At 42.5% G+C, this 492,316-nt stretch overlaps 2 protein-coding genes and 5 long non-coding RNA genes across 32 annotated transcripts; 3 read left to right on the forward strand and 4 right to left on the reverse strand.

Annotated features, from left to right (window-relative positions):
• Positions 1-81,469: 81,469 nt before the first annotated feature.
• Positions 81,470-91,057, reverse strand: LOC310702452. Of its 2 annotated transcripts, none has more exons than XR_014523504.1 (4): positions 91,006-91,057; positions 88,122-88,261; positions 82,623-82,710; positions 81,470-81,746 (listed from the first exon to the last, which is right to left on the reverse strand). It is a non-coding gene; the product is annotated as an uncharacterized lncRNA (long non-coding RNA). The 2 variants fall into 2 exon arrangements; XR_014523505.1 differs by having other exon boundaries at positions 81,470-81,813.
• Positions 91,058-163,288: 72,231 nt separating this feature from the next.
• On the reverse strand, positions 163,289-204,377 carry LOC310703886. 3 transcript variants are annotated; one of them, XR_014524422.1, is made up of 5 exons: positions 204,068-204,377; positions 186,771-187,101; positions 184,756-184,831; positions 171,125-171,321; positions 163,289-163,361 (listed from the first exon to the last, which is right to left on the reverse strand). It is a non-coding gene; the product is annotated as an uncharacterized lncRNA (long non-coding RNA). The 3 variants fall into 3 exon arrangements; XR_014524424.1 differs by lacking the exon at positions 204,068-204,377 and adding an exon at positions 187,559-187,608; XR_014524423.1 differs by lacking the exons at positions 186,771-187,101; positions 204,068-204,377 and adding an exon at positions 187,559-187,635.
• Positions 204,378-247,428: 43,051 nt separating this feature from the next.
• LOC310703824 (uncharacterized protein C6orf118) lies at positions 247,429-290,276 on the reverse strand. 10 transcript variants are annotated; one of them, XR_014524388.1, is made up of 13 exons: positions 290,164-290,276; positions 287,278-287,982; positions 284,446-284,568; positions 283,551-283,610; positions 282,451-282,575; positions 280,599-280,657; positions 280,124-280,311; positions 278,964-279,017; positions 277,995-278,056; positions 263,388-263,483; positions 251,844-251,937; positions 250,339-250,374; positions 247,429-247,796 (listed from the first exon to the last, which is right to left on the reverse strand). XR_014524388.1 is itself a non-coding variant. In XM_083496539.1 (11 exons), the coding sequence occupies exons 2-10, from the start codon at positions 287,965-287,967 to the stop codon at positions 251,892-251,894; spliced, it is 1,407 nt and encodes a 468-aa protein (XP_083352665.1). In that variant the 5' UTR covers positions 287,968-287,982; positions 290,164-290,276; the 3' UTR covers positions 247,429-247,796; positions 251,844-251,891. The 10 variants fall into 10 exon arrangements, 5 of the variants coding, with proteins under 5 accessions (XP_083352665.1, XP_083352664.1, XP_083352666.1 ...); XR_014524386.1 differs by lacking the exon at positions 263,388-263,483 and having other exon boundaries at positions 247,429-247,793; XR_014524387.1 differs by lacking the exon at positions 263,388-263,483.
• On the forward strand, positions 289,300-292,641 carry LOC310703881. Its single transcript, XR_014524412.1, has 3 exons — positions 289,300-289,314; positions 290,230-290,386; positions 292,410-292,641. It is a non-coding gene; the product is annotated as an uncharacterized lncRNA (long non-coding RNA).
• Positions 292,642-295,429: 2,788 nt separating this feature from the next.
• PDE10A (phosphodiesterase 10A) lies at positions 295,430-483,782 on the reverse strand. 14 transcript variants are annotated; one of them, XM_083496420.1, is made up of 27 exons: positions 483,073-483,646; positions 444,850-444,918; positions 406,729-406,885; positions 391,335-391,425; positions 390,023-390,856; positions 387,807-388,024; positions 353,007-353,135; positions 347,365-347,393; positions 342,193-342,313; positions 340,160-340,209; positions 336,892-337,032; positions 336,250-336,405; positions 335,850-335,900; positions 329,356-329,414; positions 323,293-323,344; positions 318,045-318,187; positions 316,682-316,774; positions 315,749-315,935; positions 315,186-315,328; positions 312,939-313,022; positions 309,147-309,297; positions 305,102-305,257; positions 303,137-303,309; positions 302,264-302,375; positions 300,451-300,531; positions 298,028-298,116; positions 295,430-296,019 (listed from the first exon to the last, which is right to left on the reverse strand). In XM_083496420.1, the coding sequence occupies exons 9-27, from the start codon at positions 342,251-342,253 to the stop codon at positions 295,905-295,907; spliced, it is 2,097 nt and encodes a 698-aa protein (XP_083352546.1). In that variant the 5' UTR covers positions 342,254-342,313; positions 347,365-347,393; positions 353,007-353,135; positions 387,807-388,024; positions 390,023-390,856; positions 391,335-391,425; positions 406,729-406,885; positions 444,850-444,918; positions 483,073-483,646; the 3' UTR covers positions 295,430-295,904. The 14 variants fall into 14 exon arrangements, with proteins under 14 accessions (XP_083352546.1, XP_083352545.1, XP_083352542.1 ...); XM_083496419.1 differs by lacking the exon at positions 406,729-406,885; XM_083496416.1 differs by lacking the exons at positions 387,807-388,024; positions 390,023-390,856; positions 391,335-391,425; positions 406,729-406,885 and adding exons at positions 310,662-310,766; positions 481,559-482,736 and having other exon boundaries at positions 482,894-483,646.
• LOC310703897 lies at positions 318,207-323,984 on the forward strand. The gene is made up of 2 exons (XR_014524442.1): positions 318,207-321,820; positions 322,640-323,984. It is a non-coding gene; the product is annotated as an uncharacterized lncRNA (long non-coding RNA).
• On the forward strand, positions 401,387-412,798 carry LOC310703905. Its single transcript, XR_014524455.1, has 3 exons — positions 401,387-401,629; positions 401,696-409,545; positions 409,696-412,798. It is a non-coding gene; the product is annotated as an uncharacterized lncRNA (long non-coding RNA).
• Positions 483,783-492,316: the final 8,534 nt, after the last annotated feature.

The raw sequence follows: 492,316 nt of genomic DNA on the forward strand, positions 1-492,316 counted from the left end.
GTATGAAAAGGGCCTACATTGATAGCATAGGTGCACCCTCAGTGAAGGACTCTTGCCCCTGAAAAAAGATCTCAAGAGCTGATATGTCTATTTGCTACACACAGTGAAAAGCAGAGGAAGAGAACAAAAAAAGCATTCAGTAGATTTTGTATTATTTCATAAGGAATGCTAGTGTTGGTTGGTGACTGATAGTCACACCGACTTATTTGGTGGGAGAAGGAGAGGCTATTTTGCAGCTGCTGATTGAATTATGCACTGCAAAATGTAATCTGCTGAATATATGTATCAACTAAATAATAAGCAGATCTAGGGGTGGGTATTTTTGTTTTGCTTTGTTTTGCTCAAAAGCTATTCTATTTTGCAAGATATTTAAATGCATTCTGGGTGGTACTCTGGAGATTGAAACTACTACCTCATAAAATTGCCAATTTTGTACTTTCTTGCAAACTCAGGGCCAATCAATGTGAGCTCCCATAATCAGCTTAAGTTGCCAGGTCTTTGAGTGAGCGCAGAGAAATTGGTTTATTGCACTGAATAAATGTGTTGAGCGGTGAATTTGTATTCATCTCCCCCCCCCCCCAGCACAAACTGCAACTATCCTGCTGTGTTCAAACCAATCTGTATGGAACAGGTGGTTTTCATAAACTCTGGGCACAACCGACAGAGATAATTTCCTGCAAGAGCCCCATTGAAACAAAAAGGAATTGTGCAGGAATATAACTTCGATGTCCATGCAACTCTCACTAGTTTGTCTGAATGTCAGTGCCCATGTTAGGGGGGTGCGAGACACAAAATTCAGATATAAGGAACTGCAGAGACATGTTTTCTGCTCTGTGAAATTGAGTGGAGCTGCGCTGCTATTTTGCATAGCCATATCACATTGCGACCATAGGAGAGAAAGCCTGGTGAATTTGGATTTCTTTTTATATATATATAAGATATTTATTAAGATTTTCAAAATATTACAAAATAAAAATAAAAAGTAAGAAAATACAAAATAAAAATAGTTAAAAAACAGCTCATTCTTTCCATTACCTATTTTTCATTAGCTTATTTCCCGGACCTCCTCATGCCTCCCTTTTTTGTATTCCAGTTCAGTTTGTTGGTTCAGCAAATCCTTACCATCTTTGTTTATCCTAGTCTTTAATCTTAAGCTATTGTAACATTAAATTTTTACCTATTACTAATCCATTTTTCATATTCCTTTATAGTATTACAGCTGAAAACCCCTTAATTTCTATCCAACATCATTCTAACATTCATTAATTTTACAATATTTCTGTAGATAGTCTTTAAATTTCTTCCAATCTTCTTCCACCGACTCTTCTCCCTGGTCTCGGATTCTGCCAGTCATTTCCACCAGTTCCATGTAGTCCATCACCTTCATCTGCCATTCTTCCAAAGTGGGTAGATCTTGTGTCTTCCAATACTTTGCAATGAGTATTCTTGCTGCTGTTGTGGCATACATAAAAAAAGTTCTGTCCTTCTTAGGCACCAATTGGCCGACTATGCCCAGGAGAAAGGCCTCTGGTTTCTTCAAGAAGGTATATTTAAATACCTTTTTCAATTCATTATATATCGTCTCCCAGAAAGCCTTAATCCTTGGGCACGTCCACCAAAGGTGAAAGAATGTACCTTCAGTTTCTTTACATTTCCAACATTTATTATCGGGCAGATGATAGATTTTTGCAAGCTTGACTGGGGTCATGTACCATCTGTATACCATTTTCATAATATTCTCTCTTAAGGCATTACATGCCGTAAACTTCATACCTGTGGTCCATAACTGTTCCCAGTCAGCCATCATTATGCTATGTCCAACATCCTGTGCCCATTTAATCATAGCAGATTTCACTGTTTCATCCTGAGTATTCCATTTCAACAGCAAGTTATGCATCTTTGACAAAATCTTAGTTTTGGGTTCTAACAGTTCTGATTCTAATTTTGATTTTTCCACCTGGAAACCAACTTTCTTTTCCGAATTATATGCCTCCATTATCTGATAATAATGAAGCCAATCTCGCACTTTGTTTTTTAGTTTCTCAAAACTCTGCAATTTCAGTCCATCTCCCTCTTGTTCCAAAATTTCCCAATATTTCGGCCACTTGGCCTCCATATTGAGCTTTTTCTGTGCTTTTGCTTCCATCGGTGACAACCACCTTGCGGTTTTGTTTTCCAATAAATCCTTATATCTTATCCAGACATTAAACAATGCTTTCCTGACAATATGATTCTTGAATGCTTTATGTGCTTTGACCTTATCATACCACAGATATGCATGCCATCCAAATACGTTGTTAAAACCTTCTAAATCCAAAATGTCTGTATTTTCAAGAAACAGCCATTCTTTCAACCAGCAAAAAGTTGCTGATTCATAATAAAGTTTAAAGTCTGGCAGGGCAAATCCACCACTTTCCTTTGCGTCAGTTAATATCTTAAATTTTATTCTGGGCTTCTTGCCCTGCCAGACAAATCTATAAATATCTCTCTGCCACTTCTTGAAGCAATCCATTTTGTCCACAATTTGCAATGTTTGAAACAAAAACAGCATTCTAGGCAATACATTCATTTTTATCGCAGCAATACGACCCAGCATTGAAAGCTTCAAGTTTGACCAAATTTCTAAATATTTTTTCACTTTGGCCCAGCATTTTTCATAGTTGTCTTTAAATAAGTTCCCATTTTTTGCTGTCATATTAATCCCCAGGTATTTCACTTTCTTAACCACTGTCAAACCTGTCTCATTCTGAAACCTCTCTCTCTCGATCGGTGTTAAATTTTTCTCTAAAACCTTAGTTTTTAACTTATTCAGTTAAATGGATATGGATATGGTGAATTTGGATTTCTAGGGACTTCGTGTTGGGTTGTATCGGATGCATTTACCACCATGTGCTGAACTTAGCTGAGATTCTCAAGCCCTTCCAAGAGCTTTGTTAGTTCTGTTAGGACACACTAGTTTCTTCGCAATATATTGCTGCTGCTGTTGTTATCTAAATGCGTATACCACCCTTCATCTGAAGATCACAGGGTGACTCACAACATAAAAATACAAAATGAGAACACAAAATACATACTAAAACCAATGACTTCCCAATGATCCCCATCCCACAAACACATTTAAAAGCCATAGAATAAAGTGACCCAAAGTAGCTTGATAATTTTGACTTTCAGCCCGATACAGCAGGTCACCTCTTATTGTTAGGTTGTTTGTAACGCTCTTCTAGAGTGCATCCATACGGGGCATTTGATATATATCAAACCCATGTAACAGTCTGCACAGGAGGATCACCTATTTATTTATTTATTTAGGGGTGTACTACACTCTCAGTATGACACTTGAATCTATAGCCTTCAAAATTGCCGCTGTGTTTCTTGGCCTGTTAGATGCTGAGATAGCATTTTTGTTCTATGCATCTAGTTACTGTTGGGGGCACAAGTATCCCAAAAGGCCACCTGGAGCAACAGTGTTTGTATGGATGCCAGTGGTGCATCCATATTGTATGTACGCACTCCAGAACCCATTTCAGTATTCTGGTAGATACCAAGGCATTTAGACGCAAGCAGTGTCTACTAGCATGCTCTATACCGTTTCAGCAAAAGATCCAGGGTTGGACTTTTCGGATCACACTGCACAGCCACTTGGAGCAGCATGATATTATATTTTGCTCCAGCCTGAGGCTGCAGGATTATCCAGCCTTATTTTTTAAGTGCCTCAGCTGACTGGACCTGACTATGGTTATCCAAATGAATTTGTGGGATGGTCTTTTTTTACAAAGACTGCAGGGGTTGTTTGGGAACTCCGTGCTGTAAGGACTTGCTTTGGATCTCATTCTTGGGGTGAGCTCTAGTGTGGCTAGGGTTGGGTTCTGTCGCCACATTCCTGGCATTGAGCAAGACGAGGGTCAGTATTTACCTTACAGGATGTTGGCAAAACTTGTCTACTGCCTTGAAAATCAGGTTGCTATTCCCTAAGGGATTTGGCAAAGCTTCTGTGATCCCCCTGCCTTCTGAGCTGAGGGATTTAGACAATTTCTTCTCAAAGGTTTGTGGAAGAACCCTTTATTTCATAATTGCTGTGGCATTTCACAGAATGCTGTTTGCCGTAGGGAATAATCCATTTAGTCAATGGGGAGCCTTAAATAGACTTCAGTGGAGTTGGACAGAGAGTAATTTAATTAACACTTGTAATGTGGGACTAAAACTGTGAGGGGGAAGGAACCCAATTCTATTAGAAGTGTTATATTAACATAAAAAAATATTTTAAGACAAATGGAGTTCCATATGTGATTTGCAACTTAAACCTCTCCTTTCTACTGCCTTGGTCCATAGGTCATGCTAAAATAGCATCAATCAAATATTCCATTGATTATTTGCAAAGCAGAATGTCCATTACTCTAAGCTGTCAGCCTACTACCTGGTTCTTCAACCAATAATTCCCCCAATGGCTAGAGTGTTAGGGGAAAATAAATGGGAGGGGGGATAATGTGTAGCGTGGGTACATCTGTTTTGTGACCTAAAATAAAATATATGGGCTAAAAGTGAAGAGATTTACAAATGTTTATAGTGTTGCTATAGTAACTGGAAATTCACAATAAACTTCTGACAATGGTGTCATTTAGAGAAGACGCCTGAACAGTTTGAAGCACATAGATGCAGGTAGGAGGTAGATTCCTAATACAACAGCCTGTGTGCACAGTGTTTTTCAAAGTGATGACAGGTGATAGAATTTCAGCAGGGGTGGACAGAAATAGACTATAGTCCCACCGGAAGACCACTGGTTAACTTCCAGTGAACCACCTACCACGTAATGGTTATTGGGAATCTTTCAAATAATAATAGGTCAGGTGAAACTTGATTGGATTTTGCAAGGCATTCCTTACATTCTTAAGCCAGTGTTCCCCAACCTTGGGCCTCCAGCTGTTTTTGGACTACAATTCCCATCATCCTTGACCACTGGTCTTGCTAGCGAGGGATGATGGGAGTTGTAGTCCAAAAACAGCTGGAGGCCCAAGGTTGGGGAACACTGTCTTAAGCAACAGTACTAAGTGATACTCAAGATCACTTAGGCTTGTATTAACTGTTAAGAGACCTTGAATATTAACTCCTGCTTTGTAAATCTTAAATGCACCAGTGGATTACTGGGTGTGAAAAGAAAAATGCAACTCATGGAAGACTGAAATTAGTCCACTCCTGTACGAAGGTGTGGATCTCCAGGTGATCCTTGTTTGTCTGTGGGAGGGAAGGTGAGGGCAAGCCAGTGGTGCTGAACCCAGTGGCGTCACAACAGGGATGCGAGGGGTGCGCTGCGCCCCAGGTGCCATGTCTGGGGGGGTGACAAGAAGGCACCCCACAGGGACTCGCCCCGCCCCGCCGCGGCAGCGCAAGCAGCCATTGCGCAGCCGCATGTGGAGGATCCTTCGTTCATGGCTGCAGCCACGAAGAGAGGATCCCGGTGCGGTGGCAAACTGCTATGTACAGCGCATGTGCGGCACCACACGCATGCGCTGTACGTAATGATGCTGCACATGCACTGTACATAGCGGTTTGCTGCCGGCACCGCTTGAGCACCATATGGATGGCAGTGGGATCCCTCCGTCGCTGCTACAGCCACATGTAGAGGATCCCGATCCTCCATTCACAGCTGCAGCCATGAGCAGAGGATCCCGGCACTGTCCATATGGCGCTGGAGCAGCAGCACCGGCAAACTGTTATGTACAGTGCATGTGTGGCGTTGCTACATACGGCGCCAGCGCCCTACATAGCGCCCTACATAGCGATGCCCCGCCCCGGGTGCCACGATGCCTTTGTTTGCCCCTGGCTGAACCTATCATCTGACAGCTCAGATACAGTGATAGGCAGGTCAGAAGAGGAATGTCATGGCAGCACCTACTCTAAGCGAATGCTGTTGGAAGCACTGTGCTAGTATAAAAGAAAAGCAGCAGGTATCACTGGAGGGGAGGATCAGCTCAGCTCACTACATGTGTTGTGTATGCTGGAACACAGAGGAAACCAAAGTGAGAGAATACTAATAATAATGCGATAAAACATAAAACATTACAAACTTCCCTAAACAGGGCTGCCTTCAGATGTCTTTTAAAGATAGGATAGCTGCTTATTTCCTTCACATCTGAAGGGAGGGCATTCCACAGGGCAGGCGCCACTACCGAGAAGGCCCTCAGCCTGGTTCCCTGTAGCTTCACTTCTCACAGTGAGGGAACCACCAGGAGGCCCTGGGAGCTGGACCTCAGTGTCCGGGCTGAACAGAGACGCTCCTTCAGGTATAAAACAGGTATAAAAACAGAAAATACAAGAAAATGGGGGGGGGGACTTCTTTTCTAGATGTCCATATTTGAGAAATTCCCTCTTGTGTTCAAATTCTCCCAGCAGCTATATTTTCCAAGTAAAGTCAATGGACTTCGCTGTTGTTGACTAATGAACCTAAAAGAATAATGTGTTCCTTATACATCTTACTGTCTCATTTGAGAATCTCGATCTCACTTGTCACTGGATAGCTGCCCCACCCCACATATAGATGGATTTTTTAAAGTCTACTTTTGAAAATTCTCTTACTCTCTATTACATAAGGATATATTGACACAACCACTTTGCTGAAGTGTTTGGAGCGCTCAGCACATGGAAAGCAAAAGCACTTTAGGAACATAGAAAGATTTTACCATTTTTTCACAAGGCGAAGTTACTTTCTTTCACCTTCTGAATAAAGCAAAATCAGTATCTAGATGGCAGAATGAAAGAAAGAAAGAAAGAAAGAAAGAAAGAAACTTCACAACACAAATAAAAAATTGAAGAATAAGACCATGTGGTTGAAGATAGAGAGATCTTTGTAAAACTCCAGAGAAACACAGAAATACTGATCATTCTTCTCATCAGCCATGTAGACTGTAGGCTGGTATGTCCCCAAACTAGCAATGATGAATGGCATTGCTTAAGCCTATGGCTGCAGCAGAGGGAGAGAGTGGAAGCAAGGCCACTCCATTGGCTCCACTGACACCTCAGCTCCATCAAGAGCCACCCTTTGTCAACCTGGCAACAGCCATTCTGCAACAGTGGGGAAAATTGGAAGCAGAGCTGTTCTAGCAGCTCTGCTGATAATATCATCTCCATTTCACTAGCTTCTCCTGTTTCTCAACTGTTCCAGCTGGTCATTATAAAAACTGCTACAGAACTTTTAGAACTTGTGCCTAACTTGCTCTAGTAACCTCTAGGTTGGATTACTGCAATGCGTTATACGTGGGACTGCCTCCAAAGACAGTTCAGAAACTTCAGCTGGTGTAAAATTCAGTAGGCAAATTGCTCACCAGAACAAGACAATTTGAGCATAAAACACCAATCCTGGCCCACCGTAAGCTGTTAAAGCGGGGTGGGGGAGGAGCTGTTATTATTATGATTATTTTATTATTACATTGTCTGTTATTAGGCTTTTTATTGTGTTTTTATTATTGCTGGTCCATAATGCTTTCTTAGTGTTGTACACCACCCTGGGATCTTTTGATAAAGGGTGGTATATAAATTGAATAAATAAATAATAATAATAATAATATTTTGGCAGGTAATTCTCATTCCACTTAAATGTTAAATCGCCCACTAAGATGAATGGTACTTAAAAGATACATTAAAAGGTACATAAGATAAATGTACACCCACATACACACACACACACACACACACACACACACACATCCACTTCTATTTATGTTGACTCCATTATTTCTCACTTTGATGACTGAATTATATTATCCATGTAACCCTGCTGCCAGGAAAAAAATGCAACAGCTTACAGATAATGCAAATAGAAATGGATCTTACTTCCAGCTGCAATGTTTCCATTTCCCCCCAGTTGAGAAAACCAGATATATCTGCAAAAATAATGCCTGCAAAACATTCCCATGCACATATTCAGAGCACTTCTCTTCCTCTTTCAGAATGTTGTTCTTCTTCTTATTAATTAAATGGAAAATGCCCCAAGCCAGTGATTGAATTCTCCTCAAGCAAGTGCTTAAAGTGATCAAGATTGATCAAAGTAAAAGGAACAAGTTGTGCTGCCCCTTCTCAGACAAATAATTTGGCTCCAGAAAGGGTTTGATCAAATTAAATGGAATATCTAAATAACCCTTGATCTAATTAAGTGGAAGGCAATGCAAGCTGGTGTCCGTTGCATATACAATCAAACGAACACACTGCCGCATATACATTTATAGAGAAGACAGAGTGGATAATAGAACCTGCAAGAGAGAAAAGGGTTACAAAAAAATCTTGGAGGCTGCAGTACTGCTTAACCTTACAGAGAATCAGCAGCAAAAAAAGCTGCTTGGAAAGGGATATTCAAGATATCCTCCAAGGACTCTGTCATCTTGCTCACTGTGTATGCAATGAGAACATGTTCATGCTGCCAACTCACCTCTTTCTCTCTCACACACATCCCATGGTTCTAGATCCAGGTAAGTAGCCATGTTGGTCTGACGCAATAGAAATATATAAAAAGATAAAAATTAAAAAATTGTCCAGTAGCACCTTAGAGACCAACTAAGTTTTTTCTTGGAATGAGCTTTCTTGGTATGAAACAGTGTATCTGAAGAAGTGTGCATGCACATGAAAGCTCATAACAAGAACAAACTTAGTTGGTCTCTAAGGTGCTACTGGACAATTTTTTAATTTTTATCTTTTTATATATTTACACACACACGCCCCCCCATGTTTCCACAGCAATGTGCATTCAAAACAAATGCATGAAACTCACTGGGTGACCTTGGGCCAGTCTCTCAGCCCAACCTAACAGGGTTGTTGTGGGAAGGGGGGAATGAGGGCTGTGTGACTCCTTGAATGATTTGGAGGAAATAGACAGAAGACTGCTTATGAGAGAATGGGGCCCTCAGACTGAGGACTCAGCTATACAGCTGCAAATACAGTGGTGCCTCGCAAGACGAAATTAATTCGTTCCGCAAGTTTTTTCTTCTTGCGGGTTTTTCGTCTTGCGAAGCACGGTTTCCCATAGGAATGCATTGAAAATCAATTAATGCGTTCCTAGGGAAACCGCTTGCCAGGCTGGCGGTGCGGAGAAGGGCTTTTCTCCGCACCGCAAGCCTTCAGGACAGGTACGGGAACAGAGGGGAAGGGGCGCAGCGCTTTCCCTCTGTTCCCGGGGCTTGCGTGGGAGGAGGGTTTTTCCTCCCCACCGCCAACATTCAGAACAGCATTCTGAATGTTGGCGGTGGGAAGGAAAACCCTCCTCCCACCCCAAGTCTTCAGGAAAGCCATCCGATGCCGGGCGGCGGGAGAAGGCTTTCCCCCTCCCCCTCCCGGCATCGGAGCTTCGTCCCAATGCCGCGCGGCGGGGGGAGACGTTCCCCCTCCGCCGCCGGGCATCGGGGCTTCGTCCCGATGCCGCGCGGCGGGAGGAGACGTTCCCCCTCCGCCGCCCGGCATCGGGGCTTCGTCCCGATGCCGCGCGGCGGCGGGAGGCTTTCCCCCTCCGCCGCCCGGCATCGGGGCTTCGTCCCGATGCCGCGCGGCGGCGGGAGGCTTTCCCCCTCCGCCGCCCGGCATCGGGGCTTCCTCCCGATGCCGCGCGGCGGCGGGAGGCTTTCCCCCTCCGCCGCCCGGCATCGGGGCTTCCTCCCGATGCCGCGCGGCGGCGGGAGGCTTTCCCCCTCCGCCGCCCGGCATCGGGGCTTCCTCCCGATGCCGCGCGGCGGCGGGAGGCTTTCCCCCTCCGCCGCCCGGCATCGGGGCTTCCTCCCTATGCCGCGCGGCGGCGGGAGGCTTTCCCCCTCCGCCGCCCGGCATCGGGGCTTCGTCCCGATGCCGCGCGGCGGCAGGAGGCTTTTCCCCTCCGCCGCCCGGCATCGGGGCTTCCTCCCGATGCCGCGCGGCGGCGGGAGGCTTTCCCCCTCCGATGCCGCGCGGCGGCGGGAGGCTTTCCCCCTCCGCCGCCCGGCATCGGAGCTTCGTTCCGAAGCCGGCGGTGGGAGGAGGTCCGAGGACAGTGGGGAAGACGCGCTGCGCTTCCCCGCTGTCCCTGAGATTTCCCTATGGGCTGTCGTCTTGCGAAGCAAGCCCATAGGGAAATTCGTTTTGCGAAGCGCCTCCAAAACGGAAAACCCTTTCGTCTAGCGGGTTTTCCGTCTTGCGAGGCGTTCGTCTTGTGGGGCACCACTGTAAAGCATTTTAAGTGTGTTTTAAGTACAATTCACAATGTGACACTAGATGGCGATGGTGAGCCTTATGGAAAATTCACTGTATTTTTTTTAAAAAAGCATTTTCAGAATGGTTTTTATATATGTGTAGATTCCACCTGAGAAACGTCTCCCACCCCTGATCTTGAAGAGCTGCCTGCCTTCTTGGAATGTTCATCAAAGGCCTGGATATGGAATTTGGTTTAATTAATTCTTTTAATATATTGGCTAGGTTTAAACCAAAAAAGAAAGGGAGAAGTAATTGGGAATAAATAATTCAAGGATATAAATTATAGACAGAGACATTTACTGTCATGATGGAATGGCTATAATTCTGCTGAAGGCAGTCAGTGATTAGCAAGAAGCCAAAGTAACTTCTTCAGAACAAACCTGACCCCCGCTTCCCAAATACTATAGCATGTGAAGTACATTGTGAAAAGATTTTCCCTTGTGGCTGCTCCTTACATTCGAGCAAGTGGTAGCCCTAAAGTTTCAGAAAGCCCATCTCCATCAAAACAGTATAGTGCTCATGCAAGGATGAGCAGTTTTGCCTGTGGACTTCATGGATTCTGCATTATATAGGGATGGCTATATGGATGGACAATTTCAAGGAGGACAAGTCTATGAACAGCTACTAGGCATGGTGGCTATGTTCTACCTCCACTGTCAGAGTCGATAATCACCTGAATACCAGTTTCTGGGAGCTGCAGGTGGGCTGTTATGCCCACCTCCAGCTTAGGTAAAAGGTAAAGGACCTCTGGACGGTTAGGTACAGTCAAAGGTGACTATGGAGTTGTAGCACTCATCTCGCTTTCAGGCTGAGGGAGCCGCCATTTGTCCACAGACAGCTTTCTGGGTCATGTGGCCAGCATGACTAAACTGCTCCTGGCACAACAGAACACCATGATGGAAACCAGAGTGCATAGAAATGCCATTTACCTTCCTGTCACAGTAGTACCTATTTATCTACTTGCACTGGCATGCTTTCAAACTGCTAGGTTGGCAGGAGCTGGAACAGAGCAACGGAAGCTCACCCTGTCGCTGGGGATATCTCCAGCTTACAGGCTCAACATAAGCACCAGGTTGGCCACTGTAAGAACAGGGTGCTGAACTAAAAGCTCAACAACTTCAGTGGTTTCTTGGTTTCTACTTTTTGAAATAGGGCTACTCTACCTGTTAATCATATGAAGTCAGCAAAAGGAGCAGATCTACCACAAAACTAATGAAGCTTAAGCTTCATGGCCCCAGAAGCAACTTTAGCCAACACTGCTTATAATTTTGGCATCCAGTAGACCCAATTTGAGTACCACGACTCAAATTGACTAATTTTTTGTTGTATATATTTGAATACTCCTGAAGTTTCAGTAGCAGTGCTTTTTTTCTTAAAAAAAATGTTTAGGGGTACTCTCATTTTCCTACTCATATTGAAATACTGCCCAAACTTAGATTCACAAAATGTTTAGGGATATGCATATGCCCAGAAAAAAAAGCACTGGTCAGTAGTACAGGTGTTGTAAAGGTATGATGATCTGTCATGGAACAACTCCATTGAAGAAGATAACCATCATTACCCAGACCTCATTGCTGGTTGTGAAAGGGCCCCCACGACAGTTCAAGCTTCAGGGGCCCCCAAATGTAGGTCTGCCACTGGTCAGCAAGAATGGTGAAAAGGGCTGGGGGGGGAGAGAGACATGCTTAGTTCTGCCCTTAAAATTGCTCAGTTCTCAATTGTGTGCAGAGCCTCCATACATAGAGAAGTTTTGCACAACATAGTGACAGTTGGGGTGGGGACATGAGGGAAACGTGTGAATTCCCAATTATACAAAGAAGTTGTCTGAGTTAAAAGTTTTGGTTTGGTTTAATGGCTACTGCCATCATAAAAGCTCTGCTTTCTTCCTTAAACAGCACAGTTCTTGTTTCTGCAGGTGGCTGCTGGAGTTGGGGAGGGTTCCCTCTAAGGCTATGGACTCTGAAATGCATTCTTTTTTCTCCCCCTTCTCAGTTTTCAAGACAGTCTCTTTGGTCAAGTTGTTCAGGAGAATTTGGATAGACTCATTGTGTATTCCATTGTCCTGGAACTTCTTAGTTCTTAACGATCACATGTATACGTTGCTTATTTGTTCATTTACAACAGCAACAAATACCGATCAGATTAGTTTAGTTTTAAACCGAGCTGCATGGTTTAATTAGGTGGTGTGCAACTACTATGTAGACAGCTGCCAAATATTACTCACTCTTTTTCTCTGCTGGGCAGGAGGTCCCCGTCTACCCCCCTCAACTGATGGATCTTCCGGTTTCTTCCCTGTAGCTGTGCATTTCACCGTAGAAATTGGCAGGTGCCTTGGTAACAAAATCAGAAGCCCTCCAAAAAGATGTCTGGTGTTCCACTTCATTTCACATAATCATGGCTTCCATGACCTTGCTGCCTTCTCCCTACATGCCCTTGAACAAGAAGGATTACAAGATAACTGACCTAGGGAAATAGCTGAAACTAAACACATTATTTATCTGGGCTCCCATGACAGCTTTGGATTAATGGACAAATCATTTCAGACAATTTCTCTTCTATTACTTTAACTTCTCCTCCTGTTTGGCTCCAATATATTCTTAACTCCTTGCTCTTCAGGCACTTTCCATGCCACAAACTTGTTTGTTTGCCAGAAGTGTTCCGGAAGCTTCCTTTTCAGTTCTGCCTGGCACACTGTCATTCCTGGCCAAGAGTTGCAGGTGAACTTTCCCCACCCCTTAGAGAAGGAAGGCTCACAAAAGTCTTTCTCCTTTAAGGAAAGGAGTGAAGAATGAGAAATTCCCCATGTGATCTCTTGTTAGGCTTGAGAGATAGGATCTAAAAATGGCATTCCCACTCCCAAGCATTTCTTTTTTATCTCTTTTCAGCATCACACCCTCCCACCCTTTGAACATTGTGGATTTTTGCCAGTCGCCATGTGGGACTGAGTAGGATATTGTAAACTGCCTTGTGATACTCAGATGAAGGGCAGAATATTAATTAATTAATTAATTAATTAATTAATTAATTAAATCCTTCTACACTGCTCTTACTTCAATTGAATTTGGTTTAATCTGGCTGTTGCCTTGTGTAAGTGCAGACTTGTATGTGGATTTTAACATGCTCAACACCCCAAGGTGGGTGAAACGTACATCACCAGCCTCCACCTATTATTGACTGGCGAGGGGAGTAGCTTGATTTTTTGCTTTTAGGACCTGGCATGTGCCATATGCTGAACAGTGGTGGTAGCTGGCACAGGTGAGGCCACACTCCCATGACGTTCCTTTAGGGTGGCGCTGTGGTCTAAACCACTGAGCCTCTTGGGCTTGCTAATCAAAAGGTCAGTCGTTCGAACCCCCACAACAGGGTGAGCTCCTGTTGCTCTGTCCCAGCTCCTGCCAGCCTCGCAGCTTGAAAGCACACCAGTGCAATTAGATAAATAGGTACCGCTGCAGTGGGAAGGTAAATGGAGTTTCCATGTACTCTGGCTTCCGTCACAGTGTCCCATTGTGCCAGAAGCGGTTTAGTCATGCTGGCCACATGACCCGGAAAACTGTCTGTGGACAAACACCAGCTCCCTTGGCCTAAAAGCGAGATGAGCGCCGCAACTCCATAGTCACCTTTGACTGGACTTAACTGTCCAGGGATCCTTTATGTTTACTTTTACCTTGTAAGTAAAGACCTTTACCTGGCCTACCACCACAACTACATGAATGATAAGAGTTTGGCTTTCAGAGGCAGGCAGGAGTATTCCTGCCTACCTATACAGACTATACCTGTATTATACCACACTTCTTTTATTTGATTAGCACAAGGTCTTTTCATCATATTAATAAATATATCATTTTATCAATTCCTTGATTCATCAAATCTTCATTCCTGGGAACCTGGGTCTGGGACTACTAGAGTGGAGTAAGCAGTGTGCAGCTGGTAGTATAAGAAAGGGATGAAAACCAGCTAAACTGTATGGTAAATCTCACAAACTCCCTATTGGAAAGACATTTCCTGGCATTTCTGATTACAAGCTTAGTGAGCAGGCTACTAATGCTATAGCAAGTATTCCATCAGGCTGCTATACTTTCACTTTTCCAGATGAAGATGTGCATGCCATACTTTTGTAACTGTCGCCAGAGAAGGGCAGATGGCACAATTGCTGTGGGACATGGCAACATACAATGAGGGAAATGCTGCAGGTACTCACACATCTTGAAGATTGAAGGGGGTTTTGGTTCACTCTCCCCGTTGCTCCTTGGTTAAGTCCTATTTCAAAACCTAGAAATTACAGTGGCTACTGAAGGATTCCAATGGGTGGAGAGAGAGAGAGAGAGAGAAAGAGATGTGCTGTTGCAAAAGAATATTGCTTAGATCTGGAAAAGGCATATAGGCTTCAGGGAATCCGATCCCTCCCACGGTGGGCAGCCAAGAAGTAGATAAATAAAAGAGTTCTTACCAAGTTCTTTATTCAATATTCACAGAGATAGGCTTTGAAAAGTGCCTCTCTGTTGCAATAATGGCATTGCTCTGAGTAAAGTCCCATCCACTTCATCTCTCCAATTCTGTCATTCCTGCGTCAGGTGATCTGTGCTTCCTGATTCTAAGCTTTCTGTTCTTCCACTCTCAATGCCCACCGGGACCTGGTAGAGGGGGCGGGGTCAGGAATGCTTTCTAAAGACAGAGTCTAGCAGCTGCCCCCCCCCCATGCTTCTTCGTCCTGCTGCTCCTCTCCCAATATTTCCCAGCTTCTCCCTTCTGCAGACTCTGAACTATGGCCATCTGCAAACCACTGTTGTAAATCTATACAGACTCCCTTTTCTCTAGGAAGTGCAGGAGGGGGGGTGGACTCCACCATTCCTCCTTGGACCAGTCCCTGACAATATGACTGTTTCCAGCAGTGATGAACTATTGTTATTTATTTTATTAATATCTATATGAACTAGATGCCCATTTTCTAGAAATATTTCCATATACCAATGGAGGGATTTCATTCTTATCCATGTTCCCCACATAGCTTCCATGTCACTTAATTCTTTGTTAAAAGGTGCATTCTAGGAATGTTCTTTTTTTAGTTGTGTTAGCCTTGCACACCAATACCAAATTGCAGAAAATGAAGTTGATGGCTATAGCAAGGGGATGTACAAGCTTTCTGTTGACCTGTTGAACATCCCATTATCAGCTGCTTCTGCAGTGTATATATTTTGGGCACCTGAAGTGAGTAATCAGCCTATTCCATTATTTAGCTTCTGCCTGTAAAAATATGCCATAACACAATGCAACTGATTGGATGTTTAGCGCAGAAGGCAAAGCAGTATTTTATTTGACACCCCACAGGCTTCTTTCTTTCAGAATTTTTCAGACTTGCCTGCAGGCATCATCAACACGGGAACCATTTCAACTTTGTTTTTAGCTCATTTGAAGAATCAACAGGATTCTCTTGCACTTTGCTTGTTGCTTTATAAATACAAAGGATGTGATCAAGGGAGAAGTCTTCAAATATATTCTGGGAAATGTAGCCTATGCTGACTGCTGCTTCTACTGTTCAGTCATGACAAGGGTCAACTATCTGCACTTTCCAGAAAGAAAATGAAGACACTTTTGTTTCAAGAAGCTTTTCCAGCTGGATTAAAAGGTCTTTGCCTTAGGTGTTCATTTTGTACTGTTTTAAAACCTATTATTAGAGGGGGGTTTTGTACTGTTTTAAAATATTTTTCAACTGTTTTTATGATATAACTGTAAGTTGCCTTGAGGCATATCTTAAATCAAATGAGCCTGCCCTATTCCTGTGATTCTTTTTAATTTTGAATGTTAAGTTGTTGTAAGCTGCCCTGGGACCTGCTGATGAAGGGCATGTCATAATTTTTTATAAAATGTATTATTATTAATAATTGTAAAAGGTGATTATTCATGAATTAATAAATGCTACTTCTATTACCACTGGGCTCAATTTGTGTTTCCTACTGATTGCCTTCACTATATCATAGTTATTTTGAGTTTGTTCTATCGTTGATTTTTAATTGGTTTATATATGAGTATTTTCTTCTGACTTTATGTGTTTTATTGGACCATTGTGCATTTGTTTAACTTAGTAGTAGTAGTCATAGTAGTATGCCACCCGTTTGACTGGGTTTCCCCAGCCATTCTGGATGGCTCCCAACAGAATATCAAAAACACAAGAAAATGTCAAACATTAAAAACTTCCCCAAACTTAATATTATTGGGTCAAATTCTTTAAAAGGTGGAATATAAATGTATTAAGTCATAATAATAAACAATAAAACAATGTATTTATTTTTAGAGGTGCATGATAAGAAGTCAATGGGAAGTGTCCAATGGGGACTCTGTGCTGATGGAAGAGGATCTGTTAGTAGAATGGGGAAGGAGGCAATTGTCATGAATTTCCCTCCACTTACAGGGACCCCCCGGAGCAGATAGCTGCATGAGGAGGTTAATTGTGAAAAATTACCTGCCTCCCCCATTCTGGTGATAAATTTCCTTCAATCAGCAGATAGTCGCCACTTGCTATGAGCCTGTGAGTTTATTTTTCTCAGATGATTCCTTCTACAACACCCAATCACACTTAAGCCTCATCACCTAAAAGTTTCTTCCCTGTATTTGTTTTTAACCAGTGTGCTTATGATTCACCCACCAATTCTCAACTTCTTGTTGTGCAGCTTAAGAATCAACCTTTCTCGAGTTCCCACTTCCCTTGGACCTCATCCATCTCCTGGTGTAGTAAGTGTTCACCACATTAAATTCTCATGCTCAGCTCATTCTGAAAGACTTTCAGCATCTTGCTTTTTATCATATCAGAGTAGGTTATAGATTTCTCTTTGCTTGGCCCAGAATGGGGCTGCTTTGTGCCAGTTTTATAGTTAGAAAATGGACTGGATGAGCAGCTTTATTTCAAGTTAAACCTGTGATGCATTTTGGAGGGTGAGTTACTGGAACAAAGTTGAAGCCATCAGTCACCGGGGGCGCAATTCAAGATGGCTGTGGCCAACAGTGATGTGCTGGAACGACACCCTCTCTAAGCTTGCTAGAAAGCACTGTTGCTACATCTAATCTATTGGATTTTTATTGTTATTTTAATTTACAGACCTTTAACAACAAAACAACTTTTTTTTCAAAACATAATGACAAAATATCCTGCAAAATTATGACTAAAAGGTCCGTTTTAAAATATTGGTCACATGACCGCTGGAGAGAAAATACTCTGAGAGAAAAATACTCTGGTCTATCTGCTTGAGATCTAATTTTAGGGGGAGGGGGAAACCATTCTGCTTGCTTTAGTGCTGATGAATAATCACAGAAAAGAACAAAAGATGGTGGCCAAAGTCCTGAAGGCAGACACTGGGGAGCACATTGTCAGCCAAGGAAAAAGAAATACCAGCATATAGATCTGTCCTTTTCCCTAGCTGAGCATAGAGGATTGTGGCTGATAGCCCCTGAAGAGTTGAATCTGGAAAGACAACTGCAGCTGTTTTCCAAGAAGCCTGTGCCCCTAAACACTCACGAAAACCTAAATAAGTTATTAGGCAGAGCTGTACACACAATAAGCAGTGTTGCCAGACACTGTTCTGGACCCTAGTTTTATCACTGTATCCTCTAAAGCAAATTTCATCTGCCAAGAGTATTTAGAGAAAAACGGAAACAAAATAGATGTTCATTCTCTCACCTTGAGGAACGGTGACTGGATCCCTGGCTGCTCTGTGAAGAAAGGAGGTCAATAAGGATTGCCCAGGCAGAAAATGACTCAGTGCTCGAGTCACAAGTTCTGTGAAAAACAATATTTTCACTACTCCTACCCATACCTAACGTTAAAAAGGCATACTGGGACCAACCCTCAGTGACACTCCTAAAGCTCAGCCCTCCAAGCACAGCACTCATTGACCCCAGTCTTTTCAGGGAATAGCATTGCTTGAGCAGAGCCATTTTTGTAAGGATTGAAACTTTGGCTCTCACTTAGAATCATAGAATTGTAGAGTTGGAAGGGACCGTGAGGGTCCTCAAGTCCAACCCCTTGCAATGCAGGAATCTTTGGCCCAATGTGGGGGTCGAACCCACAATCCTGAGATTAAGAGTCCCATGATCTACCAACCAAGCTTGCGTAACATTTGACAGATAGGAATGGGAAATGCGTACAACCCTAGCTTCCATTTCCCTTGTATGACATACCATCCACACTTCTGTGTGGGCAGAAGGTAAGCCTGTCAAGATGTATTTCAAGAGGATTTTCAGGAAGGATGGGAAAGCAGGAGGCTGTTAATTATGAAAATGAATCTATCTCCCCACTCTCCAAAGCAGCTCAGCAGAACATCAAGGATGGCCACAGCAGGACAATTTTGCGGATGATAATCTAGTCAGATGACATAATCCATGCCTTCAGAGCCACTCGTACCTAGGATGTCTGGGTGTGAGACGAACCTGCCCCAATTCTCCTTAAAATAAAGTGACTTTCCTCACAGTATCTCTAGTTTTCAGGAATGTTAACAAGGTTGGATTTTTTTTGCATTCAGTAACAAAATGATAGTGATAGCAAGTTATAGCAGAGGTTTTTTAAAAATAATAATAAAACTTGAAAAATAGTAAGAAATGTGACTTCTGTATCTCAAAAGGTTAACATCTTAGTCACTTATTAAAAACATTCTTGAGAAACTCATCAAGAAAGTGAATAATTTACAGAGCGCATGATTATTATTTTGTAAAAAGGCTCAGGAGCTTGTCCGGATAACACAGCAGCTCTCAAGGTTATTTCTTTCATATGTTTTTATGGAGGTGAATGCTGTTAACTGGAAAACTACGCTGAGATTTATTATTTTAGTAATTGCATTGCAGGCACTAATTAAAAGCAGAGTCAAAAAGAATATTTCATAGAATAATAAAAGTGACTATTTTGGAACGCATAGACGTGTAACATTCTTCCCTCTCCTTGTCACCCCAGTCCCTCTTGCATAGTTTCATCATATCAACAAGCAGCCTAGCACAATTTTGGAGAGAAGCCCAAACAGAAAGGGCAGAGCAAAGAAAGGAATGTTTCTCCTATGGAATGAGAGAATTACAAGTGATGATATTATGAAGCTGAGTATGGCCAGTTCACAGCATTTGGAATGGTTTGGAAAAGCCATTGCAAAATATGAGTAAATGGATGGGGGACTGCTGGTGAATTTTCATGAGGACTGTTTAAAAAAAATGAAAGAGATGTGGAGATTGGAAAAATGAGAAACTAAAACAAAAACTTTAATTGACAGAATCGTACAACCCTAGAGCATATTGAACACATATTTTCTGAGAGTTCTCTCTCACTTGCAAATTAGCATCACATGCATGCACCTTATTATATCCTATTCCAGGCACGCCTGGAAGAAGCGGGCCATTTGGATCCCTTCCAGTCGGGATTCAGGCCTCATCATGGGACTGAAACTGCCTTGGTCGCACTGGTTGATGATCTCCGGCGGGCTAGGGACAAAGGTGAGAGCTGTTTCCTAGTTCTGCTGGATCTCTCAGCGGCGTTTGATACCATCGACCATAGTATCCTTCTGGACCGTCTTGATTATTATTATACCCTGGGTAGGCAACCTAAGGCCCATGGGCCAGATGCGGCCCAATCGCCTTCTAAATCCAGCCCGCGGATGGTATGGGAAACAGCTTGTTTTTACATGAGTAGAATGTGTCCTTTTATTTAAAATGTATCTCTGGGTTACTTGTGGGGCCTGCCAGGTGTGTTTTTTTTTACATGAGTAGAATGTGTGCTTTTATTTAAAATGCTTCTCTGGGTTATTTGTGGGGCATAGGAATTTGTTCTTATTTATTTTTGAAAATATAGTCCAGCCCCCCACAAGGTCTGAGGGACAGTGGACCAGCCCAGTGCTGAAAAAGTTTGCTGACCCCTGGTTTATACAGATCTCTGCGCACATAAAAATATTAATGTTTATCATGGATTAAAATAAAAAATTCCTTCCAGTAGCACCTTAAAGACCAACTAAGTTAGTTCTTGGTATGAGCTTTCGTGTGCATGCACACTTCAGGTTCTTGGTATCTGAAGAAGTGTGCATGCACACGAAAGCTCATACCAAGAACTAACTTAGTTGGTCTTTAAGGTGCTACTGGAAGGAATTTTTTATTTTGACTATGGCAGACCAACACGGCTACCTATCTGTAACTGGTATCATGGATTAGTTATACTGATGCACATAAGCGTACACCTGAAGACCTCTTTATACCGTCTCCATATTTAGAAATGGCACTTTGAGAAAGGGGGAGGAAGATTGCATGTTTGTTCCTCATGTCACCTTCCCCTATGGCTTTGCCCTTTGACATAGGCTTGTTGACCATGACATCTGCAGAAATGGGAACCCCCCCCAACTACACAGGAATCCCAAACACATGGAGTACATAAGCAAGTTTATCTAGTCAGGCAGATGTTCCCCTTTGGGGATGTGTATCAAAGGCAGGGCTGCTCACTGGAAGGAAAGATTGTGAAGCTGAGGCTCCAATACTTTGGCCACCTCATGAGAAGAGAAGACTCCCTGGAAAAGACCCTGATGTTGGGAAAGATGGAAGGCACAAGGAGAAGGGGACGCCAGAGGACGAGATGGTTGGATAGTGTTCTTGAAGCTACCAGCATGAGTTTGACCAAACTGCGGGAGGCAGTGGAAGACAGGAGTGCCTGGCGTGCTCTGGTCAATGGGGTCACGAAGAGTTGGACACGACTAAACAACAACAAATCAAAGGCAGGGCTAGCTGCACATGTGACATTGGGAGCACACCAGTGTCATGGCCTCATTCTCTCCTTCCCCATGGAATAAATTCTATGCCTGAATGATGGCAACTAATTGCTTTCCTCAGAGAAGTGACCCAAAGTGACCAGGGCCGGATTTAGGTTTGATGAGGCCCTAAGCTACTGAAGGTAATGGGGTCCTTTATATGTCCAGCTGTCCTTTGTCAACAATGAATTGTCACTGTTTTTTGTGTTGAATATATGCTATATGGTAATTTATGTACCTAATAGGTATCTAACATAATATGTATTTTATCAAAGTAATTGATAGAGAAATGAGCAAACCAGTGATATTATAGGGAGCAAGCTAGCAAGTGGGCCCATTACTTACACAACACAAAACACTGTTGCTTGTGTAAGTTTTATTTTATTTGTTTTTTATCTTATATTTTGGAAATGTACATCCAGATTTTTTTCCCCTTTAAATTTTTTGGGGGCCCCCAAGAGAGTGGAGCCCTAAGCTATAGCTTGTTTAGCTTATACGTAAATCCGGCACTGAAAGTGACTTAAAAACATATTGTAAACACTGAAATTAATTACAACCAACACAACCAATAAAAACCTAAATAACACTTTCCTAGAAATGAGAGACAGTTCTTACAAACCCTGCCCGAGTAAAAGAGGCAACAGGTACTTGAAACCTTTCAAATGAAGGGTCAAATCTCTAGTAAAAATGATTTTATTTTATTGCCTGGTGCTGAAAAAAATGATAAGGTGCCAGGGGAGCCCCCCTGGCTAGCCACCACAGAAAAGGCTTGCTCTCCTATAACCATGCTGCAGACGTCCTGTGAAGGAGTCACACAGAGAAAGGCCTCAGCTGACAATAACGTGTGACTATAAACAGAATCTGAACTACATGAAGATCTATGTGGTGCATATGTAAATTCCTTTCCCGCTTGCTTCCATGCTATTTATATTTATATCTGTGCACAGGGGCATGAAACATTACAACAAGCACAGCATCACAGCAATTTTGGATATTGAAATTACCTGTGCCAGAGTATGAATTTGCCTCGCTCATAACACTTAAGGCTGCAAACGCATAAGGACTTTCCTGGGAGCAATCCTCATTGAACTCAGTGGGACTTCCTTCTGACTAAATATGCTTAGGTTTGAATGACAACTATATTATGGGTCAAATATCCATTTCCTTGCTTGGTCAAATTGTAAAATGGGATTCTGTATGTATACAGAATGTGTTTTTAGTTTAAATCTAGTTTAATTTTTTTTGGGCTAGCAGAGACTAGGAGGGATACACACACACACACACACACACACACACACACAGTGGTACCTCGGATTACATACGCTTCACGTTACATACGCTTCAGGTTACAGACTCCGCTAACTCAGAAATAGTACCTCGGGTTAGCCACTTTGCTAAATTGGTGCTTCAGTTTAAGAACAGTTTCAGGTTAAGAACGAATTAAGTACTTAACCCGAGGTACCACTGTACTGTATATATATAGTCTGGCAAACACACACAAACTAGAGGACATATAGAAGACACTTGCACAAGTTGCAGATCATTTGGGTTAGGAAAACTTAACTATGCTTGGTCATAACTATGCAGAGCTCCCTTTATCCCATGGCTTGTGAATTTCCATGGGCTTGGTGGCATTTCCCAAGTTTTATCTGAGGTATGATGACTATCTGGGGCTTGGTCAGTGCTGAAGGTCTGTTAAAATGATTCAGTAATATGATAAGGTCCAACCAACATTATATGCTGGCTCCCGCAGCCTGAAGTGAGATGAGTGTCACACCCCAAAGTCACCTTTGACTGGATTTAACTGTCCAGGGGTCCTTTACCTTTTAACCTTTTATGTCAATGTAGAAATCATTAAAAAAAGCAGTCTCTCCCCCTGTTTGCCCCATGTCTATATGATAAATAGACATATAAGCTGATGGCGGTGGGCTGGGGCACTGCCATTTGCATTTTTCTGAACCTGATTTCAGTTGCCAAGGGAATAAGCTGTAAAGTTTAAGCAAAGATGTGCTCCTCCTTTATTTTGGTCACAGATTTCATTCATGACAAACGACAACCAAGTCAGTAAAAACTATAAACCAGCATTAATAGAATCAATACCGAGACCATGGTGAACCTATCTAATGCTAAAACACACAGTCTGTGTGTACCCAAGTGGGCTGCGGTTGACAAATTTAGGTACCTCCAGCTCCACATCTGCTTACATTCTAATTTAAATTCCAATGTGCCTATTGATTCTGTTCTTAAAAGAACTCAGGTGAAATTGGGTAATTTTTTTTTTAAAAAACCCTGAATGGTTGTATTAGACCAGCTGAAGGCTCCAGGTAGATTCCCCGCTAGCATCCCTGCATATGCAGCTGCATATAGAATATGGCTCTGTGCATTGCCAATATTGTCAGTTTAATATTGATTAAATGCTTTGCAGTACTAATTTCATTGATTTATAACTCATGACAATTTTATGGCCTGCTTTGAATACTTGTCCTCTGTGGAAAAAGACATCCGTTGGTTAGAACAAGCTTTTTGAGTTTTGGAACTGAGGAAGAGCACGCTCTGCTACTGGACATGGCAGTAGAGGCTAGGCCAAGAATCGCTGAGGGGTGGACTCAGTGGCCTATTCCAAATGGCAAGCTAAGTTGCCTTCTAAGCACTCAGAATGGTACCCTCAGTGAGAACTAATCGTCAGGACAAGAGAGGCCCATGTGGTGTTTTCCAGATACTGTTGGTCTTCAACTCCCATCATCATGGCCAATGGTCAAAAAAGATGGGAGATGGGCTCCAACAACATCTGGAAAGCATCATGTCAGAGTTAGATTATCCTTTCATACAGTATCTGGGCTGTGTGTGAGGGGTGGGGAGTTAGCCTGCAGGTAACTTGGGGATGCTGACTGGGGTTCATGGGGTTTTACCTCCATGATCCCTGGCCTTTAAAAGATGCTGCCAGCTTCCCTGTGCGTTCTTCATTTTCTAAACAGAGAGGAAGGAGGGGATGCTCAGCAGACCTCTCTCATCATGAAAGGTGCTGCTGCTGCCTCCATCTCCTGGCCCATCCTAGCCCCCAAATTGTTTTTCCCTCTTGAAGTAGCTGGCAACAGAGGGTGGGGTGTGAGAGTTGGGCTTTCTTCAGTTTGGCTCAGATTCTCATGGCATCTCTAGGGATATCAGGGATCCTCTCATTAAGGAACTTCCATTGATCAACTTTCAGGGAACCACCTTCTGGATCAGGGGTCAGCAACCTTTTTCAGAAGGGGGCTCCTCATACCTTGTGGGGGGCCGGACTATATTTTTTTGGGGGGTGGGAATGAACGAATTCCTATGCCCCACAAATAACTCATTCTATACATGTAGAAACACCAGACAGGCCCCACAAATAACCCAGAGATGCATTTTGAACAAAAGGACACATTCTACTCATGTAAAAACACACTGATTCCTGGACTGTCCATGGGCCGGATTTAGAAGGCGATTGGGCCGCATCCGGCCCACGGGCCTTAAGGTTGCCTACCCCTGTTCTAGATTACAGTCTGAAAAGTGTTCACATAGGTTGTCATAGAGAGCTTGCTTGTCTTTTGAACAGACTACCCTTCATCCAGGAATTGGAGCCTATTTGCATGCAACACATGAGCTCTGCTGCTGAGTTATGGTCCCTCCAGATGAGTGAGTTCTATAGCCAAGGTCATTCTCTTGGGTGATGGTACTTACACTGAAATTCTCTCAACTCTGAAAAAGCAAGCCAGAGACCTTGTAATAAAATTTAGGGTTGTGAGAATGCATCTGGGGGAAGGGGAGAGGAAAGCTCATGAGGAAATAGAGTAGATTTCCTTAAGCATGTACGCTGGCTCCTCACATTTCTAACTTCTAAACTGGAGGAGAAAGCAAAAGCAAAGGAAGCCTAGAAGGTACTTTGAAAAGCATAAGGATGAAAGTGTGTGAATGGAAAGTTAAAAGAAGCACATCCCTTTATTCACCCCGATGCTGTAATGTACTGCAGAAGTGTATGCATAATCCCATTAATGGATGAACAGGATTAGTAAGCACCTTCCTTGCTTGGAAACTCTAGCCTGAAGTGTTTAACCGAATACAGTAATCTGGGGGTGGAGTGAGGTGCATAGCTATCACCTGGGCTGAAGATAATCATGTAAGTCAATGCCACTGACTGCCCTGACACAGTGTACACATAAGGCTGTGAAAGAGTAAGGGAAATAGGGTTCTTGGATCCATGTCCTCTCAGAGTGCTGATTAATTAAGTTAAAAACAATGACTAAATGATTCAAATATGTGGTCACATCTAGTTTCACACTAACCACCAAAGAGAGAGCCATATTCACTAAGACTCCAAGCTAGCATGCAGCAGAGATGTCAGCATCTTTTGTCAACCAAGACATGGCACATTCAAGGGGTACCTCACCTGCAACCTTATTCACAGCAATGAAAGCTTGCACTCCTTAAGTGAGGGGTGTGGAATTTCTTTCAGCCCAAATGCCACGTTCCCTTGTGATCAGCTCTCCAGGGGTGGGCAGGGCCAGAGGAAAAAGCTGGTGGAGCATTGGATGTGATACTGAACGCTGTAGGCTATATTCTGGCCAGCAAAGTTAGAGGTTTCTACACAAACACAAGCCAACATCACTCCATTCTCCATCAATGCACTATCAGATTTCAAGGGCACATTGAAGCCCAGCAAAAGCAGTGGGGGAAAGCATGTGAGAAGAAAGGGAAGGGGCCTGAGGAGAGTTTTGAGGACCAGCTAGTGAACTCCAAAAGGCCACATTTGGTCCCTGGATCTAAGGTTCCCAATTTCTGCCTGAAGCGAGCCAGTTAAGGTTCAATGAGACACTTGAATGGCTGGTCATCAGTTGTCTGCAAATTTAATGTTGATGTCTAAGCAGATATCTGAATATCTAATCCTGTCTTCATACCAGGTCAGATCCATTAGTTTTTCCTCAAGGTGAACTGGCGTCTCATCATTTACCTCATAATTTGGTTCCGAACAGAGGAGAAATGCTGAGGTGCCATGACTGCATCCGGTAAACAAACAGCTCTTTTGACAGGATTTGCTTTTAAAAATATAACATATTCAAATTAGATTTCAAACTATGGAGTGTGTCTCAGGCCACAGAAACAGAATGTTAACCTAGAGTGTGGCCGAACAGGAAATCAAAAGAAAAAGATTGGGCTGTTTTGTACAAGTTCATCCCAAGAGCTGCCAGGGCAGTGCAGCAGAGCAACCCTCTCGCCACCAGTGTCATTGACACTTACATGGTTGCTATGGCAGTAGAGCAGCTCTATGGCACTGACCCCCATCACCTTGCCCCACCCCTTAACCATCTAGGTTCAGTGCTGGTGACAATGATGACAGCAGTGCAGTTCCATGACACCATCCCACCACACCAACTGCTCCTAGTTGATTTTCAGAGAAAGAAAGAGAACAGGAGTTTGGATGGCCAGGTTAATAAGATCCACCCATTTTTTGCTGTTTTTTTTATTTCTGTCTATGAGTCATTTGCATGCAATCAACTTCTGTCTGATACAGTAGGTGGGAAATGGCCTGAATGTCCTCCTGATCTCTTTTGACCTATTAGTTGCAGATCTTTGATGAGAAAATGGGAGAAGTAATTATTGGTGCAGTGTATTTTCATCTTCTTAAATGTTTGAACTTGTTGATGGTGTATGCAATCTTAGACCAGGAATTTATGGGTTGAGTTCCAAGTTTGTTTTTCCAGACCATGTTTTACAAAATCGCCTCTGCTTTGCAGCATAAATATGACTGGGTGTGTAGGACAGTGGCCAGCTTCCAGAGCTCAGCATGACTGCTATCTTATCTTATTCAATTCCCTTCAAATTTATGTTATTCCCATTGTTGCCTATGAAATGTCAGTGGATGCATGAATGGGAGCATCTAGAACTTTCCATCCTTTTCTTAATGGCCCATTTTAAAAACTCATAAATTGATGGGGAGGGAGCCCCTCAACAACAGAAGAGCATAACAGGGTTATTTGCCTTGGTCCAATGGTTAAAATAACAACCCCAGATAGTAGTTGCTGGGCATTTTCAGCTGGGATTCCTAAATGGGTGTTGTTTTGCAGACTTAGAAAAACTAGAATAATTGAAAATCAGTGGGAGACGGGACACTTAGTCACCAAGTTCCTTTAGAAAATGCCAACTTCCTTTGTGAAAATAAAGGCCCTTCTTTCAGACATAAATGGAGGCATTCCAGGCCCCAGCTGGCTCCCGACTGACTGCTGTTTTCTCTTTGTTTTGCTCAGTTGATTCGCTTTTACATGTTATTCCTACAGCTCCCACTTTTTTCTACTTTGGGGGTGGGAGCTGTAATAGATGAAGCTGAGCAAAAAGAACAAATTCTGATTCCCTTACTTGCAAAGGCCAAATTGTGACAAAATCACTTTTGCGAGGTCAGTGGTTCATTTCTTCGAGCTCACTGGGCTGTTATTCCGGAGCAGGCCTCTGTGAAACCACCATTTTTACTTTTTTTTAGTCACAGGCCTTGAGGGGTTAGCTGCCTTGCACACACTGGCCTGCCATCACTGTCTTCTCAAAGGGATGATAATCCTGGGAAAAGAAGAAAAGCCCTGGCCGAGCTGAGTGGCTATAGGAAGCCATGCTTTTCAGCTGAGAATCTTTGGCATGCTAGATGAAAATTAAATCTCCAGTTGAAGAAATGGAGTTGTTGGTCTCTGCTGCAGCTCTGCTTTCACAACAGAGCTTCCTTTTCCTTTCCTGTCCCCTTCAGCCTCTGGCACACCCTCAAATCAGATCTGGAGTAATAATAATCATCATGATTTTATAATTTATACCCTGCCCATCTGGCTGAGACCCTCTGGGGAATTGTTTTTTGACGGGTACAGGGGTCAGAGGAGAAGAAGAAATGGAATTCCCATTGTGCCTGCGGAACTATGCACATGGAGCATTGAATACAATATGTTGTCTTTTATGTAGGTGAAGATAGCAAACATTTCTCCATTTATATTCCAGCTTTCCTCCAAGGAGCTCCAGGTCACACATGTGACTCTTCTCTTCCCCATTTTCTCCTCATAACAAACATGTGATGTAGGTTAGGCTGAAAGACCATGATTGGTCTAAGATCACCCAGTGAGTTTCATGGCTGAGTGGGTATTTAAACCCCTGTCTCCCAGGTCTTAGTCCAACACTCTAAAGCACTATACCACACACTGATGTTTAACATGCTTGGAGGCAAAGAGACCAGAGTTATTGGGAGTGTGCAGGGCCGGATTTAGGTTTAGATGAGGCCCTAAGCTACCAAAGGTAATGGGGCCCTTCATATGTCCAGCTTTCCTTTGTCAACAACAAATTGTCACTGTTTTTGTGTGTTGAATATATGCTATATGGTAATTTATGGACCTAATCGGTATCTAAAGCCATTTGCATATAACAAAATATGTATTTTACCAAAGTAATTGTTGAGTTGAAATACAATTAAGAAGGCGTATATTAATAGTGAAATACAATTAAGAAGTATATTTGGGGGGGGGCAAGAGAGTGGGGCCCTAAGCTATAGCTTGTTTAGCTTATGTGTAAATCTGGCACTGGGAGTGTGCATAGATGAGCAGCAAATAGCCCAGCAGATGGAGCAGGGACAGAATAGAGAAATCCAAAGTGGAGAGGTGAAGGAACAAATTGAAACAAAAGTGGGGCAAAGCTAGTTCTGAAAGAAAGCCAAAGGTGGCATTTGCCCATAACTGGTACCGCCGATCTTTATGGACCCATTTCCACACACATTTCTGTTGTTCATTCATCATCTATCTAGTTAACATAGGGATTGACAAAACTGACTTCTCTCAGTTTCTCATTTATAGGAATTGGGAAGGAATTCAGTACCATGCTCTTGAGATCATTCCAAGCTTTTCAGCTAGCCAGGTGGATTGATCCACTTCTCCCCACAACACAGTTCTGGGATTCTTCTGTTCCCCCACCAGAGCCAATTCTGGAGGAGTGGGGAGAGAGACAGGGTGGGTGGGGGACTTCACTGTGCAAGTGGAAGTTCTTGGGCAGGCTTCCAGTGATGAGACTCATCAGTTGAATCCTGTGATTTATTTATTTTTAAATATGCATGAAAATTCAGATATAATGTTATATACATTTCTCCTAAGTTTCTTGCATTTTCTCTTATATATGTATTTTAATAAGACATCCCCTAATATAAAATAGTTCTGTACATTATTTTCACAAATGGGAAAAAATTAAATCCTTTTCTTTAACATACACAACTTGGGGTTGGAGAACTCGATTGCAAAATTCAGAGAGGTGTAACTTTTATAAAATAGCTGTGTTTCATTAATTGGTTTAGGAAGTACAAACTGGATAGATTCAAACTTGAACAAAACAAATTTCTCCCCCAGCACACAATAAACAGCAGCAGAGGAACTTTAGTTAGGGATATAGCCTAAAGTCTTATTTGTTAGTTCCGTATGTCTTAAGTGTGGCAGGTATCCTATAGTTTCTGGTTCATGGGTGAACTGCACATTTGCTATTTGATATTCATTAAATCAGTACTTTTGAGTCTGACATAATACCAAATGAGTCAAAAGAAGTTACACTGAAATAAGTCAACTTTACTGATTAATAAATGAACTAGTGTATCAGATTCCACATTTTAAACTAATCAGACTACTGAATAACAGTCTAATGAATCTTGAACTTTGGCCTGCCTAAAAATGAAGCTAAATGAATAATGAATATGATGTTCACGAGAATACTCAAAACTGGTAAGACCTCTTTCATAGCTTTGATGAGAAAAGTGAATCATCTCTGCCCCCTGCCCCCCCCCCCCGCCACTGCCGCCTTAATAATCAGTCTAGGTCAAATTTATGCCAATCTTATTAGATTTTCTAGGGTAGATGCTTGAAGGATTCATAGTACACATTTTTTTAGCACTATGTTGCACATTGGTCTGAATGCTGCTTACATTTGCACTCCATCGTTTTGGGCAGATGTGTACAGCAATTCTGCACACTGGGTTGAAACAATGATCTATGGACATGCTATTCTTACCGATGACTTATAGGATCAATGCAGAGCGACTCGTTTATGTGCCAAGTTCATCCTGCAAAGGAACATAAAGGAGTGTTATTGGCATTGTTCTTCATTTCTGGGAAAATCCCTTACTGTGAAGATACACTAAAGAGTCACATTTTGATCGAGAGACGAGGCAAGTAGAATTCTGCTCATGGGACCCTCCTGCTGGAGAAAGAAAGGAAAAGGCATTTTTTTTAATTAAGTCCTCCTCCTTTTTTCAGTTCCCTGATACAGTGGTACCTCGGGTTAAGTACTTAATTCATTCCGGAGGTCCGTTCTTAACCTGAAACTGTTCTTAACCTGAAGCACCACTTTAGCTAATGGGGCCTCCTGCTGCTGCCGTGCCGCTGGAGCACAATTTCTGTTCTCATCCTGAAGCAAAGTTCTTAACCTGAAGCACTATTTCTGGGTTAGCAGAGTCTGTAACCTGAAGCATATGTAACCCGAGGTACCACTGTACTCTGCTCCAAAGGCGACCCTCTGGAACAGCATGGGGCATAGTGTGGGGATTTGCAGGGGGAAGGGAGAGCAGGGGAGTCTCCACTGAAGCAAAGACCTTTCCACAAACAGAAGGGCCCCTTGGGTTCATGGAAGAGCAGCTCTGGATCCAAACCTTCATCTAAGATTCTCCCAGAGACTGGTCTTTAGGACCTTTGGATTCAGGACAGCATTATACGGCTGCCAGTAAGCAAGGATTTCTTTTAGTTGTGTGTTTGACTAGTTTATGAGGACATTAAATCTTTTATGATCCCTTTTTATTGATTTTATTCCTGGAAGGTTGTTGTTACCCAATCTAATACTTCAGGGATAGCACAGGCTATAAATTTATATAAATTAATTAATAGATTAAGTGCAGGCACACACACAAAAAGCAAGCCTCTCAGCACAGGCTTCTTCTTTGCTAGCTAAAAGACTGAAGGAAATATTTGTGGCTGGAATAAAAACAGTGCATCTGCTTGGTGAAAATCAGAATGGATCAAAGATGAGCCATGAAATTGCCTTTAGGTTGGACCAGCGAGGTTTCCTATGGCTGAGTGCAAGGGGGCGTTTTTTATTTGCTTGTTTGTTTATAGAAACATTTCTATCCTGCAGTTCCACTGCCTATGGAGGAATCAGGGCAGCTTGCAGGATGGCTCACAACAATAAAAACACAAGATCATATAGAACTATAAAACATACATTAAAATACAGCAAAGGCAGAAACCGCAGTTAAAACATCAAACAGCATATCATTAACAGGCAAAACTCCGCTGGAGCAAAAATGCCTTTTTGAAACGGTGAGAGACATTCAGAGAGGCAGGCACCTGTGCTTTGTGGGGCAATGTGTTCTGCAGTAAAGGTGGAGCCACTGGGCAAAATACTAGCAACAGAACAGTAAACAGCTAGATTACCAACATCCCAATCTTGCAGATCAACTTCAGAGAAAGTGGCACAAATACAGTGGTACCTTGGTTGACAAACTTAATCCGTTCCAGAAGGCCGTTCTTAAACCAAAGCATTCTTAAACCAAGGTGTGCTTTCCCATAGCAGTGGGGGACTCAATTGACAAATGGAACACACTCAACAGGAAGCGAAACATGTTCTTCTTCCAAGGCAAAGTTCACAAACCAAAACACCTACTTGCAGGTTTGCAGCGTTCTTAATCCAAGTTGTTCATAAACTAAGCTGTTCTTAAGCCAAGGTACCACTGTAGTCATATGCTTTGACTGGACTTAACCATCCAGAGGTCCTTTACCTTTTACCTTTTTTACCACTCCCCTTTCTACACTCATTCAATATAATGTTCAAAGAGATTTTTCTCACTTGTAGGAGTCTCAGCAAAGCTTCTTATTGGACTTATCCAACGCGGATTTTGTGATGTATAACCAAGGATGGTTGAATCAATCTTTTTCTTTTGCTTGTGTTCACTCATAAGTCTGTTCCATTGCATTTCTGCATTAATTGGTGCTTTTTTTTAGTATACATGATTTTTTTTTAGTCTGCATGGAAATTTACATATAAACATATTTCATACACCAGGTAAAATTCTCACTAGGTTTTTAGGGTTCTTAGGTTAGGTAATTCATATGGTGTTGTTAATTATCATATTTATATAGCTGGAGAAGTATTTTCATGCTATTGTTTTATTATGCCTTTAGGTACCTTATTTTTTATAAAGCTACTCTGTGAACATGTTTGGTGAACAACAGTATAAAAACCTTTTATAACTTTTTATTATTCTTATTTAGAAAAATATGCATTTCCAAATCTAGTTCTGTCAAAACATGCATTATGAAATACATTTTAAAAGTGCATTCTGATAAGTTTTTTGAGCTGAGAACTTTGCTGGAGCATTTGTGGAGACTGAAAACCGCTGGCGAACAAAGTTCCAGTCCATGCATTATTCTGGTAACTGTCAATGCAATTCACAAGCATCCCCTACGCACAATGGCATCAAACCTCACGGTGCCTCAAAACCAGTTGGTTAGAAAACCCCAACAGACTGCATGTGTGCCTATTTTGAGCTGCTAGTATTCTCTTTCTCCCTCCAGTTGGAAAAGTTCTACCACTTAAGGCAATTTTCACCATCCTGGTGTCTTCCAGATACCATTGAACTACAATTCCCATCTGCTCCAGCCACCATGGATGGGAGCTGTAGTCCAATGATACCTAGAGGGCACCACATTGGCAAACACTGTCTTAGGGCAATTCCTTTCCATTTTGTTTGCTTGTTCCCCCATCAACCTCGTGCTGAACCTGGATTCCTCTTGCTACATCATTACTTGATGAATGAGATTCCATTCTGCTCTTTAAGTGGAAAACCTCTGTAAATAAATGTCCCCTTGTCCCACCATTGCCAGACTTTCCTGTGCCCACCCCTGATATGTAGCTTGTTTAGAACATTAATGGGCAAGTTCTCCTACAAGGTTGGAAGGAATCATGGCCATGGCCCATATGGTAGCTAATTCATGATCCAGCCACTACTTCAGTGAAAGTTCAGTGCTTTTAGGTCAGTCTCTTTCATTCCATTGGTTTTAACCCTCCCATTTTACTTACAGCATAGTCTGTCTAGTACACTCTATCACAGTGAATCAAAGTCTTAAAGGTTCTGTTTTCACAGCCAGCAAGAGCAGAGAAAAGGAGAGGGAGAGGAGATTCACTGAATGGTCTCTCCAGTCAGCTCTGGAGAAACCTGCAATAGCAGGTGTGAGCATGGAATCTGCCATGATTCAGTCTCTGTGGGTATTTATACTGATAAAGATTTCAAGAGGTTCTCTCTATCACTGACAGTAAGGCAATTGGCCCAAGAGATGGAGAAAATGAATTCTTCTGTGGCAGAGGAGAATCCTATTGAAAACAGGATGAGAAAGACAAAGGGTGGACTAGAGGCACCGTGCACACAGCCGTCTGATGATTGAGCATGAGGTGCCAAAGCTTTCATCAGCAGAGAAGTTGGATCAATAAAGAATGTAGTTTGTTTTAAATTGCCCCAAATGTTCACCATTCAAAATTGCAGAAAAGTCTCGACCCATGCAATTTCATTCAGTATCAAAAGCATGCATAAAACCATCATAGCTAATTTTATCGTACATGATGTAAGATAATAAAGTTGAAAGAATTGCTACAAAAGTCAACCCAAAGACTAAGAATCAATACCAAAGCTTTTTTTGTGCATGTGCATACACATATTTGGGCAGACACATATATACATGCACACACATACAGCACGCGGGTGGTCTAAACCACTGAGCCTCTTGGGCTTGCTGATTGGAAGTTCAGCTGTTCAAATCTCCGTGACGGGGTGAGTTCTCATTGCTCATTCCCAGCTCTTGCCAACCTAGCAGTTCGAAAGCACACCAGTGCAAATAGATAAATAGGTACCGCTGCAGCTGGAAGGTAAACGGTGTTTCCATGCGCCAGTAGCAGTTTAATCATGCTGGCCACATGACCAGGAAACTGTCTGTGGACAAACGCTATCTCCCTCGGCCTGAAAGTGAGATGAGCGCCTCAACCCCATAGTCACCTTTGACTGGACTTAACCGTCCAGGGGTCCACTGGCAGAGGAAGAGGAGTTCGGGGGGAGCGCACCACCCGACAGCGCGGTCCCAGTAGGGTGCCATCGCGGCTGCCCCCCCCTGCCCGCGCTGGGCGCCACACTCCTGCAGGTGGCGTGCCCCACCCCAGGACATGTGCCACACCCCTGCAGGGGTCCTTTACCTTTATCTTTCACACTTGGTTAAATTAAAGCTGAGCCAAAAGCGCAGCACATTTGTGAACTTTCAGCAGTGCTGAAAAACGTTGTCTGCTGTAACAGTTTGCCAGCAATCACATCAAAGAGGGCACTTAAAGTGTATATCCATTCAGAGTGATGGCAGTGCAATGGATTGCTATCTTTCTGAACTGACTTTACTTGCACTCAGTGATGCTGCCACACAAGCTATCAAATAAGACTACATAGTGCAGTGAGAGCCTCACACTCATTATGTCATCCCTGACTAGCTGGGACTCTTATAGCTAGAGAAGACTCAGATTTTTCTCCCACAGTAAATCTATCTATCTCCTTCCCTCTCTCTCTCCTCTTCCTAGCTGGTACTCTAGCTTTGATCCAAGTGGGCATGCAGCTCATGTCAAAACTCTGAAACTGCTATTTATTATTCTACATCGGAACATATGAATATGTCTTGTACTGAGTCAGAGTATTGACCCATTTAGTTCAATACTGTTTACATGGTCTCTCCCAATACAATCTGGAGATGTACAGGATTGAACCCGGGACCTTGTGTATACAAAGCAGATGTTCTGCCAGTTTTGAGCATTTTCATCTCACCTTTTCTTTGAGGTGGTAGAGTCCACTTTTATCCTCACAAGCTGTGTCTGAGGTAGATTAGTGCTTTGTGGTTGATGATCTAAGTCTGTAGTCTGACTGCTACACCAGTTCTGGCTTCACATTACAAGAGAGAAAGAATTTGTTAGGCACTCAGTTATGTTAACCACCCGCTATTTCTAGGTTCATGCCATAGTTACCAAGGACTCCAATATTTCTCTCTGCCACTGACATTAACCATAAGTTTATCTCAGTCATTAAAAAAAAAATATGTGTAGAAGTATGAGGTGGAGAAGTGTTTGAACAATAAGGGCAATCCTTGCCAACTCAATTTAGATGGGTACATTTCCCCCCTTCTGTTCCCTTTTTGAACACATTTAGATAGAAGGAACATAAAGATGAGCTTCTCCAAATGATATAAAACCACAGAGATGCTGAGCTATGGTTAGGGACAGTTGTGAAATGACCTAAGTGAATTTTTAGAAGGGCTAAAAAATATGAAGACAGACCATTTTAACATCACTTTTATGAGTACTCTGAACACGATTCCGTTGGGAATGGATCAATGCTTTCTGTGACGCCTAGGGCAGAATATTAGTGATATATTAAACATTTTAAATAGCTCTTGATATGGCTGTGTACTTTTGTTGTTGTTTTCTCTGATCTGCTTATTGACACCAATACCCGTTTCTTAAAACTTATAAAAATTAATCACTTAACTCACACTATCCTGCTCCACCAGCAATTGCACATTATGGGATTTATCATTGGTAGACAAACCTATTTCCACCATTCATATAGAAAAGGAATAGGGCGGTCAAAGTTTCACATCCAATCCTGCTATAGAAGCAGGTTTACTTCTGTGTCTGTTGCCACAAAACACTTGGGGAAAACTGAAATAAACAAGATTTATGAAAGAAAAAAATGACCCAGACTTGATGGAAGGTGGCTGCAGTGCAAAGTTTTGGACTTAAGGCATATGTGCAGCTGGCCCCTTGAAAGGCGAGAGATGCCCACATTGTGGGCTCTGAGTTGAGACTGTTCTAGTCTCTCACCCATCAGTATGTTTTGGTTTTCTTCCTTCTGCCAGTAGCAGAGAGCAAAGGGGGGGGGAGAGAGAGAGACTTTCTCCTCTTCATTCCCTTCGCCTCTGCAAATGGTGGTGGCAGCAGAACCTTGGGATTGGGACAATTTTTGAAGGGACGGCGAAGGGGGTGTTTGGGGCAAACTGTGGGTTAATGGAGATTGGCAATGAAATGGGTAGTCAGGGTTGGCTAAGGGTGGGATTGCATGAGGTGTAATGGACAGAGGGTTGGCAAGAGGGCAGGTGGGAGTGGTGAGCAACATGAGTCAGGCAGCAGCCCTAGTGAAAAGGGGGGGAAGAATGGTAAGGGGGGGTATTGTGTTCATTGTATAGAGAAATGAAAGGGATTTATTTCACCTTCGCTCATAATCTTAGACCTCAGGGTTCTCCACAAAGAAATTGATTGGGCAATAGATTCAAGAAGAAGAATACATAATGCATAAATAATAATGTAGGAATACTTCTTCATATATTATGTAATCATCTCACAGAATTCACTATGACAATTTGGATTAATGGCTATGACTCCCTTAAAATGAGGAAGCTCATCTCATTTCAACATAGAGATATCTATTTTAGACTTGGTTTAAAGCTGACCGGTACTGAACCTTTGAGCAATTCCCCACCTGAGATTTCAATGACGGGAAGACTTTGCATTGGGAGGTGTAAAGCATCAAGTACTTTACTAGAAGCAGGACTCGGGTGCCTTATTTCCTGTGCATCTGTGGTCATCAGCCAGAGGAGAGACCTGCTGGCCTACTCCTTACTGCATTTCAGCACCACCATTGCAGGTGGTGAGGGGGTGGTTCTGCAGCTACCAGCTCATCAAGGGGCAAGGAACCAATAAGGTTCCTCCTAGTCCTATAAATGTTCTGATTCTGGCCTAGCTCATCAGCCTGAACAACTTGTCTAGAGCAAGGGTCCCCAAGACTACCCACTTACTGCCTTGAAGGGCCTTTCTTCTGTGGAGTTTCAAACCACCACCCACACAGCAGGTTTGATGTATGAATTTGGTGGGAAGAAGGACAGGTGTGGTCACAGCCCGAAGTATTGTCAGCCAACTTTGCAGTACTGGCTTATTTGATTTGGCTGGCTTATTTGAAGGGGAACGAGTTCAAGAGAACTTGTGGAAACTATACCCACATCTTTGGCCTGGCCATTACACAAATTTCCCATTTGACAGTTGCAAAAAGTGCCACCTGATGAACGCAGCGCTTGTTTGTGTATTTGACTGGTGCATCCAAGCTGTTCTACATTAAGTTATGCATTCTCCTGATGCCTTGAGAAAAATTAAATCTTGCCTTGACATACGGAACTAGGACACTTGTTGCTATATGTAATTGCTGTCCCTGGGAAACCTTAGAACTCGGAAATGTTGGAAGATGTCCTAATGCCTCCCAAGGAAAATCTGTTTAGCAAAAATCAGATATAATTTAACGTTTTAATTGGGAAATAGATATGGGTCAGCATGGATGAAACTTAATGTGCAGAGATGCTGAAATTACAATTATTTGAATGACTGGAAACAAAGATGGTGTGAATGAGATTGCCAACGATGTGGAGCCAGTTAATTTTCAGTAACGCTTTGAATTCTCAGAGGTTATAGTAGAATGTTGTGATGAGACAATGTTCTGTAGAAGAGAGAGGGGGTGGCTTGATGTTTTTCTCTATTTATTTCAGCTCTATTGATCTAAGCATAATGTAACCAGAAAGAGGACTATAAGGCATGCACAGAATACGCTCCAAATGGAAATGTATGATTGATTGGCTACATATCATCGGTTTTCAGAACCAGCTGTACGGATGTTACCATTACATATAAAAGCTCATCAAGATTAGAAGACGGATGGAACTGTTTATGCATTGTTATTGCCTTTATTACTTGCTGGTGTTCATTTGCGGTGATTTAAATAATACAAATGCATTTTAAATCATTTAGAAGGCAGAGCAAACTTGAAACACTACACTGCCCTCTCCTCTGCAATGTGCATAGGAATCTAAGAAGCTGTCTTAAGTGAGACCACTGGATCACCTAGTTCATTATTGTCAACACTGACTGTCAGTGGATTTCCAGGGTTTCAAGCGGGGGTCTACCCTGGTCTCACCTGGAGATGTCTGGAACTGAACATCACACCTTCTGCAAGCAAAGCATGCAGCCTCCCATTGAGAAGTCCCGCATCTGAACTGAACCATATTAGTTCATCTAACTTTATCAGTTAGATATGCTCCCTGGGTGATATGTGATCAGTGTTAGTCTGAAAGGAGCAGCCATACTTGCATGTAGGTTTGCACCATGTGGAGAGGAGCCCTGATGGAGCAGGGTTTCTGTCCTTGTGCTGGAAACCCTATCATGTATCTTCCAAACTTCATCCTCTCTCTCTCTCTCTCTCTCTCTCTCTCTCTCTCTCTCTCTCTCTCTCTCTTCCTTGGCTGGATGCATCTCACCTTCCCCAAGCTCTGAAGAGTATCTCATTCAATGATTCAGTGATTCCCCTCTATCCCCAACCATTAGGTACCCCAGAGGCAATATTAAACTACCATTTTGGACAGGGGGGTACCCAATATTTTGGATCAGTGGGCACATTTCAAAATTTTAAGGGAGTGCCTTAAAATAGCTACTGTTTGGGGTGGAGGAGATGTGACACAACACAATATGGTTGCCATGGGAAGTGTGGCATAACACAAAATTAGAGAGACAGACACCCCCTACAACCTAGCCAGCTACCGTATGTCCCTCTGATCCTGTTTATGGTGATCACATGACTTGACCCGTCACTTGCCTGAAGGGATCCACAGAGCCAATTTTCTTGCCCGGGCTGATAGCCCCAGCCACGTCTTTTCGGGGAGAGATCTTCACACGCACAGTGATGCAAATATCTCCAGATTTGGACTAGCGCGTCTTGATCGCAGAATGTCAAACTGCAATAGTATCTGTGAAAATAATGCTGACAAATTACTGCCTAATTAACTTTGCATGAGGGAAAAAAAATGCTTCAAGGAACTTGAAGGTGTTGCTGAAAAAGCTATAAAAGTAGAGAAGTCAGGCAGATACTCTGGCAGCCACACATTTCACAAAGCAGAAAGGAAAAAGCGCAACTATACTATTAATAATTAAAATTAAATTAAAAAGTTGTGTAAGTGACGTCCAAGGGAGTATTTTTAGTTTATGAATTTTTTATCAGTTTTGATCCATAACATAGTCTGAATGATGTGAATACAGATATATTCATGGAAGAGAATTGACATGGAATACAGCCTATTAGCAGTGCTACAGCACATCAAGTATTACAAATGGAATGCTCCATGCAATGTCATATAAAATGATGCAAATTGGTAAGCAGATGAATATGTCAATTAAAAACACAGGTTGGCAGAGATTCTCCTCCCATATAATAAGTGAACTTTATCACTTCTTGAGGCAAAGTGCCCTTAACCATCATGTCGCTCCATTAAACACTCCTGAGGAGGAAGTTGTGTGTGCGTTGTTCTGGACTGAAAGCCTAATCCAGGACAGGTAGTTTTCATTACCATCAGCTGTGGAGGGAGGGAATAAGACTTTCATCCCAAGGAAACATGCACAGAACTCTCCTTTTATTTTGCCTCCTACTGGATCAGACTTTGGCTTCTTGTGGTCAAAGCAAGGAGATTGTGGGAGTATTTAGATGCCACAAACTGCATGCAGTTGTTTTGCATATGTTATTTGGTTAGAGACCTGCACAGTGTTTTTCATTTTCCTGTTGTTGTTTAGTCATTTAGTCGTATCCGACTCTTCGTGACCCCATGGACCAGAGCACGCCAGGCACTCCTATCTTCCACTACCTCCCGCAGTTTGGTCAGACTCATGTTTGTAGCTTCGAGAACACTGTCCGACCATCTCGTCCTCTGGCGTCCCCTTCTCCTTGTGCCCTCCATCTTTCCCAGTATCAGGGTCTTTTCCAGGGAGTCTTCTCTTCTCATGAGGTGGCCAAAGTATTGGAGCCTCAGCTTCACAATCTGTCCTTCCAGTGAGCACTCAGGTCTGATTTCCTTAAGAATGGATACGTTTGATCTTCTTGCAGTCCATGGGACTCTCAAGAGTCTCCTCCAGCACCATAATTCAAAAGCACCAATTCTTCAGCGATCAGCCTTCTTTATGCTCCAGCTCTCACTTCCATACATCACTACTGGGAAAACCATGGCTTTAACTACACGGACCTTTGTTGGTAAGGTGATGTCTCTGCTTTTAATGATCCTGTCTAGGTTTGCCATCGCCTTTCTCCCAAGGAGCAGGCGTCTTTTAATTTTGTGACTGCTGTCACCATCTGCAGTGATCATGGAGCCCAAGAAAGTAAAATCTCTCACTGCCTCCATTTCTTCCCCTTCTATTTGCCAGGAGGTGATGGGACCAGTGGCCATGATCTTCTTTTTTTTTGATGTTGAGCTTCAGACCATATTTTGCACTCTCCTCTTTCACCCTCATTAAAAGGTTCTTTAATTCCTCCTCACTTTCTGCCATCAAGGTTGTGTCATCTGCATATCTGAGGTTGTTGATATTTCTTCCGGCGATCTTAATTCCGGCTTGGGATTCATCCAGCCCAGCCTTTCGCATGATGAATTCTGCATATAAGTTAAGTAAGCAGGGGGACAATATACAGCCTTGCCGTACTCCTTTCCCAATTTTGAACCAATCAGTTGTTCCATATCCAGTTCTAACTGTAGCTTCTTGTCCCACATAGAGATTTCTCAGGAGACAGATGAGGTGATCAGGCACTCCCATTTCTTTAAGAACTTGCCATAGTTTGCTGTGGTCGACACAGTCAAAGGCTTTTGCATAGTCAATGAAGCAGAAGTAGATGCCTTTCTGGAACTCTCTAGCTTTCTCCATAATCCAGTGCATGTTTGCAATTTGGTCTCTGGTTCCTCTGCCCCTTCGAAATCCAGCTTGCACTTCTGGGAGTTCTCGGTCCACATACTGCTTAAGCCTGCCTTGTAGAATTTTAATCATAATCTTGCTAGCGTGTGAAATGAGTGCAATTGTGCGGTAGTTGGAGCATTCTTTGGTACTTCCCTTCTTTGGGATTGGGATGTAGACTGATCTTCTCCAGTCCTCTGGCCACTGCTTAGTTTTCCAAATTTGCTGGCATATTGAGTGTAGCACCTTGAGAGCATCATCTTTTAAAATTTTAAATAGTTCAGCTGGAATATCATCACTTCCACTGGCCTTGTTATTAGCAATGCTTTCTAAGGCCCATTTGACTTCACTCTCCAGGATGTCTGGCTCAAGGTCAGCAACCACACTACCTTGGGTATACGAGACATCCATTTATTTCTGGTATAGTTCCTCTGTGTATTCTTGCCACCTCTTCTTGATGTCTTCTGCTTCTGTTAGGTCCTTTCCACTTTTGTCTTTTATTATGGTAATCTTTGTACGAAATGTTCCTTTCATATCTCCAATTTTCTTGAACAGATCTCTGGTTTTTCCCATTCTATTGTTTTCCTCTATTTCTTTGCATTGCTCATTTAAGAAGGCCTTCTTGTCTCTCCTTGCTGTTTTTTGGAACTCTGCATTCAATTTCCTGTATTTTTCACTATCTCCCTCGCATTTTGCTTGCCTTCTCTCCCCCACTATTTGTAAGGCCTCGTTGGACAGCCACTTTGCTTTCTTGCATTTCCTTTTCATTGGGATGGTTTTAGTTGCTGCCTCTTGTATAATGTTACGAGCCTCCATCCATAGTTCTTCAGGCACTCTGTCCACCAAATCTAAATCTTTAAACCTGTTCCTCACTTCCACTGTGTATTCATAAGGGATTTGACTTATGAATACAATCTATCTTACCGGCCCAGTGGTTTTTCCCACTTTCTTCAGTTTAAGCTTGAATTTTGCTATAAGAAGCTGATGATCTGAGCCACAGTCAGCTCCAGGTCTTGTTTTTGCTGACTGTATAGAGCTTCTCCATCTTTGGCTGCAGAGAATATAATCAATCTGATTTCGATGCTACCCATCTGGTGATGTCCATGTGTAGAGTCGTCTCTTGTGTTGTTGGAAAAGAGTGTTTGTGATGACCAGCTTGATCTCTTGGCAGAACTCTATTAGCCTTTGCCCTGCTTCGTTTTGAACTCCAAGGCCAAACTTGCCAGTTGTTCCTTTTATCTCTTGACTCCAGACTTTAGCATTCCAATCCCCTATAATGAGAAGAACATCCTTCTTTGGTGTCATTTCTATAAGGTGTTGTAAGTTTTCATAGAATTGGTCAATTTCAGTTTCTTCAGCACCAGTGGTTGGTGCATAAACTTGGATTACTGTGATGTTAAAAGGTCTGCCTTGGATTCGTATCGAGATCATTCTATCATTTTTGAGGTTGCATCCCAGTACAGCTTTTGACACTCTTTTGTTGACTATGAGGGCCACTCCATTTCTTTTACGGGATTCTTGCCCACAGTAGTAGATGTGATGGTCATCTGAACTGAATTCGCCCATTCCTGTCCATTTTAGTTCACTGATGCCCAGGATGTCAATATTTATTCTTGCCATCTCATTTTTGACCACATCCAACTTACCAAGGTTCATGGTTCTTACATTCCAGGTTCCTATGCAATATTTTTCTTTACAGCATTGGACTTTCCTTTCACTTCCAGGCATATCCGCAACTGAGCGTCCTTTTGGCTTTGGCCCAGCCGCTTCATCAGCTCTGAATCTACTTGTACTTGTCCTCCACTCTTCCTCAGTAGCATGTTGGACGCCTTCCGACCTGAGGGGCTCATCTTCCAGCGTCATAACTTTTATATGCCTGTTGTCTTTGTCCATGGAGTTTTCTTGGCAGGGATACTGGAGTGGCTTGCCGGTTCCTGCTCCAGGTGGATCACGTTTGGTCAAAACTCTCCACTATGACCTGTCCATCTTGGGTGGCCCTGCACGGCATAGCTCATAGATTCTCTGAGTTATTCAAGCCCCTTCGCCACGGCAAGGCAGTGATCCATGAAGGGGTTCATTTTCCTACTCATATTGAAATACTGCCCCTCAATGAGGCCGAACTTAGATTCACAAAATGTTTAAGGTATGTGTACCCCTGTGTCCCCCCAGAAAAAAAGCACAGGACCTGCATCACAAAATTCAGAGCAGTGCTAATTTTGAAGGATATTTGTGTTTTGGTTCACATACTGCTTTAAGAAGTTGCAGATTAGGTAGCTTTTCATCAACATGCAAACAAAATAAAATTTGTCGTCTATTTTAAGCTGGCATGCAAGCCCGCACCCCAACCCTTTATAAAACTACTCATTTAGGTGGACCCAATCAAACACAGCCCAAGAGAAGACTGAATGCATGTCCTGAAAGCTGTATGTCCTGTTTCTGATTCTCTCTGACACTGAGCTTGCTTGGAGAGGAGCCACTGAGAAACAACAATTCTGAGAAACAGGAGGCAAGGTGGGATTTATTTAGACATGATTGACATCCTGCTCCTGGATGTGTTTGCCTGCAACTCTGAATTGGTTGTCTTGTTTAACCCTAGGCACCAGGCAGCGACTTTCTGTGAAGTAAGCACAATTCTGAAGACTCCTAAAGGAGTTTTATTCCAGGGTTGAGACAGGTTAAGGAGATAAATGTAACTTTTGCTGGACATTTCCCCCTCAATTATAGATCATCCTGATATTTTATAATGTCTCCAAAGGGCATGGAAGAATAATAATATATATGGCACTTATCCCATGGTCTGAATAAGTATGTCAACTCAGTCTAGCCTTAGAAGAGTAGGTGATGTATGAGAGTCTGAAAAAATTAAAACGAAAACAAATCCTGGACTTCAAACCTTCTCAAGAAACTAAAAAGGTTTTTATTACTGGATATTTCTTGCCTAGGACTGAGGTAAAAAAGGGCCCTAAACACAGGCTGCACAAAGATATCCTTCTTCCTCTTAGGTGATTTTTGGGGAGACAATGAAAAAAAGGGTGAAATGTTCACCTGTCTTACTGGTGGTGTTGCTCCTCATGGCAGTCTAGGTGGTGGTGGCCATGTTCCTTGCTCCTACTTATTACCATACTTTTTTTCTTCAGTTACATGTTGCATGGTGCCAGAGGAAAGTCAGGAAGCATTACCCCAAAGGGCTGGCTTGGCATCGTGGTGATGCTACAGGGATGGACTAATCTGTCACTTTCTGTTTGTTTCCATTTCTCAAGTTGAATTTGCTCAGCAGCGTAGCTAGCTGCTCAGGTGCCCAGTATGGCGCACATGCCTGACAGTCAGGGGTGGGGACAGGGCGCGGCGCACAGGGGTGGGGGCGGGGCGCACTGTGTGGATCCTCTCTGCTGCCTCCCCCTCAGCTCTAGGGCGGCTGAGGGAGAGGCGGTGGGCAGATGCAAACCCCACACTGCCATTTCAGGCAGCATGGAGCCCTCAGGTGCCCAAGCCACCACATCACTCCCAGGAGAGAAGCGTGGCTCGGGCACGCTGCAGGCCCTGCAGTAAGTGCCGGCCCCCACAGTGTGGTGCCCATTGCCAGCCGTGTTTCATTATGTTTGTTGATTGAACTAAAAAGTTTTGTGAGCCCAATTTATTATTATTATTTTTAAAAAGTCATATTTTTGTCATTTTGTCACACACACCCCCTCAGTGATGACACTCGGGGTGGCCTGCAACCTCCCCCCACCCCTTCCTCTGCCACTGAATTTGCTACATTTCTGCATCTGTGTTCAACTTTTTTAAACTCCTCATGCAACTCTGTCAGTATTTTAATGTGCATTTTTCCTAATTTTTGCCTAATAGACCCAGTTTTATGTGCATCATTTAATGCATGTTTCTATGCCATGTGCATTTTATGAACACTGCCCCTTAATTGATGCATTTTTGTATACTTTTTGGCTGAGAAGTGTGAATTTCAAAGGACAGCTACACTTTAGTTCACGTAGAGTTTCAAGAAGTGTGAATTAGGTAACGTCGCATGAAAATGCGAACCAAACCACCCCTAATTCTAATAGCCAATCAGATTTAGTTGTATGATGACATCATAAAGCCACAGCCAAGTGAGAAACCTCTAACTCTCCTGTAGGGAGCATGCAGACTAAGAAAATAAATGGGGTTGAGTGGCTTCAGGAAGAATACTAAATAACCGCAACTAGCCATTTTAAAAAGTGAACATGATGAGTCCCTTCCTGAAAACATTCAACCACTGCTCTCCACATTCTTCATGTTGAAAATGTTTGAGGACATTTGGTACAGCCCTGTTCTAAAGTGAGCATATCAGGTCTATTTGCCTATATCACTTGAAATGATGGGAGAGTGTGCTGTATTGGCAATGCTTAGCAGGTGCTCCCCAACCTCCAGCTTATTGTTACAGGACAAAACTTTTAAAAAGATCTGGAATAAAGTCCAGTGCAATCCTTCATTTCTGTTATCTCCCTGCCCTAATATGCTACCATGCAGTGGCAGACTTTGGGCTTTAAAGTTTCAATGGTGCCCTGTGCTATGCCAAAATCTGCTCCCCCAACCTCTCGCCTTCCATTGTTCATCATTGTTGGAGCACCCCCTGTGGCGCCCTCTCAGCTCAGCATCCAGTGCTGGCTAACTGGTCATGCTCCCTTAAATCCAGCTCTCTAGTGTGGCTTAGATGGTAGTTTAGTGGGTACGAAGGCTGTAATGGGAAACAGGAGAAGTGGCCTTGAAAAACCACACTCGGGCGGGGGGGGGCTGTTCTGGATGTTTCCCACGGAAAGTAAAGTATTAAAAAATGTCTCATACACACACTTTACACACATCAGTCTTCTGCATCCCCATCGAAAAGGATCTCAGACGGCAACAGCGCGGTAAGCTTCTGCCCAAAGCCTTGGAGAACTGTAGCCACTAAAAGTAAATAATACTAGGTAGGCCGATGGTCTGACTTGGAATAAGGTAGTAGCTTCATATGTTCCTATGGAAGATTAAACTGCAAGTCAATTAACTTGCAGGTGAAAGGCTACACCACAAACAGAGGCAAGGTATCTTCCTTTGGAATTACTCACCTGGAAAATCTCTGTGGGGCATCGGAGGGAGAATTATAGCCCCCAAACAGGAGCTTTATTATGCTGAATAATTAAAAGTTCTGCCCAATAGAGAGCTACTAATGACTTGACTTTCTGTTATCTGCCTGGGGAATTAATTGCCTCATTGGTATGTAGTGGGACTCCAACCATGCTCTAGTCCTGGGTTTTTTTGGGGGGGAGGGGGAGTACATAATTAAACAAATTCAGGACTTTATTTCCATAGTCATGGTCATAAGGCTTCCTCTCATTAAGTGTCCCACTGAAGCCGTTGAGACTAGGCATGGCGGCATGCGCTGTGTCCTTTGCAAATTGCATCCATATGCCCACACCTTTTTCTATTTCACAAAGGTGTTTAGGCATGAAAGACAACAAACATTCTGCTAAAAATGGGGACACGGGCTTCACACCTCCTTCCCACAGCCCAGGAAGCTTCTGCCCGGCTTAGGGAAGGAGGCACAATGCCCTGACAAGGTGCAAGAGCCCTCCTGCCTCCTTCCCAAAGGTGGGCAAGCACATTTTGTTTTATTTCCATATTATTCACCCTGCGTATTGTTTCCCCAAAATTTTCTCAATACATATAGTCTTATTTCTTGTTGTATACAGTTGTGATTGTTTACTCAAACCCTGCCAATGAGTCCATTTCTTTATGTTGCCTCTTCATATATGTCGTAAATGGTTCCCATTCTCTTTTAAAGTCTTCGTTGTCCTTTTCATGTAATTTTTCTGTTAGTTTTTGCCAGTTCTGCATATTCCATAAGCTTCCCTTGCCATTGTTCTTTCGTTGGTATTTCTTCTGTCTTCCAAGTTTGTGCTAATATAATTCTTGCCACTGTTGTTGCATACATAAATAATTTCCAGTTTTCTTTTATTACATCTGGCAAGCACTTTTTCCCAGTGCCAATGCAGGAGCTGCTTCCACAGCCCCCATTCCAGATGATGCAAAATCAGGGTGCGCAAGACAAAGTCAGAGCCTAGAGCGCCTTCAAAGAAAGTGTGGCTGTCCTGCTTAAAATGGGGCACTTGGAAGGTATGCAACCATAGATTTCTCACCAAAGCAAAGGACATGTGTCAGTTTTTTAGCAAATCAGATGACCTGGAGGATCAAGAAGATGCAGTTATTACTACTGTGGAACATAAGTATGTATATTTAAATTGGTTTGGTGCATACAAATGCAACAAATATCTATAAAGTTGATTATTGCGCAACATAACTCATGTGACTGGATAGGACCGAATGTGGATCCCTGCAAATGATCACTGATTTGGTCATTCAGTTTTGAAACAGGACTTGAATTCATGGCTTATGGTGGGATGCTTATCTGAAGCTCCACAGTCCAGAGCTAGCATTATCTGGCTCCTGCCACCCCCTAGCCCCTGCTGGTGTGCCTGCCAATGGGGTGGGAAGTGGTTGTTGGGGAGCTGCCTATTTTCTTTGAACTCAGGGAGGTGGTACTGGTACTTATCTTAAAAATCCTAAATGGCTTAGGACCCAGGTACCCGAAGGCACAATTCTTTCCATACCAGCTTACCTGTTTGTTAATATTTTCTATAGAAGCCCTTCTCCAAATAGTCCTTAGTAGGGATTTAAAGGGTAAAGGTAAAGGGACCCCTGACCATTAGGTCTAGTTGTGGCTGACTCTGGGGTTGTGGCACTCATCTTGCTTTATTGGCCGAGGGAGCCAGCGTACAGCTTCTGGGTCATGTGGCCAGCAGGACTAAGCCACTTCTGGTGAACCAGAGCAGCACATAGAAACGCTGTTTACCTTCCTGCCGGAGTGGTACCTATTTATCTACTTGCACTTTGACGTGCTTTCGAACTGCTAGGTTGGCAGGAGCTGTGACTGAGCAACAGAAGCTCACCCCGTCACAGGGATTCGAACCGCCGACCTTCTGATCAGCAAGCCCTAGGCTCTGTGGTTTAACCCATAGTGCCACCCTCTGTGGATCATTAAATTCAGTTTGCATTTATAGGCAAGTTTACTTAATCCCCTTAAATAAGATAAAAATATGCATTACAGTAGACGAGATTGTTATCTAATACATATATTATTTATAATATATATCTAAGCCAAAATGTAGATATGATGAGGAATTCACCCTAAATTTGCTACTGAATTTTTATGTGGATTTAAAAACAAATGAACATACAAACTGATGTAGAAAAGTGGAGAACCGAAGAATGCAAAGATGAGACACAGAAAAACCAAAACTGACATATCCACTATCTCTACTCTTTAGTAGAGGTAGATTGTGCTTCTGCAAAACAGAAGGTCCTTTTTGCGAAGGAACCCTGACTTTGGAATATGCTCCCCAAGGAGACATATCTGACACTTGTTGGTGCCAGGTGCATTTTAGAGTTTTTCAGTTTTGCTTTATTCTACTCTCTAGTGTGTGGTTTTTTTGGGGGGGGAGAATATGCCTTTTGTCTTGCATTTATATGTTGATTTATTGAATGGAATTTATGTGAATTAGTTTTATTTACACTTTTCTGCACCACCCTGGATATTTTTTAATGGAGGGAAGTTAAGAAATATTTTTAATATATGAATTTATAGCATTTTTTAAACAGCTGTTGGATTTTTTATTTTTTACTGATTCCCCTTCAGGGAGCAAGTCTGCAACTTTTAAGCTATTACAGTGTTTTTGATGTGGAAATACGATCAGCCCAAGGTCTAGAAATCTATATCTTTGTGCTGCCACAGAGTGAATACAGACACTTTTCTTCATCCTTCCTCCATATGCCTGCTGTAGAGCAGCTTGCTGAGAAATTGTTTAGCCGTTGCCTTTTATCTATTTTCTTTCCTGGTGGTAGCAGTCTGCTCACACTGAAAGTCCATCATCACTCAGGAGCAGGTCTCAAGCTCAGTGCAACTGACTTCAGTTAATAGGGCCTCGTTGGACCAATGCAAAGTGCGTTTGGAGATTCATAGCCACAGAAATCCCTGTGGCTCCCAAAGATCCTAACTCTAGTGTGCAACTGTGAACGTCATCAGAGTAGAGACCTGTGAAACTCTGGCACATATTTTTCATATGGAGTGGACCATTCCTATAATTCAGGAATGGGGAAACTGTGGCCCTACAGATATGGTTCCCATCAGCCTCAGCCAACATGACGAACAGTCAGGGATAATTACTACTGGAGTCCAGACCAACAACTGGAGGTCCAAAGGTTTCCGGTCCTCACTGTGATGAAGCAAGTGACCATAAGCAATGTCTGAAGCAGCTCGTAAATGTTGCTTTGAATGTTCTCAGATTGAAAACCAGTGAGGGACATTGATGAACATGCCTCCCAGCGATTCTGCACGGCAAGAAGACATAAGAATAGGGAGATCTTTAGCATGACTTGGCATTTCTTTTTAGCCATTTGGGAACAAACAGATTACAGAAAGCTGCATGGATGTCTAAATAAATTAACTAGTTATCGAAGAGTAACAGAGCGACAGCAAAAGGTCAGTGCACAATGTAAGAACATCAACTCCCTCATTCACTTCTGTGAGAGAAGGAGTAGAATAAAATAAAAAGGAGATCCCTTGTGCCTGTTATTTAAAAAAATGTGATAATAATTATTTTTGAAGAATGTGTGTTTTACATGTATATACATAAGGACAATGTCTTTTTCATGTTTGGTTCTTTAATAAAGTAGCTAACAATCAGAAAAGAAAAGAAATGAAATGTGAGCAGAGTGGATGCTGATAGCTCCAACTCAACATTATAAAGGATGGCTTTCCATGCTGGGAGCTGTAGCCTACAGAGGCAATTATTTTATCAAGGTATCTTGGGGAGAGCTGTCCTTTGTAAACAGCTCTTGTCTTTAGAGAAGACCTTTCTCTCCTCCTATAATTTTTCCCCATGCCTCAGTGACAGAACAGGCATTAACTATGGGCTGAGATAATGCCAGGTGATGAATCCTTTTACTCCTGACCTCATAAATCAGCTGGCATGAGTGTGCGCCACTTGGTGTAACAGTATGCCATTTTTAATTTGTTGCCACTGCAGTGCAAAACTAATTTTAGCACTTTGATGGTTGCTCCTTAGTGCGGCTGGCAAAGCAGCTCCCGCTGAAAGGATACAGCAAGTGGCCTATATTTACTAGCAGGAGACGAGCCACAGATAACTTGAAAATCACAGGTCAGGCAGGCAGGAGGGGGTGGCAGTGCGTTTAGATTAAAGAAGCAAAAAGTCAACCAATGACATTTTGATTTTTCTTTTCAAAAATCACATGGCAGGTCATTGTTAACAGTTAGCATATGTCTGCACATCTTGAGGCACATTCAGTGCTGTAGCTCCACTGGCACAAAAGACTTCCATTTTCTCAACAGAGCTTCTTCTTCCTCTCCTATTTCCTTTAGCCGTCTGTGCATCCTCAAAATCAGCTGTTAAGGACTGGAGAACTCTCTTGAGCAGTTTTGTAGGACTGTGGAGGCAAGAGGAATAAGAAGCCCCTTTGCACCAGCAGGACTCTATGAGCAGAGCATGGGATACAACTCCTTGCTCCAACTATGACCATTTCCTGGATTGTGATAGTCTGGGCTCAGTTGTCCATGTTCTAGTGATCTCCCACTACTGCAATGCACTCTAAATGAGGCTGTTCTTGAAGATGATTCAGAGACTGCAGCTACTGCTGAATGCAGCTGCTAGGTTGGTAAGGTGGGCATGATACCCTATCAGTTCTAAAAGCTCTGAAAGCTTCAGAGCCAAATTCAAGGTGTTGGTGTTAGCATTCAAAGCAGCAGATGGCTTGGGCCCCATCAAGCTTAAGAGGTAATTCCATTCACTCTGCATTGGTACAAGAGAAATAGTACTGTTTGGCTATGACAAATATTCAGAAGCACATTGTCTGTGTAACTATATTACAGGAAATATCACCTCTACCAAGGTTTCCTAGTTTCACGTTGGCCTAAACACCCACTTGTGGAATTCTGAACAAGGTGCAGGAATGAACACAAGGCATGTAATAAGGATATTCAGAGCTTTCCACATTATAGCCTTGACCCAATGGCTCTTGAGTAAAAGAAACTTTCCTTGGGCAACTGCAGATCAGAGCACAAATTGGGATTCCTGTGTGTTCATGCTAGAGCATTTGATCAATTCAGGAAGATCTAGGTGGTATCATTTTGTTTTAGTCTCAAAGCAACCATGTGTGGTAACTTAGACTGAGAAATGGTGAATAGGGTTGCCACATTTCCAAAAGTGAAAATCCGGACAGAGTTGTTGAGCTTTGTTTGGGGGATAGATCTGCTGCCACCTTCCCCAAGCCTGCCTGATTTTGAGAAGATGGCGTAAGAGCTCTTGGATGCACCAGCAGCCCTGGCACTGCTTTTCCAAAGCGAGATCTGACTGCGTCTCACTTCCTATCACTCCAAACTGAAGTGCTATGGAAGTGCCTGAAGTGCTATGGAAGCCCTAGGAGGGACGAGGGAGTCTGGGAAGTGGAGAAAGGGAGAGAATGAAAGAGGGATCCTGGAAGAAGGAGAGAGAGGGAAGGAAAGGAAGAGGGTCTGGAGGAGGAGGGGGAGGGGAGGAGGAGAGGATGCTGAGTGGGGGGGAGGCAATGGCAAGAGGCTGGGGTAGGGGCAAGGGAATGCAGCAGAGAGAAAGGGAGAGCGAGCGAGGGGGAAGCAATCAGAAATCGCAACAAGAGAAAAACTCGGGGGGGGGGGGAGTCAGGAAGCGCAGCAGAGATGTGGGTAAAGGAGGGAGTGGGGAGAATTAAATCAATAAGTCCCAGCTGGGGGAAAGGAGGGTTTCCCTGAGCCAAATATATCCTTGTTTTCTGGAGGGAGTTCCCCAAAAGGGGGGGAAGGATCATTGGGTGGAAAATAAGACAGGGAGATGCAGAGGAGGTGCACCAGAGGAAGGGAGGGAGCCCGAGAGGGGGGGCTGCTACTGATTTTGTCCTGGGGGGCTTTGATTGGGCGGTGATGAGAATGGGGTGCCGAGAGTTGACTGCCTGTCTCTTGGTCCCTCTCCCTCCTTCTCCTTCCCTCTCTCCCTCTCCCACCCTTGCGCATGCACACGCACACACAGAAACACACAGGCTGGCACGCACAGGGAGCCCCCTTGGCCGGATCCTGCATGACCAGGCAATCCGCTTGGCTGGGAACTGAAGGGGTGGAGAGAATTCACAAAGTTTCCAGCCAGACCAAAGCTCCCTTTCACACACCTTCCTGCCTTGCCACTTGGCTTTCAACACGGCTCAGCTTAGCACTGTTTCAGGGTTAGGAAGGAAGGGAGATAAATCAACTAATGGTTCTCTGAGATAGGGGAAAAAGGCTGCTGAGATGGAGGCCTGCTGGCTGCTTCCCCTCAAAAAAAGGAGGAGGAGGAGTAAAAAAAAGCATTGGTTGCCATACATTTGGGTTTCCCGGACATTTTTCAAGGGGAATTGAACATTCTGCCTGGACGCCATTTTCAGGTGCCAGGTACGGGCAGTGGCGTAGCGTGGGGGGTGCCAAGGGTGCCGGCCGCACCGGGCGCAACATCTGGGGGGGCGCGAGTCCAGAGGGAAGGGACAAGTTCCTTCCTCCGCCGGGCTCCCTGCAGCCACCGCCAGCCTTGCGCCCTAGCGCGCGCGCCCCCCCCGCCGCCGCTGCGGCTGCGCTCCACTCACTGCTTGCAGGAGGAGCAGCCGCTGCAGCAGCGCCGACGCCGCCACCGACGCCTGGCCAGCACGGGCAGCCTCCGCACCCCGACGCGCCGCCAGGCCTCGCCGCGCCCTGCGCTGCGTGCCCGGGTGTCAAGTCGCAGCCCGAGCTATTCTGGGGCTCCCTTGTGACTCAGCAGCAGCGCCGGTGCAAAGGGGAAGCGCCGCGCCAGAAACTGGGAGCGGGGCGAGGGGAGAAGGCAGGTGATCTCCACGGGCTTAGCCAGACGGGCTGCGCAACGCCCCCGCTCGGTCCCACCAGCCCAGCCCTGTGGGCCCTGGCACGATCATAGGCGCCGACTCCATGGGGCTTGAGGGGGCCCGAGCCCCCTCAAAAATTCGTTTGGGGGGGCTCAGCCCCCCCAATAATCTCGGGCGGCGGTGGGCGCGTCCGCGGCTTTTATAGGGCGCCTGGCGCGCACCAGCTCGATAACGGGCACCGGCGCGGCGGGGGGGCGCCGGGCCGGGGGAGGGGGGCGGCCGGCCTGTCTCCTTGGCAACCCCATTGAGCAGCGCCGGCTCCCCCGGGAGGGCCATTCCCCCGCGCCGCCGATCGCCAACACCGCCGACGCTGTGGCTGCCCGAGCCCGAGCCTGAGCCTGAGCCCGACCCGGAGCCCGAGCCCGAGCCTGAGCCCGAGCCGGAGCCCGAGCCCGAGCCCGAGCCCGAGCCTGAGCCTGAGCCCGACCCGGAGCCCGAGCCTGAGCCCGACCCGGAGCCCGAGCCCGAGCCCGAGCCCGAGCCCGAGCCCGAGCCTGAGCCCGAGCCTGAGCCCGAGCCTGAGCCCGAGCCCAAGCCCGTCAGGAAGGAAGGAAGGAAGGAGAAATGGGGAGGGAGACGAGGGAGGAAAATTGCGCGCAGGGTGAAGAAAGGAGAAGGGCGAACGAGACGAGCTTCCAACCCAAAAAAGGGCTGGAAGACTGGGAGGATGAAGGATCGGGAAAGAAAGCGACGCCTTCCCCGCCCGCGACGTCGCCCGCTTGTCATTGGCAGCGCAGCGGGCGCCCAGAGGGGCTGGGCACCGGCGCAGGGCCGCTCTGCAGCCGCGGAGGACAGCTGCGCGGCTAGCAAGGTGCGCCGCGTAGAGCGCGGCCCTTGTGTGGCCCGGTGGCCAGCCAGGCAAGCTCGGGCGGGGACCCCCATGCGAATCTAAGACGGGAGAAGAGGGCAGAGCAAAGGGGGTCCCTTCCCCAACCTCCGGCTCCGAGACTTCCCTGCGCCCCAGAAAAGCGAAAGGATTTTCTCTTTTTTTTAAATAAATATTTTATTAAAAATACAAAGTTAGAAACATACACTGAAGAAAAAAGTAAAAGAACAAGAAAAAGAAAAAAAGAAAAAGAAGAAAAGAAAACCAACCATTCAACACATTTTTTATATAACTAACTGGACTTCCTCGCATCTCCCTTACCCTGCATTCTTTATAATAAAGATATCAGCAAATTATTACCTTGTTTCGTACCTTATTTTGTACTTTTCAAATACTATACCTCTAAATTTAACATACTTTTCATCAGTTACTTATATCTTAAATTAAACATAGTATTACCTTAGATTTTGACCTTTTCTTACTTAAAATATAATTTCCTGTTTCCCAAATCTAATTGCTGAAGCTATAGTTTCCGAATCGTGTAAATTTTTAACATTCATACAACTTATATTGTTTTTGTAAATAGTCCTTAAATTTTTTCCAGTCCTCTTCCGTTGTTTCTTCTCCCAAATCTCGGATTCTGCCAGTCATTTCAGCCAGTTCCATGTAGTCCATCAATTGCGTCTGCCACTCTTCCAGTGTGGGCAAATCTTGTGTCTTCCAATATTTTGCGATAAGTATTCTTGCTGCTGTAGTTGCATACATAAAGAAAGTTCTATCCTTCTTTAACACTTTCTGGCCAACAATGCCCAAGAGGAAGGCCTCTGGTTTCTTGGGAAAGGTATACTTAAATACCTTTTTTAACTCATTATAGATCATTTCCCAGAAGGCCTTCACTTTTGGAAAAGTCCACCAGAGGTGAAAGAATGTCCCTTCAGCCTCCTTACATTTCCAACATTTATTATCAGACAGGTGATATATTTTTGCAAGCTTGACTGGGGTCATGTACCACCTATAAATCATTTTCATAATATTTTCCTTCAAGGCATTACATGCCGTGAATTTCATTCCGGTGGTCCATAACCTTTCCCAGTCCTCAAACATGATGTTATACCCAATATCCTGAGCCCATTTTATCATGGCTGATTTGACTGTCTCATCCTGAGTGATTTTCTCTTCAACCTGCCCTCCATCCTCTTGCAGAAAACTCTTTGCCTGCCCTGCCCGTATCTCGTTTTTGCTTTTTAATTCCACACACGCACCCTTCGGACTTCGTGGCAATCGGGCGCGCGGGTGCGTTTCCTAAGAGAGTGAGGACCCCCGCCTCCTCCCCACCTGCTCCCTCGCCAGCCAGCCAGCCGCGCGCCCTAGCCGGAGAGCCCCGGCTGTCCCCGTCGCGCAATCGGCTGGATCTCCCTTCAGCAGGCCGTGCTCACAACTCGGCCCAGGGACCCCCAGCAGCGGATCTCCGGCTCAGCTGAAGAATCCGGCAACAAGCCCCCTCCTCCCCAATCGCTCCGCCGAAATACGCTCCAAAACCCCCCAGATAGGCCGCCGGCCGCCAAGTCTAGTGGCGCCCTGAGCGAGGGTCTCTCCCCAACACCACCACCTCGAACTGCGTTCTCCCGGCTACCTGAGCGAACCAGCGGCAGGACCCCGGTATGGGCCCCCCCAATATTTTTTATAAGTCGGCGCCCCTGGGCACGATCAACCTGGGCCGGCGGTGGTGGCCTACCTGGCAGGGTTGTTTTGACAAGGAAGGCACGAGAAACCTGTCTGCAAAGGGGGAAGGGCCGCGGGAGCAGGTGGCAAGCCCCGGCTGGCGGGGAGGGTCAGCGGCATGGGAGGCGCGCGCCCGGGCGCGGGAGGAACAGGCCGGAGGTGGGAGCGCTCTCCGCGCCTCAACTTGGAAGCAAACCTTCCGCCCTTCTGCCAGGCAGCAGCTCCCCACGACTGAGGCCGTAAGCGGGACACGCCCCCGGGGGGCAGCAACTGGTCTCCCAGAGGCCCCCTGCCTCTGGTCCTCTGCCAACATGTCTAGCCCCTTTTTAAAGAATGCTTTAGCTGAGATTCCTGCATTGCAGGGGGTCGGACTAGATGACCCTCAGGGTCCCTTCCAACTCTCCACCTCTAGGATCTATAAAGCCGCCTAAAACGAGGGATCACCACAATCTGTAGCTGCAAAGCTGTAGCTTGAACGGCCTTTTGCTCCCAGCCTCCCACCCATTCTGCCCCTTCCCCCTTCTAAAAACGTTGTAACCTTTCTGCAAGCACAACTTCCATAATCCCCCTTTGGTTTTGCCAATTTGAAAGTAGGCAGGGAGAGACAGGGGTTGGTTTTTTTGCTTGTTTGTTTTTAAAGTGACAGTATAAAAGAGAGTGGTCAGTTCTTGTTATGTTTCCAAAATAAAGGTTTGTTTGTGAAGAATCATTTTTAACTGACAAACAACGTATTTTAAAGGGAAAAAAACTATTCCCTACATTGCATCATCATACTGAATAAACTGCCAGATGGGTGGGGTATAAATAATAATAAATAATAATAATAATAATATAATATAATCTCTATGTGTGTGGGAGTTTCAAAAGTGTCAAGGATAAACAAAGTATTTTATAAAGGGTCTCATTACCTTCCTCTCCTGGGGGGAGGGGGAGAGGTCTGGAGGCTGCAGTGTCCACCCCTCCCTTTGCCCCTGGATTGCAAACCAGCCATCTATCATGTTTCCTGGGCCACTTCCTGTGGGGCACTTGCCCCTTCTCCCTACAGCCCCATCACTCTTGCTCCTTGGGGTGCTCAGGCTGGAGAATACAACTCTTAACCTTGGTCCTGGGTTTGAGTCCCCTGTTGGGCAAAAGATGGGGTTGGACTAAATGAGCCCTGTGGTCCCTTTCCAACTCTGCAAGGATGATTAGCTCCTTCGGCCTACACTTCTCAACTGAGCGGCCTAATAGAACCATAGAAAAGAGACCCCCCAGGGCACATGGAGCCAGTGGCGTAGCGTGGGGGGTGCAGGGGGGGCCGGCCACACCGGGTGCAACATCTGGGGGTTAGGGTTAGGGGGCGCAAATCCACGGGTTAGGGGGCGCAAATTACTTGCCTTGCCCCGGGTGCTGACAACCCACGCTACGCCACTGGGTACGGGTGGTGTCCAGGATATTCTGGATGTATGGCAGTCCTACATATGAACCTTAGAGTCCTGCTGGATTAGATCAAAGGCAAATTAGTCCAACATCCTCTTTCTTACAACCCAGCCAGATTCCTTGTGAAAGCCATATAATTATTTCTCTCTTTGACATCTGATGGGAGGGCATTCCACAGGCGGGCACCACTACCGAGAAGGCCCTCTGCCTGGTCCCCTGTAGCCTCACTTCTTGCAGTGAGAAAGCCATATAATTATTTATTATATATATTATTACTAATTAAAATGTCTTACATGAAAAGATCTGAGCACATTCACAACCTATTTTAAAATACTGAATTTTCACTGTATGCCTAACAAAACCTTGATATTTGATTTCATTGTTTCTTTGATTTCAGTACCAATGCAACACATTTTATTAGCTAAATTGCTAAAGCACAGATTATAATTGTTTTTGTTTTTTTTCCATTGTGTGGTAGAATCATTAGGCTCAAAGCCAGAGGACAGCTGGCTTTTTTAAAAAAGCCCCCAAAGCATAACTAAGCATTATTTTAAAATTCAACTTACAGTAAAACTCCCTTTGAGACATCAGAATGTGGAGGTTGTTTGCGTGCTTATTTTGGGAGGTGGGGTGTAAGAAAGCATCCCAGCAGGGAGTCTAGTGAAAGCATCTTTGGGTTGGGTCAAAGCCTCTTGACTGCAGGAGAGCATCAGATGGATGCCGGACATTCATTAGCTGCTTTGTTTCCATCCTTTGGCCTAGCACACGTCTTCTGCTTTTGTGCATCTCATCCCCCGGCGGCTTTCGCCCATATGCAGCACACCACAACTAATGAAATGCGCAATGTCCTTCAGGGCTCAGGCTTATGTGCATCCACTAATTAGCTTCCTAAGGAAAGCTGGAGGTGAAACCTGGGAGTGAACAGTTCAGACACAGGATTCATGCAAGCAGAGATTGCGTTTTTTTGTTTTTCTAATACAGATCGCCTTGCTCGCTTAGCATGAAGTTCTAAAGAGATCCCTTGGATTTATGACTAACTTGTTAATTTAGGGCAGAGGATGCCAAAATAATAGGTACCAAACAACAACAACAAAAGCCCTGTGAATCCAAACCTCATCTGCTCCTCGCAAAAGAAAACAGGCAAACAACCAGAAACAGCCTTCAAGTCCTGTTCACTGCGAGGTTCAGTGGAATCCTTCCTGGCTGATGTTGAAAAGGGAGAGATATCAAAACAATATGCAAGGGAGCATCAAAGCAGCAAGCGCGGCAATATGTCAGGAGGCAGGCGGACTGAAGAGGGCTTCCTCACGGATCAGTGCTCGTCACCTGAGGAGAGGGAGGCACTCGGCCACAGATCAAAGGAAGCCGTGTTTCCCTCAACTGAGTGCCTTCATAGTTTGAAAAGGTGCAGCATCTTTGGGCCTTCCTGCTTCTTTTGCTCTCCATGTGCAGCTCTGACATTTTTTGAACACTCTAGCAGGGAGGCCCTAAGCAAAGTTTCAAATGAGCTGGAACTGCCTAGCAGCCGTGCAAAACTCAGTGGTTTCTGCTGTGCTTTTAAACTTGGAGGTTTAGTAACTGAAATGCCAGTAATCCAAACAGCAGAAAGTCAGGTTGGAGCACACGTACACCAGCAAAAATCTAGGTAACAGCACCATTCTAACCATGTCTGCTCAGAAATAAGTCCTGTTGAACTGAACGGGGCTTACTGCCAGGTAAGTGGTAAGCTATTATTGCAACCTACCCCACTGTAAATCAAAGCCTGTATGTTCGAACAAACATCATTGCTGTCATTCTGTTCCTTAATATGCATTTGCCTCAATGCATTGCTTAGTTTATCCTACAAGTTGAGGATCATTTACAGATAAGAATCAATTGAGATGTATGATTCTGCAAAAGTCAAAGTCCACTGCAACAGAAAGATAGTTTATGGTGTTCAAGATGGGGAGGGGACAAAGTTTATAAAATATCTAAAACAAAATAATGCAGCCTGAATAACTGTCGTCAGGCTTTTGATAGGCTGCATTCTGTCACATTATTATTGTTATTGTTAATAATAATACTTATTATTTCCTGGGTGCCTGAACTTTCTGAAAACTGTTATTGTTAATAATAATACTTATTATTTCCTCGGTGCCTGAACTTTCTGAAAACTGCATGATATCCTTGGCTGGCCTTTCCTGTAAATGCAAGCTGGGAAATCTCCAGACAGCATACCATCATTGAAGATTTACATGAAGTATTTTTATTATTACTACTACTACTTTTAAAGACATGAATGCGGATTTTTAAAAGAATGGTAAAAACCAAATCTGTTAGTGCACTGATCGTAGCACTCCACAGAAATCCTCCTGACTTCCCTGCCATTCAGTTAAAGCCCAATGAAATACATTATGAATTAAATTCTTCCATGGGCCTTTTTCAGATCAGAATGGGTGAGCAGCTGGGGAGGCTGCAGCACACTGGAGAAATGTTCAGCAGAAAGAAAAAGGCACACATCACCTTTGGCCATCTCAGAACAATAAAGAAAGCTGAGCTCATAACAACCAAAATTATAAAGACATTCTAAAGTGCCCTGTAAATGAGCTAGAAAAATGGAAGCCCGTTTCATAGGGGAAGAAAATCATCAAATTTTGGCACAGCAGCACTGAGCTTTAAGGTACCACCAAGTTCTAATCAATCAAGTAAACAAGTGATTCGCATGTGTGTAAGTTGGCCCAAGGATGTCACGAAGCCCATGAACGTGATATTGACTAAGATTTGTCAGCAACCGTTTTCTCCTGCAAGCCAAGTTCCTCCTTAGGCTATTTCGCAATGTACCTATTGTTATTCCTCGCTTCTCTTCCCTTCCCCTTGCTCTTTTTCATCTACTTCTGGCTTCGTATCTCCCTTTTGCGATTTATAACACTTTCTTCCCAGAAGCCTGAGGTATCCCAAAATGTGCTTTGCCTAAAGAGCTGTTCCATCTGTGAAATGCTGAAATAAAAGGGTGTTTTATTTGTACAGAAGGATAATAAAAAGATCTCACTGTATTGCTGAGCACATCCTATCTGACTTCCGTCACTGTCTTCCCATCTGTTTTGCAGGTCTTTAATGAAATAAATGGCTTGACAGATCACCACATTTTAACAATAGTTATCAACTAGGGCACGACAGAGAGTTGACAGTCAACACACAATAGTGTTATCCAGGCAATTTAATTGTCTTCACCAGAAAAGGTAAAAAGATCAAATCTGGGAAAGGTCACTTGCATGGACATAAATGACTACTGTATTTCTATTAATCCGTTTCCAAGATGCCTGACAGTATATTGGGTTCCCTGCCTCAAGCCACTTGCTTAGCTGAATAAATAAAAATAAAAATAATAAAAAAGAAGAACAAAACCCTTTTGACACTGAAATTAAACAGGTATTTTATTCAATTCGATAGAATGCAAATTTTATTGTATGGTTATGAATACAATAAAAGCAAATCAAAACATCAAAATCATACAATTTATAACAAGCACCAAATGAAAATATATGGAACATACTCAAGACTAAGCATGAAATGATATACTGCATATAAAAGTCAGAGGAAAGAGACTGGCAGATATTTAAGAAACTGAAAAATAAATTATGTCTGAGAAGGATGAACTTGTTAATTAGAGCATAATGAACAATTTTGGAGGACCCCAGTTTAAATCTCAAGTCACCAAGAGTTCACCATCTAGTATTAGGAAAGTCACTATCTCTCAGCTTCTATGCTCTTTGTGTAGTAATATCTTTTCATGCTTTTGTTATGTCCAGACTAGACTACTTTAACATGGTCTACATAGAGCTGCCCCTGAAGATAATCCATACATTTCAATAAGTTCAAAATTTGCCAATACCTATGAACAGATCAGCCTATTTCTGTATTTGTATCACATGCTTGTTCTGTTCCATTTCTGCATTAATCTGGATTTTTTTTAAAAAAGGGGGGTGCATGAATTTTTCCATTTAAATACACATTGCAATATATATTTTCTCTCAAAATACCCAGTTCTAAATCCATTTTTCACAAAATATTCATTTTTAAATCCTGTATATTTATATCTGTCTGTGTGAGTTTTGAGCTGAGAACTATGTTAAAAGATTCAGGAAGTAGGAAAGCTGGTGGGGAACCAATTTCCAATCCACACATGAGTCTGAAGGGGGGAGATCAACGATGTTTGTACTGAAAATTTCAGAGATCACATCCCTTAAGCATCTCTACCTGTCAGAGTTTTAAAAAGCTATGCCCTATGAATTGGATCGGATTGCTTGGATATTACAGCAACTTCGTTGGTTACCAATATGTATCCAGGGTGAGCTCATAGCAGGGATGGGAAAGAAATTCAGTTCAGCTCACATTTAAGGCAAACTGACTTAATTTGCTTTTTTTGAAACAATTCAAGAACAAAAACACAGCCATCTTTTGAAATTCACACATCTCGAAATTTTGCAATCCAATTTTTCCAACAAGTAATTTGTACAAAGATGCATACTGGGCTCCTTTGGGAGGAAGACAGGGTTGAAACTTAATATATAAAATATACTGGAGTAAAGTGTTTATTACAAATGTATATATGGGTGAAAATAGCATATAAAAATGCATTTTTTGACTCCGCTGATGCATTTGTACCTTGCTGATCTGCCCACTGCCTCCCCAGACCCATAAGCAATGCACCCACCAGGAAGCTCGTGTAGTCACTCCAACCCAGCTTCAGAGAGAGAGAGAGAGAGAGAGAGAGAGATTTCCTGCTTGGCAGGGGGTTGGACTCGATGGCCCTTGTGGTCTCTTCCAACTCTATGATTCTATGAGAGAGAGCTGTCTTTTAAGAGCCACCTTGAATATCCTGCACAAAAATGTGGGATTCAAAAAACTATTAAAATCAATATATGGGGATGATGATAATAATAATATATAATAATTTATTATTTTACCCCACCCATCTGGCTGGGTTCCCCCAGCTACCCTGGGCAGCTGCCAACAGAATACCAACAACAGGAATAAAAAAGTGATAAAATATCAAACATTAAAAACTTCCCTAAACAGGACTGCCTTCAGATGTCTTTGAAAAGTCAGATAGTTGTTTATTTCTTTGACATCTGATGGGAGGGTGTTCCACAGGGTGGGCGCCACCACTGAAAAGGCCCTCTGCCTGTTTCCCTGTAGCTTCACTTCTTGCAGGCCCTTGGAGCTGGATTTCAGTGTCCGGGCTGAACAGTGGGGGGTGGAGATGCTCCTTCAGGCTGTTTAGGGCTTTAGAGCCAACCCTCTGAATTGTGCTTGGAAACATACTGGGAGCCAATGTAGGTCTTTCAGGAAGGGTGTTATATTGTCTCGGAGGTCACTCCCAGTCACCAGTCACGCATTCTGGATTGATTGCAGTTTCCAAGTCACCTTAAAAGGTAGCCCCATGTATTGCAGTAATCCAAGCTGTAATCTAAGTGGGAGATAACCAGAGCATGCACCACTCTGGCAAGACAGTCCACAGACAGGTAGGGTCTCAGCCTGCATACCGGATGGAGCTGGTAGACAGCTGCCCTGGACATATAATTAACCTGCGCTTCCATGGACAGTTGTGAGTGTCTCCCAGGCTCCACACCTCATCCTTCAGGGACACAGTTACCCCATTCAGGACCAGGGAGTCCTCCACACCTGCCCACCCCCTGTCCCCCCAAAACAGTACTTCTGTCTTGTCAGGATTCAGCTTCAATCCATTAGCCGCCTTCCATCCTCCAACCGCCTCCAGACACTCACACAGGACCTTCACTGCCTTCACTGTCACTGGATAACAATGACAGCAGTGGAATTAATGACCATCTACCTTATAGGGTAGTTGAAAGAGCTACTGAGTTAACGAGAAGTGCTTTGAGCAAGGAGGAACAGCACGCTGTAGCGTAAGGAGGCCTAACAATGGAAATATTTCCATTAGTATTTCTCCAAAGCGAACAGGGACTTTCCTGCAAATTCAGGAAGCTTCCTCATTAGTGCCTCAGTTTAACCCTTGCCGCTGCTGCACTCTGTTCTCAATGGAGACCTCTGTGAAGCAGCAAATTTGGCACTTGATGAGAAGTGAGCCAGCGCCTATCAGTGGGGCTCCTCTGTGGTCCCGCCAAAGCAACTTGTCAGAAGGACAGCCAACTGCTTCCTCAGAAGGACGGCCAATTGCTTCCTTTGCCTTTGTTCGGGGATAATGCCATACATACTGAGCTCACCGGTTTCATCAAAACTGGTGGAACAGCTCACCAAGGCAATCTAGCACTTGTTGTATAGAGAAAAGATGGGAAATTGAGTCCTTCGCAATTGACAGTGCAGGGTGGCCCTTAAAAAATCTGAATTAATGTTGAGTTAAGTGGGCCTTTTGTGAAACACTGTAAAGTAGGTAGCATGTTAAATGGGATTGTGAAGGATGAAATGCAATAGTTAAAAACCTGAAGTAGCTACACTGCTGAGGTTTAATGAAACTGCATAATGGGATACTTTGCTACACACACAAATACTACAGAAGCCAATTACAGAAGGCTGTCTTCCACTGAGCCATAGGAAAGAATTTTGGGCTGGAAATGGCAGAGTCAACTATTAAACATAGCATCTGGGAGAATCTCTGCTGTTGAAATTGAGAATTGTGCACCAAGACTAGGTACTGGGTTTTGTACAGTAAGGGGATGGCTAACCTGTTCATTGCATCATTGCGATCTCTCTGTGAGCCACGTGGTATTTATTTATTGAATTTATTTAAATGACAAAAAGTGGGTGGGACATTTCTTACAGTTTAATCAAAATAGATTGATATCAACTTAAAATGGACTGAATAGAAAATCAAATGAAATTGTAATTATAACACCTCTGTACATTTATCTAGTGGTGCCTCTTTAGGTTGCTGTGAAATATTCTTTTCAAATTTTAGAAAAAAAGATGTGGTTGGCCAGCTACAACCTAGCACAGTTTCCCTTGAGATGTCAGAAAGCACTTCTAGGATTTTCATGACTCAGAGCCTCTGCTATTTTATATCTCCTCATCTGTAATTCAAACGTGAAACCTGTTTTGTCTTGAGTGCGCATACAACTTAAAAACCACTTTCTTCTGCTTTCTGCCCTATAAGAACATTTGCAAGTGCTCCAAAAATTGCACGAGAGAGGCTCGACGGCACTTTTAATACCATGTGTGAGAGCACCCTTTCCCCTTTTTATTCCTAAATCATTTCTGAAATGGGTTTAAATACTTTCTGAAAATGTGTCCCTTAGGTACTTAGGAGGATTCACTTATGAGGAGAGATTAAAAGGCTTAAATATATATAATTCATCCAAGCTCTGACTAAGGGGAGACATAAGTATCCATAAATATTTGACGGCTATAAACACCAAGGAAGGCCATGAATTATTTACACTGGTACAAGAGAAGTATCAAGGAGTAACGGGGTGGAATTTAAGGGAGGGGGGAGGAATTAAGTCTGCCTTTTGACAGGGAGATTCTTCAAAAATTTTTAGTGTGAAATAATTTACATCTTGAAAGTGAGACATTTTAGCCTGCTCTTCCATAAATGGCATGAAAATACCAATCCACTTGCAGGGCCAATAAAAGACATCGTGTCGATAGAAAGTTCTTTTTTGTGGCATCAATTAAGTGTTTTAAATTTGTTGTTAGCCACCCTAAGCCCGGTTTTCTGAACCGGAAAGGGCGGGATATAAATAAAAATTTATTATTTATTATTATTATTGTTTTTCAGGACAATCATTGTAATGCATGGGGGGGTTGAATATGTACCATCTTCTGTTATATGTAACTCCCCATAGCAATAGGCCAGCCAATACCAACTTACAAACAGTTGCCTTTGCCCACATTCCTGGGATCTCTGCTGACACATTGAAACGAGCATAGCTGTCAAATTACAGATTTGAAAATAAGGGACCAGCAGCCAAAATAAGGGACCTGCAGCCTCACCTGTTCCAGGCACTCCAGTCTTCCTGTCCTCCTGCAGTCTGGTCAAACTCATGCTGGTAGCTTTGAGAACACTGTCCAACCAACTTTGTAACCAGAGGTTCAACTGAATAGAATCTGAATCACATGCACCACAAGGCCTATGCAGCCTCAACTTAAGATGGCTCCCCGGCCTGGCTTTGCACTGCAAAGTTTGCGGCAGCACGTGCAACATAATGGCGTCCAGCATTCAAAAAACCCCTCAGCTTGCATTAACTAGCCACACACACAGCCTCCCCTCCTCGCCACAAGATTGCCAGTCACCCACCATTTTAGTCAACCTGCTCCTTTCTTTCCCCCCATAAGTCAATCGAAGGAGCCTTCAAAACAAATTCAAAAGCCCCCCCTCCCACAAGATCTCCTTTCCTTTCCCCCCACCATGTGCCCCTGCTCCAGACAGACATTTTCGCCAGCAAGGGTGAGTGGGCCGTCGATGATATATCCATCCGATTCTGATCCGAGCACTCAGCACAGGTATGTTCAACTTCTGTGCCCCTCTGAGCCAAAGGCAGAAAGCTCAGCCAGCAGCCAAACGAAGCCTCAAGGAAAACCACCGTCACCCCTCTGCTGGGAAGTGCTGAGCAAAGGCAAGTCCCCAGGCAATGCAGCCGATTTGATCAGCACAAGGCACGCAAGCTCCACCCCCCAGTCATTCTTAGACTTCTTATTGGGTGAGCAACACAGCCAAGCAACACAGTTGGAGCCTCTCTCCTCCCTGGCCGGAAGGGAAATTTAAGGGGCATCATTTAAGGGACATTTAAGGGACATCTATCAATAAGGGACAGCAGCGGGACATGGCACTGGAATAAGGGACTGCCCCTTCAAATAAGGGACACTTGACAGCTATGGAAACGAGTCACTGTTACCAACAACCAAAGAGCCCTACTGATTGTTACAGAGGAGAGATGGCACTGGATCCAACAGGCAGGCAACTTTCCCACCTGCCTGCTCCCCCCCCCATATGTTCACACATAGCCAGTGTGGCATAGCAGCTAGAATGTCGGTCTAGGACCTGGGAGACCAGGGTTCAAATCCCCAATCAGTCCTGATGCTCACTGGGTGACCATGGGCCAGTCACTGTCTCTCAGCCTAACCTACCTCAGTAGGATAAAATGAGGAATGAAGAGTGGCACATTAGTGTCGGTGGCTGTGCCACAGAAAAGGTGGGTGTTAAAACACCAGGGCAGCCTCATTGGCACCAAGAGATGTTCTCCCTGAGCAATACTCGGCCCACGCAGGTGAGTCGTCTCGCCACAGGAGCTCAGACAATGAAAAACCCCTGTTCCGTAACAGCTGGGCAGAGATTTCTTCAGAAGGGTGTAGGCATAAATTTCCTCCAGCGTAATTCATGTGAGTAAAGCAAGACGAAGGCAAAGATTCAACAAGGGCGAGTTGGACAAATCTGGCTCAAAAAAGAAGCGCTTCTCTCAGACATAATGACAACGGTTTTCCCAGAAAGTGCAAGGTACAGTAAATTTTAATAGTAACTGCCCTCAGATGTGCACTGCAGTAATGAGGCCAGTATGAAAGGAGTGCCATTAATTATGCAATCAGCATTAGGAGAGATTAACAAGAAAAGATAGGGCATTAGAGACTGAGCATGTACATCAGAGAAATGCCATTTATAGGTCCTTACCATGGGCTGGCAAGCAAAATTGTGCCGTTTTATCAGTTGGCTTATGTTTGCTCCACTATAGTTAAGGGACAGCCCATCTTGTTAGAAATTGATGAAATTATCACCTTAGAAGATGGTGCAGCATTATGGGAAATGAGCTATAAGCAAAAAGACTTCAATGAAGTGGATAAAACTGAGGGGGGGGGTGTTGGAATCTACACACATGTTAAAAACGTTGTGAAAATGCTTTTTTAAAAAATCGTTTTGAAAAATGCATTGAATTTGCTATCACTCACTTTCGCCATATAGTGTCACAATTGTATATTGCACTTTACAACACATTCAAAACGTTTTATTTGCAGCTGTATATGTGTGTACAGCCGTACCCTGGAAGTCGAATGGAATCCGTTCTGGAAGTTCGTTTGACTTCCAAAATGTTCGAAAATCAAATTGCGGCTTCTGATTGGCTGCAGGAAGCTCCTACAGCCAACCAGAAGCCACGGAAGCCCCGTCGGATGTTTGGGTTCCAAAAGAATGTTCGCAAACCGGAACAATCACTTCCGGGTTTGCGGTGTTTGGGAGCCAAAATGTCCGAGCTCCGGAGCTTTTGAGATCCAATAGAGATTTCAAATAGAAGCCATCTTCTAATACAGGGCTTACTAGCTCGTGAACCACTCCACCCAATTAATGTTTTCTAGTCATCCCGAGTCGTCCCCCCCGCCAATTTTGGAAATGGAAAAAAATAAAATAAAGTAGACACAGTGCTGGGGTAGGCAGAGAGATGTAAACCTGAGGGAGATGTGAATCACCCCCTTCCCAGCCTTCAGACCAATCATTTCATGATTGGGACAGGGAGATACCCCCTCTTCTCAGCTGAACTACTTGGATCAGCTGAGGAGGGGCTGTGTGAATTTAGTTCTTGGTGGGGGGTTAGCTGTCCCTATTCTCCTGCCACATTAACTGCAGCTATTCCACTTCATTACAGGCCTAAACATTATCCTAGCTGAGCTAGAGTTCAATGAGATTGGGATGCAGGCAGCACAGAGAGGAGCTCAGGAAAGGCAGGAGGAAATTCTCTCATTCCTATTGTCATACTTGATCACAGACTGGCTCCCCCAACCCCATTTTTTTGTTTTCTTTCTTATAGAGGCTAGATAAAGTACAATAAAAAGATAAATCCAATACAAATCCAGTTAGAAAGATATACTGCAGGCAGCAAGCAAGAAAATATACTTGAGTCAATAATTCCTAATAATGGACATTGCCAGAAGGACTGTCATTTACAGTAGAACAAGACTAGATTTCTACTCCTATATTAGTGAACCACTATTTTCACTCCTAAGCAGGGATAGCACCAACTTTTGGAATTTGGTTGGTTCAGGAACAAACTCCATATCTGTATTTTTCCCACATCAGGCAAACAATAGAAAGAGAAGGGTTTTTTTAATTAATAGGAGGAGAAGTTTCACTCATTCATGAATATACTCCACAATATATTTTAATGTAGTGAGTTGAAAAGAAGAGGGTTGATCTTGACATAGAATTATAAAGCACTTGGGTTTCATGATTTTGGACAAATCAGGTTTAGCTTTTGCTGAAATAAATGTAGAAAATGGTGCAAAGACAGCAGCAGCAATGTGACTAAGTTTTACTGGTAAAATGCAGGGGTTTTTTTGTAAAAGGTTCCACTAATGAACCTCACATACATACTAATAGCATATTCTGTAACTGTTGACAATCTAGAGTGCCCAAATATAACTCCAAATTTAGACCATTTGTATATACTAGAACAATAGTGAGCTCAAGCTATTCACTTGTTTTTGTGTTTGTATTGGCCAATCATGAAACCTGAGCCCTCTTTGCGAAATATTCATATAGGATTGTTCAAAACTGCCACAGATAACCTGGTGTCAAAATCACAGCAATACAACTGCAATGTGCTCCAGCACATAAAGCCCTGACATTTCCAGCTATGAACCTTGTTGGTGGCATAATATCACAAAGTTTTTATTACCATCCATGGAAGCGTGTCAGACAGCAGCTATATTGGCAGCTTCTTGATGCTGAGCAGAGATTTTAGTAGTATCTCCTCCTCCACCACCACCATCCTTCAAAAACCTGGTTCTGCGGTCAGGACCTTCCTCATAGACATTGTGGAAGGAACCCCACTGTGCTGGATAAACTCAGAAGTCCTTGATGGTGCTCACTTGTGGGTACAGAGGATATTCATTTGGCCCAGTCATTCTGTCCCTTATTGTACGTGATGACTTATCAGACTTTTAAAAGCTGGTAACATTAGACCAAGTTTGGTTTGTTGAATTAGTTAAACTGAATAGTTTCAACTGGATTTTAAATAGATGTGCAATTAGTTGTTACTGGTTTGAATTTAATTTATTACAGGCAGCAACCATTTTGCATGTGTTCAATTGATGCACGACCACCGACATGTGGGTCCTTCTGGAAGAGGGTGAAACTGTCACACCAGTGCCAGAGGAAGGGAAAAAACTTTAACACATAGCAGAGTTCCCCAAAAAAGTAGACCAGAGGCAATTGTACTTCATCCAGCAGAGCTTTACTTGCTACTGAAGGCAAATAAGCATAATGGTCACAAATCCAGTACATTCAGGATTGGCACAGTCCATAAAAAATCCAGTTGCAGCACTTACAAAAAAAATTATAAACTTATAACAAGACTAAACCTTAACACTAAATGTACTATGTACAGAACACCACACCAGAAGGAAGAGAGATAGAAAGTAAAACCCGGGCTCCTTCTGGCCTATATTTATAGTCAGTGTGACCTTTATTGGAAGAGATAAGAGAACCAGTTCAAGCCAGCTGTACTCAACTTCTCTGAAGGTATAACCCAAACAATCATGAAGTTTCTTTCATACAGAGAAGGTTCCAGTAGCTTCCAGAATCCTCTTGAATTAATCAGAATAGGAAAGATCTCTACACATCAGATCAATACTTTCTGCACTAAGAAATGCCAACTGACAGAAACGGGGGGGGGGGGGAGGGAACTGGCAATGTGTTTATGGAAAGGGGTTGGAAGGTGCCTTGCCTTAGTGCCCTCCGAAAGCTGGAGCAGACACTGCTCAGAAGCAAGATTCATTGCATTGTTGTTTAGTCGTTTAGTCGTGTTCGACTCTTCGTGACCCCATGGACTAGAGCGCGCAAGCATAAGGACTGCTAAATAGAAGACCTCGGCAGAATCTGGAGCAGGGCCTCTTCAGAAGGAAGGGCTCACAAGAAGAGATTCCCTGAGGTGATCAATATCTAAGGCATTTAAAAACAGGTCTTGATTTTTAGCAATAAATAAATACATAAAAAGGACTGGCCCTTTGAAAAAATATAGAAAAGAATCCTGTTGTAGGCAGCCAGTTGCACACTCTTTTATGAACGTGGTCCATACGCTCCTATTCGATACTTGGACTGAAAAAAATTATGACCTTCTGCAGTTTTTAAGAGGTCAAACAAGCAGAAAACTCTACTTGAGGGGGAAACGCATTTAGGTTCCCCAGACTCTGAAAAATATCTAAACTCAGGGCATGCTATCCCATTATATACTTGTATTTTGTGCTAACTTACCTCCAGTAGGTGACTTTGCCATATTGATGGAGTGCAAGGAGTGTGAAATCTGTGATCAATGTGCCCAGAAAGCATTCAAGCAACCAAAATATTTCTCCTTTCTTCTTCTTCTTTTTCTTCTTCTTCTTCCTTTGTACCTACTTTGGGGTAAATTGCCAGTACTTCCACACAGCACACTGGAGTTGTGAATGTCAGGGGGGGAAATGTTCCCTTAGTGTGTTCTGTTAGCCAGCCCTGGCTGTTTCGCTGCATTGAGGCAGCACAATAAAGAACCGAGAGAGACATCCCCAAAGAAGCAGCCTTTGATTGTCTCAGTCCCTGAACCTAAACGCTGGTCATTCTTTTCTCTGGATTGCATTTAAAACCCCAGTCAATCAGTGGGCACTGACTAATGCACCTTGACATCACAGAATGCATTTCCTTCCATCTTATTCACATTTCTGTTAACGGACAAGGAAGTGCTGACTTGGTAGAATCAAGGCAGCAATTTGTAAATGACAGATGAAAATGGAATGAAAATCCCAGCCCAGTACAGAGGGCAATCATTTCTGTGCTTTTCTTTGCTATTTGTATGACTATTATACACAGGCACACACAGGTGGGGAAGGGACTTGGCAAACTCCATTTCCAAATTGGATTCGCCTAATCCATATTGCCCAGACCAACGTGCAGATTAGAAGTGGGTCCATTTTGGAATCTGCACTCCTCCCAGATTCCACCACAAGGTGATTGGAGGGTGATATCAGTTGCTTGGAGAAGTGGCTAGCATGTAGGGCTGTTCAACTGTGGAAAGGTCTCCCTCAGGAGGCTGTGGACTCTCCTTCGTTGGAGGTTGGATGGTCACCCACCATGGATGGTTTAGTTGAGATTCCTGCATCGCAGATCCTTGGGATCCCTTCCAACTTGACAATTCTATGATTTTATGTAGTGCAAAGAATGCCACCATTTCCCTAGGAGTGATGGGAACTGATGACACACAGTCAGAGCCAACACAAGATATTTTGGCACCTGAGGTGAACCACAAAATGGTGCCTCTCAAGGAAGAAGGGGGGTGAGTGCATATCTATATTAGGAAAAAAGGGAAAAATAGTGAACTGCATTGGGATCTGCTGCCCCTGTGGATCTTGCTGCCTGAGACAGCCGCCTCACCCAGCCTTATGTGTGGGCTATCTGTGCATGCTGTTACATTCAGGAAGATTGTATTGGGTGGGTATGCAATGGCTGCCCAGTGGCTCTCTACAGATTGACATGTTTTCCTCTGTGCAATCTGATTGAGAATGATGGCATGTCACAATCGCTCCAAGGAGAAATTGCAGCACTAATTTCAATGTACATGGCAGCTGGAGCCCCATATGCTAGCCGCTGCTCTGTGCAGGTAGTACTGTTTCTTGGAAGTAGGAATGGGGGAGAAATTTGATTCAGATCATATTTTGATTCACGCTTTCCAAAATAATTCACAAATGGAAACACAGCCGTCCTTCCCTAATGCTCACTTCCTCCAATTTTGCAATGCATTTTTCCAGCCAACTAATGTGTACAAAAATGCATAGAACTGGGGTGCAGTGTGCATGAAACAGAATATATCAGTGAGCATAACATACAAAACTGGGTTATATTGGGGGATGTTGCTTTGCAAAAATGTGTAGATGGGGGAAAATCCCTTACCAATATATATATCTGAAGAAGTGTGCATGCACACGTATCTGAAGAAGTGTGCATGCACACGAAAGCTCATACCAAGAACTAACTTAGTTGGTCTTTAAGGTGCTACTGGAAGGAATTTTTTTTTATTTTTTCAATATATATATATATTGGGAGAAATAAGTGCAGAATGCTGATGAATCCTCATGAGGACTTTAAGAATGGGAATAGAAGAAACAAAAAAGGACAGATTTGCCCATGTCTGCTTGAAAAAAAGAAAGATGAGAGGCAGCTTTCAGACCACCTCCTAAGTATATTGAAAACATTTTTCACGCTATTTTATTTTTGTAAGGATTTTCCAGGATTTCTATTTTATAAAAAATCTGTATGAAAGTGGGATGAGACAGACCTATGCCATGTGGCACATTAAAAAATGAGACTTGGGCTGAACTGCCTATCAGCAAACACACCCCTAATAAAAAATAAACAGCATTCCAAGCATACCAGTTCCAAAACTCTTCCTGTATCACATGCCATCCCCTTGAAAGCTCATAATTGTCCTGCTGGGTTTATTCTTAGCATCTGATTTACACATTAAAAATCAAACAAACTGAAGTTTGCAGCTAGAGAGGAGCCAAACAGGCAGTCAAATATTTGAAATTAGACCAACACCTGTTGTTTTGCTGAAACTTTCCAGGCATCCAAATGCTCTGAAGCGCCACCTCTACAAATCTTCTTTAAAGAATGCATGTGGGTTCTCAGTGTCACTTAAGTTACAACACACATATCAAAATAAGCATGCAAACTGGCAAAGTTGAAATGCATTTTCTTAAAAAACCAAAACCGTGATCAGTCTTTGTTTTGAGTTATTCATGCTGCAATCCTATGCACATGAACCTGAGTGAGCTCACTGCGGAGGAGACATATGTAGGACCTCATGGCACAGTACGAATTACTTCAAGAATGCACGGCAACTTCTTGAACATGTTTTGGGGGGACGTTTTTCAACTCCAAGCTAAATTCCAACATATCTCATGGTATTAAAAATGTCTCAAAACAAAGCCATGTGTGTTCTGTTACAAGAAGGACACTAAATTCAGCTTCTCGGGATCAGTTTCTGTTTGAAAAAGTCATGAGGCATTTTTAAAATCCAAATATAGTAACATTGGCTGGGATAAGAAAACACCCCTGTGGTAAAATTCAATAAATTTCTTGAGATCTTTTTTGTCCGGTTGCTTTTATTTATTTTTAAAGAAGAAAACTCTGGTTAGCATTCAACTAAGGTTTCTCAGAGCAGGCCTAACCTAGTCATTGTCATTAATTTCAATGGGTCTACTCTGAGTAAAATTTAGTTGATGACCACTCTCTGTCTATAAAGTTGCACCACAAAACCAGCTTTATTACCCTAACATGTTACATTGGCTGGGACTCAGTTGGCTTTATTGGGATATTTTGTTGCTGTTGTTGTTGTTCCAGGCACTTTTTGAGCTTAGGAAGAACACCAGAAATGACGAGTGACTAATTTTTGAGGACACTGTTTATTACTTGTGACAGAGTTCTGCAATGGAGAGCACGCCAAGAAGTTAGTTTTACCTCCAGAGCTCTGCATTAGAATCGGACTCAGTATAAGGCAGCTTCCTATGTTCCTAAGTTCAGTATTGTCCATACTGCTGCATTCCAGAGTGTTCATAGCCCTAGCTGGAGCGGCTGGGGGTTGAATTGGGGACCTAGTGCATGCAGAGCCAGGTGCTCTTCCACTGACTCCACTGTGTCCCCTCTGAACAGCCGCAATGTGTACTCAGAATGACTTACAAGCTAGCAACAAATAAGTGCAGGGTTATCTTCAGGAATCCAAAGTCACCACTCTTTCCCTGGTGCCTGGTTTATTATCATGGGGTCCTGACTCTTTCTCCGTTGCTGGTAATGCTGGTTGTACAAGAACCCATTTATAAAACCCATGGTTTTATAAGTAAGTAAGTAAGTGACGCAGACAATCCCATTCCTGCAATGAATTATTTTCTGACTCTCGAGCCACTCTCCATTCATTCTATGCCTGCACCACTGTTGTCTCTTTCTAATTGCCTAGAGAATCACATCATCTGCCCCTTACACTTATTACAGACCACCCACAGGTTTTTAGATAGCATCTTACCCAAAAATCATTATGCAGCTTCACAAAGTGCACTTATATGGAATCATGTGGAGATGAACGAAGTCATTTTCTTAAACAGTGGTGTATAAAATTGTGTGTGTATAACAAGATAGTGGTATCGTGGGGGGGGGGGGGCTTGTACTGAGGTTCAGGTGCAGATGGCAAGCTGAATTTATAATTAAGCGAAAACAGGGCTTATTGCTGATGTCCCTTCTCCACTTCACCTGAATCATAAAGGTAACAGTTTGTTCATAAACAATCCTAAAGAAACAAGTTCCTGATATGCTGTTACATCCTAGAATGGAATTATGGATTGTATCCCATGAAATATCATCCCATTCATGCATGGTCACCTGCTTATCTAATGGAACTCCTCCTTCCTCTCATCTTACATGCAACTCCGATTTGCTCCAGAAGTTGGGGGACTCACCAGAACGTGTGGAGGGAGGGAAAGAGTACTATTGTGCTGGCACCAGGGGGCCAACTTTGTTGGTTACAACCCCTAGAATGAGACTATGCTGATGAAAGGGTAGGATGCTGAAGCAGAAGCCTGATTGGTGGCTGGGGTCATCATGGGGGAGGTCACACACATGATGTCTCCAAGAGCATAAAGCTGAAAGAGGAAGTTGAAAGAGTGATGTTCTTTCCTACTTCCTCTTTCAGTTCTGTGTGCTTTTCAAGGCTCAGATTAATTCTACTGGATCCTACTTATACTCATAACCCTTGGAAAAGTGCTTTCTCTCTGTCTTGGGGTGGGGCTGATCCAGGTGTGCAGGGGTGGGGAGTCACCACTGCACTCCAATGTGCTCATTGACTCCTGTTTCACATTGATTTGTCAGCCAAAGAACCACATGAATATCTCTTTGTTGCAGAGAAGTGTGTGATAACATTCTAGAATGCTCTTGGTTTATACAGGGTACATTGAAAGCAGGTACTGAGACAAGATCCCAACTCAAGAAAGAGGGAGAAATAGCTACTTAGAAGATGAAGGAAAAGTACAATATAATATTACATTCCACCAATTTCTTGTGACCAAGAGTTCACTTGGACACAGGTAATGGCAGGATTTTCTGGCATCATTCCCTACTGTATTTGAAGAAGAGGAGAAGGAGTAGGAGGAGGAGGAGTTTGGATTTGATATCCCGCTTTATCACTACCCTAAGGAGTCTCAAAGCGGCTAACAATCTCCTTTCCCTTCCTCCCCACAACAAACACTCTGTGAGGTGAGTGAGGCTGAGAGACTTCAAAGAAGTGTGACTGGCCCAAGGTCACCCAGCAGATGCATGTGGAGGAGCAGAGACGCGAACCCAGTTCACCAGATTACGAGTCCACCACTCTTAACCACTACACCACACAGGCTCTGACATTTGTTTTGCTATTAAGTGATGGAGATAGTAATCAAGTTAAAGACATTTCATAGGATTTAGCGACATATTCCAACATAGCATTTTTTAAAATGTGAATGTCAAAATATATAAGCCCCAGAATTTGATTCTTACAGTTAGATATCATGAAATATATTCACTAACATAGATTGAAAACTGGTCTGATGAGTAAAAACTGGGTGTGAGGAAGTAACTATTACAGGGTCTGAAGACTCAGACAATTTCAGATCTGGCTCAGCAAATATGTATTTTGGCTACTGATGCCCAGGCACTTCAAAGCCTGTTTGTGAACTGCTGATTCTGCTTGTCCCACCAGACTTCATCCTAGTTCTGCCACTGCCGCCTCCAAATTCTGGTACTACTCAAAACATGCTGATAAAATGTCCAACATACTGGCTCTCATACAAAAATTCTGCCAACTGGCTCAGAGGCAAAAACAAACAAATTCAGGCTGGGCCATTTATATTTGGTTTGGTTGGAAACCTTACCTGAAAAACAGCATATTTCTATCCCACTTGCCTTCACATGCAGATGAGGATTTCCATAGTTCCCTGAAAAAACAGGGGTGCTAGGAAAGAATTTCCTCTCCTATCTTCTCTCCTATTTGCTGCCAATATATAGTGCTGTGCATTATACACCTCTGAACTGTGCTCATCTTTCCCTGTGTCATGTGAGATATGCATAGTCAAATACTTTGTCAGCAAAAGTAGTAAACTGTTGTAGATGGTCTGCTTAAAATGTGGTGCCGTTTCATTTGACGTTTCCTGGATGACATCATTCCATTTCATTTGCAATTAATGTTCTGGTTTTAAAAAACAAAGTCTCAGTAGCAACTTCCAATATTTATTTGCTGGAAAGGAACAGTGGGAAATTTGGCAGTGCTCTGAGAAATATTGGCCATGCTCTTAAACAAATCTAATCTAATTGGCTTGATTGGAATCCCTGGACCACCCTGCCATATAGACTTAGTTTTGTAGCCTGCAAATTGGAATCCCTTGCAGAGAGGAAGAGAGGAAGGTGCAAATCCTTCAATCATTTGCTTAGATAAGCAGCAGCAGATTGCATCTCACAGATGATAGAATGCCTGCCCTGTTTTTAAAGGCTGGCTTTTGCTATTGCATGAGATGGAAGAGAAGAGGATGTGATGATCTGGCTGGAGGCATTTGACTGATGGAGGCCAACAGATGCCTCCAGGGGTTGCTTCTGGGATACTTTAAGCCGCCACACTTGCTTCATCTCCAAAACAGATGTCATCTCTGCTACCCCAAGGCAACCTTGGAGCTCATTGTCTGTGCAAACCCCACAGCACCTCCTGGCCCACACATTTGTTTCAGGAAGCACTGCTGGCATTGCTTAGCTCAGACCAAAGACATGCAAACAGCCCCACTGTGGGGGCCCATCATCATGCTGAAACAGAGGATGTTAAGGGAGATTGGATCACCCTTCCGTGACTACTGACACCACCCCCTCTCTTCCTGGTACACTCGCACAGGGAAAGAAATCATCTGCTCTCGTTTGCACCGATGCTGCTGCCTCCGCTGAATTGAATTGGATGCATAGGCATGGTACAGCGAGAGAAAGAGAAAATGTCCCTTAGATCTTAAATGCAAAGGCTTGCTGATGTCAGAGGAAAGGGTAGACTCCGACTGACTTTCAAAGGCTTGGAATCAGGCACTTTAGTGTTGCTTTTCATCCCCCAGGGATCTGATGCTTGGAATCCTTAATTCCTCCAACTTATGGAAATAATTTTTATGACAAGTCGGTATGCAATGTCAGGTACACAGTTTTTGAACCCGTGGCCCTCCATTTCCTTTAGGAATAAACTTTCCACTGACACAGCCTGGGTAATTAGAATGCTTTTTTCCCTGGTGTGGTATTAGGTTTCTCTCTGCTGCACTCTCTCCCTCTCATCTCCGCCTACTGGATTTAATGTATTTCCAGGTCAGTTCCCAAATAGCTTCGGCTCTTTCTACTCCACTTCTTTGGGAAATTCAGCAAATACGACACAGTCATCTTGCTTGTTGCTGTGTTATAACTTCCTCAGTCAGTTGCTTGTGTACGAAAGACAAATAGGAAGTGGGTGCTTCGCTTTCATGCTCAGATCACATCTCAAAAATCATTTTGGCTTTAGAAGTACCTTTTCATTCACGCACGGAGGAAGCAAGGGAGTGGAGGCAAGCAGACTCTCCGCTGCCTCACATGCTTTTCAAGGCATGGAGACATCTGTCAAGAGTCAGGTACCACAATGTTTCCAAACGTGTTCTGCAAAGCCTCCCATTGTATTCTGGAGGCTGCAGATTTACTGGTATTTTCTTGTGTGTGTTTGTAGATTCCTACTGAAATTCATGGTAAAAAAAGAACCACATCCTATTGTTTTTAACTGATCTGAGCTGCACCTATAGCATATAAACATTCACTAATTCAGTTTAGCCTCATCATTTGGACATGATCACTGGTGCATTCAGACACAGGGAATACTGTATTAGTATTCCGGATTATAATGCTAGAGCTTCTATCCCATTTTCTAATGGTCCTTTTACACTGCCGTACCTGTTGTGTTGTGGAACTGTGGATTTTTTTATTGATACACTGGTATGTTGGACTAAATGTCATTCACACCAGTGGGCATGTGTGACACAACAATGAACACCATTCAACAATGTTGCTACTCCCCCACCTTTTCCACACATGGGTGCCTCTGTTCTCCCATGATTGTCCCATGAAAACAGCAGGGAGAACTGTATTTCACAACGTTCCCCTATCTAATGTCGCCAGCTATTTACTAGCCCTGCTCCTGTGTCTTTTCACAACAGCAGGATGCTCTGAAATTACGCAGGCAAACATTTCCTACCATATTGATAAAGAGAAATGAAAAATTTCCCCTTAACTTCTGTGTAACAGGTTAAAGGCACAAGAGCAAGGCCAGTAAAAAGGAAGGAAGGAAGGAAGGAAGGAAGGAAGGAAGGAAGGAAGGAAGGAAGGGGGCTGTACCCTCACCATGTGCCCAGAAAGCCCATTTTCTTCTTTGGCAAATGGGTAGAATCAAGGATAGCTAAAAGCTGCACAAACGGCATAGGCTTGCACTTTGATGTGGGTCAGTCTGGTATATACAAGTGTATGACCTCACTTTTAGAATTATAGGTCTGGAAGGGATATGTATTATTTATTGATTTATTTGTTGCCGAATACAGAAATCTCTAGATGACTTGCATACACAATTGAAAAACAATCATCGGGTTTAGCAAAAGAGGGAAGGGGGAGAACCTTCTCTCTCTGTTTCATCTGGCACTCTCTTAGCATTGGGAACCTGAATGCATTAACCTAAATCCATGCCAAAAACATTGTCCCTTTACCACTTCATAAGACGAGCCCTACCAGGTCAGGCTATAGGCCTCTCCGCACCATGGCCAACCAGCTGGTTTTGACATGCTGCCTTTGATACTGAAGTTAAATAAATAGCTATCATGATGATTATCTTCCATGAATTTGTCTAATCCCCTTTCAAAGCCATCCAAATGGCTGGCTATCACTTAATCTTGTGGCAATGAATTTCATAGTTTAACTATCTTCCACCAACGCTGAAGACTTTCAAAATGCTAAATGGCCACAAACGTTTCCCAGCAAGCCTTTGCTGGCAGCAGAAGAAATTTTAGCAGCTGTCCAACCTTCTGTAAGGAACTTCCCTTCTGCCTTTTGATGTTCTGCTGAAGCTGTCAGTTCAACTCCTTATCTTTAATCAGCAATTAGGGGAGATTAAAGGAGCTGGTTGAAAATGACAACAGGAAACAAGCAAATAAACAAAAAAAAAAAGGTGGGTGATGGATGGGGAAAACAAAGACTCAAAAGATGAAGGTCATCACAGCAAGGCGGAGCAAGAGTAATCAATGATTTCTGGCTCTAGAGTGATGCAAGTCAAACTCCATCAGTCTGCCTGATGGCCATCACTCAGGCACCACCTTCTCATGCCAGGCAATGTCACCCTGTATCTAATTCCATCCTTGGGGCTGGGTTGGAACAAGCTGACAACAGAGACAGCAGCCATTGAAGCAGGAGAGGCAACTACAAATGGGGGCTCTTTCAAGAGTTATTTTCCCACACTAACCAGAATACCTGTGCTGGGAAAGGCATATTTGCCCTTATTTCTGACCAGCTGTGTCAACGTAGGTTTTGCTCACTATGAGACATTCAGGGGCAACATTATAGGGCTCAGTTGGGCACACACACAAAAGCCATGGATGACAAGTGTTTCACTGCATGGCTTAAAGGTCTATCCTCTGGCAGAGGTCAATGGGAGCAAAGCAGTGTGATTTCAGAGGGCATGTTGTAGTTACCATGATTATACTTTTAGTACCCAGATGTGCTGCTAAAAACAACCACAATTTGATTGAAAATACTAGAAACTGGAAGCCACCACAGACCACCCACCCTAAATGGCACCTTTGATCACAAATAAACTACAGTGGTACCTCAGGTTAAGTACTTAATTCGTTCCAGAGGTCCGTACTTAACCTGAAACTGTACTTAACCTGAAGCACCACTTTAGCCAATGGGGCCTCCCGCTGGTGCCACGCTGCCGGAGCATGATTTCTGTTCTCATCCTGAAGCAAAGTTCTTAACCTGAAGCACTATTTCTGGGTTAGCGGAGTCTGTAACCTGAAGCGTATGTAACCTGAAGCGTATGTAACCTGAGGTACCACTGTATTCAGATGCTACAGTTTATATCCTTGTGGATTTTTTCCCAGAATTGACCCATCTATCAGGTGGCCTGAGAGACACCTCTGCCTCATCTCAAGCCCCTCCAGTGTGGCTGATGGAGCGTTTGAATTGCTCTGCCCAGTTTGCATCTTACCTACTCAGAGCCAGGCATTCCTTCATCAGTCCCGGGGAAATACCCAAGAAGCTCACCAAAAAGGGTAGCTTTCATGATAATACCACCCACAGGCCCATCACTGGTTCCCAAGAGCACCTAATTTGTTCTTGTCCATGACTATTTTTCCTCAAGAACTTCCTTCCCAATGCTCACTGGTGTTCACATCCACATCAGGGTAAGTAACATGGGAAGCATCTCAGAAATGGTCTTCATGAATACAACTATTTTTGACCTTTATGCTCTCAGCGATATACAGTAAATGCCCATTGGCTATTAATTCCAATGAGAGGTTTTTTAACTGAGCCCACACCACAGGAGTTCTTTTGCAGTATCCACAGGGGCACACCAGCAAAAGTTTCCATGGCAAGAGGAAACCACATACCATCAGTAATAAGGGAAGTGGACTAGAGATGAGCAATTTCGCCGCTAATTGTCAGCACTTCTGGCTTTATTAAAGTGTTAGTAATGTATCTCTCTCTCGTTTAGCCATTAGTGCTAATATTTATGAAGAGAGAAGACATCTGTGTGGTTTACATATCCAGCATAAAACTGCTGGTGATTACAGGGGACTAAAATTAGGAGATTTGGCTGCTCGTCTCTGTCTCAGTTCGCCACTGCCTTTAAAGATGTTGAAACACCCCCTGAACAAACTAGCAATAGCTCCACTGGGTTTCAGAAAAAGGCATTTCACAGTCCTCCGTGGAGATGCTACAGAACCTGGGACTTTCTCCAAGCAAAACATCTTACCTTTCACTTATCCACCCCCACTCCACACCCCACACCCTGCAGTCACATGTACAAATTTTACTGAAAATTTATTCGTCCTTCATCACACAATACTTACTTGGGTTTGCTGGTTGTGGAAAGGCTTCCCCCTTTCATTCACCTGGTATTTTAAATACAACCACACTGCAGTACAGAGAAAACAGAGTTTTAATATGCCATATGTCACTGTTTGCTCAGGAAAAGACCTTCCATGTTTTCTTCTGCTATTTTCACTGTGAACTCAGGGGCACATATGAAAGCCTACTGTGAGTCATATTTTGAGAATCTATTTTTTTGTCAAGGTTTCTGTATCATGTTAAAAACAATGAGCAAAGAGGCAATTAAACATTTCAGTCGCTGGGAATGGAGGCAAAGCAATGATTAGAATTATTATTATTTTGGCTGGGTTTAGGAATCTGAAATGCAAATCCATTTCATTTATAATTTTTGCCTATCAAAAGTTCCTCAAAATAAATAGATAAATAAAAAAAAATACATGCTGCCTGGGTTTGCCTTGCTGTTGAATCTATTAACCCAGTTGGTGGAATAATTGCAAGGTACTTTGGTTTAATTACAGCACAGCAATGCGGTGCAGTTAAATATCCATATAATTTTATATTACTGCCCTCAAGGCCTCCTCATGGAATCAAACTTACTTTTTGTTTTTTAAAAAAGGGAAAAAAATCAATTTGAAGCTGCTCAGGAAGTGGTGGGAAATGACTTTACTCTAGTTACTTCCATATTGTCCATCAGCTTTATTCTCATTTCTGAAGATTAATGTAAATTGCCTAAGAAAAAAATCTTCCTAGTTAATTACGCTTTAGGGAACTTTGTTCTTTTCTCCAAATTCTATTTCAGGCCCTCGTCTTATCCTTTCATAAGCCACGGTTGTTCATTAAGAAATTGCAGGCGGCGTTATCTTCCAGCAAACCTTTCTCCTCCTCTTATGGCTCCCTAGGCATCAACTTTTTGCATTGCACAGCTCTGTAGGAAGCAGCCAGGTCCAATATGTTCTCTTTTTAAAAAAGAAAAAGAGGACTCGGCTATACAACTGCAAATAAAACATTTTAAATATAAATGTGACACTAGATGGTGACAATGAGCTATGCAAATTTCAATGTCTTTTTCAAAAGATTTTTTTTTTTTAAAAAAATCATTTTCACAGCGTTTTTTATATGCATGTCGATTCCACCTAACTTGCCTGAACCGTTACCACCTCCCTTGCACTTGTGGAAAATATAAATATGATTAATATGACACCCATCACCCAAGTATTTATCACCATGATTGTTTAAGCAACATTTAGGCTGTGCTACTCCAACCCTGCAATCCTAAACCCACCAACTAGAAAGAAAATCCCATTGAATTCATGGCTTCTCCACCCTTCCGCTTGTCCCATGCGTAGAAAGCACAGATCTGAGATGTTTTCCGCTTGTTCTCTGCTTTCTGGACACGGGTGTGAATGGTTTTGCAATCCGCTCTGCTGTTCTTGCCGTATCACTTTCTAAGTACTAGTGACAAGAGTAATGTTTAAAAATGAAGTTAAATCATAGCATTGAAAATGGTTGGACTGGTCCCATTTTATCTAAAGCGAAAGGCAGCCTAATTCCTTTGGACTTCTCCAAGGGGCCAATGGCTCAGGGGTAGAGGACCTTCTTTGCGTGTAGTTGTTCCCTGGCATCCCCAGTTAAAAGGACCAGGCAGAAGGTAATGCGAAAGACCTCTGAGAAGCTGGAGAACCACTACCTGGCAGAATAGGTTAGATGTGCAAAGGCACCGAGGTATAAGGCAGCTAGCTAACTTCCAGTGCAACAGCTCATAAGATGCTGCATAAGGATTCAGTGCCAATGGATTTCTTACCTCCTCAAGCTAGACTGCTCCTGGCCATGTAGAAGCTCCCTCTGCTGTCTCCATGTGGCACTGGGGAATCTTTGTAAGGCATATTTGGCTGTGATATGATTACAAAAAGCCCTGATACAATTATTTAAGCAAAGGCAATTCCATCTCAGACCCCTAAGAAAGAGGTCAATCATCAAAACCCAATCTGGTGCAAAACTGATTGGTTCTTCAAACGAGAATGAAGAATGCATATGGCATTGTAGCCCTGTGGTTGATCCAGCCCTGCAGTTTTCCTGGGTGGAGGGAAGCTACATCCTTAGTGCGCTTAGTGAACTGTCTCCTAGTGTCTGGAGCCCTGTTGGATGAATCTGCTTTTCAGCTGTAAATCACTTTGAGATCCCTCATTGGAAGTGAGGCATAAATGAAATGAATTCTTATCACCACCACCACCATCAGGATCATTGAGGCTGAATGGAGCTGGATCTCTCACATAGAAACTTGGCACATTACCTTTCCACGCACAAAACCCAATAAAAGAGATCACATATCACCAACATTATGTCGTTTAAATTATCAAGGGCTGTCCTGGATTTGTCAGCCTCTAAAACTAAAAACCAGGTGTGCCTGAGAATCTGGATGAGGCTAATGGACTTGACTTTCCAGTTTTGCACAGGGTCTGTGATGGACCTGTAAAATGGGTAATAAACAGCCTTTCCTGTAAATGCATCTTACAGTTATAAACCAGGCACCTACTTCCAGGCATAGGTAAAGCACTTGACATGTGCTGCAAAGATGTTCTATACGCAGGAAGGCACACACTGCAGCTATTCGGCAACAGAGCTTCATCCTTTTCTGTTCTGCAGCCCTTCCTGGAGCAATTTGACAAGTTCAAAGAGTGTGAAGGAGCTCTGCATCCTGGGCTGGAGCCTAACAAATGATCGGGCTTGAACTCTCAAACAGTAAGTAGCATTGAAGGATTACTTTCCCATTGATGCAGATCCCAAGTGGACATTTTGTAGTGGCTTGAAAGGGAATAAATAATGAGGGGTGACTGATCATAAAGTGCAAGGCACTTTATTTCCGGTGGCTCCTTCCTATTAATTTGCTGCCGCACACCTGTGCAAGGAAGCAACCTTGGAGCAGATGGCTGATCAGCCTAGTGAAGGGTGAGTGTCAGAGAAACAACACACGCTCAATCTCTAGGGGAACAGTGCTATGAAAAACGCCCAGTCTTCAGAGTTGGAGGATTCTCTGAGCAGAAGTGCAGCCAGGTCATTTTAGACCAGCCTTCGTGAAGTTGGTACCCTTCAACTGTTTCAAGAGAAACTACCCAACAGTATGACATGACAATATTCCACTTCAGGAATTGGAGGGCCATTTTTCACTGGAGGTATTTAAGAAGAGGGTTGATGGCCATCTATCAGGGTTGCTGTTGGAGCAAGATTCCTACGTTGAACAGGTTAGGCTAAGTGATTTCCAAAGTCCCTTCCCACTCTACAATCCCTTGGTTCTATGAATATGTGCCATAAAAAGAGCTGAAAAGCAATTTCTTTCCCGAAAATTCTCATCCATCCTGATAAATGCTGAAATTCAATTGTCACTTAGCTGGGGAGAGGTAACAGTGGATCATTTGTAGAAGGCACAATGTTTCCTGAGTTGAGTAGTGGATTGTTGGGCATGGTGGTGTGTCACAAGTTTTCCAAACCTATTATCTGAGATTCTTTACCGGAACACAAGGGACATAGGTGGCGCTGTGGTCTAAACCACTGAGCCTCTTGGGCTGCTGATCAGAAGGTTGGTGATTCGAATTCCCACAACAGAGTGAGCTCCCGTTGCTCTATCCCAGCTCCTGCCAACCTACTAGCTCGAAAGCATGCCAGTGCAAGCAGGTAAATAGGTACCGCTGTGGTGGGAAGGTAAACGACGTTTCTGTGCACTCTGGTTTCTGTCACAGTGTTCCATTGTGCCAGAAGCAGTTTCATGCTAGCCATATTACCCGGAAAGCTGTCTGTGGACAAATGCTGGCTCCCTCAGCCTGAAAGCAAGATGAACGCTGCAACCCCATAGTCGCCTTTGACTAGACTTAACTATCCGGGGGTCCTTTACCTTTACCTTTACCTGAACACACTGGATATCTAATCTGGGGTCTTGTATATGTAACAGATTTGCTCTGCCACTGACCTACAGCCACGCCAGTATGAAAATAATCTTTTGATATGACAACCCCATAGCCAACTGAGCATTGTACTGCCTTCAGAAGATAAGCTCCAGCAGAGTTGTCCAGGGGAAATTTCCAATACTGTACTTTGCAATTCAGAGGTTCTAAAATAGTGTTCCTGATTCCAGAACTGGGTGTGCCCAAAGGCTCCAGGTTGAAATGAGAGAAATGCCAGTAGCTTTTAATTTTCAGTGTACCTCCTGTGTAATGGTTTTAAAAATCTGTCAGTCCCATCATAAGATTTGACCATTAAGAACTGCTTACATTCCCAGATCTTCATTCAGATGTTAATAAACTTCTCCATAACCCAGTATATTCAATAGCTCTTAGTGATCAAACTTGACTTGTTATTTTGAATTAACATTTGGGACTACTGTATTACTGGGAGGAGAGGGATTATGTGTTGCCAGTTGTCTTCAGTGTAAGGAGTTTGGTAGCTTAGCATGTATTTCCAGAGGCCATCATTGGTTCAACAAAAAGGATTACATATGCAGTACAGAGTCACAGCACAAAGCAAAATGGTATGAAGCAAAACAATGGTTTAGGATTGCTGCCAACTTTACATCAAAGCCCATGGTTCTATCAATGCAGGAAATTGTGCAAAAACGACAGGCATCCATATACAAATTCACTTTATTTTAGCTGAATCTGTGGAAACGTTCATCAAGGAACTGCTTTAGTGCTTTTAGCACCACTGCTGCAAACATTTTGTATTCTGGATGTTTTAACTCTTCCTTGCCAAATCCATCTCCCATAAACTTTCCAAAATCCATGGTACCACTTTCATGTGCTAAGAAGTTATATATTATTTATGCAGCCTTAAGAGCGCTTTAAAAAAACAACAACACACACACACAACCCTCACACAATTCAGTACATTTGTAAATTAAATAAACCTATGTCAGAGCAACTATACATGGATGTGGCACTTTTGTTAAGCTGGCAGCATTCCTGTATCATACGATTTCCATTCTGGAGATATTCTATATGAATATTCAGAGAAGTATGTGATCCAGTCAACAGCTGCATTCCAATCCACATATAAGTTCAGAACCATCTTATTAGGTTGGTATGATTTAAAATGTGGACTGAATTTTTTCCAATCATCCCTACTTCAACCTAACATTTAATTTTGCAATGGTTGATACTGAAGTTTAGGTATGCAAAATATTTAATCCTAAAAGTATATATTTTAAATCAACTAGCCTTGTCAAAAACTTGGCTATTGCTTCACTCTCAGAAGAGTAGACATGAAAGAACAAAGGAAGAACAGTTTTAGGAGAGAGAAATTTCTCACAAGGCAGAGTTCAAGAAGAAGGCCAGAGGGCCTCAGAATGGAAGCTTGAAGAAATTCTTGAAAAGTCATACAGAACTTTCAAGTTGCTGTTTTAGCTTTACCTGGCAGCTATTCCAACACTGAGAAAATCATGCAAAAGCCTTTATTACTATGTCAGGATAACAATTTGGCTACTGAAGCTGTTGTGACTAAGGGAAAGAGTGACATTGTTCTGGGCAAATCCAACACAGGCAAGAAATAAGTTTGCTCCTTGCAGAAAGAAAAGAAGTTTAAAAAAGAAGTTGTGTCTGAGGGCGACTAGGGGCAAGAGAAGAGCAATAAAGTAGTAAAAGGTATAAAGAGCAAAATGGTCTCTCAGGTATAATGTCTGACACCTCATCTCATAAAAAACCAGTGTAGTAAAAGAGTCAGTGTAGTGCATGGGCACCAACTCCTAGGGCCAGAGGTGCGGGGCTCCATACTTTGTCTTCTCCTGACGATGTGTGCATGGCTCGTGTCACGCACGTGATGTCACATGTGCACGTGACACTGATCCCCCTCACTATTGTGTGCACGATTGCACTTCTGGTGTGGTGCAGTGGTTAAAGTGTTGGTCTAGGGCCTGGGGGCCCAGGGTTCAAATCCCCACTCAGTAACAAAACTTACTGGGTTCCCTTGGGCTAGTTGCTGGATTTCCACCTACCCGGTTGTGAGAAAGAAAAGGGGAGGAGAAGCTCCATGAACTCCACCTTGAGCTCCTTGAAGGAAAGGTAGGATATAAATGAACAGACCTTCTTCTAAAGGGAAGCACCTGTAAATTCAGTCAGATATGATGCCTCAGGGATAGCATGCTAAATTAAGATAGGTATGACCACTGGAAATTTTCCAGTGGACTCACTGGGTCTCCTCAGTTGCCTAATGAAGCCACACCTGGGAAATGTGGGTTTCTGTAGTTCTTTCTTCACCAGCATCAGCTACTGCCCATCAATGTTATTGCCAGGCTAAGACTTCTGCCTGGGCCACTCTCAAGTGACCTGTACACTTTCCTTTCTACTCAGATTTATCTGGCTCTAATCCCATATCTTACAGCCAACTGTGATCCTTCAGGATTGGGGAAAATGCCAAATAAAAATAAAGGCATCAAGTAAATGGATGATCAAAAGAAGAGGCCAGCTTTAGCATGGAATGCAACCCAGAGACAGCTGAGCATGTTTCACTTCCACTGAAATTGAATGGAACAAAAATATACTCTTCTGCCAAGACTGTGCCTAACTTTTGCTGGATTTTACCTACTGGCAAAAGCATGCTTGGACGCATAGTGGGGAAATAGCAAGGCTGATCCCAACATTCTCAGATAAATATTTTGGTTAAATTTTTAGATATTGGGAGCCAAAATGGGATGGGGAAGGGGAAAAAACCAGGTAGAGAAAGTTCCAGTGCTCGGGCAGGGTACTTTTGCAGGCTGGAGATGTTGTTGTTAACATTACCATCATCAAAGAGTGGCAGGAGCAGTCAAAGGCTCTCTTCATCCTTAAATATTTTTTCCTCCTTTCCCTCTCATTTTGTACTGTTTTTGGGACTGAGTTCCAGGGGCGGAGAGGATCCTCCTCCATGATTGCTGGATGCCGAGTTCGATACATTGTATTCAGCTTGTAGAAGATGGCGAGAATACGACAGGAGACAAATATATGCAGGAGCGGTTAGCCTAATATGCATACGCCTTGAAAGGTCTGAGAGGCGTTATCAGCGCCACTTCTCAATGAATTTAAAAGAAGGTGACAGACTTGCTATTCAGGGTGCACACAATGTTCCACCGGTGATAGATTCCAATCAGGGAGCATCCAGGAAATATTACATGAATGTCACAAGCTGCTGCCAACGCACATTCATTTGTTATACGCTGAATGAGAGGCAGTTTATATTTCAGCAGAGATATAAAAGAGCGAAAAGGAAATATAAATCAAGAGCATTTCTGCTTTGGTAACAGAAAAGTAGATGCTCTTGGGGACAAATGGTTGGAGCTTACCTTTTAGCTCCCTGTGCTTGACAACTCACTGTTCCGATTGCTCTTGAGGCTGCAGCATGTGCTTTCAAACCATCTCGCACAGTAACTGCTGATTTAGGGATCTAGCGTTCGCTGGATGCCACACACCAGAGCTGAAATTACTGAAATGTGTAATTCATGTAGTCAAAGTCTACACTCATCCTGGCTGGGGCATTAATAACACAGAACTGGGGGGGGGGGCTGTGCTACACTCCAGGGTCTTGCATGTGATCCTGCCCCCCAAATAACCCTGGAAACCTCCTGCCAGTCAGCATAGACTATCCAGAGCTAGGTGGACCAGTGGTCTGGCTAGGGCTGCATAAGCACTATAAATTTAAAGCATATTAAAAGTGCATTTCCCCCCTCAAAGAATTCTGGGTACTGTAGTTTATCCCTTAGTAAAGGACCCCTGACCATTAGGTCCAGTTGCAACCGACTCTGGGGTTGCGGCGCTCATCTCGCTTTATTGGCTGAGGGAGCCAGTGTACAGCTTCCGGGTCATGTGGCCAGCATGACTAAGCCGCTTCTGGCGAACCAGAGCAGCGCACGGAAACACCAGTTTACCCCTTACAGCATTACAATGCCCAGCAATCTTTAACAAACAACAGTGTCCAAAATTCCCTGAGAGGGGAAACATATTTCAAATGTGCACTAAAACTATAGAGTGTATGCAGCCTCAGTATAAAGATTGTTTCCTACATTCCTGTGTAGGGTGGGAGAGTCAAGTTTCTCCTCCAGTCCCAAGAATGCCCCTCTGGACAAAGCCCTTATATTCTCCCATAGATAAATAGCTGCTACATACTCCAATGGGGAAGTGGTTTTGCTTTTGTGAGAAAACATGGGGGATTCCAGTGAGAGCGAAGCATGACCCACAGTAATGGCTGATTTGGTTGCCACCAACAGGAGCCTAGCAGCTGCAATATCTAGGCTGCCTCTGCCTGCCCCCCAGCCCCTTGCAATAAGCTGTGTGCTTAGCCACTCCCCTTTCTCTTTTCTACCCGTGTCTCTTGTGATGGGAGAAGCAACAGAACAGTGGCTTATGCATTCAGTGGTGGATGAACTATATTGATTAGCATAGGGTTCAGTTTGCTACTGCTGAAGATTAGTGAATAATTGCTTCCTGTATTAAATATATTTCTACAACAAGGGATAGGAGTAGTCTCCTAGAAAACAAGCCCACTCAGCCAGCTTTAGTGATCAAACAACATGGCTCTGGTGGCTGGAAAGACCCATACTTCTTCAGGCAGAATTGCAATTATTTAAAGGCTGCATTAAATCTAAACTCAAATGCAAACCAAAATAGAGCCATCTTTTTCCTGCAGTTTTAAAAATCTATGGTCTTTGATAAAGAGACATATTAGAATATACTGTCTGGCACTGAGGTATTAAATATATTAACTAGTCCCCCCCCCAAAAAAAAGTATTTTGCAAAGAAGGATTGTATATTCATATGGTTGAGAATTTTGTCAGGGAAAATATACAGCCTCAGACAGCCAAATAAATTTATAGTCTACTATGTTACACATGATGGTGAAATGACTTGGCATGGTTTGCATATCATGCTGAAATTTCCTTAGAAGATGTCTAATATATCAAATAAGCTGCATTTCAGTAAGAAAGAAGGCTATTCAATCTGCTCTATGCAGGAACAATATTGAGCCAAATGCCATCCTTTCCATTTGTGTTGCTGATGCAGCATGAAGAGCACCAACTGAAGTGTTTACAAAGTGTGAGATACAAAAAGTTTTTATTGGTTGCTGTGCTCTCCTCTCAGTTCACCAGAACTGTTTTAGATTTTGTGTATTAAGAGCCCCACAGGACTCTGCCTCTATCTCAGAGCGACTACCTTTAGGAAATTCCTGATGGTTCCATATTTTTACTACTACAGTGGTACCTCTGGTTATGAACTTAATTCGTTCCGGAGGTCTGTTCTTAACCTGAAACTGTTCTTAACCTGAGGTACCACTTTAGCCAATGAGGGCTCCTGCTGCCGCTGTGCCGCTGGCACGTGATTTCTGTTCTCATCCTGGGGCAAAGTTCCTAACTCGAGATACTACTTCCGGGTTAGCAGAGTCTGTAACCCGAAGTGTTTGTAACCCGAGGTGTTTGTAAGCCAAGGTACCACTGTACTATTATTATTATTATTATAAAATATTGTATATGGTCTTTAAAAGCTAAATTCTTCCAAGGCAGCTTAAAGATAAAAATGTAATAAAATCACAATGTGTACTTAATTAAAGGCAGCTGAATTAAAAGAAGCCCCAAACAAAATAACTAATATATATATATGAATCTTAATAAAGTTATCTAACTGGGTCTGCCTTTAAGCACAGCTTGGAAACTTTAGCTTGTTCAGAGTGTGTCTACCAGAGTTTGGAATGGGGGTGAGGACCTTTGCTCTACCAGCTGCACTGAATTTGGGTGCATTTCTGAGCCCCATTTTAAAGTGCTGGCTTTAACCTTTATACCATTATAAATGGATTGAACCCAAGCTATTTGTTGGACCACTGCACACATATCATCTTGCCTGCGTGCTGAGATCTGCATCCAAGGTTGTTTTGGTGTGTCCACCGCCTAGATTAATAATGATGAACAGGCAGATGTGAATCTCATAAGGGCAGATCACTACCGCCATCACATGTTTTCACTAGGGACAGGTGAATCTGTCAGCTTGGGTTTCTCTGTTTTTCACACTGATGTTCAGTTCTCCGTACCAGTTTGCAGTTTAATGTATATTTTCCCTTAGGATATGCATTTTTGTACACATTACTTGGCTGGAGAACTGCATTTTGTTTTGGAAAGTGTAAATTTGGAAAATTCACCTAAAATGCAAACTGAAACTAATTTCACCCCCATGTTTACTCACAGCCTCTTTGAGAGTCAATGGCAGCCCTCTCCACTCCTCTTCTCAAGCTGATATATAATCCTATAGTTAGCTGTGAAGAAACATTCTAGAATTCACAATTTTCTGGATTTGACTTGAAGCCCCAGAAGCAACGTGTTCTTGAGGGTTCATGGGAATATTGCCTTGCATTTAATATCCCTGAGGATTTATTCCTGTGAAAACAAGACAGGAAAAAAGCTTCCAGAGAAAACTTAGTAATATAAAAAAGGTTAACCTATTCTATGTAACAGGAAAAAGTTGAAATACCTTCATTTTATAACAACACTCTTAACTTCAAGACATGAAACAAAGTTTAATTTTTTTTAACTACTTTGTGAGTCTGACTTCTGCCACAGTCCAATAAATGTATGTGTTTGATGTGTGCAAATACATCTTTGTACACAAAACATCTTCAATAGGGATAGTGCAGAGCTTTTCCAAGTGAAGAAAAATTACCCTATAAAATTTTAAGTGCTGAAGTCAGAGTTTAAGGCACAGGACTTTGCGTGTTCAAGTATTTATGTGCTGAAGATATCTTCTGAAGCATCGGTTGTTAAGTCATGAAATAGAATAATGAAAACAGCAATTTTAAGACTAACCCCCCTTTTTTATCCTTATTACGCAATTGCCTGATCACAGCATCATATTTAAAAGTGCCATAAAAGTCCCATTTTAAGCTTTAATATGAAACTCGTTTGTATTTCTTCCTTCAGACCCGACTAACAGTGGTTGGCAAGGAGGGAAATTTCACATTAATGTTTGCTTCTAGGACACTTACTACTTTGTAGGTTAAACAATTTACAGTGCCCAAAGAATAAAAAGACTCCATATAGGTTTTTGTAACCATGTTAATAACTTAGAAGCTGTTTTTATACCAAAGGCCAGATGTTCTCCAGAAATCAGGAAGGCTACTGATGATAGAATGAAATCTATCCAAGAAAAACATACAGCAGCAATAAGAAAACAAACAAAAAAATCCCAGGAAAGGAGGAACAAACGCCAAGAGACAACTCCTTTCAATGCTCTTTTCTCTTCAACTCTGACAAACAGCCTGAGGGGCAGTCCAAACTAAAGGTGGTCTGATGGCCACACCACATGCACACACTTTGCATGCAAAAGGTCCCTGAAGGATCCTCTAGTGATATTCAAGGGGGACAGGGGGCTGCATAAGGAAAGGCATTTGACTCATCTAATGGGAGTTAAGAAAGGGCCATAGCTTCGAGCACATGCTCTGGAAGTAAAAGGTCCCAGAGCTGATCCTTAGCATCTGCAGGAAGGGCTGGGAGAGGCTTCTGTCTGAAACCCTGGAGTGTCTGTGCGAGTCAATGTAGGCAAAACTGAGCTAGAAGGATGCTTCCTGCCTTCCTATTCCGGGTCCAAGCAGCCACATGGCAAAGCCAGGGTTTTTGTTGGGGGGACATTTTTGTTAGGGGGACATTTTTGTTAGGGGGGCAGAGCCGAGAAGACTGGTCAGTTAGTTAAGTTTACCAGTGGCCAAAATTGTGGAAACCTTTGGGGAAAGTGTATTTCTGAGGTTTGATGGCTCATAACATCACTTTTTTGGGAGTAATAACATAAAAGTATATATCAATCAAAAGATAATTTAATGAAGAATGTAATGCAACAAAGTTTGTTCAGTTATTAGTATTCTATTAAAAAGTATAGCCAAATAGCCAGAAAAAGGAAGCACAACTTGCTTAGGTTGATTATGCAGTAACTTTCATTTGAATGTAGCCAATGAGCCTGAGTGTTTAGAGAGCCAATCAGGTGTTATGAGCCATCAAACCTCAGAAATATACTTTCCCCAAAGGTTTCCACAATTTTGGCCACTGGTGTATTTCTATTGTTTTACTTGATTGAGGGGGTAGGGGCAGCTACACCCATGACCAGCCATACTAATTGCAGAAAGATAGAACCAAGAATAAATAAAATATTGAGAGATGGATGGCTCAAGGTCATAATGTTTCATGGTGGGCTTGCATGGGTTTCCTGTGCCTGTTTCACAGGAAAGGCTCCTCCACTAAATAAGCCACGCTCCTTGCCCTAACAGATCTGGCTTCACATAGGACCTAAGAGGTGGGGTCAGGATGTCCATAAAGGAGAAGAGGCTCCCAGCCCATCAGACAGGTTGTCCACATGTCTGATCATTCTAATTCTTTCAATTTGAAGGTACCAACTTTCCCTCAGCATTGGCACAACAGCATCCATCAATACTGGTATTCGAGCACTTTAGATCCTATGTGGCTCAGCTGAACTATGTGACCTTTTAAGAATGAGAATGGTTTTTAGCAGAGACGCTACTGAAGCCGAATCACTTAAGGCATTTGTGCAAGCTTCAAAGATTCAGAAAAGTGAGCTTTAGAGGCATGAAACCAAGAAGAATCATGTCAGGGTACCATTCCTTTTTGTTGCTGTACGGCTTGGTCAGGCTCATGGCAAAATCCTAGTCATTTCACCACTCAGAATGGAATTTTCTGAATATCTCTCTGTTGAGCTTCCCCACACAGATTTTTTTTTCTAATTCCCCTCTCACTCTTTGATCTCAACAGAAAGTGAATTATTTTCACTCTGGTTCTGCTGAAAATGCAAACAATTCTCACATATTATTATATACATTAATTATATACATTATACCCATTATTTCTGCCATATGTATTATACATCTATTTTTGTGTATAATTTTGTGCATAATTAGTCAGACTTTTTTGAACCATCAGGCATGAGTGTGTCTAACCTAAGCAGGCACTGACTCAATGCAAGAGGTGGCCTGATGCAGGCAAAGCTCAATCAGGTTGGAACCACCCATTTTGCGTATAAATCAGTTTAAAACAGATCCTTCATCCATCCCTATTCACCACATATTCATTGGCATTTGTGCCATTTCAGCAGTTACATCTTAGCACTCATTTCAGGATGAGAAGAAAGGGAGCAGAATGGGGATCGTTTGGTTTGGAATCCATTCATTCCCAAACATTGCTTGTATGTGGGCATCTGGTTGGCCACTGTGAGAACAAGACACTGGACCAGATAGGCATTGGCTTCTTCCAGCAGAACTCTATTAGGTTCTTAAATGAGATTGTCTCCTCAATACTGGTGCAAGTGAGCACTGATGTTTCATAGTAGTTAGCATCCTCTTGCTGCTTATTTGGGTCTGGTCCCCCTGCTGCTTATTTTTTAATGCCTCTTCACAGATGCAATACAAACTTTACCTTAGGCCACAGGAGCTGAAGCAGCAGCATAGAATGAAGCCAGTAGACTATATTTGTCTTTCAAAACTAATTATCCATTAGGGAATTTGGCATAGGTGATCCTGCCTCAGTGCCCGTTGTTGGATCAGATGACCTTCAGGTCCACAGCAAGTCCTCACAATTCCCTTATTCCACAATTTTCACAAAACGTTTTTCGATTAGCCTACCCAGACCAAAGTCATCTCTTTTTCTTTTCTTTTCTTTTCTTTTTTTGAATGGCTGCATTCACAGTTTTTATTTAGGCAGAGTTTTTGTTGTTTATCCTAAAATCGTAGGTTTCAGGGTTTTGTTTTATTTTTTAAAAAATCACAAAATGAAAGAATGTGTTTTCCATTGCATCACGACTGCTCAGATGGCATTTGTGTTTCTCAGGGGAAACCAATCTCTTGTGAAGGACACTGGATGTTTTGCCCAGGGTAACATCCTTCGCCTGCAAGGCACTATGCGCAACCTGAGTCAGTCCATGAAATTCATCACACACAAGCAAGCAGACAATGAAATGAAAAGCATTCATCTGAAACCAAAGACCAGATGCTTCCATAGTAAGCTTTCAGCATGGTTCACTTAATCCTGTCAAACCCTTTATGATGGCAGGAAAAGAGAGAGTATGTACGTGTGGGTGCGTAATACTTTTTATTCTTTACAAATAACCACCTACTGGAATTTTAGGTCTTGCCCACCACAAATGACTTTGTTTTTGAAAACATGCAAAGTTTTTGTTTGTTTGTTTGTTTTTACTGGGCCATCTTTCAAAGAGATAAGAAGACTAGGTATGGCGTTAGCTGTATACTGGGGCCTTAATGAGGTAAAATGGATAGGAAGATTGATCTCAGCCACAAAGAAAGCAGGGAGTTCCCGCTTACTTTCTCTTTCTCTTTCTCTTTCCTCCATTGGCCAGCAGAGGAGCATATTGGAGAAGAGACTCTGTATTTCTGTATTGTAAAATTAATTTAAATAAGAAGCAGCCTCTCATTCTACATTCCCCTCTGCTGGGCAATGGATTTCTGTTTCAATTGTTAAAGGTAAAGGTAAAGGTACCCCTGACCATTAGGTCCAGTCGCGGACGACTCTTGGGTTATGCGCTCATCTCGCTTTACTGGCCGAGGGAGCCGGCGTTTGTCCACAGACAGCTTCCAGGTCATGTGGCCAGCATGACTAAGCTGCTTCTGGCAAACCAGAGCAGTGCACAGAAACACTGTTTACCTTCCCACCAGAGCGGTACCTATTTATCTACTTGCACTTTGACGTGCTTTCGAACTGCTAGGTTGGCAGGAGCAGGGACTGAGCAACGGGAGCTCACCCCGTCGCGGGGGTTCGAACCGCCGACCATCTGATCGGCAAGTCCTAGGCTCTGTGGTTTAACCCACAGCGCCACCCGCGTCCCCATTTCAATTGTTACTTATCCCTGAATCACAATTTATTAAAAACCCAAAGAAAAAGTCAAGATTAAGTGAGAGAAAAACATAGGTTGTATTAAACTAAAAACAAACAATATAGTCTAAGTCTTTCACAGAATGTAGATCCTGAAATGCATTATTATCACCACTCCACTTCCTACTACTACCACTACTACTACTACTACTACTTTGATATGTTTCTTGAGGTCCCATAATAGGTTACAATTTTATTAATATCAGTTAAAACAAATCGCAGCCAAGAGAGCAGAACAGGTGCTAAAATATAAGCATCTCAGGTGGCAAGGAACCTGTTAAAGACATGCATCTTTGGCGTAGGATGAAAACGAAATAATGAAGGTGCCAGATGCATCTCTGCAGGGAGGGAATTTCAGAGCTGGTAGATTTTCACTCTATCACACTCATCAGCTGGCATTGTGGGTTTTCTCAGGTTTCACACATACGTTTTGGGAAACAATTGCCTCCTGAATCACTGTCCAGCAGGAAAGAGCCAAGGAGAAAATATCATGTTGTGCGTAAGTCCAGCTCTATATGTGCTTTGCTCATTTCAGTCTGATGGGAGGAAAGACTGAAAAGAAACAAAGAATTGGAGCTTTGCTTTGTTACAGCATCAAACCATGATGTTTTAAAATAGCTGCATTGATTGCCAGTTCATTTCTGGACCCAATTCAAGGTGCTATCCCTAAATGACTAATTTCCCAAACATCTGAAAGTCTGCTTCCTTCCCTACAGACCCTCTTGGGTGCTAATATCATCAGGAGTGGCTCTTGATAGTCCCATTGTGACCGACAGATCATTGAGTCATCATCCTGGAGACCCTTAGGCAAACATGGCAGAGAGGAGAAATGGCCAATCAGGAGACAGGTAGATTGACAAAGAGAATTTGACAGTTTGATTGGCAGAAAGGGTCTGGCAATGGAAGTAGCTGCTGTGCTTAGGGTTTTGTCAGGCAAGATAAACCTTTTTTGCCCAAGATTGCACTTGGGCAAAAAAATGAGAGGCACAAATACAAGATGGGGGACACCTGGCTTGAGAGCAGTACATGTGAAAAGGATCTAGGAGTCTTGGTTGACCACAAGCTTGACATGAGCCAACAGTGTGATGCGGCAGCTAAAAAAGCCAATGCAATTCTGGGCTGCATCAATAGGAGTATAGCATCTAGATCAAGGGAAGTAGTAGTGCCACTGTATTCTGCTCTGGTCAGACCTCACCTGGAGTGCTGTGTCCAGTTCTGGGCACCACAGTTCAAGAAGGACACTGACAAACTGGAACGTGCCCAGAGGAGGGCAACCAAAATGGTCAAAGGCCTGGAAACGATGCCTTATGAGGAACGGCTAAGGGAGCTGGGCATGTTTAGCCTGGAGAAGAGGAGGTTAAGGGGTGATATGATAGCCATGTTCAAATATATAAAAGGATGTCATATAGAGGAGGGAGAAAGGTTGTTTTCTGCTGCTCCAGAGAAGCGGACACGGAGCAATGGATCCAAACTACAAGAAAGAAGATTCCACCTAAACATTAGGAAGAACTTCCTGACAGTAAGAGCTGTTCGACAGTGGAATTTGCTGCCAAGGAGTGTGGTAGAGTCTCCTTTTTTGGAGGTCTTTAAGCAGAGGCTTGACAACCATATGTCAGGAGTACTCTGATGGTGTTTTCTGCTTGGCAGGGGGTTGGACTCGATGGCCCTTGTGGTCTATTCCAACTCTATGATTCTATGATACCTGTTTAATTTTCCATAGTTCCACAGTTTTAGGGGACGGACCTAGAAAGGGGCTAGATGTGCTTTTACAGAAAGAATAAAAGCAGATCGCCATTCTAGGAGGAGATAGTTTTAATAGAAACAGTTCTGTTGCAGAGTATTGTATGTAAAATTCTTGTTTAAACCTGAATCAGCATTTCTGGCAGAAGATAAGAACTATGCCTTTAATAGTGAAACCATCAAATTTTATCACTCATAAAAATAGGTGTTTTGTTTCCATCACACCTCAGCTTTAATTTATACCTAGTTGATGAAATAAGTTGCCACGGGAATATCAAGAGTCGTGGCTGTAGTTTTATATTATATACTATCACATATGAAGAACCCCCTGAATTCTTGATTGTTTTTGACAAGGAGTGTCCAAGGTTAAATCACCCCAGATTTGGTCATGTTGCCCTGCTCCCACCTTCAAAGGGTGTGTGTGTCACATCCGCCACCCACAGGAGTCCAGGGGATTGAAGCCCCATGACAGCCCGTAAGCTTTGGGATTCCCCTCATGCACAGGTATGTCTGGAAGCTTCATTGTGTAGTTTCTGTCCTCTTCTCAAGATGCGCCTCTTTGCTCTGGCATTTGACACTTTAGGTATATATTTTAGGACTCACCCTATTATCTTGATCATAACCTGCTTTAGCTGTTTCTAGCATTGTATGGTGTTGACAATAATTGAACCTCCAGCAGAATCTTTGGGCTTGCACACTCCCTACTGCTCTTCACACTATGATTCCTGTGTTCCCTTTCTGGTTTGGAGCAAGCAACAGATTGCTGATTCGGATGACATGAGGATAGGCAGATCTGTCTATTTCAGTTTCTCTCTGTTTTCCACATTTCCACATCAGTACGCAATTTTCTCTACAAAAGGCAAGTTCTCATGAAAATTTAGCAGCATTTTACTATGTTTTTCTCCTAAAATACACAACACGGTATGCAATTTTGCCCAATATGCACATTATTGCAAAGCAATTTCCCCTTATATAATGCATTTTATATGCTATTTTTAGGAATATATGCAATTGTATGTGTAAATGCATTTCTAGTAAATCCTAGTAAATGCATTTCTGCACACATTTCTTGGCAGGAAAGTTACACTGTAATATTCAGAGATGTGTGAATTTTGAAGGATGGGTCTGTTTCACTTCATTAGATAGGTTTGGCTAGAAATGTGAATTAAACCCAATGTCCCCTATCCCCCCATCCCTAGGATGAAATGGGGAGCTATGGTTTTCCTCAAACCATTGAGTAAGAAAGAGAATCACAGTATACAAAAAGAGAAAGAGAAAGAGTACCCAGGCCTCAGCATCCTGCCAGGCTTAGTCATGTTTTGTTTTGGTGTTACATCTGAACCTGAGAATAGCCTGCCCTGAATTTGTCATTTTCTGCATCCCTGCTTATTTGTCTTATTCATTTAGGACCAACCTTTCATATGCACTTATTTCAGATTAGGTACTGATTGCTAAGAGCAAAATATTTATTTACATTATGTATCTCCTTGAGTAAATTGCCTTCCTTCAGTTCAAACATCCAGCTAATCATGCCCATTTCTGATACCCATGCAGCATGTTAATCATACAGAACCCCAAAATGGTCATTACTGCCTTTGTTTCCAATTGAAAAATCATTAACATTGTTTTGTCATAATTAAGTGCCTAAAACAAACATATCCCAATGGGGAACCCTTAAACTTTATGACCCATCCATTTTCTTTTCTCCTGCACTGTATAATTTGTGAAGTGCTGAGTTTGCAGGACCACAGTAGAGAGCTTTGGGCAAATCCCTCCAAACCTTTCCCTGCCTTCCTAATTTACACACAGTGTTTTACAGACTGTCAGACGGATGATTGTGAAGTGATAATGCACACAAAGATTAAGTTTCTGATTTAATAACCCAGTTTGAGTAAGGATCTGCTACAATCAATAGCATTTCTTAGGAAAATGGTCCAAACATGCTCCTCTCTCTCTCTCTCTCTCTGCTTTCATTATGCAGCAACAGACCTCCCATGAAATGAGTTCTGCTTGGATAAAAAGCCAAATATTTTGCATCACGTTTTAAAGGGGAAAGAATGTTATAGAATTCTATTGTCTTATGTTATTAAGGAATGCCCATCTCTAGGCTTCTATATAGCTTGAAGTACTCCTTGATAGCTGGTGCCTGCTAGTACTTAGGTACTCTTACCTATTTAGGTGGGAGTGGAAATAAATTTTGAAGGAGAAAAAGCGGTAAGTCTTGAGATTTGCAGGTGCTCCACAAGAAGGACTCATGGGGACAGGGGTCCATTGTTTGCACGTTGTTGCTCTGGGGGCACTGATGATGCTTTTAAGACTATACCATCTCTCTGGATGGCTTTTGTTTTCATTGTTAAGCTTGGTAGTTATGGGGACATGCGAAGGAGAGCAAAGGCAAGCAAGAGAAAGCACTTATGGGTCTGAGTGGGGAACCATGAAGCATGGTATCACATTTTAACTACCTCCCACCTTATCTTCTCATAATTTGTCACAGCATTGCTTCCTGCTGCCTCTCCCTTGGTGCAAGACACACTTTATATACGACCTTTTCCTGCTATGTACTGATAAACATGAGGTATCAGATGTTCAGCAGGTTAAAAGGGCCTCAGGTGAGCACCAAGAAAGCCAGATCAGGACTGATTTTTGAAGCTTGCAGGGTTGGAAACCATTCTGAAATCCAGAGCATCAAATAGGAATGGATAAATCCACCTGTTTCTGGTCTGGGTAATGGCTTCACCCCCAAATCCATCCCATCTCCACCTGAATCTGTTTACGATAGACAGATGGATGGATAGATAGGAGTTTACATTTAAATATACATTTTAATGTATTTTCTCTTAAAATTTCCCTAAGGCTGTATTTCTGTAGACACCGCTGAGCAAGCCCCGCTGAACTCAATGGGGCTAATTTTGAGTAGACATACAAAGGGGTGCACTGTAAATACATTTACTTGTATTTTGGACATGTTCTTGTATTTTGGTGATATGTGTATTGTTGTTGTGTGTGCTTAGCTTGAAACTGCATGCTAACATTTGTCCCAACTGCTTGTGGTTCCAGGAGCAGCAGATCAAGTCACTTCATACCGGCATTCAGATAGACTGAATTCCTCTCACATCTCTCTCTTCAAGATGTCACATCTGGGATTCAAATAATAAAAAAGGTGTGTGTTATATGACATTGGTTAGGGGGAATGCTACAAGCATTGCACCTGCAATAAAGAGCTATGAATACAGGGAGAGATGAGACAGAAATGGAGCTTAAATGCAAAGATAGCAGCGGGGGCGGAAGGGGAGGACAAGGGCAATACGTCACCGGCACTGTGGAAAACAGGATGAGGTATTTCCCATGCACAGCACAGTGAGCTAGACACGCAGCTCTCATTAACGGTAATGGAAGTTATCACCTAATGTCCCACATACTGCAATGAAGAAGGGGGGGGAGCTCATATGCCGCAATGCCTAGATATAGCTCTTTGCATAAACAAAACGTTAAACCATAAAAAAATGAAATAAAATGTCTGTCTACTTAGCGTCTTCTTAAAGAAGCACATTAACATTCCAACTTGGCTTGTGAACCTAAGTGCTGCAGATGTCCTAAGGGAAAATATGTCTCCTAATAAATTGACATTTTTCTAGCTTTTACAGCTCGTTTTGGAATAAAAGTGCTCTCTCTTTTCAGTCTGCATACGCTTCAAGTAAGAGATGGGAGAGGTTATAACCAAACGATTGCATTTCTAAATATAGGCATAGTGCAGCATTTAGAACAATGCTTCAGCGAAGGAAGCATTCCACTGAAGGCTGAAAAAATGGCTTAATTTGAGCCAGGGCTTAGCTGGGCTTTTTTCTGGATCATGTAAGTCACTAAGCCAAGGATGGTGGTTCTCATAATTTAGTACGTCCAAGATCATCTGAGAGACTTTTTTTAACCTGTTGAATATCTTGTAATTTATTCATTTTGTTGTTTTTAAGAAGAGGTGCCATTTGCAAGCAGAAAAAGTCATTCCTAAAATGTCTTGTGGATCAAGGGAGAAGGGCAATTTTGCATAATATACGAATTCTTGAAAAACAATTTCCCCTTATATAATGCATTTTTTGTGTGTATGCTATTTCACCAATATATGTGTTTTAATGCATAATTTACCCCAGCACATGCATTTTTGTACACATTACTTGGCTGGAAAACTGCATTGCAAAATTCAGAGATGTGCAAGTTTCAACAGATGGCTGTGTTTCAGTTTGCGTATTGTTTTGGAAAGGATGGATTATGTGCCTTTAAATGCAAACAGAATTGAATTTCTCTTCCACTGCTAAGATGAAATGCCAAGCTACTTCCAATTTAACTAAGAAGCCAGAATGAACTATAAATATCATGCTCCTCAGGAGGAAATGACACTTATGCTCCAGGAGCATTGGGAGGAAATCAGCATCATGCTTTTTTCCTGATCATTCCATCAGTGCAAGCATTGTTGCTTGCCAGATGGAATGCTCCCCCTTCTGTTACACACAACCCCGTGTTTTGCTCTAGGGGTTCTCCTGAATTTCTTCAGAGTGGTTTTGTGGGAGGTGTGCAGGTATGCAAGGGGAGGGGGAGATCCCATTGCACTAGTGGGATTGCACTGGCCTCTGCTAACACGTTGGATTAGTTGCCACGTTCCACATCTAGAAATCCCTGGTTTTCTCCTAACCAGACAATACAGTTATGCTTTGGAAGTCGAACGGAATCCGTTCTGGAAGTCCATTCGACTTCCAAAATATTCAAAAACCAAATTGCGGCTTCTGGTTGGCTGCAGGAAGCTCCTGCAGCCAATCAGAAGCCACGGAAGCCCCGTCGGAAGTTCAGGTTTCAAAAGAACCTTCGCAAACCGGAACAATCACTTCCGGGTTTGTGGCGTTTGGGAGCCAAAACATCTGAGTTCCAGGGTGTTCGACAACCAAGGTACAAACTTGTTCTTTCTTTCTTTCTTTCTTTCTTTCTTTCTTTCTTTCTTTCTTTCTTTCTTTTAAATATTTTATTGATTTTCAAGTATAACGAAACTTGAAAGGCAGTGGGAGTACAGCATGGGTTTTAAATTGTAATGGCACATAATCCACTTATGCCTTTTTCAAACTCTTTATGAAAGCAGTTGGTGCTTACTTCAAGCACTTTGAAGGAAGAAAAGAGTGGAAACTGAGTCAAGTCAAGGGGAGTTCATCCACCACCATTTTAAACATTAGTCCAAGATCTACAATTCTATTCTACCAGAGCTGTATAACAGAAGTTTATGTGACAGTTGAATATCTTTAAGCAGATTGGACTTATTATCACTTAACTGAAGAAAAATGATTTAGTTCCACTCAAATCCATATGTAAAACCAAGACTCTTGATTTGCTGAGCAGGGAGGGTGGGCCCTGAAACACTTAACTTGTGAAGAAATATGCACCAAGAGTACATTTCCTAAGCAACAGAGGAATCAGATGGAAACCAGAGGCATTTCACAAAGTACAAGCTTTTGCATTGATTTACACTACAGTCTGCAAGTTGTGTTTTGTATAATGATGAGCCCAGCAGATCTGGGTTTTAATGAGGGCCGTGAGTAATGATGAACAGCTGGCCATCTTAAATCAGAATGTCTGCTGAGAGTGGACAATTTGAAAACTATAAGCTGGATATTGCCAGCATAGAGGAAGCATTGCCAAAAAGTTCTGAATAATAATAATAATAATAGAAAAAAAGGTTTTGCTGTCATTTAACCTTTAGGGCATCTTTGTTGCCTGGAGATAGCTATCATGTTAATTTAAGTGGCAAGGCAGTGACTGTCTAAGCACAAGGTGCTGGTATTTCTGCTCTTTTATGACCTCAATATAATTTAATATTTCAATATAAGAAAAGTTAGGCCTTCTGGGGAAAGGACTGTGACTACCATACTGACAGCACATTGGCAACTGAAAAATGTTACCAGATGGACAACTCCTAGACATGACCTAAAGGCCAATGAGTTTATACACCTCTCTCTCTCTCTCTCTCTCTCCCCCCCCCTCTCTCTCTCCCCACACAGAGAGAGAGAGATAAGATAGATATAGATATAGATAGTAGATAGATAGATAGATAGATAGATAGATAGATAGATAGATGATAAATAGATGATAGATAGATAGATAGATAGATAGATAGATAGATAGATAGATAGATGATAGATAGATAGATAGATATAGATCTTGATACACACATATGTAATTGCTCAATCAGCAATTTAAATTACAAAAGAAAAGAGAAGAGGGATTTAATTTTATTCTTGAAATAAGAAATCCAAGCTGCCAAAAATCTTCCAGTCACAGCTAGGGCATCTGAATCAGGCCAAATTCTGCCCTGAAGGAAAGAAGGAAAAGCAGATGAGATAATAAACAATTTAAAAATAGAATTCATTTCTATATTTTACGCTTATCACAATCAGATACTGGAAGATCCATTGTAAATAGGCCAAACCAAATCCAAAGGCATGTTTAAGAATTAAACTGAATTGACCAACTTAAAATGTACCCGCAAGATTACCACCAAGCTCTCTGAGTCATTTCATCTCCGAAAACATTACACATCCCATTAGTTTTGCTTGGAATTAGCTTCCACCCTGGCTTTATGTTCTCATCTCTTAACAATATTTCAGCAATCTTTTCCGTAAATCGATACACCATCAACAGCAATTCCGGAGTGATTCAGTCTGGCTCTCCATTCCTCCTAATACCCTTTGTTCTCATGCCACTTCTTAGGAAGGAAGCAGAGCATTCAAATAGTGTGCTGGACAGTTGTGAAAGAGATAACATCTTAAATCTAAAGCCTTCTTGATTAATTGAGGGGGGAGAACATTGTGAATGTCAGTCACTCTTTACAAAATCTTCCTGCGCGAGATGTACAGAATGGAGTATGTGCAAAGCTCATGGCTGCTGAAAGGGTTAATTTAAACCTTTAACCACCGCAACACACAGGTGCTAATGCAGAATATAACTAGATGTTTGGATGACATGAATTGGTGCCATCTATTGGTGCCATACGGAGATCCAACTACCTTAAAGTTTGTTAACAGTATTGTGGAAAATTCCAGCTTCTTGTTTACAATAAATATGGCAAGTCTAATGGGTAACATAAACCATGAATAGGCAAGATGGTGCCCTCCAGATGTTATTGTACTACAATTATCACCACCCCTGATGATTGGCTATGATGCCTGAGGCTGATAGGAGTTGTTGTTCAACAACATCAAGTTGCCTACCCATAACATCAGCCAACTGCTTGCCCTCCAGCAGGACAGTGTGACACACACCCCATTGTCTTCACCCATACTTTTGCTATGTTCTTTGTACACCCTGCTGCTTTGGAAATGATGTACACATACTGTTAGCTGCAATCTATTCTGCTTCTTCTTATGAAATACTGTGTTTGGACGTGTGTTTCCCCAAAGCAACATCTCTTGGAAAAAACAACACACCATGCACATTTTTGCTGTGACAAAGGGGAAAGCCTATTGGGACTGTGGGTGAAATTCCAGCCCCATCAATGGACAACTAACATTTGTTCAAATAAGTGCAGGCTACACAGAGGAAGGATGGGTGGGGGAAGCTTACAAATCCATGGGCTGGGTCAGCTGAAATAGCCCAGTCCTGAGGCCTCACCCACCAAAATCAACTGAAAGTGGTCCTAGAGGGCCAGAGTCAAATCACAACAATCTATCTGAACAAAGCCAGTGCTTTTTTTCGGGGGGGGGGGGGGATGCAGGGGTATGCATACCCCTAAACATTTTGTGAATCTAACTTTGGCCTCATTGAGGGGCAGTATTTCAATATGAGTAGGAAAATGAGAGTACCCCTAAACATTTTTTTAGAAAAAAGCACTGAACAAAGCAAATGTATTTGTGGTGAGCGTTGAAAATAAGGAAGGCATTTTTCAGCATTCATGTTGTTGCTGTCATCTGTCTGCCTCAAGATACAATGGAGTGCCACTCCGGGGATGAAGTCAAACCACTAGAGAATCACAGCACCTGCTGTGGCTGCAGATATCAGTAACTCATAACTGCTGCCTCTCACATTGTATTTGCTGCATTAGTAGCACCTAAGTGACCTCCCCAGGGCACCAGCCTGGGCAGCATGTAAGGAGGTCCTGGGCTGCTCAGATAACAAAACCCCGCTCTTGACCTCACAGAGCAATATGTTTGGCACCAGCTAGGCTCCAGGAGTTGCCAGAAGGAGGCGTACAATATGCCACTCAACTGTCTTAGGGACTCCACTCTGGATTTGTGTAGGGTTTACTCCTTAGCTTTTTTTCTTCTCCTGAAGAGATCCTGCAAGGCAGCAGAGGTTTAGGATTAGAGTTTTCCTTCTCCTAGATGGGCTCCCTTCCCAGGTTGACAAGCCCCATCTGCCCCACACTTCCCTCTACAACATGTGCAGAAACCGCCTTCTTGACCAGAAACTACCTTCTTGAATGTTCGAGCCACTATTGGTCTTGTCTCCTCAATCCTCCAGAGCTTGTCTTATCATGCAGGGAAAGTCCCTTAATCACCAAGCATTTGACACCCATTGCCCACCTTCAGCTGGTTCAGCTGGCCGGTTGAAGCTGTTCCCAGGCTGACAGCTTTTAAGAGCCACAGGTGCGAACTGAGTGCAGGGTGGGGACCAAAGATGGGCAAACTACCCCAGAAGGAGGGTGACGTCTCCCCCACCAGAGGCCCTACCCCTCCCCTAATGTTTATTGTACATAAAATGCTGTGTTTGAATGCGTTAAAAGGCACTTATGAAATAAAGGAAAAAAAGAGGTAAGTAGTGCTGTTTCAGTACGAATTCAGACACAACAAGATTGCTAAAGCTGGCAGTAGGTCAACGTGAGAAGGAAAAGCACTAATGAGGAGGCCTTGGCTGCACTTTATCTCCTTTGGAAAGCTTAATATACATTTTAAGCCCACACACTGTATTAAAACTTGCAGTCTGAAAGGCGGATTCATTTGGAAGAGCACATTATTTTCTACTGGTTTCAGCTTAGGATGAGTCAAATATAAAGCTCATTGTCTGCGTAAGGGAAAGCCCTGTCAATGATCCATCCGCTAATTCTGAGCTGTCCCTGGTTCCTTATAATTACAGAAAGGGCACTGGTGTAATTGAGAACAAACCTCCATTGTACCATCTACAGCATGCGAAGAGTAGGAAAACAACAACAGAAAATGAACATTAATGTATTTTGCAACTAATGTTCTACGCTTCATTTGATGCTTCACTTTTAATATTTCATTTCAGGCAACCACAGTCGCTCACTTTTTTTTCTAAACTCCTTCTAGCAAAAAAAATGGAAAGGGAAGCTTCATCTAACATTTAAATAAGCTGCATCTAAAAATAACTGGTGTATGGGTGAGGGAAAGTACGTTAAAGCATTTAGCAAATAAAATTATTTTGCTTTAAAGTCATGTGCATTAAGAATGTGCGAAAGATGCACCAGTTGTACTTTACTTCAGGCCCAAAGAGCTGTATGTTTGTTTGTTTTATTTTCATTCTGGCTGGGTGCATTCAGACAACTATTTTTAAATTATTATTTTTTATTGCATGATAAATGCACATTCTGTTGTTTCAAAGGATCTCACTGACTCAGAGCTCAACACTGAGGGTGGTATTCAGCTAGTTTTTACTCAGAGTTGACCCACTGAAATTAATGGCCCTAACTTAGAGCTCAAGTAAAGAGTAAGTGTTTTATATGCATTGTATATGCGATATAACACTGTGACACCAGATGGCATTGTGGAGTCCCGTCTTTCCCTACCGGATTTCCCTGTATGAGTTCACAACACGTTTAACTGAATCACTTCTTTGACGTGTCCAGATCCAGGCTTAGTCATGTTCCTTAATGCCAATGTGTCTACTCTGAGTAAAACTTGGCCACCCTCAATGTTTGGGATTTTTTGGAGATATGTAACGGAGTTCATGCTTCCATTGCTCTAAGGCAGAGCTTTCCAAACTTTTCATGTTGGTGACACACTTTTTAGACATGCATCATTTTGTGACACAGTAATTCAGTTTAACTAGCAAACTGGAAGTTAAGCTAACCCCTTTCCAGCCCCGGGAGGAGCATGGGGAGTGTTCGCATGGCACACCTACACACTGCAGCCGACACACTAACATGTCGTGACACACAGTTTGGAAAGCTCTGCTCTAAGGAGTGCTATGTGGAATGTGCTTGCATATATGTCAGACAGCTGTGCCATTTTGTAAATATTTGTTGTGCGTGCTCACAAACATTCTTTCATAGCCTGACAACTAACCTGACAAGCTTTCCCAGCATCTTACAAACAGAATATAAAAGTACACGTAAAATCGATAAACCAATTAAAACAGCTATCATAACACACTAAAATGTCCAGATACAAATCAAACCAGCAGTCAATAAAAACTGGCTCAAGTGCAACAACTGGAAGCCTTCCTGGACAACAACAAACTATTTCACTGCCTTTCCATAGATTGAAGAAGAGTTTGCCAATTAGTTCCAGAGTGAGGATGTCAAGAAGATCCAAAACTGGGATACCTTCTTGACCCAAAGTAAATAAGGCCTTCCTAGAGGACCTTAATGCAAAAGGGGACATATATAAGAGGAGATGCTGCTTCATATACTTCCAACTTTGACTTTTTATAACATTAAGTGTCCAAAATAAGACTTCATAAGCATTTCCATGTGAAAACAGTAGCTGCAAATACAGCACTTTCCGCTTTCAGTTAATTTGATCACCTGCTGCAGAACTCAAACTCACATAACCCACAATGCCCCAAAAAGGGTGTGCAAGAAAATTAACCCAAATATTCTGTGGACAATAACCATACACCAGATATGATTCATAACAACCATGTCTGGCCACACTCCAGATGGGATTTATACAACCATACATACTCATAGGGACGCGGGTGGCGCTGTGGGTAAAACCTCAGTGCCTAGGACTTGCCGATCGTATGGTCAGCGGTTCGAATCCCCGCGGCGGGGTGAGCTCCCGTCATTCGGTCCCAGCTCCTGCCCACCTAGCAGTTTGAAAGCACCCCTAAGTAGATAAATAGGTACCGCTTTATAGCGGGAAGGTAAATGGCGTTTCCGTGTGCTGCGCTGGTCCTGGCTTGCCAGAGCAGCTTCGTCACGCTGGCCACGTGACCCGGAAGTGTCTCCGGACAGCGCTGGCCCCCGGCCTCTTAAGTGAGATGGGCGCACAACCCTAGAGTCGGACACTTGCCCATATGGGCAGGGGTACCTTTACCTTTACCTTTACCTTTACATACTCATTGGCTGAGGATGCCTTTCCATCTACATGCACACATATTCAGGACTATTTTGCTGGAATGGAGAGCATTATCAAATGCCTTATTACATCCAAATTTACATCTGGAATGTACATGCAGTTTCAAATCCAGCAAGGGAATACATAGAAACTGCTCCCACATGTGAATCTCCTTTGTTTAATTAGGGTACATTTGATTCTCCATGTTTTCAGTTTTGGGATATTTGTTATTTGCTCGATGTTTCACCTCTCTAGAAATGGATTGCATTTCTCCCATATCATATTTTTCTCTTTACCAGCAGCTATGAAACTAAAGAATGTCTACTTCTGCACATAAAAAATCTATCCCCCCTTCACCATGTGTTGGTGACTGTGATGCAGAGTTTTCTTATGCTTCTGCCTTGGTCCAAGCCCATCTATCTGAATGCCCAGAAGTCAAAACATGCAAGGGCTTCAAATGGCTTCAAATGGCCAGCCCCTGGCTTTTCCAGAAAGTTAGAATGTCGTATTAAAATCCTATTATGAAAATAGCCACATTATCTGGAAACAAACCTAGTAAATCAATCCAGCAGTAATGTGGGTAGTTGATAACTGAAAATCCGAATGGCATGATATGCAGTTAAAAAGTAAGAGGGGGTTTATGAAATAAAACTTTTAAAAATCTAGTAAAAAGCATAAAATGATAGAAAAATGCAAGTTTTTTGCAGGCAAAGCCTTTAATACTAAAACAGTGCCAGGTTTTACAGGAGACAGGGCCCAAAATAACATGGTTTCCCAAAGTCCTTTATTCAAGACATTTCAAATAGAGACAGCTGCAAGTCATCTCAGAACAAAGAACTAAGGAGAAGCAGGAAGTCTACTCCAAATTAGTGAATTCTGACTGGAATCTCTCCGGGGGGGGGGGCACAAGGGACAATTAAAAAGAACATTTATCTCCTGTATATTTTCTCTGGTACTAAAGTTTACCCAATCAGTAATGCAAGAAAGAGCTTTTAAACCAAACTCACTAATCATGTAAGGCAGGCAAATGATATTTTCAAATCTCATACAAATGTACAAAGTGACTTGGGCATCCCTGAGTACCTATGTGACATGGAATTGCTCTAAAGGAAATTAAACACAATTACGCATGCAAAAGACTGGTGGCTAATAATGGGAAGAAGAAGGCTTTAAAGTGTTGGGCCTGGGAATTATGAAGCTTATCGGACCAAATTAACCAAACCTTAAGGACTGATTCCATTTCCATCACAGTAACAGAACAGCGACAAACAGGGTTGGATGAAGAACACTATGAGTATAGCATGTTGTGGGGGGAGTTGGGAGGTATCACTTGCCAAGGCCATTACCATGTTGTCTCAGCTAACTTGTTTTCCTTTGATCTCAAGGCAGGGAGTCAAACAATCAGGGTGACTGTATGAGGGTGATTCAAATGAGACACAACAGACTCATCCACAAACATAAAATGTTAATAGGTTTTCTGGAAAATTCAGAAAAGGAAGAAACAAAGCAACTGCAGAATAGAATGGGGATGAAAATATGGATGCCCAGCTGTTACAGCTGTGCATGACTCTCCCATTTCCCTTCATAAGCATTTGCATGTGAAAAGCAGCAGTTGCAAATACATCACCTTCCTCCACCACAATTCATCTGCCAGTTGGCAGCTAATTTGATCCTTCACTTAATTTGATCAAAACCTCTGAAACTAAATCACTTTGTGCTAAAATTACCATTTCCCCCTCCCTCCCTGCACCCACCATGGGCAAGTACCATGACATAAATTTATTCATGGCTTAACAGAGTTGCTGTTTAATTAGTTATAAAAGCAGCTATAAATAAAGGCAAGCCAAATTCTTAGTACAGTGGTACCCCGCAAGACGAACGCCTCGGAAGACGAAAAACTCGCTAGACGAAGGAGTTTTTCGTTTTCTTAGCCGCTTCGCAAGACGCATTTCCCTATGGGCTTGCTTCGCAAAATGAAGCTTGCCCCGCAAGCTCCGGGAATAGCGGGGAAGCGCGGTGCGTCTTCCCCGCTGTCCCCGGACCTCTTTTGAAGCAAGGGGCGGCGGGGAGAAGATCGCTTCTCCCCGTTGCCAGCCCCGCAATCTCCGGGGACAGAGGGGAAGGCGCGCGCGCCTTCCCCTCTGTCCCCGGACCCCTTTTGAACCAAGGGGCGGCAACGGGGAGAAGCGATTCTCCCCGCTGCCCCTTCCCTTGCTTTAAAACAGGTCCGGGGACAGAGGGGAAGGCGCGCGGCGCTTCCCCTCTGTCCCCGGTCTCCATAGGAACGCATTGATTGATTTTCAGTGCATTCCTATGGGAAACCGTGCTTTGCAAGACGAAAAACTCGCAAGAAGAAAAAACTTGCGGAACGAATTAATTTCGTCTTGCGAGGCACCACTGTAAAATATGGGAACAAGTTCAAGGGAAGCCCACATGAGAATTAAGGGCTAAGCAGGGCAGTTTTAAGTGTTGTGTGCTACCCTGACACCCGGCATATATACAAATGTGGTCAGAACGACACATTGTAAGAAAGACGGGACTTTCACTGAAGTTCTGCCTTCTCTCTCATAATATGTATGGCGGATAACTCATTCTTGGCGCATATCTCATTCTGAAGCTGACCGGACACAGGTTAGAGCTCAATGTCAAGCCTACCAAGTGGCGGTAGCGATGGCGAAGAAGACTTTCTTTACCGACTCTATTGCATCTGCAGAAAACAGCAGCAGGAGACTCTTTCAGGTGGTTTGCAATTTAGCGGAACTTCCTGCTCCATCGGGGCCCAGTACGGGCCACATGATCTCCTGCAATGATTTTGCAAAGTTTTTTTGCAGATAAAGTCGCTCAGATTCAGGAAGAGGTAGACTCCACTGTGGGAGCAGGGCTGGGGCAGGAGAGTGCTAGAGTCCTGTCCAGTCAAGTTGTGTGGGATCAATTCCAATCTGTTACCTCTGAGGATGTGGACAGGCTGCTTGGACGAGTGAAACCAACCACTTGTCTCCCTGATCCTTGCCCATCCTGACTTAAAAAAGCTAGCCGAGAAGGGCTGGGCGATGGCTTCATGGGGTGGTGAATGTTTCTCTCTGTGAGGGAGCCTTCCCAGACCCGCTGAAAGAGGCGTTTATCAAACTGCTTCTTAGAAAACCATCTTTAGATGCAGCCAATATGGTCAATTATCACCCGGTCTCAAATCTTCCATTCTTGGGCAAGGTGATTGAGCGAGTGGTTGCTGAACAACTCCAGTCACGCCTGGAAGAAGCGGACCATTTGGATCCCTTCCAGTCGGGATTCAGGCCTCATCATGGGACTGAAACTGCCTTGGTCGCACTGGGTGATGATCTCTGGCGGGCTAGGGACAAAGGTGAGAGCTGTTTCCTAGTTCTGCTGGATCTCTCAGCGGCTTTTGACACCATCGACCATAACATCCTTCTGGACCATCTAGAGGGGCTGGGAGCTGGGGGCACGGTTAAACAGTGGTTCTTCTCCCTCCTGGGCCATGTCCAGAAAGTGGGGGGGGGGTGAGTGTTCAGACCCCTAGGCTCTCACTTGTGGGGATCCTCAGGGTTCTGTCCTCTCCCCCATGCTTTTCAACATCTACATGCAGCTGCTGGGAGAGATCATCAGGGGGGTTGGGCTGGGTGTTCATCAGTATGCGCATGATATCCAGCTCTACCTCTCTTTCAAATCAGAACCAGTGAAGGTGGTGAAGGTCCTGTGTGAGTGTCCAAAGGTGGTTGGAGGATGGATGGCGGCTAACAGAATGAGGCTGAATCGTGACAAGACAGAAATACTGTTTGGGGGGGGGACAGGAGGCAGGCAGGTGTGGAGGACTCTCTGGTTCTGAATGGGGTAACTGTGCCCCTGAAGGACCAGGTGCACAGCCTGGGAGTCATTTTGGACTCACAGCTGTCCATGGAGGCACAGGTCAATTCTGTGTCCAGGGCAGCTGTTTATCAGCTCCATCTGGTATGCAGGCTGAGACCCTACCTGCCCACAAACTGTCTCGCCAGAGTGCTGCATGCTCTAGTTATCTCTCGCTTGGACTTCTGCAATGCACTCTATGTGGGGCTACCTTTGAAGGTGACCCGGAAACAACAACTAATCAGAATTTGGCAGCTAGACTGGTGACTGGGAGCAGCCGCCGAGACCACATAATGCCGGTCTTGAAAGACCTACATTGGCACCCAGTACGTTTCCGAGCACAATTCAAAGTGTTGGTGCTGACCTTTAAAGCCCTACACAGCCTCAGTTAAGTATACCTGAAAAAGCGTCTCTACCCCCATCATTTTGCCCGGACACTGAGGTCCAGTGCCGAGGGCCTTCTGGCAGTTCCCTTGGTGCGAGAAGCCAAGTTGCAGGGAACCAAGCAGAGGGCCTTCTCGGTAGTGGCACCCACCCTGTGGAATGCCCTCCCACCAGATGTCAAGGAGAAAAACAACTACTTGACTTTTAAAAGACATCTGAAGGCAGCCCTGTTTAGGGAAGGTTTTAATGTTTAATAGACTATTGTATTTTAATATTCTGTTGGAAGCCGCCCAGAGTGGCGGGGTATAAATAATAAATTTATTATTATTATTATTATTATTATTATTAACCTCATGCTCAGACACTATTACAATATTATTGCCTGCTGTAAATGAGAAATGAAACCATCCATCTTGTAACTTTGAGGCATGAGGTAATTTTTTTTACATGTTAAAGGGGCGCTGTGGCACAAGGCTGCCATTTTTAGGGACATACCCATTTTTCTTACAATGTAAGAAAGTAGTTGGCAGGCCAATGTTTTAAAGCATGGTGGCAACTTGGACATATTGTACCATATATACAGTATTTGCTCTGTATGTGTGTGTTACAGTAAATACAAGCAGGCTTGGCTTGGTGTCCAAAGTCAATCTCGTCAGGCCAATGACACTGGGCTCAGAAGGACCTATTGCTGCTTGGTCCAACCCTGCCAACTCATTCTGCCCGTCAGTTCACCTCACCCCGGTGGGCATTGGGTCTGATACTGTATTGGGTAACTGAACCACTGCATATTGGAGCTACGTGTTGGTTCAGCTCCCATTAAAATGCAGTGAGTGGTTGGCCCATCTATAAAACACCTGTATGGAGGTGAGTGTGACTGGTGGTGAAAAAATGTGTGGTATTGCACATTAGCACTGAGCCAGGGCCCAGGTTAGAGTCAAGTGGGGGCCTATTGCTGGCATTATGCCAAGGGTGCCATGAAGTCTAATTTTGTCCTTGTTTACAAAGGACAAAAGGCATTCATTACAAGGCATTCATTAAGTAAAAGGAGTCATTTTCCAAACCCCAGTTTTCTTCCAACATGCAAAAAATTAATTTGGAATATCTAAACAAAAATGCCTGGGTTTTTTGTGTGTTTTTTTTACGATACAGGAAAACAACAGCAGAGTTTTGGTTCCATTTTACTGGGCAGTAATAAGGTAAAAACAGCCTTCAAAAAGCATCATCTCCAAGCAATTTGTGGCAGTACGGTTTACCAACGCACAAATCGGGGGCTAATGGGAGGCTTGAGGTTCCAGGATTTTAGCCTAATGTTTCAGACCAAAAATGCAAGGCTTGAACATAAAAGATAAGGCTGACTGGTGCAGACGAAGTACGATGCAGCAAAGAAGACCTGAAGCAGCCATCTTGAAAGGTAATTGAAGCAGCCCATAATAGCTAATTAACTAAGAGCAAAAATTGCTCAGATCCCTAAAACTCAGAGATAAGAAAATATCCTCTAATTAGATTCTGTGTGGTGTAAGCAGTGCTTTCCCCAAGGAAAATAGGACTAACGATGGCCTTCCCTACAGGGAAGTGATCTGTCCTATTATACTACAGAGGGCCCTCAACTCATTACTTCCCAACACCAGAGCTAAGCAGAATCTTCACAGAAACTATGGCATTTGATAAGTTTGTTTAGGAATCTCAATTAAAGTACTCTTTAAAAGAGCAACTATGCAAAGCTGACACTAATCACTTCAGAATTTGCCCGTTCTTGTTGCTGAATTTCTTTTAAATGGATTTTAGCAGATGCGTCAGCCATTTTATTTTGCAAAGAATGAAGACTGCCACCTGCTTTCCAGGATTTGCCCCTGTTAATTTCCCGGGTAAGAGTCTACCTGTGAACTATATGTAAGCAGTTCGGAGTTTCTCCGTTCAAAATGGGATATAAGTGTACTGGAGAATAAATCCAAGTACAAGGGAGGCTTATATTGCTCATTTTGTGAGACTCCAACGATTTCTGGAGCTCACTGAATTCCTCTTTCAAAACATTGAAAAGGGTGCAACTCACATACAACCCTGTTCTCCCTACTTCACTGGGCCAAACCACAGGATATGTATTGCCCATATCTGATGGGGGGGCATTTCAATAGCAGTACAGAGAGGGACAGAATCTAGACTGGGACCATGGTCAACCAATCATGTATTATGCAGTCACAGAACTGTTAAGATAATTAATATTACATTTGTTTCAAACTTTTTTTTTTGAAAAGCAACTCAAAGTGACTTACAAAAGAGAAAACACATACATATATTAAAACCAGGAAGTGAAAAACATTAAAATGATTATTTATGTGTCTGTTTATTTATTAGATTTATATACCGCCTTTCAATTGAAGATCACTGGGTGGTTTACAACATAAAAACACATAACATAATAACAATAAACAATAACTAACACCCACCCCTGCTGCCAACATTCTACCCACTCCAAGAAGGCTTTAGATCATCAATGGCCAAAGGCCCAGTTAAAAAGGAATGTTTTCATATGGCGCCTTTTTAGCCTTTTGTTGCCACCCTCTAGACCTCCTGCTGAGGGGGCCCACCAGTTCATATGGCGAAAGGTGGTCCTTGAGACATTGAGGTGCTGAGTCGCATAAGGTATAAGACTGGGGTGTGTGTGGAGATGGGGGTTAAACCTTTTCCTCCACCCTGACTACACTGAAAATTCCCCTTCCTTAAAGCTACTATTTATTCCAGATTGGAAGCTTGCCACTGGCAGCAATGACAGCTACCCTCCCACACTGCATTTTTACAGTACATTCAAAGCCCTCCCGAATCAGATTCAGGGGAGAGGACACTTCTCCCTTGCATGGTCAACAGAACATTCAGAAGGTTGTCTCTCCATTGGATCAGGGAACCTGCCTATTTAAGAGTCACTGACTGTCAGTGGCGTAGTGTGGGTTGTCAGCACCCGGGGCAAGGCAAGTAATTTGCGCCCCCTAACCCGTGGATTTTAGCAGGGGGCAGAGAGCTGCGAGTGCGAGCGCGCCCCCCAGATGTTGCGCCCGGTGCGGCCGGCCCCCCTGCACCCCCCACGCTACGCCACTGCTGACTGTACATGCAGAGCCTATTTTGTTTACTTTGTGCAAACGTCAATCCTTCATAAGTCGCTATGATCATGCTTCTTCATGCATGCATGTGAACAATCCTAATGTGTAAGCCATTTAAATAAGCCTCCCTTTGTGCTCCCTCTGTGTATGAAATGAGCCATAGCTTGTATACTAGTTTGTCATATGGATTGGTCCCCAGCAAATCAATTGGAGGTGACTGGTGTGGTTGCACAAAAACAAGCAGCACAGGTGAAAGCTCACCTGTGTGTGTCAAGGACTGGCTGGATGAAGAGAAGCGGTGGGAGGCACCAGCCAGGAAACCCCCCAAGGGAAACTGCAGAGGAGGAAGGCTCGGAGCCAGGGGATTGGTGGTGGGACACCAAGGAGAGATGAGAGGGAGAAGATTGGGAGGACAGGCTGAAGGGGCAACAGGATGTAGTGAGCAGGAAGAGCCTGTGACAGGGAGCAGTTCAGACTCTGGGCCTGAAGCAGAGGAGGGGGGCCATGTTATGTACTGAAGTTTTCACCCTGGGCCAGCAGGGGGATACTGTAGATAGTTTTCACTCAGGTCCACATATGCAAATAAGGGATTGAAAGTGACGTTCAGTGATTGGGTGGTTACAGAAAGTTCTTACTGTTGCGTTGTAGTTGAGCTCTATATAAGCAGGTTGGCTGAACCCTTCAGTTCAGTTCAGTTCTGTTATCTTCTGGCCTGTGAATAAACAATAGCTGTCTGAAGAATTGCTGTGTCCTCTGATATGGTCACCCACAACTTAACACTGGCGACCAGGATGGGATTGATGGACATCAGAGCACAGCCAGATGTGGCCACCGGCCAAGGGACTGCTGAAGAATCCAGGGAGTCTCTCTCTCCTGCTGCAACAAACTCCTATTCTCCCAGGTCTCCAAGCATGCGCAGAGTAATGAGAAGAGCAGAACAGAGGTCAGAGGTGCGCAGAAGCAGTTTGAGAATGCTAGAGAAGCATCCAGGTGAGAAATGGCCTTAGAAGGGGTGCAAAGCAGGGGCCTTCAGTCCTGGCAACTACTCCATAGAGCCAAGTCCTACTGGGAAGTGTGGCTGAGACCACTAAGCCGAGTTGCATGTTTGTTTCCTTGAGAAAAGAGTTAACTTCACTGACAACAGAGATCTGCTTCCTTTAAGGCTGACCTGCATCTGACTCCAGACCTGACTGTGTGATCCAAGCATACCCAAAATGGATTGGTGCATGAACCTGAGCCAACGCTCCCTGAAGTAAACAGAAAGAAATTGGTTTGTTATCTGGATCAGACCCAAAATAACTGACACACGGAAGAGTCATGGATGCAAGGGAGGATCGTTGGCCTTTCCATATTTCTCATACATCTAATAAATTTGTTCTGTTTGAATGGTGTTTTCAAGAAGATTGTGTGTAGTACTGGAGGCTGTGACTTCAGAAGGCTACTACAGGATAGGGAGTGATTTTCATAATGACAATTTAAATCAGTAAGGCTGGTCATACCAGGCACTGCTGAGTGAGTAACATCAGGAGATGCCTTTCCTTCAGTTGCCATGACGCCTGTTCCCTAGTTCCAAGAATCCCCTTGAAGCCAGTAATACAGAATGACCAGCACTGTAATTTGGTATATGTATAAAAACTACGAAATGGGATTTAAAATTTGAAAAGGAAAGTGGGCCACTTTGCAGGGGGGAAATGTCTGAGAATTGATGACTTAAGTTTTAAACACCGTCTGGAGGCATAATTTCTTCCAGAGATATAAATTATTGCCACCTATTTTTACACTGTGGAAGGACTCCTTTGCCTGTAATAACTGTGTTGCAATCAGAAATTCAACAGACATTTTACATTTGGGAAAAGCAGCACCCGTTGAACTTCTGCTGCTCACAAAGCAGTAAAAGGCACTGTAGTCCAGCCAGAAAAATGCAATAAGCAGATTTACTTGGGAGGAAGATGAAGCTTACAAATACAGCAAAATCAAGTGCTTGAAGCAGTGTTTCTCAAACTTGGTTCCACAGTTGTTGCTGGACTACAACTCCCATCATCCCTAGTTAGCAGGTCAGGGATGATGGGAACTGTAATCCAACAACAGCTGGGAACCAAGTTTGAGAAACACTGTGCTAAAGTCTTGAGGTGGTGGAATGGAATTGTACCATTTCAGATTGCAACGGATGATCCCATTTTTTAATTAATTAATGATTAATGAAAAGGGGGGGGAGCAAAGCAGAATGTAGCACAGCAGAAAATAGACTATGCCCAGAAACCTTCTCTCTGGTGTTATCAATTTGTTTTATTTTCAATGATTTTTTTTATGTAGGAGGAGACATGAAAATATGAGACACATACGCCTGCAAACTGATGTGGCACCATCACCCTGCTGTTTCTGAAATCTGCAACCTCATATGGGCTCCTTGCGTAAACTAGGCCTAAGCACATTAAACTAGTACAGTGCTGAACAATGGTTGTTGTTTCCCCCCGCCCCCAACCAGATTTTCAGAGAGGCATTGTTATTTCTCCCTTCTCCACAGGGAGTATCAGAGTTTCTGTGAGAGAAAAAATTCAGTGGAGGGGGCAGAAAGCTGTGTTTACCTTAGGAATTCTACAATGTGACTGAGGCCTTTTCTATTTTTCTTTAAGCATTTTAGAAATGTTTTGCATATGTTCCTTGGTGTGAGGCTCTTTGCACACAAGAACTCATCCCAGAAGAGCTTCCTGGAAAGTTCATGTGACCATGCAAACTTTGTTTGGGCTTGCCATTGGTAGTTTGCTTGCGGAAAGCAAACCATGAGTGCTGGTTTGTGGGAGAGGAAAATAGATCTGACCCACATGTGGGTCAAAAGTATCAGTCAGGCAGCTGCGTTCAAAACACGGGGTTTTGCACCCTCCAGCAGGATAGAGCCCTGCAGCAGAATTAACAACACTCAGAGTTAATCAGCAGCATAATATGGAATATAGATTGTTAAACCCTTTTGCATATCCCATTTAGTCTGCTTTGGAGCTCTTACCTCTCCTCTCTCTATCCCCTAGCAATGAACAGACAACACACTGTTGAGTAAGTTTAAAAGCTTTACTTACTAAATCTAAAGGTCTGATTCTGTGTTACTCCATGCAGCAGCAAGAAAACACTCTGGGGTGCAAAATACATAATGTAGTTTCAAACATGTGGTCTGATCTTGAAGCAAGTTCAAACACGTCTGTCCAGGTTGGTTACATGGCATGGAGAGGAATGAAAGAAGTTTCACTTCCTCCCTCACAGAGGTAATGGGATGTGATGTAGCTGTGTCTAGGAATAGGCCTCTCTGGTCTTAACCCCTTCATGCACTAACTAGTACTCATTCATAGTTACGTTTGACTGCAATTTCCCAGTTCTCCCACAATGTGAAGGCAGTCTCTGGGTTTTTTTCTTACCAGACACATTGATGGATGAAGTGGGGGAGGAGCGAAGCTCAAGTTCCACTTAAATATTTCTTTTAAACTACAGATAGTTTAATAGTTTAATAGTATTTCTTTTAAACTACAGATTAAAGTGATATGTGAACCTGGCTATTGTCAGGTTAACTTTTTCATAGTGTGGGTTGGGCTTGAATCTTTCTTTCTTTCATCTTTCCTTTCATGGGAAAGCCTTTCAAAACAGCAGCCTCTACCACCACCAGCCTCTACCACTCAACCACTCCAGGATTCAGCCATCTACTTAGCTGCATATGTAGAGCAGGCCATAAGCACTACTAAAATCCATGAAACGTTATGGAGTTAACATTTTCACTGTTCCTGCTCCTATTTGCTTAATAGCATCTTTCCTGGCATACAAAATACTGTACTGCAGGGTAAAGTTCATGCTCCGAATGGCTGGCCTCATGCACTTCAACGATATGAAATCCTCTTTAACAATAATAATTAAAGAAAACAAGTCACTAAGCTCCGGCAGGAATCATTCGAAGTTGAAAAAGCTGATATATATAAGCATTGACACCTGAGAAGAAAGAAAATTAAATAACTAATCCCTCATACAGTATAGCTTGTAAGCTTCTTATTGAGCCCAAATATTGTTTTATATAATAAAAAGTGACTTTACCAGATGCCATTTATAAGCGCTCAACAATTGCAGAGACATGAATACTTAAAATGGGATGCTGCCATAACATCTAGCTATAAGAGGTAACCTCTGTGTTTGATGACATAAGGTGTGGATGATTGCACCACCTTTTTCTGAACTTTCTACCAAATCCACAAGAACAATTACTAGCATCCAGACCAGGCATTTTTCCTCCCTCCATAGAAATGAAACAGAAATAATACCAACCAGTGTCAGATGGTTTTATTTTTCAGGTTATTGCTAAAGTCATAGGTTTCCTGGGCAATTTACATGAGCTTAACTTCTCAGTAAAAACAGATAAGGCACACACAACAAAAGCCAAATCAAGATACTGACAAGCTATTTTTATATTGTGAAAAAATGTAAGAAAATTTGACATTTACATCTGCTGTTTTCCTGCCTAATCAGCTCCTCAGCTCCATTCTGAACTCTCTCTCTCTCTCTCTCTCTCTCTCTCTCTCTCTCTCTCATTCACACACACACACACACACACACACACACACACTCCTCTCTCTCTCTCTCTCTCTCTCTCTCTCTCTCTCTCTCTCTCTCTCCAGACAAAAGGAATATAGCTGGAGAACATTAATGGGCATCTAAGGTTGAGAGAGGGCGAATGAGATCTATACTGTCAACATGTTCCCATTAGGTATGAAGGCATCACACTAAATAATTTTGTGGCTTATTTTGAAATAATAGGAAGCACAGGGAGTGGGTTAGCCATCATTTTTCCTTTAGAGATCTCCTCTGTATCTAGCAGTTGTACAACAGCCAAGGAATTATTCAGTAGTCAATGCTTTTTTTCCATCGCTGTTATCCCTGTGCTAGGGAAATCTGCATGTGCTGGATTCCTGCTTCTTATGCACTGAAGCACCTCCAATGCTTCTGGATCTTGCCACCCAGAGTCTTCGCACCAGCAGCCACCAGAACATGTGGTGCTGGCATGGAGACAGGAGCAGTTTTCAGCAGCCTCCACGTGAGGATGATCAAATAACCCCCTTAATGCATCTGAAACAGTCTCCACAGGCTGAGTGAAGACCAACAAGATGAAGTTAAACAGGCATGAAAGTAAAGTCCTGTGTTTAGAGATCTGTACATGTGGGGAAAAAGGATCTAGCTGTCTTAACAGCTCACAGGTTGTAGGTGAACCATCAGTGTAATGCAACTACTAAAACTATGCGGCCTTACACTGCACTACACACTGCAGACACAGTGTCCAGATTTTTAAAAACCACATAATTCTTCTCCCTTCTGCACTAATCAGGCCACATCTGGAGTACTGTGCCCAGCTTTGGGTGCACATTTTTAAAAAAGACATTGACTAGGGTGTATCAGAGATGGGCAATCTTGACAGTGAATTGGTGTGAATCTGGGAACCCAAGTCCTACCAGGAACAATTGGAACAGCTGACTTTGTTTAGCCTGGAGAAGACAAGATTAAGGGGAGGCATGAGAGCTGTCTTTAGGTGTGGGGAAGCTCTGGCCCCCCAGATGGTGCTGAATTACAACTCCCTTTACCCCTGGCCACTGGCAGCGCCAGATTTAGGTTTGATGAGGCCCTAAGCTACTGAAGGTAATGGGGCTCTTTATATATCCAGCTGTTCTTTGTCAACAACAAATTGTCGCTGTTTTTTGTTTTGAATATATGCTATATGGTCATTTATAGACCTAATAGGTATCTAAAGCCATTTGCACATAAGAAAACACGTATTTCATCAAAATACACCCAGTTTTTCCCCTTTAAATTATTTTGGGGGCCCCAAGAGAGTGGGGCCCTAAGCTGTAGCTTGTTTAGCTTATACATAAATCTGGCATTGACCACTGGCCACGTTTGCTAGAGCTGATGGGGACTGTAGTTCAGTGACAGCTGGAAGGCCAAAGGTTTCCCACCTCTGAAATATCTGAAGGACTGTCCTGCAGAAGATGGCACAGACTTTCGTTCTGTTGCTCTTGACAGCAAGACAGGAACTAATGTATGGTGACTGCGTGGAAACAGTTTTTGACTGGCCATTGGGAGCAGTTTCCTAATAGTATGTGTGTTTGACAATGAAACAGAATGCCCCATAAGGGAGTGGGTTCTCTTTCGCTAGAAGTGGAGGGTGTCTGCCAGGGGTTGACATTGCTGCAGATCCTGCACTGAGCAGGAAATGTGATTAGACTCTTCCAACTGTATTATTCAATGGTTCATTGTACATCAGACAGGATAGTTAAGAGGTGCGCGCTGGTGCCTCATAGCACATTTCACAAGGAGAAGCATGCCGCAGAGATGGTGGCCTGGAAATAATTGCTGTTGAGATAGTTGCTCCACAATGCCAGCAACTTGCACATTGAAACCTGCAGCTTTGAACAATGCAAAAATACTGCTGATTCTCACCCAGACTTTGGTCGATATTCTGGCAATGAATATAAGCTCAGCTAAAGAATCAGACATCGTTGCCATCTGTATTTGCTGAAAATTGTACTTGGTACCTTTCATCTTCCATGACACAATGTAGCCATGGACAAAGAAAGAAAAATGTTACCATTTCAATGCAATTGTGACCAGGACATATTTCTTTCCTGTGTTTTCAGTGTTCATCCCTACACTCAACATCTCAAACCTGTCGCATTACCATCTCTCATCTAAATACAAATAACAGCATTCATATAGCATTCAGAATGCCTTGTGTTCATTATCTAGTTGCAATGCTTACAATGTAAGTCAGTATTATTATCCCCCCTGATTGCAGGTGGGAGGACTGAGGCTGAGAGAAAGCAGCTTGCCTAAGGTCAAGTTCAGGGCAGAGGCCTGGGAATTTCCTCATTTATAGCACACTCTTTTAGCCACTGCATTTCAACGGTTCAAATGATTATAATCTCTTGCTGTATTCCTGCCCACTTCAATCATATCAAAATATTTTTGCCACATTCATCTTCCTCTTCTCTGATTATTACGTCCTCCCCTCTGCTTAAACCTAGTTTACACGAGTCGTCTGCCACTCCCTGCATCAACACCAAGTAGCTCTTCTTAAACCCTCTCAGCCTCTTTCTTTCCAAATGTAAATGCCTCTCTATATTTCAGTCCCCATAGGGGTGATGAAATGAATGTCCTCAAACATTTAATGAATAGGGGGCCACCAGGGGTCGCATTGGAAGATGGCCAACAATAACATCTCTCCGACCCACACGAGGTAATTAAGAGGCTGGTATGGGAGTATGCAGCCTCCCTTGCCCCCCCCAAGGGAATGGGGGGACTGCCTTGCCAGCTGTGTCCATAATTCACCCCCGGATTCGAAAGAAGGGGGTGAGGGCACTTGGCACAAAGCCGTCGAGTGGGGCCACTCTCCCGGACGCTGTCTCTGATCGCGCACTGGTTTCCATTACTTCGAAATATATAATTGGATAAAGAAGCAAATGCACATACTTCAAGTGAAGATCGGGAGTAAAGACTGCTGATTAATGGGATCTTTGTGTGTGGAGCGACGGGCTGGACAATAAATCAAGTGAAGACTCATCATTAAAAGACTGGTATGTCGGACTGAAACAGAAAGGGGGGGAGGAAAAAACTTTTCTTTTTTTGTCTTATGTGAGTACCCAATAATCCTCCCTTCCAGAGAGAAAGAATTGTTGCAAATTAATCACAAACTGGAGATTAAAAACTGTGTGGAAATGAATTATTGATCAAAGAGAGGATTGGTGAGAATATCCGGAATGGAAGGAAAGCTTTGTGACGCAGTTTCAAATGGAGATTTGTTAAGACGGCCTGCCTGCAGGAGGACGGGGGGAGGAGGACCGTGGTCATCGGAATGTGAATGTATGGTTATCGGACTATGAATTTGACACGGCAGGGCCCCATGAGATACAGATTCGCAGGCTGGTGTAAATCAACGGACAGACTGTAGGAATGTTTTCTACGGAGGTGTGGAAATGGCGGCTGTCCTCTATGTGATATGGCTCTTGGAGAGTGTAAAATCCACACAGGATATGTTTGTTTTCAACCCACTTGTGAAGATTATCAGAGACCACAAAGAAAGGAATAAATGATTACAATAAGAAGATGAGGAAAATAATAAGGAGACTATCTGGACAGAACTGGACAGAACTGGGAAATTAAAGCAGCAGCAAGAGTGATGTTTGGATCCCTTTCGGAGCGCGAAGTATGGGTACCCCCAATAAAATTTTAAAAATTTGGCTGTATAATTTGGAACTAATGTGATTTGGAATTAATGTGATTTGATTGGCCTGTTAATAAAAATTATTTATTTTAAAAAAACAAAAAAAAAAAAAACATTTAATGAATAAATGAGGGGTAGTGGAAGGGCACCCATGGACCATGTAGCTTGACAACTGGCTACACCCGCTGGTGTAATTCAGGATCCCTCAGGCATTTACATAAGGAATACATAAGCCAGGAGCTGATGCAAAAATGTCTGCATCAAGGTTGCTCAGTGAGCTTTGTATTGAGCACAGAAATTAGGACCCAACCCATCAAAGTCCAATAATCTCGCAGCTACATCATAACAACCCCTTTTTCCAGGCCTGTCCCATGACAGACAGATATTCTAATATAAAGCTTTCTCCATCACAGTTAGGTAAAGGAGTGTCTGTTAAATTGACTGCCTCTTAGAAGAAAGAGTCCCTACCAGAGAGGAATGGCAAATTAAGCTGTTAGACTATGCTGAAATGGCAAAACTAACCAAGAAACTCAGAGACCAAGAAGACAAGAAATTCAAGAAAGAATGGAAAAAAATTATAATTTATTTAGGAGACCACTGTAAGCAGGTGAAAACAGCTGGATTTTAATCTCACTTGTAATGTAACAAATATCATGGACAATATGGATAGATATAAAACATAGACTATGAAACAATATGCAGTTGGAAATGTTGACAATAGGAGCCATAGAGGGGATGAGGTGGAAGTATCAAGATTCAGAGAAATCTCACTTTATGGATATATAACAGGTATTGTAATTAATTTATATTTGTAACATCAAATAAAAATGATTTCAAAAAAGGAAAGAATTTACTGCCTCTTATCCAGTGTTAAAGTGCCCTGACAAAAAAAAGGTAACAGCTGTATATAACATCAAAGTCAGTGTGTTGTAGTGGTTAAGAGCGGTGGACTTGTAATCTGGTGAACCGAGTTTGCATCTCTGCTCCTCCACATGCAGCTGCTGGGTGACCTTAGGCTAGTCACACTTCTCCGAAGTCTCTCGGCCTCACTCACCTCACAGAGTGTTTGTTGTGGGGGAGGAAGGGAAAGGAGAATATTAGCCGCTTTGAGACTCCTTTGGGTAGTGATAAAGCAGGATATCAAATCCAAACTCCTCCTCCTCCTCCTCCTCCTCCTCCTCCTCCTCTTCTTCTTCTTCTTCTTCTTCTTCTTCTTCTTCTTCTTCTTCTTCTTCTTCTTCCTGTTTGGTCCACCTTTCTCCATTTTCTGTTAGCATACCTGTTTTCATGTTTTGGAACAAGGTGGAGTAGCAACCAGGCGAAGAAGCACATGACTTTAAAACTAAATTCCTTGCTGAAGAGTCAGCCTTGGTCTCTCCCATCCTGACACTCCTGGCTCCTGCTGCTGCAACCCCTTCCCTCTGTCTTCTTTAAGGAGCTGGTCTCCAAATGCACTGCACTGTGGTTGCTTTGTCTCCCACTGTGCAGGGAATCTAAAGACGGGAAAGTTATCTGTATTTTCATCAGGCAGCTCTAACACAAAAGCAACCACCGGAACTATTTGTCTTGGAGCCTCTCAAATAATGTTTTTTTGTGGTTTTTTTTAAAAAAAGGAGAAGCTGGGAAGGGGGATATAGAAAAACATTGTTCAGTTTAATGAACTGGAGAGCTGCAGTGTCATTGATGCTTCTCTGGTCAAAGGGTTATTTAAAAAAAAAATCATTGCCCTATTAATTATCAGTGCAAATGTAGGACAGTATTTAATAAACAATATTAGCAATGAATCATCAGAACCTAAGTTATAGAACTCCAACTGCTTCATCATCTTTCTGTCTTGTCTTTGATGGCTCATAATCATGTTTTTTTTAATAAATAAAAAAACCTAGACACACCCCAAAACACCCTTGGCATTAAAATTATGAACTTAATTAAAAATTCTCTTATTTCTCTTGAAAGTGACAAAGCACTTCCCCAAAGGCTTCTATCAGTCTATTTATCAAACAATTTTCATGGAAAGCCAAGTTGGCTCATTGAGACTTCTCTGCTACTGAACTTTAGCTTCGTTCTGTATGGAGGCTCCCAAGTCCTAATTTTGCAGAAATAACAAGAACAGAAACAGGTCTCAAAAACTGATTTTGAAGAGATGGTCAGTTGTCCAGCACTCCCCCTTCCCTGTGCCGAGAGAGGTGCGAGACTCAGACAACTTTCCTTTGGATAAAAGGTAATTAAAAGGTAACTTCCATTGGCTAAACTGCCAATTATGCAACTACCTATTGGCTCACAATACTTAAGAGGATATCTGAAAGCCTAAAGAGGGGATCAGCTCTTCATTAAAACTACATTCAGATAGTATACCCTCCAAGTGTCCCAATTTTTCACCCTCCTTGGGTGGCTAGCTGTCTTTGAACTCTGAGATTGCCTACTTCCTACCGAGAGGGCAGAGAGGGGTGTGTAAGAATGTAGTGAAAGTGTCCCACAGCACAAAAGCAAAATTGTCATGTGTTGTTCTGTCAACTTTTACTTCTGGTCCCACTGGCATGTGGCCCCCATAAGTTTGCCTAGAAGGCAATGTGGCCCTCAGACTGAAAAAGTTCCCCAAAACAGGTATGTACAGAATATCTCTGAAGTAAATATGCACAGTTCAAGCATTTGCCTTTAGTTGGAATGATCTTCTCTGTAAGGGAGAGGGAGGTTTATTTGTTGTCAAGGTAAAATCAATTCATTGCACAGTTAACAGCTTCCTAAACGCACCGCTTCTCACCCCCCCCTCCACTTTCCATTTAAATTGTTGTCACTCTTCTTCCAAAGTTTTTACGGCATTATGCAAGGTCATCAAGGTTCAGTGATATTCCAGTATCTCAAAAGGATATTGTTGGCTCCTGTCTTCTGTTACCATCTGGTGCCTCACATCATGTCTGTCCATGGCCTGGCCTTTAGCTTGCTCTTTCCCCAACCTTTAGTTCTGCTGCTACAGCAGCAGAAATGCTGATGTTTGCCGCCCACAATATCCTAAAGATCATGGCTGGCCTGGTCTTCCATGGGACAACAGGTGTCATCATCAGATGAGAGCGGAATTATGGGTACTCTCATGAAATCAATACCTGATGAAAGTATCGCATTTGCTTTGTGTCGGGCATCCCTGTAAGGCCCACATGAAGACATTCACAATAGCAGAAACAGCATATACATGTGCAACAAACAGTCTTTGTACTAGAGAATTTCCGCAGAGGCAATCAATAAGGAAAGATTAAAGAGAATAGCTGGCTCTTTTCTATGCTGGAAAAAAGTATCATGGCTGAATTGGAAATCAGAAACAAAAAGATGTGGGTTCAACATTTTTATAGATTGTGAATGCATCATTTTCTCTCTCTTAGTACTAATGCTTTGTATTTATATTATGCTTTTAAGTGCTTGGAACAGTTCATATCCATCATTTCAGTAGTTATAATATGATACACATCTTACAGATCAATAGGCCTGCCACCAGTGCATAGCTTTTCCAGGTAGGTAATGCCTACTCTGAACCTGCCATTTTAATTTTCCACAATGCCCCTAATGTAGAGTAACTCCAGGGCATTGCAGAAAATTGAAATGGCAGGTCTAAGTCACCTTGCATTCACTGGAGCATTAGAGGTGCTCATGGCATCTATCAGATACCCTGCTGATAACCATTGATGCTGGAGGGGCCCAAACACAGTATGGATTTTGGTGATGACCCCTTCAAACCTGGAACTGGCCCTGCAGGAGGGAGGGAGGAGACAGACAGACAGACAGACAGATGCTAAGGCCACCTATTGAATTCATGGCTGAGGGGAGACATTTGAACAGAGAGTTCCCAGCTTCCAGTTAATTAGATTTAGTTTTATTGGGGGGGGGGCTGCTAAAGTATAAATAATGAATACTGTTGTTGTGGGGAGGGATAAGAAGAAGTTTGGATCAATTTATAATTTATCTGTTTACAATTTACCTCTTTACAATTTATTGTAATAATCTGCAGTTTCATAAGAGTATATATTTACAGAAGATGAATAAAAGAGAAAATTAAGTTAATGTGGATATGCAGAAGATATTAAAAATAAATTTCAGGAACCGCAGAAAGAAGGGGAAGGAAGTAAAGCTTTGAAATGTCAAAATGACTGTAAAATTAGTGAAATGTATAAACTTGAAAAGTATAAATATTTTTTTTAAAAAGAGGAAGAAGTTTGGGTCACTTGTGTTATAGATAATTATGAAACGCTTTATAATTTCACAGAGAACTGATGTGCTCGACAGGAATGTTGGTTTGGGATGTGGGGAATAAGGTTCAAATCCTTGCACAACAATGAAATTCACTGACTGGCCTTTGGGCAAACTGTTCCTCTCTCAAATTAATTTAACTCTTTTGGTTTTTGTGAGGGTAAAGTAGCTTAACCTTATATGCAGGATACAAATGTGTTAAATAGGTGGAAAACACTGCATGAAAGTAACATCGGTAGCAACCAAGTTTACAAAGCATTTGACTTGATATAGCAAAACATCAGATGTGGCTAAGACAAACAAGTGTGATTGCCTGCAGTGGCTGCATGTTATGATTCTGCAGGAACTAAGCAAGAAGAAGAGTACAGAATATAGTACTGGGTGCATAATGGCACTCCTCAAAAATCTCAGGTTTCGTAAAAGAAAGGAAGAATGCTTTGGGGAACATGTCCTCTGTTTGGGGTTATGATGGAAAATATCCTTATGATGGTTAAGGTATACATGAAAATGTGTAGGGAATATAATGCCTACTAATATCACAGCATCCAAAGAGGTCATGAAATAAAATTTCCCATGGTTGGTAATTTAATATCTTGAACAGCATGCAACTCCAGGACTAGCACAAACAGCACAAGGCAAAACTGAAACAATGGTAGACTTATGGTAGCTTTCCCCAGTGCAGAAACTGGATTGCCTGGAAGAAGCCATTGCTACCCTCAGTTTCATTATTGTAGAATGGGGGGTACACAGTCCTGGCATAGGTGCATATGAGGAAAACAAAAGAGCTGCATTCGCTAGAAAAAACATGTGCTCAAAATGCGTTGGTGTTTGATAAACTTTGTTTTGTACTCATCATCTTTGTTTGTGATGTCAGCAGAAGCAAAAACAAAATGAGAAATGCTTGGCAACAGTCGCAGTTTATTGTTCTGAGCTAAAATGAAGAAAAATAGCAGGCCGTATCTATCTCTCTTGTGTCATAATAAAATAAAATAAAAAACCACTTTCAGTGAACTAGAAGAGAGGAATATTAAACTTCAATGTCCCTAGGAGCTGGTTGAGATGTTTACAAATCACTCTATAGAGAATGGACTGTTACTTCCTGGAGATACAGCCACCTGGAGGAAGATAAAATCTGACCCTACATGTCCCTTGAAACAACTGTCACTTCCGATCAGAAAATCACATGAGCAGAGGGGCATAACTACGGATGGTGCAGGACAAAACAGGGCAGGTATTATTCAGCTGCATCCTTGTTCAGCTGCATCCTTGGGCATGCTGGTGTCTACTCCACTTGAAGAGAATTTGTAAATACCCGAACTGGTCCTTGGAAAATCAGCCTACTGTCAGGAAACAAGCTTCTTAGGTTTTTGAAGGCTCTTGTGCTTTGGAGTGTAAAAGATACAAGATAGTCCGTTATAGGAGTAGATTTTCATGCAGCATAAACACTAAATATTTGCATAGGTTGTTCATGTCACAGGTTATTTTGTGTGTACACACACACACACACACACACACACAACAATATTTGATGAAACTTTTTAATGCCAATATGCCATCTAGTTGGTGAAAGTGGACAGATATCTTGGACATTATCTCCAGAACAGGCAAAAACATCTTGCTTTGATACAATGAGTGATTGTAACATTTTAAATATGTGTTTGAAATTAATTTAATGATGCTCCCTAGCAATGATCTGCCACGTAGAAAATTTAAATTGGGGGATTTTTCTCCACTTATTTCAGTATTCTCTTCTGCTTGATGGTTAAGGCTTTAGAGAATGTGTTGTGTTGAATTTTATGTTGCTTCTACCTTTTGAAGTTTTTGAACCAACCTCACTGTATTTGAGGTGTGGGACAATTTTTATTCCAGGGTCGAATTGGCCCTGACTGGTACCTGCTTCTGATTTAAAAAACAAAACCATAAATGCAATGCTACCTATCATATACGAATAAAATATGGCTGAACTAGCTACTTGAGAGACTACCCAGCCTCTGGCGAATAGAGCTATGAAAATTAACATTGTGTGACCAGCATCTCAAGTATAGTGGTGGACTAAAAGCAAAGCAATAGTAATGGCTGGTAAGAATTTAGTACCTCTCAATCATATTTCATTATGTTTATAAAGAATGTGTAATCTCTAGCTCTTGTTTTGCTCAACAGCAATTCAGAGAGAAATTTGATCAGAATAATATACAGATTATGAGTTAGCTAAATACGAGTCTAATTCCCATATGGCCCTGTTGATAAATAGCCAGACTTGGGAGAGGGGAGTTCTAGATGAGGTAGCCAAAGGAGATCCTAGAAATGTAATGGGCACAATCCAGTAAAGAGTTGTTGTTGTTGTTGTTGTTGTTGTTGTTTAGTCATTTAGTCGTGTCCGACTCTTCGTGACCCCATGGACCAGAGCACGCCAGTCACTCCTGTCTTCCACGGTCTCCCACAGTTTGGTCAGACTCATGTTTGTAACTTCAAGAACGCTGTCCAACCATCTCGTCCTCTGTCGTCCCCTTCTCCTTGTGCGCTCCATCTTTCCCAACATCAGGGTCTTTTCCAGGGAGTCTTCTCTTCTCATGAGGTAGCCAAAGTATTGGAGCCTCAGCTTCACAATCTGTCCTTCCAGTGAGCACTCAGGGCTGATTTCCTTAAGAATGGATAGGTTTGATCTTCTTGCAGTCCATGGGACTCTCAAGAGTCTCCTCCAGCACAAGAGTTGGGGACAAGACTAAAATCAATTTACTCAATTAGAATTAAGCCCAAATATGAAAAGTGTTAGACTGAAAGATACACTGAAATCAATGGGATAATTTCTAGGGTAGTCCGACTCTAGTGGTGACAATGGGATTTAGTCAAGGGTAATATTTGCTGGATTGTGTTTAATGTGTGAACACGCACCAGTGTATTAAATTTATATTCAGTAATGTTTTCTTGCTTACTTAACAGAAATGCTTCTCTAGTTGGCTAGGCACAGGTAGAAACTGGTGCAAAGAAATGCAAACTCATTCTTGAATTGATGCCTGCAGAATTGTTACAGCATATGTCATCCATTTTCTTATTTATAGTGATGTCTTTTTCTTATAGACACACTAAGCTGTCATCTCTAAAGCATCCTGTAGAAATGAGTCCAACAATTATATATTAGTATTAAAAGCCATTTCCCTTCATCCCTTTTATACATGTCACCTTTTAATTTCATTGAGAGTCTTTGCAATCTTCGGTTGTCAGAAGAAATAAATGCTTGTGTGTGGTGTTCCATAAGCCTGTGTGCCCATTTGTTATTTGTATTTTAAAAATTTCTCATATCTTCACTTATTCTTCTGCTTTATAACAAAAAGACAGCTGGTGAAAATACAAATTGCTCAAGCTGCTTCTCCTCACATGCAAGAGAAACAAAACACCCAAGAAAACAATCTGTCTCCACACCAATAAAAGAATCTGCCCACGATAGGTCTCAGGTGTCAACAGCTGCTTGAGTGGAATTGCATAATTGCGTGGACAAAAAAGAGAAAATGTTTTTTTAAAAAAATCTCTCGCTCCCCCCACCCCACCCCACCCTATTTTCAGTTGCTGCCATGCTACAGCAATGGCACTGCTTTTTCACAATTACCTGGAAGCAGAATTGAAGCGGAAATCCCACCAATGGCGTTACATTACCCTCCAAGTAAATCCCATGTAGAAAAGATCCCAGCAATGTTAATTACAAGTTTCCTGTTCAGCTCATTTTATGGCTTTCTTGTGAGTGCAGATGAACATACTCTCTTAATTCCTCCAATTTCCTTTAATTTCTGTTCCTGTGGGGGAAGAGGAAGCTCAAATTACTGATTTCCTTTACTTGTTTTTTGTTTCTTTTTAAGAAACCATACCATTTCATTGTAAAAATGAAAAGAAAAATAAATGAGAGCAAATCAGAATGTATGCTTCGCTGCCCTGCAGGAACAGAAAATGGCAATGGGGCAATTATGAGAGGTATTCAAGGAGCAATTCGTAGGCTATTTGCCTCTACACCCTCACATACATTTACCAGAAAAGAATAAACTGGAGTCTACTTCACAAATTTATCAAATCCCATCTGTAAATGGAAGCAGGCCACACTGCTGGGCCCCCAAGATGGCACCAGTCCCTCCCCCTGCAATCATTGAGTGAAAGTCTGAAGAGGAAGCCAGCTGTATTCATGGAAGTACAGTGGTACCTCAGGTTAAGAACATAATTCGTTCTGGAGGTTTGTTCTTAACCTGAAACTGTTCTTAACCTGAGGTACCACTTTAGCTAATGGGGCCTCCCGCTGCTGCTGCACCGCCACCACGCGATTTCTGTTCTCATCCTGAAGCAAATTTCTTAACCCAAGTTACTATTTCTGGGTTTGCAGAATCTGTAACCCGAGGTACCACTGTACATACAGATAAACTGGAGCCCTGCCCAATCAGGCTTGCTAATCACATGGAGGAGACTCCATGAGTGTAGCCATTTCCCCCTTCTGACCTTTGCTACAAGCATAGAGGCTGAGAAGCAGATCTGGGAGGCAATATTGGTGGTAAGGCCAGCAGCACACACCCTTTTCCTTTTATTTAGCACCCACCTCATGATTAACAGATGAAGAGACTGAGGTTGAAACCAGGTCTGGAAAAACAACAATAGCAGGAAGCCAGCACCAAAAATGCTAGGATTATCTCCACTAAATTCCCCATAAAAATTAAATCAACAAAGGATGACATTTCCAGGAAAAAAAAGAGCTAGTGTGGAAGCAAATTTGAATATATTTAGACTGATATGTCCCCTAAGAGAAATTCTGAGTCATCTTCTTACCAACCTGCAGGTGGGAGTTACTCAAAGAAACATATGTTACAAGATGACTTTAAACAAACTGCCCAATAAATGAGCAGCTATGGTCCACCATGGCCATCACTTCACTTTCAGAGATCTAAGACTGTCTACATTTATGACTCTTACACAAATACACAGCACAAACACCTGCCATGCTTTCGGTCACAGATGCAAAGCAGAGCGCCTATACTCCAGTAATTTTATCTCCATGGGAGAGGGAAAAGATTAATTGATAGCAAGGTTAAAATCTTCTTCTCAACCTTTCCTCTTGTTCTAATTGTGTCTCCCTTTCCCGATGTTTCATTGCAATGCAAACGCCATCAGGATTCACTGATGTTTGCATCAAGTGGGCAAGTATTCTAAAACAAACATCTAAGGTAAGCCACTTTGATGAACAGGAATTACACATTGCCCAGGCAGGCGCATTATGTGACCCATGAGAGCAGCAAAATAACCTAGCTGTACAACGGTGATGGGATAAAATCCGGTCAAAGCTTTATTGACAGCAGCAGGCAGGGCAAGGGTTGGCATAGCACTGGGTCCCAGGATCAGTTCATCATTCCCCAAGCCCCATGTTGATGGAATGGATCAACTGGGTTTGGATCACTCCAAACCTGTACCATGGAGTTAGCCAGGGTTGAAACTTGCCATTGTGCAAGTCAAGCAAGCAAGGTCTCACTGGGGGACCAGGGTGTAGATTCCAACCAGGCAGATACCAAACCCACGCTTGGGTTTGCCGTGGCCCATCCTCCCCTCAGGCCCCTTATGGGGGGCCCATATACTATGTTGATCCTGACCAATGCCATTTCCGCTCTCATACAAATAACATTCTTCCATCTAACAAAGGAAAGCCATAATTTCACTCAGGGAAAGGCAAAAAAAACCAACAACCCCCAACCAAGTGCCAATCAGGTTGAGAAACAAATTCATTTCTGGCCCTGTCAACCAGCAACCCAAAAGTGCTCAATGAAGGCTCTAACATGAGGGTGTGCGGGCAGGAAGCTCTCAAAGCAAAATGGCTGTGAGCTCCAGGGGAAGCAGCCTTATATGGGCTTCCCCTCCCCTCTGCAGCAAGGGCTCATGGGACAGTTTTTTCCTGTGATGAGCCCATCACACAGAGAAGATACTGGGCAAAACCTTGCCCAGTATTTTGCTGCAATCTATGGGCCACAGCACTGCCAGGCAAGAGTGTCCTGTGCTTATTGGGCATGGAACGGGGTTTTTAATAGCTAGCTTCCATAACTCATTTGGTAAATATAATAAGTTGTGAAATTACAGGAACAAGCAGGTGGAGATTAGCATCTCGTAAGCAAGCTGAAACAAAATTGCTGGGATGGGGTGCCTGCCCTGCCAATACTAACTCTGAAAGATCCACAAGGAATGTGAGACCATGTTTGCTTAACTTAAGCCAGAATGATTTGGTAATGTCATGACGCATGAATTGAATTTAATTAGGGCCTAGCAGAAAAGAAAAGAGTAGAGATGATATAACTAGTATTGTACAGATTAAAAAGATTAATATAGCTGATGGCTTCTTATCTAAAGAGCTTCAAATATTAATGATATTTTCAGCAATGACCTGCTTTGATTGATACAGGTTTTTTGTTAATAAGAAAAGGAGTTCACTAAATGATTCGCTTTGATTCACCTCAAACTCCTTTTAAAACACTCTGTGGTTATCATAGAATCTTAGAGTTGGAAGGGACCCCAAGGGTCATCTACTTCAACCCCCTGCAATGCGGGAATCTCAGCAAAAGTATCCATGACAGATGGCCATCCAATCTCTGTTTGAAAACTTCCAAGGAAGGAGAGTCCACCACCTCTGGTGGGAGTGTGTTCCAAAGCTGAACAGCTCTTACTGTCAGAAAGTTTTTTCTGAATGTTTTGTCAGAATCTCCTTTCTTGCAACTTGAGGCCATTGGTTTGAGTCCTACGCTCCAGAGCAGGAAAAGACAAGCATGCTCCCTCCTCCATGTGACAGCCCCTAAAATGGCTGTCATATCTCCTCTCAGTCTCCTCTGTTCCAGGCTAAACATACCCAGCTCCTTCAAGTGCTCCTCATAAGGCTTAGTTTCCAGACCCTTGATCATCTGGGTTGCCCTCTTCTGCACACGTTCCAGCTTGTCAACATCCATCTTAAACTGTGGTGCCCAGAATTAGACACAGTATTCCAAGTCACTAAGACAGAGTGGTACTATTACTTCCCTTGATCTGGACAATATACTTCTCTTGATGCAGCCTACAATAGCATTAGCATTTTTTGCTGCTGCATCACACTGCTGATGCTTGTTAAGCTTGTGGTCCACCAAGACCGCTAGATCCTTTTCACCTGTACTGCTAGTAAGCCAGGTGTCCTCCATTCTATATTTGCACATCTGGTTCTTCCTGCCTAAGTGCAGAATCTTACATTTGTCCCTATTGAAGTTCATTTTGTTAGCTTGCACCCAGTTCTCCAATCTGTTAAGGTCATTTTGAATTCTGATTCTGTCTTCTGCGGCATTAGCTACCCCTCCAGTTTGGTGTCATCTGCAGATTGGATTAGCTTCCCTCAATTCCTTCATCCAAGTCATTTATAAATATGTCGAACAACAATGGGCCCAGGACAGAACCCTGCAGCACCTGAATTTTCACTTTTTTTCAAATTGATGTGATTTTTTAAAAATACTAATAATACTCAGGCAATTGTTTCCTCATCCTTGCCTTGCACATGAGTAACTTTGGCATGACCAACCCTGTGAAATGTGCAGAGGAGAAGCCATAGCTTGTGTGATAATGGCTGTAAGTAGGATGAGAGCCACTACAGATTACTTACTTATCTGGAGCAGCCATATGACAAATCATCCTTTTTGTGCCTCATTCATTTTCTCAGTGACCCAAGCAGTGTGTCATTCCAGATTGATATGCTAATTCTTTCCATTGAGACCACACTGACAAAGATATAACCCTGGACTGGGGGAGCTGGGCTTTGTGCTCCCCCTCTGAATTCATCCCAAGGTCCCTTGAGGGCATGCATACACAAAGCTGTGAATGTGTCCACTGTGCCTCCAGCTCTCTGGAGGCATTGCATTAGGAAGACAAATGGCTAATTCAGCACAGCCAAATGTTGCACATTTCATGATTAAATACAAGCCTCCTCAGATTTGGCTTCATTTGTTTCCCTTACGATGAAATATGTGCAGGTTTATTTTTTTCCCCATTACTACATAAATACATGCAGTTTATAAAATGCTGGGTGAATTATCAACCTGAAATCTCTCTTTCCAAGCATGGGAATAGACTTGTGCCAGTAATTTTTCCCTCTCCTTAAGTGTCTTGTGCCAGACAGGGATATTTGGGGAGGATACTCATTTAAACAACTATAGAGAATTTAAAAACATGGATCATATTCAATTCCTCAAGAATGCAGATAGGCCTTGCTTCAGGTTTCTGGACAGAATGAAATCCTATGCTTCAACTGACACATTTTTTGGATTTTTAACCGTTACTAAGAGATGCATTGCCAGTCCATGTTAAACGGACTGGCAATGGAGGCAGGAAGTAGCATGTGATCCTAAGCATCCACAGATATCAGTGTTGCACCCCAAAAGGGATTATCGTGAGCCCAAGGGCAAATACTCCTACCCCTGCACAGCTGCACCTATGGGGTTGCTTGGACCACTTTGCATGGCCCAATTTATTAATTTTAACTGTTAGTTGGAGCCAGAGTTTCTTGTTAATCACTTTCTAGAAATGTAATAAAGTTGCAAGCAAAGATAACCATACCAACCGTTAAGTACCATGTCCAGTGCTTTTTTTTCTGGGGGGACACAGAAAAAACATTTGTGAATCTAAGTTTGGCCTCACTGAGGGACAGTATTTCAATATGAGTAGGAAAATGAGAGTACCCCTAAACATTTTTTTAGAAAAAAAAAAACACTGACCATGTCTGCACATAAAAGAAGAATACCACAAAAGCTGTGTGGAGATTAGTGCTTTGCAGAAACCTTCCCTCTGGTTTCTCAAATGTTTTCTTCCTCTGTGAAAAAGGCTTCTGTTTTTCTGCCTCTTTCTGGGGGCACTTTATAATTTTGATGGGTGCAGGATCGAGCTTACCTTACTGTTGAGAAGTGTCTATGGGTGGTGTGGCTGTTTTATTTTCTGTTAAACATTCCCCCAGCACTCAGCAGCCTCCCTAGCTGCCTGCACTCCCTGGTATGAAAAAAAAAAAGTCCCATGGGAGGAGTTAACATCATGATTTATTTAAGTGAAGCACAGGCTGTAGCTTGCTAAGAGTGCTGGGAATCTTAGCTCTGTGAGGTATAAACTACAGTTCCCAGAATTCTTAAGAGGAAGCACAATGTATGGCACAGGCGTGACCTTTATTAACACACACACACACACACACACAAATCCTTTGCTTTTTTGAAGTGAATTTGATGTGCTGTGCAGGGTGACAAATTTCTGGCATACACTTGAATCCACGCTGCAAAATACTTTTGCACACCATCCTAATCTCGAAGCAGTGTGCGATTCCAAGAGTTTCAGGCGCTTACCCAGGGTTCATGTTTCCTTTTGGAATGAGGTACAATGATGTCTTCATGATATACAGTTTATTTACACACACACAAATATATATGCAATCTAATCTTACGATAGGGGGTTCACAGCATCAACACTATGTTTCTCCCATAATGGTAGCCTCGGATTCAAACTGAAATCAGACATTGCTTTCATTCTCTCTCCTGTTCACTACTTTTACTTCTAGGTCACATCACTGCTACCCTGACTTCGTCTTCCTAACTAACTGCAAACTGAGGGAGTGGTCCCACCCAACTTTGCCCCCTCCCAAGGCAACCCTACTGGCTTATAGATTAACACTTGCTGGATCCAGGGGCTAGAAGGGTCTGAGCATAAAGCCTATTTCCTTTCCCTGCCCACCCCCCAAAAATTCATAATAATACTGACAGTCTGGAGGCAACCTAAGATAGTCTCAAGGCAACTTACAGAAAATAAACAGGCAAAATATAAAGCAAAGCAACAGAAACAATGCAACATTAAAAACCATCCCTTCCAAGAAATACCTATAATATCTCAACCCAGACTCCAGTCAACAATGCCCAACAGAAAAGTAGTTTGAAAACACCTATATACTTGGCAGCTGTGGGTTACCTCAGATATAGTAATCTTCAGTCCAGAAATGGAGGCTATTGGCAAATAATGGTACAAAAAAAAAATACACCTGCTGTTTTTTCTTGTTTGCTGGTTCCTGCTAAATTTAATATTTTTAATAAATGCCATTTTATATGCTTCTTTCTTCACCTGACTAGTAATAAGCAGTAAACAACAAAGAAGAAACCAGTATCTTAGAATATCCTTCTGTATTTTTGAACAACTTTTTGACAGTTTTGTAGCCAAAATATGTTTGTATCTTGTGGGGAGAAATGCACATTATGCTATTGTCACTGTAAGCAACAGAAATAAATTAAAGGTAATTTCCACTTTTAAAGTCCTGTTTCTATGGAAATATGAGTAACTGCCATTACTGCAGAGCTTGTTACCATGGTTATGTCAAGTAATTCCAGGGTATTAATGCCCTTCAACCTAAAGTGATAATTTCCCCCCAACTTGCCATTCAATGAAATCTTACCTCAGAGCTCCCCAGCAGACATGTGGGAAAGGAAAAGGTGCGTGGAGACGCTGTAGACTATTCTGAGCACAGTTTGGAATTCTCTTTTTCCCTTTGGACTCATCCGCAAAACACACAGACAAGCGTGCAGAGCTGAAAACTTGCAGATGCTGAAATTCAGTAGGCAGAATAACATTGCTTATGCTGTTCTGTGATATATATATATATATATATATATATATATATATATATATATTGGGGGGGCAGCTATAGTCATTCAAACTTAAAAAGGAATTGCAACCTTCACATCCTTGTGGAAAATATCTGTGTAGGTTTTAATGTTCACTACTCACCTGCTGAACTGCTGCCATTTCAAACAGGATTCTGGCCAATACGATTTATCACCTCAGCACAATTTCCTTTGGGAAATTTCCTTTGTGAATTTATTCATTTTTAAGTGTATGTACTGTTTTTCCTAAACAGGTTCACAAAGCTGCTGTGCTCACACTTTAAGAGCTGACAATATTTGGGAGGAATTTCTGGGTGCTCTACTGGAACAGCTACTGACATTCTTATAGCTAGGGATGCTTTGAAGATTGCAAATAATATGCTCCACAGATGAGATTTGCCTGATCTGCCTTCTACCCTAAATTGCCACAATCCGACTCCATAAATTGTTTGGTACGAAGTATCTTAAGTATAGGGAGTTTTGTTTCTAAACGTGCCACAGCACTAGCATCTCTCCTTTTATAGATCACAAGCAGCCTTGTACCCAATGTTGATCAGAAATTCTAAGAAACCAAAAAACTCCCGATAATTCAGCCTAGATAGATAGTTGATAAATAGAAGATAGACAGAAGTGACACATGGGTATTAACTGAAATGCACTGTCTCTACAAAGACAATTCATGCTCTCTTAAAGCAGGAATATTGTGTTTGGTTACTATTTGGTCACCCTACTGGAAAAAGTTCAGTGACAGGAAGTGGGAGTTTCTTTTGTATTCTGTAACCTTTTTCTTTCAACAGATTTCAAGAAGAACATGCTGGTAACATTAACTATATCCCATGTGACCTTTATGCCTATTACAGTATTTTTCATAAAGGACATGCCTTTTCCCTTTTTGGTTTATAAATCAATCCTTGAGTATAACTGCTATCTGAAAAATGTTAACAATTAAACAATAATTCAGAGATTTTGAATTTAAGTACCCTCTGTGTGAGCAGATTAAGAGAATATTGTCTACGTAATTCAGGAGAAAACCAATTAAGCCTGCTATATAATGAGCAATGATGCTCTCTCACATCTGCCAGCAAAACCAATCAACATAATCTATTACAGAGTGATGTGCTTTCTATTTTGTGTATTACAGGGATGATTCAGCACTATAAATTATATAACTATAATCAACATTTGTTAATATGATAAAAAGGACACCGTTCTCCTTAGACCCAGAATCACACTGAATATGAGCCCAAAACAGGATCTTTAATTCCGAATTTATCAACTGCACAGTTCAATTTGTTCTGCTTCAAAAGTCCAATGCTGACAAGATTCCAAAATGTAGGGACTGAGCACATCACGACTCCTCCAGCAGTGTAAGAATCAGGCCTGGGATGGAGAACTCTAGAAGGAGATAAGGAGGAATGGGGAGGTGAAACTTAAACAGATAGAAACCCTACCCACTGCCCTCACCAATCCCACCTGGCTCTAGTATAGAAATGGGACTTCACCTCTCCTGAGGGGGGCGGTGCAGAGCCTCAGTCTAGAGTGACTGAGCAGGATTCAGAGAGACAGATCAAGTGCTCTCTCCCAGGACCAGACACTGCCTCAGGAGAAGGGAACAGATGCCCCCACCCAGTGCTTTTAATAACATTTAATAAAAAATGTTTAGGGGTACTCTCATTTTGACTCAAGAAAATCACCATTTCATAGTTCAAATCGAGAAAAATAAATACAGTAAATGGACAAAAGTACAAAGATTCACAAAATATTTGGGGGTATGCGTATGCCTGTGTCCCCCCCCCCAGAAGAGAAGCACTGCCCCCACCTAGACGCAGTGCCCACTTGCAGGTTAGCCACTGACGCAGGGATCAAACCTCTCTCACCTGCTGCGAAACAGTATATTTAAATTTGTGATATCATGGAAAAAGTAAAGATGCCTGCATACCAAGGACCAGGAGACACCTGAACTACAGCCAGGGACAGCTCAAATAGGGTAGAAGAGATCCATTCTGCTCAACTTATTATGTATATTCACCCTCTCACCACAAGGCTTTGAAGAGCCCATTCTGCTTGCTTGAGGCCTATTCCAACCTTACTCAGAAGATACGTGCACAGCCTTCATTTGCATGCCTGTTTATCGGTTGGTCCCTCTAAAGCAAAGCTAAATTCACTGACATCAAAGCAAATCTAGGCCGACTTGTGCTTTTGATATTGCCTGACATCCTGATCTTAAACATATCTACTCGGAGTTGGTGTAGTGCAGTAGTTGGGGGATGAATCTGAATGAATGTGGCAGGCCAAGGTCGGTTGGCCTTGAGCAAGTTACTGTCACATCGACTAGCCTGCTTCAAAGAGTTGTTATACAATGACATAATGAGCATAGGATATTGTTACCTGCCTGAAGGCCTTAGAATAAGGAAGAAAAGATACCCAAATAAGTAAAGGCCTAGTAATTTCATTCCAAAAAGGCTTGCACCAAGGAACATCCCAAAGGATCGTCCATTTAACCAGGGCTTTTTTTCAGGAGAAGGTTGCCAAAAAATAAAATTAAAAAATGAAGAGGAGGAAGAAGAAGATGGAGCTAAATTCATTTAGCATGGTATTGCATGCTGAAAACTGTTGTATATTCTGAATTGATTTAATACCTCATGCTGAGTGCTGAAACCAAATAAATAGAATTGGGAATGATTTATATCTCCAACCAGGCAAGTATCCCATAGCTTGTGTCAAGAAGCAGAATTGTCCAAATTTTTAACACATTACCATGCTGCTGCCAACCTGCTCTGTTGCAACCTGGTTATGGCACTAGCTTCAGTATTTCCAAATTGGCTTATATTTAAGGATGTCACCTTACATTATAGACTGAATTGTTCCACTGCCACAGGTTCAACTCCTGACCTCACCTAGCACTGTAAACCCAAGTTTAGAGTCAATTGGCCACAGCAATATGATCAAGATTTTACTGTTGCTTCACACTTCCACTTAGATTATATTTTGATAATTGGATTCCCATCTGCATCATAACATGAGAGAAATAATGAAGTCACTGAGTGAAGAAGAGCTGCTTACTTTTCACTGAAGTTTGCAAATCCTGTTCACTATATATCGCCATCATTAGAATTTGAAAAGAACCTGGGGGTCAGCTTATACGCCATATATATATTTGCATTGGCATCTACTGCATAACTGCCATCTCTGTGCATTCGTACTCCTGGCAGTAATTTGCTCACTGTATTTGGCACTATCAGTGCATTTTATGCACTTCCAGAATGCACCATTTTTAAGACAAATTGGATGGATTTGATTAAAAAAACAAAAACTCAACGTCTGCCAAGTGGCAAGCTCATGAAGAATGCCTTTGAGAATGGATCTTGGGCATTGCTGTTGAAACAATTCATCCCAATAATTATGACATCGTCCTCACCTAACACAGTGTCACCACACCTGCCCCACCATGACCACTGAAATATTATTAAAGGTGATGCTCAAATAATGCTGCATTCATGTTTTATTCTAAGAGTTATGATAACAGAGTTTTGCATGGTTTTAGTTGGTTTTAACTGGTACTGCTGCTCTTGTCGAATGCTCTAAATTCTTTTCTAAAACAGACAGGCCATCAGCTTGAATCCTAAACTGCCTCGTACCTATATACCTGTCTCCACCCCCAGTGTTCAGTCCAGACACTGAGATCCAGCACTGAAGGCCTTCTGGCAGTTCCCACACTGCAAGTAGTGAAGCTACAGGGAACCAGGCAGAGGACCTTCTTGGTAGTGGTGCCCACCCTATAGAATGCCCTCCCATCAGATGTCAAAGAAATAAACAACTATTTGACTTTTAGAAAATATCTGAAGGCAGCTCTGTTTAGGGAAGCCTTTTAATGTGTAATGTTTTATTTTGTTTTTACCTATGTTGGAAACCGCCCAGAGTGGTTGGGGCAACCCAGTCAGATAGGGGGGTACTACTACTACTATTACTACTATTCAGCATATTACAGTGGTGCCTCGCAAGATGAAATTAGTTCGTTCCGCAAGTTTTTTCTTCTTGCGAGGGGCGGCGGGGAGAAGATCGCTTCTCCCCGTTGCCGCCCCTTGGTTCAAAAGGGGTCCGGGGAGAGAGGGGAAGGCGTGCGCGCCTTCCCCTCTGTCCCCGGAGATTGCGGGGCTGGCAACGGGGAGAAGCGATCTTCTCCCCGCCGCCCCTTGCTTCAAAAGAGGTCCGGGGACAGCGGGGAAGATGCGCTGCGCTTCCCCACTATCCCTGGAGCTTGCGGGGCAAGCTTCGTTTTGCGAAGCAAGCCCATAGGGAAATGCGTCTTGCGAAGCGGCTAAGAAAACGAAAAACTCCTTCGTCTAGCGAGTTTTTCATCTTCCGAGGCATTTGTCTTGCGGGGTACCACTGTAATGTGAGCATTAGTTTTGACACGAAGAGTTATTCATTCTGAGGGAGGTTTTCCTCTGTATATTTTTTGTTGAATGTTTCTCAGAACCAAGAAAGACAAAACCTCTCTGTTTCTTTTTCCTCAGATTATACACTGTGTTTTGTTACGTTTTCTCATTACGGTGTTATTGCGATTTGCCTTCTCTCTGGACTCTGCTTGCATTGTTTAAGTGACTTTGCTAACAGTAAATAATATCATAGAACTTTACAATGCCTTGGAAAAATGAATTGCTGCTTATTTGTACATTAAATACCTCAGTGCAATGAACTTCTTATGAGGTCTAGTTCTCTCACCTGCAGAATGCAATCTATAGCATTATCATCAACATTATAAGACAAGCTGTGATGAAACATACATGCAACCAGAGGCAGGAACGGACATGCAAAGAGTACAAACAAAATATTATGGAGCTCTGGTAAAATGTTTCATGCACCCACATTTGTCACTGACTTCCCATTGCCAGCAAAACAGCAGTGGGAGTTTAGCAGGGCAGCGGGGGGCAGGGCTTTAAACCTATTTAATGGATGCATAAAATTAGTACTACAACTTCAAACCGGGGCTGATGATTCACCCTAGCAGCATGGGGTGGGGGGAACTGTGCAAGGAAAAATGTGTTTATATAAAAATATGAATCAACATTTCACGTCACATATCTGAAACACATAGGAATGTGTTGCAGTTAGCAGCTGATGCAAGGAGATTAATTTTCAGCTGCACTATTCAGTTCGCCTTAAGTGAATGTATTAGTATGTAATTGTATGAATGCCTATTGACAAATGACTGATTCTTTGTGGTCTTGCTGAATAGGGAAGTCTGTCATAACAAATTGCTACTGTTAAGGAACAGGAACATAGAAAGGACTGATACAGAGAACTCCACTGATTCTTGGCCAACACTTCACACAACAGTGGCAAGTCATTATTGTTTTCCTCAGTATTTTCAGTTGCCTCATCCATCAGAAGGAATTCTTTTGGCATTCATGTGGGCATAATGTGTATTGCCACAGGAATTGTGTTCTAATTTAGAATTAACATCAATTAGTACCCATTTGTTGTGAAGAACTTTTGATTTATGTGTACCATTGCACTGCAGAGATGAGCATAAATACTGCTGTCTGTGGCATGAGAAACTATCCCATGATCCACAGCCACCGCCAAAGATTTTATTTAATTTTTTACTCCATGAAAGAGAGACAGATTTAAGGTCAGTTTCAAGAACCTACATGCTGTAAAAATGACATTTTCTTCTGGATTTCATGTGCTAATCATAAGGATTTGTCCAAGTTACTGTGACAGAAATGATGGAAACCCTTACAGATTGTAGATAAGAATGAGGTATTCTGTTCTCAACCTTGAACCCTCCACTCCCTTTAATAATTCTTCTTTTTTGCCAGTGATGAAATCAAATCCAAAAAAATAAAGGAGTGATATATTAATATTTGTAGAAGATGGAGAGTATTTCCAAGAAAGTGTGGCGTATTGAGATCATAAAACCACCACTCCCCAGACCCTGCAGTCAACATCTGAGGCCCTTCTTTGTGTGCCTCCTCCATCAGATGTCCAGAGGGTGTCAACATGAAAATGGGCATCTTCTGTGATGGCTCCCCATTTGTGGAATGCTCTCTCCCCAGGGAGGCTCACTTGGCACCTTCATTCTATATCTTTAGCGCTAATAGCGCTAATCCGCTAATCCACTAATCCGTCAATGGGCTTGCTTCACAAGACGAAAAAACCGCTAAATGAAGAGAATCACAGAACGGATTCTTTTCATCTTGCGAGGCACCACTGTACATTTTTACGGTACTATAAATAATAATAATAGTAGTAGTAGTAGTAGTAGTAGTAATAGTAAAAGTAAAAATTGTTTAAACTACAAGTTACTGCGCCATAGCAGGCCTTTCGCCTGCCCAAGATACTCAGAGCAGAAGAAACAGAAAATTGATGTGCAGTTAAATGGTTATATTTGGTATCTTCCCACATGGTTAGCTCTGGAGCAAAGGAAATGCTTAAACAAGATAAAGTTAATTGACTGGGGTAAATTATGCTGACTTAGCAAAGAGATTTTACAAGGTTCACACATTTTCTGGACTTAGGCTGCTCTCCCTCCCTCTCCCTCCCTCCCTCTCTCTCTCTCCCTCCAGCTTCCGTTGCATTTCTAAGGAGTCATGAATGAAACACAAACTTTCACCAAACTGCTGGTAATTTTGCAAAAATGTGTTTCTGTTTCAGCTTCAAAGATAATGCAGTGGCCCTTGAGGTGACTTCCCTGACAACAAACTTCCAATTATCACTTTTTCCAAGGGATACATTATACCTCTGTATTTAGCATTCTCCCCTCTCCTTGCGCAACAGAAAGAAAGAAGATTTACACTACAGTGGTACCTCTGGTTATGAACTTAATTCGTTCTGGAGGTCGATTCTTAACCTAAAACCATTCTTAACCTGAGCTACTACTTTAGCTAATGGGGCCTCCCACTGCTGCCACACAGCTACCTCGCGATTTATGTTCTCATCCTAAGGTAAAGTTCTTAACCCGAGTTACTACTTCCAGGTTAGCGGAGTCTGTAACCTGAAGTGTTTGTAACCCGAGGTGTTTGTAACCTGAGGTAACACTGTACTGTTGTTTCTCCAACCTGCAGTTCTTTTATGTTCATAGTTCTTTCAAGGTTTGTTCCCTGTATTACACCAATTCTGTCAAATGGAGATGTTGGCACCCATCTGTCTCAGGAGTCAATGGAAGAGTGCACCATTACGGGGTGAAGTCAAACAGTTGAAAGGTTACAGTGTTGCTGTGAATTTAGAGACCGATACAGAAGAGATATGTTTTGTTGCAGCTGGGGCAGCTGAAGGCATTTGGTGTACAGTGGTACCTCAGGTTAAGTACTTAATTCATTCCAGAGGTCCGTTCTTAACCTGAAACTGTTCTTAACCTGAAGCACCACTTTAGCTAATGGGGCCTCCTGCTGCTCCCGCACTGCCGGAGCCCTATTTCTGTTCTTATCCTGAAGCAAAGTTCTTAACCTGAAGCACTATTTCTGGGTTAGCGGAGTGTGTAACCTGAAGTGTATGTAATCTGAAGCGTATGTAACCCGAGGTACCACTGTACAGTACTGCTGCAGATGCACCATGGTGTTTATTCAGTTTGCAGTCCTCTTAGTGGTCATTCCTCCTCTGGTCACTGCTATAGATGCATGACCTGATTGCCTGTCTCCAGGCACTGTGATCTATGTAAGGGATTCCCACACAGCGGGGAAGATGTTGTAAAATGTAGTCTCACATATCAATCCCACTGAAATCTAGCTGTACAGGGGAGGTGTGCAACTGCCAAATTAGGGTGTTGCTGAAGTGTGAAAATAGAGAATGCAGGGCAACTTCTCTGCATGCAAAATTACCATGTGCTTTCCTGAAGGTAAGGGTGGACAGTCCATTTCAGTTTCTTCAATCTTAAATTCAGTTCTCCACATTTCTGCAGCAATTGGCATTCTTAAAAAATACTCACTCAAAGCAGCATTTAGTAAAAAATTATCCTTACACATTTCTGTATGAAATTTACATCCCTTTGTCCCAAAGGAGCCTAAGGCAGCGAACATATCAGTAATATGAAACATTTTGAATGGTATTTTTAGAACAGTTTAGAACATTCTAAAAATGTTTAACCAGTGACTCTGGGGTTGCTGGAATGGTATCCTCCAGCCATTCTTGGATAAACAGGAACGTTTGAAATTTCCTCCTAAGAGTCAGTAATGACTGATATACATTACTGGACTGGAGAACTGCATTGCAAAAATTCAGAAAACTCCAAATTTTGAAGGATGGTTGTGTTTTGATTCTCAAATTGTTTTGGAAAGTATGAATAAGGTAAGTTTGCCTTTAAATTCAAACTGCACCACATTTGTCACCCACCCCGACCTGCACGTCTGCGCTCTGTGAAATGGTATTATGGCAGGAAAGTATCTTATTTTCATGTGTATAGAAAAAGATATTCAGAGTTGCAGTCACTAGTTTGAAGTAAGTGAAACTTCTGACCCAGAATGTGGCTATGATTTCTGGAGCATTGCCCCATTTCTCCCCATAACTCTTTGCAGTCTTCCTTTTTATCTAGTTTCCAGAAAATAAAAGTGAAATAGACTAGTGGTAGAGCTCCAAATGGTGGAACCAATTCTTTTAATGTAGATTTGTATTGTTCTATATATATAATAGTTTAATTACTTTTTAACTATTATATTTTATATGTTTTAATATTGATATGTTTTATTCATGTTTGCTTTAATTTTTGTGAGCCACCTTCAGTCCCAGTTCTAGGGAAAATGTGGGACATTATTAATGTATTAATAATATCCTTACATTATTTCCTAATAAATAAATATTCCATCTGATGCTGTTTTCTCATGAGTTAAATTCAAGCAAATGGTAAGACCCAATAGACCAGACCAGGGGTCAGCAAACATCTTCAGCAGAGGGCCAGTCCACTGCCCCTCAGACCTTGTGGGAGGCCAGACTATATTATATATTTTATTTTATTTAAAAAATGAACTAATTCCTAAACCCCACAAATAACCCAGAGATGCATTTTAAATAAAAGCACACATTCTACTCATGTAAAAACATGCTGATTCCTGGACCATCTGTGGGCCAGATTTAGAAGGCGATTGGGCCGGATCCGGGCCCCGGGCCTTAGTTTGCCTACCCATGGACCAGACCATTAGCACCTCTTCTACACTCCTAGACATTTTTTTTAAAAAATGTTCTTGGCTTTATTAACTGTTTTTAAAGAGTTTAGAGAGCCAGTGTGGTGTAGTGGTTAAGAGCGGTAGTCACGTAATCTGGGGAACCGGGTTCGCGTCTCCGCTCCTCCACCTGCAGCTGCTGGGTGACCTTGGGCCAGTCACACTTCTTTGAAGTCTCTCAGCCCCACTCACCTCACAGAGTGTTTGTTGTGGGGGAGGAAGGGAAAGGAGAATGTTAGCCGCTTTGAGACTCCTTAAAGGGAGTGAAAGGCGGGATATCAAATCCAAACTCTTCTTCTTCTTCTTCTCTGATTCCTCTCTGCTAATCCTATTAATGCTCCGTGATTTTTCCATTTTAACTAACAATGGACATTATGATCAGAAGAAGAAGAAGAAGAAGAAGAAGAAGAAGAAGAAGAAGAAGAAGAAGAAGAAGAAGATAAACATTCCAAAATGTTCAGTTCATTTTTTTAAGGCAGAAGTGAAACTTATAAAGGCTTGTTCCGATAACTTGGAAAGGTTTTGGCCTAGAGGAACAATTTTAATATTGAAACGGCAGCTACACTGATTCATGCATAATTTCCCTATACTTTAAAGGGAGCACAATCTTCAACAGACAAGCAGCACCTTACTGCAGAACCTAAGGCCCTTTTTTAAATTTAAGGAGAAAATGGCCTATTTATGCCCTTGGTTCCCATCGCCAGTCAGCCATTTTACATATCACTTGACAGGAGAACTATTTTAGGTTAATTTCTACTTCTGTAAGCCAATTGATAACCCCACAGTTATCCGTTTCTTTAAAAAAAACACAAAAAACCACCCCACTTCTGCTCTTCAGTTTTGGATTATGTCCCTATTGTCAACATTGTTCTCAGAAAATACTTCATTATCAGAATTAGTATTTATAAAAATAAAGGAATATGGTTTTATTCTCAAAAATGGCAGGTTCCCCTCAACTCAGGGATAGTTAGAGGGTCAAAGCCTGAGTTCAGAGTTGAGTTATGTGAACCAGAAGCTGGAAGAAAACTGCACGCTGGATTCTGTTTGAGAGCCAGCGTGGTGTAGTGGTTAAGAGCGGTAGTCACGTAATCTGGGGAACCGGGTTCGCGTTTCCGCTCCTCCACATGCAGCTGCTGGGTGACCTTGGGCCAGTCACACTTCTCTGAAGTCTCTCAGCCCCACTCACCTCACAGAGTGTTTGTTGTGGGGGAGGAAGGGAAAGGAGAATGTTAGTGGCTTTGAGACTCCTGAAGGGGAGTGAAAGGCGGGATATCAAATTCAAACTCTTCTTCTTCTTCTTCTGTTTGAATCCAAGGCTGCAGATTTGAGACAAACAAGACCCTCTTGGGGTGTCAATGCTGTGAACCCCTTCATTGTAGGCTCAGGTTGTATATACATATATCCTGAAGACACCACAGCCTCCACTTTCAAAAGAAAAAATGAACATTGAGTAAGCACATGGAAGCCCTGGAATCTCAGAGATTGAGGTGGCGTGCAACAATATTCAAACATAATTAGCCAAGTATCCAAACAACTTCCAAGGTTGACAAACCAATAAAAGCCTAAAAACTGTACACAGGTATCAGAATGGTTTCTTCCTGGTAAAGCAAGTTCCACACTTTTTTTAGCATTAGTATTACAGAGTGCAGCAGTTGCCAAGGAAACAAGTTTTGTTTTTTGCAACAACAAAAACCAACCAAACAAACAAACACCAGCTTTGTCAATAAGTGCACACACTATATTACTTGTCTCAGCTGTCAGGGTAAATTACGCCCCTTTTGCTTCAACACGAATTCCCGTCTTTATTGGGAAGTGTGAAGTCTGTTTATTACTTGTATGAGTGACTCTGCCCCTTTTGGCATAATGTGCTCTTCTGTATGGTCAGGTGACACAAACGTACTTACCCTCACGATAATGAATTTGTTTTCCCTAATCAGGAGAGCATAAGAAAACCAACAAGGGAAATTAGAGCTCTGTGGCTCCTGCAAAATGAACGCCACAAATGTGGTAATTTCCCCCAATGAATTAGAAAGGAAGCTTCCCTGCAGAGGAAAAAATATATATTTTAGAGGAAATTTAACAGCAGCCTAGATAGCCTTTGGTTATGTGAGGAAATGGAAAGCAAACAGCTGCAATGACATTTTGTTTCCAGATAGCACAGGATAGCAATGAGTCATTTTTCCCTGCTATGCCAGAATACCTTTCCAGCATAAGAAGGCACTGAAGTGAAAGCAAATGTAGCAGAGAAATGCTTAGGGTAAATGTATGACTGGCAAGTTTTCCAAGGATGTAACATATTAAGGTGGCATAAGCTGTTACTACAACACTCCATTTCCAATATAACCAGAATTTTGGAAGCCTTTTGATACAGGGAAAGGAAATTGCATTGCACTCTTGCATTGCAAAAAGTGCATTAAGATAGAAATCTGTATTCAGAAACATTTGTGTAACCTTACAGAAGCCTGAACCAAGCATAGCAGAATTTGACTACCAATATAAGTAGTATAATTGGCAATATAAATCACTTTAAGGCCATATGTAATAAACTAAAAAGCTGGAGATGTGTAATTCATAACCTGTCTGTTTCTCTGATAATGATGTACCGTAGTTTGGTTGAAAAAATGTCACCATTGTGGACTTTTAATTGAGATAAAATACTCCAACATTTTTTGGTGGTGGTGGTTGTTTAAAAAAGAATATCTGTGTACATATTCCTTTAAATAAATAGCTTCTTGTGAAAACATTCTGAGAAACTTCTGAAATTCTGATATGTACAGATCTGGCAGTAATGGCATTTGTTATTCCACAGTCTTGCATATGTTTCAAGACCATGTCTTTCTAGAGCAGATGGCAGATTTCTTCCCAATTAAACCACTTGCTTTCTATGCTGATTTTGGTATGTACAATAATGCCATTGTGGCAGCTGTAAGGGACAGAATGTCTCATTTAAGCAAATCCATCCAGGAATTAGCATAGCAGAGTATCTTCTTGCACATTTTTGTGAATTAAAACTCCTCTGCTGTACCCGCACTCCACCTCACCCAGTGCAGAAATGACTTTCCTACCTTTTTGCCAATCTATGATTGTAGTCATCATCATTGTCTGAGAAGCCTTGATTTAGGGACTTCCGGGTTAGCGCCATCAGCAATGGCGGAGTTCCTCTGACCGAGAGGAACCCGCTCCGTGAAAATCGGGTCTTGCTGCTGCGGCGAAGGCGGAGACCCTTTAAAAATCCCAGGCAGAGGAAGCCTGGGAACATGGGATTCAGCTGACACCAGGAGCGCCTCCCCTACTCGCAGGGAAACCCCTTTTTGGGGATCCGAAGCGATGTGGGGTGAGCGGCGCGGTGTTTTGAATCAACTGCTACTTTTACGGAGTGAAGCCGCACAGCCGTTGCCGGAGAGCGCTGACTTTTTCCTGTGGACAATTGGACTCTAAACAAGTACCCATGAGTAAAACAGAAAATTGGATTAAGAAACATTTTAATTTGGCACTGAAGCAGGAAGGTTCTAAACAGGAAGTCCGCCTTCCGCTTTTTGTAAATAGACTGAAGCAAAAATTTGCAAGCTAAAGTCTGGAAAGTCGCAGATAAAGGACTAAATTTCCTTCAGTTATAACCATCAAAACCCCTCTTGGAAGCAGGAGAAAAGGGGGGAATTCTGAATGTTCAAGCCTGCAGGAGAGAGAGTAAAGAAAAATAAATTTCCACCGTCTCAAACCTGGGAACGGGGTGTCAGAGACAGAAATTCTTGGGGAAGTTCATTGACTGTGAATGGAACATCTTTTGACAGATAGTTAAAAAAAAGAGAAACAAACTGATTCCAATGTTGCCTTTTGCAATCAAAAGATACAAAATATATGAAAAATGAAAGTAATTTTCTTTTGTTGGACCTGCTTTCAAAAGATGGATACAAATAGAAATTGTCTCCTCTAGAGGGAGCTTGTTAAATTGTTGCTGGAGTCGATCTGGGGATTTTACAGCTGCGAGATTAGGATTGTGAGACCAGACTCTGGCCTTGAATAAAAATGTGTTTAGAAGAAGTTTTGGTGCTTGCTTTTTGCAAGACAAGCGCTTTGTTGGAGCAGATGCATGAGAAGATGGATTTGATGACTGTTGCAGTCAAAAACTTTGGACAAACGGCGAATACCCATATAGAAACCATTCAGGAACCAACTCAGGAACTTGTTTTGACAGGGCAAGTGCAAGTGCAGAAGATAATGGAGGAGGTCGCTGTCGAACCTCAAGTAACACAAATGGAGAGACCCGAGGCCCTGCAGGAGCATAAGCCGCTGTTCTTGAAGATTGAATCGGGAGTGGGCCGGGGGGGTTGGAGTTGTGGGGGCTTTTAATTTTGGAGGGTCTTTGAAACATGCTTTTAAATACTTTTTGGACTACAGTGCTGAGTGTGGGGAATGGGACTGTGGGGAATGAGCTGATCTGCTGAGGGGAGATGGAGATATTTTTGGGTCGGAGTCTCCCCGAGACCTATTCCTCAATGAGAAAGGAAAGAAACTAAGAAAAAGATCAACAGAAGACAAGGTAAAGTGCAGGTATAAACAAGAAGAAGATCTGCAGAAGGGGCATGGAAGAGACTTAAGAGCCTCGGACATAAGAGCACCAGGTTGATGGACTAGATGGAATGGACAGTAAGGACTGACATAACCCGAGACCAGGAAGAAGAGACGTTGGATGAAGATTGGAAGAAAGTTTTTTAAAAAAATTATTTTGAGAATTAGTGTAAAACTAATGAGTATTAGGAAAAATGTTGGAATGAAATTATTTGGCTTTAGTAGAAATGATATAAGGAGTTATGTATAAATAAATATTAAGTTTTAAGCTTTAAGGTATTTTATGGTAAGATAAGGTTAAAATAAATTAAGGTAAATTGAATGACAGAACACAGTGAAAGATAGCAAGGATTTGCTGAGTGAATTAATATGTTAGACCGTTAAGATAAATTACTTAACAAAAACTGAGAAAGATGGAAAGAATTTGCTGGAAAAATTAACTAAACTAGAATACAAAAAGGGAGGTGTGAGGAGGTCGAGGAAACAAGCAAATGAAAGATAAAGATATGGAGTATTGGATGTGTATTTTTTATTGTTGTATTGTTGTATTGGTTTTTATGTTTTTTATTTTCCTTTTTTATGTATTGAAATGCATGTCTTGTTGAATTTTTTGTTGTTTTCTTTTTTCTTTTTTTGTAATTTCTAAACTTCTAATAAATATCTTTTTTAAAAAAAATAGAGAAGCCTTGATTTAGGCACCTAATCCAACACCTACATTATTTTGAAACACATTTCCAGCTCTTAAAAAAAATGGGAATATTACAGTTTGCCTCAGGAGTTTTAAATCTTCACTACTACTTGTAGACATTGTCTCACCATTTTCTCCATTTTGTCTGCCTGAATTGCAAGTGAATCATTTCTGTGGAAGAATTATTATTTGGAGATGATCTTGAGAACATTAAAGGCTTATACTTAACCTCTATTACAACCCAGAATCAAATTAACCTCTCTCTTTCGTATAAAAGCAGCTAATGTGTTTTTCTTGTAAAATCGTGAAATCTCACATTTTGTCTCGCATATAGTGCTCATATAAATTCAGTAATATTTTTCCCCAGAACATTTCAACATTTCAATATATTTGGTTGCAAAGTATTTTGTGTGTGTGTGTGTAGATACACACACACACACACACACACACACACACACACACATATATTTTCTTGGAAGTTTTTAACATAAAAAGCAAACAAATGCATTTACATTCATTGACTGTTCAAAGATAAAAAAGGAGAATAGTCATTTACAACTGCTGTCTATATACAGTATCAAAACATACAGATATCACTGAGATTGCATTGCATCATGAATAGCAAAAAATGGAGGGGAGGCAGGGAACCCTCTGTATGATTATGCATCTAGCTGGCAATCCTAGAATTGTGCCAGTTGGACAGGGATAGGATTTCTACTGAACCCTATGTGCCAGTGCAACTTCATGTGATGATGACATGCAGAAATCACAAGTGTTGGGACAGCAGAGAGGGATTTAGTGAAGGAGTGGCCAGCTTAGTCCAGATCCTCTCTTTCCTAAATAAAATCCTGCCTCCGCAACTGTGGTAACATTAAGATAGCCAAGGAACTTTTGTAAACATATACATATCCATTGATTCAGTAGAGTGTCGGCATGGTTAGTCCCCCAACACACACCTTATCCCCTTTTAAAAAGTTGATCTACTAATATTTGTCTTTCTGCCTCAGATTTAATATACACAACTTAAAAACCTAAGGATACTCGCACAAACGCACATAATTAGGTGTGACGTTAATTGCATGGAACGCACAAGAAAATCTAAGGAATACGTTTCAGTAAATGTACTTTCATAAAACCCCTTCATATGCTACTGTTAGGAGTCCAGGTTCCCGACTTGATAACACAGTAAGCGTACATAATTAAAAAGGAGGATTTATTGCAAAAAGCAAGCAAATATCTCCAGATGGCTCTAGCAAGCCTCTGGCCCCCATCACTCAGTTGACCCTTCTGAGGAGTTCTTCCTGTGTTGACAGAAGAGATTGACCCTTCAACCTTGACGTTTCTTATTTTGCTTCCTGTGCAGCAGCCTTCCTATACGCCTACGCCTCGGACTTATTTGGTCAGCTGCAGCCCTTTCCTGTCTCTGTGGCTTTCCGTGCCTGTTTGGATTTCCAGGAAACTTTGGCTGTGTTCCAATCTGCTCTCCTTCCTCCCTTATCAGCTGGCCGTCCAAGGTCACAGAGACTTGATGCTGGCAGCTGTGGGCTCTCATGTGTTGGCGTAAAAGCCCAGCCTCCCTGTTCCTGACTGCATTCTGCAGCTGGCTGCGAGATTACACTTGGAGCTGGTGTGTTCGTGACAGCTACTTGCAAAAAAGGCAAATTACATTGAAAGGGGCTTGCAAAGTTAGCCCTCCCACTCAAAGTCACACAGCTCCTCCTGGCCCCATTCTTGTCATCCACATGTCAGCATGAATGTCTGATGGACATGTGAGGTGAGAAAGCCTTCACACATAAGATTTCTCCTGGAACCATGTATGATCAGTGTTCTTGTATCTAATGAAGCCTCTGCACATAGATGCCTTCATATTAACCTCAGACATTACACTCATACATGGATGGCAAATGTGTGGTCTCAGAGGAGCCATGTGACATGAGAGATGGAGTTAAAAATGCCACCCCATAGTACAATTTAACACATGTTGTCTGTTCCTGTGAAAAAACATGGGAAGGGGGCTTAAGAATGTTTTCAGGGGAAAAAACCATATATGCTACTACTGTGTCATCATACCTGGTTTTTGCCAGGATTGCTTCTGAAGGAATTTTCTAAGACTTGACTGGTAAACACAACATAATATCGTGAACTTGTTTATCAAATCCCAATGAACAAAATTTGGTCATGACTGACATTTCCTTCCAACAACATCTATCCTTCCCATAAAGAAAAATCTGTCATTCGATAAAATATATGAGCTGCATCACCTGCACTCTCACCGACACCCCACATAAGCACCCACAAAGTTAAGGGTAATTTTTATCAATCTTGTTATCAAGTTCATCAACCCAGTCTAATTATCTACTTGCTAATCAGAAATATTCATTTATCTGTGTCTAGCTGCTTATCCATCATCTCTTGCTGAACTTAATCAAAGTTGTTGACTTTATTTTACTAAGTATCTGATTTATTTTCAACTTTAATCACCCTGTTCTCTGCTTACTTATTCAAAAGTTCAAAACTTTATTGTCTAAAAAAGTTTGCATTTATGTTATCGTGTGGGGTCTGTTGGTTACACGTTATTCTCCCTGCTTCCAAGTTAATTCTACTGATGGTTTAGTTTGTTTAATGTATATTTTAATATTGTTCTCCCTTTGGAGAGCTTCACTTTGAGAACTTGAAAATTCAGGTTGAAAGGCAAGCTTGATCTTTTATCAATGCAGTAAATTGGATTCTATGCTACTTCTGTAATGTTTGGAAATCACAATGATGGTAGTGATAAGAAGACTTCATGGGCTAAGTGCCAATATAAGCTCTCCAGTTCCTGATGGAGTTGGCTTGGGAACATACCACATGACATACTCCCTCCTACATGCTCTCTCTTATCCTATTATTACCGGAGTGGTTAGGAACCCAAGCCCTATCTACTCTAATATTATGTTTTCATAGTGGCCAGTAAGCTGAGCATTGCCCACATACATGAGTGCAGTAGCACTTTTATGCAAGAATGACTTGCCGAGTGACTTGTCTGGTGGGATGGAGATAATGATGATGATGATACATCATCTGGCTCCCAACAGAATATTAAAAACATGATAAAACATCAAACATTAAAAACTTCAGATGTCTTCTATAAGTCAGACCATTATTTATTTCCTTGACATCTGATGGGAGGGCATTCCACAGGGTGGGCACCACTACCGAGAAGGCCCTCTGCCTGGTTCCCTGTGCCCTCACTTCTCACAGTGAGGGAATGACCAGAAGGCCCTCGGAGCTGGATCCCAGTGTCTGGGCTGAACAATGGAGCAATAAGCTCCTGGCAGCACCATCACTGCCCTATACCATGAGGAGTGAGGCAGCAGTAAGCTTGGGAGGACCGGATGCACCAGCTGGAGCACTGGATTGGTTCCACCAAAGCATCCACACGGCCCTGACCTTCTCAACCTTCCCCTCTTGATGAGTGGTGGCAATGTTGCTGCTCCTGAAGCTCTGCTGTTGCAGTTCTGCCTCACCAGGTGAGCCACTCCTGCTCTTATGGTAACTCTTACAGTAACGTGTATGTATGTGTCCAAAATGTCCACCTGACACGTTTGGCTGTAATCATAAGAAGGCATCACACAATCAGAAGAATTCAATGTCGTGCTAAAATGTTCTGCCCATGCAAGTATTTTTGACTGCTCAACCGAGCTACCTCCCTGTCCCTCCCTCTTGCTCTCACCATAGCCAATTGGGATGGGGGGGGGGGTTGTGAAGGCACACAGGGAGAGGAGAGGAAGGAATGCTCCATTGCACTAGTAGCAGCCCTTGCACTGGTTCTGACTAGGTGAACTACATAATTGAATCAGTCAATATTCCAAATGTACATAAATGTTCCCCAAAATGTGCCCTAAAGGTAAAGGTACCCCTGTCCGTACGGGCCAGTCTTGACACACTCTAGGGTTGTGCGCCCATCTCACTCAAGAGGCCGGGGGCCAGCACTGTCCGGAGACACTTCCGGGTCACATGGCCAGTGTGACAAAGCTGCATCTGGCGAGCCAGCGCAGCACACAGAAACACCGTTTACCTTCCCGCCAGTAAACGGTCCCTATTTATCTACTTGCACCCGGGGGTGCTTTTGAACTGCTAGGTTGGCAGGCGCTGGGACCGAGCAGTGGGAGCGCACCCCGCCGCAGGGATTCGAACCGCCGACCTTTCGATGGGCAAGCCCTAGGCGCTGAGGCTTTTACCCACAGCGCCACCCGCGTCCTACAGCTTGATAATTACAAAGAAAAAAAAAGATCTGATTAATTCCCGTGTGGAATGCTTTAATTTTCCAAACCCATGTGTTTCCCAAAAGTGGGACAAAATATATCCTTCAGACATTTTGCAAATTTAACATTTAATTTTTCAATCAACTGATATACCCTTATAAAGATAGGCTGAAATCTGTGTATACCTACCTAGTCCTTGCACTCTCCATAAATTCTGCATTTTCATAAGCAGACACTCTGTAAAAGCTTTTATGAGAAAATATGGTTGAGGACAGAGACAGCTGGCATTTAAATTAGCCAAGTGAAAGAAATTACTCTTACTCATTCACCAGATGCTTTTATTCATATATAAATTTTTAAATTAATAATTTCATAATGCTATGCAATCCACACTGTTTTGCTCACTGACCTTAACAAGCTTTGACATCTTTTTTCATTACATCCAAAGAGTGCAGCACACTTTGCCAACTTCCATTTTGATGAAACATTCTAACAAGGGGAGAGAGGGAGCCAGCATCCACAAGCATGTTATGAAAAGTTTTGGTAAGTTATTTCTGCTTCCGGTTTAGAATCAGAATCCCAAGAAAGTCAGAGATAGGTAGGTAGGTAGGTAGGTAGGTAGCTATATGCTATCTGTAAAATAAAAATATTTTAAAAATCTTGTATTCATCTTCTTTTCAGTATGTATTTTGATTCACATCAGGGCTGGCTGAGGGATGGACTTTGGTAAACTTTCATAATATGGCACCCTGTGCATGACCAAAATTTGGTGCCTTCAAATGGATCTTCTCAAATTATGGATCTTCTCAATTTTGCATCCCTCAGCTCGGTGCCCGGTGCAAGGAAACTGCCTGCACTGCCCTAAATCTGGTGCTTGTAGGCTAGGCTGCAAGCTTTTTGCATCCTCCCCAAACTGCCCCTGATATAGCCTTTTTTTAAAAAAGCCAATATTAACCTATTTTCTGCTTTCTCCTCTTCCACAATAGGCCTTGGGGCATCTAAAACACCTTCAAGTCTCTCAACTGAGCACCTCTTCTTGCTTTTAAAAGGACTTCTTCTCCATCTGACATTGTAGTAAACAGCTCCGGGAACAAGACGCAAGGAAACCATCATTGTCTTTCTGCTGCTGTGTATATGTGTGTGTGTTGTTAAATGTCTGCTGAGTTTGTTTCCACCCCACCCACCCACCCACTGCATGTGTGTATCTGCTGTATGTGGAGGTGTGCTCATGAGAATGGTTGTGTGCATGCACTCAGAGGGGTGGCCAGTCCTCAGTGTGGCCTTCAAGCCAGAAAGGGATAGCTGCTCTGTTCTGGCCAAGCTGCCTAGCCACCTGCTAAAATCTTGGTTGTTTGTGTGCTCTTCAGTACGGAAGAACCTATGATGCTTTGACATACTAGTATATGCCATATGTATGTGCATAGAACCTAAATATATTTCATGTTCAACATTATAGCAAGAGTGACTTCAGTTATCTGACCTAAAAAAGAAAAGAAAAGAAAAGAAAAGGAAGACAGCCTAGATCATCAGTTATACTTTGCTTAAGTGTGTACTTCCAAATTATTAACACTGCTGTAGCTGTTGGAGACCTAAAGGTATTCTCTGATCTGATACTCTAAGATCAGTATGCTTTATGTGCAGTGAAAACCATCTGCAGATCATAAAAGACAGAAATAATAACCCTGCCAAGCAGGTTGCTTCAGAGCAGGTTACTCCATAGAGTGCTTTGGAAGAACTCTCATTTTTTCTGACATAAAACAGTGGCGTTTCAATATTTTCTTTTGTGCAGGCTGTGATTCAGAAACGAAAAGTACAGTAGCAGTCCTGGAACTTCTACTGCTCTATATGTATCATGCAACATTCAATTTTTTGAACAGATGCATGTTTTGTAGGTATTTGAGAACACCTCGTGTCATGGCCCCACAGGTTTACAAACTGAGAAACAGGTTAGGAATCAATTGCAGTCAAATATCTTAAAGCCTTCAATTGTACCCCTGATGAAGATCCTTCAAGTTAAAAGAAACTAGATTTTTAATCTAAGCCAGCATTTCTTGGCCTATGGAGCAGAGCTACCTAGGATGCGAGTGGCGCTGTGGTCGAAACCACTGAGCCTCTGGGGCTTGCTGATTGGAAGGTCAGTGGTTCGAATCCCCACAACGGGGTGAGCTCCCATTGCTCTGTCCCAGCTTCTGCCAACCCAACTGGTGTTCAAAAGCACACCAGTGCAAGTACATAAATAGGTACCGCTACAGCGGGAAGGTAAATGCCGTTTCCGTGCACTCTGGCTTCCATCGCAGTGTTCCATTGTACCAGAAGCAGTTTAGTCATGCTAGTCACATGATCCAGAAAGCTCTCTGTGGACAAACACCATCTCCCTCAGCCTGAAACAAGATGAGCGCCGCACCCCATAATCGCCTTTGTTGGTGTATAAGCAAGGCCATTCAAAGATTTTTGCATGCCATTGTTAACCAAAAGGCTGAGGTCCTATGCACACCTCCCTGGAAGAAAATATCACTGAATTCGATGGGGGTTATTTCTAAGTAGGCATGTGTAAGATTGTGTTGTAAGGCTTGCAGTTTTCAGATGTATCAAATGTGAGCCCATCAGGATTGCTAAAGGAAAGACTCCGGGTTCGCAGCATAAGTGGCACAATGTTAGCAGATGTGAAAGATGAACTACCTTGTAAGTAAAGGTAAAGGGACCCCTGACCATTAGGTCCAATCGCGGACGACTCGGGGGGTGCGGCGCTCATCTCGCTTTATTGGCTGAGGGAGCCGGCATACAGCTTCTGGGTCATGTGGTCAGCATGACTAAGCCGCTTCTGGCAAACCAGAGCAGCGCATGGAAACGCCGTTTACCTTCCCGCCGGAGCGGTACCTATTTATCTACTTGCACTTTGAGGTGCTTTCAAACTGCTAGGTTGGCAGGAGCAGGGACCGAGCAACGGGAGCTCACCCCGTCACGGGGATTCAAACAGCCGACCTTCTGATCGGCAAGTCCTAGGCTCTGTGGTTTAACCCACAGCGCCACCCGCGTCCCACTGAACTACCTTGTAGGAAGTACCTATTACTGGAGATTCCATTCCCAGCTTTGTGCAAGGAATACTTTTTCTCCAGGGCTTTAAAGGGCTTTAAAGGTGAGCATTAACTGTGAATTGTGCCCAGAAACATACAGTGGTGCCTCGCAAGACGAAATTAATCCGTTCCGCGAGTCTCTTCGTCTTGCGGTTTTTTCGTCTTGCGAAGCACGGCTATTAGCGGCTTAGCGGCGCTTATTGGCTTAGCGGCTTAGCTATTAACGGCTTAGCGGCTTTAAGAAAAAGGAAACAAACTCGCAAGAACTCGCAAGACGTTTCGTCTTGCAAAGCAAGCCCATAAGGAAATTCGTCTTGCGGAACGACTCAAAAAACGGAAAACTCTTTCGTCTAGTGAGTTTTTCGTCTTGCGAGGCATTCGTCTTGCGGGGCACCACTGTACTGGGAGCCAATGAAGATCCTTTAGGGTCGGTGTTATATAGTTCCAGTGGCCGCTCCCAGCCTAACTGCTGCATTCTGGATTCGTTGTAGTTTCTGAGTCACTTTCAAAGGTAGCCCCACATAGAGTGTGTTGCAGTAGTTCAAACATGCATGCCCCATTCTGGCGACTACAGGTTGTAATCCTAAAACTAGTATAATGGGGAGAGAGTTCATAATATAAACAAGACTAAGCAAAGAAGGAGAGCAACTCTCCAGCCAACACCAGTCTGTTTCATTAGATGGCCTCTTAATATTACAGTGCAGTCCTATACATGGTTACTCAAACCTAAGTCCCACTGAGTTCACTCCTAGTAAGCTGGCCAGTTGCTTTATACGACAAAGAATTTAGGATGCTTACCAATCGGAATACAAACATAGCAAGAATAATAATAACCTCAAGGTGCTGTTCTCCTGGGGTTTTTTATAATAATAAAAAGAGTTGTAAAAAACCCTCAATTTCTTTTTTTAACAAAAATATATTTCAGAGCTCAAAATTTCAGAAATGTCAGGATGGGCTTTGTCAAGACTTATACAGATTCCTATTGAACAAAATAAATTTACATGCTCAAATATGCTATTTTCTTTATTGTTGCTTCTCATGCCTAGGTTGTTCTGGCACTGAAAACCAGGTCAGTTCTGAGTCCTCTTCAAATTAAGTCTTGATGTTGAATTACTGATTGTCTACTTTATTCTAAAAGCTTAAGTTGTTTAGTAGACTCAATAACCCCTTATTAGCCCCTCAAGGATAGCAAAGGCTTTAGATTACTCCGTATCAGGAAATTACAGCAGCTTGCATCAATGCACTAATTAACTTCACTGACTCATCAACAGCAAAAAAACAAACAAAAATCGAGATCTCCAACTGGACAGCATAACTTTGACCTTTACATCCAAACCTCTCTCCCTGTTCAGGGGTTGGAATACAGAAACCAAACTGATTCGCATGACTCTCTGGGGGCTGGTGTGCACTCCCTGTGCACACTTTGACTAACACAAACAAACTTCCCCCATTAAGGAATTCTGCAGAACCATGTTTACAATGGAGAAAAACCAGCGAACGTGCAAGAAAATCCACAAGGGGAGCAGCGTGGTATAGAGGTAAACATTGTAATGGTGGTTTTGTTTTTGTTTTGTTTTGTTTGCTAGTCACAATAGTAGACAACTATTCCAGATGAAAAACCATCTTCAGTCACTCAGTCCCCAACCTTCCTTGTGTTGATGAGGGGGTCAGGTCTGCAATGGGCTTTAATTCGCATCTCTTGAACACAAGTGGAACACCCTGTGAACTCTGTCCATACATGAGCAGGGTCTTGCTTTGTTGAGAGGAGTGGGGGGACACTTTTAGCCTTGCCCACAACATCTCTAATGCTTTCTGCAATGACTATGTGTTGTGTGTGATTGTCTGCAGTGAAATTTCAGAGCACAAACACGTTTATGCTTAGGCACACCACGTGATTGGGATACCTGGTTGTGCAAGTGCATCATGTGAGTAGACGCTTGCACCTTAGAATATCACTCCCAAACCACCCTGAGGAACATGTCATTGTTGCAGAAAGGATTAGAGATTGTCAAGGGCTCAGAAGCATATCCCAGTGAGTTCAATGTAACTTACTCCCTAGTAAATAAGCATGGTTTGGAGGAATGGCATTTCAAATTCTCAAAAATCAACTCACTCTGACAGGCCTTGACACTTCAGCATCTTACAGTGACTGAAGGAAGCAAATATGGTGCTTTATTTGTTCTATTCATAACAGTCAATGCATAACTGAAGTTTCAGATGATCAGATTTTCATATAATAGCTGCAGGAAAAGAAAGTGTGTGTGTGTGTGTGTGTGTGTGTGTGTGTGTGTGTGTGTGTGTGTGTGTGAATTGACTGCGCTAAGCCAATTCTACAAATCTCTTGTTCTATCACAGTCACAGATAAAGGAGATATTGCTCTTACCTAGTGTTTTTGGCATCTATCCAGCTCCACTTTTTTTGTAGCAATATTAATTTCTCTTTCTACCAGTTGCAGCTGTGAACAAAGGGGGGAGAAGTCATTTTTTACTATCTTAGCAGGATAGAACACACATTCTAATTTATCACTGAATTAAGTTAATGATCAACTGCTGCAAAACTTCCTTGGAATGACCTCGAGACAGTTGGAGATCAGCGACATCGTTTTCTTGCATCTGGTCCCCCCACCCACTCTGTGCTTTGACTATGGCAATAGGTACACATTATAGCAACTGATTTAGAGAGAACTTATTCAGCACTTTGTAGTACAGGAGTAAACAGATCGGCCATTGTTTTTCCATTGGGGTGCATAAGCCAATCTACACCAAGAGGCATATACAGTGGTACCTCTGGTTAAGTACTTAATTTGTTCCAGAGGTCTGTTCTTAACCTGAAACTGTTCTTAACCTGAGGTACCACTTTAGCTAATGGGGCCTCCCGCTGCCACTGTGCCGCTGCTGCACGATTTCTGTTCTCATCCTGAGGTAAAGTTCTTACCCCAAGGTACTACTTCTGGGTTAGCGGAGTCTGTAACCCAAAGTGTTTGTAACCTGAGGTATCACTGTATGCAAGTCCCACTTTGTTGGAGGAAGCAGCCAAAACAGCAGTGGCCTCAGCAGTCAGTTCTAGAGACTAATCGGAATGCTTGGCATTCCACAATTCCAATTCCATGCTTGTCACCTTCAGGGGAGACTTTTAGTACTCAGGAAAAAGAGCAGAGTATCCATATTTTGCACTGCCACCGATGAACCCCCTTATCTTTATCTAGGTAAGCAGAGGTGACTTCACCTATTTTGTTTGCCTCCTTCCATATCAAAACTACCATGTTTTCTGCAGTTGGGTATTTTTATGGAGTTAGATGAGAGCTTTTGATCACCTTGGCTGGGGGCAGGCATCCTCAGGCACAGGGATGAGATGTGACTCTCTGGGCCTTCCTCTTTGACCCTTAGGATTCTTCCCAGACCCCACCTCTTCCTGGACCTGTGCCACCTCTTCTTCAAGTGCTTTTGTCTGGCTGGAATAGGTGCTTGACCTGTCAAAATGCCTCTTGCTTGCTTGGATGGAGGTGTGTGTAAAAACCTTGGACTTTTACAAAGCTGAAATGTAAGCCCACGGAGCAAAAACACTTACATGGCTCCCATCCCAGCACTTTATTACTCTTGCTGTGGCTGCTTCATCTTAACCATCACCATCCTGACAAACACAACGCTGCCACCATGAGAATACCATTGCTTCTCTAACCTGCCAACAAGCCACCGCCATATTTGTTTGAAGTCTTCCATAGAACAATGACTACTTAACATGCAGAAGAAATGCAAGGAAGTGATCTTTCAATATACAAAGGATAGACTGATCTAGGAATCTAACCTTTAGATCTCATGCAAGTTGGGCTGGCCAAGTTGGATGCTTTAACACTCAAGGTAACTACAGACTTCATATAAAAGGAGAAAAGCTTTATGTTTCCATCCCACCATCTCACACCACAATCTACAACACCTACTGCAAAACTCCACAATGTGTGTGTGCTTTTGCACAGTGCAAGAATTAGTTAATGTGTGTACCTTTTCCAGCATGGTTACATTATACAAACTGAGACTAAGTGTGGATGTAGGGTGGGGGTTAGAGTGTCACACTATGGCTTGGGAGACCAGGGTACAAGTTGCCATGCAGCCATGAAGCTTACTAGGGTGACCTTGAGCTTAATCATTGCCTCTCAGCCTAAAATACCCCCCGGGTTGTTGTGAGGATTAATGGACGTGGAGGAGAACTATGTGCACCATTTTGAACCCCTGGGAGAAAAGGGTGGATATGAATGCAATCAGTAAGTAAATATTTTGTCCATTATAAAATTATGAATAACTCCAGGTTATTTATTTGGGGCTGAAAGTCCAAGGAAAATGGTGGGTTCCTTCTCAAGGAACACATTATGTGAAATTGTAGACTGTCTACTGCTTACATGGTGTGGATGTTAAGGCAAGCATCTTAAGTTTCAAAATCAATGTGTGTGCTTTTTTGTTGAGTGCCTTAACTGTGGCAATAAGAAGGTTTTTTCCCATTAAGTTGAAAACAGTAGCTCCCAAACTTTTTGTTTTCCCACAAACAACTTGAAAAATGCTGGAGATCCCTTAATTATTTTTCCGCCTGTTTCAGCAGTTGTAATGTGCTGTGCCAGATGCTGTATGATTTTTTATTGCTGCTTTTATTTCTTATATATTATATTTTATTGTATTACAATTTGAATTCCATAGAATTAGAAGTGCAGTACAATAAAATACAGTAGAAGAAATAATTGAAGCATTAAAAGACAATTAAAAATCAATATGCATACTTAATTCTGTGTCCCGTATTTAACCACAAATCCGCAGACATGTTGTGGATCACCTAAATGAAGCTAGTCTGCCACTGGTGGTCCACAGATAACAGTATGGGACCCCCCCCCCCCATGCTAGAATAACATTTCATGCACATGTAAGCATCCTATCTGGGCCTTTCAAAATGGAAAAGTCAATGTCAAGCAAGGAGCTATGAAGCTTCATCAAAGTGTGTTCTTTAGAAAATCTTTCTGGAAGCTTGCATGTTTCTTAAACCATATACATGCCCTCTGATTGCCTCCATACAGTCAGCAGAGGCAATGGAACAGCTGCTGGTTTGGCCCCACCGTTAATTTTAATTGGTCTCTCTCTCTCTCTCAGCACCTGAATTAATTGTGGGTATTTGGTCTAAACACTGTTTTAAACATTTCTGATGGTTCTGGTGCATCCCTTTATGAGGCACCAGATGTGCAGGTCCTGAAATAGCTACTATCAGCTTCTACCCACAGGGAAAATGATGGGCATTTGAAGTGTGGGGTTTCAAAACAAGGATAAGGAAGAAGCCTCTAGTTGTATGGTGTATATGTGTTCATTATAAAAGAAAGAGGGTCTAGCGAGACCCCCCAAAAGTGTTATGAAATGTGTTTTTGCATTTTCCCAGGCTTGAGAGTTGCAGCTGGATGGCATTAGAGGCCTGGTAACATCAGCACATCATGTTACATTTGACATTTCTCCCCCAACTTTTTTTTTAAAATCTCCTTAATGCCACAATATCCTCCAAAAGGTTATCAGTGTGTTTTTGCAACCCTGGAGCATTTAAGCAGGTGAAGCGCAGGGCACAGGTGATTTAGCAGGGTGTTCATGCCATCAGCTAAAGCAAAGCAGCCTCCTCAGCTTCATCTGCCTCTCTTGCTCTGGTTTCCTGAATTAATCTGATTCTCTGGAGAGCAGGTTTAGACAATCCCAGTACTGGGACAAAATATCAACAGAAAAGAGGTACAGTTCTTGCAGCAGTTCTTCCCTACGCTCCACCAACTATGAGAGAGAGAGAGAGAGAGAGAGAGAGAGAGAGAGAGAGAGAGAGATGGAGTGGGGAGTCAAATGTTTACAAATGTATACTTACAAATATATGCAGCCTAATGTTATGCATGTTACTGTTAAGTATAATTGTTTAATTGACACTGAAATGGAGAATGCCTATGTGTATTGCTGAAAGGGTTTAACTGGAAGATTCCACTGAAGCTAAAGAAAAGCGAGAAGGGCTCTCTGAGCTCTCTACTGGTTTGATAATTAACTATTGTTGTTCTTAAGTAGCTAACACATGAGTGTCACATGAGAGCTATTGAATTGCAAATTTGCCATCTTGGAAGGGTGGTGGCTGAGTCTTTGTACTCTGTGACAGCGTGGATGTGTAAATGATTCTCCTGAAGGGAGTGGATACAGCTCAGGGCAAAATGGAGGCTGTAGAAAGAGAGACTTCTGCTTCTAGGTCTGTTTGGAAGTATATTTTATTTCTAAGATGCTGAACCTGTGCTGGACAGCACAAGATATTCTATGGAATTATTTGGATGTATCTTTGATGTTTTTGTTCTGTTTTGAAGAAAGTTCTGCAAGTAAAGTTTTGAACAATCTAATGGGTCTGGCCAACGTTTCATTGCAAAAGGAGTAAGTTTTTGTGCATCCAGTTGCTCCAAACTGTGCAATATTAATATCTGCAATAGTTAGTAACCCTCCCCAAGCAAAAATGGGCCTTACTTCCAAGTATATATCCATATAATTCAGTTGGTAGCATAGAATTCATTTTCACAGAACTGTTTGTTTGCGGCATTCCCAAACACCTGAATTCATCCACAAGCAGTTCTCAAACATCCTGTCTCTGTGGTACATATGGAAAGAAGTTTCAATGCAATCTGCCTTATACTGAGTCTGCCCATCCAGCTTAGTATTGTCTACAGCGACTCTCCTGGATTTCAGGCAGGCGTCTCTCCCAGCTCTACCCCAGAGATGTTAAGGATGGAACCATGGGCTTTCTGCATGCTTTATTACTGAGCTATGGCCCTTCTCAATTTTCCACAAATCTTAATAAATACATCTCAGATCTACTGCGTCCCAAGAATATTTGGCTTAACAAATTTCTTCAATAGAAAGCAACATTTCCAGGATGCTGAACTTCATGAGTTTGGTAGAAAAAATGTTTGAGAATGTAAGACTAGTTAATTTATTTAACCTGTTTCCTTACATTTATATCCCACCTTTCTTCCATCATGGAACTCATGCATGCAGTGACCAGACCCAGACCTACTTCACACCCTCCAATGTTACTCAGATGAAATTAGGGATATTTCTCATTCTCTCCCAACTGATCCTCCTCAGCCCCCCATTTTTGTCCCCTTACCGCAGAGAATTTCCTGTCAGAAAAAGGATGAGTCTAACTACCACTATGCCAAAGGGACACGGCATACATGCCCTCCTCTTAATCCTGATTTGTTTTTATTTTATTATCTGGTAGATTTACAAAAAGAAAAACACACACCAATAAATAAATTTTAGAAGGGGGCAAGATTAGATGCAGACACACAATGCATTTTTTAAAACAAACAAACAAGAAAACCTACAAGAATTGTTGTGCTCTGCTCTCCAGCAGCCACTATGAGCTGTCCAAGGTAGGAGGCCAGCAGCAACGGCCATGGAGAGGTGATGGCATGCCTCACTAACATGGATTTACACAAATATATAAATTCCGTTGCTGCATAAAACGTACAGTTTAATAAATAAAAATAACAGTAAAAAGAATTGCTCAGTTGGCATGATGGGCCCCCAAAAGTCTCTTGCAGGAGACTCCAGATTTTGTGCTGCAGTCCTGATCATTACATAGCAGTCCTTAAATTGCACCACTATTAGCTGTAACTATTGACTATTGTCAGAGCTTTGCTGCCGCCAGTGAAAAGGTCAGGCCTTTTCATTTGTGTTGTTTTTATGTGATGAATACCAAATAATAAAACACACAGTTTATTGGGCTGCTGAGTTTTGTTTTGTTTTCTACAAATCCTCAGTCATCACTTTTGCATCTGCCTCTTCCACCTCCCCCCTCCCCCCCCGTTACTTTTAATGTAAGCTAAGAAAGTAGCACTTTATATTAGTGCTGTTAATTTCCCAGAGAAGAATAACACCAGCCATATGCTTGGCTCTAAAGAACCTAAGGATTTTGCATTGGGGACATGACGACATTGAGGATTTCCCCCACTAACTTGGCAGATTGGACTTGGACTTTATGGAACCAGGGGCAATGAAGATTCATTACCCACTGAAGTCAATCTTTTATGATGTACTTTCCTAAAGGTTTGCCAAAAAAAAAAAAATCAAGCTTGCTATTAGGACGCTGAAAGAAGTGTGTACTGCCAAACACAGCAGTACCTATTCAGAAAAGGGTGATTAAAATGACCAAGGGGATAGAGCCACTCCTCTAGGAAGAACAGTTGCAGCGTTCATGGCTTTTTAATTTAGAGAAAAGGCACATAAAAAGTGACATGATAGAAGTTTATAAAATTATACATGGCATAGAGAAAGTGGATAGAGAAAAGTTTTTTTCTACCTCTCTCATAATGCTAGAACTCATGGATATCCAATGAGGCTGAAGATTTGAGACAGAGAAAGTACTTCTTCATAGGAGTATTAAAGTATTATGTGTTGTATACATGAGCACTATACTGTAATTCCTGCACCCAAAATGACTGATAAGTAGTCAAATAAGTAGTCTGAGGGTGGTTCTCTGTGTGTGTTGGGTGGGGGAGTTAAGTTGTGACTCGGAAGGGCAGAAGTTAAGGATTGCTGCTGGTCTAATGCTCAGAAACTAATTAAGCACCCTGCGGAAGCTATTAGGTGATGAAAGGCTCGGACTGAGCTCAGACATTGCCCCCATTACATTTGCCTTTAATTGCTTAGGCAGCAAGTTTTCAACTTGTGGGCTAGTTTTTAGAACAGAGCAAATGCCAAGCGGGGATAATGAGGGATTTTCTGATACCTGATAACCACAACAGGAAGTTTTGCCCTGCTCACATCTGCAGCAACTCTTCTGCAAGAGCTGAAAAACATACAGAACACTTTGTGTTCCTCCCCCCCCCCGCCCCCAGGGCTCAAAGAAGAAATGCAGCAAAGTATGCTTAGCTCCTCGCAGGACTGCCAAGATAATAATAGCAGCGTGGAGCCCTCGCCACACTGTTTTCGTGATATTTACAATGTGATATTCAGCAAACACAGCACTATGATTCAGAGTTTGAAAGGATATTCTAACCAAAGCGAGTGCTCAAAATAGGGATGACACTAGGGGAAAGGATTTGGTTATTTCAATAACTGTGTAGTTGCCAAGACAATTGATAGTTATAATATACGCCTTTCTAAAAAGAAATCCTCCTTGTGAACTCATATAAAGCCTTGTGCTTCCAAATTTCAAACAGAATCTCATACCTATTTATTGACTCCCTGCTTCCTCTGGTCTCTGGAATTATTGCTCCCCCATCTCCCTATACTAGCACTGGACAACCAGCTGCCCTCCAGATGTTTTGGACTACAACTCCTATCAGCCACACAAAGCACTGGTTAGGACTGGTGGGAGTTATAGTACAAAACATCTGGAGGACACCAGGTTGGCAAAGTCCTAGTCTGTATACCTTATTACAGGCATCCCCAAACTTGGCCTTCCAGATGTTTTGGGACTACAACTCCCATCATCCCTAGCTAACAGGACCAGTGGTCAGGGATGATGGGAGTTGTAGTCCCAAAACATCTGGAGGGCCGTGTTTGGGGATGCCTGCCTGTCTGTCCTAGTCTGTATTACCTTATTGTTACCTTATTGTTTCCCGATATTTATTTCAGACTGTAAACCCCTTGCCAGGAGAGACCTGTCATACAAAGTGCACCAGGTTGGTGAATATTGGACAAGGGTAATGAGAAAGCAGCAATTCCAGAGGCAGCAGGAGAAGGAAAACAAGGAAACATAGGAATGACATTGAGTTTGAAATTGGCAATCCTGTTCTTTGTAAAGTGTTGTGTACATAGATGCCATTATTATTATTATTATTATTATTATTATTATTATTATTATTATTGCCGTAGAGCAACAACACAGGGTAGTGAGGATGCAATTATACTTCCTTTTCGTATTTCCAAGCCTTCCACTGTGCTTCTCATATGTTGCGAAACGCAACCGGATGAACTTTGCTATTCACAGACTCATTCTCCTGCAATCCATCTAACAGATCTTCAGAACCAGGAAGAGAAAGATGCAATGATCTCCATAGCTTTGGTTTGGATGAAAGTGACATGAAGCAATTTCTCTTTCAAAGGGCAAACAACATTCTGCTGAGTTTCTGTTAAAGGATGTACCTGTGATCCATTTTGTTGTGCTATGTGCAGGAGGAACACAACTTTTGTGATTGCTTGTTCGTTTAATGCACTGATCTATCCTACGTACCATGTAAAAATGGATGGATGACAGCCACATCAAAGCACCTTAGAGAAGGCACAGTAGAAGTGTGTTGAGAAGGAAAGCTTCTTTATGACTCTGTATCTTTAATCCCATACTAACTTCCTTCTGTGGTAAAAGTTGCTTCCATGAATTTTTAGATGGCAGTGTAGAGTTTTGATAACTCTTTGTCCTTCATTATAGACCTATCAAATAACAAAACACAATGGATCATATTCAGTGTAGTTCTAAAATGAACATTCAGTGTAGTTCTAGAGTGAACAATGATTTTTCCTTCCTTGGCAGGATGTCCTTTCCCCCCTCTGTGCATCTGTTCTATGTTAACCCTTAACCCTCTGGAGCAGATTTGTGGGTGGTGCATGCCAGGAAAGAGAGGGGGAATTCCCTTGTGCTAGCAAAAAAAGTTAGTTGAATACTTCTCAATGTTCCAATCCCAAGCCATTATTATTATTATTATTATTATTATTATTATTATTATTATTATTAAAAGGACTTTGTATGTAAGCTCTGGGCACTGTTTGTCTATAATAGTCTAAAACTGTGGTTCCCAACTGGTGGTCCATGGTCCATAGCCCACTCAGGGGATCTGTGGCACCAGTCACATAACCAAAACTACCACAGAGGTATCAAAATTTGCAAAAGTAGAGGGTCCATGGTTTGGCTTTTGAAAAATAGGGGGTCCACAGTACTTAGCTAATTGGGAATCACTGGTTTATAATATACACTCATCAAATAACAAAATGCAATGGCCCGAAATCCAGCAAATTCTCCCCCCCCCCCCCTTCAAAACAGGAATTGATGTGTGTAAGCTCTATCAAAGTGAACTGTGGTTTTATATCAGCATTGCCTGATGGCTTAAGCCCACGCAATGTATTTGATATGGAAACATCCACAGAGATAGATGAGAGGAAGAAGACTTGCTAGAGTTACTTTATTGTTTCATAAGAGTTGCTGGAAATATTTATGTTGGGCTTTGAAACAATTATCTGCTTTCATTAGTTCAGTCCATTTATTTTCTGGTTTTCCTTCCTTCAGCAGCATTGACTCAGATAGAATTCATACTCTAATGTTTGGTACCCACTGAACACTAATCACACATTTGTAGTATTGATCCATAGCTTTCACATTTACTACAGTTAAGCTGAAAAACAGTCACCTAAAGAATTCAACACTGTACAGTTTTTTGGGGGGTGGAGCACAAATAAGACACAATGGCCTGCTTTGTTATCAGTTGGATATATTTTATCAATATTTAGCAAATATAAAGGGAGATTTTTACAAGCACACTTCCTCCTACACAGGATGCGTTTTTAAAATTATCCTATGGTGATATTCAAGTGGAATTCATAATGGCTCCGAATTCATAATGCAGTCAACATCTATAAAACCATGTGGTGCAACACAGAATTGCAACCAAAGCTTGTTTTGAGGAAGTTCTGCTCCCACCCACTCCCTGTATTTTGAGCTTCTCAAGGCCAGTAACAGCTTGCTGACTAGCTCAGAGAACCACATTTAAGAGTCTTCACTCTAAGGCAAGTTCCTTTGAACTCACATGAGATTGACAATGTAATCCTATGCCTGTCTTCTCAGAAATATTATTATATTACTGATATTTATTGTTTTATTTATTCATCACTTTTCTCACAAAACGGGTCCCAATGGGGCTTTCAAATTAGTAAGATACATAAGGCACTGAAATTGCACAAACATAATCAGGGAAACAAAGTACCTAAAATGCTCATCCATCAATATTTATAAAAAGGACAAATCCTACTTCCCCATTCTGCTAACATGATGACAAACTGAGGACAGGGGACATATCTAATTACCCTCCAAATTAACTATCAAAAGCTGGGTGGAAAGGTTTTAGTCTGGTGCCTAAAAACAGAGCATGTCGGCTACAAGTATGCAAAAGTCTAATTGAATTCAATGGGACTTACTCACAGGTAAAGTGTATATAGGCTAAAATTCTATATGCATGTGCCTGTGAAAGATATACATGGGATTGCAGTATTACTTTCCCCCTTATAAAATAGATTTCACCTCCCTTTTCTTTCAGCCTCTTGTTTCTTTCTATATAACTCCAGCACCATCACTGTCTATTTCCTGATTCAACTGTTCATACCACCATAAACATTTAGCCTTTAAAGTGCCACTGGAGTCCGTTGTTTCATTTTTGTGAGTAATTCTACAAAAAATCCTCCTGGAGTGATCCTATTCTATTAAATATTATTAGTACACATAGCCCATAATATAAAATAAAATAAACATGGGATCTGAAAAAAATCTATAGCCCTTTTCGTTTTCGGTTTTAAAAAATAAATTTCTTGCTGACTTGATTTTGCCGCTGTGTATTACCCATTACGTATATTTGAAGGGACACTGTCCATTATAAGGATACACTGTGGTTGCATACTACCATCTAGAGTCTAAGGATATACTCACAGCCCTTTCACATGACTGAATTTTTTAAAATATAGTTTCCCACATATAGGGAAACAAGGGAAGTATTTTCCACATCATTTCAGTGGCCACAGGAATCTCTCTAACATAAATGCACATACCCTGAGCCAAAGGTTCTGGCGTCTTCATCAGGGACCAAAAAGTAGCTCTTCAATTGACTCTATGAGCAGCTAGCACTGAAACAAATTTTGGAGGAAATTCTCAAGCAAATTCAAATTTGCTTGCCTTCAAAAAATACCGGTACTTTAATTCTCTGCACATTCCAAGTCATGGGTGGTGCTGAATTTAGGGTGTTAAATGTAAATTGTTCAACATTAACATTCCCAATAGGATTTCAGACTCCATTCTTACATTTTGCCACATATCAGATAAGCACATTTTATTTCAGCAACGCACATAACACTGCTCATTTCCAGAAACCTATAAAAATGGAAGGGCCCTGCTTATTTTGAGCTCCATGTCACCTTCAGCCACTCAAGGAGTTTTGGAGGAAAATGCTTTGCTATTTTTTCCCCCCTGTTGGCAACTCTAGCAAAGCCTTATAGTCAGGCTTTATAACTGCTGGCCGGGGGGGGGGGGCAGGGGGCGGGGAGGACACAAATGCTTAGTGAAGAGCCTGCCAACAGCTATACCGGTACAATGTCACATCTGGTTTTATGCCACATTATCGGGGATTTGCAGATTGAGAAGGAAATGGGAAAAAGCCCAAGACTGCAAAGCACCAGACAGAATTAGTAGCCACTGATAGCCTTAGCCTCCATGATTTTTTCCCTAATCCTTTTTAAGGAAATTCAAGTTGGTAGACATTGCTACATCTTGTCGGAGCAAAATCCATACTTTGTGTACTGTGTGAAGTAGTATTTCCTTTTGGCTGTCTTAAAACATTCAAGTCAGCTTCACTAGATGCTCCCAGGTTCTAGTATTAGGGAGAAAAGCATATTTCTCTTTCTGACTGTCTGTCTGTCTGTCTGTCTGTCTGTCTGTTATTTATTCAGTGGTCTGTGTTTGCCTGAGCTTGAGTCTGGACTAAGGATTCTGAGCTCCTGTGTTCTAATTCGATACATGATATCCAGTCACAGAACATTTCAGGATTTGGGCCTCTGCCATTGGCCCTTAAACTTTGAGTCATGATTCGCAGCTTGGAAGTTTAGACAGCCAGTCACTTTGGGAGTGGGAGTGGCCCAGGCCTTCAGAAATATATATAAGCAGTTGCTTTGCCCCTGTTGTCCAGTTCTGTTACTTCAATAAAGGCTCTTGCTGTTATCACTGTGTCGTGCCTTGTGGGAACCCACCTATACTTCTGTCTCCGTCTCTGTCTCTGTATCTGTCTCCCTCTCCCTCCCTCTCTCGCTCTCCCTCTCTCTCTCTCTGCTGTCTCCACACCAGGCATAGGCAAACTCGGCCCTCCAGATGTTTTGGGACTACAACTCCCATCATCCCTAGCTAACAGGACCAGTGGTCAGGGAAGATGGGAGTTGTAGTCCCAAAACTTCTGGAGGGCCGAGTTTGGGGATGCCTGCCTTATTGTCTGTCCTAGTCTGTATTACCTTATTGTTACCTTATTGTTTCCCGATATTTATTTTGCCTATGCCTGCTCTATACCATGCATTATTATGACCCCCCCTTCCCTCACCATTTTCTAAAAACAACAACTAAAAAGACCCTAATGTGGTAACCTTTCCTTATACAGATGCTGCTCCAGCCCCTTGATCATTTTGGTCTCTGGTTTCTGAACTTTTCCCAGCGCTACAGTATCCTTTTTGAGGCTGATAAGCACATTCATCCAGCCACACTCTTCTCTGGTCCCTGCCTGATTCATGAATGTGATATGCCAAATGGCCCATGATCCGTCATGGCATCTAGCTCGACAAACACTTCATTTATTTACTCACCTCTCTAATCTATCCTCAGGAAATATTTCTCTCTCTCTCTCTCTCTCTCTCTCTCACACACACACACACACACACACACACACACACACACACCCACACACCCACCCAAGATATAGTAAAATGCATTTGTATGGTACTTGTGTTTCAATAGGAAGCTTCTCTGTGGAGGGGCTCTTTCTTGTATCTTTTCAAGGCAGCACTCACCGACAGCTCTTATAAATAATAGTAACCTAATAAGCCATTTAGAATTCAAAGCACAACATGTCAGGGTGAGAAAGGAAAAAAGAAAACCAGGGGCCTGTATGCCTCTAAGTTTCTCTCCCCCCACCCCCTTCCTTTAAGATTCCTTCCTTTATCTCAGGCATGTCAGCCTCTTCCCTTTCTGCATCTCTACATTTTTATGAATATCTCTTTTCCTCAGAGAGTTGCCTAGAGCTATCGGTGGTCCATAGTGCAGCGGAATTAATGCAGTCGGTAAGCGATAAAATGGAGAGAATGTTGGCAATATGCGATTACAGATTAAATGATGCAATTTCAGGGTCAGCACTACAGAAGGCACTTTATAAAGAGACTGACAAGTGAAGATGAATGGCAAATGAATGAGGGCAGTTACAGTATTTAATGCACATTTGCCTGTCCTGAGATCTACAGACTCTGCTACCATCTGCTGGCTTATGAAAAAGAGCCAGAGAGTCTATATAAGAGGTTACATGCATAATCTTTCAGCTGTCTCTCATTATGAGAACAGCCCTCATTCCAGGTTATATCACACCTCCGGCCTCCATGGACCTGTCAATTAGACTCTCTTTTGTATGCGGACGCATTTTCGGCAGTGTGTGTAAGAGAAGCTGGCAAAGGAGCAGAGGGCAATGTATTTCACCAACCAAATATTATGTCCTGCCTTTCCAAAATGCAGAGATTGTTAATTTTATTAAACACCCTGCATTCTCCAGGGCACAGACTTGAGTGTCGTCTGAAAGGTATGCAGTCTGATGCTTTGGAGGGATATACATTCAACAATTTAGTTATTTATTAAAAGAAATTGACCATGTTGTAAGTGAGTTGTCCCGGTGACTGTGTTAGAATGTCACAACAAACTGTGATGTATCATTACAGTTTATTATCATTATAACCTTTGGCTTGCATGCTCCTTCATCACCCTGTGGTAGGGTCATTCAGTCCGGACACTGGTGGTTCCTTCATTCAGATAAGTAAGGTTACAGGGAACCAGGCAGAGGGCTTTTTTTGGTACTCATGCCCACCTTTGGTACTCAAGCCTCCCAGCACATGTCAAACAGATAAACAGTTATGTGATTTTTAAAAGACTTCAGGGAAGTTTTTAGTGTGTGATGTTATATTGTGTTTTTATTGTTATTTGTTGGGAGCTGCTCAGAGTGACTGGGGCAACCCAGTCAGATGCGTGAAATTTAATTTTATATTATAATTATAAGATTTGAAACTGACTTCTGATTTCAGTTTAGAATTATGTCCGTAGCTTTGCCTTTCTAGTGGAGGCTACTAACCTCAATGGCTACTAACCTCAATGGCTACGTTCTGAATACGAGTTGAGGGGAATCACAACTGGGGAAAGTGGTGATTTGCTCAGATCCTTCTTGTGGTCATCTGGTCAGCCACTGGCTTGAGAACAGGTTTGATCCAGCAGCCTCATATTCAATACAAATCTATGGTGCAGCCACATTTGGAATACTGTGTACAGTTCTGGTTGCCCCACTTCAAAAAGGATATTGTTGAGTTGGAAGTGGTTCAGAAAAGGGCCTCAGAAATGGTCAAGGGGGTGGAGCAACTCCCCCATAAGGAAAGGTCACAACATTGGCACCTTTTTAGTTGGGGGAGGGGGGTATGAGAGAAAGAGGCAACGTGGTAGACATTTATACTGTATAAAAATGCATTTTGTAAAGTTTGAAGTGATAAGGAAGCCTATCGCCCTTCTTCCCCATATGTGTCAAGGCCCATGTGTGACTATTCTTCAGCTGCAGTAAGGATGGGAACAGGATGCAATGTAATTTGCATTTAAAGGAAAAACTACTTAAGCCACACTTTCCAAAACGGTTCACAAAGAAAAAACAAAGCTATCCTTCAAAATTTGCGCTTCTCCAAATTGTGCAGGGCAGTTCTCCAGCCAAGTAATGTGTACAAAATGCAAATACTGGAGTAAAGCACACATTAAAATGCATATACAGTGGTAATTTGGTTCTTGAACTTAATCCGTTCCGGGAGTCCGTTTGACTCCCGAAACCGTTCAGAAACCAAGGCACAGCTTCCAATTGGCTGCAGGAGCTTCCTGCACTCAAGCAGAAGCCGCATTGGATGTTCAGCTTCCAAAAAACGTTCGCAAACCAGAACACTTACTTCCTGGTTTGCGGCGCTCGGGAGCCAAGCCGTTCAACAACCAAGGTACCACTGTATCAGGCAAAATAGTGTATAAAAATGCATTATATTAAGAGAATTTGCTTTGCAAAAATGTGTCTATTAGGCAAAATCACATACAAAAATGTGCCTGTTAGGAGAAATTCACAGTAATATACTGGTACATTCTTGTGAGGACATTTTTTGTGTTGTTTTTTTGAAAAAAATACATGAACAGTTGTGAAAGCATGGAGAACTAAAGAGTGGCAAAGCGAGACACTGAAACTGAAATTTAGATTCTCCCATCCTGAAGCTCCTATATCTCTGAGAACTTTACTAATTCTAGGCATGTGAGTCTCCCTGTTTTGATGCACCTGCTCCAACAGCCTCTATTTACAGCAACATTAAGTCATTATTTTGTGTATTGACTATGAATGTATCTAAGATTGGGCCACTCAATATCATCTCCAGCTACAATCCTCTTCATAGAATCATAGAGTTGGAATAGACCACAAGGGCCATCGAGTCCAACCCCCTGCCAAGCAGGAAACTCTTTGCTGCCCTATCTCCCTAAATTCTGAAAGGGCATCCCTAATGAGAAGTGCCTCCCTCACCCAAAAAGCCTGCAAATGATTTGTAGGTAAGTCATCGCTCAGACTATCAGCCCCTTTGCAGGACTTTTCAATGGTCCCTTCAGCCCCCCTAAAATATTTGAGGTGGCCAAGCCCCTCCAAAGTTGATGGGCGTTGCCATTCAAATGGAGGGGTGCCCCCTCTCGTGACTGATTATGCTTACCTGCCCCCCTATTTTATTTAAGTTGGCACCCTTGTGCATACACTTCCACAATTCCTTGCTTTTCGTAGCTTCTTAAGAACAATCCCACGCTGAACAGGATCATGAAATATTTAAGCCCACACCTGCTAACACCCTCTTATTTACATCTCCAATGCTTTTTAATAGGAGATTGTGCTATGTTAACATTTGCTTTAGGAAGGAAAGATGGATAAGAAGTTCATAGAACTCCCAGGAGAATGAAGTAACAAGAATTATAGGTTGTGTGTTGCTCAGCATCAGCTAGGTTAAAGCAGAATCTGGAGAGAGAGAGAGAGAGGCTATGACCAAAACATTTAGATAACTTTGTTTGATGTAATGCATTAAGGACTGAATTAATAAATCAAGCATTTGCATTGACTGAGGAGACTGAGGAAAGAGGCCAAAAAGCCACACTTGGATCACATCGGTAGCTGGTCCACATCAAAATGCTACAGCAGTCTTTATTTCCTAGTAAATCACTGCCTCTGTTTTTCCTCTGGGGCTGTCTTTCTTAAAAAGAAAAAAGAAAAGAAAAGTGTGTGTACATATGCACTAGAATAGTAGAAAGCAGAACAGGGAATAGAGATTCAGCCGGTGCTGGATCAGGGTAACACTTCTGGGGATGATACAGTTTCACAGTTTGGGCATGTTCCTGGCCTCATCCCTGAGCATGAATGCCCAGATCTCTGGGGTGGGCTAGAGTGCATTTGCACAGCTAAAGCTAGTGTTCCAGCTGCAACCATCCCTTGAGACATCTGATTTGGACACAGTGACACACAACTTAGTTTCATCCTGTTTGGATTTCTGTAGCATGCTCTATGTGCCTTTGAAAAGTCCTCAGAAACCTCAAATGGCCCAAAGAAGTACAGCCCAATTGTTGGCTGGTGCTGGTTATATAGGGAGCTGTGGCGATCACACAGGGTCCCCGGACGTTTGACGATCTATTGATCCCTGTGCCACCACTGTGATTGCTTCCCCGCTGCCACCAACCCGTTTCTCTCAGGTACGCAGAGAGTCCAGACAGTTGTTAACATTAAATCAAATAAGCAAGTTTATTTTATAAGCATTAACAAGATTATGGTTTCAGATAATTTTTCTTGTCAGTTTCTTAATCTTAGTTTCTTTACCAGCCTATACCTTCCTAATAACTTCTAACTGATTATCCCAACTGTCTATCTGACTCCTCCTAACAGTTTCTCTCACTCTCTCACAACAAAACTAGACCAACCCACAGACTTATCCTCCCTCTTCCTTCTCCAACTCCCAACTGACTTCCCAACAACTCCAACTCCAACTCTAACTCCTCCCCTTGGGTTCCCACTGGCCAATCACTTCACACTCATTTAACCCTTTCCTTATGACCCACCTAGGAGGGCAAACGCCACAGGAGCATATGACTCCCTTGTTACAATAACTCCACTGGCTACCAGTCTGTTTCCTGGCACATGTCAAAGCATTGTCTGTGACTTATAAAGCCCTATATGGCTTAGGCCCAGGCTATCTGAAGGACTGTATACTCCCATACGAACTTGCCTGGGCTCTCAAATCTTCAAGAGAGGCCCTTCAGTCAGTCCCACATGCCTCACAGGCATGTTTGGTGGGGATGCAGGAGAGGGCCTTCTCGGTGGCTGCTCCCAGACTTTGGAACTCCTTCCCTAGAGAAGCTAGACTGGCTCCCTCCTTGTTGTCCTTCTGCTGGCAGGTGAAGGTTGGTTTTTTCCCTACAGGCCTTTAGGAACTGACTTCCTAAAGGAACTGATTTTCCTAAAAAGGAAAAAGGAAAGGGCTTTTAAGAGTGTTGTGCTTTCTTTTCTTTTTTTACTATATGTATTTTAATATATTTGGTTTTCTGATGGTTTGATTCTATTAGAGCTCAATTGGTCTTTAAACTATTATCTTTTATATGTATTTATCTTTTTGTATTTTACCTGTGTTGTTTTGATTTGTGCAAACTGCCTTGAGTCCCATTCTGAGGAAAAGGTAGGATATAAATAAATATCATAGCAATAGCTCTTTGAGGGGTAAACTACAGATCCCAGGATTAAGGGGAGGCGGGGGGGGAGCCATGTGCTTTCAGTGTGCTTTCAATGTACGATTTGGATGTGACCATTAAAAAATCCAAATAAATTATAAAGTGCCCTGCAAAAGAGGAAGAAAAATTGAAACCTCTTTCACCGATGAAGCAAACTTTTGAGAAATGGGAAGGACAGGTTTCAGCACCAGACTGCGACATCCTCAGGAAGAACTCCAGCACCACAAAATATCAAAACCAGGGGAGTAACTGTCTCCATGGCACAAAAGAGGAGGAAGCAGAAGAGTAAAATGGACTGTTTTTTAGATAAAAGGTCAGCCATCTTTACAGAAGCTAATGAATCAAATGTCATTATATATAGAAGATACAAAAGGTCAAATAAATATCCTGAACTTGAGCTAAAATGTTATTGAACAATTGAAGAAAGAGAAGGTGAACAACTTTTTCCCATATAATAAACTATAATTAAGGATATAACACTTATTTTGGCTGAAGTGTTGTTGCTTAAAAAAACAAAACAGGGCATTGAAACTACTGAACTTCAGGAAACAGAGAGAGGAAGAGGAACAGGAAACAAGCTTTACATCCTCTCAGGAGAAGAGGGGGCATAACCCGGCTGAGTCTACTGCAGAAATTAAATTCTGTGGTTCTTAACCCCTTCATATACTAACTAGCAAATATGCATGGTTAGGTTTGACTGCTAAAAACTCCCACAGTGTTTAGTAACACTGGATACAAAGTCCTCACATTCTCATATGACCACCATCCTCTTGCATTAAGATGGTTTGCAGGGCTGTAGAGCTAGAACATAAAGACTGTTTACTCAGGGGTCAGAGACAGGATTTTAAAAGTAAATGAAAATACTCCCTCCTTGTAGACTTCTTGAACTTTCTCGCCTTTACAGGTTTGCATAAGAGTGCTGCTATTTAAACTGGAAACTATTTAAACTGGAAAGATCTGTTTTGAAAAAGTGGGGAGACTTTAGGAGAGACTCTGCTTTATCAGGCAATGCTATTCTTCTTTACATTTTGCTGACTGTTTCACCGGAATAGCATTCCAAGTCTAGGGGGTGGAGAGAAGCATTGCTCCAAGGAACAATTTCATAGCAAATAGCTCTCGTGAAACACTGATGGTACACCAGCAGATTTAATAATAAATTTGGATACCTGTCAAGTGAGATCAAATAGGATGAGAAGGAATTCCTTATAGAAAAGGGGAGACAGGACATTTCCAACATTTGGGAGACAGTGGACTAAGCTCAATTCATTTTAAATCCAGATTTAGTTCAAAGATACAGAAGCCTCTTGGATGGGGGGGCGGGAGAGAGAAGTATATATATTGAAGGAAAGCTGATAAAATATATTTCTGAAAAGGGAACACTTACAAGTTTTTTAATATAAACATTTAAAGGGGGGAACACATGTTTTTAAAAAACTATAGAAGCTAACCACATGGAGAGGCATATGCACTTCTATAAGGTGAAACATGGTCTTAATAATTTCTATAATAACAGTGCACAATTATGCCTGATTAGGCAAAAGTGAAGATAATCTGGCAATAAAACTATCAAGCTACCAGCATGTAACCTAAGAAAATTATTGACTTTGACTGAAATCTCAACTCTAAAGGCAATTAGCTGTGTGGGCATATGATCTTACAGCCTTGTGCAAATCCCTTTTTGGATATGCTTTAAATAATGGAATCTGCAATTTTGATTTTTTGAAGGTGAAATGGCAATATTAAGATTGAAGATTTTTTTAAAAAAAATCCATAAAAGTAACACAAGAGGCAACAAATAGCTCAAGGCAGAAATATTATGTCGGCTAAACTCCTGAGAAGATTTACATTTTTGTTGTTGTAGAAATGAACAACAAGAGGGATTTAGAGATTGGAATAATATTAAGTTATGCTTAAGTGCAAGCCCATAAAGTGGTGCAAAGGAGCACAGTTGCATCTTCTCCCGTAGAATCATGATGGCTTCATGTCAGCAAACTGAGGATCTGGACCGCAACCTTTTTAAAATAAAGAGCCTACAGCAGCAAACTGGAGACAGAAGCTCCAGTGGTGCTCATAATGTGAGTGCCTGGTGAGTATCCAAGAAAATATAGGAGCTAGCATCAAATCTCCCAGCTAAACGTTGTCCATAAAATATTAACTAAAACTCTGAGCAAAAAAAAAAGAAGCCTACAAAAGATAAATATTTTAAATCCAGGTCAAGTTAGTTGTGGGCCGGGGAGCTAGCAGTAGTTAAGAAGGGTGTTCAACATATTGTTTCTGACAAGACTAAATGGTATCATCTGCAATGTGCTTCAGGGGGAATGTGCCCTGGGTGTAGAGGGTTTCATGATGTTGATGCATCACCTGAGCCTTTGAAACAACCTGAAATGGAGCCTATGGCTTTTAGCTGCTTACCTGCCACAAGGGTAAAGAGAACCATAGAAGCATGAACCTCTTGCAGCACAGCATCAGCGGCAAAGTAGCTCTGTTCACTGCCGGGGAAGCCCTCTTCACGAACATGCTTGTAGCTAAATCTGTCCGAATATCTGACTCCAAGGGGGTCCAATCAACCATAAGATGCCAGTGACACCTCTAGTGACTTTTGGTGGCTAATCCCAACTCTCCATCTTGTAGTCCTTCTTCTCAACCTACGGTATTTCCCTAGCTCTGTCTGTAGAACTCATCTGGACCAGGAGGAGGGAGGAGGGATGAATCTGTTTTAAACAGATTTATATATGGCAGACATGTCCAAGGCATCAATTGCGATTGAAAGGTCGATTGCGGGATGGATTTTGGTCAATCGCACTATGGCAAATTTTTTTGCGTGCATCCTCTTTCCTCCTCAGAGGATAGCACCCCCTATCTATATATATATATATATATATATATATATATACACCACTTATCTTTTATCTAAGTTATGGTAGTAACGGTAGGAAACATACGGCAATCCAGAAGGGCACAAGCTTCAGCCATGTGCGCCCATCCCTGGGAGCCACCAAGGGTCCTGCAAGTGGTCGGCAGGGCAGTTCTGAAGCTGGTTGCAGCACTGGGATTCAGTTGAGCATTATGTTTGGGCCGTCTGAGAGGGACCCTTCACACCGTGACCGAGTGGCCCCGCAGTTTCACATTAAAATATATTGATTTATGGAAGCGATTATCATTTGTTGTTTGTTTTTTTATCATAAGCTCAGCCAAATATAATATGTTTAAGTTGAAGAATGACAGTGGGAGAGTGTGGTAAATCACTGCCAGTTTTTGATACTGGATAGTAGATTGCAGCCTACTTGAAGTTAGACATGCCTGATATATGAAATTTAGCGGTGCTGACCTGATCAATCTTTGCCTGCATTGGACCACCTCTAGCATTGAGCACCCACATATGTTTGAGCCTCCTGCACATTGTCAACCGTTTTTTGTTTTTAAAAACTTACTAATTGTATGCAAAAATACATATGGTATGCACATCAATCCCCATGTGCTACTATATTTCTGAAGCATATTTTTTTATATATTAACACATAAGTATTTCTATGCAGTTATCTGCATTGTTGTTTGTTTTGTTTATGTGCTGGTTACATTATGAAATCCGTATATGCATATAATAAGTATATAATAATGCATGTAATATTGCAATAATTGGTTTTTTTTAGCATAACCTGTAAAATTCCCTGCCTTCTGAGATCAAGCAGGATCCTTACTGTACTCTTCTGTGCCTGCTAAAAGTGTTCCTATTTAGAAAAGCCCACCCAGATGATTAGAAAGTTGAGGTAATTTTAATCTGTTTTAGTATTTAAACTTTTGTATGTTTTAAAGTAGGGTTGTGATTTTTTCTTGATGTTACTGTTTTATCTTTTTTTAACCGCTTTGAAGTTTCTCACAGTCAAGTGGTGTATAAATTTTATGAATAATAAAACAAACAAACAATTCATTTCTCATGAACAGCAAGAAGTGAGATGGAATTAGGGGGGGAAATCCATGTGGATTAAGATCAGGTTTTCCAGAATTTCCATCCCTAACTAGGGCCATCTTCAGCCTGAAGCCCACCTACTCACCTTCACTCAGAGCTGTCAGCAATTTGACTTTCTCGACCGCACTCTTGCTCTCTTCTCCTCATTCGTCTTGTAAATTCTACAGCAAACATTTCCAGCGTCCACAAAAGGGAAAGGGAGCACATGAGTCTGAGATTTTCCACAATGGATTTCCCCTTACATCAGAAGCGGGTCTATTTTTTTCACGTACTACCTCAGATATCAAACTTTCATATGTGGCATAAATACAAATCCCAGGTGTCCAGAGGTGCTTTTAGTCCTTTTCCCACAGGCCCAAACCATGTAGGACACATGCACCTGTCCCCACACCACGCATTAATTGGTTCCATGTGCACAGAAATAAGTTGTAGGTAGGTAGGCACTATAACCTAGGATCCTGCCACCCTCTCCAATTTCAGAAAGAGAGCCTACACACATACAAGCTGTTCTGTACACCCAGAGACAGTGTGCCTGGAAGTGAGGGGCAGCAGACACAATCCTGCATCTTCTGAACACATCCATTGTACATGTTTCCAAAACATGCCAGAATGAAGCAGGTAGCCAACCAGGTAGCCAACTGTCATTCCCAGTTTTTGGTGAATTCCAACCTGGCCAGAATTTGTTCAGCTGAGAATTAAGCCTACTTCCCAGAAAGTCATTTCTTCACTTAAGAAGAAAGAGCACACAGCTTTAACTGATCTAAATGTGTCATTTGTCACAGTTTGGGCTCCTTATGAGTGCCACTTGGAACTTATTTTGTCAGCAGACTGTTTCAACCTTGCAGTTGTGCTAAAGAATTCCTTCCACCAATGTCTAGAAACTAAGAAAGGATTTCACTTTTCAGAGCAAGACTTTTGGCTCACCCCCTTACCTTTTATCTCTCCTCCCCTCTTACCTACAGATAGGTCTTTTCTTCTGAGTTGAAGCCAAAGATGCTTAAGGCATTGCAAACATTTTTGCTTTGTGAAAGCAATTGAATCACTGCTACGGTTGTATGATCCTACTTTCATTGGCTATATTCATCCCCTACTGATGAAAGCTTTTTTTTTTCTTCAGTTCATTGACTCATGTATGATATCCCGGCTTTCAGTATCCCATTCTTCCTTGACCCCCTCCCATCATTATTTACAAATATCTATATATATATATCACCTTCTCTGCCCACTGCAGGTGGGTGCTGAAGTCAGTTTTTGCCAATGTCCTCTGGCTGCCTATTTACAGTATCTATATTTCACATGATGAGCACTCTTTGGGTTTGGTCAGTCAGCCCCAAATCCGCCTAACAGTTGCCTCTTCACACCGTGCATAGTTAAGCGATGGAATTCGCTCCCACAGAAGGCAGTGAGGGCCACCAACAGGGATGGCTTTAAAAGACAAATTCATGGAGATTAAGGCTATCAATGGTAAGAGCCATGTTGGCTGTCAGAGACATTGTGCCTTTGAATACCGGTTGTTGAAAACTGCAAGAGGGAAGAGTGCAGTTGTGCTCAGGTCTTGCTTGTGGACTTCCTCTGGGAATCTCGTTAACCACTGTGAGAAAAGATTCTGAGTTAGACAGACCTTTGGCCTTCTCCAGCTTGGCTCTTTGTATGTATGTATGTGTGTGTGTATGTATTTAATATGTGGGACGTGGGTGGCAATGTGGTCTAAACCACTGAGCCTCTTGGGCTTGCTGATCGGAAGGTCGGCGGTTCTAATCCCCACAACGAGGTGTGCACCTGTTGCTCTGTCCTAGCTTCCACCAACCTAGCAATTTGAAAGTATTAAATATCCTACCTTTTCCTCCAAGATGGCCAAGGTGCAGTGCGTTATTTTACCCTTCCCCACTTAATCCTCCCAACAACCTATGAGGTAGGTTAGGCTGAGAGGCAGTGACTGGCCCCAAGTCACCTAGTGAGCTTCGTGGCTAAGATTGGACTCTTTGTCTCCCATTTCCTAGTCTGACCATCAAACCACTGCACCACACTGGTTCTCAATATGAACATAATTATGTTCATGCTCATAATCCCCATGCTCCAGATGTCATCACAGTTGCTTACCTGGTAAGGGCAGGAGATGGTGGAATACAAAAGCACTAGCAGACATGCACATGGCAGAGGGATCAGCAGGACAGCTGGCAGGGCCATCTCTGAATAGTCCATCTTTGCATGTTCTTCATCTGCACAGAATCCTTTACTGATTTGTCTTGCCAGTGTCTATGAAAGCCACGCCGCAATACATGTCTTTTCATGCGTCCAATACGTGGTGGTGGTTGTTTTTGTGAGAGACACAAATGGGAATACTCCAAAGGTAGACTAAAAATTTCATTGACACAATTTATAAGCATGAGCTTCAGGGAGCAACTCTCCTTGTCTCTTTCTCTGCACCCAGCTGACAAACATAAACATAATTATCGCTATATTTTTGGTTCTGATTCTGGAGAAACCAGTGGCTCTCCTAACAGTAGTGGTTTCTACATGGATGATGCACCCTGTTAAGTGATTACAGTCAAGGGACAAGCACTACACAGGAAGAGTAATCAGCCAGATAGGCAACGGCATTGTTGTTCGTTGGTGCCGCAGCTGGCAGATCATATTCTTCTTTAATTATTTGATTTGTTAAATATTTATGAAGAGTGTCTGGTGAACAAAAAAATAAAACCACCACCCAGATGTTTGGAGACCTTGTAGCTGAATGTTAATTCGTAGCAGGGTGCCCAGCGGCACAGCGATTTCCATTCAGCGGAAAACAAACCACCCTAACAAAAGATAATAATTCAATTAGTATAACAGAAGGGGCAAAACATCAGGATCCTTTTAGTTTAGGATTGTGTGCACAAATGACTTACTCCCAGCATGCAAGGCCAAACATGCGCTTGGGGCAGGATTTACACTCACTTTATACCCTCTGCCCTCTCTGCTTCTGTTGAACTTGTTGATATCCAAACCCATTGTTCAGCCGGAATATTAAAAAAGGGGCTTCACCAGTGAAGAATACAGCAGGTATGACGTTCATTGTTGTGCAAGGAACTTATTTGAAAGGGAAAATAAGCACGTGGGTCTCAATTAATTCAGTGCAGAATGGTTTTTACTTTATTTCCCCCCTTGGTCAGTAACAAGTTTTCTGGGTAGCACACAAGGTAAAAAATATTGTTTCAAAAAACAAGAATATAATTTCAATAGAATAATTATATTGTTATTATATTTATTTATATCCAGCCTTTTCCCCTGACGGGGACTCAAGGCAGCTTATAGCTAAAACAGAAAGAGCTAAAAGTATGGAGGGCAGAATTATAGCAGCAGATGAAACGACGCAAGGAAATAGAGAGAAAGTGGTTGAAGCAAAGCCTGGCAAAAACAGCTTTCCAATGGCCAATCCCTTTTGGCCTCTTCCAATTTCTGAGAATCTTCAAATCACTTGGCTTAAAAGTTGATTTGGGATCTTCCTTGAAATGCCTCTGATCCCATAAAACAGAGGTTTTCAACCTTTTTGAGTCCACGGCTCCCTTGACCAACCACATTCTTTCTTTGGCACCTCTGAAGGGCTTAGGAGCCCAGTTATGTCACCCCTTGCCTGAAGAACTAGTAGCTTCTCACCCTCTTTTGAACACCCTCCCTTGTGGAGTGTTCCCTCAGTCTGCTCTCTTCTCCCCTCTCTTTGGGGAGAAGTCTCCTCCGGGCAGTCGCTGCTGCTGCCCCTGGTCTCTGAGCTGCACCCCCCTGCCTCCAAGAGAGGTGCCTTCCTACAGGGGCCTGGGAAGAGGATGCCCCCAGCCTTAGTGGCCCAACGTAGACTAGCCAAAGGTGAATGTGAAGCCAGCACCTTGTCTTGGGAGACAGCAGGGGCAGCAGTAGGTGCTGCCAGGCCTGCATGGCAGAAAGGCTCCCCTTCAGTACCAGGCACTCAGCTGCCAAGCAGGCCTTGCACATGGCAAACACAAGAAAGGGCAGGGCATCACCTGTCTGCCTGCTTGCCTGCTTGCCTGGCTTCCCACTTATCTGCCCATTCCCAACAGCAATGGCTGGTGGACTGGCTGGCTGGGCTCCCTCGCCTGCTTGCTTGCTTACTCTGAGGACACCTCAGCTCCTGGCAACCAACAGCCCCTGGCCAGCCCCAGAGACACCATTTGCCTGCAGAGCTTGTAGCCAGGGCTGCTGCAACAAACAGCCATACAAGCCTTTGGGAGGCAGACACACAAGAAGGCAAGAGAGGAGAAAGGGAAGGAAAGAGGGACAGAGGCCAGTGTTGCCTGTAGCACCCATGACCATCATTCAGAGCCAGTGTGGTGTAGTGGTTAAGAGCGGTAGTCTCGTAATCTGGGGAACCGGGTTCGTGTCTCCGCTCCTCCACATGCAGCTGCTGGGTGACCTTGGGCCAGTCACACTTCTTTGAAGTCTCTCAGCCCCACTCACCTCACAGAGTGTTTGTTGTAGGGGAGGAAGGGAAAGGAGAACATTACCCACTTTGAGACTCCTTCAGGTAGTGATATCAAATTGAAACTCTTCAGATCCAAATTCTTCTATTCAAGGGACCCCAGGGTGCCACGGCACACTCGTTGAAAACCACTGCCATAAAAGCATTTGTTTGAGGGAGGAAATTATTTACCTTTGTCATTAATATCGTGCAAATCAGATGCATCAGAAAGCCCATAAGCAAGGCCGAGGGAAGGCTAATAACCCTTCTCTGCTGTTAGTCTCCCCTGCTTCAGCAGACTTCACATGAAGGTTACTTCTGAAGCTGGAGGAGGAAAGTCGTCCATCAATGGATGTTTGCTGAAGTTGTTATACGGAACTTCCAGGTTCAGAGGCAGTCTATCTCTGAATGTACTGAGGCTGGGAAGGCCAACAACAGGAAAGAACTTTTGACTTCAAGCCCAGCTGTGTCTAACCTAATTTAATGGCTGCAATCCAATCTGAGGCTGCAATCCAAACCTCTCTCCCCACCCCCACCCCGAGTATGGAACAGGACCACTGCCGCATCTAGAGCCCTGCCATGCACGGGGGGGGGGGCAGGGTAGAAGGTAGAGGGGGCAGGCAGACTGCTGCACCACAAAAAGGAGGATCTCAGCTTGTATAGCTGCAGAGCTATTAGGAGAAAGTCCACACCTCCTGAAATGTACCATTCTAAGAAAATACTAAAAGTACAAGAGCGTTGGCTCTTACTGAATCTGTCAAGCCTGCACTCATCTAAAGTGAGATATTGGCGAAATGCTAAGCTACTCTCAGAAAGGTTATTAATTCAAATTTAGATATTTTACTGAAAACCGCAAACACTCAAGTTCAGTTTGCAGATCTGCAATCACCAGATCTGTTTCAGCTCTGCTGAAAATAACCTTTTAAAAAGCGCCTGAAATGAATGCTTGCATTCCAGCTCTCAAAGAAGGAGGGAAAAACTAAGGTCAAAGTTCTCTCGTTTGTTGCTGTAAGCAAGTGTCACTGTAGCAGGTAAAATAAGTTGTTTTAGGTGAACAGGGAAGACTAGCAGGCCAACCTAGATCTGTATCATATCTCTTGCAGTGGCTGGTACTAGAAAATATTTTTTTAAAAAATAAATAAATCATGAAACCCCAGTGTGTACAATTACAGAATAATTTGTCCAAAGAGAAAGTTTACTTCCACTGCAGGCAGGCACAAATGGGTTTATATTATAAAACATGGCAGCTTACATCTTGCCAAACAAATTAATGCAGATGTTTATATTTTCAGGATTCAGGCGGCAAACATGAATGTGTAAACAATAGGGCTGTGCACCAGATTGGCCCAGTCAAATATGGCCCAAATTGGGCTTATTCTGAGGCATTCTGGTATCAGGCAAGATGGGCTGAGACAGCCCTGGATCATTAATAATAATAATGATGATAAATTTTATTTATACCCTGCCCTCCCCAGCCAAGGCCAGGGTCAGGGTGGCTAACAACAAATAATAAAAAAGTTGAATCAATATAACTTAAGAACAAGATTAAAATACAACATTAAAACACTAAAATGCAGCCTCATCACAGGAGAAAGGAAAAAAGAAAGAGGGGGAGGGAATCAAATCGACTCCAAGCCAAAGGCCATTGCAGTTCAGGTTGGATTACCTAAAGGAAACCTTTTGCAAAGCTGCACCCTGCAGAATGGATGCCTTCATACAACAGCTGTTCTCTGCAAGGAAACCACTTGAGAAGGAGCTCCCCCGCCCCCGACCTCCTGCTCTTGGTGTGTTTAATTAGGGGTTTGATTTTATTTTTTAAAGCAAATTAATCATTAGCCCCATCCCAAACTAAATCAGGACCAGATCTGGGGCAAGGGGTCCCTGAACTGACCCTGGGTGGGTCAGCCTGATTTTTTTTGGGGGGGGGTGTGTGGATGAATCAGTGCAACAGGGCAGACAGTGGGGTTCTACACAGCTCTAATAATCAACCTATCGGAGCTATCTTATATGTTTTTTCCTCGTTCTGTCCCACCTAAAAATGAATATGAATCATATGAGCCTTCCACCAAATTAAGCCTCTTTAAGGCCCACTGAAGTCAAAGCAGGGAGTGAAGCATCTGACTTTAGGCTGCAGTCCTCCACACTGGGGGTAGGAAACTTGTAGCCTTCCAGCAGGACTCCTATCAGCCCCAGGCAGCAGAGTCACTGGTCGGGGTGCCAGAAGTAGTCCAAGAACATCTAGAGAGCCATAGGCTTTCCATTCCTGCTATATTCTATACCTGAGAATAAGCCCTGTTGACCTGATGAGACGTAATTCTGTACAGGTATGTATAGGATTGCTCTGTAAACTCTTATCCTTGGCTGAATCATGCCATAATTTGAGGGAGAAGAGAGAGAGGTTTCGCCCACCACTATTCATCTGTTTAAACAAACCTTTGATTTGGTTGTTGCTTAATTTAATTCATTCATTTATTGTTAGCTCTGGCTTTCTATGCTCTTTGTGCCTTTCTCCTTTTCATTCTGGTTGTTTTTGGTAAATGATTTTGTTTTGTGGAGAATGAAGGAGATGTTACTATGAGGAGGGACCCTCTTTGCACCTGAAATGCGCTAATACGTTTCACTAAGCTCCATCTGCCTCTGTGGACATCAAGCAGTGGAATGTATATGTATGAATGGCAACGAATATGGTGAGAAAAAAACAGGTGTGTGTGGATATGACAATCCTGCACCAACAAAAATAGGATTTGAACAAGGCTGTTTGCCCAGGACATTTATTCCTAAGGAAACGTAGAAATAGCCACTGTAGATTAAGCACAGGCCACTTCAGTGGGTTTGATCACAAATATAAATGTAAGTCTTAATGTAGAAGTTTAAGCCTCTTTTACCTTGAAATCACTACGCTTAAGTGACAAGTTTTTATATTAAAAATCGCTCAACACTGAATAGTTTTTAATTATGAATAAGCTATCACTTCATTTAGCACATCATTTCATAATTCAATTTACACATTTCAATGGCCTCCCAAGGAGTCTCATCTTATAGTCTTTCATCAGCAAACCAAAGCATATGGCAGCATGAAAAACGATTATCTTATTAAATAAATAAATAAAATGCCACCAGATAATTTAGAAAGTAAGCCAGAAATCATTAATCCATTGATATGAGCCCTCAAAGTTATAAAATGAAATTTCAAAACATGGATCTTTAATAACACTTAGTTCACAAAAGTTTTCATACCTTTAGTTCTCATTGTAAGTGATATTTTCCTAGTATTAGTAAAGGCACGTGCTATTTCCCTTAAGTTTCTCAGAACATCACACGAATTAAGACACTGTGATATTTATTTTAGTTGATTAATTAATTACTTTGCTAAACAAGAGCCAGTTAACTTACTGTACTTTAATTAGGCTAAGATTTATATTGTGACATGTTCAAATAATAATTCCATGAGATTTTTTTTCTTTTTCTAATATTCAGGTTATATCCTGTCTTTTCTTCTCTTTGCTTCCTGGAGTATAACTGATGCAAGGCATTACTACTCCCAACCTTATCAGATAGCCAAATAAATGGGTTCACCGCATCTCACAGTAAAATGATAGCCATTTGGCCTCCAATAGCGTTTCCATCCATCACAGGCAATTTAAAACTGCCAAAGGTCCAGAATGACTCACGAAGAGTGGCAGGTAGGACTTGGAGAATAACACATACATTTGTGTTGGTCCAACCTTATCAGCGGGACATATCCTCACAGCTGATAGACTGCAGCCATTAACTAATACTCCACACCGTAGCTGGATAACCAGCAGGAGAAGAGAAGGGTTGACAGCTAATTTCTAAAGTGCCTTGATCCTCGAGTAAGTGACAGAGCAACCCTAATTATAGGAAGCTGGTGGAACTAACACAGACTTAAGGCACCCCTGTTCCAAGCTGCGCTCAGAAGTAGGGCTGCTGCCTCCTTAGCCAACCCAAGCCTGGCAGAGGGAAAACAAGCCTTTAAAATAGAGTTTGACTTAGCATCATGGAACCATAGAATGGTACGGTTGGAAGAGATGCCCAATGATCATCTAGCCCAGGGGTCAGCAAACTTTTTCAGCAGAGGGCCAGTCCACTGTCCCTCAGACCTTGTGGGGGGCTGGACTATATTTTTTTTGGGGGGGGAAATGAATGAATCACTATCCCCCACAAGTAACCCAGAGGTGTATTTTAAATAAAAGGACACATTCTACTCATGTAAAAACACTGATTCCCGTACCCTCTGCAGGCCGGATTTAGAAGGCGATTGGGCCGGATCCGGCCCCCAGGCCTTAGTTTGCCTACCCATGATCTAGCCCAATCTCCTGCAATGAGGAACCTCAACTGGATCACACGAGACGGTGATTTATTTGTGCTTTTTGTCTCTTGTGAACCACCTTGAGATTTATTTATTTTTTATGAAGGGTGGTACATAAATTAAAAATGGCCACCCAACCTATGCTTAAAAACCTGCAGTGAAAGAGAGTCCGCAATCTCCCGAGGGAGACCATTCCACTGTCAATCAGCTCTTGCTGTCAGAAAGTTCTTCCTGATGTTTAGTCGAAATCTCCTTGTAATTTGAAGCTGTGGGTTTGAGTCCTACCCTCCAGAGCAGGAGAAAACAAGCTTGCTCCATTTCCCATGTGACAGCCCTGAAGATATTTGAAGATGGCTAAACCACAGAGCCTAGGACTTGCTGATCAGAAGGTCGGCGGTTCGAATCCCTGTGACAGGGTGAGCTCCCGCTGCTCAGTCCCAGCTCCTGCCAACCTAGCAATTTGAAAGCAAGTCAAAGTGCAAGTAGATAAATAGGTACTGCTCCAGCGGGAAGGTAAACGGCATTTCCGTGTGCTATTCTGGTTCGCCAGAAGTGGCTTAGTCATGCTGGCCACATGACCCGGAAGCTGTACGCCGGCTCCCTCGGGCAATAAAGTGAGATGAGTGCTGCAACCCCAGAGTTGGCCACGACTGGACCTAATGGTCAGGGGTCCCTTTACCTTTAACCTTTACCTTTACCTTGGACTCGATGGCCCTTGTGGTCTCTTCCAACTCTATTATTCTATGATTATCATATTCCTGACTGTAAGAGCTGCTTGACAGTGGAACTTGACTCCTTCGGAAGGTGGTGGACTCTCCTTCACTGCAGGTTTTTAAGCAGAAGTTGGATGGCCATCAGATGCTTTAGCTGTGATTCCTGCATTGCAAGGGGTTGGACTTGATGACCCTTGGGGTCCCTTCCAACTCTACAATTCTATGACTCTATGGTTCTGTGACACAACTTTGTGGATCCTATACACTTCTGCAGTTTGAGAAGAAACAGCAATAGAGGAGAATAAATGAAACCAGGGGAATTCTTAGACATGGCAGACAGATTCTTGGCAGTGTTGGGCCTTGTTATTTCAGGAACTGACAAAGAACTTTACCTGAACTTCTCTGAATGGACAGCCTGCATCCTGCTCTTATAGAAAGAAGAGTCAGACCCTTGATGAATGCTGTTTTTATGTCTAAAGCAATTGAATTCTGAGCATTCTGCCTGCTTCCCTCATTGGGATGTAGAAGCATTTCTTTCTGATTAGTCCCAATGAAATTTTATCAGAAAACAGTTTGAGGCATATCTTTTATAATCAGTTATGGTTGGTGGTGGTGGTGGTTTTTTTACCACATTTTCATTTTAATGACTATTAAATTTAGAATCAAAAGTGTATTCAACTAGTAATGATATAGAAGGCAGAGGAAGCATTATTAAAATATTAAGATTAAAATCCAATGCATAGTTAGGTGGGAGTAAGCCCCTCTTAGCTTAATTGAACTTTCTGAGCAACATACACGAGATCAGGCTGCATGCATGCTTTCCAGTGTAAATTGCAAAATTCAGAGCAAAGTACCCTCTGTCTGTAACGTATGGAAATTCTTACCATCTCTCCCCCCCATAGGACATTTTGAAATGGAAATGACAAAACATGAATTTAAATGCTGCAATTGCTTCTTAGCCGACTTATCCAGGGGGGCTAAAGTGTGCGCCCACGCACACACAGACAAACCTATCACCATCCTGATTGCTTTGTTCTTAGCAATCTTATGTGTCACTGACATTTGATAAAAAGTGGATTGGAAACAATGTTTAAAACTCCTGCGCATGTAATCCAAATATGCATTTCTTCTCAAACAATTTTACATCAGTGGCTTCCAACATTTATCAAGGCACAAGGAAGATTATATGGCAGATGAAGAAGACCTTTGACCACATCTTTGCACCTAGACAATGTCTTTGGGAGTCAGCTCCGTTCACATGATTGACTTTGAAATACAAGAGCAGGCTCCATTCCACTGCCTAGGTTTGCATTAATTGATTGATTAAAAATAGTCAGCACAGCATCCGTGTCGGGACGCTGAGTGCAGTACTTTCATCCAGATGGAAAGTTGCATGTGAAATATTGCAGACCTGTGATATCTTTTATTGGACCAGCATTGAACCAGTTCACATAAACATCACAACAGTATGGATGAACCAAGAAACACACACACTGTGCTTGATCTAAAAGGGCTGGATTATATAAAAATTGCAATATATCATCAGTGTGTGTGTGTGTGTGTGTGTGTGTGTGTGTGTTTCAACACACTGGAGCAAGTATAGATTATAAATGCATTTCAAGCACTTGAGAGCAATCAAAGGCAATTTTTAATAACTCAAAGCAGCGATGTATGACACTACCAAAGCATGTAGCAAATTTGTAGGAAGAATCATAAACAGTACAGTAGGTAGGAGTCTTTTTCGTTGCTATTATTTTTAATGCTACTGTGTAATAGAAAGGTGAGGGGTAGTAGGAGGATGGAAAATGTAGCAACAGAAAAGTGAGCAATTCAGATTTTGATGCATTTCAGAATCAAGACTGAAGGGAGTGGGCAGCTGGTACACATGAAAGTGTGGGGGAATTGTTAAGAATAGGTTATTGACAATGGGTAGATGGCATCAAAAATATCCTGGAACTATTATTATAAAGTAACTGGGTTTATATGCCTGTTGTTTTTGTCCATGTAGTTTTCTTGGCAGGAATACTGGAGTGGCTTGCCGGTTCCTGCTCCAAATCAGCCCTGAGTGCTCGCTGGAAGGACAGATCCTGAAGCTGAGGCTTCAATACTTTGGCCACCTCATGAGAAGAGAAGACTCCCTAGAAAAGACCCTGATGTTGGGAAAGATGGAGGGCACAAGGAGAAGGGGACGACAGAGGACGAGATGGTTGGATAGTGTTCTTGAAGCTACAAACATGAGTCTGACCAAATTGCAGGAGGCAGTGGAAGACAGGAGTGCCTGGTGTGCTCTGGTCCATGGGGTCATGAAGAGTCAGACACGACTAAACGACTAAACAACAACAACAACTGGGTTTAACCTGTGCCTGAGCTGAATCTATATTGTCTGATGCTGTGGTTGGGGATGGGGTAACCCTATCATTTCAAATTCATTACTGTTGTTGTGCTAGAGCCTAGAACCTTTGTTCTCATGTAGCATTGCAGCTGGAAGGTCAGGAGATTTTCAGGGCATGTACTTCTATATTTGTCTTCCATAATGGGTACCTGATAACTTATATTCTGATTATGGTAATTAGAGCCCGTAAGTAGGGAAGAACACACTGCCTCCATTGCCATTCCACAATATGTAGAACTTAAGATCAGCAACATAAACCAGCATTTGTTTTTGACACCATCTAGCATACCTCCTACTCAGATGTCATGAGACTACATTGTGCATAATAACATCCAACTCTTTCATATTTCCGTGGCTTTCATAATTGCAGACTTATACACAAAATAAGGGCATGTCCCAGACAAGGTCAATACACTGATGGAAATACAGAGGTGCATGTTTAACCATCACAGTGAAAGCCATGATTTAATGCTTAACTGTGGTTAGATAAGGGGTGTTGGGGGGGGTAGTACCTCTAGTGGGACATGTCTGCTTTTGGTCTCCACACTGCACTTCTCCCCCGTGGCTCCTAGACGATGTCAGCATGTGACAGTGGCCACGTCCCTGGAATTGCTTCAACTGGCCAGCTAAACAAAACAAAAAAAAAAACAAAAAAAACTGGCCAGCTAAACCAGGTGGAGTTGGCTGATGGGTTTCAAACCCTTGATGAATTAGGGACTTCATGCAAAGACAGGGTCTAGTGGATTGAGTGGATGAGACCAATAGTGGGTCCAGTGGTCAAGAAGGCTATTTGCTACTGTGAAAGTGATAGGTAGATGAGGCTCCTCAATCTGGGAAGGTAGCCCATCTAGGAGAAGGAAAGCTCTGATCCTGAACCTTCACTACTTGGCATGATATCTTTAGGAGAAGAAAAGGCTAAGGAATAAACCCTACACCAATCCAGAGTGGAGTCCCTAAGACAATCGGATGTTGTATTCTACACCTCCTTCCAGCAACTCCTGCAGCCAAGCTGGTGGCAAAAGTATTGTTCTGCCTCCCTTTGGACCACATCAGAGAGGCCAAGAGGAGGGTCTTGTTGTCTGGGCAGCCCAGGACCTCCATACACACTGTCCAGGCTTGTGCTCCAGGGAGGTCACTTTGGTGTTGCTAATGCAGCAGTTTGACTTCACCCCTGGAGGCACACTCCATTGTCTCTTGAGACAGACAGATGCCAACAGGTTAGAACAAGACTGGCAAGCCTATGGCGCTCCAGATACCATTGGACTCCAAGTCCCATCAGGTCCAGCAAGGGTGCTGGGAATCCAGCAACATCTGGAGGGCTGCAGGTTCCCCATCCTGGGTTTGATTATGCCCTAAGTCTTTTATTCACATATTATTGTTTTCAAATCCATTACTATCTCATTCTTACTTATTATTATGTTCTTCAGGTATACAGAGTCATATCACTGGTCTACCTACCCCACTACTTTCAATTCTGTGGATCCCCACAGCCACAATAGAGGTTTTCCCCAGTCCTGCTGTCTTTTAAGTAGAGATCGCAGGGAATGAACTTGGGAACTTCTGCATACAGAGTGTATGCTGTACCGCCAAGCTACGGCTCCTTTCAAAGAGCTTCCATGTAGAGCTCGCAGAAATTACACACCAAGGTGCTAAACACTTACATCACTCCAGTTTGCTAATAGATTGTATCCTTAAGGCTGGCTATTAAATTAAATGAACTCTTTATTTTCACACTCCAAGCCAAAAAAAGTCAAGGCAGCCTGTGAGATCTTGCCAGTACCTCAATGAAAATGAAGAGGCTGAATTTAAAGGAGGACTTGTGGCCAGGGGTGAAGAGGGGAAATGGAATCTGGTAGTATTTTATAATCTAATTGCAATAAAAAAATTAGAATTCTTCTCCCTTTTTTGCCTTTTTCTTCTTCTGCAGTGCTTTGAAACACACACACACACCATTCTAAACAATAAGAAGCTTCCTAAATGAGCTACATAATGTTCCTTGCCATAATCACCACTGCAACGAGAAAATTGCTAACATCATTCCCGAGCCAGATTTGTCAGTCATGCTGCTCTGTGCTCTGAGTAACAATGTTCTGTGCAATTAATATCAAACCTTCCAAGGCAGCTCGGTCTGGTGAAATTCAGTGTGCTTCTGCCATCAACAGAAAACTGCAATGATGCTATACAAGAGTGTAGAAAGCAAAGGGGTGGAGGAGAAGAGAAACAGCTTTGTACCCGATTGGGCCAGGAATAGAAAGATAATTGCAGTGCATTTTGCACAAAATTGCAGCAGTTTGAAATGTCTCCCCACTCCCCACCACCCCGCCCATTTTCTGTTTAATTATAGTTATTATTGCACTCTTAAGAAATTCAGCTGGTGAGAAACAATTCCTTTTCAAGCACATTCAGCCCAGCCATTATGCACTCTTCCCTTGTGACCTGAGATGAAACCCAAGTGCTAGTTGATTCCTATTTACACTCGGGGTCCTTAGGTGCAATCATTATTTTTGGGGGTCAGCATGCACATCTTGCAGAAGGAAACGGACAAGACGAGGCGGGGAGAAAGAAAGGTAAACAAAGCTATTCTTCTTGGCCTCTTGCTGTGCTTTGTAGCGCGGCGGTTTTTCGCTGGTATCCAAGAACGGCATTATCAGGCTGTAATGAATGTGGGAAGGACCCAGTGGAAAGGAAAACAATGTTTCAGGTATGCATGAAGCAATCTGGAAACAGTAACCCCCGTGTGTGCTTAAACAGATATGAGCCTAATGCTGTGATTGGCAAAGAAACAGTCACAGCATTAGCACCGAAGAGGCAGGGGACGAAGGGAAGGAGAAGCCCACAAAGGCATCCCTTCAAAGCCATGCAATCGAAGCTTATAAATGGCTGGTTAAATGCACTTTGCTCATTTGAAGCTAGCCAGCATAATGCTCAAAAAGCAAATCCAGGTTGGAGAGATTCTTTGATTGGGGTTTGGATTCCAAAAGGAAGCAGCTGTGTGAGGCAATGCAGGATGGAAATACACTGGAGCCCGCAGGACGCAAGATGGGGCTCATTTCAGTGTTGCTACGGAGGGTAATGCCAATCAACTTGGTCCTCAATCCAAAGAGCAGTCCTGGTGAAATCAATAAAGCCACTTGCTTGGAGATGCTATGCTGGCTTCCTCATTATTAAAAGAAAAAGAGGTGTTAGCCTGTCAAAATGAAAACAACTCGGTTTTCCTAAGGGGTGGATAGAATGGCAGGCCCTTATGCTGTTTATTATTGTTGTTAGTTGTGGGAATTTATAATTCAGAAGCTGATCTTAAAAGTACATATTGTGTACATACGGAGTCCCAGGATCAAAAATCAGCAGCAGCTCCACCTGAAGGACCTTAAGCAACAGGGTGGCAAAGGACCAGTGAAAACCAAGCAGCAGCAACCTATGAGCCACATCCTATCACAAAGAACCCATGTAGAAGCTTAGTAGCAGAGTGCATGGCTTGCATGCATAAGTTACCAAACTCAGCCTCTGCCATCTCCAGCAAAATGCGTATCTACATTGCAGAGCTGATCAGGGGGATATTTCTGCCTGAGACCTGGGAAAATTTCACCAATTGGATTGGATGTGTCTGAGTTAGATGGGCATGTGGTGTGGCTCAGGATAAGGCTCAGCTCCATGTTGTAGTGGGGTGGAGAATCTCGGGCAGATTTTTTGCTTTTCATAGAATCATAGAGTTGGAAGAGACCACAAGGGCCATCGAGTCCAACCCCCTGCCAAGCAGGAAACGTATCTTTTAAAGAAAGGGAGTGATCTTTGGGTTGCCTATGAGCTACAAAGAGCATCAGTTCTCATCAACGTGGAAGAGGATGACCCCCCTGTATAAATAGATAGTGTCTGTTCCATATGCCCCCCATTACATCACTGGAGCAGAGGAAGGGAGTTGGGAACAATGGCAGAAAGGCTTCTGCTGATGAGAAGTGAACCTCTTACTCTTGCTGTTCTTTTTCTGCTGCAGTACAGATACATATAGGAGTCATTAGAACAGGTTAAAGAGGGTCAGAAACAATGAAGGATGGTGTTAATTGATGGGAAGGGCCTGTAGAGGTCATCTGGGGGCAATGCTATACTCTATAACGTATTGTGTTTCATCCTGTAACATCCCATCCAAAGCAGTTTATCTTATACTTGCCAGGGCAGGGAGGACAATAATCCAACTAATGCATTCCTGCCAAATCACTCCCCCTAACACAGGGTGGGGGACCTTTTCCAGCTTGAGGGCCACGTGCCCTTCTGGGCAACCTTCCAGGGGGCCACATGCCATTGGTGGATGGGGCCAGAGGGGATCTGGGTGGAGGAATGAATATATAAACAGTTACAGATAGGTAGCCGTGTTGGTCTGCCATAGTCAAAATAAAAAATTCCTTCCAGTAGCACCTTAAAGACCAACTAAGTTAGTTCTTGGTAGGAGCTTTCATGTGTATCTGAAGAAGTGTGCATGCACACGAAAGCTCATACCAAGAACTAACTTAGTTGGTCTTTAAGGTGCTACTGGAAGGAATTTTTTATTTTGAATATATAAACAGTCTCTCACACACCTCTCTCCTTCACCCTAGCAAACTAGAGTCACCATCAGAGATCAAGGGGACATTCCAGCCAAGCAAAAGGAGAGTGTGGAGAAAGGCCAGTGATGGGGAGTGAAGCCTGGGAGGAAGAGAATGTGACTGGGGAGAGGTTGTGGTATGGGAGGAATGCCAAGGACCAGATAGAGAGCCCTGGAGGAGGGTTCTCTGCCCACGCCATAAATGCATGGATATGCACATGCACATGTATATGTATGTATCCTGCCTTTGCTTCCAAAGAAGCCCAGGGTGGCAAACACACAAGCAATAAAAGAATTAAAACATCTAAATACAATTCCAGTATGGAAAAATCTGTGCTTGAAAGGGCTGTTGTAAGTGGAAAGTCTTCAGCAGGTGCCAGAAAGATGAGGCACAGCTGCTGTCTAATATTTAACAGGAGGAAATTCCACAGGGCAGGTACCACACCACTAAAGGCACGATTGCTATCTTGTGTGGAATGGCCTCCTGATAAGATGGTATCTGCAGGAGGTTCTCTCCTCCATAGCTCAGTGATCAATTGTTATTAGCGGAGATACAGAGGAGAGGAGATATTAGAAGAGATTTGCAGCTTGAACATATGCCTTTTTTAGTTTTATGTTTTTTTAAAAAACAAAAAACAAAAACCTCAGAAGTACCAATCTTCAGCAGCACTTCTTCCCCTGATGCAAAGGTTTCAAGCCTTAATAACATGTGAATGAGCAAGCAAAAGTGTGTGTGTGTGTGTGAGAGAGAGAGAGAGAGGGGGGGGGGACATTCCCTCTCATGTGGCATCACAATTTTTGGCCTTTAACTGCAGGATCTCATTGATAAACACCAACTTCTTCACCTTCTCCCTTTGCCACACACAACAACAACAACAAGGAAGATTGAAGCTGATACAACAGCAACCTCGTGTTTGTTCCTTTGTTGTCAGAACATGTTCCGTTAAAAACAAACCCCGGTATAATGATGCCAGAACATTTTCTTGTCCTGCATCTGCCAGACTGGTTGCAGGATGTATCGAGCTGGTGATCTGGTGAAATTTAAAAGCATGACTTGTCGTAGACACGTTTTAAGGGCACTGACAAATTAGAGCATGCCTAGAGGAGGGTGATCAGGAAACCAACTCCTATGAAGAATGAAGATTCATACAATTGTAGAATTGGAAGCAGGAGTGCCAACTTGGGCCCTGCGCCTGTGGGTGTCCCGGGCCATGGGTGCCATCAGCATGCATGGCCCTGGAACCGAAATTTGTGGGTGCCCAGCCCCTTCATGGGGAATTTTATGGGTGCTTGGGCAATGGGGGCCTCAGGGAGTTGGCACCTATGGTTGGAAGGGACCCCAAGAATCATCTAGTCCAAGCCCATGCAATGTAGGAATCTCATACATGACAGATGGCCACCCAACTTCTGCTTCAAAACATCCAAGAAAGGAGAATCCGCCACCTCCTGAAGGAGTCTGTTTCACTGTCAAACAGCTCTTACCATCAGAAAGTTCTCCCTGATGATTAGTTGTAATCTCCTTTCTTGTAACTTGAAGCCATTGGTTTGAGTCCTAGCCTCCGGAGCAGGAGAAAACAAGCTTGCTCCATCCTCCATGTGACAGCTCTTTATAAATTTGAGGGTGGCTATCATATCTCCTCTCAGTCTCCTCTTTATCAGGCTAAACATACCCAATTATTTCAACCATTCCTCATGAGGAAGAAGAAATATTAAGAGGAGACATGACGGGTGTCTTCCAAGATCTGAAGAGCTGTCACAAGGAAGACACAGCAGCAGACTTGCTCTGCTAGAAGGCAGGATTCGAACAAATGGGTAGAAAATGCAAGGAGGCAGATCTCAACTAAATATTAGGGTAAACTGGCCAATGGTGGAGCTGTTCAATAGCAATACTGTCTGCTTTGTCTTACATGATAATCAGAAGTATAGTAAGGCAAATACAAAATGTTTGGGCAATGTTCCAAGCATAGAATTGATGAGCACAGGATTTCAATAAAAAATATGCTTACGGGGCAGATTCCAGCAGCAATGTGCTTAGTTAGGAGCATTTTAGCAGCATACTTTGACAGATGCCTAAAGTAAAGATGGAATAGTGAAGCAAAACAGGGTACATATGTATTATGAGGCAGGTTGAGATGAAGAAATATTCTTGTCTGGGACAGTAAGGGCAAGGAAATAGGTGAAAGGCTGTGACTTATGGTGATTTAGGGAGCCAATCAGAAAGAGGCACCCCAAGTTAGAATAGGATATGGGGGTACAAAAGGCAAACAAGTTAGAAAGAAGGAACAGGTCCTAGATGCGTGAGAATGTTTGCTTGTGATGCTTATTCTCTCTATGGTCTTTTTCTTTGATTCTCTTATAGTTGTAGCTTAATATACTTTTGTATATGTATCATAGTATTTTAATATTCTTTTGGAAGCCGCCCAGAGTGGCAGGGGAAACCCAGCCAGATGGGCGGGGTATAAATAATAAATTATTATTATTATTATTATTAAGATCACTAAAACTCATCTGATCTATCACAACTGGATTTGGGAAGGGGGAGAGAGATTCCAATGTGCTCCCAGTTTACATCATCCAGCAGGGTAGTAGAATCCCAGTCAGAGAGTGTTGGGGTAGCATCATAAAGTATCTCGTAAACATAAAATAAGATTCCTACTGAATGAAATATTTGGGGATCTGTCTCATTTTGAACCTGGCAGTGAAGTTAAGAGCCTTGCTGTAAAAATAGATGCCCCCAAGTTGCTTTCCCCTGTTGCTTGGCAGCAATAATAGTCACATTTGGGCCCATCACCATTGAATGTGAGCTTCTGGGGTCATGGCCTCACCACTATGGGTCAGGGATCCAGACAACAAGGGTATTCAGCCTCATGAGGCAGCCATTGACCACCTCTCCCCAACTTAACAGATGAGTGCTCTGTCCTCTTGTAACTCACCCACTGAGAAGTTGCTGGTTTTGCTGCTGCTTCTGAGACAGGTTAGAGGCAATAATGAGCCCAATGGAACTGGGGTTTGGCTGCAACGGATATGTCAGGTTTGTGTGAGAGAAAGAAAGCAGCATTGCTAAAATGTGTCATGTTGATTTAGTAAGCACTGACACCCAGAAGCTCCCAGATTGATTTGGGGCTGGGCAGTGATACGAAATGCCACACCCCTTGAAAAGCTCATCTTATGGAGGCATTATGAGGCACATGCTTGAGCATGGATGGTGAAGAGTGGTGCTTGCATCATAATTAGATGTTGCAAATGATCAACCCTGACCATGGTGGCTGAGCTGATGGCAGTTGGAGTGTACCAACTTCTGAAGGGTGAATATTCCAACACAATGACATCGTGGCATGTGGGGTTTTTCCCAACTATACATTATCAGGGACATGTGGGGAGAAGGGGAGAACCCCATCTGTGTGTTCTGTATTGAAGATGAATTTTTCAAGGTACATTCTTTCACCTTTGGTGGACGTGCCCAAAGATTAAGGCTTTCTGGGAGATGATCTATAATGAAATGAAAAAGGTATTTAAATATACCTTCCTGGAGAAACCAGAGGGCTTTCTCTTGGGCATAGTCGGCCAATTGGTGCCAAAGAAGGACAGAACTTTTTTTATGTGTGCAACAACAGCAGCAAGAATATTGATTGCAAAGTATTGGAAGACACAAGATTTACCCACACTGGAAGAATGGCAGATGAAGGTGATGGACTACATGGAACTGGCAGAAATGACTGGCAGAATCCGAGATCAGGGAGAAGAGGTGGTGGAAGAAGACTGGAAGAAATTTAAAGACTACTTGCAGAAATACTGTAAAATCAATGAATGTTAAAGGGATGTTGGATTGAAAATAAGCGGTATTGGTAAAAAGATTAACAAGAATATGTAAATACGGATTGACAATGGTTGAAAATATATAATTATAATAGGTTAAGATATTGAGTAAAGATAAATGATAGAGGGTAAGGATTTGCTGAATTAATCATGTGAACTGGAATACAAAAAAGGGGGGTGTGAGGAGGTCAGGAAACAAGTAAATGAAATATAAGACATGAAAATATCGATTTCTTTTTAACTTTTTTATTTTTTATGTATTTTGTCTTTGTATTTTTGTATCTTTTTTTCTTTTATTATTGTTATTCTTTTTTATTTCTTATTTTTAATTTTGTAAACCTTTTATTATCTGTAAAATTTCAATAAATATCATAAATATCATTTTTTTAAAAAAATGAAGATGAATTTTTCTCTCAGTTGTTGAGGCTGCAATTCCAAACTCATTTGGTAGGGAGTAACTCCAGTCAGAAACTCTGGGACTTACACTGAGTGAATACACTTAGCATTGTGCTGTAAATTCTCTTTAGACCAGCACAGATAAAATTACCAACATTTCCCTGTTTTTTCTAACACGAAAAGGGGGGTGGGTGATCAATATATTTTGCCTCTGAAGAAAGGGGGAAGGAAGCAGTCAGGATTCTCTTATTATATGTCAGAAATGAATCAAGCTACTTAAAGAGCAGTAACTTGATGGCTGTGAAGAGGGAGTGTAGGTGTGAAGAGCTTTATTTAATTGATCTGTTAAAATAAGACTAATTAATAGAAAATAGGAATCGCAGCTGCAAAGAAAAATGGCATATGGAGAGCGCTCCATTCATTGACACGTCTTTAAGAACTGCAAGGAAAAACTAACATCTGCAAAAGTCTTTCTTCCCTGCAGTGAGAAATTTCCCATCAATCTCCTTGTGATGTTTTCTGCTAGGATGCAGGCTTGTTTTCTCGCACATATCTTACTCAATACTTTAGGGAGAGGAAAAAAATATCAATGCATACGTAGCCAAGGGTAGATTCAATTCTCTGGAAGAAAAGAAAGAAAAATGAAAGGAGGGGGGCAAACCATTTCTGTCAACTATTTTCATGCGTCAACCAACTGACCCATTACTTTCAGGGATGCTGTTTATATCACAAACCCAGAGTGATTAATTTCAGATTCTAGGAGCAATTAAAGTTGCAGTGTTGGTAGTTACAAAACTACAGATCTAAGCATTAATTTGATCTGCTTACCAATATGAAACCCAATTTTGCTTAACTGTGCGCATGAAACTATTGATTTCTTGCTCTTGAGTTATGTTCTCACCGTGAAATCTGAAGTCATAGTTTTTCCATGTAGAACAAATTAAGACATTCAGAACAACAGCTGAACTTCTTGCCCTCAAGAATCTGAGAGTAGGCTTTCTTAAACAGGGAGGAGATATATAGAGATATATACCTTTATAGGTGGGGATATGAAGCTGTGAAATATTTTCTTCTTTACCACATAATATAGTTGAATCCTCTGTATAAAATAATTAGCCCCCAGCCCATCAGTAAAACCAAATGACTGAGGGTGTCATCAAACCACTCTTGCTACATCTAATTGCTCACCTTGTTCTGCCTTCGGTAAGATAAACTTTATTATTTTTTATTATAGGGATTATTATCAATCTGTCTTCTCCTTAGAGCAATTAAGATCTGCTGGGGAGACACCGCTTGCTGTCCTGCTGTTGGGTGAAGCACATTGTGTGTTGATGTAGGCTAGGGGCTTCTCAGTGGTGGCACCCAGCTAATAAAATGCCCTCTTCTCTCTGGGGTGAATGATGCTGATGCAGTTTGCCTTTCAACACATGCTAAAGAGCCCCAGGCTTTTACAGGGCCTTGAGGTAATGAGCCAGCTGTGAATTCATAGATTCTGACTGCATATTTTTTAAGATTGTCCCCATTTTAGCTATAACAGAGAGCTCTGGCCTAAAACAAGTAAGGATTTCTGCTCAAAATCAGCACATGAGGGAAGAGGGGGAAGGTGAGGGAGGAACGTACAGACCTGACACTCTTTCCATGATTTGTGAACCTTTCAATATGATATGTTGGATCTGTACCAGGCCACTAATGCTTTCCTCAGAGTTCAAGATTTCCCTGTACTCCATTCTCACTAAGGTGCAGAGGTACAGTCACGTTACTAAAAAAAACAGCAGGGAATGACATTAAATATACAATACACCATCTGTACAGTAGCAGTGAGGTAAACTGCTTAAAAATATAATTTGCAAGAATCATCATCCCGTAAGAAAACCTTACTGAAATTCTGACTCTGTCATAAAGATTCTCTGAGTCAAAGTAGGCAACTGGCAAAGGTCCAGATATTCACTTGCTCAGGGTGGATGAATTTCCCCAAAGCCAGATATTTCATCCATATATTTATGGCTTGAATGGCAGAAATATTATACCCAGTATTCCCTACTTGCATGTCAGCACAAGAACTGCCAAGAACAGACTATGCCTGTTTTTTAACTCAGTAGCTCATAGGATTAGTTTAGACACTGTAGGCATTTGCCTTAATGCCCAGGGTTCAAATCCAAGCAAGGTCAATAGGGGCAGCTAAATTACCATCTAACAGGGCGGTTCATTGATTTGCCATACAAAAGCTGAGTTGGCTACAATTGTGCAAATCACCATGGCGTAGTCTCAGCACAAAACAAAATCTCACCAGAAACAGCTTTCCTGAGTACTTATCACACCAGAACTCGTGTATTCAAACAGGTGCAAACACACACTAGAGTATTTAAGACACAATGGCTCAGAGTCTCATGAGACAGAGAACTCATAATGCATTTCCTTGTACATGCTAACATCTAGCTCTGGCTTCTTCCTTTGCCAACCCACCTGTGTTATGCCATTCAAGGACATGCCTTGAAGCTCTGATGGAAACAAGGGCTCTTTCTGGTCCTCTTCCGTAGACTCCCCACCCCAATCCCATATCAGCACTTATCCATCTGTGTGGAGCAGGAAGAGGTTTACAGCAGCAGTTCCAGAAGACTGAGGCCTCTGGAAACTGAGGGGAAATGTTCTGCTCTTAGCGTCATGGGAACACAAAGCAACAAGCAGGCCGGCCATGTATCCTGAAGGACTGTCAGAGCACAGTCTTCTATTTGAAGGGCTGTCCTGCCCATGTCTGCTTAAAGATAAGGAACAGGGACCTTGAAATTGCTCAACTGTTGGTGCCTGGACAGGAGGCTGAACAAGCACACATGTCACCTAGCCGCAGCCTTCCCCACAATGGTGCCATGCATTGTATTTCTATTTAAATTACAGTAACGATTTATAAATGTGCATCTATTTGTATATATTAGCATATGCTAATCTAATGCAAATATGTGACCTTTTTTTTGTCATGCACTATCTCTTTTTTAAAGATGCATTTAGTGGGCAACGTAGCCAGAAGTCACAGAGAGAAGAAAACAGTCATTTGCTGGCAAAGCAGACAGTCTTTGGTCTGGTCCCTGCCAGCCTTCTGTTCCTCCTTTCTTCAGAAATTAGAAGTGCTTCCTGGTATCACAGCCCTTAGATGCTGACAAGTCCCACATTCAAGTCCAGCTGGTCCAAGAGGTTGTGATGCAACACCTCAGGGCCCCATTGTTGCACAAGTCATTGCTTCTTCTACCTTTCCAACTTTAACAGGGATCAATAACCACCATGATATTCCTGCATTTCAGGGGCTACAACTAGATGAACCTCAGGGTGCCTTCCCAGTTCCAGATTCCCAGATTCTTTTTTTAATGGAACTGTCCTTACAGTCAGTAACAAATGCCTTTTTAGTTCTTTGCACTATAAATAATTACCGAAACTTAGAATAGTTTGTCATGAATCTGAAGGTAAAAATATATTTTCTGTCTGATTGCCAAATACAACATGTCTATAATTAATCTCTGAAAACGAATTATTATTTGATATAAATTACACACTTGAAATCATTACTATTCTGACAGTCTATGGCATTGCAACTTCAATATATTCTGGGCGGAAATGAGCATGCACATACAAAACACCGTCTGACACCTAACCTATCAGACATAAAAACACCACTTGACATTCATCATGGATAAAACTGAAATAGATCACTGAATAGCTGCAAACCGAACTTAGCTATTGTTGTGCTTGAACAAACATAAATTGAAATTGTTAATTGTTCATGAACACTTGAAAGCCAAGCATGAATTGTGCAAAATGGTTTTTGCAAAATGTGGGATATTTTGTAGAGCTAAAATAAACTGAAGGAAGAAATTCTTTAGCAAATTCTCCCAAGTAGAATTGACTTGATGGGGGGGGGATAAAATGAAGGATTTACTAATTTGATTTATTAATTTATTAACTTATTATTATTATTATTATTCTCTGTTCTGGTGCTGTTAGAGATTCATTGGAACTTAAGATGTAATGCAGCTAGTTCATGTCATGAACACCTTAAAATTCACCAAGATTTTTATCTTTCAGAGGCATTTCTTACAACTAAATTTCAAATGCAAAATTTCAAAATGTGAAAAAAATCATTCAAATGGTAAAAAAATAAATCTATCTAAGTAAAATTTGATCTCAGCTTTTATTATTTATAGACCTGTGAACAAAAACTAGAGAAACTTGAAAGTGGAATTGTTATTGCTGTTTGCACTTCTATTGCACTCGATCTGAGTCAGCAAAACAATTCACTTGAGACTTTGACGTACACTTCCATTAACATAGTTACTATCACAAGGTTACATTAATAACTCAGGCTAGAGCAAAGCTCTAAACTTGAACTTTAATTTCCTTAAATTACATTTAGGGCACAATCCTCAAGTCTCTTGGGGCGTATCGCAGGATCCATAGGAGAAAGTGGATCTCCCCTTTTGCTCATGGAGAGAGAGAGAGAGATCCACAGGGAATGCCCACCCTGAGAGGTCTCCTTGCAGCCACAGAAACCACCATAACCATTTCCCTTCTGCTTTAGTGCTTTAACAGCACAGAGGAGAAGAAAGAGGTGTGCTGGGGCAAGTCCAAAGCTCCCTAATCTTGCTCCGATTCAGGGATCAAAGTATTCAAGACCCACACATGGCAGGGGGAACATTTCCCACACTTCTGCCCTGCTGGTGCAAGCCCCCCCCCCCCCCGGCTTTGGATTTTGAGATTTGTCTGCCTGTGATTCTCCTTTCCTTGGCAAGGTATAATTGGTCTGCTCATTTTCATTTTTTCCCCCAGCAGTAAATGAATGGATAGTGCCCTATATACTTCAATGTGCTCGTATATAAAACTGTCCATGCACTTTCAAGGGTGTCTTCGTGAGAAGGCCTAGAAAGGTGGAAAACCACAATGCTCAGGTCTTCGTAAAGTAAAGAAAAAGCTGTGATCTTTGCACACCAGGCAGACAAGAGCAAAGGACAGCCTTGTTAACAGCCCATTTGCTGTTTTGAATGGATGCTCCTGCTGCTGAGACATTTCTCTGACGTCCTTCTATATATGTATCTTTCCCTCTTGGAAGTCACTGTAATCATAAAGGTCACCCAGAGAGATTTAAAGGAGCTCCAAATGTTATCTGTAGTGTCCGTATATAGACTGCTGGAACCTGAGGTCAACAGTTAGGACAACGCAAAGGTCAGTTACTAATGGCCGGGACATCACTGAAGTTTGCTGGAGTGATTTGACAACGATGCTCCTGATTTTCAGTTCCAGGTTTTTCATAATGCGAGTTTTCAAGGATGCCTGCAGCTAAGCTTCAAGGAGCTATTAGAGGCAGGTTGAAGAGCAGAGCTTTCGAGTTGCTCTGATTGGAGTATCAGTTTCTCAGCTATTCCTCTGTTCCCAGTTACCTTTCCAAAGTCCCTAATGCTCAATGCGGCAAGTTCCGTCACTTGGTGAAGACCTAAACTTGCCCGAGGGATGAAAAGAAATGATGCCAACTCTTTTTGACTTTCTTACTTTAAAAAGAAGAACCACAAAAGGGGGCCACAGAGGATGTATTACTGCCCATTTCCTCTGCCTCTCCCTCTCCTCTCCAAATATGTGTAGGTAGGTGTAGATGTGTAGATATTGAGAGATATAGGTGCAGATATAAAGACACATACATATATATGTGTATGTATGTATCTTGGAATGGTGTTATTATATGGAGACGCGCCACTTCCACAAAGAATAAGTTTCCCTCGGCCAGGTTGTCTGGAACTGCATCACAGTGAGAGAGATGAGGGGTTGCTTACCTGTGAAATATCCAAGCAGGCACTCACACCTTGGGCCTTCTCTCCTCCAAGGAGACCACACCCAGCAACCACTGCCCCACCACTCAGGGAAGCAGAGAGCATTTAACATTGTTTGTTTCAGATATTCAGTGGATTGGTTAGGTAGATAGCCTGCGACAATGGCACTCCACAAGCCTGGCACCTAGGGATGGAGGAGAAATCTGATTCCCTTTCTTTCTGCCTACAGTTCCCAGAGATAATTCCATGGTGGCAGCCCCCATGCCAAATACTGGGGACATACTACAACTGCCCCCCATGCCATGTATGAAATAATTAATAATAGCCTGAGCAACTAGAGAAATGCAATACTCTCTGTGCCCATCTTGGTATGGCTTGCGGAGATTGCAGGCTTATTGGAACTGATTTGGCATAGGAAGTTCCAATCCCTTCATCTTTTTTTAATAAAACAAAAACAATAGTAGATACTTTAAATTAATGTAATTGGGGTTCTTATGTTAGTTGTCATATATTAAATTATTGTTGTTTTCTTGTTGTTTTTGTCATTTCCTGGTTTTTGAGATTTAGCTGCTGTTTTAAGTTAGATTTAACCACCTTTAAGACCTGTGGGGAACTGGTGGCCCTTCAAATGTTGCTAGGGAACCTGTGGGGATGGGGAACTTCTGGTTCCCCAAAAGCTGTTGGACTTCAACTCCCATCAGCCCCAGCCAACATGGCCAATAGTCGTGTATGATGCAGCTTGTATTGCAGCAGCATCTGGATTTTCCCCAACCCTGTTTTAGACGAACATGCACAAAGAACAATAAACACATATTATAAAGGAATCAATACTGATCTGGATAATAGGGGGAAATATGAAACACCTTTTGCCAAGGAAGAATGAAAGATGCAGTCTGAAAATCTATACCATGCGCATTCAGTCTTTGCAGAGAATGCCACCCAGTGTTCTAATTAGTGTCAATATTAGGAACAAACTGCTGGCAATTTAGATATTGAGAGCCTCTACCTTTCTCTACCATGCTCCAGCAGCCATCAAGAACTGCATCCCAGAGTAGTTCTGTTTCTGCTGTGAACATATTTTGTGATCAAAAAGATTGCCTGCTCTTACTTAATTGCCTCCTAATTAGGCAGCAAAAATCAAAGGAACTGTCAAACTTTTAATTATAAAGAGAATCTCTTTCAAGATTACTGCAGGATTTCACAATATTTATGCATTGATTTAAATAATGTCCTGGCTATTTATGGGTCCAAAGAGTTCAAAAGGGATATTCCTATTGTATCTTCCTGTCCCTTTCTTGGATCTCTCCCAGTTTGTCATATCTGAAAGTGCAGAGGGGGTGCTTGAAGTGCAGGTGCCAACATGCATGCTGGATCTTTGCTTGTCATCACTGGTCTATTGTTGGCAGGCAATTCAAGACCTAATTGCTAAGGCAAAGGGAAGGAAGTACAGTGGATGCTTGGGTTGAAAATGTGATCCATGCGGGAGGCACGTTCGCAACCCGCAGCATTCACAACCCACAGTGCTGTGTCTGCGCACATGCGGGTCGCAATTCGGTGCTTATGCGCATGTGCAAAGCACAATTTAGCACTTCTGCGCATGCGTGAGTTCTGAAACCCGGAAGTAACCCGTTCCGGTACTTTCTGGTTTGGCGCTGTTCCTGAAGCGTCTGTAACCCGAGGTATGACTGCATTCCATCACAGAAAACTATAAAAATTGCTTGGAACTTCAGTTTATGAGCATGGTGATGGGGAGTGAGCTCAGTGAGGTCTGCTCAGCTCTAAGCATTGTGGGATGAGACTGGTTTTCCTGATCCATTTCCACTGGGCATTTGGCAAGGATTCGATATAAGACACTATCCTGGTAGTCTTATCTAATCAGGGAGTATGTATTGTCCCTGTTCGAATCCCTATGATGGAGTGAGTCCCCATTACGCTGTCCCAGCTCCTGCCAACCTAGCAAGTAGATAAATTGGTACCACTGTGGTGGGAAGGTAAACGGTGTTTCCCTACGCTCTCTCTTCCGTCACAGTGTCCCCTTGCACCAGAAGCAGTTTAGTCATGCTGGCCACATGACCCAGAAAGCCGTCTGTGGACAAACGTCAGCTCCCTTGGCCTGAAAGTGAGATGAGCACCACAACCCCACAGTCGCCTTTGACTAGATGTAACCTCCAGGGGTCCTTTACCTTACCTTTACCTTTATTGTCCCTGTTAATATTACTGGGATCCACAGCTAGCAACTTGAATAACATATTGGGAGGGCCCAGGTAAGCCCCACGCCACATAATCGATCACATGACATGGCACATGCACACCATTTGATCTCTAACAACATACGTCCTTATTTCACTAAGGGCCACACAAGATATTTCTGAGGGAAACAAAACATTCCCAACCTACATTTTCCCTCTTAACATCATTGTGCTGGCAGGAGAACTGGTGCACAGGACTTTGAGTGACTTTCATACTGATTTTTCTCTGGAGCTTAGGCCTGGGTATTTGAGAAGCAGCAATAAGTAGCCGGCTGGTGTGTTTTTGCCAGGTGACATCTGCCTCCACTCTCCATGTCCTCAGAGCAATTCTGCTTCCCATTTTCCTCGTTGCAGTCAGGAGCAGGTGCCGCAGTTCCAACCCTGGTGGTTAGCTCAAGAGAAGGAAGCTTTGACGGGATGTAACACTCTTCCTTCCTGAGGCAGAAGAATGACAGGGTCACCTCGCCTGCTGTCACCTCTGCTCCAGTGCAGATGGCGCTGCTGTTGTTGCATTTGCTGGAGCGGGGAAGAATGTGACTCTAAAAGGGTGGCAAGAAGATGTCCCTTCACTTTTCATTCTGTTGTTCCTGCTGCATCGTGTGAATGGAAATAAAATGTGACAAGTTGACACTTGTAGTATCGCTGCACCGCAGGCTGAACAGAACCATGATGGCTTTTCAAAGTAATGCTGCAAGGCTTCAGAAGATTCCGGCTGACTGACAGCTCCCAGGGGTCTTTTCGGCCTCTTATTATTATTAATGCATCGTAAGAAATTCAGCTCCTTTGTGGCTAATTGAGCTTCTGTCCCTAATCCTTTGCAAGAGGAACTGGGAATCCTTCCTATTTACACGAGAGCTTTGCAAATGAACAAGAGGCAGCAAGCCTTGTTGAAGCATTTTGCTCCTCTGAAAAGAGAGGCGACTATCACAGTAACATTTTTAGAAGGTATGAATAAGTCAGAGGCATCCATTGCTCCGAGTTACTTTCACATGGCCCCTTTTCTCCTATCCACACAATTCATCCACTCATTTATTTTTGATAATCCAGATTGCATCCTTTTAAAATCACCAAAGGCCTGTCTTTTTCCTAAGGTGCCACTGCTGAGTGGTCCTTTTTAGAACTTCCAGCACAACTGCAGCACTGACCAGTTCTAATTTCTGTATGTGTGTGTGTGTGTTGGGCTTTTTATTCAGTTATTGCTGTTTCTTGATGGAGTCACACACCATCTTTCTCCATCACCTGCCTGCCCCTTCATCACCTTCATCATCCCTGTGTGCTGCTCTCTGTTGAAACTGACCAGAGTTAGGAGAAAGCCCTGTAAGTTTCAACACTTCCTTATGTGTTCCTTATTTGATCAAACTACTTTTGTTTGTACCAGGCTGATGTACAAACAGGCTCTTTGACTTTAAAATAAAAACATTCTCAGAAAAGCAACAAGTGGTACAGAATGGCTAGTTCTGCAAGTGTGGTTTTCCCTTCCTTTTTTCCTACTCCTTCGCCTCTCAGTGATGAGGAATGATTGTCAAAGATCACAACTAGCTTGGTGCATCACATGGGTTATCTAATGAGCGATGTCTTCTAAAACTTCAGATAAATGGCTGAGGACTTCTAAAACACTCCATGGTTCTGCTAACACTTCAAGGGGGCAGATTTTTTTAAATCAGTGGCACCTTTTAACACACTTTTCCATGGTTTTTCTTTCGTTTTACTAAAAGGACTTATGAAAAGAGCAATGGTAGCAGGAGGGAAAAGGAAGAGATACCGTGGTCATGGCCAGGGCACCAACTATAGGGGGCAGAAAGGGGCTTCATCCCCCTTAATATTTGTAGGGAGGGGGCTGAGCCCCACCAATATTGAGGGGGCTGCCATCCCCTACCACTTACAGGAGAGCAGGGCCCCTCAATGGGAGGGGAATCAGCACCCCTGGCTATGGCTGTTGATGCTGCTGCCACAACACAAACATCCCTCAGCCACCTCAAAGAAAGGTAAGCATGGCAAAAAGCCTGCACTACATCCATGAGAATCTGTGCATCTGAAATTCGATAAGAATTTCTTTTCTTTTTTTAATAATAATTTTTATTAAGTTTACATTTTACCATAATCACATTCCATTACATAATCTCATGACCAAAAACATTGCTCAAACTGAGCTTCGAATACCCCCCATCCCACTCTCTGGGTTTCATAGATAATCACTTACCGGTACATCTTAGCATTTCTATAACCACTTATTTACCTTCTTTCTTTCTTAATAAAATTTACCTTGTTAGATGTAAACCAGCTCCCAATATTAACATTACAAAATATTTCAACTCAAACCTATCATTTTAGTCTGCCATTCTTCCAGTGTTGGAAGTTCCTGCTGCTTCCATTTCTGGGCCAAAAGTATCCTTGCTGCCGTTGTAGCATACATAAACAAATTTACATCTTTTTTAGGAATTTCGTCTCCAATTACACCTAACAAAAACGCCTCTGGTTTTTATTAAAAGTATATTTAAAAACCTTTTTCAATTCATTATATATCATGTCCCAATAGGCTTTCACCTTAGTACATGTCCACCACATGTGGAAGAAATTCCCCTCTTTCTCCTTACATTTCCAGCATTCTTTATCTTGATTTCTATACATTTTGGCAAGCATTCTTTATCTTGATTTCTATACATTTTGGCAAGTTTGGCCGGTGAAATTCGATAAGAATTTCACTGAAATATTCTTGCCATTTTGAAATTTTCTGAATGCAGTTACTTTTCCCATTAATTGATCGAGAATGGTTTGGGGTTTTTTTTTTTATTAAGGAAATTGCAGGAGAATGCTCATAGAAAAAAAATCAAATGCTTGAACTGAGTCCAGAGTCACTGACTAGTGAGTTCATAGAGATTGCTGGAAAATACCAGTGGTGGCATGCTTGTCGTTTTGAATAGGCTGGGATCTTCTAAACATGTCATTGGTTCATCCTAAAGGTAACTGAGCCATCAGTGAGACATTAACTCTGCAGCTTCACGGTTCCAAAATAACCCTCTGCACATAATCTGGAACAATAACTGTTGAACTGGCAGGGTATGGTTGGCAAGGAATTCTAAAGCCTCAGGATGGGCTATTCCGGAACGAATTTCAAAATCAAAACAAAGAGCCAGTTCACTTCACCCTCCACTTTTCCTAGGGAAATCACACTTTACGGCTAATTCCTGCCCTTATAAGCTGACTATAACATAACTTATTAGCTGACTCAACTCTATTTTGTGTGAAAGACTGAGGATAGCCTCCAGCTTTCATCCCCTTTCATTCTAATTATCAAGTGTGTACCAGATTAAATTCAAAATGAAGTAGCCGGGTCAGGAAATCTACTTAAAGTTTAATGGAAGTTAATGATTCATTGATCAAACTCATTTATGCCTAATTAAAGCTTTCCTGCACTGGAAAAGGCAAGGGGGAAGTTTTATAATGCACCTCTTTCCTGCACATGGCAGATTTGAAGCTGGAGAGAATAGAAAATTCATGGCATCTGGATTCTGTGTTTCAGTAGCACATGGCTTGGCAGAAACAGTGCATATTTAAGGCATAATTATTTTAGATGACTTCACCAAGTGGATTCTTTTTGCATGACACTGCCAAGCACAATGCTGGGATCCAGCTGCATGGAGCCAGATTGTCAACTAAGCTTGCCTGCACCAGCATCAGCTCCCAATAATTAAGCTCTGAGAGGATTATAATAATTAGGCTGTGTAAGAGTTTCAAGGCTGCATCTCAGCACTCACAGAAAACAGGAAATAGCGACAGCTTGAAACTGAAAGGCAAATTTCCATTTGAAGAATGCAAGCTTGTTTTGTCTTTTTTTTTTTAAAGGAACATTTCTGGTTGGTTTGTTTTTTAATCACTTGCAGTAGGCAGATACCTCCACAAGTATAAAATCTCCCTACCTGAGCAGTCTAGCTTTGCACACCCAAGACAATATTTTGCAAGATCACAATCACCTTTATCGTGCATAACTGATCCTGAAAATACCCGCTTTCGCTACTTGAACTGTAATCATGGATGACACACACACCTACATCCATATGTGGATGAATGAAGAAGACAGGGGAGGCATGTGCCCTCAACATGCTTGGCAACTCTGTCCCACCCCCCACTCTCTCCATCGTGATATACACACTACCACTCCTTCATGTGAGATGAGACCTTGGCTGGACTAGAGTCCTCCCTCCTGAGTAGAAGAGGTCTACATGCATATGCGGATCCTCTTCCAACAATGGCTTCTATCAATGGCTTCTAGCCACGAAGAATACACTCATGAGCATGCACTCAGCACTAGAGCATAGAATCATAGAAGGGTCCTTTCAGTTTGATGCCCCAGTTGTGGAATGCTCTCCCCAGGGAGATTTGCCTGATGTGAAGACTCTCTTCTTTCCATCACCAGATAAAAATGCCTTTATTTGCCCAGACCTTTTAGATTTCATTTCAATGCTATTTTATCACAGAATGATTGTTAGCCATGCTCTTAAACCTTTTATTGGTTGTTATTATTTTTTATTGGGGGATTTTATTTAAGCAGCGCTGGGAGCCTTCTTGGATGAAGAGCACTGCTGTCCAAAGTAAATAAATGAATGGATAAGATCTCATTTGATCTCTTAATTCTGAGAAGCTGTTTGGTGTCATGGGTTGGGGAATCTCAGGCCTGTGAGCTGAACGTGGCCCTCTAGGCCTCTTTATATGGCCCTCAAAACTTTTGCCACAGACACACACCAGCTCTGCTCTGTGCCTTTCTCAAGTGCTTCTCCATGAGAGGATTGTTGTATCCTTGATCTGTGATAATGCCTTCCACTGTGATAGATTGCGCCATGCACTTTTCCCATGTCCACTTTTGCCACCAGTCACACCTACCACTGGGGGTGCATGTTGGGATTTTGGGTGGAACTCAGCTTGCAGAAGAGGGATTTGCATGGCGTTAAGACAGATATTGGGCCATAAAGAAGGCTGATCACTGAAAAATTGATGCTTTTGAATTATGGTGCTGGAGGAGAATCTTGAGAGTCCCATGGACTGCAATAAGATCAAACCTATCCATTCTTAAGGAAATCAGCTGTGAGTGCTCACTGGAAGGACAGATCCTGAAGCTGAGGCTCCAATACTTTGGCCACCTCATGAGAAGAGAAGACTCCCTGGAAAAGACCCTGATGTTGGGAAAGATGGAGGGCACAAGGAGAAGGGGACGACAGAGGACGAGATGGTTGGATAGTGTTCTCGAAGCCACCAGCATGAGTTTGACCAAACTGCGGGAGGCAGTGGAAGACAGAAGTGCCTGGCGTGCTCTGGTCCATGGGGTCACGAAGAGTCGGACATGACTAAACGACTAAACAACAACAAGACAGATATAGAGTGAAGGACCACCACATTCCCAGACTATCCCTGTACCTTTAACCTAGCAGCATACTTCTCCATCCCCATGATATGTCTCAGGTTGCATCCTGTTTACCGCTTCCTACTCCTCCACCTCACACTTGTCTCTCAGACCTCAAGTTTTAACTATGCTCTAAGAGAAAAAAGAAGGAAGCATGACTGCCTTGTTCTTCTCCAGACTGATTAGACCAGCACAAGAAACTTTTCTATCCAAGTTATGTATTTTCTACAGTAAACAACTCCATTGTTTTCTTACCCGCAAGCATCTCTGGGTGTGTGATTGCATCAGGTAATGTCTACTCTCTAACCAAAATTCGCTAGCTAAACCCTGCTCACTGCATACTAAAGGGTTTCAGAAGGTAATTTGGACCCTGTTATCCCAACAGTGCAGCCCTCCCACTGCTAACTCAGGCTCTCCACAGGCTCAAAAAAGGTACCCTACCATGAGGCTAGACTATTGGGTCTGGAACTGGCAATCCTGGGATCACAGCCCCCCCCCCCCTTGCTTGGTTACTTAGCTTATTCAGAAGCCATGGTAAAGTGAATGGCTCTGCCTCCAAGCCATCTGAAGCCAACTAGGCATGCAAGGTATGTCTGCTAGATGCACTAGATCCAGATGTGGATCTTCATTCCTAGATGCATCCAGCCAGTTCAACAAGCTGGTGTGAGCATTTCAAAGTGGAAGCTGAAAGGTATCCAACTTTCATCAGCAACACAGCACAGAAGGCTGTGTGTGGATGTGGCTCTCGCATGCTGGTCGGGGACAGAGGGTGGCGCTTGGGGGGGAATTGTCATCGCGCCACTTTTTCCATCTCCGCCAAGCTAAGCAGTTGGCTCCTTACCTCTCTCGCCCTGACCTAGCCACTGTGATCCACGCGACGGTCACCTCCAGACTGGATTATTGTAACTCGCTCTACGTGGGGCTGCCCTTGAGACTGACCCAGAAACTCCAGCGGGTGCAGAATGCTGCAGCGAGACTCCTTACGAGGTCTTCGCTGCGAGATCACATTCACCCGGTGCTATACCAGCTGCACTGGCTCCCGGTGGAGTACAGGATCAGGTTTAAGGTGCTGGTTTTAACCTTTAAAGCCCTATATGGCCTAGGACCCTCGTACCTACGGGACCGCCTCTCCTGGTATGCCCCACAGAGAAACCTACGGTCCTCAAATAAAAACATCTTGAAGGTCCCAGGCCACAGAGAAGTTAGGCTGGCCTCAACTAGAGCCAGGGCTTTTTCGGCTGTGGCTCCGATCTGGTGGAACACTCTGTCACAAGAGACCCGGGCCCTGCGGGACTTGACATCCTTCCACAGGGCCTGCAAGACAGAGCTGTTCCACCAGGCCTTTGGCCAGGGCACAGCCTGACTCCCTCCCTCGGCAATCTTCGCAGAGCTCTGGCCCAATGGTTGCTAGTGGCTTGAATTAATTAATTTTTATAATGAATGATTTTAGAATGTTGTTTATGTTGTACTTTTGTACTGTTTTATTGTTGTTAGCCGCCCTGAGCCCGGCTTCGGCTGGGGAGGGCGGGATATAAATAAAATTTATTATTATTATTATTATTATTATTATTATTATTATTATTATTATTACAGCTTTACCTGCGTTAGAAGTTGTCACATGGGAAGATGCTTTCCAGTGCTCCCAAGGGGAAGAGACAGGTACAAAAGTGTCCTTTAAGGGGAGAATGGGATGAATCTGAGGTAGGGACATCACAAAAGGCCATACCAAAGCCATGGCAATTGTTTTCCAGTAATGAATTTTAAGGAAAACCTGATGTAGGAAGCTACAGATGTTCTACCCATGGATTCATCAATGCTCCACCCCATAAGCTCCTTGGAGATGAATGATCTTCAAGCTCCCCCTGGTGGAAGCTCTGGTATCTACTTCTACAAGCAAATTTAACAAGCATTATACTGTTTTAAGTTGGGCACACAACATGAACAGAGAGAAAGCTTAAAACTACTACGATAATTTGCCAGTTGATTGTCTAGAAATCTTTCCCCGACCAACTATGTAGGGGTTACTTTAGATTTTGAAATCACAAGATTTTGTGAGGCTTGGCTCCTTCTCATTAACGCTGTCTAAATGCAGCTTCCGGCAGAGGAGGCAAATCCTTTGAAACAGGTTTCTGGGAAAGGAAGCAAATAACACAGCTCTAAAATGCCAAGAGAAGGAGTTAAATTATTCTTGCCATTTTTCAGGAGTTCAAGTGATAATTACCAAAGCATAGCTTGTAGGAATGTTTGCAGTGTTCATTGTATTTCTTAAAACCTTCCTCGCAGTGATAAAAATAATTTGAAGGGGTGCAGTGCTGCATGCATTAGAAAGGGCTGAACAATAGCTCCATACCTTAAGGCATCAGGCAGCTGTTTGCAAAGGGAAAAAAACATCTTTACTGAACCTTTTTTTTCCCCATTGGCAAGGCTTCTGGCCCCTTTTTCCAAGACCCCTCATCAAAAATATGAATGGTAAGAGAGCCATTTCCCATTTTGCTGTGATGTCCCATGCCTGAGAAATGTGTTGTAGAAGAGGCCACACTTAACTGCAGAGCTACAGTTTCCAGAGTTCCCTGGTAAGAGGAGTTGATTGTTAAACTACTCTGGGAATTGTAACTACTGTGTGCGAGGAGAATGAGGTCTCCTAACAGCTCCCAGCATCCTCCACCAAGTATAGTTCCCAGGATTCTTTGGGGGGGAGCACCAAAAAAAGCAGGGGGGAGCAGGGGGGGAGCAGAGACATCACCTTGCCAACAAAGGTCCATATAGTTAAAGCTATGGTTTTCCCAGTAGTGATGTATGGAAGTGGGAGCTGGACCATAAAGAAGGCTGATTGCCAAAGAATTGATGCTTTTGAATTATGATCCAATATAATTTTTATAATGAATGATTTTAGAATGTTGTTTATGTTGTACTTTTGTACTGTTTTATTGCTGTTAGCCGCCCTGAGCCCGGCTTCGGCTGGGGAGGGCGGGACATAAATAAAATTTATTATTATTATTATTATTATAATACTTTGGCCACCTCATGAGAAGAGTAGACTCCCTGGAAAAGACCCTGATGTTGGGAAAGATGGAGGGCACAAGGAGAAGGGGGTGACAGAGGACGAGATGGTTGGACAGTGTTCTCGAAGCTACGAACATGAGTTTGACCAAGTTGCGGGAGGCAGTGGAAGACAGGAGTGCCTGGCGTGCTCTGGTCCATGGGGTCACGAAGAGTCGGACACGACTAAACAACAACCACAACAATGATTGTTGAAGTGGTATAATTTAAATGCAAGGTCCAGGTGTGACCAAAGAGAACATGAAGAAGAGACATCTGAAGGGCTCTCAGCCTCCTCTGTGTTACTCCAGAGGATAGGACTAAAACAACATAGAGGAAATTACAGGGAAGCAGATTTTAGCTTAAAAGTAGGAAAAACTGTTCAACAGCAGGTTTTTCAATTAACTTTTTTTCTCTCTGTGTAAACAGTATTTCTCTGCTGCAGCAAGCCACTATGGTGGCGCATGACCTGTCCTGGCACTGCACCCAGAATGCCTCACTCTGAGGAGGGACACACTTGGCCCTTCCTCAGCATAAGGCAAGGAAAATGAGGTAGAAGGGGCAAAAGAAACCCTTGCTTCACCAAGTGGGTTGTGGCACTGGTGGCGGCAGCAGGAGAAGCAGCCGATAATGGGGAAAGTGGTGGGGGAGAATCTGGGGTCGAGCGAAGCCACGGCTTCCTGTGCCCTCTGCCTGTTACAATTGTCTCACTCCACATTTTGATTGTGTCCGTCTACGCATGGGAAATATGGCAACTCTGATCAGATTCAGGAATGCAATCCCTACTTCTGTTGTACCCAAGTCCAAATAAGAACATTCCAATCACACTTCCATTGGTGCCATCCACTTTTGATGGATTTAGCAAATCACAGACCTTTAAGGAAACTGCAATTACTCTTTGGGGAGATTTACATCATTTGTGGAAGGTCATTAGCAAGCGCCTAATATGCCTGAAGTGCCTCTGAAAGATTGAACAGGCCCGAAGCAAAGGTGCTTGAGGATGAATAATCATTCATGGGTGTTATGATTTTCCACCCATTAATATCATCTTGACAACTTGCACATCAAATACTGAGTAATTAATAACTGCTGTAGGAGCTTTAGGGCCCTAATATGACATAAAAATAAGACTACATTCATTTGCGATTAGGTGGCTAACCAACAGAATGGAGTGGCCAGTTCAAGAGGAGGGTTGATTCAAAATGAATTACTCTAGGTGGTGTTTTCAACCGGGGAAGGCCAAAAAGGAAAACCCGCTGGCAACAGCAGCTGCTACTTTGTGCAGACAATTTCATGCATGCACAAACACACAATCATACAAATACAGTGGTGCCTCGCAAGACAAAAAGAATCCGTTCTGTGATTCTCTTTGTCTAGCGGTTTTTTCGTCTTGCGAAGCAAGCCCATTGACGGATTAGCGGATTAGCGCTATTAGCAGCTTTTAGCGGTTTATCGGCTTATCAGATCAGCTGATAAGAGGATTAGCGGCTTAGAAAAAGGGGGGGAGGAAAAAAAAACCGCAGGAACTCGCAATACATTTTCGTCTTGCGAAGCAAGCCCATAGGATATTCGCTTTGCGAAGCACCTCCAAAACGGAAAACTCTTTCGTCTAGCGAGTTTTCCGTCTTGTGAGGCATTCGTCTTGCGGGGCACCACTGTACATGGAAAATATTTGCAGGACAATACAAGCCTATGCGAGTTAGGAGCCAAATCACTGCCCTAGCACCTAGGATTGATCTACAGAGTAAGTTTGTTAAATGTATGCAGTTTAAAAATTAAATTATATATTTTTATTGATTTGTTATGTATGTACCCCACTTTTCCTCCCAAAATCTCAAATTGGTGTACATGGTTCTCCCTATTTTATCATCACAACAATGCTGTGACATTGGTTAAGCTGAGATGCAGCCAGGGTCACCCAATTTCAGGAACTGAGCAGAGGAAGAATGGTGGTGACAGCCTCTCTAGCTTGACCCTTCCAGGGAGGGGGAGGAGGAAGACAGTTTAGATTTACAACAGGGGTTTGAGTGAGGTCACAGTTCAGAGGCAGATGAGGGGAAGAGTTGGGAATAGGGAGAGGAGGAGGAGGAAGAAGAGGAAGCACCAGAGGGGTGACAGCTGATTAGTGTCTTTAGAAAGCATTCCAGACCCCTCCTCTCCCAGAACCCAGCGAGCCTTGAAAATAGGAGAGCAAAGAGCTCAAAGACAGAGCACCTGTAGAGATGATGAGATTGGTGAATGAAGAAGTGGGAGAAACAGGGGGTGGAAATTCACTCGGAACAACACCATTATCCAAGAGGCTGGGTTCTATAGCTTCTATCTGTAAATACTGAATAAATTGTGGACAGTAAGAAACATTTCCTATAAAATAGGAGAACAATAAGAACATCCGTTTAAAGATTGCAAAAGTTTTATTGAATATATGGGAAATAATTGTGTACAGCTGAAAACGCTGGCAGCATTAAGATAAATTCAACAGTGTAAATAAATTTTGATGGATGCAATAATGGAATACTGATTGGTATAGTTTTTGTAAAATATGCAGGAATTTTTGATACGTAAAATGAACCATAGAAAGAGAAGAGGAGAAGTCATTGATATCTTAAGAATGTAAAATGAGTAATTTAAATTGTAAAACAGAAAATTTAATAAAAATCATATATATATAAGAAATATTTCCTTATCTTTGTATGTTCCTGGCAACCAGCCATGGGAGTCACCTGCAGCAGCCTGACACCCAGGCTAGAACCCTGTCTTTGTCCAATACTCTAACTCCTACACTACACTGGCTCTTCATAATGCAGTAAAGGGAGGGGGGATATTGTAATTCTGGATAGCAAAAGGAGGGGAAAATACCTCTACAGTCCCATTATTACCTCTGCATATTTTTGGAAATATGCACTGAAAAACACCAAAAGGTAACAACAACAACAACAACAACCCTTCAAGCAAATACACAGATAAAATGCATCCAGCATCATCCAGACATCCAGGTGCCTGCCAAAACCTTTTCAGCAAGTTGCCTTCAGTTTTAATATCTTTATGTAGTCCAAGTCAGTGAACCAAGTCACATGCTCCACTGGCAATAAAAGAAATGCACACCCAGGCACAAATCAATTATTTCCCACTAATCAAGCCCAGAAGACAAGGAAAAGCCATCTCTCCAGCCTTCCCAAGGGAAAATTTGCTAAAGGCAGAGGGTCACACATACCATTCAAAATCCTGTCAGTAGTTAACGGGAGATTAAACAAAGGGATAAAGAAAGTGTTAGGAGATTTCATTGGGCCAGGATTGAAAAACCAGAATAAAATCTGTACTTTATTTTGTTAGAAATGTAGTATATCCCCCCACTTGCTTTTTTTTTTAAAGCAACACTGCATTAGCATTTTGTGATTGTGCCCCAACGAGTCTGTTTTTCAGCCGATTGTGTCAACTTCACTTCGGTTTACAACATTCTCCTTGGGAGTCTGCTGTCAAGCATGAAAACAGCAAATCAGCCTTTATGGCTATGTATTAATTTCCTGCTACTTCACAGGACAGATTCTTTTTTATATAAAAAAGGAGAACATTTAAAAGTGAGCTTTCACCTTACTTGTTCATACATAGATTTATTTGAGATTTTTCATGTGTAAGCATGTTCGCTGAGGTTTTCCTCTGAAATGGAACAAAAGCACGTGAAATCATTTTGAAAGCAGAACCTACATCAGTGTTAAATGTATGTTGAATATATCAACAGCGGTGTAGCTATGCGCTTGGGGGGTGGGGTGAGGCACCTGCGGGGCAGGATGGGGCAGGGTGCACCAGAATCCCAGTGCCTGAGCCCCTCTCCACTCCGGTGCCCTACAGGCCCATGTTGCTTTTTTGGGCAGCACAGAGCCTGCAGGCGCCCGAGCCACTGTGTCACTCCCAGGAGAGATGTGTGGCTCCGGTGTGGTAAGTGCCACCCCCATGGTGTAGTGCCCAGTGCCCCCCCCCCAGCTACACCTCTGTGTATCAAATCTCTTCCTTGAATAAATATTGTGGGGGGAGTTTATTCACACAGACACCACAATGTAGCCTTACGTAAGAACAGGCTACCCGGTTCACACAAAGCAGCTCAGCCATTTTGGTATGCTTGGCCTGCATTAAAAGAGCAGCCATGGTTGTTGATACTTTAGCTTTCACAGTTCAGCAGAGCTCGTCAACGAAGTCAAGTGTAAGTTGGGCAACTGGATGCAGCAAAGGATGCAGCAGAGATCACACCACCAAAGCTTAAATAACTGTAGGGGAAATGAGATCGAGACAGGTTCAGCAGATGGCGAGCTCTGCTGGGTCAGAACAAAACCCTCTTTAGTCCAGCATCCTGTTTTCCACAGTGGCCAACCAGATGCAAACAGGAAGCCCAAGACAAGTTCGGGCAACAGCACTCTCTTGCTTGTGACTCTCAGCAACTAGTACACCATCTCTGATACTGGAGAGAATATAGCTTAATAGTCACTGGAGCAGGGCCATCTTAAGCATATCCAGCACCATGGTGCAAAGATCCATCTGGCGTGCCCCCAACTCCAAAACAGAGGGGGGGATGTCTTCTATCTCCCCCACCACCCCGATCCCCAGCGTGGTGGCAGCGATCAAGCAGGAAAACGTGGTGACGGACCTGCTCTCCGGCGTCGGGGTGCCCAAGAAGGCAGCCCAGGAAGGCTGCGCCCCGCCGTTTGCCAGGAAGACAATGACCCCATCTTTAGCAGATGCAGAGGCTTGGGAGGGAAGCTGTGCACAGCTTCCATCCTAAGCCTCTGCAGGGATCGCTCTCCTCCTGCAGAGGCTTGGGAAGGAAGCTGCATGCCAACCAGCTGGCGCAGAGCAGCTGGCGGGCATGCAGGGAAAGGGGAGGCTGCTGGCAAAGCCGCGCATCTCCCCCACTCGCTAGGGTGCCCCTGAGAGGCCAGCGCCCTGGCGCAACGAACCACTAAGACCAATGGGAAAGATGGCTCTGCACTGGAGCCTGATCTTCTGTGGACTTGCATAATGCCCCTTTAAAGCCATCCAAGTCATGGCCTTCACTGTATCTTGCGCTAGCACATGCCATGGTGTTAACTCTGCCTTGTGTAAAGAAGAACTTGGTTTTGTCTGACATGAATCTCCCACCATCCAGCTTCATTGCATGACCCAGGTTCTACAATTATCAAAGAGGATGAAAAACTACCCTTGGACACCACAGATATTAAAGCTTTTATTTTCAGGGGAGACACCCAGTTGGTCTCTTCCTGCATTTCCCCCCAGCTCTAAAATACCCTTTTTGACCTTATCCTCCCATTCAGCTCTAAGGATAAGAAAAGATGTGCGGCCCAACATCTGTAGTTTTGCGCAAGTCTTCTAATGCCTCTTAAAATCTTAGTTCCAAAACAATTGTTCTATTTAAAAGTAAATACAGTGGAACCTTGGTTTTCTAATGTAATCTGTTCTGGAAGACCGTTCAACTTCCGAAACATTTGAAAACTGAAAACTCAATACAGAAGCCTCAAAACGAAAAAAGAAAAACTCAAACAGGAAGCCACCTTGGAAGTTCGAATTCCAAGGCGCATTCAAAATCGGAAGCATTTACTTACGGGTTTTTGGCATTCAGGTTCCAAAACATTCATCAACGGAGACGTTCGAAACCCAAGGTTCCACTGTAATAGCAATAATAATCCATGCATTCCTGTATTGCTTCTGTATTGCTGCTCAGGGTGTGGAAAACCCCCACCCTTCCACTAGTCTCGGTGCAACTTCAGTGCCCAGTTGCTTGAGCAAGAAGAAGTGATCTTAGTCCCCAAAAGCACTGCTTAGCTTGCCCTGTGAGCTGACAGGCACAGAATAATCAGGGCAGGCTGCAAAGGGGTGTTGTGCAGCTAGCACATCTAAGGTCAGCAACCTTGGGTCCCCAGGTGTTGCTGGACTACAACTCCCATCATCCCTGGCCAGTTTAGCCAGTGGTCAAGGAGGATGGGATTGTAGTCCAACATCTGGGTATCCATGGCTGAAGAAGGCTGATCTCAGCTATGCTGGGTGGCCACACCCTAAGTTTGGATATTCTAAATGGGGAAGGAGAGCATGAAAGGGCAAGGCATGTGCTTCCTAGTCTCGCTCTCATTTAGAGCATCTGAATCTGTAAACCCTCACCCCTGCCCTTGCAGAGTGGTTCCCATGACTTAGGTACAGGGAACACACATTTCACAAGCACATACCACTACCCACCAAAAAGAAACAGATGCAGGGGATCCACTTGGAAGAGGAAGTGCAGTTAGCTTGTTCTTCCTTCCCACTCGGCAACAGCTGAGAAAGGTCTAAGGCTGATTTGCTCAAAAATCTCTAGTCCAGAAGCACTTTTAGAAAAAAGAAGAAGAAATAATTCCCTTTAAAGTAGTTTACTCTGAATTTAAAAGAAAAAAACCCTGATGGTCAGAAAGAAAAGTCAGTCCTGCTTATTTCGCGCTGTCAAAACCTGTGTCTCTGTTGTCATTTTATTTTTACTGTTTTTTCTTTAAAATTCTTATCTCTGTCCCGCCACTTCATTTGCTCTGAGCGCCGTTGTCAAAATGACTTTGCTCAAAAAAAGAGCTCCTCTCATCTCGAACCGTTTTTCTATTTTATTAGTCTCATTAGTATTCTACTGCCCTTTAAATGTCACAGGTTCAAGAGCACAGCTGTACATATCCTGGAAATATTTCTGTTTGCTGTAATAAAGCACAAGGATACAATTTCCTGGGACATAGATAAGCTGAAATGGTGGGATGTGGAAGGAGAGAGGCCGAGGCTGCGCGATCGGAAATGCTGGTCTGAATGGGAATAAAGGAGAGGAAATGAGGGCCTTTAATGTCCCATTATGATACTTGGCTTATTTGTTTTGCCTGTGCCTGCAACAGGCATAGGCAAATGACAACGGCCCTCTCTGACCCATCTGTTAACTTTCTCAGAGTTGCATAGCCACTTCCGACAATGAACTTTTATTAGCAGTGATTTACGGGAAGTGAAAAGCCTGCAGAAACCTCCTGTTATATATATAAATATATAAATGTGCTAGGGTTATCATCAAGAGCAAAGTGGGACTTGCACCTTGACATCAAGAGCCAGGGATAAGACAATCAGAACCTATGGGTCTGCTGCTGAGAATATTGCTTCCATGGGTGGGAAAGGCCATCAATGACTTCTAGCCATGTTGGCTATGCTTCTGAATACCAGTTGCTGGAAGCCATAATAGGAAGACATATAAACGGCCTGTAAGCAAAGTAAGATGGATCCAGAATAAATGCCCATTGTTATATCACTGCCCTGTAAACTAATCAGAGGCAACAAACCAGACTTAGGCCACATTCACACCATGCAATTCACATTAAATGATCATGGCTTCCCCCAAAGAATTCTGGGAGCTGAGAGTTGTTAGGAGACCCTTATTCCCCATCTGCAGTGTGGTTTAACAGTCAATCCTTCCCCAGGGAACTAGGGTAAAGTGCACATATATTAGTTTAAACAAAACCAGACAAAACTATATTAGGGAAAATAGCTTTGCAAAAATGTGCATACAGTGGTACCTCAGGTTAAGAACTTAATTTGTTCCGGAGGTCCGTACTTAACCTGAAACTCTTCTTAACCTGAGGTACCACTTTAGCTAATGGGGCCTCCCGCTGCCGCTGCGCCACCAGAGCACGATTTCTGTTCTCATCCTGAAGCAAAGTTCTTAACCTGAGGTACGATTTCTGGGTTAGCGGAGTCTGTAACCTGAAGCGTTTGTAACCTGAAGCGTATGTAACCCGAGGTACCACTGTATTATTATTATTATTATTATTATTATTATTATTATTAATAATAATAATAATTTATTATTTGTACCCCGCCCATCTGGCTGGGTTTCCCCAGCCACTCTGGGCGGCTTCCATAGAAACCAAAAATACAGTAAAATATCACAGATTAAAAACTTCCCTGAACAGGGCTGCCTTAAGATGTCTTCTAAATGTCAGGTAGTTATTTATCGCTTTGACATCTGATGGGAGGGCGTTCCACAGGGCGGGCGCCACTACCGAGAAGGCCCTCTGCCTGGTTCCCTGTAGCTTTGCTTCTCACAATGAGGGAACCGCCAGAAGGCCCTCGGCGTTGGACGACCTCAGCGTCCGGGCAGAACGATGGGGGTGGAGACACTCCTTCAGGTATACTGGGCCGAGGCCGTTTAGGGCTTTAAAGGTCAACACCAGCACTTTGAATTGTGCTCGGAAACGTACTGGGAGCCAATGTAGGTCTTTCAAGACTGGTGTTATGTGGTCTCGGTGGCCGCCCCCAGTCACCAGTCTAGCTGCCGCATTAAGACAACGGCTTACAACAATGTGTATTTTAGGAGAAATTTCACACTAAAATATTGATGATTTTTTATGAGGACTAACTAAAAAAGAAAATGCACACACTGACATACAAATATGGAAACTGAACTAAGGCTCACACCCTAAATGGTTAAATTGCACACACACGCAAAATCTCATCTCCTGTTAAATTCAGGCGATGCACAAAGCGCCGCTACTGCACGGGGTTCCATTGAGGCTCTCTCCCCTTCATTTCCTGTATTCAAGATATTTTATACTTTTAGAATAAATATAGGCACTACAGAGAATGCATTTCAATGCTGAGTAAAGTGGTTTCCATGTATATAAAAGTTTGAAAGCTCTCCAGCTCCTTTCAAATGAAAAGACACTGTAGCATATATGTATTCATATAAAAGCAATCTAATAGTATATCAAAAGAAGGTGAAGGGTAATTGAATATATATGTTTTTCAGGGCAAAGCACTTGAAACTGCTAGGAGTAATCTAAATGTTCATCTTTAAAAGCAGTGTGATTTCTTTTATGCAAAAGGAAATGAGCAGAAAGCAGAGAGGTGGGTAAAAATGGAAGACACCACTTTTCTTGTTTTGTATTTTCAAAGCTTTCTGCTTTGAAAGGGGCACAATCTTTTATCTCCTTTGCGGTGTGTCTGCAGCACCACAAAATTGATGTGCTTCCATTTGGGGTGGTATTGCTTTCTCAGAACAAAGGCAAAGGGAATGTGTTGTAAACAGAGTGCATCTTCCCAGGCAGTTCTCGCCATTTTTGTTTCTGCTATTCCCACCACCCTTTCCCACCACCCTTTGAGGGGAGTGAGGGGCAAGAGAAGCCTTCTCTTCCCCATGACTTGAAAGGAGATAAATTACAGTCCGTACCTTTTCTAGTTTTGTGCTCAGATCAAAGGAAAGCAACTCCTCCCCACTGAGAATCAGGATAGCTTCCAAGAGACAATAGTCTCTTTGGCCAGGTACAATTCCGTATCGCTCTGAGCTGAAACCAAACCTGCCATCTGCAATGCAAAAGAGAACAGGGTGGATGTGAATTGCTAAGCAGTGGTGACAGGCCCAGTGCTTTTGACGCTCAGATCCCTGGGGCAGGACTCTCCTACTCTGTAAATCATCACTCACGCTGTGTATGTGTTCCTCAGTCAGTAGCAAATAGGCCTTGTGTGTATCTTAAGAGGCTTTTGTGCATTCTCTGGGCAACATGTGTACTCTCCATTTTTTCCTTTATCTAGTTCCCAGATGCGCAACTCATTGCTTGCAGTCCACTGTTGAACTTTATGGTGGTGGTGGTGTTGTTGTTTAGTTGTTTAGTCATGTCCGACTCTTCATGACCCCATGGACCAGAGCACGCCAGGCACTCCTGTCTTCCACTGCCTCCCGCAGTTTGGTCAGACATGTTTGTAGCTTCAAGAACACTATCCAACCATCTCGTCCTCTGTCGTCCCCTTCTCCTTGTGCCCTCCATCTTTCCCAACATATTTTTTTTTTATAAAATTTTTTTTGGTTTTACAAAGTTTTAATAGACATAAACAAACAAACAAACACACAAACAAACAAACATGTATAGTTTCATATCCTTATTTTCCTTAAACCTTACTTCCCCATACCTCCCCTTTCTACATCCCAATTTCAAAAGTTATTTCAGCAAATCCTAACAAAACTTAATTTTGTCAATTTTTTCCCTTATTCTTTTCTTTTACTTAATCTTTTACAGCTGTAAACCCCATTTTTCCCTAGAACCTCGACATTTTAACATTCATTAATTTTGCAATGTTTCTTAAGATAAATTTTGAATTTCTTCCAATCTTCTTCCGCTGTCTCTTTCCCCTGATTGCGGATTCTGCCAGTCATTTCAGCCAGTCCCATATAATCTATCACCTTCATCTGCCATTCTTCCAGAGTGGGTAGATCTTGAGTCTTCCAATGCTTTGCGATAAGTACTCTTGCTGCTGTGGTGGCGTACATAAAAAAAGTTCTGTCCTTCTTTGGCACCAATTGGCCGACTATGCCCAAGAGAAAGGCCTCTGGTTTCTTAGGGAAAGTACATTTAAGTACCTTTTTCATTTCATTATATATCATTTCACAGAAAGCCTTAATCTTCGGGCACGTCCACCAAAGGTGGTAAAAGGTACCTTCAGTTTCTTTACACTTCCAACACTTATTATCAGGCAAATGATAAATTTTTGCTAGCTTGACTGGGGTCATGTACCACCTATAAATCATTTTCATAATATTTTCCTTTAAGGCATTACATGCCATAAATTTCAAACCGGTGGTCCACAACTGTTCCCAGTCAGCAAACATAATGTTATAACCAATGTCCTGTGCCCACTTAATCATAGCTGATTTAACTGTTTCATCTTGTGTATTCCATTTCAGCAACAAGTTATACATTCTAGACAGGTTCTTAGCATTGGGTTCTAACAATTATGTTTCTAATTTTGATTTCTCCACCTGGAAGCCAATTTTCCTGTCTTGTTTGTAAACCTCCATTATTTGGTAATAATGGAGCCAATCTCGTACTTTGGTCTTCAATTTCTCATGACTCTGTAATTTCAACATCTTTCCCAACATCAGGGTCTTTTCCAGGGAGTCTTCTCTTCTCATGAGGTGGCCAAAGTACTGGAGCCTCAGCTTCATCATCTGTCCTTCCAGTGAGCACTCAGGGCTGATTTCCTTAAGAATGGATACATTTGATCTTCTTGCAGTCCATGGGACTCTCAAGATTCTCCTCCAGCACCATAATTCAAAAGCACCAATTCTTCGGCGATCAGCCTTCTTTATGGTCCAGCTCTCACTTCCATACATCACTACTGGGAAAACCATGGCTTTAACTATACGGACCTTTGTTGGCAAGGTGATGTCTCTGCTTTTTAAGATGCTGTCTAGGTTTGTCATCGCCTTTCTCCCAAGGAGCAGGCGTCTTTGAATTTCGTGGCTGCTGTCACCATCTGCAGTGATCATGGAGCCCAAGAAAGTAAAATCTCTCACTGCCTTCATTTCTTCCCCTTCTATTTGCCAGGAGGTGATGGGACCAGTGGCCATGATCTTCATTTTTTTGATATTGAGCTTCAGACCATATTTTGCGCTCTCCTCTTTCACCCTCAATAAAAGCTTCTTTAATTCCTCCTCACTTTCTGCCATCAAGGTTGTGTCATCTGCATATCTGAGGTTGTTGATATTTCTTCCGGCAATCTTAATTCTGGCTTGGGATTCATCCAGCCCAGCCTTTCGCATGATGAATTCTGCATATAAGTTAAATAAGCAGGGAGACAATATACAGCCTTGTCGTACTCCTTTCCCAATTTTGAACCAATCAGTTGTTCCATATCCAGTTCTAACTGTAGCTTCTTGTCCCACATAGAGATTTCTCAGGAGACAGATGCGGTGATCAGGCACTCCCATTTCTTTAAGAACTTGCCATAGTTTGCTGTGGTCGACACAGTCAAAGGCTTTTGCATAGTCAATGAAGCAGAAGTAGATGTCTTTCTGGAACTCTCTAGCTTTCTCCATAATCCAGCGCATGTTTGCAATTTGGTCTCTGGTTCCTCTGCCCCTTCGAAATCCAGCTTGCACTTCTGGAAGTTCTCGGTCCACATACTGCTTAAGCCTGCCTTGTATAATTTTAATCATAATCTTGCTAGCGTGTGAAATGAGTGCAATTGTGTGGTAGTTGGAGCATTCTTTGGCACTGCCCTTCTTTGGGATTGGGATGTAGACTGATCTTCTCCAATCCTCTGGCCACTGCTGAGTTTTCCAAATTTGCTGGCATATTGAGTGTAGCACCTTGACAGCATCATCTTTTAAAATTTTAAATAGTTCAGCTGAAATATCATCACTTCTACTGGCCTTGCTATTTGCCGTGCTTTCTAAGGCCCATTTGACTTCACTCTCCAGGATGTCTGGCTCAAGGTCAGCAACCACACTACTTGGGGTGTACGAAACATCCATTTATTTCTGGTATAGTTCCTCTGTGTATTCTTGCCACCTCTTCTTGATGTCTTCTGCTTCTGTTAGGTCCTTTCCACTTTTGTCTTTTATTATGGTAATCTTTGTATGAAATGTTCCTTTCATATCTCCAATTTTCTTGAACAGATCTCTGGTTTTCCCCATTCTATTGTTTTCCTCTATTTCTTTGCATTGCTCGTTTAAGAAGGCCTTCTTGTCTCTCCTTGCTAACTTAATAGTACTTGAGGTATTGGTATCCCACCAATCAGCTGAGCAGTGAAGAAAACAGGGCATAACTGCAGCAACCTGTCTCTTGCCACTGAGCTGTTCCCTGCCAATCAGCTGAGCAATGGGGGAGATTGGGAGAGGAATGAACTCTGATGCCAGGGTGGTTACTGCTGTCACAAAAAAGCACTATACATAGATATGCATACATTGGGGAGTTAATGGGTCTGTGTGACTCCATTCACACGCAAAGCCATGCACACCTGTTGTCGTTTAGTCGTGTCCGACTCTTCGTGACCCCATGGACCAGAGCACGCCAGGCACTTCTGTCCTCCACTGCCTCCCGCAGTTTGGTCAAACTCATGCTGGTAGCTTCAAGAACACTATCCAACCATCTCGCCCTCTGTCGTCCCCTTCTCCTTGTGCCCTCCATCTTTCCCAACATCAGGGTCTTTTCCAGGGAGTCTTCTCTTCTCATGAGGTGGCCAAAGTATTGGAGCCTCAGCTTCACGATCTGTCCTTGCAGATCATGGATAGATGGATAGATACACACCTATCCATCCATTAAGAAAGCATTCGCTGCAGCAGTGATAAAGTGATTAGCCATCCTTAGCAAGGGTGCTGCCCGCTGAGTGCTGAACCTTCAGAGCTGCCTCTGCATTTTGTGCTCTAACTTTCTTCAGAAATGTCAAATTGAGTATACTTCCTTGCCTATCACTGGGTCCTTCGATAGCCACAGCCACACTTTTGGGTAAGCTGCGTACCCTTACACAGCATGATGGCTATGCTCTGCCCTCCATAGTTGGAGGCAGTTCTGCTTCTGATTGCCAGTTGCTGGAACCTTCAGGAGGGGGAAATAGCCTTGTGCTGGGGTCCCACTTGCAGGTTTCCCACAGGCATCTGGTTGGCCACTGTGAGAACAGGATGCTGGATTAAATGGGCCATTGACTTGATCCAGCAGGCTCTTATGTTCTTACAGTCCAGCCCAGAAGCTGCCAGCTACATCTCCTTGGGTAAATTGGAATTGCACTCTGGCCAAAGCAGTGACAGAAGTCTTTTAAATGCTCTCCAAATGAGTACCCTCAATATTTTCGATTCTTTTAATCCGTCTTGCATTTTCCTTGCAGACCATGAAGCTGATGATTGGTTTGTTTTTGGCCCAGTCCTCTCTACCATATCCATTAAACATTCATACTTATGACCATGCGGAGCTGGAGAAGGCCAGAGGGTGTACTTTACTAAGCTTAGCACATTTTGGCAATGGGGTTTTATCCTCTTTGCTTACAAGGGGGGAAAACAGCCCGCAACGAGGCAAATCTCCAGAGCAAGGAGGAGCTCACGATAGCAAGCAGAGTTTAAAGAGAGAGAAAGGGAATGCTTCTATGCACACAGAAGCACCCACACAAAGAGATCATAGACTTGGATCTAATTCATTTTTTCCTGTTTGAGAAATGAGGAGCTGTAAGCTGATGCCCCTCTTAAGTAGCCAGGCCCTGTCAACACTGACCTTAGCGGGTGATTTGTGTGTGTGCCATCTGTAGCACAGGCTCGTATGCTGTCTGCTGGCACTGGAGAAGACCGTTCATCATCATCTGCCGAATTACTGGAAAGAGATGAAACTTTGTTCTGTGTGCGCTTGCGTAAAAGCCAGGAGAATTTGTTGCTGCCTTGGGGCCTGGCTTAGGTTGTGCTGCAAAGCATGGTTGAGAGAGAGGCTGCTAGAGGGAAGGTCAGGCATGATCACATGTCTATGATGGTGCCCAAACTGGTTTGACTCAAACAGGCAGTTTGTGTGAAAATACACAAATAAGGTGTTGGAACTCAGTGTAAAGCCTTGCATCCTGGCCACTCAATATCTAAAACCCCACATTCATTATCTTAGCTGCACAGTGAGCTTGTTGTGATAGTCAAAATAAGTCAAGGAACCAAAATATGCACTGAATGGAGAGGGATGGAATCTAAGGTGCACATGACAAAAGATGGAGAAAGCGAACCAAGCCTCACTATTCTCACTTGGCTGTTAGATAACGTCCTTTGCATAATATTCTACAACTTACAGGCTCCTTGCATGCAAAAGAGGACCTTGCGGCCCAGCAGCATGGTGGGCTTCAAAGGTTCCACCAACTAGCTCCTAGGCACTCTCAGACTTGTAGGCCCCTGAGATAAATCCATAGATAAATCCATAGATATTCATTGTATAGGTTCCATAATCACAGGTCTATACACGTGAGAATGCTTGTGCCACCCAGTTGTCATTTCCAGCATATTCAGTGAGAGAGGAAACCCATGAATCGTCACCTCTGTGAGGAAGCTAGAAAACAAGAAGATAATCTGTGGATCTAAGTGGAGACGGAAAGAGAATTAAGTAAATAAGTCTCTTGAGGTCTGTGTATGAATATGAGATGCGGGGGGCGGGGGGGAGTCAGTGAGTTCTTTAATAGCCGTTATTTTTTCCAGGGGTTATGCTTGCTTTATGAGGAGGGAAATGCATGGCAGATGACTGTGCCTCTGCCCTAATGTCAGCCATGCAACCAAATTAAATGTTCAGGTATTCTCTGCAGATGAATAACCTACAGGTATTGCTATCTCCCACCAACAGCAACAGCAACATAGCAGTTCCCCTTTTCTCCCTATCACATTCTCTCTCAATTTTTATCTAGTTAAAAATATTCAAACCTAGCTTTCTTCCCCCCACCCCCTTCTTCTTTGCCAAAGTGGCCAGAATCCTATTTTTCTTTCCCATGTTCTGCATCTGGCTTCTTCCTCCCATCAAAAGTCCTCATTCACATACATGCTGAAGCCTGGAACTCTTATTCCCACTTTTTATCTGTTCAGGGGTTCCTTTGGAAATCCAAGCGACTGCTGTGGTCAGTTTCTTGCCCAGCCATTCTAAATGGCTAGCAGACCCACCAAGTGCCCCTATTTTCCAGTGAAAGTCCTGGATTTACAGAAGCTGTCCTGGTTTATGATTTGACTCTAGAATGGCCCGCTTTTCCTTAGGACAGGGGTCTGCAACCTTTAAGACAAAAAGAGCCACTTGGACCCATTTCCAAAGGGGAAAAAAACTGGGAGCCACAAAACCATTGCGACATTTAAAATAAATATATATCCGGAGTTGCAATCTGACAGCGGGCGGGAAGGTGACGTCGGGATGGTGCATGACTAACGCATGCATCGCCCCCATGCGACGTCACAGCCAGTACAGTGCCCGCCACAGTGGGGAGTGTCGGGGCGCACAATGCGCCTCCTCCCCTCGCTAGTATCCACCCCGGAGCCGCGGCAAAGGTGTAAAAGAGCCACATGCGGCTCCGGAGCCGCAGGTTGCAGACCCCTGCCTTAGGATGTCCCTATTTTCATCAGAGAAATGTTGGAGGGAATAGCTGGGGCAACCCGGCCAGCAGTAGAGTCCACACCACGGTCTGGGTAGGTGGAGTCAATCCAGGAACTTCCTCCGAAGTTCAGTGGTTTACCAGGTGGCAGGAGTGCCAGCTTGGTCCAGCGCCCGTGGGTGCCCGAGGCCAAGGGTGCCATGCAGCATGCATGACCCCAGCACCAAAAATAGGTGCCACAGGGAGTTGGCACCTATGCCAGGCAGGGCAGCATCACACAGAAGTCATGAGCTCCTGAAAGACTCCAACTACCTGGTGCCTGACAATGCCGGCCTTCTAATGCCAGCTCTACAACATGAATATCAGCAAACTATTTAAAAATAAGTTAAAACTTGCATTATCGGGAAATGGACTGAATTCCAGGCCCCTCGTAAATTGTAAATGTGACACATTCAACCGATATCCTATTTTGTTCCAGATTAGCTCTTTAGCAGCTGCTGCGCCTGAGCTTGCTTCTCTTACCCTTTTCTGCTGCTGTGTTTTCTTATTTGTTCTCTCCTCCCGGCGCGCACACACCACATTTTGACACAGATGTCCTTAGGTGGGGTTTATCACTTAATTTCAATAGGCCTGGGTGCATGGAGCTTGTAAAGATGCATCCATGTGACACAAAAGATAATTAGAAGGAAAGGTCTGGGGTCGCTAGTAAAAGCTGCTTTCTGCCTTCTCAGAGAAACACGGGCATCTCCTGGCAAGGGAACAGATTTTGCATTTGTGCGGCAGTGGCAAAGAGATAAAGCACCAATAAACCGGTAAAATTTATGTGAGCTGAACTTCCTTTTGGCAGAAAGAAAATAATGTTTCGGTTTTATAAAGCATCATGCCACCGTTGTCACTTTACAGGCCAAAATAACAAGCAGCAGCTCCAGCAAGGTTTGGTAAAGCTACTGTAACCCTGTTCTCCAGAACTGAGAACTGGATCGTATGAGATTAGAAAGAGCAGTTGCAGATCCTTTCACTAATCAAAACATTTAAGGTAATCCAAAGGCGGATCTACGGGAGCCTGACAGGTGCAGTCAAATTGGGTGCTGAGCTTCTGGGGTGCTGCAGCAGGTGCTGCAACTACGTATGACGTCAAACAGAAGGTGAGAGAAAGAGGGTGCCAGATTTTGCCGTCGCACAGGGCACTGCTGAAATTTGAGCCACCAAGGTCCACCTTCTAGGCTAATAAGGCAAGAAAATACTTTGCAGCAAAGCTTGAGGACTCTCCTCTGGGGGAAAAAATCATACAAAGAATGTATTGTATGAGGAGAATTCGTTTGCAAAAAATCTGTATCTTGGGCAAAACCACGTACAAAACCCCCCTGCATATTAGGAGACATATGCGCCAAACACTGTTAAATTTTGATGAGGGCTTTTAAAAAAATTGATGTGGGAATGCAGAGAACATAATTTAAAACTGGGGAAATGAGAAGCTGAAATTGTCAGATTCACCCACCTCAAGAATGAGTACACACAATCAGTGCAAATCATCAAATTTGTACTGATTCTCGCTCCATCTCCTTCCGTGGCCTGGTTTGTGGGAGGTGAAGCAACTTTTGCACCCAGAGACACAGACAACTGTTGGGGCCAGCTGCAAATTAGTTTACTTGAGCATGACACAAGCTCCTCCTTCTGCTCTTGTGTGACTTGGTTGGTCTTTGTTATACTGTGGGTTTTGACATGGTTCCCATTTATGTAGGAATTTTCCCACTCAGGTCCTAATTGGCTTTGGATTTCTTGGGTGTCACATAGCCTTTGGTCGTCAGGTGGTTTTTTAAGGCCTTTGTTTGCCATTCTTTGGGCAGATACAGTGTGGGGTTGGGTAAATCAGGATAGAAGGGAAAACAATTGCTGAGCTCCTTGTAACTCCATCTTAGAGATGAAGTGGTTCTTCCTCAGACTTGCCCATCAACGCCACAAAGGGCAGGGACAGGAACCATACTTGAGGACTAGTCGGCTCAACTGCTTAATGCCTCATAGCTTGGGGGAAGTCATAAGGAGCTCAGAATTCCCTCAGCACCATTGGAGGAGGAGGGAGTTAACTACTCTGATGCCCTCACCCAGAGATTGAGCGATTATGCTCCCACCCCTCAAATTTCTAGGAGCCTGCACTCTTTGAGCGAGTGCACACCACAGTTTTACTCACGTGCAGATCCAGTTGAAATAACTTTATATGCTTGGTGCCATTTTAAAACCCCAGCTTTTGTGTCACTATGTTTTATGGGGTGTGTGGGTGCCACAATCGTACAGAAAATCAAATGATGTGCATACATAAGCGGAATTGTCCCAGAATCTCCTTCTGGGTCCTGTTGCTCTGTGAGTCGAGGCTCTTCAGCTGTGGCAGAGCGGCAGCCAGAATGAATAGTTGCTGCAGCCTCACATTTGGGCAGGACTGAGCATGCTGTTGAATGCAGAGGTGAGTCAAGGCTTTCCAGAGGGAAGCTGCGGGGTGGGGTGGGGTGGGGTAGAGAGAAATGTTGTTTAAAAATAGTTCCTTGGTGAATACAGAGTGTCTGCTAGGTGTGCTTATCTTCATCCTCATTCTCAAAGCCGCACACACTTCCGTCAGGTACATTTATTAACTAATTCCCTCTCCATTTTGGACTCGGCACTATTCTGAACCAATTTCGTGAGCCTCAAAGTACCCCGAATGAGGAAGTTTTAGCAATATTGTAAATGCGTGAAAAGAAAATTAAAGTCAGTTGCTAATGCTCTTCTCTCATCTTTTCCAGCCACTGCTTTTCTATCAACTTCTCCACCTTTGCTGACTTAATGTTTTCTTAGGCATTTCAATGGGAAGCTTAAACTACATGACACTTTCCCCCCCCCCTTTAATGATGGAGTTTTGAGCCTGGGAAGCCAAGGATAGATACAGCCACACTCGTGAACCTTGTGACCAGTCTGCTGTTTCAACATTAAAACCATATTTCCTAAACCTTCCACATGATTGCATTTTGAATCCAAGAGCTTTTAAATATATGCATAGTGCTTGTTCTGCCCAAATAGGGGGAAAATGATTTTTTGCTGAGTGACAGTTTCTCTGTGTATGAACTCTGAAATGTGCAGTGTTATTGTTATTCCGAAACTGCAATCCTATGCGCACTTACCTGGGAATAATCTCCTTTGGACTCAGGCCCGGTCTACACAAGCAGCAAAATAAATGGGAAAGTGCTGAAGTGGCCAAATGGACTCCACCACTTCAGACTGCGAAATACAGAGACTCATAAGTCACAACGAAAATTATTACCTATGTATCTCGGGTGCAACTATAAAATGTAATACATATCCAATAACAGCAGCCTCTTGAAAAAGAAGGGAAGGAAGAAATCAGCAGCAACATACCTAAAGTGCAGAAACTGTACAAAGTGCATATTGTTACGTGCCACCCCAAACTCTGAGCATTGAGAGACACCTGGGTGCCTGCACTTTACCTGGGCCTCAGTTTCCTTGGAATGGAGATCAGTGAAGACTGTAACATTTTAGCTCATTCTTTTAAGATGCAGGTGCTGCGTTCTTAGGTGAGCAGCTAAAATCATTACCTTAACAAAGTGACTGGCTTGACTGGTTCAGCCAGTTTCCTCCTACCACTTCTAGCCTCCATACAGAGGTTTACAGATGTGGGAGGGACTCGGGATATCATCCAGACTGACCCCGCTAAACTCATAACAATATACTTCTCTCAATAGTGCTCACTTCAGCAGCATATATACTAAAATCAGAATGACTTCTCTCTGTAAAAAAAGTAGCTTTTATTGTCTCTCCTATCTCCTACTCAAAAAAAATGACAAACCTGGGAGCTTTCCTTTCCTCTCATCCTGAGGCACCTCCACCTCCTTGCCTCTCACTCTGGGTCCTTCTGGCTTGTTCAAGGGATTGCAGTCCTTTACTCCATAACTGCACCCAGAAGGAGGGAAACCAAAGGGATAAGACCCTTTGAGGTCTCCCCCTTGGGATGACTCTCACTGGCACCAGGCCATCACTGGATGCTCCTCTGTCTGCAATATGTCCAGCTGCTGCAGAGTGATCCCATTTTTAAAAAATAGTCTCCTCTGTAGTTGTTTTTAAAATGTGCTATCAATAGAAAATGAGAACAGCTGGCAAAAGGCTTTGATGGAATCTCTCCACACCTGATGTGCTAGTTTTCTATTTATAGGGTAGTTTTTCCACCCTGGAGAGAAGCATTCAGAACTGGAAGCCACCACCATTCTATCATCTCAGCCTTTTGTCTCATCCCCACATTATTCTTCTGCAAATGTAGACCAAGCCTTCGTGGGACTTATTGCTTAGTAAATATACTTAGCATCAGGCTGCATCAATTGTACCTTCAATGCACAGTGTGTCAGGCTGCAAAACCATCATACTCTGCTTTTCTGTTTTGTACAGTGGCATTGCTTTGGGATTGTAGGCTATTGCTGTGTTGCAACGATAGAAAACGTATTCCTTGCCAAGTCTCTTTAACTACCCATGTGATACTCCAGGAACTTGGCTCCTTCTGAACTAGGGGTAGACAACCAGGGAACATTCAGACACTGTTGGACTTCATTTCCCAGCATCCCTGACCATTGGCCACATTGGAGGGCCACAGGCTCCTCCCCCTGCATGCGCCCCTGCACGCACCAAACCCCTCATTCCTTTAATAGCTGAGGTCCAGCTCTGAGGGCCTTCTGGCGGTTCCCTCCCTGCGAGAAGTGAGGTTACAGGGAACCAGGCAGAGGGCCTTCTCCGTAGTGGCATCTGCCTTGTGGAACGCCCTCCCATCAGGTGTCAAGGAAATAAACAACTACCTGACTTTTAGAAGACACCTGAAGGCAACCCCGTTTAGGGAAGTTTTTAATGTTTGGTGGTTTTAGCGCATTTTTAATCTGTTGGAAGCCGCCCAGAATGACTGGGGAAACCGAGCCAGATATGTGGGGTATAAATAATAGGTGGTGGTTGTTGTTGTTGTATGTGGGAGATTGTCTCCATATATGAAGAGGGTGGGAGCAGAGCTTCACAGCAAGGGATTAAGAACTGATTCAGAAACCAGAACTGGCCCTTAACTAAACTCCTAGAACATTGGACCCATCAATAACAATTTTCCAAGAAATTGGCATGGAGGAACTTGCAGTGAGGACACGGATGCTGCAAACGATAACAACTCTGAAGTCTGCATTTTGCATCAGCTTCCAATCCAATCCAGTGCACTGAGTTTTCCTTTAGAAGGAACCTGGTCCATCTGAAGCGCTACTCTCTGAGAGCTGTCAGTTTATCAGAATCTGGAGCCATGGCCAGGACAGACAATAGAACTTTAGATCCACGCACATGATATGCTAATAGAACTCTTCTACAGTAGGTTTGGTATCCTCCATCGTTGGAATAACCTTTAGATGGATCAGCTGTGTAGTGTTTTGGATCTGAAGAGAAACGCCCCCAATGTGATCTGCTGGTTAATTTTCTCTGGGACTTTGCCAATGCTAAGTCTCCCTAAGGTATTTAGAAAGTGAAATTGAGCAAGAACTCTTAGAGATGGTAGAGGAAGAGAAGGCTCAAGAATTTATAGAACATACTGATGAATCCTCAGTATCTCAGCTACAGGAAAACTCATGGCGCACTGATTTCTAAGGCTGCCCTTGGGCTACATCAAGAGTTTTTATTCAGCAAATCTGACAGAGCAAATCATAGGAGGAACTAAAAAGCCATTTATTGAGAAGAAAACACAGTGTAAAATTATATTTTATGATTCCCTTCTGAAGTGGTAAAAGAAATGGAATGGAATATATATATTTATACGTTTCAGGACTAAAACTCATTTCTCTTTGTCCTTGAAGCCCAGTCTTAGGCAGGTGTTCAGAAAAGTCAAAAAGAGTGCCCTTGTTACATTTCTCTGTGTCAACCATCCTAGCCCCACACATCTCAAAGCAGGGGTCCCACTTAATAAAATCTAACAAAATAGTACCTTATTGGGTATCTCACATACTTCTCTTATTTCATGTTGCTGAGCTGAACATCAGCCCCTAAATTTTCAAAGTGAAGTCACCTAGTACAAGCCCAGTCATGTGATGTGATGGTACCCAGAAAACGAGCACATATAAAGAGTTTGTTTTTGCGGAAAATGCTTAACTTAAAAAAAGAAAGTGGCATGCAAAAGATAAGAACAGCACAGAATAAAATAGCATAAAACCAATAAAACTAAAATAATTTCAGATACCAACAATAACCAGCGGTATGCTTCATATCTGACTAATCTGAGGAAAAGATTAGGGGTAATAAAAAGAACCTGTGTGTTTTAGCATGTACCCAAAGGATAGAATCATTGCAGTCCCAGTCCCAGCTCCACCTTCCCCTAGGCAGTGACTAAAGTAAGGTGCCCACTAGAGGGGGCCTCTGATTGGCCCATTTAACTTTAACTTCAGACAGGCAATCCCGCCCCGCAGCCTGGCCACATGGCTACATTTCATTAAAATGAAAAGAAAATGTCAGGGCGACCAATCAAGCATCTCCCATGCAATGTGCTGGTGGCGTTTATTCTCCTCAGTTATTACTGGTAGTTCACACTGAATCTCAGCAAGAATACTATAGACCAGGGGCAGCCATTATGGTGTTCTCCGATGAGAACAGCTCCCATGATCCCTGACCATTGACCATGCTGGCTGAAGCTGATGTGAATTGTAGTCCCAAACATCTGGAGGGAACCATGTTGCCTAGCCCTGATGGTTGTAACATCACCCATGAAGGTAATTCTCCTGGTTTAATGTGCAAAGATCTTTGCTGACTTCTGGTTTGCCACAAGGGGAGAAGGAAGCCAGTGTCACTACCTCAGCGAACCGGCTGCTGATTTTGGCGTTTAGGGGAAGTGGAGGGAACCTTTTTTCACATGTGGTGGACATGTAAAAAGGTAAAAGTATATTGGGAAATAATTTATAATGAATTGAAAAAAATGTTTAAAACTACTTCGCAAACAAAAAAATACAGATTCCTTTTTGCTGGGAATAACCCAGACAGAAATTCCTAGGTGTCAGAAAAGGTTATTTATATACGCAACAACTGTGGCCTGTGTTTCATTAGCCCAAAAATGGAAAGTGAGCAAGGTCCCAACTAAAGAAGACTGGCAACTTATAAGTTGATAGAATATGCAGAACTTGGAGATTTAACGCACAGAATAAGAGAGCAAGAATAACATATATTTAAAGAAGAGTGGAAAACATTTATTGGATATATAGAAAATAACTGTATACAGCTTAAAACACCGGCAGCACTAAGATAAATTCAACAGAGTAAATCATTTTTGATGGATGTAAAAGTGGAAAACTGATTTGAATGGTTATAGTAAAATATGCAGGAATGTCTGGTATGTAAAATGAACCATGGAAGGAGAAGAAGGGGAGTCATTGGATATTTTAAAGTTTGTAAAATGTTTATTTTGAAATTTTAAATTGAAAACATAATAAAGTATTATTTTTTAAAAATGTGCAAAGATCTTTGCCACCATAAGCTTTCGTCATCTTTCAGCAAATATGACCTAGTTATTGCCCTTCTTCTGATCATCTGGAAAGCCAAGCCAAAAGATGTATATTTCAGAAACTGAACAAAACCACTCTGTCATTGGGGAAGCTGTTTCAAATGGTCTGAGGCCAAACCCAAGTGCTATTTTTAGCTGGCCGCCTGGTATAGCAAACCTCATCCCTTGAAAAGAGACACTATAACTTTTTAAAAGTAGCTAATGAGATTAAGGAGTAGCAAAGCTGAAAAGGTTACCGTTCTTGACCTTTTATAGAGGTCTACCTGTCTTAATGAATTCACTAGCTGTGACAGGTCTGCTGAAAACATTGGATTCCACATCCCTTGCCCATCGCAAGGGAAAACATCTCCTCCGACTTATTGAAGAACTGACTAGTGGCACACGGGGAACAAAGGAAAAGCACTCAATACTGAAGTAACCCAGCTAACTAAAGGAGAAGCAGAGGTCTCTGCAACTACACGCAATATACACAGTTGTCAACGCAGAGAGTGTCAGTTCAGTAGCCTTCTGGGATGAGATAGATAAAGAGTAAAAAAATAATCATCATCATTTCCCCCTAAAAAGGAAAAGACCTTAGAAGCACAACCTCGTGGGTTTTCAAAAAGCTGAATTCTTTGCTTTGTAAAGAGGCAGGCAACTGCACCTGCTTCTTAGGATCTCTGTGTAAATATGTAACAAATATGCAGTATTTTTGACCAGTGCCTATCTTGCATAGCAGGGCTGAGTAGACATCAGGCTTGTCAGGTCTCCTTTGTTTTCTACCAGAAGCCACAGACCCACAAACAAGAGTGAGGGTTGAAGAGCAGGATGCCTCTGAGCACATTCTGAGCCTGGGAGTTTTGTTTCAGGATTGGAACTGAACTCAGAGTGCTTTCACGCAAAAGCCCACTAGCAATGAACTTCATTTCAGAAGGCCACTTTAAGCGTTGTTTCATTGTTGAGGTTGTTAAACCAGGAATGGAAAAACCTTTTCCAGCACAGGGGCCACATTTGGGCAATCTTGCATTCAAAGTCGCCAGCAGTGTCAGAGAGCATGTGCGTCAACCATCAAGTGCTGAATGCATACGCATGTTGTCCTTGCAGCATTTGTAAATACATAGGTTCTTAGGGCTAAAAAAGGTCACTGCAAATACAGGGCCCAAGTGAGGGGATAGCAACAGTCTATCCCAAAAGGTCACCGCAGTGACTGTTTCTACGAGATCCCCACTAAGACACACATAGTGAACCAGGCGAAAAGGAAACCCTATTGTAGGGGAGCTATTACCCTATCTCACTTCTGCTTTTGTCTGTGTGTAAAACAGACAGGATTCTTCACCTCACACTAGACAGTGCAATTCCGCCTTCTCAACAGATCTTGTCCTTCTTAGACTGCATTCCAGCAAGCATGCTCTTTGTGTGACTTCAAATCTATCATGAGCACTGCAGGTGCATCTCAAAGTGCACCATCTCTGTGCACCATCTGCTAAAGGACCCCTGGACCATTAAGTCCAGTCAAAGGTGACTATGGGGTGTGGCGCTCATCTCACTTTTTAGGCCAAGGGAGCTGGCATTTGTCCACAGGCAGCTTTCCGGGTCATGGCCAGCATGACTAAACCGCCTCTGTCACACAGAGGGCTGTGATGAGTGCCAGAGTGCATGGAAACACCATTTACCTTCCTGCCACAACACTACCTATTTATCTACTTGCACTGGCATGCTTTCAAACTGCTAGGTTGGCAGAAACCGGAACAGTGGGAGCTCACTCCATTACTGGGATTCGAACCGCCAGCCTTCCGATCAGCAAGCCCAAGAGGCTCAGTGGTTTAGACCACAGCACCAACCGTGTGCAGAGCGACATTCAGAAAGGCAATGAGCATCTCCACGTTCACTTTAATGGAACTGGGTAGGTCATCCTAAAATCCCACTACTTTGTGTTAGATTGATGGTTTATTCAGTTCAAATTAGACAATTTGACCCTTCATTTCTTTAATAGCCCTTTGGAGAAGCAAGCATTCATCTCATCATTCCCATTTCCCTGGAAGCTGCAACAGCAACAACAAAAGTTTAATCTGATAGTGAACAGTCCTGTGATCCATGGGTGTTTGAGCAGAATATTATGCAGTCTCATATATCCAACCCTCCTGTGTCCAACTTCTTTCATACACTCGATATTCTTCACACTTTATGGAAGAGAGTTTATAGCTCAGGAACCACAGAATAATACAAGGCTGAGTTAAAAGTATAAGGCACATTTCAAAGATTTATTTATTTTTATGTAAGCTTTCAACACAGAGCAAACAGTAGATGGTGTATTAAAGATGATGTAGGCCAATTCCATATTGCACTAAAGCTAATACTTTTGTTTTCCTAGAGATATTCTAAGAAGCAGCTGCTTCTTTGCGTTCAGTGTTACAAATAGCTGAGAGATGTATTGAGATGCAGGGTTGCAACAGAGTAAATGTCTTGGAGGGTCTGTTTGTGAATGAATCATCAATTGGAAGTCGCCCCTTTCAGCGACTTGCTTTGTTTGTGTTAGTGTGCGTGAGAAATATCCCCGGTGGTATTAATATGGAAGGTACCTTCTCCTCGTCCTCCAGCTCTGCTCTTCTGCTGAGAATATACAAAGCAATAACCAGAGAAATTAAGGAAGATTCACAGCCTTTAAAAGTGCTTGTCTGAGTTTACTGCCCACCAGTACCGAAGGCCCTTCCAATTTACCAGAACAAGATACTTTATCTTCATGATGACAATTCAGTTACACCATTCAACCTTCTAAACACTGCATAGATCATGTCCTTATTATCTGCATTCCAGGAAGAATGTGGTCATGTTGTCCAAGGTCAGGAGACACATCTCTAACAATTGTTTCCTTTGGCCAGCAGTCACATTACTTAGCATCTAGCATTAGATTTTAGTGACATGGGACAACGGCAAGTCACTCCTGCATGGCTATTAAAATAGTGGTGTGGAAAGGGTTGGAGGTGCATTACAATGCCCCAAAAAAGGCAGGACTCCTGACCTGGATGCTCCCAAATCCTGAGCAGTAAAAAGGTAAAGGACCCCTGACAGTTAAGTCCACTCGCGAATGACTCTGGGGTTGCGGCTCTCATCTCACTTTAGTGGCCAAGGGAGCCGGCGTTTGTCCGCAGACAGTTTTTCCAGGTCATGTGGCCAGCATGACTAAGCCACTTCTGGCGAACCAGAGCAGTGCACGGAAATGCCGTTTACCTTCCTGCCGGAGCAGTACCTATTTATCTACTTGCACTTTGACATGCTTTCAAACTGCTAGATTAGCAGGAGCAGGGACCGAGCAACGGGAGCTCACCCCATCGTGGGGATTCGAACTGCCGACCTTCTGATCGACAACCGCTTTCATGCAGTATGTTGAATTTGTTGGGCATTTTTTAAATTGTAGAAAGCCTACATAAAATAAAGTTTGTAAGAAGAAATATGGTGCAGAGTTAGGAACAGAATGAAGTTCTTTGTTTTTGTTTTTGTTTATGTTAGGAGTTTGAGTTTTCTTCCTTTTTATTTCCTTGTCTGTTAGAATCATCACTGCCTTATTTACATGTTTTGGCATCTGCTTTATATGCTTTATGTGCAGTTTCCATCTTGGGCATCTCCAGGTAGGGCTGGGAACAAATCCTGCCTGAAAACCTGGAGATCTTTGGCCATTCATTGTAGACAGTGCTGAGGTTAGATGTATAAATAGCTTGGGAACTTATCCACACTTACCTTTCCTTCACTCTTTCTAGCCATGGCCTATACGTAAAAGCCCCATTTCTGAGTGTCTGGTTTTTTTTAGCATTCCCTATTAAAAAAACCACTCTTTAAAGCTCAATCAGAGCAAATGGCAAGCAGCAGAAAACCTGAATGGTTATTTCCTCCAATTGAGCTTTAAAGAGTGAGTTTTTGCAGGGAAAACTGGTAGCAAAAAATAAACCCACTTGAACACAGAGCTTTTAAGTGAGGACCTGTGACTGGAAAGAGCAGGACAAAATAAAAGTGTGGATAAGCCCTGAGGCAGCTACCTTTGTTCTTAATATGTTCAGCACTTACCCACACTATAAAAAGCATTGTCACCTAGCTGATACTGACTGCTACAGGCAGTGAGGGACCTACAGTTTGGGGGCTCTGTCATGGGGGCTCCTTCGCAACCAGCAACAAGCTCTGGGTAATCACCATTATCTTCTTCAATGGGGTTGTTCCACGACAGATCGCCACACCTTTACAGCATCTGTGCTACTGACTCTCAGACGTTGGGCTTGTTGAAATATGTGCAACAAAAAAATAATCAATTTGAGTCATGTGACTCAAATCACATCTACTGGACCCAATTTTTTAAAACAATGATAACTAAAGTTGCATGTGAGGCCCTTTTGGGATAAGGGGCCCTGAAGCTTAAGTTTCATTCATTTCATAGTAGATCCATCCCTGGCTATAGGAACTGAATATATTCCTCCAACACAGCTTGGTCCTGGGATTGTTTCTTTATTTCATGTCACTTTCCAGCACCGGCTCTGCCATTAGGCAGAGTTAGGCAACCACTTCAAGCAGTGGTTGCTGCGATATGGAAGAGGCAGCAGCCATCCCTGATTGTTTCTCCTTGACCACTCTGACTGTTGGAGGTTTAAGGCTGGGGTCTCTTCCAGCACTACCTGCAGCAACCAGGAATTGAAACTGGGAACTTCTGTTTAAAAACAGATTTCAGTCTCTGTGCTACAGGCCTTGCCCAACACAGGATCTTCAGTAAAGAAAGGCATGGCCCTGAGCATGAGGCTAACTTTCTATTATGGGAGCAAATGTGCAGCTTTGCTACCAATCAAGCAAATGCGGAAGAAATGAAGCAGGTCACAGAGGGACTTGATGGCACTTATTTGCTTTCTGACATTTTCCTTTTTCTTCAAATTTTAGCCATACATCATAGAACTGTACAGTTGGAAGGGACCCCAAGGGTCATGTAGTTCAACCCGGCAATGCCGGAATCTCAGCTAAAGCATCCGTGACAGATGGCCATCCAACCTCTGTTTAAAAGCCTCCAAGGAAGGAGAATCTGCCACCTTCCAAAGGAGTCAGGGTTGAGGAACGAAGAAGAGGGAGAGTAAAGAAAGTACTTTGTATTCCGGTTTTATTAGTATAACAGATGCCATACCTTTAAGCTCTGTAATGACATGCACCTCTGCCTTTGCTGAAATGGCAAGAATATTTGCTCATTAGCATGTGCTCAGCAATGCCTCTTTAAAAAATGAAAGAGAGGTTCTATGGAGCGTTTCATTCTTCTTTAATTAAAGAGGAATGTCACAGGGCAGTCCCCCTTTTTTTGCCAAAAGATCAATCCATAACGGGAAAGAGAATGGAGCTATGGTAAATAACCTTCTTTCAAACACCATCTAAATTACTCAAACTATAAGTTGTGACAATCTATTGATCGTCTATTAACTATAGTGAAAACAGAAACAGAGAACTGACAAAGGGACACATCTGCCTAAACACCAGTACAATTCATGAGATATGTGCAACAGCACATTGGTGCTCATGCACAGTTTCCATAGTCATTCAATGGTACATTTGCAGGAGAAGATGTTGCCCTGTAATCATGCTGTTTGTATTTAGGTGGTGTGTTTAAAATGCCAGCTCTTTTTTTAAAAAAATGGAAGCATCAGCAATTTTTGTAGGTGAGCTAATAATCACACCTAGTCATCAAGAATGACATATAAGTGCTGTAGAAACGAGGGCCTTTTGTTTCTTCAATAGGTAATGCTTCAGAGGCATCATCCTGGCTCACTTTCTCCCTGAAGTGGTACAAAATGCAATCAAAATATTTTGCTCTTCGATCCTTGCCAGATAGCATCAGGAACGACTTGTTCCATTACAATCATTTAGGCGGGTGATACTACAAAAAGGCAAAAAAGGAAAATAGAGAGAAGAGCAGAACATTATACAGTTCTCGAAGATAGGGGAAGAGGAAAATGTGGGACACAGAAAGCTGGAGACAACCCGTCATTAAGCAGAGAAGCGACATTTCAAATAAATGATGGATGTGGAGTGTCTGGGCTTCTGCAGTGCTACTTAGCAGACCTAGCAGAAAGAACACGATTCTGGCTGAATACTCCTCCCCTCCCTCCAAAAATTAATCACCACATCTCACTACCCCTTAGGCTCTCTCTCTCAAAAAAGTAAACTTTAAGCAGGTACACTGTACTATATTGCCCTGCTCTCTCCCTCTCTTTGCATGTGTGTGTGTGTACAAATGATGCCTGATTTTGGTCTTCCAAAGCAGCTACTCTATTCCCAACTTCAGAATGGAAAGCGAAATACCGGTGGTCAACAAAAGGGGTTTAAAGACACTCTCAAGGCAAATTTTTTAAGCACAGATAATTGGGAAACACTGGCCTGCAAGCACTCCAACTAGAGAATAGCCTTTGAAGAAGCACAAACCCAAGACGAAAGGGAGAAACGTGCTAAGAAGGCGGCACGTTTGGCAAATCCTCACTGTGATCAATTCCCATCCAGAAACCTATGTCCCTGCAGTGGAAGGACGTGTGGATCCGGAATTGGCCTCCACAGTCACTTACGGACTCACTGTTAAGACTGTGTTCATGGAAGACAATCTTACTCAGCTACAAGTGATTGCTAATGAAAGATATGACCACCTACCTTGACCTTAGCCCAGTATATCCGAAGGAGCATCTCCATCCCCATCGCTCATTCCAGAGTCTGAGGTCCTCCTCCAAGGGTCTTCCTCTGGTTCCTTCATTGCAAGAAGCAAAGTTACAAGGAATTAAGCAGAAGGCCTTCTTGGTAGTGGTGCCCGCCCTGTGCAACACCATTTCTTCAGATGTCAAGGAAATAAACAGCTATCTGACTTTTAGAAGAAATCTGAAGGCAATCGTATTTAGGGAAGTTTTTAACGTTTGATGTTTTATCGTGTTTGTACTTTTCTGTTGGAGCCACCCAGACTGACTGGGGAAACCCAGCCAGGTGGATGGGGCATAAATAATAAAGTTGTTGTTGTTGTTACCAAACAGAAACTTATCAAGGGGTGCAGGTGTCATCAAGAATACACAGCTGAGTGGCAATGATAAGTTGGCCACCATCTTGGACAACATTCAGAGAGGATTTCTCAAATTCATTGATTTGCCAAATTACATTATTTAACCCCCATCTCCACCCAAAACATCCTTTAGCCCCTGGGATTATATGCAGGGGTGGAGGAAGGGAGGTGGTGGGGGTGACCCACCGTGGGTGTCATCATTGAGGGGGGTGACATTTGGCGCGCCGCCTGCCTGCGACTCCCAAGCCTACCCCTAGCCTTCAGGGGAAGGGGTGGAGCTGCGCCACTTTGCCAGTGGCCTTCCCCCCTTCCCCCTTTGTTTTGACAGCTTGGGGGAGGCTTGGGAGTTGTGGGTGGGCAGCGCGCCATTGCCCCTCACTCCCAGGCTGTTTCCTGGGGGGAGCCTCCCCAGAGCTGTCAAAAGGAAGAGGGAAGGGAAGAAGCCTGCTGGCAAAGCAGCATGGCTCCGCTCCCCCCCCCCCCCCAGGAAGCAGCCCATCAGGGGCAGCTCACGCCACTCTCCATGGGCGGCTCGCTCCACCCCCATAGGTGTCTTGCCCCCTGGGATGCTCGCCCTGCCCCCATGGCCTCACCCCCAGGTGCACAGGATGTCTGGGTGCCAGAGCAGCTAGCTCCGCCTCTGATTATATGCACGTGCACGCGCGCACACACTGTGGTACAGCAGAGCCACAATGTTCCAAATCTGACTTGATTACTTTGTAATAACTATTTATTTGTTTTGTCTTTCAAATAGGCTGAAAGCAATGTGAATCACTTTAACAAAGTTGGCATCTGCTAGATATTCCTAACCATTTAATTGGGACCATTTTAATTAGTGGGTTTCTGCCCAGCTCTGATTTTTTCTCTCAAAACATCAAGAATAAACTGAAGTAGAGTGACTATCAATTTTACTTAGTATTTTGTCATTTTTATTTTTTCCCCCCCAAGTTGGCTTTCTTTTAAATGGCCCTTTATTAATCAACAGAGCTATTTAGTTGAGATGGCTGATGTCCACTTAATTTGGATAATAAGCTGTCAGCTTAATCCAATTAAAAAGATTCTGATATAACATGATTGAAAGCAGAAAACAAGGACATGCAGAGAATGAAATGGCCAAACTTCTGTAATGGGTTTAGCTTCTTGAAGGGAGGCAAATCTTTGAAAGTCTCCACTAATCAAATTGTTCTAATTTGCCTTATTTTAAATCTGGCATCGTATAACTGTGCAATTGGATCAAAATTGTTTCAGAAATAAAACTACATTGATTGAAGCCTGATTTAAATAAAATACTGTTGGATGAAAAACCCATGCATGTGTTCTGAGACCAGCATTTGTTACTTCAGGGCTACAAATCACAGGCATGCAGATGCTGCACTCTGTATGCATTTTGAATTAAAGCAGGCTTCAGAACTAACTGTAAGGTCAGCTACCAAAGACATAAAATAGGAAGAGCCCTGCGAGCTGAGACTAAATGTCTATCTGGCCCAGAATTTTGTTTTCACAGTGGCCAACCAGATTTCTATGGAAAATTCACAAGCAGAATGTGATCACAACAGCACCCTTCCCATTTGTTTGGTTTCTCAGTACTGGCTCCTGGAGGAATTGTGATTCTATGATTAAAATTGGTGTGTGATTGAGGAGGACACTCAGATAAAGCCAACAATTGGAAGTACATGTGCACCTAGTAGTCTGTGCTGCAGGTCTTGTTTGTCAAAGAAAACCCACAAAATAATACTACCCCAAACAAAATTGGCATAGTGGAAGCTGGCTTGAACTGCTGGTTGTATACTCTGCTTATATCAAAATGAAATTCTCAAAAGGGGTAGAATCTAAGTCTAAATCTGAACTGTTGATCCAAAATAAAGTTTCACCCTATCTCTAACAAAACCTGCACTCAGATCATATTTAACTTTCCTCACATCTCTTACTAGATATTAACTTCGGCCTGAGAAAATAACTACAGAAATACAGCCCATATTTTCTGTCACTTGACAGAAATTCCATTTACAATTGTTCAGGAGACAAGAAAATATCTCTAAATTTGTATGAGAGTTATTCTGACCCATTTTGGTTAAATTTTGAGAAACAATCTGTACCCTCAATTAAGTGGAAATAACTCCTGTGCAACCTGAAAAATAACTGGAAAATAAGGAGTGATGTTTTATATGTTTGAAAAGGGGATTCCAAAACTAGTGGGGTGATAAAATGTGACTTCCTTGGTAGCTGAAAAATATCACTAGTGGGAATAGGAATGTTTAGTATTGCTGTAAACATCCAAGAATAATTTGTTGTGACCTTTTTAGAAATAATGGTCTAAGAATTATCTTGAGCACAATATTCCTAACTCCAAGGCAGTATCAACTAATAACATATTGGCACCACAGTAATAGTTTTTCTCTGTCCTTTGGTATGTGTGACCGGCATCCCCGAATGTGGATGTCCATTCTCATGTCCATTAGGTTCAACGGGGACTAGAAAAGCTTTGCAATGTGCATCTTCATCAGCTGCACATTTGCTGGATTTTGTATGATGTTTCTGGTCAACTTAAATGGAAAGAAACTATAGATGAAAGCCTGTTGTTGTTGTTGTTTAGTCATGTCCGACTCTCCGTGACCCCATGGACCAGAGCACACCAGGCACTCCTGTCTTCCACTGCCTCCCGCAGTTTGGTCAGACTCATGCTGGTAGCTTCAAGAACACTGTCCAACCATCTCATCCTCTGTCGTCCCCTTCTCTTTGTGCCCTCCATCTTTCCCAACATCAGGGTCTTTTCCAGGGAGTCTTCTCTTCTCATGAGGCGGCCAAAGTATTGGAGCCTCAGCTTCAGGATCCGTCCTTCCAGTGAACAACTGCCTTTTTTGCAAGCAGAAAAACTATATTGCAGTCACTGATCTCCATTGGGCCATACACAGAATCGTTTGCCACAAAGGTCTTCAAGCAGATTAACACGGCACAGTAAAATAGCTTCGTAAAGCCACTCCGAAGCATCACATCAAAAGCTCGACTTATGCAAATCTCCAAGCTATGGAATGACAAGATACTTTGTCTGCAAGATCCGCTTATTAACATCTCCATATAACTGATTGACATGATACATTGTGTAAAATCCATCGTGCAGTCTCAAGCTTCTCTGAGTAGGGTGTTTTGCAGCTTATGAGCAGCTCCATGGCAGACGAGTAATGAATTATCTGAAGCGAAAAGACCGCAGGGAGCCATAAACAAAAGGGTTTACAGATTTGTGAACCAGCTGGTAGTTGATATCTGTCATTCACAGAAGACCATGGATGGTCTTAATGGCTACTGGTGCCCTAAGAGACCATGCGAATTGAACTTGTACAGAAGATGCCTATTTTGGCTGAGGCACTGCTCAATAAACCAGCAGAAGAGGGCTCAGTATGGAAACTTTATTCCCTTCCCTCTCCATCTGGCCCCTACACTAGAAGGAAAGAGTGGGTTCCTCTGCCATATTCAGGATGGCTCCAGGTTGTCAGCATTTTGCAGAAGGGATTAAAACACATATGAGGACTTCAGGCTTGCTCAGTTTTAAAGTGATTTTAAATGCCGTTTTGCCTCAGCACAGGGCTGGGGAACCTATCAGCTTTGCGAGACAGATTCTAATCAGGACTGACCTCACAGGCCCCATCACCAGATGTAACAATAATGTCATTTTCAATGTGCTGATAAAATGAAGGATTTCTTCCCCTTAGAGAGTCCCCATGGGGTTTGAATGGAATCCTACTGAACTGAGCATCAGCTGCAAGGCAGAGGGTTAAATCCTGCTGCTTTGGCAGTATTTGTTTCCTGCGGTTCCCTACTGAGAACAGGCATACTCAGCCAACTGACTTCAGGAGTAAGTATAGCAGGTTGGTATAGTTTGAGGGGAATGGCCTTGTGGGCCATATTGGAGCCTCCTGGTGGGCCAGGATTAGCCTGCCAGCTGGAGGTTCCTCACCCCAGTCCAAGCACAATAAACTTTTTGTCGTTTGCAAAGTGTTGGGGAAATGCATCAAAAAGTGTGGGATAGTTAAGCAAATTAGGAACAGGAAGACTTGTAGACACCCTGCAAGCAAATCAGGATGAGTGCAGGATTAATACTGTAAACAATACTGTGAACAAATCAGAACAAATGCTCAGTCAAGATCAGACGTAGTCTAACCTCCCTGTAAGCTTTGTGTAAGCAAATCAGGATGATGGATAATGAATAAACAAGTTATTCAGATGAACTCTTGCACTATTGACAAAGTTATTCCATGTCACTCAAGGTTTTGTGTTTCTATAAAGAGCCAAAGGAAAGTGAAAACCTTTGTATTCATGATCTCATGGCATATTACATTTTTTAAAAACACAGTGTGCTTTAGTGTGTGCTGGAAACCTCCGAACTGAGCAAACAGCAGTTTTTTTCTTAAGCAACCTTGTGTCATTTTTGCGAAAAGAATAGTAATATTAGCTACCACTTTGTAGCTCAACTTCATGTTAAGAAATGATATGTTGGGGAATAAACATTCATTTCATCTGGCTCAATGTGTCTTGGGATTTAAGACACGTACTTCAACACAATACCAGTTAATTTGGATCAAAATTTCACTAAATTAGGCACGGATGCATAAAGAAAAGTGGAGGGAGGAGAATCATTAACTGTAGCATCCTGCTTGGAGCTGTCTTCTAGCCACTGATGCAACACTATTTGACAAGGAATGTGGCTGTGTACTGAGAGCCCAAGCTTAGTCTAAGGCAGATCTGCCTACTGTCTTAGTTTTCATAACATACAGCAGGGATGGAAAATCTTTTTCAGACAAAGGGCCACATGTATCTCTAAGCAACCTTCCAGGGACCACAGGCTAGTGGTGGGCAAAATCAGAAGCAAATGTAGGAGAGGGGACACTACACATTTGAATTTTACCTTCACACAGTAGGCTCTATCATACACACAGACACACACATCCCTCTCTATCCTCCATCTAGACAAGCAAGAAGCATGATCAGAGTTTGTGGATATATTAAGCACTCAAGGAGGGTGCAAACTGCAAATCAGGTCCACTAAGTGGCATGGTTCGGGAGGGAGTGTTCAGTGGTGTAGCATGGGTTGCCAGCACCTGGGGCCACGTGGAGGGGTGGGAGGGAGAGAAACAGACAGGGTACGCATGCTCATTCAATTGCCTAACAGCATCCGTGTCACCCAGGAGATCGCAGCCACAGGGATAAGAAAAGAAGAGTTGCTCTGTTATCTGGAAAGGTCACTTCTTGGCTCACATGTTTCCAATGGAGCCCAGTGACACAAGTAAGTCTGCAGCTGTACTGAGGCCGCACCGGGTGTTGAAATTTTGCACCCCTAACCATTTTGCGCCTGGGACAACCTCCCCTGTGGCCCTCCACACACTATGACACTGGGTGTGTGACCTTGGGAGAGTCCTGAGGGCCAGATACAGAGGCATCGGGTGGCATGCAGTGCCTGGGCCTGAGGTTTCCCACCCCTGACATGCAGCTCTGTACACAGATGCGGCCTCTGTGTTTGCTAGCTAGCTTTAAGCACAATAGGCAGCCTCTCCAAACAGAGTTCATCCTTGATCCTAAGATTCAGAGCACAGCTTTCTTGAAATAAAATGAGCAGCAAACAATTTCATTTCTGCTCCTGCCACCCTGAAAACCTAACTCATACAGACACTTCATTTTTCAGGAATGGGCACTACATAGGAGAAATCAAGATGGATTGCAGCAAACGCAAGCTAGTTATCCTGATAAAGGATCTTGGGGGGTCACAGCCATAAGCAAGCACAACCCTTAACATCTTCCTTGCAGGCAACAGTAACAAAAGAATGTGATATCGATTGGCTGTTGATCTGAAAGCAGAGCATTTATCTGAAGCTTTTTAAAAAAGAAAATCGTGCAAAGGGGCATTCTGCTTTGTAAGATCATCGCCAGGGCTGAAATCCATACCATGGAAATGGTGTTTAATTTGGGAGCCGAAACTCCAGCCAGACTCTCCTTTGCTGTTGCTGCTGAAGCGATAGTTTCGTACCATATTGTGCTGCTTACATAAGGATTCGTTGAGGTTTTCTGATGGCAGCAAGGAGAAAAGAGTCAGTGAGGTGTGAGAAGAAGGTGAATGGGGATATCATGAAGGATGAACAACGTCTTAGAGGCTTGTCAAGAAAAACATTAAAAAATGAGCAGAGTGGTTATTTCTCAGGTGATGAGAAAATCTAACAATGTTTCAAGATGACATGGGCATCTGCCCCCAAGACACTGTTGCCGGGAATATGAGGCCAAGGCCATGGGAGGCTAGATGGCTCATAGGTTTGCCCTGGACCACGTGCCGAAATCTAGCTCAAAGGAGGTGTCATTTAACATTACCATCTTCTGGGGCTTATGTTTTTCTTAAATTGTGTGGCATTGGTGGCCTTAATCGAACTCCTCCTGCGTATCACACAACCCATTTGAAGCGCATGTCACTGGAGTGCAAGAGAGACATTCCCGTACATGGTTATAGCATTGCAAGTTTAGCTCCTCTCTCTTGCAAAGCTCTCCCAGTGGCATTATTGTGAGAGGAGCATCTTCCAAGGCCAAACCCTGGAGATCTTTCCTAACCATTCCAAGAGTTAGGTAAAGGTAAAGGTACCCCTGCCGGTACGGGCCAGTCGTGTCCGACTCTAGGGTTGTGCACCCATCTCACTTAAGAGGCCGGGGGCCAGCGCTGTCCGGAGACACTTCCGGGTTACATGGCCAGCGTGACGAAGCTGTTCTGGCGAGCCAGCACCAGCGCAGCACACGGAAACACCATTTACCTTCCCGCTATAAAGTGGTACCTATTTATCTACTTGCACTTAGGGGTGCTTTCGAACTGCTAGGTGGGCAGGAGCTGGGACCGAAAGACGGGAGCTCAACCCGCCGCGGGGATTCGAACCGCTGACCATACGATCGGCAAGCCCTAGGTTTTACCCACAGTGCCACCCGCGTCCCTTTATTCCAAGAGTTACTCCCAGGCTATTTTCCTACTACCATTCCCTATTTGCATACTATTCATGTTTACCAGTCACATGCCACACACTAGAGGAGCTTCAGTGTGTGTCTGGGACATAGAGATGAATCAGTGACGATCCTCAGCATGTGTTGCTCTGTGCTGGAAGGATTCCTCATAGCTGCAGTCTATCAGCTTTAACATTTCCACGATGATGGAACCAGAGGATATGCGATGTAGGTCTTTTATAAAGAGAGGGAGAGAAGGGGGGAATTGTTTCCTTGAAGTGTACAATTGATTTGTGGGCCACACTGGCAAAGAGCTCAGTAGTGGCCCGTATTACAACGGAGTGTTCAAAAATTCATACGAAACAAGGGGATCCAGGCCATTGCCAATCTTGGCATATTATTCTACCCTATGTGGTGGTCCTCGCTCACAAATGCTTTGGCATGGCAGTACTCCACCTACTGGGAAGTATCATTTTGCACAGGGATGGCTGTGTGAAGCATCTCAGTTGAGTGGATCACCTCCATATCACTGCAAGCCACTGCCAAGGAACAGCAGCGTTGGCAGGGATATTCCAAATGATTGGGATGCCGCAGGAAGTAAGCCCAAATCAACCATGTACAAAACACAGCCTGCCTGGTTAGTGAGTACTATCTAAGCACTGCTCAGTGCAGTGGTGATCAGATATGCCTGTGTCAGTGTCAAGGTGACCCTAAGCACTTTTTTCATGATAAAAATAGGTACATTCATTAAATTTATATAAGGTGGTAAGCCTTCATAATGAGGGGATTGTTTTATTTAGAAAAAAAATAAAAGCGGCTTTATTTTATCTTTTAAAATAAATCGTATAATGTGATGAAGAATCATAGAATTGTAGAAAGGGCCCTGAGGGTCATCTAGTCCAACCCTCTGCAATGTGGAATCTCAGCTAAAGCATTCCTGACAGATGCCCATCCAACCTCTCCTTGAAAACCTCCAAGGGTAGAGAGTCCACTACCTTCAGAGGGGGTCCATTTTACTGTTGAATAGCAGAGCAGAACAGAACAGAACAGAACAGAATAGAATAGAACAGAGGCTAAAGCAGTATGCATATGAGATCTTGGTGTCAGATGCACCCCAAGGTTCTGTCACACTCTAGTGTGACCAAGAAACAGGACCCAGAATGGGGCTATATGCATGGGTGTAGGACTGGTTCCCAATGAATTACTAGGTGACTCTGAGAAGATCCAGCAATCTGTCTCATGGTAGGAGGAAGTCCTCTGTATAATACCTTATAGCTCTATTTCTAATTTCATTTGTCTCCACTGTTTACAGCCACCATCTCCCAGATCCGTTTTTCTTCATTTACACCTGACTGACAGAAGACGTTTGCCTTTAACCTACATGTTAACAGTCCTTCTTAGCTGCGAAAGAAATAGAAAGGCAGCCACCAAAAATCCAACAGGAAAAGAAAGCTTGTTTGAGAGTCATTATATCCCTATCTAGGAAGACACACATTTACAAAGGATGAGGCAGTGAGCCAGGCTGTGCCAGGGACCTCTTACTGAATTAACCTTTGAAACTACCTGGGAAATGTTCATTCTGTACAGCCCAGCTGATCCACAAGAATATGCTGTTATGGCAGGGCATAATCTTCTCAGGTTGTAGCTTGGAGACTATCTGCATATCTTTAAATGTCCCATGATAGCGAGAGGAGACAGTCACTGTAGGGTTCGCAATCATGTACCTGTTCAAGATGGGGGGGCAGGGGGCAGTTCTCGCAGTGTCCTTACGTGTGTCAGCTTGACCAGCTCCCACATTCTGAAAAAATGAAGTAATTGACTTCATTCCTCCAGATTGTGTTGTGAGAACTCCTCACACAATGGATTTGGCTATTTGCAGTTCTGCTACTGCTAATCATTGTTGACCTTCACCAAGTATCCATTTGATCGCCCCCAGGGGTATTGTAATTTGCATGTCTGAGGGTGTTTTTGCTCTCACCTTCTTGCAATGCCGACAAAGCAGTTTGTCCTTCAGACTGTCCCAACCCTTCTAAATCAAGCTGCAAATACTTATTTTGTCAACAAAAGAAGTTGGCAATGACTTGTGAGTTCTTTGAAGAAGCGGAACCCCAAAGAAAGTGGATGGAGCGGTGAGCTAGTTGTTGTTCTTTTTTTAAAAAAAAATCCCCACTATTTGGCTATTATTAAAGTTTATTCATTCATTGATCCTGAACTGAGTAGTTGGGCCTGCTTTTGTATGGTGGGAGGGATGGCACTAACAAGTGTCACATCATGCCTGAAGTTTGTACATTTTCTCGTGTCTGCGGTTTAATCATGGTATCACTGTGTTCTCTTTATTTTTCTTTCCATCGACCTTCTCCGGGCTGGCCTGGATAGTTTTTCTTCACCAGGACACAGACTTAAGCAAACTTGATTTTGCAGACGGTAGGATTAACTACGGCCTCGGTCCAGTATACCTGAAGGAGCGTCTCCACCCCCATCATTCTGCCTGGACACTGACGTCCAGCACTGAGGGCCTCCTGGTGGTTCCCTCACTGTGAGAAGCCAAGTTACAGGGAACCAGGCAGAGGGCCTTCTTGGTAGTGGCACCTGCCCTGTGGAACACCCTCCCACCAGATGTCAAAGAGAAAAACAACTACCAGACTTTTAGAAGACATTTGAAGGCAGCCTTGTTTAGGGAAGCTTTTAATATTTAATAGACTATTGTATTTTAATATTTTGTTGGAAGCCGCCCAGAGTGACTGGGGAAACCCAGCAAGATGGGCGGGGTGTAAATAATAAAATTATTATTATTATTATTATTATTATTATTATTATTATTATTATTGCTGCTACTACTACTACTACCCACTGCATCAAATCCCATCCCATCCATCATTACTACCTTCCCCACCACCCCACATAATCATGGTAGGTCACAGGAATAGGAGCATAACAATGAATGTTAATGGCTCCTGCCATCACCCCACTCAGTGGTGAAGCTGCATGCTCCACTACCGGAGGCGGAGAGCAGGCAGGGGCGTGGCTGGCGCCCCCGGGGGCATAACACACATCCCGGGGGCGTGGTACACCACCCGTGAGGGCATGGCACCCGCAAGGACATAGTGCTTGGCGTGCGGGGGTCTGTGTGACATGTGTCAGGGGGCCACTGCGATGGCACCCTACCGGAACAATGGTGCCAGGGGCGGTCCACTCCCTCCGCACTCCTGTTCCTCTGCCAGTGACCCCAGTTAAGCAGAATTCAAGGGGATACATATTTCAGCAGCATGACAGAGCAGACACTGAAATGGGTTGCATTTGATAAGTTGCCTTTTGATGTGTTGTTTTTTCCTTGACGTTTGTTCTGCTAAATATCGCTAACACACAGGATACCTGATTGATTCACAATGATTGCAAGGTGGCAATGGGGCTCAGCTCAAGTGCAAGCTCGATTATTGAGGGAATCAGCATCCTTACTCCCACCACAACCAAGTCTCTTCCAGACAGCCTGGTTGTTCAACATTCGTCCTGATTTGTCTGTGGAGAGCTTATAGGACATCGGCTACTTATTGAGTATTCCTTCTGATGTGACTAGAGGCCATGCTGGGCAGGGCTGATGGGAGCTGGAGTCTGGCATCATCCAGATGACCACAAGTTCCCCACTGTTCCACTAAGGACAAACAAAATCACCCCTTGTAGGGTGGAATTCATGATGTATTGGAGGCACTACGTGTTTTTAAGCCATCTTTCTACAGTTCATAGACTGTCTGCTTATGGTATGTGCTGATCTATGTGGGTTTGGCCTATAAGTGACATGCCAAACTCTTTTTGCCTTTTCATTCTGGCTCTGGTGGAGCCCAGAAGCACCTGATGTCCCAAAGGTTTCCCAGCCTGGCCTTAGGAGGCTGAATATGTATGTAGCCATCTCATTCCCTTCTCCTGATAAATCTACCCACTCTTAAAAAAATATATGCATCAATCAAATGCAACATCAGCAGGAATCTAATCCGTCTTCAAACCACTTACTTCTGAGTAGTTCCGTTGAAGCATCCTGAGTAAGCGGCATGGAAATCCCTGCCACCCTATCGAAATGTCTTCTCGCTGGCAGAGAAGCATCCTCTCTCCCCCTCCGGTCCTAATCAAACCCTTTTGTTTGCTTCTTTCCTGTGATGAGTGCGATGGGGGTGCTCCTCTCTGCCACTCACCCACACAGCCTGGTAATCATCATTGGCTGAGCTGCCTCCTCGTCTACTTGAGAAGTGCTCTGTCACTCCAGAGATGAAGGCAGCATCTGGAAGAACCTGAAAAGGATGCAGAGGAGGGGGAAGAGTTTGCTCCAACAGCTGCAGACCATTCAGCAGACTTATCAAAGTACATGCTGATTGGCATAAATTACACTGACGCTTTCTGAATGGGGTGGCGAGTGGGTGGGGTGGGGGTGCAAAGTTTCCTTCTAAACTTGCCAGGATAGTTTTCTCTCTTTTTTGTCTAAAATAAAGTCAAAGCAGCATGCCAAAATCATCACCATCGCCAGAGTGTGCAACACAATTAATTATTTAGGCAGCTGGGTATGTTTTTAAAGAATCAATTATACAGAAATGAGGTATTAATCCAGATTGGTATACTACAGGCCAGATTTCATGAGATGAGCTTTAAAAAGACCGCAGGCACACTTTTGCTCATCTCTTTTAAGGGCAGGTACAGCCACAGCGAGCTTAGGTGTGCTCACTGCAATTCCCTCTTCTACACACTATCAAAAGCACAGAACCAGGTTCGTCCTCCTTTGAGACAATCTCAAAGTTGCCATCTTGGTTTTGTGAGTCCTAGTCCACCTGCACCCTGCCTTACAGGCCTTTTCCACCTGGCCTGGAGCTGAGGCTGCTGAAGAGACACTTGGGCTAGGGTGTTGTTTGTGGGGGTTTATTGGGGCCATTGTTGCTGTTGGTTTTTCTATCTTTATTTTAGATTTTGTGTGATTTATGCGGAGTTTGTTTCATTTGGTTGTGTAATTTTTTTAATGTTTTATTGTTTATGCCTACTTTTGTTCCATTGTAGTGAAGTATTATTATTTTTTCCATGTTGCAAGTGCCTTGAGCATGGTTTGAAATGTGGAAAGGCAGCCTACAAATAAAACGATGGATGGGTGGGTGGATCTGCCCCCCCCCCAAAAAAATGGGTTCCTATGTTTTCGGGTGTGTACAAAAAAAATGGCAGCAAACCTAAGGAAACAAAGCCATGATTCTCCACACAGTTTCACCAGTTTTGTTCTAGCATAAATCTGGTGCTAGGGGCTAATCAGGCATAAAACTGACTTAACTAAGTGGAGAACCAAGCTTTAAAACTGAATGACTGAAGCTAAATACTAAATATATAAAGGGCAGTTTTACTTGGAAAAGATGGTTTTCTATGTACCCTTGGGGAGCATTTCAATCCCATCATCTCCTATTCCCAGGACAAGCTCCGAAGCAAAGGCAATCTTTTAAAACATCAATTTCCAGGCGCATTGTAGTAATGAGATTTACTTCTCCAACAGTAAGGCAAAGGTGGGGAACCTTAGGCCCAGAGGCCAAATATGAACTCTTACCAGGTTACACCTCCTCTCTCTAAGCCACACCTCTCACTGGCCCTACTTGGTATCCCTGTTTTTGCATGACTGGAAGGTGTCTTTGAACTCTGATAATAGCTCTTGTTTGTCTGGCTGGAGGAAAGACAGGGGTGTGGGTAGGTGTGTAGAAACTAACCTACAAAGGTAAAATTCATACGTGTTGCCCTACATCTCCAGCAAAAACATTAATTACATATTTGGACATGATAGTCATGAGCATATTAATATTGGCCTGCAGGAGCTGCTGGTTTGCTCTGTAACAGGAGCACCATTTTAAAGCAGCATAAATATTCTTTTTAAAGAAGTAAAACCTCCTCAACATCTAAAGTTGAAACTATGCTTTCAGGCTCCCCAAACCACCCCTTAAACTAAAAACTGCAGCAGACACAAAGAGATGTTTTGGGCAAAATGAGAAACTAAAAAAACTGAAGATGGTTGATGTTCCTCCAGAGGCCAGGAGTTCCACAACCAAGAAAACTCTGGCTCGGATCATCATTCCAATGCTGGAGTAATGTAATAATCTTAGTAGCTGAACTGGCACGTACCAGGAAACAGACACTCCACCAAGTACTGAGGGCCTTATAAGCCAATATCAATACTTTAAAATGGACTCAGAAACAAATTGGCAGGCAGCCAATACAGGAGTAATATGACTGACTGCATGCCACTCAATATATAACATTCCTCACTAGCTTCAGCTTCTGAGTTGTCCCCAAGAGTAGACCAATGCAGAGGACATTATCATAATCTTCATTATTGTATTTTTTAAAGTTATTTTGGAAAGCATTTTAATGTCTATACCTTTAAACTTTTTCCTTAGGTTTACTAAGTCCTGACTGCATCACTTTCATATTTTATTCCTATTCTTTATCTTTTACACTTTCTGTTCAGGATTTTGCAAAGTTAGCCAGTAGTTCAACCCAAAGAAAATGTTAACCTGTTGCATATTTGTTATAAATATAAGCCACCTATAGTCTTGAAAGATGCCTTAGAAATAGCTGAAATAAAGGAATAATGCAGAATCAGAGCAGCTTAATATTCATTTCTTTTCCCAGTCTCCTTTTACAAACCTTCTCTCTCTCTCTCTCTCTCTCTCTCTCTCTCTCTCTCTCTCTCTCTCACACACACACACACACACACACACACACACACACACACTTTTGCTTCAGCTCCATTGAAAAACTAGGTTCACATTTGCTGATAGGCAGCTAGCTGAACATTTGTACTGAGCCGCTTGCATTTAAGCAGAAAATGACACTGATTGTCACTAAATATAACGAGTGCCGTATGTGTGTTTCATTGGAACCGCAAGCTCAAATTAGCCTGTCAGAATTTCAACGTACCCTGATGCAAACCTGTCAACTGACACAATTAGCTCAAGAGACTAAAGAAAAGGCTTGTCAAAGCCGTCAAGGCTTTCTTCTTGATCAAGTCCTGTCCCTTTGCTCAGAGCCTTTATTAAATCCAACTGCATTCCACACTTCCAGTTAGGTCAATGCTTATACTCCTTGCCTCACGCCAACACCATCCTTTCAGACTTTTAAATGTGTTAATTCTAGGAAGGGCAACATCTCGTTTGCAGGGCCCTAAATTCTGGATTAGCAAGAGGAAGATGATGTTCAGCTGTATGTGAAATCTTATCAAAGACTGAACCCTAGTGTTCAGGAGGATTAGGCAACATATTATACTCAGGATACAGCTAGTCTTCACAAATGGATTTTCAGCCTGATCATCTTCGTCTAGGAAGAAAGACATACAAACAGTGTGCAACATGTATTTGTTTTGTTACAGGAATGTGGCATGTGTTTCCAGGAAAGAAAAACTTTGCATTGGGGAAAGGAGAAGCTCACTGCTACTGTCAGGTTTGCGCATGAATGTGTCTTGGGCGGGCAAGAGGCACTTGTTAACATGTACTTTATTAAGAGACACTCATTTCTCGCCTTTACACATTTATTGAAAACCGTTTCAGGATCTCACGACGTTCAGCTTGGCTGTCTGGAGAAAACGGTGTCAACACAAGAAATGGGATCTGCATTCACTGAACTTGATAGCGTCCTACAGAAATAAAAGTGAATCCAGAGGGACATGAAAGAAGGAAATTTCATCCTTTCCCAACAAATGCAGACGCCCTGTTGGAAGTTGCATGAGACCATTTCCTGGTCCTAAACCCAAAGGGCTTCGGTCCCCTGGAGCCAGCGCCTATGTTCTCCCACCTTCCTCCAGAGGAAGCCTCCATTGGGTCGCATTCCCTTCCACAAATGGAAGAACCACTTTTTTCATAGATGGGACACTGAATGCAACCAGTGTCTGTGGATGTCCATTGGCCAAAGGTAATGGGCTTCTACTGGTTCTTCTATCATCATGGTCCTCTCCTGTTCTCATTCCATTGGGAGGATGCCTATGATATCTGTGAGAGTCTCCATCACATCCATATTCTTTAGGCATTGGCTGGCAGCACAGGTTCTAAGAATGATGTTTTCCTATCAACAAGGAACTGGAAACTGTAGCATCCTGGTTGATTGAGTATATGGAGAAATTCCACGATTCTTTGCAAACATTTCCATACCTAACAACATTTCAGTACCATGAAATAAAGGAATTTCTCCTTGCAGGTATTACACAACCCCAGTCCAAGGACTGCTAAATAAAAACTTCAGATGAACACAGTAAGAAACTGAAAGAGCATAACTAATCTCTTGAACAGTTAAATATTAATTAGACCAGAACAGGACATGGAAATGTTTAAAACAAATGTTCTTGGTGGTATTATTAAATGTTAACTTTTATGCATACTAAATCATTTTGTAGCCAGTTAAAATAGCTTTTGTGGTCTAGCAAATGCATAATTAATATATTTTTTCCTTGCCATTGATGTTTAATAATTAAATGGTGTGCTGAACATTTAGACAGCAAAAGAAGAGAAGCCCTTTGAAAAAAAAATGCTATGTTTCTTGAAGAATGTTATAGAGATTAATCATTTCCATTAAAGCTTTGTTGTTATAATTTATTTTACTATACCAAGTAGCAGGCTGTTTAGATCTCTTTAAAGTCTGATTGGGGAGTTATAAGGCTCTTTGCCTGTTTCCTGCATCAAATACATTATTCTACATTTCCTAGTTGTGTGGGCAACCAGCATGTGCAGAATAACTAAATGCGGACGCTTTTTAATTTTATTTTTTCGGTCTCGCTTTGATGAACTAGCCTTTAAGCCTGGCAGACCCAACTCACCAGTTAATATCATGAAAGAAAAGGCCTATTATTGACTGCTCACTCAATATGAGCTGACTCGGTGCCTAGCAGAGCAAAAAGTTTGCTGACGAGAGCTCAGCAGTCTCGGAAAAGCCAGAAGTTAGAGCGGAAACGGCTGCTTGCAGGTGGGAAATGGTGACCAGGGGACAAAGAGCTTACAGAGCTGTGATCTGGATAAGTTTTTCAAGTTCTCATCCAGAGTGGGAGCCACAGGCAACATGGGAGGGGGCCTTATTCTGAGTCAGAGACCATTGGTCTAGTCAATCCTTTCAGCTTGGTATTGTCCACACTGAACAGCAGCAGGATTCCAGTCAGTCACGGTTCCCCAGTCAGTCAGTTACAGCCCTACCTGGAAATGCCAAAGATTGAACCTGTGGCCTCTGCAGGTCAAGCAGATGCTCTGCCACGGAGATGCAGCCCTGCCCCACAAGTGAGAAAAGAGGAAGAGGCCAAAGAAAAGAGCACCAGGTGAGCTCTTCTTCGTGCCTGACTTCATTTGGGTAAGGAACGGGCAAACCCTATTTATTTATTTATTTTATTTCCTGTTTGATTATAAAAAAGAAAAAGAAAAAACCCTCAAAGCGCTTTACAAAAAGGTAAAATCATAACCCTAAAACATACCAAAGTTACCTCAGCTTTCAAAGCATTGTAATGTTCTAGGTTTCTAAGTAATGTTCTAGGTTATGATGTGGGAGGAACAAGGACTGCAAGCAAACCTCACTGACAAAGCTATTTCTAGGAGACTAATGCTCAATAGATTAATGTAGCAATGGCTTTTTAAAAAAAAAATCTAACCCCTACTCCCAAGGTATTCCTGATCCACCACCCCTAAATGCTTGATAGCCAATTTTGTGAAGCGATTTCCACCCCACCCAACCCCCGAGGGTGTAAAGTTGCATGGGTGGTTACTGTAATACACAGTTCAGTGGTGCAGCAGACAGGTGCAAAGGTTCCCAACTCAAACCTCAGCAGATATTGATGGATGGAATACAACCTTTTTCTTCAGGGAGCTCACTGTGGAGTGAATGCCCCCCCTCCTTATTTAATCACCGCAACAACCCTATGAGATAGGTTAGGCTGAGGTAGTGCTGCAGCTTGCCTATATCCATCAGTTAATTTCAAGGCTTATAAGAGAATATCTGAAAGTCAGGTCATCCTAGCTGCAAACATCCTTTCAGTTCTTTTTTTTTTTAAAAAAAAAGAACAAATAAATCCTTGATCTGTTGAGTTCTGGCTCAAGTAAACTGCTGAGCCACCCTGAAGCTAGATGCCAGGTGTTGAGAGAGGCAGGGTGGCATAGTGGGTGGAGTGTTAGAGCAGGACCTGAGAGGCCAAGAGTTCAAATCCCCACTCAGCCATGAAGCCAGTCGCTGCCTCACCTGACTCACAGGATTGTGGTGAGAATAAAATAGAGAGAGGGAGAGACCATGGATGCCACCATGGGATATAAATGCAGTAAAAAAATAAATAAAAAGAGGTGGGAGAAGCTTTTCCTGCCAGCCCTAAAGCAACTGAAGGGACATGAGTTCTCCCAGAAGTGGAATGACTACTCGAGCTCACAAAACGATGTAGCTTTTCCGTTCTGCATTTCTAATGGGACAAAGTGGCACTGCAGTGCATTCTCCTGTCACTTTAGTGACAGCTGTCCTCCTGGACTGTATCACTTCAGGATGCAGGCAGCACAGACTGCATTTTTGAATGTTGCCTATGTAAAAAGCATAACCAAGACCTAAGAGTTGCCGCCTAACCTTCTGTACAATCTGCCAGCCTCCTGCATGCAAGGAATATTCAAATGTGCCCACCTCCATCCACATCCTCAGTTGGTATAGTAGTCAGTCCCATGAAAATGCACCTCATTAGAACAATCATAATGTTTACACAGTCTTCTCTTATTATACACTCAGAGGTCATCCAAGTACTACAAGTAAGGAAGTAACAACGTATCAGTTCAAATTTCATGTGAGCTACTGCCTTTTTAAGAAGTTTCTTTATATATTTAACATCGTTTTTTCTATCTGTGTATTCTGCCATCACTTGGATTCCACTGCCATCTAGTGGATATTTGAAAATAAATGAGCTGTTTCAGAAAAAACTGAGCATAGCCAGAGCTGTTGTAATGCCTAAATGGGATGAAATGCAATTCAAATGCATTTGTTATACATGGTGCATCACAGAATCCAGTACAGGAGAATCAAAAGTAGGATTGTGTCTGTTGAAAGTAAGAGTGCATGTATCTCATTAAAGGGACCCAACAGAGGAATTTTGCTTTTGCCTTTGTATTGTCTTCAGCTGTTCCAGTAGAAACTCACCATAAGCTGAGTTAGTGGTTAAACAAACTTTCTTTCTGATTTGGCCAAAGAGCCTGCGCACAGCAGCAACTAACCAAATCCCCCAGGCCACACTTTTGGGACACAGCAGAGACCCATGTGCCAGAGATTTGGTTAATAATGCACACGTTTTCCTCTTTGAACTGTTTAACGTGCTTGCATATATCTTTGTTTACATTAGAGCATATGATAGGGAACAATTACATAAAAATAAAAATGTAAACACTGGCTATGCATAGCTTTATCTTGCCTTTCCCCATGTTATTCAACAGCTACATGAAACCACAGACAGAGGTTGTCTGACAAGTTGGGTGCCGGGTGCCGTTGATACGCTGATGAAGCCCCCAGTTCCCTTCCATCATACTTGGGAAATCACTTGAAGTCCAAAACCTGTCTCTGAAATCAACAAAGGCCTGGATGTAGAAAAAAAGCTGAGGCTTAATCCAGACAAGAAGTGAAGAAAGGAGGTTGTGGTGGCTTCTCCAGTCCTCACCACCCATCCACTCACCTTCCTCAGCATCTGACAGGAGCTGCTCCACATTTTTTAGATTTCCCTCAGGCGGCCTTTATGAGTTACGGACAGGAACAGCACTTGGACACCACTTTGCCCAACTTTGTGGCTGCTCACATGTTGTCCCAGTATCCAGACCTTTGCTCTATACTTTCAAGTAAGCCATCGCTGTGGTGAGCCAAGTAAAAATGTATATAATAGAAACAAATCACTTTATTAAATTTATGGATATTAATCTGATTTGCCTAGTTTATTACAAATCTGGTGCTATTTTGGTTGCAGAATATAGGGATTACACATTGTGCTGTTAATATCTTTTATCAGTCCTGGCCGTTTATTTCTAAGCATATATCACAGGCACACCAATGCATCATTCTGCATATGATCCAATATATAGCATTTTTAAAATCTGCTTGATTTCAGTGGGCAAGTTAATGTTCTCTAAAATCTCTTCCCCACTGGACTCAATGGACTTACAAGTGCTGTACTTTGGACCATGCCTTCAGATGTTGTAATACTGTGAGGCATTCCTTTGTCAGACAGATTGCAGGTTGATAGTCCAGAATGCTCTTTGATGTCTCTTGAAGGGAGATAATGGTTAAGAGATACCTGGAGATCTGTCTTGACAGGTAGCTGTCAGCAGCATGGAGAGAGAGAGGGGGGGGAGGGAGAGGGAGGGAGGGAGAGGGAGAGAGTGCCAAGAGAGGGAGGGAAGGAGGGAGGGAATGGGTGGGAGAGGGAGCTCTGACTCACTTGAAGGTTTATAGGAGTGCAGAGTTGCATCAAACTCTCTCTGGGAGTTTGATGTGAAGTAGTGGATCCAGCAATGCAGTTAGATAATTTTAGACTCTGGTCCACATAACTTGGTGGGGGATTATCTTTGGGTAGATCTACATTGCAAACTTCAAAGCAGCAGATTTCAGTGCACATAATACCCTGTTGGATTGTGACCTCGGACTGGGTTTGATAGTTGATTCCTCTCCCCAGAGAACACTAGGATCTGCAGTTTGGCAGGTTGGAAGTTTTTAAAAGCCTGCCTCACCAAACTGCAATTACAGGATCTCTGGAGAAAGCCAGTACCATTGATGTGGCATGCAACAGATGGCTACAGTATCTATATTTTGATAGCAAGCCCGTGTTTTCTAATTCTTGAAAAGTACCTAGCAATTTTAGATGAAATCATATATATGTGGTTTAATAATCAACCCCTCTTCACAAGGAACTGCGAAATGTAGCTCTGGGAGAGGGAGAGGGGTATCCTAACTGCTTTTTGCACCCTTTGCGAACTGCAGCTCCCAGAATTCTTTGGGTGAAGACGTGACTGTTAAAGTGCTATCGTAGGCCTTTACAGTGGTACCTCAGGTTAAGTACTTAATTCGTTCTGGAGGTCCGTACTTAACCTGAAACTGTTCTTAACCTGAAGCACCACTTTAGCTAATGGGGCCTCCTGCTGCTGCCGCGCCGCCACAGCATGATTTCTGTTCTCATCCTGAAGCAAAGTTCTTAACCTGAAGCACTATTTCTGGGTTAGCGGAGTCTTTAACCTGAAGTGTATGTAACCTGAAGCGTATGTAACCCGAGGTACCACTGTAAATGTATGGTGTGAATGTGGGCTAGGTGATCCTGCAGGGCTCTTACCTTTTTAGGTACACCTCCGTCTACGATGGCATCATTAGAGTTCAGTTTGTGGTAGCTAATATTACACACTCTTACAGCAACTCACTGACTGATAATGACTGCTTACCCGGTCACAGGGTGGACGGCTGTTGTGGCCCATCATGCCAGGCTCCTTCCCCTCAGGTGCATTGCCAAGGTTAGGCGGTCGGCCATTGGGGAATTCCCAGGCCAGTCACTGGAGACTGGTGGGCTTTCCTGCCATCTGTTGATCTGAATCCTAGCTGGGCCGTGTAGGCAGGGCTTTGGACCTGATAAAGGCAGGCTGTCCGACACTGTCTTACACCAACTCAAACAGCATCTTCTCCCTCCTCCCACCCAGAGCCCTTGGTCCCCCAAATATGAGTTCCCATATGGGCTTTGGACCTGATGAATCTTTTCCCCCGCCATTCCTATGGGCACAGCAAAAAGCTCTTTTTCTGTTAAAATTTCCACATTGGAAGTGGAATTAACTAAGGCAAGCCTTACACCTCATTTGAAGCCAAAGAGGCGCATGTCACAAATAATTCTGATCAGACTGCAAATGCGGAAAATGCCTTCATCTTTATATATCCATTGCTGGTATACAGGCTATGACTAGGTAACCAAAACAGTAAAATGTATCAAAGGGAGAGCACTACAAAGCGGAAACAAAGAGAATGGCAACAGGGAAGAGAGACCAATTTATTAATGTGGTTCAAATAAATCACAATGCATTTCAAGCAATGAGCTCTTTGTGAGGGATCTATCAGGAAAAGGAATTGTTCATCTCTATTGCTGTGTCTTGGATGATTTGCTCCAAGAAGCTAATAAACATTGAATCCTATCATGGTACAAAGGATGTGGGAGGTTATCAAAGAAATTGTAATGGATGTGAGCTAGTCTTTTTTTTTCTGATAGACTCTCCAGTAAACAAAAAATTGCACAAACTACTTTGAGACTTATACCACATGAATTAGTAAATTGGTCCTTTGCATCAGCTGGTTTTTAAAAAACAACAATGGCAGTAGCATAAACATAATTATACAGTGGTTGGGGAGGAGGGCACATAAATATTTCCAAAATCAAATCACACGTAAACCTAACTTTATGGAAGATTGAGAACATATATTGGAAGAAGATGGGCTAGTGTGTGATTTTAATGACACAGTCAGTGGATTGATTTTATATGTGCCATTTAATGGCATTCAGGGGAATAAATCAAAGTCACAGTGGAAAATATCTGTACAGTCAAACCATCCAAGTACTCCACTGAAAAGTTTGAAAGATTACTCTAGACTTAATTTTGAAGTAGAAAATAGTACATATTTTGTAACTGCTGTATCGTCTGTCTGCCATTCACTTTACTTCTTGGGTAAAGGAAAGTAATTAATCAGTTTTCAGTTGTTTATGGCAACAGAACCCAGATTTGCCACAGCAAACTTCAAGTATGGTGGGAAATTTTCTATCAGAGCAAGAAGCAACCTATGGGAAACCAAATTAGCATTTTATAGAGTCATAATACATGTTCACATATGCTAAAGAATAGAGACATATTTCTGGTATGTTTGTTTTTTCAAGTAGCATACAATGCACAAGTTCAAATATCTCTCATCATTCATTTTTCACAGTACTGTTTCATTCTTATCACAAAGAATCATCAGAAGATGATTGTTCTAGTGGCACAAAGCATCTTTTTGTTCCTTCAGGTGTCAAGAAGTCCTCCACCATCCCCCACAGATGCCTAAAAACAAATGAAAACAACAACACACTTGTGGCTAAAACCCACTGTGGCAAGTATTTGGCTGAAGCACCCCACCAAACTGTTTTCTACTTTTTTATTAAAGAGTAGCCTGAAATGTTGTGGGGAAAGAGTAATTTGCTCTCCCATCTTCTCACTATTCCATCTTGATTTAGCACTAGACAATGTACAAGGGAAAATTGTCAACTGTTCATTTATCTAAGCTAGAAAGACTCAAATTTAGAAGATCTTTTACCCTTGCCAGATTCAATGCCCTCCCATATTCAGAGCGAATATGCCCATGCAGTTGGAAGGAAGTTGAAACTGTTATTCATGTCCTACTATACTGCCATTATTACAGAGATATACTTTCAGTATTTATCACTCCAATCATGCAGCGAATCCCAAGCAGATCTGATGACCACAACTTAAAATATCTAATAGAGAACAGGGAACCAGAGATTACCTCAAAAGTGGCTAAATTCTGTGCTGCTGCTGCTGTTGCTATACAATGAAGGTGAAAAGCCCTGAATGAACCCAAAGGTCAATGTCTTAGCACACATATTTTAAATTAGCGGTTAAGGTTTTATCGTACATATTTCGATTGTTTTATATCTGTACTATTTACCGTGTTCTAGCTTATAGAGTTTAATTTTAACCTATTTACCTGTCCTCTGTTGCCGTATATGTCTGTATTTCTGGTCTGTGTTCATAAGAAATCAATTCTTTCATTCATTTACTTCATAGGATATGAAGCAATGTTCTGTGGAGAAGCAATGTTCTGTGTCTATTGTGGTCTCCAAGACTGTTCCAGAATGTTCCTGTCATGATGCCATCTATACAGAGAGTCCTCCTTATAGTGAGAGCATGTTTGGGAGATGGGCTCTTAGGGCTCCTCCACACTTACCTTTTGCCCCACACCAACTCTATCCCCCCCCCAAAGTATGTTGGGTGGAGTTGAGCCCCCCCCCATCTTGAGTGGCTTGGTCTTGCTGGGCCTTCCTGCGATGGTGGCAGGCTTGCTGGGCCTCTCCATAGCGGTGGCGAGCCTCATTGTCCCCCCTCACAGTGGTGGTGGGCCTCATCAGGACTCGCAGGCTCCTCCTGACACGCATGACATCACATGTGTGCATCACATGTGTGATGTCACACGTCGAGCTCCCCCCCCCCCCCATGCTGGGTGGGACTCAGTGTCTCTGCTTTCTAGGCAAAGATCTGTACTTTCAAGCTCTGAGTTGGACAGCTCCCCTGCCCCCCGCTGATTTCCGCAGCTGAATCGGAACCACCAGCAAAATTGGGTTTTCTGTGGGTTGTCATTTGCTCTGATTCAGTGGTAAGAGTAAGTAAGAGTGGGTTTCAATGGGGAAAGCGCTGGGGCAAAAAAATAAAAGAAAAAAGTGTTTAGACACAGAGCTTTAAAGCACAGACTGTGCTTAGAAACATGGCACAAAGGGAAGCCTGGATGAGGTCAAGGGTGTTCATCTTCTACAAGTGCTAATTCCTACCTGGGTTGAAGCTGACAAAGTCTTCAGGAGCTTTTTTGTTAGCAGGGACTTTTCTGCAATGCACCTCTTCTCTGTCTAGTATGTCCCCTGAGCCACTGGATGAGGGATTGCATGTGACCCCAATGAAAACTACTTTGGACATCTCAAAGGGAGAGTGGAGGATAAAGAAATTTAACAGTAGCAGCAGCAGCAGCAATAATAACAACATTCGAGCTTACATATGTTGATTTAGGGAGTGAATAGAAATATAAGAATATTCCTCTGTAGTCCATTCCAACTCTAATATCCTAATCTAGTCCCAGTTTCAATGAAGATACAGGATTTATGCATAACCCACTGCATCAAAATATGGCTGGAGATGTGTGTTTCAAATGTGTGGGCTACTGAAAGCAATTCAGTGTGGACAGGCAGTATCCATACATGCATGCACATTCATCCCAATGCACATCTGGAGATGCATCTGATTCGTTCCTCTAGTTCTTGCTTAGGTTCATGGGTGGGTTGGGCTATGTGTGATTCTATATTACGGAGAGTTGGTAACAAGAGCTAAGCCAGCTGGGTATATTGTTCAGGTAAATATTGACTTAGTCACACATTTTGCCTTCAGTCATCAGATAACATCACACAGCACCCAAGAAGTTGCTCCTTTGGGGACTGAATAGTCTCGTTATTAATCTGTGCCTTGCCGCTAATTAATGCCATTTAAATAAGCTTCTGAGCACTAAGGGCAAGGGGGGGGAGAGATGATCCAGTTCTGACTTCACGCAATTAGACACCCTCCTTCAATTATGCCTCCCAGACAGACTTTGATTCTCAGGCTCCTCACAGCCTTTCAAATTCCCTAATCTATAATGAAGGAGACTGACGCCAGCTCCCAAAATGAGAATCATAATAAAAGGAGGGCAAAATTTGGGAGCACCCTCATTTATAAACTGTCTTATTATGCAAATATCTCCAAGGCATGGTACAATTTAAAGGAATCTGAACGCGCACTTTCACTGGGAGCAAAATTGGAAATCGTCTTAAAAGTTTAACACATTAAAAAATATTTAGTAAGGGCATTTCTTTAACTGTCTCCCGGCTAATTACTTTTAATAATTAACAGCCTATAAAGGAGACTAATTAACCTTGTATCCCACTATTATCAGCTGCTAATTGCCTTAATATTTTATTGCCAATAACCTCTAGGATAGCCATATTTCAATGATTTTAAAATAACACCACTGTGGTTTGATTTGGGTTTTTTAACTTGTGACATAACAAATTCCATTATTCTTGCAGGAAAATGAGCTGTTCATATCCTTCTGCATTTCCCTTTTCCGATGGCATCAAAGCAGAGCAGGCTTAGCTTTTCTCTTCATGGTGCTGAATAACAGCACATGTTTTTCTCCATCTTTACAAACTCCCTTCACTGACTTGTTAGTGACTAACAAATGGATGAATGGAAGTTTGGCTAGAAATAATCTTTTGGTGACCATCCTCTGATGGGTTTTTTGTTTGTTTTGTTGTTTGTTTTGTTTTGTTTTTTGCACTTACTGAAAGCTCTCACACCAATTGTCCCAGAGAGAGCTACTGTTTGTTCACCTCTCAACTGTAGAGGAATCAGCTATGTTGGTATAAGGCCTTTCAAAGGGTCACCACCACAGATTGTCACAAACAGTGATTGTTTGCTGCAGTTTGGGTGGCTGGCACTCAAAAGTGTATGGCCGATTCTTCATGGCACAAGTCCCTTGACTGAATACATTGTGCATGCTCTCCTCACAATCCCTAACATGGCACATGTCCCTATGTAGGTGTAACTCAAAGTAAACTCCACAGAGTTCAAGGGGCCTTATTTCCAGATAAGTGTCCAGAAGACTGCAGCCTTGCTTAACGTTTTTGTGAGCATGTGCATGGTGTAAATATAATGTAAGGGGGATTCCATAACCAATCTGTGGCAGGTAGTATAAAGAACAGAGCCATATCTGGCTTCAGTCCTCAAGATTTGTTAAAAAATAAAATATTAGGGAACTCGGATTTATATGGAAGCAGCGCCTTCTGATCCGGGGACCTTTTTTCCAATGCCTGATCTGTGAGGACTCTACATTTACTCAGTAATGAGAGAAATGCAGTTGTTCAGGGTCACTCTCATCTGCTCTTGCTGAATGCACTCCATAGTTAAGCCCTAGGTTACTCTGACTCTGAGTGAACTCAGGCACAATTTAAGCCTCGCCTAGTTTATTATTAGAACGTTCAGACTCACCGCTGGCTTTTCTCACTAAACTTCTGCCTCTGTAATGCACTTGTGATTGTCTGTTCAGCATCCTGAGAAACACAAAATGAGACAGATTCTTTACTCGAAACAAATTGGTTGATATAATATACATCCACGTGATTCACAGATGACTGATACAGATGTATAATGTTTATTCATAGCTATTTGTTTACATAAAGAACTTATAGATATTTATATATGTGACTTAATGATGCTGACGTACATATACTGATGAAATGAGTGCCATATATATAGGTCTATATATGTAAATGTTGGTGGTATCAGCTCTGCACATGGCACAGCTTGGGAATTCTAAGAAACCAAAAAAGTTTTGAACTCAGTGGTTAAAATCAGTGCAGTATTGGAAATTTCAGTTTGCCATCTTGATACGAAATGGCATCCAACTGTATCTAAACATAGATAGAAATCTGTTTTGTTTGTTTGTTTTTTGTTTGAGGAACTATCATGCTAGTTAAGCGTTGTCCAAATGCATAGTGGGCAGAAAATATATAGCAGACTTGTGAAAAGTACCCGGCCTGAAATTTATAAGTGCATAATGTAATTATCCTAGTGAGAAAGCGCAGCATGGGCTGATTGAAAGCCCTTTTGCAAAAAGTCCCACACTGCTCTTTGTAGAGTCTGCCTGCCTCTCCTTCTTCCTGTCCTGACAAAACCCCAGATTGCTGCAGTGTAGTCTGGAATATTTCAGTCCACCATCCTGATTCAAAATGGCACCCAGTAGTGTCCAAACATGGGCCAAAACCCACTCCTCCATCTTGGGATCAGTCACACAATCAGACAATGATATCTCACAAGGTATCTTAACCCATAAAGAACAGACAGACAGATAAACCATTTTCCAAAATATTTAGTAGCCGTAGGGCAAGTACCTTTTCTAATGATGCAGTTTTTGATGTATTGAATGGATGTATTTGACTAGAAATGAATCAAACTTACTCCTATTTGTTTTTTAAGAAACTTGTTAGATGCCTGGAGCTTTGATGCTTCACCCTGTAAAAAATCATAAATATGCACCTTCTTAAACGTCTTGCCATCTTTTTTGATCAGTAAAGACTGTAATATTTTGCTAAAATCATAATCCTATAGAATCATAAGAATGTCAAAAAGTAAAGAGCAGCACTACGAATTCAATATTGGAGCCCCCCCCCCTTTTTTAATACTTTCAAACCATTTATTACACTTTCAAGCTTCCTGTAAGTTTGTCCAGAATCCCTTACACTTTTCTGTCTGAGCTGGTATTAGCATCTTGCTTGGTATTGCACAAGAGGCAAATAAAATGTTGAGGGGCAGTTTGTCACTGTTCAAATAAAATAACAGGAATCTCATGTTTTCCACCTACATACATTGATATCTGCTCAGATATATGTAAAGTGTGTTAAAAAGCAAAACAAAACAATAAGAGATGGTCATCCCCTTTCCTTTGTCATGGATTCATTCACTGTTCCTAGCCATTGATCCTTTTCTAGAATGCCCTGAAATATTGACACAGTTCATTTTGTTTGTGAGTTTCTCCCTCCAATGAGAAGATTGTAAACTTTTGCTTCACTTTTGCTTCTGATTTCAGCTAGCCACAGTTTAGCAGTACATCCAAACCCTAAGCTGTGGTTAACCTTAACCAAGGTACGCTTGGTAGGGCCACGGGAGAGGGCCTTCTTGGTGGCTGCTCCCAGACTTTGGCACTCCCTTCCAAGAAAAGTTATACTGGCTCTCTCCTTGTTATTTTCTGGCAGGTGAAGACTTTCTTGTTCAAACAGGCTTTGGGGAACTGGCTGTTTCTTAAAGAAAGGACTGGTGCTGTGGTGTTCTTATTTTAACAATCTGCATGTTTTAGTGGATGTGTGTGTGTGTGTTTAATTGCATACTCTCCAACTTGTTGCTGCTGGAAATCAGGATGTGTGTCTTCCCAGCTGCGCTCCTGCGTGAGTCATGTGACCTGTGTGAGCTCCCAAACACATGTTTTCAGGCTAAACTTGCAAGATCACAACCTTGCACGGAATCACGGAGCCCAGAAACATAAAACTAAGGCATACCACCTTCAACAGAATGGAGCATGGTGATATCCCCATCTACCTTTTCATTATACCCTTGGATCTTACCTCTAATTCTTTAACGGTCTTCTCTCGGATGTTGGCGATGCCAGCAACCGCCATCGTTTCTTTAATTTCTTTTTGCATTGCTTGGATTTCCTCCCATGTCGTGATAACTTGGCACCGCAAGGATGCAAGTAGCTCAGCGTTGGAAAGGACAGGAGTCTTTGCTTTGGACGCCTTCTCCCGTTCCTTTTCTGCAGGTGCAAAAACATGATGGTGGTTTGGAATGGAGCATTGCAGCTGCAACCTTGCAATCCAAAGGCAAAAGCCAAACAGGCTGAGGAGAGAAAAGGAGTGAAGTAGCTTTTCCCCATCAGGATGTCTCTCTCAGCAGCCTGACACTGTAGAGAACTACGGCACAATATTAGTCAAACTCAGAGTGCAACATTGGACAACGCCCACTGATTTTACAGTTCTTCTGTACGATCCATAAAGCATCCAACACATCAGTCCCATTGTTCAAAGCAAAGCTACCACTCACCCGTCATTTTTTCATAAGACTGGCTCATCCACAGCTCCATTTCCAATTCATTTCTTAATCTGAAATGTAAAAGAAGGAAAACGAAGCCTCTAATTCATTCCAGTCCAGCAGTGGCAGTGTTTTAAGACTTGCACAATATACGCCAGACCCAAGCAAAAGTGGAAGAGCTGATCCTGTTGAATGTGTTTACATGAGGATTACTCCAAATGCAAAATGACTCCAAATGTGCACTGTGTGTTTGCTCACCCACCAGTTTATTAGCTGCATGAATGAAAGGCAGAAGCCCTTGGATAGCAATCAGATTCTCCTGATTGCCCTTTTCTCAAATATAAACAACAAGGGCCATATTCTCCAGTCATTTCCATGTTTACCTTTTGTGGGTATTTTATTTTGTGGGTGTCAGGCGTAAGCCATAAGGCAGGATATCAGTGAATGAATGAATGAATGAATGACAAACAAAACAAAGGGGGGGAAAGCACTCCTTGCAAAGGCTGACGTTATTATAAGTGCACATCAAACTAGGTTGGCTTCACTCAGCCCTACAAATTGCAGGTGCTCATTTCTGGGGTTAGCAACATACATAGTTTTCCCCAGTTCTATCATATGGGACAATTTGAAAATCCACATGTACAGCCCTGAATATTTGTCAATGCCAGAAAGTAAAGTGAGTTCCTTGATTCATCAGGGATGTGTCTACACAATCATTTTAAGAGCCCTACGAGATTTTAGTGCAGGCAACCAAGAAGTCTCCTTCAAGGTTTCAAAGTTACTTTTAATAATATACTGTTGATATCATTCTGAGGGCATGAATATTCATGGATATACCAGAGAAGCAGAAAGCATGACAGACTTTGTTCACATCCTGCTTTTACTGGGAAAACGGCCAATAAGTTCCAGGACTTTTGGCAAGAGATTAAGCCTGCAAGTCCATAACATTGTTATTGGAGAACAAGTCCTGTTGAACTGAATGCAACTGGGAGTAAGTAATTTTGGAACTGCACTGCACAAATGTACTTAGATCCCATTGGCATGAATAGGGGTTAAGCTGCCTAACTGTGTGCAGGCATGGAGCCTAAGACACCACATATATTCACAGCCGAAAATTTTTGTTCTGTGCCAAGTGGATTATGATGTGATAAGTAAGAAAGTAAAACAGGTGAGACTTTTTGAGCCACCGAAGAAAGACAGAAACAGGAGCAACCACCAAAAACAGCTCTCTGTCTGTACCAGTTACTTATTTCTGCCCCATTAATAGCATTATTGAAGGACAATAGTGGAACATTCAGAAGGTGTGGAACTCTGGATATAAGCAAATCTCTCCATTTTTGGTTTCTCTGTTTTTCATTTTTCCACCCTTAAATTCAGTTCTGCACATTTCCACATCAGTTTCTGATTATTTTTAATAATAAAAAGGTCCTCTTGAAGATTAAGCAGCATTTTCATGCAAATGTCTCCTCACATACACAACTCTATGTATTTTTGCCTAGCCATGGCCCCTTATTACATGTATTTTTATATGTTAGTTTCACCAATCCATTTACCCTAGTATATGCATATTACAACACATTGTGTGGCTGAAGAACCACATCGCAAAATTCAGAGAAGTGCAAATTTCAAAAGTTGGCTGAGTTTTCTTTGCATCCTGTTTCAGAAAGTGCAGGTTGGGTAGGTTCACCTGTAAGTGCCAATTGAACTCCCTACCCACATCCCTGCAGGCCAATTCATTTGGCAAAATCTATGTCTAGGCCTTGGTGCTGTGCCTACCAAACCCACAAGAATATTGGCTACCCTGGTTAAGGGTGTGTGTGTGTGTGTGTGTGTTGTATAAACATTTCACACTTACACAACTTACTCTTCGTTTCTTGCTAAAGCCAGTCTGGATTTCTGCACAAGATGCTGTACCTCCTGCCTATTCGCTTCTATTTCATGAGTCATCGCTGCCCTCTTCTCCATGCCTTTGACTTCATTCTGCAAGGTCTATATTGTGGTGGAACGACAAAGACAGCCATTAGGACATTCCAGCAGGAGGGAAGCATAGCTGTGAGCAAAGCCGGTTTGTGCTATTTTTCTTAACTGGGGTGACAGAACATATCTTGAGTTTGTGTTTATGTGCATACATTTGACACACCTTATATTTAACACACACACACCACTGAATCCTGGGAACTGTAGTTTTGCCCTTCTCTGAGCTATAATTCCCAGCACCCCTTTTACAATTACGGTTACAAGAATTCAGGGAGGGGGCTAGTTTAAATGTGTGGTGTGTACACTGCCTATGATTCATGTCGCTGCATAAAGGCCAATTACAAATACTGAGCAATATCAAGTACGGGACAACAATACACAGGCCAGATCCAAACTTACAGCAGAATGAGTAATCTGTAATCTGAACTACAGGCGAGGGATAGAATGCTCCCCTGTGTTAGAAACGTCCTAGGAGAAGAAACATCTAACTCAGCTCTTTGCCTGCTTTTTATACACATTTAAGCACAAGGCAAAAACTTTCCTCCTCAAGCAGGACTTTGGCTGTTTGACATCCAATGCCCTTTCAAATATGCCGTGGAAAGGGGAAATTATTGGTTTGCTTCTGTTCTTATTTTTATTATGTATTATACACACATACACACACATACTGAAGTTAATGTTGTGAACCACTCTGAAATCTATGGGTACAGGGCGGTATACAAGTTTAATAAATAAAATAAATTAAGGTCATTCTACTGCAAGTGCTAAGGAGGCCTAATAGAGCACACACAGAAGGCTAGCCCAGCTATACCATTAGACGTGAGGGACGCTTGAGTTCTGTGCTGCCTGAAACTGGGGACACATGTTATGTGAAGTGTGGATGGCAGAAAGTGCCATCCATTACGTTTACAACAAAGGAGCACTGGGACAGGCCCAGACGGATTCATACATTGCATTATATTGAAAAACAAACATTGGTTTTTTTACTCTGTACTGCATTGTAGGGAGAGATTCCAGCAGGATCAGCATGTAGAGTTCATATTCAGTCTGTAAAGCCAAACAAGAAAGTTAGACAATCAGATATCTACAAAGCTTAGAGATGGCACTTAGATATTCTTTGTTCCCACACAGTGATTTTGGAAAGGCAGGACATCTCACTCCTTCCTGATCTTCAAATACACTTAAAATTCCCTATAAGATGCGAAAGAACTTGATAAGCTAGTGGTCAACTGCAAAGGATACCCAGAGTTTTAGTTTGTACATTTTATTTGGGAACTACCACTTATTCTATGTGACGATGACTTTTAGTATGTTAGGCAGCCCTCCTTGCCTTCCTGCACTTCAAGAAAAGCCCAGCTGATGAGGTCATGCGGTTTTCAGGAAGTGTGAGAATTCAGGGAGGCTGCAGAAGGCAGACTGCCCAAAATATTATTTATAGAATGAAAGGGCACTCATGGAACTCATTGGCCACATTGAAAGCAGGTTAAACACAATAAAAAAAAACCTACAGCCACCAATGAGAATTTCACTGAAATTTTCCCTTTCCTTTGATAATTCATAAATGCAGTTTCTTTTTTCATAAATTGTCCAAAATTGGGCTTTCTTTTCTTTTTTCTTTTCTTTTAGAGAAGGGGGGGGGGAATTTCCAGCACATTTACTAGAGAAAACATGCACATCCTTCATAGCATAACTTTGTACAAATGTCCCTTTGTATCCTGTGTTGTGATTGAGAGGTTGTGTGAGCTACATAGAGCTACAATGATGTTGTTAACTAAGCAACTGTTAGTTGAAAATGAATTAGGTGTTAAAGGCATCACAGGTGCCAAAGCAAGCGGCCCGGGGCTCGGGATATCCCTTCTTAAATGTTAGGAACAGCACATACTTTCACTTCCTTCAGTATGTCACCAAATATCAAAGAACTGTTGCAGATATCTTCAAAAACGTCACCAACAGCCTGCAACCGGTTGAAATGAGGCCGGCTGCAGTCGCAGATATTCCGAAGCGCCTGGAAAGGAAGAGAAGGAAATTCACAAGGTTTATTCAGATCTGATCCCTTTGGCAAGCAGGCCAAATATAAATTTCAGACAGTCAAATCCCAAGCACTTCCAGACCAATTTCTCTTCCAAATAGGGAAGAGCTGTAAGCCCCATCACAGATGGTGTTTTGGTTCATAGAAAGGCAAGCAAGTTCCTGAAGAGAACATTTGTACAATTTATATCCTGTAGTATCCAAAGATCATGTTACTTCTTCCAGGAACCCAACTTCTCCCTTGCTGTGTATACTCCATGGTTGTTGTTCTTGTTGTTTTCTTTAAAAAAAAATACAACCAATAAAGTCCTTCATGCCCTGGGCAATACAAATTCAAAGCCAAGAAGGGCTGGATTCTGCTGCCTAAATTATGCAAACTGTTTCTTTGTATAATTTCTCAATTTTTGCAAACTTTATTCATGTTTTGGGAGCAGTGGCGTAGCGTGGGGGGTGCAGGGGGGCGGCCGCACCGGGCGCAACATCTGGGGGTTAGGGTTAGGGGGCACAAATCCACGGGTTAGGGGGCGCAAATTACTTGCCTTGCCCCGGGTGCTGACAACCCACGCTACGCCACTGTTTGGGAGTCAAGGGAGGGATAAAGTTGCTGGAACGTCAGTAGCAACACTAAACATCTCATTCAACCACCTATTCTGACTCCTTAGATGTTAGCAGACAGTGAATGTGTTCATAAGCCCCATGGCCCTGTCAGGATCAGGCATGGACTGGCAGGCTCAGGCTGAGGAGAAGAAAGCAGATGGAGGGGTGAATCATGGGAACTGGGGGTAGAGGTTCTTCCCCTTCTAGCCCTCCTGCTCAGTGGAGAGCCTCACTGGGGCTGAGGACAGTATTGATCACCCACCAAGGATGGCTGAGCCAGAGGCAGCAGAGGCTGAAAAGGAGGGCAAGATGGAGCCTCACCACCAAGGACCAGACTCCACCTCTGTAGGTAGGAACAGACTCACCCACCCAGGTGGAGTGTATGTTTACTAACTCAGCCTTCTCATAAGGTGAGATACTCTTGCGGCTAAGTGTACCATGTCTCATCTTTGAAAGTTTTGCAGGAGGGGATTGGAAACTTATTGGGACATCTTCATTGCTTCTTTTCTGTTCTGAACTTCCTGCCTGGGCCCGGAACTCTTCACTCTGTCCTCGTGTTTTGGGTGAGAGTCAGGACAGATTGCCACAAGAGCTAGAAAGCAGCTACTAGAATGCTTGTGGGAATTAGAACATAATTCATTGATACTATACTGGTTGTGTTGGCTACGTATTAGCTTCTGGGCGCAATTTAAAGTGTTGTTTTGGCCTTTAAAGCCCTAATCCACAGTCTGTGGCAGTTTTTGTCAGTTTACATTTCTTGGTACAGAAAGTATTGATCTGATGTGTAGAGATCCTTCCTATTCTAACTAATTCAAGAGGGTTCTGGAAGCTTCTCCATGTGAAAGAAACAAGCAAAAGGTTCAGGATGTTTGGGTCACTCTTTCAGAGAAGCCAAGTACAGCTGGCTTAAACTGGTTCTGTTATCTCCTCTGTTAAGGTCATGATTATTATAATAGTAAGGTCAGAAGGAGCCTAGGTTTCACTTTCACTTTCTATCTCTCCTTCTGGTGTGGTGCTCTGTATATAGTGTTAAGGTTTAGTCTTACTATAAGTTATTGTAAGTTTAAGTCAAGTCTGCTGCAATTGGACTTCTTATGGACAGTGGCAATCCGAATGTATTGGATTTGTGACCATTATGCTCATTTGCCTTTGGCAGCAGTAAAGCTCTGCTGGATAGTAATAATAATAAATAATATTTATTTATTTATACCCTGCCCTTCCCTGTTCAGAAAACCGGGCTCTGAGCAGCTAACAACAAATTTAAAACACTTACTTGTGATACAACAAAAAACAGCATAAAATACAGTATAAAAGTGTGAATAACAATAAATTCAAAAATAAAAAATCAATTTAGGGGAAAATCCATCCAATAAACATTAGATGATCACCAGGGCTAGCTGGCTAAATTAGTCCTATGAAATACAATTGCCTCTGGTCTATTTTGGGGAAAACCTGCAAGATGTTTAAGTTTTTACTCTGCTAACTATACGTTGGAATCTGCTCTGGATCAATATTGAGCAGAATTCCGTGACAGTTTTGGTATTTCCAGACAATCTAGTTAAACTGGGTTCCTACAAAGCTGCTGAAGATTTAATTCAGAATTTGTGGGGACAGGGCTGCAGTAGTGGTTGGTGGTGCAGAATGGGGTCTGGTGGGACTGCTCAAGACTGGCTTCCCAATGTGGAGATCACTGCTAGTAACCAAGAGGGGGAGAGTAGAGGAAGTGATGGGGTCAGTGTAGTGTGGAAACAGCAGTGGGGTCCGTCCTTCACCTTTGTCCTCTTGGTTACCCTCAGCAACCCACACCTTTGCAAGCCGGGTGAGCAGGGCCCACCCACTCCACCCTGCTCCACCAACCACTGCTGGTTAATTGAACCCATTCTAACAGATGACAGGTTCGAGAGCTTGAATACCTGGCTGAGGCCTAGTGATATTGTTCACTCTTCTAATAGACAACCAATTATCATCTCAAGATGAATACATGGCTTACCCACAACACTGATTCCCCCCCCCCCTTATCATTTTTCCAGAGTTTTACATGAGTTGGGAGCCTGTGTTCCTTTCTCATTCCACACTACCCTTTACTTACCTGAGTCAACGTCCTTTCATGGTGCTCTGCTGAATCGCTCCCAATAAAGTCATTCTTCAGCAAATCTTGCTTTGCGATCACATCCTTCTGAAACTGCATGAACTTGCGAAACTGGTCCGTTCTGGTCACACCAGCCAAGTAAGAAGGAAAGAATTGGTATTCATCTTTCGTCTCCTCCATGGCACAAAGCCGACTGTTGATTGTCGGTTTGTATTTCAACGTTCTCATCTCTGGAACCTCCAGCTCTTCCCTAATAAGTTGCCCTTGAAAAATGCCCAGTTCCCCCTTTGCCTCCTCAGCATCCTTCTTTCTTTGCTGTTTGAAAGATGTGGAATTGAGGGAAGTGCTCACTGGAGATCTGTAGCTGGCCTTGAATGCCCGAGGTTGAAAACATGACTGAGAAGCAGATTTGGCACGGGTGGGTGTGGGTGTTGAGTCCACACAGCTGCTCAAGGTAGCTTGTGTCTTTCTGGATACCACACTGGGTGTTGTGAGATTGGTTCTTTTTGTGAGAATTAGTGCAGATTTTTTGGCACTTTCCCAAAAGTTGTTCTTGATCCATTGCTGGGGCTTGTAAAGCTTGTCATGGTTCAGGTGGCCAGAGGTGTAAAGCTGAATGTCAGCTTTGTGGGCCTTTTCCATTCTGTCTAAGAGGTCCTTGAGGCTGCTTTTTTGGTTCTCGCCTGCCATGAGGAATGTTCACCGCTGTGCATACAAACAGAATGGTCAAGTCAAGCAAAAGAAAGCGAAACATTCATCTTGGTGTCTCTTGTCTTCCGTCAAGAGTTCTAGAAGTATTTTGGTTCACACTGGATATCTGGATGCAGTTGACCTAACCCCACCACACCATAATGCCTCTTCTTTAGGAAAATAGCACCGTTCCCAGCCAAAACAAACGCTCCCTTTATTTTGCACCTCTCTTCCCCAATTCATTCTCCGGAGGACTGTTTGTCACACTGGACTATATAGGCAGAAATGCAGCCAGAATGAGTGTGAGAAGAAAGGTTTTTGCTCACTGGCCAAACCTGTGCACAGAGTCTATGTACATAAAAACAAAAATGCAGAGTACAGGTTGCTTGCATATAAGTTGTACCCGTAGGATCTGTTGTACACATAGGATCCATATACAGCTTTGTATGAACATAGGCGTTTGAGATATGGCCAATGGTTGCCCCACTTTCCATGTGTTTATTCTATCTATATTGTCATCTGCAGAGAGCTATTGCATTTAGTGAATACATGTCATAAGAACCGCATGGATGTTTTGTATATGTCCCTAAGCCTACCCTGCTAAGATGGCTATTTTACTAGGGACCAGTAGGCTGACATGCATCTAAATGCACTTTCAGGTGGTAAAGCTAGATTGTTGTTGTTATTCAAAGAAGGGCTACTTGAAAATAGCAAAGACAAATGAATGCCTTTTGTTTAAATTTCAGACTAACATGCCGGCTGCGCTACTCACATTTCTCAAGGTGTAGGGTGTTTGGACAAAATGAAGAATCACTACTTGTGCTATGTGGGAAATAACATCCACCTTGGGAATGAAGGCTGGATCAAGTTATAGGATTTAATGGAAATGACAACAACAACAACTTTATTATTTATACCCCACACATCTGGCTGGGTTTCCCCAGCCACTCTGGACAGCTTCCAGCACATATAAAAGCATAATAAGATGTCAAACATTAAAATCTTCCCTGATGCAGGGCTGCCTTCAGATGTCTTCTAAAAGTCTTTAAAGTCAGCCAAATCAGTGCGGTAGAAATAATAAAATTATTATTAATTATTCTAAGTGGAAGGGTGGGAATGTGTACCCATCATATCCTTTAGTCAGCCTGCTAGATCCCTAAATAGCACCCACTGTCTGGTACAGGGTCTGCCTGCCCATCCTGTGTGTTGTGGCTTGAAGTGTTCCACAGCGGAAAGACCAAAGTTCCTTTTCTGCTTAGATCATGATCTCCATTGCCTCCAGACACTGCATAGATGATCCTTTCCCTCTTGGCCAAGGATTGGTTGAGAAATGGTCCATGTGCAAAGGTAAAAAAATTAAAAAACGACCTCTGGATGGTTAAGTCCAGTCAAAGGTGACTATGGGATGCAGCGCTCATCTCACTTCAGGCTGAGGGAGCCGGCGATTGTCCACAGACAGCTTTACGGGTCATGTGGCCAGCATGACTAAACCGCTTCTGGCACAACAGGGCACTGTGATGGAAACTAAAGCGCACGGAAACGCCGTTTACCTTCCCGCCACAGCGGTACCTACTGCATTTAGCTACTCGCATTGGTATGCTTTTGAACTGCTAGGTTGGCAGGAGCCAGGACAGAGCAACAGGAGCTCACCCTGTCACACAAATTTGAACCGTCAACCTTCCGATTGGCAAGCCCAAGAGGCTCAGTGGTTTAGACCACAGCGCCACCCGCTCTCTTTTGGTCCATGTGGCCACCACATGTTATGTTGGAATTCTGAGCTTATGTTGGAATTCTGAGCTTCGACATGATTTCTGAGTTTCCTACCAATAAACACTTTTCAATCACTTAGAAAACAGCAGAGGTTCAAAACATAGCAAAACACTACACATTTTATTGCTTGGGTCATCTTGGAAGAAATTACCTATAAATACACCAGCATGGCTAAGTGCAAGAAACTTTTTTTTTTCAATTTAAATATAATGGAAGAAAAATAAATTAACAAGTAGCAGTCTTTCAAGAAATTCCAGCTTCAAGTAAGCAAGATATGTGTTGTTGTTTTTTTGTGGCATCTTGCTTTTACTGTTTACTAATTCAACACAATTCCTTACTTGTTCAAAACAGGGGGGGGGGGGACTCCCAACAATTACTCTAACAAACCCGATTACTAAAATGCATTTAAACTGCGCACTGACTTACATTTCACAAACTCCACAAAGTATAAGACGTTAACTGCTGCTGCTTTTATGCTGGTTCGTTCCCAAGGAAACCAGTCAAACATTCCAAGTTCTATTTAAACTGCCTGTGCTTGTTAAACAACAATGCATGCGTGACTAGGCCTGATCAGAAGCAAAATCCCAGTTCCTGGATATTCCACGAGATAATCTTTATTTGCAACAGAGGATATTTTAACTTCTTAATGGTGAGTCCAACTTCTTTGTTTGAAAGGATAGCTGGTTGAAAAGTGTTGAATATAGCAAACTTTCCAAGATAGGATTGCCTGCGGTAGTGTTTTCAAGTTCTGAATTCATAATATACAATATGTGTGCATCAAACACAGTAACTTTAAGGTATGGTGCAAAGTAAGGTAGAGAAGAATGAGAGGCAGGATGGTGGTCAAAAGAGCCAAAAAATGCCACAGCAGCAGAAAGAAGAGTTTCCAAGCTGCTTATATTGTTACAATCAACAATTAGAACAAAACTAATGCTGGATTTTTTGAAAACACAAAAATGCTTCCGTGCGCTTAACACCATACAGCAGTCCTCTCAAATTAGCAAGAAAAGTGAGTTCGATTATGCACCCTTATTGAACTATTTATGCAGCTCCCCCTATAGACACATAGAGAGGGAGACTACACAAACTGAGCAGGGGTTTCTGTTGCCACTTCTCCCCAGAAATTGTAATAAAAATGAACACAAGATGCTTTTTTTAAAAAAATCTCTGTATTCAGTAATATTCACAACATGTATATATGTATATGTCTGTATAATTCAATTAAAATTATGAACAATTCTAAATATTTAATGTATCATACATATATTTATATGTATAATTACATATCCACAGAAGATGCCTTGCTGCATTACAGCCAGCTGTTAAAGCAGAAATAGGATTCACTATAGGACTCCAGATATGCATATGTTCTGGCTGTTTGGTTTTGCAGACTTATTTACAACTTATCTAGACCATAATAAACCATTTATGTTCTATTGTACAAACATAATTGTAAAGATTTGAGATCGTTTAAATACAAAGACTGCAAATGAATACATGAAAATATTACATACCATATACAGTATTTATAATTCATAGATGCAAAGTTAAGACCTATTTAAATTATTGCACTTGCATATTTTTTACAAAGTTTCCTCAGCATTATACATAACATCCTACCTGAACTCCTTAGATATAATAAAATTGGATAGTGTTGCCTCTGAAGTTTTTTTTCTTCCCAGAACCCACCAGAACCTGGAAATACATGGATCTAAATCTACAAACCAGTTACGTTATTAATGTATGGAGTAAAAGGTAAAGGTAAAGGTACCCCTGACCATTAGGTCCAGTCGCGGATGACTCTGGGGTTGCGGCGCTCATCCCGCTTGATTGGCCGGGTCATATGGCCAGCATGACTAAGCCACTTCTGGCGAACCAGAGCAGCGTGCGGAAACACCGTTTACCTTCCCTTCGGAGCGGTACCTATTTATCTACGTGCACTTTGACGTACTTTTGAACTGCTAGGTGGGCAGGAGCAGGAATTGAGCAACGGGAGCTCACCTCATTGTGGGGATTTGAACCACCAACCTTCTGATCGGCAAGCCCTAGGCTCTGTGGTCTAACCCACAGCGCCACCCGTACCCAATGTATGGAATACACTCCCATATTACAATCAAGCACAGTTTTTTGGTCAGCAAACTATGAAAATTACTCTGGTGTGCCTTTGATCGGTTGTTATATTAGAATTATATTCTGTGTCTCCTAATGCCAATTTAGGGAGAATGACCTGTTGTCCTCAGAACAAATGTAGTTGCCTTACGCATTGCACAACAAGGGGACTGCATCACAGTGCTTTTAAAACTTGCCAGAACCACGTGGAGACTTACAGGTCATCTACTTTTTTATGAAAACAAATGTCTTACATATTCTATATAGCTTTAGCACTGACTGAGCAAGTGACTCGCCGACCCGTTAACACAAACCAGAGAATACAGAATTTTGTCAAATTATGTGCTTCACAATCGACTCCATTGGCACAAGCACTGTGCTCCCCCAGCGTCAACCATGGAAGCTGCAGTGACATTGGTGTGGGGAGGGGCAGCTCCTCAGCCCTGCCCCATTATGTCATCCACTGCACCATCCATTTGCATTTGTGGCCTCTGTAACCTTTTTTCCTCTAACTTCTTCCACAAAAGGTTAACAGCTTGCGGCCTCTTTCAACTTTTATTTAGGCGAAATGATTCAGGGTGGCTCCAAATGTGACACAAATGACGAGCAAGCATCTACTTGCAGGCTGAAGTTTGGACTGGGACAATGCCATGTGACCCAAAATCACGCCTACTTGCAACAAAATCCCAGGAGATGGAAGGCTATGCATGTACTTAATATAAGCATGTAAATTTTACACTGTAAAAAGATAGCAGTTACGTAATACTGCCAAGAACATTAAATGACTTCAATCTACCTAACTTCTGAGACTCTTTTATATTGTAAAAAGGAATACAACTCAATTCTGGTTAAAAGTTGCTGTGGAGGAAGGGATAGAACATAAAAGGATAGATATATGTATATATACCTAAACCATAAGTTAAAAAAATTCAGTGCCAATGGCAGACAAGAGTAAAGTGCATCTGCTGATCATCTGCAGGCAGCCTGCAATTCTGCCATCCATGGAATCACTGCGTATGTGAGTGCAACCTATTTCCATAATAATAATTTATTAAATTTGTATACTGCTCTTCATCTGTAGATCTCAGGGCAGTTCACAACTTAAAAATAAAGGGAAAAAACACAAAATACGTAACAGACATTACCAAAAACAAACCAATAACCCCCCCCCCCTTTCAAATGTGAGTCATCATTATGGAAATAGGTTGCCCTCACTTGCAGATGGTTTGTGTAGTGCCCACACATACCAAACAACTCCTAACATGGTCATCGGGTGCATAGATATCAAGCTGCACCATATGTACCATTGCCACTACAGTGTGAACCAGCCTGAAGTCTGAATGTTTGGCAATTAAAAAAAATTAAAACATCACATATCTGGAACTGTTTCTTGCATTACTAACTCTGTCATTTTTCTAAGGTGTGTGCGTGCATACTGTGCATAGGAATGCTTTGCATTAATCAGAAAAAAATATATAAGACATACATAGACACATAAATGCAGTTGTCCAAATGAACAAAATCTGATCATATTAGGTTATGTTCTTTCTTTAACAGGGACTCGGTTCTGCTGGGCAGCAATGCCCATATATGACTATAAGAATGATTAAAGTGAATCAGCAGAAGACCTTTACCCTTAGGGCAGTGCAGTCAACTGGATCCATTCAACAAACTGGGTCTTTAAAAAGACCTGCCAAAACACAGATTTAAATCTAAATGTTTTGTGTAAGACAAAGGCTCAAACATATTTCTACAATTATATTTCTGACCAGATAGTGCACATTTACATACAAACTTGTAACAGTATTTGCTGTTAAGGCAAATCTTTTTGGATACCCATTTGATTGGGGGGGGGGGGAGATAAATATTTTTGAGCTAATGAAGCATTGTGAACGATGTACTGACAGTACAGTGTGTACGAGAACGAAGTCTGCTTCTAACAGTCCTCCATAATGGCAAGGGTTCACTCTTAATGATTGTGCTATATTTAAAGTTTTGCACCAGCAACAGCAGCAACAAAAAAGTACTTCGAACATTATAGCATGTGATTCTATTGTCAAGTAATGAACTTGGCACACCAGTTCTTTTCAGGGTTATTAGACCATCTCACAGATATCAACCTGCATAAAGATATTCTCACAGTACCTTCCATTTCATTGTCACACTGTTGAGGATACATCTAAGCAGCAATAGAAAAAGCACTAGTAAAGTGTCCCCTACAGCTTCTTCACATGCATGCCTTAAATCAGGGGTGGTGACTCTTGAGAGCTGCATTTCCTGTTGGCCATGCCTAGAAGGGTTGCATTGCAGTGGTGCACATGGCCACAAAAGTAAGCAGGCAAACATGGACATGGCCATTCCACAGTCACACACACGCCACACACACATCACACACAGCATGTGATTTGTGCAGATCAGGCCTATACGTGGTGGACATTTTATGTACAGTCATTTAAATGTTACATACAGTACATAAATGGCAGCCAGGCCCATAGGAAAGTGCAATCTTGCTCCCTCGCCACTCATAGACCTTATACACCTGGGAGATTTGAGAGAACAGTGAATAAAGGGAAAAGAAAAGGATATACTAGCTCAAAATTCATTCAAGTTAACAACAGAACTTGCTGAGGTCAGAGGAGTGAGGATTAAACTCAATGGCTTATTTATACATCCTACATGCCTATTAAGGTTAAAATGTTTGCACTAGGTCTGAAACTCAATTCTGCAAAGAAGTATACACTGACTTCACATAATGTAATTATTTGCAGAATAGGGGCCCAAGTTAGTACAGACCTTCATTCACAGTATTCAAGTTCAAGGGTTTCCAAATCACTCTCTGGTTGAGAAGGCAAACTGCTTACAATACTAAGCAGGGTGTTTTTTGTTTTTGTTTTTTGTTTTGTATTTTAAAAGCTCTCTGTTGTTTGGGAATTCAAATGGAAAGGCAGAACAGAACGCACACAGTACAAGTGAGCAACACAAAACCTAGTTTCATTTACTGTGATGGTACCATGAAAACTTTTGTCTGGAAGGTCCTGTTTTTTGTGGATTAGTTGGGATTTGGAGACTTGTCTCTAATACTTGCTAAAATATAAGTTTAAATACCTGGCAGATTTCTGTTGCCAAATTTGAAATTTAAGCCCATTACTCTTACTAACGTTGACAGGAAGGCCTCTTAGGACCTTACAGGACAACTACATCTCTACTTATCAGAGGCACATATTCTATTACTTCCATTGTAAAAATGGGCACATATTGTAGCTGATGAAATTGCTTTGAAGAACCATAGGTCACACCCAGGGCTTTTTTTCAGGGAATGCACAGGAACCCAGTTCCAGCACCTCTCAAGTGGGCACATTGCCATCATAAGGGAACATGGGAGGTGTCCATGGTAAGCTCTGGCACCTCTTTTTCTAGAAAAATAGCACTGGTTATACCTTTCAAATGTTTAACATGTTTGCAGTAGAGCAGTGTTCCATGATGTAAACAGAATAATTTCTGGAGTCTTCTATCTGGATGTTAATTTCCTCCTCCCCCACACACATTTGCAGCAAGATTAATTCAAGTACTGTAAACTCAAAGATAGTTTCAGTCCCAGATATTTTCTGGTAGCGTCTGAGCTGATTGCACAGAGATCAAACATAAACATTTACAATAACAATGTGGAAATGTCCTATGTATAGCCAAGAACTCCCCAAGTGAAACTGGCATTAAAGCCAGCCACAGTATAGTGTTGTAAGTACCACTGAAAATCTCTGCTACAAAGACAAAATGCAAAAGCAACACCCAAGATTTGCCTTCCTTGCCCAACAATTTTAAATTAAAGTAAATTAAAGCAAAGTAGCCCATGAGAAAAAGGCATTCTTATATTTACAAGGCAAGCATTTGCTTTGATAGCTGATTCTGCAATAGTTGAGTTGTCCATCAGTCTCTCTGTACACACTGGATCAGCAAAGAAAAGAAAGGCGCACAAGTCTTCCCAGTTAGGATTTGCAGTATTTATCCTTTTAAAAGCCTTAAAAGGTGGTGGGAGTCTCAAAGAAATTTTAAAATGTGAATCAGTCTGTAATTTCCACAGGTAGCACATCTGTCGAAGGGCTATTTGTCTGTGCTGGTATCCATCCATATGCTTCTTCTCCTCGTATCACTTTTTCCCATTGTTTAAGATTTTCCCTGGAGAGGAAAAAAGAGCCAACATTCAACATAAAATTACTTTATTTCCAAAATAAGATATCTATGGTATACAAAAGTCAGCAACAATAATATTTTATAGGGCTTGATCTTCTAGATCTTCTAGAAGTTACTGGCAGCTTATGCGTTGAGTCCTCTGGTTTGGTGCTGCTGCTACTGAATGCCAGATCAATGCACAATAAGACCATGCACATCCACAACTTGTTCATGAATGAAGAGGCTGATCTGACATATATATTACCAAAACTTAGATGGATGAGGTGGGTGGGCCTGACCTGGGTGCTCGGTACTACACCAGGATAGATCAGAGGGTCATGAGATGTATGTTGGCAAACTGCTCTGTGAAACACCTATTCCCCTCCATTAAATGCAGCTGCAGCGAGGTTTAAGAGAAAGGGGAGGCTCTTTGGAAAATCACCCTCTGAAGCGGCTTCCTCCTTTAAAAGAGGGCAGGATTGGAGTGAGCTGTAAGAGTGTGTGTGTGTCTGTGTGTGTGTGTGTGTCTGTGTGAAGGGAGGGGGCTGGCCACGTGTGAGTGAGGGGAATTGGCAAAGACCTTGGCAGGTAGGCAGGGTTGGTGAGAGGAGTAAGCAGGGCTTACAGCCCCAAGTACAACTATATTATTATAATTTAATGAACTGTATAATCCAAACACACACAAAAATAAAGAAGTTACAGGGAAATGCAAGAAAAAAAGAACAAAAAGTCAACTATGGAACATCTCCAAATCCTCTTTATTTTTGAAAGGCAAGTTAGGCTGAGAAGTGTGACTTGTCTGGTGAAGGCATTTAACTTAAGACATGTAATCAGTACACCTACCAAACATATGGAAAAGTTTGACATTAACGGAGTAAGGTCTGGGCTGAGATGGCAATATTTATTTTTTGATTAAGCTATTTTTTTACTCCACCTTTCCATAACATGTCTGAGGCAGCAAACCACACCCAAAACCAATGAAACAATACAGCAATAAGGATATCAATGCAAAAGCACAAATCACTAAAAAATTCTTTTTAAAAAATCAATTAAAACAGACCAGCAAAAAGTAAAAAGGAATTCTCCACAAACAACTTCAAAATCTAAATCCAAGAGGGTCACAATGACTTCTTATAGCCCAAAAGCTTTCTAAAACAAAAAGGTCTTAACACTCACACAAGACCACCAGAGAGGGAGCAAGGGAGTCTCTTGCCCTAGGCAGTGAGTTCCTGGGCCTAGACCTAAGCAGATCAGGCCATCTCCCTAGTTCCATCCTTAGATGCTGGTGGGACACACAAGAAAACCTCCATGCTTATTTATCTGCTTAAAACATGGATATGCTCGCCACATTTGATGGGTTCTATGTTTGTTTATTTAGAAGATTTATAAACTATTTGCCCAAAGAGTGGTGTACAAGTAAACTTGTAAATAAAACACGATGGTTGATACTGCTGGCCAGTTCTCTTGTGCCTCCATCGATTCCATATTCCCTTTAAGTAGCAAATCATTCTTAATATGCCTATAGCTTGTCTATTTGGGTTTGAAGGATAAAACCACCATGAGGCATAGGACAAAGCATTAATAAAGTCAGAAGTGGTTTCCGTGGTGGGGCAGAACGGCAACACTAACTTCTCAGGAGGGAAATGGGAGGGTAAGGTAGAGGGAAGGTCAGTGTTGTGCAGGCAAACTGGCAGAGCCAATCTGGTATTCCTGCAGAAGCACCCACACTGACTTCCCCCACGACTGCACCTCTCCCTCCCAGTAAGCAGCTGTGACGTACCTGCCAGGAAGCTTGTGTTGAGGGCCCATCTCATCAACTGAGCTGCTTCTGCATTAAGTCAAAGATCTGCACATGCACTACAATTACTCAGTTCTAGACGGTATCTAGTTAACACCAGGGAGGACTGGCTACCTCTCCCCCAGTCAACTTTTATACTTCAGAAAGAATATCTAGATAGCATGTGCAGTGGTCTGCAGCTGGAAAAAGGATTCTGTGCAAACTTTTATAGCTTACTTGCAAGCTCGAAGTAGTGGCAGAGTGGAAGGGAGGATCTGTGAGAGGGTGTTATAGCAGGGCAAGGCTACAGCATTGAAGAACCCAATCTGGAAAAAAAAAATCAAATAGAACAGAATAAAAATCAACATAAGCTGTATTAAGCAAATTGGAAAGGTGTTGTAACAAATTTACTTGGCAGGAAAACTGTCTGGATATTTGTTATTAGCAATACCAGTCTTATAAATCGGGGGGGGGGAGGACCCCTAGAGTAACTACTCATGGGTATGTTAACAAGCTTGCTACTAAGATTAGTAGAAAAACAGAGCTCAAGTAAGTACAGCAGTTGTACAACTTCTGAAGCCTGAACTGAAAGTTATGGTAGTGATTCAAAAATCTGAACCTTAAAAGAGAATGTCCAGTGTTCTAACACTCTTTTAGCCTTGTACAGTGGTACCTTGCAAGACGAATGCCTCGCAAGACGAAAAACTCGCAAGACGAAAGAGTTTTTAGTTTTTTGAGTTGCTTCGCAAGACGAATTTCCCTATGGGCTTGCTTCGCAAGACGAAAACCGTTAATACCCAGGGTGCATTGCTTGAAGAGGTGCAGTTGCGACTTGACTTCGAGGAGCAACTCATAGCACGCGGTGTGGTAGCCTTTTTGAGGTTTTTGAAGACTTTGGTGATTTTTGAAGCTTTTCCAAAACTTCTTTTGCAGCCATTTGGTAAGTTAAACTTTTAAAACTTTTTTGGGGGGTTTTGGATTTTGGGTTGGGGTGTTTGGAATTCAAGGACTTGGTATTGGGGAGGGGTTTGCAAGAATCTGGAAGCTTGTTTTTTTTCTGCATTTTTATGATTTTTTTGTGACCATTGGGGCACTCTGCTGTTGTTAAAAAAAAAGAAGCTTGTGTGTTTTCTGGGAGGTTTGGTGCTTTTGAATTTTTTGGATGTGAAGCACTGATTTTTTTTGGGGGGGGGGTTGCGAAGGTAGGAGCTGTGCTGCCATGGGGCCCAAGAAGACTGCTGCTGCAGAGGCCGGCGAGAGGAAGAAGGAGAAGGTTACGCTGGAAATGAAGAAGGAGATCATCCGGAAGCACGACGGTGGAATGCGTGTGACAGACCTCACCAGGCAGTACGGGAGGAATCCATCAACCATCGGGACCATCCTGAAGATGAGGGAGAAGATCCTTGCGACTGATGTAGCCAAGGGAGTCAGCGAGCTGGTGGAGGAGCACGACCACGAGCTGACCACCCAGGAGCTGGTCGAACTGCAGGCAGAGGCTGCGCAGGAGCAGGCCTTGCTGGAAGAGGAGGAAGCAACTGAGGAACGGCTGTCCTCCAAAGAACTGAGGGACATTTGCCAGAAGTGGAAAGATGTGCAGGCTTTTGCACAGCGGCACCACCCTGACAAGGACCTGACACGTGACCTTGCGAACACTTTTGATACGAGGGTCATGTCGTCTTTCAGGGAGGTGCTGAAAAGGCGGATGAAGCAGCAGACCACGGACAGGTTCTTCAGCAAGAAGCAAAGAGTGGAAGAGGAACCTTCTTCGAGTTGCCCCCCAGAGTCTTAGAAAATGTATGTACAGTACACTTTGGTGATTTTTAGATGCTTTTCTGTCATGTTTAGAAACTTAAATTATTGTTCCTTCAAATTTTGAAATGCTCTTTACAGTATGTGTGACTTTAAAGAGCACTTAATAAACTCTTTTTGTACCAAATTTGGCTTTGTTTGGACTTTTTTTGACCATAGGAATGCATTAATTGATTTTCAATGCATTCCTATGGGAAACCGTGCTTCGCAAGACGAAAAAACTCGCAGAACGAATTACCAGTAATTTCGTCTTGCGAGGCACCACTGTATATGGTTATCTGTCCATGTATTGACTCTGTCCATCTAACCCAGTATTTTCTACTCTTACTGACAGTGATTTCTCTAGGCTTTTGGATACAGAGAGGTCATTCCTAGCACACTTACCTGAGATAATTTTAACAAAAGAGGCTGGGGACTGAATCAGTGACCTACTGAATACAAAAGAAGAGCCCTCAGTTTGGCCAACCCTTCCCTATTCTCATAGGTTGGCACCAGACCTATTTTTTTCAGTATTTCCAGCTTCCAGCTTAAAACCATCTTTATATTTCCTACTAGGGTTTGTCACAAAGTCAACAGAAGATAAGCAAGTAAGTAATTTCCTTGGGTTTTTTGTTCTGGGTTTTGGGGGAGAGGGGAGATGACTCACCCATGAACTAATGACCAGACTTCCGTAGAATTCCAGCCATCTTTAAGTACCTGCTTATTACTATAAGCTTTGGCAGCCCCTTCTAGTTTTGTTGGCTTCGCTCTAACATTGCCAGATTCTCTAATTTCCTCATTCCACACCATGCCAGAGGATCCCTCAAGCCCCAGAAGCAGCTTTTTGAGAGGTCAAACATTTTTACACCTACTTGGCCCTGAGGAATTTCATCTTTCTTGTCTCTGTCCAACATAGGGATAGGTTGAATACCTAACTTCTTCAGTTCATCACCCTAAAATAAAGTGCAAGACCAAAGAATGGGTTATTCCAGGTTATTTGGTCCAAAAATGTTTCTCATATATATACAAACAGGTATTTAGAACTCAATATATTGATATCAGTGGCTTGGGATCAAGAAAAACAACTGAAGGAAATGATTTTTCAGCACAGAAAATCCCAGCTGGATCAGACCAAGGAGAAATCTAGTCCAGCCAGTTAGGTTATCTCCAGAAAGCCCACAAGCAAGGCAAGAAAGCAATAGCCCCTCCTATGTAGTCATCCCGCCCACCACCCAGTCCAGTCACACCCTGGAGTTTTTATTCAGGGCCATATTGACCCTGAATTTGATGTTACCCATATCAAACAGCTACTGTGGCCAATATCTGCTGACAGTCCTGTCCTTCATGAATGTTGAACCTGATAGATGGGCTCAAATGTACCTTGACAGCACTGGGGTGGTGGGAGAGGGAATTTTTGTGTGAGAAACAGAGTCTCTGCAACTCCCATGTCCCAAGAAAAATCTCCATGTCCCAATGCGAAGACATAGTTCTCACAGATTCTCACAAATTGCCAGTGGTGGCTGATATGGATGAGTGGTCTTCCATATTCTACAAACTCTAGATCTCAGTGAGGAAGGTACTAGTCTCATCTTGTCCCTGAGCTGTGAGTATTGTATATGTAGGAAGCTTTTCTGTGAGGAGAAGCATTCAAACGTGTGCCTCCACCTGCAATCTGCAGTGGTACATACAGGCTCTTTGTTTGCAAGAACTAGGCTTAAAACAGCTGCTTTAATTCTTTCCAAATAGCTGTGTGTGCGTGAGGCCAAAAAGAACAGTGGTCTGGGTGTTCCCTTGGATTCAGCTTTCTCACTAATGGCCCAGGTGACCTCTGTAGCAGGGAATACCTTTCCTCAGCTTCAGCTGGTGCAAAAGCTGAGGCTGTCCCTGGACCAAGGTAGCTTGACCACAGTAGTCCAGGGAGTGGTAACTTCAAGACTGGATTACTGAAATAAACTCTGTGGGGAGCTTCCCTTGCTGTTGGTTTGGAAGCTGCCGTTAGTGCAGAATGCTGCAGCGTGATTACTGACAGGAGTGGGATTAAGTCAGCATTATACCTTTACTCAAAGATCTACCCTGATTGCTGATTCACTAGTAAGCCTGATTCAAAGTTTTACTATATAATATATAAAGCCATAAGGTTGCTTTGCTTCCTATGTGTCTCTTCGAACACCCACTCTGTGGAACTTGCACCACATATGTAATAAGTATTTCAGTGTGAGAGCTCCTGTGCTTTGCTGCTCCCTGCCTATAACAGTAGACAGGTACCCTTGTTGTACTGTTCCATACCCCTGCTAAAAACCTTTCTGTTCAAGGAAGTCCATCAGGACATTCAATCTTAGCCCCATGTACTTCTCTATAAATTTTGATGCTTTTAATGATAATTGTTTTATATTGTTATTGCACTTCTCTTTGGGGTTGTTGTTGTTTTTTAAAAAAAATATTATTAAAGTGGGTTTATAATAATCCACTGCATATTTTTTTTAAGCTGAGAAAAGGGTGGAGGAGGGAATAAAACCCCCAGTGTGAGCCCAGCAATGCTTTGGATTCTGTGGTTTGTCCACTCCAACTCCTCCCTTCCACAACTTGGTAGAATTGCTCTGTGAAACAGAAGTACTTGATGCCTCCAATAAAATTAGGTTTAATGATGCACATGATGCCAGCATATAAACAATAAAATGCACGCACCTCCGCCCAAAATTCTGCATATATATCGCTGGCTGTCGTTCTGGTAACATGCCACAATTTTGTCACAGAACATAAGTCACAAGCTGTCATCATCAGCCCAATCACACGATCCCTAGAATAGAACAACTGGAAAGCTATTGTGCATTTTAAAGAGGTAACATTTGCTATTTTGTTTAAAAATATATTCTTATATTTATGTAGCAGCAGTTAAAATTGCTACGGAAATAACTTAAGTTTGATGTTCAGATTAATATTAATCTGATTAATATTCAGATGTTGCAGGACTCTAAATCCCCGAAGCCTCAGCCAGTCTGGCTAATGGTCAAAATCAGGCATAGGCAAACTCGGTCCTCCAGATGTTTTGGGACTACAATTCCCATCATCCCTGACCACTGGTCCTGTTAGCTAGGGATGATGGGAGTTGTAGTCCCAAAACATCTGGAGGGCCGGGTTTGCCTATGCCTGGTCAAAATGATGGGAGTTGTAGTCCAGAAACATATGTAAATACACAGGTTCCCAAACCCTGCTGTAACCTTTCACAGATCTCATTTTTAAAACTTTCTTAAGAAAAGTGGCAGAGTTACGCATTCAAGTTTTGATTATCTATTTGTCTGTGTAAGGCATGTCACAGAGTAGCTCAGATTTTGTTTCTGCAACTATACTTCTATAAACAAGTTCATGTAAGATTTCATGCTTAAAGGCACTGCACAACATATGCTAACACTTTGACTCTTCTAATGATTCCTTTATTTTTGAAGATTTATATGGACATCAATACACAGTAAACCAAACCTTTAAAGCAAATTAAAACTATGGACGCTGCTAAAACAACATGACTTAAAAGTGAATTATAAATATTCATTTGCTCTTTACCTATGTGCTTGATTTTTAAGATTTAGTGATCTTGACTGGTGCAACTCTTCCAACTGTTTCCTGTTTCCAAAGTACAGCGCAAGGTCTGTAGCAATGATGGCTTTGCGGATTATTTCCAGCACCTGCTCATACTCACTAGAGCTCAAATTAGAGAAGATATTGTGGCCTTCCAGCTATGAAAACAGAATTTTTAAAATGAACAAGCTAATATATTATTTTGAACTATTTTAAACCATTGTTTTAGAACTGTCTTTTAAACTCGATTCACATTCAAACATACAGCACTGCTGTATGTAACACAAGATTCTGACAACACCCGCAAAAGGTACTGGACTGGATCCAAACCTCGTCATGCTTAAAGTATTACTAACAATCTAAGCATTATGAAGTCGGATACAGCATTTCAAAGCTTAGTTAGGCACACTAACTTTTCAAAAACAATTTCGTGGAAGAGAAACCAACAGAAACCAACCTCGTTTACATGTAATGCTAAGCCAAACTATGGCTAAATGTAAATGAGCAAGAGGTCAGGTGCACAGAATGGAAATCAGGGCCACTTTGCTCCTCCCTAGTTCTACTACATCTGTGCTACCCAGAGCTAAGACATGGTTTGTCTCCCCAAAATAAGTGATAAGCTGAGAACAAGCCTTGGCTAGAGCTTGTGGCTTGTTTGGAGCAAGACAAACTACAAGCCTGGGTACACACATAACACTAAGTCAAATCATGGTTCACTTCCAGGTAGCATGGCTGGACCAGAGAGGAGCAAAAAGACTGTGATTTCCACTCTTTGTACTGACATATTGTACTTGCTTGTTAATGTTAATATATTGTTTGGCTGAGCCTTATGTGCAAACCACACATTTTCCAAGTTGAAACTATGAATTGCAAGAAACAGAGATGCCACCAAATAACCATCAGGGTGCTGTGTTTTCTTGCTCTACATCATTGGCTGGTGTTTATGGGGCAGACAAGTGCACAATACACATAACAGGTGAGGGGGAAGAATTCAATGCAGGGTTGCTAATTTTAGCAACATCTCTGCATTGTTTGTAACAAATAGTTTGGATTGGGTGGCAGTGTGGATCTATGAAAATACCTTAATAACACCTTTTGTTATTTAACTGCACCACATTACTTCATATCATCTCTAGGTAAATTTCTGGGAAGCATGGATTTGAAACACTGTTTAGAACTACAATGCAAATTTAAGAAATCATAAATAAACACAAGTAATGCCAATATTTCTCCTTAAATCTAATTATGTTTCCTTTTTGGTTTCAAGCATTGTTTCACAAATATTAATTATACAGTTATTTAATGTAGCATCACAAGAGGACTGGTAGGTATAAAGCATAAATAAATATTCTACAATAAACCATGAAATAAAGGGAAAATATAAAAATTGTAGTGGAAAGATTGTATTTCCGAGAACTCTTTGCAAACCTGTAGAAAGGTGCAGAGCTTGCAGCCAGTCTTGTTCAAGCAGGCTGGGCCCATTTAAATGAAACGGCTCCTATCACAAAAGGCTACTGAGATTGAGCTGAAACTCCTGCCTAGGGCTTAGTCAGGGGTCAGCAAACTTTTTCAGCAGGGGGCCGGTCCACTGTCCCTTAGACCTTGTGGGGGGCCAGACTATTGAAGGGGGGGAAATGAGCGAATTCCTATGCCCCACAAATAACCCAGAGATGCATTTTAAATAAAAGCATACATTCTACTCATGTAAAACACGCTGATTCCCGGACCGCCCACGGGCCGGATTTAGAAGGCAATTGGGCTGGATCCGGCCCCCTGACCTTAGTTTGCCTACCCATGTTTTACCCTAAGGATGACTGCTGCTGAAACAACATCTGAGGTCTGCTGTTATGAAATCTCCAGCCTGAGCCATGCATGGAGCTATCCAAGGTGCCATCAAAGCCTCCCTTTACCTTTTGCTCAAAAAGAGAACATACTGGGAATGCAATTTACCTGCAATATTGATACTGTCTGTGAAAAATGGTGCTGCTCCATTGTTGAAGTAGAATAAAGAGCTGCCAATGGGTGCTCAAACTTCTGAAGATAGCTGTTGCTATAACCCCTGTGGTCCAGGTCATGACATAAACATGCAACCATAAGTCCTCTTCGCTAGATAAGTAAGCAGACAGAATATGTAATCAGTGTTCCGATTAATTTTGTACCACTAGATGTCAGTCTATTCCCTCCAAACATTCCAACAATTCCATTAACAGGTAAAACACTCTCAAGCCTTATTTATATTTTAAAAAAATATTTATATCCCACCCTTTGGCCCTCAAAAGACCCTCAAGGTGGTTTGCAACCACAAAACATATAACTTAATATACTAAAAATTAGATGCAATTAATTCCATTTTTATGTTATGGTTTTATCGCTTCTTTAAAGCAAGCATACAAAAATGGAATAACTATTTAGTGCATTATTATTATTATTATTATTATTATTATTATTATTAATATCTCGCTCTCCCCAGCCAAAGCTGGGCTCAGAGCGGCTAACATCATACCAGTAAGACAATGCATAAAAACAAGCGATCAATAAATTAAGATACACCCCATAATTAATTCAAATAAATTAGAATTAAAATTAAAACTAGACAAGTGGCAATCTTCAGGTTAAAATTGAATAGCTATTTAAAAGCCATTAAAAGTTCAGCAGAATAAATATATGTCTTGGTTGCCTGCTTCAAACCACAGAACTTTCCTCAGAAGAGAGTTCCACAACCAGGGAGCTACCACTAAAAAGGCCTGTCTCAAGTGTGCTTCCCTTGTCAGTGCAGGGCTTCTGTAACAGATGGACATGTAAAAGAGGGAGGAGACCATTCTTCAGATAACCTGGTCCAAGCCATTTAGGGTTTTATCTTCACTTGGACTTGAAACAGAAAGCCAATGCATTATGAGAAACACCTGGCTGACACTGAAAACAGGAGGACCGTGTTGAGCCCATACATGACAGAACATTTGTTTACTATCAAATTTCTGGCAGCAGCTGTTTAGGATCTCATCATCTTTCCTGCCTAATGAATCTGCAAGGCATTGCTTCACACTATGGTACAAAGTGCAATAAATAAATTTAGGAAATCATACATTGGCAAAAATGACTTCAGCATTAGTCCTCAATGCTAATTGGGTTTTTCTGTTTGCTTTCAAACTTGATGTTTTGCAAATGTAAGTAACCATTCTTGAGCAAAGCAACTCTAAAGCAAAATTCCAGGAGGAAATGTCTGATTTAAAACTTTGAAAAAAAGTTCAGCTCTAACATGTGGCCTGAAGAGAGAAGGTTTTTTCCACAGATGTTATTTTATCTATGTGAGGAAGTGTGTACTATCAATAGTGCTTTGTGAATGATCATTGTAATAATTTTACCTAAATTTAAGATTCAGTGTACAGTGGTGCCTCGCAAGACGAAAATAATTCGTTCCGCGAGTCTTTTCATCTTGTGATGTTTTTCGTCTTGCGAAGCACGGTCCGTCGCAACTGCGCCTCTTCAAGCGGCTTTAAGAAAAAAGCGCAAGACGTTTTCGTCTTGCAAAGCAAGCCCATAGGGAAATTTGTCTAGCGAAGCAACGCAAAACCGGAAAACCCTTTCGTCTAGCGAGTTTTTCGTCTTGCGAGGCATTCGTCTTGCGGGGCACCACTGTAATTCCCATGGCTTATATTTCTTGAATGTTATTCCCTCTGACCTCACTGGTTTGTTTGCTTTTCTCAGTGCCAAAGGTGGCTAACCTGTGGTCCTCCAGATGTCACCAAACTACAGCTCCCATCATCCCTGAACCATTAGCCGAGGCTGACAGAAGTTGTAGTTCAGCACCTTCTGGGAGGCGGGGCAGAGGTTAGCTACCCCTGCTTTACCCCTATGTGTATATGCCTGCCCACACTGAATAATGCTTCATGCATCTGTATATGTGGATTATAGTCTACAAAAGGCCATGCCACAATATATATTTTTAATCTTTAAAGTGCCACAAGATTCTTCTTTGTTTATATATATTCCTATATAGATAATAAATCACACGATAACTACAACGGAGGCATTTTCATGTATGCTGTGTGTACTGTTTACCAGAGCAAACTGCACGTCACCTGTGTGCAAATATTCAGTTACTCTGTTCCAGACACCTGACATCCGCCTTAATAGATTATAAATCCTTTAGGCAGAGAGCATGTCACTGCTATGTTCTGTACAGTGCCTTAAATAGTGCTTGCATTGATTTTTCAACATTCAGCTATTTTTCCAAAACAACAGAAGAGAACCTTTTTATATCTGCCATGAATTTTACAAACATTTAGTGGGTCAGAGCACCCGCATATATTGTATCAGGCTGTGGTCAGTACTGTGAGATACAGAGGAAACAAATAATAGCATGGGGTGCCACAAAAATGCAGCACAGGGCTTACCGGCTTTGCTGAATTCCCCATCTCCACTGGGATGAGTCCCCAAGCCACCAGGACCCAACTAAGATATCAATTGAAAACTGAACTGGTAACTAGATAATTGCTACGAGAGAGGAAGAAAACTGCTTGGAAAGGGACAGACTCTCCTTTGGACTCAGGAACAACCAGAGTGTGAGCCTCAGGGTTCAGAAGCCTGTTCATAGGAGCAGGATACGCAAAATGAGAACAGTAAGCCTTTCCATACTCCAATGGGCAGAATATCTGGTTGCACAATTCCTACTATTTTCACATTTAAATGCTTTTTGGTCTTGCCACTGTGCAATTCTCTCTCTCTCTCTTCGCCCACCTTTCCCTGTCCTTCCTGATGTGGGAGGGAGACAGAGGAGGTGGAAAGAGAATCTAGAGAAAGAGTAGGCTAAGGGTCATCATGTATTGCATGGCATTTAGAACAGAAAACCCTGCTGTCCCGGCAGAAGCAGAATGAGGACTGGGTGGTGATCTCTCACTGATTGTAGTTATTATAGGAATAAAGCTAAGCCCAGCCTCTGGACACCAATGGGTGATGTTATCGTTCACAGAAGAATACTTAAGTTCCTTCTGGCCACCTTCTAATTTTGGGGTGATTCCAGAGAGAGGGTTATGCCCTTCTTAGTTATGAGCAACTTCCCAGGATTTCTACTACTTATTTTAATTCATTTTCACAATGAGTCTAATTACCATGTTCTAAAATGAAGTTTTATGTTCTAAAATAAAGTTTTCTAAAATAAAGGTCAGTGTACAGTAAGCCCGCTACTTACACGGGGGTTATATTCCAGGGATCGTGCCTAAAGCCAAAATCGTGTGTAGTCAAAACCCATTGGGTTCAACGATGGGTAGGATTGCCAAAATCATTTCCCCTGGGAAACTGCCCCCTTTCTGCCCCTTTTAATTTTTGCCTTGTGTGTAAAGCTGAATGCGCACAAATTAATTGTGCATAAGCTGCAGGCTTACTATAGTACAATCTGTATGGAGATGTCTAAAGGCTAGCTGTGTGTTAACCAGATGTCCTTTGTTATCCAAAGTTGTACTCCAGAGGTAGTCAATACAACATCCTCCTGATCTGCCTTAGCTAGTAATGATCAGGGATTATGGGAGTTGCAGTCTGGCAATATCAGGAAGGCACTAGGCTAGCTAACCCTGCTGTGCCCTTTTGGGTTTTCTCAAAGTATTTCTGATTTTATGTATCACTATTATACCTAGCTATATCTAAGTAAGGCCAATGTCCTGGGCTTTTTAAAATAGTGCAGACATTCCTTATTTCAAACCAGCAATGTTCTTTTTCTGAACCACATCATGTCCTGCCTTCATGCTCTGTTTGCAATTGTATACAGAATTCAAGATGCAGATGTACAGTTGATTAAGGCTGCAATACTATACACATTTGCCTGGACCTTAGTTACATTGAACTCAGTGGAATATACTGTATAGTATTGCACTATAAATGAAAAATTTCTTAAATTTAAAATCCCTTTCCATGCTGAATATAATTTTACACTGATCCAAACATGAAATTACACGTCGTGTCTGAGATATGAATGTTGATACCGGAAAAAATCTAAACTTACTTCTATGTCTGTGAAAAGCCTGTAGTTATTCTTAAGAACAGCATACATGCAATGCGCAACTGTAACTGCATGCTTCCAGTTGTGATAGGGCACACGGCGGTAATTCTTCTTTACAGACAGTGTGAATCGACATAGTTTTTCTAGTTCAAAACTTAAAAAAAAAATAGAATGGTGAGATAAAGCAAGTGAAAGAAAAAAAAACGTAAGTTATTTTAACCAAACAGAATAAAAAGAGATTTTACACTAAACTTTATTTAATGCTCCACTGATAATGTTGCAAAAATTAGCAGAAGCATTTTAGTTTATTTTAATTCTCCTCAAAATTACTGGCCTTATTTACTTAAAATCTATTGCAAATGCAAAGCCAGAGTTTATAATGATATAAGAAAAAATCTATTCAACAAGAATTTATGCTTTGCCATGCAAGCTCAGAAGTTCCTCTCTTCTCTCTGCCCTAACAGCCATGGTAAATATATTTCTGTACTGCAGAGAAATAATACATTTTCACGTCCACCCCCCCCCAAAAAAAGTAATAATAAGTTAGCTAACTGAAGGCCACTGAAAGTTGTCCAGCTCTTCAAAACATTCTGGTTAAAGAAAAAAGGTCAATGGCAGATTCAATGCCATTGGCTTTTGCAGGGAATGAATAATGTTGGTCAAACAATGTCTAGCATACAATTCCACACACAAGTTGAGTTCACATCTAAATGGAGGCCAAGCTGAAAAGAGGAAAGCAGATGCACCTCTGCCTGGATATCAAATGTAGGTTGCCTTCAGTGTCTTAGTATAGAAGAAACTGATTATACTCTCATTCCTTCCTCAGTTCTCACTGCTTTCTTCTGCTGCTGCTGGTCCTTCTCTACAGTGACAGAGGGAACTGTGATGGTCCATTTCTACTACTGCCTCATATCCTGGTAGGGAAGACACAGGCTTCAAGCAGCACTCCTGACCCCTTTGCTTTGTCACCCTTACTCGCTGGAAGTGTACATGTGAATGTTTTGTTAACATTTTGCCCTGGGTGCAAAATTGCAGTACAAATTTCCACTTCCAAGAGAAATTGTTTACAGTGTAATAATGCAGCTCCAGAGCACACGTGTAGAAGCTGACACACATACAAAGAAGGGCAATATTTCACTTATTCCCTGCAGAGTTCTAGGGATGCACTTCCCAACTCACAGAAGGTAGGACAGCTTCTGCACATGCAGAGTTGCATGTCCACATCAGAGTCCCACAGAGCTTCCAACTATGACCCTGGAACATGAGCTAATATATATATATATATGCAAGTAATTTCTCACTAGCCTACTTTGCATTTATTTATTTATTTATTTATTTAGTAATTATTTTGAGAAAAACACACTTCTAGTGGTTCAAGAGCACCACTGCTAATGCCGCCTGTACATTCAAGTTAAGTTATAACAGTTTGGCTCATATTGCAAATCATATTTACATATCCCCTGCACCCCCACACTCCACCTGTTCAAAGTTGGTGTCTAGGCTAAAAGCTCTAATTACCCTTCCTCCAAAACATCAGATTCCACATAAAGGCTCAAGGCTGACAGCAAAACACTGGAATCTTCTTTTTTCAACCTGTCTTCCTTTCTGACTGCATTTCTGTGCCTGCATGTGCAAAATGGGGCAGACTTACAAGGCAGGAAAGAGAACTACCTTGCCTCTATGGTTACAATACATCTGACTAAGACATTTTAAAATTCAAAACTGAAAAATCTGCTTTAAGAGCATTAGAACAGTGCCACTATCTATGGTTTACACCTCAACCATATGCATGTTTATTGAGAAGCCCCACTGGTGTCAGGGGTACTTACTTCCAAGAAGGCATGCTTGTGATCACAAGCCGAGTCACTATTTAAAGAAACAACCACACTGAGTTGTACCTTTAAATTCTTCTACTCAAATTACAGGGCCTTCTGACAATAATCACAACCTGTACCAGGATTCATGAAAAAAATGCACATTGTCCTGATATACAGGTTGATTAACTGATGCATTAAAAAAATGCCTGCATTGAAAAAGGCACAACTTTCCATGCAGGCTTTAAGAAAACTTGTAAGTGAAAGGTGAACTTTTATACGTTTATAAGGTGGACTATTTCCAATGGTGGATTTGCCCTACTAGTAAGTGCTTCCAATTGCCCAAATTATAGTACATGGTTTTTCACCAACTCACCGCTACATATGTAAGCACCCTGCTCCCTCCAGAAAAACTGTTAGAGAGGTCCAAGGAAAACTTTTAATATGGCATTGGCCTGACTCAAACATCATCCTAAACCATACCATGGGTTGAGTTCCAGGGAGGAGATTGTGGCATCTTCATTCTCTCCTGATAATTTTGCAGCTACACTGCATTAAGCCATGGCTTGGCTTAGCATGCCATTCCAACCTCGGCTCCTGATTTAGCTCTCTCCAGACTAACTATACACTTGAACTAAGCCAAGCCATGGTTTGTCTTAGTGTGGCATGCGGACCAGCCCATTATCTGTAGGTCCAATTCTTCCGAGAACTTGTGATATACTTGTGATACAAGACAGGCTGAAGTTGTAAAATATAAATAATCAAAAGTGAAGCTAGAAATACAGGTAAATATTATACTGCTTGCGGAATGTTTAGCCTAACATCAGAAACTTCTGATAACATTATTCAAGGTAGAAGTATTCCAAAAATATAACAGGATAGTCAACTCACAACAAGCTCCCTTTCCCACCTAACTGCTGCATCCAATGCCAGAAGCATGACTGACACATTCCGAGGGAAATGCAGCCCCAAATTCAGAAGCATAAACATGATTTTCCATTATAAAAACAATTGTGGGTTGAACCTACAATTCCCACTCCATTGTCTTTTCAATTCTCTCAGGGAATCAAGATGCAACAGAGGCTCTCCGTTGAAGGATGGATGTAGCAGAGAGGATTTTACCTTTCTTCTGCCAGCTACCATGCTGCTCTGGAGGGCCCTGTCCCCTTCCAGATGTGCTTTGCAGGGCGCTGCAGAGGGAAGGGGGAATCAGAGAATATGGCCTCCTCACTCCCTTCCTCCAGTGTGAGTAGAATTCAGTGTGAGTACATTTATGTTGGTTTAAAATATAACCAGGTGGGTGCATATCTGTGTGCATACACACACACACAGGATACAACACAAAACATAATGAAATTAAGACTATAAATACTTTTCATGGGAGGGGGAAGAACTGAACAAGATACGACAACTCTCCCAGTCAAAAGCTCTGCAGGGCTCTGAGGCACACATGGAGATCTACACAAGCCAAAACTGCCCCTTTCACTTTAGTCTTCTAGAGATTTAAATAAGGAAACAGCCCTTGCTCACACTTAGAGATGTGAAGGCTCTAGGGAAATAAATAAATAAAAACTCGCAGGGGGTGGATCTATTTATTTTCCAATGGAAAAACTGTAAATTCTGGAGAAATTTCAAAAAGCCTTTTTGGCAAATATTTTATGTTGTAAGTAAATGCTATCAAAGGCAAAGCTTCTCCCCCCCCCCCCATTTAAACTTTTTTAGCTGCACTTTACTACCTCAAAATTGTTTCTAATAATATTGTAATAAATTTGTTGTATGAGGCAATTACTATTTCTGTATAGTGTAGACATGTACAGATCTCAAATCCTCTTTCCTGCTTCAGTATTTTCAAATACAGTATTTTACATAATCCTACATCCTACACAGCCAGATCATTTCATGGTAATCAAATAAAACATTTACTATATAAAAACCAGTGTGAATAGTTGTAAAATTAAAGGTTAAAAAAATGAATTCATACCAGCCTGACCCACAAGACTGATGGATCATGTAGATAAAAATGGATGCCCAGAAATCTTCATAAGGAGTGATATCAAAGTGGAATCTGTTGTGAAGGAAATTTACAGTTAAGAGAACCAAAGACTCTTGGATGTACATTATGCTTATTAGTTCAGATAAAAGCTTTCTGCACTAGAATCTCTTCTGTTGAACATCAACTTCAAAATCAAAAAGTGCTGATTTATTCTCACTAGCTTCTGGTATAATAATTCAAGGCTCTATCCTTCTTAAGACAGTGCCTGACATCACTTCACAAACAGCTTTCTGAGTGATTTCCCGTAAAAAGCAGGGATGGGCTCCTTTTGCTCACTTCAGACTTTGTTCAATACGAATATGTGAGCCTTGAAATGGGCTAAAGGAGCCCAGGGTGGCATGAATTACTGTGTGCTGTTTATGGGGAGTGCTTATCATGGCAGCAGCAGGCTTCCCTCCCCCTTTTTAAAATAGGTTCAAAATATTTGCAGCAGTAGTAGTGGAGATCTAGTTGCTGTAACAGCCATAGTTCCACTTCTGCTGCTTTGCTGCCAAAACTGCCACCATAAGCAGTGGCTTTTAACCTTTAAAAAAAACAAAAGAGGATGCAGCCTTGCCACCCCTATGTACAGTAAGTCCCCACCTCTCAAATTATTGAGGGGGAGTGTTGAATCTTGGCAGTTGAAATGACACTAGAATGACTGTTCTCAGTTCTCTACCTGCAAATGAGGTGTGGAATTATGGGTAGATTTTGCCTCAGGCCTGGTAGAAGACAGAATTAACTTGAGAACTCTTGGCAGCTGAGTTAAGAATGACAGGCAATTGCTGTTTTTGCTGGGTCGTGCTGCAGTTTATGACTTTCATTTCTTTAATTTCTCAGCAGTTTGTGTGGTCCCCTCCTTCTCTGCCATCCTTATAAAGGATACAGGCATTTTGTGTCAATCATTTATGAATTTTACTACAGGATGCCATTTGTGTCCAGGTGAATGCCTAAGGGTTTTGTTACCTGAGGTATTCATTATTAAAATGTTTGATAGGCATTTTGTTGTTAATTTCCCTTGAACACAGTCTTATGGTCTTACATATAATTAACACAATAAAGTATAATGTAAGTTACACTGGTTCAATTTCATTTGAAGGGTGGGGTCAAGATCTATTTAACATGCAAGTTCTCTCCTGCAGGTTTTGCAGTTCTCAACTGGGTTTACCACTGCACCAGCTGCCAGAACTTTGATGCTGTACTACCTAGACCAAGAAGAGCCCATTAGGAGGTACCCTGAGAAAGAATATTCACAATGAAAAATAGGTCTCAAGTTTCTGGGGGGAAATACTATGATTGTTAGATGTAACAGATAAGCCTTTGGGTACATGAATGTTTAATTAGAATAATGAAAGGAAATGATAATGTTGCTGATAATGGATTTTTGATTATGACAAATTTGTATGCTACCTGAGTGGTAGTGAATATTCTAAAACGAAATAATGCAATCCAAACATTTAAAATTCCACTTTATCATGTTACTTAAAGTTATATTCTTCTGAAGTCAATATTCATAATCTCATGTTGAGGCTCATAATGACAGAACTGCTAGTTGTTTTATTATCAATTAGCCCTGCCTCATAACTGAATGCAGCAGGTGTTTTATTTCCCTGTCACTGACTTCAGTAAAATACTTGGGTGCATTGGAAACACAGTATTGCACAGCAGATATGCTAGATCTGAAAGTAACCACTCTCTTTATATAAATGATTAATGAAGCATGGCTACCATGACAACCACAGGATTGTCCCAGAGTGTTTCAGAGCCTATACCCATGTGAGGTCATACACTTCATTGGGTGTTCTCTGCTGGCCATAATAATGTGAGGTTGATGGTGTTATCCACAGAACCTTTCTCATTAACTCCCTGGTCAGGTGTAGACCTAAACTGCTACCAATGGGGGATTTCCTCCCAATGCATATACTAGCTTCAGATTTTCCTCATTATTATAAGCAGGGGGCAGAAAGGGGTGAATTCGTTAACCTTCCACGCCTACTCAAATCCATTTATTCATCAACCTCCCCTCCTTACGCTGATGCTATTTGTATTTTGAAAAACCTGAATACTCATTGAAAAGATACATTTGCCATGTCTAGTGTGGCTCTTTGATTATCGCAACAGCAACAGCTGCTAAGCTGCCAGTGTTCATGGGGAATACCCTACTTCTGTATCAAAAAGATCACATTAAAAACATACAGTTCTACTTCTTTGCAGAGTTGTGGTGGGAGTCTGCAGTCCATGAGGTTTTTCCATTCTTCTGTTGTACAAACACTGTGATAGGAAAGCTTCTCCATAGTAACACGGTAGATACACTCTGAATGGCGAACTTTGTGGTACATCTAAATAAAGCATTTTATTATATAAGATATGGCTGTTTGCACAGTCTTATCTTTCTTTCTCAAGCCAAATACTTAGATCTGTGTCTAGCTTCACAGAGGTGATATTTCTGAGGGATAATTAGGAATACTTTTAAAAGAGAATAAATTGATATGGAAATTCATGTGAATTTGAAGACTTTTTAAAAAAATTAAACAAAGCTGTAAATGATAGAATCAGCTTAATCGTAACCATTTTATTAACAATCAAATCTTAATCGCAGAACTTTAAAATTGAATCAGTTTAATCTCTGACACCTCCCTTAACAATTAAATTAGTACAACTGACTTTGCTATACAAATCCAAAATGGATCATATAAATTTATAAAATTAATTAATTTCATTTTTTGTGCACTTGGCTACCTTTGTAGAACAAAACTTACATTAGCACAGTGTAAGGCTAAAGCACAAAAGACTGCAAACATTTTAAAGTTGTTCTCATCAGTTTTAGAGAAGGCACATCCACTTAGTTTGTTCACCATCTGCACGACGCCTATTACACTTCCTCGGCTCACAATAGGCATGCATAAAATATTCCTGGTGGTGTAGCCTGTGTAGAGATCTACCTCCCTGAAGGAAAAAAGGAAAAGGGTGAACATTCACTTTCTTAACATGACATCATCTAACAATAATGTTCAAAACCATTTCATGTGTGTTACCTAGTTGTAATCCTTACAACAAGCCTGTAATGTTAATATTATCATCTCCATGTTGCAAATACAGGATAAAGGCTAGAAGAACCTGGTAAATTCATAACACATGTGAGGCTGAAGCCAGGAACTTTCTGATAGATAGATAAATAAATAAATTATCTGATAAATAATTTAGCCACCATTCCCAACAAGCATGCCAGCCAATTCAAACCTCCATATGCAAGGGATGCCAAGTGTGCATGAAGTGCTTGTTGGAGTTAATAGTGGACGGTATGGTAGGGCAGAAGGGGTGCACTCTCCCTGATGGAGCAGGTATGTAGTTTGGGGGTGCTCCTCGATCCAGCTCTATCAATGGAGGTGCAGGTCTCTTTGGTGGGCAAGAGTGAATGTCTTTCACCAGTAAGAGAGGTTATGGCCATTCCTGAATCAGGACAGCTAGAGCACAATTGCCAATGGACAGGTAACCTGGGACTACTGAAATCTGTTCTGTGTGGCTACCCTTGAGGTTGGTCTGGAAGTTGCAGCTGGTGCAGAATACATCAGCTAGGTTGCTTTGGGGGGCAAACTACTGCCAGCACAACACCTTAGCTGCAGGACTTGCGGGGGCTGCTGTTCGGCTAACCAGCCAAGTTCCTTTGGGTGGTAAACATATCAGATTCCTACCTGTTAAAACGTGGATCTGCATAGGCATCAGGAATGTTGAGAATTTCACCTGTTCTTGCTACCTGACCAGCTATTCCTTTTTCAATAGAAAATCTGCATGGGACATAAAGAGATATGCACATCTTAAAGCAATAGGCTTATAAGGAAAATGACATTTGAGCAGCTAAATTTCTCTTCCCGTTATCGGCATCCGTCTTGTCTCAAGAGACAATGGAGTGCGCCTCTGGGGGTGAAGTCAAACTGCTGCGTTAGCAGCACTGGAGTGACCTCTCCAGGGCACAAGCCTGGCAGTGTGTATGGAGGTCCTGGGTTACCAAGACGACAAGACCCCACTCTCAGCCTCGCTGATGTGGTCCAAGAAAAACAGAGCAATAGGTAGGGACTGCACTCTGGATTTGTGTAGGGTTTACTCCATAGCCTTTTCATCTACCAAAGTTATATCGCAAGGCAGTGGAGGTTTAGGACCAGAGTTTTCCTTCTCCTAGATAGGCTACTTTCCCAGGTACTTTCTCAGTGGCCCCAACTGCCCCTAATTTCCCTCTACAACACATACACAAACTGCTTTCTTGACAACAGAACCAACTATTAGTCTTGTCCACTCAAGTCCCTATCTCACCCAGGGTTTCAGACCCATCAGCTACCCTCACCTGGTTTAGCTGGCCAGTCAAAGCTGTTCCAGGGGTCTGGCCACTGCCACATGCTGACAGCTTCAAGGAGCTACAGGTGAGGGATGAGTGCAGGGCAGGGACCAAAGGTGGGCAAACTACCCCAGAAGGAGCACAATGTGTCCCCCTCTAGAGGTACTACTCCTCCCCTAACACTCCATACATCCTTCTCTTGTAGATAAAGAGTTAATTCATCTCCTAAACAGAGACCAAAATACATGGCTAAAGCCATTTCCTGGGAAGGTGGACTGCCTCTTAACTTTCAGATGGATAGCAGCCACAAAACATAGCTACAACACAGTTAACATCTAGCTATAATTAGGCCTAATCCCTAATTATACTGCAGAAGAGCAGCGAAGGAGACTGACTTTTGGTGAAGAAGAAAAACTTGAGCTACTCTGGATTTGTGTGACTACACAAGTCGGCATAGGCCAAAGCGCAGGAATTCACCGCATAAGAATTTCCTCGCCTCTCCTCGTTGGTAGGTGGTCATTCAAAACTCATGATGACGTTATAGCATCAGAGATGTTGTTCTGATGGTGCTGCAGTTGCCACCTGCAGAAGAACTACCTCTGGAGAGGCAAATCCTCATGAGAATAATATCAGTGTGGCAAAAATTGTTAAAGTATCTGTAAATATACACAGAAATGGAACAGATTAATATTGGCATGTAAGAATAGTCAACTCACTAGTCTTACCGTATTTCTTTGGTCTTCTTGAAGACAGGTTTTCCATCATGTTCCTCCCCAATATCAAATAAATCTGAATATAATTCATTGTTCTTGTGATCTACCTGGAAAAGCGCACAGCGATCTGCATTCACCAAATTTTTTGCATATATCTACAGATAAAGAACAGAGCTAATATTAATCACAGTGGGCTTAGACAAAGTCTGTATTATATTTCAAAAGTTAGTTAACTATACTTTAATAAACCCTATAAAAATCCATAGTTGTTGCTACTTTATTTATAAAATTAAGTAATTTGTAACTCATATTTCTTTTCGTACATTGATTGTAATAATTTATCTATACTCATGAAAATAGCCTGAAGCTTCACTGTATTGTCACTGATGTCTGCTATTTAAAAAAATCCTTTATGCAAGCCTATCCAGATGTGAAATTTTGATTTTACTTAAATAATCATAATTTTATTGTTTCTACTTGCTTTTAAAGTCTGTTGAATTTTCCTATAAATACTTTACATTATTTTATGGAAACCACTTAAGAATTATTATCATTAAGTGGTATATAAATATTGTTATATAAAAATAATTAAAATATATTTATTTCTTCTTCTGACAATAAAGATGGAGTAACTTCTTTCTTAAGCACCTCCTGGGATATTTGAGTTTGTGGAGAATGGGAAAGGAAGGTTCCAAGAGGAAAAGATAGGTGCTTTAGAAAGCACGAAACAAATTTAAAAATCTGGGATGAATTTAGAGGTAAATAAAGACTCTTCTATGGATTATTAGTGGAGAACAAAACTGGTACATCTTCCAGAAGCTTGAACTACTCAAAAGTAGCAGTTATGGGTCTGTATGATATCCTAGATTCTGGTCATTTTAGTCTGCTTTAGTAGAAAGCTTTATTTATTTTTAAAAAGTTATTTTCTATTACATTTAGGCAGCTTATTTGGACAAAAACACAGGAAAGTTCTAACATTACTATCTAGAGAATAGTAAATATATTGGGTTCAAAATGGAGAACAATTTCTGTGAATAGATGGAGTGCATATCAAGCAAAGGCTTTCATTCATGGAATTAGGGGAAGGCATTTTTTGTTTATTCTTCTTCACACTTCTATGCCACCTCTCATGCTATTTTGAAAGGATTCCTATCTCCCCACAGAAGATTGTGGAGAGGGCACAAGGAGCTGTTGGGGGTGGGAATTGGTGGAAATTGTCTCTTCCTTCAGGAAGCAGCAGATTTTCATGAGCAGAATTTTGCTTACAGACCTTTTGATTCAGGCCACTGTGGAATGAACCTGAGTATACTTTTAGGCCACTCAAAGAAGTTATCAGTGTCAATTTGAAGAGCATAAAAGCATTTTTTCAGAGAGAAATACTATCTAGCTATATATCTCATCTCCTGGTTTTGTACTACTAGTGAATTATACCATTGTTTCCCCAAGTAATATATAAAACACAAGTCAGAAAGCAGATCCTCAGGGAAGGTCTATGTTGAAAGTGAGTTTTTATGCCTAGCTGCTGTTTCTCTGCATTTAAAACTGTTTTAGGCCACTTTCATATTTATTCCTGTCCAAAACAGTTTACAAAAAAGTACAACAATCAAAAGAAGCATCAAAACAATAAATAAATAGGAGAACAAGGAAAATGCTGTGTAGTCATTCAATTAGATAAAACCAGAACAGCAGCAAAAGATTTCATAAAGGCAGTCAAAATATCAATGGCCACTCACTAAAACCCATGGTTTTGCTTTGTCTTCTGAATAGTAATAATGTTGGTGCCTTCCTTACCTGAAGAGGAAGGACATTCCACAACTAGGGGACCATCACTGAAAAGGTCCTCTTTCCAGTCACAAGCACCAGGACACATCGTTCCCATGGGACACTGTGTCCCAAATTACAAAAGGAATGCCACTAGGCTGCTGAGGGCAGCCAAGTCACCGCGTGAAGCGGCAACAAAGCATTTTTTTCTGGAAAAAAGAAAAAGAAAAAACCCTCGGGCACCTTGTCTTTAAAAGGTAGGCCCACCCCAACCAAAAGTTCTTATAATTCTCCCACCCCCTGAAAGCCACTGAATATGCCTGACCCCACTTTCACAGCACATTAACGGTTCTGTGAAAATAAGATACACGGCCAAGCCTTAAAAGGAATAGAACTGAGTTTCCTCAGTGTATGCTGTTGGCACTTCACTCCAAAACTTTGGACAACCTCACCTAGCAATCTCATGAAGATGTTAAAACAGCTCAGGGGCCAAGACGAGAACTCTCTGGAACACCATGGGATAACTGGGGAAATGGCACAGAGGAAAAATGTTGAACAACTCCTCTCCCCCAACTCTACTGCTTCAAGAAAAGTTATAAACCCTGCTAGGTGCAATTCAGTATAAAAAGCGTAAGCCATTCCAGTCACAGATCTCCCATGTAATGTGCAAGCTTCGTACAAGTCAACTACAATAGAATATTTTGTTTGGATGAAGGCACACACAGTCCTGGCAGAGAGGGGAGGCTAAGATATCTTTCCTCTCCTTTCCTCCCTTGGAGCCGTAGAGTAGCCGACAGCAATTAGTGAGTTGCTGCTGAAGATTAACTTTCTAATGGCTCTTAGCTGAGGACCTCACTTTGCAAAAATTCTAGAACTTCTAGATCAGCCATGCAGCTCAAGTCTATGTTTACCCAGTTGTGAGTTCTCAAGTGCACACAGGGTTGCCGTCCTAGACAAATCTGCTCAAACGACTTGTGAACCAGTTTTCTTCCCTATCTTCTAAGGAATGGATTTCAGCCTTGTTTCTAACTTACACTTACAGCGACTCAGTGAGGCAACACAGCTGTGCTCCACGTATAGCGTCCCTTCAAAATAAATGACTTATTTCCGTGACAAACAGCAAAACCTAAAATAACTATGGATTGCTGAGATTTAGCATATTAAGATGAAATAATCATTAATAAAGCCTTTCAATTAAAAAAAGAAAGATTGATTTTTCAAGGAACTACTGTTAATGACTTGGTCTTTAAAGGTGAATTGTGGTAGCTGCCATGGACAGAACTATATCACTCAATATGACAAATAAACACACACTAAACTGAGCCAACATGTTATCAATCTGATTTATGCCCCTTTATCTCATCCACAAACACTATTTTCCACCCGTCACTGTTGCCATAACAAATCACTAATGCCTTCTGGAGCATCTGAGGTGGACATCCTGAGCTGTATGAGGCTGGTGACTTGTATGACCTGAGGCCTCTGACATGACAATGTGGTGTTTTTGACATTAGCAGCCTGGAAGGGGGTGGGGTGCTACGTGCAATCTGAAACAAGCTGTAGGCATGAACACTCAGTTTTCAGTAAGGTATTCCCTAAGGATTGGCTCTTTGACTTGTGGTTTTAAAATATTACCTTGGAAAAACATACCCAGGCTGGCCAGGGCTTTTCATGGGCAATGCCTCTGGTGCAGGGATGTGGCAGTGACAATTTTCTCCACACCTGCTATTGAAAACTCAGAGCCTATACGAAGAAATGTGGCATGCCCAGAGCAGATGATAGACTACATTCAGAGTTTTGACAGAACACAGAATGGAACTGTTTTGCTCTACACAAAAACCTTTCAAAATGAAACCAAGTTTTCTTCCTGATACTAGTAGCATTTGAATGGCAAAGGGAGAATTTTCATGGAGATTGTGGCGGAGAACACCCCTCCCCACAGTCTGCCCCGATTGGACCCACAGCAGCACCTATTTACTATTTTTAAAAGATCCATGCAACTATAAGTTATGTATTAAGCACCATAAGTACCATATTTTGCGCCCCATAGGACGCTCTGGCCCATAGGACGCACCTAGTTTTTTTGGGGGGAAATAAAGAAAAAAAAATTATTTCCCCCCCAGGTGCGTGGCTGGAAGAACCAGGTCGGGGAACAGTGGGAAGGCACGCTCTGCCTCCCCGCTGTCCCCCGAGCTTGTGGGGCTGGCGATGGGGAGAAGTGCACTGATCCCGGGACTGCAGGCAGCTCTGCGCCGCCATCTGGAGCAGGGCGGGACTTAGCGCCCCGCTCCGGATGGCGGCGCAGATCTGCCTGCAGTCCCGGGACGGCGGGACTTAGCGCCCCGCTCTGGATGGTGGCGCAGATCTGCCTGCAGTCCCGGGACTGCAGGCAGCTCTGCGCGGCCATCGGGAGCGGGGCGGGGCTTCGCCCCTGGCCTCTGGTGGCCGTGCAGAGCTGCGCTGATCCCGGGACGGCAGGCAGCTCTGCGTGGCCATTGGGAGCGGGCCGGGGCTTCGCCCCCGGCTCCCAGTGGCCACGCAGAGCTGCGCTGATCCCGGGACTGCAGGCAGCTCTGCGCCGCCATCCGGAGCAGGGCGGGACTTAGCGCCCCGCTCCCGATGGCCGCGCAGAGCTGTGCTGAGCCGGGGACTGCAGGCAGCTCTGCGCAACCCTCGGAGCCGGTCTCCTGAGGGTTGCGCAGAGCTTCCTGAAGCCTGGAGAGTGAGAGGGGTCGGTGCACACCGACCCCTCTCGCTCTCCAGGCTTCAGCGAAAGCCTGCACCCAGATTTCCCCTTCATTTTTGGAGGGGGAAAAGTGCATCCTATGGGGCGAAAAATACGGTAGTTTGGCACTGAGAATGTGAGCTATAAAGTTTACCAAAGCTCTTTAAGTGGCATTTGACAAGTCACCAGCTCAGTTCACACTTAACATAAAGCCAAACCATGGCAGAGCATAAAGGTGCAGGCTCCTGGAGAGGAGATTGTGGCTGCTTTGCTCTTCCTCTTGTCCTCCTGCTACTGGAAGCTAAGCCATAGTTTGGCTTGGTGCAGTGTATGAACCCCTGGTGGTTCGTAGTTTGTCTCTGCCAGACAAACCATGAGCCTAGGTTCGGGTAACACACCAAGCCAAACCATGGTTTAGCACACAGCAGCAGTCGGACTGGAGCAAGCCATCTGCAACCTCCTTCCCAGGAACCTGCATGTTCACACATTCATGCTAAACAACTGTCAATTAGCACCAAGATTGCTTCACATTCTCTTGGAGATCTCACTATGTAAAGGCAGTGAAAAAATATCAATTAGCAAATCAAATTATTTTATGATAGCACTAAACAAATTTTTAAATAATTTATATGTAATTCTTCTAAAAAGTAATACTTTGAACATGCACTGATTTGAAACAGACACACAATCAGGACACAGTATATAAACTAGATTTCAAAGAGGAAAACTTGAAAAGTAAGATGTAATGTTGACATTAGAGAAAAGATACATTACCATGATATTTTCAAGTAGAGCATCTATTGCCACAATGTTATCAAAATAGGTTCTGCAGGATAATAGGTGAAGTTCTTATTAATAACATCATTTATAGATTTCACTACCACAATGACCCATGCTGGTTTTCATTTACTGATAAAACAATAGGTTATCATCTATTTATGAAACCATACCACATGAATCCTCTCCCTGAAGAGGCCTGTATGCATTGATCATCTTGCTCGACTGTGCCCTATGTGCCCCTTCAAGGACCACATATGGCAACTGGAGCTCTAAGCTGGATGGGATCCATGCACACAGAACTAACAGAAAACTTCATTTGTCATCTTTGGCAGTGCTATAAAAACGGCCAGTGCTGACAAAGCCAAACCACCCATCACCTGTTTGTTCTACATCTGGGTACTTATCTATCACATATGTATCCTATTTTTCCTCCAAGAAGCTCATAGCAGCAAAAATGTTGCCCCTACAACAATCCTATGATGTAAAAACTAAAAGGTAAGGAGGGAACTAAGTGAACAGGGAACTGAACCCAGATCTCTCTTGCCTAAGCTGCAAATTTCAACTTCTGTACCAGACTAGATGGGGCATCCTTCAATTAAGCAAAGGTTCAGAGCAGATGTATAATCATACAATCCAGTAGATAAGATGATAGTCAAACATATGTGATTCTTTTTAACATTTCACCCTGTTGAATGGTTTCTTTAAATGTAAAGGTTCATCATTGTTCCACTCCATGTGTATGTCTTTAAGGGGCCAGAGCAAGGGCCAGAGCAAGATAACGAGACCCAGCTTTACAGCTGTGTAACATAGCAGGTGCTGCTGAGTTGTATTTGATTAAGGCGTGTCAGCATTTGGGTAGAGTATATAAGGAGCAGCACCTAGCTCTCCCATTACCCTGGGGGATGGGTTGGTGGTTGGGTCATGTTTGTTTGTTAATATATTTAGTGTTAATGGAGTTTTTGTTTTTCTTATTAAAACCTTCTTTAAGTTATTTTTGAGTCCTTTCTTTTTAATGCATGATCTCCCCAGCAAGCTCTCTGCAGCGTCACTATACTGCAAAAAGCCAACATCTTTGGTTATGGGCCCAGCTGCTGAGTGGATGACTGCATATTTTTGGACTCTAAGAAAGGTTTGAAAACTCCTTCTCCTGTTAGCGTAGTTTTTGTGGGTCTGGAAGAGTTCCAGAATGGTTGACCGGGTTCCTGAAGCTGAGAAGGCTCTGGTCTTCCCACAGCTAACAGATGAGAACTATAGTTTATGGTCTTTTCGGGTGGAGGCGCTTTTGACCTCTAGAGAAGTATGGACCTATGTAACTGATGACCCTCCTGACCCTGTAACTAATGCTTGGTCGAAAGGAGATGCAAAAGCTAGGGCGATAATTAATTTGGCAGTCAGCGACCAGCAAGTAGTCTATATAAGAAATAAGAAAACTGCCAAAGAAATGTGGGACAGTCTTGCAGCAGTGCATGTTAGAAAAGAGTCAGCTTCTGCATTGACCTTTTTCAAGCAGTTGTACCAGACGAAGTTGCAGCCTGGTGGTGATTTGGCAGCACACTTGAGACGTCTGGAGGCAATACGCGGCGAGTTAATTCAGAGGGACATGGAGATACCTGATATTCAGTATGTTTTTATCATCCTATGTTCCCTTAATGAGGACTTTGATGGTATAGCTAGCCAGATATCTGCTGTTCCGCCAGCACAATTAACTGTGGAAGGGGTAACGGCAAGATTAATGGGCGAGTTGGATAGAAGGGAGGCTTGTGCCATAAGCACTCCTGTTTCCAGAAAGAATGAGGAACGCCATATGCAAACCTGTGGTGATACAACTGCATTTAAAGCTGCAAAGCGTTGTTGGTTCTGCAATAAGCAAGGACATTTTGCAAGGGACTGCGGAGCCAAAAGAAAGCAAAGTACTCCCAAGCCTGTTTCTGTTCGTCAATCACAGTTGTCAGCCCAGCAGCTGGCATCGTATAGTAGAGACAGAAACGAGCCGCGAGCTTTTCACGCTCGGACTAAAGATCGTAAAAGAATTAAAGGTGCCAAGTGGAAGTCTTTTGTTGTCGACTCAGCAGCATCTCAGCATATCTGCAATGATCGAAGCTTGTTTATTTCTTTCGAAGAGGAAATTGGTAATATACATTTAGCCAATTCACAAGTCTTGCAGTCGCTTGGCAGAGGTACTGTTAAACTTGACTCTTTAAACATTACAATAGCGAACTGCATTTACTGCCCATCAGTGGACAATTTATTGTCAGTAAGGTGCTTTGCCCGTCAAGGCATAACTGTGCGTTTCTTAAAGTCTATGTGTGAGTTTTTCGAGGGGAACAAACGTCTATTGTATGCCCGGGAATCTGATGGTTTATATAGACTGTTTTTTCACACCTACTCCCAATCGCCTATAAATTGCAGAGCAGCACAGTTAAGCCAGGGGTTGAGGAATGTAAGACCACATTCTGGGTGTATCCACGTGGCGCACAGAATTCTGGGACACCTGAATTTTGCTGATGTAATTAAGACAAAGAATATTGTCAATGGCCTCAACTTAAAACCATGCAAATTCTTTATGCAATGTCTATCCTGTTGCAAGAATAAGATTAAGGTTGCACGCAAGGGTAGGTGCTCAGATAGGAAAGTAACTGAGCCATTTGAGTGTGTACATTGTGATTTAGTTGGGCCACTCCCACCCTCATTAGGAGGTTCAAAGTACTGGCTTACCCTCATAGACCAGTATAGTAGATACTGTTGGACTTATGCAATAGCTGAGAAGTCCCAAGCATTTGAGAAGTACAAGGTTTTTTGCAACTGGGTAAAAACGCATTTTAACAAACCTATTAAGAACCTGTTTTCTGACCGGGGCGGGGAATTTGTTTCTGAGGATTTTGAGAAATTCCTGGAAGCGCAGGGGACTACTCATGAGTTATCTTGCCCCCGAAGTCCCTGGCAAAATGGGCTTGTTGAAGTTGTGCAGCGTGACTTGCAGGCAGGGGTTAAAACTTATCTGCACGATGCTAATCTGCCCAAAGACTTTTGGGCTGAAGCGCTCCATGCCTTTTGTTATGTTAGAAATTGCAGTTATCATTCTGGTTTAGATGTCACCCCCTATGAGAAGTTGTTTAAAAAACGCCCTAATCTGAAATACCTACGTATTTGGGGTTCAGATGTAATTATGCATTATCCTGCTAAGCAGAAATTGGGTGAACGTAGTGTTCAGGGAAAATTAATGGGCTACCAGCAGGGGGCGTACAGAATTTACATACCAGCAACTGGCAAATTTCATATTACCAGAAGCATGATACAAACTGTAAATTGGAATGGGGTTGCTGTTTTCCAAGATACTGATGGTATAAATGATACTGAGGAAGAAGAGGAAGCAGCAGCAGCAGGAGGTGGAAATGGTGATTCTGAATTAATAGAAAAAGACAAAAAGCCTGTTGAATCTGATAATTTGTTTGATGATTTAAAGTCACAGGCATCTGAGGGGAGGTTAGATTCTCTTGAGTTTTCTGACCGTGAGCTTAGCCTACAGGCACCTCTTCAGTCTGACAATGATGATTTACAACCTGAAACTAGTAGTTCACTCAGTCCCATTAAGTCTGAGGAGTCTGACTCTCCTTCCGGACTAAGACGTTCAGATAGAAAGAGACAGAAGCCACAACGATTTGCAGATGAACATTTTAATACTGTGTATGCCAATAAGGTGGTTTTTGAGCCAAAAAGCTACAATGATGTTCAGAATTTACCTATGCACCAAGCTGTAAATTGGTATAAAGCTATGAACTCTAAGATAGCTTCTTTAAAAGAGCATAACACTTGGTCTCTTGTACCACAAACCCCAGATATGAGACTTATTGATTCAAAATGGGTTTATAGAGTTAAAATGAATGACAAAAATGAAGTTGTAAGGTACAAGGCAAGACTAGTTGCTAAGGGTTTTCAACAAATTCCAGGTGAAGATTATGATTTGTGTTATTCACCAAGTGTAAAATATGAAACAGTTAAGCTTTTGTTAAAAGATGCATCAATTTGTGGAAAAGCCCACTATGCAATGTTTCTCTGCTCTTAAGAGAGTGGTAATGTACCTTAAACATACCAAACATTATAGGTTGCAGTTAACAACATGTATTGACAAAGGTTTTGAAATTTTCTGTGATGAATCTCATGCAGTAGAACAAAATAATTGCAGGGGTGTGTCTGGTATGGTGTTTTGTTATAACGGTTGTCCATTTGAATGGAAGTCCCAGACACAAACCATTATTTGTCTCTCTACAACAGAGAGTGAATTATGTGCATGCGTTCAGGCCACTCGTGATGTAGAATGGTATCTGCAAGTATTTGCAGACCTACAGATGCAAGTAACACTACCAGTAAAAGTTTACCTTGATTCCCAGAGTGGACTTGCTATCCTGTGTTCAGAGACCAATACACAGCGCACTAGAGTCTTAAGATTACGTTTAGAATTTGTAAAGAAACTAATTGCTGATGAAATGGTTGTATTTAAATATGTTCCAGGTGATAGTCAAATTGCAGACATTTTTACTAAAGCTCTTCCAAAGGTTACACATGAAAAACATGTACAAAGTATGCTTTATGTTTTTGTTCCACAATGATGAACCGCAGGGGAAATGTTGAATGGTTTCTTTAAATGTAAAGGTTCATCATTGTTCCACTCCATGTGTATGTCTTTAAGGGGCCAGAGCAAGGGCCAGAGCAAGATAACGAGACCCAGCTTTACAGCTGTGTAACATAGCAGGTGCTGCTGAGTTGTATTTGATTAAGGCGTGTCAGCATTTGGGTAGAGTATATAAGGAGCAGCACCTAGCTCTCCCATTACCCTGGGGGATGGGTTGGTGGTTGGGTCATGTTTGTTTGTTAATATATTTAGTGTTAATGGAGTTTTTGTTTTTCTTATTAAAACCTTCTTTAAGTTATTTTTGAGTCCTTTCTTTTTAATGCATGATCTCCCCAGCAAGCTCTCTGCAGCGTCACTATACTGCAAAAAGCCAACACACCCATATAAGCTACACTTGACCAAGCTATCCATCTTCTTTCATATTGCTAAAGAAACTGCTTTAGCTGCCTTCAGCAATTTCCATGTGCTGGGCTTATTATAACATTTTTTTCTTCCAAATTACACCACCTCTAAATGACTTTTTTTTAGTACAACAATATAGGCAATGTTTATTTCATTTTTAATATCCTCTTCCTCTTTGCATTGGCAGCAGGACACTGACAGCAGGCTTCTCTATACCTGGTTCTGTGAGCACACCAGCAAATATTCCCTCCTAAAGCCAGGTGCAGCATGACTGGATAAACAAGCTGACCTTGCTTCCACAAGCTACTACAGCAGCTCTCTCCCCCTGGTTAATATATAGTAGCTGTCCCAGGCACCCAAAGTCAGTAACAGATAAGCACCAGATGTATTAACAAAAGATGCTTTGAATGTTCCACATTCTCAAGCATCGCTGGCCATTAGATTTCATTATTTTCAAGAGACAGATATTATTCCAAAAATTGTGTACCTTTTTATGTGACATTCAGACTGATAAGAAAGAAGAAATGTAAGACAGTGTTTCTGTCTGGGTAAGAACTGTCATCATTTAACATCCATTCCTAAACCTTGTAGAAAACATCCTGAGGTCAATGCCGAATGCATACATTTGCTTTCCACAAGAGTAACATAGTGCACAAAATCATTCTTATGAAGAATTTATATTTTCCTGCTGTTTATGTACAATTTATTTATTTATTGCTAAGACTTTTGCAGATAGATGCACTCCGTTACTGAAACCAGGATAAATAACAAGTTAGAATTAATGTTTCTTCCGCCATAGTTTACACGTAGTCTTATGCATGCCTACTCAGAAGTAAGTTCCACTGAGTTCAATGGGACTTACTTCCATGTAAGTGTGCATAAGATTTCAGTGCTTATCTTTCTATACCAGCTGGTAATATACTAAGGGCAGTAACAAGACATGACATTTGCTAACTACCTTCCATGATTCTCCATCACGCATATGTCATGCAACTAACTGAGAATGAGTTGTAAGTGTGACTTACTTTGAAACTTCAAGCAGGAAGTCATTCAATTCAGTCTGCTTAGCGAGGCCCTTCGATACCTGACCAGAACATTTGAAATACTATTGCTTATATAAGCAAAAGGTTACATTCAAAAGTATGAAGTATATATGCTATCTAAAATTAGCTATATATACACATACATATACACATCTTTAGCTTTAGATTTATTGTGTTTACAGATATGCTAACTCGGATTTATTGTATTTTTCTAATTGTCTAAAATGGCAGCTCTTACACTGTGAGCCTGAAGACTTTACTGTTGGTGCCCTCCTCTGCATATAAACTCTGAATGCAGAAACCTAGGATACCAGCTCACAGTCAGTTCTACTAACCTGCTCAGACAGGTAAAGTGCTCAATTTTCTGCCTAAGAAAGATTGTCTTCCCCCCATTTACTCATCTTATATAAACAACATCTAAGACAAGCAATAACTGAGGTAAATAAGCTATATTATTTTCTACCAAATCCTTTGGCTGAGTAGTATGTACATGTTCTGGGTTCTTAAAAGAAAGAGGCAGACTCAGGCCTACATCACTTACCACCATTGCCAAGTTCATGGTAGCTCTCTCAGATTTGGTTAGATTTTAAAAAACTGAGTTTGGAGGATACACACACACACACACACACACACACACACACACACACACTCTAAACTGGTGGAAGTAGCTGGGAAGAAAAGTGAGTTACAGAAGTTTTCATGGTGCAGGCAAAGGATTTTGATTGTCCCTAAGAGGAAAGCACTTGTGAGAGTTAAGAACCATTTGGGTTTTTAAATCTCACTGATTCAGTGGCAGAGAGCTAAGTTCATGATTAAGCAAAGACTAGGTGTGGGGAAACACTAGCATGACCTGCCAAATCTCCCCATTTAGTTTGTGCAGCCATTCTGGAGAAGCCATACCTATCTGCCCTGCATCTGAAATCATATGTGACATCAGGTGTGAGGCTGGTATGGACAGTGCTTAAAGGGACAAACAGGAACTTAAAGTGAGTTTCCAGTTTTTCCTTTGCTGGTGCAAGGCACACTTCCACTTGCCCATCAACCAATGTGCAGTGGGAGAGCACCTTGCTCAACAGAATCTGTTTTGTTCTTCCAACACTGCTCTTTGAACCTCTGAAAGCCAGAGGTTCAAAGAGCAGCATGGGGCTGCTTGAAAGTCCTTTGCAAACAGCCTGCCCTGCTCTTTAAACTTGGGTAATTCCATGACAATGTCAACTTACAGACCTATCTTTCATTTTCATATGTAGTTAACATGTTCTATATCATTTTAAAGATAGTTTCCCAAAATTTCATCATCTGACAACAGTTTTTCAAAATGGCATTTTACATGTGAGTAAAACAACCAGAAACATGACATGCAAGATGACTCAGAATTTCTCTCATTTTTTCCCCTAATATTCAGTTAAAGACCTCTCCAAGAAAATAGACAATAGGTTAATGACCTTTTTATTGTACTGACAGTTTTGCTTTCTCATTCTCTTCTCAACTGAGAAGAAACTTCATGCACTGGATAAAATCAGATGAACCAATAAAACTTATATTGGTTGGGTATGTAGTCAGAAGAACACATACTCCCTCCTCCCTCAACAAATGAAAATAAATTTATGCTCTTCCTTAAGATGTTAACATGAAGAAAATGTGCTGAGATGTTACCTATCAGATGTTTTATGTGCAGCAATTCCTACAAGCAACATAACGCCACAATGTGCACAACTTATATAGAATATATGTGTTGTGATTTTGTCACTTAAATCCCCTTGTTTTCCTAAGAGTTTAATAATTATTAGGCCTTATTATTTGTACTATACCATCAATGCAGGGCACCTTACAGAGTTTTACAAAAAGAGACAGGTCCCGACCCTCAAGAAGCTTACCCTCTGAAAGACAAGTCAGACAAGGGGAAGGTGGACATATGTTAATGCTTTTAGAAGATAGGTAATATAATTGTATGTTTAAACTTTCTAAGTAACTTCAATCTGGGTGTGGTTTAGAAAAGGCAGAATTGGCATTTCTCTACTAGACCCCCCCCCCAACTTCACCCACTTTCTTGAAGCATGAAGAAGTTTCTACCAGCTTCCTCTCAGATTTATCAAGGAGCCAGTCTCATTCTGATTCATCTCCCTAGCTAAACTGAACCGAATAACCAGGCTCATCTATACATACAGGTATTCTCCTCAGGACCAAAGGTCTCTTGCTGAGCCTCAGGTTAACAGTACAACCCTGTAAAAGGCTGAAGGCAGTTTTGAACAGAAGTGTAAATGTTTGTGGGGGTTTTTTCAAATATTTTAAATTGAAGAGACAAAGGGGATGATGCCCCTATGGTAAATGTAATTATTCTGAAGGAAAGCACTGAAGCAGAAACAGCCACTGAAGCACTGGTGCCAACTGGGCAACTTTGTTGTTGTTGAGTTTGAGGGAAATTGAAAAGAAAATTTGTTGACCAGGTGCTGGCAATATTATGTTCATGAATATACAATCCTCTTCTTTAAAACACAAAAAGGACTTCGTTAACATTTGTCTTCCCTACAAATAAATATAAAAGTTGGTTGAAAGGGGGGGAATCACGAGGGGTTTCCACAGCCAAGTTTAAATTCGAATGGGCATTACAACTTCTCATATGGACTTGCTGCTGACCTTCAGCAAATGCACAATAAAGTGTCATTTTCACAGGGTCTTGCTATAAGGCATTTGTGCGTGAGACAGTGAATTGTCACCAACAAAGAGATCTTGGACCTGGTTCTCACCAAGAAGGGGAAATTGATCGATGAAGTTGAAGTGCTCGGAAACTTGGGAGGAAGTGATCATGTTCTCCTGGGTTTCAGGATACAGAGGCAAGGGGAAACTGAGTGCAGTCAGACACGCACTCTGGACTTTTAGAAGGCCAATTTCAAAAAGCTGAAGGAGCTACTGGGTGTGATCCTGTGCTCAGAAATACTTAATGAGAAGGGAGTCCAAGAAGGATGGGAGTTTCTAAAAGGAGAAATATTGAAGGCCCAAATGCAGACAATACCAAGAAGAAAGAAAAGTGGGAAGCATCTAAGGAAACCGGTGTGGCTGCATAAGGAGCATACAGATGAGCTGAGAGTTAAGAAGGGCATTTATAAGAAATGAAAGAAAGGGGAAATCACAAAGGAGGAGTATACATAAATAGCCAACAGCTGCAGGGGAGAAGTCAGGCTGGCTAAAGCTCAGAATGAGTTCAGGCTTGCAAAAGAGGTTAAAAATAATTATAAAGGTTTCTTCTGCTATGTCCAAAGTAAGAAGAACAAGCAAGTGGTGGGTCCTCTGTGTGGGGAAGACGGAGAAATGCTACTGGGTGAGAGAAAAGGCGGAACTACTCAACACCTACTTTGCCTCTGTCTTCACCCAAAAGGAAAGTGATGCCCAACCTGGTGAGAACAGAATAAATGATGTAAGGAGGGAGCTGCAGTCCAAGATAGGAAAAGAGGTAGTAAGGGAACACCTAGCTACTTTAAATGAATTCAAATCTCCAGGGCCTGAGGCATCCAAGGGTACTAAAGGAGCTTTGTCTATTTTTTTTGAGAATTCTTGGAGAACAGGTGATGTCCCTACAGACTGGAGACAGGCAAATGTTGTCCCCCTCTTCAAAAGGGGGGGGGAGGAATACCCAGGTAACTACTGACCAGTGAGCTTGACATAGATACCTGAGCATTTAGAAAAGGATGCTGTGATTACTAAGACCCAGCATGGGTTTCTCAAAAATAAGTCATGCCAGACCAATCTGATTTCTTTCTTTCTTTTTCTTTCTTTTCGATGGAATTACAAACTTGGCGGATCAGGGAAATGCTGTGGACATAGTGTATCTTGATTTCAGTAAGGCTTTTTGACAAAGTCCCCCATGATATTCTCGCAAGGAAGCCGGTAAAATGTGGGTTGAACAAGCTAAGTGTTAGGTGGATTCATAGCTGGTTGACTGACTGAACCCAAAGAGTATTCATTAATGGTTCTTTGTCATCCTGGAAAAATGTGACAAGTGGGGTGCCACAGGGTTCTGTCCTGGGCCCATTGTTGTTCAATGTCTTTATAAATGACTTGGATAAAGGAACTGAGGGGATACTCATCAAATCTGCAGATGACACCAAACTGGAAGGGGTAGCTAATGCCGCAGAAGACAGAATCAGAATTCAAAATGACCTGAACAGATTGGAGAACTGGGTGCAAGCTAACAATATGAATTTCAGTAGGGACAAATGTACGGTTCTGCACTTAGGCAGAAAGAACCAGATGCACAAATATAAGATGGAGGAGACCTGGCTTACTAGCAGTACACTGGTACCTCGGGTTAAGTACTTAATTTGTTCCGGAGGTCCGTTCTTAACCTGAAACTGTTCTTAACCTGAAGCACCACTTTAGCTAATGGGGCCTCTTGTTGCTGCCGTGCCGCCGGAGCCCGATTTCTGTTCTCATCCTGAAGCAAAGTTCTTAACCCGAGGTATTATTTCTGGGTTAGCAGAGTCTATAACCTGAAGCGTATGTAACCCGAAGTACCACTGTACATATGAAAAGGATCTAGTGGTCTTGGTGGACCATAAGCTTAACCTGAGTCAACAGTGTGATGCAGCAGCAAAAAATGCTAATGCTATTCTAGGCTGCATCAACAAAAGTATATTGTCCAGATCAAGGGAAGCAATAGTACCACTTTATTCTGCCTTAGTCAGACCATACTTGTCCAATTCTGGGTACCACAATTTAACATGGACGTTGACTAGCTAGAACATGTACAGAGGAGGGCAACCAAGATGATCAAGGGTCTGGAAACTAAGCCTTATGAGAAGCGCTTGAAGGAGCTGGAAAAGAGAAGACTGAGAGAAAATATGATAGCCATCTTCAAATATTTTAAGGGCTGTCACATGGAGCATGCTTGTTTTCTCCTGCTCTGGAGGGTAGGACTCAAACCAATGGCTTCAAGTTGCAAGAAAGGAGATTCTGACAAAACATTCAGAAAAAACTTTCTGACAGTAAGAGCTGTTCTGCAGTGGAACAGACTCCCACAAGAGGTGGTGGACTCTTCTTCCTTGGAGGTTTATAAACAGAGGTTGGATGGCTATCTGTCATGGATGCTTTAGCTGAGATTCCTGCATTGCAGGGGGTTGGACTAGATGACCCTTGGATCCCTTTCAACTCCATGATTCTATGATTCTATGCTGGCCACAGCTCATTTGCCAGAAAATCTTTTAGCAGCAGCATCTACCATTATTTTCCTGGCTTCTTGATTATTTTAGTAGGGAAAATCATTCCAGTAAGCACACAAAGAGTTTAATGTTAACCCAAATAATGTTATATAAATAAGCTTACAATGTTATGTTAGTTACTATGGAATTACCCACCTACAATTTAAACTCTTTAAACCGCCAATTTTTTGGAGGTTTAAGGAGCAGAACAGGGCTGCTTGCAAAGGGCTGCTCTTTGAAGTCCTGACAAGTGGGGCTTCAAAGCACAGCATCATCTGATGTCACTATGTCAGATTGTCTGACGGACAGACAACGACCCTGCCCATATCTCAGTTTTGACCCACCAGAACCTAGCTTTATTAACAGGAACAATACTTCCTATTAAATTCTGGCAACACACTTTACATTATGAAGGGGATATTTCTTGCAGTACTGTAAAAACTTTATGTTAAAGGTGCATTTTAACTGACTTTGCGAGTTTCTCCTGGTTGTACCTGTTGGCTATATATATACATTGCCATCTGTTATGCTGACTGTTGTACCATTCATTTCAAATCAATAAAACATTGTGGGGTTTTTAAGTTGCCCCACAAGCAGTTGGCAGATAAAGATCTGGCCCACCAGCCAGAAAAAGTTCCCCATCCCAGCGTAAGACTCTGAATCTGGAGGATTTCATACATCAATGGATTGCAATAACATAAATCCTTGGGTCTACTCTGAGTATGGCTAACACTGGCTATCACCCAAAATATTTTTAAAAGTATTGGGTGGGTCTTGGGAAAATGGAGGCTCAAACTGAACTTTAGGACACACACATGTCATGCTCATAGAAATGTATGTTTTGATTTGTCCACATCCAAACTTGCATCTCGTGTGGTGAGAGCTTGATGTGAACTGGGTTCAAGTCAGAAAGTAATTATTAAGTAATTGAATGACTCTCAATTTATGCTGGGGTTACATTCCAGGGATAGCACCTAAAGCCAAAATTGCATGTAGTCAAAACAAATTGGTCTCAACGGCAGATGGAATTGCTGAAACCCTTTTCCTGGATACCTGCCCCCTAATTTGCCAAGTGCGTAAAGCTGAATGTACATAAATTAAATGCACATAAGTTGCAAGTTATCTGTACACCCTTTTGAAATACAGATAATGAAATATAACTTGATTACGTTGTCAAACAATTTACATCAATCAGATATTACAAAGCTGACTGATCATGTTTTATATTCCTAGAATCTGTTTACTGCTTTCCTAAAAAAACAAAAACTTTTTCCACGGTCTTACCTCTACTTGATGTATTGCTACAGAAGCCCATGCAAGATTCGCTGTTGCAACCTGAAACAAAAGAAAATCCTTATTTCCTGAACTGTATTAGTGACCAGCCACTCTGTTCCTGCAATGCCCCGTTTCTGAGTCCTCCACTGGCAACAGCTGGCAGTAACATAATTGGCTGCACATTACACAGAATCATAGAATTGTAACTTTCAACCAATTGCTCATTCACATTCAACCACAGTTTACTTTCAACCATAGTTTATTTTCAACTGGATGTGATACGTCAACCAGATCAATGATTTGGCCCAGTGGATATTAATAATGTAAAATCTGATCCACAGTTATGAAAGTGGCTTCATCCCTTCCCCATAGCAACATTCAAATACCCACTATCACATTTAGGCTTTACCTCCTGATGGCTGAGGAGGAAGGTGTCATTGCCCCAGTGTCGATAAAGCTCCAAGATACCAATCAAGTCACCAAGTGTAGTAACTATTGGCAAACAAAGCACAGACTTGATGCGAGTTCCTGATTCTAGTCCAGTACCTTTGGGAAACCGCTCATCCTGGGAAGGCAAGCACAGTTTTAAACTTAATGGTGTGGTTTTTGCCCTTATCGCTAAAGTTATGTCAGCTTTGTCTATAAATCTGGGATATCTCTGTTGAAATCTTGAGGACAAACTCACAGCTTAGCCTTCAGGTGTATTACAGATTCTGTTCAACATTGGCAAAGGGGTGTATAAAACCACTATCAATGCTAGGCCATGTTGATTTATAACTGGGTAGATTTTGTTCTTTCTGAAACAGCCTGCATTTTGGGGATTGCCTGATTCAGCTCAGGGTCTGAGGTTAGGTCCACTTCAGGAAAGAAATTGCACCATTGTTTAGGAAATACATGAAGAAGAATTACCGGGAAACTTGTTTGAAACCTCTTTTTTCTTGATTGAACTGATGATTTAAATCAATCCACTTTGCCTGAACAGAACTCACTCCCACATAGGTATGAAAACATTTGCAGCCTGACATTATATTTTAAAAAGACAGTAATTTACCCCCAAAATATCTTCTACTAATAACGTTTTTCTAGATTTGGCTACATATGCAGATACTGTAGTGCCAAGCATAATGGGTCCCACAGGAACAAGATGTGGTTGTCCATCCTTCACTCCTGGTGGCGTGAACACACAGAGGCTCTAATGGGAGGAAGTACAAAAAAAGAAAACTGCATTTTAAATGTTTGACTCTTTCCATAGTAATCATAATGTTATACGGTACTAGAACAATCCTGAAATCAGTAGTTTACATTCATTTACATTTTTTGAAATGCTGAAATACGGCATTGTTATTTGGGGGCAGGGGAAGGTTAATTCACTATTTTGTCCTTATGAAACTTTTCCAACTCAACTGATTTTGCTAAATGATGCAACGCTCCAAATGAAAATAAGCATGGATGGAAAATTGCTATGGAGGTCATCATAGAAATGGAATTCTGCTTAAGGAATACTCTTGCCAATGGGAGCAAATTCAAAATCCCAGCCATTGCTTTTATAATAAAATCAAGTTGAGTTGTAAAGGAACTTCTCCCACACCCCAAACAGTCTGTCAGGTAAGAGAACATGGTAGAAATGGGACTCTGCTCCGTGTTTGTTTGTTTTTGAAGAGGATTATCATCCTCTGTACTAAGATACGTAGGGGGTAAGTGCACTATTACTCACATATGCTTCTATTCTATTCCTTTCTTACCACGAACTGCTACTTGGGCCCAGCAATTCCCTTCACCCATAAAAAGAGAGGTGGAAAGACTTTGGGGAAATGCAGGGTTGAATCTTGCATAGAAAAGCACTGTTTCACTGAGGGATGTGGGGAATGGTACTGAATAATGCTGCTTTGGATCTTGTGCTGGGAAAAACTTCAACCCCAGTGTGATGCAAGGAAGAAGGAAATGAGCTTCTTGGCTAAAGAGAATGTATATGATGTTTCTTCAAGGGGTGGGGGGGAGAGAGGAGGGATTCTGGTGGACTGCAGCCATTGCCAAGAGCAGCTGAAGAGTTCCAAGGGGATTTGCCTGCCCATTTGCAAAGCCAACACATGGAGATGGGGATGACAAACACAATGAGGCAATGCCAGTACTAGGATAATGCCAAGGCATATGGCATATCAAGTGGGAAGTGCAGAATAGGCAGGGAGTAGAAAAACCAACCTTTGATGTAACAAGCTAAGGGCTGTTTGCCTGTGGGTCACCTTGAGCTTTAAACATGGTTTATTAACAAACACCATGCACAAACCATAACTTAGTATTACATATGAATGTGGCTATTGTGATTTACTCTGAAAGCTCTGCTATAAAAGAAACTGTCAGCAAGAGCTGGGCTGTCAGCAAGGAATGTGGCTGTGAGTAGATTGGCGCACTGACAATGGCATGATCAGGAAACCACCAGCAAGTGTACTTGTATGCCTCAGATTTAGATTTCAGAAGTGCAGCAATGGCCTATTATGTGTCAATTTTATGCCCAACTATAGTTTAGCCTACCCCTCCTTCCAGGCGAAAATCCCATCATCCCTGATCATTGGCTGGTGGGGTTTGTATTCCAAAGCAACTGAAGGGCACCAGGTTGGCCTGATCCAGTAGGAATCTTCTTATGTTCTTAAACAAATAATGTTTTGCTTCATCTAATCTCTCCCCGACAAAAAATGCATGAAAAGTAAGTAACTCTGGCTTGAGTCTAAGGGTGTTTTGAATTGGCGGAAATACACTTTCACTTGCCCGAGGCAGCACCCCCCAAATTCTTGTGATTTCCCCATTATGTACATTCCCAATGCCTCTTCCCACACCATCCTGGAAAGCCCCACAGCTCCCAAGAGTGGCTTTGGGGAGCTGCAGAAGGTTGCAATGCAGAGGAGTTTCCAATAAAGTCCTGCTATATGAATAGAGTTCCACTTGCAGTTCTCTGAATTCAACCCATAAGAAATACAGTAATTCCCATTACTAGGTTCAGTAAGGGGCAGCTATAAGCTATTCCATGCCATAAAATGTTTAGCAGAGTCACTAGGTGGCATGCACATTGTGTAGAATTAAGTAAGAATTCAATGTTTTGTATTCTAGAATAAGAGCATAATAAATTCACCTTAAAGCATAAGCATGTATTGTTTCTCTGGCTTCTTACTACCATTTTCAGAGTAAATGTATCATGTCAATACGTATGGAAAGGAGAAACCTACCCAGCAGTGGCTGACAGGGCTGTGTTGCTGATCTGGGTTCCCAATGCCACACATTGCTGCCATCACTAGGAGGAAAAGGACCAAGGCAGTGGGGAGCTCAGCACAGTGTGAACGTAATAGTAGGAGCTTAAGATTGACTCTGCTAAACTCCACAGTGCCTGGCCCCTCCTTATCTCAGTAACTGGCAGCCACATGTGGTGTTGAGAAGCCAAGTCAGCAACATAGCCATGCCTACAGCATCCCGCCAGCCACTACTGAACCCATCTCATAGCTACATTGCTATTCTCATCCATTTGTCAGGGAGGTAATACTCACAATAATTCTTAGAAAGGAAGAAGTTATCAACTTTCAAACTCCAATAGATTGGTGTCACTAGAGGGCATATACCCAATAGTTCTTCAGTGACTTAAATGTGAATTCATGGGGGGAGGGGATTAAACAAAATTAAAATAAGCCTTCCTACAAGATGTTGGCCTATAAAACATAATTTAATTAGAGGCAAGCACTTTTAATGGCAGAATTGTTAGATCTGTGGATAAATAGGGTATATAAAAGGAAACATGGTTTTTGTAAAAGACCATGCTACGTAGGTTATTAACATTACCTGAAAATATCAACAAAGATGTAGACAAAGTGATCCAGAGAAAACCATGTGCTTGGTCTTTCACAAAAACAATTCATAGCTTTTCTCAAAAAATACCCCTAAGGTAACTTATGAGCCCCAGGATAAGGGATGGATCATGTTAATGAAGAAAAGAAATGGAAAAATTGGCAATTTTCACAATCAAAGGAAAACAGTAGTAGTCCTAAACTCAGAGGTCTATCCCAAGGAGTTCAATGGAAGTATGTGTACTTAGGGCAGCAGCAAGAAGTCAACCCATGACCTTTTCCGGTTTAGTAATACAAATTTAAACAAAGCTATTAATTAATGGAGATTCTTTTGGTAGGTCAGCAGAGAACAATTTGTTCATCAATACAGATTGTTAGCTGCATTTACAGAACCACATCTCATAATCAATGCATAGCTGGTTAACCCCTGTTAAACCTTCTACAGTACATTGCATTAAGTGGCTTGCAGATGGGAGTTCTTTATATACTTACATTATTGCATTCACCCAGGAAATACAGTGCAAATCCATCAGCATTTGTAGCTGCCAAAGAACAATTAAAACATTAAGGAAAAGACTGATATACTTGCTGAGGTTATATAGGTCATCCCCAGCTGGCTTTCTTTATTAATCTTTTATGAAGAACTATACTAAACTATACTTCACTAAAAACGAAGTTTATGAATAACACAAAATTACTTTATTACATTCATAATATTACATTCATATTACATTCATCTATGGTGCTGTTTACATAAAATATGTTCTCAATGGAATCTGGCATAAAATATATGTTAAAACATTCTATTTGTAAGCTCCTAGCTATGGACACAACAAATTATACAATGATTTTGTTTTGTTCAGTGAGCGAATATCTAAGTATAAACTGAAAATACAAGACAAAACTTTGAAAGCTAGAAAGAGCTTCCAGTGGTGGGGGCGGGTCTAGGGGGGGAGATTTTCAATGTCTTGTATAGTTACCATCAAAGCCATCAGTCTTGCCGTATCACTAATTATTCCACCAGCTCCTGTTAAAAACCTGCAATCTTTTTCAACCTGCCTTGATTCTCATTCTTCTTTGCATTGCCGGAAAAAAGGTAAGAGCAAGATGAAAATCTGAATCATGTGAACAAAACTGTTATGCAAAAATAATTTGCTCCACCTATTATTAATTATAATTATCGTTTACATTTGTATTCCATTTTTTTTCCTTTAAGTGCAATGCAATGATCTTCAACCTCGCCCAATGAACTACTTTTCACAACTGCCCTCTAAACCAGGGGTTGCTGATCTGGTGCATGTGGATGAAGGCCTTTCTTTGGTGACCCTGGGATAAACCATAATCCCTAGATGCCAAGCTTTCTTTTATTTCCTTTATGTAAGTTTCTATTATTTTTAGAACCTGAGATAGGAGGCAAAACGCAGACACCATTCTTCACATTTTTTCCATGGGAAATAAGCCTGATCCAAGCTTTCAGTGTTTCATTTTATCCTCTGCTGAAGATACCCCTGCTCGAAAAATTCCTGTAGACACCCATGTGTGTGAGAGAGGGGGGGTGAGAAGCATCAGGGAGAGGAGGGAGAAATGCACATGTAGCCTCTATAGAGAAGAGGCTCTGTAGATATGTAGTCATCAGTTGAGAGGGAGAGGTGGGTGGATGGGGTTGTTTTGGTTTTTTGCAATTTTGAAACCATGAAGGAGCATCTCCACCCCCATCATTCAGCCTGGACACTGAGGTCCAGCGCTGAGGGCCTTCTGGTGGTTCCCTCACTGTTAGAAGCAAAGCTACAGAGAACCAGGCAGAGGGCCTTCTTGGTAGTGGCGCCCGCCCTGTGGAACGCCCTCCCATCAGATGTCAAGGAAATAAACAACTACCTGACATTTAGAAGACATCTGAAGGGAAGTTTTTAATGTGTGACATTTTAATGTATTTTTAATCTTTGTTGGAAGCTGCCCAAAGTGGCTGGGGAAACCCAGCCAGATGGGTGGGGTACAAATAATAAATTATTATTATTATATTATATTATATTATATTATATTATATTATATTATATTATATTATATTATATTATATTATTATATGAGGGGGAAATAGTTTTCTTCCAGGGGTTTCAGTGGGTAAGGGACTGATTTTTTAAAAAAAAAAACTGGAAAAAATGCAATACTGTGTTTGTTTTCTTAAGTACTCTTTTTTAAATGTATTTTTATTAAATATTTTCATGATTTACAAAAGTATGTGCAATGTCTCTCTCTCTCTCTCTCTCGCATTTTTTCCATGTAACATTTTTACAAATCAGTTTCATTTGTTGAGACATTAGGAAGAAAAGGGGGAATCCCAGACTGCACTCCTTAGCCAAATACTGGAAGATATTCTATACTCTGAAACATTTGAAAGTACCTTTCCAACATTAAGCCTTAAGTGCACTGCTTGTTTGGTAATTCAGTCAAATACAGAAGCATTTACTGTATATTTCTGCCTTTGAATCTTGGATCCAACATAATAAACATAATAAATGTTTTCTTACCCATTCGAATGATGCTACTCAATTCGTATAAGAGCAGTTGATTGTGCCCTCCTATATCCATCCGCTGCTCTATAAAGCCGTTCAGGTCATATACCACTGCTTGGATATCAGGATTCTGGTACTATTGAAAAACAAGCACATATTGAAGAACTATTAAAACTTTTATGAAAAATCAATATGATCAGATGTTATTTGATTTGGTGTTTTACAGCTCCTATTTTGGAAATAGGTTTGGTGTTCTTAATTGTTTAAATTTTAATAAAAATTATTAATACAGCAGCAGCAGTAGTAGTTGGTTAATCTAAAGCAACAGAAAACCCAAAAGAGAAAGTGAAGTCAATGCTTAAGGAGAAGGAAGTCAGGGAATGGTGAAGCACAACAACCTAAAGATACTCTCCTTTTCTGTTAGCACAACAGAAGTAAATAATAATAATAATTATAATAATTATAATTTAAAGAAAGAAAGAAAAAAGAAAGAACTCTCATAGCTCAGTGGCAGGGCCCATGCTTTGCATGCAGAATATTCCAGGATTAATCTCTGGCATCTCCAGCTAAGGCTGAAAACCCTGCAGAACTGCACTTAGCTCAGTGTAGACCACAGACTGGATCCAACCAATTATGTTTGCCTACAGTGTGTAGGCCCTACACAGATAAACATTTTGGCAATGCTAACTGAAGAATCAATATATTGATTTCTTACATGGCAGAACTTCCATATCAGGTTTACAGTGGTGCCCCGCAAGACGAATGCCTCGCAAGACGAAAAACTCGCTAGACGAAAGAGTTTTCCGTTTTTTGAGTCGTTCCGCAAGACGAATTTCCCTATGGGCTTGCTTCGCAAGACGAAACGTCTTGCAAGTTCTTGCGAGTTTGTTTCCTTTTTCTTAAAGCTGCTAAGCTGCTAAGCCGTTAATAGCCGCTAAGCTGTTAATAGCCGCTAAGCCGTTAATAGCCGCTAAGCCGCTAATAGCCGTGCTTCGCAAGACGAAAAAACCACAAGACGAAGAGACTCACGGAACAGATTAATTTCGTCTTGCGAGGCACCACTGTATATTGAAAACTATTAACCTATGATCCTTTAAAAGCAAGGATCCCAAATTCTTTGAACTGTGCATGGTTCAACTGCAAACTAACATCTAACATGAACAAATATAGTCAAAACTAATTGTAAATTAAGTGAAATTTTCTTAAACTAATTCAGCTATCCATGTAAAAGAATAAAAGAACAGTATTCTTTCTGAGCACAAAATTTTAAATTACTTGTTCAATTTTAAACAGCCTAAATGTGTGTGTGTGTATTAAAACATTTATATATATTTTTTTAAAAGCTTCCATTTTTAAAATGATTTAAACCACACTTTCAGGGTAATTTCTCTGCTGTTCATAACTACATGAAAAAGTTCCTCTTTGCATTTCTTAACAACGATAAAGGAGTGAAGGACCTGAAATATTAGATCACAAAATGAAATTAAGAGTGCTTTTTACACTTGACAGCAGAACAAAGAGTATTTAAAAAGTGACATTTTTAAGTTTTAAAAAGGTGCTGTTTTCATTTAAAGGCTAATGAGAGCAAGACAGAGGGAGCGTTATTGCAATTCTAAATTTAGAGCTTAGGATAAATTTTCAGATAAAGCAGAAAATGGTCTTCAACTTATATATATATAGTACTGAGAAATAAAATACCATAATTTAAATTTCCATATTGCCAAGGCAATACATTAGTAAAGTATAATTTCCACGTCTTTCTGTCTATGACTTGCCCATCAGCCAGCCATAGAGTCACCACTCCTTCTCCTCCCAGTTCAGTTGGTGGAGGGGGGGTCAAACACAAATCCCTGGACACTCCATTCCTCTCTGTTTTCATCCCCTTTTCTCTCTCTTCCTGCCATGTCAAGGGATGCATGAAATTAGACTGAAGCCACATGAAGCCCTAGGGCAACACACTCCTGCCTTATGCTCTCACATTTCAGCTTCAGATTAAGAGTTAGACAAATAGCCAGCTGAAAGTTATGGAAGAAAACCCCAAGTAAATGCATTATAGATAACTTACTGAGGATGATGAGCTGAATGACAAGTATAACTTAAAAGTGCACATCTTCTAATGTATAATACACAACAGCAGAAGATTCTACACCCACAGGGCACATGTAACCAAGTCTAAATATGGCTGAATGCCAAGGAAGAAATGTGAGCAAGCACATACTGCCAAATGAGCAACTTGTCTCTCTCAAAATATATATGCATTCTCCTCCATGATATGTCTTCAATATTTTCTCACAAAGACGGCAAAACCTAAGCCTGCTTGATGGAACTATCCTATGCATAAATTTCAATGGGCGTTACTACCAGTGTATATAGGATTGCAGTCAGTTGTTGTGAATGTTTCAGCCTCACTGTTGTAATTTCCTCCAGCACAACACAGCATAGCACAACAGGTAGGAAACAATAACACTTCACTTCACAGACGTACAATTCCCAGGATCCCCTGAAGAAGCCAGAAAGTGTAAACATTTATAGTGTCCATGTGCCCTTAAAGAGATACAGCAGCAACGCATGAGAGAACTACTAGCAACAGATGGCAATGTTTTATTGAAAGCATGCCACAGCAATCAGTGAAGTACTTCAACAGTTTTCCTAGTGCTATCTTCAGTTTGGCATAGGGGGAAAGAGCTGGAACTATAGGAAATAAAATACATGCAGCATTCAATGGCTGAATTTCACACAGCTGCATCTCAAATTACCAGCATCAGGTGGGATGTGTATTTCTTAAAATGACTGCAAAAATTACAGAAAAATAACACCTCATGTTGATATTTCTCTAACTAATCCTTAGCAGTGAACTGAGATCCACCTGTAGTCTAGAAAGCTCTGTGCTAAGATGAGAGAAATAAATAAAGAGAGGGGATTATAGCATGGTAAGAAAGGAAGGGAAAATGTCTGCAATTTCCACTCCCTGACTCATCAACCAGAAAATGCAAAAACATTCTACTTGGAAAGAGCAGAGGTGTGTTGCAAAGAAAATCTCATGAAAGTATTTTCCATTTTTGAGGGGCTGCATTTTATATTGTGATTAAGCGCATTCATACAATAGGACTGCTACAGCTCAGATTGACAGTGATATCATACCAGTAGAACAAAGACTGCTTGGACAAACTCACTCCAGAAATTATGGCAGGACACTCTGATTTAATAAGAACTAAGAGTCTAGTTTTTCTTTTTACTGTTAGTCAGGTTTTTATGGCACACAGGGAAATGGTTTAGCTAGAAAATTTTAAGTACATTTCCATTTTAAAACTTTTAATAATTTAAGGCATTTCCATCAATGAACTACTTTTCAAAACAGTAAGATGCTTTTTATTCAGTGATTTGCTCACAATATGCATAATTTGGGAAATGGTTTACAATGTTGCAACATTTCCAGCATACCATTTCTTCTTATTAATGTTTCAAGTTGGCATTTGAAAGGAATATGTTCTGTAAATCACAACAACCAAAAATAACTTGAGCAGGTCTCAGTTCAGAAACTAATCAGACCTTTACATGGTAAAGGATCGGCACCAATTTTACCTTCACCAGTATACATAAAATCATATATAATGTAGATACCCAATTATAAGCAATTCAGGATAGCTTAATCTCAGGCTTCTGAGTTCAAGCCCAACAATAGGCAAAGAATTCCTGCCTTGCAAGAGGTTAGACTAGATGGCTCTCAAGGTCCCTTCCAATGTTACAAAGTTCAGGAAGATCTCTTAGGATTGGGTACCTATTTGGTGTCACTCATTCCTTAGCTAAGCCTAATAGATTCAAATGTTGCTCCATATGCAATTGCATGAGAAATCTGGAAATATTAATTCTTCTGGCTGTGATTCAGAGAGACCTTGAATTATACACTGGGATTTCTGTATTCACAGCAGCGCTCTGGAACACACAATAGCCTCATTCAAAGTTAACAAAAGCAGTGTGGATTATTTAGGGGGAAACGGCACACTACATTGCAGCCATGTGTGACATTAACCTGACATTCCTTCTACACTGCAAAATGCTCTTGGAAGGGGGTGATTTGCTGACAAGAGATTGGGAGGGGGGAAAGGAAGTTTTTAACCAGGCATGTTACCCCTGGAACTCCCCCAGCTGCTTTTGCCCCAACCTAGTGCCTGTGAAGTATGCACAGATCCAGAGTACAATGGTTTGAGCAGGGCAGTTTAAATAAATAATAATAAATTTTATTTATACCCCACCCTCCCCAGCCAGAGCCAGGCTCAGGGCGGCTAACACCAGTAAAATTACAGTAAAAACATAATAGGGGGAAAAACCAATTTAAAATACAGGTTAAAATGCAATTTAAAATGCAGCCTGCCTCATTCTAAAAGTAGCCCATAGATCAAAACCATAAGGGTCAGACTGAGTCCAAACCAAAGGCCAGGCAGAATAGCTCCGTCTTGCAGGCCCTGCAGAAAGATGTCAAGTCCCACAGGGCCCTAGTCTCTTGTGACAGAGCGTTCCACCAAGTCAGGGCCAGTACTGAAAAAGCCCTAGAGAAATGGTGGCTGCCTAAGCCATCCCTTACCTCATGTTCCTTCTACAATGCAAGTGATTTCCTCTTGAAAACACTTAGCAAGAGAGAACCAGCTGCCACAGCTAGAGCTAAAACAAGTATCTGAAAGGTGAGAGATGGAAATGCACACTCCGCACTCAAATAGACTAGGATCCAGCCTCCAAGGAGCCTTTTCTGCCCTCCACACCTGCTAGCCATTCCCCCTTCCTCAAAGGAAGGCTTTTTTGCAGGTTGGAAGGAGGGAGGAGGGAGGAGGGAGGAGGAAGTTTTCACAATGCAAGGCAAGAGGATGGAAAGAGTGATGAAACTTAAGTAATAGGGGATTTTTGTTTTTTCAAACTCGCTTAATTTCCAGGGCAAGCTGGGGGTGGCTCACACATCCCTAATCACTGTTTCAATACATTTGGTTGCAATGTACCATGTCCTTATTTACTTCTTAAGGCTCTGAATGGTATTTTAATTGGTCTGAAAGTTGTTAGTGTGCTCACCAGCAATTTCTCTGGAGCTAATTCAATGAATGAAGTGCAACGCATCAGGAAATTCATTTCAAATCAACAGAAGGCTGCTTGGACAGTTTTATGTTCTGGGGAACAGAGACACACCTGTACGGTACTTACCCTGCTGGTATGCTTAGGAGTCGAAACATCTGTAAGAAAAGGAAGCAAACAATTAGATGCTCCTGGAAAGTTCGGGATAATTTTAATTTTCAAAAAAAATCCAACGTTAAATAATCCTACTGCTGCTTTCAGTGTCTATTACATCACAATATATTTCGAATTGTTTTATTCCACATCCTTATTTTCAGTAGAATACTTAATTTGGGCAAGTTTTAAGAATTCAAATCTATTCAACATATTAATCTATGGCTCATATTTGCAGCTTGCACTGGGGGGAAAGTCACACTTCTATGCTCCCTGAATCTACAATCCAGACCCTTGGGCACATGTCCATCTTATGGCACCTCAATGCTGCTAAAGGCACTGGTAAGATGGTATGAAATCTGAATTGCAAATTTCCATGACATTCTTCCCTGGTGCACCCAGCCAAACAATGGGCAAGTGGAAGTTACCAGAGGCTGCAGCCCCACCAGCAGCAGGCATAGGAAACCTCCCGGTATGAGGCATTTTGGGGGAAGACATGCTGCCATCATATGACAACAGTGGATCTGATCCAGACTTCTTTGCTGCCCCATTCTGGTAACTGGCACAGTGAAGGGGCATCTTCTTCACTGCCCAACTTCTGCCTAGGCCACCATGAGCGCCAGGCTAGGCGTGGTCTGGCTCTTTAACCTTCTGCCTTAAACAAGACACATGAAATATATTGGTGGAATAGAGCTGAGAAGTTTTCTTGTGCTTTCTCTAGCAACACTGCACCAACTGAGTGCTGACACAGCCTGGTCCAGAGAAGGAAGACACATATCTAATAATTAACTCTTTATTGGCAAGAGAAGCACTTACAGCAGCTTCCACAGTGCTCCGTATACACACGCTTTTAGCCTCTAGGCAACTGTCCACAGGTCTGGCCCTATGGAGCAGGTGCAGCAACAGTGGGGCCACTCCCCTCCCCTGCCTTATATACCTTCCTCTGACAGGTTGCATGCCCACAGCATGAGACTTCTCCTGCATGGAAGTCATTGCTGCTCTTCCCTTTTCAAGCCCCTCCTGGTTCTAGGAGACAGTGGGATGGGGGAAGGTGAAGAATCTACTCATCCACACCAGAACCATCCCTTCTTCCTCCACCACATCCTGTGCACCTTCCTCCATCTCCAAATGCCCAGAGTCTCACTTCCCTGGCTCCTGCCTTGCAGGTGGTGTGACACCCCATAAATCACTGGCCCTCTCTCCTGAGTCACTCCCCTGGTCCTCTGTCTCTGCTGCACACTCTTTGGAGCCTGCCTGCCAGATTACTAACCCACCAATATATATGGAATTATGAATTTTAAAATTGAGGACATGCTTATGGGATGGGGCAATACCTAGGGGAGTTTCAAGTTGCTAAGAACTGGTGTTTTACAGACCAGCCAAAGTCTACAGATTTGGCTCAGTCACATAAGAACAAATTGTAACAGTCTCTGTGTTTTGTTTTCGATATACTGTACAATGTTTGGAAAGATTTCAAGCTGAATGCAAATGGTTGCTTTTCCTCACTAATCAATGTGATGTTCTGACTGATGTATCTTTTTTTTCACCTGTATGCGTTGAGGTTCCTTTATACAAAAAAAGCCAAAACAAAATAACCATGAAACAATAATCCTGCATGATTAAAAACGAGAGTAAATTCCTGTAACTTCTCTCCTCCTAATGTTAATCTGTCACAGAATATAAAATATATTGGCTCACTGGCTCACTTGGTTTCTGTGTTCTTGAGTACATTGAAAACAAACAGACTTTTGCTGAACTTTGCAATGCAATCCTCAACATCTGCAGAAAAGTCAAGACTGAACAGTTCCCTCTTTTCAGACCAGCTGAAAAGAGAAACAAAAGGAAATACCCCTTGGGAATTGTCTGCTAACGTCAACAAGGGTAAGGGGATCATTAGCAGTAGAAATGATAGGTTACCACATGGGAGAGAGCAGGAATCCAATGTAGAACAGATTTACGTCAAGGGAACTATTTCATTCTCTCCGAAGGAACCCTACTGTAACTACAACATACGTACATTTGTACTAAAGACGTATTTTATGCACTGTACTCTAGGGACTGAAAATATGACACTGAGCAAATATTCAAATGTCCTCTGGACAAACACGAGCACTGGAAAAATGACAAGAACATACATTCCTTTATTTCTTCAGGATATTTGAACAAATCTGTTTTGAATAATACTCTACCTTTTTCCTAAGGGCTTATCCACACTTCCTCTTGTCCTGCTGCTTTCCCCCCAGGGAAAACCACTCTTTAGCACTCATTCAGAGCAAATGGCAATTCAGGTTCTCTCCAGATTGAGATTTGCTCTCATTTAGCACTAAAGAGTGGAAAAGGAGTGGGACAAAGGGATGAATGCTGTGGAGTAAAGATTCATGGTAGAACAGAACAGAATAGAATAGAATAACTGAGTTGGAAGAGACCCTGAAGATCATCTAGTCCAACCTCCTGCAAAGCAGGAATATGCAGCTGTCCCTTACGGGGATCGAACCTACAACCTTGGCATTATTAGCACCACACTCTAACCAGCTGAGCTATCAGCATAATAAAAAAACACTCAGAGGAGAAAATAATTAAACATGTAACTAGAAAAAAGCATGAAAATTATATTATTTCATGTGACATGTTCATTTCATCTCTGAAATACATAGAAGAAAAAGAATGCAACTCTAAAATGTTTTTCTCTTCACGCATTTCTCTGTAGCCTCCCTATCTTTTCTTCCAAATGAATTTATACCTGCCACAACTCCCTGAATTTAATGTTATATAGCAGCAACCTCTCCAAACAGAATTAAGAGCTTTCACTTTACTGTAACACAGAAAGGGCAAAAGCCTTTAAAATGTTTAGGAGCAAGGAGACTATATACAGGACAGCCCGAACTGTTACTTTGTGGCGTGCCTGCTTTGCTCCTGCAGGCTGCTCAGCTCAACATTCAGTGATGAATTCCCTCAAGGGATCTTCTGAGGCTGTTTCATCACAGTGCTTTGTTCTATGACAATAGAGGTGTGCTCACCTCTGCAGAGAGAAAGCAGCCTTGAAGAAGCGAGGCTGTTTTATGCAGGCGGATGAGTCACCTTTGAAGGTCCAAGAGGCTCCCACCGCCCCCACTTTGTAATGAAGTTCTTGTATCAAAATTTAAGAGCAAATGTCAATAAAATGAAAACAGACATCAACGGTCTTGGCAAGCAAGTACAGAGATCACATTGACTGTGGTGAATAATATATTAAATTACACATTGTTTTTATTGCATCCCAGTAAACTCTAAAGCCGGATCTGGGTGGAATAATGGTCCCTGGGATATGAGGTCTGGTAGGATTGGGAGTGTCCATGCAGTGATCACTGTCAGAACTAGAAACTCAAAGAAACAAAGACGCTGGGGCCAATGGGGGGCACCACTAGGACTAGTTGTGCCTGTTCCCATATCTTGTACAGAATTCTTGGTAGGATCACCACCAGAGGAAAAGCATAATGGAATCCAAGAGGCCATGGTGATATCAGAATGTCCCAGGCCTCTGCTCCTGGGTCCTGGAACCGCTAGTAGTAGTATGGGAGGCAAAGAGGTCTACATTGAAGAGCCCAGGGTTCCCTGAAGGTGTCTGAACACCAAGTTGTGAAGCATCCATTCCCTTGGATCCAGCCTGGTGCAACTCAGACAACTGGCCTGTGTGTTGGATGTACCAGAGATGTGTTTCAGAGAGATGCTAAAGAGATGCTTCTCTGCCCAGAACAGGAACAAAGTAGTCTCTTGTTGCAGATCTGTTTTGGTCCCTCCTTCTCTGTTTATCTAGGACTGCACACTCGTGTTGTCTGTTCTAATCAAGACATGGGGCAGGCACCCGCAGCAGAAGTACTGAATGGCTAGTTGTGCTACAGAGAGTTTGAGCCATTTGACGCTGTGTTGGAACTTGGTGGCTGTCCAGTCCACTGAGATTAACTGTCCCTCGCAATGTGCTCCCCAGTCTTGTAGGCTTGGTATCTGATGTTATGGTTCTTTGGTAGCCAAACCTTTCCAAAGGTTGGTCTCCCTGGTCCACCAGTGCATGCTCTCTTGTCAATGTGGAGGGATTGGAACATAGAGATGATTGCTGTGGATAATCAACCATTGGTGTGGTAAGAGGAACCACTGAAGCGGTCTCACATGCAATTGGGCCTGTGAAGTGAATTGTGAGGCCAACATGCATAGACCCAGGATACAGGCTAACAACATGATGTCCATCCTCTTGGACAATATCAATAGTTTGGCATCAGCTTTAATCTTGACTGGGGTAGAGAGAGGAAGATCTCTGGGCCTGTGTTGAAGTGGAGGATGGGCTGAAGGATAATCCTCAAAGCCCAGGAAGGAGAGGAATGACATGCCTATGTCACAACCTGTGCTGAGCTAGTTTCCTCTGGGGCACTGAACTGGACATGCAGTGGCCAGGAAACAGCAGGGAGAACAAGGGTAACTGGTCTAACATTGTCTCTAGAACGATGGGTCCACTTCTCCTGCTTTTCCCACCTAAACTGCTTCTGCACTACACTGGCAGTAGACTGTAGATGCTTTGTGTTTTGCAAAGCCTTATGGGGCTGCTGGGTCTCACAATCGCCCATCAGGGCTTGCTGTGATCCCAAAGAGGCCATCTCACCCTTTAAGGGAGGGCAGAGTCTTATGAGGGAACAGAGGGTCACCACACACAACTGCTGCAAGGAAGCAGTGGGTCCCAAAGGCCTGATTTTGCCTGCTCAGGAGCACTGGGCCCATCTGGGCCTTGTCAGGAAACCCTTTCTGTCATGGATTGTGGGGGGGGGGGGGTTTGGGGGAATCTTGACAAACATAGTTGTGCCTGTAAAAATCCTCTGGTACCAAAGGGATGCAATCTGTAACCAAAGCTGCAAAGGGCCGCTCTGATTTCCAGGGTGGGGGCAAGCACTGCCACAGCCACTTGCAGAGCTTCCAGGAAGCTTTCTAGCATCCTAGCTGCTGCCAAGCTCAGCCCACAGCCATGATCGGTGAAATCAGATAAAAATTGTGGCCAGGAGTAAACGCCCCAGGCAAGCTGCCTGCTTCTCCCTCTTCTGAAGAGGGGAAACAGGAAAGGGGGAAGAGAGATCTAGAATTTTTCTTTTTTTAAGAAATAAGAATAAGAATAATAAGAGGGTTAAAGAGTGAAGTGAGGAAGAATAAGCTAACCCAAAATGATGAAATAAGAAGAACCAAAGGCAATGCGACTGCTTTATTGAGGCAAGAGCAAAAAACTGAAGAGGGGACAGCCTATCGCCTTGTAATAGCTACTCCTGCCTTTGCCCACTAGAGGCACAAGGAAGCCCAACTCCGTTGATTTATGGCTGTGCTTGTAAGTCAAAATAACTTCTCAGAAAGGAGAAGGAGTAGACATACTTACTCTCCTTCCTTGGAGGTTTTTAAGCAGAGGTTGGATGGTCATCTGTCATGGGTGCTTTAGCTGAGTTTCCTGCATTGCAGGGGGTTGGACTAAATGACCCCTGGGGTCCCTTCCAACTCCACGATTCTATGATTCTATTCCTACAACTGCATGTTCAAAATTGTATGGAAATACAATTCCAGAATCAGCCCAATCATCAGGAGAATGATTCCAAAAGTTACTGAGATATTACCTTCCTCTGTGTTGTGTTTCCTTCTCAGCCATTTTTCCACTGTTTCAGCACTTACACTTTCTGACACAAATTCATCCAGTACCTGGGGATGGAGAGAAAGATAGGCCTTCACTTTTTCATCTGTCAAACCTGAAAAAGAGAACATTGCTGTTTATACTATGACTATTTTAATGAGAAATGTTATGGAAATAACAAAAAAGACAATCAGGAATGAGCTCTGTTGTGCCATGTACATCAGAATCACCTGGCCTGAAAACTTTGCAATAATTCAAAAGGTGATAACAGAAAGATATAATGGAGGCCTGCAGTCTGCAAGTAACAAATTGCATGAAAGTCCACTAACTGACCACTATGAAATAAACCCATGAGCAGAAAGCGAAAGGTAGGCAAACAGTTGCTGAGCCACTGGCAAATGAAAACCAATGTGTAAATATGAAGGGCCAAGTGTCTGGAGGACCTTGAAAGAGAGCCAAGTAGACAAGTAACTAAATGGATTTTTTAAAAAAATAAATTAAAGCAACAACTTTAATTAATGTAAACATGCATTAATTAGTGTGAGTTTTGTTAAAGTAGAAACAGACTTTTGAGGAAACATTGCACTGAGTTGACAAAGCAACACTTCAGTGAGTTCAGATACATGTGTCTGAACAGGTTTCAGATGGCACATGAAAAATCTGGGGGGGGGGGGCGGATCTAAAAATAAAGATTACCAAACATTTGCTATATTTCAAAAAGTGAAAATCAGGACACAAGGTGTTGAGCTTCCGATAAGGGTTGCCAAATTTTCCCACACATTTAAGCAATTTCTGCCCGGACACTGTTTCCAACTCCTATGTTCCAGTTATGTCCAAGAAATTCCGGACGTATGGCAGCCCTATTCCCACCCCACCTCACCTGCGTGTGTGCTATCCATTGATATAGATCTAAGAAGCAATAGTGGATGCACATGTGTTGAAAGCAATACACAAGTCTCTACTGCTAAGTGGGGGGCGGGGGGAGCAAAGAGCGAAGAAATTGCCATTGCCAGATAGCACTGTGTGATAGCAACTGAATGATGGCGTGTACTAGGACTCCTCTCAGCAGCACAGTGCAAGGTCATGACCTGGAGAGTACCCTATTCATCTCATAAAACAAAACAAAATAGGAGCTATTTCCAAATATATTTCTTCTTCCAAAGAAAAGCATACGCATACGAATAGAGACAAGTATGCACACACACACACACACACAAGCAGAGTAGCTAAGATTTGGATATAACCACAGACCTCAAGTTATTGCACTGAAAGGAAAGAGAAAGTGGAATCTTATAAAGGAGGTATTGTGATGATTTTTTTTCAAAGGAAAGGAATTGTACTTAATGAAAATATACCATGTCCCACTGCAATGTCACCAGATTCACTCCATTGGAATTACAATTGGCAAAAACAAATAAAGCCTGCAAACGGTACACATGTAGTTGGCTACTTAAGCAGACATGGCCCAATTCTGAGCTTGAACCGTTGTTGCTCTTCAATGGTTCAAATGTGACTTTCCCACAAGTTCCAAAAATGAAGCAGGGCAACAAATCTCTGCCAGCATAATTCAAGCTTGACCTAGCCTCACACATCTTCTAGTCATTACACAAAGACAGAGGTGCTAGTTCCAACAGTATTTATTCCCAGAGAAAAATGGCCAAAAAGCTCCCTTCATAAGTTTCAAACACAAGGCAAAAATCTTGCATGCGAGTACTGACAAACCTCCTAAAGCTGGTCCACCTGTTTTGTGTGTCACGATTCATCCCTGCTTGATTGTTGATATTGTTGAACCACAGCTCCCATCATCCATGACCACTGGTCATGATGGCTGTGGCTGATGGGAGTTGTAGTCCCAACAACATCTGAAGCATACCAAACTTAAAGAAATTGGTACTAAACAAGTTTGTACTAGGAATGTTTCTTGCCTGCTTTGAATAGACAAACCAGCAAGTATGTCTGTCTTTCATGCCTGCACCTTTTACAGCAGGAATGGGAAATCTCCAGAAGTTTTGAGGCTATTGCTCCCATCATACTGGCCAAAATGTGAGTGAGCATCCTACAGCATCAGGAAAGCTGCAAGTTCCCTATCCCTGTTCTACAGCATGAAAATAAAGACTCTCACTTTAAAGATAACGAGCGGGTAACAGCAGCAAACAATAGCACAGTTCTGAGAGTACTGAAGTAATCAAATACACAAATAAACTGAAAGCAATAATAATAGCCTGACAGACATGGTAGAATTTTAAACAGAAAATGTTAACATACATGACAGAATGTCATTATTCATGACGGAGTCATTTCTGTGTCCTCACTTACCCTTACTTAAAGCCCATTGATGTCCACGGTCCTGTTTATGCATAATAATTCAGGATCACAGTCACTGAGACTAAAACAAGTATCTTCAAAACACTGTACTAGAAAAACAACAGCTTACATTTCATAATAATTTTTAAAAAGCAGCTCTGGTCGCCTCATAACTTTGAGTTTAGCATGCAAGGTTTTCCTGATCTTACAAGTTTTTCATTGCAAAAATCCATTTCCTATCTTCACGTTGCAAGAGCAATACGATACAAATATTTTTCAAAGGTGTGTCGGAAACAAGTGCAGCAAATCGCCTAGAGGGAGTAAGTTGCATGTTTTCACAAACAGAAAACACACTGAATACAAAAGTGATAATTAGTTCTGCTGGGGACAGAACTAATTAGAATAACTCCTTAACTACTGCTTCTCACTGTGAATGCGTGGATAAGAAACATTTGTTTTAGCACAAATAATAAAAAATTATTCCTTCATCATCGTTATTTCTACAATAATAATATTTTTATGTAATGCTTCTAAAGCATTCAAAACACTTCATATACACTCATAATCCTTATAACAACTGACTTGTAAAGTCAGTATTATTCTTATGGGGGTATTGTGGCTGAGAGATGTACCTTATTTATGCATTGCTCATGTGTAGTACAACTGGGTGTCAGGGGACTCAGCTACACAGCTGCAAATAAAATGTTTTAAATGTGTTGTAAAGTGCAATATACAAATGTGACACAAGACGGCAACAGTGAGCTATGCCAAATTCAATGTATTTTTCAAAATTTTTTTTAAAAAAGCATTTTCACAGCATTGTTTATATGTGTGTAGATTCCATCCTGAAGTAACATCTAGGCACAAGGAGCGTCTAGCAACTCTGCCATTCTATTCAGACAATTGCTCACAATGCATGTTTGTTTACTTTTAAAAATCCAGTCAGGAGTAAGACTAAAGGTGCGGCCCCACTCTGGTCTGTGAACATGGCCTGTAAGCAAGTTACACGTGTGCAGGGATACATGGTCTGCCTAAGGCTACCTACCTAGTGAGCTTTGAATTATAGACTTACCAGCTCACAGTGCCTTTTATCAGCTTTGGGTCATAAACTTCACACTTCACTAGGTAGAGATAGCCTTGCCAGTTATCCATGTTCTTGCTACCTTCTTGTTAATATTTTATTACAATGCGCTTTGTGTGGAGCTGGCTTCAAAAACAGTCTAGAATTTTTTGTCAGTCCAAAATAGGGTGGCAAGCTTGTTAACTGGGACTGGGCGATCTGACATTACTCCTGTCCTCCGAGAGTTGCCTCCCAGTGTTTCTTGGCTCAGTTCATGGTGCTGGTTAAGTCCTGCATCATTTGCTGATAGATCACCTCCTCCCACATATAGCTACGCAGACAATGAGGTCACCTCTGAAGGCCCTTCTCCAGGTGCCCTCACCAAATAAGGTGAAGCAGTTGGCTACCAGGAAGAAGGCTTTGTTGGCTATAACACCCTGATGATGGAATGTCCTCTTCAGAGAAGCTCCCTTGGTGCCCACTATATCCTTTTTGATATGAGGACATTCTTATTTCCCCAGAATTCGAAGCAGATTTTTAATGGCTCTTTAGCAGCATTTAATGGATGAAATTCAACATGGCACTAAGAGGGTTTTTTCATCAATGCATGCATTTCTGCTTGTCAGACAGAACCATGTCTCCTCTCCACCCCCACATTGTTCTGTTGGTTCTCCTGACCCTCCAGAGCAGATTTTCTTCTGGGAGGGAACATTGGGGGGGGGAGCTCTTGTGCACTAGCTGGAGTCCTTCTGCTGGCTTTCACCAACACACCAGGTTAGTTGAATCCAGTCAAATGTTTTTGCTTTTAGATCTGTTGCACTGGTTGAGAATTCTATTGGATTGTTTTTTTTCTTATGCTGCTGCCTAATACTTTTCAATGCCACATTCTGCATTTTAAAATTTCTAAATTGTATTTTTAGAATATTTTAACTGATCATTGTCAGATGGCCAGGGAAACTTTGGTTATGGAGCAGAATATAAATGTAAGTGAAATCTCTTCTGCTTTTAAGTTATAGCCAAAGCATGTGTATACCACCGTTTAATATTCCTGCTGAATGATGGAATCTAGTGCTAAGAACACCCAGGATTGCTTCAAGAGAGTTTGTTTGTTTTATTTATTTATTGTTTTATTCAAGAGAGTTTGTTTTATTGTTTCCAGGGAGATTAGAGGACATTGGGTGTTTACTGAGCATTCATTCTGATTAGCTCGCAGGGAGGTTAGGTGACATTACACCAAGCAGATGCTGTCCCACTTTCCAGTTTCTATGTCCTGTCACTTTCCTTCTTGCAAAAGTCTGGTGCCAGGACTGGTTGGTTGGGCAAGAGCTCCAAACCAACTTTAATTATGCAACCTGAACTGGCCAATTGGATCCCACCCAAAAATAGAGACAAACTGGAAGTGCACAGCATCATAAAACACAGTCCTGTTTACATTGCATATAGATGCAAGTAACACAATCCATAGGTTCACCCAGCTCTTATGTTCACAGAGAACCCCTGAGTACGTTAGAGCACAATAGATCAAAATGCATTACTGTAAATCATTTTTAAAAAATGAATTTTGTAGAACTATGAATATATGAGTTTCTAAAAACCAATGTTAGAATCAGATATCCACAACTGTACTAATCCTAACCTACACCCCACCCCCAAGCACTGCCTGTTAATAAGTCTTACTTCAGAGTCTAGACTGATTGCAAGGCTGTGACCTTAAATTGGCCTTTACATTCTGGGAAAGCTTTTCCCACCCTGAAGTGGGAAACCACATGAGGCTCCAATACGGTTTTTTTTAAAAAATATCCACTATGAGACAGGATGGTACATCCCAAAGAGCTAAATAATGTCCTGCATATCCTGGGAACAGGAAATTCCTACCCTGTGAATTCCTGTTTCAGCATGCAAAAGGGGGGATTCTGCAGTTTATTGGGATAACAGAAAGACTAGCCATGCCTTTGTGGTCCATGCAAGAGGAGTGAATCATAACAGAATACCTTCCTGCCTCTTATCAAGACAAAATCCACAGGTAAGAAATCCCTTTTCGTAGTAATTTTTTAAGGCATCCATGGCATGTGTGTACACTGCTTCATTTGGATTAGAAGCTAATCCCATGAAATGAATCCCTTCTTTGTTCAAAACATCAGAATTCAACAGTAATTTTATAATATCCTTTTCAAGTCAGACTTTTTTAAAAAAAAAATAAAGAATCACAATCCATTTAAGTGAAGAATGCACAGCACAAAAAAAGCCCTAAGCAGTACCTAACAGTTGTGCTTGGACAAAAATCTGTCAACCACTAATAAGCAGAATGTGTTTTAGTGGAAACAAATTGAAAGTATCATTTTCAGTTACAGAGAATACAGTGGTACCTCGCAAGACGAATGCCTCGCAAGACAAAAAAACTCGCTAGACGAAAGGGTTTTTTGTTTTTTGAGCTGCTTCACAAGACGATTTTCCCTATGGGCTTGCTTTGCAAGACGGAAACGTCTTGCAAGTTTGTTTCCTTTTTCTTAACACCGCTAATACAGTTGCGACTTGACTTCGAGGAGCAACTCATAGAACGCAGTGTGGTAGCCTTTTTTGAGGTTTTTAAAGACTTTGGTGATTTTTGAAGCTTTTCCAAAACTTTCCCGACACCGTGCTTCGCAAGACGAAAAAAATCGCAAGACGACAAAACTCGCGGAATGAATTAATTTCGTCTTGAGAGGCACCACTGTATAATTGATTTATTCTATCGAATCCAAGCTTTGTTTTCCCACCAAAGAGCCCTTATACCAGGCATAGGCAAACTCGGCCCTCCAGATGTTTTGGGACTACAACTCCCATCATCCCTGACCACTGGTCCTGTTAGCTAGGGATGATGGGAGTTGTAGTCCCAAAACATCTGGAGGACTGAGTTTGCCTATGCCTGCCTTATACCTTCTCCAACTGCCCATGCGGAGTACAGGTAACTCACATCTTACGCTTGGTTTATTTACACGATTGCAGCGTTGCGTGGTTGGTGGAGGAAATAAATAAATAAATGGAGAGGGAGGAAACCCAGTCTCCGTTTATCTATTTCCCCCATCCCACATGCGCAAAGTTGTGATCACGGTTTACCCGGCTTTGGGAAGATGCTGCAAGGGCTCTGTCAGCATTTCAGCATTTCAGAGGCCTCACACAGCCCTTCCAAAGCTGGGTAAACAGGGCATCAGGCGCAAGGGCTCTGGCAGGGTCGTGGACTTCTCCCTTCTCTTTCCCAAAGCTGAGCAAGCACCTACTAGGCTTTGAGCAAGGAAGAAGGACTCTAGGACCTTGGCAGAGCCCTACCTTCCCAAAACCAGATAGGCAGTCCTGCACACTGCACAGGAGCCAGTTCCAGGGGTTCATGGCTTTATGCATTTTGCATACAAACATGGACCCCTGGAACCAAACCCTTGTGCAAGATGTGAGTTACCTGTAGCAGAGAGGGTATTCAGGGACTGGAGAGACCTCAAGTTCAGAAAGGTGAGCAGCATATAGTCTTAAAACCCATTTTAAAAATAAACCTTTGTCACATGCTACCTTGATATAGATCTTTTATCTACTACCCAAAAGGCAATACCATCTCACAACCGCTTTTCCCATTTGTTAGGTTTCCTTTTACCTGCTTTCAATCTTTGCATTCCCACTATTTTCAAAGGGAAATAAGGAAGTACAGTAAATAAGAGCAAGGCAAGGGAAACCTTTAATTAAGAGGCATGATTAGAAAGAAGATGGATACTTCTTCCCAAGAAAATGTTCCATCTGTTAACGATAATCTAAGCCTTCAAAACCAACTTTTTTTTTTCTGTGATAACTGTTATTACATGTAATCTATGGGCTAAATTACAAAGTTCAGCCTTAATTATGATCACTCTGCATAAGCATTAGGAGAAGCAGACCTCAGGTTTTTATGGATTGTTCCCTGCTTAGACTAAAGAAAACCAGCAGCTTCCTTCAGCACAACTGCAACAAAATTATCATTTGAACTTCTTGTTAAATTCATTTGACAGCAATTTCAGATTTATAAATATGATATATTAGCTCCCTCTATTCATTGGTTGGCTGTTACTGAAGAAGATTGACAGGAAACCACATGCAATAAAGTTTCATGCTCAATTGTGCATATCCAAATATTAGCCCACAAAAACTTTCAAAGGCACCATTTACTGCTCTCTGCCCATGAGCACTCCATACACAGAACACTAAAATACAGTGGTACCTCTAGTTACGAACTTAATTCGTTCTGGAGATCCGTTCTTAACCTGAAACTGTTCTTAACTAGAGGCATGCTTTTGCTAATGGGGCCTCTTGCTGCCGCTGGCACATGATTTCCGTTCTCATCCTGGGGCAAAGTTCTCAACTCGAGGTAACTCTTCCAGGTTAGCGGAGTTTGTAACCTGAAGCGTTTGTAACCTGAGGCATTTGTAACTCGAGGTACCACTGTATTAACATTAGTTATTTTAAAAAGTTCATGATCTAAGATTTTTGCTGTTTTGATATTCCCCCATTTCCCGCCAGTGGACATTACTGACTTTTTAATCAGTTAGCACAGGATTAATTATTTTAATTTCCCACCCTCACATCCCAAATACAGTTTTAATCAGTTTCAAACCATAAGGTTCTCTTCTATTTATGTGATCTAGTGCCGTCTCATCTGCTAAGCTCATATAAACTGAGCAAAATGAAACCCAAGGCCATTAAATTGATGCACCCTGTGGGAACATATAGAACACTTAGGTTACAAAATAAAGTTATTTAACACACTAGACGATAAAGGAAAAATAATCCTACTTTTAAAATCACTAATTAAATTCTTCACTAAAATATTTTGTAAGTTAATCGTTCCAGGAAAAAACAAAAACCAACGTAGCATTATATTAATGAGCTCAATTTACAAAGATTTTTTACCAATACAAGGGGCTCACTGAACATCAAGAATGTTACATTTCTTCTGATGTAGTACGATTGCATCTTGCACAGGAGTTACATTCCGAGGATGGTGCACATATACAGTGGTACCTCGGGTTACATACGCTTCAGGTTACAGACTCCACTAACCCAGAAATAGTACCTCAGGTTAAGAACTTTGCTTCAGGATGAGAACAGAAATTGTGCAGCGGCGGCAGCAGGAGACCCCATTAGCTAAAGTGGTGCTTCAGGTTAAGAACAATTTCAGTTTAAGAACGGACCTCCGGAACAAATTAAGTACTTAACCCAAGGTGCCACTGTACAAAAACCTGTATGCCAGAACCCCCTTGCATGACCATCCTTAACTTTCAAGCAAGGCAGAGCTGATGAAACATATAGGCATAGGAGCCCCTCAACAGTAGATTAAGCCTGCCAGTCCAAGGAATGGTATCCAACCAACTTGTTCCATCAACACAAAGATTCCACATTAAGGATATTATCCCACATGCCATCAGTTATATTCAAGAGTGTCCAACTGACTTTAGTGATTTCATAAATGAGCTAAATCAGGGATGGCTAACTTATGGTCTGCAGGCTGAATTTGATTCCCCAGGTGATTCTGGATGGCAAACAAAGCCTTTCAGTAATTTGGCTGCATTTTCAGAAAAAGGGTTTTGTTTTTTAACAACAGGTGGCACTGTTGTCCTCACACTGTTTTGGAGAGATCTTCAACAGTCTGACAGCAGAGCTTCTTACCTTTTCAAAAGAGTCCCTTCTCCTTCTGCTGCAGCACCATTCTTAGATCTAAGAAACAGAAGAGCATCCCTCTGTTTCCTATCTCAAAACCTTGGTGATGATGATGTGCCAGAGGCAGAAGGGGTTCTGTGTGTATGTCAATATGTGCATGCGCATGTGTGTCTGTGTTCATCTGTCCGTCCCCCCCTGAGGTTGAGTGTGCATGTGCACATATAAATTGGGCTCAGGTTGGCACGTGGTTCTCAGAGAGGTGGCAAATCCTCACTGTGGCCTTTGAGCCAAAAGAATGTTTAGTCGCCCCTGAGCTAATGACTGCAGCCTAGGTATGTAATAGCTAGATATGAATGCAAATTCAGTTCATTATTTAAGGAATGGGCACACTAGAAACTTTCAAATCATGGTTCAGCTATGGACTACAGAATCTTTTAATGGGTTGTTGAAGTTTTTTAATTACTGATGGTCATGCAACTCTGAAAGAGGAACACACATAAATATGGAAAGAAGCAGCAAATACAATGAAACCTCAGTTATATTTATGCAGTTGCAAACATAATTAGGCCATATTTGCATGGAATCATCACTGCATCCACTAGATGTGGCACTTAAGAGCTGAATAGCATCAGTAATTATGGGTGATTTTAAAACTCCAAGTAGACCTGCTGAAATCACCTGCTGAAATCAATATGCTTATGTTACTTAAGTTCATCCATTTTAGTAGCTCAACTCTGAGTATGGGTAATGCCAAATATCACAGTACTGTATTAAATTTTAAAGCTAATACCTTTTAGTGAAGACAGCCGTTACTCAAATAAAACCAGTATTATCACTCTTCCCTCACATAATAGCTGAAATATCACACAGACACCTTTCTCACTGATACAGGCTAGCATTCATGTTATTGTTAGATTTTGGCAGATCATGACTGCTTAGAACAGCATAAAAAAGGAGGATACACAGAATTTCTAACATAAAATAAAAAATGGACCTGGAGAAGTGCATGCACAGTACCTGCTCATGCACTTACAAGGGGCTCCCCTTGCCAACACAAGATCAGCACCATCTATGTTGGCAGCTTTTATCTCCAATTGAGAGGGAAGGTGAGGGAATAGGCAGAATCTGGCACCTACTACCCACTGCACCTACCTAACCTGAGTACTGAGTGTAAGTCAACAGCTTTTTAGATCCAGAACTGCTTTCTGCACAAGGGTCATATGAGTGTGCATTACACTTGAAACAGTGTGGTAATAATGCATAGCACAGAACTCCCTGCAAAGCACATATGGGTTCCATGCAGCCCTCACAAGCTTTCCCTGCAGGCAGCTGTGGGTTCAATCCATGCCATTCAAGCTGTGCCTGAAAAGGAAACGTGTTCCTTTGTATCCCTGACTTGAATTCAAAGAGAAAATCAGGAACAATCCATCCTAAATCTTCTTTCCTTTTTAGTCACAGCTTAAAGCAGGCTTCCTCAACCTTGGCCCTCCAAATGTTTTTGGCCTACAACTCCCATGATCCCTAGCTAGCAGGACCAGCGGTCAGGAATGCTGGGAACTGTAGTCTCAAAAACATCTGGAGGGCCGAGGTTGAGGAAGCCTGGCTTAAAGTCTCGCGTCACAGTTTGAGCCTTCCCATAACTCAATGCCATATATGGCAACAGGTCTGGAAAAGTTGGGCATCAATTGCCGTAAACAATTGTACAGAAAAGTTTTTAATGTTTGATGTTTTGATTTGTTGGAAGCCACCCAGAGTGGCTGGGGGAAACCTGTCAGATGGGCAGCATATAAATAATTTGTTGTTGTTGCTGCTGCTGCTGCTATTATTGTTATCATTGCTATTAAACAGCCTGGCTGACCAACCTCTGATGGGTCTAATTAGGTCCATGAGCTGCAGGTTTCCCTCCAATGCTGCAGCTCTTCCTTAAATGGTTTTAAATCCATAGACTACAATGCAGGAAGTTCAGCATGCTGTGAATACAGTGGTACCTCTGGATGCAAATGGGATCCATTCCGGAGCCCCGTTCGCATTCAGAGCAGAACGCAACCCACGTCTGCTTGTGCGCAATTCACGATTCGTCGCTTCTGCACATGCGCGTGGCGTTATTTTGAGCGTCTGCGCATTCGCAAGCAGCGAAACCCTGAAGTAACACGTTCCGTTACTTCCGGGTTGTCGTGGAGTGCAACCCGGAAACGCTCAACCTGAAGCAACTTCAAGCTGAGGTATGACTGTACAAGTCTATTTTCATGTCAGAAACAGAGGCTTAACATTACTCATACTGTTTTCTTCTACTAACTTCCTAAAGTGACATCTGTCTCCAACGTACATGACATTCTTGTTAGATCTCTCATGGCTCTGCTTCATCTATCCATTATGCCCTTTGATTTTGCTTCTTTCCACAGCCATGCACATTAAAACAGGGGTGGAGACCAGCCCTCAGGCCCAATTAATCCCATCAAGCCTCTCCATTTGGCATACAAGGCAGTATTGACCAAGCCACGTCCACCTGCCCTGCACCTGACATCATATGATCCTCAGGCCTTGCAAAGCGCCACACGCCAGGCTCTGCAAGCACCAATGGCCAGTTGTATGTCATGCCTTGCAAAGCACTGTGCCTTTATCCCCAGTCTGATTTCAAATTACATAGATGAAAAGAGGTCACCTGATGTCACTGTGGCATCAGGTGATTGACACGTGGGTAGCCTCACCTGACTGCCTAGCCTGGTCCACTGGGTGTCTCCCCAGCAGTAAAGAGAGAAAGGGTTGCTGATTTATCCAGAAGAATCCAAGAATTTTCTCCATTCTTCTCTAAGTAATTATTATGCACGTCTTACCTAGTATCTTTTTTCTTTCTTTCAGTAAGCCATAATTCACTGTTCTCAAGGTACTTTGTAATAGCAATGTAAAAATTATACCAAAAATAACACTCATTTAAACATAGCTCATTATCCATCTGTTTTCATAATTTCCATTTCACATGAGAAATCTTGAAAGAGCTATTTGAGAGTGGGAAATATTGAGGGAAGTAAAGTTACTTCTATAAAAGGACATCATGTTACAGCCACGGAAGCCCTGTCGGACATTTCGGTTCCAAAGAAAGTTCGCAAACTAGAACACTCACTTCCAGGTTTGCAGTGTTCGGGAGCCAAAACGTTCGAGTACCAAGGCATTCAGGATCCAAGGTACGACGGTATGACAAATTACTGGAGGACAGATCTATCAACAGTTGTTAGCAATGGTAACAGAACCTCCAAGTCCAGAGGCAGAGTTACAGGTGCTGTGAACCCAAGAAGAACCTGGTAGGTGACTGTTAAAGAACGAATGCTGCACTAGATGGAACCTCAGTCAGAACCAATGAGGTTCTTTTAGTCTTATAGTACACGTTTTAAGAACTGTTCTGTGTTGCTGGATCTTAAATGTCGGACAAATTAACAAAAATGTCCTCATTACATAGAAAACTGTTTTTCACTGTCAGCTGATAAATCTGAAAAACTCAAATAGAAAAACACAAAACTGTCCTTCATAACAACCCAGAGGCATAACACAGGCAGAACTGTCTTAAGTTTGAAACAGAAATATTTGAGTTGCATAATTAAACAAAGAGTCTCAAGGGAAGGGGGGGGGAAGGCAAGGTAGTAACTATGTAATAATTTGTTGCAATGTACGTACATTTCAGTAACAACCAACTATAGGCATGATGAGTGTCCAAATAGCTTAAAAAAATTAATGCACAGAGTAGGAACATTATTTTTTTTATTCTAAACAGAGATATATTGAGTAAAGAAATTATTTCTGAGTTAAATAAAGAAATATATATACAGCCATCCTTGGAGTATATCTGAACGTATTTAAACAAAACTGAAATGCAACATAAACTGTTATTTTTATTTAATTATTGTATTTACATCCCACGCTTTTCTCCAAGGAGCTCAAGGAGGCAGACATGGTTCCTCCCTCCTCATTTAATCTGCACAACAACCCTGTGAGGCAGGTTAGCCTAAGAGGCAGTGATTGGCCCAAAGTCACCCAGTGAGCTTTGTGGCCAAATGGGGATTTGAACCCTGCTCTCCCAGATCCTAGCCTGACACTCTAATCACTATGCCATACTTGGGCCAGCAAGAACTCCAACTAAGTAAAAAGTTGGAGTATGTGAAATATTTTTTTAAAAAACCTATTTCCAAACTATGGGCTATGTAATGTTTTGAAATAATGTGCAAATTCTAAGCAGTTATTTGAATTTAGTACCCTCTCTCTCTTTTCTGGCCCAATATATGGACTTGCACCCTAAGCTTCTATGGGGAGAAGTCCACTCATGGAATGCTCCACCTGGTCAAAGGCGCAATTTTCACTTACTTCTCCTGCCCCCACCCCACTCCCGAACAACCTGCTCTAAAAGATTGGAGGACTCTCCGGAACAGGGGCCAGCAAACTTTTTCAGCAGGGGGCCAGTCCACTGTCCCTCAGACCTTGTGGGGGGGGCGGACTATATATTGGGGGGGGGGAATGAATGAATTGCTATGCCCCACAAATAACCCAGAGATGCATTTTAAATAAAAGCACACATTCTGCTCATGTAAAAACACCAGGCAGGCCCCATAAATAACCCAGAGATGCATTTTAAATAAAAGGGCACATTCTACTCATGTAAAAACATGCTGATTGCCAGACCGTCCACAGACTGGATTTAGAAAGCGAATGGGCTGGATCCAGCCCCCAGGCCTTAGTTGCCTACCCATGCTCTGGAGCAATGCAGGAGGTGGTGCTGGAGACTCCAAGGAAAGGAGAGTGAAAATAGCCCCCCCCTCTCTCTCTCTCTCTCTCACACACACACACACACTGCTTTCGCCAGTAGGAGCATTCATTATACCAAATAAGCTTTTCATGAACAGACGGAACCCTTCTGTTTGTGTTAGGGCAACTGAAGATCAAAGCTCTGACTATTTTGCAAGACAAACTTCAGAACATATGAACAATTTCCTTAAGCCATGCAGAATTTAGCTGAGTCTTCCTATTTTACAAACACTGCATGTTGCATTCCGTATCTGATTCCAACAGCACAATGAAGTAAATATTGCACACGGTGATTTAAACACTTTTCTGGTGGACATTCGTGCTTGCCAAGTAATTTAGGAATAATACTAAATAGTTTGAACAGACAGGATTCTGGCTCTGTTTCAAGGAAAGCAATAAGATGTTTTTAAAAATGCTTCAACAGAGCTGCCTTTTTCAGACAAAGAACCTTTCTTCCTCTCTGGTGCACATGTTTGGGAAGAGAGCCAAGGTGCTACTTATCAGCTGTTTGACATCAGGGGAGGACTGTGTGCGTCAGAAGGCCCAGTGGGGACTCCTGAGTTATGGCAATGGACCATGTGGTTCTTATCAGCTTGTAAAGCCTTGCACTTCAACTACTGCAGCATGAACAGGGAGAAAAGGAGGGGCAGGAGAATAAGGTGATTTAAATAAACGTGAAGACTTGAAGGCTTCCCAGGCTATTGCAGGCAAAGTGTGCTGCATCAAGTAGCACTATGAATAAACTTCTTTGGTTTAAACTCTTCTCACCTCCCTCCTGTAGTAATTGCATAAGGACAAACTGTTCAAAGCAGAGGAGGAGCCCTGTTTCCAGAATCGATTGTTCATAAAGAAACAAGAGTATATACCCCTGGGATGTGGAATACAAGGTGGACTGTTAAACAGCATCCTCATTCTTTCAATAATACTCACATACATTGTGAATGTCAGGTCTGGCATTTACTTCTGAGCACCAAAAATAGCATGTGTTTTATCTGTTCTGTCTTCTGCAGCAAATAGCTTGTTCAGTGGAATTTCTTCATAGGCTGCCTCATGCTAGTTTCTAATGTAAGGGCCAGCTTAGTTTGCAACCCTGGAATAATCCATAGGCAGCATGGAAGTGTATGAATTGTTCCTTCTCCAACTACTGTATCAAGGTCTGAAGCAATATTCAGCCTAGAACACATGCTGATAGGCACCACTGGAGATGGAAGGGAAACGTTAGCAATTTACTTCCAGAAATGTTTTTTCAACCTACAGCTTGCTTAAAAAAAAAAAAAAGTTGCTGCAATTTTTTTTAATGGAATTATTTGCTAAATTATTAACTTGTTTTTAGCTTTCATTGAAATGTCTATAGATATGTCATCTGAGCAAGTTCCCAAAATCTATCATGGATTTTGCCTTGTCAGAATCTGTTGGCAATCAAACTAGGCAGACCTTCTACTTCCCAAGTAATTTCACTCACTTCAATTGGAATTCTTTAACTTCCATTTAAATATTTACAGATGATGAGTGAAACTGAATGGTACCTGTGTACAAGCTGAAAGGACTTCTGCTTGCACAACAAGGCTTTACCCTTCCTTGCCTCCTTCCTGCAGCTGCCTGCGCCCTCCATTAATCTGTGACGGAGGGCTGGGGAACCCTCAGAAGCCACTGGCAGGAGGTGGCTGACATTATCTGTCATATAGCTTCACTTTTAAAAAGTCTAGCTTTGCTTCTGTAAACCTATACTTGAAGAACAAAGGAATTCAAAGTTCACACATGCAGCACTTGCAACTTTAGTTCATCCAAAAAGGTGGGTGTTCTTCCCAACTGCAGGTTCTATGAGACCAATACAATTACACAAAAAGTATGAATTCAGAAAATTTTGTTGAAGTTATGTAATCTCTTTGCTTCAAAGCATGTTTAAAGAAATGCTGTTAAAGACAAAAAGAATGCTTATTAGAGTTTGACTCTAAATGGAAATACCTCCTTATAATTATAAACTATGTTATGACTATTGCATAAACACTACTAGTAAAAATTCTGGGCCACACCAATATTATGAGTTTTAGCCCCCACCTAAAGTAACAAGGCTCCTCCCAACCTAGCAGTTCGAAAGCACATCAGAGTGCAAGTAGATAAATAGGTACCGCACTGGCAGGAAGGTAAACATTGTTTCCGTGCGCTGCTCTGGTTCACCAGAAGCGGCTTAGTCATGCTGGCCACATGACCCAGAAGCTGTACACCGGCTCCCTCGGCCAATAAATCGAGATGAGCGCCACAACCCCAGAGTCGGTCACGACTGGACCCAATGGTCAGGGGTCCCTTTACCTTTACCTAAAGTGACAAGGAGCCATAGTTTAGCAAAAGAGCATTGGGTTTACATATGTAAATCAGGCATCCACAAGTCTGCTTGCCATAGGTGAGTACCCCCCAGACACCTGGCAAGCAGAACTGCAGGCGTCATATACACTCTTACCCCAGTGGTCTCATTTCCACAGCAGTTTTTGAGCAGGTACAAAACAGCTTGAGTCCTTTCCAAATAGGGCAGGCTACCACTGTTGCTGCTGCTGCTCTTTTATCTTCTATATAAACCACATAATTGAGAGAAAAGGTTCTGCTTCTCCTCAAACCCTCTAGGTAAACCAGAAAATGCAGGGGAGGGGATTGGTGAGGACCACAAATACTGAACTTCTGCATAACACAAAATTCCTGGATCCAACAGTGGCATCTCCAGTTAAAAAGATCTATAGTCTGAGGGCTTGAAGACCTTGAATAGCCACTGCCTGTCAGAAAGGTAAAGTACAGATCTTTCGCCATAGAGAATGACGTTTCAAATAGCAAGTTCTTAAAATTCCATTCGCTCATGAAGTTTTATTTTGTCAGGAACAACAAAGTCCCAGTGATTCCCAAGGTCTTAGCTGCCGATCAGAATAGGTAGTACTTGGCTCAGACAGACTAATATTTTAATGCAGCTTTATATTTCATATGTACCAAGTACAATGACAAAGAAAAGTCTTTTCTGTTTAATAAAGAAAAGTATATCCACTCCCAGTATAGCAGCTACCCTAACTGCAAATTTAGTGAAAATGTTCATACACTGCTAAATAAGAAGTTTCCTTTATATGCTATGTATGTGTTAGAAATTGTGAGGATGCAGGGCTGTGCTCTAAAAATGAAATTTCTTTTTAAATTTAGCACAGCTCATCAGAATACCAGAGTTCACTTAGCCATAAATTTACACCACATGAAAAGAATTGTTTTATCCAAGCTTCACTGAAGAACTGGGTAAAATGCCTATGCAAGTCCTTGAATTGTCATGACTATGTTGTGTTTCCATATTCTAAGTTTTGTTACCATATTCAATGAAGTCCTATTGCAAAATAATTTTTGTCAAAATTTCTACAGCAAAAAAATGTTTGGTGTGGAAAGTATTTCCTGAACTAAAAACCGTTGCATAATTGCAGAACAGAATACTGACTTCTTCTTTTAATACCAAAGGATTTTGTTTAATTTAATAAAACTGTAATGTCTACATGACAACACATTCAGTAAATTCACCAAGCGTGTTGTACAAAAACATAATATTCAACATAAGTAAGAGGTAAGGATTGGATTACTAGACTTAATTCTAATCCAAACGAATGGATGATGTGAGCCCTAGTCCATAAAAGAGTATGCCATAATATATTTCAAGGCTTAAAAATGCCACAGGATTCTTGTTTTTCCTGCAACAGACTACCATGATTACTACTCTGGAAATCTAAAGTGCATAGAGCTGTTGATGAAGAATGTTCTCCATAAACTTTACACCTACTTTTACCATTTGTCTATTACCAGCAGTACAACTGTACATCTCCCACTTACTTCACTATGGTTCAAGTGAGCAGAGTGTCTTTACGGTGTCCATGGAATGGAATTATTCCAACAAAATGCAAGGTGGGGGGGGGGTTACTTTCAATATCACACTCTTTGATATCTGACTAGATCTTAACAGCCAAGTGAACTCATACAGGGAGAAATTGTTACTGATAAACCCAGGCCATTTTAAGCTTAAAGGGTTTAAACCAGCACCTTGAATTGCTCCCAGAAGCAAATATCAGTACCCAATGAAACTGGTGCAGAACAGACTGAACGAGAAGCATATAAACTCAATACAGTGGTACCTCGGGTTAAGAATTTAATTCGTTCTGGAGGTCCGTTCTTAACCTGAAACTGTTCTTAACCTGAAGCACCACTTTAGCTAATGGGGCCTCCTGCTGCCGCTGTGCCACCAGCATGCGATTTCTGTTCTCATCCTGAAGCAAAGTTCTTAACCCAAGGTAATATTTCTGTGTTAGTGGAGTCTGTAACCTGAAGCGTATGTAACCCGAAGTACCACTGTAATAACAACGACAAACAACAGTAATAGTAATATATAAACATTGTATTGATACATTTATGCATTCAAAATATATTTGTTGCATTGGCTGCAATCCAAATAAACAGACAAGTAGTTCTGCACTCGGTCCTTGTTTTCCTTAACAGCAGCCTCCCATCTCGGACTGAAGTGAAAAACTAGCACTAGGATTTATCTATGAACAGCTTTTAATAAATCTCATTGACTTCACTCACCACAGCCAACTTTTCTTATAATTCACATACCACAGAAGAGTGCAATGTCTGAACTATGCTTAGTTATTATGTATTGATTTATTAAATTTAGTCATCACTTTTTCAAAGCAAGTCTAAAAGCAATTTACAAAGATTTAAAAATGTAAGTCTAAAAACCTACATAACAACCACTTAAATAAGGATTAACTACTAAAAGACAAGCACCAAGAGTGTTGGACTACTCAGGTTGAAATCCCTACGCAACCATCTCATTAGGTAACCTTGGCTAAGTCACCATCTCTCAGTATAACCTACATTATAGGGTTGTTGAAAGGCAAAAAATGGAACTGGGAGAGAATCAGGTATGTTGTATACATTTACTAATTAAAATAAATGAATAAGCTACTATTTCACTAAGCAGTTTGCTGCTCCTGTAAGAGAACATTCACGCTTTCAGCTGAAAAATGCTCACCAATTTTTTTCTCTGCCACTGAAATACAGTTCTCAATTCTAGCTCTGAGGCTGGCTCTACTCTCTGTTGCTGCTAAGTTGTCTGGTATTTTCGATGAATTTCTTCTAGATGATGCGTCACTTGGGTTCTGAAAGTATTCATCCATATTTCTCATAACAAGCACCCTGAAAAGTAACAATGCTGGCAGGGCTACAAAAGTTTAGTAGAGCACAAGACATCTAATATTCTCATGCTACCTCAAAACAGTGCCCAGAAAGAGTTTTGGGCTAAAGGAAGTTATGATCTCACTGCATTACAGATAACAGATAAAGTTACGATCAGCAGATGCCTTCAACTGACAAAGTGACTCGTGGAACTCTCACCCCTTCATCTCTATGACATCACTTCAAATGCAGTAAGTCATTACTCATCTTCTCTCAACACTATATCACTCTAAATCAATCCAGAAAGTTTTTAAGACTACAGTGGTACCTCGGGTTAAGTACTTAATTTGTTCCGGAGGTCCGTACTTAACCTGAAACTGTTCTTAACCAGAAGCACCACTTTAGCTAATGGGGCCTCCTGCTGCTGCTGTGCTGCCGGAGCACGATTTCTGTTCTCATCCTGAAGCAAAGTTCTTAACCTCAAGCACTATTTCTGGGTTAGCGGAGTCTGTAACCTGAAGCGTATGTAACCCGAGGTACCACTGTACTTATTCCCACATTAAGTAGTCCACTACCACAAAATAATAGTTATACAAATAAACATCCACACAAAATGACTCCAAATGTAAAGGTAAAGGTACCCCTGCCCGAAGGCCAGTCGTGACCGACTCTACGGTTGCGCGCTCATCTCGCTCAAGAGGCCCGGAGCCGGCGCTGTCCGAAGACACTTCCGGGACACGTGGCCAGCGTGACGAAGCTGCATCTGGCGAGCCAGTGCCAGCGCCACACATGGAAACGCCGTTTACCTTCCCACTATAAAGCGGTCCCTATTTATCTACTTGCACTTAGGAGTGCTTTTGAACTGCTAGGTTGACTCCAAATGTACACACACAAAAAACAGCCAATACAGAAATATTCAAACCTAACAGTTATGGCCCCTCACTATAGCCTCTGCCAAGTTAGACAGCATGATCAAAGGTCCAGAACTTTTGCATGACTGCAAAATAGTGGAAGCCAGAGAAGGTAGCCTGTTGTGGTCTATTGCCTGTCTGACTCTACAATAAATATTGCTGCAAACACATTGTCTGTGGGTAAATGGTTAAGGAATCACTCTCAATTCGGAGTTTTAGCGCTTCTAGTCTCACGGCCCTCTGAAATGATCTTTTGCCCTCTGAACTGATCTACAATTTTGTTTTCAACAAAACCAATTACTGAATGTTACTAGCCATACAGAATATGATGTATGGTAGAATGGGATGCTAATGACCAATACCAAGATGAAGGTCCACTAGGCTTGCATGTTGAGCACACTGCTTTATGGAAGTGAATCAAGGGCAACTTACAGCTGCCAGGCATGATCCCTCGATGCCTTCCATGTGGGCTGTGTCAGGAAGATTTTGGGCCTCGCATGGCAGGACCAAGTCTCAAACAAAGATGTGCTCTCCCAAGCCCACATTCCCAGCATGTTTGAACTTCTGTCTCAGCAATGTTTACACTGTCTTGGTCATGTGCATGGAATGGAAGATGGCAGGATCCCCAAGGACATGTTCTACAGGGAGCTGGCTTCAGGCACCATACCTGTTGGCAGACCAACCCTGCTTTGCAAATATGTTTACAAACATGACATGAAGGCTGACAACATCGACCCAGCAGTATAGAAATCCATTGCAAATGAGCACAGTGCCTGGAGACAGACTGTCAGGTTGTGTATCCACAATAGTGACCAGAGGAGGAATGACCACTGGGAGGAGTGCAGTGAGAAGAAATGACATGGTGCACCCATAGTAGCAAAACCGGACTCCTTCATCTGCCCCACCTGCACATGTCTGTCCTATATCCATCTCTACAACCATAGCAGGCACCATAACTCTTCAACAGTTTGACTTTGCCCCCAAAGGCTCAATCTCCCATAGTCTCCTGAGATAGATGGATGCTGACAATTAGCTATAGATGTAAGCTTTGACTTGTTTGAACATATAAACTCAAACGTGCAAATAACTTGCTTTCTCACCTACTGTAAAATAAGCATTGTCCCTAGCTAGGCAGGAAGCACCGCTTGAGAAAACCAAATTGATAGCTTGTTTCCAGCTCAAGCACAGTTATTTTATACTTACAAATAAATAAATAAACTGAGCATGCTCCTTACATCTTTCAATTGCATGGGGGGGAGGGTTACGACTGGCAGAAGCTTATAAATGTTGCGAGAAATGCAAATTAAGCCTGACTTATAGCTATTGGCTCTTTTAGTACTATGGAATGTTAATTACCTTTGTTTTGGTTTTTTCTACTGTGTTTATTGCCATTATCACATAACCACAAACAAAACATTCTTGAATGCCAAATTGGACACCATTATTTCCTCTTTTTATAGTTGTTTATTTTCATACTATGTTAATTTGTGGAGCGTAGGATACTCATCTCTTTTCCCAAAAATTGTCTCAATGTCAGGCCAATAAGAACTATGAACTTCCTCTCAGGCTTTCTTCAGGATCTAAAAAGTGGACACTAAAGCATGTTGGAAACCAATTCTCAATTTAGATACAAATTGCAGGTAAGTTTTATGTCCCTTATACTGTGCTCATAACTTGAAGCCTAAATATTTCACTATGAAGAACAAAGTTCCAATTTAACCAGAGCTCCTATAGTGCTTTAATTTAAGAACTAACTAGAGCTTGATGAGGGGAGCCACATTTGTTTATTTATATGCCTGACCCGTTCATGTCTAAAGCGAAGTGGGGTGGTTTGACTTTTACAATTAAAATGTGTGTGCAAGGGAACTCCCCTGCTTTATCTCTATGTGGTATAGTGGTTAGAGTCTCAGACTAGAATCTGGGAGACCAGGGTTCAAGTCCCCATTCAGCCATGATGCTCACTGGGTGACCTTGGGCCAGTCACTGCCTCTCAGCCTGACCTATCTCACAGGGCTGTTGTGAGGATTCAATGGGGGGGGGGGGAGAGCCATGTATGCTACCTTGAGCTCCTTTAGAAAAAGGTGTGTTATAAATACAATAAAATAAATAAATTTGTACCCTGTTGCCTGTAGCACTTTCATTTATGATTCAATAACTAAGCCAGGAGACATTCCTGCAGCAACAAAGCACAGGGGGGTAAGGGAGAGGAAAGCATTAATTAAGTTGCCCTCATGCTCATTTTGCTATAAAATATAGGTCTCCATCACCCACTTTAGAGGCAAACAGGTCACAGCTAAATAGGGCAGGCAAGAATGGAAAAGGTCCAACTATTTTTGTTATATTTGGAGATGGGGTTACAGAAAGAACTGCAGTGATTAAATATGGAAGAGAAGACCATGAGAAGTCCACCCTCATTTTCTTAAGGGGTCTTTAAATACATGCCAGGGGAAAAGGTTTGATGCCAAAGTGGAAGTGAATTACATCAGTAGAGAGGACCACTACTGGCAGAGCTTCCCAGTGGTAGGTGAAGAAGGGAGAGTTGGCCAGTCGGTCCACCCCCAACCCACCCCCTTGTGGGTGTTTGTCTATCCTTCCTTCTACTTTTTTGCTGCCACTAGGTGGGTTTTGCTTTCCCACCCCTACCCCACCCCAGCTGCCTTCACCAAGCAGCTGAAAACTCCCTTGTTTTATTCACAACATTTAACTCTTAAGATGTTACTCATGTCTTACAAAAAGAAACCCGAGGTTGTTTAAGACAAGGTTGGTACCTCAAACCACCACCTTTATATGGCCAGATAGTTACTGTCCCTGAGTTCTGTTACAGTTCAGTGTATGTATGAATAGCTCAGTTGGTTAGAGTGTGGTATGCCAAGGTTGCAGGCTTCCACCTGCACAGCAGTGGGCACAGCCCTCTACGTTTGAATTGTTTCAGCAACAAAGTAGTATATGGCTCTTTGCTCAAGAAATGCAACAATCATAAAACAGGAAACTCAGTTTAAATCAGTGGTTTAAAATTAATATTTTGTTCTCAGTTAGTTAAATTGCCTCCATCTTTCCTGGAGTAAATTCTTTATACTTTGTGGTTTGCTACTATTTTCCTATATGTGTAACAGCCCACTCAGCTGCATGCTCTATTTTTCTGTTAATGAATGCCTGTCCCTCACTATATGCAGACGGAAAAAGCATGTTTGAGCAAATAATTGCATCCAACCCTCAAGTGCCAATATTAATGCACTTGAGCATTTATATTATTCATTTACATTTCTATTCCTTGAAACTCAAGGACACACGGGATGCCTGGTTCTCCCCCTCCTAATTTGATCCTCACAACAATCCTGTGGGGCAGGTCTGACTATGATTACTTATGGTAGCACTGTATGTTCCGCCTAATAGCTTGTTGTTAGAAAGGCCCTTTTTCAACCTTCCAGTCAAAGCTCCTTGTTAATAGTACTAATAGCATTACATCTCCCCAAGTGCTGTTCTGCATTACAGATCAAAGGCAATTCCTCCTATCTTAATTTTTTATGAGGGTTTCTGATACTCAGGCACGCTGGAATATTGTGTGGCGTCTTTTCATGTGCACCATGTACGTACGTGAAAACTTTGGGTTTTTTCTGCATGTAAGTCCTGTGATGTGGAAGTACCTTCTGTATGCCATTTTGTACACTGAATAAACACTTAATATATAGCTGAACTGTAACTGTATTATTAGGAAAGGCCTTTTTTAAAGAAATTGAAGTTAACATTTTAAAAACAGCATTTGGTTTAAGAGGACAGCCTTTCATTTATGATTCTATCTTTGTTTTACACTGGTGCTTTGATATAACAGTGTCATGTGCTAACAAGGTATTATTACACCAATCCTAGAGTACCTTCTAAGTATCTCAACACAACTGGTTAAGTTTTGAGTAGAAACTCCTGGTGGAGAAATGAAGTACCTGTATTTAGTTGAAGTTTTCCTCGCCTGGCCGCCCCCCAAAAAAGAGATTTTTGCCAATGACAGTAAAGGATGGGTTTTACCCTCCTTTTCTGAGTGGGAAAATATTAGACGAAAGAACGAACAGAAACAGCCAACACTTCTCAGTAATTTGTGTACTGCGTGGAAGATCAGTCTGTTAATATAATCCAACTGTAATCAGCATGGCGAACGATAATGAATCCTTTGGAGCTGACTTCCTCAAAGTCCCTTTGAAACCAGTAAGTTTTCATTAAAGGGAATGCAAGTGTGGAGCACTGCTCATTTGACCATAACAGAGGGAGTTGCTCTGGCTGGGGGATAGTGACATTGGGGGGAAAAACCTACGTCATAGTTTTGCTACGAGGACAAAAGAGAGAAGGCAATATGTACTGTCTGAAGCTCCTTGGAGGAAAGGTGAAATATTCATGCTTCTGAATAAATAAAACAACCCCTTTCATCTCAAGCTTTTTTTGTGGTCAAATTCCACCGCTAAAAAGGTGCATTCCCATCCATGGAAGAAAATACACTAGTATCCATGGGTAGAGTTCTAGCAGCTTTATTTTAGGAATGAAACTGCCTACCAAAGGAAAAAATACACTGGAAATAAGCAAACAAGGAAAAACATCCCTTTTAACAAATTGTTAAAGAACCATTGAATTTGTTAATACTTTGAAGCTGCAACCCTATACATACGTATGCAAAAGGATTTATTTCTGAGTAGAACTGTATAGCAGGCGCTGAATTGTACAAGAAACCTAGCTCCATATTTTCTTCTTCTGATTTAATGATACTATACCTAGAAACAGTGTTTCAAGGCCCGGGCAGAATCTGGCATGGAGTAAGAAATCCTTATCAGCAGCAATCCTTAGCAGTCTAGTGGTTTAAACAAATCCACATTTGATTACCCAACATTAAATAATGCACAGAACAGAGTAAATATACTAAAGGAAACACCTGCAGAAATGATTTACAAAACCAGTTTGAAAGAAAAGTTGTTTGAGAAAGAATTAACTCAGAGGCAGAAGAAAAGCATGTGGTCACTCCTTCCTACAATTTGCTTAGTTCTCAGCAAAATGGGTGGGTGTGGGTGAGTGAGGTCTGTTTTTACACCAGCTATTGGATCCATAAAGCAACTTGTCCAAGTGGAAAAACATTTCTGCTCTGATATCAACACAAATAGCATCAGCAGCCACACCATTCTGAAGGATCATGCAATTCCAGAAGTGGATCAGAAAAAGGAGATAAGAATAGGATTGGGTTGGATTGTTTACAGTTCAGCAACCAGCAGAGGGAGTACAAAAGTCTAAATTATACTTATTTGTTTAAACTGGCATTTTGAAATAAACATAAGAATGTTTTGTACACAATGTACAAAAGTATGGAGAGCGTTCTAAGAAAAAATGCTGTTTTGAAGGGGGGAAAGAACTAGGAAAAGTGTGTGTGCAGGGACTATTAGCAGATTATATGCGTTATCTAGAATCCAGCATACATTAAAAGTCCTATTAAGCCTGGTTTAATGCAATATTTTCCAGAAGTCACATTGAAATCAGTGGGACATACACCCATGTAAGTGTGCATAGGATTGAAACACCAGGAAATTCACAATTCCAACATTTCAATAGGATTTTGAACAAATTTCTGTGCACAGAACTGTAGTCTTTGTTTTTGGTTTAATAACATGCATGAACAATTTTGAAGCATCTGCAAGTCAAAGTGAATATTTCCCCAAACAAATGAAGATTACAAGCACTATGTCACTATTAATAAAACAGAAACAGTTTTCCGAACATGTACAGAAAAGTGACACACTTTAATTAAATTTTAAATAAATAAATGAAATGATCTGTGTGCAATTATTTGCTCTAAATACTTTGCAAGTTATTTGCCGATACATCTTTATTTTTTATTACTCGGACTCTTAAGCATCATGAGCAGAGTATGGCTTGTGGAACGGTGACATCCAACCTTCTTCTTCGTGTTGCAGCTACCTGTGGACCCTGAAAGGCTGCAACATTTGAGGACAGGGCAGGAGGACAAGGAATCAGCAGAAATCAGACAAACGCTAGATTGAATCTAAGTGACACGTTGCACCACTTTTTTCTCATATGTCAGTATGCAAAGGTAAAATCTGCCAGGCACTGCAACTGAACAGTTTGCCATTAGGAATCATCCCTGGGAAGGGGCAGATCAGGAGCCTCTACCCCGCACCCCAGGCCTGCACTTTGGGGGTCCTGAACATGGTTGGGCTTAAAACTGTGAATAGGGAATGGATGTGCACACAAGTCCTACCCTTGACTCCAGGAATATGGGCTCTATTTGAGACCACCTTGTGTTTAGCATGGATTATAGCATGGAATGGTTTCTAAGTGGATTCAACTGAACAGGCTTAGAAATCTATTTGCAACCAAAAACCTGATAAGGCAAAGTTTCAGTTAAAAACACATGATGGTCTAAAATGAATCCTGCAGACCTTGGAGTGGTACATGCCCATATGCCCCTTTCGTGCCACCAGTTTTAAGCCCACCTGTGCTCCGGCAAATACCTAAGCAGGACTAGCGTGATTTGCCTTAGGCCCCAGAGTCCCCAGGGACAGCCTTGCTTGCACTGCTAGACAAGAAAACAGCAGCACCTTGAAATACTGAAACAGCATGGAGTCAATACCAGGGTGGACTTCTTCTGCACATGCCCTAAATTAAAAATGAATAAAACAAGTGAAACACTCTTTCTGTCTTTGTAAATGCCGACCTTATTTAAAAAGCAAGATCATCATTAAATCATGTGGGAAGAGTTAAATGGCATTTAATTCCCGGGGGGAAAGCCATCTTTTGAAAATTAGTGTGCTTCAACATCCATGCAGTTAATCATTGCTTGACAATAATCCAGTTCCTAAGATTTCCATAAATGTTTCATAAAGAAATGGCTTCTATGTGTCATATTTAACTCTATTGTTTTAACAACATTTAAATGAGCATGTGCCAATCACACAGAAATGTTTATGGAACTCGCTTGAAATCTTTTAATGTTATTGTAAATATAGTCAAATTTGCCTTAATTTAACAGTACTTTAGGGACGCGGGTGGCGCTGTGGGTTAAACCACAGAGCCTAGGGCTTGCTGATCAGAAGGTTGGCAGTTCAAATCCCCGCGTTGGGGTGAGCGCCCGTTGCTCAGTCCCTGCTCCTGCCAACCTAGCAGTTCAGAAGCACGTCAAAGTGCAAGTAGATAAATAGGTACCGCTCCGGCGGGAAGGTAAACATTGTTTCCGTGCGCTGCTCTGGTTCGCCAAAAGCGGCTTAGTCATGCTGGCCACATGACCCGGAAGCTGTACGCCAGCGCCCTTGGCCAGTAAAGCGAGATGAGCGCCGCAACCCCAGAGCCGGCCATGACTGGACCTAATGGTCAGGAGTCCCTTTACCTTTACATTACTTTACTTAACAGTACTTTATATTATGCAAGTTTTAACTCAGAGATTTAATTTTCAGCAGAAGAATGGAAACTGGGCATTTTACACAGACCACCTGGACAGCAAAATAACTCAAGAAGCAAGTTGTGGGATAAGCAATGGTTAGTTGCTAACAAGCCAAATTTAGGACCGCAATACGTGAAGGACTGCCTCTCCCGATCCTGAACTCTGTCTTCATCATATGAGGCCCTTCTCCGTGCACCTCCACATAAGTTCCAGAGGGTGGCAACACGATAACGGACCTTCTCTTTAGTGCCCCCCCCCCCATTTGTGGAATGCTCTTCCCAGGGAGGTTTGCTTGGTATCTTCTTTTTTTAGGCACCAGGCAAAAACATTCCTCTTCAACCAGGCCTCTGGCTTATTAATATTCTATAGCTCAGAGGTTTTCAACTTTTTTGAGTCCACAGCTCCCTTGACCACTTGTCCATCCATTCCCAACAGCAAGGTCTGGTGAACTGGTTGCCTGCCTGCTTGCTTACTTACTCTGAGGCCACCTAAGCTCCTGGCAACCAGCACACCCTGGCCAGCCCCAGAGGCATCATTTGTCTGTGGAGCTTGTAGCCAGGGCTGCTGCAACAAACGGCTGTGCAAGCCTTTGGGAGGCAGAGACACGAGAGGGCATCAGAGCACAGAAGGAAAGAGGGATAGAAGCCAGTGTTGCCCGCGGCACCTTGACCATCTTTCAAGGCACCCAAGGGTGCCACGGCACGCTGATTGAAAACCACTGCTATGGCCTTTTAAATGTATCTGTGGAAAGGGGGGTTATTGTTTTACTGTTTGGATTTACTTATTTACTTCTTTTTATCCTGTATTTTATTCTGTGAACCACCCTGAGAGCTTATGATGAAGAGTGGTATATAAAACTAATAAATAATAATAGGACTCACTGCAGCTTGTCCACATAGCATTAAACTATGGTTAAACATTATGTGAGAACCCTGTCTGTAGAGCATCTAGTATCAGCAGTTCCAAATGCACTGCCCACAGGAAATAAGAGACATTTTCAAAACAGTGACTCTGTTGGGAAGACAACCATCAATAGTTTGCTCAGCGTGGCACAACAGAAGTAAAACTGTGCAACAACATCTTAAAATGTTGCAATTTTAAGAGCATAGCTACATCACTCATTTTCACATGCTCTGTCACTGAAAGTAATGTATCTTGAGCACTAAACTAACCCTCACTAGTTTACCAAAACAAATTAGTACAGTGTCTAAGGAAGATATGTTTACCTTATAGTTAATATAAAAAAGCAGGGAGGTATGGTAGTGGTTAGGTTAAGGGAAAATATCTATTTAAATACAAGCAAGGAATATTATGGGAAAGTTGGGATCTCTTTAATCAGACTGTCTTTCAGAAGAAGAAATCAGGAAATGGGATGTTTCCAACATTACAAAAAACTATAATCTCAAAGAGGCATCTGAAGATTCTGCTCAGTTTTTATGAAAAGCACCAAATTATTTGATGTGTGCATGTGAAAAGGGGACACTGGTAAAATTGCATCTACACATTTGTTTCTTTCATTTCTAGCACACCCTACAGCTGAGCTCCTGGGGTTCACAACAGATCTAAAATGAAATAAAACAATCAGAAAAACACATCAACAATGCAAAAACAACAGTGGCAGAAGACAATTATTCAACTTAAAATGTATTGCTACAATCTCCACGCTTCTCTGGACGGTGGTGCATTCCAGGCGCCCAGACCTCACCCAGACTTAGTCTATTTTGGAAGAAAGTCAGTTGAGGTGTGTGGTGTTCTATAGCATTTGAGTTTATCTGCAGGTAAACAGTGACACACATAGAGGTAGACCTTAAACACTCCAACAGACAACCCACCCACGTGCTTACAGAGCCCAAACCTCAAATAACTGCCTCTTCCTCTGTATACCACTTGAAAACATCAGGCTGTCCCGTATGTACAGACATCTTTAGCTGATGGGGACACAGGGGAAACATATGAATATAAGGAAAATGTGAATTATCAACATATATAATCCAGAAATCTCCCTAACAAAACTGCTAAAAGAGTCTCCAGCTACATTTCTGGTTCCACGTATCTTCTCCTGTCCAAATCCCCCAGTCTCACAACATTATTCAGCATTTTGTTCTTTAAAGAATGACAAGTATTATGTTATTTGTACACATGTATATATTACTTAATGACTTAGTATTAGAATAAGGGGAGGCAAACTGCAACTAAACAAACTATAATAAATTATTTCAAGATGGTTTTGTTGCTGGTACCTAACACTTGAAGCAGTTAGCTAAAATCTATCCTGTTAACAGATGTTGGACATGTAAAAGAAAGTGTTGATTACATGCATGTATGCCGGAGGTGAGATATGTAGAATGTGAAAAGTTATTCTGTACTATTAAATTCCATCCAAGTATTATTGGGATATCTCAACCAAATCATATTCCTTTAGTTATTAAGAGCAACCAAGATGTTGTCAGCTATGAAATGGCAACCTGATAAAATTCTCACTGAAAGAAAATGATTCAGCAACTTTCAGATTTAGTAAAGTTAAAAGATGGACAACGAACATGATTCCCCAGTTGGTAAAGTGAAATAAATGTTTAAGTTGGAATTATTTTACACTTTTTCACTGCTAATAAATGACTAGAATCAATTATCTATTTTACTTATACAGATTTTGTAAAAGGGTTTAAATATTATTTTACCTATTTAAAGTGATCTATTGCACATTTAACATAAACCTATAAGCACAGAATTAAAGGAGCATAATTCTATAAAAAGTTAATTTGAATACAGTGAATGTATTTATAATGTTAACGTTTGCTATTACATGAAGCATTAAAAAAGAAAAAAGAAGTGTAGTAAGAGACACAGTGTAGATACAATGTAGAAAATATACCAATGGTTGCAGAGTTATCACAACCCCCACAAGTAAGCAAATACTTGGAAGCAAAAAGGAAAGGTTCAAATTAGCCAGAACGCCTTGTGACCCAGCACAAGTTATTGTGCTGAATCCCTACAAAGCTGTGGGGTAGGAGAGACTGAAACAGGGAGGCCGAATTTTTCCTTTACTCACATTTCTCCCAACTTCTTCCCCTTTTTAACAGGTTTTTCTCCTGCAGTGGGTAACTTCCAATCCTCTCATAGGAGGAAAATAGCTTTAAAAAGCAGTTGAAGGAAACATGGGAGAAAGGGTTATTCACACATAAACTTGCATCCGTAATAACCCAATCCTGAAAGTCCAGTATGGCCCTGAAACTCATTTCAAGTTACACATTCCTTTTAACCCTCATGCAAAGCAATTCCAAGGCGGTGAAGGGAGGTGGGAAAGCAAGAAGTGGTGGCCATTCGTGGCTTTCCAGCCAAATGCATCTGGGACCCTTTACAACCTTGTTAATTCATCTATTTTGTCACACCATGTGCTCTTCTTCCCTCAAAACTGCCTATGATTTTAATCACAAGTCCCCACTCCACCGCCCATCACATTTTATGGTAGCTCTACTGTCAGGCTTTTTCCCCTGAGAGCCTGAGAGGGCAGAAGCAAACTAATAATCCCATTTACATTTTCCCTAAAGTGGTCAGCGAACACCTGTACAGATTTCCCAATTACAAATAAATAAACATTAAAATGGGAAGTTTGTAAGGGAAGTTGTGTTCCATAGAAACTTTGGGAGATCTATCTAAATAGCCATCTAGTCACTATAAATAAATGGGAGATACGTTATGGGTCCAATAATGAAGATGAAGTATCAACATCTTCACAATGAGACGATCATTCAACAGATCACGCACCTGTGCTGTATTAATGTGAAGCGATGACAACCCCCTATTTCTGTTTTCACCACAATTACCAATATACTTTTGAATCAGGTTGCCATAGAAATAGAAACTATACACTACCCCAATTACTCAAGAATGAAGATTTATTATGTGTTAAATGGTAGAACACAAATTTTGTTTTTATATGTCTCTGCTAGTATGTGGCAGGTTAATATTATTCCATGTTCATCCATTTTTCATTTGTTAACTTCCAAGACCTACGACTGTCCTAAGTCCTAATAAATCTTGGTCACTTGACAAGACTATTCCACGTCATTTGTCTACTTCAGGTTCCATGCCATTCAAGTTCCTGCATTAAAAGAAGTGTAGTGATGGGACCCATGGAAGAGCCTTTTCAGTGGTGACTCCACATCTGTGGAATGACCACCCCACTGAGGTGCATTTCACCCCAACTATGATGTTTTTTTCAGGTGCCAAGTAAATCCCACCTTTTTAGTGGCTGATGGGTTAAACAATTCTTATGGTGTTTTTAATTATGCTATTCATGTAATTATGCAAATTACTATCATGTTTATTGTTTATTGTTTTAGAGTACGTTATTTTTTGTAAACTGACCTGTGACTATTTTTGGTGAAGGACACTGTGGAAATAGCTTAAAAAATAAATAATTTACCACCACATCACAAATGTGTTCAATTCTACTGAAATGTGAATCAGAGAACAAAAGGGGGAAAGTGAATGCAACAGAAAGTAACAAATGATTGTTTCTTTTTTCATTATTCCTTCCCGTAACCAACTATTCTCTGGCATTTGTACTCTGATGTGCTTTCCTTCTTCTTGTAATGTTTCCAACAAGAAAAATTCTGAAATCTATTGTGCTGCTTTCAGCATGCCCTAGTAAAGACTTGTCACAGCGTTAATAAGCAAACTTGCTCTGAAACAGGACATCCCATGTTTAAAGCATCTTCAACTGACGGCTATGCAGTCTTGAACAGAAAGTATCCAAGGAAGACGATTTCACTTTCTTGAAGGAAGATTTCACTTTCCTGAAAGAAGCGTCCTCCCTAGCTAATCCATTTACAGTGAGCACACTGCTTCTGGTGGTGGTTTGATCTCACTCTACCTTCCTGGAATTTAAACCCATTTATTTCTCGCACTATCTTCTGACGAGCAATTGTTCCTCCTCCTTTTGTTATCCCATTCCACATCAATAGATAGGTACCACCCTCGCATCGCAGGGACAGCAGCAGTGCTTTATTTCTAAAAAGAGCGGCGCCTGAGACCAAGTTTCCCTGGAAGCACCCCCCCCCGTCTCTTTTACACACACACATACGGGGGGGGCACTCCCGCATCCAGACCCCCTCGCCCTCGCCCTTAAAAGCAATCAGCCGGAGAACAAAACGCGAAGCCACCTACTTGCGCTCAGGAAACACTCGGTAAACCGCCTAAAACAGCTGCCCGAAGAAGATCCATCTTCCATGTCTGGCCCTAACAAGAGCTCGGCGGAGAACGGGGAGAAAGTGGAGACGGCGCTTCTTTGTTGCTGCCGCTGCCTGCAAGCCCAGCTCCTGCCTCTGGGGCCGTCGCCACGGGCGGCCGCTCTTCTTCTTCCTCCTCCTCCTCCTGTAGCTAACCGATTACAGGACCACAAGCGAGAAAAAGCCGAGCGAAGAAGCGAAGAGCCGGGAGGCGACCGCTGCTGCCGATGACGACGCTGCCCGGCGGCGCCTTCTTGGGAAATGGGAGCAGGATGGAAAAAGGGAGGCAGAGCCGCCGCCGCCGCCTCCTGCTTCCGCCGCTGCCGGGGAAGGCAATCAAGGCAGCTGCTGCTGCTGCTGCTGCTCCCACATCTCCTGCCGACGCCGTGCTTGCTTTCCCCTCTCCTTCCCTCCCGCGGGGACTGGGGAGGTGGAAGGGAGGCGAGGAGGGGAGGAACGGAGGTGGCGGCAAGGAGTGGAAGGAAGGAGAAGGGGAGGGAACGGAGGGGACTGGAGGAGTTGCTGCTGCTGCTGCTGCTGCTGCTGCTGGGTTGGAGAAGAGGCTGCAGGAGCCTGTCCCCGCGGCTCCCGCTGCTCTTGTGAGGATGCGAGTGCGGCCGCAGGCAGCCCGGTCCCTTCCCGGGGAAGGAAGCCCCCCGCCGCCTCCGCCCCTCTCCTGGCCGAGGGAGTGGAGCAGGCTAGGATTGGAGCCCGGGTTTTCCCCTCCCGCCCCTGCAGCCGCGGGGGGGGGTCTGGGGGGCGGGCTAAGCGCGCTTTCTCCGGGTTGGCCGTCGAGCTCCGTTCCTGCCCTTTCCGCGCGAGTTTGAGGCAGGACTTTTGCCGAGAGTCACACGGCGGGGCGGCGAGGAGGGAAGCAGAGGCAGGCGAGGGGACCTCACTCTACCTTTCCCTTCACGCGAAGGGTGGCCGGCCGCCTTCCTCGGGTTTAGGATCCGCCGTGAAGAATCTTCTTAATATCTTGCTTTTTCCCCTTTGAGGAGAACGAGGAGTCTGCTGGCGACCCGCACCCCTCAAACCTTGGCGTTAAAGCGCGCGCGCGCAAATACACACAATCCACCCCTTTCCTCTGGTTCCTTCTCAGCAATGCAAACATTTCTTTCCGTCTGTAAAAAAGGCAGAGCGAGGAGCGTGGAAAAAAATAGTTCACTGCAGTGCTGCTTCCAATTTCCAACCCCGGCTCGCCGCCAGAAAAACCGCCCACTGGCGGAGCCTGGTGCCTCAGAGCCGCCTCCCTGCTCACCTCCCCGCAGCGAAGCCAAAGCAAGCAGCGGACTGGCCTCCTGAAGAAAGCGCGGGAAGCGAAGGGATTTGCCCCTCAGCCGCCTCTGCGCCCTCTCAGCACTTCCAAGTTCACAAACACCCAGAGTTCCCCTTCACAGGATTGAAGAGCGTATTAAGTAGAGCCCGGCTGGGTCCGACCCAAAGGCCCGCTACATCCCTATGGGAAGCCCACGAGCGTTTGACTTCAGCGCTCAGTTTCTAAAAAGACATGAGCTCGGTGTCCAGTTTGGGAAGAGAAGGGGCTTCCAGCGAGCTCCCAAAAACTTCGGCCTGTGAGGGGCGGGAAGCACTCTGCACGTCCCCACAGGCATTCAGGCTGAGGCTGCCTTCGTGCGCACACTATCTTGGCGGGAAGCCGCCTTGAACCAAACTGGCTTCTGAGGCAAACATGCTGCACTGGTGAGGGGCGCGCTTTTCGGGACTCCGCCCTGAAGAGAGTCTGGCGCCGAACTTCCCGCCCACGACGAGAAACAAGGCCACGCGCTGAAGGCACCTGCGCTCCTTCCCGTTTCCCAACTTGGGAACACGTGTCTGGTTCGCTGCTCGTGGCTGAGGGGGTCCCAGAGGCGGCCACGCGCCCTGCCCACAACGTGACTGCGAGGGAAGAAGGGGGCTGGCCCAGCCAGCGTCCTTCTTCCTCACCTGAGCGCTCAGTCTCTCGGGGCTCAGCCCGCCTCACGGCAGGTGCGCTTGTCCAGGGGTAGCCGCTCGCCACCCAATTCTGGCTTCGCTGCCTGGGCTGGCAACTGTATGTTTCGTTCGCGCGCCAAAGCTCCCGTTTCAGCACCAACGGGAGAGGAAAGGGGACTGCAAAGCCTGGCTCCCGCTCCCTTCCTTCTTCCTCCGGCTCTCTCGCCCAGAGGGGCGCTAGGAGAGGGCTACCCTGGAAGGGCGCGGGTGGGACGCAAACGGCCATTACCTGGCAAGCCGCCTCTCTGCGCGGGCGGCTCCTCTCTGAGGGAGCCCGCGGCTCCCCGTAAAAACGTTCGCCGACTCTTTTGCGGAGCGGTGCTTTAAAAGGAGGCTCGTCGGGAGCAAACCAATCGCAAAGCCGATCGCGTTCGCAGAAGTCAACGGTGCCCGAAGTTAAGGCGGCTCCTTAACGGCAAGAACCTCGCCCACAAACGGTGCCAAAGCCTGTGGCAAAGGAAGAGAGGCACCGATCTTCACGTGGTACCGGTTTACACCCCCCATTCCTTTGATGAGAATAGTTGCCCCATTTCCTCATCCCAATGATCACTTAGTTTCTGTGAAGAAGAAGAAGAAGAAGAAGAAGAAGAAGAAGAAGAAGAAGAAGAAGAAGAAGAAGAAGAAGAAGAAGAAACAATAATACAATTTGGTATTCATTAAAACTGGTCCGATCTTAGTTGTAAGGTTTCATCTACTTGATTTCTGGATCCTTACTGGTATATACGGACAAAAGAGACATTTTGAAATGAAAAAAGGACAGCGTTCTATAAATGACTGGAAGATAACTTTAAAAAATTCCTTCCTGTAGCACCTTAAAGACCAACTAAGTTAGTTCTTGGTATAAGCTTTCGTGTGCATGCACACTTCTTCAGATACACATCTGAAGAAGATAACTGTTAGAATTCTTTTTTTATCTGTTATGGTACATTCAAAGCAAATGAACCTGATTTCAGTCCTGAAGTTTTCCTTACTGAGGGGCGGGGGGGGGTGGATCTGTTATTGCATTAGGTTGCCTTTGCGTTATATGTCTGCAATCGTTTTGAAAACGAGATATTTCATCTGTTTTCTCATTCAGTAATTGGTGCTCTATTTAAAATTGTGCAGTGGGCACTGGCACTCAGTAGAAATACACACAGGGTCTCGTTGGAAAGCCTTTCCATTTATTTTCCTTATTCAGTCAGCTGTGATAAAGAACGGGAGGCTACCCAAACTTACCAAGAGGGCAGTTTTTTGTCTCCATAATCGTTTGTCATGTTGGTAAATAGCATCATTTAACATGCCTCCTGGAATCTAATGCTGGCATTAGTAAAACAGTGCAGACGTGGTTATTTACAAATGTTTATAAAACAGAGAGCTTGCATGTCACTTATTCACATGCACAGGTATCTCCTATACATTATTTGAATAATTTGAAGAAACTAAAATGATTGGATGACTTTAAAAATGGTATGCAGTTCTTTGTCTTAAAATCTTATTGTCTCCTCCTGACACATATCTACCTGAAATCTGCAAAATTGTTTGCTTCTTTTTCCTACTTTTTTCCAAAGAATAATTGAATTGATCAGATTTACAACATAACTGCTATGACTTATGTATACCCTGATCAAAATAGTGTCTTCAGCTACACATTCCAGGAAAACTATCAAGTATCCAGTTCAAACTAAATGTATAATTTGCTCAGTTTAGTTGTTTAACTGTGTTACATTTTCAGACACTAGATGTGCAAAACTTATTTGTAGCTGGAAATAACAGTTCTACATACTTCAGTGTTCCTCTAAGTACTAAGAATAAGGCATTCATTATTATCCAACATTACAACTAAATAATTTTGCTCATTTCTTGAGAATGCACAATCTTTCCATTACATGTTTTTGTCAATTATTCAATTATTGAAATCAAATTGTCAAAGCAGATGGGAGAAAAATAATAGAGCTATGGATATTACCGTATTCATAAGGTGTTGGTTTACTTATATATTTAGGAATTTAAGAAGAAGAAACAACAAAGTCCAACGTTGGTTTTATTATGATTTTACATAACTTTGCCATTCCTAAAATTTGCCTTCAGTCAAAACATTTTAAAATTGTAATTTCCATTGCCTAATAGGCTAAAACATTCATTTGAATACTACAACATCTTGCACAGATTACATTTGCTTTGTAGATGAGTTACAGCCTGATACTAATTTTACTAGCACTTCTGAGTGTGCTTCAGATGGCAGCCTTAACTTTACAGCTTACTTCTGCAGATGCAATTGACTTATGTGCTGTGTTTTTAATTGTAATGTTAGTGATCCTTTAATTTCTTATTTTGTATTTAATTATATTAAAATTTGCATTCCATAGAATACAAATTGTAATGCAATAAAATACAATGTGGGAAATAACAGCAACAATAAAAATAAAAATCAATAGGAATATTTGATATGGATATGCCATAGAATACCTGGAGCTTGCAGACCACAGGTTGGGTACCCCTGCCATGGAAAGCTGGTTCAGGAAAACAAATCTGTTATGTAAGAATGTGCCAGTTATATGAACTTTACACAATCATTTTAAGATTAAGTAATTTTTAGCATTGTACATGTTCTATACCGAATATGTATGTTTTGTAATTCCTAACATCGAACACACAGTAGCCCCTCCTCTAAGCATAATAAAATGGGTCTAAAATGACAAATAAGAATAAAATAAATTATTGAATAAGCATGAGCTTGGTTTATTTTTAGAGCCAACTGTACATTTATGGAACTATGGAATTGCAAATCTCCATTTTCAAGTTTATACGCAAAATTTGTTGTAATTAAAACCATGGGCATAGCCAGGATTTTTTAGGGGGCAGGCTTGTGGGGGGGCAGGTAGAAGCTCAGATTTGTATTGATTTGTATTGATTTAGGAGCACCTGGCCCCCACCTTGGCTATGTCCATGAATAGAACAATCTGATTCCATTAGACACCAACTGGTTAAAGGTTAAGTTTCATTGGGAATGGCTTAGCAGCTACTCAATAAGATCTGAAGTAGTAGAAAGGAAATGGAGGTGTCCTGAATGTTACATACAGGGAGTATAGAGAAACTACAAGATATTCTTTTTAGCTCTTCTGCCGAAGAGGTTGGGTTATGACAGAAGCAACATTTCTGTGTTCTAAAGACGCATCACATCCTTGCATTCCAGATACTTCCCAATGCTCAGAATACTTCTCTCCACCCCTGACAGACAGTTATAGACGCCAGAGCCTCCAGCAATCTTTGCAGTGTCACCCTGCTAGTCCCTTAAATGCCCTGACAAGAAAACAAAAATTTAAATCAGCTAGTGATTATGAATAAGCCTTTAGCATGTATTGCTAACAAAGGAGAAACATCTCAATGAAAAAAGCACCAATAAATGAACCCAACTACACAACCTACATTTAGCACTGGTCATTCCCCCTAATATTTCACTTTTCTATTAGATACTTCCTATCCATGCATAAATCTTTTTTACATTTATAATGGCTGGGATCCAGACAAGTGGAAGGTTCACCAAAGGTGTTTCCCCATGTTATATGTGAACTTCCTTCACCCACTATAAGCCACCTTATTCTATGCCATTATGGAGGATCCCCTGAACCTCAGCTGGGGGCGTGAAGGGAAAGGGGGGCAGTAAACCCTGTTGCTGGGGGTTTCTCTTGTACATCTGGATCCAAACCAATTTTGTGGGAGTTATAAAGGCATTCAACCTTTATAACTATACACAGAGTTTATTTCAGCTGGAACTCACCAGAACTCAATTCTGGCACCTCTCAGATGGGCGCTATTGCCATTCTAAGAAAACGAGGGAGGTCTCATGGTGAGTTCTGGCACCTCTTTGTCTAGAAAAATGGCACTGGTTATACACAAGTAAAATTGTCTGTCTCTCCCTAACTTACCCATTCCCATATATAACACTCTTAACCTCTTTAACTGGGAATGCTCTTAAACATGCCCTTCCAGTTATCTGACCTTACCAAGACCCTAAGGTCTTCATCAGAGACCCTTCCACAGGCGTCCTCAGCAAATGATATACAGCAGGTAGTTGCTACAGAAACGGCCTTTTCAGTGATGGAACCATAACAATAGAACACCCCCTCCAGATAGGTTTGCCTTGCACCTACTACAGTGGTACCTCAGTTTAATAACAGCCCTGTTTACGAACTATTTGGTTTATGAACTCTGCAAAACCAGAAGTAGTGTCCCGCTTTGCAAACTTTACCTCGGTCTAAGAACAGAATCTGAATGGTGGAGGGGCACCGGCAGTGGGAAAGCACGCCTCAGTTTAAGAATGGTTTTAGTTTAAGAACAGACTTCCGGAACGGATTAGGTTCGTAAACCGAGGTATATAGCATTTTCATTACCAGGTGAAAACCTATTTTCCCAAGCATTTTAAATATCAATTTAAGACTTTCAGAGTTTTTATCTGCTTCTACTTGCTGCTGGTGGTGGTGGTCTCATTTATGTAGTTTTCTGCTGGGATTTTATAATGTTTGGTTTTCAGGGTTCTGTTTGTTTTTATGGTTTTTATCTTTTATTGTTAATCACCCAGAGAACATTGTTTATTGGCTGGTATACAAATGACATTAGCTAGTCAGTTAACATAGACACTGAGTTTCATCAATAGCACCTATTCAACATATTGTTCTAAAGCAGGGGTTCTCAAACCTTCTGCCTCCAGCATATACCTGACATGGCTAAAAGTTAGTGAGGTCCACCAGTCACAAAAGGGTGGCAGGTGTAAGCAGAGTTTGGCATAATCAACTGGCAATTCTTGGCAGCACTTTTTACTGCTATCTAATCCATTTTTGGAAATTGTGTTTTTGGTTTTTGGGGTTTTTTCAGCTGTAACATTTTCCTTGTGACACAGAGTTCCATAGCTCAGCTTTCCTCAAAGTACAGACATTTCTCTAGAGTTATTATGACTCAGGCTCCCATCCTCATTTTAGGCATAAATTGTTGATTCAGAGACTCTAAATGGAGAAGGCCTTTCCTTTCACATTTCCCCCTTCCAAATCCCAGGTGTCCGTTCAAAGTATTTTTTACCCATCTCCTGTAATTTTTACCAATTCTCCATTCACACTCAACTTATAACTTATTCCTTCCCCCCAAAAGACCTGCCAGTTTATATCGCTCCTCCTTCCTTGGTCTTTTACGTTCCTTTCTTCCCCTTGTAACAGTTTTCCTCTATTATCCCCATCCTTTCTATTTCCAGTTTATTAATATTTTAATTTTTTATATTAATTTTTAACTACACTTTCTAATTTCTTTCAACTACTCTCCCAGTCCTTTCCCCTCCAATAAGAGAAATGCCCGCCCACCCCGCAAAAAAAAAAAAAAAAACCTTCTCTGTCTCCTGGCCACCTTTACTCAGCAGGCAACAAACTGCTGCTGCTGGCATTAGTTCAGCCAAAAAGCTACAGCACAGTTAGGGGACAAGGCAGTACAGTTAGGGGGCAAGTCACTGAGGCCTACCGAAAAGTGGCACAAAACCCACTCTTGAGAAGCACTGCTCTGAAGTGTTACTTGTTCTAAATCACCCTTTAATATTGATCCTGTTTTCTTTTAGTTTGTATGAGCATGGCCTTAGTTCATCCTGTTCATCATGAGTACTGCTCTCAAATTACTAGTGTTGAACAAGGACATTTGGCAAGCAAAATAAAACTGTTTTTCCTTTTGTAATCACAGTATGTCAAAACACTTGGGTTAATTATGAAAAGTATTTGATTTCATCTGCCCTATTCCACTACCTACACTGTTCCCCAAGAAGAAGGGACTCAATCCTGGGTTTCATATTCTGAACAGAAGTGTCCTGGTTTCCATTCAAAGCACACAGGCAAAGGACCTTACTCATAAGTAAGAAAGAACTCTTTGTTCAGGCAAGTAGCAGCATGGGCTCAGCAGCAAACACAGTGCTCAGGAGTCACGATTCAGGAGCTCAAGAGCAGGGCAAGAAATTCAGAACTAGATGGAAGCAATGAAGATGTCCCAAGGAGTTTCCCCACCCATCTTGCCAAGTTTTTGTAGATGAAGTGCCTGCTTGATCAGGATGCGTGGCTCTGCTCCCATCTGCAAAGATGGTGTATGGTTCTAAGTGACAAGGCCGTACCCTCACCTTCAGACTCCTGTTCAGTCACTGCTGTGTCTTGTTTAGCCTCCTACTTCAGCTGATCAAAGCCCTCCCTAGTCCTGACTGAGGCTCTCGGATCCCCCTTCCAAAGCAGCTGAAGTCAGGACAGAAAGAGTAGATCCTCCCTCCTCCAACTCAAGCTCCTACCATTCAGCTCCCTCCTCCAATTTCTTCCTCCTCCACCTGAGCCTGCCAGTACAATACTAATCCTAACTATGGCTTCATGGCAAGAAGCTAGAAACACTTTTAAGAAGGAAACAATATATGCCAGCTCGGATCCATTACAGTCTACCAGCTACATAAAGTGGAGTCAGTATTAGTAAGATTAGCTACTTTTCTGCTTTTACATTATGAAAAACTGCATATATTAATATAAGAAATAATTAAAATATTGATTTCAGATGATAAGCAATTAAGGTATACTCAGAGTAGACCCAATGATTTCAGTGGGATTACTCTGAGAATGACTAACATTGGTGCTCAACCTATGCTTTTATTGCACATTAAAATCTGCTCGTTTCAAACTACTTTTATACGAATCAACTATTTTATACGAAATCAACTATTGTACAAAATGGTCATGTGAAGTCATCCTTAGTCATGGTCCCAGTGGAATGTATCTTGTTTCAAATGGCAAATTTTATGTATTGCTTTGGTAAAAACAGGCTTTCAACACACTACCATATATTTTTAGATAAGTAAATTGAGTGGAATTTTGCTCTGTCATCTAAGCAACTACAGAAAGATTTCATACACAAATGTAGCATCAAAATGTTTTTGATAATTTTTGTAAAGCTATCACCCTCCTTCCACTGTATATATAGCTCAGACTTGGCTATATTTTGCTGAAAGCATTACAGGGGACAAATGAATAAGAGGCAGAAAAACATCTGATAGCTCTTGTGCAGCAGTATTGGGGCTCCCAAAGACACCCAGGGCCCTACACTAATCCCCAAAATTAGGTACCAGTGATTAGATACCAGCCTTTTTCTAGATAAGGAGGAGAAATTCAAATCAATTTGCATTTAAAGGCAAACTTTCTGAAAGAATTCACACTTTCCAAAAGAAATGTGATGTAAAACATAGAAACCCGTCAAAATTTGCAGTTATCTGAATTTTGCAATGCAGTTCTCCAGCCAGGTAGTGTGTACAAAAAATGCAGATATTTAGGTTAAATGTGCACAAAAATGCAGCTTATTCTTGTTGTTATTACATGTCTGTCTCAAGAGAGAGAGAATGGAATCCACCTCTGGGGTTGATGTCAAATTGCTGTATTAGCAGCACCAAAGTGACCACTCTGGGATTTAGGTTTGATGAGGCCCTAAGCTACTGAAAGTAATGGGGCCCTTTATATGTCCAGCTGTCCTTTGTCAACAACAAATTGTCACTGTTTTTTGTGTTGAATGTATGCTATATGGTAATTTATGGACCTTATAGGTATCTACAGCCATTTGCACATAACAAAATATGTATTTTATCAAAGTAATTGTTATATTTTGGAAATGTACATCCAGGGGGTCCAAGAGAGTGGGACCTAAGCTATAGCTTGTTTAGCTTATACGTAAATCTGACACTGCTCTGGGAGGCAAGTCAGGGCAGTGTGTATGGAGGTCTTGGGCAGCCCAGACGACAAGACCCCTCTCTTGGCCTCACTGATATGGCCCAAAGGAAAGCAGAGCAATACGTTTGGCACCAGCTTGGCTGCAGCAGTTGCCGGAAGAAGACGTACAAGATGCCATCCAAACATCTTAGGGCTCCCCTCTGGATTTGTATAGAGTTTACTCCTTAGCCTTTTCTTATCCCAAATATGTCCCACAAGGCAGCGGAGGTTTAGGATCAGAGTTTCCCATCTGCCATGCACTTCCCTCTACAGCATGTGCGGAAACCACCTTCTTGACCACTGGACCCACTATTGGTCTCATCTGCTCAATCTGCCAGAGCCAGTGTTCACACACAAAGGAAGTCCCTAACTCACCAAGGGTTTGAAACCCATATGCTACCCTCCCCTGGCTTAGAAACACAGCTATTAGTGCAAATAACATACAAAAATGTGAAATGTGCTTTGCAAAAATGTGTATAGTGTGCAGATTTGCACACAAAATTGTTTTATATTAGGCAAAATTCACACTTAAAGCCCTGTTTGGTTTTCATGATGAACAAAGTGCTGTCAATATGTAGCAAACTGTTTGACAAATTTTACAAATGAGAAAGAAAAATGGTCAGATTTGCCCATCCCTGCCCTCTACCCAGTAGTGCCTCCACAAACAAATGAAACATAAGAAGTGCAAATGCAAGAAAGCAATCATTCTCACATTGGTTTCTTCTTAGGTGCAGGGTTCTGCTTTCCTTTGGGAGCTCTGGATTCCTCTCCAAGACGCCCAGTTTTCTGAGATTGGTTCTCTACCTGCATACCTTCCCTCTGTCTGGAGTTTCAGCCTTCCAAGAAGAACTGAGCTCTTGTGCCCCCATTTCTTCCTTGCGTCGACTGACTGTTTTGCCTGTCCAGCAAAAGAAGGGACCTATTGGTTCTCTTTGAAGATGGAAGTTCTGCCCTTCCCTCCTCCTGGGCCGTACCTTCTGTATACCTTCCCAACTTCTTCTAGCTCCATTGGCCTAAGAATATGGAAGGCAGACCAGGTCTAGGCCAAGTTTCCATTTCTCCAGGATCATGGCCCTGGCTGCTACATCTGCGCATCTTCTCCCTGGTATGCGCTGCTTGTCAGAGGCTTGAGAGTTGCTATGCCAAGGTTGTGGGGGGGGGGTGTTCTCCCTCAAGGGCTTGCATGTTAATTGTTCTGCCTGACAAAAAATCACTTACCATTTTAAATGCTGAATGTCAGAATGAAATTTCTTTTTTCATGAATCTCCATTGTCTCTTTGCCAGATGATGAGGCGTGCTTAACAAAGAAGCAGGAGGATTTCTGTTGCACTGTTGCTATATTTACAGCTTACTGATCTGTTCAGTTACAAATGAACAAGCCATGGGACGTGCCAGAAGATGTACAAAGCAAACAGGCTTCCCACTTTTATGCTTCTCCATGTAATGTGAGGCCAATATGAGCAAGGAACTTTGGGTACTTGTTTCTGTCTCTCCCCCCCCTAGTTACTGCATTCCCCTGCCCCTTAAATATAATACACCACAAATGGTTTAAGAACAGTCCATCCTTGGTTTGTTGCTCAGTGCATTGTTCAGTTTGGTAAAAGGCACAAGCAGATCCTCTGTGGGAAATTCTGACTTATGAAATCAGAGTCCTAAAAGACCATCTATGTTCTGCACAGAGGACTTGATCCAATACAGCATTAACCCTCTGTGGCTTTGCCCATCCTTTATTTCCCTGCACATATTTCCTACTGCTTCCTGTGACTTTTGCTCATCCAGCTCCTTCATCCATCCAAAGAACTCCTCCTCCCTGAAATGACTCTGCCCACTTCCCCTTAGCAGTTTCATATGTCAAGAACTGCCCACCAAACCGCCTCCACGTGGACCACCTCTTTTATTTTCTTTTTTAAGTCCAGCCTCAAAACCCTTAGTTCCTATTGTAACTAAGCCAAAGCACACATTAATTGAAGCAATCACATACAGGTGTCCCATTCCCCCCCCCCTTACATGGTGGTTACCTTCCCATGTGCATAAGTGAAATTGTGTAAAGTGAGGAGTACCCTCTAAAAGATCTCCGAGCACCCATTTGCTCTCCAGCTCTCTCCCACTCTCCAGACCAAAATATCTGAGCTCTGAGGCTAGCTGGAGACTAGAGAACACATGAGAAAGTGGCAGCTGCCATTGCGCTAGCCCGCACATCAGCTGTTAGGTGAGGATGCTGAGCAGCCTAAACAAAGCCCCGGTGCACCTCAGATCTCTTTGGCACTTCCATCATCACCACTGATGTCCCCTTTGGGCTCCAGAGAGGGTCTCCTTGCAAGCCACAAGGACTCTCCAGCTCTCTCCCGCCATATCCTGGTCGAATTCTATTTATTTATTTATTTATTTATTTATTTCCCAGTGCTGCACATATATGCAGTCATGTGCATGTTGATTGAGTGCCAGTGGAGGGATGCCTGCAATTTTATTCCCCTGCCTACCCATACCTCAGTTTCCTCCTCCCTCTGTTATTTCACTGTACAGTGGTACCTCGGGTTACAGACTCCGCTAACCTGGAAGTAGTACCTCAGGTTAAGAACTTTACCTCAGGATGAGAAAAGAAATCGTGCGGCGGCACGGCGGCAGCGTGAGGCCCCATTAGCTAAAGTGGTACCTCAGGTTAAGAATGGTTTGAGGTTAAGAATGGACCTCCAGAACGAATTAAGTTCATAACCAGAGGTAGCACTCTATTACAGACTGTAATCCTGTGGGTACAGACCTTCTATATCTTTTCAGTGTAATGTGCCATGTATACAGATGGCACTATATTAAAAACATTACTATTGTCAGGGGTTGCATTTGCTTAACCTGCCTACCCTCCATCAACCACCCACCCTCTCCCTTTACAGATCACCCCCAAAACCCCATCCCCTCACAGCTCTTTTACCTCCCACATCCCCACCTACCCATACCCTCACACCATCTACCCCGCTATTGACACGTTGCCAATCTCCTCTCCCCTCACAATTCACCCCGGTCCCAAGATCCTGCTGCTGCCACCACGCACCAAGGCGAAAGGAATGAAGAGAAAAAAGTCTTTCTCCCCCTTCGCCCCACATTGCTGTTCACAGAAGTACACTTCCTGAAATGCACGCTTCCTTCTAGTGGTAGTGGAAGGTTTGGAAGGTTTCCCCAGCCACCCTCAGTGGTGGTAGCGATGGCGACAATTCATATCATGCTGTGATTTGTTCTACTGTTTACTGCCTTTATTTCCCACTTTTTCTTCAAGGAGCTCAAGATGGCACACATACTTCTCCTTCTCATTTCATCCTCAACACTATCCTGTGAGGTAAGTTTAGCTGAAAGCGAGTGGATGGCCCAAAGTCACCCAGTGAGCTTTTTGGCTGAAAGGGGATTTGAACCCAGGCCTCTCAGATCCTAGTCCAACACTCTAACCACTACACCACGCTGGCTCTCTGGTGGGAAAATGCTTTGAATCATGAACTATTTAGTTTAGCTAAATCTGGCCCCCTGTTTTTGTCAACGCTCTTACTGCAAGTAGCAATTGTTACACTTTTTGCCTCCTAGATCTTTTTCGCTTGGAAAGAATTCGTATCACAAGGAACCAAATCCATTCTGTTCGTCTACTAACAGTCCACATAGTGCCATTTTAATGAGAAAGCGGGATGCTTGTTCTGAGATGACTACAGAGCTATGGAAAATATGCTTTCTGTTTGTATGCATTTGCATAGCACACATGTTTGGCAACAGAACAGACAGCTTTGAGAAATTAAATGGTAGACTTGCACAGCTTCTCTCAAACAAGCTGTAGCAGAAAAACAGTTTTAAATGCCTGTTTTCATCCATTAATTGGGGGGGGGGACACCCTGAAGGTTTGTTTATATGTTTTTCATAAGCAGGAAGGAAATGCCTTGCATTACTCAGCAGTGAATCCTCCAAGCAATTAAGAGTGACGTTAATAAACAGATGAATATTTTCACCAGAAAGATGGATTTTACAGGCAAGAATGCACCAGCAGAAAAGCTATACTTATTTGAAAATGATGCATGCATTCTCCTGCCCATTAAGAGACGTACTTTACATTCCATAATATTAAATCAGCAAGTACCGTATGTAAGACAGGGTCTTTTCTGTTGTGGCTCCAATAGAACTTCAACTCTGTCCCCAGGGAGGCCCCCAACACTGAACACTTCCCTTTGATCAATTTAAAACACTTATTCCATCAAGATATTATTCCATCACCACCACCACCACATTTTATTTATTTGTTCACAGCCCCTGCTTCTGTGATGTTAGGAGCAAACCGAGAACAGAAAATTAGGGACACTTTTCCTGGTGTTGAGATAAGTAGTGAGAAAAACATTACCTGCTAGACTCTTGTGTATGAAGTTGCTGTTCATTGTTTAGGAGCAGAGCTAATAAAAAGAGGCAATCTAACTTTGATTTCTTTATGGCAGTATGTTGCCATCTGTATTTTGCAATATTGTTATTGATGTAAGATATGCAAGATGACAGAGGTTATTGTTTAGTTGCATTTGTTTTAACTATTTATTTGTGATATATATATATAATATGCACCAATACATATAAATGAATATACGGAAATTTCATGCCAATTAACACCCCTTTTTTGTCCTTTTATTTTGAACGATATCTCTTTTGTGACACCCTACACAGGACAGGGCTACGCAGTTCCCTGTCCCAGAGTGCTGCTACAGCTGAATTGTCAAAAGAGGTCTACATCATTGGGAGAGAACATCACAGTCTCTCTCTCATCCCTATACATGTTATATTGAAACAATGGCTCCCGGGGTGGGGAGAGACAAAAGCAAACTCTCTTGAGCAGAGTAAACACATATATTAACATTTAAAAAATGCTCTTCTGTCCCAACTGTAATGCTCTTCTGTCCCAACTGGACAGATGAAAGATCTCGGTTTTTAACTCCCCTCGTGAATAAGCTTCATCTCCCAATTCAGCCTTGGATAGTGTCCCTCCTTTTGCAGGATTCTGATTGCTGGATTACCGAGATGACAGCTAACTTTCTGCTTAGTGTGATGAAGAGGAAAGCGGCACTAACTTCTTCCTTATCACCACAGCTGTAGTCGATACGCCGCACGACCGAACGAAGTTCCAAGTAGCCTTATTGTACAAGGACAATCGAGTTAGGACATATCTGAGGAGCTGAAGGACCCTTTAACGGTCCTCCTCCAGCCTCAGCAGTTTTTTTTCCCCCTCTCTCTCTTTTTCTTTCTTCAAGTAACCGCCCAGGACGATATTTACCTTTACCTCCCCACCCCTATTTTATGTTGTTATTTCAATGTATATCATGCTATGGCCACACGGCTAATGCAATAAATCTAATAAATTGAATTAAACATTAAAAAAAAACTGAATAAAGGAATAAAGATGGTGTGGGTACACAGACAATTATGACATTACAATTCAATGTCCAAAGTGGAATAAATATAACTGGTGAATAAATAGGTTTTCTTTCTTCAAAGGACATACATTTATACTTTTCCAGAACAGCCGAGAAGCCATTTTGAGTTTGAGCCACATTGTTTAAGGAACTGTGAAATAAAAGCCTTAGAAAGTAAAGCCTAAAACTATTAGTATGATGAATTGAGGCAAGGGAGCTGCATGCAGAAGAATGAAACAATTTCATTCTAAGCGGGAAATGATTATGAGAAGAGGCATCTGAAATATCTAAACTACCCAGGCCCAGGAGCCATTTTAAATTAGTGCAGTAGAGTCAACTGACACTATTAAATATAAAATTACATTTCTATAGGGAAAAGGTACTGACCTACTTTAACCCCAAAATGTGAGGGGTTTAAAAAAATGTTTGATGTTGTTTAGCTGTATGTTATTATTTTCTATAGATTTCACTATTTTCATGGGGCATGACTGTGACAACAATAATAAGAAAGGCAGTGGCCCTGAGTAGCAGCAACAAAATCTTAAGCAACTTTGAAAGCATGCAGAGAATGACAGGTTCTGAGGCAGCAGCAGCCAAGACCAGAATGGATGGGCCAGCCAGAAATATTGATAGTTATTGGGGCATGACTTTAATTTTTTTTAATGACTTTGTTTTTGTAAGAAAACTTCCTATATATTTACTACTGGGTTAAATTAACTGCCAGTAATCAGAAAGCATTGTTACACGTGTGCACCCTACTTCTGCGCAGTGGAAATTTTCGGGGAGGGGGGAAGAATTCACCTAGGGCTCCATTTCATTAGGAATGAGGTCACTAGAGGCTTCTGGCATTTTTTTGCTATAAAGTCTATTTACACATCCGTAAAGGCTGAGCGTAAGTGCCTGGTGTGCTCTGGTCCATGGGGTCACGAAGAGTTGGACACGACTAAACAACAACAACAAAGTGGAAGACTCACCGCGTTAACATTCCAACAGAACCTGCTCCCCCATTAGGGATAACACAAGGTCCCTCAGAGCTCCCAAGAAATTGTACAACTCTCACCTTTTATTCAGGCTGTTCCCAAAACCAAATACAATGACATCTTTTCCCATTCGTTGAGATATCTCCTTACTGGAAGCAGACCACTTGGCCACTCTGTCAGAGTCTTCAAGATAACCTCCACCGATCCCATTAACCCTCTCTTTACTAAACTTTAGTCTAAGAACCAAGAGTCACAGGGCTATAAGGAATCCCTGACCTGACCTTCAGACTAACACCCCCATCAAATGCACAGCAGCATTTTCATCCACTCTGAAGGGTCAGTGAGCAGCCCAAACTGAGATATTCCCAAAAGAGGAGTTGGAGCTTTCTGACTTTGCCTTCTGCCAGGGATAAAAATCTACAGTACCTAAGTCCATCTCTACTCACACCAGAATCTGAATGCAGATGCAGATTTCAATGTGCAGCCAAGCCTACGTCCCACTGAAAGCAACACAGTGCAGATAGAAGATAGTCATGTTCCCACATGCATCCAAAGAAGCACTTAGCGCATACCCACAGGCCCCTGACAACACTATAGGAATGCCACTATTCCTTTGGTTCTTGTGCAGAAATAACTCAGATATATTGGATTATTTTGCTGGACTTCACTGACTGTCTGAAAATAATATAGCAGGCCTCCACCATTTCTAGGATTACCAACCTATGCTGGCACATCTATCTTGGCCTAGCAAGGGCCACTTCTGTTCTAAACAGCTATGGACACAACCAGTGCTTTTTTTCTGGGGTGACGCAGGGGTAAGCATACCCCTAAACATTTTGTGAATCTAGGTGTGGCCTCATTGGGGAGCAGTATTTCAATATGAGTAGGAAAATAAGAGTACCCCTAAACATTTTCTTTTGGGGGAAAAGCACTGGACACAGCATGATCAATCCCAGGTAAGATGGCAATCCTATACTGGTGCAATTTGTATTATTTTTGCTTATTGTGAGGCACAATTTACTTACTTGTAGGACTTACAGCAGGCATAAATTCATAGATGCAAGAACTTAGTTTATTTTGTGCATTCTGAATTTAGCAGCACTCTGTTTCCAAAGCTAAAAACTAGTTAAGGAGTTGCAAACATGAACAACTGTTAAAGAAACTTTCTTGGTGAACTCATGGTGTCCTTTCAGCAAGCAGCTCTAGTCCTAAGCACCACCCGCAAGGGAGTTTAAAATGCAGTGTAGAGGCATGGTTGGGGGAGCGGCTGAATGGAAACTCAGAAAATAACTTGAGCATCTATATATGCACGTCTCTGTGGATTGGACTGGAAGATTGATGTACTAATTAATTGTACTGTTCTGGAGCTGAAGCATTGCAATTCGTGATATAGTTTAAAACATAGCAACAGCATTTTTGAACGTTTCACTACTTATGGAGGAGTGACATGTCATTTAAATGCTCACCCTTCTATCTACAAAAGGAACTGTTGGTTTTTTGAATATATTCAGATGATGTGCTTACAAAAATATTCAATAAATAAATACGTAGGTAGACAGATGCCATTTTAGTGCACAAGTCCTTCAGCAACTTCAAAATTACTACCAGATTTAGAACCATCAGATTGTCACATGGTAAAATATCTTCGCTAATGGCTGCACTAGTATCAATCAGTCTTTTAGGTTACAGCAGGTCACAGTGCAAAAGATCCTCTGCTGATAGCCTTAAGGCTGCCAATGGCTACTGGCACAAGCAGAATGGCGAGGGATTTTTGTTACTCATCTTCAGTGACTTTAGTAGGGCTGGTAAAAAAGCATGCAAGGCAACGGTGTCTTCCAAGCAATAAAATATGCCAGTTTGAGTACCAGAAACATGAGATTGCCTTGCAGCAAAAGGGATTCCTGGAGGGAAAATATCTGGATCAGTCATACCTGTTTAGATATGACCTTATATAGGTTTTATACTGCTTTAAGTGTCTTGGCTTGCCCCAAAGAATCTTGGCAACTGTAGCATATCGCAATAATAAGAATATTCTATATAAAATCCCTAACTACTTCCAAACTAAACTACAATTCTCAGGAGCACTTATGGGAAGAAGGAATGTCAGCTAAACTGGTTCAGATCTGGAATATTGGCAGGCCTTCAATAACAAATGTAATTTTATCACACACACAAAATTTTCTGCATAGATCCTTTGTGGTTTTCATGCATAGCCTAGCACAACGGGCTATGTGCCAGGTCAGATATGGAGAGGGCAAAAGCAACAGCAAACTGTAAGCACTCATCAAAAGTATAATCCTGGGGTCAATTAATATGAAACTTTTGCATTTTTGCTACCTATTACCGAACTCTGGGTGATAAGTTGTAGCCTAAATTTATTGCTAAGTATAGGATTGCATCAAAACTTTTACTATGCATTTTCATGTGCACTTGTGTTGGTCAACCATGTTCACAGCTGTATAGTTTATGGTAACGGTTGGACTTGGTGTAGAAGGGAAAAGTGCAGCAATAATGGTCTTTGGAAGATTAGATAAATTGTGGGCAATTGGTAAAGTGGGAGTGGGTTGTGGGGCAGGGGAAAATGAGGGCAGAAGAACTAAATGAACAAACAAAAAAATGCTGATGTATCATTTTCCCTGAAGTTTGTTTTGTAAAACCTGCTCCAATGATGCAATCCCCATGGAGAGAAAACAGCAAGAAAGGAATGTTCAACTATTTCATAGTGTCATCTATGGCTGGCATGTCAGGAGTTACGTAAGCTGCTTCTGAAACAACTGTGGGAACTCTCAAGTTCATTGTATGATGCGGGGAGGGGGAATTAAAGACACGGTGTTCCACACCCTTCCCCAACTAGAGAGCCAAGAAAAACTCCCATGGAAATTTCATAAAGCTTTATCACAATGATGAAAATCAGAGAAGACAATTTTTAAAAATCTGTTAACATCACAACAAACTCCTAAATATATATTTGCATACAGCAAAAAAGAGCTATATTTTATAACTCGGATCTTTCGAAAATGAATCACAAACTTCTCTCCGGTAGTGAATTCTGAGCCAACACCACAGTGGTGTGAGCACAGCAGATGCTACAGGGCTTAATTGGGAAATGAAAAGAACCAAGGAGAAAACTTGGCTAGAATGTGGTGGAGCATTCCTAATGTCTGAAAGCCCACAATTCTGAGCATGTATTTACCCAAGGTGAGTAGGCAGAAATCTTGTAAAAGGTGAAAGCATCCAAGGCTAACTGAAGCATATGGATAATATCAAGAGTCATTTATAACTTGTTTTTCCCTGTATTTCCTCCGAAATGTTCCCCCTTTGTTTAATTTATTGAGCTTACTATAAACCAGATATGAAAGCTGCGAGTATAAACCAACATTTGCAGACATCAGAAGATATTTAGCCAAGCCTCGCTAAACAAACGAGCACATGGGATTTAACCCGAGGCAGCTGAACTGTGCGTCACTTGGCTTAACTCTTCCCTCACTAAAAAGCATCCAGCTAGACCAAACACAGCTCTTTCAAGTGGAAGGCTATCAGATGGAGAAATAAACATACTCTCAATAGGAAATGCCTTTTCGACCAGACGGTGGGGCTGTCAGCACTCACACTTTCTTTTGCAGTTTCATCTCATCGCCATTGTTATCAGCAATCAAACATTGCCAAACCACTGTAGGATATACGGCAACCAAATAACCAGCCCAAACATAAAAAGACACCCTTCAACTCTAAACATATTGTGCTTTAAAACAGGATACTGTTGTTGAAAGATTAATTCTTAGGTGGTAGACTGGGCTGCTGCACTTCAGACTGCAGGGTCTACATTTCTAATGCTTCCCAATATTGAAGCAGAGAAACCAGCATAGCAGGCTAAGTGCTGGACTAGGAACCCCCTCCCCCATGGGCTAGTTTTCTATTTTCACTTGGTTTTGTGTGGCATTCCGTACTTGTAATCTGAAGTGGCACAGTCAAGACCATTCTACCACCTCAACTCATTCAGCTGCATGAATTGATCCAGTTGGAGGAATTCAATGTCACACCCTTATGATGGTTCCATCAGTGCTAGCATTTCTGCTTGTCAGAAAGAATGGTCCCTCCCCTTCCCTTCCCCTGTGTGCTGTTCTAGGGGTTCTCCCAACCCTTCAGAGTGGATTTGGGGGATGCCTGGCCTCCTGATCCTTCCACCAGTGTAGCCACACAGTACTGCCCTCCTCACCACATCAGCTCTCCCCTCCTAGTAAGCTACAATGACAACGTTGCCAGGAGGCCATGTGTACCCCACCACACCTCCATGCCACTCACCGCTGAATGCATCTAAACCTAAGACTAGTTAATATAGCACAGAGATGGGGAAGTTTTTTTCAGTCTGAGGGAGATCATAGGCTGCTTACCAGTGAGTGGGACCAGAGGCAAAATCTAAATGGGAAAATGAATGGGATGTTGCAGATATTAATATTACACAGTTTGAAGTGCCTAGGTGCATGAAAACTGACTCCTTTTGGAAATGAAGCATTATCCAGACCCATACAAATATTATTCAAACTTTACTAGCAGAACTCTTCAAAATAAAACAGAAACATCAAATGATACATCCAAAATATCTGTACAAAGTCTTGTGCTCAGCATCTTACTAACTGTGAAATAATTCCAACAGATCTAGAAGCAGAGGTCTGTTCCCACAGCATCCATTTTTAGCCTGGAACCGTTTTCTCTCTCTCATTCAGAGAAATTCTTTTACACGTCCTTACTTCACAGAGCCTTGAGACAAAAGGCACAAAGGTCCCTTCAAAATGAAGATTTGCAACCCAATACCTTCATCACATGATCTAAGGTTACAACACTCACATGTTAGTTACCAGAGAACAACAATTAGTTAATTATCAACTCAGCAAGAGCTCAGAGTCCTCTCCTTGGTTTTAATATAGTCCCGTGGAAAATCCCCATGTTAGCAACCCTTCAGCCATTTTTTCATTTCTGTGCCAATTAAACCATTATATTTAATATGGGACTCCTACCTTTGTATAGCAGACTACAGTTCACTCAAGTCAGACACCCTTTTCCATTCAGACACATGTCCCTCTCCATTCAGGCATGCAAGAAGTGTTGTCACAGTTCAAGGACACATTCTAGCATTTGAGGAGGTTGCTGAACAGAATCTGCCATGGGTGTGGACTAGGGAGGAGGCATGGCTTAGAATAAGCCCTGAGGACCAAATAAAGGGGCCTGGATGGCCACATTCACCCCCACCCCAAGCTTAATGTTCCCCACCCTCAGGAGAGAGTGTTGGGACTTGGACTTGTATCTTGTATTTGTGTCTTAGTCTTCATCCAAGTCCCACTCAGCCATAAAGTCTATTGTGCGACTTTTCCTTTATCCATCACTGTCTCTCAGTTTAGCCTGTGTAAACGAAGCCTGAGGGGAGGCTGGAAGTGGAATATCTCTTTTTATATATTTTTTTTTAAGTCATGTTATTAATTGGCTTGCTATACGTAACTACCAATAATTTGTCACAGAAAGTATCAAGCCAGCATAAGTAATCCCCAATAACTTGTCACACAAACAGTAACAAAGTTGGGTGGTGGATGGAAATGACTCGTTTGCAAATGGAGCCAACAAATAAGTCTCTGGCAATGCTGAGCTTCGTATTTTCATGTTTACATCTGCACAGTGTCAGAACTGGAGATGTGCATCTGGTTGGGATCACTAACGTGGAAGTAAAATTTGTTCAACAGGCTGCGTAATTTCTGCATGCTATAAATCAACTCAGACGTCACATTAGGAGAGACACAAACAGTCTTTCCCCAAAAGTTCAAGCTCCTTCCTGCAGAGTTTCAAATGAAATGTTTGTCAAATTTGGGGAAATCTAAAATGTGACAGGAGGACAGGGAGGGTTTTCTTTTCCGCCTGGTGGTGGGTAAGCTAATAAAATCCCTGCCGAAAAACAAACTAGCAGGATGCTTTGCTTCTAGCCTTCCACACACTTGTTAAGTTGTTACACCTAAAAAAACCAGAGCAAAGATACCCGTGTGAAAATACGTTTAGTGTTATGTGCAAATGGCCTCTCAAAATAATCCACCCTGTCAGTGAGCGGAGCTTTGGGCTATGGGGAGGGCGGCATTTCCTGTGGTTTCTCAAGTGTGCTACTCATCATTCACAGTGGCAATAGCACAGTTGTTTTCATTTTGCTTAAGGTGCTTTGTTTTGTAAGGCTGCAAGTAGTAGTAGTAGCAGCAGCAGCACTGATGCTAGCAACCTTACAGCCGTTTTGCATTCCCTGCAACGCCCTAGCATCATTCCAGGCCACAGGGAGAAAAGGGTGGTGGTGGAGAACATTCAGAGAAAATTCTGCAGAATAGCCTGCTTTATTTTTTATGGTGGGGAGGAGGCGAGCAAATGGAAAATCTCAGATCTCAGAAACAACTTTCTGCTCTCTTCCGTGTGTTACAAATCCAGGAAGGAGGGGAGATCATTGCCCAGGGAAGTTAAAATCTATGCTAATAATAAGCAGATGTGACAATGAGGGTTGTCTTCAGCATAGGCTGCATACACAGTATACCTTTAAAGCACATTCGAAACACATTAGTTCCCGCAAAGAATTCTGGGAACTGCAGTTTAACCCTCACAGAATTACAATTCCCAGCTGCCCTTAACAAACTACAGTGCCCAGAATTCATTGAGGGGAAAGAATGTGGTTTGAATGTGCCTCAAAGGTATGATGTATGCACAACCTACGTTTTATTTGAATTAGACGTATTGGAATCTAAGTTAGTCATGCCCATTAATTTTAATGAGGCTATTCTGAGTGTGACAACCCTATGAAGACAATTAAAAAATGATTATTTGATCTAGTAATTCACTCGTATTGGATTCATGAGATGAGTGCACTCCCCCAATGCATGTAGGTGTAGCAAAAGGAATTCTACTGTAGTATAGTAGAACATCATCATCGTTGTTGTTGTTGTTGTTAATGAACAAGGGACCAGACCCAACTCCCATATTTTTATATTGCTTTTTACATGGAAATATTCTGCAGCACAGCACATCAAAAAGGATGTTACATAAAAAAAAAATCTATTGCCCCGCATTTCTCCACATTAGTTCACTGTTTGCTTATGAGTGCCATAGAAACAGAGACTTATGTAAAGCAAATGCTGCTCTTCAAAATAAACCCAGCACCAATCTTCTTAGCACCAATCTGAGCAACATAAAAAGTTTTCATTCTGAAAAACAATGGATTCGAAATAAAACTGCCACCTGTTGCCTGCAGTATTCAGTGCTAAATTATTCAGAACTATATCTTTGTACAAGGGAAGAATATTGATGCAGTCTGAGCTTTGGAGAAACGTTATATTCTTCTCATATTGACTATTCAGAGGAAACATATTGCTAGCAGAGCCTTATTTCTCTGAGCCCATACAAATACGCAACATGGACCACTTTCCCTTCCCCCCTGCCCAAGGAAAGCTCTTTTCAGAAACTGGAGCACTGATTTGTGTCCTTAAGTTTCTTTAGGTCCACTTGCTTAATCTCCTTACATTTTGGGCTGTTTGGCTTGTATTTATACTCTCACACAGCAGGATGCCATGGGTGTATATTAATTACTCATAAAATACCCATTTATTTCCCATCCCTGGGATCTAGTATCAGGTTTTTCTGTATTCTCTGGGGATCCGGAGCCGAATTCATTTACTCACATTTGCTGGGATGGCTCACATTTACCCCAGTCCAGCAATCTCATTCTCCATATGCAGAAAATGACAACAGGAGCTAAGGAACTCAAAGTTATAGTTGCATGTCAAAGCCCCAAGCCACCCCCATGAGAATAAAGACCAGTGGCGTAGCGTGGGTTGTCAGCACCCGGGGCAAGGCAAGTAATTTGCGCCCCCTAACCCATGGATTTGCGCACCCTAATCCTAACCCCCAGATGTTGCGCCCGGTGCGGCCGGCCCCCCCTGCACCCCCACGCTACACCACTGATAAAGACACAAGGACACAGAATTCTAGGTTAATGTTAACGGGCAAAATTTCGGCCACAACTTTATTGGTTACAGAACGTGAGCAGTATTGGCTTAGACATTGGCATCAACAGACTATACAGTATCTGACTCCTGCCCGCCTTGCAGGGAATCTGGTACGGGTAAACCACCAGTAGGGGGAGCCCCACTGATGTGGATTGACTTGAGCATCCCTGGGTTCCCACTGGGGTCGTGGCATGGCCCTAGTCCCTCCCCGGGCTTCAAACGAGATCCACACCCCCGGATTCCTTTAATGGAATACCCTGGAGCATGGAGGGGCCAAGCGGCCAGTGCCAATTTGCCAAGTGGAAAAAGTCCTACCAGGCCCTCAACGGCGACCAACTGAAGTCCATAGCAAGGCCAGTGACGCAACCTGAACAAAGGGTGGGAGGGCGGGAGATCCGTGGCACAAGGCTGAAAGGGGGTGATTCAGCGTCGCACTGTGGTTTCAATTGGCCCTGGGCACGCCCCCCCCCCAGCTGCCTGATTGGCTGCTTGGCTAACTGGCGCAGCCGGGCCTCCCCAGGGTAAGGTGGGACACAGTCCTGCCCCCCACGCTGAGTGGGGAGGCTTGGCGGCTCACCCGCAAAGTGTCTCCACAACGAGGTGGAGCCAATTTCTCAATACAGCATGTCACATAGGGAGTCATCTCTCAAACTATCTTAACGTTTCTTGTGGCAGCTCACTGTTCAGATCATTGTTCTGTTCTGACACTGTTTCTGATTAGCTCCAGGAAATCTCGCAAGATATTGCAACACTTAGATGTGCTATAGTCCGTATAAGTACAATTTATAAATCGCTAAAAGGCTTGGGGTGCAAATATTTAAAGAAGCACCTCACCCTCCACCTTCTGCCCTGGTCTCTGAGATCTGCAGGCAAGGTCTTTCTTGTGGTTTTGCCACTAGACATGGGTTGTTGTGTGGTGACTCAGTTCAGGAGCTTCTCTGTTGTGGCACCCATTTGTGCAGATCCCTACCCCTGGAATCGTATCAGGTTTCTTCTTTAGCTTTCATCATCAACTTAAGACACATCTATCCAACAGGCTTTTGGAACATTATGTTGTTTCACTTTGGGGTACTTAAAGAGATTTTTTTTCTGCTCTTGTATTATGATGATGATGATGTATAAATGTTTGTTATTATTTCTATTGTATCACAGTACAGTCATACCTCGTGTTACGTTTGCTTCACGTTGTGGCTTTCCAGGTTACGAACGTGGCAAACCCGGAAGTGTTTACCCCGAAACAGATCGCGTTCGTAAGCAGAGGTACCACTGTATGCAAGGATATTGTTTTGTATTTGATTCACAGAATCATGTAATTGTAGAGTTGGAAGGGACCCCGAGAGTCATCTAGTCCAACCACTTGCAATACAGTAATCCTAACTAAAGCATTCATGACAGATGGCCATCCAACCTCTGCTTAAAAAACGTCCAAGGAAGGAGAGTCTCGTGGGAGTTTGTTCCACTGCCTGGACAGCTCTTACTGCCAGAAAATTCTTCCTGATTTTTAGTCAGAATCTCCTTTCTTGTGACTTGAATCAATTGGTTTGGGTCCTAGCAGGAGAAAACAAGCTTGCTCCATCTTCCAGGGGACAGCCCTTTAGAAATTTGAAAATGGCAAACGTATCTCCTCTCTGTCTCTTCTTTTCCAGGCTAAACATACTCAACTCCCTTAAGTGTTCCTCATAAGGCTTGGTTTCCAAACCCTTGATCATCTTGGTTGCCCTCCTCTGCACACATTCCAGATTGTCCATATCCTTCTTAAATTGTGGCACCCAGAAATGGACACAGTACTCCAGGTGTGGTCTGACCAAGGCAGGGTAGAGTGGTACTAGGGTTGAAATGGCTCTCTTAGCCACTGTACAAATAAAGGCAACAGTCCAAAACTATACGTTAGGGCTGCCAAGCTTTTGGCTACATACATTTTGTTCGTTAAGACACATAGAAGAAGTAAAGCAATGTTAGAGTTGAAAGGCAAAGTCAGGGTTGAAAGGCAAAGGTTGTAGTCTCTGGAAGGGAAGGACAGTAGCCGGGAAGGCATTATGTGAGATATAAGGTAAAGGTAAAGGTAAAGGTAAAGGGGCCCCTGACTATTAGGTCCAGTCATGACTGACTCTGGGGTTGCGGCGCTCATCTCGCTTTACTGGCCAAGGAAACCAGCATACAGCTTCTGGGTCATGTGGCTAGCATGACTAAGCCGCTTCTGGCGAACCAGAGCAGTGCACGAAAATGACGTTTACCTTCCCGCCCGAGCAGTACCTATTTATTTACTTGCACTTTGATGTGCTTTCGAACTGCTAGGTTGGCAGGAGCAGGGACTGAGCAACAGGAGCTCACCCCATCGCGGGGATTAGAACTGCCAACCTTCTGATCGGCAAATCCTAGGCTCTGTGATTTAACCCACAGCGCCACCCGTGTCCCTAAGTGAGATTTAGTCTGCACCAATTGTACAAAATGTGCACCACTTTAACAGGCATTCTGTTTCATGTCAGCAATAGGAAGCAGAGCACAAACAGTGGTATTTCAACAATAGCAGTCTGGTCTATGCCCCTCTCTTTCCTGTAGAGGACCATATTGGAGAGGAACCTAGCGTAGGTACAGCCAAAGGAGATAAACAGAGGATAAAAAGCAAAGAGGTATGCCACCAAGACATACTTTGCCCCATATCCACACACACAGAGGCTGTATATGCTGTATCTGTCACACAGCAGAGAATAACCCCTTGGCATGTCAGCACACCCGGAAGAGAGGAAGGATCTATGACCTCACTGCCTGGATAGTGTTGAAACTAAATTTATTTCCTGTTCCAGCAACGCAAGTTTATCACAGACTATTGGACTACAGCACTGTCTATGCTATCACTTTTATTGTGCTGGCCCTGCATCACTGATGCAAATAGTCTGCTGAACATCCTCCTCTGACTCCGTGCAGCTTTCCCTCCCACCCTCTCCAAACTTGTTCTGGGCAGTGCATGCCAGAGTCAAGCTGGCTCCAGCTAGTTCCCATTGTTCACACTGTTTTCATGTCAAGTGCATGACAGAGATCTCTTTTTTTGCCAGAACAGACCCTGAAAGCATGCTTGCTGTCTTCGGCAAAACAACTCTCTAACTCTTCACAAGACTGGGAAAGAGGCAGAGTTCTTGGGGGGGGGGGGAGCTTTGATGCTAAGCAGTAATGACTTTAATAACTCGTAGGAAGCCTTAAATATGTGAAGGAGCTTCTCCAACAACTGAACTTACAACACCAGAGAAAGTCTGTTTACCCAGCATAAGGAAGCCTTAAAGTGTGTGTGTGTGTGTGTGTGTGTGTGTGTGTGTGTGTGTGTGTGTGTATCTACTCAAGATAGTATACTTTGTGTCCACTTAATGTAGTTAAGAGAATTAACTGTCATTTCCCAGTTCCTGTATTTGAAAATTAATGCCAATTTCCTAGCAGTTTTAAATATAAATGTTATTGTCATAAAATAGTGCAGTCCTTTTTTATGAACTCATCCACAAAGTATCATGGATAATTACGGCAAAGTCACACACAGGAGAATCTCAGTACGTTGTTCCGTATATATGAGCAGCTCAAACACTATCTCTAAACACTATGCAGGGAGGGGCAGTTCTTGCCTGTGTACATCTAACCAGCTATTCAACTCACATAATGTAGTGTAATTCTGTACAGTGAAACATCTTTCTAGCTTATTTCTGTGCAGTGAAACATTCTAGTTTTGAAGGCATCTCTATAATCATTTTAATTTTGTCTCAATTATTTCTTCCCATGTTTGAAACAATGTGCAAGACTAGTACTTGTGAAAATGAAGTAGATTTAAAGGGTACAATTCATTACAGGCTCTCTTGGTCTAAGATTCATATTTTAAATTGTGCATGTCCCAAACTACATACTCTGTTTTAGAACTACAGGAGGAATGCAGACAGAAGAATTGTCATGGACACCTTCATCTGCCCACCTGCACATCTGTCTCCCATATCGGTCTCTACAACCACAGCATGTGCTGTATCTCTTCAACGATTTGACTTTACCCCAAAAGGTGCACTCTTCCATTGTCTCTTACGACAGAGGGTTGCCAGCAATGTTCTCATGAGCAAAGTGTTCATTTTGAAGGGGAATCTCCTTATGTTATAGGGACACGGGTGGCGCTGTGGGTTAAACCACAGAGCCTAGGACTTGCCAATCACAAGGTCGGCAGTTCAAATCCCCTCGATGGGGTGAGCTCCCGTTGCTCGGTCCCTGCTCCTGCCAACCTAGCAGTTTGAAAGCACATCAAAGTGCAATTAGATAAATAGGTACCGCTCCGGCGGGAAGGTAAACGGCATTTCTGTGCGCTGCTCTGGTTCGCCAGAAGCGGCTTAGTCATGCTGGCCACATGACCCGGAAGCTGTACGCCGGCTCCCTCGGCCAATAATGCGAGATGAGCACCGCAACCCCAGAGTCGTCCATGACTGGACCTAATGGTCAGGGGTCCCTTTACCTTAACCTTACCCCTTATGTTAGCATAAAGCTTTGCAGGTGTGCCTTATTTAAGAATACCCTCAAGCTGCATAGCACTTTCTAAACTGACAATTTGATCAGCAAGCCAATTAGGATACAGCCAATGAAAATATAGCTTTAAAGTCTGGAAGCCACCTCTGTACTGTCTAGTTCAGGCAACCCAAACTCGACCCTCCAGCTGTTTTTGGCCTACAACTCCCATCATCCCTAGCTAACAGGACCAGTGGTCAGGGATGATGGGAACTGTAGTCCCAAAACAGCTGGAGGGCCGAGTTTGGGGGTGCCTGGTCTAGTTTCATGCTACTTCATTTAAACTGGAACCAGGTGGGACAAATGATTACCTCCCACAGAGGCACTCTCCTGCTCCTGCCAAACTTACCAGGGGATCTTTGATGGTAAGTGAAACCCTCACCTTCCAAGAGAAAAGGGGATGTAGCTGACACAACCCCATGTGAACAACCTTCACATCCAGGAGTAAAACCAGATCCAAAATTACCTTCTATACTGAAAGTCTTATTATTATTATTATTATTATTATTATTATTATTATTATTATTATTATTTTGACAAGGAGAGGATGAAATTGCATCTAGAATATATCTTCAGTGGTGCAGTTAGGTAATTTTAGTCACTGGTCTTAACAGTCTTCCCACCTCTTTGGATGGCAATGTGTATTATTTCACTTACTTCAAAATGTTGTAAGCCAGTCTTGCTACATTATGGGGCTCACCTGGAACCCTCTCCCAAAGTCTTGCCATGACACCACCACCACTGCATGCCACAAGCATTCCTGAATCACACTGACCACGATCTTCAGCATTTTGATTATGTGCCTCCATCTAGCCCATAACGGTCTTCAAAGTTCTATTGAGGGAAACATTATTCCTGAATCCAAGCAGAATGGAAATAGAGCTAGGTGCCACCAGAATGTTGATAACACTGCACTCCAAACATGCAGATGATCTTACCCAGTAGTTTCATGGTAGATATATTCCATTAAGGTTTGGTTTTGTGATATGCCATTTTTCCACAGTGGAGTGTGCCCAGATCAAAACCAACAGGCCAGAGGCACTATCTTCTCAAGATGATTGAAGGGTCCCAACACAATATCCTGATGCAACACATGCAATGCCACTAGGAGCTGAGGGTGGAGCGAAACACTCTCTTAACATTGAGAGCCCAGCCTCAAAAAACAAACAAACATGGGGTAGGGGACAAAAATACCTCAAGCCCTAAGAACTGGGGCCTATGCAACAGGCTATAAAACACACACACACACACACACACACACACACACACACACACTCCATTGGTAGTCTTTCTAGCATCCAAGAGACCAAAGCAGCTGGCTTAAATACAGTTCAGATTATTTTGGGAGTGAGGTCTTATCACCAGGCTATGTGGTTCACAGCTGGCTCTCTCATCTCTCCTCCAAATAAGTTTGGTGGTGGTGGTGGCAGCAGCTGCTAAAAGAAGATGCTGAGGAACAGGCAATGGCAAGCTCTCTCCACACCCCACAGCCTCCTATGTCTTCTGTGCTTGTTTTACTGCCCTTTACAGCCAGCCAATGGGGGTGTAATACAGAAAAACAACATCTCATTTACACCATCTAAATAGCTGCTGGGTTGTGAAGGTGGATCAAAGTCGTCTGTGGCCTCCTTTTCTTTAAGAAAATTAATAACACTTCAGTAATAATTGATCAGACTGGAAACTTTAATACAACATGTTTTTTTCTGATACTTCAGTTCCTGCCCAATAAATTAAGGCTCTAGGTAGGAACATTAGGATGAAGGTTGTCTAAGCTACCTTACTATAATATTTTAAAAGGCTCTGCCAATTAACGTCACTACTTCACTGTAATGTAAGTACTTTTCCAACCAGGTCAAGTCTTCCCCATCAATACAATTATTCTATAGTAATGCAGTAAACAGTTCCTGCAGTCAACTTGTTTGGAGGTTTGCAGCTTATATAACCCAGGAAATGAAGTCATTATACATGGTGGTAGGGGACCTGCCTATAATATTCAGTTTCCTGATTTCTAAAAGAGACAAGGACTTCAGACATGCTAAAAATCCACAAGCAATGACAATGACAATTCTTTTTTAAAGGGGGAAAAAGAATGCAGAATAAATAATCTTACATCTTATTTTATTTAGTTTAAGTGTCAGGTAATGGTATGAATGTCTCATATGATTTTGAGCTATTTACTTATACTTTATTTATTAAATTTATAATAACTTTAGTAACTACTAACCTGGGGAAAAGGTTTCATGTGGAATTAATTTTTGCTGCTACATCCCACACTCCTAGCTGAGCTTATTTACACAGCAAAGAGCCCTGGATTTTCTACAGGTCTCCATTTGCTCCTCTCCCAGTTTTCCCAAGTCTGCCTGCCCGTTACTTCCTTGCCTCCAGCAGCATCCTGGCCAATCTTTCTGCCCTGATTCCCTGAAAGCATGATTTTGCTAGCTCTGACAAGATCAGGGATTTCTCACAGCAGAACCTGGTTTACAGAGCCACTAAGCCCATGTGATTAGCCCATCTAGGAGACTGAAGTATACACACAAACACACATTCATCACAGCCTCAGTGGATGGAATCACAAAGAAGCATTTCACATGTGGTTTTGAGTGTGTGAAGGGAACCTTGCTGCGCCATAAATGAGATAAAGCTACAGCTACTAAATCTACACTTTGTATCTTTTCAAAAGAACACCACTTGGCGCCAAAACTTATCTGAGATCCTGGTTAGATACACCCTACCGGAGTTTAATATCCTCAAACGGTGGAGCCCGGACAAAGTCCAGAAATGGATCCTGGAGAGAGACGCTCTGTTAGATACCACAAAAATACAGATCCCAGGGTCCTCCCACTGGTTTCCCCGACTGAAAGCAGTCAAAATCTGCGCCAATTACTTGGCGAATATCACCAATCCCACTCTTCGGAGAGCCTTTACTATGGCCCGTTTTCAAACCATTCCTACGGCCTATCTGTCAGGCAGATATGCAAAAATCCCAGTAGAGCAGCGTATATGTCCTTGTTATATGAGAACCAAAGAGGATCTCATACATTACATGTTGTATTGTCCCATCTATTCGGCCTTCAGGGATGCGATGTTACAAACTATTCCCAAATCAATAGTCAACTCTGAGGACCAAGTAAAGTTTTTACTGGTGGACGCTGATCCACGGATTTCTCACGTGGTAGCGGTCTTTGTGGTGAAGGCTATGAAAACTAGGGTATGGTTCCTGGATGAAACGGTGAGGTCCCTCCCATTGCTCTCCTAACCTGTTGTTGTATCTTCTTCCCTGAATGGTGGGGTTTATTGGGCAGTTTCCTTGCTGGGACAGCATGGCATGAATTTTAGCTTACTTTTATAATCTTATTGTTTATCTTTTAATAATGTTTTATGGTATTTTGTGTAAAGGCATGGACCTCACAAATTTAATAAATTTGTTGTTGTTGTATTTGTTGTTGTTGTACTAAATCTACATTCACGACGCACCAAATTCACTGAATCAATTGATGAAACCTTTTAAAATCAGGGACTGCCAAACATTTATGCCAAGCCTTGTTTGGAATTTCAGATTCTATATGATGCTGGGAATAGGGCAGCACAGCCAAGGCAGGATTAAACCCTGTTCTCCCACCCACTTGCTGTTGTCACCAGTGATTTCAGCTGATGGGCAGGTGGCCATGGTTTGGGGGAAATGACCTGGGGGGCCAAGATTGGACCTGGGGCTGGAGGTTCACACTCCTGCTTTCAAAACACAAGGCTTCCCCCAAAGAATCTCAGGAATTGTAGTTTGTTATGGGTGCTGGCAATTCTAACTCTGTGAGGTCTAAAATACTGTTCCTAGGATTCTGTGGAGGAAGCCGTGAGTGTTAAGCAGTATAAAAGTGCTTTAAATATGTGGTGTGGATGTGAGTCAAAGGTTCTGGCATGAGTTTGAATCCACACCATAAAATATTGACAGTCTTTGTCTGCTTTTTCTTGAACATATTCCGTATGCTTTCCCCAAGATATCAGAAATGTATTGCTATTGAAGAAAGCATCCAAAAAAAACCTCCCCCAGTCACCAAATATAGATCACAAAATTGTAGGCAGAATATTAAATCACTCTATTAATTTATATCTAAGGCTAAATCCACAGTAGAGTGACTGGTGCCATAAAAACAGCTGGTAAATACTCTTGAAAGTATTTTGGCCAAAGGGTTTTTGTGAGAATTTCACTCTCTCTAAATGTGCTTCTAGACAATCTGTTTATTGAGCATTCATCCTGGTTTGTTTGCTGGGAGGTTTGGTGATGTTGATTATTTAGTAAGCATTCATTCCCATTTGTTTTCAGGGAGATGAGATGACATTCTGTCAAGTGTTATCCCACATTTCCAGTGCAATTTCCCATCACTTCCTTTTTAAAAAAAATCCTGTCTTTGGGGAAAGTGGGTTTGTTGCACAAGAGCTCCCAATCAACTATAACCATGTGACCCAAATTTGTTGGTATGTGATTGAATCCCACCCCAAAATAGTGACAGCCTGGAAGTGCCCTAGGAAAATCTATTTTCAATTCCAAGATGTTAAGCTCTCATTTTCAAAAGGAAAAAGGGGGCCATTTGACTCATAAATGTTAAAGTTCGTTTGTTCACAGGTCTTACCCAGAGGATAACTGAAAATCTTAGCTTTGTATGAATGAACCAAAATACACCCAAATATGGATTGGAAAAATGTCTGGAAGTACAAGCATCAAACAAGGAGTTGCTGAGAATTTCTAACTCTCAAGATAGCTGCCAAGTCAATTGCTGACTGAATCTAGATTGTCATCCAGCTGACTCATCCATTCTGACTTATCCTTCAGTTCCGTCTTGTTGGGAAGCTCTTCTCCCCTCTCCCCCTTACTGCTGCAAACATTCCTGGAGGTAAAAAATGTTTTGACAGAAAAAGTGGGGTGGTATGTTGGAAGTGCCTCATGCTTCTTCTTCCAGCTACCCTTGGAATGCTTTTGTTTTCTATTTGCAAATGTTACTAATTCCCAATATAGCAATACAATGAAGCACAGAGATCAGGTCTATCCTCTCCCTCCCAAATATTCTCTTCCCCTCCCATAAGTCAATGTCCCTTTAACAACAGAAACAGCCAAAAAAAGACAGGGAGTGACAGTAAAGGGAGGTTGCGAAGGGGGAGTATGTGGCTAAATGTGGTCAAGCCAGGATTGCACTTTTGGGTTTCAGCACAGTTTGTTTTGGTCCCTTGTTTAAACAACTCCAAAAACCCATTCATGCCTATTCAGTGTTTCGCATCTGTTATGCACATTTTCCCCCACTATTGCTGGACCCAACACATCCTCTGTACAACATTCTGTTCCATTTTGGAATTCTTGGACACAGGCATCTTTGAAGTCCAAGAGTCACTTTGAGGTCGTGATGGACAAATCAGTTCATTTCAGTTTTGCATTTTCCCAATCTTCAGTTCAGTTCACCGAAATCCACACCAGGGTGTGAATTTTTATTTTTGTTAAGTCTGCACAAAGAATTGCATGCACTTTCATGCTTTTCTCCTAATTTATGTTCACAGTTCTGCCTAATACACACATTTTTGAAGTCTTTTTATTACATACATTTTTAAAGCTTTTAAAATGTTATATGTAAACACTGTATTATAATGTCTGAGAAGTAGTTTTTTAATGTATTTAACTATTATGAATATACACTTTGGGGGCAAGCAATATTCCCCAATGTGATGCATTTTGGCATGTTATTTCCATGAATGTACATGTTTGGACACACTTTCTCCTAATATATGCATGCTTGTATGCATTATTTGATTATTTGATGTACAATATTATATGGAGTTCCTTTCAGAAGAGTCTATTATCACAGTAATACTGAATAGATTTCAGCTGAGACTCATCTTTCTATTATTCCAAACACACAAGGAAATTTTTAACACATAACTACCTCTGCATGTAGTTCCCAAAGTTCCATCTCTGACAATAAAAAGCCCGTAATGGGATTTCTCTATATATTTCTGTTCTATATTTCTGTTCTGTCAACTGATCTCTAATGGATTCATAAACCAATATACAATAGCTACCATCTACACAGCCATATACAGTGGTACATTGGTTTAAGAACAGCTTAGGTTATGAACAACTTGGATTAAGAACGCTGCAAACCCAGAAGTAGGTGTTTTGTTTTGTGAACTTTGCCTTGGAAGCAGAACATGTTTCACTTCCTGTTGAGTGTGTTCCATTTGTAAATTGAGTCCCCCACTGCTATGGAAAAGCACACCTTGGTTTAAGAATGCTTTGGTTTAAGAATGGACTTCCGGAACGGATTAAGTTCATAAACCAAGGTACCACTGTACTACAAAAATTCTTACTACAATGGTACCTCTGGTTATGAACTTAATTCGTTCCGGAGGTCCATTCATAACTGGAAACCACTCGTAACATGAGGCACGCTTTCACTAACGATGCCTCCCGCTGCTGCCAGAGCGCAACTTCCGCTCACATCACGGGGCAAATTTCGCAACAAGGGGCATCCAAGTTAGCAGAGTGCGTAACTCAAAGTGTTTGTAAGGAGGACGGTACATAACATGAGGTACCACTGTAAGTTCATTTCAGCCATCTATTTTTTGCGTGTAAGGTCACATACGATAATCTTAACCTTTCCCCTAAAATTATGTATCTCTTACAGCAGAAGCCTATGCATCAGCAAATACCAGTGTGCTCAATGAGGTTTGTGGTTGGCATCCATCTGTGTGCACCTCCAGGGCTGAAGTCAAACTGTTGGAGAGTTACAGCTTCAGCTGTGGGTATAAAAACCGATACTGGAGAGACATGTTTTGTTGCAGCTGGGGCAGATGAAGGCATCCACTTGTGCTGATGGAGGTGTACTATGGCATTTCTTTTTTCTATGCTTCTCCCAGAGGATATTCCTCCTCTGGTCACTGCTCTGGATACACAATCTAACTCTTTCTCCAGGATCTGCAGCTGTCTGCAAGGGATTCCCACACAGTGAAGTTAACATTGCTAGCCTACACGTCACAATTGCAGACATCTTTGTTATGTAGAGTTTGTCCGACAATGGGCCTGGTACCTGAAGCCAGCTCTCTGTAGATCATGTCCTTGGGGTTTATTCCCTAATAAATGTGTTTTTAGAACTACAAGTTTAATTTTATTTTCATAGCCGAAAACAGCAATAAGAAATGTTTATCTCAGAAGCATCAGAAAGGTACAAACTAGAATAATGTGTTTCCCTGTGGTCCTTGAGCAAATGCTTTCAATATTTTTTCCTTCAAGCAAAAAAAGAACAAAAAAGGCTACATGTTACTTTGGAACAGACATTTTAACTCTCATTTTCAACTTCAACTGAAGTTTAAGCATGAAACAACACAATGAAGGGATTAAGTTATCATGGGAATTACTGACAAGATAATCAACTTCCAGGAGTTTGTCATCCTCAGTAGCAGCTTTGAAGCTTCACAAAAATCACTGCACTTCTCAAAGGAAGCCATGTACTGATAGACACACCCACTGCTAGAAAGCCACCTACTCCTCTAAGCCACCCCCACCAACAGAGCCTGGCAGATTAAGAACTGAGGCCAGCCAGAACCTGGTAGCACATTCAGCAATTGCAGGGGCTCACAAGCTCCCTGTTCCCCAAGCAATACTATCCGCTCATGAAATCAGGCCACTACAGATGAACCTAAGAATCCAAATTACCACTGTGCCACAATAAGAATGGAGAAAATAAACTACATGTAGAACAAACACATCAAAGAAGGAAACCAAGCCATATATTTAATGATCACAGAATTAAGCGTGTCAAGGGTTTTCTAAATAACATGTACCCATAAAGATGGGGAGCATTACCTATAACGGGGTGGGCAACCTAAGGCCCATGGGCCACAAGCAGCCCACAGGGGTCGTTTAACTGGCCCACGAGCCGCCCCTGAACTGAACCGCCCACTCAACGAGTCCCTGTGTATTGCACTAAACCGGCGCAGTGCAGCATGGGGACTAGCTTCCACAGTGGCGGAAATCATGGCGGCGCATGCTCAGATGCTGGAAATCATGGCTGCACCTGCTCATGCACACAAGCAATCTGGCCCACAGAGGGATCTCCGCTGGAGTGAACTGGCCCAGGCGAGGCAAACCTTGCCGACCCCTGACCTATAAGTACAAAGACGTGGAGGACGTCTGTGAACAAGTCATAGCTCAGTGGTTAGGGAAGGTCAACAAAAGAGGTTTAAAGACTGTCTCAAGGCAAATCTAAAAAAATGTAGTATAAACACTGACAACTGGGAAACTGGCCTGCGAGTGCTCCAGTTGGAGAACAGCCTTTAGCAAAGGTGTCATGGGCTTTGAAGACACTCGAACTCAGGACGCAAGGGAGAAACAAGCTAAGAGGAAGGCACGTTTGGCAAATCTACATTGTGATCAACTCCTGGCCAGAAACCAATGTCCCTGCTGTGGAAGGACATGTGGATCCAGAATTGGCCTCCACAGTCACTTATGGACTCATTGTTAAAACCATGTTTATGGAAGACAATCTTCCTCGGCTACGAGTGATCGCCAAAGAAGAAGAACAGCTCATGTAAATAGTTCCAGGTTCAGTCTGCAGCCTATCCAGGTGGGGCTGGGGAAGATGTCTGGAGAGCTGCAATGTTGCCAAGACTGAGCTAGATACACCAGTGGTCTGACTTGGTATTCGGCAGTTTCATGTTATCCTATGTATCTCATTGACACAGGCATGGCTTATACACTCTTCTCTGAAAGAGAGAGATAGCAAACAACAATGAACACTGTTGCACTCGTGATGTTCACTTAAGCTTCTCAAGAGGCAATATAGGTGACCACTGTAGCAAAGAGAGTGCTGGAGATGAAGGACAAGCCACAAGCAGAATATAAGGCACTGATTCTGAAACTTAAAGTACTCCTTTGATCCCACAGTTGCATCACAACACCCATTTTACAGAAAGCAAACCCATCTGATCACCCTTTAGTTGATTTTTTGCCATTCATTACCCAGCCAGATTCTATCAGATCATTTTCAATTGACCTCTAAAGCACCCCTCTCCCTGAAAGAGAACCTCCCATTTTCTCTTACATTCTGCACTCTGGTGAAGAGGATTAGCTGGTATTTGGAAGGGAAGGAGATGGAATTACCAATGCTGGTGGACAGAGGATAGTGCCAATCATACAGATGATGCAATGGAATCACCTGACATTCCCAAAATGTTAGTTGTCCCCCACCCCACCCCCTTTTTTTTACAAGGACCCAAACTAGAAAGATAATGCATGTACAAGAAGCCTGTGTCCATGTGCAGATTCTTCAAGCTGCATTTAAACATACAGTTCAGATGGGGCCTGAATGTGGATCCTATGCCTTTCCTTGGTTCAGGATCCACATTTACTATACATTTAAAGGCATAAAATCCTGCCCTATCTGCAAGGAGAGGACTACAGTGTCCTCCATTTTGGTAATATGGAGCCCCATGCAAGAGACTTTTGGGGCCCAGTTGATTGCACATTGACTTGTTTTGCAGTTTTGCTCTTGTAGACTGCTTTTGATGTCAGCTGTGGTGGTCAGAGGAACCTCAGGTAGAGAATGATTCTTGCCCAAAGTAAAGCTACTGGATGTCTGAATGATCTCATGACTGTGCTGTGGGTGGGTGGGTGGAGATTGCTATTTTGACAGACAATAGGGTATATTTTTTCTTTTAAAAAATTAAACTATTGTCAATCTTCCTTTAAAAATTAGGCTTCCCTGCATGTTTTATTGCAGAGTTGTTAATGTGAATGTGTAGACTGGATTGTTCAGTTCTATAGTGCTGCAGTGCTTCGCAGAATAACACAAGCAAAAATAAAAGGATCCTTGCCCCGATAAGTTTACAATTTAAGCTTTGACAAGTGGAAGTGGGGAGAATAGAGAAGGAAAGGTAAAGGACCACATCCTTCGTGCCGAAGCTTAGAACTCTCTGGGAAAGAGGGCAGTGATGCCTTTATTGCCTCTTCCTCTGCTCCGCTGTAAATATACTCTCTCTCCTTGTATCTGTCAACAACGTTCCACAATAAAAGTCTAGCATACAAGTTTTCCATGAGAAAGTCCATTTTTTAAATCAATAACACTTACATATGAGTAACTGGGCACAACACTTCAGACAAAGACAATCTGTTGGTGACAGTTTGTTCTTGTATGTGTAAATTTAGCCCCTTTTCGCCTTGAGCTGTTCCCTGGACAATGAGAGCACAAAAGAAGCATTTGAGCAGAAGACAGAATCAGCATCGAAGGAGCTTTTGGAATATCGTCGTGACTTAATTCTAATTCAGGCTTTCAGGGATTTAATAATCTTGTGTATTAGAGGAAAATAAAGCTGTTCTACTGACAGAATGATGAGCTTCTGCGACGGGGATACAGAACTTTAAAATGAACAATTTTGTTTCATTTACTGAATAGCAATGTGTAGTTCAAGCAGCTGAATTTTATGAAGGAACAAGGAGAACAAGTGCAGGTGGGTGGAAGGAAGGTTAATATATGGCCAGCTAGACTTGTACTAGAATCCATAGGGAAACCAGTCTGACCAGAGGTTCCTCTATTCATTCTTATTCTACCTTTGTATGTTGTTGCACGCCACTCGAATCTCTGAGCAGTATGAGATTCCAGGCACTTACTCAGGATCCATGTTTCCTTTTGGAAGGAGGAACAGTGGAGACAGTGGTGTGGTGTCTTTAGGATATATGTTTTGTTTATACAACCTGAGCCTACGATGGAGAGGTTTCACAGCATCAACACCCTAAATGGGTCTTGCTTCTCCCATAGCCACAGCCTTAGATTCAAGCAGAAATCAGCCATGACTCTCTTTGCCTGCAGCTTTTCACCTTCCGTTTCTAGCTCACATAACTCCAAACTCTCAACTCTGGATTTATTCCTTCTCACTATCTGTGAGATGAGGGACGTTTCCCAGAGAGCCCCTTCCTTGGTTTCCTTACACCTCACCAAGAGGCTAGCCTAACTTGATTAGCTTTTAACACTTGCTGGGTCCAGGGATTAGAAGTCTGACACCCAGGGTAACACCCCCAAGCCTTGATTAAATTCTAACACTTACTGGATCCAGGGATTGGAGAGGTCTGGCACCCACAAACTCCTAATAATATTTATCAAGATAATGTGGCTGCAGTACAAGCTGAATTAGTTTGCTCTCTACTTTCTCTTCCAAACTGATCTAAAATGCTAACTGTAGGCGTCATGTTAAATGAAGTGACATGCCATCTAGTTTCATTTTACAAGTAGCTCTTTATCTTCTGTTAAGTAATTTTAAAAATATATATCTTGCAGGGTCCTCTGTGAATTGCATCAGTCATGCTTACATTTACTGCAGCAACTCTTACCTAACACAGCATTTAAGTGCAACATGATATAAAAATGACTGACCTGTGACAAGAGATTTGAGACGGATGGGGTTGGGGAGTGTTCCAAAGTCTCAGGGACAGAAGCATGGCTGGACCCACCATTAGACACACTGAGGCAGCTGCCTCTGGCAGCTGATTTCGAGTGTCATGAAAGGCCAGCAAATAGTTAGCTATGTTATTATTGTTGCATTTTCACTGCCTGGGAGGATGAGTGGAACCTACAAGGTTTTCTGCCAAAAATAAAATAATATGCCTGGCCTTAGGTGCTGTATCCCTCATTTGCCAGGGGTGGGAGCTCATTTGTTGTGCCACAGTCAGTGTATTGGGCTGTGTACACACCATAAATTTAAAGTACACCCCCCCATACACACACCTCAGGAATCTAGTTTGTTAGTCCATAGCACTGATACTGAGCATTTGGAGAAGGATCATGGGAGCAGCCTTGTCCCTGACCCCAAATGCCATACAATGACCGTTTATTGTCTGGGGGCAGCGGGTAGAAAAGCCTCCTTCCATACCAGGAGACCAAATCTGTTTGCTTCATTTCTGCCAGTCACTATATTGCCAAAATGGACAACTGGAATAAACATTCCCCTCTCAACTTGTCAGCATGCACTGGCTGAATGCAGCTCCCTGGCACATGTCTACTGCATGTTTAAGAAAACACAGAATCATAGAATTGCAGAGTTGGAAGGGGTTCCAATGGTCATGTAGTCCAACCCCCTGCCATGCAGGAATCTCAGCACAAGGTCCCCTATTCAGTTTGAACCCATACTGGACTCTGCTTAGCTCTGCAAATGTGCTAGCAGTTTTACTGTTGCACCACTAGTGTAAAACACTGGGGAAATAGGAAAAATTGTCCAGAAAACATTGCTGGAGAGGTAATAGCTAAGTGGTATGATTTGTATGTCGAAGGTTTGGTCCTTGGCATCTCCAGTTCAAAGGATTGTGTAGCAATCAATGTGAATCATAGAATCATAGAGTTGGAAGAGACCACAAGGGCCATCGAGTCCAACCCCCTGCCAAGCAGGAAACACCATCAGAGCACTCCTGACATATGGTTGTCAAGCCTCTGCTTAAAGACCTCCAAAGAAGGAGACTCCACCACACTCCTTGGCAGCAAATTCCACTGTCAAACAGCTCTTACTGTCAGGAAGTTCTTCCTAATGTTTAGGTGGAATCTTCTTTCTTGTAGTTTGGATCCATTGCTCCGTGTCCGCTTCCCTGGAGCAGCAGAAAACAACCTTTCTCCCTCCTCTATGTGACATCCTTTTATATATTTGAAAGACCTGTGCTAAGTCGCTGGAGAGTCACTGCTACTCAGCCTGGACCCGAAATAGACCATTGGGCTAACTCATTGCAGGGTACCTTCAATGGCACCACATCTTCACTGCAGCAAGCACCAAAGTAGCATAGGAAAACCGATAAGTGCAATTGTTTAATAAGGGGATTGGATTTGGTGTTTCAAAGGAATCTTTTTTTATGTTTAAAATAAATTTCTTTTTGAAAACAATGTATTAGGCAATGCCATAGGGTTAGGGAAAGCTGACCTAAAAATGAGACGGGAATAATCAAAGAGCAAACAGAAATAGGCCTTGAACATTTAACAGCTTGCAGCTGGGAATTATTCATTTTCATAATAATATTAAAGCTTCCAAATTAATGTAAGGCTGGGTGGGTGGGTTGCATATTCAAAGAAGCATTTTTTTCCCTTGAAGATTTTAGACATGTCTTCAGTGTGACATTTGCAACACCCACACAGACCAACCTCTGGAGACCTGACAAACCCTACCTGATCAGATTTACTTTACAAACCATGGCAACACATTTGCATCGTCACCTTCTATTACTGGATACTATGAAATGTTGCATCCAACTTCAAGAGAATGCAGAGCTGTCCTTTCTCAAGCCCAGCGTACAATCAGAACTATGAATTCTGTCCCCACAAATCTGGTCACGCAGCTTAGTCTCCAAACTATTTAATACATCTTTCAAGGAGAACAACTCTTCCAGTGCTGCATGATTCACACACTGCCTAAAACAATAGCCCCCTTCAGATACTATATGAAGATACGGAGGCTGAAGAGGCAAGGTTGCATGTGCCTGATCTTCACAGGTTTGTCATAAGGTCTGAAAGGAGCCTTCTGCATAAACAGAGGTATACACACAGAACAGCCATCCTGAACCTGGTGTCCTTCAGAAGTTTTGGATTACAAATGCCATCAACCCCAGCCAGCACAACCATGCCGGCTGAAGCTAATGGGAGTTGTGGTCTGGAGGGCACCAGGTTAGAGCAAGTTAATGCAGAGCAGTGTTTCCCAAGTTTGGGTCTCCTGCTGGTTTTGGACCTCAACTCCCATCTTCTCCGACCACTGGTCCTGCTAGCTATGGAGATGGGAGTTGTAGTCCAATAACAGCTGGCAACCCAAGCTTGGGAATCGCTGGTGTACAGCAAGGGAAACCACAGAATCATAGAGTTGGAAGGGACCCCAAGGGTCATCTAGTCTAACCTCCTGCAAATCTCAGCTGAAGCATCTATGACAGATGATTAGGGATGATCAGAGAAAAGACAGAACTACTCAACACCTACTTTGCCTCTGTCTTCACCCAAAAGGAAAGCGATGCCCAACCTGGTAATAACAGAATACATGATGTAAGGAGGGAGCTGCAGCCCAAGATAGAAAAAGAGGTAGTAAGGGAACACCTAGCTCAGTGGCAGAACTTCATGCTCCAGCACCAGGGGGTGGAGAGCAGGTGGGGGCGGGATTGGTGCACGTCCTGGAGGCGTGGCGTGCCACCCGCAGGGATGTGGTGCGTGTCCTGGGGGCATGACACGCTGCCTGTGGGGGTGTGGCACCCAGCACGGGCAGGGGGCAGCCGCGATGGCACCCCACCGGGATCACGCTGCCGGGGGCGGTGCGCTCCTCTTCCTCCGCCAGTGACTTAGCTACTTTAAAAGAATTCAAATCTCCAGGGCCTGATAAGCTGCATCTAAGTGTACTAAAGGAGCTTGCAGGTGTGATTTCCGAGCCTTTGAGATTCGCATTATTGTCAGTTCTTGTTGTTTTTTTAATCAGTTCTGTTTTTATTATATGGTATGGTTTTAAACTTGTACCAGGTTTATACTACGCATATTTTGGACGATGCCTTTGGAGGCTTTGTTTTAAACATGTATTTGCAAACAATAGATTGTACCCAACTAAATTCTCCTCAGAGTAGACCCATTAAAATGAATAGGCCTAAGTAAGTCATGTCTTTTAACTTCAATGGGTCTACTCTGGGCATGACTAGCCCTGGAGTCAAACCAATGCAAATTAATAAATGCACACTCTACACACACTTTTTCTCTAATTGACCTTCATATGATTGCTGTATCACATGTGTGTCCTCCTATATCAATATGAACCAAGTATTGTTCAGAGTGGGTGACAATGTTTCTTTCCCTCGCTTGCCCTCACAACAACCATCCAAGGGGAGGTATCACCTTTCTCATTTAGTAAGTGAGGAACTGAGATGGGTGAAGGATGGTTTGTCCAGGTCCTTGGCTCCGGGTTGCTTTTGAGATTACATTTTCCCCACAATGCAGAGATAATTTCCATATAGGAAATGTACACGGCATAACATCTGACTTGCAGCGTATATGTGCTTTTGCTGTTATGAGCATATGCATCAGGCAGTAAATACATATATTGGGGAAGATGCGAGGAATGAAGCCCTCAGCTTGGTACACAAATCCTAATCTTACTAAGTCAGCCCTGCTAAAAATCTATCCAGTTAATAATGCTTTGAAAATTAATGCAGCTACATTGTCATTTTTCTTTCTTGAACTGCTGTGAAAACTTTGGTGGCTCTGAACTTTCAACGCTACTGGAAAAATACTGCTTCCATTAGCATGGATTGGAAGACCAAATATGGAATTTAACTCAACAGGATCATTGCATAACTTTGAGAAGTTATTTTATTTTAGGAACATTCGAGAGGCAAAAGGCGAATGGTCCATCATCCAAACATTATGGAAAATGAATTTTACAGGCAAGCTCTTCTAGATATTGGAATACCTGTTGCTAAACCTGAACTGCCAAAAACAACACACAAAATGACTGTGGTTTATACTGAAGTATCCAATGTACTTAGAACCTAATAAAAACTTTTATTAGGCACAACAATAAATAGCATCGTAGAAGCGCTTTGGAATAAGCAGGTGACAGAGTGCTGATGGATCACTAGGAAGAATGGAAGAAGGCATTAAGGGTTACCAGAATGAAATGGTTTTCTGTGATTGTTGTTGCTGCTGCTGCTATTTATATCCTGAAGTTCAAGGCTGGCAACAACATCTCATAACTCATCACCAGCAACCCTAGGAAGTTGATCCTAGTGGTAGAGCATCTATTTTGATTTCAGAAAGTCCCGGGTTCAAGCCCCAGCATCTCCAGCTAGGGCTGGGAATATCCCTAATCTGAAACCCTGGTGAGCTGCTGCCAGTCTGTGTAGACAATAGTCAGCTAGATGTACAAATGGTCTGATTTGGTATAAGGAAGCTTCCTATATTCATGATTATTCCTGGTTTACAAAGTGGAGGAACTGCAGCAAAGAGAGAGTGCCATGGTCAAAGCTGCTCAGGACTAGACAATGATTTTAACACTGACCTGTCAATACCAAGTCTAAGGAGCATTCATGGGGAGGGGGAAATGGAAAATTTTAACAGTTTAAAATGCATGCGCATGTGATGACTGTGCATTGAACATCATGTTCATGGCACAGGTGCATGTGGCAGAGACCTAGGGCTCAGCATGTCTCCCAATTGCATGAATATGTAGTAGAGAACAAGAGGCTGTCATTGTGTAGTAAGTCAAGTGGCCATAACTCTACTTTTGGGGCATTTTTTCCCCACTGTCACAAGGGAGCAAGGGGTACTTTCTGTGATGAGCTAGATCCAAGCTGAACTTTTTAAAATTAAATACCTCTAAAAAATATATGTATTTATTTTTTAAAAAATAATAAATTTTGAAAAACAGTGGGCTGCCTCCAGATTAAGTTGGTTGAACTCAGGACACACAGAAGTTACTTAGGACAAGTTTAGTCATGATGACTTTGCTTAATTAAGTACATCTACCTTGCAGATCAGTCCTATAGTTGACTATTAAAAAGTAAGCCCCACTGAGTTCAATGAGACTGAATCATAGATAAATGTCTTTCAGATAACGGACTCGGCCTGGGTCAAAACCAGTTAAGAATCAAACTGAGAAATACATTACTGTAAAACAAATTTCAGTGTTTTGAAAGTTTGGGGGAGGGGTGTCTGAACACCATCAGTTTTTCTTTTAAAAAGGTATTTTGTGGTACCTACAACAGTTTCTTAGATTTTCAGATATATCTATAAGCCCCAAAAGAGTGGAGACCTCTAGATTAGAGAGAAATAACAACACAGGCATTGATAGCTTTCTCCTCCATGAAGTCATGGTTTCAGCCTAAAACACAACCTCAATCTCCTCAGAGAAAAAGTGGGATGCAAATTAGGAATCAATTCATAATCAGAGTTTATTATAATTAACCATTCCCTCTTTTAATTTATAACTATTAATTTATTAAATTTATATCCTGCCTTTCCTCCCAAAGGTGCAAAGGGGGTCTGAATGGAATATCAGAGCAGTTTTAGAAACAGCTGCCCCCAGGTTTTTGCATACAGATTACAGGTTATAGATTGTCACATACTGGGATTTTCACATGTTCATGCAAACAGGGCCAGCAACAAGTTGAGGAATAAAAGGACGGAATATTTTGAGCAAAAGACATAGAAGAAAACCAGCTGGTAAAGCTCGAAAAGTTGACTCGGGGAAGGCTTCATGTGAAATTAAGCTTAGACTCTTCGCAACCAACGTGTTTGAGTGACAAGCTGCTTAACTTAATTGCAAGTAAAAATGAAGTTCTTTAAAACTGAAGAGAACGTGAAAACTACAGTATTGTTAGCTTTAAAAGGAACATCAGAAGGAAAGATGATTTTTGAAGCGCATAACAGAATAATGAGACACAAATAGCTAAAAAATATGAAGGATAACAATAAGATTCCCACAGTGTGCAGTTGGACTATAAAAACACACACAAGCGCAAGCAGTTTCACGTGTGATAAAAGATAGGGTTATGTAAATATCAGTATTTGAAAGGAAATTAATGAGATGTGCTTTTCTAGACATAAACACAAATGCTGAAAGCTCAGAGTATATCTACACTACAGATGTCTACTACAGCTTTATGGTAGATAGTCATGTGAGCTTGACCTCACCCCCAAAGGCACACTCCTCCATTGTCTCCCAAGACAGGTGCCAAACAGTCATGTTGTATAGGGCAGGGTAACCAACACTGCTCTCCAGGATTTTTTGGACTCCCATCAGCCCCAGTCAGTGTGGGCAACAATCAGGGACGCTGGGAGTTGTAGTTCAAACACCTTTAGAGGGCACCATGCTGGCTAACTCTGGTATTGGACTTTGTCTAGGGAGATTTGGCTTCAGATCCTTAACCAGTCTTTCTGCACACTGGGCACCCTTCAGCCAGTCACCATCTTTCAGCCTAACCTTCCTCACAGGATAGTTGTGAAGATCACATGCTAGCATCTCTTAACTGCACAAAAAAAGAGTGTGGTCTCTTTAAAAGATAAGAATAACTGTGTGAAAATTCAAGTATTTAGTGAGATTTAATTTTACTGTTTGTCTGAAAATGCAAAAAAACAAAAAACCACCAACCAACCGACACACAAAAAAATCTCTTTGAGCATGAATAAGCTTTAGGCAAGCTGCTGTTTTCTCAGCTTCAGCTTCCACTTGCATTGCACTAATAATACTGCTGACCTACCTTTCAGGGTTGCTGTAAGCACTGCTGAGGTAATGTGAAGCACTTCAAATATAAAACACCTATATAAGTTCTAGGATTATTGGATCGATTGGTTTGCTTGTTACATTTAGATCCTGCTTTTCTACGAAACGGTGCTCTTTTTTTAGTTTAGGTGGGGCAGTAAATTTTAGAAAAACTTGGATTTTGACTTTCGGAAGACTTTATCTACAACCAAGTAGAGCTTCTGAACATGAATGTACTTAGGAACTAGGTGATAATGCTTCATAAGGTGACAAGCATTACTTTCCAATTTCCCATACTTGTCTTTGGGTGTGAGCAGGTGGCAATCAAACTCCACCCCCGTTGATCCAGGGTTTTTTCCTCCTTATTTTGATTATATTTGATTATTTGGAATGGCCTGTTTGTTCTACAAGGCAAAGCTGGAAGGAAAGGAAGACCATTGTCACCGTGGCACATTCCTTTTGTCTGACTTGCTTCACATCCTCCTTAATTGCGGAGCTATGCAACTTATGTGGCAGCAAAGTATGCTGCTGTCTGAGGCCCGGGTCAGCCAAAATAAACACGAGGGCAGCGAGAATTAAGGGAAAGTGAGATAAGGCGGCCATAAACACGCTGTCCTCAAAAGCACCCGCTCCGTCCGGTGGAATCAAATAAGGCCCTCAATCTGACCTCATTGACGCAATTCCCGACACTTTCCAGGTTTTCAAGTTATCGATAAGGCAGTGAAAGTTAAAGCAGCTGCTCAAAATGGTTTCCCCGGCTTCCTTAAATTGACAGAAGCCTCGAGCAGAGGAAGCTGCCAGCAGCACACTGTTCCCTTTTGCGGCACTCAGACATTCATCTCTGCATGCTTAACCCCATTGTCTTAATGGGGTCAAACATGCATAGCTCAGTGCAGCCTTGCACTGAGGAGGAATGAGGAGGCTTAAGCATAAGCTCGAGTCAGCTCAGGAAAGTGAAGATACCACACAAGCATATCCATGTTAAGACAGGAAGGGCTTTATAGGGTAACGTTTGATTTTCCTTGTACAATGCTTTTCTACAAACCAGGGACAGTTTGGGGGGGTCTCTGTGTTTCCCCACTGCGCTTTGAATGTGTGGTGCAAACAGCCTAAGTGGAAAAATACTTAAATTGTGATTTTTCCCTGTTCCAGCATATCTACACACACACACACACACACACAAACACACACACACACACAAAATTCGGAGACTTTTATGTGTATGTGTGTGCTCTGCAATGGCCTTTGAATTTGGGAGCCATAGAATTTATGTGGGCAGGGAGAGAAGGGATAACTTTTCCCACTGTTGCTTGGAAGATACACCAAATAGTGGCAGTCCTTAACAACTGTAGCAGCATACCTGATACTATGGGAAAGATTATGTACTTGTAAAAATACGCCCCGTCACAAATAAATTCAAGTCGGCAACTGCCCCATATTAACTGAACTATTATGTACTGCTGTCTCCCCATGATCTGGACAACCTTCACTGGCTACAATCCTAGAGATTTGCCCTGCGGCAGAATGGATAAACAGTTTTCCTGCCAAGTCATCGTGGATTAGCTACAGCGGTGGCGAGGATAGCAGGATATGTGCAAGGGTAAGAGTTACAATGCATATTCCAGCTGTAACGTGAGATGGGATATTCGGAATGAGGCAGCATCATTTGAAGGAACGTTTACATGCTGTGGAAACGATGCCCAGCATTTGGACTGAGCAGAAGGGCAAGTTCAGCGTCATGCTTGTCCTGACATCAAAGCACACTGGCCCCAAACTATTGGTGCTTAAACTCCAAAGATTCCACCACAAAGCTTTAGATACGCATGCAGATTTATGTTAAGATGGGAGATTACCACAAAGGGAGAAATTGCATATGACATGGGAAACCAGTGATGAGATTCCCAGTTTGTTTGTTTTTTTGTTTTGTTTTTAAACTGGAACACAGGCTTGGAGGGCTGTAGTTTTAATTGCAGCAACTGTGCTGGCATGGGGTGCTTAACCCTTTCCCCATGGCTGTTTTTGTGAGCAGAATCACATATTGCATGGTTCTCCCCCAACTTGCAGTGGGGAAAAACAGAGAACCCTCCCCCCCCCAAAAAAAAATGTCCCTGGTTTGTAGGAAAGCAATGTATTCGTCCACGATTATTATCACAGACCTGGCCTAGGTGTGTGTGGGGGGGGGGGAGTTAAGCTAATACAGCTGCTACAGCAATCAAATTTGTAGGTCACCAAAGCAGCATTTCAGCAGTAAACTAAGATTGGGATGCTCATTACATGTCTCTCGTGTACTCTTTAGTTTGGCTGTAAATAAAATTATACTCAAATGCAGTAGCAACAACAGTTCAAGATTCTGAAGTTTTATATCTACACTTGATCTTAGCCAAAAGGCCGAGAAGCGAAGTTTTATATCAAATACATCCCAGGTGAAGGAAAGGTAGAGTATTCAAGACTGTGGACTGAATCACACATGGATGTACCTCTTTTAGCTATTACACATTTGATGATGCTCCCTGCGCCCCCCTGGGATGCTCCCCGCTGCTGGCTCACCCCCATGGGTGGCTAGTCCCACCCCACAAGCTGCTCCAGGTGCCGGAGCAGCTAGCTCCACTTCTTGGTGGCAGGAGAGGCCTAAGAGGTAAATCTCCAGAGGCAATAAACCTGTGGGGACAAATTGCTGGGCATCACAAGTGGGAGAGTTCTGTTACACTCAGGTCTTGCTTGCAGGCTTCCCACAGGCTTCTGGGTAGCTTCTGTTGGAGCAGGATGCTTGACTTAGATGGACCATTGGCCTGATTCAGGACCAGCAGGCTCTTCTTCTGTGCTTATTCATAAGGTCTGAATACTTGTGAGAATGCTGAGGAACACCCTTCACTGCCAGCGTACATGGGAGCTGTTCCAATGCCTCCTGTCCCATTTTACTGAACCAACAGCCATTGGATACTCCTAAACCAACGCCTACCTAAGACATTTTGCAAGCAGCAAAGAGTGCTTCCTCCCCTAAGTCAAAGCCCACAGTGCTTAAGGCCAACCGAGTTATCATGGTACCTGAGTCAGAAAGCACCACAATCACTTCTCTCATTCTCTAACTGTAAAAATTTTTTAACAAGCAATAATAATAAATTACTATTTTTTTATCATTTACCTGAGGCAGCGGCCTCATTCTACCTAATGGTACGTTCAGCCCCACATAAAGCTCTCATTAGGAAACAATCTCAGTGGGTTTTTCCTATGCATGTGTGAGAGGATTTGTTCTGGGGTACTGCTGGTCTGCAGGCAATGCCCTTGAGAGTGTGACCTGCAATAAAACGAATGATTGCCTTATCAGCTGCCAGCCACTCATGCAGGACATTTTCCCTCTGACATTTCAGTAGCTGGAATGAATTCTGGCTTTCCTGGCTCACTGTGTCAGGGTCTGTAGTGTGGACCAGATGAAACTTTGGATGCACTTCTGTCTTTTCCCAGCTCATTTTCATTGGGATCTCATGTGTGACCTCAGCAATTGCCCAGTCAGCAAAAGAGGCCTTAGTGAAAGCATTATTCCCCATCTGAGGATGATTGACATTTCTGTCTGCAAACTACTTGCCCCATTAATATGGCCTTGTCTCTATTTTTAGTGCCATACATTTTCAGAAAAAGGGTCTACTCTTTTGACTTTCTCTGTCAAGGGCCTGAAAGTGTTGTTTGACCCTTGGAGCCCAAACTAAGGCCAAGAGATACAAGCTTGCTTAAAGTAATAGCTTGCAGCCAATTACTTCAAAGTCACCTTCCGCCAGCATGCATTCATTCATTCATTCAATCATTTGAAGTATTTATAATCTGCACTTTCATAAAAGTGTAACAAGGTGATTGTACAACACAGTAAATACTGGGTTGTTAAAAAGCAGGAATTCCTATTGCAAAGGCCCATCTGAACAATTTCATTTTCAGAAGACATCTAAAAGAAGGCTGAGGTGATTTCTGCCGATGAGTATAACATTATTCATGTAGTGTGGAAAAAGTGGATACAATTTTATCCATCTCCCGTATTACTAAGACCCAGGTTCACCCAATTAAGCTAAAGGATGGGGGAATCAGGATAGAGAAAAGCAAATACTTCGTCCCACAGTGCGTAACTAAACTCTGGCATGTACCGCCACAAGATGTAGTGATGGTCCCTAACGCAGACAGCTTTGAAGGGCGATAAGACCAAATTCATGGAGGATAAGGCTAGCAAACGCTACTAGTCACGATGGCTATATATTTCCTCCTGTATCAGATGCAATGCACTTCTGAATATCAATCCTTTAGGAGAAGAGTGCAGTCATGGTTGTGTCATAGGAACAAAGGAAGAAGCTGCCTTATACCAAGACAGACCATGGTTCCATCTAGCTCAGTACTGTTGACACTAACAACAGTTCCTCAGGGTTTGAGGTAGGAATCTTTCCAAACCCGACCTGGAAGTACCAGAGACTGAACTTAGGACCATTTAAAAGTAGGGCCGGCCCACCCATAAGGCAAGGTGAAGCGACTGCCACAGATGGCAGGTCCACCAGGCCAGCAACTCCCTATGTTGGCCTTTCTTTTCCCCTTGTTCCTGTTGTAGATCTTCCCTGGCAGGGAGTGAGTCTCTATTTCGGGGTCTGCCTCAGATGCCAAAATGGCTTGAGCCAGCACTGTACCTCTTAGCTACGGCTTTTTGTGCTGGCCCGCTTCTAATTTGGCTGGTCACTGTAGCGATCACACAGGGTCCCCGGACGTTTCACCATCTATTGATCCCTGTGCCACCACTTTATTTCTCGCTGCCACCACCCAGGCCCTACCTGGTACAATACTGAGCCCAGTCAGGGTTAAATTGGAACATAAACTTTTGTTAGTTTATTGCAGTTTTACAAGCGTGTGGTTTCATAAACGGTATCGGTCAATTACAAACATGGGGTGCCTATCCAGTCCTATAACTTCCGCTACCTGCTCTCACTCACTAAACCGCCTCTCAGATATTTACTTGTCAGTGTGGTGTAGGGGTTAAGAGCGGTAGACTCGTAATCTGGTGAACAAGGTTCGCATCTCCGCTCCTCCACATGCAGCTGCTGGGTGACCTTGGGCCAATCACACTTCTTTGAAGTCTCTCAGCCCCACTCACCTCACAGAGTGTTTGTTGTGGGGGAGGAAGGGAAAGGAGAATGTTAGTAGCTTTGAGACTCCTTTGGGTAGAGATAAAGCGGGATATCAAATCCAAACTCTTCTTCTTCCTAATTCCTAACTGTTCCTGACTCAGCTTATTTCGCTACAGTAACTCAACCTCCCCACAGACTCTATCCCAATTCACTCCCACTCCAATCAGCCACCCAACTCCCAACAAACTCCCCCTTTACCCCTCCCAGAGCTGGTTTTATAGTCCCTCTGACTCCACCCCCCTGGGTTCTGATTGGGTAACTTGTTTAACTATTTCACCTCCAGCACTCTCATATGTTGACATCACAGACACTATGTGAAAAGAACACTGGACTGGATTGGACTGGACTAGACTTTGGTCTGATCAATTAGGTTTTTTCTTAAATTCTACAGCTTTAAAAAATGGCCCTACAGCATTCCTTTCCTAATTGATTTCAACATCAAGGATTGGGAACCTGTGGCTCTCCATATGATAATGGCTTAATTCCCATCAGCCCCAAATAGCATAGTCAGGAACGATGGGAGCTGTAGACCAAGAACATATGGAGGGCACCGTTTCATAACTCTGATCTACAGGGATTAAAGATGCAGACACATAAAAAGTCATCTTCCTTGTTTCACATCCTTTCCAGAATTATTCAGGGGAAATTGCCTGTGCTGCTTATGTTTCCATGCAAGTCTTTCTCTTAGCACTTAACAGCTTTCTGACTAATTCTGAATTAGTTTTATGGGGGAGGGGGAGAGAAGAAGATGATTTCAGTTTCTCTGCACTCCAAACATTTTCCTGCTTGACAGCTCTGCCAGTGTGGGGGAGAGATCTGTGATGGCTTGAACTCACGCAATAGAAGTTACTTTTGAAATGTCTTAGCTATTCAAATGCAGATTTTGCTAGCACCACGTATCTGAAAAATTTCCTATACAGACCTGTGTAGGGTTTTATTTAAAGCAGGTGTCTGTCTTTTTCAGCATTTGTTTACATGGCCAGAGACACGAGTGTATTCTTTGCACACAGTGGTATGTACATGGCGGACTTGGAATTTCCTGTGTGGATGCAATGATCTCTGCAGGAAAATTATGTTCAAAACGAAGAGGACAGAAATAAGACGGTAAATGTAAATCAGCTGGAGGAAGTAACTGTCTTTTATGTCCTGAGAATAATCATCTTGCTGAACCACAATTGCTACACAATTGCAATTTTTAGTGGGTGGTTCAGTCATCTTCCCTGTCAAATTGTGCTTCTGTTGTGTGAGGATAGCACATCTTTCCAGTACCCAATCAGCAAGATGCAGTCACTGGGAAAAGCGCATTTCTTCTCCTAGCTACTATGTACTAATATTGTGAAATTACCCTGAGTTAAATACTGTGCATTTTTTGGCACAAAGAAGCGCTTTGGAAGTTAGGGACTTCCCAAGCTTATCTTTTTATTATTCTTATTTTTATTTTTTTCCATTTCCCCCCCCCAAAAAAAGATCTTTATTGAAACTTAACATATATACATAATAACCAAAATTCCCAATGATTCCCTCACATAAAATATAATATCTAAATTACAACAGCTACTTAATTATACACTTAATTAAAAACCCACCACCCACCCTCTACTTCCCGCCACAGCAATTTGACTTTCTTTATATTTCTTTCTACCTTTTTTCCTTGCATTCTATAATAAGTTATTTTTGTTACATTCTGATTTTTCCTTCTTTCTTTATTGTTATTGCTTACATTTTTTTTATTCTAAGCCTATTAGCATGTCATTTTTAGAACAATATTTTGACATGTAATCTTCAAAATACTTCCACTCCATTCTTAACTTTTGATTTGATTGATATCTTATAATTGAAGTTAATTTTGCCAAAAGAAGCGCTTTGGAGGTTAGGAGCTTTCCAAGTTTATCTTTTTCGTGCTGCCCTCCTTCCAGATAATCTGCTGCGCTAACACCGTTTTTGTTTTGAAACCACAGCGTCACAATAGTAACAGCAGCACAATCACACAGCTGATTAGATTTAGCAATCTGACCTAACTTGGGGAAAGTAAGATCATTCAGAATGAGGGAAATGCTCTCACTCTGAATGAGCTTCATTTGTTCTCAAAGGCGTTGTCAAGGATGCGACTATGTTGCTGTTATGAAGAAAAAGGACAAAGGAAAGAAAAAGTCGTGTTTGGAGCTTCAGCCAATCAGAGCTGCAAAGAGATTCACAATGGATGCTGTTTCCTGAATGCTAGGTGTGTGGAGGGCACAGTGATGAGGGGGTGCCTTCTCTCTTCATTATCTCTGGGCAATCACTGAGTCACTGAAAAAGGAGGGTGCTTTTCATGGCAAGAGAAGAATAAAAGTCTTCAAACCTCCCACTGGCTGGCCTACCTTGGTTTGGCTCGACCCAACTGGGCCCATCACAGGGAGAGCCCTCAGACACTGAAACCTTTGACAATTGAACAGTTTTTAAAAGAATATACAGTGGTACCTCGGGTTACAGGCGCTTCAGGTTACAGACTCCGCTAACCCAGAAATAGTACCTCGGGTTAAGAACTTTGCTTCAGAATGAGAACAGAAATCGCATGGTGGCAGCGGGAGGCCTCCATTAGCTAAAGTGGTACCTCAGGTTAAGAACAGTTTCAGGTTAAAAACGGACCTCCAGAATGAATTAAGTTCTTAACCCAAGGCACCAGTGTGTGTGTGTGTGTGTGTGTGTGTGTGTAGCCCCTTCACCCCCACTTTTGTGTCACTTGACATGATAAAGGTTTTGTCCAACTGTAGATTGGAGGAGGGTTTCTTATGCACCAACATCTTTGCTTTTTGTTTTACAACCCAAAACTACATCGGGGCATAACCAGAAAGGAGTGGGAGGAAGCCAGAGTTGGCAATTCTTGAAATAATTATTCCTGAATGAGTGAAATAATTCTGGTACCTGGGGGAGGGTTAGAGGTAGAGCCCCCAGTGCATCATTTGCAGCTCTGTGGCTTTTTTTGCAGGTTGGGGTCTGGATTCAACACATTTCTGTGAACTAAGACTTGTATGTAACAACATACAACACTTTTTTGCAGGCTACTAACTTCTGTGGGATTGTTTAGTTGGTTATATTCACCAATGCTGTGCGGCCCAAACAAAACTACATGCTAAGGGGGAAAAGCCCGTCGTGTTTTTCTGGCAACTGGCCCAGAAACATGCGAGACAATCCTGGCTTGACTAGGCTTCCTCCTCCACCCCACCCCGATTAGCTGAAAGCCTAGTGACTGCCTGCTCCTGAAGAACTAATTACACATTCCCTCTCATTTGTAGCACATTGTTTTCCTTTCTGCCTGTGTGTGCAGGGTACGCGCATAACAAAACAGCATTTTCTTATTTTCCCCAGCCTTCCAAATATTATTCTTCCATGACTCCACTGAATGGATGCGCAGGCAAAAGGGTGTTCAGTCCAGAAGAGAGAACAGTGCAAAGGCAGAGACACAGAAGTCGTGCTGCCCTCTAGTGCACAAAATAACAATAGCATTTGGAGCATGCTATTTTCTAGAGAAAGCACAGAAAAGGTACAGTAGGTGTTTTTGTGAGGAGATATAATAAAGCACAAATGAAGGCATATCCTTGCCATAATTAGTCTATAAGATCCCTCTTTGTTCTCAATTTAAACACAACAAGCAAAACAGCAATGTACGTTTGGAATCAAGTAAAATGGCTCTGTGCAAAATCACTTGGGTGAAGACATTTCATTCAGTGATGTGTGTGGTGTGAGAAAATTTCATGAACAGCTCTGGTTCTTGCAGTACGCCCATCTTTCAACCCTGTACGTCTTTCAACCCTTCACAAAATATCCTCATGGAGGAAACACATGCAAGCAAAAACAAATGCCCCCTTCTCTACCTTTGCCGTTTGTTTGGGCTGCAATCCTAAGCATACTTACCAGAAAGTACGCCCCATTAAACTCCATGAGACATTCTTCTGAATACACAATATTAAGACTGCATTGTGAGATTCAGAAGTAAGAGTGTGAAATGAAAGGGGAGATGGGTCGATTGAATCTTTTGACCTCATACTCATACTGTGACCCCTAACTGGCTGTGAAAATAAATACACATGCAGAGGAAAATTAAATAAGAGAAGATCGGGATGGTGTGCACCACAGCAATGGGGAGGGCAACTAGATTGCAATGGACAATATCACAAAGTGCCTATTTACTTTTTTTAATCCTTCATAATAATTATACAACCATGTCATAAACACAGTGAGATCATCGGTTTTTTATTCATTGAAGGGATTTGTGCCTTTGGCTTGTGCACCTACCAAGCAGATCCATTTGTTTATAATAATAGTCACTCTGTGTGCAGAAGCAATGAGTCGGCTGAAATAGAGGTGGTCCTGATAAATCATGGCATGTAGCCTGAGCCATAGCAGTGAGGAGAGCGGTGCTCTGCCATCCATAAAAGGCATCTCCTCATTGTACAACATTCTGTGGAGTGTATGTGGCCTGTTATTATTAATACCCATTCCCGTAGCACTTTAAATGTGGAGAATCCTTTAAAAACTCTCCCTGTTCATCCCAGTCATCCCGAGACACAGAAATGTGGTTGTGCAGAGGTTTGACTCAAAGCTTTCCAAGCCAAAATTCAACATCCAACCCACTAAACCACAAACAGGCCCCCTTTTTGTTAGGACTATCCTTCCTGCACACTATTAATAGCATGCACACTTCTTCAGATACACTGAAGAAGTGTGCATGCACACGAAAGTTTATACCCAGAACAAACTTAGTTGGTCTCTAAGGTGCTACTGGACAATTTTTAATTTTTTTTCATTTATTTCGACTGCGTCAGACCAACACGGTTACCTACCTGAAACTATAAATAGCAGTTTTACATTTCTATGCATTTACATCGGACCATTTATCAGTTCCTTCAAGCATGTGTGTGTACGTGTGTGTGCAATATTACATTTGCATTCCCTTCCATCGCAGAGCAATAGCAAAGCCATCAAAACCAAAATAAGCAACAAAAAGAGCATGTCAAAAATGACTCTTAAAATCCTTCACAGAAAGCACAACATTCCCAGCCAAACTCTCAAAATTCAGGCACTGATGCACAGAGGAGTAGCAGGGACAGCTGTACCTTCCTAGCTAGAAGAGAGAGAAATGTCAAATGTAAACAGTCAGAAAAACCTTCAGATGCAGCTCTTGCTACCCAAGTGTGTGTGACCAGGTAAAGGTAAAGGGACCCCTGACCATTAGGTCCAGTCGTGACCGACTCATGGGTTGCGGCGCTCATCTCGCTTTATTGGCCGAGGGAGCCGGCGTACAGCTTCCGGGTCATGTGGCCAGCATGACTAAGCCGCTTCTGGCAAACCAGAGCAGCGCATGGAAATGCCGTTTACCTTCCCGCCGGAGCAGTACCTATTTATCTACTTGCACTTTGACATGCTTTCGAACTGCTAGGTTGGCAGAAGCAGGGACCGAGCAAAGGGAGCTCACCCCGTCACGGGGATTTGAACCACTGACCTTCTGATCGGCAAGTCCTAGGCTCTGTGGTTTAACCCACAGCACCACCCGCGTCCCGTTTGTGACCAGAAGAAGCATTAAATACACTGAGGAGGGTGCTGTAGGAATCAATGTGGGTTTGCACTGCCCTACTCCACCACCCCAGCCTGCCTGTGGATACAAGCTTCAATTTAAATAAGTGTCTTACCCAGGCATGGTCAGAGCATTTACTAGCAAATCCATAAGACAATTCCAAATTCTCAAGGATCTGAGCTGCAGTATCACCCTTCTTGAAGTGGACTATCTGGGTATCGAAAATACTGCTCAGAACAGTTTTCAGATCCTCTATCTTTCTTGGGATTGCAATTCATGTTAGGGATGCACCAATGTTCACTTGTTCCAATATGGGAGTGAATGCAATGCTTCGGGGCCACAGTATTCACTGAGCTCTCACACATGCACACACATTTCCTGATAGGCTTTTGCTTCGGTGCCATTCTCATTAAGCCGGGTCTGCTTCTTGGGACCAGTGATTCCAATCAATAGAGAACCATACAGTTCACATAAGGATATCACAGGGCTAGGCAACCAATCAGACCTAAGAGTGAGGGCAATGCTTCTTTCATCAGCATTGCCCCAAGTTTTGAACTGATGGGTTTAGCTCCTTTTCTGGCTCTTAATTGTCACAGCTCCATCGCATCACACATCCTGTTTCTAACCTGAATATTGAATGTATGGAAGATCTGCCGTGCCCCCATCCCTGCGTTATCTAAGTGTCACATGCAAGTGTGGAAGTGTGGGTTTTCGACTGCTATTTCCAAAGGCTGTTATCAGCTCAACTCTTTGCTGCTGTTGAGTAAAGGATACAGGTAACAGAGGAAGTAGCATCGCTTTGTATCTCTTTAAATCTGTTGCAACTGCGGTTGCCAATAGATGCAACAGTCACCCACCCCAATTCTCTTCTCCAGCAACCCACAGAACATCAATGATACATTGCAGCAAAATTCAAATAAACCTAAAATGACAAATGTCACCAAAAGATGAAAAAGACAAAATCACTGTGGAGGAAATGAGCAGCTTAGTGAAAGTATCTCTGAAGAATTCCAGGTTGAGAAGAACGCCAAGTTATAAAACTTAAATCACATCATATTAACACTATATGGAGAAGATAACTTGATGAGGCAAGGGCCCTTTATAATAGCTAGGAATGTAATTCAAAATTATTTTGGCATGTTTCTATTGATATATTTTATTTTATAAGATATAGATAATTAGTTGGGCTGTGCCGAATATTCTCCATATTCTCTAGGCCACAAGCAGTAGATCATAGGGGGGATGCTTGGGGATATTTTTAAAATAATTTGCTTGGGCAAATAGTCATCTTTTGTATCCTGTTTGGCACCATTGTTTCCCACCACTGTTTTGACACAGTGTTTCTCAACTCTGAATATCCCTTCCTTCTGCTTCCAAGACTGGTCACATGCATGACACCAGCCAATCACCATATAGTAAACAGGATGATGTCACAATGCAAAATAGTCAGATATGGCCATGTGATTATGTCACTGATAGTAAGAAAGGGCAATAAGAATGAAACAAACATTTTTGGAAGCAATGCCAATGAAGCTGTTGAAAAACATGAGTGCTTTTTTTAACACTGCAGAAAATGATCCTAATAAATTCGGCTCAGCCCTTCTAATTACTGTTATTTTATTAAATTTCCAAATAGCAAATGATTATATACTATACCAGTTAACTGCTGCAGAGTGCGCTGCATCAGGCATTTCTGCGCCACAAAAGTACTTTCTGAGTTTGTTCCTATAAAGATAGCAAACAAAAGAGAAGGGTCACAATATCCTTAGGCAAAGGGAATTCTAGATTTAAATTCTACCGTTTATTCTTCCCCTTTTCTGTCAGCCATTGGTGCAAATGTTTTTCTCCTTCACTGGCTGTATTTTATTAAAAAAAATACTTCTACATCACCTTTCTAGGCAATGCCTGTCCAAGGCAGCTTACAGCAGTAAAAAAAATAAAATACACAATTTCTAATGAATGGGATATAGTCTCAAGTGCCAAGTTCATACGAATAACAATTGCAGAACTCACATATCAATCACACCATCATCAGCAGTAATAATAGCAGCAGCAATAGTAGTATTTATTTATTTAAATGTTATTAAATTCTTTCAACATATAACTGCATCCTATAGATAAATAGAGAGGAAGAGACACAGTTACAGAAAGCAAGGACTGAACATTCCACGCATCAGATGATGCATGGAGAGTTCAATCCTGCTTTGTGCCACATCTCTGCCCACCCCAGTGGGATGACCCATCTGCCAATTTTGTGATGTCAATAGGTTGTCAGATGGCTGGGAGGTGGGTGGCCAAAATAGCTTCTTTTAAACTTCTGTGTCCTATCAATATACAGTATCACAAGTAAATAAAAATTATTGTGGGTATATAAATAATATATTGAAATGCTGTTGCACGACAAATCTTTCCTATTATCCTTGCTGAAATTTGAGATTCCAAAGTCTGCCACTGCTGCGGATGCTGCCTGAAGTGGCTGCCCCTTTGCCTTATGGGGGTGGCAGTCATGGGGGTGGGGGTATAAAGATCTGGCCTGCTGGTCCAAAAAGGTTCCCAATCCCTGCCATACACCCTACACTGAGTAGAGGGTTGAACTAGATGACCTCATGGTCCACTCTAAAATTACATCATTCCATGCTAGCATAAAGATAACTGCATAAACTTGGGAAACAAAACGAGAGGATATAAAGCTTGTCCACTGCAGCACCACATCATAAATAATGCATTCCCAGCCAATTCTGTTTTGAAGTTCCTACTTGGATAAAAAGAACTAAATCAAAAACCTTCAGTCAACAAGCTACATTGATTTCTGTACAGAATTATTATACAATAGACTTAAAATTCCAGACTTTGGGTTAGACTGTTGACTTGGGAGCAAACAAATCTTGGGCTTAGCAAGTTATTTATGAAAATATTAAAAAGATTCTAATCCATCCTCCAATAAATTATGCCAAATATTAAATTGCCAGCATAACAGCAAATCTGTCCCCTACTCCTCTAATCCAGGCTGCTTTTCCTTCAAAGCTTATTTCGCTACTAGGCTACACAAACATGTGTGTCTTCCAATCGACCATGTGTTGCAACAGACTGCCTGTTCTTGGTGGGCAATTTAGGACAAGATGCAAAAAGTCTATGAAGAATAGTTAGAAATGAAGCAGTGGTGTCCAGATTTTAGCGATAAAAGTGGGTATTAAGTGCACACTCGCAGTGCAATTAAACATACGTTTTCTTGGAAGTAAGGTCCACTCTATTCAATGGGATATCCTCCCTAGTATGTGTGCTTGGGATTGCAGTCTTGGACTACAGTCTCCTCTCATATAGTCATGTCCTGCTTGTAGGCTTCCCATGCAGTGGCGTAGCGTGGGTTGTCAGCACCTGGGGCAAGGCAAGTAATTTGCGCCCCCTAACCCATGGATTTGCGCCCCCTAACCCGTGGATTTGCCTAACCCCTCATGTTGCGCCCGGTGCGGCCGGCCCCCCCTGCACCCCCCACGCTACGCCACTGTTCCCATGGGCACCTGCTTATGAAGAAAATGCTAGGCTGTGGGCTCATCCACACTTCCTAGTTGTCCCATGCCTAGAAAGCATGAGGTTGAGCAGTTGAACTGCCATCCAGCATACTCCTTCACTCTTGGTTGACTTCTTGGTCCTGTATACCTGAAGGAGCGTCTCCACCCCCATCGTTCGGCCCAGACACTGAGATCCAACGCCGAGGGCCTTCTGGTGGTTCCCTCATTGCAAGAAGTGAGGTTACAGGGAACCAGACAGAGGGCCTTCTCGGTAGTGGCGCCTGCCCTGTGGAACGCCCTCCCTTCAGATGTGAAGGAAATAAGCAGCTATCTTATCTTTAAAAGACATCTGAAGGCAGGCCTGTTTAGGGAAGTTTTTAATATTTAATGCTGTATTGTTTTTAACACTCAGTTGGAAGCCACCCAGAGTGGCTGGGGAAACTCAGCCAGATGGGTGGGGTATAAATAATAAATTATTATTATTATTATTATTATTATTATTCAGTGGGATTGCAGCAAGTTGCCTCCAGACTGCCAGTATTTTGCAACGATTCAATTCAAGCAAATACTGGAAATGTAGGCAGTTCAAACCACTCTGTTGTTCTAGCGCAACAGATCCACTTTTTTAATTAAAAAAAAACAGACTTTTGCAGTGAGGAAAATGATGGGGAATGAACTGAAAAGTGACAGATGATTGACAAGAAGACACGTAACTACCATGCAAGCAAATCAGAACGAATTCAGGATGAGTGCTCAAGCTAGAGAACCTCCCTGCAAAAAATTCAGAATGAACGCTCCTTAAAGACGAGACATAGCCTAAACTCTGCATAAGCTTTGTACAGATGAATCAGGATGATAAAAAAATGATCACAGGTTGGAGAATCTCCCCATGAGGAAAGGTTGCAATATTGAAGACTTTTTAGAAATGTGAGTAAGATAAAATTTATAAAACCCTGCATGGCATGAAGGAAATTGTTTATGCTTCTCTTGTAACACTAGAACTCATGGACTAGAACTCCAATGAAGCTGAGTGCTAACAGATGGTTAAAAGAAAATACTTCTGCATGCAGCACATAATTCAATGATGGAACTCACAGGAGGCAGTGATGGCCATCAACTTGGATGGATTCAAAAAAGGATTAGATAAATTCACAGAGTATAAGGTTGCCAGTGGCTGCTAAGTGTGATGGCTATGCTCTGCCTCCACAGTCAGAGATGCTTCCAAATACCAGTTGTCGGGCATCACAAATGCAGGGAGTTATGCTGTACTTGGGTCCTGTTTTCTAGCTTCCCATAGGCAGCTAGTTGGCCAAAGGGACAACAGGATGCTGGACGAAATGGGCCACTGGTCCGATCCAACAGGCTCATATTATGCTCTAAAGCTTGTAACAGGTTGTCTGGAGGAATCTATCTGCAGAATTCCATAGAGATATCTATGTTTTGTTGTTGTTTAGTCATTTAGTTGTGTCCAACTCTTCGTGACCCCATGGACCAGAGCACGCCAGGCACTCCTGTCTTCCACTGCCTCCCGCAGTTTGGTCAGACTCATGCTGGTAGCTTCGAGAACACTGTCCAACCATCTCGTCTTCTGTCGTCCCCTTCTCCTTGTGCCCTCCATCTTTCCCAACATCAGGATCTTTTCCAGGGAGTCTTTTCTTCTCATGAGGTGGCCAGAGTATTGCAGCCTCAGCTTCACGATCTGTCCTTCCAGTGAGCACTCAGGGCTAATTTCCTTAAGAATGGAGAGGTTTGATCTTCTTGCAGTCCATGGGACTCTCAAGAGTCTCCTCCAGCACCATAATTCAAAAGCATCAGTTCTTCAGCAATCAGCCTTCTTTATGGTCCAGCTCTCACTTCCATACATCACTACTGGGAAAACCATAGCTTTAACTATACGGGCCTTTGTCAGCAAGGTGATGTCTCTGCTTTTTAAGATGCTGTCTAGGTTTGTCATTGCTCTTCTCCCAAGAAGCAGGTGTCTTTTAATTTCGTGACTGCTGTCACCATCTGCAGTGATCATGGAACCCAAGAAAGTAAAATCTCTCGCTGCCTCCATTTCTTCCTCTTCTATTTGCCAGGAGGTGATGGGACCAGTGGCCATGATCTTAGTTTTTTTTATGTTGAGCTTCAGACCATATTTTGCGCTCTCCTCTTTTACCCTCATTATTATGACACCTTAAATACTAGCAAATTTATTTCAGCATAAACATTTGTGGGCTACAGCCCAATCCATCAGATGCATGAAGAGTTATCCCCATCAGGTAATGTTTATACATCTGAAGAAATGGACTGTCATTGATTAAACTTATCCAAGAATACAGGTGCTAGTCTTCAAGATGAGTCCTTGTTATATATGCAGAACAGCAGCCTATATAGTAACATGATCCTTCTGAGATAATGTTCCAGAAGTTCCCAACTTCACTTTCATTGTTTTGCAGTATAGCATACACAGCATGCCTTCTTCATAAGCAAATACCTCTCTGTTTTATGAGTAAGGAAGCAAGTTGCCAGAGGTGTCGCAAGCATACAGGCACTGCCTGTTAATGACACATTGCTGGTTATTCTACAGGGACCCTACTGTTCTTTTTTTAAAAAAGCCTTTTGCCTCTGCAAGGTGCACAAACTCTTTCCCCCTTCAGAACTGACATCTGATGAAAGGTGTTGCCCCAGGATTGCTGAGAGGTGATGCGTTAGTTTTAAGGCCTGCTTGCTGGGTGGACTCTTTCTTCTTCTCTTGGCAGCTCTCACAACAAGGTGCTGGGCTGTGTATTAACATTCTGAATCTTTGCTGTTGGATTTGTTAGCATCAACAAAGATTATATAGTATAGCACAGAGGCCTTCACTGTTCCTAAGCCAGCTACTCCTCCCAACGGAGATCAAAGACAAAGCATGGTTTGGCATCCAAATTTTATTCCTTCGAAAATACATAACTAGTATGTTTCTATTTGCTGGAAGCTTGCCATTACATTATAGTGAATCTATATTATTAGCATGTTCTGGGTCTAAGATGAAGCAAATGTTCAGTACAACAAAATCCTCACTTTTGTTTTGGGTGATCATGGAAATACCATTATTCTACCTGTAGCAGATTTCTCTTTTTGGAATTACAGGACTATAACTGGTAGACCATACCTCCCATCTTCTTCATTCAACCATTTTCAATGGCAAGGTGTAAAAACGGAGCATTAAAATCACCAATTGTTCTATTCTGAACTCCACATTTCATGAAGAAACTGATTGGCGATTGTTTTAATATACTTAATTATATCCCATCTTTCCTTCAAGGAGCTCAAGATGGCGTACTTAGTTCTCCTTCCCATTTTATCCCAGCCACAACCCTGTGACGCAGGTTAGGCTGAGAGAGGGTGACTGGCGCAGGGTCACCTAGTGAGCTTCATGGCTGAGTGGGGATTTGAACCCTTGTCTCCTAGGTCCTAGTCCAACACTTTAACCACTACACCACACTGGCTCTACTCTCCTATTTAGAGAGTTTACACACTGCTTCAGTGATTCTGCAGGACTGGTAATTTTTGTTGTTGTTCATAAAGTCCTGGATTGCTCTGTGGATTTGGAGGAGGGTCAAGAACAAGGGGGTCTTTGTCTTGTAAATAAAGAAACACATTCCCTCTTTTTATGTACAAACTAAAATCAAGAGAAGGCAACAAAAGGAAACAAAAGGCAAAGAGTGCACAATGCCCCCCAAACAGCTTAAGCAGTCATGGCATTGTTGCTCATCTCATTAGAGACTGCAGTGTGGTAGCTATTGAAGTTGGTCATAACTCAGGCTATGCTTACATTTCAACAGAGCCTTTGCCTGTGTGTTCTCCTAAACATAACACTGTGACTAAATATTTTATAAACACATCCGTTTTTATTTTTTTAAAGATTGGTTTGGCCAGGCATTCAAATATTATTAATATTTCAAATTTGCAAGCACTATGCAGAACAACATCCGGAGAATGATTCAGGCTAGAACCAAAAAGGACAGCTTGAAGAGTTGCCATATAAGCAAGAAAAAGATAAAGAAAAGACCATTGTAAAAAAAAAAAAAGGCAAGCAAGCGTAAACTCCAGTCACAGACCTGAAACCTGCATGTGAGGATAGCTGATGGTTGAACAATTACCATATAGGCCTCCCCATCATGTCTCTTCCTGTCCCAGTACGTCACTGCTACTTTAGACAAACCCAGGACCAAACCAGGAACAAGACATTAAATGTAGGCTACCATCTTTACAGAAGGCGCTCTTCTGTTTGAAGGACTGAGAGAGGGTCCTCTATCTGAAGAGTTGTCTGGCCCAAGTACATCTAAAAATAACCATAAGAAGAGAACGGTGAGGGAGGTTTGAAGCTAACCTGACCCTCTCCCCAGGTAATAGCTGGACAACAGACTGCGCAGAAACATAGGTGACCTGGTCACTGTCTTCAGGAGCCCCCAACCGCTCTCCTTTCTTATGGTTCTTTATTTTTAAACTGGACTTGGGTCATGTTATCCACTTAGAATTGTCAAGTTGGAAGGTTCCCCAAGGATCATCTAGTCAATGCAGGAATCTCAACTGAGAGCCCACCACGTTCCAAGGGAGTCCATTCCACTGTTGAACACTCTTGCTGTCAGAAAGCTTTTCTTTATGTTTAGTCAGAATCTCCTTTCTTGCAGCTTGAAGCCATTGGTTCGGGTCCTACCCACTGGAGCAGGAGAAAACAAGCTTATTCCATCTTTTCTGTGTCAGCCCTTTAGATATTTGAAGATGGCTATCATATCTGCTTTCACGCTCCTCTTTTCCAGGCTAAACATACACAACTCCTTCAACTGTTCCTCATAAGGCTTGGTTTCCAGACCTCTGATCATCTCGGTCACCCTCCTCTGCACACTTGTAACATATTGAGTAGCTGGACCCATAAGCAGGCTGCTAACTTCCAGATGTGCTTCACTTGTCAATTTCTAGTGGCTGCTCTTCCTCAGGGCCAGCTGTGTGATCCAGGTGGGGTGTGGAAGGAACTCACCTGTCAATCAACAGCATGGGCCGATCAGCAGCCAGAACACCAGTATACCATACTCACAGAGAACAAGACTGAGGCTCATTTCGAAACCAGCCTTAGCAATGCACTTAGGGTTGCCATGTGTCCTGTTTTTCCTAGACACATCCTCTTTTTCAGGGGTAAAATTTCTGTCCAAGATTTTTTAAATTTGCCAAAATGTCTCTGGCTGTACTTTCTGGATGAGACACAGACAATAACTGGTGGATGAAGACTTCCTTTCCTCTTCTTTTCTCCTCCTCACTCCACCCGCCCCCAAACAATATATCACAAGTTCTACAGCCTACATAGAGTAGGGGTATTTGAAATAAGAGTCATTATAGCATCCTCTTTTTTGCTCTTCAAAATATGGCAACCCTACACTTATTGCACAATTCATACTGCACAATTCACACACTCACACCTTTCCAATTTTCCTGGAAGCCTCAGGTTTATTAAATGCCTGACATGACACTGCAGTTGCCAAGTTCAAGAAGAAGGTGGCAATGATTTGCTTTACTGACACAGAATGAATTTTCATAACCATCAATCAGACACCACATTTCTCAACACTATTATTAAGAAATCTGACTCTCTCCTTGGCTCTGTGCCCTACATTAAAGTGACAGCATTTCACTCTAGCAGGCTTATGAAATGTTAGACTCTGGCCTAAATGGCCTACTCTTTATATGGCAATATGTATTATTTCTTTTAATGGTAATTCATGTTGTGGAGGTGGGGGGATGATTCACTGGTTTCCCACATATATTTAGTCCCACATGGAAATGTGTCAGCCCCCACCTAGTGAGAAATGCTGGTTACAACCCTGATTTTGTTCTTATTATATTCCCTTTGTATAAGGCTATGTAGGCGGTGGTCAGGGAATTATTTTCCATTCCTTCTCTCATACCAGAGTGAGGATTAGCACTCTAGTCCATAGATCACTGCACATAATGGCAGTAGTATATGCATTTAACTGCATGCAAGCATAGTCAACCATATAACTGATTGATGCTAGGCTCCGCCTCAACAAAAAAAAGGTAGAGTAAATCAAAATCAACATGCATTTCCAGTGATAAATATTCGCTTTCTTGTTTTCTTAAACATAGTGTCTCAGGGTGATGGTACCCAGGGAATGTGTGCTCCTCCAACAGCTCTTCTGCTTCAGTTCCGCTTCTACTGGCATTCAACTCAAATGCTAACATCTTCTATTTGAAGGGCTGCGTGGTCCAAGTCCAATTTAAATAACCATAAGAGGAGAAAGTCCCGGCCTTGAAGTTGCCCATCAATAGTTAACACACGAACAGCAGACTATTTGCTCCATTTTTGCTATGGATAAAACATTCAGATTAGCAAAACTGAGCATCTGTTGCTCTGTCTACCGCAAGGTGGCAGTAAATGCTTACAGGTAGATTCAAGATGCTTGAGCACCCAAACAGCCAAGCTACCTCTTTTTCGAGTATTCTAGACCAGTCAGCCTCTTGCGGCATTTGTTTCATTTCAACTTGCGTCTTGTGATCCTGGAACTAATCTGTGCAAAATCCTCACTTATACACGCTTCCTTTCTCAAAATTGTGGCTTCGGGGATTTTAAATTTTTTACAGCACTGAATAAGCACAAACATACTTCATACCCACAAACCAGCCCAAACATGTTGATGCTATGCATAAAAGAGGGGAAAGGGGAGTGTTGATATGTGAAACAGCTGGCACAGTGCCTTCCTCATATTCTAACCTCCTCCTCCCCCCCCAAAAAAAAAAATAGCAGAAGAGATTAATGAGGTGGACAAGGTGGACACCTTTATAAATTCAGATTTAAATCAAAAGGAGCAACTTCCATAAAGCTGGATGAGTGGATCCACTGCAAAAGCAGCTTATTTAAGCTTGCATCCTCTAAGTAGGAGGAGTGAGGCAATGCCTGACAGGAGAGGCAGTGTAAGATATTTACACAGATATAAACAAAGGACATCAAATATGAGAATAGTATAGATTTAAGAACATAGGAAGTAGACCGCTGATCACATAATGCAACAGCTCCTTGCATAGTGCAGAAATGAAAGGTATTCTGGCACCAATAAGATAGCATGGCAAAGTTACTCTCTGCCTATTGACATCAGTCAGGCACCTTTGCTGCACTCTTTTTGATAAAAAGTGCCATTTCCGAAACAAGGCTTGGGAATGCCTAGCTTCCCCCAGCGCCCAAAATGCTTTTAAGAGTAGGTATCCAATACACAATGTGACAAATATATATGTAATCACACAGGGAGCTGGGGAACATTCTTTTATTGTTGTTTATAAGCTTTGGGTTTGAACTTGGCCCAATTATCGGGACTGATGGGAGATGGAGTCCAACAATGTCCAGAGAGGGCCACTAGTTCCCCATCCCTGATTTAAATGATGGCCGACTGACTTGTAAGGAGCCAGAAATTTCATGACTTTTCCTGTAGACTAGAGGTAAATATGGGGGGGGGGGTGAGTGAGGAGAGTTCTTTTAGGAAACCTATTGGCTCTCTTTTCTAAACTCAGCTTCATCATGTGATGCTATATGGAGTGAGAAGCCAAGAGCAACAGAAGAACACAAAAAAAGAGGGGCTAAATTTTCAGACGCATTTGATGAGCAACTTGAGATTTCAGTCTGTCTGGAATTACCTCCACCAGATAAAACAGGCAAGTACTTTTGTCACACATGCAGACACATGAGAGAAAGACACTTGAGAGAAACTCAGTCTTGCATTTTTCTTTCAAGATTAAGAACAAAACTTTTGAAGAAAATGTGCAGCGCTGGGCAAGTCAGGATTTATTCTGGGATGTCATCCTTGTAAGTGTCTCTCCTTCAGAAGATGGTCATTCTCTTGGTTTCGCTCAGCAATCTAAGAAAGAAATGATTTTTGCAGTCTTCTTCAACCTTTGTGCTACAAAAATAGACCAAGCATGCTGATGTCATACTGTTGCTCAGCAACCTGTGCTGGTTGTTGTTTGTTGGGCTTTTCTTTCTTCCTTAGTGTCCCTGTTCTCTCATTTCTCATTGGCCTTCACAGCAGTCAGTCTGCAGAAACAGCACAACCCACTAACGTTGCAGTAGAATCCATTTGCAGGTGACTATTTGAAAGAGAGATCACTGCGACTGTAGGAAGGATCGAACTAAGGGGAAACTGCTATAAAAAAGGATTTGTTGAAAAAGGTTGTGCAGCTCCCTCTTACAGCAAATGTTTAACTCCTCAAAGTTCATGAGTTCCTACAGAAATGAGGGGAGTTTGATCAGAATAAGCTTACAATGCTAGTTTACCTACGGAAGCTATTTCAAGGGGAATTCCTTTGCCCCTGAAAATGGAATTCCTCTCACAAGTTAATTCAAGAGTCTCAAAAGCTGATGGGTCTATTTTTGGGCCTGTGTGGTCTGCTTACATACACCCTATGACAGGGGTGTGGAACCACTGTCAGACTGAGTGCTCCATTGCCATCTAGGCAGGCTTCTGGGAGCCACATGGTTTTAGCAGGTGAGGCCAGAAACCAAAGTGTGCAATGCCACAAAGGAATATTTAGCTGTCATTCCTGCATTGCAGGGGGTTGGACTAGATGACCCCTTGGCTCCCATCCAACTCTACAATTCTGTGATTCTATGACATGCAAATGTTTTCATTGTACAGCAGGCTAGTTTCTGCACATGCTCACGTATTGCTCTCCAGGGCCTCTCAGAGATCCAGAGAAGCCACAGCCACTTCAGGCTTTGGAGGCCTCAACCCATAATCAAAATTAAAAACAATGAGCCAACACACAAAAACAAAATAAGGCACACTCGCAAACCCATTCAACAACTAAAAGCTGCTTCCTGGCCTGCTTCAGACTCAGAGCAAAAAATAAAAACCATTCGCATGAGAGCAAGTCTGTGAACAAAGCACACGGACTGAACGGGAGAAATCTGAACAGTGGAAACTCCTCTGATTCTCAGATATCTAGGCTGAAATCCTAATCTCACTGATTTGGGAGTAAGCCTCATTGAATGTAACAGTATTCCCTTCTGAGTAGATATGGTTAGGATTCTGCTGTAAATTGCTGTGCAAAAAGCATGTTTAGAATATGGTTTGTGGGGCAGGGCTCTTTTAAAAGAAAATTTAGAACTGCCCAATGGTATCGAAGCTACAAACATGAGTCTGACCAAACTGCGGGAGGCAGCGAGAGACAGGAGTGCCTGGCGTGCTCTGGTCCATGGGGTCACAAAGAGTCGGACATGACTAAATGACTAAACAACAACAAATGGTATAGAATTATCGTTTGTGGCCACACACCTGTGCATTTTCCTTGTGTGTGTGTGCATGCATGCTTTCTTGCTTAGAGTCACATTCCATGATATTTAGAATCCTACACAGAGAGGGAGAAAATTCTCAGAACTGGGATTCAGACAGTGCTAATATAGAAGATTAGTTATAGTCAAGCTTTATACAAGAGCTGTATTGAAAGAGGCCAACAATATTTGTGATGGATATTTTAAAGAAGAAGAAAATAAGAAACCACAGAAACACTCAGGCAATAAAACAGGCCTGCAGGCTTCATCTCACGCCCTTCTTAATACACCACTTTTCATACTATTTAAAGAAATATTGTAGTGGCCTAACACAAAATGGCCACCACCTCCAAAAGAACAGAAAATGAAAAGAGACAGGAATATAAAATTGTAAAAATAATGATGATTTCCCTTCCATATTATCATTGGTAATAGTAATGATGATAGTAATGATGATGATTATGCTTCTGCACTCTGCTCCCCATTACCCAGCAACTTGGGAGCAAACCCTCAAGCCTGATGTGGGGAAGACAACAGGAAAAAGATGCCTCTGAACTGGGCTGCCCCACATAAACAAACAAACAAAAAAACAACTTTGGAGAAATTCCTACTGTGGAGCAGGCAGCAGGAACAAGAAAGGATTGTTGTATTGTCCCTGCCCCAGTATGAGGCCCAACTAGAGTATCTGCTTCTTCCTCCAATTCCCACATTTCTAAAAAGCTGGCCAATATGCATACATATTCACAAAGTACCTCAAGTAGCTGCCTGCCAACTGCTCCACGTACCTGGAAAGCAGCAAAGCAAACAGCTGTACTTCCCCCCAAACCCACTCTCAACCACGCAAAAGCTTCTTAAGTAGTTGTTTGACATGACTAGTAGGCAGCAAAACAAATACAGCAGCAAATTAAGTAATCCTGACATGTCTTCTTCCACCACACACACACACACACACACACACACACACACACACACACACTTTCCAATTGCTCCTCTATGGCCAGGTCAACAGCCTGTTGCCTGTTTCACTAGGCCAGCAAAGTGGACAGGAGGCACATAAATTCTGGTTCTTCTTCTCTTTCCTCCCCACACCCCATTTTCAAAAAGCCCATCCGTAGGCAGCAAACCTCTCCCCCCACACACACACACACCTGAAAAGGTCCCTCCATGGACCAAGCAAAGCTGAGTAGAGAGCTGAACAGAATAAGACATAGTGCATTCTGATGGAATCTTCTTCAGAGTTCTAACGAAATGGTACATAAAGTGGAAAACTTATGTATCACTTCACACTGGAGGTGGGGCTCATATTCTTGAATGCTCTTCCAAATAAACAAAAAACAAGATGTGCATATAGAAAACAGCCTTTCTCCCATATATACTAATATTCTATGCAATAATATATATTTTTTCAGTATGAAGGGGCATTCAAATTCTTTAACCCCCTCCCCACTTCTTCACCTGAAGTTGCATATTCCAGTCACAGATTTGCCAACGCATGTGAATGTCCACCATCAAATACAGTATGTCTCTGTATAATCGTTTCTGGGGATCACAAATGTTTGGGACAGCTTGTGCCCCTTGGGTTCTCCTTGCAGGCTTCCCATAGGTATCTGGTTGACCACTGTGAGAACAGGATGATGGACCATATGGGCTAATGGCCTGATCCAGCAGGACTCCTTTTATCTTCTTATGTCCTTAACAGGGCCTATACCATCCCTGACATTTTGCAGAAGCTTGGCAGCTTGTTCTAAATGAGTGAACAGCCTAGAACACTGGTGTGAAGAACTGTTGCACTGAGCTTCCCACACCCTCAAAACAGTTGTCTCTTCCAAGCTGTCCAAAAGAATAATGCTAGAGGCAAACTTCAGCATTTGCTGAAAACAAGGTGAACTGCTGCCTGAAGCACAGTTGTCTAGTTTCCCAGATGGTCCTCAAATCTGTTATTTTGACTCACGTTAAGACAAGACAATCAACCCGGACATTTGCAATACTTTAGGCTGCAGTCCCATGAAAACATACTTGGCAACAATAGTTTCCATTAAAAATCAGTGAGGTTCATTTCAAGTAAATGCATTTTGGACTCGGCCATTGGTGAAAGTTAACCAGATATGAAAAATGAGTAAGTGACTGTTTATACAATACAGTGGTACCTCGGGTTACATACGCTTCAGGTTACATATGCTTCAGGTTACAGACTCCACTAACCCAGAAATAGTGCTTCAGGTTAAGAACTTTGCTTCAGGATGAGAACAGAAACTGTGCTCCGGTGGCGCAGTGGCAGCAGGAAGCCCCATTAGCTAAAGTGGTGCTTCAGGTTAAGAACAGTTTCAGGTTAAGAACAGACCTCCAAAACGAATTAAGTACTTAACCCCAGGTACCACTGTACATAATTTTTAAAGGAAATAAGCTTCTTGATTTATTCACTATTTTGGAATGTAAAGCTTCCCAGTTCAGATGGTTAACTTTTGTATGATGATAGACCTTTGAAATAATATAAGGATTGTTTAGCTGGTCTTCTTCAGTTGTACATGAGCACAGAAAATAACCAAATCTCTACATCCCAGGAAGTAAAGTATTTTTGAAAGCTACTGAGGCAAGAGTGCTTTCATTCAGGAAGGAGAAGTCCAACAACAGAAGGCGGCTCCGGGTTGGGGAAGGCTAGTTTAGAGGCAGGAGTAGTTTCTCAGGGCTACTGAGGCACTGTCTGGCCGGAATGTGTCCTACATCTGCCAAAATCTACCCCCCTAAATTCCCCCTAAAACAACAATTCAACAACCCAAAGCCATGTCTGCTCCATAGGGTTGTGAGGAAACCCCACAACAAACTTCGGAGGCATGCAGGGGAGGAGATGGCATAATTCCAGTTGCACAAGTGAAGGCTGTTCCATTTTCACAAGGAATTACTTAGCGGCAAGTTGAATGCAACCCTAACAAACGCATCGTGGAAATTCATAAATGCTTCAAGTCAAGTAAACTATGCCATATTATTTATTCATTCATCATTTTTTGAATTATTAAAGAGTTTGTGTCTAAAAAGAACAAAACACACACACACAGTGCAATAACAACTAAAGAACATCCCACAACATGGGGGATGAGATCAGACAGGAGACAAAGAGATTATGTATGGATCATGTTACAACGTCTGCTTGATTGTACAAAGGATTGTTCTGTTGTCCACATGTCTTCAGCTGCTGTTGGCAGGTAGCACTGTACATCCGGTTTAGAAGTATACAAGATGAAGGCCCACCATATGGCACTAAGTGATTGTGTTATTTTCCTGTCTTGTATCAAATGTATCTTGTATGTTATTTTTCCTGAGATCACAATAAAACAGATGTTCTCAGACCAAGCCCGTAAGGACAAATTGTCCAAAGTCCCCAACTGTTGGACTACAGCTTGACGGACAACAATTAAAAGAAATACCAGTAAATCCTTTGATGTAATGTCTTTGTTTGGCCTGCAAAACAGTGATAGCAAAAAACAACTCAGGTGCATAAATTATATTATCCCCTGTAATTTTTGAATAATATTTGGTGAACTAAAGCCCAAAGGTCTTGCATTTGCAGGCTTTCCCACCAGAGGTGGAAATATGATCCTTAACATTGCATCCTTTCCAGCAATAAGGAAAAGCATATAATCACTCAATAAGATACACACCCCAAGAAACTTATTTACAATGCCATACATTTCACCAACACAACCTTCCAAAGTGTTTGAAGCATTTGGACACATATGGGAGGCCTTTAGGCATTTTCACCTGCAAATTCCAGCGACTGTGTGAAACATAAACAAATAAAAGAAATCGTCTTATTTTGCAACACTGATAAAGAAAAATATTGGGAATGTTTATATTACATACACAGGTCGTTTTTTCTAAGTGTCAACATTTTGAGAATGTGTAATAATGCAGCCTTGAGGTTCCCATAGCAACATGTTTCATTTCCTAGGTGACAGTGATAGTACGTCGTCACTAGTGAACTAAACTATCACTAGAAACACGTTGAGTTTCCTTCCAATGTAGCTGTCCAGAAACATCTGTCCTCACCTAATTACTAGTGACAACACTGGTGAACTCTGTAAAGCTTTGAGGGCAAGTTATTTAGGCTCTCTATTTCATCATGTTTACCTTCCCACCGAAGCGGTACCTATTTATCTACTTGCACTTGGCGTGCTTTCAAACTGCTAGGTTGGCAGGAGCAGGGACCGAACAACAGGAGCTCACCCCGTCGCGGGGATTCAAGCTGCCAACCTTCTGATCAGCAAACCCTAGGCTCTGTGGTTTAGACCACAGTGCCACCCATGTCCGTGTATTTCTGCTGCTCTGGTTCACCAGAACTGGCTTAGTCATGCTGGCCACATGACCCGGAACCCAGAAACTGTCTGCAGACAAACGCCGGCTCCCTTGGTCTACAGAGCGAGGTGAGCATGCAACCCTAGAGTCATCCGTGACGGGACCTAACGGTCAGGGGTATCTTTAGCTTTACTATTTCACACCTCTCTCCAACAGTCAAGGGAAGTAGGAAAAAGCAGTATGTTAAAGAATGAGTTTGTACTATAGATATTCTTTAAAGGCAAAATGCATACTGTAGAGATGAAGAGCACACGATCTTCCCATCATGCCATAGAAGCGCCATTTCTGCCTCCTGATCATATATTTCTACAGCAATGAACATTATGCAGAAATTTGAGACATGTTTTAAGGACAAAATAGGGAAGCGGGGTAAACATGTGTGCCACTTTGAACTTCTTGGAGGAAATAGGGAACATAAATATAATAATAATAAACCTTTGCATGCAAACACAGGGCCACTGTAGACAAGATTGCAGAGATTCAGGACTGGCAGGACTTTGGATGTTTTGAAGCAATACTGGGCATTTCTAGATGACCTGTTTCTTGAGCATGCATCCCCATTTGTTTGCAAGGAGGTTAGACAACGTTGACCATTTATGGAGCATTCCTTCTGGTTTGTTTGCAGGGAGGTGAGATAAGTAGTATCACCCACTTCCCTGTGCGTTTCCCCATCACTTTCCTTATTACAAAAAGTCTGCTCATTTAAGGAAAGGGGTTTGTTTTGCAGGACCACCCGATAAGCTATAACTGTGCAACCTGAATTTTTGAGCACATGACCATTCTAGGGGCAGACCTTGGTAATATGGCACCATATGTGAGACCAAAATTTGATACACACCTCAGCTCTCACACCATCTTCTAAAGCTGGGTAAGAGAGGCACCAGGCTTTGGAAAAGGGGTGTGAGGGCTCTGGCAGGGTCCTAGAGCCCTTCCGTCTCCTTCCCAAAGCTACAAAGGCACTAACTAGGCTTTGGGAAGGAGGCAGGAAGGCACCCGCTTGGCTCAGCACCCTGTGCGGGGGAGCTGGTCTTGCTGCCTTAAATCTGCCTCTGTCAAATTCTTCCAGAAAATAGTGACAGCCTGGAGGTGCCTGCTGTTTCAAGTCCAGGGGACAGAACAAGCAGCTTCTGCTCCTCATGCACCACCTTGGGCCTCCTGCTGCTCACCATTCCCTTCAGAGCAGGCCTTGAAATACCTCAGTGATAAGCATATTCAATGCTCAAAAAGTATCCCACATAAAAAAGTGAGTGGGCTTTTTTTTATTAAAAAAAAAAATCAGTGCGTATCAGAGTCCCAGCATGTAGACAAGCATAAATTAGCAGTTCTTGATAATGCTACATATGTGCGCTGTGGCAGAGCTAACATTGCTATGGGAACATTAACGTGGGAATAAATAATTAAATCACAAGAGGAAATAATCATTGCAGATTGTGGCAGAGAAGACCACAGCCAATTCTTGGTCTGCAATCTGTTGGATCCAGAAGTGTGAGATCTCCCCCCCCCCAAAAAAAAACCCTGGCAAAAATCTGGAACCAGGTAAAACGCTTCAACCATGAGACCTGGAGACCCTGGCAATGGCCTTACGTGATCTAGTGCACTATTTGCATTTAAGAGTGGCATTTAAAACCAAGTATCTCATGCAATCATAAATTACCATTACAGCAAAACTTTCTCAAGAAGGGAGAGTGGTGGGGGCAGACTAGCCTGCGCGTGTTTTTACATATTCTGATGCATTACATTATTTTTGTTCTGCAGACAGAACATTAGGTACTGGCATCAACCTTTTCCAGTACAACTTGATTCTAAAAATCAAACTGTTATTCTATGGTGTCTTATATACACACAACATAGTAATCAAGACATATTATGTGTGGTTAGAAACAACCACGCAGGATCTGGATTTTTCATTTCTGTATTGAATTTCAGTCAGTTTCAGCCTTACATATGCAGAACAACAAAGCTTTGTTTCTGCGTATTTCATGATGACAGAAATGGGCGGAGAACCTGTGTCCCTACAGATGTAGCTGCACTACAATTCCCACAAGCCCTGAGCATTTGGCTATGCAGGCTAGGACTGGAGAACAACAGGTTCCCCGTCACTATCTTAGGCAAAACAGTGCCAGGCGAGACTGCATAACCTTTTGCAATTGCTTGAAGTGATAATGGAGGCATGGTTGTGAATTGAGTCTAAACAGTATGAAAACCTATTGGAATCTGGAGGTTACTTCTCACAATCATCCGGCCATGTGGTGGCCTTCTGGAATAGCTTTATCTGCTGGCTCCCTCCTTACGTGCAGCATGTTTAAGATCACCACTGCTAAACCACAGAGGATTGCTTGTAGAGGGAGGACAAAAAATGTAATGCTGCCAACGGCAACACCTGCATGAAACAAGCTTAGCACAGCCAATGCATGCAGCAGGTGTTTCATGTGGGCTTTAGCCAGCTTGTGCCAAAGGTTTTGTAGAGAACTGGCCACCCATCTTTTTCCTGTCCTGGCCACTGGCCTGCTGTACTGCACTAGGCCAACCATTTCTCTCTCTCTGGCTCATCCACACTTACCTTTTATCCTGCGCTTTTGAGGCACAGTTCCGTGCTTCAAACCTTATGTCTGAGTGTGCTGTTTTTGCCACTTTGCTTTCCAGAGGGAAAGTGGCTCTTTAATGATGAATTGGAACAAACAGCAATTCCGAGTTTTCTGTGGATCGCCATTTGCTCCAATTTAGCAGTAAAGAGCAGATTTCCATGGAGAAAGTGCTGGGGAGATATATATACACATATATATATCATTTGGACATGAAGTTTTAAAACATGGATCTGTGCCTAGAAATGCAGCGCAAAAGGAAGTTTGGATAAGTCCCCTCCCTCTGCTGTCCTGCAGCCATCAAGCTTTATGCTTCAAAATGGCATTATTTCGGGTATTGTCTTCTTGGCATGAATTGTATAAATTTGGAAAATGCAGCAAGATGTTTACACCGGAGACATGTGGTTGATGGTATCCTAACTACAATTTAAAATTACGGTGTGCGTTTCTTCCTCTCTTCCTATAATGAGATGGTTAAAACTGTAAATTTTGAGCTTCACAGCGGGTGCTCCTTAGAAGTTCAAGAAAATGAAGAAAGTGCAAATCTTGAACATGCATATCCAGTTAGGATACAGTAAAGACTAGTGTGTTCATTTCCTCAGCCTTATAATAAAGCTAAAGAGGCCAGAGGGAAGTTTCACAGTATGAAGACGTGGTTTGGAGCAAGTGTCAAAGAAAACCATTTTAGGAGATACTTGTTATAATCCACTGCAACCATGTTGTCAAGAGTCATTGTTTTTACAGGCAATCCTCAGTTTGCACGGGGGTTACATTCTGGACCCTGTGCATGTCAGCAGTGACCTCGTAAAGCATTCCATTCCGCTACCGTTCTGCACTTTTAGTAACATTTTAGGGTCACTTCTGGGTTCAGCACCATGTGCACGTGTGCAATCACACACAAATAGGTTGTTGCCTGTATATAGCAAAGAGACAAAGTGATGTGTGCTTTTGACATTCTTACAATTGAGCCTGTGTATTAGGTCCATATGTATAAGGATGTCCACTCATTGAGAAGAATTCAGCATTGCCCTAAGGTGATTGTTCTGTCCGGACAAGCATTTTGGCTTGCCAGATGAAATGATACTCCCTCTTCTTGTCCGTACACCAATTTGCAGATTCTCCAGACACACACACACACCCTGCAAAAAAAAAGTCAATTTTGGGAGCACACAGAGGAAGAGGGGCAAATCCCCTCGTGCAAGCAGAAGTTCTTGCACAGGGCTTTCAATGATAGGACTCATTTTAAAATGGAGGTGGCAGGGGTTGAACAAGAAATAGAGCAGCCACACATGCATCACCAGAAAAAGAGGACAAAAGGTGACATATTTGCAGAACAGTTGCACATGCTGGTATAATTTGCACAGAAATGCAATACATCTCACCATAGCAGGCAAGGCCAGATGACCCGAGCATCGACTCAGTCTGCTGTCCAACCACTAATTATTCTGGAGCACCTTCAAAGCTTGTGCTGCTTTCCTTTCTTATGGCCCCTTATTTAAAACTGGGCTTGATCTCGATAGCCCTTCAAACTGAGGGCTGTATTTTGAAAAGTAGGACATGTGACCACCCTAACTTGGGACCTTTTATATGCAAAGCATGAGCTCTACTAAGGAACTACAGACAAATGAACCAACTGCTCCGTAATCACTCCTCTCCTCCATGTCAGAGAGAACAGAGAGAAGGAAAAGCTGACGTGCCTCAGAGTTGGAAGGGGCAGTGCCTGAAGCAAGATGATGTCCAAGGGACCAAGTGAGTTTGCTCCAAAAGGTTTGTGAAGAGTGGGGCAATAACCTGATCAGAAGCCTAGAAAAAAGTAGAATGGGGGCCTTGTATGTCTCAGAAGAATGTTCTGTGTGGTTCTTAGGCTTATAGCCAAATTCTAGTTACTTGGAAAAATACAGTGGGACTGTAGCCATGCCTAAGATGTCAGCCTTGCATAACAGTTGCCCTACATTATTAAAACATAGTGTTTGCAATGTTTGCTGTGTTTGCCTTTAAAAGTAGCACCCACAAATTGAGTTTCACATCCACTTCATATTCATATGGAGAACTCAGAAATTCTTCTACACAAGGTATTATTAAGAAACAGAAAGGCTAGCTAGCTTTTCTCCCTCTTAAGACGACGGAATGGAGCTCAGGATTTATTACAGCGCAAGTCTGCAACCTGACAGCTTTATCTAAAATTTCCAAATTCTAATCCACTTATCGAAACATATTAGGAGATTACTGCTGGCTTTCAATAAGCAGCTCTTCATATTTACACCCTTGCCTTTGCAACCATGAATTTCTCCTCTACCACCAGTGACAGCAAACCTTCTGGTACCGCCAATCAATGATGTATAGCTGCATTGTTAGTGTCATGTTTATGGCCCTTTTAGGCTGTGAAATATTGTTCTCTGTTCATAGTAGGTCCATTACATACAGATAATGTGCTTGGATAGGATGAACAGTTTGACCAAACACACCTTCCATACACCTCTGATCATCCAGAGTCCAGAGTAGCTGCAAAGGGACTCTTGACAGTATAACCTCAGTAGACAAAAGGGAAAGGTGAGCCTTGTCAGTTCACATTCGTTTTTCAGATACCTGCTGGCCATCTGATTTGTTATCCCAGAGTCTGATAATGAGAGAGGCCTCTGGACCTTGGCATATGCCAGTGATGATGCACAATGCAGACTGCCATACAAGCATAATGCAACATACAGTGAAGAGCTGTTCATCGATCCTGTGAGTATCAATACCTCCTTTGCCCCTCTGCAACCTAAGTGTTGAAGCTATGCTTCATGGAACCTGGGAGAGAGATGGCCAAAATAATCTGATCCATGCTGTGCAATCTGAAACAGGTAGCCTCTAAGCCAGGGCTCATCAGTGCAGCACTCAGGAGCACCCATGTTCCCACAGATGTCTTCTCTGGCACCCACAAGGCCCCTTGCCCTGCTGAAATGAGGCTTCAGAGTAGCATTCCTGAATAGAAAAGGCTGCAGGTTGCAGTGTGTGTGGTACCTGTGGCAAGTTATTCCATTTGCAAAGTTGCTCACAGGCCCCCAAACACTGGCCATCTCTTCTAGGTTCTAGTGCACACTAGTAGTGTGGCATTAGTAGTACATGCCATAGCTTCTAGACTGGCTATGCATAGCCTGATGCAATAGGGAAAGCAATCTAGGTGTGGTTGGAAATGGCCACAGCATCTGTCATGCTTCTCTGCAATTTCACAGTAGGTTTCAATTCATCTGAACGCCAAATCTTCAGGACCTCAAGCTGCCTTTATGCCTGGATGAACAGAAGAGAACAGAAGATGAACTTCAGAGTGTTTAAAGGGCATCACCACTAAGTTTCATTTTGTCCTGATGACCCTTTGTATCTTTCCACATGAACCATGAGAAATGTTTCCTGCGGATCCTCTTCTAAAGATCTGTATGGACCAAATGAAGAATGCAGAACCCACCATGCCTTCCTGCCAGCACCCTGCTACATTATTTGTTTGTTTTAATTGACAAATTACATGGGAGCTGCATTATCCTGGATAAGGTTTTATTTTATTGTAAACACAAACCTTGTCAATTGGGGACAATTATTGAGTGATCCTAAGCCCGTTGCTCCATCTGTCCTTGCCATTTAGACTTTACTTCCTTATTATTTCATAAATCATAAAAGTGTTTTCTGAACAGAAAAAGCACCTTATCAAGCACAATATTGCTCACAGTCCCAAGTTGTCCAGCAGAGGGCAATAGTACACATATTCAAAAGTTGCTTAAGATATTTTTTTTAGAAGAACAACCACCTGGTTTTCAGCTTATATCTTTATGCTTTGATATTTTGTTTTAAAATATGCTCCCTCTTTCAGCACTGTTCATTTTAAAATTGCTTAACACAATAATATATGTTTTGTTTTTCAGTTTGCTGCAGCTACAGACTGTTAGAAGCACATCTCCATTCTCCACAGTTTAGCCATGTATTTAAAACCAAGACTTTGAAGACTTATTCACTTGAAATAAGGGCTGGTAGAGTGTGTTAGCCACAAATTAACTTGCATGTTGTATGTCTAAGAATAGCAGCACACAGGACCGGCCCAGTACATTTTGGCACCTGAGGCAGACTTCAAAATGGCACACACACCCCACCCCCATCAGCGAAGAAGGGGTCAGGGAAGACCTACATCAGGAACAAGGAATGGAAGAAAGATAAATATCAGGATCTGCTGCTCTGGTGGACCTTGCTGCCTGAGGCGGTCGCCTCATCTTGCCTCATGGGTGAGTGGGCCGGCCCTGTCAGCACAGTCAAACTTGCTATTTCAGCTTTATGTTAAAAAACAGAGAAATCCACATCATTCTCATGGGAAGTATAGTAGAAGGAGTTCTAATCCAAGGACCAGTGATGGACTGCATTTTTTCAGGGGATCTCCAACAGTGGAGGCAAAGCCATCCAGGGTCAGGTTCCTACCTTTTGCATGGGGTTCCCACATGCATGGGCCCGGTCTTATTCAACATCTTTATCAACGACTTGAATGATGGACTCAAGGGCATCCTGATCAAATTTGCAGATGACATCAAACTGGGAGGGGTGGCTAACACCCCAGAGGACAGGATCACACTTCAAAACAACCTTGACAGATTAGAGAACTGGGGCAAAACAAACAAGATGAACTTTAACAGGGAGAAATGTAAAGTATTGCACTTGGGCAAAAAAAATGAGAGGCACAAATACAAGATGGGGACACCTGGCTTGAGAGCAGTACATGTGAAAAGGATCTAGGAGTCTTGGTTGACCACAAACTTGACATGAGCCAACAGTGTGACGCGGCAGCTTAAAAAGCCAATACAATTCTGGGCTGCATCAATAGGAGTATAGCATCTAGATCAAGGGAAGTAATAGTGCCACTGTATTCTGCTCTGGTCAGACCTCACCTGGAGTACTGTGTCCAGTTCTGGGCACCACAGTTTAAGAAGGACACTGACAAACTGGAACGTGTCCAGAGGAGGGCAACCAAAATGGTCAAAGGCCTGGAAACGATGCCTTATTAGGAACGCTAAGGAAGCTGGGCATGTTTAGCCTGGAGAAGAGGAGGTTAAGGGGTGATATGATAGCCATGTTCAAATATATAAAAGGATGTCATATAGAGGAGGGAGAAAGGTTGTTTTCTGCTGCTCCAGAGAAGCGGACACGGAGCAATGGATCCAAACTACAAGAAAGAAGATTCCACCTAAACATTAGGAAGAACTTCCTGACAGTAAGAGCTGTTTGACAGTGGAATTTGCTGCCAAGGAGTGTGGTGGAGTCTCCTACTTTGGAGGTCTTTAAGCAGAGGCTTGACAACCATATGTCAGGAGTGCTCTGATGGTGTTTCCTGCTTGGCAGGGGGTTGGACTCGATGGCCCTTGTGTTCTATTCCAACTCTATGATTCTAACACTTTCCTTAGGGTTGGCTTGCTCAAAAAGTCTAAGAAAATATTTTCCAGATAAAATGTCAAAAAATGTCAGTAGCAGGAGGAATTCCCTCCAAACTACTGAAGAATTCAGGTCCTCCTGAATAATATTCATCACCACACAGAGAGAGAGAAAACGTATTTGCCTGGGAATAAAGCGGCACAGCTATGAATCAGTTTTAATTATTGTTTAGTAATTTAATATTGTTGAAGGAAGTGATGGACTCGGCCATTGCTCTCACTTCCAGTTCTCCTTCCTTAGCCCATTGCTTGAGGAAAGAACATTTGAGAAAAGCAAGGATGGAGGAATACTGATGGGTTGTTTTATATGAAAACAAACAAGGGCTGGATCTATACACATAAAAAAAAGGTTACTGAAAAATGCTCTTAATGGAAAATCTCAATGGTGACAGATGACAGCTCTACAGCGCCATCTGGTGATGGATGTTTATAACACAGTTATAACAATATAATTTGCAAGTGCAGCTGAGTCCAAGGACCAATAACAGAAATGGATGCAACACAAAGCCAGCACCAAAAAGCTAACACAATACTTTTCTAAACTCCCTTCTTGCCATACTCAAACTTTTTAAAAACTGCCACTTCCCCCGTCTCACCTCCACTTGCTCTACTCAAATTTCTACCATTGTTTAAAATCATTTTTCGCCTCTCAGTGACTCTCCAATCAGTTTACACAAACTTTTTCCACCATTTAAAACAGCCACCTTTTTTCTCCTTTCAGTGTTTTTCCCTTCTTGCTGTATTCAAGCTTCTCTCTCTTCCATTTCTTCTGCCTGAAACCCCAGTAAGCCACTGCCAGTCTAGCTAGATGGGTGAGTGGCTTGACATTGTATAAGACAGCTTCATGTATTCCTAAGGGCTGTCATGGTACTCTTCAAAGTTTACTACTATAGCACTACTGGTATTTGAGAAAATATTGTATCTCTAACAGCTACTTCAAGTCTGGACTCTATTAAAAGCTAGTTTAAGCCTATGTTTTCCTGTAAAAAGGTAAAGGACCCCTGACAGTTAAGTCCAGTTGCGAACGACTCTGGGGTTGCGGCACTCATCTCGCTTTATTGGCCGAGGGAGCCGGGGTACAGCTTCCAGGTCATGTGGCCAGCATGACTAAGCCGCTTCTGGCAAACCAGAGCAGCGCACGGAAACACCGTTTACCTTCCACCAGAGTGGTACCTATTTATCTACTTGCACTCTGACGTGCTTTCAAACTGCTAGGTTGGCAGGAGCAGGGACCAAACAACAGGAGCTCACCCTGTTGGGGGATTTGAACCGCCGACCTTCTGATCGGCAAGCCCTAGGCTCTGTGGTTTAACTCACAGCGCCACCCGTGTCCAATGTTTTCCTGTACTCCCACCTAAATTCGTCTATACCACTAGGAATCTGCCAATCCCATATTATGCAGAGGTATTGCATTCTGTTTCCTTCTCTGTTTCACCTACTGTTTTGCAAGGCAAGAACAGATGGGAATGAATCAGTGGGCAGCTACAGTTGCCAGCACTGCAGTCTCCTACATATGACATGCTATGAATCCAGTCATTATTTAGTTAAGCAAGCCAACTTGTTCCGTAGTTGAGAAAAACAATTCCCTAATTAATATTTCCTTCTTGCTTGGGTGGTTAAAACAAGAAGGTCAAATTATCAGACATAGGAGGTTTTTCACATGTGCTCCAAAACACTGAAGAAAGAGAAGCATGTGCTGTGATATTCTATGGAAGCAATATGAATGGGGATGCAGAACCGCATAGTATAGCACACTGCTCTTTATTTCAAAGAGCTGATTGAACAGAATGTAACTGTTGAAAAGCAAGAGCAAATGTTGGTATGGTAAACCTGTTGACGACTGTTAACGACTGCAATTAGTCCTACAGGAAAAAGAAAGGGATAGTATGCAGATGACCAAAAATAGCTTCAGCATATGTAATGAGACAATGAGACAACAGGTTTACCATACCCATTGAGTCAATCACCCATCGCCTACTACTATTCTGAGAAAAACCCCATCCCACCCTCCCACTATATATAAGGGTCTGGTGACTTCTGTGTCACTGTATCTGAAGAAGTGTGCATGCACACGAAAGCTCATACCCAGAACAAACTTAGTTGTTCTCTAAAGTGCTACCGGACAATTTTTAAATTTATTTCAACTGCGTCAGACCAACACGGCTACCTACCTGGTCTATTGAGGCATTCTGATCTAGTCTAGAAAATCTTGTGCTGCACTCTACCGGAAAAAAAAATTCAGGTCACTTGGGTCTGGTACTTTCATGTTCCACTTATCTATCCCAGGAGGTGGGACAGGGTTAAGCTAAAAACCAACTCCCGAGACACTAATTTTTGGAAATTATTTTTGGCAAATTTGGTTTGTCCGCTTCATTTTGACAAAATCTGAAACTCCACTAGGAGTCTCCACTAAGGGAAATACAGATTTCCTGAAAACTTGGATATGCTAATTTACCTCCTGCTTTCCCTACTTAGGATCCTTTATCTTGTAACCAGGCTTGGGCCTGACCAGCCCTTCAAAGGATTGTCACCAATAAACTAGGACACATGGCCACCACCAATTCCTGCCTGTACTAAAATGAATGTTTGCAACCAAAAGAACTAGAGTCAAATAGTTGGGAGGCCACAAGTTCTTCCAGTCATGCCACAGGAGGTGACAAATTTACTTTCCCCTCCTTAACTCATTCATTTCCTTATTGCATACGCATTCCACCTTTTTATTCAAGGAGCTCAAGTTGCCATACATGCTTCTCTCCCTCATTTAATCCCCACAACAACCCTGAGAGGCAGCGACTGGCCCAAGGTGACCCAGGGAACTTCCTGGTCAAATGGAGGTTTTCCCATCACACTGGCTCATGAGCAAGTAGGGTGGACACGTCCAGTCCAAGCCAAGTTACCAAACCTTCTTACTAATAAATGGGGAGGCGAGGGCCATAGCTCAGTGATGCCTGCCTAAAATCCTGAAGAGCTTCTGCCATTCAGTGCAGACAATGCTGAGCTAGGTGGCCCCAGCCAGTTCCCTATGTTCCTAACCCTATGCACAAATGGAATTATTTTTAAATATATATAATTTGAGTAGAAGTGCAAACATTCTCCCAAATAAAATCAAGAATTATCATATCCTGTAAAAGAGCTTTAACTTCAATTTCACCGAATCTTACATCTTTATTTGCCTTTGGTCCAGAATGAATGTTTTTACCTGAAGTCTTCCTAGCCAAATTTGGGATTGACAGCAGTGCCCTGAAATTCAGCCAAAATAAGCCAATATCCACTTCATTAAAAAAAAAAAAATGGGGGGGGGGAGTTCTAGGTGTGAACTTACATTTGGTGAATGTCTGCTGAACTTTGAACTTTAGACAAGGCTTTGCAGAAAGCTTTATGTTTTGTTTCAGAACAAGCAATGATGTTCCTCTAGGGAGGTTTTGGATTCTACAGAAATTATGCCATGCCATCCCTGCTGTGACGCACATAAATAGTTTGACTTCTTGGGAAGAAATATCCTAACAGGCTCACACTTCATGATACAGTGGTACCTCGGGTTACATATGCTTCAGGTTACAGACTCCACTAACCCAGAAATATTACCTCAGGTTAAGAACTTTGCTTCACAATGAGAACTGAAATCATGCAGCGGCGCTGCAGCAGCAGTGGGAGGCCCCATTAGCTAAAGTGGTGCTTCAGGTTAAGAACAGTTTCAGGTTAAGAACGGACCTCCGGAACAAATTAAGTACTTAACCCAAGGTACCACTCTATTCATGTGGGGTGCCATACAACTTCCATACAAGGAGCAGAATAAAAAGAAAGTAGATATACCAAGGGGGAGGAGAATGCTTACTTTTCAAGTGAAAATCTAATATGTACCCTCTGTTTATATCCTGAAGTCTAAACATTTCACATACTTAGATGTTCCCCCCTCACACCCCTTCAGAGTAGGCTTTATACATGGCCAGTCCTACCTTTATGTAAAGTGAGGCAGCTGATTTTGGATGTCACAAAAGAGCAGCAAGCTACTAGTCCTTTGGTTTGATGTATTATTATTGTATATTTTTTTTTACTTTCAGTGAGGGTTAGAGGAACTTCTGAATATATTGTCTCAGATGCTGACCCAAGCTGACTAATTGTGGGTACTATGTACCTGGGATCCCAAAAATTGCCAGCACGTCCAGCAGCCGCCATTTGCATATTTATTTATTTTTAAACATGAACATGCATGTTAAATGCAAAAACAGATTTAGTGTTACACATGGTTGGACCCTTAGCATGTCAGATGATGGGACCACAATTCAATATAGGGTGACTGACAATTATGATAGGAAAAGTGACCCTAATATCTAATTACAAAGTTTCAGAAAGAACAGTTCCACATTCAGCTCCTCTTGTCAATTAATACATTAGTACAATTACAATGTTTTCAGAAAACTTCCTCTACTGCTGGAATGCCTTACCTTATGTATCCCTGTCACTTTGAACTTCAAGAGAGACACTCCTAGCAGTGCTGTACGCTCCTGAGGTTTGTCTTATATCCTCTGAGACCAGGGCCATTAGTGTGGCAGCAGCTGCCTTTTAGAACGTGTATCTAATGAACATCTGTCAGGCACCAACAGTATTGCCATTTAGACACCCACCTAAAACTCACCTGTTATCATTACAGTATTACTAATAATAAACAATTTATAGAAATGCCAAAACAGGCTTCTAGGTGGTTTTACAAGTATAAAAGGCAAGCATTCAACAAAAATGCCCATAATTAAAATACGGAATAAAACAGTCCTATGAAAAAAACACAGCAATTTTGAAGGACCGAGGTAGAGAGATCAAAGGAATGCCTATGAAAACCGATGCATCTTCAAAGCCAACAGAATGACAATACAGATGAGACCTCTTGTATTTCAGTAGGGAATGCATTTAACACCAGGGCCAACCAGTGAAAAATCCCACCTCCATAACCATTAGGCTGTGGCAACTGACAAGACTAACCAGATTTCATTGATTGATTTTAATACCCTTACCAGGAATTGGAGAAGTCAGCCTTTCAGGAAACCTGGTCCACAGCTGCTCATCTAGCCTTGCCCTAAGAGCTGATCCAGGCATGTTGATGTCTTAATGTGATCTACAGATTTGTCCTGTATTCATTTGTTTTACGGATGCAATTTAATTGTTGATTTTATGCTGTTTGTCACCATGACATTTTTTCTTAATATTGGTGGTGTAGACGTTTTTGCAGACAAAATAAATAAACTGAAAGCCAAGGTACAGCAATACATCAATAATGTTCTTGTCCCTAATCCCAGCCAGCAGTCATCATGCTTTTCTTTTCTGGGTATTTCTGAGGGTCTTAATTCTGAGCCCCACGTTGGCCAAAAAGATCCCTGCATTTCAAGGGGTTGGACTGAAGACCCTCGCGGTCCCTTCCAGCTCTACACCTCTATGATTCTATGAGTTCTTCGTTATCCTAGTTTTCTCAAAATAGTTTTTCTAGAGCAGTCTAGAAAAAAATAGTTCTGAGCTTAAAAAAAATGTTCTGACATTTACACCTCACCTTTCCTCCAAGGAGCTGCAGGTGGCATACGTTGTCCCCCCCCCCCCCCCATTTTCTCTCCACAGCAATTCTATGAGGTAAATTAGGCTGAGCGATAGCGACTGACCCAAGGTCAACCTGTAGGCTCCCTGGCTGACCAGCGATTTGAACACTCATCTCCCACTACTCTAACCACTACACCACGCTCACTATGCCTTGTAGTTTGACAAAACCTTATACAAAATCCAGGGGCAAACAAAAACAGTTAAAGGGAAGGCTCAGAACCTAATTACAGGCCTTTTTTAAAGAAAAATTAAGACTAACATTCTAATAAATACTCACGAGGTAGCAATATTTGCAATCACAGATCAGTACCATTAAAGTTAAATTTTACCTGAACTATTTTGTTCACCGAAACCTGTAATCTTCAGCCTTCTCAGAACCCAGATCCATCCTTAGCCATGTACATTTATGGCAGTAGTGCTGCTGTTGTGAGCCACTTTAGATCAGGTTGCGGCCTGGTAGTGGTCCAGGCCAACTGGTTGAAGACCAAATTCCATTTCATAAATCAAATCCCATTTCCCAACCCTACAAAGTAATACATACCCTCCAACATTTCTCTGATGAAAATAGGGGTGTCCTATTCAACAACAACAACGATTATTTTATTATTTATATCCCACCCATCTCTGGGTGACTTCCAAACATAATAAAACATTAAACATTTTTTTAAAACCTTCCCTACGCAGGACTGCCTTCAGGTGTCTTCTAAAGGTTGGCTCAGGGGACACATAACTCCACACACACCAACATTTCTCCAATGAAACTAGAGACATCCTAAGGAAAAGTGAGATATTCTGGAATCAAATCAGGAACCAGGGCAGCTTCTGTAAATCCAGGACTGTCCCTGGAAAATAGGGACACTTGGAGGTCTGGTAATCCTGAATTTGTAAATGTGTCAAAAGCAATGCCAGCAAGAAGTTACCAAATAATTTGACTGTGTGTCAGAAAACAGTTTACAGTTTATGAAAACAGAGCACACAAAAATGTTGATCTCAATATACTTTCAGAAGCAACAGACAGTAGGGGGTGAGTAGCTAAGTGTTGGACCTTAAGCACATTTTATATTCAAAGTTGTAACAATCTCAGTTTAGGCACATTTCATTATTTTCCAAAAAAGTGAAGTGGCAAAACTGTAAGCGCTACTCCTGCTTACACGTTAGTATTATCTGTGCTTGTGTCTTATTCAACAGTTGCTAGGTCTGCCTCTAGGTGACTCAGCTCCTTTCCTCAGAATGAATTGAAAGAAGGGAAAAGTCAAATAAGGTAAGTCTCGGACAAAATGTGATATAATTCCTGTTATGAAGAACTTAAAAGCAATTTGTGGGAAAGGTAGTGGGCACTGTAGACAGAGATTTAAGAGAAACAAAACACAGAAGTGTTCCAAAGACTCATTCTGTAGTTTATTCAGATTATAGGCTCACTCTGCTTGAATTCACCTTAGTGAATACACTTCAGTGAATAGCCCTCACAGCCTGTTTATTAATACAGCTAAAAAGAAAGATGTGTCCCATGTACTAAGCCCTGAAATGGCTTGGAGACTACATAAAACAACAAAATCAACACTATGTTAAAAGCAACAATCCGAATCCATTGCAGAATTGCAAAGCCAAGGAGAGCAACCCATTCTCTTTCTTCAGTGACCGAAAGGTTTTTTAGAGAATAAAGACCTTGGCCTAAAGATGTGAAGAGGTTTAGCCCAGGAGTTAGGGTGCAACAAACAGGATGCCTGCCTCAATTTTTGCATGTAGCACCCCGGGGATAATATTTTCATTGTCCCACCACCAGAAGCCTTCTTGATGAGGGTGCCCTGCTTGGAGTATTCCCTCCCCACAGAATTATGACTGGCAGCAACGTTGCTGACATTCCGATGCCTGCTTAAAACCTCTATTTTCCCAAGCATTTATGGGATACTATTTTGCTGCTGTTAATTGGTTGTACTTTTATGTCAGAAATTTTTATTTTGTGTTTTACCGGTATTTTGCCTGCTCTTAACTTGCTGGACTGTTGTCGCTGCTTTAAATAAGAATAGCAAAATAATGACGATAACAGTAGTAATAGTTATACTGGTGAAAGGTGAATTTAAAATGCTACTGATGACAAGAAAGGCAAGGAGGAAGCAAATAAGAACACTAAAACGGCTTGGCAACATTTTAGATACTGTATAGGAAGGTGCAGAGGGGGTGGGAATCAAGACCAATGCTTTATCTGCTACACTACTTTTTCCTATCTTGTACAACATAAGCTCCTCCCTCAAAAAAAAGAGAGAGAAAAGCAGGATGCTGCATAAAATGTTCGTTCAAAGCTGTATGATTTCTTCCAAACACAGATTTTAGTCTTTTGGTTTCTTGGCAATCCAGTGCAAAATTTCTAGACTGCCAAGTCCAAGGCAGCTGATCCCTTACTGCTGAATGTCTTGCCCAGTTCCAAAGCAGACTTGCAAATCTGGCTACTGCACTCTTCCTCTCAATCTATTCCTGGGATCTGATGACAAAGATTGCTTTAAAAATGAGGTTTCTAAGAAAACTCATGTGCCTGAGTCCGGACTGAAAACTACAACCCTAGCCGGTGGAATGTAAATTGCTCTTGTTCGTCTAAAAGGCTAGTGATAAACAAAATATTCATAGCTGCATTCACCACTACCACAACATTCAAATATTGTCTGTGTTCTTCATAGTTTTACCTTACCAAGAACAATCGGCACTATTTTGATAACTTGCAGGATATCACAGAATTCAACCAGCTACTGTTATACGTATAAGGCAAACTATTTTGAAAATAAAGGAGAAAGAATCAATGTCAGGATAAGCCTCGTTATAAATAAACATGCTACAAAACCAATAGTAATGCACAGTGCTTTTTTTCCTTAAAAAAATGTTTAGAAGTACTCTCATTTTCCTACTCATATTGAAATACTGCCCCTCAATGAGGCCAAACTTAGATTCACAAAATGTTTAGGGGTTTGCATACCCCTGCGTCCCTCCAGAAAAAAGCACTGGTTATGCTCAGTTAGCCATGGAATATTTTAGTTATTCTGCCCTTTTGTCAACAGGTTAGAACAAACAACTGCAACCCTCTCACCACAAGCCAAAAGGCACAGCTGCAGTTACACCATGGGTTGGATCCAGATAAAGGCTGCAACCCTAACCACACTTACCTGGGAGTAAGCTCCACTGAATTTAATAGGACTTGCTTCTGAGCAGGTCACACAGTGAGCTTCATGGCTAAATCAAATGAGGTGCCTAAGTGAATCCATATACAACATGATCAGTCCAGGAACTGCTCAGCCCTTGGACATCCGGACCCATGTGAATGCTTCCAGATATTTGGGTGTTAAGGAAGCAAGAGCTGCCATCAAACTAAGCTGTCCTGGGAATGCTGTTTTCACTCCTCCAGTCGAATTCTACATGGAAATGAGATGCTTTAACCAAAAGCTGCCCTAAAATATATTATATTATTATTATTATTATTATGCTAACATTATTTTTTAAATTTATGCTGATCTCCTTAAAACCACAGTAAGGGTTTGTCGGCATCGCGAGAGACATAAGATGAACATCAGATGGCTACACTGATTTTTTATTTTATTTTTTGCATTCTAGATGTGACACTTTGCAGGAGGCTACCTATCTCTCAAAAGTCTCCAGATGTTTCAGCTGTTTGTGGGTGCTCGGTTGCACCATTCTGCAACAATGCACTGGTTACCAGTCGGGAATAATTTTGGGTGCTGGTAAACACCTTTAAATTCCCAAATGCCTTGGGCCAAGTTTAACTGAAGGACCATAGAAAGGCCAATTTCTGCATCCCAACTAAACAGATGCAAGACTGTTTGAGACGTATAACATATTCTGTGTGATTGTACCAAAACTGTGGAAATCTTCAGGAAAACTGTTTGGCTCCTTTCGTCTCTATTCTACCACCTGCTCCACATTTCTTATATTTTGACCATCTTTTGCTTGCCTGGTTGAAATTTTAGCAGCTGATCTTGCCACTGGAGCTGTCTAATCTTAATGACACATAAAAAGCTGATTTTATTGAAATTATTATAATTATTATTATATTATAATTTTGCTTTTTTATAGTGGTGCAAGCACTGTTTTGACAGTGGGGGGATAGGATACACAAAATAAATATTGCACATTTTTTGAAGAAGTGAATGTTTTCCTGCTGCAGTAGAGACTACATTCATTTTAAACATTTGCTTCATTTAGCTAATGCCTTCCTATTCTCATAGATGGCCTATTTCAGACACTACTTTTAATCTAATATTTAAGCTGAAAAAATCATTCATACTTGCAAATATCCAGTAATAAAAAAGCAGTAATATCTGAACATCAGATATTCAGCCGAGTCTCCTGGGATTATTTGGAGCACACAAATCTAACTAGTAATAAGTTCTATGTATATAAACTAGTTATGTCATTGAAGTTCATCATCAAACAGCCCCTGGTTCAGTATATGAATTTGTCCAGTCCATCATGTTTGGCTTTATTATGAATCAAATCCTGTTCTTCTCCAGCTCAGAACGCTAAGAGAGATTCTGTGTCTGCACCACCAGCATTCAGCAGACCATCGTTCAGTCGTCTGCTTTGTTGCATGTGCAGAAAAGCAAGATTCAGGATGTCAAAATTATACGGCATGGGCTTGTTAATATAATAAATGGCAAAGAGAGGAGAACTCATTGTGATGTTATGTATGAATTAAGTGGTGTTGGCCAGAGATACGTAAGAACCACACATGTCCTTACAAAGAGTCAATTTGCTTACTAGCAGATTATACCCTCTATTTACCAAATACTGTAAAGAATTACAATAGCAAAGCTTTGATCGGTTGCTCCAATCTCCAGCCTTCATCTATTCTTTTCCTGTTGTTACATGCAAACAGGAAGGTTTTTGCAGTCCCTCTGCATTTTTGCAATTTCTAGAAATGCTAGCAGGGTTAATAAATAATATCACCTGTCTAAATTAAACAAAACTAGGGATAAACGTAGATTGAAAATTTCTGCTGGCAGACTTTCATTGGGTTGAATAATCCCAATGTAATGCATGTTGGAGCCTAGTAAGTATTTTGTCTCTGTAAAACACAAGTGTTTTGTATGTACACTGGTACCTCGGGTTATAGACGCTTCAGATTACAGACTCTGCTAACCCAGAAATAGTACCTCGGTTTAAGAACCTTGCTTCAGGATGAGAACAGAAATTGTGCAGCGGCACAGCAGCAGCAGCGGGAAGCCCCATTAGCTAAAGTGGTACCTCAGGTTAAGAACAGTTTCAGGTTAAGAACGGACCTCCAGAATGAATTAAGTTCTTAACCTGAGGTAACACTGAATACAGCAAATCATTTTAGGATAATCCATGGTGGTAATATAAAAGAGAACAGCCACCCACCCCCACATACACTCAGATATTGTGGCATCCTATATACTTCAAATGGTTTACACAATTACATTTTCACAAAATTAGCAAACAGAATTATTTTTCCTGTCAACTGGGAAGAAAGACTTTTAAATATGTTTATGTAAAAATAAGTGTGGCAAGTCAAGCATTCTGAGTTTAGTTCCATGATTTTACAGTATCAATGAACGTACATGAATCTGCAGTGGATACACATAATATAGGTGCACAAGCTTTATCTGCTCTCTGAAATGAGTACTTGTGGCATTCACTGGCACTGAGTGCCCTGCGGACACTTGTTTCACCACTGCCCAGCATAAGGTAGAGCTGAGCTGACGCATTCGGAGCTTGAACCCTCCAGCTTACAAAGGACCAGCAGCCATTGAGGCTTTGAAAAAGATGCAGTAATCTGGGCCATGCTCAATACCTTGGCTGCAATGGAAGTGAGTCAGAAATTAGGTGAGCAGAGCAGAGGCTAGGCGATCACTCACTAATTAAACATTTGCAAATCTGAGGAAGTATGCTCATCAGTTCTACTTTGTTTCCAAATAAAGGTGTCGTTGCTAACATAATGTACTTTTGTCCGCCATTACATGAGGTTTCTTGACAAACAGCGGTTTTGAAACCATCACATTTGCACCGCGCCAGTGTTCTCCGTGAGCTTCCATGTTCATTGCAAGCAACCCAGTAGTGTAAATAGCACTTCACTTGCAATCTAGCTTTCAGGTCTCTGTTCAATGAAGGAAGGAAGGTTTTCTGAAAAAAATATTCACTTCCAAGCAACTGAAAAGAAAATAAACTGCATAGAAATATGCACAGAAGGTTTGGGTTTGCCTGCAAGTGACTGGACTTGTTTTCACAGACAAATAATTTAGGATTGGAGAGGATGGCTTTCCTTAATTTTGATGCTGAAGGACTCTAATACAGAGGAAGAACGAACACCTTCCAGAAGCCCCTTCAAAGCAAATGGTGGAACGCCATGACTGCGTCATTGTGAAAATGTTTGCAGAGCACACCAAGAACCGGGTTTGATGCAATGAAGACAGACAAAAACCCACATCATATCACCCCCCAGAAACACATCCATGGCAGAGACTGAATCTCCCAAGTCTTGATCGGCTTTTACGGCATTTTGAGCCTCAACATTTTGAGAACAAGGACAACTGACTCCATATTGGATGACATGCATTCCCTCTCTTTCGGCTCCAGTCTCAGGTTTTTCACCTGCCAACAAGGCAAATGCACCGTCTCAATTCTGCCATGGGCAGAAACACATTTACAGTCCACGGGGGACACACAATCTCCAGCTTGCTCTTCACAACCATCGCTTGGACCACTGACCCCCTAACACACCCCAATCCCTCCTCTGCATTGTAATGACAAGCCCTTCAAGACTGTGCCTTGGCTTGGAGTGAAACCTAGGCCCCAGTAAAGCAGAATAAGCACCAAAGAGAAAGAAAACGAGCAGGTGAAAGAAAGAACAAACAACTGCAAAAGTGCCTAAGAGATCAAAGGAGGGCAGGGCTGATCTGCTTTCCCACACCAGCTGCTAAAGTGCATGGCAGCTCCCCACACAAAAGTGGGGGGGGGGGGTGCAGCAAAGAAAAAACCACAACTTTCTCTCAAGTGCGATGCAAGTACAATATTTGCAGCAATCGGCATCTTGCAACTAGCACCTTGGCAGAGATGGAGGATTTGCCAAAGGAGGAAGTAAGGAGACCCTCCACCAGTCTTTCCCACAGAGAAATGCACTCTCACTCACCAGCTACCCCCACTCCCACAACACCGCCAAACATACTGATCTCCATATAATATTTTCCCAATGCTCCAGAGACAGACCGAAAGGAGCACACCATATGCAACTGAAATAAAAGGGCTGGGGAGGGAAGAACGATTGACCAGCCACGCTGCAGCCCCTCCTCTCATCACTTGATCAGCCAATCAATCAATCAATCAATCGTCCCTTTTGTTTCCTCTCCTGCCTTTTCACCCCTTCACTCCCAAAAGTTCGACAGTACCCCGAGACACACAATAGAAGTATATATGCAATCACAGAGCCTGGACTAGAGGGAATCTGGCCTAAATTTGACAATCGCCAGCCCAACTCAAGCAGCTGGTGGGGGTCCTGGTCGGCTCAAAGATGCATTCCTATGCTGGATCCCACTCTTAATATTTTCCCCTGGCAGGCGAACCAGCTTTCCGCCCCCCTCCTACCTTGCTCTTCGCTGTCCCTCAACTGGGTTTTGGGTTCCTCCTCGGGGAGGCCGGATCCTCCACCCTCGGGGGTTTTGCGTTTCTTCGACATCTGGACGGGGCTTGGGAGTAGAGTTTCCTTTCCCCCTCGCTCTCTCTCGCTCTCTCTCTCTCTCTCCAGGGAGATCGGGAGGGAGAAAGCGAGACACACGCGCGCGTAACACACACCGCCGCGGATGGAAAAGAATCGCTGCTTAAAAAGGGGAAGAGACTTTAGAGTGGCTGGAGAGCAAGGAGGAGGCAGGGTCTAAGTGGAGCAATCCTACAAATCACAAGCCCATCCGCGCAGCCCCACGTCGAAGGAGGGTTGCCTGGTTATGGGATCTGCTCCCCACCCTCCTCCAGACCACCATTATTATTATTATTATTATTATTATTATTATTGCCTTTTTCGGGGAAACTAGTAAGTGGAGGTGCGAAATTCAGAAAGTGGCCAACTGATCATGGAAGGGGGTGTTAAAAATTAAGGAACGCTGCGTAATAGCAATAGGGAAGTCCTTCTAAATATATTAAAATATACATATATATTAGGGACGGGGTGCAGCGCGAAATGTTTCTATATGAACCTCAATGAAGGTGAGGAGGACTTGCAGAGAGCGAGGAGGAGGAGTTATTAGCCTGGGACTCACGGGGCTGCAAGGGGCCCGAGTCGCCTGCAGGGGGGGCGCTTTGCTTTGGGAAGCGGCGTGGGGTGCGCGGAGCGCGAGTCCTAGCGGATGAAATTCACGCCAGGGGGCGGAGAGGGACCAGATTATCCGTCCAGCCGGAGGAAGGGGGGCAGTGGGCAGGAAAGCCGGATCCGGCGCGGGGCGCGTGGGAGGAGCCTGCTCGCTCCTCCCAGCTCCGATCCCGGATCCCTTGCTGGCGCCGAAGCACGCTGCCTAGGAGAGAGCCAGTCCCCTCGAAGGAAGTTGCGCCGGACTCTTAAGGAATCGTTGCGGGCAGCCGGCGCTTCGCAGCTGGCCACCAGAAGTTCACGCGCAGCTCGACTCCTAAGCACGCGCGCTCCCCGGTGACGGAAGGTGGAATCCCAGCAGTCGGACAGGATCTGCGTCCTGTCCCGCTCTCTCTCCCCCCACCACCACCCGCACCTGCCCCAAATGCCTCTGTAACCCTTTCCACTCCAGGCTGCCTCGATGCTTTGGCCAGTGGCGTAGCGTGGGTTGTCAGCACCCGGGGCAAGGCAAGTAATTTGCGCCGCCTAACCCGTGGATTTGCGCCCCCTAACCCGTGGATTTGCGCCCCCTAACCCTAACCCCCAGATGTTGCGCCCGGTGCGGCCGGCCCCCCCTGCACCCCCCACGCTACGCCACTGGCTTTGGCAGAAGCTGCCACACTTTTTCTTTCCCTCTGTCTCTTTCTCCCACACCCCGCCAACCTTTGCGGCTTTTCTACCACCTGCTCTGCCCTCCGAGGCTGCTGCGTTCTCCACGCCGCCTCCCCCCCCCCCGCCCCCGCTCTTCACGGACACTTACCATCCAATACTGCGCAGCGAGCTTGATCTCGGTTGTTTCGCCCTCTGGGGCAAGTTTGAAAGAAAGGGGTTCAGTCCGGAAGGCAAAAGAGAGACGAAATCGGGGAGGACTCGCCGCAGAAGTGGCTGGAAGTTAAGGTCCCCCCCCCACCCCAATTCCCAGCTTTTGCTGGTGCAGACAGTAAGAGCAGCAGGTGCCCCAAGGGAACCTGGACGCCTCAAGGAGGGAACCCCGCGCTCGACAAGTCTTGCTTTAAGACATGTTGGCTGCTTGGTTCCCTCTCCATCCGTTGCCCGGAAGCTTCTGCAAAGCCCTTTTGCAAGGCAGCCACCCCCAAATCGACTGAGTTCATGATTACTTCTTTTTCTCCTCGAAGAGAGAGAGAGAGAAAGAACTGGGCTGGCTGATCCCTCTCCGGTCCGTCTGTTAGCGGGCTGCTGTGCCCAGGATCTCTGGGCAAAAGACTGCGCGCCTGGCTGGAAGTTGCAGAGTTTTTCTTGAGCGCGAGAAGGGGGCTGAGGGGTTGGCCGCATCTCACGTCCAAGAGGAGGCAATGACGTCTGTAGCTCCATTGCTATAACAGCGCCAAGGCTGCAATTGGCATTTATTGAAATGATAAGGGGCGCTCGGGCGTAAGCAACCTGCACCCTTTCAGCAAGAGACTTGGAAGCCGAGATGATTTGCAGCAGCGCTCACACCCTTCCTAAAACAAACGTAAAACAGTTTGGAAAAGGCTTGGAGTTGGGGAGCGGGGAGAGAGAGAAGGGGGGGGAAGGGAGGGATCTCTGCAGTCGCCGACGCTTCTGTAGAGCCACAAAAACACACGATTCCTTACAGCCGGCTGAGAACTTGAACCTGATGAGGCTGAAATGTAGAGAGGCTGAAAGTGATCCGACGCCCTTTCTGTCTCTTTCCAGGCTGGGAGATGGGGGAAATCTCCCTAATATTAAAATTTAGCCCTTCTATTCCCAAGGGCTCAAGGCACCTTACTGGTCGCTCAAAAGACCAGAAATCCAACAGGTGAAGCTTTTCCCCATCAAGGAAGCTGGTCCCTACTGAATCTACGTCACGTAGTTTGCCCGGAGGAATGGCGCAGCAGCGAGTCCCAATCCCCCCCCCCCGCCCCATATTGTGATCGGCTAAATGAGGGGAAGGGGTGGAAGTAGCTCAGAAGGTCTTGGGTTCGATCCTCGGGTTGGGTTGGGAAGGTCCCCTGCCTGAAATCCCGGAGAGTCGCTTGCCAGTCAGTGTGGGCAATAGTAAGCTAGATGCGCCAAGGATCTGACTCGGTATAAGGCAGCTTTCTTTGTTATAAGGAGCCATTTCTGGCTACCAATGGCCCCGTTTCTGGCTATGGATCTGCTGCTGCAGCAGGGTGAGGAGGAACGTGGCGAAGCCTCACAGGTGTGTGACGCAGGTGGAGACGCTTCCTTTACTCTGTGTTAGCGACGTGTATGTGTACTTTAAAAGGCATCGCAATTCTAAATCCACGTCCCTGGACGCACTGCAGAAATAAAGAATACACACGTGCCCCCACCAAATGCCATCTCAGCCAAGAAGAGGGAAACCAGAAAGGTAACCTCCACCCCCGGCCGCCCCACCCCCTCACCAGGTCCTTCGTCATTCCCAGCTAAAGTACAAACTCGCGCTCTCTCACGCGCCGCCGCCGCTCTCCTGCTCTCAAAAAAACGACAGCTTGGAAAGATGTTCAATAACCCAAAGAAACTGCCTGCCAACAGCACGCTGCTCCAGGATAGGAGCAAGCCCGGCCGCATCAGCGCTGCCCAGCGTTCCCATTGCACGTCGCGGAATCAAAACACGCACGCAAGCAGACACGCGTTCTCCACTGCAGAGCACTCGCTCCCCCGCCCCCCAAGCGGGGCCACTCTCGGGAATCGCTCCTCCGCCCCCGCTCCTTAAAATCCGGAAAAAGCACGGCATTCTGTTGTGGAATGCGTCCGTGGCAAGCGTGGGTCCATAAAGTCTAGGGGCTTGGGAGGAACACACACGTATCAGCCGTGTTCACGCTTTAAGAGTGCGACCCTAGACATGTCTACTCAGGAGAAAGCTCCATTAAGTTCGATGGGACTTATGTCCAGGGAAGCAGGCATAGGAAGGATTTCAACCAAAGTCAAGTGTGGGGTTGGAGACCAGAAAGATAAAGCTACCTACACTTGCATGGAAAGAGAAGGGCCTCTATATCACATAATTGTAGAGTTGGAAGGGACCCGGAGAGTCATCTAGTCCAACCATATGCAATACGATAATCTCAACTAAAGCATCCATGACAGGTGGCCATCCAACCTCTGCTTAAAAACCTCCAAGGAAGGAGAGTCCACCACCTCCTGAGGAAGTCCATTCTACCGTGGAACAGCTCTTACTGTCAGAAAGTTCTTCCTGATGTTTAGTCAGAATCTCATTTCTTGTTACTTGAAGCCATTGGTTTGAGTCCTACCCCTCCAAAGCAGGAGAAAACCAGCTTGTTCCATCATCCAGTGACAGTCCTTTAGATATCTGAAGGCCCCAGTTTCAATCCCTGGAATCCCCAGGTAGAGCTTTGTCCCCTGTCTTAAACCCATGAAAGCAGCAGACAATCAATGTCAACAATACTAAGCTAGATGGTTTGACTCTGTATTGTTGTTGTTGTTTAGTCATTTAGTCGTATCCGACTCTTCGTGACCTCATGGACCAGAGCACGCCAGGCACCCCTGTCAAACTCATGCTGGTAGCTTCGAGAACACTGTCCAACCATCTCGTCCTCTGTTGTCCCCTTCTCCTTGTGCCCTCCATCTTTCCCAACATCAGGGTCTTTTCCAGGGAGTCTTCTCTTCTCATGAGGTGGCCAAAGTATTGGAGCCTCAGCTTCAGGATCTGTCCTTCCAGTGAGCCCTCAGGGCTGATTTCCTTAAGAATAGATAGGTTTGATCTGATCTTGACTCTGTATTAGGGTAGCTTCTTATGTTGGAAGGGCAATTTGGGGTGGGCAATGTTGTAGGAGGAGGAATGCTTGGCTCTTCAAGTAAGAAGCTTGGGGTCCTTGTCCTTCTCCCTGCCAAGGACCCAACTATGAAGACAGCCAAATGTTGCCACAAATATCGCAGAACCATGGATTCCAGGCAAAACCATCTTCACTCCACAGCGTCTGGGTCATGGAAGAAAGAAAGCTAATAGAACATTAATTGCCCACCAGCAGACTACAGAATCCTGGATCAAATATGTAACTACAGTCCAGAGCTGTGAATACATTTACCTGCCACCTGCACCCAAGAATATACCCTCGCCCTCTGTCTGTGCCATAAAGTGATAGCATTGTTATTCATTCATTCATTCATTCTCTCTCTCTCATATTATCATGCAGGCCCCATTGGGCAGTGAAGGCAGGTTGTACAACAGCAATGGCCAGTGCAAGTGAGTGAGAACGGAGGGACATTGAGAGGGGGGAAGTGGAGGTTTAAATAAGGACAGAAGTTTGTGTAAAGCAGAGATGGGAGAAACCGGGAGGAAATTGGTCCCAAGTTATTTATACAATGCCTTCCTAAAGTATAGTACAGTGGTAACTTGGTTTCCAAATGGCTTAGTTGTCAAACAAATCGGCTCCAGAACGCCATCCAGAATTAAGTGTTCCAGTTGGCAAACATTTTTTTGGAAGCCGAACGCCCGACATGGCTTCCTTGGCTTCCGATTGAGTGCAGGAAGCTCCTGCAGCAAATCAGAAGACGCTCCTTTGTTTTCAAATGGTTTCGGAAGTTGAACGGATTCCCAGAATGGATTAAGTTCGAGAACCAAAGTACCACTGTATAACAACATAAGTACAAGAACCCAAGAAAACAAATTAAGAAAGCATACACCCAATGTATTCTAAGCCCACTCAATAGAAAGAAGTGGAGCAGTGTGCCCTGTGTAGTACAGAGCTTAACTTTTTTCTCAAGGGCTTGGGCCCTTGTCTTGGGCTTCGTACATGTTGAGCTCCCTTAAAAGTACGGTACTCCAAGCAAGCCTTGTAATGACACTTGCAGTTTCTTTATACAAAGGGACACCCAAACAAGCATAGCAGGAATCAGAAGATGTAGACATCGATCTAGAGCTTTGATAGATTCATAGTGTCAGGATTCCATCTGAGTCAGGGGGTGTCAGGCTGAGCTCAAGATTACTTCCTTAGCAGCTGCATTGTACTCCTGGCTCATGTATAGCTTATGCTCAACTGAGATAGTCTCCTGACAGGAAGGTGTGTTAGTCTATTGAAACACAAACAACAAAGAGTCTTGTAATACCTTAAAAACTTAAGACATTTATTATGGCACTAACTTTCTAGGGCTACAGACCATTTCAACAAGTGCATGAAGTGCCACCCTAAGTTTTGGGCCTGGGGATTGTAAACAGTGAAATCGGAAAGAAACGAAATGCAGAAAAGTATAGAGGATGATAATTACATATTTAATGGTGGCCATTCACACACACACACACACACACACACACACACACACACACACACACACTAAACAATTTTGTCTGTAACCAAGGCATCCTGGTACAGGAAACCTAGAAATACACGTAGTGTGATAAAAATCCATTGTGCTGATTCATTGCACAACTGATAGCACTGAGGCTCTTGATATATTGTAATTCAACCATATCGCATTCCAGTCTCTCTTTCCCTTTTCTTTGTTACAGTGTGGTCACCTTAAGGTTAGTTACAATGTGTCTGGGAAGGTTAAAGTGTTCCCCTTCTGGGGTTGTTGGTGTTTTTTTTAAACCATTGCAATTTCTTTTCTTTTTTATAAATATTTCTATTGAATTTTCAGTTTTTTACATTTCAAAATAAACATTTTACAAACTTTAGCATATCCTATCCTATTCTAAATATCCTTCTTCTCCTTCCATGGTTCAAATTGCATACCAGACATTCTTGCATATTTTACATCTAACCATTCAAATCAATTTCCCACTTTTATATCATTCAAATATTGTTTCCCCTGTTGAATTTCTCTTAATGCTGCCAGCGTTTTCAGCTGTGTACAATTATTTTCCATATATTCAATAAATATTTTGCACTCTCCTTTAAATATATGTTCTTCTTGCTCTTTATTCTGTGTGTTAAACCTGCAAGTTCTGCATATTCTAACATCTTAAGCTGCCAATCCTCTTTACATGGGATCTCGCTCACTTTCAATTTGGGGGCTAATAGAACATGGGTCACTGTTGTTGCCTACACAAGTAAACTTTTCTGGCACCTGTGAATTTCTGTCTGGGTTATTCCCAACAAAAAGGACTCTGGGTTTTTTGGGTGGGTAGATTTAAACATTTTTTTCAACTCATCATAAATCATTTCCCAGTATTATTTTACCTTTCTACATGCCCACCACATATGAAAAAAGTTCCTCCCATATCTTTACATTTCCAACACATATCTGATTCAGCTTTACACATCTTAGCCAACCTACTCAGGGTTAATTGACATCTATGAATCGTTTTCAAATAGTTCTCTTTCAGAGAATAACACACAGTAAATTTCAAATCTCTTCTCCAGAGTTTCTCCAAGAGGCTTAGGTCTATATTGTGTACTATATCTATTGACCAGTGTGTCACTGATGCTTTAACTAGCTTGTCTTTTGTTGTGTAATGGGATGTCTCTCTCTCTGCTTCCAGTGTGCACCCCTTGAATCTGTTCTAGGGGTTCCCCCAACCCTCTGGAGCAGATTTGTGAAGGGGTATGAAGTATGCGTGAGGAAAGGAGAAGGAAAGTCTTCTGCTGTGCAAGTGGAAATCAATGCATTGACACAACTTGTTACTAGAATACTATCTATTGTCATGCACATATCTACTCCAGGTACTAAGAGCAAGATAAAATTACCATATTTTCCCATGTATAAGACTAGGTTTCTTTCCTTAAAAATGATGTCAAAAATTAGGGGGCATCTTATACACTTATACATGGGGCGTCTTATAGACAGAAAAATACAGTAAATCACAGGGCAGATCTGTCCCCGGGGATGGTGGTGTGGTTGGGGGAATGTTCCACAAACCAGGTATAAAGAGAGCCTCTTAATGGATTCAGAATCAGGCCCCAAATAGTTACTCCAGACCCTGTGGCATGAAGTTGAAGGCTTTGCAGAATTCATACCAAGGCTGTGATTGCTGTTAATATCATGAATTAACTGGGGTATTCCTTAGCTTTTTGTCTTCGAATTCTTGTCTCATCACAAGGCCCTTCCATAAACACATCTCAATTTGCAAACACTTTATTTTAAATCAAAGGAGCTGGTGTCAGTCTGACTTACAAAGAGCACTTCATGACGTTATTTACTGGCTCGGCAGGACTGACTGCACCATGCTTTAAAGGGCATAAGATTTAAAAACCAGACAAGAGAGACAAACAGCAGTGCCTGGCAATCCCTGTTCTCAATTTAAGACAGTACAGAGACACATAAGAAAACATTCCGCCCAGGGGCAGATGAGGGAAACGTTCAGACACAAGAGCTTAAGACTGAAAGATGATATAATACCATGTGATGTTATACAGTGGTACCTCCAGTTACGAACCTGATTCGTTCCAGAGGTCCGTTCTTAACCCAAAACCGTTCTTAACCTGAGACACGCTTTCGCTAATGGGGCCTCCCGCTGCTGCTGTGCCACCAGCACGCGACTTCTGCTCACATCCCGGGGCAAAGATCACTACCAGGAGCACCTACTTCCAGGTTAGCGGAGCTCGTTACCCAAAGCATTCGTAGGGGGGACGGTACATAACCTGAGGTTCCACTGTTGTCTCCTTCACCCGAAGATTAAGATCCCAGATCTAAATAACTAAGGATGCTTTCTAATGAAATAGTCTTTTGCTCATTTCGGGCAAGCTGAATCAATATGTCTGGCCCCTAGGAAGCAGCAGCACCAAGAAAAAAATATATAAGAGGCACGGAAGGGGCAAAGTGCTTGTGGGAGGCAACTTTGGTCCACAAGTCAGATTTCTGAAAGACAAATAGTGGCTGATTTCACATTAATGATCACATTTTTTAAATTCTCTCTCTGAATGAAGCTCTGTTGATTTTGAAGGGTGTGTAAGCACCCTTAGGGTTGCAGCTTGATTTTAATTTCCAAGCTATGATTCTGTTAGCCATTTGCATGTAATTTCCTTCAATTAATAAGAGGGGCCCATCTCTCTCTCTCTCTCTCTCTCTCTCTCTCTCTCTCTCTCTCTCTGTGTGTGTGTGTGTGTGTGTGGTGGTGGTGGTTGCCTGCCTGCCTGCCTCTTCTTTCCCTTCTTGGGTGCCACCCTTCTTGGATGCCACTTGTATTCCACCTGCTGATCCTTCGGCTGGTGGCAGCCAAGCAAAATGCCATGCATGGTACAGCTTCAGTCTACAACGGCAGCATTAAATCATCCTTGCTACTTGATGCCTTTTCCTAGAACAGGGATTCCCCAATTGTGTGCTGTGAGAAAGTAATCCAATAATTAAAGATTCCCATGAGTCTCTAATTCTCTTCTCTCCCCCACCCCCACTCCCAGAGGAGGCCACCCACCACATCTGGCCTCTTTCCAGTCTGCTTTCATTGGAGGTGGGTGATTCTTCTATGTCTCTGTATTGGGTGTGATTAGGCCAGTCAATCACTCCTCATGCAGGAGGCGAGCACAATTGCCTGCCCTCAAGGGAACCATGCCCAGAAGAATGAATCATGCAGAAATTCAACCATGCTGGTGGGCTTCTCTAAGGGCAGGTTGTTCTTACTCTCTCACACTCTCTACAAAAGGAGGAGGAAGGACGTCCAGATATTACTAACTACCATTCTCATGAGGCCTGGCCAGCATGGATGATGGGGGCCCAGCATCAGCTGGAGGCCCAGAGGTCCCCTACCCCTTCTCTAAAACTAAGTCTTCACAGCATGAAAACGTGTGCCCTAAATTTTATATTAGGACTAAAACCTTGGGAAATGATGTCCAGAAAGCATTTTCCTCCACTTCCTGCATCTGCTGGTGAAAGCCACTGGGACTTTGTAGCCAAAGGAAGTTCGGTTCAGTTTGTTTCCATATATTTTCATTACATTTCAGCTCATTTATCATTATTGTGGTGCTAACCTTAATACATATAGCATACCTTATGTTTCTTGTGACTGAGGCTACATATTTGCAGTGGCAGACCTTGGGCTCTCCAATTTCAGTACAGTGGTACCTCAGGTTACATACACTTCAGGTTACATGCGCTTCAGGTTACAAACTCCGCTAACCCAGAAATAGTACCTCAGGTTAAGAACTTTGCTTCAGGATGAGAACAGAAATAGTGCTCTGGCAGTGCAGCAGAAGCAGCAGGAGGCCCCATTAGCTAAAGTGGTGCTTCAGGTTAAGAACAGTTTCAGGTTAAGAATGGACCTCTGGAACGAATTAAGTACTTAACCCGAGGTACCACTGTAGTGCCCTGTGTGACACTAAATTTTTTGGGGGAGGGCGTCTCTCACACTCTGTTCTACAGCATTGTTGTGGCACCTCCTCAGCGCAGCACCCAGTGTGGCCAAATTGGCCGTGCTGCCGTAAAACCACCTCTACATATTTGTTTGCTGCATTTCCACAATTAGTTTATGTACCCATTTTGCCCTGACCCAGGATGCAAAGCAACACAAGGACTGTGGAAGCTCCTTGTCCTGCAAGGAATGAAAGGCAATGTGGTGCAGTGGTTAGAGCGTTGGACTAAAAGCTCCACTCAGCTATGAAGCCCACTGGGTGACTTTGAGGCTTGGGCCCTGCCTCTGCTATGAGATGCCTGCTAAACATGGCACTATTCAAACAGGTATGTTTAGCCTGGAGAAGAGGAGGTTAAGGGGTGATATGATAGCCATGTTCAAATATATAAAAGGATGTCACATAGAGGAGGGACATAGAGGAGGGAGAAAGGTTGTTTTCTGCTGCTCCAGAGAAGCGGACACGGAGCAATGGATCCAAACTACAAGAAAGAAGATTCCACCTAAACATTAGGAAGAACTTCCTGACAGTAAGAGCTGTTCGACAGTGGAATTTGCTGCCAAGGAGTGTGGTGGCGTCTCCTTCTTTGGAGGTCTTTAAGCAGAGGCTTGACAACCATATGTCAGGAGTGCTCTGATGGTGTTTCCTGCTTGGCAGGGGGTTGGACTCGATGGCCCTTGTGGTCTATTCCAACTCTATGATTCTATGATTCTATGATTCTAGGTCTTTGGAATATGAACTTATTTCATTTACTGATGTTTTCCTGTTGCTTTCAGTGATGCTTTTATTAATTTTTTG

The sequence above is a fragment of the Podarcis liolepis genome (assembly GCF_965112155.1).
Source record: "Podarcis liolepis genome assembly, chromosome: 3".
Lineage (NCBI taxonomy): Eukaryota > Metazoa > Chordata > Lepidosauria > Squamata > Lacertidae > Podarcis > Podarcis liolepis.

Bases quoted from the DNA above. Each gene is read 5' to 3' on its own strand.
- LOC310703824 (XM_083496536.1), bottom strand. From the start codon at position 287,967: ATGGCAGGCGAGAACCAAAAAAGCAGCCTCAAGGACCTCTTAGACAGA. The intron at 279,018-280,123 runs GTAAGATCCAAG...GATTTTTTACAG, and splicing joins AGACCGTTAAAGAATTAGAG to GGTGAAGCATCAAAGCTCCA. The intron at 274,251-277,994 runs GTGAGTCTGAAC...ATTTGTTTTTAG, and splicing joins TTTAGTGAGAAAAGCCAGCG to GCATCTGTGGGGGATGGTGG.
- PDE10A (XM_083496416.1), bottom strand. From the start codon at position 481,649: ATGTCGAAGAAACGCAAAACCCCCGAGGGTGGAGGATCCGGCCTCCCC. The intron at 444,919-481,558 runs GTAGGAGGGGGG...CTATCTTTATAG, and splicing joins GAGGGACAGCGAAGAGCAAG to GAACAAACTCAGAAAGTACT. The intron at 336,406-336,891 runs GTAAATTACTGT...TTGCCTTCCCAG, and splicing joins TAGTAGAAGATATTTTGGGG to GATGAGCGGTTTCCCAAAGG.